Here is a 564098-nt window from a genome sequence, read left to right as displayed (position 1 = left end):
GAGTCTTGAATACTGATTTTAAAAAGTCAACATGAATGTGCATGCCAACACTGCCTCCAATCCATTTTTTTTTAGCTGATGTTTCTTGAGATCTCAACCAAAGCTGTCAGCTGAGAAAAGAAAGGTCAATAAGGAAATAGACTTTATAAAGATTAAACTGGTTTGTGTCAAATACAACCAGACTTGACCTAATTTGACATTTTGAATTGAAAACAAGTTTGCTATGATGCTTTGATTAAAGATTCCAGATTTGTTTTATTGTCATTCCACACGTATTTGCAGAGAAATACACAGGTGAGACGAGATGTTGTTTCTCATTAGCATGACAGTGCAAAGAAGCAAGCGATAAAATAACAATCAAAGAATAAAATTAGCAATAAAACAAGACAGACATAAAATAAAACACATAAAAATAAAATAGAGGCCAGCATTCAGTGTGATGCTTTCCAGTCAAGCAATTTTTGAGGTCCACAGTTTTTAAGGATTTTCTTCTCGATCCTTTTGAGTTATAATGCTAAGTCTGTTAACACGACCGTAAAAGTTTGATAATTCGGGGGAAAAAAATGATAACTGCAGTAATCAGATCTAATTTTCTCTAAAATCCAACATTCGGGATAGGCTCCAGCAGCCCCGTGAAAGGGATAAAACGAAAGAAAATGAATGAATGAATGAATTAATTCAGTTTATAATCAGATTTCTGTCACGCTCTTTTTGCACACAGACATGAGACATAAACCTTCATACCTACAGTCTCTGAGTTTTCCCGTAGACCCATAGGTCTGCAGAATATGCCACATGCCTCAACCATCTTTTAGTTAAAATTCATTAAGAGAGAATGATGGATGGCTCTTAGTGCCCCCTTGTTTTTTGTTGCGTTGATTAGATTTCTCAAAACCAGATAACAGCAATTATCCAACCAGATTATACTTTTAATATACCTTAAACAATAACTCAACAAAAAGGTCAAACAATAGTCAGATTTGTGGTGTGCCTGTGTAAACGGGCTCACACAAGAAATAGAAATTTTGTCTGACAACACACCAACATTAACCTGTGTATTTGCTTTTCTGAGTTAAATGCTTTTGAATATTATTTTAGTACCTCTCAAATTCAAATACCTCTTCAATAACTGAAGTGCTTAACTAAATTAGAGCTTCTGCTTTGATGGATTGTCCCCTCACACATATCATGATGAGGGCTTGTTTTTGTTGGTCCCCAGGTGTCCGGGCAGACACCGTGTGTTCGACCAAACCCCCATCTGTCTGCAGCGGCCTGCCAAAGAGAGCCTGTTGCCATCTAACAATCTCACATACTCTGCTGGGCTTCAAAATCATATGACCATTATGTTCTGCTTCAGCTGGGCCCCAGGAGGATAAGCCTTGATGGCTTATTTGCAATGTGTGCTCAGATCCAATAAAACAGAAAGTCTGAGGGGCTTAATTATATTTAGACAACAATCTTGAACAACATCTGATACCATTTAAAGGACTTTCAATGATGAAAAGATACTCAGCGTGGCTCTGGTAATAGTAGAATGTCAGATTACGTAACCATGGAGACTTCTTTTTTTATTTTTTTTAAATGGCGGTAAACGGGAAAGTTACAAGGGGTTGGACAACAATAATGAGATTGGGGTTTTGCTGCATCACTCGTTTCTTTGCTCTGAAAATCATGCAGTGATCCATCCAGCCTCATAAATGCTCTTTGATTGTCAAAGAGAAACTTTAGATGCAAAGCGAGATTGGAGAACACAAACAGACCCCTGAAGCTTTACCGTAAACATCCTGCGATGACTCTAAATACGGTTGATTATGTTAGACAGTGGAGCTGCTGCAGCCAGGAGGCGTACAAACCGGCACAGAGCGTGCCGCGGCTTTCCCATAATGAGGATGTGAATGCACCCAGAGAGCACGCTTCATCTGTAACATGTCTGCCAGATCTGGCAGGCTCATTGAATATGACACATTGATGGATATGTTTTTGGTCCACTGCGGTCAAGAGTGTTTTCAGATGTTTCTGTGGCTGCAGGAAAGAACATCGTCAGAAGCATCCTCTATTCCAATATCAACAAACGTACAGCTTTGATTGATCATCATCAGCGTTTATTCAAAGGAGACAGCGTGCACACTTCTTCACTTCAGAATCGAGATGAGCAGAATTTGAGCAGAAGAAAATCTAATAATCTTGTTCAGGGACAATATTGCACATGGATTTGCAGACACGAAGACATGCTTTTGAGTTAATTGAGGGTTCTACAAGCAGTAATGAATTCAATGAATCTGTAGACTTTTCTCAGTTTGAAGGTTTCACAATATCGAGGCTACTCGCATTCACATCTTTTCTGGTTCTGCCGTCTATTCCCGCTATTTCTCCAACAATTGTTTCTTTTTCTTTTTTTTTTGTCTGAGTCTTGTCAGCATCTGCAACAGACATTATTTAGTCAGCCAAGTGTATGGGTCTTTAAAAAGGGGTTGCTTTGTGAGAGTAGAAATTTACAAAAGTTTTTCTCCCTAAAAAATCTTTGAGATTTTCTTCCTGAGACCAGTTTAACTGATTCTGACAAAAAGTTTCATTTTCTTTACTTGATTGTTTTATTTGACTTATGCAATGATAATTCATACCAATAATCTTACAGTGCTGTCAAGTGTTAGAGATTAATGTCTAATTATCCTAAGTTTGATACGTCTTTGTATGAATCTATAACTGCTGATATATTGTTTGTTTTGTGCACTATTCTGGCTTCGATTGCTTGAAGTAAACCATTTCAAACCAAATTTAAAAAGAGTGAAAATGAAAAGAGCGATGATACTTTTTGCGAAAATCAAACAGTTTGATATACAGTACAGACCAAAAGTTTGGACACGCCTTCTCATTCAAAGAGTTTTCTTTATTTTCATGACTATGAAAATTGTAGAGTCAAACTGAAGGCAGCAAAACTATGTTTAACAAATGTGGAATTATAAACATGAAAAAAATGTTTGAAACAACTGAAAATATGTCATATTCTAGGTTCTTCAAAGTACCCACCTTTTGCTTTGTTTACTGCTTTGTGTTCTCTTGATGAGCTTTAAGAGGTAGTCAAGTGGAATTTAAATTAAGCTTCAAGAGCTCAATTTAGCTTCAAGAGGTAGTCGGTCGGTCGGTCGGTTGGGTTAGTTGGTTGGCTTGTTCGGTTGGTTAGTGTGTTTGTTAGTTGGTTGATTCCCTGAAACAAACCTATTCCAATTCCAATCTCTTTTTTATTGGAAAGCCCTTTGGCCCCCCTTTTGTAAATGTTACGGTTGGTCAGGGAAAATAAACCCAGGAGCAGGAAGACTCAAACTCGTTCATCAACTTTCAAACAAAATGATCCAGCATAGAAGACGCTCCAACACAAAACACAGAAAGAACAGAACTTCAATAGGAAGCAAGATAAGTGCCAGCAGCTGTGATCAATCAGGGAGAGACCATAGCTGAAAAAAACATAACCAAAAAATAACACTATGGGGCAACCATAACAGTAAAGTGCTATAGAAATAAGTTTCTTTCATTCAGTCCCAATATTGTCTGAACTGAAGTGGATTAACAGGAAAAAGTTTTAAAAATACAGTCTGAGTTCATGAGCCAGTTGTGGCGAATTTGTACTCATCTGTAACATGTTCTGCTTTGAAAACTCCCTTTTCTGTTCAGAATAAATTAGTTGTAATAAATTACATACTATAATAAATTGTTGTAGCTCATAAAATGAATGGAAATTAGTTTTAGCTGGAAACAATTTGAGATGAGCATTTCAAATAAAAACGTGACATTTTATCCAACTTTTATTGAATGAGATAAAATCATATTCAGAATTACTTTTTTGCCACGTGCTATATTACAGATTATTATTATTTAATCATTTTACAGAGACATTTCTTGAACTACTTTTATGTCTGGGATGGAAATTTTTAAAAGAGCTAAATGCAGGAGAGCAGACTTGGTGGCGGAAGCTTCAGGATTTAATAAATTAGCTCAAACATGAAATAAAGAAAAAACAGAACTAAAATTTAGACCTGACATCTAGAATAGGGTGAAGGGGAACGAAAGGGTGATTAAAGAAATGAACTGACACTAACTGAAATACACTGAGAGGCCATTAACAGACACAAAGAGTAGTTAGTAATTAAGTAATAAAGTGGGGGTCAAACCTAAAAAACAGAAGAAAACATGAAAACCAAACCAAAAAGGCTCAAAACCTCACAACTTTTTTGAGCTTTCTTACTTTAAAAAAATGGGTTTATGTTGTTATACAGAATATCACTTAGTTTATTATCTTTTTTGCTTCATGTTTGTAAAGAATTATATGTTTTTAAATTTTATTTCAAATTTTATAAAGTCATTATTTTGTAACCCTTTGTTACAAAAATCATTTTTTTGTGTGTTTTTCAGTGCATAGACGAAATATTTTTGGATGACTTATAATGTCTGTTAATTCTGATTTTCTGTCTGACTATGATGATGAATGAGGGAAACATGAAAGGAACCCAAAATACTTTTTTCATTTCAGTAAGATTTTTCTCTTCTTGTTTGTAAATACGAGGAAATTATTTCAAGAGCTCAAACTGGAGAAAAAATGGTATTACTTACGATTTGTCCTTTAAAATGAAGAAACTGACGTCAAACGTAAAAAAACAACAGTGATGAGTCCACATGGCCTTGTTTTCTGTTTGAGATGTTGGGTTTCCCAAAATGAGGAGTTTCAATGCAACAACCCATCAGTGACTGTTGCCATGGCAAATACCATCACGACTGCTGAAATAAACAAAGCCCACACAGACAATAAGGCCACCTGTCTTCTCCCTCTCAATCAGCTTCCCAACTCTGATGTTCGACCTCAGATGAAAGACTTTGCCTGCTGGCAGCTTTTTGAGTTTAGTACGCAAGCAGCTTTCAGGGTAATGGTGTGAATTGTACCGCAGTCTGTCGACAAACACTTGAAGAGTCACTCTTGTATTTTTTTCTGTTCAAGAATTAATATACAGGCAAACGTTTAAAAGATTGAAATGCTGCTCATGTGAAAATTGTGGCTTTGAACAAAACAAGACATTTGGTTTCGTGTAAATCCTTACGAGGATCTGCATTATATTCACAACTTTTTAGTTTTCCTTTTGATAAGCAGTTCATCAAAAGAAAAGGACGACTACATGTCATGGCGTATTCAAATATTACATTGCCTCCAGATAGACAGAATATCCTTTTCTTTCATCACTTTGGAACTAGTTTTTCATACAAATGAATAAGCCTACAAAATTAAATTTAAAAAATTAATAAAATATAAAAACGTGCAAAAAGGACTTCAGACTGGAGCCTAGCCATAGAAGATTTTGGACTTACTTTAACGTTTTGTATCACTAAAAATCTTTTCTCGCACTCCTGAAACCTGTTTATAAAATGATATCAGTTTGTGTTTTTTTTACAAATGTTGCAGCCTGGATGTTATGGTGGATAATAAACTGCCTGGAAGCAATAGCTGAATCTTCTCAGAAACACTTGTTAAAGCTAGTAGGGAGTTTATAAACAATTAAATAGATTAACTGTTTCAAAAATGCACTAATTTTTTACATATAATATTGCTGTTATGTCAAATACATATAAGATCTTGGTGTTGTAGAAGTTTCACACACTTGTAATTGATTGTAATTGATCACCATCAGATTTCAAAACTACAAGTTAATTCCACCTTCAGTTTCTTCAATCAAACTGTAGATCATATATGTCCAAAGGAAAGAAACCCCTAAAATCTGACTTATTTATGCTGTAGCCTTATTTCCTGCTTTACTTTCTTAATGTCACTTTGCTGCAGAAAGAGTTTCACTGACTGCTGTTACTTTTATGACATTTTTATTCAAATGTGCAGGAATTCTAATGCAAAATCTGGGTTTACATATTTATTGCTTATTGGGATTCCTAGAGTCTACAATGCATTTTTTAAATTATACAAGGCAGTAATAAAATTTACTCTCACAATTATTCTCACCATCATGGGGTTTAGAGTCTTGCCTGAGGACACTTTAAACAGTGAATGAGGAGGACAGGAAAAAGGAATTAGCAATAAATTTGAATTATTTCTTTGGAATTTGCTTAAGCAGTTTGCAATTTTTTTAAAGAAATCACTTCCTTGTTACTGTTTGTGTTTGCATTCTTGTTTCACACACATAAAAACACACAAAGATACTTTATCAGACCCAAGGCAAAATAAATCTAATATTCAATATGTTGATGTTGGCACTAACATTTTTTTTTAAAATCTGTATGTTTAATTTTCAAGTAAGCATGAAAAAAACATTCATTAACCTGTACGAGATTTTCCCTATTTGAGTAACAAAATTCAGTCTCCAATCAAGAACTTGCTGGTGTTCCCAGAATGCATTAGTGCTACTCACAAGTGAACTTTGAAAGCCTGACCTCCAAGACTTTAAGGGTCATTTCCAGGAAAATTGCTCTAGACACTCATGAATCTTCTCAGACTTTAACCTCCAAAAATCAATACAGGGTTGAACCGCATTTGTAACTTTTTTTTTAACTAATGTTAAGAATACAAAGTGATGCAGAGTTTATCCAGATTTTTAAAAAAAGTGACAGGAACACGTGCAACAAAATCAGGTCTGACCACTTGGACAAAAACACCAACCTTGCCATTTTGGCTTTATAGAAATGTGTAACTTTCAGCTAATACTTTAAATATCTAATAAATGTTTTTTTACATTGTGAAATATTGATTTAAACAAATCATTTCTTTTAATTTAATATGCAAACATTAAGAGAACATATTGAGGGTCTTTCTGAATTGGCATAAAACACCCATGATCCCTTCCTTATGACAACTTAATAGTATCCCATAACACTTTATCATTACATTCATAAATTAATCATGGCAAAGACCTCGCATCCCCATTTTTTCCTCTTCTACTTTGCAGGAAAATGTGTTAACCATGAGCTCCAACTTTACTTTAACACATCTGAAGCCAGATGCAGTTCCTCAAATGACCACTGGAGGCATGTGTCAGCAATTTCCAATAGACTTGTGTTAAAAGTCCAACTTTATACCAAAAAATTACTTTTGTACACAGCTTAGTGTCAAATACATTTTGATGATTATTACTTTATTTTCTTTTAAGAACAACAGTGTGTTGAGAGGTAAAATAATCAGCTGTTCTGCTTCTAATAAAGTTTAAATTTGTAGGTTCTTTGGACCAAGTAATGCAGCCAACCTCCTCTTCATTTTGACAATATTTTTTTTTAAAGCAGTAGGTATAGTTTTGATTTCCACCATTGGGTTCGTTTATAGCAGATCGGTGTCTTTCTCTGCTAGAGTTTCTGCAGATGAGCTTACAAGACCCCCAAATCTGTTTAGTGCAATATACGTGGGTTTGCAAGTGAAGAGTAAAGAGATATTTTAAAATGTTTAATTTGGGCACATGTACTCCCACAAACATACACACAGATTTGTGAAATTGTCTCTTCTTTTTATTTTTTAGTAATAGACAAAATATGATACTCTTTTGAAAGACTTTTATGACGTAGTTTTAGTAACCAAATCTCACAAATTTGGTGTAATTAATTTAAATAAAACTTTAAATTGTAAAAAATAATTTTGTTTCAGTTCATTAAAAACTGACTCAAATGTACTTAAGCATGTCATCTTTAATCTCAGAAATTACTAGTTTTTGTTTGTTTTTTTGCTTTGTTTTTTTACATTTCGTAATGATGGCACAAGGATCAAAAAATGCGCACAACATGCTGCAGTTTCATTCATTCATGTGATGAAGATGCATACCTGCATTTCCGGGCAGCTTTTAGTCCAATTTTACAGGTCTGCTGTTGAAAAAAATTGATCATTAGAAAAAGTATTTGCTGCAGAAGTGACTATTTCTGGGCTGAGAGGTTAAATGAAGCCTCAACACAGGATCAGGCTGTGATCCTGTATAATTCGAGCGAAGTTTACTCTCCTTTATGAACTATGTGGAGAGCTTAAAACCCCGTTATTTGGGCAGGAGGTGCTGATTTAAATCATCTCTAAGGCCACGAAGAATAAAGGCAAATGCAGGGAAACATGACAAACGTTTTAGATATACCTAAAACAAGAGTTTGCTACAGTTTTAGAAGGGCTGACTGCAACAGAGCAGACATTACTGCGCCCCTGGCTGCTTTTTGCTCCCCTCCACATTCCTGTAATGACAGGCCAGCTCCCGCAGCGCGGCTGTCCTGCCCAGGTGATCGTTCCTCCTCTTCTCCATGATCGCATCCTCCAAGCTCTGAAACTCCAGCACGTGCGAGTGCTTGGCCGACGTGAAGATTTTCAGCCTGTACGGCTGCTTCCCGATCCGAATCTCTCCCCCCATCTTGAACTCCCTCCTCCCGAACCTGCACCAGGCTGCGAAGCACTCAGAGTTCCTCCAGCTCAGCTCCCGGTCCTTAAGGCCCACCTGCTCCATCGCGTTCTGCACCACCATGTCCGCACCGAGGGGCTTGAATTTGTAGGAGTCGTTCACGATCCGGCACCTCCTCCCCTGGCTTGCATCCGTCAGGAAGCTGTTCTTCACCTCGGCTCGGTGCAGGTGCACCACCTGGAAGTCCCCCACGTACACAGCCCAGTGCGGGTACTGGCCAGAGGCCACGAACTCCACCAAGTCCCCCGCTTTGCATTTGTTCAGCAGGTTCTCCGGGGAGTAGACCTCCAGTTGCGCGCTCCTCTCATAGATGCACTCATCTCTGTGGTAGACGCTGCACTCCACCTCGTCGCGCTGATCGAAGTGCTCCTCTTCCTGATTCGACTCCTTTTCGGAGCCATCGAGCGCACAGCCGTCCTCCAGCTCATCGTCGCTGGAAAATATGTAGGACACCCCGATCCGTGGACCGTCGTCCGTGTCCAAACCGGTCGGGTCCACTGTGGGAACTTCTGCGTAACTTAAATGTGACAGCTTGTCCATCTGGTTCCCCATGCTGCCTGTTCACCAGCGAGTAATCTGACGCCGACGGCGGTTACCAGTCACCAGCCATCCGAAACTTGCGCGATACTTGCACCGCAGACGCGCTTTAATTCATCCAACACAACGAATGGAACCGTCATCAACAGGTGGAGCAGCAACAACAAAATCTGCGCCACAAAAAAGAGGAAGCTTCTTCTTCAGGTGTGTCCTCCTCATCCACCCGCGTCTGTGCGTAAAGTTCCCAGATCCTCTAGATCGCGTTTCAACAACAACCTCGGATGAACTAGTCCCGACGGGCGCGCAGACGCACCGTGCGCCGCACGCAGCAGATCTGCGGCTCCCACATCACCGACGCTTCCTGCGCCAACACGCAGCTGCTCTTTGGAGGCGGAAGTGCGCAGAGTTCCTGCGCTCACGAGTTTGTTACAAGCTAGACTGGCTTAATGTGGCTTTTAACAAAACTTACTATTTTTTTTCAAACTTTAAAGTTTTTTTTAAAAAGTTCTAAAAATCAAACAAAAGCACATTCTATATGATTGTGTTTCTCGGTAAGGGCGGTCCAGCATTCGCAGCCAGGTGCTGCTGTAGTTTGGACCGCCTGTCTGTGAGCTGAAGCTGCACGGTCCCCTGTTTGCTTTCATCTCTCAGTGGCTTCACAATGTGTCCATTATGTTTCCAGTGGCTCCTGCCCTGTTCAAACTGACTATCAGACACACTTTCTCCAACAGTGCATCTCACTGGGTGTGCAGAGGCTCCCGCATATCCAAAAGCAACAGGAGTGTGTAGAAAACACACCTGTCCTGGAAATGGTACTGAGGTGCCAACAAGTGGTGAACATGTCTGACAAAGTGTGATGGGAAGCAAATGTTTGTGCTGAGAACGAAGGTGGGAAATCTAGCTCTACTCAGCTAAACTTAAGTTTGACCTCCTTTGCTAAACTGGGAATTGAATAATTACAGCCTTTTTGATAGTTTAAGAACTCAACAGTTCAGTCAAATGACCTTTAAACACTTCTATAAGGACTATTAGCTGCTGTTGTTTCTCCATAATCCAGAACAAACACTTTTCTTTGTTAGGAAGACTAATCCAGGATCAGATAGCTCAAACCTGCTTTTGTTTTGCAGTTTTTAAAACTACTCAATGTTTTTTTTTTTTTACCTGAATAGTTTTGAACTTTAAAGTGTCAACAAACAATAAGTGTAAATAAGTGTGATCATGGTGAGGGGAAAAAGGTGGATTTTAAACACTTGTAACTTATTTTATTTGCAACTTGCTTCTGCAATTGCTCCCCAAAGAAGTGTTTTGAAGAACTCAGTTTTGAAGGAGTCAGGCACTGGGGACTTCATCTGCTCCAAAAACCCTCGTGCACTTCTGCACATGCTCAAAACTGGTGATGAAAATTCAAATTTTCTCTTTGAGGCAAACTGTTCTTTTCCAACAATGACATCATGCATTTATGATGTTTTTGTACAGAAATTTAAAAGAATTTGAAAGAAACCCTTAGCGCTGTGTCAGTCACATGCACAGACTGAAAGGGTTTCTATAGAAATGATGCAAAATTTATGAAGGAGCGGAGCATTCGTTGCATCCACTTTTGGCCTTAAAACTTTTGAGCAGATTTGCATTTTTGTCCTCCGTTTCGATGAAAATAAAACCGCAACACAGTCGGAGGACGTGCGGCTTTCCTTTTGGAGGATTCAGACTAACAGAAATCAGACAAAGTCCCCAAATGTTAAAGCCCATTTGACCACTTTGTGGAGCCTCACTCCAGAGGTATCCCAGTTTTCAGTCCTAGCGCCCTTCCTGGGAGAAATGTGTACTTCTAAGAAAATTTGTGTAGGGAGGCATGAGCTCCACCTGTCTGCTGGGGTTAAATGAGTCACAACTTAGAGTCAAGTTTTAATAAAATTGTGTGTGTGTGTGGGGGGGGGTGGGGGGGTGGGGGGGGGGCTGAAAACACTATAGGTAAATGTAAAAATCTTTTATTTTTTCATGCTAAACTTTTTTCCCCTGTTCAAACCAAAAAGGATTGCTTAAACTACAGCATGATAGAAGCAGATGGACATCCGGACCACTGCGCCTTGCTCACCATCTGTTCCACCTGGTTGGCAAAACATCTACACGAAGGCTACAAATGAATCATCAGAAGAAGAAAAAAAAAGGAGTGAGACTTTTTTGAGGAAAGTTTGCTCTTATTACATATTTATTTATATTTTCCTATACATTTTACATATTTGTTTTGATGTCATATGTATCTGCGGAGAGGATCAAGAAATGGCAAAGTGGAGGAATGTCATCTTAATTACAAGGGGAATCTCTTTATCATTTGAACAAATGGTATTCACAAGCTACAACAAAGATTTGCTAAAATAGAGTTGGACATAAAAAACTAGCATTTGAAACACCGGTGAATGTTTGCTGGAGAGGAACTGCATCTACATAACTAACAGATTGAGAGGACTTTTTCTTTTCTTTTTTTCTCCAAAAATTGGCGTGGGGTGTACAAGACGCACACACACACAACACACACACACAACATTTTCTACACAGTCACCATGCTTCTGCGGGAGGTCAGTTTGTCTTTTCTTTTTTTTTTCCTTTTTCCTCCCCATATCCTCCACCAAATCATTACAAACAACTACCACAAATGGGGCCAAAAACTGCAAAATACAGATTCCTTCAAGAAGTGTCACTTTCCAGTGTCGGTGCAATAAAATGCTAAGCCATCTCTGAAAACCAGCAGACGCCTCCTTGGGTTTGCCATGGAACTTTACAGCATAGACGCCTTCTCTTGACTACAACCCCCCCCCCCCCCCATTTATTTTTTCCTTTCAATTTTCTTTGCTCAAAACTCTGTAAACAGAAATTCCCGGGGCGAGTGGTGCCAGGAGAGCACAGCGTTGCACACAAGCTGGAGGCCGTCCAGACAAATCGAGGCAGGCGGCGGCGGCGGCACTGGCGGTGGCACCCTAGGGTCAAAACCGCAGATTCAACAGTTCCTGCTCCCTTCAGAGTGTCACACTTGACTGATTTAGTCGGTTGGTAATGAACTGAAGCTGTTCGTTTGCAGGAACTTCATAAAATTCAAGAAATATTCTTTAAAAAAAACAAACTTAAAAAATAAGGTTTTAAATAAAATTTAAAAAACAGATTTGTGGGGGTTTTGATTGGCTGGCTATAATAAGGCAGCAAAAAATAATAATAATAATAATAAAGGCAATTTTATAAATCAAAGTTAAAAAAACAAAAAAAAAGTCTTTGGTGTTTTTAACAGAAAAAAACCTTTTAGATCAACTATTATATTTGCGTCCCTGTGAAGAAACAGCTCCTGGTAACCATGAGCTCTAAAACGTGTGCGCACTACAAATAATTCAATAGTTCAACATATATATATATATAAAAAAGAAAAAAGGAATAATGTGGCATTTATTAAGCTGTTCCACAAATTTGGAGAAATCCTGCACAGTGCAAATAATAAATGCCCTCAAATATCAATCACATAAAGTATGTTTCTGTGAGTTGTGCAACAGTTTCATGCATTAGATTATTTCACATCGGACAACACAAGAAGGCAGCTGGATCTACGTTCCAGACCCTGCCTCATGAGTCCAAAGTATTGGTCCTCAAATATGCATATTGTTAAATGATACCTGAAGAAATCCATAATTTGTGGGTCTATTGTTCTTTTGAGAAGATCTGTAATTTGATGAAACTCTGTGGTTCTAAGGAACAGACCATCCGCTGACTGGGAGGTCAGCACTTGTTTTTACAGTAAAATGATCCTTCTTGCTGTTTGCCTGCATTACTGTTTTAGAATGTGTTTATAGCATCACTCCAAAGAGCAACGCAGCTATCAACACCAGGAATGAAAGAGGGGATTGGCTCTCAGACAGATTTCGATCTCTGGCTGCTGACGGACAGGAGGGAGAGTGGAGGGCGTTTCCATGTCGGTGATGTGACGGATCATTAATGTCCTTGGGGAGATGGGAAAAAAAACCTGGCCTGAAGAATCTTATGAGGATTGGTCTTTCTGCAGTGTAGTGATGTCCAGAGGGGGAGGGGTCCGCCCGCTCCATTCCCTCAGCTGCCCATCCTTGAAGAGGAGGTTGAGGGAGGGCAGGGGGACGCCGGACTCAGCCAAACGGTGGCTGAGAGGGTTGGACACCCCACTGTCCAGGTCGGAGAGCTGGCTGCCGTCCTGCCAATAGAGGGCGAGGGTCAAAGATCAGAGCCACAGGAGGGGGGGGGCATCTACAAGGATAATGCCCTCTAGGAGGAAAAGGTCAAATACAGATAAGATCTGTTTGACTGACATTTTCTGATGATGCTTAAACCGATTCTATCATATCTTTGAGAATTTTGATCGTTTCCTCCCCCTTTTTCAAGCAATATTTATTAATATGTCTAATTATCCTAAGTTTGATTTGTCATTGTATGTATTTATAACTGATGACTGTATTGTTTTTGTGTATTATTCTTATTTGATTGCTTGAAATAAACCATTTCAAATCAAATCAAATCAAATAGGTTTCCAAGAAACTGTGAATTTCAAACGAACACTGAACTGGATGGCCTGCAGGCCAGACTTTTTTACTGGCTGCGTTAAAATATGCAGAAAGGGATCACAGAAGGTATAAGAAAAGACTCTCCAAAAAAACAAAAACAAATCAAGATGTAAACAAAGTGAACAAAGTAATCAAACCGCTTTAAATGAGCAGTAATAGAGGTTAAAATATGATGCCTGAAGCTTTCTATACTTTCAAATCATAGGTCGGTTTTTAAATCCAAACAAAAGTGATGGTCTGTGTATTTTAAAACTGCGTCGCTCTGATCGTACCTGGAATGACTGAACGAAGCTCAGCACCTTCAGCGACAGCTTTCGGCTGGAGTGCAGCAGCTCCTGAAGGCTGAAACCATAGGACAGCTTTAGTCTGGTGCTGAAGCAAATATAACAACATAGTATATAACCATTTTAAAGTCCCACTTCGATCATCTTTCAATCTCTTTTCAAAGAGCTCTAAGCGGTCTTTTGATTACGATTATGCCATGTTTTTAGCCAAAATTCAAAAAAAAAAGTCATTTTCTAGGACATAGTTTCTGCAGAGTGGCAGTAGATCTTTAGAAATTCGCCTCCAAGTTGTGGGTGACCCCATTTCCCACTAGCTTACAGCCCCTCACAACCCCAACCAACATTACCGGTGCAACAGAAAGGGCGAGCAATAGTAGATCTATCCAGCCGAATGCCAGCTCAGATGTAGAAAAAGAAGACGTACATGGTTTCTAAGTTAATGCATCAGTTCGTGACCCACTCATTGTATTTTCTACTTAACACATACAAGCTTTTTTAAACAACTTTTTTCTGCTCCTGATTTGCATCAATCGGAATAAAGAAAAACTCAGAAAGGCAGTCTAAGATTAATTTTCTTTATATACGTCCTCCATAATCAAAACAATGCCACAAGAACATGTTAAACCATAAAAAAAACAGGATTTTTAATCGGAGTGGGACGATAAAGAGGGCAGAGCACCTTTGGAGAAGTTTGGTTTTGTTTTATTTCTACCTCTCGCTGCTGCACAATTTGTGCGAGGCGATCTTTCGACACACTTTGCGGTTGAGCTCAGAGCTGAAGAGGGGCATGCCAAAGCACAGTTCAAGAGGGACCCACTCATCTTCAGATGAAAGCGCTGAAAGAGAAAGATTTGCAAGAGAGAGAGAGACGACATGAGAGAGAAAGCTCTGACAAGGACGTCCTGGTTTGGATTTCTGGATAACACCTTTGTCGCACGTCAGACTTCAGTTTTCTGACCTCTTCACTGCATCTCATCCAGCATGCCGAAGTCTGGGTGAAATACAATTTATTATAGAATGAAAAATGCACCCACTGTCAGACTTGACTCTTCCCTCGCCGTTCTCTTCTGTTACGAGCTCAAATGACTCCGTGCTGCCATTGGTGTCCAGGCCACCTCCTAAATGAGTTTCTCCTTGACAAGAAAAAAGTAAAATACAACCCTTAAGTGCGTATTTGTTAATTGTTTTTCTAATGTATCTATAGGCGTTTGTTTGTTGAAATCTAATAGGCAGATTTATAAATATATGAATTAAGGTTAATGTCTCATTAGGAAGGACCTTCAGTTTGCATCTGCTGTCACAGAAAACACAGCGATTATGTAGATAAACTGCATAATTAAACTGGACTGAGAGCGATACAGTTATCTAATTAGCATCATTAGTGCTGACGACTTTGAGAAGCAGGGACATTACAGCTAATTTACCCATCAGTCTCGTCTGGGCTGGCGCATGTCAGCAAAGGAATATGTGTGCTGGTACCTCTGCACTCGGAGTCGCTGGCTCTGCGGCGGTGTTGGTTGTTCGAGTTGAGCATTGTGACGTAGCCGCACTGGTGCTGCAGGTCGACGTGCTCCTTCAGCTTCTGCAGAGCCTTGTGCGCACACATGTTGGAGTAGGAGAACTCTGCAGAGGAAGCAGAAATAAACGCAAAGTGAGTCGAAATGGTGACTACTTCTAAATGCAATAAATTTGACCTAAAGGTCGTTTATACTAACTGGTGTGCGTTGAGAGGATCAGAGTCAAGTGTTGTTGTTACGAGCTTCTTGACCAAAGATTTCACAGTAAAGAACAACAGAAGACTCAGTTTGCTTTTATGTGTCAGATTTGTTTTACACTCCCTTGTGGATAATTGTGATCACTTGGATTGTGAGATTATTTGATATGTAAAAGTCAGTCAGTAAGTTAACACTGTAAATGTGCCAGCATTTGAGTCTGGCACGGACGAAACACAAATGTTAGTTTTACTCGTTTATGTCACACTGTTCCCAAAAATCAGTATTTGCTCTTTTAATTGAAAAGACCCACTCTGATGGAAAATGTGTTTTTTAGCATTTTTAACATGTTCTTGTGGTATTTTTCTGATGTTGGAGGACATATACAAAAGAAAAATTAGACTCAAAATTGCATTCAGGATTATTTCTTATTCAAATCATTATGAATCATTTGCAGACGAAGAAAGGTTTGTTAAAACAACAGCTCATTTGTGATGTAGAAAATACGCTGGGTTGGCCAAAAGCTTCCTGATCTCTCCTCCTAGCAACAGTGAAGTGTGTGAAGGGTTGCTCCACACTAGCAATCCTGCCCACAACTCGGAGGCAAATTTCTAATCAGCTACTGCCACTCTGCAGAAACTATGTCCTAGAAAATGACACAGGTTTTTTGATATTAGCTAAAAACGGCAGAATCACCATAAAAAGACCACTCGTTTAAAATAGATCAAAAGACGATTAGAGTGAGACTATAGAATTATTAGCCTCAAATACAGAGAAGGGTTTATACAAATAAACAACTCGTGTGTCCAAAGACTAATAACCCTCTACTGTAACTGAAACACCTCCCCAACACCAGATAACTTCACCTTTCACCTGTTTTCACAGCTGGTGTACAGGATAAGTAAGTAAGTACGGTAAGTTATAAATAAATAAATAAAAATTTAAATAAAACAGTAAAATCATTTGCCTAATTAATAAATGCGACCACGATTAGAAGGTCTGAAGACAGTGAGAGCTTTTCAAGACCCGAACACAACATTTAACCGATTCTGTCAATCAGGATCAACAAGTAAAACCAGAAACAACAACGGCAACAGGAAAAACAATGCCACTGGAACTCAAACGGCTACTTACCTCCTTTCAGATCCTCCTCGTCAAAAGGGAAGGGGATGTGAACCATTTCTCCATGTCCGTGCATACCATGACCCTGTGGGGTCACACACACACAAATGTATAGTTTCCATAACACATAACTGTGCTAATGTTGCCCAGAAGAAGAAGCGCCCCCATGAGATTACCTGTATTAGAACAGCAGAGTGTGTTAGGGCGTCGTTGAGCATTGTCAGCACATTAGACGTCGGTACGACTCCTGGATCATGGCCCCAAGATGTGATCAACAACCGGTCATACACCTTAAGAGAAAATAAAAACACAATTACAGACTAATACACAGGAATATCATAGTTTAGTAATGTGAAAAGAAATTCATTCTAAACAACATTCTTACTTAAAAAAAAAAAAGATTCTATTTTATCTGTAAAATTACAGTTTTAATTTTGAAGCAGTCTATAATCAACTTGGAATAAGATATATGAAAATATGGCATAAAAAGGCTTCATTCCCGAGATAAACTGGACTCTTTTTTTTAGCAAAATAAGGTTTGAGAACTTCAGGATCACTTTTATCAATTTGTATCTGCTAGCTGACACAAATATGCTGAACAACAGAAAAGTCCTTCAGCATAATTTTTTTTCTGCACTGATAAGCACATAAAAAGTCAAAAAAATTTATTTTTCATGGCGATCCCCAGGATTTAGGAAAAAGGTCACCCCCTTAGGAGTTTGCTGTTTCACATCTCAAACTCAAAATAGATCAGAAACCCTGAGACAGCTCAGACGTCCCCCTGTGAGGAGCTTTCAGAAATAAAGGTTGACAGAGACAAAGGAGGTGCCTTCAGCCTTCAGATAACCCGTCACTCTGACTGACGGCAAGGTCAAAACTGTTGAAAGGGTGTGTTCCAGTTAGAAACTAAATCCTACTGCTTCCCCTTCTACCTGCTACTCTAACTGTTCTTATCAGTCAGGTTAGGCCTGCACAATGTACTGCAAACTTTTTGTTATCGCAATATCAAGCAGTGCAATATCCATATCACAAAAGTCAGCAAAATGCTTACCTTAAATGTGCTAAAACAATCTTATGGCAGCTTGAAGCATTTAATGAATCAAACAAATCAATTTATGCATTTGACCAATTGGATGGACCCTTTTACGTTGTTGACCAATCAGATGAGCCCTTTTATGTTAGATGTTTGCCTCCTACGTCTACGAGGGTCATTTGGAGTATCATTTTTAAACTGTTGCAATGAAATGGTAACAATGTTTTTGGTTGTTTTGCTCTTTATTTATATACCGCAAATTACATCGTTATCGCAATATTGATCACTCATATCTCATATCGCAAGTTTTGCTCATATCGTGCAGCCCTAAGTCAGATGTTTTTTTTTTGTTTTGTTTTCTACTTGCCACTTGACACTTGGTGCTCACAGACCAGATTAACCATTTATTTGGAAGTACCTGGAAGATTTCGGGCAGCTTTCGCAGTCTGGAGCCCTTGGAGAGCAGCAAAGATGGGGGGCCTTGGCCAGTCACGTGATAAACGTACAGCTTGAACCAGATTGAGCTCACCTCAGGGATGGCCGGGCCAATGTGCTGTGAGCAGAAACACAAACACAGCAGGTTGGATACACACCTGAAGAACCTCTTTTATTCTCACGAAAAGTCAAAAGAATTATGGTAACATGAAAAATTACCAAAAACAGACAAGGCTCATTCATTTCAACCTCAGTGTCAGCAGTGAATAAGAAACGGCGTGAATGAATGAGTTTAACTTCTCTGGCTTTGTGTGTTTGGGCTCAGATAAAAAGCTGGAGTTAATCCAGGAAGAGGAATTAAATCAGCCTGTCTTCGCCCCCTCCCTTTCTAACTCTTTGTGTAGTTGTTGGGGACAACAGCAGTCTCCAAAATTTTCTCACACAGTCACAAATCATTCTGGGTGCCCACTGAGCACTCTCTGTCAAGACAGTACCGCTACCAGAGAGCACACACTTTCATTAACTGCCACCTGAAACAAAAAAACTCTTCTGCTGCCACTAAACCTGTTCGGTTAAACATGTCAGCTTCCTGCTCTGCATCTTCCCTCCCTCCAGGCTTCAGACCTGAGGAGTGCAGCTGCTGATGGGTCTGATCTCGTTGCTGAGAGGCGCCATCGACACCAGCAGTTTGTAGTTCTTGTTGAGGACACGGCTGCAGGTGGCTTGATCCAGACCCAGCAGGCTCTCGCAGCGCAGCATGTCCAGGGGGAAGCCTATGGAGAGGATAAGAAAAACGCAAAATTAATCAAAATTAAAGAGACAATTCATCTCATCTGTACATTCTATAAAAAAGTAGATTTGCTAAAGAGTTATTTCATTTAACAAAACCATTATGCACTCTTACTTTTGTTTGTATTCTTTAAAGGCTTTAGTTATCATGATTTCACTTTGAGGAACATTTCAAGAATACGAGCAGAATTTCAGTACTAGGAAGAAAATTGAGAAATGCAAATCCTGCAGATCCGTTTAAGCTAATAAATGTTACTTTTATTTGTTTGTTTTGTTTTAGATAACAAAAATCTACACTCAAGTGTGAAACAGTTTATTTACAATCTCATTAAATGACCAGACTGAGCACATTTTTCTTTAGATGGTTCATTCGTTTAAATTGCAGGGGGAAAAATACTTTTTAGTACATTTTTTGGTACATACGTTTTGTTTTGTTTTGCTTTAGAACTTTGATTTTTATATTAACATTATTTTTAACCATTCTCGTGATATTTTTTTTTTTTTTTATGTTTGACGGATGCAACAAACTGGGGCAGTTTGTCTGCGACCATGAAGGATGTTAAGAACAGCAGGTGAACAAAGAAAGCCTCTTTTTTTGTGGTCTTTATTCTGGGAATTGTAAAAAAAAAAAAAAAAAGAAACTAATAAAAACAAGTTTAGGTTTGGAATATTTTCTAAAAAAAAACTTTTTCAATAAAAGAACAGATGGACAAAACAGAGCTAACAACCTCTAATCTGAAATTTCTACTCCTGATGGAATTTTTTAATACACAACTATATTTTTAGCTCGTTAAACTCCTCAAATGTAACAATGCCGACTGCAATGCAAGAACCTATTCTTCAGTCTTAGAAAACATTATTACTGCTGGGCCTCAGACGGATCCATTCACAACCACACTCCTGTTTAGCCTCAGCTCTTCTTCACCAGAGCATCTGCCTGACGATGTCTGAGAGACGAGACAATGAAGTGAGGCATGGCGCCAATTTAGACAAACTGCATCTGGCGGCGCATGCACAAACCCAGACACCTGCTTGGGTGGTTTTTGAAGGACACATCATCTGCCGCCCCACCTGGAGAAATAACTGAAATAACAATACAGGTGCTTTCAGCAGACAGTCATTCATATTTTGGAAATGAACTCATCCAGACTCAGGAGGCGACGATAAAGGGCAGTGAGTGACACAGAGATAAAGTCTGGCGACAGGAGCACTAACACCGAGTCCACTCCCTTTTCTGACAGTTGTTGACAAATTCCAATTGCTTCACTACTTATTGATTTTATTAGATAAAGTTTATGTAACAGATGGGAAATCTTTTATTTGTTTGCATTGATGACAGTTCAGAATATTTTTGAGAGGAAAAGTCAAAGTTTATTCTTTGGTTGAATAACACAAATAAGGGATATTTTGGAGGTAAAAATGTAAACAATATATAGTCACACGATCAATGACTATTCAAAGCTGATTTTGTTCACAACTAAATCCATAAAATGGAGAAATCTTTGAAAATTTTTCATTTTTACATCCTTGATTCAAAGGGATGAAATACTAAAGATAAGAAATTTAAAGCATTGAATTATTACAAAGCCAAAACCTATGTTGGAAAACAAGCAAAACTTTGTGAAAACCAACGTTTTCTTGTACTCAAAGCTGCATAAAAGTTATTTTTAAGGCTACTGAATATGAAAAAATTGGCAAACAAAGATTGTAATTACCGATATTAGGGATATCGGGTCCCTGGTCCTGAGTGAGTTCTTTGTTGTATCTCAAGAAGAGGATGGTGTTTTTCAGGGTCAGAGCGTGGTCAAAGTAACGCTGTGCCTCACCCTCAGCTGTGCTCTCCACCTGAAAAAGCATGATTTGTTAGCATTATATTTTTATCTGAAAGCCAATTGCTGAAATTATTAAGTACTTTGTATCTAAATGAGGACAGGTTCCAACTTATTTTGCTGCTTCACCTTTTCCAGCTCAGCCAAGAAGCTGTCGAGAGTCTCGTCAGACAGCTTCCCCACTTCAAACATGGTCACTGCGTGACTCTTCAGGTTCTGATGGGACATCAGGAGAAAGTACAGATGAAGTCTTGCTTTTTCTGTGGTTAAGAAATCTGATTCTAATAGCCCCCTTTTAATGTTTTTTGGTGTCCACATGCAAGTTACGAACCGGAGACAGGTTGCCCATCATAAGGAAGGCAGTCAGGGTGGAGTCAAAGAGGAAGGCAATCCTTTTAGTTGGTGCTGCTGGAATGCTCAGGCTGCTGACACTGGCTGTGTCGCCTGCAAGAACATCCAATAAAAGAGGAAAGTTAAATCCTTTTGACGCCACTTTTAGGGGGTGGAATGAATGCAACAGTTTGAAACTTCATTTACAAGATTCACCAGAAACAATGTTTGTGTTTCACATATCAGATTTGCATGTAAATCATGAAATAATTAGCTTCATCTCAAGGGTTTGGGCTTCATTTGCATTACTTCAGAATGAGGTCAAATGAGGTAAACGCCTGCTGCTTTTGAACCTGAAGGGTAGCACTCATGAAGTTCTTAGAGTGCAGTTTTTCCACCAACTCTAATCATTTGAAGACTGTCAGATATCTGCAGTTGGAAGGAATGGGTGTGACGTTGCAGTGATGAGCAGACCTTGGTCCTCCAGGCTTGTAGTGTCGGTGTCTGTGGCTGAAGAGCCCCCCTCCATGACAGGACTGCCCTGCTCCCAGGACAGGAGCATCTTCTGGGGGTCCATAGTGCTCCTGCAACAGAGGAATTAGATTTTATTTACCTCAAGTCATTTTCCCTAAACTAAACGCAAATTAATATTCATTTTTTGATCTGTGGCGCGTGGTTAAAAGTTATTTGTCCTGTGTTTAGCATAGCTTTGAAGCCCCACATACTTGAGTCTGTTAACAGATGGTGCGTTCTTCCATGACGAGTGAAGCTGGTCTGACCCGAACACTTGACCTTTCTTGACGGCAAAGCCAAGGCGGCAATACATGGACACTGCATTCTGAAAAAAATGGAGGAGTGACAGAAAAATCCTTGCATGCAATTGAATTTATGTGATATTTATTAACTTATTCTGTCAAGAGATACATCTTGTGTTAAAATATTTAGACAGGAAAAACATTAAACTAGTAAAAAAATAAGTTTATTTCATACAAATTTTTCCCCTTCGATAAGTGTCCGATCCATTGACGGTATATGAGTATTGGACTCAGTGAGTTTGACGTCGCCCATAGAAAATGAGTAACTTCCAGTTCCAGCGAAATGAAGCTAATTCAGAGACAGACGACGTCGGTAAGCAGTGATTTGTCTGAGTCAACGTTTCTATAGCAACCGCTGTCACCAATCAGGAGTGAGCTTGTTGGAAGTCCACACCACTACCACTGAAAGCGGACTCGAGAGAATCTGTCAATCAAACATTTTGAACGTTCGACATGAGACCAACTACTTTTAGACATTTGATTGATCAATTCATAATTTGAACAACTTGGAATAAACAAAAAAATATCATGAAAAAAAATAAGGAAGAACAAGAAAGTGCTAAAAATAAAAAATAAAAGAGTAGGAGAGCAAGAATGGTTACTCCGAAAAGTGGAATGACTGAGTAACAACTGTTTAGTACGAGTACTTCCTGTTTGGAACGCGAGGGGTGACTCAGTCCAGTTCTCATATACAGTCAAGGGTCTGATCACATGCAAATTAACTACATGAGAAAATAAACCTGCTTCCTTTGGAAACACCGTTCATGTAACTGCAAACTCCTAATGAAACTTTAAGTCCAACACAAGAAAAAAGCAAAAATATGTCAATATTTATCAAAAAATAAAAACAAAAATATGTGACACTATCCCTAAGAAGATTTCCTTTGTGTGGCTGGACTCAAAGTTCGACTCAGTAAAAACTTGCTACGCCTCAGGCGAGCACAAAAATTACCACACAATTGACAATTCAGCTATTTTACCGACTTTTTCTAACTGCCAACATGAGTTCTGTAAAGTTTTAGACGAAGTGTGTGATCCTTGAGGGCGAGTTAGATTCACATTTAGCTATGCAGTTTTTAACAGATGCAGCCATTCATGCTAAACAGTCACAACACAAAGTGACTCTTTAAACAACTCAAGTAGTTTTTAGGCAGTCAACCATCTGGTTACCCGAAAAGTCCTTGAACCTTAACGTAACTCTGCGAGCATTTGTGGTTTTCCTAATCTTTATGGCGTCCTAGAAACAATTCTAGGTAATGTTCAACTGAACAACCTTGTTTATGATGTTTTAACCTGAAGATGGGGAAAAACCCAAGACCACCACCCTCTCTAAAATGACCTACTTATGTACATATTAAGCATTCTAGCACATTTCTTTAAGTCACTTTGACAAAATATGAAATCAAAGTTTGTTTATTTACCTGTTTACATGATAATGTAGCTCATCAACATTTGTGTTTCTTGCTCAAAAAGAATATTTTTCTTTTATCTTTCAATATCAGATAAAAATCCTTAAATAATTCCCTAATAAACTTAGTCGGTAGGCATTACATAGAGTAAAGTTTAAAAAAAATAATAACAGCAAGGAAAGATTTTTTTTTCTAAACTTGTTTCTCTGCAGTTTCAGGGTTTTTTTTGCTGCAGAACTGCAGTCGGCGTGACCTTCAGTGTCTTATCTGGAGGGCTGCTTTTATTCGTCGGCATAGGAGAGGGATAGAAGGACAGAAAAGTTGGGCTCTTCAAAAGAAAATACGAAATACAACGTGGAATCTTGGCTCAGAGATAGCACCTGAGAAAGTGGGTCAAACTCGAGCACGCATTCAGCCAAGTCACAGAGAATGCTAAAGAATGCCGCAGAGTGTGAGGAAATGTATTTCTATGAGACTTATTACAAAAAAGGTAATAAAATAAAAAAAAAGGCTCAAATTTCAACTGAAACTCTTGGGTTTTACGTTATTAGGGGACCCTCTTATACTAAAGAAGAACACTAACCTTGACTAAATCCAAGTCGATCTCCAAAACGTTGGCCAGCTGAGAAATTAGGACAAAAAAAAAAGATAGAAATAAATCAAATACTCCATTTTTTAAGACCACAGCAGGTGTCTCTTTAACCTACCTCTGCTACATTGGTTTGCTCATCAATGGACACAAAGATTTTGTAGAGAAGCGTTTCAAAGTAATCTCCCTGGACACGGTTCATGACAAAGCCTTCAAGAGGCGGCACTGGAGGGATGAAAAGAGACAACCAGCTGATGCAAAAAAAATCCATTTTTGTTTGAAACATTTCCTTCATTCCTTCTAATTTAGCTGAAACCACAAGGAATCTGTTAGATTTGTGTGACTCACATGTTTTGTTTCCATTTTTAAAGACCCACTATGACAAAAAATGTTGTTTTTGGTGTTTTTAACATCTCCCTGTGGCTTTTTTCTGAGTTTTTTTATTTTTTATTAAAATTGTTTTGAATCAGGAGAAGAAGAGAAAATGCAGTTTGAAAAAGCTGTATTTGTAATACAGGCGGGTCACAAGCTCTCTGCTCCATTCCATTCTGATGTATCAGCTTGCAGACAAATGGATCCCTGTGCATCTTCGTTTTCCTGTTAAGTTTGGGGGTATGAGGGGCTGTTAGCTAGCAATGGTGCACATAAACAGATGGGTGATGGGAAGGGGGGGAAGGTTGCTCCACTCCAATAGTCCACAACCAAGAGGAAAATTTCTAAAGAACTACTGCCGCTCTGCAGAAACTATGTCCTAAAAAACAATACAGGTTTTTCGACATTGGCTAAAAACGGCATCCTCGTAATCAAAAGACCACTGGGAACGCTTTTATAATAGATCAAAAGGTGATCGGAGTGGGACTTTAAATTGTGCACATAAGATTTCTGATCTACTTAGGCTTGGAAAGGGACAACAGCAGGAAATTTTAAAGAGGGACGTACCTGAGATGCAGCTGTCATCAGATATGGGGACGTCCAGATAAATAAAGCCCCGATTGTACAGACCTAAAGTCAAAGATCAAAAATGATTGACAATCATGACGCACTGATCTACACACTCACAACAAACTATCTACTTCTTTGGAGGACAGGAGCAGTTCCTCAGTATACATATACTAAGTGAGATCTAATTCAACCATCTCACCAACTTAAAACTATAAGTTTAAGTTAAAACATGTCAAAGTAAAATCTTCCGCTAACAAATTATTTAAATTTGAACAAAAATAGTCGAGTAAACCACTGATAATTATCTATAAAGCTAAATAAAGGAGCACAACACAAAAGCCTGTGTTAAAAAAAATAATTCTGATACAAAACAAGAAGTTTAACACTTAGAGACACAATTACCGGTATAACCACAAACCTGTGTGTCTTCAGGTCATTACAGACACATTTGAAGCCTCACACAATCTTAGTGCCAAAAAGAGGAGGCGACTGTTTCTGACAGCACCCATAATGATACTTACTTAACACCACATTGTACTCCATCGATCCAGCCAGCTGAGGACCGGAATCAATCATCTTATCAATGGCTTTCTTTTCCGCTGGAGAGCAGATCTGCAATTCAACCCCAAAACACCATCTCAACAAATTATTATTGTTTCATAAAAATGTCCAAAATCACTATTGGTACCCATTTGGTTCTCTGTGCGAGTGCATTTTGACTGATGTGACCGATTTTCCTGTGTTTTTAATTCTTAAGATGAATTTTCTCTTGATGCCAGCTATCCCAGTTAAGCTCTAAAAATGATTCTTGTGTGTTTAGCTTCAAGACTCTTAGCATCCGTTCTGTTCTGCAACATCTGGAGTTCTGCCTAAAGTCCTCACAGATGTTATCTGTACATTACAATTAAACAAACCCCACATCCCCTTTCAAAGTGAAGCATAAATTGGGCTGACCCTTATGTCATCCTCAGTGATGTAGCCCGTCTGTGCGACCCACCACGGCTCAACCGAGATCTCTACTGGTTTGGCAGGAAGCAGGTCCCGGGCCGATTTCCTGCGGAAAAATTTCTGAAAAGGGACAGACGAGGAGAAAATGAGGATTGGTTGGATCTATAAAAGGTGGAGTAAGATTTAATCCATAAACATTGTACTAAAGATAGAAATAAATATAACAATTCTATTATGTGTCTATGAAGACTCTCATTCATCCAGGTTGATTCCATCATAGTAGTAGGCTGTCATCTGGACTTAGTTTTTAAAATTAGAAGAGTTTTATCTCTTATCCAAGAGGCTTTGTCAATTCTGAATTACCTGAATTAGCTGCAGTATTGACTCCATCACTTACAACATGGCTAAACACCTGGCTACTTTTTTGGCCCCTCTGGTTGGCAACACAGAGCATCACGTCAGGAATTCACAAGATTTTGCAGACAAAGTCAAACATCTTCAGCTGGATTCTGACAAAACGATGGTGTCTTATGATGCAACTTACCACTTCACCTGCATTCCCACCACCGAGGCAGTGATTTCAGTGAGGAAGAGATTACTGCAGGACTCTAAGTTACAAGACAGAACAAATCTGGCACAAGACCACATCTGCAAACTGCTGGAAGTGTGCCTCAACTCCACATATTTCCAATTCAGGGGAGACTTATACAGCAGGGGTTGACATAGCCCAGAAATTTGCACTGGTCCACAGGGCCAGTAGTTTTTGAAAGTTACTGGCCCGACACCGCGCACAGCGAGACCCGCCGCTCCGCAGGTGCTTGCAACTTTAGGGGGGTCCGGGGGCATGCCCCCCGGAAAATTTTAATGTGGTGCAATTTGGTGCATTCTGGTGACATCTAGCACTTATTTATACACTTTTCAATGACTAAAAATAGAGCATATCAAACTTAAATCTGCTCTAGTCTGTTTCAGATGTTTTGAAGAGAGCGCTGCAGTGTAGTAGGAAACACTAGTTAAGAAGTTTTCATGCTGCTTCTAATCACTGCTATTTCACATTTGTTTCTAATCAATAGTTAAGAAGTTTTATTGACTTTTTTGCCCTGACTGCCTTAAGGTTCTGCTTTTTGTTACTGTTGCAAAGTTACATTTACTTTTTAGTTACTTTAGTTACCTAATTAAATTAAATAATTGAAAAATTAAATACAATTAAATTACTGAGATCATTCAGCTAACTAGAAATACTTACTGCTTACAGTGTTGTAAAGAAAAACAAAATTAAGTAGTTTGACCTTATACTCCATTTGAGTCTGAGATTCAGGTATTTTGAGTTGCCTTTGATTCTTTGACATTCAGCTTAAAGCTTAGTGCATACAGTTTCATCTTCAATGCATTCATTAAATATCTTGCTGTCCATAGCACTAATTCCACCCATTACTCCATCTAACATATTCCTATCTATTCCTGCCATGTCTTCCACATCTCTGACATGTTTCAGTCTCTCTTCAGTGACGGTTTTGGATTTATGATCATCGCGGTGAAAAACCACCAGGGGGCGCGCTGATATGTGTGTCAGTTTAAATATATCTGCCTAAAATGTAATAATAACCCACTGGCTTGTTCCTTCGTTGTTGCTGTTTAACATTGTTTAGTATTGAATTGTTACATTCAATAAAGTTTGAAAAAAAAATTGAGTGAGCGCGTGCCGCGTGGTGCTCGGCAGTGACAGCCACGCGCGCAGGCGGGAGAGGAGGAGAAGAGTGATAAAAGGTTTCCCATAGAAACCCTTGAAGTCTGAACACAGGACTAGCAGAAAAAGTTAATTATAAAGACGAGGTAAATCTACACGTTTTCGCAAAATATACTTTATTGTAAAAGGTGAAAAATGTATTAATTGTTAGATATTTTAGTGGCCCGAGCGGACAAGTAAAAAATAAAGTCTTGTGGTCCGTACTGCTCGAAAAACAGGACCGGGCCAGCGGACAAATGGCTATGTCGAGCCCTGTACAGGCAGAGGCAATGCTGTGCTATGGGCTCTCCAGTCTCGCCCTTTGTGGCCAACTTTTACATGGAAGAAGTCGAGAGAAGAGCCCTGGACTCGTTCCCCGGTACTACTCCAAGCAGCTGGTTCAGAAATGTGGACGACACTTGGGTCAAGATCAAAATCCAGGAAGTGGAGGTTTTCACGGATCATATCAACGCAGTCGACAAGAACATCAAGTTCACCAGGGAAGAAACAAAGGAAAAACCCTAGCCTTTCTAGACTGTGCAGTGATCATTAGAGATGACAGACAGCTCCTGGAATGCACCTCCACCTGAAGGCTACAAACCACTCGTTCGAGGACAGTGAAGTCCGAATTCTAGCAAGAGAGAAAGGATGTTTGAGTGAGGAGCGAAATAAGCCATCTTTGTCAAGAAGGATAAACCTTCTCTTAATGAGAATGGTGGTCTCAGGTTTATTCTTCCATCCATCTACGGCGGTGCTCTGAAGCCCAAACAAACTGAACCAGTTCCAACTGGGTCGTTAGAAGCTGAAAGAGATGACCAGTTTGGGTAGGGAGTCACTGGCTCCCCAACCCCCAGCTGAGGACAAAGGACTCTTGACGACCAAAAACCATGTAGGCTAAGTTTACAATACCATCCAGTTTCAGGTCTGACTCCTCCTCCATGAACGCAGATATACCAGCTCTTTTACAAGCTAATTCAGAATTGACAAAGCCTCTTTGATAAGAGGTGAAACGTCTTCTAACTTTAAAAACTAAGTCCAGATGACAGCCCCTAAACCTACTACTATGATAATTCTAATATGGTTTCTATTTTTACAAGAAATGTGTGTCTTACACAGATTCAGTTTGATCTTGATAGGTTTAGGACATCAACTCTAAAGTCTGGGGGTGGTTATGCAAAATCGTACTATTAGGAACGTATTTAACAAGTTCATGATTCCTGATTTTGCACAATCTGCCTTTTGGACAACCGATCAATACACCAGCAAACTGAGTTACAGCCATGATGGGATGGATCTACGATCTGAGCAGCTGCAGGACCACTGAACCAAAGCCAAAACCCAACTTCTCTCAAAGGACTTTTGTGCAAAACTTGTTTTTGTGTTTGTATCAGGCTTCATCAACATCTTAACCCAAGTCCAATTTGCAGAAATGTTTGGAACAATTAGCTGTTACTAAAATATTTACCACAGAGCTGTGTCTTTGCATGTTAAAAGCTTCAATTTGAGAAGCCAGTTCATTAACATAAATGAAAAACATTGTTTCCTCATTGGCAAAACCATCAAGTTGAGAATTAATTTTACCAACTGTCGACACAAGATGCTTCTTAGAGACTTAATTGCACACTATAATTTATCTAATAACATCAGAATTTGTATCGTAAAAAGTTCAGCTTTATGGATGTCAAGCTCTTTTTTTTAACCAGTTGATTCCTACAAAACTAAAGTGTAATTTTTCTTTAATTCACCTGCATAAACACCATCATGTGATCAATAAAAGGATTTTAGCAAACCACTTTCTTACCCTCCTTTCAAGTGAGTAAAATTAAGATAAAAATATTAAAATTAATTGATGTGGGTTTTTATCCACTGTAAAATAATACTTAAAGCTCCTGAAATCTGCTTTTATATAAATAGAGTTATTTTCCTGAGCTATAAATTTGGTTTATGTTCACTTGTTAAATACATTTTCTTTGCTTGAATCTATTTAATTCAGAAACAGATTAGTTTAAATAATCAATATACAGCAAGAGAATAAAAATGACTGTCAAAACATCTTACTTTGGAGGATCTGCACTGGTTCATCAGGTCAATATACTGGTTTCTCCCAATGCCAAGCAGCCTCAGACCTGTAAAATAAAAAAATTATTAAAAATATACCCCCCAACCCCTCTTCTACTCCGCGTTGCTGAGTGCTCACAATGGGGAGCTTGTGACCCGCTCAGCGTATTTTTTAAGACACAAATAAAATCTTTTATTCAAACTGCATTTTTTTGTCTGCTCCTGGTTTACAACAATTTGCAATTTTGAGCTTAAATTTCTTAATATGTGTCCTCAATCAAGAGAAAAATGCCATGAGAAAATATTTAAAATCACAATATTCATTGCAGTGGGTCTTTCTTGACTGTTATTTTGCCGATATATAAAGGGGTTAGCTTTAGGAGAGTTAAACAAATGAGAATGCAACCTGTACATTTCATTTTAAACATAATTTAGATTTCAAAATAAAGCACAATGACTGTCAAAGACAATATTTCAAATGCTGAAGTCATGTTCATTTTTTTTACTTAAACTAAAATCTCACAAACTTTATTTTAACAATCCCCACACTAATGGACTACTGATCCATCAGAACATAACTTAACTTTCATGCCATCTACATTTGACGTGTAGATAAGTTTGCTTATTTTACTTCAGGAAAGAGTGCTGCAGTTGATGCCAAAGCGAACAGGAACAAGAAAGGCGCCTTTGCATTTCTGACTTCCAACACGGCACGCGCATCGTGATGCTTCCCCGAGACGCAGACACAACACGCAAGGATCCACCCACGGGAGCTTTCCTGCAGACTCGCAGCCTTTCCCTACACCCACGTCTTCACAACACATTTCCAGAGCTCTTGTGGGAAGCTTAGTAGAGAGCGGCGCCTCACAGTGGTGCTATGGCAGCCTGCTGGCTACCTTCTGTCTCCACAGCATGGAAGTCCCTGCCAAAGAACTGCCAAGACCCGAGTCACTCCGAGAGCCACGCCAAAAGCTATTGACAAAACCCCCCTTTGGTTATGAGGCAACAAAGAGAAGCTTGGGTTTTATTTTATGTTTTATTTTGACCAATAATCTGCACAAAATGACAAAACGTACAAAAAGAGGGCAATAATAAACTATTATTTCTAAAGCACTTAAAAAAATGCACCTAAAATTGATGCAATTTTAATATAAGAACCCTTTTTTCTAACTAATATAAAGCTGCTTACTTTGTAGAATATGAACACGTTTTTTTTTCCTGCAAACCCAGATAATGAAATAAAAACAGCAAAGCCAGCCTAAAACTGTACAAAGGAATTGGTCTTAAAAAACAAAAAAAATATAGACCCTTTAGAGAGGAAGTAACCACAGTGAGCAGACACTTGTTTTCTGAGTGCTTCCAGCCTTCCTTACTGTGCCTGCTGAACAGCCTGGTCTATTCAATACAGCATGTCAATAATGCATGTAGTCCAAATAAATATAACCCACCAGCTCCGCTCCTGTCAATTGCCAATTCCCTCACAAAATGCAGGACTGCTTGTGGTTCCCAGAATTTAGCCACCAGGCCCCTGTTTTATGGAATAAACTGAACCAGCTCATGTAAGAGAGGCGACACAGTTTCTACATTCAAAGTTAGGCTGAAAACATTCTCTTTGGACAGGCTTATTGCCAGGCTGGCTAGTAAACAGAGAATATTTAACTTACTACTATGATTGAATTCAATTTAATAACAATAACTATTAGTTGTTAGTATGCTGCTAGAAGTTTGAACCTGGGGAAAGTATGGTACACTGGGGCTCTGTCCTCCATTCTCCTCTACTTCTCCTCTCCTCTATTCTTGATCATTTATTGATCATTTATGCCTCTGTTTGGTGCCGTGCGATTCATGTGTTGTCCCTGATTCCAGATTCCAGTTGGCTCATCTGTGTTCCTGCTCCTGCACTTGCTCTGAACCTCTCCTCTAGCTTGTCTCTGCTCCTACACTTCGCCATCTGTCCCCCAACTCCATTTGGAAGAAGCCCATCTGCTCAACTATTTAAACATGTAGTTGTAGAGTTAGATAAGCTAATTATTCTCTAGGATTTGTGGTACATCGCCTGTCCGTCCTGGCAGAGGAGTCATCCTTCATGTGGACACCCCTGAATCTTTTTTTTAGGAGTTTTTCCTTACTGTGAAGGAGGGTCTAAGGGCAGGGATGCCAGTTTAGCTTAGCCTGTTTGGTATAGTTTAGCCATTACCTATTGAATTCTATGACTTCATGTTAGCGCTTTGAGATTTTACCAAAAATATAAAGCGCATTCTAAATAAAATGTATAATTATTATTATTATTTTTATTATGATTTCATGTTTGCTATACAATTACCAGTATGAAGCCCACTGAGATTACTATTGTTGTAATACTGGGCTCTATTGATAAAATTGAATTGAATTGATTAAAGCCATAATTGGACTGTAGTGATGAGCTCCGGCAAAACATGAAATGAATGTCATCTCTAAGTGCTTTGATTCAATATGGGATTTTTTAAATATTTTATAAGGTCAAACAGTGAACTAATAACGAGAGCTGGACTATTTTAATCCCATTTTAATTATTTTTTTTCCAGCAGCAAAGTGGTGGAACCTGCTCACCTCTGCCATTTTAACCACATTTTTGGGAATTTTATTTGTCAAGTAAACCACACAGGCATTAAAAGAAATAATACAACCACTTGATCCTCTCACAGTCAAATCAGTCATCTTTTTTAAAATGTGACTCTTTTCAGGAGAGAAGGAGAAGATGCCAGAGCGTTTGAGGTAAACAGAACCTCCGGACTGTAACAATGAGCTCCGGCGATACATTTCAACACAATGTGACCAATGAGAGGGGGAGGACTGAGCAAAAGAGAAGGAAAAAGAAAAGAGAAAAAACTCACAGTCAGCAGCAGTGAAGTTGGGCAAGGAGTCATAACTCTTCTCGCTGTTCATAATATCCTGGAGACAGAAAATAACAGTCAAAAAACAAATTTAAACTCCCCCCCCCCCCCTTACAGCTGATTTGTGACAAGATTAGCCCTTTTCATTCAATTTCCACTTCATGTTAAAGACTTTGACAAGATGAACAGGAAGCGCCTCAGCCTGCAGTGATTTAACAGAAACATCAAATCTGGAGCAGGAAACTACAAAGCATTACTTTCCAGCAAACAGCGGAAGCCTGTTTACTTTATTCACATCTGTTCATATGAAAAGGAGCGGGAGCTGAAGAGGCAGCTGGAAACCACCAACAAATTCCCTAAATATAAAAGATCTTATCAGCAAAACAGATGTGTGAATGGAGGAAAAACACACGGATCGTGTGGTTTTTCTACAAAATAAAAAGTCAAGGACAGCCCATATGGTCTCAGTCTTCAACATGCCAACCTCAGTCAGATTGAACTGAAAGCAGAAAAACAGCACAGACTTTCTATGGGTTTTTCTGCTCCGGGATTGGTTGCCCTGTGTTTATCCGAGCTGTTCTGTGAGGCTCTCACAGTCAACAACTGACATCTAGTGCCTGACTAATGCCAAAGCTTTTCATACGGCACTTCTCTGCAAAAATCCCTAAATGTCTATGCACATTTTAAAGTCATTTACAACTTGTTCTGCACAAAAAAAGAAATCATTTGCTTCACAATCGGATCTTACTTTGGAGGATCAGCACTGGTTCATCAGGTCAATATATTGGTTTGTCCTAAGTATGAATGTGTAGAAAATAAAACAAAGATAAACTGACATCCAGTTAACCTTTTTTTGTTATTGTTCCTGTATTTTGTGGCTACTAAAATGTTAGTAAATTTGAGGAAACAAGCGCTCTGGTGTTTATGAACCAGTTAGAACAATCTGTGCACAAGGATTCCAGCTCCACTCCTTTGGGCCCATTGTTCTGAGCGGTGACGTTTATGAGAAAAGGCTTACTGAGATTCTTTTAGTAAAAAAAAAACAGCTGAGGTTTACATTTTGCTCACAATACCCTTCAGTCTCACTATTCCATCTTGGAGTGCATTTAGAGCCGCTTACCTCCATGATCCCTATGTAATATGAGAATGGAGTCACTCGCAGCCCTTTGACCATGATGTCCGACAGGTGGTAGGGGTACAACATCAGGTGATCCCGGCTATACTTCAGCAGCTCTTCGTAGTACCGGCGCTCGTCCTTCCTCACATGCCGCACTGTTCATTAGACACACCAGCTGGGTTAATCAGCAAGAAGACAGTAACCCATAGCAACAAGAAGATCACTAAATAAGTAAAGACTCAGATTCTCTAAAGTTTAATTGGTAAAAACTGTTGCTGCAAAGCTAATTTGAAGCAGATTTATCTATTGGAAAAGACAAGAAAATAAATCTTTCAGGTTCTACCCCTTGGTAATTGCTATGTGAGTGCAATTATTGAAAATTGGTCCAGAAACCAGATGTTTTTTTAATCTAAAGTGAATCAGGTTTCTTGTAGCTGTAATGGCTGGGATTGGAACCTCTGACCAACCAAACTGAGGTTAGAGGGAAAAGAATGAATAAGGTACTAGACATGGTTAAACAAATGTGATTTCACGAGTATATTTGAATGGAATAATATGTTGCATGTAGTAATAATGTTACATATAAATTCTCGTTTTAGCAGGACGTATCCTGGAATTTAAATTTTTGGCACGTTGGAGGCAGACAAACCTGCTCACCTAAGTTATTGCGGAATCGGAGCTGGTTGCGGATGCTGTAGAGAAGAACGTGTTTCTCATACTCGCGCTGAGAGTTCCCCAAACTCTGCAGAAAGGAAAGCACATGAGCAAACACATACACAAAAATATAAATTACTCCAACTTTTTGTTCAGTAGGTTTTGCTGACAGAGTATTGTGTCTCACATTAGTTGCGTTTGCATAACCATTTCAAGCACATTAAAAATAATGAAACATGAATTTTTTTTAAAAGCTAGATATAATTTCCTTTTTATATACAAAGCTTCTTATTCTATAAGGACAGACTAAATAAGAGATCCACATGTGTTGGTCTCACGTCCAAAGCACTGAATCAATTGAATTTTGTTTCACAAGTGTACAATTTTTGTGACTTCGATTTTTAATATTCTAAAATAAAAAATAAATAAATAACAACACATATTTCTTCATGTGATGCTTGCATTTTCTCTTTTCTGTTCAACTATTAAAGAAAAATCCTGCCTGGAGAAGTTTAACTCCAGGTGCAGCCAGCATAGCCCTTCATGCGACATGCTAGACAGCTCATCGTTTACGCAACAGAACAATTCAAACTGTCAATTATTAAAACACGTGAGCTTTACTTGTGCAAAGACACTAAATCTGCATGTTAAAATCATGCAGAATCCCCCCAAAGCCTCTGTCATGTGATGCCAGAGTAGCTGCAGCGTCAATGGCTGAATTGCTGTGATGGTCAATTATGGCTTCGGTGTGATCATGGTGAAAAACCCCTGCAGAGGGGACACTGACAGCCGCATGACTGACCCAGAGCCCCGCTCTGACATTGACAGGCAAGCCTGAGAGTTGCGCCCCTTCCACCGCAATAAGCACGAAGGCACCGTACCTGTTTCACATTAGCAGGGAGCTTGTTCCAAGGATAATTCTGCCTGATGTGAAATTCTACGTCCGTATTCATCGCTAGCTAGCTAGCTAGCTGGCTAGAAGCAGAATTCCTCGAGTCGAGCTGAAACGGGCTCTCGGGCGAGTCCACGGTGACTTCAGCTGCCCGGACCCCCAACAGCCAAGCGGTGTGACCCAGACTCGAGGAGATGTCTAATCCACTAATTATTTTCCCTAACAATGAACTGACACTTCCTTGTTTTCTTTTTGTTTTTTCCGAACGAAGCGTTCGTCACGCTCGTGCCTACATTCGTCACTTCCGGAAGACCGGATAGCATAGAAGTGAATGGAGTTTTTTTTTTTTTACTTTTTTAATGCAACACGTACAAACCAAACACAAAGAACATTAAAATAAAGATAAATAAATGCTGGCATGTAGTTACACACACACACACACACATATATATATATATATATATATATATATATATATATATATATATATATATATATTCATTTTTTTTTCATTTTCATGAAAAAAAATGAATGAATGAATGATGAATATATATATATAATTCATACATTATATATAAAAAAATAATTGATCTATTTTTAGGAAACAATCTACTTTTCTATTAATTTTAATGTAAGATTTAATCATTTTACAACAAATATTGTTCACATCAAGTCAATGTTTATACCGTTCTCCTGAACTAAGGATAAGTTATTTCTCAGATGTAAATTTAAAAAATATAATATTAAATTTATCCAAGACAGGAAAATATAGATTCCTAAATTTATAGGTGAGCTTTTTATTTTATTTTATTGTAGCAATAATACCAACTCCTGTTTATGGGGTTCATGACTCTTGTTTTATTTGTGTATAAAGCTGGGGTGTCACAAATAATCAACCGAACTAATGAATAGGTTTATATTCTAATCTTAATGGTACATAAAATTATAAATTACTTTGAAATAAAGCATTTATGGGAGCTTTTGTGAATTAATGTAACATGTTATTTAAATACAAAAAAAGTTCTGGATAAAGGGATTTACATTTTAAGCTTCCTTGTTCATCTTAAGCAGCTCATGAAAAAATTGTGCAGGTTTGCGGTACATTTTTTTAATGTTAGAAAGATATAAAACAAAGAAAAAAGTTGTTTTTTTTATTTTGTTTTAAAATAGCATAAGATTAATGCAGAAAAAAGATGAAAAAAAGCATGTTTGTCAATAAAGCTAATTAATCATTACTTTGAAGTACCAGGTAAGTAAAATTGAAAAATCATAATATAAGGTTTCCAAGAGAGACGGTAACCAGTCAAATTAGTAGCCCCCCCTGCCAGACAAGTATGCAGCAAACAGAGTTAACTGGTGTCAGTGTAGGATTTCAGTGTGCAACAAAGTCCCCCAAAGCTGTGTGTGTCCTCATGCCACAGCGTGCCGACAGCTCACTTTCCTGCAGCTATGTCATTCAATCTGCCCACATGAAACTGCAGTTCCTGTCATTCGCCACTAAACAAACATGACAGTAATTCATCAGGGCGCAACGCTCAAGGTGATGAGAGGTCTGCAAGCAGGGCCCGACTCCAAAACAAAGACTCAAAACCTAACATCTGAAGATGTGAAGCATCATTTGTCCTCAAAATGTGATTATTTCTTAAAATTGCAATAAGGTTTTTCAAAAAATTACTGTTTCTCTTTGTTTATCAGCCAAAATTGAAATTGTACCTGGATTCATTCTTATCTGTCATTTATGTTTAGTAGGAATAGAAGCACCAATTGGTTGCCATCTTTTTTTCTGTATTTCAGAGGCTTTATTTTGACATTCAGTCTATCCTGCTCTCTGATTGGCTGATTCTCCTGGAGCATCTTTATTTTTGAATGCATTCTCTTGTGTTGTCCTAAAATATTATAATATTATAATATAAATATAATATAATATTGCCATGTACTTTAGCATTACGAAAGCTTTCTCTATCTTTAGTCATCCCCTTGTTTGTTTTTTCTTTCTGTTTAGAAATATATGGGGGTTTTTTTTATCTCACAAATTCCAAATGGCTAGATAATAGAAAAATAGAGAAATAAATGGAAAATAAATGTGATTACAAAATATATATATTGAATTTATTCTAGTAAAATATTCTCATTAAAATCAAAACTTTGTTACCCTCACACAAAACATTTACATTTAGGTATGAAATTGTACTATTACATGAAAAAATGTTGAATTAAAGCAATATTTTTTTTTGTTAAGGATAAGTTTACTGCTGATTTTATGTTTTCTAAGTTTTATTTTTGAAATGAACAAGTTTTTTTCAGTGATTGCTGACAACAAAGCCTTCACATCAAGAACTACTTCAGTTTCACAAATGTTGTAATATTGTGAATAGTATTAAATCGTTTTTTCAAGGAGCACCTTGGTTGCTTTCAAAGTGAAATATTTGGGCTGGAAGCTCATTAAAAAGTGATCAATACAAAGGTTGAATTTGCACCTTTTTTGCACTTTTTTGCACTACATGTGTGTGCGGTACAAAACTTGTGAATCAGATTCAAAATGGTAAATGTATATAGTGTATATTTTTCTTTCTCAAAGGCTCAAAGTGCCTTACAGTCACAGTCCCATTCTCTCCTCTGCTGCCAAACACTGGCGCCGACCTATAACAGCTAGACACAATGTGGGCTTCAGTGTCTTGCATGTGGACACTTCGACACAAAGCGAGAATCGAGGCTGCTGCCTTCCGATCAGAGTCTGACTGCTCTACTGCTGCACCATGGCCACCCCAACGTCTTGTTGAATGCAAGTTTTGGCATCTTCCTTTTGCGTTTTGGGGGTTCTATATCTGGTTTTAAGCTCTTTTTTTTCTTTTCTTTGAGAAGCCTTAGAAAATAAAAATAAATCTGACAAATATTGAATCATCTACTCCAAAGCTGTCAGATTGTATAATTGATGCCAAATACTACAAGTTAACTGTAACACAAGTTTCAAGCAAAAATAGAAATTTGTACGTTTTTTTGAACCAGGAGATCCCAAACATCTTCACAGTCACATTCTTACAGCTGTTTCTCCTGATCAATCCTGCCTTTCAGCACTGATCTATATTTGCCCACATTGGTCATGCATGAGGAAGGGCTTCCAAAACTTTGGAAGAAGGAAGAAGGTTTGGCACCTCAGGGCCTCTTGGAGTAAGCACCAACCTGGGTGGGCATACACGATTCTGGACTCCCTGAAAACTCGCTCTTCGGTTGTAAACACTGTCTTCGCAGGACCCTGGCAGTGCCAAACGGCTCTGTGTCACATGAGAGGCCTGACTCCAGTCACGGAGAGCCTGCATGCTATTCTTAGAAGGAGGAATGTACACAGTGGCCTCATGGCAATCTCCACTGTGCCTAACTGTAAAACCTTGTCATTTCTCTGTGCCATGCAGCTTCTCAACTCAAACTTCTCACTGGATTATGCTTTGACGTTTTAACGTAACGGTTTTCATTTTTGCTCTAACCAGTTTGGAAAATCATCGTGGATGTCACAGACTTTTGTAGACTAGAGGTAAGAACTCAATCAGTCCCCACCAATAAGACTTTTGAAAGATTTAAAAACTTAAAGACAGTTTTGATTGTGGGCTTATTTTTTTTCATCAAAAAATATTTATTTCATAAAACGTTTTGGTCAATGCAGTTGCACACAAGACTCAGAACATGATGTTTACAAAATGATTTAATCTAATTTATTTGTAGCAGGCCTTTGTTTTCAAAGTTAATTCTATGTAAGTTGAGCTTCTCCAACACTGTTCTGACGTAAAACTGTTTGTTTAGAATGTCACTCTCATTCAACAATAATGATTAAGTGTCTAAATATATCAGACAGGAGGGGCACCACAACTGCGAGTAAATCTGTGTTTGCCCCCAGGGATGGGTTAATTTTGCATCAAGCTCAATAAGATACCAAACAGATCAATATATCCTTGGAAAAATCAATTATAAAGAAAGAAAGTGAGGGGAAAAACAGGGTATTTAAAATTGGAGAAGGGCTTTAAAAAGGAGCAACAGTTCCAGAAAGAGTGAGGGATGAGAACATAATGCTGTGTTGACAAAGCTTTTGTGTTTGTAAAGAAATAAAAAATGTTTTTTTTTATTAAAGTATATATTTATTCTGTGTTTTGTTGGCTTCTGGGTTTTTGTTTTATACTTTCATCTGAACAACTTGTTCTCAACAAGAAGTAAAGTCAGGAATGCAGGAAGTAAGTGAACCTGCAACCAAAGATGAGAACAAACTAAAATGTAAAAAAAAGGAAGAAAACAAATGAATATGGAAAAACAACATGAAACAAACACTATGTTTGTTTTTCGTTGTTTGTCTCATTTTTTAGGACATTGTTTCTGAAAGACGTAAAATTGTTATAAATTTCATGAAATAAATGTTTTTAGAAATAATACATTTAAAGTTTCTGTGTTCCAACCAGGTTCTGAAACAGCTCCAAAAAATTAGAGATTTTGGCACCAAGTGGTCAATTTTTCACATGATTGGCAAGCAATTTTTGGCTGATTTGTCTTTGCAATCGTGCTCTGGTGTATAGATTTTATGTTTTTACTTAAAAATACCTCTGCAAAGATCAGCCTGTTGCATTTTAGTTAGGAGAGAGGGAAAACCTTATACTGGACTTTGAATCATGACTGAACATTGATTATTTTCTTTTTATAGCCATTCTGTTGTTGACCTGCTGCTATGCTGAGCCTCATTATCCTCTGATTTAATATCTACTGAGCATCAGCCTCTCATTTGACTCCAAAAAGCAAACATAAAGCTTTGTGATTATCTTGGTAGCTGCAAGAAAATCAGGAACTAAAGCTGCAAAAGAAAAGCTTTTCCCTTTCTCTTTTCTACTGCTGTGATTAATATTGTGGTCATTTCTGAAATGTTGGGTTTAGGTTTTTTTCTAATTGCAGGCCTCATTGCAAAAAAAATAAATAAGTAAAACACCTCATTGGTCTTACATCTTTATACTATTTTACTGTGAACGGCTTGTTGGTTCAGATTCAAGCCAAGATATGCTTTTGGGTCTTTATAAGACAGTTTGGGCTTTTTTTCTGACAGGCTTGCAAACTGAATTTGTTTAGCACAGATTTTATCAGCCCCATGCGACAGGCTGGCGACCTTTCCAGGGTGTAACTCACCTTCGCCCAACAGTAGCCTGGTGAGGCTTCAGTGATCCCGTGACCCCCACAGGGATCTAGGGTGTTGAGATATTGATGTTTTTTAATTGCTTTTCAGTTTAGGCTGTTTTTTATTTTTTACAGGATCCACTCAAAATTTATTGCGTTCTTTTTATTTTGAGAAATTTCTGGCCAAATGTAAATAAAAGTTAATTGTACCAATAAGGAATCCCTAAATTGTAATGTTATTTTTTGATTGTGCCTTATATGTACAGTTATTGCTCAAACTTAGTTTATTTACTAAACTCATAATTGCACTTTGTGTTAAGTAAACTCCCCAGTGCACACACGTTACCCTTAGCTCTTTTTTCACTTTGGATTAAGGAATCTTGCTCTTCACCCATCATGAGAAAACCTAAATGTTTTTGTTGATATCTAAAATAGTTATTAATCAACTTTAGTTTCTTGACAGTTTGTTTTCAACCTTGTAAAAATGTGATGCATCAAGTTTTAGAAATAATGATAGCTTCAAAACATTTCACATCATTTTCTGAAATTGAGAAATCTCTCAGAGATTTTATGTTCATAATAAAACTTACGTCTACATCTTCTCACTGAAGAATGTGATGTTCATTGCAGGATGGCTGTCACACCACAGAAGGTTTTCTCCTTCAAAGACTCTGAACATCCCTGCTACCTTCTGGGCCAGCTCAACACCCTCCGGCAGGAGCGCATCCTGACGGACGTCCTGCTCTGCAGCGAGCACCAGGAGATCCCCTGTCACCGGAGCGTTCTGGTGTCCAGCAGCCCGTACTTTCGCGCTATGTTCTGCAGCAACTTCGTGGAGAGCAGCCAGGCTCGCGTTAATCTTAAGGGAATCTCCTCGAATGTGCTGTCTGGAATTGTGCACTACGTTTACACGGGCTGCATCAGCATCACCATGGAGATAGTGCTCCCACTCATGCAGGCAGCATCCATGCTTCACTATGGGAATCTCTTCGAGGCTTGCTCCATGTTCCTTCAGGAGCAGCTGAGCCCGGAGAACTGTCTCAGCATGATCCGGCTGTCTGAGATCCTTCACTGCGAAAGTCTGAAGGAGCGTGCGAAGGAGATGGCGGTGAGGTGTTTCTCTGATGTGGCCACCACTGAGGATTTTTGTGAGCTGTCTCTTCCAGAGCTCATGTGTTACCTGGAAGATGACCGCCTCTGTGCAGAAGAGGAACAAGTGTTCGAGACGCTGCTGGCGTGGATCCACCATGACCCTTTCTCCCGGAGCGGTGCCATCCACGACCTCTTCAAGAAAGTCCGTCTGCGCTACATCCATCCCACCTACCTGTTCCAGTTCATTGCCAATGACCCTTTGGTGCAGTCATCCACCCTCTGCACTGAGATAATTGATTCAGTTCGCCGCTTGATGCTCACAGCCAGCGCCAAGTGCAGCCGTGAGCTGAAGCCCCTTTGGACCACACCGAGACGTTACACCTGCAGAGAAACCCTGGTGGTTGTTGGGGGTCGCAAAAACAACGAGCAGACTTCCCGGGAAGCTTTACTGTACGATGAAAGGACTCACCGGTGGGAGTGGTTGGCCAAGCTCCCCCTGCGCCTCTACAAAGCCGCATACGTTTGCATCCACAGCATCCTCTATGTTCTCGGAGGCCTCAGCCTCTGCTTGGGCTCAGGCGACAGCTCAGTCAGTGCCACAGTCTACACACTGTCCCTAAAAACCAACCAGTGGAGGACTGCGGAGCCCATGCTGGAGCCAAGATACGCTCACCAAAGCGTGTCGTATCTGCACTTCATTTTTGTGTTGGGGGGCATCGGGGTGGACAAGCGCATCTCTCCATCAGTGGAGAGGTATAACAGTATGTTTAATCACTGGGAGACCATGGCGCCGATGCCTACAGCAGCGCTTCATCCAGCTGTTGCAGCCAGTGATCAGAGGATCTATGTTTTTGGGGGGGAGGATGCCATGCAGAACCCAGTCAGGCTCATTCAGGTAGAAAAGACCTCGTTGAGCAGCCAAACAGCTTAAGATCTGGTCAAACATCAGGTTTGGGGAATAAGAAGCTCTGATGCCTCAGTGATCATGCTGACTGTTGATGTTTGTGTCGTGATACAGGTGTATCACATCTCTCGCAACTTGTGGTCCAAGCTGGAGACGAGAACAGTGAAAAATGTGTGTGCTCCTGCTGCTGTCATAGAGGAGAAGATCTACATAGTAGGAGGTGAGAGAACAAGTGGTCATGTTGAAAAAGCACTGAGGGCATTAAGTCAAAGTTTAACATATTACAACAAACTGATAAATGAGTTGTTTGTGTGTGTGTTCACAAAAAAATAAGAACAGCTCTGCCTTTTCTGAAAAAAGCATTTAAAACTTTTGTTGCAGCATTTTTAAAGATGAAGCTGTAAAATCATTAGAGCACAAAGAAAGCTTTAGTTAATACAGGCTTATAAATTCACAGAGCCCTGAACAATTGAGCAAAAAAAGTAGAATTTACTTTTCATAAAAATTTAATTTACAAATTTGTATTTTTGTCTAAAAAATATGAACATTTGTTTTAAAGGAAAATTAATTGATAGATTTTAAAAAATAACAAGGCATGACATTTGTAGAAATTGATTGGATTTAATTGATCAACGTTTTCGCTTCAGTTCAGGCCCTGCCATTGGTAATATCTAATCTACTGTGTGTGTGCAGTCATTGTCATTACAAAGTAAATATTTCTGACTGAGTCCGTCCAGGGTGTGATATGAACTTTTTCCTTTTAGATAACAGTCTGCACTACAAAGTGGAAGAAAACATGGCAGTTTTTTTACATAAATGTAATCAAAATCTCATTTTGTAGGTTACACTAAGCGAATGATCGCCTACGACACCAAAGCCAACAAGTTTGTCAAGTGTGAGAATCTGAGAGAGCGCAGAATGCACCACAGCGCCACTGTGATCCACAACAAGCTCTACGTCACTGGCGGACGCATCCTCAATGGCCACGACACCATTGAGGACTCGGACTGTTTCGAGTGTTACGACCCCAAAACGGACAGCTGGACCTCCAAAGGTTCTCTGCCGTACAAGCTGTTTGACCACGGCTCCCTGCCGCTCGTTTGTGTCTCTAACAAGCCTAACCCACCATGAGCCATCATCCTTTGTACTGCAGGAGCCGAGGGCTTCACTGTGACTTTAGCCCACTCTTTTGCCATGACTTACTGGCTGGCTTGGTTCAGTTCCGACTGACAGCATTCCTTCACTCGGCTCAGTTTCTGCCACAGCCAAGAGGCATGTGAGCCATGAAAGTAAAGCCTGAGCAGATAAAGCTTTGGGAGGCACCAGCACTAGAAGTCAAAAGGGAGATCATGAAATGCAGACGTGCAGACTGCAGAACAGGAAGCTAAAAGCGTTAACATCTTCATTTCCCAGACATTTCTGGACTGTATTAGTTTTTTCTGGCAGCTGAAGTTTACTTTTTTTTGCACCAGTTAGACAGAAAATTGTTTATTCTATGAGTGAATGACACATTCCTCCTTGACCTTTGAGTTTATTGTATTGTATTTATTGAGGAAAGCTGTTAAAGAAGAAACTTCCATGCTTTGGGCAGCACCATTCCACTTTTAGGGAATATTTTTTTCCTGCTAAACTCATGTTTTTTGCTTGCTATAGGTAACAATAAAGTTTGAGTCAAAGATTTGCAAACAAAAACATTAAATCAACTGTGATTATTTCTTTTTTTCTGTATATGTTCAAGTTTTTATACCAACAAAATAATGTTCTCAGCCTCTGCATGTTGATGAGAGGACATGTTGCCTGGGGACGACGCAGCCAGTGATTTGCCGAAACCCTGACGGGGAGATTTTCAGCCTTTGCATCCTCGTCCCGGAACTCCCTTTGTCCTCATGGAGGACGCACTCACAGCTGCACTCCGCCCCTGGCCTCAGTGCTGCCATGGCAACCCTATTTTATAACCCTTCCTGAGGACTGAGTAAACGTCCTTATAGAGAGTCTGTCCTTACAAGATCGAGCTCTCAAAGGAAGTGTATTTGCATGTTGGAGAACTTGATCCAATATTTTATCAAATAAAGGACTTCTACAAAAAAAAAAAATAAAGTTTTGTGTTACTTGATTTACCGATGCTTCACTTTTCCTCTTCGTTTTTCCTGTTTTTTTGCAGACATTGTTTTCCTCGCTACACAAGGGAACATTGTTGCTGCATCATGCATCTACAGTTTACTGTCTATACTTTGCCAAGCGCAACATCCAGTAAAATGCTTACTTATATTTCTGTTCCCTGTGATGTTATATATTGGCATGTCACTGACATCTCACCTGAAGCCCTTTGGGTCACTTGTTCCTCATGTTGTCTGGCATTAACAGGGCTGTACCCATTGAAGGAATGCAAGCTTGAGAACATCCCATAGCAGCACTCAAATGAGATCTTCATGGAAAGAAGTGGGATCTGATTCATTTTTGTCTAAATACCTAGAGTTTATCAAAAAAGCTGTGAGCATCGGGTGAACCAACAAATGCCTCACAACACAGCTCTGTATTTATATTGACGGTGACTAATCTGAAAAATTCGTCATGTGCTTGAGTCAGTGATCCGGCCTCTTTAGACCGTTTACCCTCTGTTTGCTTGTTGCCCGCACCTAGAAACCATGTGCAGGAGGGTCACCCTTCCAGGAGGCTCCGTTATTTTCAGTGTCTGTTACTAACCAGTCAAGAGGTGCCATTTCGATTCCTATTCTGGGCCTGGAACAAGGCAGACATCACCATTGTGGCTTTAACGAGACCATGCACACAAACAGAGGAAGGATGCTTTTGGTGACTCATGAGCAATAAGACATGTTTATGTTTCTGCTTGGCCATCGCCTGAAAAAGGTCTCCACATTCAACTAAATGTTAGAATTGGTTTGAATTATTTGATTGTATTTTAATTTTTTATTTCCTCAATGTTCCTCCAATTTGATCAAACAATTTTTGTTTATTTGACCCATAAAGCCCACTACATCAAAGAATTGCCAGGAAATCCATAAAAAAGGTTCCAATATTCATTTTTTTTATAAGATATAGATAGTATCAATCAGGATCCATTGGGTTATTTGGTAAGTTTTTGCTCTCAACTATGTTAGTTTAAGATGCAAAAATATTGGCGTGGGTGTTCAGGGGGGAAAAACACCTTATTTAGCCCCTGTCTCAAATGTGATCATCACATTTTTAACATGGAGTAACTGTGTCATAAATAATTAATTATCAAAAAAATGTATTTCCTTCAATACAGCAAGTTGTCATTTAAAAAATAAAGAACAATTGATGAGTTTTTCTCATGAAAAAGTTTTGAAAATTATCAAAAACATTTTCCTGCCAAAAGTATTTGAGATTTAATGGAAATAGACGACAATATACAGTATTGGCTCTTCCCCAAGATTCCATGTTTAGCAGACTTTTCTATTAAGGACATAATTTTTGGGTTTATTTTAGAAATTGTTTTAAATGTTATAATTATCCTGGGTAAATTCTATAAATACTAATGTTGATTCCTTAAAATCAAACCCTATTATTTTTTTATTCATTCGTAAACTTCATAGAAAATAAACTTATGAAACTCCAAAGTATTTATATAATTTAAAGCTTTTGGATAACCCATAAGTTAATAATCAATGTAATGCTTTATTCTTTTACTTAATTTTATTATTGTTTACATTTTTCTGTGTCCGTGTTGTGATTTGATGCATACTTTGTACAGCTGCCAAAAATATTGTAAAACTCAAGTTTGGACCATGCTAAAGTGACAGGGGTCCCAGAAATGCATATATCAAATAAGCTATGGATGGTTATGTAGCTTTAATGCAAGCCTACAAAAAACATTTTATGGTACAATTTCTTAAACATCACTTGGCTTCTCTTAGAAAGGGGGGGGGGGGGGGGGGGCATTTGATGATACTTAAAATAGGCTTAAATGTATTTGCAAAATAATTTTTTCAATCCTCAAAAATATCATTTTCACCACTAAAACAGATAAACGATAAACTCTAAGCGTCGCTGGAAATGATCCGCGTCTTAATGACATTTTGAGATGAAAACGCTCAGTTCTATCTTTAGACGTGAAACACATATTACAACACTTTCTGTAATTTAGAGACGTAAACCATTTTGTTTACTTCATGAAAAAAAAGCATTTGTCTACAGTTCACATCTGCTACCACAAAGTGTCCTCGTGTGCACGTCTCTTGGTTAAAGCCATTGAAAGCTGGGTCTCATTTTTGTGAATTATTACTTTTGGCCACTAGAGGGTGCTGCTACACTCGTGCACTCAACCTGTTAACCTGTATTGTGATGTTTTGTTGTATTTTAAAGAACCCTTGAAATAATTTAACAACAAATTAAAGAACCACAATCATTTTTATAATAATTTTCTTGAAAAAAACAAATGAATCACATATACATTCCACACAGAGGTCTAAAGGAAAACAGATTGTTTTATTAGAACAATGTCAGTTAACAGGCGAGTGATGCAATAATGTAGTAACAAATGTCAGAAGTATTTAAAACCATAGGATTTTTTTATTTAAACACAATGCATTTGCAACCAGACTTCAATTCTGTGAAGGGCTTGGCTATACTCATTTCATTTGGAACAACCAGCAGCTGGCAAAACTGGCAATTCCTAATTTATTTTACTTATGAAAAAACAAATAACAAAAAAAGTTGGTTTGGTAAAAAGTGCTATTTATCATTTACGAGGGAAATGTTAACACTGAATGCATAACTTTATACAACATAAAATCCAAGTACTTTGACAAAACAAAATATTAACCAATGCCATTTTTAAACATTGTACTTCATGAGTTTCATATATAAAAATTGATTTGAGTATTTTACATTTACAGCATACATTAATCCTGCATGTTTGTGCTTCTGCTGCCCGCCTTAAAACCCAAGAGAGGCAGGAAAACAAAAACCTGCATTGTACAAGAACCTCACCCGCTTTATTCATCACAAATATGTACAAAAAGTCGGTGGCTACGAAGGCATTCAAAGAAGGAAATGACGTGTTGGCACCAGGCACAGAACTGAATCTACAGTTGATCCAAATAAAACCCAAACAGAAACATTTTTTACTGCTTTACATGTAGTCTCCGCCTTATGAAATGATGGCAAAGATGCATGTAAACGGGCTCAAACTCTTGAGACGTTTGGCATAATTGTTGCTGGAAGGAAAGGAGCATTGGAGACAGACAGAGATCTGCCCCAGCAAACCTGACAGGAGGCTCAACAGTGCATTTCTGTCTAATGACAATCTTTTTTTTTTTTCCTGAGTGCTAAAAGTAAACAGGATTTGGAAAACATAGATAGCTAGCATTGATTGGGTCTTTGCACTATTTACATGATATCACTTGAGACTTTTGGCTTTCTATATCTTGCGATCCAACATTTGTGTCATCCTACCCAGGCAGCTGATTTTGACCAGCACACGCTGATTTATCACTGCCTGAAAAATGGAAATGGATTTCCCTTGTTATTAACTATTTGAGTTGTTGACAATTTTGGAATTTACGGTTTTTCCTGAGGCGGGGGAACCTTTCCAGGGCGAGAGGCTGGTTTTAATGCAAAGTCTGAGTCGGCTTCACACCTCGTTGATTGTGCGCTCCATGGGCTTGAAGTTAACCGAGCTGGACGAGGACATGTAGAAGGATTGGGTTTTGCGGTTGAGGCGCGCCCGCTTGGTGGCCATGCTCAGGCTGCGCTTGCTGGAGGTGATGATATCAGTGATGAACTTCTTGCAGTCGACGCAGACCTCCATGGTGACCCAGTCCTCCGTCAGCTCTTTGGGCAGCTGTAGCTCGTCGTGGGACCGGCCGTCTTTGCTGCCGTGCTTGGAGAACCTTGAAGGAAAAGTGAAACATTTAGTGCTTGTGCAACATGTGCACGGCTTGGGATGATGTTCATTTTGGAACGTACTTGTACACGCTTCTTCGCAGGCTGTGTCTGCTATTTGCAGATCCGAAAGGGTGCTTGTCGGAGGAGACAGAAGGACCATCAGCTTCCTCTTTAGACGATGTACTGGGACCCAGGGTGTAGATGGGCAGAGTGGAATAGGGCTTCGATGGCAGACGCATCTGGGTTTAAAAAACAATTGTTTTCAATTGCAGCACTTCATGTAATGGCTGAAAGTTGGTTTTTTTTTTGTTTTTTTTAAAGTCATAAGGGCAAACAAAAGCAATCTTACCTTTTTTGAACACTGGAAGCACACAGGCCTAAAAAAAAATTACAGCTTCAGTTTAACATTACAGAAAAAAATCCCATAAAATTATTATTTTTTTAAAAACAGTTACAAACAAAATATTTTTTTTTCTTTAGCCATTTGTCTCTTTTGTTTTCAGGAGTTTTCAAAATTCCTTAAATATGCAACCAATTTTGTCCCCAGCATGGCAGAGTGGCATACTTTACAAGAATTACTTTAAAGTACTTTATAATAAGCCAGTTCTGTAAAATAAACTGATAAAAAGCCGATTTTTACAACGAGGTGTAATACTTTTACACCTCACAAATCTAAAGGAGGTTGCACAGTGGTGTAGAGGTTCAAATTCCGGCTTGGACTTTTCTGTGTGGAGTTTTTATAGTGCAGTCCAAAATTATGTCTCATATGTCAATATAGAACTCTAAATTGTCCTTAGGTGTGAATGTATGTAATCTCTGTGGATGATGGACTGGTCAACCATTGTGGATGAACCTCGCCCTTACCCAACAGTGCCTTGGATAGGCTCCAGCAACCCAAGTGGGTTTGGAAGATGGATGGACAGATTCCAAAGACACACTGACAGGGATTTGGGGAAATCTAGCTAATTCTACTCCGGGCTTTCTCTTTCACAGCTCCACTCCAATAAATAAAAGACTTGGTGTCATATAATTCCGCCCAAGTACAAACAGCAATTAGTAATTTCTCTTTCATGATCAATTTTTCAACGGTTGGCACTTCCGTGAATTAAAAGGATGCCATTCGAGTCCCTGATTCAACTAGTTTACCTCTCAACACGCTGCACATTTTTTACTTTAAGCCCAAAAACGGATGTAGAAACCTGCGTAGCAAAACATCAAGGCGGCAGAAGCCTGAAACCCGCATTTATGCGCGTTTTCCATTGACTTTTCATTGGAAGTGGTTGCTGGAATGCACATTGCAGAGGGCGGTGTGAGTGGAGCTTCAGCTGCTGCAACAAGCAAAAAGCTTTAAGTTCTCTGCAAAATCCTGAACGTTGAGGGTAAAATATTCTGGAAACTGGGAGATTAGCAGGTCACACATGGCAGGGCCAACACTTATTTTTAAACACCTAAAGCTTTAGTTCTTTCCATTTGTAAAAATGTAACTCGTGAACTCATCATCATATGTTAAGATGAACAATTATTAGATACTAGGAAGGGACTCACTGAGCCAAGGAAGTTTTCCCACTTTTTTCCCACTGGAAGGTCGTGGGTTCAAACCCAGGCCGAGTCATACCAAAGACTTTAAAAATGGGACCCAATGCCTCCCTGCTTGACACTCAGCATTAAGGGGTTGGATTGGGGGGTTAAATCCACCAAATGGTTCCCTAGCACGGCTGTGTCTGCAGCTCACCGCTCCCCCAGGGGATGGGTCAAATGCGGAGAACAAATTTTACACACCTTTTTTGAATGTTTGTTTTAAGTACCGGGAACGTTGCTTACCTTTTGCAGAACTGGCAGGTGTAAGACCAGGTGAAGAGCGAGAATTTTTTGGTCCGACATGAAAAGCAAAGCTTTGAAGAGGACAGAGGAGGGAGAGAAAAAAACAGTCTGAGTGATGCTGTCTGAGAGATAAATCTCATGTAACGGGTCTCCTGTACCTTTCCTTTCTTGAGGGAAGTGTAGAGTTCTTTGTACTGCTGAAACTTCTCCAGCTCGGCCTTGACGAGAACCTGTCTGATGTGCATCACCTCCTCCACGGTCAGCGCCAGACCCTCCAATGGATAGCTGAACTCCTCCTGCAGGGGACAAACTCGTCACATTTATGGCCAAAAGCAGGTAAACCTGGGATCCACAGACGATCCACGACAAGAAGGTAGAGCAACACCATGTTAATGCACCGAGAGGTGTTAAAAAGAAGAACCGTACAATGAGAAAATGACTTCTACACCTATGTGAACAATACACCCATTGTTGTGAAAATGAAAGGAAACTTCACAGGGAAGTTTTTCCGTTTAAACCCCTCAGATGGCTGCAATTTCTGAAAATCAGTCATTGTTCTCTTTGTTTTCTTTAAATCCTTCTTTTTGGAGCATCTTTGAGCTGATTCTGCAGCTGTGACAGTTTACTCAATGTCTCTCCTTCAAAAGCTTCCTTTCACAGTCACAGGTTCACACACAGACATGACTCAATGATCCATTCATGTAAACCGAGTCAACTGTGTTACCCCGGCATTTCAGATGCCCCCCCCCACACACACACACACACACACACACACACACACACACACAGTGTCTTTGATAGTACTAACTGATATGAAATAACAGACATACCGTGCCCTGAGTACTGGCGGCTGCTTCCACCTGACCCGCAGACAGCTGGAACAGGACATTTAAACTGAAAACGGGCCTTATGCTCCAACAAGCTAATCACATGCAGCATGCCCGATTAGAAAAACTGAATATTAGGACCCTATCCATCCCGCATTCCATATCAAAAGCACTAAAACCTAAGGAGATATTCCTAATAGAGTTTTAACTTTAGACTCAATCTTTCCTCAAAAGGAAGGGAAGCTCAAAGAAAAAAGTGCATCAGTTTAACACTCAGAGCCACACTTGCTTCTATTTGAGATATATTCCTTAAAAGTTGTGTTTTGCTCTACCAACATCTTTCTTTATCTGACTAGCTTATTTCATTTTCTTCTAAATCAGATATTATAAACAGTTTGGGATGGACAGGAAGTACCTTGACGCCAGGATCCCCCATTCGCTGCAGCATTTTTAAAATAAAAGACAAACAAAGGCAAGTTTTTGAGACAACATAGACAGCTACATAAAGCACGTTAGTAGTATGCAATAGTGGACACTGTTGTAACTCCTTTTTGCTGTTTGTTGCAATAACACACTTGTAGCATCTTCTGAACAGCTACAGCAGAACAGCAACTTTCAGCAAATGTTTTGGAAGAAAAAAAAATCTCATTATAAACAGCTCCACAGGTCTGGCTTTATTACAGCAGAAGCCAAGAATAATCCCCCGTCCATTTAAACTACAGCAGCTATCTTGTGGCTTCAATTAGACCCTAACAACCTCAATAGAATCACACGACCGAGGCAGAGTAACACAGAATAGCAGTGATGCATTTGTAAACAAAGAGTCAGTCACAGGATGCACAGATATTCTAGACATACTTCATTTTAGGCCCAATAATGGTGGGAGATGTTGCTAAAACCACAGTTTAAACTATAATGAGCAGAGAGAAACTGTTCCTAACATTAAAAAAACTAATATTTTTGTTGTTTATAGAAAGTATAAAATACATTTAAAAAATTGATCATTACAAAAAATGTAAATAACATTTTGGAGCAATGTGGTTCTAAGAAGAGATAGTTTAAAGTTCATCTTGCTAATGAAGCTAAGTTGGAGCAACAGAAGGAACTTTTTAAAGATTATGAATAAAAAAACAGGAGATATTAAAAAAACAAGAAGAATACAATTTAAAAATGTAAAAGAAAAATAGATTTAAAAAGGGAAATGCACTTGACATTTTCCCTGTGTTGATATAATAAATATTATGCCAAAATAAAATACAAATTTGTGTTCACTTAAGGAGTTAAAGTGTTAGTTAATTATCTATTGGGGATTTCAATTCACGAAAGTCTCAAATCACAAAACTTCTTAAAAAAACATAATTTAATAATCTATATTACATATATTATAATGTATATTATAATGTATATTATTATGTATAATAATTACTATATTATTATTATATTATTATATACAAACTTATTTAGCTTATGAAACATTTTATTAAAAAGAAACCTGTGTTTTTCTCCTCATTATTAGTTTAATTCTTTACTAGAACAGGTTGATTTGGCCTAAACATGAAATCTCTGACTTTTCACACCTTTTCCTCATTTTCATTGTTTCTTTCTTTCCTTCCTTCATTTATTCAAACAAAAATGACAAATGACAGAATAAATTTAATAAAAGAGTCTTTTATTTCAACATCTCCTTTGGGAGTTGACCTGAATTCAAGGTGCAACTAAATTAAAACTTGTAAAAATGATTGTAAAACTACGGAGCCCGTTTCCTGACATTAAGATATAAAAATATATCTTGTTCCCACAGATTAATATCTTGTTCCCACAGGTTATTATGTCGTTCGCACGAAATACTATTCTATTCCCACAAGATACTATTCCGTTCCCACAAGATACTATTGCGTTCCCTCAAAATACTATTCCGTTCCCTCGAAATGATTAACTCGTGCGAACGCAATAATTATGTCGTTCGAACGCAATAATTAATCCGTTCGAACGCAATAATTATTCACGTCATAAGTCATTAACGCGGATATGCTCTCTGTACGCCGGCAAAACTAAGCCGCTTTCAGCGGTAACTTCCGTGTCTCTGTGACCCATATTCGTTCAAAAAAGGAACATGAAAAACAAAAATGATCACTTTATTACTGTCTCAATGAATATAAGAAAAATATCAAAAGATTTATGATAACTAGGCTGCTTTGTCATACGATAGCTCCTGCTAGGCTACTACTAGCTCCGCCGCAGAGCTCTTTGATGTATGCCGGCATTTGGGCAACTGGCTGGTCTGTTGTCAGACAGCTGATATTGTAGTTTAGGGTCGAATAGGAATAATAATATTCAGGACTTGTCTTTTATTAACTTTAGCAGTCAGTATCTTTACATTCGAAGCCTATTAGGCTACATGCTAACTGACTAGCCGATCATTTCCTGTTATTAATTTACGTCATAGATTTACAGCAGATACCTTCACATTTCTGTCTGTGTGTGTCTCATAACATTGCATTGAAGACACGGAGGATGTTTAGAGAACAGATTTATTTATTTCAAAAAGCACAAAAGCATCCATCGTATTCACGTTCATTCACATGATGATCTGGTACGCCCTCAGTCATCTTGCTGCAATTATTATTGCGTCCGCATGACTGACAGACAGAGATCGCCATGTGTGAAGAAATATGAGATAAAACAAAAAGAAAAGTAGGGCAGAAACAAAAAAGCGTTAAAACTAACAGAATCAATGTTAATCATTTTGAACTAGACTGGGCTTTTTAAGCTTTCAAATGCTGTTTTTTTTTTTATAAGAAATCAAAGTGCTTTAAACAACTGTTAGACAAGATAATGAAAATCACTTTTTTAGATGACACTTGAATGGATTAGAACCTTTAGCTTGTAGCATAACAACAATAGCAGTACGTCCCGTTTCCCAGGGTGCTTTGCTGCCAATCACTGGCCAATCACCGTGTCCCTGTGACCAAGGTCTAACAACAAGACCAATGATTGCATGTAGCCTAATAGGCTTCGAATGTAAAGATACTGACTGCTAAAGTTAATAAAAGACAAGTCCTGAATATTATTATTCCTATTCGACCCTAAACTACAATATCAGCTGTCTGTCAACCGACCAGCCAGTTGCCCAAATGCCGGCATACATCAAAGAGCTCTGCGGCGGAGCTAGTAGTAGCCTAGCAGGAGCTATCGTATGACAAAGCAGCCTAGTTATCATAAATCTTTTGATATTTTTCTTATATTCATTGAGACAGTAATAAAGTGATCATTTTTGTTTTTCATGTTCCTTTTTTGAACGAATATGGGTCACAGAGACACGGAAGTTACCGCTGAAAGCGGCTTAGTTTTGCCGGCGTACAGAGAGCATATCCGCGTGAATGACTTATGACGTGAATAATTATTGCGTTCGAAGGGATTAATTATTGCGTTCGAACGACATAATTATTGCGTTCGCACGAGTTAATCATTTCGAGGGAACGGAATAGTATTTTGAGGGAACGCAATAGTATCTTGTGGGAACGGAATAGTATTTCGTGCGAACGACATAATAACCTGTGGGAACAAGATATTAATCTGTGGGAACAAGATATATTTTTATATCTTAATGTCAGGACACGGGCTCCGTATAAAACAATGCGGCAGGTGTTTCCTGAGCTAATCGAACAGAGCAGCACTGATCAGAATATAATATAAAGAATATGAAGATGCGTCACTCGGACTTTAATAATGACAATCCCAGAAGCTCATTTCCAAAGATAACTTACCAGAGACTTAGAAATCTGTCTGGATGGTGCTACCAAGGGGCGGATGTAGGTTGGAGCCTCCTTCTCAATAGAGTGCCTCCTCATTGTCGTGTGATGTTTGTCTGGCTGCGGTGTTGCAGAAACAGACAGGAACTTTGGAGGACCTGGAAAGAAATTTGAACACGGTTATTAGTAATACTGACTTTTGCTGATGAATGACCCTCTTATGTGGCTAACAAACGAGGTTTTACCCTTTTTTTCGTCAACATCTTCAGGAGACGTCTCCTCGATCATGGACATGTTGGAGCTGCTCTGTGTGGTCTCCTCCTGTCAAGCAACATCCAACATTCAGACACGTAAAGCTGAAGTTCGACAGCTCTCAATGTATCAAACACGCTCTCCCCTATGAAGAATTATTGAGAAAATAGTTTTATTTTCGGGGGCTCACATCCGATTCCGAGGCGTCCAGCTCAGCCAGGGTGGGAGCTTTTAGTAACCTCTTCCTTTGACTCAATGGCTGCGGTCCCTGAATGGATCCAGTAGTGACGCTGGCCAGAGACTGAGTGCTGCCAACCAGCTTCCTCGGGGCATCAGGCGTGTCTGCGAGTCAAAAAAAAACCCATTGAGAATACAGTTCCCGTTAAGGTTGGAAACGCGTCTTACTTAATCAGGTAGATAAAGAAAAGCTGCATGAAGCAAGGATGAATCTGAAAAAGCTGTGTGGTGTGAACTTTACCTGAACTACGGAACAAGTCCTGCGGTGTGCTGAAGCTTTTCCCCGCACCTGTACAGGGGGAAAAAAAAATAAAAAACAAAAATCATACCCTTTAGTTGGAAGAAACGTGGCGATTCATTCCCAATGTTGAAACAGAACCACAGGGAGAAACTACGAGCAACAAGCAGCTATAAAGGTAGGTGCAGAATACCAGTATCTTGTTTTAGTGGTTTACAATTAGACATAAAACAGCTGTAGAGCTGAAAGCCCACAGGTAGAGGTGTGAGGAGAAGCGCCACTAAAGCAGAGAAAGATGATGGGTGCAGACACAGTGCAGAAGGATAGTCTCATCACCATGGAAACGACACGATAGCAAATTCAAACAAACATCAGATGCAAATCCAAGTGAATTGATATAGTCTTACAAGTGATTCAGTGCACGCAATTGTTTTTTATTAAATTAAACAAAGGCAATATGTGAGAATTTTAAAAACAACTTTCAGATTAAATAGGGCTCAGTTGCACTGTGCCGACCCATCTTTTCCTCAGGTACTTCAAGAACCAAAAAGAGCAATTGTGTCACACACACAACAATTAAACAAAAAAAAGTTGTGGCAAGAGCTTGCTTTAAAAGTGGTCTGGAATGACACGCACGCACACTGACGCACACCGTGATCTTTACCTGATGAGTCAAAACTGTAAGACAAGCTTAGCGGTCGCATGACTGACAGACAGAGATCGCCATGTGTGAAGAAATATGAGATAAAACAAAAAGAAAAGTAGAGCAGAAACAAAAAAGCGTTAAAACTAACAGAATCAATGTTAATCATTTCAACTAGACTGGGCTTTTTAAGCTTTCAAATGCTGTTTTTTTTTTTATAAGAAATCAAAGTGCTTTAAACAACTGTTAGACAAGATAATGAAAATCACTTTTTTAGATGACACTTGAATGGATTAGAACAGATGTTAGAGGAAAGACTGTGGACACTGATTAGTTCAGGTCACTCATGCAGGGTGGTACCCACAATCCCCGTCCAGTGTAGAGGTGTCAGAGATTTTTGCACTGGCACAAAAAGAGCTCATTTAAAATTAAAGGCTAACCCAGGCGGTTCCTTCGGATCATGTCTGGTGAAACGGGCCTGAGCTTCCTCTCAGCCTTGATGTCCTCCAGCAGTCGCTCGTGGAGGCTCCGCGGGCGAGGGGGGTGAGGCTTCAGTTTCCGGGCCGACACCTGTGAGGGCACACATCCATCTTTGTTGCTATGGTTACATTCGATGATTTTTCTGATAAAGGTTGTGTACGAATTCCCTCCCTAATCCATAACTAAGAAAACATGGAGTGTGGGACTATCTAGTGCCCTGGATTTTTAAAGTAATACGGACACCATGCTCACTACTATTAATTTCCTTCAAACGCCAAAAAGAAATTTTTCACCAATATCCTGAAGTAAAAACCTAATAAATATGAACATTTTACAAATAATATTTATGCTGTGTTCTGATGATGAAAACATGTATTATTTGTTTAAAATAATTTGAAATACACTATTTTAACCTGAAAAATCGGTCAAACGCAATGCATTGTGGTCTTCATTCGCCAATCTAGTGAGCGTTAAAGCACACTGGTTTTCTTGCGGGCTTCTGGGATATTTCTAGAGCACATTCGGACAGCTCCACAAAATCCTCCTATAGAGTGCACTATGTAGTGAGTAGTGAAGGAATTAGGACACAACCCTGGTTTTTCTTTAAGTTCCCATCATGCAACATTATAAAAACAAAAACAACCAGATGCCATTTTTCTATATTTTTCCCAGAATTTTTCTTAATGAATGTTGTTAGAGTGATTTCGCACATATGTTAAATAAATCAAGTTACTTCCCCGTGTAAACTTCAAAATAAAAGTAATGAAGTAATTTGCTGGCATTTAAAGGGTTTTGGGCTGCTTACAGGATTTAGAGGAGGTCGGGATCTAATGAAGTCCAGAATGATCTCATGAGCATTCTTCTTTAACCGTGGCGGAATGTCCCCATTCACCTGGAACAAAGGAAACAATGAAATTATGGATCTAGATTTTGATTGCAACTCTTTTAAAAGCAAAGCAGTTAACCTGTGTCTGTGTTTTTTTGTAGGTGAATCATTGTCTTAAATGATTATTGGATTAGATATTCACCATGACTTTTCGCAGCTTGTAACGCTTGGAGCGGATGTCATCCATCAGCATTTCATAAGGCGTGAGCTGGTACTCTATGGGGAGCGGGTTGTACTGACGTTCCTGTACCTTCTTCAACTTTACACCGTGCCGTAGATCTCTCATCACCTGCACCCAGAAGCGCGCCTGGACGGAAAACAAGAAGCGTGATCCAATTTCTCAATCAATTAGACGAACAGAGCTTTGTTTACAGCACGGATTCTCTTCTCACCCAGTCTGCATTTTGTAGCTCATCCAGGTCTTTAACCTGCTCCTCCTGAGTCTTACATTCCATCTTCTGAAGGTTCTTCACAAAAAAGGGAAGGAAATAAATTTGAATATTAGAACAAGGAATTGTCATGTCACCTTAACAAAGAGTGAGATCATAAGCAAAGGTGTGACTGGTGATTAAATCAATGTCTCACATGAGTTAATACCAATTTCATCTCGTGTCTGCAGAGGAAATATAATAATTTAATACTCGAGCAGTGACTTCAGTCAATCTGTAAAGAACTGATATGAGCAGTCTGAAGACAAAAGTGTAAGTCTAGAGTACATGAACACTACCGTAAAAGCCAGTCAACGCTGAAATGAGCAGGAAATGTCAAAACCTTTCACAATAAAATACCCACCCCTGAAAAATCTCAGAGGGGTGTTGCCCAAAACATTCTCCGATCAGCAAAAAAAAAAAAACAATACAAAATAAAGGAAACAGCTTATAATTACCTTCCCTCTCCGCTACACCACATTTACGACAAGACATTTGCCAAGTATTTTGTAATTCAGGTTTCTATCAAGTCATACTTTGAACAGGTACATTTGTGTGTTAGTAAACCCAGATGCAAATGTTATGGACTCCTTTCAGGTTATTTCTTATTTGGTCCACTGAATAAATAGTACTCTGCATTCACAGCCAATAAACCGCACCAGGATTCCCTTGCAAGTTCACCAAAAACCTTTTGTCTCAACTGGAATCGAGTCTGTCGGTTTTGTCACAAGTTCCACTTTGAAACTAACCTTTTTTTTTACGATTCGGAAAATTATTGTAAAAATATCTTATATAGTATTTGGTGCTATGAACTACTGTACTGTTCTTGTCTGTAAATAGGTAACCTAAGCCCTTACACTGAGCTCCTCAAATGTTTGTAAAAGACTTATTTGATTCTTAAGTCATACATAAGCCATAGAAATCATGCCACAACTAATGTTCACACACTGAATGAATCGGTTTTCTCAGTTTAATTCAGTCAGAGGAAAGCAGTGCATCAGCACAAGGGAAAGAATGTCATGTTGATTACTGCAAGCTTTTTGTTTTTCATTCATTTCCATCATTGTTTTCAAAGCCATCATCCATAAATGCTGCTCCTTCCAATTACAGTCTCTTTTTTTTCCATGGTGCAAATCTGCTGCAACAAATAGAAGTGATAAATGAAAGCGTCACACAAACCATTCACATTCAGTTTACACTATACACTAATCTGCCATGTTCGGGTTAGTTAGCTTGTGAGAATATTATTAATTGATTTGTCTTGCAATTCATTTTCTGTAGATTCATGGAAATCTAGAACTCATGCCAGAAGCCTCACGCTCCTGTCTGTACGGAAAGCACACTGTAGTAAAGTCTACTTATGGAATAGTTTATGTTATATATAAATGAGAAAGATTTACACACCAATATATGTCAATTCTGAAGAGTAGGGATGCAGTGATACACTTTCCTTCAAGTTTTGGGTATTGGTTTTGTTTCGGTTTAATATATGATTTGTGTATTACCAAAAAAAAGGTAAAAACTTTTTTTTTTAAATCACTTTTTTTTTAAATTTCCTACTAAAAGTAACAAAGACGTAAGACTTTTCATTTGACTTATACTAAGCCCTGTGTAATTTTAATGAAAAAATAAACACTAAATTCTTCTTAAATTTAGCACAACACGTAGGGGTGTGACAATAACCGCATCAACACATCATTGCGCGTTTTCTTTTTTTTTTTAAAGTTCTGCATATGGTGCGTGATCAGAACTATAATGAACACATTAAACACATTCATCTTTGCTGTTAATTTACTTTTTCTGCTAGTCCTGTATTCAGACTTGTTCTTCCCTCCCTGCGCGGCGCCTCTCACTCCCTCTACGCGGCGTGCGCTCCCTCTATTTACACACACGCGCGCGGTTTCAGAAGCACATGCACATCCTCATTCTGCAACAGAAGTTTCCGTCTTGCGAGGAAATACGACAAATTTACTGCGTTCTAATCATTAATTTCCATTGTATTCATTTCCATTACAAGCTGCATGTGTTCTTGAGTGCCCTGCCCCGCGTTCTTCATGGGTGTCAGGCTTCATGACTTCAGACAAACTCTCTGAAGTCTTTATGACTGAGCAATATATAATAGTCTGAGAGGATTCTGTTTGTTTTTTAACCTCTTTGGCGCTTTTGATCTTCTCCAGAAAAGTGTGTAGTTCTTTGCTTTCTGCATACAGAGCCCGGCACACCGCTTGGTAATGGTTTGGAGCCTCTGATGGGCTGGGTAGATGGGATGAGCATATCTGCAAAGATAAAGAACAACTTATTAGAACTTGAGACCAAAGAATCATCAAGTAGATGCTATTGAACGCACAACTGTTTCAAGTAAAGGCTGTTTTCAAAACCAATTTAATGAATGAATCCTTTTTCCCACACTGTCAAATTGAAATGATTAAATCTATATTTGAATTGATAAAGATGCAATATTAGTAAAAAAGAATGACTTGCATTTAAGAAGGTACCAAGATGTGTAAACAACTGGACCAAACTAATTTTAGTTGGGGTTGTCTTGGCTTGCATCAATACTGACAATAATGCCCGACTGACATTATCCAGCAATCTTGTGTAAAGTGCTGGTGTTTAAATGATTACAACGATAATGGAAAGTATCTGTCAGAGTAACTGGTGCTCCCCTGTTGGTTTAGAGAAACCAACAGGGGAACCAGATGGAAGACATATTTGTGTGAGTAATGGGCTTGGCTGGGTGTCGTCGGGGGGAAAAAATGCAAAGATAAAGTAGAAATTTGAAAGTGAAAATATTTGCTGACATTATATTATGTGCTTTATCTCTTTAAATAGAAGTTAGCCTAAAATAGGAAGTTTTGGCACGTTTTTTCCCCATTTTTTTTAAAGAAGTCCTCTTTTTTCAGCTTCTTGAAATCTTCTCTGCGTCTGACACAGCAGGGAGCAAAGGGAATGACACAGGAGGTGCTAGGCATTCAAGAGAATTGCTAGAGGCATTAGAGAACAGGTTGGACATGAAGTGGAACCACCCATTTGAGCATCGAGTCTGCTTCTATATTTAGAAGGCAAAAGCCATTAGGATTTCTGAGACTATTGTTTGTGTGCATTGAATTACAAAGGAATCTTTCTGAAGCAGCTTGAATAATCGAGGTAAAGTGTTTGCCTCCAGTGTTGTGTTTTTTTCAAGCTGATTTCAAATCGAGTTATTAAGCATTCTAAACATCTCTCCGCCATTTCAACTCAATAGATAAAGTGATCAGATAGAATATCTATAACACAAACGGCAGTGAAGGACTAATCAGGTAACATTGATCAACACTTTTTCATGAATCACATTTGGTATGAACTTGTACTCATCACCTTTTTCGTGTGATGCAAAACAATTGGATCAGCCAATCCCCAGTGAGTTATCTTCCTTAAAACCCGGTATTGTTGTTAGTGCCAGATGAGCTAATCCCACTACTCAGACACTGCAGAGACTTTCTCATACGACTATCTTAAAGGTCATTTAGCAGATGGATTGAAAAAGAGAAAATATTCCGTCAGCAGCAGTTCTGGCAGCAGAAACCATCATAGATCCAAACAATTAAACTCATTTAAAATAACAGAGGAGCAACCAAAATGAAAAAGAAAGACTTTTTTGTAATGTAGTTTAACCATTTTCATCGGCTTGTTCAAACTGAAGAGGAAGACTGGATCCATCAGTTAAGCAGGTTGCAATGCTTAAGCCAGATACTCACTGGGCATGTGACGCATGTTCAAGAACGTGCTCAACATGGGTTATTGAACGCACGTTTAGCCCATGGTGTTCACACTGGACAAGCAGGGAGGGGCTTCTACTTCTTTATCTACCGTTTACTGGTGCATGAAGAGGCTTGGTGCAAAATGTCAAAGTGGTGCAAATCTCCTAAAGTTAGCTCCTAGCCTCTTCTCTCACAGCTCTTTTCCAAAAAATAAAAGATTTAGCTTCATATAATTCTGGCTGGGCACAAACAGCAATTATAGAGCTCAAAAGATGTGCGTAGGTTTGGCGCATACACATGCGTTTACACAGACTTTTCTTTGGAAGTGGTTTCTTAATGGCGTTAAAGAGTGTGCTGTGAACGTAGCTCAACAGCGAATCATAAAAAAGATCCTGTGATGTGACTGGTTAATTTCAATACTTGTAAATGCACAGATGAATAGATGCGTGTATTTACTGGTATAGTGGGTATCACGTTCTATCTTTACAGACTCTATAATGTTCAAATGTTGTTTTGAAGTTTTTTTCCTTTCAACCTGTCAGTTGATTTGAGAATATCTGGCATTCAATGTTCCAAAAACCGGCCCCCCGATGATGTACGTACCGCGATGATGTCCTGATAACTCTGGATGCTGCTGATTGTGCCGACTGAGCTGACAGAGGTGAGCTCCTCTTTGCCGTCGTCTTCCTCGCACTCTTCCTCCTCCTCCGTGGCTTCATAGCCCTCGTCAGGACAGGGGTCGTTCTCCTTTGCGTCAATGTTGGTCATCATGTCAATCAGGCGCTCCAGCGGGGGGCTGAGCTCTCGCTCTTCGTTCTCCTTGAGGCCATAATCCAGAGCTTTGTAGATCATGATGCCCAGGGAGTCAATTATCTGCAGGAAAAATTAAAAATGGATGTTGGGTTTTGAAGAATAACACGTACATCTTGAAACAAACATGAGGTCTTTCAAAAAAATGTAATCTTTTGGTGATATCGATGCGCGTACAAATAACAATCACACAAGTGAATCCAACTGCTTTTGATAAAAATACATTATAAATATATTTCTAAACCATAACTCCCTACAACTGTCCAGAAACATGGCAAACCGATCCACCAAAGGAGCACAGGGAATGCAATGGGATACCACCCACCCAGAAGCTCAGACAGTCCCACTCAATGGACCTGCAACTGCAATTCTACCAAACACAACAAAAGTGAATGTGTCATGGTTACCATGTTCCTCCAAACAACATACTTCTTTCAGTTCTTTTCATCGCCCATTGCCTCTAATTGAATGACAGAATGATGAGCCATTCTTCTGCTGCCTGTTCAAACACACTTCATATTCAAAACCGAGACTGAACAGAGCCGTCCTTTCTCTTCGGCGTGTCCGTTTGGCCCACAGCCGCATTTCCTCTCCAGACAAATTCATTTGTCACTGGAACTCAAGTGCATATTTTCCTAAACAAACTGTCTCATGCCGTGTCTTGTTTTCAATGCTGACACGAAAGCTTGTGACACCACAGGCCCCGCTAGTGCGTTTCCTTCTCTTTCCATACACGCCTGTTTGAGAAAGGGAGGCGGTGGGTGTGGCCTGCTGCGCTTGACGGCAGAGAACGGAGAACACCTGTCGGGAGTCTGATTCTTAAACACACACAAAAAGAAACGGAGCACGCCCAGATGAGCTAAATGCAAAAACATCCCTCATATGATTAGGGGACACCAACTCCATTGATTTTTAATAAACTAAATAAAAAGGTAAAAATCGGACAAAAAACTTTTAGATTGTTAAAGAAAGTTAAAAAGAAAGGCAATTTCACTACCCATTTACCCAACGTCCTTTAAAAACATCTTATTTACCACTCATTTCAACTTTTTAGTATACTAGATACATTTTAAACTGGTATAAAGCTGTTTTTTCAAAATAAAATAAAAATCAAAGCAAAATCAATGTTCATATTGGCTCCAGGTGATGTTATGGTTCTTTTTTGGAAAGCTTCTTGTTTAGATTGTACTCTTATTAGTTATATTAAAAAATGTTTTTTAGATCAATTATTTTAATAAAGCAATTTATACTGAAAATGAACAACGGTATATATGATAAAGCCCACATTCAGGTTATTCAAAACTCCCATTAATGAAATGTATTTGTTTAAAATTGAAAACAATTAAAACCACAACAATGTTGAAGCAAGTTCATTACCAAATTGTTACTGTAGCTATAAAAGCCTACATTTTAAATGATGAAATGCTTTGTTTTCATGAACTTTTCAACTCCACATGCCCACAAAAAAATGAATAACTAAAAGGTAATACCAAACAGAAATCAAACCGAAAACTGATGTATTTTATCTTAGTCCAAGTTTCCTCCCAACAACACTAAATGGGATTCTAACTGTCAGTAAAAGGCGGTAAAGGTCAAGCATCTGAGTGCATTTTGTGGTCGGAGTTAACTCTAAACAGCAATTACAAACTGAGGTGGATTGTGTGTGTGTGTCCAAAGATTTATCACAATCATTATAACAGCTAGTTAAGTGAAAGAAAATAAATAAGCAAATACATGTAAAGGATGGAAATAAATACTGATTATGCTGGCGTGTAAAACTCACACCATTATGTAACCATAATAACATTACCGACACTAACTCATTCATCTCCACTATCTGGTCATAGATCCAAAATGTGGCGTTTATCCACCATCTCTGCGTGTGGCGGGTAATCCAGCACCAGAACAAATATCCTATTCCTTAGTGTCTCATTATGTAACGTAATAATCCATCTGCAGGACATCATGGACTGAAATAAAACAGCAGACAGGGAGATGAGGGAATGCTGAAGCCACAGATTAGGAGGAAAAACTACACATTCCATTTCACAATAGAAAGCAATCAATTAAGGAATGTTTAGAGCACCGGCCAACACAGAAACAGCTTTGGATAATTAACTCTGAAGAGGGTCAACAGTAGCTATAAAGCAAAGTATTCATTTAAACAGAGTTAAGTTAATTAACCTTATGTGTGACACCGTTTATAGCAAGCATAAATAATTAATGTCCTTTTTCAAGATCGATGGTCGAAGTAAACTTCACTACCACAGTACTGTCATCATTAGTTTCCTTCTGGGAAGCAAGAAGGAAGCCGAATGGCAGATCAGAAAGAAAAAAAAGAACACTTGGTTTGGTTTTCAGTTCACATCAACCTCATGTGAACATGTGACTCAGGGGAACGATGCAGAGAGGCAGAGGAGAACAAGGAGGTGAAGGAAGGAGCCAAATATGCAGATTTTAAATAGGAGGAGACAGCCGGAAGATCCGCTGCTGAGCCTCACAGACCGCTACAGATGAATGGCTTGCATGTTTTTCATTAGACGTCCGAGAGAGGATCTCAAAGACAGTGCTTGGTAAAATGCAGCAGAAGAAACACGGTCACAAAAAAAGGCTGTTTTAGAGCGAAGCTTCCCTGATGCACAAGTTCAGAGAGAACGTGAGCTACTAAAAAATATGAATGCGATGAGAAGTTTTCATTAAACAGAAAAGCATCCTGCGCTCATAAACGCAACAATTCAGTTTTTTAAAAAATGTCAAATCAAACAACTGAGGTCTTTCCAGTCACAGTTTGGAGTTTCATGCATAGTCCATGTTACACTGACTTCTTTATTCGGTGGATTAAACCTCAAACATTCAATTAAGAGCCAAAAATAGACAAATGAGGATTTTCTGATCCAGAAAAAGAAAAGGCAACTTTCATTAAATGTTCCTTCCTTGTTTCAAAATCCAATAACATTGGTATACCATCTGGTTATTAGGGTTTATGTGCTCAAGAACACCACATTTTCCCAAAAGTGCTCCATAAGAAATGTTACACTTAACATTTCATTAGCAAATCATTTAAAAATTCACCAGACTTTAAAAAAACTAGTAAAAGTAAAAAAACTACAATCAAAATGTTAACCCTCACATGTCTTGTGATGCTAGACTGTAAAGATCTATTTATAACATAAAAGAAAATGCAATCATATAATGCATTACGTTCTAGAAGTAGATGTAAATAAATGTAACATGGCAATTAAATAGTAAAGTATAAAAAGATTAAAGAAAAATGTGAAACAGTTACATGATATGAAGCATTAAGATTCATTTATTCTTTAAAATTTTTAATTCTATGGAAATCTACCTTTAGTTTTCAAATAAAAATTTGCATGTTCAAAATATTGTAATCAATCCGATTTGAAACATAACTAAAGAAAATATACGCCTTAAAAGAGTAAATTTTTCCTTTATCCAATACTGTGCAATACTACTACTAATAATAGTGGATTAACACAAATAGTGCAGCCCTTTTTGTACTTTTTAACTGTAATCACTTAAATTTGGGTGTAATTGACGAAGCATGACATCTAAAGAGATTGCAAAGTTCTGGCCGGGGCAGTTGTTGTCTTCTCTGCAGCCGCTTGAGTTCCCCTCATCAGAAGAGCCGCATTCAGCTTTGGCTGCAGCAGTAGAGCAAAGCCATCACAACACAGACGGTTACATAACCGCGGCTAACCGAGGGGGCTTCCACTGCAGGAGGATACGCAGTCTCTCCTCCTTCAGTGTGCCGCATCACCCCTGTAGTTCAAAGCAGGACACATTCATCTGCTGCTGTGGCATACATGCTGCAGAAAACGCTGAGTTTGCATACGTTGAATAAAACAACAGGAATGTACATGGTTAAAAAAAAAAAAAAAAAAGAATGTCCCTGCAACAGAAAGACACTGTTGAGACACAAACTTGATAAAGCTGACTTAAGGCAGGATATTAAATTACTTTAAGTAGATTAAAAAAAAACAAAGATGTGTAAAATTTTTCGTAATACCTTTTTTTTAATAGAAACATTTTTATAGCAGCTAGGCCTGCACAATATACCGCAAATTTATCGTTATCGCCACATCAAGCTGTGCAATATGCATACCGCAAAAGACTGTGAAAATCGCAATAAATGGTTACCTCAAATGTGCAAAAACAAACTCATGGCAGCCTGAAATATTGAACAAATGAAATTAATCCCTTTATGCATTTAACCAATCGGAAGGACCCGTTTACCTTGTTGATCAATCAGATGAAGCCCTTTAATGTTTGATGTTTGCCTCCTATGTCGACAAGGGTCATTTGAAGTATAATTGTTAAACTGTTGCAGTAAAATCGAAATGATGTTTTTGATTGTTTTGCTTTTTGTTTATATGCCACAAATTATATCATTATCGCGATATTAATTACCAATATCGCATTTCGCGAGTTTTCCTCATATCGTGCAGCCCTAATAGCAGCAAAACAATTTAATAAACAAAATTCTATTTATTGCATTTTTTGGACTATATGTCACTCAGGATTATAAATCCCAGCAGCCAAATATAAAATAAGAAACAAAATTCATATATAAATTTGCACTATAAGTCGCACTTTTGAGAGAAATTTATTTAACAAAACACGGGAACAACGAACATTTTATCTTGAAAGACAAATCACAATAATGACTGAATATCTGCACGCTTCACTACCGTAACGCATTGATGCTAATTCATTGATGCTTCATGAAACATCGGAAATCTTTTAAATTATCGCACTATATGAACAACAATTATTAAGATAATTGTAGCAAAATGAACATGCTATATGAATATGCTATTTATATCACTTCAAATCACAAAATCTGTTGAACTTTTCGTCCTCTGATTTGGAACAATTCCATCAAATCCGGCGTCACCCTTCTTCTTCTTCTTCTTCTTCTGCAGCGCTGTCTGTAGCAAATACTGAGACACACAACTACAGTGCCCTCTAGTGATGGATAATCTTTACTTTTTTTAAACATCACATATAAGTCGCTCCAAACAAAAATGCTGTGACTTGTGCTCAGAAAAATATGTTTTGTAAGACACATGGAAGCTGAAGCGGACAGCACCAAAACTGGTCCTCATAGTTGTAACTTCGAATTTCAGGGAAACGGGGCACAGAACGTGCAGCCTGACATCAGAGCTGAGCGACAGAACGCCTTTGTGGCGTTGGCGCACAAAGATACCAACGGGGAGAGACAGCCAGAAGCTGCACATGCAGACACATGCAGCCCCTGTTCAAACAGCTGCAGAGCTGCATACTAGTCAAGAAGCTGCACTCCAGCAGTGGTAAAAAAATAATAACATGTTATATCAAACATTAACATGTCCCATCTTAAATTTTAAGTGAAAATAATAAAATTGTAACTACTATAAAAAACGTTTAGCATGGTATTCGATAGTAATTATCCTGGAGGAAAATGGAGCTAAACGGACTTTAGGTGTTCTGGTAAACTTCAATGGCTTTAAGTGGATAAGAAAATAATCACACCTTAATCTGCAACTGAGGACAAACTAGGTTAAGCTCATTTGCAGCCTTCAACATAAAGTTCACGTCAGATCTCAAAATACAAAACTTTTATTTTGAACAAAACAAAGCAAAAAAATCACAATTAGTTTGGGGATCTTGTTCTTTCTTATTCTTATTCTAAATTCTTATTCTTACTCATCGTAGGATGAGATGCTGTGCACGGCAGAGTGGTGCTAGATGACGAAGCAGCCCGACTGCGTCTCCAAGGGACACAACAAACATTTAGGTGTACGGGGATGCCAGCAGAGTGAGAACATTGGCTGCATGTTCCTCATTTTCCCCCCAAATCATCTGAATGCACTTAATGTGAAGGAAAAAGCAAAACAGGAAATTAAGAGTTCAAGCTACTGCAGAAAGTCTTGGAAAATGTTATTACATTTAACTAAACACATTGAGAAAAAAATGAAGGCAATTAAAATGAGAGTTTACACTACAGTGTACAAACTTAATTCTACCATATAATTTAATAAGAGCAAGGGATAAAGAATTAAGCTGAAGTATAGAGAATGGATCAGCTGCACTTCAATGACAACAGAGGATCATGAATGCAGCTGCAAAGGGATTTTTTATAATTGCTTAACAAAGAGTGGGATCAAAGCAACTAAAAACTAAGCTTTGAAAATCAAAAACAAGCAGGGTCAGAAACACAAAAAGAAAAAGAGATGGCAAGAAAAATCTGTTTTTACATTTCTTTTTGTAGATTGGCATCTGATGCGACGTTCACACTGGCCTAAGAATTATATTGGCATAATACTGACTACTTTCAATGAAAAATCTATGTAAAGGCATGCAAATGTGCATTTGTGGTTTCCTTGTTCTAAACTCTTGTGTTCATGCGTTGCTACGCAAGTTTTTAAGTCCGTTTTCAGGTTCTACGTACCAAAAGCGCAGCTGTTGAATGAATGCGTGTTAAAAGTTAAACCAGTGGAACTTTGACCAGTGAGGGACTCCAAATTGGTGGCGACGTATGGATGGCGTCCCCTTTAAATCACAGGAGAGTCAACCATTTGAAAATTAGCCATGGAGGATGAATTCTTAATTGCGGTTTGTGCCTGGCCAGAATTATACAACATCATAAACCGGAAAACACCACAAATATATCAGAAAAAGAAGAAGCCTGGAGCAACAACATTTATGAGCTTTGCACAAACACTCTTCTAACTGTTGCTAGTATGTAGCAATAGTCCAGTACGCACACCACATGCTAAAAGTGCATTCAATAAGCAGTGATCAGCGCGATCTTGAACGCACATCACATTCCCAGTGTTTACGTAGCATAAGAATCTGCTGAATCAAAATGAATAAACATAAGGAGTAGAATCCAAGTTATTATCTTTTTTCTTGACAATAAGCAGAATTAACTATGTTCAGCAAAAGAAACAGCATTTGGGACCTGTGACAAATCATGGGAATAACTCGTCTGCAGCATCGGAACTAATTCAACTTCAACCAAGTTCCATCAGTAAAACGATTGTATATAAGGTTTTATAAACTTTAAAAGATTAGGAAAACTAAAAAAAATGAGCTTAACCTCCTTCAGCTGATGGAAAAGCCATCTTTTATTATCTCATCAGACGTGCTTTTGTTTATCAAGCTGTCCTTTAGGTCAAGTACATTAACCTATAGATGTCCTAAATGATGTTGCAGGTAACTACAGCTTTGTTGAGCTGTAAACACATGACAGTCAAACATATTTTCAACCACCAGACTGACGTTATGCATGCCCCTTTTTAAATCTCCACCATTGTGCAAGGTCACAACAAAACAGACACGCCCTCTAAGTGTGACCAGGAGCAAATCCTGCTTCAACCCTGGTTTAGACCAAAGGAATGTTGTTGTGTGTGTGTGTGTGTGTGTGTGTGTGTGTGTGTGTGTGTGTGTGTGTGTGTGTGTGTGTGTGTGTGTGTGTGTGTGTGTGTGTGTGTGTGTGTGTGTGTGTGTGTGTGTGTGTGTGTGTGTGTGTGGACAAAGAAACACCCATGTTGAACCTTTGCCGCTTCAGTTTCATCAGATGAGTCGACTTAAGCTGAGAAGACCCAAACTGACAGTCAGCTGAGGAAGAGGAATGTTTCCCTCAACCTAACCAGTCAAAGTACACAAGCTGTTCAAGCTTGGAATCAAGGGAATTCCAAAACCAAACAGGAAGGACCGTCTGACTGCTTTAAGTTGACTGACGAGTTAGTCTTGGTACACATAATAAAAGGTAAGACTTTTTCCTGCTAATGGGATCTTGTAAAACTTCCTCCGCAGATTGCTTCCGTCGTGACTTCTGTGGGATGTTAAATGTGTAAGCAATGCACTTCTTAGCCAAAAAAAGAAAAGGAGCAAAGATGCTCTATCTTGAGTGCAGAGCTGCGATAAAGTCGTGAAAAAGGAGTGTTATTGATGCAACACACACTCCCACTGATTTCACGTTTGACACATCACGGGTCAGAACGGGGAAACAGTTGAAATGACGGCATGCTATTCATCCCATTTGAATAGAAAGTGGAGTCCTTGCAAACTCTTTCACAAATAGCAGGTTTATGTTGGACGATAAAGGTCTGCACATAAAAAAATCATTTCCATAACGATCTGTAGCAATGGGGGGGGGTTGATGTGAACTCACCTCCAATGATGTTGACGCTGGCTGATATTTATCTGCAACGACAAAGCAAAAAAAAATAAGGACAGTTGTTTACACTCCAACACTGAAAGACGAGCACAAAAGAAACAACAATAAAAATTATGTAAACATAAATTCCTGTCAGGAAAAAACAGAAAGCTAAGGATCAACCATTACAAACACAAAATAAGTAAGGATCATCGTCTTTCTTTAATTGCAAAGCTCCAAGACTGTTTCACACCTTCATCTGATCTTTTTCCACTATGTATTGAAAAGAATGAAGAAATAAAGAGCAATTTGTCTTAACTTGTTATTTATTTGTCAGTCTCTACAATGTCAATAACAAGAACACATTTCTTCACTGTGTAAGTCAGTTTAGAAGCAATAGCAAACATTCACATTCAAAAACACAGAGCTCTTGTTCGATTGGAAATTCTGTGGTCGGTGGGGCTACCGAGCCCGACTGACTCATCTCACTCGGATGAGTTTTATTTCCGACGTTGTAACCAACCTCAATGGGAGAATCTGAAGCCTCTATAAGCCTGTGTCCAAATACGGGAGTTTTCTAGTTTTGCCATCGCAAAAACAAAAACAAAAAAAAGGCAAAAGTATGTCCTGGATATCATCTTAAAATGATAGTTCAAAGCTTGAACCTTAAAAGAATAAATTCCCTACTAGACAATATAAAAGCCCTTTTAGTAAAGCATGATTCACCTTAATGATTTTCACACAAAGTACAGAAGCTTTGTGCTTTCGACAGTTATTCCAGCACAAATAGTTGCTCATTCTGCACAAAAAATGAACTCGTTCATGTTTTTTCTGCCGCTAAAGAAGAAGCCTTTAAAATTTCAGGCATTTACCTATTTTCCCCATTGCAAAAAAACAAACAAACATGAAAACCATGTTTCGAAGTTTAAACATTATTTGTTTTGCATTAATAAAACTACTTTCTGTTAAGAAAAAATAAAAGCACTTGCAAAGCTCACTGTATCATCAGTTTATGATTTCTCAGATAAAGCAAGATTCAACATTACTAACATTCAAACACAGTACAAAAGCTCAGAAAAATGGTGCTTTCTATAGCTATTCCAGCACAAATATTTGCTGCTTTTACACTAAAAATTAATGTTTCAATGGGCTTTTATGAGCATTTTTCTACCCCTAAGGAACAGCCGCTCAGAAATGATAACAATCTGAACAATTGTCACCTGTAAACGCCGGAGAGTTACGTCACGGATGAAAGTACAGTACAAACAGAACTTTAGCACCGGCTCAGCATTTAAAAGTTTAATTAGGGGTGACCTTCTGAGAAAAAAAGAAAAGATAAGTATTATTTTTATTTGAAGCCAATTCAAACATTCAGTCAGAATAAATGCAAAATAATTCGATTTAAATTATCATTTGCACTAATAAAAAACAAAACTGTACCTTTGCTAAGAATAATCATCAAAGCCTGCGTTCTGTTAGTTCTCTATCTGATTAAGTGTGTGACAAAACTAAAAAAATCTCATGTACTTTTATGATCAACATGCCTTGGTGGGTGTAATATAAGTGGTCTAATCACGCTACTTTCCCACTGGTTTACACATACATGGGCTATATGAAGGTTGCATAAGCGCTGATTCTCTGCTGGATTAGACATTTTCCAGAAGCTTAATAGGTCTCACAACTCTCTCATCATCGGGCCTAATAAGAATCAGGACAGAGGCCCGGGCTCTCTCAAAATACCTCAGTCACAAGCCAGGGAAACAGGACAAAATCTCCTCAAACTTATCTGCAATCAAGTTTCCACAGTCTTCACTCATCCAGAAACGGCAAACTATGTTTTTATTTTATTTTTTTGGAAAAGCAAAGACGCTCATCAGATCTCACTCAATCTGTTTGGATTGTGAACCCCCTTATCATAAACTCTAAAAAACACGGCTGATTAGCAAAAATCAGCCAAAAGGAAGAGAATCTGGACTGAACCAGGAAGGGGGATCAAGTGAGGCTACTATTTTTTGCAGAAGTTAACCAAACATGTGTTGAGAGTCAACCCTCCACCTGCCGCTCAACCCAACTGATCTGCACACACAATACTGGAATGCAGTTTAAAAAAGAACAACACAGGAATCTGATGCATGGCGCACACCTGAGATGGTGCCAACTTAAGCAAATGCTTTTTCTAAATGCTTCACATATTACAGCCGCAGTTCTTGGCTTAAAAACAACAGAGTACCCTAGGAGTCCAATCTGTTCTCGTTTTTCAAAAAGATTTCAAAATTTCAAGATTTCAAAGATTTCCAAAAAGTCCCATTGTACTTTCTGCTTATAATAATCCTTTACAACCTTCATAGTGTGTCTAAGTACATTAAAGCGCAGCTCCATTTTTAAGATGACAATAAAATGTAAATTTCTTTTTTTCCCGTGATTAATTTATAATTAACTGTTCAAATTTTCAAAAAAAATGAGAAACAACAACAAATATGATTATAAATTTCCTTGCATGTTAACTTTTTTTGTCTTTTTTTCATTGAAAAATAAGTACAAAAACGTATTAATACGGGCACTATAAAAGAAGCACGTTTATGGGAATTGACAAACTACCGGTACATTTCTGCTGAAGTCCTGGGTGGTTCTTATGCATACGCAAATATCTGGTTGTTTGAAGAGTCTGGTAAATTAGATTGTAATCCTTTCTAAAGTCAATTTGTTTAGATCCACCTAAAATGTGTCATTCAGTCAACCAAATAAAAAAGGCACACCCTGCAGACCTGTCAAACCGGCAGTAATGAACAAACCTATGGGTGAAACTGCTGGTACTTTCTTCTCAAGGTATTTCAACTACAACCTGTGCCAACATATTTTTTAATTTATATACAATTTCCCCCCAGACTTCAAGACTGAACATTTCCCCCTTTAAATTATGACAAACCCAAATTAAATTTACTTTTACTGACAGATTATGCCCATAATTTTTTTATTCTATTAGACATGAACTGAAATCTACTGAAAAGAAAAAGCAACCAATAAGTTCAAGATTAAATTAAGGTTGATTAAATGTGAAATCTTTACGCTAAAACCTAGTTTGTTATGTTATGAAGATATTTTTTCACATTATTAGTGACTTTAGTACAAATAACATTTATTATATAAGAAGTGTTTTCCTTTAAAGTATTTCAAATGTAGATTTTTAAATGTATATTTTTTTTTAAAAACTCAGCCCTAGCAAATATCAGATTTATTATAAGGGCCAACAGGTAATAATTGACTCATCAATCAATAATTGATTATAGATCAAGTCAACACGTCGGGAGGCTGGCGGCCACAACAACAACATGGCCTCTTCTTCTCAAAGATGCTCCTGTCGCTGGTCAGGGATCTGGAGAACTACAACCACCTGAGAAGGTTCGGTCGCAGCTGATCGAACCCGTTTGGGTGGCACCTGGTTCGTTACCTGTGTCGCCTTCAAAGCGCAGCCTCACGGTCCCGTCTCTCGCGATGCTCACATTCCCGGGTCCCTCGATCCTCCTCGCTGCGGAGGCGCCCGCAGGTTTCTGCCCCCTCCGCCAGGGTTTTTGCGCTAAACTCCGACAGCACTGGTAGCACACTGCCCATGCCTGCTCCTCGTTGATCGGCTGACTGTACAAATTGAGGATTTGTTCCAGGGAGACGTCCTCGGCTCCGTCGCAGCAGGAGTCCGCGTTTGGGTTCTTCTCGGCGTTCAAATCCGCGGCGAAATTCCGGCCGATGGTTGGCGAAGCCAGCATTCCGTCGCCGGTCCCTGGTCGCTTAGCCATCCTCAAACCATGTTGGTTTCATAACATGAGAGGGAAATAAACGGGTAATGTCTCCGAGACGCTGCGCTACATCGCCGAAGCGTCTGTCACACAAGTGAGTCAGTGAGGCAGGAGGTGCGCCAACTGTTCGCCGCGAGAGAAAGACTTCCGTGTGGTCCCTGTGCCCGCCAAGTTCTCTACCAATCAAATTCATTAGGAGAACTGGACTGAATGATCCCTCCCCATTCGCGTTCCAAAGTTTAAAACTAGTAATTTCTGTTTCAAAAAATACAAAGGCTCAAAAAACGATTAACATCTGTGAATCTTTTGGATTGGTGATATGAGTTTATTCTCGTATGTATTTCTTGTTTTTCTTCTGTTATTTCTTTTTTTTTCTTCTATTTTTAGTAACTTACTTGTTTCCTTCTGTGATTGTTTTATTTTGTTATTATTGAACACCAGTTTGTTTTAAAATTTTATAGTACTTTTAATTTTATTTTTAATATTGAGATTTTCATTAGGTTAAAACAATTTTATTCTGTATTTAGAACTGTGAAGTATTCTTATATTGTATTGTTATAAATGTTGTGGGGGTTTTTGTATTATATTCTGCAAGTGTTCAATTAAAAAAAACATCTCCGAATAATTTAAATAAAATTAACAGACAAAAAAAAACAGACGCCAAAATCCCATAGACTACATCCAAATTCCCAGACACAATGCTCCCTACTTTTTTTTAATGGCAAATGTGACATAATTAATTTCACAAAGTGAAAATCTAATTAATATGAGTGTTTTGCAGCGAATGTTTATGAATCCACTGTGTTTTGAAGATGAAAACATTAATGCTTTTTTAAAATACATTTATACACATTTTGTTTTGCAAAGATTGTTCAAATGCAATGTATGTGGTCTATATTCGCCAGTCTAGTGAGCATCGATGCACACTGGTTTTTCACAGAGAATTCTGGGAGATTTCCAGGGCACTTGATTTTGGAATTGCTATTAAAATAATAAAATAAAAACTGTGATTCATCATGAACAAGTCTCATCATCATCATCTCTGCATGAGACCCTGAGTGCACTAATTAGCTCCTTCAGTCACAGACTTTAACACCTTGCTAAAGGAGTGCTTTTGCAGATCTTTCCCCCTGTCAGCTATTTAGACTACAATGCCTCGTGCACACTGGACAATAATTATTAATTTTTTAAGTGTATTTTCAGTGTTCAGTGTTTGTGCTATCTGCTGTTTTTATAAAGCTATGTTTGTGGAATCAATAAAGTTTATGTGATTACATTCTAACACTTTTGTTAATTTATTGTTTTGACATATATTGTCATTGAAAGAAAAATTCTCATAAACATTCCACGAGTTTAGGCATTTGAAATGATTTAGTCTTGCTTGTAAATAATTGTACTTTCTGTTTAAGTTTTAAAAAAAATAATACACAGAAGTAAACAAAAGAACTGTTTCTAAAAATGTGTCGTGCATCCAAAATGTCCTGCAGCTCCCTTTCAACACCTTGATACCAGTAATCCTCAACAGTTTGTGACATGACACACCTCATGTAGAACCAGTATCAGGTAACACAAATCATTTTCTCATTGCTTTCAAAAGCAGCATCTGGCCAACATCGCCATCTGCTGTCATACCATTTAATTTGATCTGAAAATATTTGACTTTGAGTTTAAGGCCTGTTATCAACGAAGAGCAAATGAAAAGAATATTTTTTTACATGCAGAGAAACCCCAAAAAGTGCATTACATAGTTTCCACTAATGAAGAATATCATTACACAAAAACAGACACTACAGAAGAATTATGAGATCTTATAAGGAGAAAAAAATCATTAATTAAATCTCTCTTAGTGAACACGAAAGGATATCAAATTTGAAAGGATATGTAGGCACGTGCAGGTGTATTTCTTTTTTTGTTTGCTTGTTTGTTTTTTAATCTTGCAAAGGCTGGAGAAGACAGTCTTTAAGCCTTTAAGCTTCAAATATTCAAACTTAGCTTCTAAACAGCACTTCAGGTTCTTCAAATTAAAAGTCACTCACAGCACTGATCTGGGTTAAACAGCAGTTCCCATATTAACAGCTGAAGGAGCACAAAATAAAAACCCCAAAGCAAATCCTCACACATGACATAACCATTATACAGATTGTGATTATCATGTGCATATGGACCAAACTGCTTTAAATAGAAATATTGGCATTGTTTGAACACAGTGGCACATTCCCTGACTGGTATCATGAGCATGGAAGAAAAAACCTGGTGGTGAGTGTGAACACTGTAACCCAGTCTCCTCCTCACACATGCAACAACAATGCAGCATCCAGAAATCTTTGGGGTGGAAACATGAGCAGGAGCTGGGGATCTTAAATCACCTTTCCTGTGTATCCGGTAAACATTCCCTGCAACTCCTGGGTTCCGACAAACAGCATCTTCCTCCCAAGAGAGTTTCGGCTCTTTTCTCATCTTTCGTTACAGATTTTTGCAGGTTCAGCGTCTCCACTGCTGCTGACACAGACGAGCTGGCTGTCTTTTGATAGGGCGCTGGCCTCCTTTGATGCCCTCCTTTTGGTGTCCCGCGTACTCTGCAAAAACAGAGATTTTGAAAAACCTTGGGTCAACTTTGCTTTGATTCAATAAAAGTTTGTCATTAATGAAACAATCATGAGTTGGAAAGGAACTGGTGGCATCACTAAGAGATTCATTGTTTTGGTTGAATAAAATGTTCTAATCAAAAATTAAAACAACAAAAGAAAATCTGTTTTTTGGCATTTTTGTATCCTAAAGCATAATTGGGATTTAAAAAAACATAAATATAAGAGTAATCCTTGTATAAAATCTTGTGGAATATGTTCATTAGATAAATAAAATATCCTGTGTTTAGGCATTTATCAAAATTGAAATAAAACTGACATAAATGCCAATGAAACAATGTGAAGAGAGTTATTGTAAATTCACCTGATAATTTTAAACAGGTGTAATGCAGAGGACCTTCAAATATGAGTGGTGGAAAAAAAATCCCTGTGATTCTATACCTTACCACATCCTGGATACCACATCCATCACTTAATTCCTTTTAGGGTCATGTGGTTGCTGGAGCCTATCCCAGCTATTGTTGGGTAAAAGGCAGGGTACACCTGAACAGGTTGCCAGTCTGTTGCAGAAACACGCACACACTCATCTAGAGACACATTTATAATCACCTATTAACCTATGAAGTTTGTTTTCGGACTGTGGGAGGAAGCCAAAGTGCCAGGAGAAAACCAGCACATGCACTTGGAGAACAAAGTCCACACAGAAAGGTCCCAGAAAGGTGAATTTGAACCAGAACCATCTTACTATGATGGTTGCCACTACACCACCGTGCAGCCCGTACCTGAACTTTAATATACAGCTCTGAGGCTGTTTACAAGAGAGAACATGGAAACAATGTAATCTTTAAGTTGATGAAGCCCCCCTTGGGGCAGTACATCCAGAAACTAACACTGATAAAGACTGCAGTTTTGCAATCTCCTAATTTGATAGTGGAGACAAAAGGTTGATGATCAACAACATTCTGCAGTTTACTGATTATGAATGAACTAACTGGAAGCTTGTCTGGCTATGCTGACAGACAAACAGCAAGAATGCTTACTTGTCAGAGGAGATCCCTTCTTTCAGGTTTAATTAATCAACTGATTCTACTTCTTTAGATAAAGTTAGCTCTGTCATAATTTATATCCCCATATGAGTGCATGAAAATATATTTGTGGCAAGAAAACACCAAAACCACCCCACAAGTGTTTATACGGCCAGACATTATTCTGATGAGCAAGGTAACTGCATGCAAGCTTTAAGGCTAAAATTGTTCTAGTTTGACTAGATTTAAGCAAAAGTAAAATAATTATTTACAGTTTTGATAAAAAAATGAAGACGACATTTTCCCTGTTTTGGCATTCATACAAATCACATGAACTGTGTTTTAAAAGGTTTGCATGGCAAAAACGAATAAAGTTTCAATAATTTTCAAAATAGGAAATTGTTTTTTTATCCTACTTCAGATCTTCAGATTTAAAACGTCAAAGTGATTCTTTAAGCTGTTTGTTTTTTGTTTTTTGCAACAGATTTCACTTATTTGATAATGAGTGTTTCTGCTGAATGAGAGAAATAAATGCAATAGGAAACTGGGATGTGGGGTATCATGAGGCACTTGTGGCCCCTGCCACCAGCGACGCCTACATCACTCAGAGAGCGCCTGGTTCTCCTCTGCTGGTTGGAGCCGTTGGAGGTGAGGGCCTGTTTCCCACACTGGGTACCAGTGGTCACCATCCTCTTCTCCCTTGTATTGGATTCTGCAGCTTTACCTACAAGTTAAATGTTTGAACAAGATTTGAATCATGGAATGGGAAGCCACTGATAAAAAATGTACATGTTTAGGGAGTCTAAAATGAAGCCAAGATTTACATTTTTTATTTATTTTTTTGCAAAGTGGGATTTTTTAAAGGATAAAAGGAACAACAAAACGTACTGTTGGGGATGGATGTTGGGGTATCCACGTCTGTATTGGTGAGCCACGTCGACTCTGTTTCTCGGGTCCAGCTTTCATGATACCTCGGCTCGATTATCGCGTCCGCCCGACTTCCTCCACAACCCATCGAGAAACCCCCCCCCAAAAAACCTCATCCACGACGGGAGCAGCTGACGCGTCCGCAGCCGGGGAACGGCTCGCCCTCGTCTCACTGCGACATCTTCAAGCGGATCGTTGTCACACAGTCTCCATCCGTGCTCGTGTCTCCATCATCAGGTGTTTGACGCCGCTCTCCACCGAGGCTTTCAGCAGCTGACCAGCATCAACACACGGGAGATGTGTGCGTCATCCGGAGGGAGGGGGAGGGGGCTTCACGCTGCACTCACTCTGAACGCTGATTGGCTCAGAGGGGAGCTGACTCCAGCTCCTGCTGCATCATCACCGCCGTCACACAAATGACCAGCTTGCCCATCACAGTAAAACACAGCTTTGTTTTATCCAGAAAAATAAGAATCCCACGAAATTACACAACCACTAGTTTACCCATTTCTGAAACCTGGTTAATAGTTTAGCCAAGATTCCATCTCAGAATAAACAAATGAAGACTTTAACTCGTGCTTTGATCACTTGTAGACTCGACTATTGTAATATTCTTCCATCTGGTCTCTCTAAACCAGGCATGTTCAAAGTCCAGCCCGTGGGTCAAATATGATACACATTTTTCACCGGCCTTGTTAAGTCTCGCTGCTGTGCTGCACCCTTTCCCTGCCCTTTCTGTCATTCTGCTCAACCGGCAGGTTTGGGACAACAATCCTGATCAGCACCTGCTGGGAATTTATGTCAAAGGAGGCTATATCAAACATAAAATTTACTCCAAAAGTCCCCCACGAGCGCATGAATTTGAGGCCTCAAGCAGACATCAGAGAGAAGTGTTGGTGCTGTCCTATACTGCTGGGGTTTGTTCTTTTAGTTCTTTTCTTCTTAGGCCTTGTTATTCTTGCTTTGCAGGCTTTATTTGTTTCTTTTGATGGTTAGATTTGGTTTGGTAGCCTTAGCAGGGAGCTGCTGACTCCGGTGGTTGATGTGGCTGGGTCAGCTGCTTCCCTGACTTATTTCATGTTTGGCCAAGGTTCCAGACCCTCTATTTGTGTTTGTTTGTGTTTAAACCACCAAAGTAATTATTTTAGTTTGATTTATAGGATACAGAATTTATTTTTCAATTAACTGTTCCTCGTTCTCTTTGCTGTCCATTTGTCATGTCATGGCCTCTTGGTGGTTGCTTCCCCCCAGACCTTAGACGTGTGTCTTTCTAGGCTCCTTGTGATCAAATCAATAATGTGCAACCCGCAGCACTTGCAAAAACTGTAAGATTTTTTGATTTTGGTCGAAAATTGACATATTTAGTTGAGTCAAACATAAAACTGTCTGCCAAATCACCAAGAAACTATTTCCGTTTTTAAGGAGTGTAATATCTAGAGTGACTACTAGACGAGACAAGCTAACTGTGGACTGTACAAAAAACGGACAAAATCACAATAATTTTGGTTAAAAAACTATTTTAATGTATCTGTGTTGTTTGAGAGGAAAAGTTAGCCATTGCAATAAAATGTTGATTAAATAATCCATTTGCATTTAATGTTATTAAAACAGTTCAAAATATGCAGGAAAATGGCTGGCCAGAAAAAGATTTCCCCAAATCTGGCCCTCTTAACAAAAAGTTTGGTCCCCCCTGCCCTAAAAAAAAACAGCTTTTCCAGAATTCAGCTGTATGTTTTAACTAGGAAAAGAGTTCACATCACTCCTGTCTTAAAATCTCTGCACAAATTGTCTGTCAGCGTCAGGACAGATTTTAATATTCTTCTTTTTTAAATGTCTAAGGGGATTGGGACCTTTCTATTTATCAGATCTCCTCAATCCTTACAATTGTGAACCTGGACTCACGGCAAAGCCTCTTTTCCGTATCATGGGCCTCATCTGTGGAATCACTTACCTGAAGATCTGGGAGTTTCTGCAAATGTGGAGTTTTAGATTTAAATAAAGATGCATCTTTTGAGCTTAGCATTTACATAACTCATGTGATGAATGTATGTTTACTTTTTAGTGTTTTATGGATTTTATGGTTTAAAGTATGTACATTTGACTCTCTTTTGTTCTACACGGTGCCTCCTCAAAGTATTAGCTACAACATGACATTTTGCTCCATTTTATGTAAGTCTTTTGATTGTGGATTTTAATTTATTGCTTTATGACTTTTTATTGATTTAACCTATCATATGTATTTTATGTAAAGCACCTTCTATAGCACAGCATGTGGATGAAAGGTGCTCTACCTATAAAGTCGTTGATGATAATTGATGAAATACTTTTAGAGAGAATTTAATAAGGCTAGATTTAAAAAAAAAACATTGGTCATCACTAGAACAATGCATTCCAAAATAAGGAAAAACAAAGTACTTGACAGTACTACTAGTAGGCTACTAAAACGTTCCCCAAAAATCGAACGCTTTTAATGAGAAGTGATGTTTTTTTTCATTAAGGAAAATTTATCCTTCGTTTACATTAAAACATTTTCTATTACCAAATACACATTTTTTTAAATGGAAATTTGACCCAAAAGAACCCACAAATATGCAAATCTGTAGCTTAAATCAAAAACTGAATCAAACTCTAGTCAGTCCTCAGCCATAACATTTAATTTAATATTAGCATCTTTGCCCTTTTTCATTTTGTTTTCGGAAAACACACACATGTAGAGCGAGTCATTGTTTGTTTCTCTTTACATTTCAAACAACTTAATCAAGATCTTCTAGCAGCCATTTTTGCTAAGCCAAACCCCGCTTCTGTCCAGATACTTGTGTTGATATTTGCACAGCTGAGGGAATATATGATCATCTGGGAGACAAGGAGAAGATTTTGCTTTAAAACCTGTTTTCCCACATTATTGCAGCCTCTCATTCCTGTCACCCACTTTTTCTTTTTCTTTGTATTTTTAATTATTAATCCAAATTGCCTGTTATACTAGAGAAGAGGATAACTCAACACAAGATTAAACAAAAAAAAAAGAGGAAAAACAAACAATAGTATGTTGTACATGGAGCATTTATTTTAACATCTATTTTAAATAAGCATTTAAATTTTCAACTATAAGAACAGTACAGTATTTGCACTTAATGTCTATATTGTTTCTCAACCTAATGAAATATATATGTATAATTTACACATAATCATCAAACATCCAGTCATCACATGTTGCTTCTCTGTAAAATAACCACTTTCAATGTTTCACAAGTCAACAGCTTGAGAGGTGGAGCAGTGGTCAACATTGATGTTTACTTGTAAACAAACATTCTTTACTTGGAATTTGAGACACGTCACCTTAAGTACGTCCACTTGTTAGAATAGGTAAAGCATACATTTATTTTATTTTCCCACAAGGACCCAGTTTGTTTTCTCCCAGTCCAACATTGAAGCAGCGAAAACTGCAGTCTGAATTTTTTTTTTTGTGGACGAGTGGAAAATATGAACCATTTTGAAAGGGGAAAAAAATGAAAAAAGCTGCTCACTTATAGTTTACCGGTAGTTTTAGCAGAACAAAATGAGGAGAGTGACCTCTGAAATGTATTAGAAGATGCATCAAACAGGAAGAAAAGGACACGAAAAGCTCCAAAGCGATAAGAGACAACAAACAAGGCAAAAAAAGGAATAAATTAAAGCTTGTGCATGTAAACACGTCATACAAGAACACCATAGAACGCAATGATCATGGCAGTGTATTTAGACTTTAAAGTCCAGCAAGTTGCAGTCAATTTTGTAGTAAACGTAGGGGTAATACTCCTGCTGGCTCAGGTTCAAACCTGGGATGTCCATGGCCGCCTGGAGGCAGACAACAGATGTAAAAATCACAATTACTGTTTTCCGTATGCCTCAACACAGAAACACGCGAGTTAACTTACATAACCAATGAAACAAATTGATGTTTGAAATAAGAATAAAGGCAGCAAAACGATTACTTTGTCTATTTTATTTTCTTCTCAAACACTATTGCACTAATCCCTTAATCCCCCTGCTTCAGTTCATTTCCTTTAAAAAAAAACAAAAAAACAACAGTGTTTTTAAATATTTAAAAACACTGTATAACACACCGCCCTCAGCAACACAGGTTTGAGCAACCTCTTCCACTTAAAAATCCATGTAAACCTGTCTAAATGCACGCTTCAGCCTCCGCATTTAAAGTCATGCATTCACGCATCGCAACGCAAGTTTCTAGTAGTTTTCGGGCTCTACCTACAAAACACGCCGCCACTGAACACACATTGAAAGTCAAACCAGGTTGAACTTTGACCAGTCGGGGACGCAGATTTGGTAGTTATGCATCGATGGCGTCCCCTTTAGTTCATAAAAGTGGCAACTGTTTAAAAATTGATCACAGAGGAGAAATTAATGATTGCATTTGTGCCCGGTTGGAATTATACGACACAAAGCCTTTCATATATTTGATTAGAACTGTAAAAGAAAAGGCCTACAGAAACATTTGCAAAATTTGCACCGTTTCAACATTTCCTACCAAGTCTCCTCTAGATGCGCTGGTAAATAGAGAAGAAGCTTGTCCAGCATGAACACCATGGGCTATACTTGCTCATTTAGTGAGTTCTTAAGCATAGACCACATGCGTGCTGTGTCCGTAGCTTCAGAGATTGTATTTGTACTGTTTTTTGTTTTTTTTTATTAATGCTCCGCTTCTAGTTTGCACAACTTATGATTCTTTGCTGTAGCTGAAGGTGCAGTGCATTAAGCAAGGTACTTTGTCATAGGGATTTTTGTAACTAATTGATCATCTCAACAGGGAAGGAATTCCTCCAGAATGATAGATTTTGGAATTGCAAAAAGAATATAATTTGAAGATGGTAGTTTTACAGTCTAACAGGATGGCATTTAGATAAAGCTCTAACGTGGCTAACTGGCAGTTTTTGTTTATGTGACCTGTGTTGAACCCGTTTTATAGCATTTACTTACAGAAAAAGGAAAAAAGGGAACATTTTATCCTAGCAATAAAGTTTAGTTGACACAGTTTATTAATTAAAGGTTGATGGACAAGTAAGGTGTCTCCAAGTGCTAGAAAAATGCTATAACAACTCCAAATCAAGAAAATTTTAACTCAGTCATGACTCAAGACAACTAAGATCTTTAAATATTGACTGAAATAGACTAATATAGTTATAAACAATCACAATCTATATTGTGTTTTTATACCAAAAGATGTTTTACATGTTTGTGTTAACTAAGGCCTAGAGAGTTACTGAGCAGCACAAATATAAAAGGGATCAATGAATGATTTCTACTTACATCAATGATTGCAGCGCTGCTGTCCAAGTGTTTGTACAGGTCATACAGCACCTCTCTGAGCCTCTTCATGTTCTTCTTGTTTGGCTGAAGCAGCATGGCCTGGAAGTTGACGGGAAGTCCATACCTAACGACGCAGAAGATCTTTCCTCAGCCAGACCGGTCACGGCTTCAGAGATTCATGCATTTTCTGTCACATTTTAATCAAGCCTTACCTTAATACTGACTCAATAAAAACACGCAGGGTTTTAATGTGAATCCAAGCAATGAAGGCTTCGCTGAAGTTCACCTTCAGCCATCGCACCAAGGGTCCCTGGGTTGGGCAAAAAACAAGTATTTTGTTGTTGTTTTTTTGAGGACAGTATTCATTTTTCTTAAATTGTAAAAAAACAAAGATGTATCTTTTATTTAACTTTAAACATTTTACTGAAAGGATTACATCACAGAATGATCTGCTGCGGCACAAGCAGGAACAGTCAAAAAACCCCAACGCTTTAAGTTCAAAACCAGTGGAGAGTCACTCTTGAACAGACTGCAGCGACCTTCTTTAAAAATGCAACTGCTTACAAACTGCTTCTTCTTGTCTGTGGACAAACGTGTCATCTCCTCTTTGTCCGCCTTCATTTCCTCTTCGTTGTATTGAAACTCGCGCACTGTAAACCTGAGGCAGAATGCAACTATTTAGTCAGCAGCAATCAACACATGTATTTAGAGTGTACTCGGAGCCCACTTCACACGCTTCCCGAAAACATTTAAACACACACACGCTCTTGTGCAAACTAGAGAGGACTGTGAAGAGTCCCCAAAATTAGATGCGTGATAAAACAGCTGCCCACTTCAGCTGTCTCTTCACAACAGCGGCGATGGATTCGTGACAGATACTGTTTTTAACAAACATGCATGAAATTATCTAATACTCAAAATAAAGTGTCAAAAGGGGGACAAGGAGGCATCACAGGCACAAAAGGCTTCCTGTTTTCAACAGGAACAATAGAGTTTACATCCATGAACCTTAATAAAAACAGGAGCAACAAGTTTAAACTTCCTACATTTAACCACAGGCTTAGCCAGATTGTCAGAGAGTGTGATGATCTTCTGCTACATATTGAGATGAGAACACATAGAGCAGACTTCAGAAACCCTTTTAGCATTTATGACCACTTGGAAATGGGTCATTGGTCCTTATATATGTGATGTGGGTTTTTTTAAACTCCCACTCCAATTCTAAAAGCGTTACCAGTGGGGTTTTAACTATGATTATGCCGCTTTTATCTTGTTGCTGTTTCTGTAACCATCTTAGTTTTGTAGGACTGGGTGGTTAGCCCTGTGCCAAACCCCCAACTTGGGGGGCCAGTTTGGGGCCCTTCAATTTGTCTGGCATGGGAGACCCTACCAGGAGCACAAAGCTCTAGCCAGCATCGCTATCCAGGTCATCGAGACACGCAAGCCCCCCAACCACGACAAGGTGTCAGTCCATGGGCCCCCATTACAGGTGGTCTCATAGAGGCGGGAAGTGGAAACATTTCGTTGCCCTAAGCGTCTCAAGGCTTAAAAGGCAGTAAGAAGAAGATGCTGCTTTTAGCCATAAAAAAAAACAAAAACCTGTGTCGTTTTTAAGGACATAGATAGTTTTTACAAAGCGGAAGTAGTTCAGTAGAAATTCACCTCTGACTTGTGAGCAGGACCATTGGCCAAGGAGTAAACCTTCACTAATTTCCCTTTTTTTTTTAAGACTTTCTCCCACTAGTTTACAGCCCCTCACAATCCCAAGCTAACATTGGCGGTGCAACAAAATTTGTGCTATCCAGCCATAGAGTTTTGAACAAGACAACAACTTTGACGAGGAAAATGAAGATCTGCGTGAATCTATTTGTCTGGAAGTGGATGAATCAGAATGGAGCGGAGCAGAGAGCTTGTGGTCTGCCGATTGTAGTTTTTCAAATTGCATTTTTTTTTTTGGCTTCTGATTCAGCATAATTAGAATTAGAATAATAATAATAATTAGAATACTACTTCTCTGATGATGCAGGATATATATATATAGATATATAAGGCCTGCACAATATACCGCAAATTTATCGTTATCGCAATATCCAGCTCTGCAATATGCATATCCCAAAAGACAGTGAAAATCGCAATAAATCGTAAACCTTAAATGTGTTAATACAACCTTAAGGCAGCTTGAAGCACTTAACGAATAAAATAAATCCCTTTATGCATTTGACCAATCGGATGGACGCATTCACCTTGTTGACCAATCGGATGGAGGCCTATTATGTTAGATGTTTGTCTCCTATGTCAACGAGGGTCATTTGGATATATATATATATATATATATATATATATATATATATATATATATATATATATATATATATATATATATATATATATATATATATATATATATATATATATATATATATATATATATATATATATATATATATATCTCTCCTGCATCATCAGAGAAGTGCTACGAGTACATGTTAAAAAATTGCAGTGGGTCTTTAATAAGTGTTAAAGACAAAAGCAGTTTTGTTTCTCATGCACAGACCAAAACAGGAAACTCAGAAAATGGTTCCTAGATTTGACCATAAACTACTATTGTTTTTATACTATAGGGGGAATATTTTACTTGTTTTCTCTGGCCTTGTGTTTGAAATCATCGACTGCCTTCCTGAAGAGAGTGACACTGAAAAGACCGCTGTCGTTGTCTTCAATAATCATCCTGGAGGAGGACAAAAAAGAAAATGAAAAGTGAATTCTCATATTATTCATTTAACTACTTCCATTAGTTAAAAACAAGTTAATAAAAAGAGCCCTAGCTACAAATCACAAGAACTTCACCTCAAATCTTATTAGATGTCCTGGTTTCACGTGAAAACAGCTGTGTATCAATAATAACTTACAATAGAGAAACTAGCAGCAATTAATGTCATTTACAATTTACTGTTTATTTCACACATTTTAGTCTGCATTACACTTAAGTAAATAAGTGCATCATAGCAGTACAAGGAGTGGACAAAAATGTGGTGAACCCATTCTAGTCTCCTAAAAATAAGAATGTAAGAAATGAGCATGAAAATGAGCACAAAAAGCAAAAATTAGACATAGATAAACCAGCAATCTGAGTTTCTTTCAACTTAATAAATACATTTGAAAAATAATAAAAGAAATCACAGAAAAAAATAATTATTCATGATCTGGATATCCACCATAGACTTACTTAGTGGAACGAGGCACAACCATTTCTGAGAGAGTTTCGTACGTCTTGTTCCAGTCATTGTAGCTTGTTCTGGGAAGAAGAGAAAAAATTAATTCACAACAAAAATCAGACAATCTCAATTAAAAGACATATATTAAGTAACTTTTCATTGCATTGCAACTCGCATTGCATTTCAAGGTAAAAAAGGGTTTGTACATTAAAGGCAAATTTGAATGCACGGAAAATGTAGCAAGTCTCTTACTTTGGCACCACGACCAGCATGGTGATCAGGTACTCCGATTCTAGAACAAAATCTTCTTTTTTTACTATGTCAGCGAGGCTCCTGGTCAACAAGCTCCCACTAAAACAAAAATATGTTACAAAAGTAAAAAAATACAAAAACAGGCTTAAGAAGCCCAATTGCATGATGCAGAGTTCAATGTATAAAGAAAAGACATAAACATTTATCAAAAAAAGTTTAAATTGAGGCCCTTTCTTGTTGTACATTTTCTCAAGGATGTTACAGATAGGTGACTAGGTTAAAGTTCATCCTATTAAATGCTTTGAAAGAGCACAAACAGCTTCTACAGAACATAATTTCATATGAAAAATACTCTAAATAGGTTTTATGGGGAGGTTAAATTGAAGGTCAGACCCCAGTTGATAAACAGATGTTTTTACTAAAATCAGCATTTTAATAAAGGCAGTTTTCATTGGTTTGCGGCTTAGAACATGTTAATCCATGTAAATAAATGCATGGCTCACGCATTCTTCCTCTCCAGATTCTGCAGGTTTCCTTTAAGGTTGTTGTAAGCAGAAGCCCTGGCCTTCAGATCATTGTCTATCTGGGTCACTTGCTGAAAAAAAAGTGAATTTAAATATATATGTGCAAAAAAAAACTATAGATATTTGTAATAAAATATGTTGTTTTATTGGTCTCAGAGATTATATTTTTGCAAGAATAAAATATTGCTGCTGCTTTATGACAGAAATATACATTCATTTTGATTTTTGTTTTTAAATATGTTCAAAATGAAAACATAAAGTTGAGTTTTATTATGTCAAGTTACCTTGGAGATGATCTCAGAGATGTTTTTCAGTGATTGTTTGATTGGGTACTTCGCCATGTCCCATTGAAACCTGGTGATGTATGTGACCAAGTCAACTGTACCACATAAAAACAATGAAAGTCATCAGTTTTAGTTTATTTTTTTTAAGTTTGAGTGATGCTACAGACAAGGTAAAAGCTTTAACCTAATGTCAGTTCCTTTTTTTTTCTTTGAGTAATATAAAACCGACTACCTCCGTTAGCCAGTAGGTTCTCCTGCACTTTGTCACGACTGTCCTCGAGAACATCGGCCATGTACTGAGCTACCTTCTTCACAACACTACAAAACATTAGAGAATAAGATGTACAGAATGTTTAGTAATTATTAGAATGTTCTAAAACAAAGAAAATGTTTTGTTTTGTCAAATATAAATAATTATGCAGCAAAAGCAAGTACCTTTCCACAAAAGAGTCTAGTTTTGCAAGTTCATCTGACAGACCCACCAGAACATCCAAGGTTCCAACCTGTTAAAGTTACAACAGACAACGTCAACAAAGAGATATAATGAAGTAATATCTTACAGCGATGACCCAACGCCTCTGAATGCCATGGGCTTTACCTTGAGGTCCGGGATGTTTAGCTTGTGGTTCGTGGACAGGTTGTTGGTGCGTGTTGTGGCCACCATCAGTTTGTCCCACGTCTGCTGGCATGTCTTCTCCCCCGGAGCAGAAATTAACCAGAATTCTGTCATTGCTGCTGGCAGAAAAATCTCATCCGCCCTAATGGTGATGAAAGTCTGTGGAGCTAAAGCGTAGAAGACAAATCTAAATTGGAATGCTAGTTTTTTTTAGGTTGAAAAGTAACGATACCGTGATCTGATAAAACAAGTGCTGGGGATACTTTAGGCTTCAGAACTTTATATTTATTCAATTTTTTATTGCTTTCTGTTTAGTGAAAAACTAACGTCTACAGATTAAATATAGTTCTAAAACAAATTTGGATAGTAAGTGAACAGTTAAGTAAATAAACTGCTTTATTTTAGAAGTGTACATGACTTTCTTTACTTTTTAGATTATTGCTTGAGCACACCCACTAATCTCCATTAGGGTCCAGATTAAGACCCCAATTGACCTGCTGGATTTTACCAGCGCATCCTGCTACATGCATAAAATCCCAGACAGTTCTCAATGGCTTCCATATTATGGTATGGTCACAACAACCACCACAGGCTGCAAACCATGACTGCTTGGTGGTTGGTTGTCATGTGATCAGTTCCGCAATAACAGGCAACTCATCGAAACTTTCCACTCCGTGTACACCACATGACTGAGAGCTTCTCCTTACCGATCACCCCAAAGCACGAATCGTCAATGAACCATTCAAAAAGTCATATTTATTTAGGAACGCATAGGCTTACGGTTAGCTTCTTCTCGCAGAGGCAAACTGTGTGATCACCACCACAGTCTACTGTCACGACAACGCAGTTTGGCGTATCAGTACTCACCAAAGTATCCAATGCTTTCAGTGCGTTATCTTAAATATGTAAAACAAGAAGAGAAAAGACGCTTACATAAGGTGGAACATTAGCAATGGGGTTTACGTTCAGAGCTCCTTCAATTGAGCATCACGCTCATAATCAGCTGACCAGTGAAGTCGTTCTGCGTCTGCGCAGAACCTTACTGCGCATTTCTACAGTCACGTGATCAGACGGTTGGACAGCACATTTTATTTCCTTTTTCTTTATACCTTCTTTTTTATGTTGACATATTTAAATTGAAATTAACATATGAGTTTATATTTAGATATATCCAAATTTCTAAAAGGAGCTCTTCAAAGAAGTGTATTCAAAGAACTGAGACAGTTGTTTTAAGAAAAAAAGGACACGTGGAAAGTCTTATGTAGTATTATCCTCAATAATTCCAGCGCCTTGCTCCAACGACACGTTTTTAAAAGATTAATCGGTGTTAACAATGACTGCCTAATCTGGTAAAACACTTTGCTACTTCCAACACAAGAAAAATCATTAAAAAATACTTTCAACACAAGCCTCTAGATGGCAACGTCCCTAAAATTTTCGTTTGGAGTTTAATTTTTATTTGATTTTTCAATGAACGTGTGCTTTTCAATGTATCATGTATTTCTCGAATATTTTATACGCACTGTCTGTCTTTGGTTAAGAAATTTACCAAGGACAAGAATAGCAGCTGTACCAAAAAAAAAAACCTGAATCAACATTAGAAGGTTAAATATCTTGTCCTGTTAAATAAAAAAATAAAATAAACTTTTCAAATAAAAATGCATTTTAGTCTTTTATTTTAGTTTTATGTGCAAAGTAAATTTACTGGCTGCCTTTCACCTTTTTCTAGAAACATTAACAATTTTGATGAAATGACAGCATTACTATAGAATGTTTGGACTAAACCACTGATAAACACTTTCGTACTTCTTTATCTGATTCAAAAAGTGTACTTGCATTTTTGTCAGTTAATACAAATAAAACTTGAGTTGTGGCATAAATGTGAGTACATTTTGCTTGATTAGAGAAAAATATTTGCTTTGGGAAGGTCTCATTGTTGAGTGTTTGCAGTTATAAATGCTTAGGTCAGATATTTTGTGACCAAGCAACTTTATCAGAGTCATAAAATACAGATAAAACTAGGATGCTGTCATAACAACACAGGTCTGTGGTGGAGAAAAACAAGCCATACCCTTTAAGAAACTACAGGCAGAATTATTCTGTTTTGGTTTTTTATAAAATTGACGTGTAATTTATAAAATTACCTTCTACTCATTGAGCAGGACTCAAACATTTAGCTGTTTAATAATAACTGAGACAAGGTGAAAACTGATCAAAGGGTTAAAGAGTTTAAGAAAAAAAAAAACCTGGAAGCTTGCAAGTTTTAATCCCCACATTCCATGAAACATAAGCAGAAATACTGAAAATGTTTCCCTCTTAGACCTATTTGTATTTCAGTTTCCACACCAACTCCCAGACAGGTACAAAGCTTATAAGTGCAAGGGTCTAAAAAAAACAGCAAGAATGAGAAGAACTTATAAAGGATTCTTGCACTTCTCCATCTTCATGTCTAATGAATCTGGACCCATGGTCAAAGTTGGTCAAATCTACATCAGAGTGGAGGAAGAACCTTTTATTGCAAAGACATAAAAGATGTCATGTTTTGCCCACTTTGACATACTTTTATTATTGTTCATAGCAGTCTAAACAACTTAGCTTTGTGGCATAACAGTCCTTGACACTAAGACCTTGTTTTAGACAAAATTCTAACGTTATATGCAAAACTGTATTTAAATTTGCTTTATTAATTCATAAATAAGAGCCTGTTTTACATTGTAGTTTTTAAATGACATGACATCTGGAATTTAAAAAAATATGGGAATAGGTTTATTTCAAGCAATCAAAACAAAAATGACTAAATACAAATATAAGAAAAAAAATTAAAGTAAGAGAAGAAACCTATCCATATTTCAAATATTTACAGTCATATGAAAAACTTCTAGAAAACATTCCATATTCAGAAAGCTTTCAAAACAAACATGTAGTCTAAGCTACAAAAGGTTTTGCATTATTTCAAAAATCCTTTACAAGACAACCTATCTGTATAAAACATCTTGTCAAACGTAACGAACAACCAAAGCAATAATGTTTAAATATGTTTAAAACATACTGGCTATAGACAACCCTTTTCTATACTTGTATACCTGTAAACTACAAGTACTGTATACTTGTACCACAAGTAAACTTGGTCTATACTAAAAGTGAGGGCGTTAAGGTCTACTTAAAGTTTACTCTTTATATATTTTATAGGCTATATTGTAAATTCATAATTTTCCAATTTAGCCTGAAGAATTGTTCAGTTAGAAGTTGACTTGCTTACCCATAGTGACATCAGTGTAACAAAAAAATATCAGATATGGATTCTCAGGGCCTCTTGGTTTGTGGTAAAATACGCATACTTTTATTTCTAAGAAAAAAAATTCTCTGGGTTCCTAAGGGGACTCAAGGATACTTTTTAAAATAAGCTTTTTACTACTTTGCACTTACTACTTTTTACTAAGTGAAGTGGTTTGTAAAGACCCCACACGTGATTTTATCGGTGTTCTGCTATAAATGTTAACTTTGTGATTAATAGTCTTACAAAAATTTAGCTTAATTTAGATTACTGGGCGACCTTATGGTTATGTAATGAATCTAAATAAACTTCGCGGATGTACTGCTGACTAGATTTCCTTCGGAAATACATATTTGGTATCTTCCCCAAAATGCCGGGCGCTCATGGGCTGAACCAAACGCTAAGCCCCGCCCACAGACCGTTGATTGCCTTACTTCCCTTCACTCGTCCTTCTCAGTAGTTCTCCACCCACCAACCGATAGAGAAGACACTACACGAGCGCCGTGCGTTTTCCGTCCAAACATATGGCAAAAACGGCCAGTCTTTCTTTCACCGGTGTTTCCACTACTCTTTAAAAATTCCGCCGAAAAAGAGAAGACGATTTTCCAAAACCTTTTGGCCGTTATCTCACGTAAGTACAGAAAAGAACCCGGTCGCTTGAGTTCCTAGTATCTGGCGGACGTAACATGGCGGGCTTGTCTTTCCAACGTCTTGCCCACATGACAGCAATGTCTTTTACTCTCGTTTTTTACATGATTTGGGTAAAATTAAACTCAATATTTACTCGTAACGTTATAATGGCCGTGTTTATTTATTATTAGTGTCTATGTTAAAGCCTAGTTAATTTTTTTTCTCATGTTTAACACCGTTCCCTCGGCCATCTCTACAGTCGACGGGCTGTGTAACCCGCTCAAGCTTAGCGGCTCCCTTTGCCATGGGCCTATTTAGCAATGTCGTTTTCTCACCGTAGCATTTTGTCACGAGTGGATTTTTTTCTCTAGTTTTTATGCCGACCGTTTTATTTGTGTGTATAATGTGTAGTTTTATACCACGATCATGACGCACTATGTTAATATCTAATTTGTCAACTTGTCACTCATTGTTTTTGCTTACAACGCATGCGCGTGGTTCGGCTAGCTTGTTGCACTTAACTCATGGGGTTATCCCAATACAAGAAGTTCAATTAAATGGCGAATAAATTATTACGTCATTATTAACAGGCAGGTGGATTTTTAACAGTTCTATTTTAGATTTAGTGTGAGTTAAATAAACAAAAAAGTTATTAAATTGTCTCATACCTTTCGATATAATAACGTATTGCACTGTTTGTTTTTTCTTTCTTCCCCAGGGCTCCCCTGTCTCTGCACCGGTGTATGATCGCTACCCGGAGGGCCTAGGGGCGGCTCTTTACCGGGAGCAGTTTGACTTTAACGCTGAGCCACCTTGGGATCCTAGCTGATAGCGGGACAGGTCCATCTCCTGACTTGTCCATGTAAGTACATTTTCTGTCCCTATGTGAACATGCTTGCAGATAATTTACAATAGGATGATTTACTTTAAGAATTTTGTAAAATTGTGACACTTTTAGCTTTCTTTCATTCGCTGTTTTCTTTTCTTTCTTTTTTTTTATATTAAACGATGTACATTTTAGGTTTTAGAAGGCAGCAAAAGGCCAAATTCCTTGAACCTACAATGAAATCAATTCTCTGTAACAACTCTGTGTAACTTCTTGGAATTTTTTTAATGATTGTATTTGTCATGTTTTATCTTGCCTCTCTTTCAGTTTGTTGCATACCGGTAGGACCCAGTTGGCTCAGTCGTGACCCCTTGACTCGTTTATCTGTTTTTATGATCACCGGCTTAGTGGAATACTGTTAAGATGAAAGGATTTGCTGACAAGCCCAACTACATAATTGAACTCCTTGATGGGAGTGTCACCCTGGAAGATGTCATCGATGGGCACATCTGCGATCAGACTGTGGTAGGTTTTTCCATTTCAGACTCATTCGCAGTGCATGGATTTTTTTTTTGTTTGCCGTATTTTTGATTGCTTGTCAACATTGTCTTTTGAGCAGCAGCAACACGTAAGGTACTTTTTTCCTCTTTCCTCCTGTGTCTCTAGATGGAGAAGAGTGCGTTTGTTGTGGGAGACCTCGGTGCTCTGATGCAGCAGCACGCATGCTGGCAGAGTGTGGTGCCACGGGTGCTGCCTTACTACCCGGTCAAGTGCAACAGCAGCCCTGTTGTCATAGAAGTTTTGGCCTCCTTAGGGCTAGGCTTCGTTTGTGCCAACAAGGTGAGCATTTTTCTCATAAAGAAAAAAAAAACTTAATTAAACAAATACCATAACTATGTTATATTTGATTCATTTAGCTACACTGCATAATAATCCTCTTAAGAATGTACCTGATGTTTTGGATTCATTGTAAGCACTCAGTTGCTCATCATCTAATGACTTATCTCAACTTATGCAACCTTAATGATCATTTTAATGGAGATTTACTGTGATTTAAATAGATTTTGCTAAAAGGATTTTTTTTCTTGTCACTAGGCTGAAGTTGGCTTGGTCCTGGAGCATGGCGTGCCTCCAGAAAACATCATTCTGTCGAGTGGATTCAAGCAGCTGGCACACATCAAATATGCTGCCAAGAACAACATCCAGCATCTTGTGTGTGAAAATGAGGCAGAGCTGTCCAAAATTGCCCGTCTTCACCCCAGTGCGAAGTGAGAACACAAACTGCTTAAGTCCATTTCATACAACAGAAACGGACAAATGTATGTGCCCTAACTAACATTCTTTATTCTTATAGATTGCTGCTGCAGTTGACCACCGAGTCTCAGGCAGCTGAGAACAGCATGGCCTTTGGCTTCTCTCTGAAAAACTGTCGACACCTGCTGGAGAAGGCCAAGGATCTAGGCATTGATGTGGTTGGAGCAGCCTTCCACATCCCGAGCTCCTGTGAAGACCTTCAACCGGCTTACACTCATGCTCTGTCAGATGCTCGCTGTGTGTTTGACATGGGGGTAAGCATTATTTTAAACACCTTATAAAGAAGACATTGTCATCCTTTGCATTTCTTAGCCTTCTAATCTTAATTTAACTTTAGTTCATTCATCTTCTAAACCCGTTTTGTTCCTTTCGGGGTCACGGGGCTGCCGGAGCTTATCGCGGCCACTCATGGGCGAAGGCAGGGGACATCCTGGACAGGTCGCCAGTCTGTCGCAGGGCCACACATCACACACCCATGCACTCTCACATTCAGAGCTAGGGACAATTTAGAGTAACCAATTAACCTATGAAACACGTTTTTGGAGGGTGGGAGGCAGCTGGAGTCCCCGGAGAAAACAGGGAGAACATGCAAACTCCACACAGAAAGGAGTTTAGATCTCTAAAATGTTGTGTTTTTATGTTTTTCCTCCTAAGTTGGATCTCGGCTTTAATATGCACATCCTAGACATTGGTGGAGGATTTACTGGCTCAGAGTTTCAGCTCAAACAGGTGAGTGTCTTTTGTGACATGATTGGAGACTACAGTATATGATTTGATTTAAAATCTTTTTTCTTTTACCTGTCAATAGAAATGAATTTGCAGAGTTTACATGTTTGGTTGGAAGGAATATGATGATTGTACTTGAGTTGTCTTTTCGTCCCTTCAAAAAGCAACACTTTTTTGTAAATGCATTTATTTTTAGAATCCAGGAGTCCTGACTTGCTTTGATTTTTCTCAAAACACCATGTCAATGTACTTTTGCCTTATGCAGGTTGAGTCTGCAATCAATACCCTGCTGGATGCCTATTTCCCCCAGCTTTCTGGCGTGCAAGTATTGGCCCAGCCTGGTAACTTCTACGTGGCATCAGCTTTCAGCCTTGCTGTAAACATAATTGGCAAAAAGATAAAGACCCAGAGCTGGAACTGCTTATCTCAAGGTATATGCTTCTATCAGTGATAGTCATGTTTTGCTTCCATGACCTTATTTCTTTCGCTTATGTGTTCAAGGACTAAATCTGGAATTTGTACATGCTTTTGATGTGCCGGGGATGGTCATTAGATATTTTTCTATGTATAAACTCAGGGGAGAAGAAGGAGGGTACGGAGTTCCTGTACTACATGAACGAAGGCGTTTATGGCCCATTCAGCCATAAGTTGCTTGGACACCCCATTGCTGCTCCTTCATTGCACAAGGTAAATTCTGAGGTTTATGATTTTAAATTTATTCTGAGAGGAATATATATGAATCTTCCTATGATGACATACAGTGAGGTTCAGATTTAATATTCATTTTTAAAAAAGTAGCTTCTGGTACGTTTAGTTGAATTCAAACAAACATCTACTTTCACAGAATTTCAATTTGGAATTGATAGAAATTCACATTTTCTTAAGGTTGAAATATTTTTTCAATTCAGAATTTGTCTTAACGATTATTTTTTCTTTTTTTTTAAATTCTTGAATCAAATTTGTCTAACAGCAATAGGTAGATTATTATAGGAACATACAAAAAAAAAATGGTTTGTAGACCAAAATGCAATAAAGCAACCACAGGTGTGGCATTTGTTCTACAATTAAAAGGGGAAAAAATCAGTTAAACATTAGAGAGAAGCTTTCTAGGACACCTAACCAAAACCTCGGTTCTTATCAATCGGTTTGTAAGATTAGTTAAATTACAACCCCTCACACAGTATCACATTGTGACTAAATGATATGGTAGGGTGTGGGAAAACAGAATGCACATTATTACGTGATAAGTGCAGTTGCCTTTAGCTGCAATAAGTCAGCATTGTTGTTCATTGTTTTATGTCTGGCGTATAGTGTAATAGTTGTGATGCACAGAATAACTTTAGCTAATCAATGATTTAGCCTAAATAATTTAAGCCTCGTTGCAGGAGGCAAAAAGTTACAGCAAAACAAAGACCAAACATTGGATTTTCATTGGCATTCTTAGTTATTTTTCAGAATGTGCTGTTGGTTTTTCCCCAAGGTTCACGCAGTCACAAACTTGTATTTGATCACGGGTTTAGAAATGTATTCATTACTCTAACCCACTTTTTGGTTTGGTCTATTTGTTGATGTGTTATTGTGCTGATGTTTTGGTTTTCACCTGCTACCATTCAAAAACACTTAAGTTCTCCATGTCAAAGGAATGCCAGAAACTGAAACTTGTGGAGTTCAGCAGTTTTAGGTTTGCAGTTCTGTGACATTTGAGTGAATTTTAAAATAAATAATATAAAGAGAGAAATCCAGCAAATTGGACGAATTATGGCTGGTAGATAATGAATTATACATGAAAATTTGTTTATTCTAATAGAGCATTATCCTAGAAAGCCAATCAAAGGGTCTTTTTGTTTGTTTGTCCAGTATAGAGGTTTTTGTCAAATTTGATCTTCTCATCCCCTTTTGGTGCATTTTGCTGCATAAATTCAAATTAATTATTTGTAAATATGACAGAATTGCATTAAATGTGTTCTGGACTAATGAAAAGAGGAACTGGAATGTAGAAGAAAATGTTTGAATTAGCTTTTAAGTGTAGTCAGTTAAAATCCCTGTCCTCTTCTCCTTTGCAGCATGCTTTCTGTGCTGACGAGGCCGTGTATCCCAGCAGCCTTTGGGGCCCATCTCTGGATCAGCTGGACCAGGTGGTGGAGCACTGCCTGTTGCCGGAGCTCAGTGTAGCAGACTGGCTCATCTTCTCCAACATGGGGACCTGTGGCTTGGAGGACCTCAACTGTCTCTCCAGCTCTATCGATTTCCCCGTCTACTACATTATCTCCACCTCTGACTGGTCAGCATGGAGCACAAATGACAGATGATTACTTTTGTTATTGTAAAAAAGCAAAAAAGGGGGGGAACTTACAGCTGTGCTGTTGTCATTCGCAGGTACAAAATGGAAGAAGCTGGTGTGGCTCTGAACAATCCTGTTAAGAACTTCTCAATGCTCCAGTACAGTGCATAACCACCATTGGCTCCTGTGCTGTTTGGCACAGATCTTCCTTACCTCAACTTTCACCGTATGAGAAGAGGGGTCAGCATCACGCATAAAGCAAGGGGTTAAATAGGGTCAACATTCCAGCCACCTTGGAAGCTGCAGTATTTCTTCAAAATAAAATTCCCCTCAGTCTTTTCCAGGAGTTCAATTATTTAATTTTCTTACCTCCATAAATGGAAACCGGTTGTAATAGACAACTCGGTTGTCAGAAAGTTACCATTGATTCATAGACTCAGTTAAAGCAACTTTAGTCCAAATTCAAATTTTATTATGCAACAAAATGGATGACTCTTTGGGGATGGGACCCTAACAGGTTCTGAAAGTTTTTATTTTAAATTGATCTAAAATGTTTTATTTTAGTAAAATCAGAGATCTTTGTTAGTTTTTTGTTGTTTAAAATCTGTCTGTTCAACTATAGTAAAATGTGTTTTTGTTGTTTTTTTTTGGGTGGGAGCTTTCACAGTCACTTATCGGTGTGGATTCTGTAATACATGCATCTGGTTTTTTGCATAATTTGAATGAGATTACAAGATCTGCTTTAATATATATCACCTTAACACGTGTTTATTTATTGGATTGAGATTACTGTGGCATATTTAAAGTTCCATCTTTAAGACTGGTATTCTGTGGCCCTTTTATCACTGGTTTTTGATTTGAGAACTTTTGGTTGTTTTTCCTGGTAACACTACAATATTATTTGTGCTGTGATTACCATTAGTGATATTTGGTTTCCCTTGACCTGAAAGGCTAAAATGAACTTTAGTGAAGTGTTTTCCCTTTTGTTCAGAGTTTAGTACAGAGAAGCTGCAGACCATTTGCCCTTCATGTCTGGACAAGAGGGATTGGGTTGAAAATGCACAACATTTTTCTTATAGGGTCAAACTGAACGGTTCTATTCAAGAGGCCAAGATGCAGAACTTCTTTCTGAGCAATCCTTTTCTCAGAAAGAGGTTTCTATTATTTTGAATCAGAAAAACTTAAGTGATTAAAAATGGCAGACTTGAAAAGACATGCTTTAAAAGGAACATGTTACACAGGTCTCTGAGGTAGTTCTAATAAAAAATAACCTGCTGTTCTCCCTAGCTCTGTAAAATTATGAAGGGCTTGAAGCACACTTGTAAAATTATGTTAAAAAAAAAGCAAAGTTGGTGACCTGACCTGATGGCTGTTTTGAGTATCCAGCCCTTGTGTTTTACAAGTGACTAATATAATTACTTGTCTAAGGCACTAATGGACCATAGCCTGTTTTTAACTGTAAATTGTGCTTGTTAAAGTAATGAAAAGTGATTAATTTAATACATTTCTGACTGAAATACTTGTCTGTGTGATTACTGTTCTTTGTTTCCCTCATTGCTTAGATTTCAGTGAAAAAGCAAAAACAAGTTTATTCTCAAATATTTACAAAAAGACTAATATCCTTTTGTTTTTAAACATTTAAAAAAAAAAATCAAGTGGCAGCAGCGTATGTGCTCATGGTCAAGGCGACTTGTACTGTAGGTAGAAGCATCGAAGAGAGCCGGGGAGCAGAGGATTTTAAATTTCCCATGGCAGGTACTTCAAAAACTGCTAATCTGTTTGATTTTTGAGCAAAAACTTTTAGATATGCATTGTTTTGTACCCGAGTGAGGCTAACGGCAAATAGTAGGAATAAGGAAAGTGTCAGCTTTTATTTTGAAAATGCTCCAGAACCCAGAGTAGAATGGAAATGATTTTAAAGTGAAATACAATATTTACTATATATAAATTATAAATCAAGTTTAAAATGGATGCTTTGGATATTTTATGGTTGCCCCAAATCATATTTTAAATAAAATAAAAAATAGATATTTGTGTAAATATAGTTGTTTTTTTTTTAAACCAAGGGCAGTATATCTGTTTAGCCTCTGAGTGATGTTTTATTCAATCATGCATCTTTTACATGGTTCCTCAACTGCAGTGTTCAGTTATTTAGAATATAGTTATATGGTTCTTTTGTGCATCAGCGAGCTGCTGAGTTTAATGAATATTGTCAAAGCAGGTAAACATAGAAATCCCACACAACTGAGGAAGTTTGGAAGAAAAGCTAAACATAAAACAGATTCAACAGTCTCAAATAAGAAAATACCTGTAATCGTTTAGCTCAGACGCTTGAGCAACTATCAACCATTCAGTAATTAAAGCCCAGGCTTGATAGTTTTTGTATTTTCAGGCAAGACAACCTAACAATAACCAAATTATTAGGAAACCCATAAATCACTGAATAAAAGTTCTGTAAAATGATCATTTCTTTAAGCGTGAAGTTTTCTTTTTGGTCCCTCCAAGGCCTTTTCTAAACACACTTTCTTTATTTCCTTCTTTGTTTTTCCCTTTATTCTCTTTTATCTAACATGTTCTGTCAAACAACTGAGAGCTGAAAGCCTTTTGTGTAAGACAGGTTTTACTATTACAATAAGGGGTTATGTATCTTTGGATAGTGTATATTTGCATAAGCCCCTTTTTGTTTTTTGATTATTTATTACTTATTTATTACATTTTACGTTCTAAATATATATTTTCTTTTTCAACAGAGGGAAGAGAGGGGAAAATGTGAAAAGGGGGGTAGAAGAAAAAAGAGGGGGGGGGGGGGTAAGGGTATACAAGTGCCAAGTTGCACATTTGAGAAGGTTATGATTTTAAGCTTCATAGCATTAATGCTAGATCTGCTAGAAAGACAAATATTACATCCAAAGGTGAAAATCTGACACTAAGATAAGCAGAAGATATCTGTCCATCAATACACTGTGGGTTAGGAGCGAGGGATGAAGCAGACAGGGAACAGCGTGCACGTGGGGTTGGAGATGCATGCTCGCTGCTAAAGTGGACCATGTGTTTATCCCTTGTGCTATCCTATGGGGTCCAGATGACCCGTCCATTGATGTGTTATCCCAGCATGACCAAGGTGGATAAAGGGGAAGAGGATTTCATGTAATCCATGGACACCAGTGAAGATCACAAATCATTGAAGAAAAAAGGTTCAGTGCACTGTCTAGTGGGGTCTAGATGATCCCGATCCCAATGTTAAAGTGACTAGGATAGCACAAGGGTTACATGGGGAACCAGATCCTCTCTAGCCAGACCAGGAAAGAGGGGGCAGGAGCCCCCTGGACCAGGAGCACTACCGGCGACAGGATCCTACTTTAAATAGTTAGTGTAAATCTACTCTACTCCTACTCATTTCCTACACTAACACGCCCTAAACAAATATTTTTTTCTTTACAGCTTAATAAAGAAGTAATGAACAGAGTTAGTGTTGAGCCACCAAAGCAGTAAACCGTGCAGATAAAATAAGGCAGTAAGTAAGTAAACTGTATTTGTATCGCATCTATCCCAGATAATATCACAAAGTGTTTCACAGAGTAAAACAGATAAAAACAATAAAAAGAAAGAGGAACAGGAAATGAACTAAAAGTTCTTTTGAAAAGCAGCATCTTCAGCTGTTTCTTAGAAGACTTAGGATTGTCTGTCAGGCCAAGCGATTGGGGCAGAAATTGCAGAAGCACCATTTAAAAAAACACACAATGTTTTGGTAACTTGGAGAACAATGCTTACCAGTTATTACATAAAGTACTCAATTTCCCCCCCTTTTTGTTAGATTGCAAGTTTCTCCCAAAACATCCAAAGCATTGACATGCTTTGGATGGCACAAGGGTTATGTGCAGTTTAGTCAAAATAAAGTTGTAGCTCAGTGTTTTAATACATTGTGTGTGCTCCAGTTTGTTGTTACCTGTCTCCTCTCTATTTTCTTACAGTGCAGGAATTCTGGAATAAACACAGAATAGTTATAGAGCATATACAGAATCAGAAAGCCAGGTTGAGAATTTCATTCATTCATTCATTCATTCATTCATTCATTCATTCATTCATTCATTCATTCATTCATTCATTCATTCATTCATTCATTCATTCATTCATTCATTCATCCTCTTCCGTTTACTCCCTTTCGGGATCACAGGGCTGCCGGAGCCCATCCCAGCCACTTGTGGGCAAAGACAGGGGGCACCCTGGACAGGTCGCCAGTGTGTCGCAGGGTAGAGTGTCCACAATCACACACCCCCACACCCTCACATTCACACCTAGGGACAATTTAGATTAACCAATTAACCTATGAAGCATGTTTTTGGACGGAGGGAGGAACCCCACGCTTGCACGGGGAGAACATGCAAACTCCTGTTTGCAATACCTTAAAGGTAATGGCTCTATTGATTATGATGGACGATGAAAAAGTCAAGGATCACAAAAAACACGATCATGCCAAAAACGGAGATTTTCAAACGGTATCTGTGTATAATTTTTGTCATGCGCGTTTTTGTTTTGCTCGATTTAAAAATTGAATTTAGAGCTGAATTTTGAGACACTAGCTATGTTTGGTAAACATCTAATTAGATCAAGTTGTTAAGACAACACAACGCAAAATGTTAAAAATTATGTCAGTCTGTCTCCACTATGTTAGACAACTAACTGGTTTCCCTCTTCCATAAACAATGGACAAATAAAATCTGGCTTTGGTGGTAATATAAAGCTGTTAGTTCAGGAATCCACAAATATTTCATTACAGCTGGGATAACATTCTTCATAGCTAGCCACAGTGATCAAAATGCACAAAATTTTGGTCATGCTAGCTAAATTACCTTATAAAATCCCTCCCTTTTACACAAAACTGAACCAATATCATTGGTCTAAAAAAGTTGCCTGATATGATGTCAAACAATAGGCACCACCCATTTAGCTCATTTTCTCGACACCCTATTGGCTAGTCTCAGTCAAAAACCACGTGACTGTCAGTGGGGGCCTGCAAGCCACGCCCCTTACCTAGCTATGTGCTGTGAAACAGAAATGTTCCACTTGACATGTCTCCTTTGACATGAAATTCAGAAACTGAACACAGAAACAAAGCACTCAGGCAGTCTGGATTGATGCTAACAGGTAGGGCAGAAGAATAAAAAGTTATTTGGTGTTTGTGATGGGAAGGCTCCTATTGGTCAATTTGTGATGTATGCAAATTAGGCGTCTACGTCAGATCCTGAACTTGTGCGCCATTTTTTTCCTCAATAGAGGAAGAAAGGGACAAAAAGCTGGAGGAAAAAAAAAAAGAACTTGTTTTTGGAGTTGGGTGGTTTTCTACCCTCGTTGATATTTGACAACAGCGTGCGTTCAAATGCGTCGGTGAGAGGGACGGTGCTCCAATGAGCGTCTGTGTGCAGCTGTGGTAGCAGACGCAGCTTACCGACGTGCAGTTGTGGGCCGGCGGTGGAGGTGGAGAACATTAGCCTCCGCTGGAGGAGCCAGAGCGGCGACGACTTCACTTACGTTAACCTACGCTGAAAATTGAACGAGGTGAATATGGGTGACGAGGCTGTGTGCGTTCTGGAGCGCGGAGATGCGCTGTGGCGGGCTCAGAGACAGAGCCGGCATGCTGTCAGCGTGCTGAGGACTCTGGCGTGGCAGGCAGACACTGATGCTAGCGCGGGAGGCTGAGGGGAAAAAACGACAGAATCAGATCCCACACTTTAGATGACATAGATAGGATTACATAGATAGGATGCTACAAGGGTGTTATGGTTCCTAAGTTGGAGGAATCTGCGAGCTGCTTCACTTGCATGTCAACAAGACGCGTGCTCATTGTTTTACATCAAGTTAAGTTTATAAATCAGGTGGATATTTATGCTGTGGTTCAATAATGAACTAAACTTTCACACTACATCTTCATTTAAGTTTGTTTTTGTAAAAATGTGGTGACTGTTCCCTTTTTTCTTGTTAAATTATTATGATGATTTAAATAGTATAATTCGATTATTTTATTCTCTTTTATGCCACTTTGGTTTACAAAAAAAGAAATTTCTGGAACAAAAGAAAAAATATATTTTTTTAATGTTTGGATTATTCATATTATTCTTGCCTTATTTTATTTTTTAATTAATGTTTTTCCCCCTTTTCGTTTAGGAGCACCAAAATCATGTTTCAGCTTCCAGTGGGAAATATTGAGAAGATCCGTAAGGCACGAAAGGCAGTGAAAAACATCTTAAGTGAGATCGGCTTAGAAGACTGTCAGACCTTCCTGAAGGTATTGCGCTTCATCTTTAATAAGAATTTCACATTCTTGGGTTTGGGCTAATCTTCATAATTTATGTGTTTTTTTAAAAAACTAATAATAATGATTCCCCCCAGCGTTTATTTCCCATTCTACTGATAGAACAGTCCTGGGACAGCCAAACGAATATTTTAAACGTTTTAAATCAGCTTGTTTGGTGTGTAAGGTCTTTCATGGTTTAGCCACTCTGCCATTAAATGAACTCATTTAACAGAAATGTTCTGTGAGTTCCCGTTCAGACAAACGTCTCCTCCACTAAACATTTTATCTTACAAGGGTACATCTTTTTTGAAACCATATAAAATAAGAGAAAGTAGAATTTTTGTCTTCTTTAAAAAAAACTATTTGAAATCTCCAAAGTGTAATCACATGTGACCAGGAACATTTTATTACTTAACAGCGGATTTTAAAAAATTTGGTTTCTTTTCCATCTGTACTTATTGTCTTCCACGTCTGTTTAATATTCTTCTTTTATTCCGGTATATATTCTTATGCGTAGTTTCTTCTTAAAATCGGTTTTGTTTCTTCAATAACATCGATCTGATCAGAGGACGGCAGATGCAAATTAGCCTGTGGCTAAAATCTGGCATATTTACATTTTGATTTTATATTTATCATGCCATGTCCCTTTTCTTAAATGTATTAATTAATTTTTTGGATTAAATGGGGTGAAAGTTACAGATTTATTTTGTTTGGGTTTTAACTCCAGGAAGCAAATTTTTATTTTAATTTCGTTTAATTATTTCTTTAATAAGAGAAAAAAGTAAAGTCTGTAAAGCTAAAGCTTGGTGAATTCACTAAGGGCTCCACCAGTTCAACATGTGGTTGAGAAAAGTTAACGGTACTAAATAATTGACAGTAGGATGACAGCGGTTCAGCCAAAAAGTGATGAATTTGGTCCTTTCGGGGTTCCACAATGTTACAATTGCACCAATTCTTGCCCTTTATTTATGGTAGGGAATCTGTCAATAAGAAACGTATTTATAAAAACAAACTATGAGTACGACATTTAGTTTTACGTTTCACATGTCTGTTTTAAATAAAATTTTTCTTTGTCTTGAATATGAAATTCCCCCTCTTAACAAAGTGTCAAACACGTCACAGTTTAAGACATCGAGTCCCAAAACATTGATTCAACTGGTTCAGTGTGCGCTTTGAGCCTCATTTTTACAACTACTATAGAATTACACTTTTAGAATGTTCTTGATGGTTCCCATGATTATAAGAGACCCAAATGGGATATAGTGGGTTAAGAAAATGGATAAAAAGAATCAGAGAGCTAACTCTGAGCTAAAGTAGGCAGGCGACCATAGTAATGGTTAAAAGAAAGAATAAGAAAGACAGTTGCGTCTTCTGATCTTACTGATGTTTTTACTTTTTTTTTTACTGCTGCAAGTCAGCTGCCGGTTAGCCTTCTTTAGCTCCGAGTTAGCTTAGCTGTTTTTGTTTTATCCTCTTATTAGCCAATTTTGACAGACATGCACCTTTTTTTTTCTTTCTTTCTTTCTTTCACACCAAATGAACGGAGTGGTACATTGGCTACTCCTCTTTGGACTGTGTCTTCTGTCTTCTGGGTCCCATTCTATCTGCTGGTGCATTGTTTACATGATCAGCGGTTGAGGCCCGTCAATCGCTGCTTTCTGATCTGCTTTATCCCGTTTTCAACAGAGCTGTTGCTATCAAGATCATTTCCACGTCATGGGATCAATACCATTCTAAAAAGTTCTCATTTGTTTTAGTTGAATAAATAAACTTCAATACGCAGTTTGAGGTCTAAGGCAAGCCATGGTAGCAGTGTGAAGAGGTTTGTTGTCGTTTGCAGGATCTCGATGGAAACGCTGAGGACAACGTTGGTGCAGAGGAAGCCTTCAAGGAGACGGACTGGGAGGATGTCTCCGAGGGATACAATAGTCGTCAGCGGAAGAAGGTGGAGCTGTTTTTTTTGTTTCTTCCTTTTGCTTTGAAACCTTTTGTGTGACTCCCAAAGCTGCATTTATGTAAATAAGACCATCAAATTTCTCTTTTATAAGAATGACTCTGTTAGGCGACCTTGTTACCGTCAGTGTTGGTGGGACGGGTCCATTTCCGAACTCCTTAAAGTCCCACTCTGATCATCTCTTGTCCAGCGTTTTTTCCAACTGCAGTGTTTTCGTCTGCTCCTAATTCAGAACGATTTGAAAAGAGAAGTACTCAGAAATGTGATTTTACGCTTAATTTTCTTTATATATGTTTATATGAAGAACATGTTGAAAACACCATTTTATTTGGGTGAGTCTTTAAAAAAACAGTGATCAGCAGATATGAGTTGTTGTGAGCCATTTCCTAAAGATGTTTAACTTTTTCTAAATAAATGATGGCAAACGGCTAAAGAACATAATGATCACCTTCATCGCCTTCTTCCACACCTAATGTATGTAAAACTAGAGAGGTAATCCGTTAAGTATCTTTTGAAGACTTACTCTGATACAAAGGGTGTTTTAGTTTTTTTAGTGTGGTTTTGTGGCTTTTTTTTCTGATGGTTGTGGACATATATAAAGAGTATTTAGCTCAAAACTGCATTTCTGACCATTTCTTTATTCAAATCGTGAATCAGGAGTTACAAGGGCTCTGCTCTGTTCTACTTATAGACGACCAGATCCATGTACGTCTTTGTTTTCCTCGTCTGAGCGGACATCTGGCTTTAAACTGTACGGCTGGATAGCTTCAGTATTGCTAGATCTTTTTATTGCACCGGTAATGTTAGCTAGGTGGTGTGAGGGGCTGTAAGCTAGCGAGATGGATGATGGGAAGCGAGGGCGGGCTTAGTCCGCACCAGCAGTCCAGCCCACAGTTCGGAGACAGATTTCTAATGGAACTCCTGCTGCTCTGCAGACACTATGTTCGAGAAAACGACACACTTTATTTATTAATTTTTAAGATTTTGGCTTAAAATGGCACAATCATACCAAAACAAAAAAAACGCTGGGAAAACTTTGAAAATAGATTAAAAGATTATTTGAGTGGAACTTTGATGAACCTTGTTGACCTGCTGCTGCTTTGTGTATCTGTGACTTTAAAACATGTACTTTTCAAGTTTTGCACACAAGGGCAAATGATCCAGCTGTTAGTTTTTTTGTTTCTTTTGGTTAAAAAAAAGGTTTTAGTTGCCATTAGAGTAACCAAAAGCATTGCATGTCTGAAAAGTACCTCCTGTCAAGTAACATTCCTCAGCTATAAGCATCTTTATGGTCATATGCCCTCTTCATGCCAGCACTACAACAACACAAACATCCATACAACAACACAAACATCAATGCAGAACTCCTGTTTTCAACTGCATTTTTTGCTGGCCTTTTTCAAAGAGCATCTCACCTCTGGTTGTCAATGAAAGGCAGACCCAACATTCTTCATTGTATTTTGAAATTATTATTATTATTATTACAGATTAAAGGAATAATTATATATACAGTTGCAAAGCTTACACAAATAAAATCACTGGCAAAGTATAAAGTTACTCTTTTTTTATTTTATTGTTTTAGCTTTTAAGTAGCAAACTGAGGTTCTTGGATTTTAAATAAAGTTTTTCATTTATGCCATAAAATAGAAAAATCCAAAAATCTCACTCAACTCTGTTCAGCTGAAATATCCCAAGAAATCAAACAATTTACAAAAGTTTAGTAACTATGGAGGATTTCCTGTTTTTACTTACTATTTTTAGAATTATTAAATGCCCACAGTTTAGAAGAGAAATGTTTTTTCTTCTTTGCTGTCTTTGTCATTTCTGATCACTGTTACTTATGTAGAAATAAAATATTCTGTTGAATGCCAAAGAAGTTTGACAAATAAAAAAATCGCCAATTCAGGTTTAAAAAAAAAAAACAAAACTCTTAAATTGTTTTTATCTTCTTTTAAGTGATTGAAACATTTGGTTTCTCTTTTTTTTTTCTGTGTAGTGGCCCTACCGCTCTCGATCCCTTTGCTGCAACCTGTGCAAGTATTCGTCGCAGAACATCTACAACTTCCGGAGCCACGTGTCCCGCTGCCATGGATACGTTCAGTCCTTCTGCGCGCTGGCGTCCTGCTCGCAGTGCCTCTTCATCGGTCACCCCAAAGCCGTCAAGAAGCACATGCTCTTCTTCCACTCCAAGCTTCCTATAGCAAACGTGCAGCAGAAGGAGAGTCCCAAAACCATCTTTCGCGGCAATGAAAGGTATCAGTGTCGGAAGTGTGCATTCCCCAGCTCGTCCATTTTCGCCATCAAGAAACACATTATTCTCAAGCATCTAGACCGTTTGGCAGAGAAGTACATCGGTTATAGGGTACACCAGCAGCTGACGGGGTCTGTAAAGATCTACTGCTGCAAGGTGTGCCAAGTGAACACTGGAACTCTGGACCAAATGTTGCATCACATGCTCGTTGAACCCGCACACTATGCAGTCAGCACGCAAGTGCAGAGTTTGATGTACGAAAACAAAAACTATAACATTAAACCGACGCCCAATGGGAACGGCCTGTTTGTGACATTCCCGAATATTGTTCCGAAGCAACAGCAACCTCAGGTGATCAACAGTAACTCTTTGATCTTACCAAGTAACGGTCAACCTGCAGGTACAGTCGTGGCTTTGCAGCCGGTGCAAGGGACCACAAACAGCACAACTCTCATCTGCACCCCGGGAAATAACCAAACGTTTCTTCCGCCTCAGGCGTCCGCACTAGTCCAGCTCGCCAGCGCGGAAGCTAAAGGTTTGCTGCAGCCTGGAGCCACCATTGCCCTCCGGGGGCCCGTACCCCAAGCATCTCCTGTGGTGCTTCCTAACGTAACGCTGAATGCGGCGCCAGTGAATTTGCCTCCTGCTACAGCTCAACCACAGCAGACTCTACAAGGACAGCAGATAGTTCTTCCATCGGGGCTGCAGGGTACTGTGGCGGGTACCGGGCCCAGGATCGGGAGCGGTACGGGTACTTTGTCAGGAGGTTTGACCGGGACAGGTAGTTTGACTGGGCTAGGTAGTTTGACTGTTAGTTCAACTGGGAATTTCACTGGGACTGGGGTTCCATCAGGAAGTTTGACTGGGACTGGGAGTTTGACTGGAATTGCCAAACCTGCAGCTGTGACCCAAAATGCGCCAACAAACCACATTAACCTCCAGGGTACTATGCTGACCTCGCAGTCCCTGCTGAGCCACCTCATCCCAACCGGGAACAAGGTGAATGGCATGCCGACGTACACCTTTGCCCCACTCCAAGCGGCGGGCCCCACGTCTCAGAGAACTACTCCCCTCAAGCCCGTCGGCCAGACGAGTAATTTTGCCCCTCAGACTAAGAAATGGATCACTTGCCCCCTCTGCAATGAACTTTTCCCTTCCAACGTCTTTGACATGCACATGGAGGTCGCACACCCCACAAAGCCCTCTGCATCCAAGTCCGAAAGTCTGGCCGCCAGGGCGGCCTTCCTGAAAAAAATGCCAGACAAAACGGTCAAATGTCTAACATGCAAAACTCTACTGTCAGAAAGGAGCGTCTTCCAGCACCTGCTGCACGGCCTCAGCTGCCTTTACTGTTCTAGCATGTTCTTCTCCATCCGACAGCTTACCGAGCACATAAAGCAGCACAACCCCTCCAGCAAAGCATACTGTGATTTCCTGAGGCAGAGGTACAGGGTCTACTCCAAAAGCACCGGAGGGATCCTGTTCCCTTACTTTGACGTGAACACCACTGCACCCAGAGAGGTCCTTGGGGACACAGAGGTCAATCTTGCCCTGGTTACAAACTCCCTGGACCTGATATTTTTTAAGCTGCAGCCCAGCAGCCAGCCTGAAAGCTGTCCCGCTCCGGTCAAAATCAGCAGCGCAAACTGTCCCTTCTGTTGTGAGAAGTTTAAGCATCAGTCCGATCACCTCCAGCATTTGAAGCAGAAGCATTTCGTCGCCCCCACCATTCATGCAATACTCAAGACGGAGGCGTTCAAGTGCATCTACTGCAATGGCGTCTACACAGGCAAGGTCACGCAGCAGGCCGTGATGCTTCACATTCAGAGATGCAGGTGCTCGCCGAAGCCCCCGGCACCGCCGCCGCAACCAGTGCAGCCGCTCAAGCCTGCAACGGCGCCGCAGCAGATACTGAAGCCCGCTCAGCAGCAGCAGCAGCAGCCTCTCCTGAAGCCTGGTCAGCAGCTCGGCCAGTCTCATGGGCTCTACTTCCTCCAAGTGCCACAGGGGATGACTGTGGCGCAGGCGCTGGCCCCCGCCCGGGTCGTTCCTGCTGCTCGCCCCGTGGAGCCTCCAGAAACCGAGGCCGAGCGGCAGTCTCAGAAGAGACTGGAGGCTGCTCTGAAAGAAGCCATGGAAGCAAACCGGCGAGAGCGAGAACAACGGGCTGCCATGCGCAAGAGGCAGCAGGAGCAGGAGAGGCTCTTCCAGGAGAGGCAGCTGCCCCCGCCTGAGGTGGAGGTTCCGAGCGACCCGTCGGTCAAGCTCGCCTTGGAACCAACTGTGGCGGAGCGCCGCGGCAGCGAGGAGCGCAAAGACTTCATTTCCAAGTACTTCAACCGGAATCCCTACGCGACCAAAGCCGAGATGGAGGAGCTGTGCAGGAGGCTGTCCGTGAACAAGGGGGAGGTGTCGTCCCTCTTTAGCAAGAAGCGCAGCAAGTGCATGAAGAGTCTGAAGAGAAACACCGCCGTGGTCCTCTTTGGCTTCAACATGACTTATCTGAACAACGTTAAACACAACCTTCTAATCCCAGAGCAGAAGCCGTCCACCGATACTCTAGATCAAACCCCAGCAGATCCAACAGAACCGCCGGCGCCACCTGCTGAAGCAGCAGAGCCGAGCAGACAGATAGATGAGAGTGGCGCTGATGAAGCTTCAGCCCCTGTAGATGAAGAGGCTGAGAAACTTTCTGGACAGAAAAGCGGCAGCGAAGCTGACAGAACCGCAGAACCGATGGATGCGAGTGGCACCGAGGTCTCAGAACCTGTGACTGAAACCAAACCTGACGGGAATCCAGAACCGCTGGAAGAACGTGAAGCCGAGGTTTCAGAGCGGTTGGGTGGTAACGGAGAGAAGGATCCAGAACCGATGGATGAAGGTGGAGCTGGAACACTTCCAGAGGGGGATCAGGCGGAGCCAATGGAGTGAGTGTAGGAGCTTGGGAGGACTTTTGGGACCTAAAACTATTATAAAATGCGGACTCAATAAATGGCTCTTTGAGTTGGTGGTGCAAATGTTCATCAGTTTCCACAAATTTTGTACATCTGAGAGCATCAGCTACTGTTCCAACCATCACCAGTGCTTTATTTTCCATCAGAAGGATGTCTGTATCCTTATCGGCTGAAACATAAAATATATTAAATAATCTGACTCTTCTGCTTCAATAGTAATGTCTGATTATCATCCTTTACTCCAAAGTGGCAAATTTTTCTTGATTTTTGCCTCTAATTTAAACCCCATTTGTGTAAAATTGTGTTCACATGTTTAGAAGCGATTCATTTCAAACCTTTGCTTTATGAAAGAATTTCTATAATGTGCACAGCTGATTACCTTTTCTTTTTTTTAGATTCAACATTTAGCCCTTAACCCTTTGGGTGTTTCCTCCTGTAGACCCGATTCTTACGAGTCCCCAATTTTTTTTGACTGTGAAGTTTGCATGAAACTTTGTTTTATTTACCGTCTGAACATCCGATTGTGCCATTGTGAAGCCAACAGAGGTCATGATCCACGCAGAATCTGAGTTATGGCTGTTTATTGCGTTGCTCCTACTCTTCTGACCAGTGTTTTTGTACTAGTATTTTCTATAACTACTAGAGTTAGAAAGTAAAACGAAAATAAACGTCAGCATCACTCTGTCCATGATATTATATAAAGAAAGTTTTCTGTACATCATTTTGTTTATTTTTATGATTTCAATTTAAGTTTTGGCCTTTTTTATTTTTTCAGACATAAATATTTCCAGGCCCTTGCCTTGTTGTGTTAGAGCATCATCAGTCATGAGATGAAACTCCTATTTTCTAGGTCTTTCACCAGCCTGATGAATGACATCACACTGCCATTTATATCACAGTGACATGGTTGTCATATTTTCAATAAATGGTAAAAACAAATGGAAACGTGGAATTTTTCTAATTGCTGCACTGAAGAACTTTTCTTTATTTTCGGGTAAATTGTTGAAATTTTCTCTCCGGTTCCATGTTTGCTTTTTTTTTTTAATATAATTTTTTTAAACTTCCTGGTTTTCAGTTATTCGATTTTAATTTGATCAAGGATGGATGGGCCGCTGTAGTTGTTGGTTTGAATCTCCTCCAGCTTCTTCTGGTATTCCATGGGAAGGCCACTCCTCCTTGCACCCATACACACTACCTATTTAAAAACACAAAAGGCAAAAAATAATCTGTTATTATATTAATTGTTAATGTAATGGATGGCTTAAGCCGTACTGCTCAGGTGTTTGCAGATTCTGGATCTGGTTTGCTCACCTGTTTGTACTGAGGAGAAGGAGGACAGGGATGGAATCCATTCATCTGATAGGTCCTACACAGGATCACACCGTCATCCGTTTCTACTGAGACCTCCTGCGGCGAGTAGATTCCAACGCTCACGCCTTCCTGGCTGAGAAAACCCAGTGAGGGGTCAGATAAGTGCTGTAAAGCTTTCCAGAACAAAAGTCTTTCGGGAGCATTCAGACACGGATGATTAAGTCAAAATGCAATATGTTTTTAGTTTGGTGAAAACAGCACAGTGTTTCTCGACTGGGTTTGATCATTTTTTAGAGTTTGTCATTAATCAATGACATCTGTAATGCCATGGAGAATGATATGGAAAAAGCAACGAAGATGAAAACAAAGACTTTCCCAAGATATATGTATTTTATTCAATCTTGATGTGTAATCATATATCCCCGAAAATGCACATGAGAAGTCTGTATTTGTACAATTACATTTAAATAAATAACTTTTTTAAATGAAAAAAGTACAACTTAGTTTTACAGCATCATACTTTTTCTTTACTGTGAGTAGAATAGAAATGAAAAGCCAGTACTTTTGCAGAGCTGCACATTTCTTTTTTACATTTTATTTATTTATTGTAAAATGTGTTTGTTTTATGTTAGCGCTGCACATAACTTGGCAAATAACAGAAAAAGGTCAACATTTGTATTTACAGTAAACATAGTTTGGCTTTGACTTTACATCTATGATAAAAAAACCTCAGCTTCTTCTCACAAACTGCTGGAGTAGCAGTGAAGATGGAAGTGATGTTCAGCAAGGGTAAACAAATGTTTTTTCTTATCTTTAAAGAACTTTAATCTTTTATTTCAATTTCTTAAAATGTTCCTATTTATACATTAAACACAATCAAAGTTCAATCAGTGCTTAAAATATGATTTAGTACTTGATTAGTTTTCTTGTTTTAACCATTTACTTTTAATTTTTACAGAAGTAATTATTTGGAAAACTACTTTTACTTAAGTAATATTATTGTTTAGTAATGATACTCTTACATAAATGTATTTTTTGTTGGTGTCTGCGTCTCACTTGTCTAAACTTGACAGATGCTCGTTGCTCAGAGTCCAGATGACGCCCCACACCTCCGCGCCCGGACACGCTTCAATGGTGGCCGCGCCGCCGTGCCACTCACTTCCGGTATGACTGTCCGACAGGCCAAAGTTCAGTTTATAGTCCTGTAGGCACAGGGAGGTATAGGAGCCTTTGCAACAAGCAGGCACTTAATTATTACTCAAATGTAGAATCAATTCATTTTTTATGAAAGAATATGCCTTTACTGGAATAATAGCATGTAGAACGACTTTTTTAAGCCACTAAACTCCTCTCTATAGGTACGTTTATGTTATGTAAGGAGGATAAAACCGTGCGCCTGCTTGTGTTTACTGTTTATTTAAAATGATAACAAAAAACACAATGAAAAAAGGAAAATATTAGGAAGAAATAAGAAAGAAAAAATACAAACCTTAAGACGACCGATAGAGAAAAAAGTCGCGGAGGGATTTGCCAGATGTAGCCTTTCTTTTAACAAGTTACTTCCAAATGCAAAATACATAAAGTGGCCTGAGGATGAACCTGACATATTTAAACTTTATAAAAAAATAACTCAACGAATAATATTTTTAATTGTAAATCCTCCTGCAACAATGACAGTAAACATTCGAGCCAAAAATGCTAGTGGGCAGTCGTATGTTCCTACCGGGTGTTCTGTCGAGTTTTGCCTGTCTGCTGAGTGGAGGTTCATCCGCGGGAGCGCGCAGAGCACTAAAAATTAAAAATTGAAAAAACAATCTGAATTGATTTCTACTGTTAAACAACAATATAAAGGGATTTTTGTTTGGTGTAAAACACATTCATTTTTTTGTACAAAATTAAAAATGTGCAATTAGAAGTAGATAAATCTTTATTTGACCATTAAGACTGAGAAATATTAAATTAACTACTAAACTCGGTACTTACTTAGGCTTAATGTCAAATTTTTTTTAATGAAGTTTGTAAAGAAAAAACTTCTTTAAATCTGGGTCAATTTCGTTCATTACTTTTAACTGTTAAATTGTAAAGATAATTTAAATGACAAACAACTCCTGCCTATATAACCACATTTACTTTAAATTCAGATTTCAAATAATTGTGAACGGTTAAGAACACATTTTAAAAACACGTAACTTTCTTATTCATATTTGATCTATTATAGTTTAAGCTGATTACTTATAAAAATATAAAACAGTTCATCCCTTTGTATCAATCTATTAAATTAGCCATAGCTGCTCGACGACGCAGGTTTTTCTTTAAACAAATCAAAAATAATTAAATGTTCATAATCTACCATAGAATATAACAAAACTAATTTTTCCAACGTGGATTCACTTTACTCGGTGGTTCATGCTAATCTTTAGTCAACGGATTAGATTTAGCTGTGCACGCACCTTCTGAGCTTCTGCCGATCTTGGCAAGCAGAACTCGGCATGACACCCACACTTCCGGTTGTTTTCCGGAAGTACTTCCCCATTAAGATACTCACTTTTTCTTTAAAACTTTATTGAAAAGGAATGTGTGACAAGAAAAACGGTCATCCAGAATAATTAACTCTAGCATAAAGGTGAAAATGGACTAAAAGGAAAAACAGAAAATTCGTATTTTAATCTTTAATAGAAAATTAATTTTTTGGAGTCTTAAAAGTGATTTTATTTTAAATATTTGTTTTGTTTTAAATGTCACACGTTTTAAAAACATGTTCACCGTGTCAGATAAAAGTAATTCTTTACAGAAAAAGAATATCTTAATGATAGTACACATGAAGGTGGGGTGTGTTGCCAATAGAATTTGAGAAAAAATATTAAATTTCAGAAAAATCCAAACAGAGATCTTCAATAACAAACATAAGTTTTTACAATGATGTCAAAATTCAAAGTGGATTTTCTTTATTTTATTGGAAACTTATGTGGGTTAAGAGCCAGCCCATCTAAGTATTGGACAAAAGGTTTTTACATTTGCAGTCATCAACATCCACACCATCCACCAGAGGTGGATCAGCAGTATCTGGAACATCATCAACAATAAGTTGAGATGTAATCAGTTCCAGAAACTGTGAAAAAAAACCTTATCAACCTATTTCAATCACTTATAGGAAAAGTGAAAACTAATCAAGCCAATTAAAGAGCCAAATATTACAAAGAGAAAAAAAAAGATTTATTCTTCTTTGATGCCAGTAGAACAGCTACATTTTCAGCCAACTTTGCCAAAGACACAAGAAGGTATAAAAAAAGCAAAAAACAGATGACATTTTTACCCAGTTTAAATGCTGCTCAGACATTTTATTCAAGATGGTACAAATTATGAATCAACAGCATCCAAAACCCCCTCGCGGTCTTAAACAACCCACGAGTATAAAAAAGAAAAACAACCCTAAACTTACACTTAGATTCACTTTGCGTCCACCGCGCAGTACAATTAAAAGCTGTACAAACAGTTGGGGCTCTGAAATCATCTCCGTGGTCCACCTCGCCCTCGTCCTCTTCCTCTGCCACGGCCCCGTCCTCTGCCTCGCCCCCTACCAGCAACTGAGAACAAGAAAGGCCAGATTCTTTCACCATACTCGTGAAAAAAAAAAGTTTTAATCAGCAGAACAAAACATTTCTCAAAGAAATAAACAGCAGATTTACACACCCATGATGAATATAAATACTGTTGAGGGATTTCTTATCGCAGAAAAATCCTTCTCAACTTAATACAATTTTCCAGGTAAGAATGTGCCCAAATCTCCCACCTGCTTCTCTCTTCTTGGACTTGATCTTTGGTTCAATGTCGACCAGCAAGGTGTCCAGTGGAAGACTGTCTGGCAGGATGAAGTAGCGAATGTTGTTGCCTCGGATACTCAGGGACTCCAGCTGAGTGGGTTCCCTGTTCTTTAGGGTCATTTTCACCGCCTTCAAGTGTGTGTTCATGCTTACATCAACACCTATTAAAAAGAAGAAGAAGAGGATTTTAAAAATGATTTAGTTCATTTATTCGTCTCTAAAGTGTTTGCTCTCACCTGTGATGGTGCCATGGACCTGAGTGCCATTCTTCAGTTCAATGGTAACGGTCTCATGACTGAGCTTCATCAAAAACCTGTGTGGACACGGGAGAGTAGCATACATTTACATTTACTTAACCTTTAAGAGTTGTTTTACTGCACTATACTTTACCAAACATACCATTTTGTAATCAAAAAGCAGTACCAGTATAATGTATCTACACTTCAGGGAAAGAATCATTTTCGCAAAAAAAAAAAAAACATGATTTATTGTCATCCCACATGAAACAAAAAAGGTTCACGTGTTTTATTCTTACTCAAAAGTGTATTTTTCAAAAACCTAGAATTGGCACATTCATTTTGGTTTTCTGAATCCAAAAGGCACTTTCATTTAAACGTCAATGTTTTAAAGTGACAATACCATGAAAAAAAATACACTAATAACATGCTGACCTTTAAGCAGAACTAGAACAGGAAAATGTTAATCAATAATTGATTGGTGGACTTTAACAAATTAAAAGCATCATTTTTATGTCTGTTCATATTCACAAAATACAAATGAAATAAACAAAATGTCAAACATAAAAAAAACGAGGGAAATAAACATACTGTGATATGCACCATTTCATACAAAAACTGCATTTGATCCCATACATACTGGATAAAATGGAAGACTTTAAACTCCATTTTCAGATTCACATTTTTTAATGTTTTGTATGAACATTTATGCGGACTTTTTGTTAGAAATAATTGTTGGTAACGTTTTCTGTTAATCATAAAAATATTTTGATAAATTAAATACAATAAAAAACCGCTTTATTAGAAGGTTGGCACCATTGCTGTAGAAGACTTTAATGACTAGATCCATCTTGAATGATCAATTAGCCAACTTACTGCTTTGCACAAAGAAGACGTCTCTCTCTCACAAACATTAGACAGCATTTTTGTACAACACATAAGATTTAACGTATAAAATTGTACAAAATACCCCCCCCCCCCTTTTTGAATGTATTTTTTTTTTAGTATCTAAACAAAACTCGTGTTAGCTCTTAGCTTGTTAGCTTCGGTGGATTGATACTGTTGTGTAAACTGAAAACAAAACATTTGTCTCTTAAGTTGTGGAAATTAAAAACATCCAAAAATAAATACAATTAAATAATGATAAAGCACTTTGAGGAAACGGAAACAACATCTAATAAATTAACCTCCTTTAGTACGATAGTTTTAATAATGCGGGGGGAAATTTGCAAAACCATAAATGATAACGAATCAGCCTCGATCTTTTACAAATATTGCTAAAACAAGCAGTTTAATCCTTGATTAAATAGTTAGCTCTAATGATATGTTTATATGTATTTTTTGAATGAAAACCCAGCAGCCTTGTTCCCGCCTCTCCACACAGTTCATTTGTCTATCTGAACCCATCCGGCCACACAGCCTTTATTTCATCATCCTATCTTAAACCAGTCGACACATCTACAGACCATGCAGCAAATTACCTGACTAGTTTCATGACGAACAGTAGAGAAAAGATCCTCCACCGACGAGAAAAATTACAGCGATCGAGTGAAATCACAGGCCGCTGATGTACCACCAACGTTTGTGTCGCGTTGATATGACGTCAGAAAGAGGCCACCGCTCACCGTCAATGTTGTCTTACCGCCGCCTGGTGGTGAGATGAAGAACAGTCAGTGGAAAGACAAAAATGAGTTGTTTTCTCTTACTCATTGGGTTGGTGGCATCTAATATTCCTTTACTGTCTTTATTTAATTACTTACCAATTACTTTAATTATTAACTGTTTTTCTATGTGTTTTATTGTTTTTTCCATCTAATGCTGTTTTTTTCCCCTCTCAATCTACTCAATTTTAAATGTTATGTTAATGTAAGCCCTTTGGCACCCTGATGCCATTGTATGGTGCTAAAAAATAAAGTACCAGTCATTTATTCATAGATTTCTATTTATGTATTTGGCATTTAAAATTATTAATGGAAATGCCATTTAACAGAGAAACTTTTTTCTTAAATTTTGTTCTTATTGGCCCTTTTTTTGAAGCAACAAAAACAAAACATCTCTGAGAGAACTGCTTCAACTACGAATACTGTTCTGTTTTTATTTATGATCAAAAAATTGTCATAGGAATTTATTCAGGCATTGTTTGCAGTACCGTGAAAAAAGAGAACACAGCACACTGTGGTTCACATTCAGCCAATCATAATTGACCCGATTTGGTAGAAGTAGGCTTTGTGATTGGGTGTCTTCATGTTGGCATCACATGTACATAAAAAGGCAAAGACAGTAAAGACAGAAAAGAAAAAAAAATAACGATTTACTTCCTGATTGATTTCATTTTTTTACCTTTTCACCAACTTGCTCGTATTTAAGGTTATCGATTGATAGAGCTGTTACTTCCAGTACTTGATCAATTTTCAATACGTAACTGTATCCTTTACATCCTTACAAAATACACAAAAAGCTGGGAACCATTGATCTAGGAAAGAAGACAAAAAGAACAAAGGAGCAAACTTTCAGATCTTTTTATTGAGAGTAAACTTTGCATTGATATTTCATTTAGAGTTTTGGCCAAACAGCAATACTTTTTATTTATTGAGACAAGCTGGGAATGTATCAAGTGAAACCTAAAGAAAGTGCAAATTGTTGTATTTAAAAAAAAAGAAAAAAGAAGGTATTTGTGGAGGGAGGATTTAATCAAACAGTGTGGAGAACAAATGCCACCACAACATTCACCATCAGTCCAAACGTGAAAATGCTGAAAAACCCCCAAACATGTCCTCTGCATGCTGCCTGATGAGTGTAGCACGACTGCAAAAAAACAAAAATACAAACTTCCCATTCAGGGATAATAAATGCTGTATAATAAAAAAGAAAAACACACACCAGTACAGTTCATTGAATGAAATCATGGGCAACACATCTGGCTTCAAACTCAAACCACCACCCATTTACTACAGTAGAAGAAATTCAACACCAACTTAACTCCCTTAAATTAATATTCCTCTCATTCCAGCACCAAATCGCCTCCTACCTAAAGGCAGTGATTCAGCCCCCTGTAAACATTGTGGGTGAGTATTAAGATGTGAAGATCTACAACGTTGAAGGACTGTTAGAAGTCAAAGGTCAGGTGGTTTATAGTGTGAAAATGTCCTTCAAAAGCAGCTTCAGGATTGCTTCAAAGTCAGATCAACCGTTTATCTTATGATCATCTGCACAATATCTTCTTTTTTCACCGTCATCTTTCAACAGAAACGTTTGTAAAACATGTGTAACAAGTTTGTTACTTAAATAAATACGACCCGAACACAAAAGGCACACATATGCCTGTCTGCATTCTCAACAAGGAGGAAAAGGACAACAGGTGACACCCACATCTGCTGACTGCAGCTCATCGGTAGTGGAGCAGGTATAATGTGTTGCATTGATGATGCACTTAATTCAATAATTTAACAGCCATTTCGGCTCAGAATGAATGTGCAAAACTCTTGATTTGAACAGAAACTATTCAAAATGTGTGTCTGGTTATCGATTATAGAACACAAGTGACTTTATTAATGCTGTCTGATTCTGGTTATTAGTGCAAACTAAAGTTTGGTGTTGGTTTTCTCAGATAAAGATGATGTCAAACCATTTATTTTCAAAACTATCAGTGATAATAAATACACATATTCAGAATATTTAACCTCAAATCAACTCACTTTTGCCTGTTTCAAATGAGTCCAAAAATCCAGCCCTTAATATTTTTTAATATATTATATACTAAAAAGAATGTGTTAAAGCCTCACGATTAAAAAACAAAAAAAACAAAAAATTTTATTTTTATTTTGGTGAATTATAGCAACATTGCTTTGATAAATAATGTCAAAATTTCAGGAGTTAAAAAGCAGAGTTAAGAGTTCTGCACAGAGACTAGGTATGAGCCAGAGGGAGGTAACCCATCAGGACCTGCAGAACCTTCAGCTCTAAACGGATTAAATGCCAAATGTTACTGGAACCCGAGGTCATTTCTCAGCTTGGTGAAACAGTGCATGCAGCCTGATCTGAACTGTGTGGGCACCAATAAACAGGCACGGTGTGGATAAAGGTCCAAAGAAATCTCAGAATTTAGGCTCTCTGATTGTACAGCACGCTAAAGCAGGCTTCAAGGTTCCAGCTGGGATCTGGTTTGGAGCTCCTGGAGCTCTGAAGGGGCTTCTGTTTGGGTCGGGGTGTTACCCAAGTGTGGCTTTGAGGCAAGTTTGGATTTCAGCACCGAAACTTTACTCTGAACAAAGTGAAACATCCAGCACAAAAGGCAAAGAAAGGAATAAATAAAAAATAAAAAAGTTGAAGCATTTTATGTGTGGTGATTTCAGTAGCTTTTCTTGAAATGTAATTTGATTTCTTATCTTGAAGAATATTTTTTTTTAGAGCAGACAAAAAGCACTTGAAAAGAATGAAACTGCAAATGACATCTTTACGGACAAAGTCTGAAGAGCTCCGCCTCCTCTCTGGATACAGTATGATACACACAGTATAGGCTCCAACATCTGCTGAAACAACTTTTCTTTTCCTTCTTGTTCTCCTCTTGGCTCAGTCTTCTGTCTGTTCACACCAAGTGCTCCTGCTCCTCCCACTCCTCTGACGTCTGGCTCCTCTGCAGCTGCAGGACCTGCTCCAAGGCTCCGTCAGCGGCTGAGGCAGTGTGTGCGGGACTGTTTCCGCAGTGGGAGTGGGAGCTCCGGTGTGTGCGCGTTTCGCCCAGCGACATGTCAGCCGCACACCGCGGGTCCGATCCCTGTTCCCCCCCAATTCTGTTTTCCCGCTCCGGCGATCTGCTCCTGAACCTTCTCGCATCCTCTGGATTTGCAGCACAGAGTGGTGCCACCTCCGGCTCGCCCTCCAGGGGCTGCCAGACTGGGGCGGGGCACCCATCACTGGGGTTCCGGCTCTCGGTTTCGGCGTGGGTGTCGGGGGAGGAGTCGGTTTCGGTGGTGGGCGGGGAGGGGATGAGAGCCAGGCTCTCTGGGTTGTTCTGCGGGTTGATGTTGTTGTTGAACCAGGCCATGATGTTGTCCAGTAGCTGAGCGCTGGCCGCTGGGTCCAAAGGCTCCAGACTCTGAGGGTCGCTGGGGCTGAAAGGACCCCCAGGGGGAATCACTGGGGACAGCAGCAGCTCTGGCTCAAGATCTGGAGGTGGGAGGCACAACTGGATAGACGGTGGGTGTTCTGAGGTGGGAGGCTGCTTAAGAGCGTAGGTGGCGGGATGCTCTGCGGTGTAGGAGCTGCTGCGCTCTGGACAGGGTTGGTAAGAACTGTCTGACTTTGGGCTGCCGTCATACGTTCCTGGGTGTTCCCATATTTGGGAAGTGGGATGTCCGGAGCGTTCCAGGGCCATGGAAGCAGTCTCGGGTAAATAAGCAGAGGAGCGACAGTGGCTGTCGTAACGCGGATCCGTGATGGCGATGTGATCCAGCGCATAGGGTGTACTGAGTGCACTCTGGTCTGGTCTATGGCTGCAGCTGCTGTAAGCAGGTTCGGAGGAGAGGGGAGAGGGGAGCGCCCCGTGGCTGTGAGTGAGGTCGGAGCAGAGCTGCTCCTGCGTTATGCTCCCCAGTTTTATGAGGCTGTCTCCCAGCTCCAGCAGCTCGGCACTGAGTGATGGGGGAGGAGGTGGGAGAGGAAGGGAGTTGGACACGGAGGGCTGGGAGGCGGCATCTGTCCTGCAGGGAGGGAGGCAACCGGGATTCAGGAGAGAAGAGGGAAAAGACGAGCCTCTAGCTTCAGGAGGACCATCTGTGGGTAGAGAGTGCAAGGCCGCGTCCACCAGATCTCCTGCAGACATTCGCCTCCTCTCCTCCAGTCCCACCCCACCCTCCAGGCCCTGCTCTCTGCGGGACTCCTGAAGTGACAGCTGTATGGCTAGAAGGATGTTGGGGTCGTCTTCATCGAGGGAACCCAGCGCTCTTCTGCGACCATCACTCCTCTCTGTGCCCTCTGCAATACAAGACAAAGGAGAGGCGTGTTGTAACTAGAAATATAGGATAGGAAGCAATAAAAGGTTGAATGCAGAGCCTTGAGACCCAAACCTGTATTGTCGCTCCTTCTGCTGGTCTCCGGCGTGTTGTTGCTGCTCCTCAGGCTGTGCAGACTCAGCATTTCCCCTCTGAGCCACGGCCGGTGTCTCCGACGGTACTGGACGTCTGCGTAGCCCTGTGAACCAGACGAGCGTTACAGAGCAGCAATAAGGTTAACTCCAGTCGGCGCGGCCGTCTTGCAGTGCAAACTAGCATTGTATGCAGAAAGGAAACAGAATCTGGCACATGCATTTGCGTAGGAGCATTACCTGCGACTGCCTGTCTCTTTGCTCTCCTACTCCCAAAACAGAGCGACGGCTTCCCATCTTAACACACACAAGCAAAGTGGGTGAGCTGCCACTGTACATGCGTTAATGGGGCCTCAAATACAGGCAGATTACAGAGTCACTTTAGGAAGCGTGAACTAAAAGGGCTTGCAGAGCAAATGTTAGTGTTTCACCTCATGATTTCACTAAAGGGTTCAGTTTACCTCAGGGGAAGCAAATCCAAGGTACTCCCAGTCCCACGATCCACCAGGGAAACTGAAATCATATTACACATAAGCATTAAAGGTAACCACCATGTAGCTAACCTCTAATCAAAATGTAAAACAACAAAAAGGGGGTTTTTGGTGCTCACTTCCTGCGGGGAGGATCAGGAGACTCATTGGGAGCGACGCCACGAGCCACTGAAGCCAGAAACTCCTGCCTCTTCTGCTGCACCAAGCGTGCAGCGCTGACGATCTTGTGGCGCGGAGTCCGCAGGTATGGGCGGTTGACCTTCTGTGCCAGATCCTCCACCACCATTTCCAAGTCAGTCTGAAAAGTCAGACAGGTCGCAGCTGATCAAGAAAAAAAACATTCGACCAGAAGAGTCGAGTTCTTGTTATTGATGGGACCAACCGTTCCATCCTTTCAGCTAGTTTCCACCAGATTATAAAATCCATTTCATGTCTTGGTGCTTTTTATTTTACTCTCAAATGTTAGACACAAAGTATTTATAGCAAATCTAAGTTTCCAGGCTGATTTCTGGGTTGTTTTCTAAATTACCGGAATCCATAATAACCCTGGAATCCATAATAACCCTATGTTACCCTATGTTACCCCCTAACCCTAAGATTCTACAAATAGACATATTTTTTTGTTTTGTTTGAAGAGATATTCTCCATTTAACATGTGGACTGTGCTTCTACAGTTGCTCAAAGATTGGGGGTTTGGATTCTAATTAAAAATTACTCATTTTTGATTTTGGAGATGTAAATAAAATATTAAAATAATACAAGTTATTTCCATTTCTACTACTTATCTTTCCTTTAGTTTTTTTCATATTTCAAATCTTAAAAAATAAACTTCATAACTAACTACAAGAAGGAAAAAAAGATTTAAATTATAAAGCAGCCGCAAAGCAGAATTTCAAAATAAAAGCTGATATTAGATATATAAAACAGTTACAGGAGTCTATAGTTGATTTTTCTACCCTAAAAATAAACAAACAGCTTTACTTGGCCTTGCAGGGTTATTTAAAGACATAATCAAAGTTTTTCATAACCATCATAGAAATGATATCAAAAGGAGTGAACAGTTCTTTAAGAAGAGGCTCAAGGCCCCACCTTAAAATTTCGCTTTTAGTTAATTTTAACTGCTAATTTATTCTTTATTTTATAAATAAAGTTTGATTTGATATGATTCAAGGGGGAAGTTTAAAACTTGCGGTGATCAAGCAAAAGCAACGTGTGCTTTTCTGCTGTGAAGGATTTAATGCACACAGCTGGTCGTGTGGAGCTTAAAGTTGTTAAGCTTTGCTCTTTTGAAAGATTACCTGCATGAGCTCAAATATCTCTTTCTGGGTGCTGCCTTGCTGCAGGAAGAAGCCATATGGATAAGAGCACTTCAGCACGCGCCGCGTCTTTAGCAGCTCTGTCACGCCATCCTCGATGAAGCGCGTGTCTGGAGGCGTGCCCTCACCTGCCGCCCAAAGGATGCACAGTTAGCTTTGTGTTATAACAGGATGTAAAATGAGGTTTCCATTAAAAACAAAAAAACGTACGGCTAATGAAGGCTCTACTAAGCTGCACCATCTTCTCTTTAGCGGTTTTTAGCAGCTTCTGCTCCAACTAGAATGCAAAATACAAGTGAAATAATGATCTTATAAGAATTTTTTAAATAAATGTGTGAAATAGATGTTTTGTTTTGTTTTTTACCTTATAACTGTGTTCGTGGTTCTTGAAGCGAGTGTAGTAGTGCATAAAACGATCCAGCTCCTGAAAGCTTTTGTGCTTCTTTTCTGCCTGTTACAGGTTTAAATCCGCTGTTATTTACATTTCTTAATCAACTGTTGCTGTTAGGGAGAAGTGCTGTGAGGCATTCAAACCAAAGCTTCATTGGATAAAAAATACAAGCAAAAGTCCTAGCAATGTATATGTGGAAGAAGAAAAAATGGATATGTCTGAATTCCCTCCCTACTTCCTACCTAGTAAAAAACTATAGGGTGCCCTGAATTTTAACAGCAATACGGACGGCATGCTCACTCCTTTTCTTTCTTTTTTTTAAACACCAAAAAATATGTCACTGATTCCCTGAAATTAAAGCCTAATACATATGTAACTGATAACTGAAAATGCTTTTTTTCCACATGAAAAATCATTCAAATCAAATTCAAATTTGTGGTCTATATTCATAAATCTAATGAGAATTAATGCACACTGGCTGTATGTACACTTCTGGGAAATGTTTAGGAGACTGGATTCTGGAATCGTAGATCCGAACAGCCCTAACAACTGCCGAACACCTTCTACACTGCACTAAGTAGAGAGTACCGAAAGAATTTGGACACTACCGTGTTGACATTTCATCCTTTTTTTTTATTAAATGGGAATTTTCCAGAGAGATGGCTTTTGTACCTCAACAGTCATCTCTTTGGACTGCTCCTCTAGCTGCTGAATGACCTCGTAGCGAGTGCAGCGGTAGTAGCCTCCAGTAGACGAACTGTGCTTCTTCCACTCCTCCAGACAGATCCAGCAGAAGTCGTATTTGCACTTTGAAGAAAGAAATAAGCAGCAGGGCTCAGTTATATGCATTCAAAACAGATTTTTTTTAAGCTTGTAGAAATATGTGTGTACCTTGGCACACTGCATGTGGTTGCAGCCCTCATTCTTCTGAATGGGAGACTTGCAGTTGGCACACGGTTTGGAGTTAGTCAAGAGCCACAGGCAGTTAGCCGCGTCCTCATAAGCCTCGCTCACACCTGCCACTGTTGAAAACAAACATTAGCGTCCTCTTTGCTACTGAAAGAAGCAGCCACAACAAGCATGTGTTGATAATCCAAACACCCGTCGGGCTGCACGGAAGCACATCAGAGACTTTCTGGTTCCCGATGGGTGCTCTCTACAGGCTTGTTGTGGTAACAGAGCACAGAGGCGTCACTAGAGATGATGTAGGAAAGGAGGTCAGGCTTACACTCCTCAGGCTTCATCTCTGTGACTTTCTGGAGCCAGTTCCTCCACGTCTGACAATCACATGGTTCGTGGGCCTCGCCAAGACACTCCCTGTTGAAATGATGTGTGTGGAGGTTATAAACAGAGAAGGACTGAATAAACTGTGGAGCAATAAAACATAACAACAAACGCTTCTGGTAATGCTTGTGAGCAGAGATTAGAAATGGGGTCAGAATGCAAGCGTAAACTTTACAGCCTTGCGTGTGTGCAGGGGGCACATGCATTCCAGCCTTTATGAGGCATACGGTGTAAATAAAAATATACGTGTCTTCACTTTCATACTTTTAATGTTTTCCAATTTACCAGCAGAAAAGGTGACCTTTGCCACAGTCCACGGCTGGGGAAGGCAACAAGGGGAAACTGTGAGGGTCACTGTCGCCAGGACCTGGCCGAGAGAGGCGGACAGCCCGCTCGCATCGAGGCACGGGACACCAGCGGATGGCTGAGTTGTTCTCCACGAATGCCTGCAGCCCAGGAGATGGCGAGAAAAGGAGAGAAGGCGGGTCCACGTTAGCGCGCAGACATAGAATGACATAATTTGGCATCTTTTGTTTCTACCTTGATGTCAAACTGTAGATATCGCTGGTCCATCTCTCTGGAAACAACACTCTCGATCACATGCACCGGAACCAGCTGGTAGCACTCATAAGCCGGGCAAAAAATATTGTGAGCGGCACCCTCCTGAATCCTCACGTTGAGGAACCTGATGCAAGAAGGAACAAATGTAAAGCTGATGTGCCGGAGGTGCATCAGCCCCAACAAAGAGCCGGATCCTCACCCTTCCCAGCAGGATCTGCAGAACTCATGACCACAGGACATGTCCACAGGATCCTCAAAGACTGAGATGGAGCAGAGGCAGATTCCACACTGCAAGGATACAAATGTGCAGATTCATTGACACTGCATGACTGACACAATTTGACCAAGAAAAGATGATTTAACGCCGAGTCAATGCCATTAATATTTAAATTAATATTTTTCAATGTATTTTTTAGAGTCTTCCATATTATATACACATTTTTTAAAGGGGATTAATTTATCCTTTTTCATGACCAACACTGCCAATGTTTATGCAGAGCACTTGGAACATCCAGACGAATTACTGCTGGACAGAAGACCTTTGACCTTCTTTATTCTAGGAGGATTAGACATTAACCTGTTGCTGCCAAACAACCGAGCCTGCACTCATAGCTGTGGTTCAGTGTCTGTACCAGAGAGAAACTCCATCCTTCCAACCCTTCTCACCGTGGCCATGCCGTCGTCTCCAGGAGTGAGGCAGCTGTCGGTGGGGGATGTCAGCGTGAGTGTCAGAGGCGACCGCGGGGTCCTGGGAGTGCGGGGAGATGGCAGGGTGTCCCATGCGTTGTAGCCGCTGGGTGGTGGGGTCGGCATGGCAACGCCGGAGCGCTGGCAACATCCCTCAGCGTCTGACATCCAAGCTTCCAGAAGCTTTTCCCTGTCCCAGTCTGACAAAGGAGTAAATAATGCATGTCATTAACAGCGCTGAATGAAATATGGTAATGACTTTCTTGTGATGGAAGAAAGCAGCCATCTTTTTTTTAACATAAAAACATGTACCGTGAGCTCGAAGCAGCGCCTCAGCAGTGAAGAGGGGGGCTTGCAGCATGTCTGCTGTCTCTACAATCAGCATGTCCTTCAACCTCCGCAAATCCTGAAGCTTCAGACCTTCGAAAGGCTGAAACACAAAAAGTGAAGAAAGCGATTCAACAGAGGGTCAGCGAGAAAGGGTGAGGACAAGAGATTCTAAGATGGAGAAAAGCTAGAAAATCTGCAAAGCATCAACAAGAAATGTGTTGGATTGTGATACATTTAAGGTGGCAAAACCCACAGTGTGAAAAGTTTTGAGATGTGGGACAGTGGGACAGAGAGAGATTATGCATTAGCATGGATTTGTCTGCAGGAGGGAGGATCCAGCTGCTATCAGCTGGCAGCAGCTGTTGCTGTGCAGCTGTGCTGTCCAGCTAAGATCCTGGGAAACAATGTGAGGCCTGTGCAGCTCCTGATGATTACTGCAACCCTTTAAAAAGAATTTCAATTTGTGCCACTATAAAGTAAGTTACTGTTCTGGTTAGTCGATCAACATGCAGACTTTGGTTAAGTAAAGTTCCTCTAACTGAGCTTTAACCTTTAAGCTTGATGTTTTCATAACACTTTGATTCTTTTAGCATTCTTTTTCAACATTTGCTGCAATTTTATTATTATTATTATTAATTTAACATTAAAATTTTAATAGTAAAAACGCCTTTTCAGCATTGTTCTGGAGTATTCTGCATTGTTCGGCTACTTCGTTTAAGAGAAGATTAACTTCTTTAAATGAAGCATTTTCACTTTGCACTTACTGTGGGTAAAATGTTTTTTTTTCCAGCAGAATTTTTTGGGCTTATTTTTAATATATAACTTAGACGTGAAAATTGTTAGTGGGCGTTTAATTGGTAGTTTTTTTTTAGATCTTTTTATGAATGTGCTACACTGTTTTTAGCTGAGCAGGTAATAATTCAATTGTTAGCATCCTTGTTTTTGGTACTTTACAAAAACATGATGTTCTACTTTTATCTGCTGTTAGCATGTTAGTATTTTACTGATTTCAGATTGGGAGGGAAAATCACGAATTCAAATAAAATCATTTAGTTTCACTGACAACAAGACAACTAAAAAACAATTTTGCACACAAAGAAAAATTAACATTTCTCCAAAAAAACAAAAAAAAGCCACCACTCTTCTGACATTTGGAGCCAGGTAAATAATTCAAAGACGGCAGATACTGAAGGTGTAAAAATATCTCTACCCAGCGGGAAACCTCCCATCTTGTAATTGTGTTCTCACCTCCTTGTACTGCAACAGGCTGGTTTCGCCGTGTGCGTCTGACTGCTGAGACGAGGCGGAGGAGAAAACCATCTGCGACTCCAAGCTGAGAGCGAGCTCGGTGTGGTGGTGCCGCTCAGCGTGGTCGCACGGCGTTAGCTTATCCTCATCCTCCACAAAGAGGTCTGCGTCATTCTGGATCAGCAGCTGGACAGAGGCGGAAAAGATCAAACTTATTGCAAAAACAAGGAGATATTTAAAAAAGAGCAAAATTATACAACAGATCAAGGCAAACAATAAAAGAACCAAATATATAAATAAATATATATCTTTATCAAAGGCAAAGGAGGTCTATAAAAAAGATTAGGAAATTAAAAAAAGGATGAAAGGTAATATTCCCTCTAATTTCAAAGCTGTTAAATATTTATAAGCAGGGAAGGAGGAACCACTAGATGAAGAAGCAAGAAAAAGTTTTCATAACTCAGTTGATCCATTTCACTTTCTTGAAACTTTTTGCAGAATCAATTTACTTGAAATGGCCTAAGAGCTCTCTGCCTCGCCTCACCTCCACACAGCTCTTCATGCCAGCAGCGGCAGCATAGTGCAGACAGGTGCTGTGGTGGTTGTCGGTGGCGTTGACATTAGCCTTCTCGTACATGCCTGCCTCCAGCCTGGCGCCGGTCCAGCTCAGGATCATCTGGCAGCAGGGAAAACACAAACAAGCACATCATTAAAAGTTTCAAGATACATTTTCATTTACTAACTGAAAACTTATTGTCCAAAATAAAATAAAAAAATACTTTAACAATCACGTTGGGGTAAATGTGAATTCCTTCCAGAACTGGACACAAAAAGATTTCATTTAGTGGCATGATAATCACATTTTTAATTTGCAATTATTGTTTAACGATTCAAAGGAACATACTTGTGAAAGAAATAATTTGTGAGAAATCAAAAAGGAATGTGCAGCTATGGATGAGTGATTTTCACAGGCTGTTTGACTGACAGGAAGGATGACCTGGAAATGACAAATTAAAACCTAAATAATTGAGCCCTTAAATCTGAGAATTGAATTTTTTTTTTTGTTAAATTAAAGAAGACTTAGAAGGAGCACCTATGACAACGTGCAGAAAACAACACCAAAATCTTTGGCTGGAAATGACTGATCATAAACCAAAGAGAGTAACTGAGAAGAAAGCAGAAGCAGACTTTGAATAACTGGAGTAAAGTAATATTCAGTGATGGATGACAAATCTGATCAAGACGAGGGGATGGTTTGATGGAGCTTTAATAAAACAAAGAAAGCCACTGACGGCATGAGTTGCATCGTCGGATAAAACACCAGACACACAGGGGAACATTATTCTACGATACCTCACATCTCTGGAACAGCCTTTAAGATCTACCTTTTTATTTTTGACCTAGTGCTTACTAATTTATTTTTTCTACCTATATTTTTAACCCTAACATCGTTGGCTTCATAATATTTTTCTGTTTTAATTTGGTAGGATTCTAACACTTTGTTATTTTACTTTTTTATATTTTAAATTAAACATGTTTAGTTTTAATTTTGTACAGTTTATTTGCTTATTTTATTTGAATATTTAAATAATTTATTTTCATAATTTAAATGGTATCATTTCATTGTAAAAAGTACATTCTTGATTTAATATTTACATTACTTTTCTGTCACATATTTTAAAGACCCACTCCTGTGAAAATTGTATTTTTAACACGTTCTTGTTGAAATTTCTGTCATTTTTGATGGAGTACACTTATAACAGAATTTAAGCTCAAAATTGCATTTGAGTATTTCTCAATTCAAATGGTGGTGAATCAGGAACAGACGAAATAATGATGTTTAAAAAAGCTCTGAGTTGGGACGTAGAAACTGTGATGGGCGGGCCACAAGCCCCCTGCTCCGCGCCATTCTAATACATCCACTTGTAGACGACTAGATCCACGTACGTCTTTGTTTTCCTCATCTGAGCTGGCATCTGCCTCAAAACTCTACAGCTGGATGGCTCCAGTATTGCTCGCCATTTTTGTTGCCCCGCTAATGTTAGGTTGGGGGTGTGAGGGGCTGTAAGCTAACTGGAAACCACGTAAACAAAGGTATCATGGGAAATAAGCAGAGGCTTACTTCCACACTCAGAGATGAATTTCTAATGAACTATTGGTGCTCTACAGACACTATGTCCTAGAAAAAAACAGTTTTATTTTTTGGCTAAAAACAGCATAATCATAATTATAAGACCACTGGGAACGCTAACTTATGAAATACTATTCTAGTTTATTAATTTTTGAATATATTATGTTTAGAAAAACAGGCAGAAACTGATGAAAAATCTTTAAAAAGTCAGTTAATCTTATACTGCGCCGTGAAGCTAAGGAATTTCTATATTTGCAGATGTGCAAAGTTACAAAAGTGAGTTTTGCCAGGTTCGTTGGGGTTTGCCTGTGCTTATGTCTGTACCTGAAGGCTGTCTGCACGGCGCTGCTCATCCCTCTGCGGCCGAGCGAGGCGCGGCGACAGCGCGCCCTCTGGCAGCAGCAGGATCTGCGGGCCTTGGCACAGCACATGGAGGCACGTCTCGTTGTGAACGTTCCGCTTGTTGGGGTTTCCCTCTTTGCTGAATAGGAACGATCTACACAGTGGCAGGCGGCAAGGAAAAAGCTTAAAACACAGAAACCAGGTAGACCTGACTACATCATGAAGAGAAAGTGGCAACGCCTGAAAATCAGGAATAGGTGTGTCTTTTTTTTGTGAGTAAAAATGCCAAATAGAAAACGAAGGAAGTAAGAAAAGACTCAAAGCAAGAAAAAAAACATGAAAAAGCTAGAATGACCAAGTTGCAGAAAATTGCTTCTGTTCAACATCTCAGAGTTAATGAAAATGCTGGCTGACACATGGCCTGGCACAAGCACACACTTGCAAGGGCAAACACACAAACACATGGCAAGTCACTGGTGATTGCAGTTTTGTTTAGCAAAAAAATTTTTTTCTGCTATTAGTCTGTCCAAACCTCAATTCCACCTCCAATTTCTATTTTCAATGCATGTTTTTTTTTGGATATTTATATTTTTTTAATCTGATATTGTAACAAAAGGACAAATGGGAAAAAAGTTGGTTAAACACATTCCACTTTGTTTAGGATCACCTTCAGGCCTTCTGTGAAACTAAATGCTTTCTGAATGTGTCATTTTCTGAGAAAACATGGGGGGAGAACAGCAGTGGAAAGGAGGAGAAAAAAAGAGATGTCTGCACTTTTTGTTAATCTTCCCTAAAAATCCTTTTCTAATGGTCTTTTTATGTGAAAATCTTTATGTGCTTGTTTCCAAATTGTCCACAATTAGAGTAAAGAGTTATCTTTAAATGTCTGTGCCTGCTGTTAAAGAGGAAGGGTTAAACTTCCTGAGCTACACCCATTTTTCCAGTAATAGATCTACTTGCCAGTCTCCAGTTTTCTCTTTTCGTGGGATAACTAAGCCTTTAGTCACAGATCTAACTGGAAGATCTTTAGTACGCATAAAGCGTGCTGAAAATAATCAGACCAACAGACAGCCAGCAGCCCATGACTGTCGTTTAATAGCTCTTATTTTGTCTGAGATTTCTCCGCCTGTCTCTGTCCAAATGAACTGCTGGAACAAAGACATTTCCTCTGATCCTTATCAGCAGAGGGCTACGTTCGGTGCCGGGCGCTGTGGCCCATTATGGGCTTTGCAGGAAGGAACACAAATAGCGAAGCAATTGATTCAATGTGTAATATTGTTGACCGCATTGAGCAGTTGTAGAGTCACGGTTTTAGCCCTGCAAGAAACACGCAGGCCAGTGTGCACACATGCAGATGCATAGATAATTGACTGGCTGCTTCAAACTGCTTCTTTTGACCCTGCTCCCTCTTTAATCACCCAGAGAATGTGGAGAGGGAGGAGGAGACCACTGAGTCACTGAAGCAGCTGTCTTGGTCATGGCCAGCAGCTTAATCATCTCTGCAGGATGTACAAAGACGACCCATCAGTGTCTTGCTCCACTTATGTTTTTTTTTCTTCTTTTTTTTCGTTTGACCCGCTTATTTAAAGCCTAGCTAAAAATGGTGAGTCTCCTTTAGGGTTTGAAGACAGGTGTGAACAGGCCAGTAGATCATTTTTGTCTCTTTACATTCATCAAAACAAAACTGATTGAAATAAATTAAATAAAGAAATTCATGCATTAAATAAAAACAACTTGGATTTATGTCAACTGAAGTGATTTTGCTTTAAGTGAGTAGGACTCACAAAAATGGTAAAGAAAGCAAACAGCTTTTAGTGGCACCTTTTTGTTAAAAGACAAAAAAAAAATGTTTATAATCAACAAAAGTTATGCAGCTTTTTCTTAAAGTTGACACTTTCTGCTTTGCTGATTTCGTTTACACAATTCTGTCTAATATGTTGACATTTTACATTTTAAAAATATATAAAACTTAAAGAAGAAAATGGGGATTTTAAATTTGTATTAAACATACTTTTTTTAGCTAAATCTAAATAAATCTAAAAAATAAATCTAATAAAGAAACTGAACTTAATTTGTTTTTTAGCTCAAAAGCCTCCAATAAAACCAGCAAACAATGTTCCAATTAACGCAAATTAAAATGATGATGTTACTGACTTTAAAATGACGCTTAATTATTGAATCCACAACGTTTTTTGATTTACTTTTCAAACACGCCAAATAATTAAGATCTATTTCTTGTAGATCTTCTCTAACGTTAAGTTTTGGTACTGTGGGTAGTTTTGTTGCTAAATGGCCAGAAGGTTATTCACAGCCAAAACACAATGTAAAGCTTCTCTTTTAAAAAAAATATTTTTAGCATGTTTTTAGTTCCTAATGAAACTAAAAGAAACCAAAATTTCAATCTGCATGTATTTGTTGATTTTAAAATATGTTTCCGCCTGGGTTTTTAAAAATTCTCTAGTTAAGTCAAATAACTAGCAAAAACTTTAATGGAAATTAGAATTCTGTTTTACATCTTTTTTTGCCTTTTAGTCCACTTTAAGTTTATGGGAGAAAACAGAAGTTGGAGAGAAACTCATTAACAAGCAGTTGACACGATTGGCATTGTTTAGCTTCACATTCACGGATGCTTCTAAAGAGCTATCGTACAAACAGCACCTTCAATTGAATTGACGGAGCGCGTTTTACCTGAGCAGCCGCGTCATGGCGTGGCGGCACACATAGTGCATCGCAGTGTTATGCTGGTACTGTTCTCCGTATGATGCATTCGGGTCCAGACTGTCCCTGAACTGAGGATTGCCCTCATAGAGTTGCCAGGCCAGGGCCTCATCACCACTGAGAAGAGACTTGCGGAACTTGGTGGCCGTGTTTCCCATTGCTTCCCACTTGCTGGAGCCAACCTATAGGGAGCTGCGGCAGAAGTTTTTACTAATCTGCCTGTTTCTCCTCCTCCTCTTCTTCTTCCTCCTCCTCCTCCTCCCCAGTTCACCACAAGCAACAATTCAGAGAAACATGGTTTGCCGTTTTCTTTCCCTGTATAGAACAGAACAAAAAGGACAAAAATGATCATCACAGGAAAATGAAGAAGGAAAGATTAATAGAAGTGGAAGAAAAAGTGAGACTGCAAGGATGAGGGAACGAAGAAAAAAATAATAAGACAGGAGTTGAGAGGTAAAGAGAAAGATGGGAAGAGCGACAGCGGAAGAGGAGCTCAATCAACCAGTGCGTGGATCGATCAGCTGATGCCCTGCACCGAGGATGTTATCTTAGCGGAAATAGGAGGGAAGACAAAGGCGCCCGATCAAAAGCTGGAAAGGTCGGGAGAGAATTGTTAAGAGGGAAGGCTGCAAAGGGTTGGTTAATGATATCCAAACCGTCGATTTTTTGGTCAGTTGCTGAAAAGTGAGGTCAATATTGACTGTAAACACAATGAACCATTGCTTCACTGCCTGTTAAAGCTGTTAACCCTGCAGCACTATTGGCCCAAACCTTCCCCTTTCCCCCACAGCGTTGGATATTCCAGAAAACCAAACTTATTCCAAATCTCTGATCTTTCCTACTTTTAGAATCTTGGTGGTTGGATAAATCCCTTTTCAACATGAGAAAAAAGTCCCAAGTGTGTGTGATGTTGGCAACCACCCCCTTTTTTTCACATGATCTCAACAGTTGAATGACTGTTTACAAATGTACTGTGCTCATTTCCTTCCTGATCCCTCGTTCTCTCCCACAAACTGTATGAAATACATACACCCCCATTAGTGACGGGAAAGTGCATTGAGTGCACATCTTTTTGTGAGTGTTTGATTGTTGGGGGTATCATTAAAATCGTCATTCTTTTGCCATCTGTCTGGCCGTTCACAAAGAGCCTCTTTTAAGCAGGCTACAGTTGGTCGCTGGCTGACCGGCTTTAGAAGATTTGAGTAACGTGGCCGGCTGCCTCCCCCCCGTCGCCTGCCTCCCCTTTTGCTGCACGATGACAGACAAGAACACAGAGGGAAAGAAAATAACAACAACAGACAGACGAGGTAGAGAGGGGGAGAACAGAGCCTGCTACCACAGGAGAAAAACAATATTATTTGATTTAAAGTTCAGCTCTTTGAACATATTTAGAGCCAGGAGAAAACTGAAAGACAGCACTATAGTTAATAGGTCAGGCCATCTGTTTGGGTATGTTTTGTGCTCACTGGTTTACTTCCAGTTCACTTCATCTCCCTGCATACATGCGCCTGCTTCGCCTTCTAAATAAGGACACAGTCTGGGGACGGGGGGAAACTTTGGGATTCGCGGAATCACTACGTTTTGAGGTTTGCATTTGGCAGTGGCCATGGCAATTATTGACTAGAGTGAGACCTCTTCACTGTGATTGTTATCCAGTGACAGGCTGCGGCTAAAATGAAATGGAGTGCTCCACTTAATATTACAGCTGGTAGAAGTGTTAACTGCAAAAAACAAAACAAAACAAAAGACTGATACCAGACTGTAGCACGGGTCAAACACACCATGCAATGATCCGCTCCATTTTTGGAAATGCAACAAGTGCAAATAATGACTCATGGACTTGTCTGAAGATGTCTACAAACAATAACAACACAAGTCAGGGCACACTTCCATTTGAAAAGTCTGGTCAGCAGCAGTGGCACTAACAAAATGAATCAGCAGTTTATCACATGTAAATACTACAATGTGTGATTTTATTACAAGCTATAATTGCTCAATTATTGATGCTGTTCCCCCCACAGTTTTGGTCATTTCATGGAGTTTTACCAACTCTTTAAAAATCTCAAAGTGACAACAACAATCCAGCTGTGATATTTACAGAAATGAAACACACATTTTCTGCTCACACAGATACAATCTGCATAATATCTCATAATAAAAGCCAACAAAGCATCAAGTGGAGTGACAACACCAAAACTGAGCTGGAACCCAACAACGTTCTGCTGTAGTAGTAGTAGAACAACGTCTGGCAGTTGAAAAGACCTAAAACTTGTTGGACAGACTAGAGAGGCTGGAAAGTGTGTAATGACACCCGGTGCGTTTCACCTAAATTAGCTAGGCCACACCACAGTGTTTCAGCAAAAGCATTCAGGTCAGACCTCGTGTGGTTTTCCTGCAAAGTATGTCAGCAAAAAAATGGAGCACAAAACAAACAACGGTCGACTTCTCTCTCTGATCATGTGTTTGTCCATGCGGCCCCTCAGTTCAAGCTCCTTTGTTTCAGCACACTGACTGTCAGCCTGTGGGAATTACAAAGCCGACGAAAAAGCGGACGCCAGAGATACAGCCCATAATAATGCCAACAAAACGGCCAGTTTGTAATTTAAACTTCTGTTTTTACGACCACTGAAGGACGTTAAAGTACCATTCTAGCCTTTGCCCCCTTATTTTCTCTTTGGTTAACGTTAGCTTGTTATGTGTTAGCTTAGTATGGTATGGCAGAAAAAGAAGAGAAAAAAAATCTACCGCTGCTTACATTTCTTTCACTTGAACACCAACCGCAGGCCCTCGAACTTCAACAAATCGGGAGCCATTAGCTTCTAACCGTCATTCACATCCCCGGCAGCTGTTCCGCTGAACCATTCTTTCTGAGTCCGGACACAGCAGGGGGACGATGCCGCTACTGACAGCGGAGGGACACCAACTGCTACAGCTACGGTCGGTGTGTTGTTGTTGCTGCCAAGCAGACGAGTGCATTGCGCATGCCCAGTGAAACCACAGAGCTGTCTTGTGATTGGTCGGCAGTGCTGTGACGGCTTTTTGGCTTTAAAGCTATCTTTTATGTCGGTTTTTATGCCACAAAATAGGTAATAAATAGAACAATACTAATTGAAAGTGATTTTTTTTTTTTTTTTTTACTTGTCCTGTTCAACAGCTGGGCAGGCAGATGAGAACTGAGGGCCTCTTGTGTTGGACATATTTTGCTTTAACAACAGGGGTTATTAATCTTCAGACCAAAGGTATGTCTGTATTAACCCCTTTTTGTAATTGAGGCCAAACTTTATTCATTTCAATCATGTTTGAAAAACTTTGGTGTTGGACCGGACGGATGAAGCAGCATAGAGCAGCAAGTTTACTGGTTGTTTATCATTACGGTAAGGTTCAAATGTAGTACAAAAAGGGCGGGGCCTGTCCACACACTCAAATGTTATAAACACACCTGCTAGCTGCAAAAATGTCCACATGTCAACATGTACACAAAACAGATAGTGTTCACACATGCATACTTATGCCTTCAAACCAACTAGTGTGAAATATTTCATTCGTTCAATCATGAAAACTATTAGTGCAAATGTGAGCTAACACCTGTGCTCAGGTGAGTGTTTATGTTCTTCTAAAATGGATGGTGGAATGTGAAAAGAAGGAGGGAGAATGCCCAGCCACCCCTACACCAAGACCCCCGCCGCAGCAGCTGCGGCAGCCGGAACCCCCCAATGCCACACGGCAGCAGGCAGGGAACAACCGCCCCCCGGGCGACCACATCCGCCACCCAGGCCAGGGCCAGCAGGACCGCCGCGAGGCCCCCAGAGCCAGAGAGCAGGGAAGCATGAGGGGAAAGAGAGCGCCGCCCCAGCCCAACTAGGAGAGCAGCCCCCCCGCCGCGCCGGGAGAGCCCAACGCAGGGCCCCACCCGAGAAGGGCGCCCACAGCCCCAGACGAGCACCCCATCACCACCCAGGAGTTCTGGGCATCCCCCCGCCCCAACCCCAGGTACGAGCCAGGACCCCCCAAGGTAGACCCGCTCCGCACTCCAGGCAGCCACCCACCCGGCCCACGGTTGGTCCAGGGAGGAGCAAGGCAGGGGCCAGCCGCCCCCGCCCAGGAGGGGAGCACCTCGGGGAAAAGGGGGGCCCACAAGGGGTGTTGTGAACATGGCCCGACCAGGCTCGGCCACAGTTGGAAATTTGGCGGGGCCCAGCGCTCAGGGGCAAGGACCAGAACCCACCCCCCAGGGACACGGACACCCCCGGCTCAGGTGTAATGTGAACCCCCCCCCCCCCGCGCGGAGAGAGCAACGCTGGGCCCAGGAAACTGGCACCCAGGGGACACGGCTGCCATTGCCAAGGGCCCAGTACCCTTCACCAGGGAAGGGGTAGGGGACAGATGGTCCTAGGTCCCACCTTCTTTGCAAAATGTGTGCGCGTGTATGTGTGTTTGTGAGGTGTGTGTGTGCATGTGTGTGTGTTTATGTTTGAATGTATATTTTGAGGAGTAAAAGGTGTGTGTACTAAGGGGGGTGCAGTTAAAATTGGCGGGTAGGGCACTGAGGGGACATATCCTGATTACTCACAGTGATGTCCCCTCACCGTCCCCACCAAGGGGCCCCTAAATGTCTAAGGTGCGGTTAAAATTGGCGGGTAGGGTGCTAGGAGGACATCTGCTGCTTGCTGGCAGTGATGTCCAAGCACCCCCCCTACCAAGGGCCCTACATGTCTAAGGTGCAAATAAAACCGAAAGAGGGGGGGCCCGATCCATACGGCAACCATGGGAGGGGGACCACTGCCAAGTAGCCCCCCCCCCCCCCCCCCCCCAAGGCGCATCGCAGGCTAAACCCCCCACCCCCTCACCCTAATCTGAGGTTATATGAAGTAGGGGGTAAGTTGGGGACAGCTGGTAGACTGTCCCCCGGTGGTCAAACAGCTGTCCCCCAGCCCCCCCCCCCCCAGCATAGGGGCCTGGTCCCCCCAGCCCAGGGTCCCCTTCCCCGGAGGCGCCGACACCTCAGGCCTAGCACCACCCACCCCACACATAGAAAGTGAATTTAAATAAACACTACACTACTGCAAACAATCTCTAAGTGTGCTTGACACCCGTCTGCTGTGACGCCAGGGGGCGCGCTGTACAAACATTCTAAACACAAGAAATCATTTGAGTTTTTTTAAACGAGATAAGACGTGTCGTTATGAGGCGGATGTAAATGTCATAAAGTAGTTGGATCATAAAGCAAATTAGGTTTCCCAGAACTCTACAATTATGCTGATCCTCTTTGCCACCTATGTGGCTTAATAGTTGCAGCCATACTCATAATGAATTACCCTTTTAGGAGTCTATTAATTATGAGCCATGAGCATATGAATACACAAAAATCATGTTTTCTTGTTAAACACCTTTTGCAAGTTCTAATTTAAGGACCTGCAACTATATTTTAAAGTCCCATTCCTGCCAACTTTTATTAATTTTGAAAGTATTCCCAGTGGTCTTTTAATTATGATTATGTCATTTTTAGCCAATAGGGAAAAAACTGTGTCGTTTTCTAGGACATAGTTTCAGCAGAGCAGCAGCAGAAATTTGACTCTGAGTTGAGGGTGGGACTGCTGGCATGGATTAATCCTGTCCTCATTTCCCATCATCCATTTATTTCCTCTATCTCCCACTAACTTACAGCCCCCCACAACTTTAACATAACATTACCAGTGCAACAAAAATGGTGATCAATATCCAAGTCATCCAGTCGTAAAGTTTTGGGCCAGATGCCAGCTCATAAGAGGAAAACAAAGACGTGCATGGTCGGATCTATTTGTCCATGAGTGGATGCACAAGAATGGAGTCAAGCAGGGAGCTTGTAGATTCTATATCACAGCTGCAGGTGTTTTCCAACAGTATTTTTTGTCTGCTCCCGACTCAAAAAAAATTAAGCTTAATTTTTTTACATGGCCTCCATCATCAAAAAAAATCCTACAAGAACATGTGAACATGTTAAAAACACCAAAAACACATTTCATTGGAGTGGGTCTTTAACCAAACTCCCAATAATCTCTACTTCTATAGCTAGTATAAGTTTAAAAAAATATAGAAAATATTGACATGTTATTTTGAATTTAGAAAATTCAACTTGATGCTAGGTGACATAATTAGCTTGTTTGTGATTAAATTGGCCGTGAAAGATAAATGTATTGCTTATTTGTTTGCAACGTATTACACTTCAAGACAAATTTATAAAGACTTGATTTATTGTTATACAGATTAAAACCTTGCCGCTAAAATTTATCAATAGAAAAATAAAGCTATTCCATTTCATAATTCAATATATGATCTAATTGTATTGTTTCTGAGTGTTTTTTCTAAAACAATAGTATAGTATAAAAGTAGTATGTTTCTCCTTCGGCTTTTCCCATCAGGGGTCGCCACAGCGAACGAGTCGCATGGTAAACTTGGCAATGTTTTACGCCGGATGCCCTTCCTGACGCAACCCTCTCAAAGCAACCGGGTTTGGGACCGGCACAGAGGTAGATAGTATAAAAGTAGTATAATAATATAAAAGAGCATTTGTATTTTGACCTCAAACAAGTACGTATAATACCGGCTCTACTGTTGTTTGATCTTTCTTTTTGTTGTATGGGGTTTGTTTATGACTCCAGCACATATAATTTCTGTATCCGTGGGCCTGTTCTGTTCTGTTTTGTTTTGTTTTGTCCTGTTCTGTTATTTTGTTGAAAAATAATAAATATATAATAATAAAAAATAAAAAAAAACAATAGTATACACATGACTTGTATTTATGTAAATGCATAAATTGTTCTGGGCAACTTTAGATTTTACGCCCAAGTCTATTTCATTTATGTTTCTTTTGGGATCTCTCCATGTTGCAGAACAGTAAGATTTAACAACTAGATTTCCAAACAGAATCAAATCTGGACACAAAATGTACCAGTTTTATTGTAGATTTACAAAAATTATGGCATGAAAAAATTAAACATCTTTTAACAAGAAACTTGCAGAAAATTCAAATGAATAGGTGCCTCAATGCAATGTAAAAGACACCTGTAAACTCAAGTCAGGGAATTTTGAATTGCAACAAAGTAAACATCAGAGTAAAATGTAGCTTGAATATAAAACCATTGAGATGAAAAAAAAATCTCAGTTAACTCTAAATAAAGCTTGTTACTCCACAATCTTTGATAATTATTTGCAAAATTACATTTTATTTACAAATTTTCATCAACATTTTTAATCCTTTGGTGATACAGACAATCTGCATGCATAGCTAATTAAACATTACCCACCAATTATGACCCCATAATTGGGCACACAGCAATGCCTCACCCAGCAGTCCCATCGTCATTATCATCTTGTTTGCATATACCTTCTTTACATGCTTGGCATAGTGTACTCTTATGTGGTTTGGTATACCTTCTAGGTGAAGGTGCTGCATCAATGTCATTGTTGTCATCATTTTCCATGTAGCAGTTTTTGCGGATTTTTGAGAACACCTTAACCAAACTGTCTTCCACTGTCTTCCTGGCAAAACCAGGGAGGTCAAACTCATCTTGGCAGGTAAGGCAGCTCTGGCCAAAGGGTCGCATGATGATAGTCCCACGGCCGCGTCTCAGACGGTAACGGAACAACACCGTCACCCGTGCAGAGAACCAGGTTTTTCCACAGGAACCACACTTAAATCTTTGGGGAGATGAAATAGTGGATTTTTGAGAGGATAAAACAGACACATTTTTGTTTTCATATTATTGCCTCCATCATGAATGACTTTGATGATGGACAGCAAGAAAGCACCAAACGAAACCTCTTTTTTTTGTGGAAGCACTTCTTAGGATTGCGTTACTTAGCACTTAAGATGTGAGGGTTAAATATTTTGAAAAATAGCATTACTTACTCCGCTTGGGTACATGTACAACATATTTTCCAGCCTCTATTTTTCTCCTGAGCAGTGAGTTTATCTGTAATACTGTAGTTAAAGTGTAAAGTCCACGGGTCTTCATTGTCCAACTCATAATCCAGCAAATCATTGAAGATTTCCATCCATAGGGAAGGAAGCCAATCTGTGTGTGTAGAATCAACGTCAGGGAAAAATTCAAATTGACAGAGATCATTATTTTTCATAAAACATGAAACAGTTGGAAATAACTAATAAGAAAAAAATCCACTGGTTCCTAATCACCCCTTATGGACTGTAATGATGGACTGATCTTTTCTACCACATGTGTGTTGTCCACTTTGATGCACTTGGTCGTTTTTACGTTACAGTAAAATAAACCTACAGTACCTCAATCCAAATGGTATTTACCTAAATTAACTATTGATTTACCTCCTTTTGAAACTATTTTTATTTGGTATAGCTCAATTTGATTCCATTTGAGTCGATTCTGCCTTAGACAGATCAATTGGATTGGATTGTAGGACTAAAAATCAGTTCATCTGTTAATTGATTAATCGTTACCCCTATTTTACTTTTTAATTTAAGGCATTGTTTTTAATTTAAGGCATTGTTCTGGACCACAGAGCTACATATATATATATATATATATATATATATATATATATATATATATATATATATATATATATATATATATATATATGAATATATCATCATCCTTTATCAACATCATACACAGATCACATACATGGAGTGAGAGTAATAAAAGTACATAAAACAATTACATAATAAAAAAAATTTAAAAAACAGAGTATACAGATTTTTCCCCTTCACAGTCGAGAGCACAAATAGTAAAGTAGTAGAAAATAGTAAAATATCTACTTCAAACCTTAACCGTTTTTTTGTAGAAATAAACAAAAATTAATGCATGAAAAAATTAAACATTACTTTTCACAAGAAACTTGGAGAAAAGTGAAATGAATAGGAGCCGCAATTTAATCAAGTCAGGGACATTTTAATCGCATTAAAGTAAAAATCAGAGAAAATGTGGCTTGAATATAGAACCATGGCATAAGGAGAACATTGTACTGTGAGAGCCCTGGTTTCTGTCTTTCTCAGAGGACAAAAACGTCTGAGAATCTTTTTTTTAACTAGTCAACAAAAGATGCCACATACTTTACTCAACCCCAGTTTTGTCTGAGTCAAAATGTCAACATTCTAAAAAGGGGGACAATCATTTTTATAGAATTAATGATGGTTTTCATGTAAACTGTTGACCTTCTCTCTTTTATTATACTCTTTTACCTAATAAAATCTGTATAAATACAAATAAAATAGATATTAAGCTTAAAATAGTTAACTTTTTTCCTTCAGTCATATTTCGACTTTAATCAGATTTAATCTAGCCATTTCGACTTTTTTTCCCCTGTAAGTAAAGGGGGAGGGGGGAAAAATTATCATCCAAAACTGCCCCCCCCCCCCCCCCCCCCGTGGCCTTAAAACGAAGTCGCAATGCAATAAAACAAAATAGTGTTGAAAATAAAACCCAGCAAAGACAAAAAGAAACAAATAGTGTTAAAATTCTTGTTTTGTCACCTGTCGATCTTGCCATGATGTTTAAAGATCCTCTTGTGAATCGCTGATTTGAAAGTGCGTGAGAACTCTGTTCTGGCGCTGCTGAGCTGCAGCCTATTATCTTTATCTCACGCGCATCAGCTGTTCTTCAGAAAACGAAACTTAACGCCATTTCATAGACCTGAACGGAGACTGAGCAGTGCGCACCCAGGGGAAGTTGAAACAGAGATGATGAATGGAAACTAGGCGGGATGTTGTTGTTGTTATTGAATTTAATATTTCCATAATTAAAAGCCAAACACCAGAGCAAAGATGACGTAATAGCTCCAACAAGTAATTAATGGAATTTATGTCTCATAATGGGTGTGGTCTTTGATGTGGCTCCATGACAACCAGTCTACTTAGATATGAAATAAAATTATTGTCATTGCACAGTGATACTTTGTACAAAGGTCAATGAAATTGGGATAAAGAGGCACGTTGTTTACCACTTTAAATTCTAGGTTTCTAGGGTCTACAAACTGTTGTCACAGTTTTATGATTAAGCATTTATCTCATTGTTTTTAAATAAAAACAAACAAATGACATTCATTTTTAAAAAATGTTCGGAGTATATGTCAAATATAGCCAAAAAGCTAATTACTTTCTGTCGACTAGCAACCTTTACAAGAAACCCCCCAAAAAGTGAATAGAAGCATTACACATTTAAACAGAAAACTAGTAGTTTGGAAAGCTGGACAAAAGTGCTTGCAAGACTCTTTGCATGTAGTATTCGTGAAATTGCTGTATTTTTGAATAGTTATTTAAAAATAGATGTCCTTAACTGGCCTTTTTCATTAGCTGCGTCATTCTACTGCAATACCCTAAACATAAATAAACATTGCATCTTAGAAGCACAAAAGGACAAGAACAGAGTTAAATAGTGTCAATCAAGAGAACAGTGAAAGTAAATGTAGTTAATTCAGTTCAGTTCAGTTCAGCTCAGTTCAGTTCAGTGCTGAATTAAAGACTTTGTTTCTGTTTGAGGATATCACAATGAAGTCATTTAAAACACTCCGTGTTTTTAACAGTAACTGTACTTTTCTGATAATATTTATAGTTTCAAGCACTTTCCTGAGTCAAACTGTTTTTTTTCACGTCATTAGTAAAGTTATTTGTTTGATTTTCCATTTCCAACGTAACCCTGATAGTATTTACCCACAAGAGGGCAGTAGAAGACACATTTTCTGAGTGTCAGACAAACTGCACACAAGTTTGTTCACTATTAGAGCTCAAGAGCGACACCTGTCGGACAAATGCGTTATAGAGCAAACAGCAGGAGGAGGGACATGGTGACAACCTTCAAAAGCAATAAAAACATGTGAAATTTAAGCAATCGAAAATGAAAAAGAGTTACACAATGTATTAAGAAAACGTATCTAAAGTTCAAGCCTTTAGGCCTCTTCTTAAGGCACATCTGGGGGGAAAACCCCATTCACTTTGAGCTACAGATAGTGTTGGCTAATCAACCAAAATGCTAAAATTTGAAAATAAAATAAAACAACAACTTTAAAATACAAAGTGAGCCCAAACTGTCTACTAAAAAGCAATAAAGAATTTAAAAAAACAACTCATGTTTTTGGATGAGTTAATGCAAGAACTAAAGTGTCCACATTTAAAAAACGTAAACATTTTTTTACTCAGTCTCTAGTTTTCCAAAGTAAATGCTATTTATGTTGCAAGTGTCACTCATAATAGGGCACCTGTATTCTTGGTAAATCATTAATCTATGAAGATTCATAGTTTCGTTTGCCTTTCAGACAGGAAATGCACAGATTTTCCAGAAACAATGTGTCTCGTACTTTTATCAGTCTGAGTTTCAATAGCATTTTTGTCTGGCAGCAGATACTGCTTTGCAGCATTTTTATAGCGTCATCAGTGCATGCTCGCTGCTCTGATGCACATCTGACGTTCTCTGAAAGAGTGTTTCTGGTAGAAACAGCGAGCTTTGTGTTTTGAAAGAAACTTGCAAAATCTGTAGAGTTTCAATGATATTTAAAGGGGTTTCTTGTGCAAAGAACAGCGTTAGGAGTTCAAATGTTGTTCTGGTATGTGTATGATTTTTCCTTGAGCTTGGCTATGATTGTAAAAAGCGAAATGTAGATGTGAGATGATCCCTGTGATATTTCTATTTATCAGGAAAAAAATCCTAGGTCCAAAGGTAAATACTAGCTTACTAGCTGCTCATTTGTAAGGACTAAACATTGTCTGACCTAGAGTAACAGCGCTTAAATGTCAAACCCCAGTCCTGGGTTTTTGGAATAGTTATAACCAAGTACAGTCTACATGATTACTGGCAGCACTGTAACGTCAGGCCGGGTTTGAGTCATGTGCGCTCTATAATCATCGCTGTTGCCTTATGACATCAGTAATGCTGGCATCAGAGACTACACCTGTTCAAGGAACACAACAAGTCCTTTATCTCCTTCTCTCAGACACATACCGTGAATTCCTGCTACAGGTAAAATAAAAAATCTCTGTCAATAACAAATCTCAATCCTTCTTTTTACTGAGCAGGCGTTTGGTTAAAACAGCAAGGCATTCACATCAATGTGTAAACACACATGCCCGAGAAAGGTCAGGGTCACCAGACTAAACTCATTTAGAAGCACTTGACAGTTAATATTTTGGTGTTGTGTTTGTTTACAGCTGTTGTAGATCATATAGTCTTGATATGTAAGGATTTCCCAGGTAAGAATGAGCATTATGAACTTTCAGACAGGAACACTTTAAATGTGATTTATATAAGCAACCTATAAATTTGTATGTGTTTTTTAAACAGAGGGTAAGAGCTCTTCCAGCTTTTTGCACAATTCTCAACACAAATGTTTAAGGGGGTCAGCTGTGTGGACTCACTTTTCAACTGCCAGTGTGGTGTAAAGATGACCTGAAAGGTTCCAGCTGCAAAGAGTCATCCTATACTCAGGTGTGACATTACAGTGTGAGAAAAGCATGCTGGGAGAGCTCAAAGAGCCACAGAGATGCAGAGACTAGACAAAGTCACCTCTTTATGTTGCTGCCTCACACAATTTTCCATAAAACCTAAAGTGGGGAGGTCAATCCTTCAGTGCTGTTTGACAGGTATAAGCTGACGAGAAAAACTGTACTTTTCTGTTCTTCTTGTCGCTTTCAGATAGAAAACAGGCTCCTCCAGCCTCTAAAAATATTCAGTGCCTTCACAGACACGAGAATAATGCAGCAGCTCAACTCCTTTCATAACTATGATCAGATTTTCGATCAAAGCAAACATGCATCAAAGGTACCACGATCAAGCTTTACCTCCTTATTCTGTTTTATGGAAAATGCATTATAGTTCAAATGCAAACAAGTTATAACTGCAACTTTGATTTATTCTTATTACTAAACTGTCTCTAAAAAAAGTTTTATATTGTTATACTTTTAGAAAAAAAAGGTAAATCTATCATAATTGGAAATAAATTTAGCTGCAAACGACACAAGGTAATTAAAGATCTACTCCAATGAAAATAAATGTTTTTGGTGTGTTTAACATTTTCTCGTAGCATTTTTCTGATGATAGAGGACATGTACACAGAAAATGAAGATTAAAACTGCATTCCGGAGCAGATGAAAAAACAAGCTGTTTGAAAAACTTTGTAGCTTTTACATAGAAACTACAATCTACAGGCCACAGTCTTCCTGCTCCACTCCAGTCCAGTGCATCAACTTAAAAAAGAATATATCCATTTGATGTCCTCGCCCGAGCTAGTATCTGGCTCTAAACTGTACAGCTGGATAGCTCCAATATTGCTCTACATTTTTGTTGCAGCGCTAATGTTAGTCTGAGGGTGTAAAAGGCTATGAGCTAGGGGTGAGAGCGCTTAAACAGATGGATGATGGGATGCAAGGATAGGCTGCCCACAAGTCAGAGGCAAGTTTTTATGAACTCCTGCTGCTCTGCAGAAACTATGTCCTAAACGACACAGGTGTTTGGATGTTGGCTAAAAATGACATAATCATAACTAGAAGACCACTGGGAACGCTTTTACAAAAGATGAAAAGATGAGTGGAGTGGGACTTTAAAAAAAAGCTTAACATCCTCACATGTTTCCTTTTTCAAAATAAAGGTTTCCAGATCCACATCCCTGTCATACATTTCTGAATAGATATTTTTAGGGATCAATAAAACACGGACACATAAACTCTGACTCCACTGCTTACAACAACTATGCAAATAAAGCATGCTTGAATTCATACAGCTGAGGCATGAAAGACTCCTTGGCCGGGTGTGCTAAGGTGCATGCCAGGATTTCTCTTCTGCCTAGACTTGTGTACCTGTGAACAAGCTGCCAGGTGACTCAGAGAGGGAGGGGAACAGGAAGCAAAAAGCAGAGGGAGGGTGGGTGTGTGAAAGAGAGGGCAAAAAAAAAAAGAGATAGTGAGGTAGAAAAGGAGATGAAGGAGACGGGTGTGGTGAGATGCCTTGAGCACATTCCTTGACCGCACCCTGCGTTTCGGTGAATTCGTACCTGCTAGTGTTTGTTATCAAGCACGTTCATGTAAGCAGACACTTTCCGGACCTTCAGCGAGACTTTGTTTTCCAACACTTTATGGCTGTGTGCAAACACTCACCCTAATAAGTATTGTAGGCCTGTCATGGTAAACATTTATAAATATAACCTCTGAGTGAGTAACAGATAAAGATCTGGATGTTCAGGCCCATAGTGACCCAGAGGGCACACCCTTGAAGGCAGGACTGAACGTACAGCTGTAAAGTGTGCTATCACCTGCTTAACAAGGCGTGTTTGTGTTGTAAACTGATTCAAAGCAAAGGACACTAGTGTAGAAATTTAGAGTTTTACTAATATTCTTTTTTTTTGTTTTTTAATAAGTGAGCATTTGACTGAAGGGAGTATCACATAATGATATTCTAAATTATGATAACCTCAATGTGTATGCTTTGCATGCAGCTACATGCATTGCTTTTGGCAAGAAAGTGTCTTCAAAGTCATATATGATGGGAACAGAGCAAAACTTTCAGTTTGGAGGAATTTTAAAGGGCATTCACACAGAAAAGTGTTTCAGAATGAGAGGTAAAAAAAAACCCCACAGCAAACCTGTTAATTCATTGATTTGACAGAAGCACAGTCTTTTAATGAATACTCGCATTAAAAAAGTGGGATTTCATCTTTATAGAACAAAAACCCAATAAAAAGATTCGGAGAAGTTCTAGGGATGTCCTGTTGAACGGATACAATCCTCTGAAAAACTATATAGTAAATACATTATATAGTAACATAATATTTTTGTGGAAAATCTTTCTGCAATAAAAGAAAATCACCAAAGTTGACATTTATTTAAATGGCAAGTGAAATGTGATACGTAGCTGCATCGGTTCCTAGACGACAGTTCTTTTAAAGATTTCTATTATACGTTTCTCTGTCTATTAGTGAATTTACTATTACTTGTCCTGCACTTTGCTCTCATGCTCTTTTACGAGTCTACTGACATGTGGCAGACTTTGCATACTGCAACAGTCCTGAAGATAACCTGCAGGCCTTCCTTTGTGTGGACTGATGAAACACCAACTAATTATTCCAGGATGCCGCTGCGTTTGTTTTTCCTGTTTAGCTTTGCTGCGACCCTTTGGTGAGGAATACAGGTTGATGAACCTGAAACTCAGTCCTAATAAGAACAAATGAAAACAAAAAGATACTTTTAAAAAAAGCTGTAGAAAAATAATAGTCATTAGAATGACAACTTTTGGTTTGAAAAGTTTGAAAGGGGCTGCACAGTGGGTTAGAACTCTTGGCTCACATTAAGACGGCCTTTGTTTGAATCATGGCTGTGTTCTTTCTTTGTGGGGTTTGCATGTTCTCCCAATTCATGTGTGGGTTCTCTTAATTCCTACAACAGTCCACAAACGTTGGTTAATTTGTGACCCTAAATTGTCCCTTACACTTGAATGTGTGGTTGTCTGTCTCTGTGTGGCCCTAAAATGGACTAGTGAATTTTAACAGGATTTTCCCAGCCTTTGCCCTTCAGTAGCTGGGATAAGGTACCTGAATGACGAATAAACATCTCAAATTACGTATATGAATTTGGAACATTTGCCAGTTATAAATTATAAATATCATTTGGGGTCATTATAACAAAATTACTGCTCTAGTAGCTAAAAGTAGAGGTGGGAAGTAATAAGATGCATTTACGGAATTAGATTTACTTAAAGAACTTTTGTAAAATTGTATCTCAATGGTTTTACTGCCCCAAACTTTTCCTCAATGTAGGAAAAACATAATGGGGTTTTAGTGAAAACCTTAATGTTCAACTAGTAATGTTTATTCAAATGTCGGAAAATAGTTATTATTATATTTCATTAGTTTTTATTCTCCGAGCCTAATTTTATAATTTTTATTTTACAAATAAAAAAACTGTTTTTCAGTACTTTGTTACTTGTATTTCGAAAGGATACTTATTCAGATGTAACTTTGTTAATTTAAATATAGATGTCTAAGGAGAGAACTTTTGAAAAACTTCACAGACAAAGAAGCACCAATAAACTCGCGCACCTCAGCTAACGGCTGTGGGCGGAGCCTCGTGGAAGCGGCCCTGCCTATCAGGGGTCGCTCCGCTTCTTCCTGCTTCACCTCACAAACCGCAGAGAGTCTACGGCGGAGGCCCCGGAGGACCGAACGCCGCCGAGGGGAGCGCTTAGGCCGGGCAGTGGAGGGCACCCGCTTCGGGGAGGGCGGGTTTAGGTGGAGCTCCTGTCCCGTTTGAGGAATGTGACACACGGACGAGAACTGCATTCAAGTCGGCTGTTTATTTCCCCCCATACACACACACAGGACAGCGAAACTCTGCAAAAGGTAAAACCTGGGAACAAGCTGTGCTGCTACGTGAGGAGGTACGAAGTGGATTTTTAGGGATGCAAAGTGACATTTGGAACAAAATGTTTACTTTCTCTTCCTTTTTCCTTCCTGCTCACTAAGATAACGCTTTAAACAGTAACATTTTACATCTTTTTTCTCTTGAATGAAAGTGGGATAGCAGGTTTTCTCTGAGGATTAAGTCGTGCTGATGTACACTGCAAAAGCCTGAACAGTGTTGTTATTACAGTCTGCACACAAAGGCACTGTGTTTACTGCCAACTAAAGCCCACTGCACCCAAAAGAGGGAAAGAAGAAAACTGTCTTTTGGGGAAATAACTAAAAAGAGAACAAAACTGTCGACTTCTGTGACCTGACCTCTCAGTGCATTCCAAGACTCTCAGCATTAGACTGAAGGACATGTGGTGTCCTAAAAAAAAAGTGCCACTGATGGTAATTTGATTGAACTCAAATTACAGTTCTTTTTACAGCTTTTAGGGTTGATTCACTCAGTGAGTCACTGTTGGAAAACTCCACACACGTGGTTGTAATTTGAAGGAGAACTTGAAGTGCGAGCTACTGTGGTCAACCTGTGTGCGCTTCTTGAATTATCATGTGAAGTCGTTACATCCCATTGTAACGCCTGCTTGGACTGCATTTGTTCTGAAATGTCTTGCAGAAGTTTATTATGAGAGAGCCTTTTGAGAAAGTGAGGTTGAAAGAACAAAGTTATTTTTATGGCTTCGCTGCAGAGTTTTTTCCACTCCACTGGACCGCAGGCCTGGAGGATTTTTTGGAACAGCCAACAGGGAGCCTAGTAGACCTGTTTTTCGAGCTGCAGATGTGCAGTTGGCATCACGAATGCATGCATCTGACACTCTGCTGTCCATCATCTCGTTCGTGCGCTGTATTGAGGTGTGATAATGCACGGAGAGACGAGTTCAGCTTGTGTTGTGGATGTTGCTGTGAGAAGGTCCTGGCAGGACCATCAGGAGATTACTGACTCATCGCTTCAAACCTGTTTTCAGGTATTCTGCTCTTGTTCTGTTCACACCAAGCTATCCCACAGAAAAAAAAAAGGAATGGTGGATCAATTATGCTGTTTGTTTAGTGAAGTGTGTTCAGTTGTGTCTGTGTGATGCACACTTTTAATTGTTTGTGTTTCCTCGGGCTTGTTGCAAATATCCACACATCTAGGCCAATGCAGTTTGCAGACTTGCATTGTCTGAAATTTGTGCAGAAATGTCAGCGTCTGACTGGAGAGTTTGATTCTGTCCTGAGTCCGTTTAGGATTTCACTCCTGGCATGCTTATGTTCCATTTAAGGCAGGCTTGTCCTTGCGCAGTAAACTTTACAACAGAAAGTGGGCTGAGGTGCCAGGTATTGTGTGTGACTTTGAATTCTCATTTTGTTGCTATAGCAACAAACCGGTCAAATTGTTTTCATACTCTACAGCCAGGTGAGGGGAGGAGCCTTTGTCATGCTGCTTTCATATGCCAACCTCACCATGCACTGAGTCAGAGGTGAAGAGCTCTATTCCCTGAAGTAATTTTGAATTACTTCACCAGATAACTTCACTTCAATGCTGAACTTCAAGTGGATTTAAACGTTAGATCTGGTACCATCAACTTGCAAGAAAGTGAAAAAAAAATGCCTTTTTTGGTGAATCGTTTTTATTTAGTTCACATACTTATTTTTATTTTAAATGCTCGATGTGATGCTGAAGTTTGGACTGACAATAATATTGTTTTGTTTACTTTTTCACTAACCTTTTAAACCCCAACATATAATACAGGCTTCAATAATGTGGTCCTTGATCCACTTTAATTGTTCAAATCCTCATTGAAAATGTTGGAAAAGAAATGGGAACTAAAAATTTGTACCATGATTTAGTTGATTCAAAAGAAAAATATTCTCTACTTCCTTAGTTTGCTTAAAATACCTGCTAGTTTAGTATAATGTCTGCCGTCTAAAGACAGGAATTTGCTCTTATTATAGGCCTGCACAATATACCGCAAATTTATCGTTATCGCGACATTAAGCTGTGGAATATGCATACCGCAAAAGACGGCGAAAATCGCTATAAATGTTTACCTTAAATGTGCTAAAACAAACTCATGGCAGCTTGAAATATTGAACAAATGAAATAAATCCCCTTATACAGTTAACCAATCGGAAGGACCCGTTTACTTTGTTGACCAATCAGATGAGCCCTTTTATGTTTGATGTTTGCCTCCTACGTCGACAAGGGTCAGTTGGAGTATAACTTTTAAACTGTTGCAGTGAAATGGAAATTATGTCTTTGGTTGTTTTGCTATTTGTTTATATACCGCGAATTATATCGTTATCGCAATATTAATCACCCATATCGCATATCGCGAGTTTTCCTCATATCGTGCAGCCCTATCTTATTATGTAAAAGCCTCCTCTAAATGTATGTACTCTCATTTTTGGGGGGGGCTAAGATAAGATCTTGGCACAAACCATTCCTGTTTTTTAGTGGTTTCCAACAAACATCATGTAAAATTCATAGCTACAAGCAAAGCTACCTTTGAGTGTCTGATTAGTAACAGTCCGCTTTGTTAAATTAACTTAGTTCATGGATTATAAACTGACTCCTAAATGACGCATCTTTTTTCAAGCACCAATGAGGTGTACTTTAAGTTTAGTTGACCCTCTGACTCTGGAACTGTTTTGGTAATTCAGATGGGAGAGCCAAGCTACAAGTGTCCAGACTGTGGTTTCCAATGGAAAGAGCCTTTGGACCAATAAAACTAGTCGGGCTGACTTCTTTTGTAAACAGTAAAACTCGTTCTGCTGGTCACTACTGTTCTGAGTAGCCAGTATCCACATTCTTCCATTAAAACTGATTCTCCAGAATCATGGCTCTCTGTGTCAATGGCGACACTGAAGGCTCATGAAGATGTCCCATAATTGCACTTCAAAATGTTCCCTAAAGTTAAATATTTCTAACTATGCACTTTTTGACGTTTTTTAAGTTGAATATCTTGAATTTTCTCCTTTTTACTTTTTTTTTCCCTCTCTTCGAGATGCTGCTTTAGGCAGATTTCTTGATTCACATGCTTCAAATGTTTGTCTGAGGTTTAGGCGGTAAGACAAGCACAGACAGGTGCACAGCGCTGACTTTGTGCCTGCATGTCCTCAGGTGTGTTCTATCTAGACTGCAGCGTCAGCAAAGTTTGGCTTACAACAGATGCAAAAAAACTAGTAATGAGCAAAACTAGAACAGATGGAATCTGTTAGGGTTTTGATTGTTGGAATGAAATGAAGGCTGCCCTTCTATAGCTCAAAGGCTGCAGGAAACAGGATGTCAGCCATTTTCCTGCAGATGAATCACCACATGGCAGCGTGTTGCAAGTTCATCTTTAAGTCCCGCCTGGCTAGAATGACTCAGAGGAACGCTGACTAAAATACTGGGCTTCTCCACCGATTGTGGCTTAGGACTTTGCTCTCTTTGCCACCATCAACCTCCAGTGTTTCTAAAATTTTACCCAGAATGCACCACACTTTACAACACCAACATAACCTGGCAGCAGGCTTCAACACACAACACACCCTGACTATTTAGTAAATTGTCATAGCCTTTCACTAAATAGCTAAATATTTCCACATCAGTTTATTTTCGCGGTAACACTTCCTCCTATGATCACACACCTCCCTGTTTAAGGAATCTACATCAACACATCTCGAAGATAGCTAAAAATATGACGAGTATATTGGTTGGTAGATCCAAATCTCCTCAGAATGACTGATTCTCCAGTGTTTATCAATAAATAAGGTGGGGGGTATTCCAAAAAAGGGGTTATGTGAGGTTTGAGGCTATGGAAGTGGATAACCTCAGCTTTCGGTTCCAAAAATGGAGGTGTGAGGGTATACTTAGTTCCCATTGTAACTCATGCTCTGAACACAACCTGGTCTGGAGCAGGTTTAGTTGAAGGTTAGTGTGTTTTCAGGGAGGTGAAGCAGCATGGCGTGTCCATTTGAAGATGATTTAGTGGATGAAGAAGCTCAGATAATACTTTTTCCACCGTGAGAGGGTGATAAGACCACATATGGATGTTGGAAAGATAAACTTTTTACATTCATTTAACCCAATTATTTGCTTCAGTGAAGATAAATCATTTTTTGAGTTCAGTCAACCTAAAAATTACACGTAGTTATCAGACAGTTATTTTACTTTCATTCAAATTAATTCAATTAAGTAGGTGTAACTTTGGTGCTGCTGTTAGATTGGCAGCCCAAGGAATTGTGGGATACCATTCCCTTTGCCTATCTGAACGGATTTGGGTGGGTGTGTTTAATTATTTAGCTATTTTACTGTGTTTTGTCTAGTTATTTTATTCTGTTATGTTTAATTATTTCTGCACCATGAGTGAGAAGGAGAAAGAGAATTATGAGTTTATCTAGCACCCGTAGTTCAGAAGAATCTTACTAGAATTGAAGTTAAAGACAGATTCATGAAGAATGAAAACATGTTTCATATTGCAAATTCACATTCTTTTCATTCAATGTTATAAAAATGAGTATATCTGCAGCCTCAAACTTAGACATATGAGAGTTCAAGAAGTACAATAAATTAAGATATGGAAAATTAACATTTATTTGAATTGGAGTAATATGACAGATAAATATGTAAATTTAAGTTGTAAAAACAATTATTGAGTTGGATAGACATACGAAATTAGGTTGAATAAATTTAACTCAATTACTCGTTACCAATTCAAGTAATTCATTTAAGTTGGATAAGTTATATATATATATATATATATATATATGGAAAAGAGATCAGAAACTCGTGCATTTTATTTCGCCGTTATTTTTCTCCAAGCAGAAACTTTCTTTTGCTGATGCAGCCGTATTAGTTTTGTGATGGTCGTATAATCTTCATACACCGTCATTAAAATGTCAGACTGCGTCTCACTGGAGTATAGCGCTCTCTTTTTTTCTCCACGCGTTTCCATGGTGATTCCGGAAATCGCGATCCATTGAAAATGTCTTTATGTACTTGCCGTGCACGCGCAACTGTTACCAAGTTGAGCGTAATTACGCTAACTCATATCCGGTCTTTTGGAACCGACATACCCAGAGTAAGTAAGTTCAGGCGGATTTCAGCCAGAGTTCAGGCTTAAATTCAAGGTAGTTTAAACATGCCTTCTGGAATACCCCCCTGACCTCCTGGAAGACGACTTTTTGGTTATTTACAAGCTAAATCTTGCAAATGACAGAAACTACACATTGAAAGTCTTTTTATTTTCCGGACTACAAGTTTGCCTTTGTTTCCGTAGAAAAGCTATCTTTTTCTACACATATTCCAAAATGGAAGTTATGTCACAACATTACTTTCTCTTTTTATACAAAAACGAAACTCTTATTCTCTTTGAGATCTGTTGGCTTGCAGTGACAGATTTCACATATGGTTTTTCCCAATAAGCATTTATAAGCCAATCAGCATCTACTAAAGCAGGGTTAGCTGCAAAACAAGCAGGGCGGTAGCTAGGACTGTAACAAGTATCTGAGTACTCAGATACTCGCCATCTGAAAATTCCAGTTCGAATATTTGTGACCTCCAAGATAGCTGATTTATGATCTTTATAAACATAGTAGAGTGTAGTAAAAATACAATTAGGGAGCAATGTATTTATTGCTCTAAAATTCAAAATAATGTTGGATTTTGAGTTTATAAACTAATAACAAGCTGGATGTGCAGCGCTACTGCCGCCAGAAGAAAACACATCTTCAAAATAAAGTGTTGATGAAGCTTCTCATTTTCAAAGTAAAACTAGCGAGTGTATTTTGTAAATGAAAAAAATGATACTGAAGTTTAGCTAACTGACATAAGGTCTGAAAAAACGAAGTTGCTTTAACACTGACTGGAGCTTTAGTTCTCGTGTTTACATTTTTTTGGGTTACTGTAACTCTTCAACAGTTGATACAATTAAGGTAATTTCAGCGCATTCTGAAGTGCAGACAACCAGCCTCGTGCTGCACAGAGGTGAAGTGATTACGTAATCACCCTAAAACAGCTGATTCTTCTCCGGAGAAAAGCGGCTTCTCATAGTGGTGTGCAATGCTTTAGAACGTAAAGTGTTGCAGAACTTTGAGGACAGAAAAACTGTGAGGTGTCAGGTGTGTTATTAAATTATCCAAAACAAAAGTTATATTCGTGTTTTTATGTTATTCATGTTACTGTTGAACTTAACCAGAAGGTTAACGCGAAAAAAACAACTGACAGACACCATTTCTTGTTATCTAAATCTTTGTGTTTGTATCAATTTTGTTCATTCTGATCTTTTTTTCTAAAATAAGGTGTGAATGATGGTGATACATATCATTTAAAATTTTCATACATCCAGTAAAAAGACAAAGATATAGCAACTGTAAAGACATATATTAAAAAGAAACGTGGTTCGATCTGTGAATTGCCGTGCTTGATTCATGAACTGAATCGGATCGCCACCTAAGTAAAAATCAACAGCCGTAGCGGCAGCCCACAAGGAAAAGGGTTGCTGACTCCTGGCTGAAATAGATTAGCCTCTTTCACAAATTGTCTGCAATGTCTCTCTTCATGTCTCTTCTTGATTTCTCACTATATGACATGTTTTTACTGGAAAAACAACTAATAATAAAGTTACATTTGTTCATCAAATTCTATTTATGTATTGTGATTCTAGTTGAATTAATGAATAAAGGTGTACTGCATCTATGTTACTGTACATTTACAACAGTCAGGTGGGGATTAATAGGACTTGATGAAAACATACTTATTCTCTGTTTTGTGGCTTAAGGATATCAGCATCTGTGTGCATGTAGGGAAACGGATTTGGGGCTTCTTCAGAACTCATGCCACTATTAAAAAACAGTACTTTGTGTGTAAAAAAGCTGAACTGGAGGAGAACTTTTGGCACCGTCCTCAGGGCTATTGTAATAATTCCGTCATATTATTTGACAAATAAAAGCGTTTCTGAATCCTAAACGTCATGTAAGATCCCATCAGTCTTGTTAACACCTGCTAGATCATAGTTGAGATATTATAAACAATGTAAGTGGTTTGTGGTCATTGTGTTGCTATGTATCAGTAAAAAGTCTCAGAGAATACCAGGGGGGATGATTTTTTAGTGAATTGTTGGCATTGTTTGTCGCTGACAAGGAGAGGTGTGTTATTACAGTAGCCGTACTAACAAAAGCTAAATGAGTTCAACAAAAGGAAAAGCCTGCAGTATTAACCATGATGCATTTAAAATTGCTGCTCCAGATGTGCTGACTTGATGCTGATGGTGGTCTTTTGTTGTCTTTTATTTTCTACACAGGGTCAACTTTTTGTAAATCCAGAACTTTGACTTTGTAGTCACATTCTGCAACAATGCCACACCGGTCCCAAAGTTCATCCATTGGTGATAATCCTCTGGACCCAAACTACCTGCCCCCACACTACAGAGAGGACTACCGACTAGCCATTGATGCTCTGATAGAAAAAGATGTTCAGGTAGTTATCATCATATCCCACATCGCAGTATGTGCATTTTTCTTTCTGAAAATATATTTAAGCAGTTTTTATTTTTGTCTCTAGGGCTACTATGAATTCCTCAATGCGGCTGAAGTGGTGGGTTTCCTGGCTCAGCCAGAAATTGAGTACATCAGATCCACCTTCCAGGTGCCTGGCCAGACCTCAGGTGTTCCAGAGTTGATGTATTGCGAGACGGGTCAAGATGAGGGCTCCTCAGACACCTACTGGCCCATGCAGTCTGACCTGGCAGCGCCGGGGCTGGACCTGGGCTGGCCGATACCTCAGCAGAGTTTCATTGGACCCACAGAGGTCACCACTCTGGTCAACCCATCGGATCCTGACATGCCGAGCATCAAGGAGCAAGTTCGGAGGCTGATCAAGAATGCGCACCATGTAAACAATCATTATATTATTTTCAAGACTGCACATTAAAGCACAAACACTGGCTTTGCTTAAAAAAAAAATAACAAAAAAAACGGACTGAGGTGGAGTTGCCAAAATACTGAATAAAACTCACATGCTCGCAATTTGATCCGATTCAGAATGATTGAATTAAAATGTATTTACTTGTCAAAGTTCTATTCTAAAACCAAACTTGTTTGGTAACACAAAAACTACCTAATATTTGAACTGATCTTAAATTTAACAAAAATATGAAAATATGTAGTTTTTAAATTAAAAATTAAAAACAAATGCTGTTTTTTGCCTGAAAAATACAAGAAATTGCGTTAAAGTGAAATAAATTTATTGATTTTATTTTTTGACATTGTAGTTGATGAAAATCAACTCAGTTTTGATTAACTGAAGACCTAATATAAAGACTAATTCAGCAAAAAGTAATTTACTAAGCGTAATCAAATGTTTTCAAATGGAAAACGCTTCACTTGTAATATTTTTGACTATCTCGGTTATCAAAGTGGCTTTAGGGGTGGATGATGCAGATAAGAATCAAATTTTTGTATTTCTTTTACTTAAGGCAGCACATGCGACTGACAGGTTTTCACAAAACAGTTTTACACGAGAGAAGGATATTATGAAAACAAGTTATATAATTATTTTTATTAGGAAAATTGTAGAAACCGTTTAGAAAAACAATTAACCGGTTTGCTTATTCCATAGAAAGTGCTTTTCCATGGAATCACTATTTGCATAAGTCATCATTTAGAGTATGAGGCACACAGATTTAGTAATACTACTTTTCTTTTCTCTGTTTGACACCTGAGTGGCTGGATTTAAGGCTTAGAAAACACTTTTCCTGCTTTACTTTATGATTTAAAATACTTGTTTTTTTAAGTTTATGAAGATTTTTGGAGGATCCGTAGTTCTTTAAACTTTACATAGTTTGGTTGTAAAAAGTCTTATTTATTTAATTCTTCTTCTTTTACTTTCAGCTTTTCCCTTCATGGGTCGTCACAGCGAATCAGCTTCCTCCATCTAACCCTGTCTTTTGGATCTTCTATTCCAACACCACCTACCTTCATGTCTTCGTTCACTGCATTCATAAATCTCCTCCTTGGTCTTTCTCTAGATCTCTTTCTTGGCAGCTCTTGACTCAGCATCCTTCTACCAATATATTCACGGTCTCTCCTCTAGACATGTCCAAATCATCTCAGTCACCTCTCTGACTTTATCTCCAAAACCTCTCACATGTGCTCTGATGCACTCATTCCTGATCCTATCTATCCTGGCCACTCCCAAAGAGAACCTCAGCATCTTCATCTCTGCTACCTCCAGCTCTACTTCCTGTCTTTTCCTCAGTGCATTTGTCTTTAGGGGTAACGACATGGCTGGTCTCACCACAGTTTTGTATATCGTTACTTTCATTTGAGCTCAAACTCTTCTATCACAGCCGAAATTTTCTCAACTTATTCCAGCCTGCCAGGACTCGCTTCTTTACTTCCTTTCCACACCCTCCATTACTCTGGACTGTTGACCCTAGATACTTCTACTCCTCCACCTTCTCTATCTCATCTCCCTGTAGGGGTGTGACGATAACGGCATCACCGCACTTTCTTTCTTTTAACTTTTTTTTTTTTTTAAAGTTCTGCATATGGTGCGTGATTGGAACTATAATAAACACATTAAACACTTTCCTCTTTGCTGATAATTTACTTATTCTTTTAGTCCTGTGTTCAGACTTCAAGGGTTTCTGGGGGAAACCTTTTATTAGTGTTCTCCTTCACTCCCTGCACCGCGCCTCTTACCTCTTGCGCTGAGCACGGCTCTCACTCCTTCTTGCGCTGCGCGTGCTCCCTCTTCTTACACACATGCACACGCGTGCGGTTTCAGCAGCACATACACATCCTCATTCTACAACAAAGTTTCCGTCTCGCAAGGAAATACAACAAATTTACTGCGTTCTAATTATTAATTTCCATTGTATTCATTTCCATTACAAGCTGCGTGGGTTCTTGAGTGCCCTGCCCTGCGTTCTTCATGGGTGTCAGGCTTCATGGCTACCGGAAAGGTGACAAAGTGTCTCCAGTCTCGTTTATTACTGGGCAATATATAATATTCTGAGAAGATGACTGTACCAGAGAGCACAGGTGAAAGCTCGCGTGCAGCTCAAGAGCGGTCCGCTGCAGAAGAATCAACACACTTGTGTGCGCTCCTTCCTATTACACATGCAGCGCGCTGACACACATACACAGTCATTCTACAACACCTATATAGTTAGTTCATTAGTTAGATAGGTAGTTGTTAGTTGTTACTGTTATTTGTTAATAAAGAATACTGCGTCGAATACTGCGTGCCACTGCAGAGACGCTCCTGGAAGGGATAAACAAAAATATGAACTCACTGACAAATTAAACAAATCCCAATGTCAGCCACCTCCATAATCAGGAGATCTGAAATATTAGCAGTGCCTTCATTGGCCATTGATAAGTTCACAGATGTCACAGATAAGGCCCTACTTTTGGTATAAGGGAGGGTTTTTCACAAACAAACCAAAGAGATTGTTGAAGACTTGTTGGGTGTTAGGCCGCTTGGGATGCACGTAAAAAGAGAAGACATATACAATGCTATTAAGGAAATGCTAATACAGAGGGCTGTTGATTCAAAAAAGGAGATCTCAGTCACTACAGATGGTGCTCCAGCAGTGGTGGTTCTACACTAAATTACTCCCCGGCAAGACTCTCCCCACTGGGGACACAAAAATAAATATTACTGAAATGAACCCAAAATATACAGTGTAGACCTTGACATTGAGGAGATTTTCAAACTGGACCCAATAAAATTTTAATTGGTTACCCCTGGCCTATAACCATATTATATAAAAGACAATATCAAGTCAATATCCCTCACCGCCAATGATAGTTTTATCGTAAATATAAATCTGCTTAAATAAATTGGATCTCAAGTAGGAAAATGTGAAAATGAAAAAGGAAGCCAGTGTGTTCGTTTTTTTTTTTTTACTGCCAAAGGCGATGTTGGTACCACTCCCCTTCAGAAAAACTGGTTAGCTGTGAGCTAAAATTAAAAATATAATTGATAGAAGTGTATATGCCACACACTCAAACAGCAGTCAAACCAGTTACTGGGCCATGTTTTTGTGTCTTCTGTTACTGTCTTTCTATCTACAGTTTAGATGTCTATACTTTCCAGTTGGTTTGCATTTAAGAAAGGGTTGTTATATGCAAATATGCAATAGGCGATGTCAAAATCAAGCAAGTCGATCATTTCAAACAATCAACATTTTTTTTATTGTCACTGTATGCACAATGATATTATGATGATCTACAGGTGTTCAAATACATTTGGAATATAAAATATAGAAAATCTAAAAAATGGTCGAAAGATAATAATACTCTATGCGGGTGACGATAGAGTAGTCACTAATACATTTCACTGTATTAGTGAAAGAGGGAGTTTGCACTTCGTCTTGGTTAGAGGTGTTACTGAACATTAATGTCAAGATCTAAAAGTGAGTGCATCTCATGCTACTTTCACACTGGGCACGTGTCATGTGTTCTTGAACACATGCTTAGCATATGGTGTTCACATTGGACAAGCAGGGGGGGGCTTCTTTTTCTTGTTTTTCTTTTTCTATTGTTTTCTAGGTGCAAAATGTTGAAGTGGTGTAAATCTTGTCCCTTTTTCACAGCTGTATTCTGATACATGACAGCCTTGATGATAATTCCCACAGGGCGCAAACCACAATTATTCGTGTCTCCTCCATGATCAGTTTTCAAACGGTTGGCACTTCTATATTTTGAAAAAGACACCATCCAAACGCTGCTACTAAATCCGAGTCCCTGGAACGTTTGACCAAGTTTAACGCTTAATTGTGAACGGTGTGAACATAGGTTGAGTTGGGTATCGGTCATTTTATTGCTCATTAGCACATACAATTTCATGGGGATAATTTAACTTTTTTTTTTTTTTTAGAAAAAAAGATAACATAAAAAATAACAATAACATCTTTTCAGGCAGTATCAATTATTTGAATGGATCTTCCTTTAACACCATTTCTTGCACTTATTTCTGGCACAAACAACCTTTTTAATTTTAGAAAGAAAAGTTTCATTTTTTAATTCTGTAAATCAGTAGTTATGGGAAAATTATTTTCAAAAGTTTTATATTAAACCAAATTAGGTATTTTGGCAGTGATACCTCACCCTTATAATAATTTGCTGTCGTTGACCGTAATCTTATAAAATTCTTGCGTTTGTCTTTCTTGTCCAGGTTATTGCCGTAGTGATGGACATGTTTACAGATGTTGACATTTTTGCTGACCTCTTGGATGCCGCAGCTCGCCATGTTCCTGTTTACATTTTGCTGGACCAACAGGAAGCCCATCACTTTGTGTCCATGGTCGTCAACTGCAAAGTCAACTTGGATGCAATTCATGTGAGTTACAAATGCATTTTCTGACTTCGAATAGGACGCTTGTCATAGTGTTTAAAAATGTAAACTGACTGCTGAAACTTTGGTTTTGTAGATGATGCGGGTGAGGACGGTGCCAGGAATAACCTATTACTCCCGGACTGGAAAATCCTTTAAAGGACAGGTGAAAGATCGCTTTATTTTGACTGACTGCAGAGCTGTACTAAGCGGAAACTACAGGTGAGCCTTGGATTAGTCATATTGTCCTTTACTGTACTATGACAGCTATTTGACAGCCATTTTTTGTTGCTTATTTTCTTAGCTTCATGTGGTCCTATGAAAAGATCCACCGCTGCATCGCCCATCTCTTCCTTGGGGAGCTTGTCTCGACGTTTGATGAGGAGTTTCGCATTCTCTTTGCCCAATCAGAGCCTCTGGTCATCGACCCATCTGCTGCAGCTCTTGCTATCCCAGAAACAAGCAGTTTCCTAAACCCCCAGATTGGTTTGAAGAGGACACAATCTTTGCGTAACCCAGCTGGTTATCGGAGGCAGATTGAGCTTCCCTCAGCCTATCCTTACGGCGAGTCTGAACGCAACCCTGCAGCCCCCTTCCGGAGGAATGACCCATTTCGTCAAACTTTTGATCCTGGTGCAGGAGTTACGGTCGGGAAATATTCCCAACAGCAATTTCGTATGCAGCAGACGTTCCTGGAACAGGGAAGGTCTATTGTGTCAAGGCAAATGGAGATGAATGCAAGCTCCTGGAAGAGGCACAGCTATGCTGAAGGAACACAGGAAAACTACTCATCTTCAAAGCAATACATGAAGAACAGAGTCATGAATGATCTGGATGAAACTGATTTTCACAGGTATTTCATTTTTTTCATCCAATTTTAAGCTATCCAAAATTGTTGAATTTACCATTAAATTTCCCATTTTAGTAAAAATAAGTTAAAAAAATGCTGTTTTGTATTTCCAGGGAGCAGATTCAAAGTAGTCAATTCTATAGTGAAGGACCTGGACCTGGATCTTCTCATGGACACTACAACAGACTTCAAGGCTATGGTCAACAACTCCCTATTGACCAGCGCTCAAACTCAAGCTTTCGTTCTGATCTAGAACCTCCACCTGGAAACTATGGCAACTACATGTCATCTGAAGATTTACGAGGACCCGAGAATCACTTTGCTCCTCCGTTGGCTGGGAGATACGGAGGAGGCTCCTCCCATAAGAGACCAACTATGGGTCAGGCATATGCTTGCCAGACCTCACCGACCAATCCCCACCCACCAGTAAAGAAACCCTTTCAGAAACAGTCTGATCAAGAGCACGAGCAAGATGAAAGCGTTAAGCACGGCCTCAGGAATTGGAGAATCAACTCTTTTTTAAGCACCTGTGAGGACGGCGGAGAAGAAGGCTTGATTCAACCCATTGGCTCTGATGCTTTTGATGAGCTCGCACCTTCTCAGCAACCAACTGTGACTGAAAGTTCAGTTCCACGCCATGGAATAAAGGAACCACCACTTGTTCCTTCCAAGCCCAGACTGGGCACCACAGTTCCGCGCTTTGGCAAGCCACAATTACCTGAGAGGAAGAATGACCCTGCCCCACTGTCAGCCAAAGACTTGCTTCCCTCACGCACCACCATGAAACCACCTATGTTTGAAAGAACAAACTGGGAGGCAAGGAGGGAAAAGGAAGAAGAGAAGGGAAGACAAATAGAAGCAGAAGAAGTTATGGAGGTAAAAGAGACAGCAGACACTTTTCTCTCCAGAAATGACTCATTCCGTTCCCGAGTCAACCCACTTCTCCAGCGCAGCTCTCGTCTGCGTTCCTCGCTTATATTTGCATCCTCGAAGGGAGAGATTCACAGCGGCAGCCTGGGTCTAAAGCCAGCGTCAGAACAAGATGAGGAGCTGGATTCAGTGCGCACTTCCTCCATTGTGGCTCAGATCCTAGAAAAAAGGAGGTCTTTTTCTCGTGAGCCTTATGACTGGCGAAAGAAGGCTGAGGAGAGAAACAAGGAGAAAGAAAAGGAGAAAGAAGACAAAGTCAAAGAACAACAGCTCGGAGAAAATAAGATGCAAACAAAAGAAGAGATTAAAGCAGAAGAAGAACCTCAGAAAACAAACAAAGAAACAGCACAGACTGTTGAGAAACCTACACCGACAAGTGATCTAAATGACCCTGCTGTTCGACAACAGTATTTTAAAGATTTTGCTGCGAAGAGAGAAGCTTCAAAAATGGAAACGGAGCAGTTGCCAAAAGCCCCTGAGGCTGCCGATAAGAAGCCAGACCTGTCAGCTAAACCTCCTGCCACACCTGCGACAGCTCCACAGACACCACAGACACCAACTATAACCGTCACTTCAACAGAATCTGCTCCCAAGAAACTGGACATCTCTGCTAAACTGGCAGAGCTCACTCGCAGACCCTCCATAAGTTCATCAAAACCACCAATCATCACGGCCAAGCCGTTTGTGAGTTCGCTAAAGTCCGCCGAGACCTTGCAGTCTCAGAAAGAAGAGAATGTGTCAGAGGGTCAAAAGAAAGACACACTCAAGTCTTTTAAACCTCTTCCTTCACCAAAGCTCTTCAGGAAGGACTCATTCCAGAATAAAGGCCTGAATCCACGTCGCATCTCCTCTGGAGAAGAGATTCTAATCACAGATGCAACAGATGCTGAAAAGAGTGAAATGAAGAAAAGCCGCTCTCACAGTTCTTCAACTCTGTCCCGTGAAGACTCTAAAGAAGGACTTCGAAAAGTAATGGGGTCTAATGCATCCATTAACACGATCGGTGAGGGCAAGAGTGAAGGTAAGCCTCTTGACTTTCTAAAGAAGCAAACGCAGAGATTAAAAGGATTGCTAGGACCCAAAGACAAAGAAAAGAAGCCCTCAGGAGACAAGGCCACAAGCACAAGTACAGAGGTAAATGAGGATCCCAGCAAAACACAGACATTGGATAAAAATACAAAGTCCACTGTTGCTGATCACTTGTCCACAAATCATAAAACATCGACTGGAACATCAGTCTCGTCAAGGTACCAGTCGCCCGGAAGCTCACTTTTGTACAGCAGTAACTTGCGAGACGACACAAAAGTCATTTTGGGGCAAATCTCTGCCAACAGCCAGAAGAACCGTCAGGAGCGAGAAGAAATGGGGTCTAACCTGGATGGAACAGCTTCGGAGAAGGGGATAGAAACCCAGAGCGTTGCAAAAAAGAATCGATTTCTGCGTCCTCAAAGCAACAGCAACGAGCGAGAGGGGTTGCTGAGGAGGATAGAGAGCTTCAGGAAGGAGAAGAAAGTCTACAGCCGCTTTGAGGTAATCAACAGTTAGCAGCATTGATTTAAAAAAAAAGTAAACATGTTGTGTTTCATCAAAATAAAAGAACCATACTCTTGTTTTGTGTGTGTTAAAGAGATGTTTATAAAGAAAAATACAACAAAAGTGTAACATTTTTTCCAGAAAACTATTATTTAAACATCAAGTCAATTACATAAATTTAGGCTAAACTGAATAAATTTAACCTTCACTGAATTAGATGTATAAAGATGGATGCTCGTGATTTCACTGTTGTTCCTATTGCTCTGTTCACAGATGGGGAATAACCTGGTATAACCAAAAATGAAGCAGCAACCTTTAACATGGAGACTACTTGCCATTATGTGCCAACGCCTACTCATCCAAGAGCCTCTAGAGCCCCACACTGTGGCCTTCTCTGGATGTAGTGCAAGATGTAATAAAAGCTAAAAGATTTTTTATAGAAAACGCTGAAAACAAATGAAAGTCGGCGACTTGGAAATGTGTCTTTTTGCCAAGACTCAATCCCACTTTTACCTTGTATGGTGACTCGGAGGGGAAAACAATTGTGTTGGCACTCAGATCGCAGGGGCTAATGTTCCAGCAGACAGAAAAAAGCTGGGGCACATTCACCTAAAACTAAGCCTCTTTAACTGCATTCAAGGAGAGGACTGAACGACGTTCCTGACTTGGAGGAGATGGGGGGAAAATGCATCAGACTTGCAGCAGAGAGAATAAAAACAAGTACCTTCTGGTGAAAACTGGCATGTATTCAACCTCAAGTGTATAGTTCCAATGTAGTGTGCATCTGAAACTGTGTGCCTTTTCATTTTGAAACCAAAAATGGTCTGTCGGTTTTATTGTGCCAAGGGTTCACAGAGAGTATTACCGATAGAAAAGAACAGTGTACATTGTATAGAAAAGCAAGCAGCAGAGTAAATAAAAGGTTAAAAATTAATAAGAGCTCATCAAACGCATGCGGTTATGCTCGCGCTAGCACAATAGAGTTTGGATTAAAAAAACAAACTTTGCTGAACTTTAGTCTCTCAAGAGTACCTTTTAATCAAGGTGTGGAGTCACATCTCAGGGCTGAAGATAATAACCCATTCAAGGAGAGGACTGAACGACGTTCCTGATCACAGGAATTAAGTAAATACAGATCAATCCTGTAAACAATAAAATAAGAGTTTTTTGTGGTTTAAATAAAATGTAAAGCATCTACAGATGCTCTGAGTATTTATAAAAATAGATCCAGGTTTAAATTGATAGAGAAGCATCACCTCAACATGTTACATAACATGTCAGGCCTACGCCCTAAACAGAACTCTTTTGTTGGTGGCTAAAGAGTATTATACCTAAGACTTAGTCATATGCTTGAATACTTACTGTTGCAAAAAACAAACCAAAAACTCCTTCATTTCTCGGAGAGCTATGAAGAACACTAACAGTTTACACAGAGGGGTGGTTGATAGAGTTTTTCCAAAATAAAAACCTCCTGTATTTCTCATACAGGGTGGGTTTTAGGAGACAAAAGTGCTGCATACTGTACAAAGAACATATAAACCTGAGAATGAGTGATTAGGAAACACTGTAAAGGGCTTGTTCATGTTTTCAGTCATTTAATAAGACCATGACCAAGCTTGATGTACTGAAAGAATGCTATACTTGTAAAGGTATGTACACTAATTTGTATAAAAGAATTGAGGTTAATGAGTGTAAATCTGTTGCACAAGGGCTTGTTTTTGGCTGTTCGACCCCAAATAGTGTTAAAATTGTGATTGGAGAAACCGTTTTTATTAAAGATGTTAAAAACAAAAGTGTTTGTGAATTAATGTCACAGCATGCAAGTTATTTTGGTTTATTGGATAAATCAAATGCATTAGCTAGAAAAACATACTGACAAATGAGTCATATCCTCACAGAACCAGTAACAAGAGGCTATCAATGACTAGAAAACGTACTGAATAGACATTTTTTAAGTCACCATTAGAGGCATATGGAATTTGTCTACAAACTACAATGAACCTTTCCTTTTTCAAACTAAATTATAATACCTTGAACTCTGTAAGTAAACTGTTTACTTGTCCTAAAACTGAGCAACCTCCATCTCCAGCTGCTTCTTTGTCTTCGCCGCTTCAGTTTCCTCTTCGAGCTTCTGCAGCTGAGTCAACTTCAGTTTTTCTATCAAACCAATAAAACAAGAGCCGATAAAACACCTATTGCTCTAATGTTGAAAAATACTAAATTGCATTTACAGTTTTACAACAGGAATAAAAAATCAGGCACTCACCAACAGACAACAGCTGAGTTTTTTTATTTTCAGCTCTCTCCAATTCTCCTGGAAGCCTTTCTGGGGCCTTTAGGAAACATTTTCACATTTCTGTAAATTCCACATTTCTAATCAATTCTGTGATAGATGCAAGACTTACAAAGACACAGTGAAGTTTCTTGTGCTTCTCCATGAGATGCTGAAGCTGATTTTCAAATCTCATCCTATTTAAACAAAAAAAAGCAGTCCTCGTTTCAACATTAAGGTAAAACTCATTGCCCTAAAGGAGCCGACTACAAATATTATTAGGGTTTCTTTTAGTTTATGGGCATATTGACTACAAATTTGTAATGATATGTACCTCAGCTTCCTGTGCCTAAGCTTGAATTCTTGTATTTCACATCTGTATTGCTCCAGCAGGTCTTTTCTCATTTTGTGATCCTTCATCTCTCTGCCACAGACACAGAACATCATCATTAAAATACAGAAATTATGCAACATGAAACAAGAACCTCACAGGGTGTAAATAGGTTTTCAGTATTAGTGATGTTTAGGTGATGTGTTATCATGAGTCTTTGTATCTCCTTACCAGGCAGACATACAAATTAGTCTAAATTTAAGTGTGTTTAAGTGTTTTTAACCAGATGTGGGTTAAAAAATATATGCTGCGCCGTAAGACTTAACCTACCAAAAATATTACATTGAAATTGACAGACAAAAAAATACAATATGACAAAAAGCTCATAACTCATTTTTTTCTTATCCACTGAAATTTTAGTAATATGTCACAAAAATCAACTAAGAAGATTAACCAACTAAAAGAAAGGACAAATCTATTATGACATAAAAAAAATCTTCATGAAAGTAGACTTTCCTGAATCGTCCAGCCAGAATCGCTTGAGTTTCTAAAACTTTGTTTTTTAATGGTGAGTGGTGAAAACTTAAAAGAAAGACGGAACAGCAAAAAGTGCAAGGGCGATGCATAATTAGGGGAACACAAGAATACCTCAGAGCACAGTTACACCGTGTTGCTAATGTGAGTGGTGGGAAAAGGACACACAATTAAGGAAGTAAGACTGGTTAGACAGGAGCTTCTAGTAGATTAAATGTAAAAAAACTCGCCAGTGGGCTGCAAATGATTGAAGACCCTGTTAGACTGGTTTTAATTCAGCTCTTGGGTTAAAACAAATCTGATGGAAATAAAGTAATTTTCCAAAAATGAGTGTTTCATTTCCACGCTGGGAAGAGATTTGTAAAGTTAGATGGTTAAATATTTGTTTTTATATAAATTAGATATGTAGTGTGCCATATCTAATTTATTAAAAAAAAGCAGTGTTTTGTCATGCATACTCCGTAATGTTTCATTACAAGACAATTTATTGAATTAAGAAACTCTTTACTGACATCTAGTGTCTGAAACTCGGAGAAACATGAATAAATAGTTAAAACTGGACTTCTGCAGTCAAATATGTTTTGTTTTATTTCATGTGCACCGTGTACCTCTCAAAGTCTTGCTCTGATTTGTCGTACTGGAACTGTAATTTCCTGCACAGTTCTACCTCACAAGAAAGAAACAATCAACAGAAACAAAACAAAAAAATATATAAAAAGCTAAACCACAACATCATGCAAACTGCACAGAATGAATGATTTACTGTACCTTCTTTTTCCTTATAATCCTTCTCTAATTGGTTGGTCCGAGCTTGTACTGCGTAGTTAAGAACAAAATGTAAACTTAAAAAGCAAATAGTTATTAATGAAAACATTAAAACATCTAAGAATAATGGATATTTTAAGGTGTCATTTAAAGATCAACACTGATTTCACAGGCTTACAAGCATCAAGGTCCTTTTGCAGCGCTTCACTGGTTAGCTTGAGCTCTTTGATTTCCCCTTCCAAAGCTCTGTTACCTTAAATGCAGTGTACATTTACTGACACAATAGTTGAAGAACTTATGACATATAATCGTCATGTTAGACATTGTGGTAATGCTTTTAGGTATTGAGTCAGTTTCTGAAAAAAAGGTCAACTGAACACACATTTATTATAACTGAACCTCCCACAACCTCGTGTAATTTGAGTTACCTAATAAGATAATTCCTTCACAGAGGAACATGTCCTATGACTTCTACAATAGTAATTAAGAGTAAACCAGTGTGCAGTGATTAATCTCACAAATGTATCACAGAGATTAGCATGTTAAATCACTAAGCGCCCTCTTTAATTATTAATTTGTCTTCGACCAAATGTAATCAGAATGGCTCTTAGGAGGTGTTGCCGTTCCTTCTAAGAGGGAGACATTAATCATGTCTCATAATACTCCATTCATCATGTACTGAAACTCCCCGGAGGGAGTAACAGGTAAGGATGTACCTCACTGAAGATAACCACATTACCATGAATTGACTGCTTATAAATGGAAATACGACAGTCTCACTAACGGTTTTATCATTCCATCCTCTTAAATACATCAAAATGTGCGTTTAACTGTTCGCTTACAGATCTAACGGACACATCTCGGAAAGATACCAAACATAAAAAAACTGAAGGCTTATTGCTCGATTTACTTCGAAATCAAGACGGAAGTGTATGTTCATTAGCATAGCCGGTTCCTATTGGTTCACATGAACTGAGACTAAACCTTTATTTTTTAAAACGGTTTTGAGACAAAAACCTGTTTTCCTTGAAAACAAAATTCACAAAGTCAATCGCTGTACCGCCTATTCAACCTAAATGTGTCTACAGTAAGAGTTTAGAATGCTATTGTAAAGCGGAAGTCTTTCCAAAGAGTAACGGTGTGTCGAAATAAATCCCTTACGTCCGGTGTTATACGAATTATCTACAAAAACTCAACTCAAATCCGTCTAATTTGATTAGCATTGAATATATACACTAATTCACCCAACATGTATCTACAAAAAAAAGTTTTTTTGTAGCGTAAATACAGAGGAAAACCCTTTCCCCCACTACACTACGTTTGCACGCATGCGCAACACTTCAAAGCTCCAAGACGAAGACGGAAGAACGCCACACTGTATTCCACAACCACACATTCATTCTTTGATACAGATTCTATATACAAATAGAAATAAAGCTTTGTACAAAACGATTTTATTACGATATATTATATATATAAATATATACACACACACAATTATACATATGTGTGTGTGTGTGGGTGACCTTTTAGCACCCACACATTTAGAAAGAGGGCTACATGTAAAAGACTGCTACCTTTTAGTTGAAAAGAAAGGGAAAATATACAAAAAATATGCATCATACATAAAGAAGAACAAAATGTTCAATTTCAGTATATATTTCTTTATTTTTACCAATCCTATTTTTATTCATCAATATGTCCACATGATCTCAGTAGTGAGTCAACCATCCACATTACCCCAACAGTTGGTTCAACTAAAAAATAAAAAATAAAACGTTGGGTCAACTCATCTCACTGACGAAACTATTATACTTTTCTAAAAATGAAAAAAATGAAGAAAAAAAAACATAAGTACCTTTTTGTAGCCTTCTTAGTTTTCCCATCAAATTGCCACTATTTGTTGATCCTTGTAACTCTCCATCTAGTAAAAATAGTACACAGAAAACATTATAACACAACATAATAGCCAGGAACTCCATCAATCAATAGCAAGCAAAATAAGTTTTGGCTATTTGGCTTTGGTTTCCTCGTTTAGTTGCGTATCATGTTTATAAAAGTCTAATCCCGTTTTTTAAAAGAAAAATAAATAAATATGAATACAATATAATGTATGTTACTATCTTTTTGCAGAGTACACCACGAACATTGCAATGCCACGCACAGCTAGTTGGCTAGTTTAGCTAGCTTAAATATTTAACGTTAGTTTGCAATTTTTCACAAATAATTTTTAAGCTAAAATTATTTAAAGTTAGTTGGACAGACTGTGACAGAGGGGAAATACTCTGTTTTACACAGCAGACTTTAATATTTAGTTGGCTAAAAAAATAAAAAATGTTCATTTCTTACCTTGAGATTTGTTCATGTTCGTCTGTCGAAGAGAACTATAAGTTGACATGGTACAGTCTTGTTTTTTGTTTGTTTTTTTGGCAGTTTTTTAAGGAAACAAGTTGAAGATCGGCAGCGATGCCATTATTTGTATTTATTTATTGATTTATTTTTTACTTTCATTGTTCAGCATTCAGCTTACTTAAAAAAAAAGTTTATGACAGGTGTTTGTACATTAAATTATATGTAAATTTTATATTCACTCTCTGGAAATATGACGCTATTTAACACTATCAAAAAACATTGTTCTTTTACAAAATGGTAAAGTCTGGCGTTAGTTGTAATTTTTGCAAGTTTAGAAGATAATAGTTTTTATAGAACAAATTAGCTCCCAGCATTGCTATGATAATGTTAGTGATGATAATGCACCGAATGTTTACCATATGGTTATTAATTAAAAGTACATGAGGTGTGACCTGTTGTTTTGTTTAGAGTTGCCATTTTTGTTCCTCAGTGTCCTCACGTTTAACCAGGTCAGCTTTATTGTGGCAACGGTCCCGTTTTGTTGCTATAGCAACGCAGAAGTTATTCTTATTGCGTACAAGAATGAGAAACGGCTCAAGTTAATGCTGGATTTGAACTCGCTACCGAGGTTTAATCCATTTTATGCGACTTTGATTTTGGATTATTGGTCGGAGAGCGGTAAAAATGGGATGCATAAACTCCACACGGGCGACAATAGTGCGGCAGCTGACGAAGGTAGAGCCATGTCTCTGAACACCTACAGGGAATGCTACACCATTTTACTCTTCTTTTTGTATGTTTGCTTGATTTCTTTTGCGTGTTTTCCCCCCGGATGTAAGTGTAATTTTATACGGAACCAAGTTTGGTTAACCGTTAACCAAACGGTGGGCAAGTTGCATTAGTTTAGCAGTTCTACCACAGCTGATCTGTTTTCACGCTTATTAAGAGTTTGTGTGTTGTGAAAATAAATAAAAAACGTTTCAGACAAATTATTTTTGTCATAATTTAATTAAAACATATGATTTACGTTCTGTATATAGGTGAATAACAACAAAGGATGTCAAAAATTATGGTGTAAATCTTTTAAAAAAAATAAGAAAATAAAAGACAACATGTAATAGACAACACAACCAAAAGTACAAAAAGATAGAAAAATGAAATAAATTGACTTGATTTCTTTTCTTTTTTTCTTGAAACTTTTGGTGCCATTTCTGATGTATCCTCTTTGTTGTAACTGAATAAAAGTATATTTTTTTTTCCAGAATTATATTGTGGTGACCTGGGGGTTAGCCCCGCTTTCAGCCCCTAAGAATCATGGAAAGTGGGGAATCTTGGGTGTAAAACCATGAGTGAGAGGGCTGGAAGCAGAAGTCAGATCTTTGCTGTTTGGAAATTTGTAATGTGCTTACATCTGTTTGGAAATTTGTAATGTTCTCACATACGTGGATGGTGATGTAGTAATAGAGTGTAGACTCATCCGCTTACTTCTCTCTAATACCCCCTGAAGTCGTGTGGCATGGTAGCCATTTAATTAGCATAGCAGTTGTAGTGGCGTGACATAATAGCTGGGTCATTACAATCTCATCCAATTGATTATGCATGATGTTTTTATTTACTTTCTTTTTAGTTATATATATGTATATATGTATGATTTACTCCCAGACTGACGCTGGAAGTAAACATGAAGACCGGGGAGACTCGGCTGTGTCAAAGGGCACCACTGATAGTGGGGTTGTGGTAGAGAACAGGGACATCACGGTCATACCTGGGGAAATCCCGGAGAAACTTCCTCCCCTGTCATCGGAGAGCTTCACCACAAGCAACACAGAGGAAGTTAAAAAAGAAAGTAAGTATTGACCATTAAAAAAAAAACATTACAACATCCAAACCTCTTCACAACCAAAAGAGAAAATGACAACATCTTTTCTGTTGTCCAGCTGATGCTCCAGTTTTACTGCAGCAGGATGAGCCGGTTAAGGAGAGACAAAAATCCAGTGAGATTTTGGAGGAGCTGATCAGTCAGGGGATCATCCCAGTGGGACAGAGGAGAGAGGACCACAGCTGGGCTGCCTACAGCATTACAGTGCGTTCATGTTTTTACTATTAACTAATAAGCCAAAATCTAAGGTAAAAGCTTTCTTGTGTACAAGCAAAATCAATATCTAATTGTCTAAAGTACCTCAAAGTGTAACCTGAAGGCCGGATGACTTCTTTGAAACGTAATGTCTCGTGGTGGTCACAAGTATGTTCTTCTAAGGATTCTTGAAATCACACACCTAATTATAATTACTTTGAAAATGTAATCCCTGCCAAAATTTGGACCAAGTTACCTTTTTTAAGTGAAAACAAAGAAAATGTTATGAAGCGGAGTTTACTTGGGTCAGTCTATGATCTAAATAGGATGGGAAGGGTTTAATAAAACAAAATCAGTGTAATGACTGCTCATTACAATGAAAAACATGAATACTTTTAAAAAAACTGTCTTATCTGGATTTCTTTTAACAATAAAGCAAAAGGAAGTAACTAAAGAATGTTTTTTGTATCAGATGGACGAGAGAGACGTTACACGAAGGCCTCCTGCACGGCTGAAGTCTCTAAAAATCAAAAAGGCTCAAACTTTCCACAGCAAAGAAGAGATAGATGAGAAGATGAGGCTTGCTGAAGAGAGACGCAAGGTGCCGTTTGTTTTTGTGTCCCACATATTTGTCTCAAATTGTGCTCTTGTGAAGTCATATTTCCTCTTTCAGTCCAACAAGGAGACCCTCAAGACCCGTTTGAGGTCAATGTCTGCACGGGTTCGTGCTCCAAGATCCAACCCCAGTAGTGATGAGGACAGCTTCCTCACACCTGTGCAGCCCCTTCAGTCACCTGAACTGTTGCCAGCTCCAGAGCAGTTCAGCCAGGTACCTCATGAATCCCCACAACGAGGAGATTTGTCTGAGAAGACTGTGGGTGATGACAAACTTGAATGGCAGATGCAAGTAACGGCAGCAAGCTCAGAAGAGGAAGAGGTGACACAGGTGGAGGAGATTGAGGCTGGGAAACCCTTTTCTTCTCTCAGCAAGCCGGAGGTTGACTCAAGCTTCCAGCAAGCAACAGACAAAGAGGACATGTTTTAGCCTATTTTGCATAAAATCTTAAGTCATGTTTAAGAAGGCATTGCTTAAAAAAAATAACAAAACATTGAAGAAGTTAGCTAAAATATTTTATTTTGCATGGTTACAAACCCAGTAAACATGTGAAATGTTCTAAATCCCAATGTATATTGTGCTTACCACTGTTCAAAAAAGATTTACTTTCAAGTTTAATGTGAATGTGCTGTAGAGTTTGTATTATTCTCTTGCCAAAAGAACAAAATCATTTAAATCCGACTTCTGTTTTCAGTGAGTTATGAGAAATCCAAATGTGTAAGTTCAGTGTGTGTAAAGCCAGTTCTTTTTTTAAACACTAGAGGGCAATGTCAACGCATATTCAACATGATAGTCTTTCGAAAGTTGAGTTTATGTTAATAAAAGCTTACAAAATGCAACATTTTTTTCTAGAAGTTACTAGTTTATGATACATACAGTTGAGGTGTGGGATAAGCGTTTGTTTAATCGAAACTATTTTTTGTTACAGGTTTTAAACAAGCTCTATCCCTTTTTCAAAATATTTGATATTTTTGTAAATTCAAATGTGAGACAAAAGCTTGTCTTTTCACCAAAAAGGAGCAGGATATCATAGCAAGGATTTGAAAAGCTTCTGGTTTTCAAATCCTCAGTAGTAAAAGCAAGCAGGTAAGAAGAATATTAGGAGGCTTTCTCAAAAGAATAATGTTTTTCCGGGTTTCATTGTTAAAGTTCAGGTTGGGTTGAAATAGAATAGTCAATTGTATTCATTGCAGAGAGATGTGGTTACTGATTTTTTTTATTAATGGGATATATGTGCAAAGTTTGTTTTTCTCTTTATGTAAAGTTAATGTTATTGATTTTAATATTTTCATATTGCTCATTGCAGTGTTTTTGAAATAATTTGATGAATAAATATTTTAATTTCTGCACTGCAATCCTCTCTCTTTCCCTCTATTAGAATTACGGTAAACCCCATACTTGCATTGGTAGAACTACACCAGGATACTATAAATGTCACTTTTATTATCTTATCGCACCTAAGTATATTAGTTGTTTTTGTGGGCAGCTGAGGCAAAATACAGGAAAATATTCTGTCCGTCTGTTTGTCTCACAGTTGTTGTTGTTTCAGACCTCGAAGAGATATAAAACTCAGTTTTAGGTACTGAAAGCTGTCAGCAGTACTGCTGCATACATATCACATAAAAACGTTGTGGTCAGTGCTTCATTCTAGGAATGTCGATTACTTTCATTCTATTCAGCTTTTCAGTAGAATTCTAGCCAACCATTCCACCTGTCCAGTGATTGTGGGCGTGCTCAAGAACGAGTGAGGCAGTGAAGATGTGTGCACTGCGGGGAGCTTCAGACAAAATGGTGAAGGCAAAAGAGAGCAAAAGTTTGGATGTACTTAGCAGCGAAAGTACTTCTCTGGATACGAGTGTACAGCACAATGCTCTGTGGACAATCCTCTGAAAAAAGTCCAATGTTGTTGCAATGAGTGATGAAATACGTCTTTACTTCAGGATGTGTGATAAAAGGAAATGCAGCTCTGCAGTGCAGACTGTCAAGGAGGTCTTAGGCACATACAATCACTCTCCTTCACCCTGTCAGGCTGCTTCATCTCACCCAGCTAAAACAGCATGTGCAAAATAAAAATCGATACAACAAACTTTTGAAAAAATGAAAAGACTGTCCTATGACACTACGCTTGATGTCATACATGTAGGGGAGGTGGCTGATAGAGGCCACTTTCCAGAGTTGGTATCCATAGTCAGTTGTGTTTATTATTTGACTAAAAGAGTTCATGCGGGACAGCAGTGCGGACAAAGCATGTACCACATTTGGGCTAGTTTTGTGGTGGCTTGAGCTCCAGCTAGCCAGCCTTCAGAGAAGCCTCCATCTTGTTTCTCTCAGAGTGGTCAGCATGTCACACCAGAACAGGGACAAAAAGATTATAGGCAACCTGACCAGGCCCCCATTGTTGAGCAAAAGAAACCCAATATAGACCCGATTTTTTTCACTACTCCGCTTGGACATTAAAGGACGTGTGGCTGCATTAATAAAATAGTAAGTGAACATAGAAACATCATCAGGTTGCATTTCTCTGAACGTAGCCTGGATAATACTGTTTAAGAATCCAAGAAAGAAGAAAAAGTATTTTCTGACCTAGATATTTGTTTTGTTAATATATTTATACACCAGTTTTCTAAAAATGAAAACATCTGGCATAAGTTTCTGTCATAAATGGACCAAAGCAATTGATTTACAGGCACTTTTTTTGTTAATGACACATTGCCCCACAACCTCTGTATTATAGGACAGGTGCATGCAGGCCAGCAGCGCAGTGCTCCCAGGAGCCATAAATGATTAACAGTAGCACTCCCTCTCACATTACCCAAGGTGAATTACTCATCCTGGCAATTCAAAGGGAGATTCAGAGATCCAGACTGTGCCACACAGAAGATCTTTGCTAATCTGTTTGAATCATTAATGCTTAGACACTCTTGAATTAGTTCACATATGCCTTGTCCTTTCCATTCATTTTTTTTATTGAAAAACAATTTGATTATTTGAACTTTATAGAGGTCAGAGCATCCTGTGTGTGTCACATGGCTACAAAAACTCATGGGAATTATCAAATGCATACAGGCTGCCCTAAAACTTTACTGAAATTTTTTTGAAATTCTTTTAAAAGTAGTTTACCTCCAATTTCAGGATGAACAGACTAGGAACTTTAATCATGAAACAAATCCAGAGCCCCACGTTGCGCAGGTTCCCCTGCAGCTGTTGGAGCGCGCCGGTGGGCGGGCAGCAGATTTGATCTGGGTGGAGTTAAAGCGACGCTTTTAGGAATGGGTCCCAAACAATTTTAGTTAGACAGCAGAGTTGAGCAAGGAAAGCAGGAGGCACCTGGTGGTATCTTTGGGACAATCCGCTCCATGTTGATCCTCTCCTAACTAGATACATCTACCTCTGGGCTTCATCACTGTCGGGTTTTCAAACGTTTCTGCTGATCTCTTCTCCTGCGCCAAAAGATCTGTCGAAAACAGATTTTTTTCCTTTTTTGCACTATACTATTACTTTTTTTTATTGATTATATTTATTGCACTTACGATGCACACTACACAAAAGGACACGACCTACACGAAGATTTTTGTCGGGGGTCTTCCCTATCACACCACGGATTCGAGTCTCAGGAAATATTTTGAGGTATTTGGTGAGATTGAAGAAGCAGTGGTCATCACCGACAGACAGACCGGCAAGTCGAGAGGCTATGGATTTGTAAGTATTCTTACTGACACACTTGTTTTGCCATTTTTATTTTGCGGTGGAACAGTAGGAGCAGTTGCGCGTGTGTAGAAATCATTTCTGTGTTTAAAGTATGTTGTCAGCTTCAAATATGAAACTGAATCAGGTCACGAGGTGTTTGGGTTTTGATAAACAGGCGCTGCTTATATTTGGCCCTGGTTTCCGTTGCAATCTCAGAACTTGTTGCGCACTGATGCGTCATGACGCGCATTTCTTCGGTCCCTTGCGCTCTGACAGCTGGGGTGAGCAGAGAGAAGCCTCAACATCACGTCTTTTTAGGGCAGACACGTTCTAGAAAACAATACGATTTCTTCATTTGAGGCTGCTGTAACACTAAAAAACAAAGTTCTGCTCAAACTTGTCCAAAATCTTCTCTGACACACTCACAAAAAGCTTTGACGAATATAAACTTGTCTTTTAGGAACAGGCTTTTCCTGATTAAGTAATCCGATTCAGAAACAAGTGTAAAACCATTAAATTGACATTTTTATGTTAATTTTTCTAACAATCTGAGTATATAAAACTCTCCACTTACCATATGAGCATCTTTTCCTATATTTCTTAATATTTATTCAGAATTTCCCACAGTAAAAGAAAACTGCACGACTGTTAAGCTCTGAGCAAGGCTGCAATGGAGGCAACAAGAAGTCACATCATTCTGGCTGTCTTTCAGGTTTTGTCACTTCCACGTTGGGGTGTTAAATAACTGTGTGCTGCCAAGTGCTTGCTTGCCCCCCCCCGCCCCCCCCCCCCACACACACAGGGGCTCTTATTGTGTTAAAAATGCTTTTCCAACATGCATGTCGCTTTAGAATATTTGTCGGCCACCCGTTTAGGAAACATTAAACCTCAGTTTCCATCCAACATCTGTTATCCTACAGGTTACAATGGCAGACCGCTCAGCTGCAGACCGGGCCTGTAAGGACCCCAACCCAATCATTGATGGCAGGAAAGCCAATGTCAACCTGGCCTATCTTGGAGCAAAGCCTCGTGTGATGCAGCCAGGTTAGACTATACATGTATTGAAAAACTCCACATCCATCTGAATTTGTGGTTTAAGGGTTTTTTCTTTCTTTCAGGTTTTACTTTTGGTGTGCCGCAAATTCATCCTGCTTTCATCCAGAGGCCTTATGGGTAAGCAGTGCTGATCTTCACAGTTTTTAAACTATTTCACACTTTAAAATGTCTTTAAACTGATAATTAGTTGTTTTGTTATGCTACTTAACTAAGAAAAGTGTTTTTAGCATTGACCCCAAAAACATACAGATAAAAGCCCTTTAGGTGTGTTTGTTTGCATCCGTACATCTGCGTGTATGCTGTGGATGATATACAGTGGAAACCTGCAGTCTGACTCAATGTTCTTTCTCCGGTTCGACAGGCTCGCTCTCACTTAAACTAACTGGTTTGAGGAATAGTTCTGCGAGCGTAATAAGGGATTTTCCTGTAAATTCAAACACACATGCACAAGCTCTGAAAACGGTGATTACAAATGCATGTACGTGGGTTTCATTTTGACTTTTTCACTTCATTTTGAAGCATATTTTGTGTGCAGTTATGAAGTGGTTTTGTTAGCTAAACAGTGTGCTTTCTCTAGTGCAGAAAGAGAAAAAAAGAAAAAGGTAGATTGTCTGATTTTTTGGGGTGCCCTTTCTCTTTTTTTGTGGTAGTGTAAACTTTGCTGATTAAAAAAAAAAAGCCGTAGAAATTTATATTTTTGTTTGTTTTGTGTTGGTTAGTGCTTTTAGCTTGTGTTTTTTTTTTAACGGATGTGCTTTTTTTCTCCGTGTTTTTCATTGGCGTCTTGTTTGATTGTTGAATTTCCTGTGTGTTTCTTTTCTACCAGCTCACAAACACATCCCCCATAATAACAAAACCTATTATATATGTTTTGTGTGAACTTGTTGCAGCTTTTTTACTTTCCTCCAATTAGTACAGCAGAAATACACACCAAGGTGATATATACAGACCTTTTGCGGATGTCTGATTGCGTTACAATACACAGGGGGATTCACTTCTGTTTAATTGAAGCTTCATCCAACCGCATGGAAGCCCCTTTTAGCCCTCCATTGGATGCAAATAAATGTCTGGATGGCTCTGTCTCTCACTTATTCTTTCACAGTACACTTTCGTCACATGGGCTTGTGGTGTTAAGGAAAACAGGCTCACCCATTGTGCCACACAAAGCCCCAAATGCTGACACTGCAGTCGCATGAAGCTCAGAGTTGTGTGGTCGTCACCGTTAGTTTGTAGGGGTCCATAGAGGGTGTTGGAGCTGTCAAAGGGTGGCAATTAAAGGGGCCATGTGGAAGTTGAAACAAATCTATTGCTATGTTCATATAACCACTTTTCATTTAGGGTGGGAAAAAAATGATGTAGCCATATGGGAAGGCTGGTTTGTTGCAACAAAACCTCTGCATTCACTGTTTTTTTTCCTAACTTACCGTGTACATGTTACCAATTATATTTTAAGGCAGATGTAGGCTAATGGAACAAACATAGAAGTGAATGACACATGTTTACTTATTTGTACATTAGGATCAAATAAATCACTAAAAACATCCTATTTTACAAATTACCTTTATTTCTCCATAATTATAAAAAATACCCAAAAGAAGTTGGGTGTCTTAATATAAATATTTTGATTTCTAACCTAATTATGTCAAATCAATGGTTAAAACATTATATCTCTGTTTCTCCGGGGATTTTTTTTGACTCACTAATTGTTTTTTTTAGGAACAAAAAGAAACAAGAACAAATAAATATTGAAAAGAATTGCAATTTAGTGTAAAAGTATAACACTTTTTTTTTTACATTTATGCTGAATCATAGGGATATACATCTTCCGACAATAGTACCTGACACTAAATTTTAAATATAACACATTTCACTAATTTTTTACTAAACATATCAGTGTCATACCTCAAAGGTCAGACTAGCTATGTCTTTATAGCAGTTGAGATGTCAAATATAATGCTTAATTTCTTCATTCCTTTTTTTGAGAAAAAATCTGCACTTCTCTGTTGAACTAATTTTAACTTATCGTGGTAAAGTTTTAAATCAAGAAGATAGAAAAAAATCGAATACGTTGATAGTAGTGATTCTCTTTCTGACTTCAGATCCACTTCATGATTGGATGGTTTCAAAACTGATCTGGAGCAAAACTGAAAGGAGATATTGAGTTCATTTGAAAGGATTGCTATGACTTTTATTTAAACATACTCACACTTTGAATCTATAGGAGCACGCCAAGTGTTTCCATCACTGCTGTCAGCGTTGCTTCTTGGACTCTTTGATCACATTCATTTTAAAACAGTGTTTACTACCATACACAATGCACTTGGTTACAGTTTAGTGTTGCTCTATCTGTTGTTAATAAATTTCCAAACAGTGATGTTACTGTACGAACTTACTGGATCCAGTAAGCTGTTGGTGTCGGACTCTTGACTTTGAAGTCTTGATATTTACACTGTAGCTGCACAGATGATTTATGTGTTAGAAAGTGCGTCTGTGGAAACAAACCATTAGGCGTCACACTTTTATGACGCATAAACAAATGCATTCATCAGCAAACATCAGCCCTCAAAGATAAGTCTTCCTGACACCAGATCAAATAGAACATTTCTTGTTTTCATCCAGAAACAGACAGGCATGCAAATAACCTCCTCTGGTGAAGAAGATTCTGTAGTTTTTTAGGCAGCTGTTAATGATTTGTCACCGCTTTGGTCCCCGAAACTCCACCTAATCTGTGTATGAGCACAAGCATGATTGTTGGGAAGGAATTTTGTCCAAAATAGTCTTAAAAATTGTTAAAAGTCATAAGAAATAAGCTATTTCAATATAAAAGAATTCACGATAATGAAATACTGCTGTACAACCTTAATTTTAAACTTCACAAAATCATTTGTAGTCAACACTGACCTGTGTTCACAAATGTTCACAAATAGATTTTTTTGTCGTCCGAGATACCACAAAAAAACTGCTGAAAGATTATAAAACACTCAGCTCCTACAAACGATTTTAAATGTAAAAAAAATATGATAGTTGTTTTCTGACCAAAACAGTCGTGTTGATCACTTATGGGACAGTTATTCTAAGTCAGACATAAAAAAGGATATTGATAGTAGTCAGCATTATTATTTTTAATATCAACGATTAATCACTTTTGTAAACTGAACACTTAGTTTTGAGGAGAGTTTTCTCTCTTAACTCTCTGATTTAAATGAGTAAAATGTCAGTAGTGCAGTTTTAGAGATAGCATTAAGTGAAATCTTTGCCCTAACCTGCTGAGCTTCAATACTGCAGCTTTTATATCGTGATAGAGCATTTTTTAATCACAGACATTTTTATGTCTTTTGACCTATTTTACCGAAAAAATCAATCCAGTGCATAATTTTTAAAAAACGTTTTTGTATTTTTTTCCCATACCAGCACTAAACACTGCCCTTAAAGACCATTTGCACCTCCTTATATGTTCCTTTGTCTTTTATGTTGAGTGATTGTGCAGTGACCTTGCTGAATTTGTAATCATTGAAGCTGAGTTAACCTTTTTATTTATTTATTTGCTCCTCTCAGATGCTTTGCTCTTTTAATTTAACTTTTTAATTTTATTTTATTATTCTGTTAACTGTTTTGGGTGAGATGTAATTTGGACTGGTGAAGTGCTCACATTAGGGTTGCCACGATAGATCCTGACTTTCAAACTTTCTTCTTGACTCCTTCATTATTTTCACTCAAACTAAACATCTCTGTTGTTGCATCTTTACTGTATAACTTCCCATTTGACTCTCTTTTTCTCCACAAATGTCAAAGTTAGTCGTTATATTCCAGGCCTTATGCAGCTCGTGAGGCAGGATAAGGCTATGTAATGGAGGGCAGAATGCGCTCATTGTTCAGATCTGTTTATTTAATCGAAACGTCGCTCATGGTGCAGAGCCTAGTCCCAGCTACCCCCGACAGCCTCCCTTTCTCTTTGTCCCATCACAGAAGGGGGAATGGCCAGCAGTGTCCATTTAAAAAAAAAAAATTGTCCAGTTGTCAAAGTGGCAATGGCATTTTCACAATGCTTCCCTGGGCTGATCTCCTCTGTTTGCACCCCCAACCATTGCCTGGCACTGTAAAATCCACCCTCTCACCCCCAGTTCAGTGCCTTTAACTGAGCTAATTTATAAAAGGACGATTCAAGTCAAAAGTAAGTTTGTACGTATGATTCAAAACAGACACAAAATCGGCTTCACTTGCTGAACATCATGATGATGGAAAAAATATTGAAGAAGTAGTTTTTCGTTGTACTTCAGAGATATGTTACAATTATCATTTACTCTACTGTTCCTTGTTTTCTGTTGTGGCAACCCTATGTTTGTTCGAATTCCTATTAGCAGACATTTCTTTGGTGTCTGAATTGATCTGGGTGGTAGGAGGGGATGGGGTCTCTGTGTGGTGGAGTTGGGTTGTGGGATGATTTTTGGGGAGGCTGTTTCTCTAACATTTGTTTGTTGCTGTTTTTTGAATACCTGTGTGTTTTTCCAACAGCATCCCAGCCCACTACATGTACCCCCAGGCCTTTGTCCAGCCAAGTGTGGTGATCCCTCATGTGCAACCTGCTGCTGCCACACCAGCCACCGCTTCTTCCCCTTATATCGACTACACTGGAGCTGCCTATGCACAGTACACTGCAGCGGCCAATGCTGCAGCAGCCGCGGCCTACGAGCAATATCCATACGCTGCCTCCCCTGCTGCCACGGGTTATGTTGCCACCACCGGTTATGGTTATGCTGTCCCCCAGCCTTTAGCTGCTCCTGCCCCAGGCTCAGCCGCTGCTGCTGCAGCGGCAGCTTTCGGCCAGTACCAGGCTCAGCAGTTGCAAGCCGATCGGATGCAATAGCACCCATCACCACTGCTGCAGAACAAGGAGAGAGAAGAGGCCTACTCTACACCAAAGCTGTGTAAAACAAGGCAATAAGGAAAAAAAAAATTGGATTAGCTTTTAGGGATACAAAGTTGATGATGATGGTAGTGATGATGATAGTAAGCTGGAAACTTTTAACAGTAACTCTCCAACTTGCTGTGCTTCAACCAAAAAAAAAAAAAAAGGAAAAAAAATGCAGAAAATCCAAAAAAGTTGCAGATGGTACAAATGATTTACCATTATTGTTGTTTTTATGATGAATATTATCATGATTATCATTGTTGTACTTATTGCTAGAGAACAAAATGCAGTAACTAATCCCAGAGGTTGGTTTACATTTAAACCTTTAAGTCCTATTGCTGTCTTTTAGTAAAATGTTTAGGAAAATGCTCCTTTTCCACTTGTCATGTTCCTCACATGTTTAGGTTATTTAATGCCCTCATAACATTTATATTTATTATTATTGTTATACTACGCATTGAGGGCTTTGTTTGTTATTCTTGTATTCAAAGTGCTTTTTTTAGTTGATATTTTCAGATAATCAGGGAAATGGAACCGTTTCCAAAGTGTTAGCTACTAATGTGTGATCTCTGTCAGGATGTGGAGGACAGGGCAGGAGGACAGACACATTTGAAGAACTACCTTTCTATCTTCCTGATGCTGAATGTCCCTTTTTGTTTTAAAGATAAACCTTGATCTATGCAAAGCAAACAAATCACTATGAGGCAGAAAAAAAGAAAGAAAAGGGTCATGATGACATTACTCTTGGACTTACGTGGGGGACTTGTTGCACAAAGCAAAAGCTAAAGAAAGGCTGGCTTTAGACAATGAAAAACACAAAATCTGTCTTTTCTTTGTTTTTTTTGTTTAGTTTTGTTTTTCAGTCACATGTATGCATCTAGAGCTGCACATGTGGCAGTCAGAAACAAAGGCAGCACAGTCGAGCATCTCTGATGGAGAGAAAGAACAACAAAAAAAAGAGAGAAAGAGCAGCTACTGGTTGGCGGGGTGGGGGGTGGGGGGTGGACGGAGTCGCTCCACATAGACGGATGGCTCTGGAAAGAACGCATCACTTGTGCTCATTTGTTGAGCTGTCACATTTTAATCCCCAGCCAAGCCCTTTGGGAACCAACTTTACGCCCCTTCGCCGGCCACAGAGTGACCCCCGCCACTAGCCTCCAGTCATTCAGCTCTGTCCCCGTCAGCATTTCTGCCGCGGTCTGCTGTCAGGTGTCCCCTCACAAAAACCTTTACCAAAGCCACCCCAACATCTGGCCTGCCCCACGTCTGTCAAGAACAGCAGGTGGGGTGAAGAGGAAGGGCTTTGTCATGTTGTGTATGGTTTATGTGCCTTTCATTTTTACTACTAATGGAAAGGATTACAAAAAACACAAACCAAAAAAAATAAGAAATGTACTATTTAAGGTATTTATTTTCAAGGGTTGACTATGTTGAAACTCTAAGAGTAGAGACTTAGTGGCAGTACTGTATTAATAATATCATTATCTACTCATCTCAAGGCATATATAAGTTATTGATTAGTTTTATTATTATTATTATTATTATTATTAACACACTCAACCAAAATGTTGATAGAGAAGCTATTTCAAATAACATTATGTGCACTGTATTTCTATTTCTTATTCTTTAGAACAATACATTAAATATTACCTTAATGTCTTTTGTATGAGAGAACCATTATTTAAGTGCTGGCCCATCTGAATGCCTACTGTATTCTGTCTCTTCTGTGTTTTTATTGGATGACAGGAAAGTAGTAAAAGGTTTGACAAATACAAGCAAAGAAAAGCTGCTTTATTCTAATAGAATGTGTACTCGTCATCGAGGATTCAGTAGCTGTGCTTATTTTGCTTCACATTCACCAGACGGGCAGTTTGACACTGTTGGTAACTTTTATACTTGAACTCTTTCTTACAAGGGAAATGTGAAAAATAAATGACACATGAAAAAAATGTAAGAAAAAAAAACAATTCAAGAGGTTTTCATTGTTGCTGGATGAAAGCTTGTTAAGTGTTGCTATTTAAGGTCCTGTTGATAATAAAGCCTTTTGTTAAAAATGTCATCATTTACTGAAATTTGAATAAAATGTTCTATATTTGAAAAAAACAACAACTTGACTGTGTTTCTTTTTTCCCCAATGTACCTTATCAGCAACTAGCGATTATATGGGAAACTTTTTTTTTGGTCTCAAGTTTGATAAAAGAGGCATGAGTTTACAAGAATAAGAGCAAAGATAAGAAACGGTGTATGTGTGGATTTGTATTGTGAGCCTCATTTTCAAATTTAATTTAAAGACAACCTGTTAACTTGGAAAAGTTTGTTTGAACCTTAAAGTCTGAATTTTCTTTCTTTGTTACAGTTGAAGTCTTCATCATCTCCAGGGCAACATTAGTAATAAAAAAAAGAAAATTAAATAGTTTGGTCATAATTATTAACCCTTTGACATCTAAATTTAGTTCCAGTCATGAAAAAAAACACTTGTGTTTTTTAGATTTAATATTGGAGCCAAAGTGAATTGAATCATGTTTGCATCAATAGGCATCAAGGGGTTGACTTAATGTCCCTCTCTGACATTAAGTCAGACAAGAAATACTCAGAAATGCAGTTTTAAGCTTAATTGTTATTACATTTGTCCACCATAATCAGAAAAATGCCACAAGAACATGTTAAAAACACCAAAAACACAATTTTCATTGCAGTGGGTCTTAAAGGTTTAGAGGTGGAAACAGGAAGTTTTCATGAACCTCAGAACACCATCCAATCTGTTGTTGCACCTCATAAAATAGTGACTTTACCTTAAAATTTAAATAAAAAATGGAGAATAAATTACTTCAAAATGAACCGTAGCCCACAAATTGATTTACAGTGATGTAAACCGACAAAAGAAGACGCTTTCACAAAAATTCAAGTGTAATACGGAATTGTCATTGGTCTGAAAGGAAAATAGGTTTCCAACACAAGTATCCCAAAACTATTTTTTTTTATTGGTATGTAATTGTCATGATTTTTCTTCAGATGCTGCTTTTCAAGAGATGCAAATACCGCATTCAGGGCATGCCTCACTCCATCAATGATGTAGCTGCTCTCCATCAATAAGTCATGTTCAAAAGAACGAGAAGCTTCTTCTCTGCCTTCTCTCTCTAAGCACAAGGAACTATTTTAGTAACAAATGAAACATGAAGCTGGGAGGGGAGACCATGACTCACCATGAAGCAAGGCTGCAGGTGAGCACACATGCACAAATGTAATTAATCTCTTTTTTTAAATAGGCGGTTTTGATCCTCAGATTACAACAAACATTAGATGTTAGTACAGCTCTCATTGTTCTACTTTTGAAAATAATAACATTTCTTACATGAATGAACAAAACTGCCTTAAGTTCATAATTTGGTTTTCCTCTTGATTGTTCTGTAGAGATGATTTGACGCGATGGTTGGATCATCCAAGTTCTGAAGTGTTTCTTTCAAATTCTGATTAGCAGTGACACTAAAAAGAGAGAACTCCTTTGGAAAACAGAATAGCCAAACTGCTGAGAGTCAGTTGTTAAGCAAATGGACTAAAAGTTGGTTTTGGAATCTAGATCCTGTTGGACAAAGTACTGGAGTTGGTTGGACAATGGAAATGTCAAATTTTATTGGAAAAAAAATTGGCAAAGAAGGGTGCTCAGGCATTCTTTCGACAAACAGCATGAGGTGCAATTTTGCTCAATAAATCGACTGATAAATGGATAAACAGTTCTGTTCATTGTTGGGGGGGGGGGGGCACAGAAATTGTAAACTCAAACTTATCCTGGCTAGGGACCGGCACAGGGGGGCCCAGACTTGGGGCCGTTAATGGCTACATAGTTAGTGCAAAGGGTCTTGCCCAAGGACCCACACTGGATGAAGCTTATGGCGCCCCCTTGTTCTGTAGAGTAACATACTGTTCCGTTTGAAACCAAGAATGGTGGCCTCCCTAACAACCACGAGCTAAATGGACACAACACAAATATGACATTCTGCTAAACTGTAGTTTCACGTACAAGTTTGGGTTTAAATTACTTGTAGGATCCATGAAGTTATCTGGGGAAAGAAGATCAAAGTTAATGAAAGAAATAACTTCAAATTTCCGAAAAACATCTCTTAAACATGATTAGTTATTTAACTGTGAGATGTCAAAACAGTGAAAATGGGATAAAAGTTTACGTTGTTTATTTATTATTATTATTATTATTGTTATTTTTCTTATTGTTATTCTTATTCTTATTGTTAGTATTATTATCATTTAAATAGTGAGGATTAAGTATGTGATGATTGGCACAAAATATTGAAATGTCTTCCCCTAAGGTGCAATCTAAGGTTTTTCTGGCACTATGTTCAAACAAATAGAATACATTTTCTGGAAACCCCCCCCAACATATTTTAATTTGGATTTATAAAGTTGAAATATAATTTTTTTTAAAAAGGTTGTTTCTGGCTTGGAAATTATTTTTTAAAATCAAGAGATGACTTCCTAAAAACAAATATTTTCTTTGTTTTCTAAAGCTCGGACGTCTATAACTGATGTTTTACAGTTTGGATGGCATTCGTGGGGTTTTTCAAGATACTGGGGGTGAGCGCTTCTGTCGGGAAGGGTCCGTGCAGACACCGCAGCGCCGTCAATCATCTGTCTATTTTTAGCCGGCTCCTCAGAAGTTGGCAGTCTGGTGCGTCATGGAGGAGGTTCTGCTGGACTGACTGAACCACGCTCAGCTGCGGACTTTCCTGACCCTTGCCGTTTTGCTTGAGCCATTCAGGACATCCCGGAAGAGGGTTCCTCGGTGCCGCGGAGCAGAGGAGAAGATCGGAACCGACAGTACGTGAAGTTTCAGCCGGCGACACAACACCAGAGCGCAGAGCGAGACGCGCAACTTTCTCACGGACCATTTTGGGGGCCCAGAGAAGGGAGGTAACGCTATACTTAAAATGGAATAGGATAAAGACCAAACACTTATTTATTATATTGCAACTTCTTTGTGTCAGAGTCAGTGTATTTTGTGTGTGGGTGTGTGTGTGTGTGCGTTAAGATGCGCTCACCTTTAGTGTTTCGTGTTCTCATAATCAAATCGAATTATCCTTGCAGTTTATCCCCTTTTAAAAGTAAATGTTGCAAAAATAAGGCAGCATGAATGAAATGATTTCTAAAAGTTGTTCCATCTATTTTGTAAAATGATCTACTGCCTTTTATCTCACAGCACAATCCTCATTATTCATGTAAATGTATCATATTTTTACATCTGCTCCAAATTCTCTAAATTGTGCATAAAAGGCTTAAGATATATAACATACAGCCAAGCATGTAGCAATTGTGGGATATCTCTGGAGGATACCATTAAGTATTTTTTTTTCATTGTCGTTGTGATCTTAAAAATGTTTTTGTATCGAATGATTTGTTGAATGATTTGTACTTCAGGGCCACCGTACACAAGCCATGAAAATCCTCATTAGAATATCTAGAAGGCTGCAAACACAGGCCTTGGCTCAGTAGCTGAAAAATGCAAATGCCACAGTGAATTTGAAGACAAATGTAGGGGGAGCAGGTTGAAGTCAGTCCACTGCAAGAGTGGCTGCTTATGTCACACTCAGCCTCAGATCTAAAATAAAAAAGAATAATGTAAGGTGAACTTTAAATCACGAAATGTGCACATTTGCAATGTTTTTGTACCTTACATCTCTGGTGCAAAAATAAATCTCAGCTCTTGTTTTCATCAGCTTTATTAATGACTGCATGCGTAACTTAAAAATGCAGGAGCACAAAAAGCTGAAAGAGCATCACTGTTAGCTTATGGTGACTTTGGCTGACTAAAGCAGTCAGTCAAGATGGCAGCTGGTGCTGGTTCATGCTTTGAAGTCAAATTTTATACAGCGTAGACATATAACATCAGCTGTACATAATCTCAATTTTATCAAAATAAGTGCATTAGGAGTTTACTGCAATCATACAGAAGTGGATTATTAAAAATTGATTAATTTGTTTGAATATTCACAAAAATGTTGTTGAACTTCATAAACAAATTACGTTTTTATTTTTTTTAACAAAGTTGGTTACAATATTAAATGTGTTACTATTTGTTTTTACATGGATTCATTTTATCGGAAAGTTCACCGATAAAAAAAATCACCTAAATTATTTGTGTTTTTGTTCATTATTTCTGTGAGATAAAATCAACAAAAGGAAAATTGTTCATTAAATGATTACAATACTAGCCACATTGTATTTACCTGCTATAGACATGCATAGTGTTTGAGAAAACATCCTGTCCACCAACTGCTGTTTTAAAATAACCACCCAAAAAAGCTGGAAACTTGTTTGTTCACGAAAATGTTTGAAATCTTTTTAAAATTCAAATAAACTTTGAAGAAAGATTCCTGTAATATGAAATACAGAGCACTCTTCTTTCTTTAAACTAAAAATGGGATTTAATTCTGACTCGGTCAAAGCTCCTGTTCTCCAGGATTTTCCAGAGAGCTCTTGTTGTGACCTGCAGAGCAGAAATAACATCTGAGTCCTGTGACAGGCATGTGGCACAGCTGGTAGAGCCAACTTGATGACACCCATTACGGTCTGCTCATGCCAGGCCATTACCACACTTGGATTACAAAGACATAAAAGAGCATCTAAAAACCTAATGTAGAGATCGTATCTTTTTAGTTTAGAAGTTCTTCAAGGCCTTTGCTGTCACTAACATGATGGATGATGTGATGAAGGTGACAGGTGTGTGACTAGATAGAGTTTGTGGTAACTTGCTGCTGAGCTTCTGTTGCCTAATACTGTTTCAAGGGATCCTGTTTTGCCTTACAGTCATTCAAATACCAAATACGATATGGTTGAAATTGTTTTTTTTTTAATGCAGTTTTGTTCAGTTAGAATTTATTTCACTTTTTTGGTATCTAGAAAGAAAATAGTTGTATCAGAGGTTATTGCATGTTTAGAAGGTTTCTTTTCTTGCTCCCACTCTCTTGTATTTTGGCCTTTATTTATATCAGTCAGGTAAACATTTAAATATTAGGTTCTGAAATAACTTTTAGGAGGATCAAGAGCAAACTAGTGGACTAAGGTGATAAGTGATTATGTCCAGGTCTGTCCTCAGAGGGTTAGTCTAAAAAGTAAAAGCAAAATGTAAAAAAGACAACTTAAGGAATACATTCCTTTCTTTCACTCTAGGTTTGCACCATGGAGGACTTAATTCAGCGGCTGGAGCAAGCCGTGACTCGGCTGGAGCATGTGTCCACCTCAATGCAAGATTCTAACACCATGACTAATGGGACATGTGTCAACGGCCTGGATCAAGGCAAGTCTGCACCCAAACAGAAAGTTTAGGGAGTTGGACCTGGTTTTACTTTACTGGGAAAATCTGTTTATGTATTGGTTTTTAAGCTAAACTGAGATTTTTTTTTTCTGTATAAACACAGCAGTGTCTCACTTTGATGTGCTGCTGGGGGGTCCAGTGTCCGACTATCTAAAGTACAGCCGAGCCATCGGAAGAGAAGTGGAGAAACATGTAAGTCTTCTCCCTTCAGATTAAGAGCATTCTTCCTACAGTAGAAACAGTCACTTGTAGATGCCACCCAGGCCAGACACCAACTGCTGCAGACACCAACCGCTGCAGACAGCTCCTGCTGCAGACAGCTGCTGCTGCAGACACCAATCGCTGCAGACACCAACCACTGCAGACACCAACTGCTGCAGACACCAACTGCTGCAGACACCAACTGCTGCAGACAGCTGCTGCAGACAGCTGATGCTGCAGACACCAATCGCTGCAGACACCAGGTGCTGCAGACAGCTGCTGCTGCAGACAGCTGCTGCTGCAGACAGCTGCTGCTGCAGACAGCTGCTGCTGCAGACAGCTGCTGCTGCAGACAGCTGCTGCTGCTGCCGACAGCTGCTGCTGCAGACCCCAACCCCTGGAGACACCTACTGCTGCCGACAGCTGCTGCGGCAGACACCAACTGCTGCAGACAGCTGCTGCTGCAGACAGCTGCTGCTGCAGACAGCAGCTGCTGCAGACACCAACCCCTGCAGACACCAACTGCTGCAGACAGCTGCTGCTGCAGACACCAACCAGTGCGGACAGCAGTGTCATTGTGATGTTTGTCATAATCAAAAAGTTCTTCTTGAAATATTATACTATTTCTTTAAGCTCTCAAAGTGCTCAGGTTGCTGCCATCATTAACTTTTCATGGCTGTCTCCAGTTCAGTGGTATTTTTTGTTTAGAAAAATACAAGGTGAAAGCTTTACAGACTTAAGATAGATATAAAAACATAGCACTTTCTCACCTCAGAGTGAAGAGACAGTGGTTCAAATCCCACCTGAGTTTACATGTTCTCCCTGTGCATACGTGTCACTCCAGCTTCCTCCCACTGTCCAAAAGCATGCTTTGTTGGTTAATTGGTGACTCTAAATTGTCCCCACATGTATGTGCGCGAGTGTGTGGCCCTGAAACAGGATGGCGTCCCATCTTCGCCCAGTAACTGGTTGGCTCCAGCAACCCTTGAAAGGGATTCAGTGGGTCAAAAGAATTATTGGATGCAAAAAGGAGAAAGCAAAATATGCTTTTGTTAATTTTCTTACAGTTTTTCTGTGTACAATACCTTCATTCATATACATTCATTCATCTTCTAAACCCGTTTTGTCCCTTTCGCGGCTACGGGGCTGCCGGAGCCTATCCCTGCTGCTTGTGGGCAAAGGCAACTACAGACAATTTAGAGTATCCAGATAACCTCTGAAGCATCTTTCTGGAGAAAACCCATGCACGGAGAACATGCAGGCTCCACACAGAGGGGTTCCCCATTGGTGTTGTGTTTTGGGTCCCCTAGCTGGTGCTAGCAAAATAAAACCCTATACACTAAAAAAAATTGAATGCACATTGATATTTGTAACTAGATGTGTGGATGGCAAATCTTCAGTATTTGTGTAATGTGAACTTCTTAACTGCCTTTTTGTATATCAAATCACACTTAATCCTAATTTTTTGTTCCTCTGGATTGAAATAAAACCTCTTCTGAGGAGTTCTTCTTTGCAGAGATCACTGTGGGATGGTGGAGCCAAGTGGAGCCAACACTTATCTAACTTTTTTAAACAGACACGATTGTTCCACTTTAGATTCCACTTAGATAGAGTGGCTCTGGAAAACTAAAGGATCCTAATATGTGCAGGCAGCATGTCTCAGTAAAAGTTTATGTTTTCTACAAAGGCAAAGAAATGAAAAAGACTAAACTTTGATCCACACATGTATTAACGAGTAGAGTATCTTTTGATATATTTGATGACAACCTGCCCTCCCATTAGGACTGTTTGCATGTTTTACTGGGAGCCAGTTGGCTGTAACAGCTGTGTTGTGTCCTTGAAACTGACCTAGAGCGACTCAGAGGACTCCAAAACAAAGGAGTAAAAGCAGATTAGAAAGAAAAGAAAACACAGAACAGTTTTAATTCTTGTTTACATTAAGGAATGACTTCTGTCCCAGTATCCCACAGCTGACCCAGATAAAGGAGGGGTATAAGAGACTCAAAGGTGAATTCTGTGGAGTCTGAGGAGCCCCTTTTATCTCTCTGGTGTTTCTGTCAACTCGCAACTGGTGGTCTCAGACAGACAAAAGACACAGCTGGCAGGGACTTGCCCAAACCCTGGGCTTCTTAGGGAGACATTTTTGTTGTCTGGATTCTTCCAGTGGCCACTTCATTAGGAACACCTTGCTAGAACCGGGTTGGATCCTCGTTTGCCTTCAGAACTGCTTTAATCCTTGGTGGCATAGATTCAACAAGGTACTGGAAACATTCCTCAGAGAGTTTGGTCTATATTGACATGACAGCATCACACAGTTGCTGCCGATTGGTCCGCTGCACATCTATAATGCCAATCTCCCGTTCCACCACATCCCAAAGGTGATCTATTGGGTTCAGATCTGGTGTCTGTGGAGGCCATTTGAGTCCAGTGAACTCACTGATATGTTCAAGAAACCAGTCTGAGATGATTCCAGCTTTATGACATGGCGTCTTTATTCTGCTGGATGTAGCCATCAGAAAATGGTACACTTTGGTCATAAAGGGATGGACATGGTCAGCAACAATATTCAGGTAGGCTGTGGTGTTGTAACCATGCTCAGTTGGTACTAAGAGACAAAAAAGTGCACCAAGAAAATATCTCCCATACCAATACACCACCACCACCAACCTGAATCGTTGATACAAGGCAGGATGGATCCATGCTTTCACGTTTTAAGGCCAAATTCTGACCCGACCATCCGAATATTGCAGCAGAAATTAGAATTATCAGACCAGACAACATTATTTCCATCTTCTGTTGTCCAGTTTTGGGGAGCCTGTGTGAATTGAGGCCTCAGTTTCCTGTTTTTAGCTGACAGGAAAGGCACCCAGTGTGGTCTTCTGCTGCTGTAATCCATCTTCTTCAAGGTTGGATGTGTTGTGTGTTCAGAGATGCACTTCTGAAGACATCTCTTAGTGGCACTATTGGTTATTTGAGTTACTGTTGTCTGTCTATCAGGTGGAACCAGTCTGGCCATTATCCTCTGACCTCTGGGATCAACAAGGCATTTCCACCCACACTGCCATTCACCGGATACTTTCTCTTTTTTTGACCATTCTCTGTAAACCCCAGAGATGGTTGTGGGTGAAAATCCCAGTAGTTTCTGAAATACTCAGACCAGCCTGTCTGGCACCAACAACCATGCCACGTTCAAGGTCCCTTCAATCACCTTTCTTCCCCATTCTGATAATCGGTTTAAACTGCAGCAGATTGTCTTGACCATGTCTACATGCCTAAATGCCTTGAGCTGCTGCCATGTGATTGGCTGATCAGAAATATGTGTTAGGAACAGTTGGACAGGTGTGCCTGTGAGTGCACATTCCTCATGGGATTCTGTGTTGCCAGTTTGGTTATATCACAGCTGTTGGTGGCAGGTAGTGTTTTGCTGAATATGATATACTTGCAGGCTACCTGATGTTGTTTTTCTTTGATAACAGGCAGAGATGGTAAAGACAGCGCTGCAGACTGAGAGAACCTTCCTCAAGATGGCTGCCACACACCAGGAACCAGCAAAGGTAGAACAGGAAAAAAACTACTAATGAACTTTCTCCAAACCTATATGTTCTGACCGCCCCCCAACATCTGTTCCCAAATAAAGGAACAAATATTGCTGTTCCACCAACGACCACTGAAGGCAGGTTGCAGTAGCTATTAATTTACCATAGAAGTCTACGTTAAAAGTCAAAATTTACACCATTAAAAAGTCAATGAGTGTAACCATAACAAATGTCATCTTTTTCTACACAAGTTGTCAAATACATTTGGTTCTAATGGACAAAAAATGTAGATTTTTGGTCTTTAGAAAATCTTTGGGCAGATAAAACATCTTTAGAAAGCAGACAGAAATTTTGCACTAGGGTTTGTTTGTTCAGCGGAAATGTAAACAAAAAACCTGAAAACAGTAGAGTATGCTTGTAGTTTAAATACATAAATCAGTTGCATGTGAATTCTTGAAACGTTTTTTTTCCCACTTTTAATTCTGCTTTTATGACCATCATAAAACCACTGAAAAGCAGACCGTACCGCTCCGTAGTTTCTTCTTCTTTTTTTTTTTTTTAAAAAAAAAAACGGAGAAAGGGTAGTTTGCCATCTCTCGGTGGGTGGAGTGTCCTTGCCCCAGGTGGAGGAGTTTAAATACCTTGGGGTCTTGTTCACGAGTGAGGGAAGATCGGAGCGTGAGATTGACAGGCGGATCGGAGCGGCGTCCGTAGTTATGCGGTCGCTCTATCGGTCCGTCGTGGTGAAGAGAGAGCTGAGCCGAAAAGCAAAGCTCTCAATTTACCGGTCGATCTACGTTCCAATACTCACCTGTGGTCATGAGCTATGGGTCATGACCGAAAGAACAAGGTCCCGAATACAAGCGGCTGAAATGAGCTTCCTCCGCAGGGTGGCTGGGCGCTCCCTTAGAGACAGGGTGAGAAGCTCGGTCACCCGCGGGGAGCTCGGAGTAGAACCGCTTCTCCTCCACATCGAAAGGAGCCAGTTGAGGTGGCTCGGGCATCTAGTCCGGATGCCCCCTGGACGCCTCCCTGGAGAGGTGTTCCGGGCATGTCCCACTGGGCGGAGGCCCCGGGGAAGACCCAGGACACGCTGGAGAGACTACGTCTCTCGGCTGGCCTGGGAACGCCTCAGGGTCCCCCCAGAGGAGCTGGAGGAAGTGGCTGGGGTGAGGGAAGTCTGGGCATCTCTGCTCAGTCTGCTGCCCCCGCGACCCGGTCCCGGATAAGCGGAGGAAGATGGATGGATGGATGGATAACCATCATAAAACATAACATTGACAACAAACCATGGGCCCAATTGATTCTTCTTGTACCACACAGGCTAATTGGCCTTAAATATTTTCAGTCAGTGGAGCTTTACATACATGTCATTAACTTCAGTTTCCAGAATTTAAAGAAAAACTGTTAGTTAAAAAAATAAAGTTTTTGTCTACCACAAGTGGTGCTTGTTTAAAAGATGAACTTTTTTCTTACTTTCCACTTAAAATCCAACCCCAATCATCTTTTAAACAATTTTAAAAGCGTCTCCAGTGTATTTTTTTTATCATGATTATACTGTTTTTCCCGACATTCATCTGTTTACACTCTCCTTAGCTAGCTTACATCCCCAACCTAACGTTAGTGGTGAAACAGAATTGGTGAGCAATATGGTAGATGTCCAAACGAACAGTTTTGATTCAGATGTCAGCTCAGATGATGAAAAACAAGACATTCATGAATCTATTTATCTGGTGGGTGCATTAGAATGGACCGGAGCAGGGTGCTAGTGGCCCGCCAACTGTAGCTTCTACATCACTACTACAAGCTTTTTTTGTCTGCTTCTAATTCACACTAATTTAAATAAAACAATATTCAGAAATGTAATGTGATCCTAATTTTAGTCCTCCATCAGGAGAAAAATGCCATTTTCATTGGAGTTGGTCTTTAAATGCCCTCTCTATCCGCAGATATTTGCCCCATACCATATAAGTAGACTATATCTAGTTTTAGCTTTTAAAAGTTTCTACAAAAGGTGCAGATGTGTCTGTAGAATAAAAAAACGTAATGTTAGAGCAATGACAAGTACTTCCATTGATGAAATTCTTTTCCAACTTTTCCACTTAACAACCAGACTGGAATAGTGACAGGAACCATACTTGAAGTTATCAATACAACTTGTTGTGGAAGCCTGACTTCCAAGCTCCACAAAGTGGCAAAAGCAGTAAATTGGAGTGAGGAAACCAGATTGAAGTTCTCGTGACATTCAGTTCCAAATTGCATTAAATCTTTTTCATCCCACAAAGACTGTTTCTCAGAGCTGTGTGACTGGCCGTGTCCTCCTGTTTCCCACCCGGCCTGGCCGTTGACAGAAGGATTACTCTGCTCTTTGAGCAAGAAAATGCTAATACAACACATTCCCAGTATGTTCACATATAGAGGGGAAAAGGGAATGGTGGTGAGAGAAAACTCAGTGTGAGAGAATCATAATGATATCATCGCTTTGGCCTGCTGTCTGCATTGTGTGTCAGTGTCACAGGGTCCACAGACCCCACCAGGAAGTGATTACTCCCTAACTGTCAGGTCGCTGGTTGAGAGGCTCTGAAAAGACTGTTCAGTGGTAGTTAGAAATGCAAACAAGGACTGAGTGTGGGTTTTAACCAGATTGAGGGACTGACCTCTGAGAAGGGTGGTGGGGTGGTGGAGGACAACTCACACACAAAAATTACCTTTTTTTCTAAGTGTATATTTTATTCCTAGATAAAGGAAAAGCTGTTTATTTAAAGTCTAACACTGATTCTTAGTTATAACATTGCAAATGAAATGACTCATTTTTGTTGTTGGTTAGTTAACAGAATAAAAATAGAGACTTGCTAATTAAGTTGCAGGGAGGCGGCGACAACCTGCCTAACCCATTATCCCAAATCCCTTTTTTTCATCACAGGGGAAATTTCCAAATATTAAATACTCAAAACTACCATGATGGGTTGTAGTTTCTATGGTTACAAATCTCCAGTAGAGCCTGAAGGATCAGTTTTATGCCAGAAGTAGGAACTGGTGATGAAACCAATTCTGGTGTGCACCAAAAGAACAACAGCATATAATCTCCCACAGTTTGCTAAACTCCATCCTTCATTTGAAAAAACGCCGTTTTTTAGTCAACAGAGGCAAATGTTTTTCTGGACAGAGGTGTAAACCGACTCGGAGGAAGTCAAAAACGTATTAATACAAAAACTATTTTTTTTTCTGTCTTGAATCTTTCTGAAAGATCCTTCTGTGCGAAGTACAACAATGCAAAAAGCTTGTTAGAAAACTTTATACACAATCTTGAAGGAAACCTGGAAAGTGCAACCACAGAGGAGACTATCAAGATCGCAAGTGTGGATGACACTTCTAGGAGTCAAATACCTCTGAAAGCTGCGTGTTTATAACACATCTCTTGCAGTATTTATTTAGTGTCACTTTGTATTTATTTCAAAAATATTCAAATGTTATGGCTTTTAAGTAAAAAAAAATTAAACCAATAAATGCAGACACATATCAATTTTATCAAAACACACTAAAGCATCCAACTTTTAATGCAGTAAAAATGGTAATAAAAAAACATTAAAACTTGAACACACAAACTTTACAAAGCTGCAAATGTACCCCCCCCCTCCTCCAAAAAAAGGGCTAACAAGGAGGTTCCCTATTTCATCTCTAGTTTTCTGCTCTTTCCAGATGTAGACTGTCTACTGACGTATACAAATATATTTCACAAACCTCTGGCTTTTCTTTGCAGTGCTGTTGTGCTCTCTGACTTTTTATGGGCATGGACTATATTTGAGCCTGTGTGTGTGTCTGTGTGTGCGTCTGTGTTTGTAAGAAAGGCACAGAATGACACAGGGATAAACAAAGAGAGAGGAAGTCCATTAAGAATTGCTGTCAAACTGGTTATCAGTGTGTTTGCTGGTTTTGAGGGTCCCCGCACAGATGTGGGGCTTTTATGTGTCGCCGTTAAATTTCAGATTCAGAAGATCAGTTCTCACAAAACCCATTTCTGACTTAGACCAGCGTTTAAGTATCATCACATTTTATCAAGATGGTGATATTTATATACAGATTTGACGCAGAGGTGGGGCAGTCATCCTCTGATCTTGGGCTAACTTACAGTAGTGTGAGGGAAAAAGCTCCATGGGGAAAGCGGAAAATTGTTGATGTGTGTGAGCTTGTGCAGATCATGTTGTTTAATAATGTAATGATGTAACAATGAACACTGCACAGTGGTGCAGTGATTAGCGCTCTTGCCTGGTTCAAGTCTGCTGGGGGACCTAAAACAGAACACCAATGGGGGGTCTTTCTGTGTGTAGCTAGCATGTTCTCCCTGTGCATGCGTGGGTTTTCTCCGGGGACTCCGGCTTCCTCCAACCATCCAAAAACATTCTTCAAAATTGTCTAAATTGTCCCTATGTGTGAATGCGAGTGTGTATGGGTGTGTGATTGTGGCCCTACGACAGTCTGGCAGTGAGTGACCCGTGGCCCCGAAAGGACATGGATGAAATGGAGAATTAGGTTTGCTTTTCCTGTACATGCCACTATGATGCCTGGAAGTTCATAAGGATTTTCCTTTTTTGGAAAAAAAATTCCAGATGAATAGATAAAGCAGTTTGTTAGACAAAATAAAAGAGAAATACAAAGGGCTTTCTATTCAGTTGAGGAAACGATAGCAGCATCACACGTCAGTGAGTAGCATAAGATTCATACATGTGAACTTCCTGGATTAGCAAGAGGTTCTTGAATCAAAAAGATGACTGTCAAATCTGTTCAGTGGTGTATCTGTCTTTAGCCTCACGATTCACGTGGCAGAGTTTCATCACATTTTGATGAACTTTCCAAATGTTTTGTAAAACAAATGAAAACCAACATCACTACATTTTTTAGCACTGTAAAAAAAAAACACAATGAATTTGGAGCAAAACATCTAACAAGAATTGACAGAAATACTATGAATTCAACCCATAATGACTTTCATCCAAAATATATTTCTGAACTTGTGATAATAAGAGAGAATGACTCATTTTAGAGCAAAATGTTAACACAATGGAAATGTTATATTAGTGCAAGTTGATTTATCTTGATAAATCTTATTTGAAATCTAAATTTTAAAATAAGAAATGTTAAAAACTCTCAGAAATTGAATGTAGCTTTTTCATGTTACAGTGTAAGTCTTCTTACCGTAGTAAAACGTATTTACCTGTAGATATCTTATGAACATTTCTTAATTCAAGCAATTAGAGTTTTTCGTTTTGTTTTGTTTTAAATCAAAATTTTCTGTTGTCAAGAGTGTGGAGCCAAAGACTTTAGACTAATTTCTATAATAATTTCTAGATCTTAGCTCTTAATCACATTCTTGATTGTGCTCATTTTGAAAAAAGCTTGGAAAGGCGTAATGCAAAGATGAAACAACTTAAAACCTGGTAAAATATTTTAAATGTCTTTAAAAAAAAAGGTTTTAAATCTTTGCATGTATCAAATAGTTTGCAGTGTACTTGGTAGGAATCTGCTGAATGTTTCCACATCAACATAACCCCATGACCTCACACAAAAAACCCAAACAAATATTAGGTTTATCGTCACAGTCTGTGATGCCTCAGGTGTCTCTTAAAATGTTAAGACTCGTTTCTTTTGCCGTGGATTTTTGGTGTGCTGCAAGTGTTTTCGTTTCTTGTAAATAGCAAAAACGACTGTCACAGTTTGCTTAAAAATGACTCGTTCCAAGGAAAGTGTCGCAGCAAATTTACAGATCTCTGTTCCTAAAACAAGGAGGGAGCATGTTCTCACCAGATCGATAAAACTGTAAACACTGGAGGAGCAGTATGCCTTACAAGGCCGGAGGAGGCTCCTCATGGACAAAGGAATGTTGGAAGGAACTGCTGAGGAAACTGGGCACTGTGAGAGGAACTCCACTCCATCTGTGATCTGGACTTTCTAATGGAAAAACTATATTTAATTTAGATGCTGAGCTGAAGCCCTGTTTGGGAATTAGTGGTTACGAGGGAAGGGATGACCCCTTTGGATGTGCAACACGCATTGTGTTAAAGTTACAATATCCCCACCACTTAATCCTATTTGTTATGCAACTTTTCTGCCTTCTGGCATCCAGTTCTTGACCTCCCCTCTTGCTCCTCCAGACAGAGCTCCAAGACCTGCTGAAGCCCATATCGGATCACATCCAGGAGATCCAGAATTTCAGAGAACAAAACCGTGGCAGCTGCCTCTTCAACCACCTCTCAGCTGTCAGTGAGAGCATTCCCGCTCTGGGCTGGGTGGCTGTGGTAAGAAAGAATCAAAAGCATTGTCTGCACAGCAATCACATTTACTGTAAACTGTCCTTCCTATGAGTGCATGACTTGAATCTAGATTTATGGTTAAACAATACCAAATACCGACTAAAGCAAGCTCCTCAGTAAGTAAAGTTCAACATTTAAACCAAAACACACAAATATAAAAAACGGAATCAAAAAAGTCATTTTCTGCTTTACAAAATCCAGATTTTTGGAGTTGCAGTTTAACACAAAGTGTCATTTAGATTAATATTAAAGTTCTTTCTTCTAAAATGTAAACGCTGAACTTTAAAACAGACCCTGTTCTCTGGGGATGTAACATTTCCACCTCAGAGTGTCACAACTTCAAGCTTTTTTACTTTCAGATTAAAAGAGGATTATTTTTTGGCTGATAAACTGATACGTTGGTGTTCTTTATGAAACCTCTCCTGCTTCAGAGTCAAAAGCCTGGTCCGTATGTGAAGGAGATGAACGATGCCGCCATCTTTTACACCAACAGAGTTCTGAAGGACTACAAGGAGATGTAAGCTCTTTGCTTCCTTTTGATCTTTTAAACCAAACAGAGCTTGTGGCCCGCCCGTTGTATTATTTTTTTTTACAAAACAAATTAGCTCTTTTGAAAACTGCATTTTATTTATCTGCTCCTTTTGAATAAAGAAATACTCAGAAATGCAATTCTGAGATGAATTTTCTTTATTTTAAAAACACCTAAAACATGAATTTCATTGCAGTGGGTCTTCTTTTTTTAAAGAAGCACTCAGACTTCAGGTATGGAAAAGTTGTGCCTAAAAAAAGTTTCTGTTCTAAATAAATGGAGACTGTGACCTTGAAAATTCCATTCTTAGTAACTTAGCTGAATTAAATTCAATATAGATCAGACATTGATGATTAGGATTTGGTTAAATTTGCCAAAGATGAGTGAGTACACACTTTTCGCTATATTCATGTTTTTAAGAACTATTTTTTACTTATATGCTTTGGCTGAATCTTACAATGCTGTGTTTCCATAATATGTATTATGATATAATATTTTGAAGAATTTATCTTCTTTCACTTTATTCTTCCTGAAAAAAAATCTTAAAAAAAAGCTGTATAAGAAAATTTTATTTTTGTGAGGGGATTGATTTAATATACATTTAACTGTACCCTACTTAATAAATGGAGGTTTGGCTTGTTTTACACCTCTCCCATTGTTTCAAACCTCCCATCTTTATCTCTCCTCTTGCACCTCTTTTAACTCCCCCAGTGACAAACGTCATGTGGACTGGGTGCACTCCTACCTGTTAATCTGGACTGAGATGCAATCCTTCATTAAACAGCATCATACGACGGGGCTGGTGTGGAGCAAAACTGTGAGTACACAAAAAACCGTCACAGGCATTTCCACCGTTACTCATTCCTTGTCATTCACAGAGGAATGCACCCTTTTTTTTTTACAAAATGTGTGTGTCCCTTGTTACAACAGATGCAACTTTCTTATTGTTGCTTCTCTTCTGGATAAAAAAACAGGAATCCAAAAGTCATGATTGATCTTTCCAGCTTTAATGTGTCCAACAAATTGAGTCCAGTACTGATCTCAAGAGATGCTTTGCAGCTGCTTCTTTCCATCACTGCTGATGAAGCTGAGTATTTGTTTTTAAAGTGTAAATCTCGCTAACATCCAACAACTGTGGCCACATCTGTTCCTGGTGTGCAGAAACTTGAGAGGCTGCGGTGACCGTGTGTGTCAGCTGTTGCGTCGGCTGTCCGACGACAGAGCTGGTGTGTGAGCGATGCAGTCTGTGTGCTCACAAGGACGGGAGTGTGCTGCGTTAACAGGTGGTCCTCGGGGTTTATTTGAATGGACGTTTTCTTTACAGGAGGACCCCGACAAAGAGCCTGTGTACACACGGGGCCTGCAGCGTAACCTAAACTGGGGAGCTGGCCCCTCCTCAGCACAGCCATCATCTGCTGCTAAGATAGAAACTTAAAGATAACAGCATGCCCAGGTTAACGTACACATGTATACTGTATGTGCACTCAGATAACAGTAACTTCAGCTATTTGTTAAATTTTTAAAAACCATTTCAAAGAAGAAACAAGTTTCTTTAGTTGAGATCGCTTTTTTGGAGCCTATTTCTTTTGTAATGTAAACTTGCAAGATGCCAAATTTTGTTTCAGCTGTTCCCTTGTTGGCTTATTGATAACCAGCATCTGGCCTGTTGACCGTTTACTTCATTCAAGGGAAATGTGTGTGACAAAATCCAGAGTAAAAACTGTAACCTAATTTAGTAAAAAAAACAAAAAACAAGTTACTTCCATTGCTTTCTCTGAATCGTGACATTCTCATTCCAATTTTAAAAATTTAAGTGTTGTGTTTTTAAAAATAGATTTACAGGTTTAGAGTGCTGGAGAAGTCTATTTAGTACACACATGTTCTCATTATTCATTCATTCATCTTCTTCCATTTATCCCTTTTGGGGTCACAGGGCTGCTGGAGCCTATCCCAGCCACTTTTGGGCAACCTGGACAGGTTGCCAGTCTGTCACAGGGTCACACATATCACACACCCATGCTCTCTCACATTCACATTCACTCCATGGACAATTTGGAGTGACCAATTAACCTATGAAGCATGTTTTTGGATGGTGGGAGGAAGCTGGAGACCCCACAGAAAACCCACGCATGCACGGGGAGAACATGCAAACTCCACACAGAAAGGTCCCCCATTGATGTTCTGTTTCAGGTCCCCCAGGTGGGACTTGAACTGGGGGGCTTCTTGCTGTGAGGCATGAGTACTAACCACTGCACCACAGTGCAGCCCTCAATATTTCAATTTAAACGCATTTTTTAGTCTTTATATCTCACTATTAGATGCTCAGCTTAAGACTCAAATACTAATATTTCTGAAAGCTGTTTTTTTTTAAAGGAAACTGTAAAATGTGACTTGTCAATGATGGTTTTCTGTTGGCAAAATCACTTGCATCTGTTGTTCTTGAACAAACTGATTCCAGAAAAACTAAAAAAGTAATCATCTAACACAGAAGTCTGAAATATTGACTCTGAAAAAAAAAAAAAAACATTTGGGCCAAAACCCAGCAAGAGCCACAAAAATCCCACTTCACAGTTTAGAAAATCTACTTTATTTCTCTTTTTGTGACCATTAAGCGATTCATTTTTAAACTGTAACTTTGAATAATTACAATGTTAAGTTATTAAATATAACAAATCTAATTTATTTTAATTGTAAAAGCAGAACATGAACATTCCTTTCAAAATAAAATCCAACCTGTGTTAAACAAGATCATCCTGCTGCAGGCGATTTCCTTGAATTAAAGTAGAAAAATGGCTAAATAAAAAATGGCATTTTTTATGTTATTATAACTTAAGTCTGCTTAAGTGCACTCATCCTTTTGTTTTCTGTCGAAAGTAAACATGATAAGGGGCCTTAGGATCAAACACAAATGAATACATTAAAAATCTGTTTATTTAATTACAATTCTAAACAATAAAACTTTATTTCTGAAGAAGAAGAAGGAACTGAATCTAAACAATGCTGTGAAGCAGAGGAAAGAAAGAAAGGTGGAAAGATTTCATGTAATCCATGGACACCAGTTAAGATCACAAATCATTGAAGAAAAAGTACTGTCTAGTGGGTCTAGATGACCCAACTCCCAATGTTAAAGTGCCTAGGATAGCACAAGGGTTACACAGACTCTGACAATAAATTAAACCTTTCACCACTGATTTCCTGTTATCTGCATTTTGGGAGAACTATGAAGCACATCATGCCTCTTTTAGTGTAATGTCAGCAGTAATAAAAGAAAGAAAATGCGCCCCCACACAGTGTATCTTACTGATAAAAGATCACCTCTGTTTAAAAATGTAACTAAATAAAAGTATTAAACCTAAACTACATCTTTTTAATTTTTAGCTTAATTCCTCAAAGCCAAAAAGAAGGGATAAAAGAGCCACATGCGGCTCCACAGGCTCAGGTTGCAGTCCCCTGATCTAACGGACGGAAAAAAAAGATTAATCTCTTCAGACAGAGATCTTCCAAAATTTTATGCACGAATGCACAAATGTCAGCTGTTCTAATTCAGCAGTATGTGTTAACCTGTTTAGTGTAACAAGTCTGCATTGTTCAGCAGTGACACAAGCAACATGTGTGCCTTCTGTTTGGGGTCAAGTCTGGTCAAGTGTATGTGGTGTGTGTGTGTGTGTGTGTGTGTGGGTGGGGGGGGTTATGCAAGACACGTGTCTCTATTTCTCCTGATCAACTGATAAATCAGCTCATTAGGTTTGACTTCAGTATAAACTCTTGCAGTTTTGAATTCCATCAGGAACATACAAAATCTGACCTATAAAAAAATAGATATAGATTTTGTGTGATGATGTCATCCAAAGTAAGTGAAAATATATGAACAAATAAGGCCCATGGAAAATGACTGAAGGAAATCTGCGTATATCTCAGCAACTTATCAGAAGTAAAAAAAACAAAAAAAAAAAACTGAATTGCGGAGCTCTAATTGATTTTTTGTGACATGCTCCCCCTGCTGGACATTCTTATTATTACACATGTTAAACTGAAATCTGTAAAATCAGTTTTTTTTCTCATGAAAAACGTTTGCATCCAAATGTAATTTGAACAATTTCATTTATTTCATTTCTCAGGGCCCCATTGCTCCAACTTCCATTTTAGACTTCACCTCACCCTGCCCTCCCCCACCTCCTCCTCCTCCCCCCGGCCCACCTCCAGTCCTCAGCGACGATGACGGCAAGCCTCATGGGGACGGTGCTGCGGCTCAGCATTCAGAATTATTCGCCCAACTCAACCAAGGAGTAGGGATCACTAAAGGTGGGGGTCCCTCAGTCGCGACAACATCACATCTGCTTTCAGGTGGAGCTGCTCCTCCTCATCCTTTCCACCTGTAGGTCTAAAGCACGTGAAAGACGAGCAGAAGACTCATAAGAACCCAAATCTGAAGGGTCAAGCATCGCCAACTACAAGCAACACCCCCTCTCCTGCAAATCCCTCCACAGCAACCATCCACAAAAGATCTCCCCTGCTTGAGCTGGAGGGAAAGAAGTGGAGAGTGGTAAGTAAAGAATCAAATGAGATTATTTGTTGGCATTTTCCTTTTTATTGTTAATCTAAAATTACATATATTTGTATTAACCAATAAACACTTTGTTTTTGCAGGAACATTTTGAGCAGAAACATGATTTGGTGATCGAGGAGACCGAGCTTAAACAGGTGGTGTATGTGTTCAGCTGTAACAACACCACTCTGCAGGTTAAGGGTAAAATCAACTCCATCATTGTAGGTAAGCTTCCTGCATAATAAACAATACGAAGAAGCGTTTTTAGATGCTTAAACTGAAAGCTTTTTCTCTTCTTAGATAACTGTAAGAAGCTGGGTCTAGTTTTTGAGAATGCTGTTGGAATTGTAGAGATAATCAACTCCAACGCTGTTCAGTTACAGGTAAGCAACATACACAAAAAAAATGTTTTACGCTTCGTTTGCATGGCCAGCAAGTTCTAAAAGATCGATTTTGTGGGTTTTTCTGCAGGTGTTGGGAACGGTTCCCACTATTTCCATTAACAAGACGGAGGGCTGCCAGGTGTACTTGAGTAAAGAGGCTCTGAACTGTGACATAGTCAGCGCCAAAAGCTCCGAGATGAACATCCTGATACCAGAAGGGGAGGACGATTATGTGAGTTGAGAACAGAATGGGAAAGAAAAAAAGAAAAACCCCAACATATTCAAAGTGAAAAAAATATACAAGTATTCATGCTGCTAAATGTAAGAGGATGCCCTTGATTTTACAGAGGGAGTTTCCGGTCCCAGAGCAGTTCAAGACCGTCTGGGATGGATCCAAACTGGTGACGGAGCCCACAGAGATCGCAGGCTGACTGGAAATAACATGAAAGTTTAACTTAAACACCAAATAAAAAAATAAAAAAAGCAAAGGAAGTAGGAACTGCATTAGCTGAATGTGTGGATACTAGATTAGTGTGTCTATGTAAGGTTTTAACAATATCCTTACAAACGCTATACATCATTCAGTGCCATAGAATGTATAGGCATTTAGGGAATTAAAACATTTAAAAGAAATAAAACATTTCTGATTATTAGTCAAGCGTATGTTCCTACACACGACTTTTTTTCCATTTTGAATTTAGTCATCTGTTTATTAATGTGTTAAAAAAGACTGAAATGTTTTACTGTACGGACAGCACTGTTGTGTTTTACTTTCCTAACTGAAGTTCAGCATGAAACGGGCTGCAGACATCAGATCAACTCACAGCAGTTCCAAAAATCCTTTATTTTGAATGATCAAAAATAAGCACATAGGTTGGGCAGATTCTTTAAAACCATTTCTAGTTTGCAATAAAAATGTAAACTCAAAACCTGAGTTCTGATTTATTATGATCTAATTTTGCATGGCAAACTGAATGTACCCCCTCAGTGCTCTGAAGCACAGTTGGTCCACATTTTATGGAATTAAATCCACTTCTAGAAGATGTTTCAGTGTCTGATTACCAGGTTTCCCTGAGAGTCTTGTGTAAAGAGCATCTCCTCATCGTCGTCCTCCTCCTGAAAAGATTTACAAGTTCTCACCATCCCAGTTACTAGATTACTGTGATCTCTGAGCGGACTCCTGGTTTGCCGCCCTCGATGTGAAATCACCCTGAAGCCCTCAGAGTCTTGCGTAAACAAGTTGGCCATAGTATTCTCATCGGGCTCCGTGCTTCCCAGGTACTTTTCAAGAGGAAGGCTGGTCGTCTTTGTCCTCCACAAGTCCGTCGACTTATCTGTTTGTTTTTGATGCAAAATGTTTTCTGTTTCTGATTGTTTGCAATTTGATTTAAAATGAGAGACAGTGCTCCTTCTGGATTTTGAGCCGTTTGCTCTGTCATCCTCCTCGTCTTCAGAAATAGAAGACGTAAAAACAGGTTTCTGAGTTGAGGTTCTTCCTTTCACATCCATCACGCTTCCAAAGGCGTCCTCGCTTCGTAGACCATCAAAAAAAGCCATCTCAGCCCCATTCAAGCACTTTGGTGTTGTGAAATTTGCCTCTGTTTGGTAAATCTGACTTTCACTGTACTGGTCACAATTGAACAGGGGGTCCTGACTCCACGCTTGAGGAGGAGCTTCACTGTTTTCTAGCAACAAAGGCTTCTCAACTAGCCTCTTCTTACTGGGAGGTGGCTTAAAGTCCTCAGCCATCTCTTCTTCTGTTTCATCGAGGAAAGGTGAAAGCTGACCAGTCTCCGTAAAACGTTTACTCTCCTGCTCAAGAGCAACACCACACTCGTCCAGGTTGGCCTTTTGCAGACTTGAACCAGCTCCTTGTTTCGTTTCAGAAGCGTTTGATGAAACAACTGGATCAAAGTTTTGAAGTCCAGATAAAGACATCTTATTGATAACTTTTAAAAGGGGGGAAAAAGGACCAGATGTTAACACAAAATGACACAATTCAACTAGTCAGGCAATTAGAAAAGTAAACTCAGTAAAAGTTCTTCCTTACCTCTCTGATGAGGAGTGAAAAAGGTGGATATGATGCTCTGTTTGGTTTTTGGCATTTCCATTTTAGTCTGTGTAAAGTTAAGTGCAACAGCTAAACTGTAACCTTCCCCTTTAGCCAAAGGATTCAGCAATTTGGAAATCGGACGGACAAGGTGTTTCTGGAAAACAAAGCAAATATTATCTCAGTATACACTGCAGTGTAATACAATCTGTAAAAAAAAAAAAAAAAGCCTTAAGGGAATAGCTTCCATGAATGCTTGTTGTTTAGCAATCACCTGCTTAACTTTTCCTTTAAGTTGCACAGGGTCCAGCCAAACACCACATTCCGCTTGAGAGTGAGTCGGGTGCGTTGTTTTAGATTTCTTCATGGTCGAAAGAGATACCTAGAAATAAGAAGGGGAAAAAAAAGAGACTTTTAGTTTGTTTTTTACTCGAGTCGAGGCGAAGCATCAGTGCATAAAATTCGGAATACGTGTGACTCACCCCCTAAAAGTTTGTATTAATAATTTTATTTTTCGCAGCGTGTTCTCAAAATCCAAATAGAACCGTCGAACCTTTACTTTGTTTAAGAATAGACTCGATAACAAACGTTTAAGTTTACCGCCTCAACTGCGGGCTGCCCCGGGCATTTGACTTTTGGAACTCTGAAAAGCTTGAAAATGTGTAAAACAATTATATCAGAGGATATCTTGAAACGACAAAAACATTTAAAAAAATCATGTTCACCATTTAAAAATTTTCGAATTAGAATCTGATTAAAAAACAAAGATGATTAATTGTTTTAGTTAGGCACACTGGACAGCTAATGTTATACGTCCGTGGGTCCTCGTAAAAGGGTGCGTTTACTCTGACGTCACAACATTTTTCCCGACACGGTAAGTGGAGTGTTTTTTTCTCTTTTATTTAACCGTATCGTCTAAATACCCCCTTAGCAACTTATTTGTTTAACATTCTTAACAATAAGATCAGGCTTATTATATTTTTATGTTTTTTAAAAACTACCTATCAACCATTAGGACACAAAAACGGTAAGGAAGCGCTTCCGTGCTAGCAAAGCTAACCGTCCTTAGCCGTTTTTAATGGTCAAAACAAGAGTTATGAGTTTCTATTTAAGTTTTCTTCAACAGATTTGTGTTTTTGTATTTAATTTTGTGTCACATCGTTTTGTTTTTAGCGATGCCATGTTAAAAACTTTATTGCGACCGCATTGTATGTTTTTTTCTAAGCTGCTAATAACCAAAAGGTGACATGATGACACATGATAACAGTTATTAGAAAACTACTCTATACAGAAACATATTTTGCCCACTAAACTAGTATAACCGAATTATTGGGATTTAGTTTTATGTCGGACTCTAGTGAAGCAAAGTGACAATAAAATATTCTGTGTGCTTCAAGAATTTTGTCTATTCTGGAGCAGACAGAACCTCCTTACATCATACATTTGATATCTAGGAGTTGCTAGATAACTATTAATAGTCTTGTGTTTCAGAACATATCCATTAAAACCCCTTCTTTAATTATTTTCAGTTTCAGATTTCTTTGCGTACATGTAAAATCTTAAACTTTGTTTTGATTTTTTTTAGTCAGACCAAGTTTTGATACATCGACATAATGTTTCATGGAATACCAGGTACAGGTGGGATAGGAGGAGGTATGAATTTAGAATTAACTATATTTATGTTTCATCACTGAAATTGTTGTAATATTATCACTACAACAGTAATCCAATTACCATGTTTTTTTTCCCTACAGCCCCAGCCAACAAACCTGAGTTGTATGAGGTAAATTGACCAGCTCTTATAATATAAATAACTTTATTTGTGTTTTGTATATTGTACCTTTTTCATGTTTCATCAATGTTCTCATAATTTATAATCAAAAACAGTTATTATTTGATTATTATTCTCTGCCATTCAAGGAAGTGAAGCTATACAAAAACGCAAGGGAAAGAGAAAAGTGAGTTCTTCCAATTTATTTTAAATCAATTCATGTGTGTTATAAGCCAATTTTCATTTTAAATTAATGGTTTTGCCTTTTTTTTGACAAAAAAATTAGGTATGACAACATGGCAGAGTTGTTTGCTGTTGTCAAGACTCTACAGGCCCTCGAGAAGGCTTATATCAAAGACTGCGTAACACCCAATGAGTACGTTAGTATTCAACTAGAATAATGCCACTAAACTGAATGCTTTTAATAATCCAGAGGAAACTTTGCTTTTAGATACACTGGTTCCTGTTCAAGACTCTTGGTTCAGTATAAAGCTGCTTTCAAGCAGGTGCAGGGCTCTGATGTGGGCTCCATCGATGATTTTTGCAGGAAGTACAGAGTGAGTTCACACATGGGTTAAAGGAAATTTGTTTATTTCTTTTTACTTTTTGATTTAATAAATTGTTCTTGGCTGCTCTTATTTGTCTTCCAGCTCGACTGTCCACTTGCAATGGAGAGGATTAAGGAGGACCGGCCCATCACCATCAAGGATGACAAGGGCAATCTCAATCGCTGCATTGCTGATATAGTCTCTGTATGTGAACCCTGCTATTGCAAGAGGCGGTCAATAGATTAATTGTAGAGCTGCATGTCAAGCGTCTGTGTTTAGCTGTTTTTTTGATTACACAATAATTACATTTTGTTTAGTAATGTAAAAAAAAAGCCTGATACCTAACTTGCTGAACCTCGTTGTTTTCTTTCTGATTTTCTCTTCTTAGCTTTTCATCACTGTTATGGACAAACTCAGACTGGAGATCAGAGCCATGGATGAAGTAAATTTAACAATATTAGCGACACACTAATGCTTAATGGGACATCAGTTGATGCAAATTATTTTACTTCTTTTAGATTCAACCAGATCTAAGAGAGCTGATGGAAACCATGAATAGAATGAGCAACATGCCTCCAGACTCAGAGGCTAAGGACAAAGTCAATCTCTGGTTAGTTTCCAAGCCTTAACAGTATTATTTTTGTAGTAAATGTTTGCATCTGTTGAGTTTAATTGTTGTATTAATTTATGTAACATGGACAGCTATCAGATTATTCCTTAAGAAGCTATGAGCTCATTGGAGTTGATGTTTTTGAATATTATGTTTTTTTGAACAAATTAGTTTAAAAATACTCTTTTGTTAAATACAAGTTGTGTTTTGAAAATCACTTTTTGTAGCTCTTTAATTTTCAACAATCTTCTTCTGAACAGGTTGACCACACTGAGCAGCATGTCGGCCTCAGATGAGCTGGATGATAATCAGGTTCGCCAGATGCTGTTCGATCTGGAGTCGGCCTACAATGCCTTCAACCGCTTCCTGCACTCTTCCTGAATTCAACTGTCATTTCTCTGTGTGTTTTTAGTTAAGATGCTACTTTCCTCATTGCTTTAGCACAGAGAAGTTAATCTCTGGACAGGTTTCCATTCTCATATCCCTTGAAATTGGTTTTGATTTTTTTTTTTTTCTGTACAATCTTCTGGTGTTGTTTAGTCCAGTATTGCTTTAGTTTTTGTTTTGTTTTTTTTCAGCTCCACTTCTTTGTATACCATAAAGATTCAGCCTACAGTCTTACTCAGTTAATTTGTTCAATCCCGTAAGCTGCTCTATTGGCCTTTTATTTTTTTACATACCTAAATGTGTGAAAAATACTTCTGTGGCTTCATTCTGGCCTTGAGAGAACAGTTTACTCTTAACTTTACGTATGATTGAAAAGGGTCTAATTTTCTAGCTGTTTGGCAGAGTATCAATAAAAAAGCATTTAATGTATAGCGTCAGAGAAAACAGCCAACGTCTCTGATTCCCTAATGTGTCACTTTGATTTCCCCTTTGACTTGTACTTTAGAGTTCTGTTTTAGTGGATGATTAAAGCAAATGGGTGTAGGTACAGCACAGATGAAAAATTACTCGAAGGACTACAAACTGTTGATCTGCTCTTCTCGTCAGCGATAAGTTTGAAGCTCAGGTGAAGAAATGGCTCATGTTGATCACTTGTTTTTCCTCTTCACTGTTCTTAAACATGTTTAATCCGTGTTTCCTTTCAAAGTGAGGGTTCAAACACAAATTAGCAAATACTAAGGTGAACGAACTTCTTATTTATTGTGCTTGCTAAATATGTTTTAACCCTCAAATTAAAGAAGGGAGAACATATTTATTAAGATTTATCATTGTAAATAATAGTATTGCCTTTTAAATAAAAGCATGTAACACCTTTTAGAAATAAATGTTTGAAAACAAAAGCATTGATGTTGTCATCTTTTGTGTAGTACATGATGAAGTATTTAAGGTTTTGTCTCTCTTTAAAATCAAAGTTTTCCCATTTAATAAACACAAGACTGAAAAGCAATGAGAAGTGAATCAAAAAATGTTTATTTTTAGTTTGGGGAATGTTATATTTTACCATACAAAAATATCTGCAGTTCACTTTATAAAAAAAAAAAGAAGGCATAAATAGTGTTCCTTTAATTCAATTTTGGACCACGAAGTCCCAGCTGTACTTAGTGCTTTTTCTTTGAAATTTGCAAGGTGGTAAATGCAAATTGGTGTCTTGTTTACTCAGTAATCACAACATCAGTAGTTGCCCAGATACAGAAACTAGCAATATTCCGCACCTGCAGGCTCATTTCTGAGAGTTGTGGCTAATTAACTGCATGTGTTTCGTACATTATTTAATTTCTTTCAGTAACACTGAAGTTTGAACGCGGCAATTTTATGGACCCCGCTTTCCAGCCAATCACGCAGCATCCTTCCCGACGTCTCCATGACAACGTTGCCGAAAGACGGAACTTCTAAAAGATCCGGCGGTTGCTTTAAGGACCGCGGAACCAATGGGCGGCCTACTCGTTGCCATGTCAACGAGGGACAAAACTGCGCTTCATGTGTTTGCAGCAGCGAAGAGAGTTCACCTTGAGTAAAATAACTCCAGATTATGAATGTATGAGGCGTTCTTGCTAAATGAAGGTAAAGCTGACCGTACAGAGGATTTTGTCAGAATCACCAGGTAACACCTGGATGAAAGTATTTTATTTTATTGTTTGGACACCATTTCGCCCGAGACTTGTTTCGTCAATTCGTGTTATTTGAATTTATTTCAGGTGATGGTCTGTGTTTGAACAGAAAAACGAGTCAAGCTGCAAAATGAGCAAAAAATATGAAGCAGCAAATGTCTCAGAGATGGAGGAGCACATTTTCCACAAATATGACATCAAGAAGAGGCTCGGTAAAGGGGTGAGTGACTTTAAAAACAAAACACTGACATAAGTAATATTTTAATATACTGTCATTATTTTTACAGCTTGAAGAGAACAGACCACAGAATGAATGGAATGAAATGAATGAAATCAACTCTTTTCACATTGCAATTTCTCTCAACTTTTGCAATAATTTGTGAACAAATTATCACTTTGTTGCTACTTCTATATATCTTATATGCTTGAAAGAAATTCTGCACTCTGCCTGCTTGTTGTTTTCAGTGTACACCAGTAAGTGGGAGCTTTATTTACTCTGGCAGGACAAGCTTTCTCTTTGCAGACCCACTTATGAGTGTGGACGCTCCTCTTTAGGTCCAGCTATGTTTGTTTTTCTCCACACGTGCAGCATGAGGTTAGCACAGGACTAAAAGCTGCTAGTTATTTTTTTTTCCATAGTCCGTCCCGGGAGATTCCCAAACTGCTGTTCTGTTTTAGGGCAGCCAGCTGCACATAGACCTGCCTGCCACAAAAGCTAATCAGCCGTGTTTAGTGAGACTCATGTTACACAGCAGTTTGACCAGATTCTATACGACATGTGGAGAAGACGTGGCATGCATGCTTTGAGGGATGAAACTGCAAGTCAACTGTTAAAAGAGTCATAAAAATGTTTGACAGCCCTACTGGAGCACGGGTGAGACCGTATACAGTTCCCTGACGGTCTCCAGTGTAAAGCCGATCCTCTGGCCTCACTGGAATAACAGTGTATCCTGATGCTGTGCCTCACTTATGCCTGAAGAAGCCTGATGTGTCTCCTTTCACTATCGTCTGAGCCAGAAGCAAATTTAAAACACAAATAATCAGAAGTTAACTTTCTTTTTAAACAGGGTTGTGGTGAAGAATAGACTCTGCAGTAGCACATTTTAGATAAACGTCTGTTTCAGATATCTTACAGGAACAATTACACGGCCAGGGCCCCAAAGAGTAATGTGATCTTTGGTCTGAAGCCTCGGGTGCGAGTGAAACCGCCACAAAGAGGCACAAAATTGTGGCAGAAGAGTGAATATCTGCAAAGAGAGCAGCAAATAAATGCGTTTGAATCATGAGACAAAAAAGAAAGAAAAACAGAGTAAAATTTAAAAAAGAAATGAGTAATTTAAGCTAAATTAAAACTGATTAAAATTTAAAAACACTTTCTTGCGTTGCTCGGCACAAAAGGTCTGTGTTATGTCAGTGACTCATGTTCCAAGAAAGCCACCGATCCCATTGGAAAATTATTTTTCAGCATGAAACATATACCAACACAGGGAACAAACAAAACCTGAGTTTAGAAGCATATTTGAAATTAATACTTCCTTCAAAAATAATCCTGGTACAGGATTTTGAAGCACATTGTTTAGTACAAATAGATTATCCTGAGCTTGCCATTTTTCAAAAAGCCACCAAGAAAAAAAAATCTCTTTTTTCTCAGGCATATGGGATTGTATGGAAAGGTGTTGACAGAAAGACAGGGGAGACTGTGGCGGTGAAAAAGATATTTGATGCCTTCAGAAACAGCACAGACGCCCAGGTGGGTTTACTGTTTTTCCTGCTGTAAGTAAAATAAACTAAAATGTGTAGCTTGTTAAATATGATCATTTGGATAATTTTTTCTTTGCTTTTTTTTACCTCCAATGTTAAGTATTTATGTTCCAACAGTCATTATATTGTTGAAATTAAGAATTTGCACTTTTCTGTTATGCAGTTTTCTTTTATCTCCCTAAATGACCTAACTTGAATCTCTGAGATGCAATAAATGCAAGATGTTCTACTCTGAACATTTTTTCTTCCTTTTCCTTTAAAAAATATCTTTATATTTTTGCACAGTTCTTTTCAAGTTCATCTAATGATTTCTTTTTTTTTCTTTTTACAGAGAACGTTCAGAGAAATAATGTTTCTTCAGGTAGTAAAATACTTTTACCTTCATTGCTCTTCCTTTAGCTTTTCTAATGAAAAATGCTGATAACCATACTTTTATTAAAAGTTGTTTTAGGAATAAAAAGCCTGCCTTCAATACCACATAGCAGAAAAGTAAACACACGCAATGCCAGTTTTTTGGAGGGCTTTTTTTATCTGACCGTCTCACTGAAATTAAATATTTAAAAATTGGAACTAGTTTTTGGCATCTTTTCTAATTGAGTTCAGAAGATTTTAACAAAGTTTTGCAACGGAGTAGGTCAAGGAGGTCATCTGAACATAAAAACGGTTGAAATTAAAAATAAAACTATTAAACTCAAACTTACCACCGTAGAAAGTGCAGCATAATTGTAATACAGTTTTTTTTAACATAAATGAAAAATACATTTTTTATCAATTTTACTTATAAAAATAGTTTGATGTCTAAAAACGAAGTTGACTTAGATGCACGTGGCCTTTAGCAGCTCAACTGGGTTCTAATCTGGCGTTTATTATCTTCCTGAAAACCCCCAGTCCTGTAGTTAATTAAACATTTTCTACCAACCATTGTAAAATCTCTCTTGCAGCTTTACCAGTTGTTTGTCTAACCTTGTGGTTTTCGTTGCCTGTCAGTTTTTTCTTTTGCTCAGTAGTTTCTGTTTTTGAAGCCCATCATCTTTCTGCAGGAGTTTGGAGATCACCCCAACATCGTGAAACTCATAAACGTCCTCCGTGCAGAAAATGACAAAGACATTTACCTCATCTTTGAGTATATGGGTGAGTGCTGTGAATGTTAGCAGCTAAACAACGTTTGAACATACAGTGTGCATTCACACATGCATCAGTGTGAGGAGCAGCCTATAACTGCCAGGGGAAAGGATTTTGTGCATGTCTGTAAGAGGCCCTCAGCCTGTTTTCTGGTGACAATGCTGCACTGCTGAGTCCACAGCTCAGCCTTCTCTGTGTAGACTGAAACCTGACCATACTGCAGGATCAGAGCAGCTCCTGCTGCCTGAAGCATTTTGTTCAATGTTCCCCAGGCTTTTAAGCAGAAACTACTGTTACTTTATGTATTTGTACGTGTTTTCACACAACAGAATCTGTTGCTTTAGTGTTTTATAAGTCTTTATTATTTGCAACATTCCCATTGGTTGTATTTACTCCGCTAGCTGAGACTGAATACTAATACAAACTGATTTTTTTTTAGATACTGACTTGCACACTGTTATAAAGAAAGGCTCCCTCTTGAAGGACATCCATAAGCGTTATGTGATGTACCAACTCTTCAAAGCCATTAAATACCTCCATTCAGGAAATGTTATTCACAGAGACCAAAAGGTGAGGAATATGCAGACATACTCCTGTGTTTCTCTGTAAAAGATAATTCTATTTTGATTATATTCAGTATTCAAATAAAAAGAATGAAAATTGCCATTGAAAAGCTGATGTCATAACTTAACTCGAAATGCAAAAGAACATTAGAAATAAATTTAGTCCATGATTCTAAATATTCAAAGTGCACTAAAGCTGAAATCCCTTTATTTCTGATACAAATTGTCTTATAATTTATTTTGAAGTTGTTTTAGTTTAAATATTATTTATTTGTTTGATAGTTTTTGGCTGAATTTTTTAAAGAAACGTGTTGACCATTGCTCTTATCTGCACTTCCTTAATGTAACTGGAATTTCATTTACTGAGTCCAATGAACATGCAAAGATCCCCATCACTTCTTAATTTTGTTTTACTCAAAAAAAAAGAGTTTTTTTTCTTTTAATGACATAATTACACCTAGATGTCAGAAAATTTACATCTTAAATTTTTAGTGGCTTTTTAGAATATTCTTTCTTGTCTTTTATTTCCAAAGCCTTCTAATGTGCTGCTGGACACTGACTGTGTGGTCAAGTTGTGTGATTTTGGATTGGCTCGATCACTCAACCAGGTGCAAGAAGACAGTGTGAATCCAGCACTGACAGAGTACGTGGCCACTCGCTGGTATCGAGCTCCTGAAATCCTGCTAGGATCCACAAGGTATCAGCTCTGACGTCCATCTGTGGTGAAAAAATCTGACCTCATCTTCTGCGTGTGCCAGAACCTTTCCCCTGGCCAAAGTCACATTGATTTAAAAAATAAAAACATCAACAAAACCTATTTCAAATTAAAAGGAAAGTGGTTTGGAGAGATTTACAATTAGAAAGAAGGTATCTGAAGCTTTGTGCTTCTATGCTCTATGATGCTACTTTCACATTTCTTTTCTTCGTACTAGACAAACATTGCCGTCCACTTATTGTTCACTCTGGTTTGCAGTTTATGGTTCCCTAAAACTGAGATTGCTGTGACGTTTACACTTCTAGATCTGTGAAATTCAAAGAAAGATTTGTATTTATTTACTCTGTTTATCCACAACAACAAAAAAAGTATTTCTTTTTCACTGACACCATAGTGAATAACTAATTACAGTGCAAATGAAAGCACTATCTTTTTTAAATAGTGGTTAAATGCATGTGTCTGATGTTTTTTAATCCATGTTTTGTTAGTCTAATGTTATCGATTGTCTATTTGTGTAATTTTTTGCAACAAGAAAAACCATTTGTATTTGGTAATTTGTATTGAAACAATAAGTTTTTATGCAGCTGCGCAACAAGATTCCTAAAAAAATGTTCCATATCTGCCTCTCAAACCACAGACAATGCATGTCACAAGGTATTCAGTTACCTGCATCCTGATCTCATAAATGCCATCTCCTCCTACTCTGTTTAAAGTTTGCAGTACTTTTGAGAATACTTACCTTTTTAACATTCAAAGGTACACTAAGGGAGTGGACATGTGGAGCCTTGGCTGTGTCCTGGGAGAGATGCTGCTGGGGAAAGCCCTTTTTCCCGGAACATCCACCATCAACCAAATAGAGAAGATCATGAGTGCCATCCCTCACCCCAGCCCAGATGGTAACCAGATCTGTCAGATTTAATTAGAATTATTCATAACCAAACTTTAAGCCTTTGCTTTTGTTAATTCACACACTTTTTACATTTTCAGATATGTTTGCTATCAAATCAGAATACGGGTCGTCTGTCATTCAGAGAATGCTGTTAAAGTAAGGCAATCTTTTTCTTTCTGTCTTGGCTTTCACTCTAAAAACATAATTGTTCTGTCAAAACTCTCCCCAGTTTGTGCTTGGTCTCCTACTGACCCTATTATTGCTGGCAAAGAGCCATTTTGGGGGAATGATAGTGATTCATTTCCATCAATCCACTAAAAAACAATGGATCATCTAAGCATGCAAGGGGAAGTTAGATTGTTCTGGGAGCAGAATGATCACTGCAGTATTTCAGTGATGCAGCATAGGATAACTGCAAACAGCAATGACAGCATAATCAGACTACCTCGTTTAGATAATAGCATACGTTGAAATATTCAGATTAGGAAGGGACATTACACCTCAGCAGAAACATTATTGTCAATAAAACACATCAAAATAAGGAGTATCCTTTCTGACGTTATTCCCCTTCTCTAGACCACAGGTGCCTTTGGAGGATCTTCTTCCACCGTCTGTGCCTCATGATGCTCTCAACCTCGTGAAAAGTTTACTAGTTTTTAACCCAGAGAAGCGGCTGACTGCAGAACAAGCCCTCCAGCATCCATATGTAGCCAGGTATTAGGGATATTTGGGTTAATTTGGCTTTTAGTACAACACAAGTTGCCATATAAATGCAATAAAAACAACAGAAACATTATCAAACACATTTGTTTTTGTCTTTATTAAAACAGTTTTGTGTGGAAGATTTTTCTCTTTACATTGTTTATTTTTATATATTTGACAAATTTACATTAGATTAGCAACACTTAATTATGTATTTCCTAAGATGTTATTATCTGGCTACAACACAGTGTTTTTTTATTCTTAAGGTTTCACAATCCAGCTAAAGAGCCCAGTCTCAACTATGATGTTGTTCTGCCAGTGGATGATGATGTACAGTTATCAGTGGTTCAATACCGCAACAAACTTTATGAGGTGAAAAAAAAAACACGACAACGGATAAAATTTTAACAGTTTGCTGTGGTCGATAAAAATGTGATGCATTTTTATCCCAAGGTTTTTTTAATTTATTTTAAACAACAATAAAAGCCACTAACTGTTCACTTTAAAATGCAGATGATGCTGGAGTGGAAGAGCAAAAACGCAATGCTGAAGTTGCCACAGGCTGTAGGCTGTGTCAGCAGTCCGGGGAAGCCGAATGCCAAGAGTGAACGAGGAGAGAAGAAGCCGGTGACAGCGAAAAGCCACAGAGATGGTGACCGGGAGGCGAAACCAGCATGCAAGCAGGCCGACCAGGAAAAGCATGTGCATTTAAACGCCGATGTTACTAACGCTGAAGCAGCAAACGTCAAATCTACTTTAGGGAAGACAAGCCCAATAACTCGCCCTGGTTTCAGAAAACCATCATATAATCCAATCACTCATACAGGTATAGAAATGTAATACTTTGATCCACTGTATTTGCTGTTTTTTTTAACTTACCAAACTTTCTTGTAACACAATTTTACTATTGTTATTATTTTATCTTGCAAAAATGGCTCATAAAGACGCTATGAGTCAAAAGCTTCTGCAAGACGTTAGAGCTCAATTTAAAAATGTCTGTCTGCACATTTCCTAATGCCAAATGAAATGCTGTTATTTTCCCTGCACAAATTCTTCTACTCAAAATCTAGTTGGTGCTCCTCATCATGATCACTCTACTAGAGTCAGCAGGAAGCAACCGGGACAAACTACTAATGAAACCACAGCAACACTACCAGCAGAGGGACCCAATATTAGTGCAGTAAGCCATAGAGCTCAGTCCAGTCACCATTTCTATTGTGATCTTATCATTTGTTTTTCTATTTAAAACCCCTTTGTGTTTGTCTGTCCACCAGTCCATGGATCAGATTCTGCAGCGTGGTCGCTCAGCCCCTGTGGCCCACAACCACTCCTTCTCCTCCACCCTAATCCAAACACAGAAAAACTCTTTAGTGCGCAAAGAGGACAAGTCTTTATCTGCTGGCCTGCACATCACATCAACCCAGCTAGTCAGTGGAAGCAAACATTTCATCAAAATATTTTGGAGTATTATTTGAAGAACTAGAAAAATATAACTGTCTCAAACAACTCTTGTTTTTTTCTCGTGTGGACCCAGAGCTCAAACTCTCGTGTTCGTGAGGCTCCGCCGCCGCACCGTCCCAGCAAAAAGGTCTTCCAGAATAACTGCAATGTGTTGGCTGCTGGTGACCCACGAGCCAAACTCGGCAGCTACTCCCAAGCCTATGGTACTATCAACAAGACAGAACTTGACAGTCTCCTTCGAAGTCGGCCTTATCATCATTAACTGCCCTCTTATCAGTGGTTGCACAGCCAAGGAAATCACATGTTTCATTATAGGATGTTTGGTGTTTGACAAACACACTGAAAGAAGATAAATTTGTGGGTAAATGACTGGTTCCATCCTGTGTAGAATTTACCCAGACTCTTTTAAATTGTAATGAGAAATACATATCCAAGACTATATGATTTTTATTAAAAGAAAAACCACTGCAGCTACATTTTTGTATTGTCTTTAGATTTTTTTTAAGGTAATACCAGTCAAAAACAGCAATAAATATCAAAGGATTTTCACGGCATGTTGGTCTCTTTTTATGTTTTTTGCATTCAGGTTTATCTGGATTTATAGAGGGAAGCAAGGAATTAAAATACTTCTAAAATTAAGTAGATATTACAAGTAAGGACTGCATTTGATGATTTTGGTATATATTGAATACTTTAATGACACAAAGTTAAAAGAAACCAAAAGGACTATGTTCTACTACAGCAGCTCTTGATGTAAAAGCCTTCCAATTTAAAGTCCCCCCCCCCCCCCCCGATTAAAAATCATGTTTTTTGAGTTATTGACACACGTGTGGCATTTTCTTATGCAGAGAACAAATTTAATTAAAGCTACAAGTAGCATTTAGCGGGCCCGAGCACGTGCGACCGCCTGACACGGGCGACCGCCCCTCGAGAAACACCCTGCTTAAGCTTTTTCATGTCATACTTCCTTCTGCATTCTGGAGCTGCGAGCTACAGTTAACATGACAGCAGCCAGTAGGTGGGGGGGGGGGGGGGGCTGTAATCTGTTGGCTTTAAGGACAGAGACTTTTGCATATAGCATGAAAAAAATTTCTTTAACCGAAGCTTCGTTCAGACCCGCTCATTTTCTCATCAAGAAGAAGGCATTTTCAGATTAAGAAATTGTCAATCAAGCAATGATGATAATTACTAACACTGTACCTAAGGATGAAAAAATGGAAGTGATCTAATTTCCACTACTACATCTAGACCAGTGTCAGCTATGTTTGATAACTTGGCCAATTAGCTGGACCGGGATATTGCAAAGTGCTGGTGGTTTCGCATCGAGTGTGATGAGTCTGTGGAAAGCAGCAGTACAGCGCAGCTGTTGGTTTCTTTTAACATCAAGAGAAGAACTCTTGACACAACTGCCCTTACAGACAAGTACAAGAGAAGTTGAAATGTATAACACGTGAAGGAGTTTTTGTGCAGAAAAAGGTACCATTAGTAAAGCTGGTAGCCATGCCTGCAGACGGGGCTCCTGCTATGATCAATAAACAAACAGGTTTCATCACTCACTGTAAAGCTGACCCAGACTTTCCAAAATGTCTGCATTACTGCTGCTTCATTCACCAGCAGGCCTTATGTGCGGAAGTGATTGGCTCTGGACATATAATGACTCCTGTTGTGAAAATTATAAACAACCTCAGCGGCAAAGCAAAACAGCACAGTATTTTCAAGGTGCAGCCTGCAAATTTAATAAGAAATCATTTCATTTTGGGATTTCTGAGTATTTCTCCTGTTGATCGCTGTCAATCAAACTGTCACAAAAATTCATTCTGTTTGAATTAAGGAGCCACTGCGTTGTCACAACAGCCCAGGAGCGCACACAATAGCTCAGGTGCGGGAGAAGAGAAGATACACATTGCTGCATTTCTTGCACATATTTTAAGTGGCTGGATTTTGTTGTTGGCACCCACATATTAAAAATTAAATTTAAAGTTAAAGTCCCAAATGTGTTCTCCGCATTTGTGTTCTTTCTCTCACCGTGTTGAAGGCTTGCTCTCCTGCTTTTACCAAAGAGGGTACATAAAATGCCAGGCTCTTGATCACAATGCAGGAAATAAGGCTTGATGCCTTTTTTATTACATTGCTTCCTATTTATCCGAACAAAAATTGGAAAAACTCCTAATAACATTTTTTATGGTTCTGGGAGGAAGTAGTATGCAACTAATTTTAGCAGATACTGCTATGCCTCAGTTTAACACTCTTATTCTGTCTCTGTGGTTGTTAATTTTTATATCTGAACTCTTCTGAAACTTTTCTGTTTCTTTTTCTAGTCATGAACCAATTGCCATGGATATTGAAATAGGAAACTTTCCTGCTGTGGGACCTAATTTAAAGTCTCTCTTCGATGTTCTTTTGTGAAATTGTTCCCAGTGGTCTTTTAATTATGATTATGCTGTTTTTAGCCAAAACAAACAAACAAACTAAAAAACTGTCTTTTTCTTGGACAGTTTCTGCAGAGCGGCAGGAGTTCATCAGAATTTTGCGTCTAAGATGTGGGCGGGACTGCTGGTGCAGAGTAAGCCCGCCCTGTCTTCCTGTCATCCATCTGTTTACACACTGTCCCGCTATGTTACAACTTCTCACACCCCAACCTAACAAAAATGGTGAGCAATATTGGAGCTGTCCAGCCACACAGTTAAGATCCAGATTCCAGCTCAGACGAGGAAAACAAAGACGTGCATGGATCTATTTGTCTGCAAGTGGGTGCACCATAATGGGGCTTAGCAGGGAGTTTGTGGCCCGCTGACTGCAGCGTCTATGTAACTGCTACAGGCTTTTTCAAAGTGCATTTTTTGACTGCTCCGGAATTACAGCAATCTGAATAACAAAACAACTGAAAAACAACTCAATTTTGCATCTTTGACCTTAATTTTCTTAATCTATATCCTCCAGTATGACACCAAAAGCATTAATTTCATTGGAGTTGGTCTTTAAGGATGACGTATATTTAGGTATATTGGATTGTGTTGAGCTCTAAAGTACAGACATTTTGAATAAACTGAATAACTGCTGAATACTATATATTTTCCCAAAGAATCAAGGAAGTTTTCTGATGCCAGCAACCATCAATCCTTGCTATATGAAGCAACATAAGATCTAGCCTGGACGACACAGGGATGTGGCTTTAAAGTTTTTGGGGTTTTTGGCTAAAAAGCTAAAGTTATGCAAAGCATGAATGCTGAAATGTGAAAAAACTTGTCAGCAGCCAAAGAGTTAGGTGTTTGATTGTTGCACAACGTACAAAAAAATCAGTCTATTTAAGTGTAATCCAAGTACATTAGTCTACAAAGGGAGGCGGTATACTTAAAGTTTACTTTTTTATACTATCTTTATATAGTAAATTTCAAATATTCCTATTAAGTCTGAAGACGCTTTCAGTTTGGTACTTCCTACACTACATCTACATGCACTGCAGTAGCCTATAGTTGCTAAACTCAAGTACATTTAATAAAATAATCTTCAGGTGTACTACTTTTTGCAAAGAGTCGTTCCAAAATGTGGAAAATCATGGGTTCCCAGCTAATTATTCGCTTTTTGAAAAAGATATTTAATAATGTGAACCAAATATTTTCAAAATAAATTAGCAAATGCTGCTGTGTATTGACATTTACAACAGCAACTTCACGTCACATTTGTTTAATTTTCTTAAACATAATTTATTATTGTAAATTGTATACTAAAAAATACTTGTGTAGCCTCCGAGTGTGAACAATTCATAATCCTGTACTGTCGCTCGTTCTGACGTAATGGCCAGTAACCGAACCACGTGACTCGTGTTATGCATATAAAGGACTTTCTAGGTCTATTCTAGATATTTCTAGATTTGTGTTTACTTGCTGTGACTCCATCGTTCTTTTTAGTCAATCTAATAATAGCGTGTTGGAATTTGTTTTTGCTCCTCATAGTCAGGCAAAACTGACTTTAAAGCGGACATTTCCCAAACATTCGCTGACCACTCGTAACCATTTCAGAGACGAAGGAGGTCGTCCGCGGCGCGTGCCAACTGGCACTTTAATTTAAGGTAAGGATTTTGTGGGCTTTTTTTCTTTTCTGTACGAATTATATTGAGTGTATTTGTTCTAATCTTTTCATCCCTAGGGATTTTTTTATGTTGCTAGAGCGTCGAGTAAAAAAGCCTTCAGCCTGTCATAGGGCTGCCTAGCGTAACAAAATGGGAGCGTTACACCTCCTAAACGCCTAAAACTACGGCTCTAACGGAGCCGTTGGGGGCTGAAAGAAACACACGGGACATTTTCTTAAGCCGACAAACATTGCGCCATTTAAACATAGGGGGTGCAGCAAGTCATATAGATATATGTCTAAGAGGCAAAAATAGATCCAACATGGCGTGTGCTGGAGGGGGGGGGGGGGGGGGGGTTCACTCTGCAAATCCACACCTTCCCTTGATGCTGAAAATGTTTGTCAATATTTTCCAGCCCAAAATGCGTTGTGTTACATTTTTGTGCGAGTTTAACCTGAGTCATATCACAACGTGACATAAGCTGTCTTTCAGTCATTTTATTGCACAACAACGTTTTCTTTAAGGATACATGTGGTATACCTTTTATTTACAATATCCTCATATCTACTTTTTAAAAAAATATTATTATATCCATGCATAGGCCATTGTTTTATTGAGGGTTCAAAAAATACGCATTCTGACATATTTGTTATGATTCCTGTGTAGAGGTTATGATTTCCTATGATTAACAAACACACCACAAAATTTACACTTTTTTTTTTTTTTTTTTTTTAGAATCCAATCGTGATGTTTTCCTGTGAAGTAGCTCACCACCAATTATTTTATTTATTTATTTTAATTATTTTTTTGTATAATCTAAACTACATGCTCCCTGCAATCTTAAAGGGCAAGTTCTTATCATTTAGATACATTTCTGCTCCCTGCGGCACCGTTTGATATTTCCTACCCATGATCCGGAACATTCCAACACCATTTCAGTTTATCTGCAGCTGGTTTGTTGACATTTAGAGCCAGTCTTACAAAAGCGCAAGGGGCAGGTGTCTGTCACGGATGTTACTCAGCAGGTTATGACATTATTAGAGCAGCTGACGTCGTTGCGGTCGCTATAATATTTCAAGCCTGACTACGTCTGTGTGAAGTGTAAGCACAGATTTACTGGCATTAATAAAACATATGGCCTAAAGCCTCAAAACACACACAAAAAAAACAACAACAACCTTTTATTAACTGTGTATTTTGAGGCTTTAGGGATTCCAGTAAAGAGTTAGATTTTTTTACTTAATGTTGGTGACTTTATATTTTTATCATAAACAGAAAAATCATGTGGTCACATGTTGGTCACAACACTCTAACATCCGGGTCTTTGTCAGTCGTCACGCTGGTTTTCTTGATGTTCTTTTTGTTTTAGCCGTATTTAATGCCAAATACATGGTACATTTATTTTTTTATTTCATAGATGGATAGATATTTGTCGCCATCTGATCAGGACATCTTCATTCTTATTAATCACTTACCACACTTATTACTACAGATATGTACTTTTTTTTTGGGGGGGGGGGGGGGGGGTGTTCTAATATTGTGTCCTCTTGCTGTTGAGGTACTGTGGTGGCCTGGTTGTGTTAGCTTATCTCTTCCAGGCAGTTGATGGTTCAATCCCTGTCTTTGACCTAATTCCCGCAGTGATGTCTTTGGGTCGAGGCCCGGGACCTTTGCTCTGTTTTATCCACAGCATGGGAGTTTTGTTCCAAAGAGGATTAAGAATCTCAAACCCTTCATGTACAGACAACCTAAACTGACTTTAGTATTATGTTTGGGCCCCTTGTTAACACCAGCACAACTAATTTAATGAAATTCCCAGTCAAATAAATACTTATTCATTATTTTTAAACTAGTAATGTAAAAGAAAGCTCTATTTTAAAGCCTGATCACATTCCACTCTCTAAACTGTGTTCTACTTTGTATTTATTATATTTATATAATTATGAGAAAAAAACTCAAAATACAGTGATTCTTATAGCATTTTCTGATGATGGAGGACAAATAAAAGGAAAAAAATTGCATTTCGGAGTTTTTATTTTATTCAAATCGTCAATTTAGGAGCAGACAAAAAATGATTGTTTGTGGCTTAGGTGCTACTGTCGGCGGGCCACATCCTCCCTGCTTGTAGATGGCTAGATCCATGTAGTCTACATCTTTGTTTACCTCGTCTAAGCTGGCATCTGGCTCAAAACTGTACACCTCCAATATTGCCTGCTATTTTTGATGCTCCGCTAATGTTATTAGCTTGGGGTTGTGAGGGACTGTAAGCCAGCAGGAGAAAGTGTAAACAAAGAGATGATGGGAAATGAGCGGAGCCTTACTACCGCAGCAATAGGCCCCGACTAACATTGGAGGCAAATTTCTGATGAATTCCTGCAGGTCTGCAGAAACTATGTCCTGGAAAAAGGATAGTTTAAACATAAATAAAAGTTTGGGTTAAAAACTGCACAATCCAAATTTAAAAACCACTGAGAAGAACACTTGCCAATAGACCTTAAACTTTATTTTGAAGTATTTCTTTAATTGGTTATGAACTAAAAATTATTTGTATTGAAACTTTTTTTCTTTCTTCTTTTCAGTTTCTGCTCTCTTCTTTTTAAAGTATTTCTAGTTTTATTTAATTCAACAAACCACCTGAGCTAAGGTTTTAGGAAAGGAAACACACAATTGATTGTATCAAGATCTGTAATCTAAACTCTGGCTATGATGGAGTACTTTACTTGCAAATGTGGACATTTTTAAGGGTAATCGTGCGTGGACAGCTGGATTTTTCCAATAGTGTTTGTCTGTAGTCTTTCACATAGCCTGCACAAGCTTGTATCGTCTAAGGAGGGATTTGGCTCCATGGATAATCATGATCATAATCTGTTATGATCTTAACGAATAGTGGCATCAGGCACCGCCGCCGTGGTTGTCTGCAGTATCTCACTGCACTGTTGCACTGTCCCACGGAGGCGCAGATGGAGATCATGAAGTGCACTAAAGTCTGACTGCATTAACTGGAGCAAAAAGGGGTTTTGATGGTAAACATTCCTGCTGTTTTGATTTCAAAATGAAGTTTTGTTTTATATCAAATTCAATGTTCTTCCTTACCCGACATGCGCAGGCTTTCTGCTGTTGTTGAAAAAAATACTATAGTATGATGCACCACTAAAAAACAGCTTTTTTCCTTTTTTTTTCTTTTTCTTTTTTAAAGCCAGCATGTGGCAAATCAGCATTTTTGCTTTCTTGCCTAGAGCTTCCATTCAATCCAGGCCTAGTTAGAAAACCATTCTGTCTATTTCTGGCTTCTGTTATGCATAGATGATTGGATCAAATGATCATTTACAGTGAAATAGCCTGGAAATCAGCATGCTGACGCATATTTTGACAGCTGGGTTGCTGCTTGAATGTCTGTTTTTACAGATATTCTGGTACTGGTTTTGGTTGAGGAAAAAAAAATCCACAACCAGACCAGTTTACGAAGAAACTGCTGTGAAATTCACTGTATTGCATTGCTAATTGAGTCTACGCTGCATGTTGAAAGTCTTTAAATTTCAGAAAACAACACCCAACTTATAAACATGAACCAATTGCCTCATTACATTACACTCATTACAAGCTTCACGCTTTTGTACTAAAGAAGTGTGTTTGAATGTCTCAATAATCTGGATACACTTGTTCACCATGGTGTATGTAGCCTCTTATCTGGACACACTTGCAACTGCTTATGTGTACTCTCCTGCCTTTTCATTCAGTGGTGTGCTGAGTGTTCTTTTGAGCATTGGGTTACAGATCTTGACTACAGAGGAGCCAATTCTGCATCCAGAACAAAAACATGCTGCAGTCTGTTGCTTTGTGTTGTCTTGGTGAAATGCAGCGGGCCATTTTGAGGCGTTGGTCTGAAACCCTAATATAACCTTTTATTAGGGCTGCACGATGTGAGGAAAACTTGCGATATTAGTATTCAATATTGCCATGACAATATAACTTGAGATATTTGAACAAATGGTAAAAAAACAAAAACATAATTTTCATTTCACTACAGTTTAATTTAAATAAGAGTCCACATCCGTTAAGTTATACTCAAGATGGAACTAGTCTACATGGGAGGCGAGCGTCTAACATAAAAAGGCTTCATCCGATTGGGCAAATGCATAAATTGATTTATTTGATTCTAATTACTTCAAGCTGCCATAAGATTGTTTTAGTACATTTCAAGTAACCATTTCTTGTGATTTTTGCCGTCTTTTGCGATATGCATATTGCACTCTTGATATGGCGACAACGATACATTTGCGATTTATTGTGCAGGCCTACCTTTTATCATTTATAGTTTCTTCTAAAACAAACAAGCTGTTGTTACAGTGTGGACCCCCATACTATTGGAGATTTTGCTTTCAGCCCAAAAGATAAGGCATCCATGATTTTTAAAAAAAAAAAAATGAAAAAAAATGACAAGGTTTAGTCTGCATCTGCAGATGGTTGATTTTGTTTCTAGAAGTTTCCTTTGGCCCATTCATTAATGTAGTTGACATAATCCTGATGAGTGGCGGTGCAGTGTGACGTAAAAAGTCCAAAGACTACATCTGTCTTCATCCTTGTTACTGTCACACAGAGATTTCTTCTAAATCCTGATGTCAGGTGCTGTTGATGAGATTTGCAAAGAAAGCCTTTGCAAGATGATTGTGAGGTTTGAACATCAGCTCTCACAAGACTCCATGTGTGTCATTGGATCAGCAGGAGGATGAGTCTGCACTTCTGAAGCATTCAGTGCATTATAGCACTGTTGAACTGGGGAAGGGATTGCTGCATTTTATTATATATACTGTTTTAGTTTTTTTTTTTTTTAGGCTTTATAAAATTAATTTATAGTTTGAGTTATTTGAAGAGGTTAACGGTAAAAATGTACACTTGTATCTGCATTATTCACAAGTCAAAACTCATCAAAGCCTCGTCTTTAGTTTTTGACGATCCCATGGATGCTTTGAAAAAGTTACTTACCATAGCCTGCTGTCTTCTTTACAGAAAGTTCCCCCTGAATCTCTCCACGCCATGTCTCACGACAAAAGTGGATACCCCGTAATGGGTGAAGGCAACCAGCCTCCTAACCCGAATTACTATGGACCCCCTCAGCCTGGGTTTGGCATGCCCCCTCCCAACTACAGCCAAGCCACAGGGGGACCATACCCACCAGCAGGCAGTTACGGACAGCCGGGCTTCCCTCAGGCCGGTCCAGGCTTTGCCCCGGGCCCGTACCCTCCAATGGGGTTCCCTCAGATGCCCTACCCTCAGGGGCCTTATCAGCAGGGATTTGGACAACCAGGTTTTCCTGTTGACCCCATGGGTGAGCTGCTCTTCAATAATTTTTTTTTGATGAAAAATAACATTTAAAAAGTCATGCTGGCGTTTAGGAAAAGCGTCCTAGTGCAAGATATGACAAATGACAGCAATGATCCAAAAATGCTGTACCTTTCTTTGTATTTTCTCACCAAATGTGTATAATAAATGTTTATTCATATGTTTAAGTTTAGTAAACATTATTTGTATTCAGGGGTACCTGCAGACAGCCCTGCCTACCATGACGATGGTCCTCCTTCATATGGAGACAACGATGAATTTAAAATTGGAGGTCTTGAGGACAAGACGGTCCGGCGGGCTTTCATCAGAAAAGTGAGTGAAATGCACAGTTAAGCCAAAAACTCTCGATTCTTCATCTTTCATGAACGGTTTCTCTTTTTTTCTTCGTCCATCAGGTCTTCTTGGTCCTCACCGTTCAGCTTGTGGTCACTTTTTCCTTCGTTGCCATCTTCACCTTTAGTGACGATGCAAAGATCTTTGTGCGGCGTAACCCATGGGTATACTACACGTCCTACGCCTCCTTCCTGGTGTGTCTCATCGCTTTAAGCTGCTGTGGAGACTTCCGCCGCAAATACCCAGGAAACTTTATCGCTCTGGTAAGACACAGCTTTCTAAAACTGCAAAGATTAAAAACCGAATGCATTAATCTCTTCAGAGCTGCTGTTAAAAATCTTTTTAACATCTATTGAGAGATTTCTCTTCCCCTTCTTGATTTTCTTTCTTATAGGGCATACTGACCCTAAGTTTGTCCTACATGGTGGGCATGATTGCTAGTTTCTATGACACGGAGACCGTCATCATTGCTGTGGGCATCACCGCCGGGGTCTGTTTCACCGTCGTCCTGTTCTCGTTGCAGGTATGGATGCACAAATGTTCACCACGCTGATGCTTTCACTCACAAATGGATAGTCACTGAATAGGAACTGAAGCAAAAGTCTGAATGTTTTTATTTTTAAATACGCCACTCCATCTGTTTGAAGCAATAAGACTTGCTAAATTCTCTTTTGGAGTCGAAATGCTTTTGACTGATTTTGTCTCCTTTTTGTGTTTTTAAAACAGACCAAGTACGACTTCACCTCCTGTCGTGGCGTGCTGTTTGTGTGCCTTATTGTGTTGATGATCTTCTCCATCCTCTGCATTTTCATTCGCAACAAGATCATGCATTTAGTCTATGCCTCACTGGGGGCTCTGCTCTTCACTTGTGTAAGTTTACTCATCTTTCCATATGATATTATCAACAGATGACCCCCACCCTCCTGAAAATCTCTTCACACTTTTCACATGTTTGAATTTTGTCTGACTTTCTCATTTTTACTCTCCACAGTTCTTGGCTGTTGACACTCAGCTCCTTCTGGGTAACAAAAATCTGGCCCTGAGTCCAGAGGAGTACATCTTCGCTGCTCTCAACCTCTACACAGACATCATTAACATTTTCCTCTACATCCTGGCTATCGTGGGTCGCTCCCGTGAATGAGCTCCCACCGTCAAGACTTCATGAGCCAGACTAAGACCTCCTGTCTCCGTGTCGCGTTCTGTCCCTCCGCTCAGTTTCACGTCTCCCCACATTCCCTCTCATGCTTCACAGTCGTACATGGAAACAAGTGCAGCATGTCGTTAAATATAGCTGCAGGGGGGGGACACCATTTCTCTACTCTGTTGCAAACGTTGCCATCCGATGACAGACTGTGATCATCTGTGTTCAGGTTTTTCCCTCTGCCAGTCCCTCCAGGATTTTGTTGGCTTTTTTATTTTCTTTTGGTTGTTGTTGCTAACATCAGCTTTCCATAACACAACAGCAGCTATAGACTTTCAAATATACTGCTAACTTTATTTAGTATTCTATGCAAACTTTCCATTTAAAAACTTTGCAAAGGATTTGTTTATTACTGTTTTTTAGACATACTGTCAACATTTAACAGTTGCACACCTTTGAAACGCAGGAGCTGTACGGCTCTTTAAAAGAGTTTTGTCTTTTATTTATTTAAAAATGCATTTCTCAAAATCACATAATCATACACTCATTATTTTGTCACACATGAATGCACTCATAATAAACCTTTTGGGATTCATTTTTGCTGCTTGAATGAACTACAGGAAACTTAAATAAGATAAAACTCCAGTTTGCAATAGTCTTATCACAAATGCTTTTCTCTTCTTTAAAAGGTAACCTGGCAACAAAAGAAAAAATCTGTCCCAGTGTATTGTGGGTAATGAAGTTACAGTGTGTCACTGTCTGGCATCCATCCTTTTTCTGATCTAAAAAAGGTTTGAATGAAAAACCTGAAGCAGTATATATTTAACATGCTAAAGAATTAACCTACATGTAAACTTTTCATCTGGAAAACAAATCTCATTCAAATTTGAGGTTCACTGTCCTTTTTCAAAAGCTTTTTTTTCTTCAAATGCAAAAGATCAGGAGGGTTTGCTTCAGTCCCGGTCCCATGCAAGTCTCTTTTCAGTCTGTGTCTGCGGACGTTTGCATGAAACGCAAAGAAACGTTCACAGGAATTGTTGAAGTTGCTGCAGTGGCACTGCAGAGTTGCCTGGAGGGCCTCCTCTGCCTGGAATGTCACAGAAATCTCTGTACGTCCCTCACCAGCCAAGCTATCGTTCACCTTGTCTTGCGCAGACTGAGTCCTCGGGGCTGGGCTTCCTGCAGAGACGTCAAAAACCAGCTTTGCCTGAGAAAAAGTTAGCATTCCAAACACTAAACTTTAATTTATTGTTCTCTGGCTAACTTGTCTTACATTGCAGCCTGCTGGTGTAAACTAACTGCATGACTACATTGATTAAACTACTACGTGTGTGGTATGACTATGTAAATACACCACAGGCAAAACCTTTAGTCTGCTTTCCACAGCTGTACATGGTGAAGTCTAACGCTGCTTCTTTGGTCACTCTGGATACTTTTGCACTGTGATTCTGGTCACAACAGAATTTTCAGCTCAACTTCCGTTCTCCAAAGGCAAAGAGGAGCACTTCTGAGCGATTCCATCTTTGACACGTTCAAATATCCAGCTTTCCTCTACTCTGTTACATAAACAGAATATTTAGGCTAGTGGATGTTAGCTAGGAGGGACTTTATTTAATTTAGTTCTTTTTCAATGGTTTGGTGCATTTCCTGCCGAGTCTAAATTTCATCAAAACGGACTGGATGTCTCAAAGTTTCCAGTAGGAAGACTTGTGGACTAGAATCAGTTTAAAGGGATTAATGAGCCAGCCTGTGGCATAGTCTTGTGTAGCCGGCGTGACTTTCATTTAAGAGTTCCCCGTTTCTACCTCTGAAAGGACAGTGGAGTGATTTTGTGTTTCTGTTGCTTCTCGAGTCTAGATGTCCAAATGGCATAAGAATGTTAGATGTTTATGATAAACATTTGTTTCACCAGAGTGAAGTTAATTTAAGTATTCTAATGTAATCTTTTAAACAAATCTTTTCTCTGCAATTATTTATGTCTCTTTGTTTTCACGCTTTCCTGTGGTGTACTGAAGTAAAGAGCAACTTATTTGTTTTTAGTTCTTGATAATAAAAAAAAAGGCTTTTATTTATTTTGGAAATCAATTTTTTTCTACTTTTAAAGGGTGTGAGCAAAATGAAAGAATCACGCCTTGCCAAAATACTCCTCCATGCAAACCCAAAACGTGGGATAAATGTAGATTTGTCCTCTCTGATCCCCATGTTCACCTGCTGCATGACCTTCTCTTCATTTGCATGTGCCAATACAGCGCACAGTACGGCTGTTCTTGTTTATAACTGAACACTTGTTGGCATTCCTGTGTTTTGTTTTTTCCCTAAATGCTAGTATCAAACTGATGTTTGTGTATATAGACTCCTTACTGGTTTGGATTGTGTAGATGGAAACTCTGCAGGTTTGTTTGAATTGTATATTTGCAACATATTGAAATTAAACTGTAGGTATGTTATCATTGTATATTTGTATTTTATTGGAGCCAGATTGCATTTTTCTCCACTGCTGTTTGCTTTTCATTAAACTGATTGGCTGTTGGACTCTTGAATTCAAGTTTTAGCCACATTTATTCAGCATGTTATTACCTTGAGTACCATAATTTTCTACTCTTTACCTTGAAACAACCTAAGACACAGACACCCAAACAAAGTTATACAAAATTTCTTCCAAGGAGACATTACTTTTCTGTTAAGGGTAGGATTGTGCATTTCCTGCACGGATTTGTTCCAACACCTCTGTAGGATCTCTCATTGGTCAGCTTAACTCTGTCTTTAGGTTTACACTAATTAAATCTAAAGATTACTTTATAAGATACTAAAATTGAAGATATAAAAAAATTGAATACTAAATAAAATGTCGTGGGATTGCAGGCTGAAAAGACTTTTGTCTTTAATTTCTCTGAAGCTAACCAAAAAATAGGTGAAAGTAAATAATTATCATGCAGCACAGAACCAAAAGTTTTGATTTATTTACTCAGCATTTAAAACTCAAAACTACATTAAGTGCACAAATCCAAATACAGATCCTTTTAAAATGTAAAGCATAAACTATGAAAATAAAAATGTTGAGCTGTTTTTTAGTCATAAACATGTCCCACGCCTTACATTCAAGGCAAACCAGGAAGTACGCTGGTTGCGGTTCTTCAAATGACCGCTGGAGGCAGTCAAGAGAAGGACGTGGTTTCCTGTTGACCTCCACGTTAAAAGATCTCAAGCACGTAGTCATGTATCAACAGTTTTTGATAAGTGTTGCTTTGTTAGTTGTTCATGATAGCTTTATCTGGGAATTGTGATCATTTATATACATTTTTAAATTGCATTATTCGAGTAGGGCAGAGAACTCTAGACAATAGATTTACTTAAATTATTTTTAGCCAAATATTTTCACAAATGTAAATATACCAATGATAAACCTTAATTTCCCTTTTTTATTTTTGAAATTAAACATTTAAAACTATTTTAAAAATCAGAACCGAAAGGCTTGGTAACCCTTGTGCTATCCTAGGCACTTTAACGTTGGGAGTTGGGTCATCTAGACCCACTAGACAGAGCTCTGAACCTTTTTTATTCAATGATTTGTGATCTTCACTGGTGTCCATGGATTACATGAAATCTTTCCACCTTTATCCACCTTTGTCATGGTAGGGAGAACATGTCAATGTAAGGGTGGGGTCATCTAAGATAGCACAAGGGGTAAACAATACATATTTCAATTACCGGTCCCCAAATTAAACAATGCCCTTTTTTCTTCCCATCATAAATAAGTGATTAATAGGAACACATCTGTAATTTTGATTTTCTCTTTGCTGCTTCTTTGGCCACCTTAGTTTAATTTTGCCTGTGCATCAATTGATCATTTCATTCCTTAGTTATTTTTGGAGGAAAAAAAAAAACTCCAAATACGGCCAACAAACTCCCGTCGTTTGTCATTGTGAGTTTCATGGTTAACCTTGTTTATGACACTCTACTGGTCCATTTTTTTAGACCTTGTAAAAAAAAAGTCGAAATAGAAATAAAGAGCAGAATATTTTTTGTAGTTTTATTGATGGTAATTACCCATGGTTTTCATTTGTATTACTCATTCAGTAATAATCATGGCTTTAAAATTAAACTGACTTCCTCATCATCCAAAGTCACCCTAGTCCATTTAAACACGCAATAGAAAAATATATATACTAAATACTTTGTACAATACTGGTTTTGGTCCAAACAAAAGTGGATCAGAAAAGCCAATATGCCTTTAGTCATCAAAGGCTCTCCAATTAGCATTTAAGCTCCTTTAAATGGATTCGGGCAACTTTGAATAAAGGAATTTACAAAATAAATCCTAAAGACAAAAAAAAAAAAAAAAAGCTGAACGTGGAGATTATAACACAAAAATTCAACTTCACAGATTAAAAAAACGTTTTACTATTTACAGGTTTTATAATATTCAAAGGCCAATTAAGAGAGAGAAGGAGAAACGGTCAGAGATAAAGGGAGACAATTAGGAGTTAGGAAGAGGGAGGGAGGGATTTAGGTAGACGGGAAAGCACGAACAAAATCAGACTTTGTGGAGAAAAATCAGAGAAAAATTAAACATGAATTAAGGAACTATGCATTTACATAAGCCTCCAGTCCAGTAAATCCTCCACAGTGCATGGAAGCATCTTCCCAGCTCCCAAACCCCGTCCTCCTTCCTTCCTCCCATTTTTGTTTTTTAACATTCATTTGCTTGGTTCACCTGTGGCGGCGCCGGCTGGCAGCCCAAGTGATAACGGTCGTTCAGCTTTCAAACATAAACCAACACTCAGCCTCAGCTTGTACAAAGAGACCAAACACACAGCAGGTCTGTACAGAAATGGGAAAAGAAAAACAAGCACTCTGCATTCAATGTATAGCCAACACGCTCATTCCTGTACATACAGCACACTGCACCTCTGATTAGGACAACCACTGGAGATTTACCAGCTCTTACTGCTCATGTGCATTTCACAGATCAAAATCTAATCACCCATACTTAATATAATTTTCACTCGGACTATATTTGCAGTTTTTTTGCTTTTGTAATTTTATTACGGAAAGTCATGCCTAAAGTCTAGCAGACATTTGCCGGTGTCTAAAATATAGATATGCCTGTTTGGTTGGATCTTCATGTCGATCAAGGGGTGTTTGCTTGTGTCTCAAGTCAAGGTCAAGGGTCAGTCAAACGTAGATGTATTTTTAATGTCACACATTAATAGCTCTGGTCTATAAGAGAAAAAACTGTCAATACCCAGATGAGCCTGCTGCAGATAAACGCATCGGGCCTTTTCCAAATGCCAAGCATCATCCATGTTCCTGACTGTCCAGAGTCCAGTGGGGACACAGTCAAGTCACAGTCAAGCGTTCTGTCCTGTTAAGACCGTGTGGTTCTATTTGCGGCGGCGCACTGCAGTCTTGATCTTGCGCCCGGCGATCGTTGGCGTCACAGCTGGAGATGGAGAGGAGAACTTTGTTGACCTAAAAAAGGCAAAAAATGCAGATCAGGTAAAAAAAAAAGTATTGTGCACATTGCATTAAAATGTTTATTAGATTATTTTGACCTATTACTTTATGCTAAGAATGATGTTATTGTACATTTTTTCCATTTATTAGACATTAGATTAGCTCAGCCCCCCAAAATAATTTACAGCATTGGGAAAAGATGTTAATACTTCGTTTTGTATACCCATCGGTTTCAAAACCATCAAGTCTGTGTAATCGTAGACATTTCTTTGGGACAAAAATGCAACATTGCTGTAACTGCATCACTATCTGTGATGTGAACAAAGTTAAAATATACCTAAATTTAACTGCAGATAGGTGGAAACTGAGCGGCATACCCAATATTGAATGCAGGAGACTGTGAAAAGTTGAATCCACCGCCAGCTGCTCCCGACTGTGGGGCGATGGAGGAGTTGGCAGGAGGTGCTGCTGAAGCTGCAGCCCCCACCCCAAAAGTAAACACACCAGGGGCAGCGTTGTTTGTGGAGCCAAATGCACTGGCTCCTCCAAACTGGAAGCCTCCTCCGCCTGATGGAAAAGCATCAAAGTTAACACCTGTAGTCTGCTGCAGAGCATAGCATGATTGACATGTAAAAGCAGCTTTTCACTTCAGTCTTAATGGTTACACTGTCTATGTATCTCACTTGGAGCAGCATTCACAGAAGTCCCAAAAACAGCTGTGGAGTTGGTCTGCTGGCCAAAAGCAGGAGCGGCATTGGGTTTGGCCCCAAAGGCTGGTGGTGCCTGGGAAGGCGTGGCCGGGAAAGGAGATGCAAAAGTGGACCCAAACGAAGGAGTCTGGTTGTCTCCAAAACCACCAGAGGGGGCAGAACTGAATGCGAAGGGGGAGGGAGCAGCAGATGGCGCTACAACACAAAAAACAGACATAAGTTAAACTCTAAATAATCATTAAGAATGTAAAAATATAAGAACAAAAACACATATAACTCATTAAAAGACTCATGATTGCTGATAGAAATCTGATTTTGTTATCCATCTTTCTTATGTTTTACTCTGCCAAGTTTTTGATTTGCTAGACCAAAATAATATAGGCTATCAAGATGCAACCACTTGAGTTTATTCAGCTACATTAGAAAAAAACCTTTGAAGGTCCACGTCTCAAGACCTACTAAAAGGCAATTGTATGAAACTTGGTGATCAATAACTTCAGAATTTCCACCTCAAGCCATATTAAAGCTGGCACTGCAACCGACCGGCTTCATGGCTTTTGACTCAGAAGAGAAATCTTTCATAGCAACAGCGACAAAATGAATAAAAAATTACATGGCTTTATCAAACACCATTTCCTTAGAGGAATTCCTATTGTAGTTTACTTTGAAACAGTTGAACCTGCAAACCTGATGTGGACGCAGCAGAGGACGCTGTTGTTCCAAACCCAAAGGAGGAAGCAGACGCAGCAGTAGGTGCAGCTGAAGCGCCAAAGATAAACGGCTGAGCCGGCGCCGAGTTCACCGGAGCACCTGATGAAGCAGGCGGCTGCTCCTGGCTGTTGCCAAAGAGGAAGGGTTTTGCTGGAGCAGTGTCACTGGTGGTTGTGGGGGGCTGTCCAAACAGGAAAGAGCTGGGGGGTGCTGAGGGAGCCGGAGTGGTGCTGTTACTGTTGCCAGCAGTGGCGCTGAATAAAGTTGGGGCAGCAGTTGGGGTGGATGAGGCGGTGCTGTTGGGATTACTTGCCATGAAAGAAAATGCTTGTTTTGGAGGAGGAGCAGAATCTGTTAAAAAAAAAAAACTAATGTCAGAGTCAGGGAGGAACAAACAGTAAATTAAAAAAAAAAAAAAGATAAAAACTTTAGGTTATGGTCATAGTTTCAAAGCAAATTAAATTCAATTACTTAAAATTATGAAGATTAAGCTACATTTTGTTTAACTAGTCCACAAAGAATATTCTAAAGACATAGCAACCCTATGACTTTGTTAAAAAAAAGTATTAAAAAAAATAAAAAACTACCTGCAGCACTTTGTCCAAAGCTGAATGTGGGCTTTGGTGCCTCTGAAGTGGATTGTTCACTCTTGTCTGCAGACTTTCCAAACGAATAAGCAGGTGGAGGTTGTTCTGTTGAACCTCCGGTCTTTCCGAAGGTAAAACCTCCTGCAGGAGCTGCAGCAGGTGGAGTTTCTTTTTCCTTGGTGGCACCTCCGAACACAAAGTTTGGCGGAGCTGCAGAGGCATTTGATTCTTTCTTCTCCTCTGGCTTTCCGAAGGCAAAAGTGAGAGCCGCTGGCTCTTTGCCTGCCTGTAATGATCCAAATGTAGGCGGTGTTTTGGACGTGTTGGTTGCTAGGCTTGGTTCACCTAATCTCTGAAATACAGACGATGTCTTGGTTGTTGTGGCACTGGTTGTAGTTACGTTTTCTGTTGTGGTGTGATTTGATGATGCAGGAATGTTAACTTTGTCCTGCGAGGAACAAGGAGGAGTGGTTTCGGATGTTTCATCTTTAGGTTTTGACAGTCCAAAGGTGAACCCCCCCTTAGGAGAGCTGCCTTCTGTGCTAGATGTTGCACTTCCAAATACGGGCCCACCACTCGCTCCAAACTTGAAAGCAGGATCTGAGGCAGGCTGGTCAGACTTTTTGTCATCGCTACAGGAAGTCCCAAATTTAAAACCCCCAGAGGAGGTGCCAAACTTAAACCCTGATGAGGCAGCCGCTTCTTTTGAAGACGTCTCTGATGAGGAGTTTCCAAACTGGACCCCAAATTTGAATCCAACCGATGGGGAGGATGAGGAAGAAGACGGCAAAGTTCCAAACTTAAAGCTTGCAGATGCAGATCCAGATCCAGATGTGGTGTCTGACGTGCCAAACTTAAAACCTCCAAAGGTAGAAGAAGAGTTTGAAGTAGAGGATCCTGATGTTGCACCAGACAAGGTGCCAAAAGATGAACTAAAGGCTGAGAAGACAGAATGAAACCTGTATTAATCGTCTTGGATGAGATGCAACAGAAACACATCACCCTACAAAAAGCTGGGTGGTGCAACATAAATTCTTCCTCTAAATACCAAGAATTTCACAAACTTATCTTAGAAAAACAAAAACAAAAAAGCATTCTCTCAGTTTTAAATTGAGATTTTTACCTTTGGCTTCTACGTTGGAGCCAGGTTTCACTGCTTGACAGGCAACACACTTCACATCTGCAGCCTTATTCTGCACACAGCAGACGTCACACTCCCATGATCCTTCTGGCTGCTTGAACTTGTCTGCCAATCCAAACAGTGGGGCACTGCTTGATGATGATGATGAGTAGGAGGAAGGCTCTGTTGAAGCACCTGTGAGGCAGTTGGAGGAACAACAGTATAGTCACCAAAACAGTTTTTCTTTAAGATTCTTCCTTTGACATAAAAAAAGGTTCTAAATTAATTCAGTGAGATTTCTTTACCTGGTTTAGCAGCAGTACAGGTTACACACTTAAGGTCTTCTGCTTTGTTCTGTACCAAACACGTGTCACACTCCCAAGCTCCCTCAGGTTTTTTGAATTTCTCTCCTAACCCACCAGCACCAGTGGAAACAGGGGCTGTGGATGCAGGTGGCGTCTTAACGGTTGTAAACGCAGAGGAAAAAGTCAGGGAGGGTTTGAGCCCGGTCCCAGGCTTGGCCGTTTCACAGGCCACACACTTCACCGCATCAGGCTTGTTCACAACGAGACACGTGTCGCAGTCCCAGGTTCCTGCAGGCTTGGAGAACATTGTACCAAAACCAGTGGTGGTTGTAGTGGTGGGGGCGGTGCTTGCGCTGCTGTTCTCCACCCTAACAGGCGCGGAGGGTGAAGGTTTACTGTCCGTAGGTTTGGATGAGAGGTTGGGTTTGGGGGCCATACAACACACGCACTTTAAATTTGATTGTTTGTTCTGAACTAAGCACACATCACAGCTCCAGCCTTCTGGAGCTTTAAACAAATTACTAAACCCTGTTGATGAAGATGAGGATGAAGAGGCTGTAGTTGTAGAGGAGGGGGAGGCAGTGGACTGAGGAGATTCCTGCTGGGAAGTGGTGATGGTCCTGGGAGAAACCGAAGTAACAGAGGAAGCAAAACCTGGAAGGAACAGAGAACTTAGGAATTAGAGTTTGGAACGTTTAACATATTATTTATACTAATATTAGCAATTAAAAAAATGAAAAATGTAATAATACAAGTAATAATTATAATAATAAACATAATAAAACACACATTATAAAAAAATAAAGCCAAACCATTTTAAAATGGTCATTTCTAAGTGGTTTCTGCTGCTATCCAACAGTTACTAATTATTTTTCTAACTTCTTCTTCGTCATGTTTGATAATTTAACAAAGGCTGAGAAGAGAAAAGCACTGGTGTGAAGGTACTTTTAATAGGTTAATACCGGAACTGTCACCGCTGAAAGGCAAATAACACACTCCCTAAACTATCGTCATTCTACGACCAATTAAACAGTTGGCACAATTCTTACGGATTCTGATGCGTGAAAAGCACCTTTTTGCCAATAAGCAACAGTTACGGTAGTCAAGTGTTACATATCAGTATAACGTTGCATATTGGTGCAAATGTGCCTTTCTCCAATTCAGAATTTGTTGAAATTACGATTATTGCTCAAATGGTCAAGTAGTTACGGTAACTGGAGCTAAAGCTCCGGTTTTAAAGGGTTAAAATATGCTAGCACTATGGACAAAGACAAACATTAGCATATTACTATGTTGTTATTACACACTATATAAAACGCATGCACACACAAAGATTCAGACCAGGGGACTTGAGCAGATCCAGCACACTGCCTTGCTTCAGTGTCTTGGCTGGTTTGAAGGGTCCATCAAAGTCTTCTGTCTTGTTGCTTGTTACGGGCTTCACTGTTAAATACAAAAACAGACCGAAACTAAAGTCCAAAGCTCAACCCATACCACAAACTAATCGAAGTGTGGGCAGGTTTCCTACCAGCCACAGCGATGGGAGCAGAAAGACTTCCGTTTGACATGGAGGGGCCCAGCTTTGCTACAGGCGCGCTGAAAGTAAAACCAGGCTACAAAGACGAGACAAAATAGGTCACCTATTGAGCTGATGTTCTCTGAAAACTGAAAGAAGTATATTTTTACTCACAGAGGAGGAATAGGAGGGTGGGCTAGCAGCAGTGGCTTTGACTATGGGTGAGGAGAATGTGAAAGGTACACACGGTGGTGTCAAGGCCTTTGGTGGATCCTGGGAGATAAAGGATTTTTGTTAGGCTTCTCGGTGTGGTTCCAAGGAAATTATGGAGTTTTGAGACAAACCTTATTGGGGGGCATCTCCTTCGCAGGAGTGGCCACTGTGATCTCAGGAGAGGAGGTAACAGAAGTGGAGGTGGTGGGAGGAGGCAGGGGAGTAGAAAAGCTGAAGCTAGGCAAGGCCGACCCTCCAATGGGCAAAGAAATGGCAGGCAGGTTTGGCACCTCAGCCACCTTGAGCCAAGAAAGCAAAGTATTTACTCACTGATTTCTATTTTCTAGTTATTATTATTATTGGACACATGATACTTTAAATTGAGAAACTGAACTTGCCTCATCGTCTTCGGTTCGCTTGGAGGGCCGAGCTGTGGTTCTCTCCCTCTTGATCTTGCCCCCTCCAGAGCTCACACTGGAAGGTGCAGGGGTGCTGGACAGAGGGTAGACAGCCCCACTAAGACTTCTTGTGCTACCGAACAAAAAGAAATAATTCAATTTAATGAAACAGGAAACAAGAAGGACCAAAAGGGCAACAGAAAGCAGTTAAAACATGTTTTACCTTTGAGAAGGACCTGGGCTTTCTTCAGGTAGTTGAGGTGATTGTCTTGTGGGCTGCGAGAAAAAAAGACAAAGCGAAATTACACACATAAATATTCTGATGATACTTTTAGTTCTGTATAACTGACATCATTTGTGTTTATAGTAAACAAATTTGTGCAACTAACCGTTTTGTCCCTTGTGCTCCTGCTCAGAGTTCTAAACCCTCCAGGTGTCAAAGTTGGTTTGAAGGACACGGATCGATTTCCTGAAACAGAAGCGGTCACAGGAACCACAAGCTTCTGCACCGGAGGGAAGGGCAAGTCCATCTAATATGCAAAAAAGAGGCCAAAATTAGTGGCAAGGAATAAAAAGGTTGCAATGTTTCATTGTTGCTGTAGATACGTGTTTGGGTGCACATATTGATTAAAAGAGCGTCAGCTCTTAAGGTTTATTAAATCCATTCCTGCAGATCTATTCAGTCGGTGAATCACAGGAACATTTCTTAAAATAACTCTTCCTTTTAGAATCTGACAAACATTTTCCAACGAGGACTCAACAAGCTGGATTTAATAAAGTTGATTTAAATGAACTAAAAAGGATTCAGGCTTTCAATAAATATAGTTTTATTTGGAGGATTTAAATAATTAAAATTTAGACCATTAATAAGCAGTAGAAGACTGCCTAAAATTTGAATTTAGACCAAGTGTTCAAAGGTTAATGAGAGAATAAAACAGCAAATGCTAAAAAAAATATTTTTTATGTTAAAAAACAACAACAAACAACACTGTTGTAGTACGAAATATGAAAATATCTAAAGAACTAGGGATGGGCAATATTTAGAATATTGGTTTGTTATGAAATGATTGGTGTGCAGTCTATGAAATAAGCATACCATCAACATTATGAAAAAAAAAAACAGATGCTGCATTAAAAATCCAAAAGCATTTACATGTAATTTCCATAGTTGTGTTCTTGTCAGTCCCACTGACAGCACCCATTTAGAAATGTCCTGTATGTTATCCCATCAAGGGACGAGGACACGAGTTTCATTGAGAAAAGGCATGAGCATAAAGGTAATCTGTGTGTTTTAAAAGACAAGTGAATGATGGGATGGATGATTTTACACTTCATTATGTTAAAATGTGAATATCTATTTTTTTTTTTTATTTTTTTTTTTCCACAATGCGTCGAAAGCAACAAATCTCACAATACAGAATGTGGAAAAAATGGACATCCCAGAAGCAGCTGCTTATTATTAGGGGTCCAGCATTTTAGACAAGCATAAAAATACAAAAGATAAGTGGCGGAAGGAAAAGAAAAGAAAAGAAAATAATTTCATAAATAAAATATACTAATAGAATGCGAGAAATGATGGTGATATAGTGGAAAGTGTTTGACAATAGGGACAATGAATTTGAACAACATAAACTCTGGCGTGTGGCCATATAAGTGTCAACAGACAGAAAGAAATCACAAACACGTTAATAGATGGTTTCGGTTGGAGCAGCATTTTCACAGTATGTTGACAATAATAACAATTTCAGTTTCCTTTTAAACATGTACATTGTTGCAGACTGTTTAACGTCATTTTCTAAAATATTCCAAGTTTGTGGACCTCTAATACAGACAGAGAAGCTTGTACATTTTAATTTTCTGTTTTTGCCTTTTAGCATATGCTTTCCCCTGGTGTCATGGTGATAAGAGGGCAAAAAAAGTGGTATGAGGTCACACAAACGACTATTTAATTTATTAACAACACTGTACATTGTGCATGCATTATGATACGTGTTGAGTTCCGGTAACTTAAGGAGGCTGTATCTGTGGAAGAGTGGATCCGTTGGGGAATTTGGCGTGGACCAGGTTATTGCTCTTATTGCTTTCTTTTGTGTAATCAGGAGTTTTGCCGTGTAGGTAGAATATGTGTTATTCCATATGATGTTACAGTAATTCAGGTGGGGCTCAAACAGGGATCTGTACAATGTTAGCAATGCATCTGATGGGAGGATGTGCCGAATCTTATAGAATAAACCAACAAGTTTGGATAATTTTTTAACTAGTTCATCTATGTGTTTTTTAAAATTTATAAATTGATCTATGTGGATTCCAAGAAATTTGATCGAGTCCACCTGTTGAAGAGATTGCCCATCTATATTTATGTTCAATTTCCTGTAGGTGGATTTGTGTCTGCAAGGTTTATGGTAAAAACAACACACAAGGCAGCTGAAGCACAGACTTAACCATTTACTTAAAATGTTATCATCTATAACAAGAGGAGCACTTCTCATTTATGTGGTCAAATCTCAATTGACAAAGGAAAATGTTACTAAATAGTTCTGACCTCTTCATTGGTAGACTCAACTCAATGTGTTAGACACAAGGAAATAGTTTTATTTTAGTATTTCAAACATAAACAAGGAAAAAGTACACTTTGATTTATTGATTTTTTTGCCTTTAGCGTTTGTGAGTTTTTGAGGCATTCCGTTTGTCAAAATCGAGGCTTTTTCAAATCTATTAAATAATCTATTACCATGCCCTTTATTTTGAAATGCTTTAAAGTCCCACTCCAATTATCTTTTGGAAAAGCGTACTCAGTTTTAAGCAAAATAAAAAAAAAAACTGGGTATTTTCAAGGACATAGCTTCTGCAGAGCGGCAGGAGCTCAAGAAATTCACCTCTGATGTGGGGGCGGGACTGTGGGCATAGAGTAAGCCAAACCTGCCCACCATCATACCTTTGTTTACACTCTCCCACTAGTTTAAAGCCCCCCCACAACCCCAACCTAACATTACCAGTGCATTAAAAATGGGGAGCAATATTGAAGCTATCCAGCCGTACCGTTTTCAATGCATCAAAAAAGGAGCAGAGCAGGGAGCTTGTGGCCACCATCTGTACCACCTACAACAACACTACTACGGTATTTATTGTTCTGCTCCTGCTTCCCTCAGAAACCCAATTTTAAGCTTACTTTTCTTCATGCACGTCCTCCATCGTGACAAAAATGCCACAAAAAACAAAACATTTTCCCGGATTTTCATTGGAGTGGGTCTTTAAATGGCCTTTTGTTCCAAATTGTTGTAAATAGTTTTGTTTTCAAAGATCCCCGAGGGCTCAGTCACATCAGGTGGACAAACTGTTTTGTTTTGGTTCAAGCATGCGAGTAGCTCAAAAATACAAAATCTTTTGTTTAAAAAAAACTTAATTGTTCATGTTTTGTGAACAATGTCACTTTGACATTTATATGGCATTTAAAAAAATACTTCATAACACTGATATTTAATGGGTATCTGGGTTAATGACAAAGAAAATCACAATATTGCAAAGCCTTATTGCCCAGCCCTATTCAAAACAAGTGGAAAATTTTAAGCACCTTTAGCAATCAGCGTTATCTGCGTCTTACAGATTTTCGACATAGGAGCACAAAAATAAACAAGTTCTAAGCTTTTCCTCTTCAGGTTTCATTTTTCCATTTTCACAGACTGACATGCGTAACTTAGAGATCTAGCTGCTGAGAATCAGACACGATCCAAACAATAATTTGATTTCTTCAATCACAAAAAGATCATATTTTACTGAAAACCAACAAGACCCATCTTTTAAAATGTATATAACATTGTTTTTTTGATTTTTCAAAGCCTTTTAAAAATCTGCTGCCAGCCTGTAAGTATATGTATTTTTTATCCACTGCAGAACAGTTGTCACAACTGTGAGGGCCTGACCTTATTAATGACTCGACAGCTGACACAGTTCAACAATAGACGCACAGTTCCATGAGCCAAATGCATGTCGCAGTGCCTCACAGTTTGGCTAACAGCTCATATAGCATACAAGCGCACACGAGAAGACTACACAGCTGAAGAAAAGTCTGTCCAGAAGAGTTGTGAAAGCCAACAAGCAAAGGAGAAGCCGTAAAAGAAAACGCAGCGAGTGTTAAAGAAAGCAGGAACTGACCAACAAGACCCACAGCCGTGTATCATCCATGATAAAGACTAGCAGTATTTAACATGAACAATAGAAAACCACAAGGTCAAACACAACTAAAAACATGTAAACATATTTAACCTGAAACATACCCGTTTCCTTTTTGCCTGATCATTCGACATATCCATGTTCATCCCATCCATTGACTGTAAAAAAAAAAGGAGGGAAAAAATTGAGGTGATTTTTTCAGACTCATATTATAACTATTTCAATAAATGCATTATAAACAGTACAAACTGTGAAGACAATCTAGAGTTGGGGGATCTCAGCAAACTATCAGAAGGAATTATTTATGATTCGAGTCACTCTTCTCTGAAATGTTCCGAAATACTTATTTAAACTCTTTCATCTGTTCTAACCATCTTATACCTTACTAAACTTCTCATTTTTACTGATGTTTCCATGTGTTGTTGTTGTGTAAAATGCTGTAGTGAAAAGTTGGACATCAAACAAGTTAGTTAGAATACTTCTACTTGTCCCAATACAGCCTGTGTGTAGACAAATCATTCTCATTTGTTCGAAATGAAACCCGGAGGAGCAGACCACATGCAAGCTACGGAATAAATGTAACTATTAAATTAAGATGAACCACCCTCTAAAATGAGATCATTCAGACCCGCAGCAAATTGAGATTTACTATGAAGACTTACTGGTGACGGGTTGGATGAAGCTGCTGGGATTCTCCTGGCATCCTTTAGATTAGGATGGATGGAAACAAAAGATTTAGCAGAGTAAAACATATATTTTATAAGAAATAATTACCAAGGCAACACTACATATTTCTTAAATGGCTATACTTTTAACCCAAACTTTGACAGTTCAGTTTTGAAGTGTTTGTGAACTCACAGCCAGTGGACTTGACATGCGCTCTAAAGACTGCAGGATTCGTCTAGCGGTAGCACTGGTCACACCACAGGGCTGTGCCCCAGCAGGCCTAGCCTTGATCTGCCTTCTCACTGGAGCCTGCATGCCAGATGACCCATTTTAGTCAATTTATCACTCAAAAATACTGACTATAGTGTGTTTGTCTACACGTTTAAACCTTATAGCTCACCTGGTAAGGTGTTCCAGGACGACTGCGGGAGCTCCTCACTGCAGCTGCCCCACCATATGTGGTCTTCCCTGGGTAGAAAGGTGAATCTCCGAGCTGGCTAGAGTTCAGCACTGAGCTGCTTAACGTTGACTGGAAAAAAACAATTTAACTTACTTTAGTCAAAATATTTTTGAAACACATTTAAAACCAAAAAGTCTTCCTAAATATGCACCTATTTTTTGTTAGTTCTTCAATCTGTGTGAGAACACAAAAAACCTAACAAACAGGACAAGCAGACTCTTGCAACATTCAGCAGGACTTCAAAACAAACAAACACTGTAGGTAAAGTTATTGCACCATTGCATGACAAGAACACCCACAGAGTTTTAGTAAATATTTTGTTTTGACAGAGTTATCTTCAATTGTCATGTGACACATCCTAACATGCATCAGGCAGAGCTTTTTTAAGAATGCCTAGTGTTTGACTTGATGATTAAGGTAAAAAAAATTGCTGAATTAATTTTAAATTTAGACTAACGTCTTTAAATGTCAAATCGGGGAAATTTGCACTTCTTTTTTTCCTGCTTGACGGACAGAACAGGCCAAAGTCATACAAAGCATTTCATGTATGAAGGACCATAGACACCTATCGGCCATATATTAAGATCCAGCTGCCTCACATTGAGTTGATCCCCTCTTTTGCAGCAAAAAAGGCCTTCAGCTTGTGCCAAAAAGATGCGCTTGGGTATCCTGACACCAAGATGTTAGCAGCAGATCCTTTAAGCAAAGAGGTGGATAGGACTTGTATGCAATGTGCACAAACACACTAAGCAATCCACAAGATGCAACAGAAAGTGTAACAGCTCAGACTAAACCACCTTCTTGCAATATTCCTTAAAATGTTCATTGTTGGCGCAGATTCAGGAGTCAGCAGCTTCTCTGACTACCACAAAAAAATGATGAAGATTGTTTATACATTTTTTTTCCAGGTTAAATTCAGTTAAAAAAAAAAGGCTTTGGCTTAATTTTCCTAAAGATGTGGTAAAATACATGAATGCATAAAAGACGCCACTCAAATCAAACAAGATTCTTTTGGGACTGGAAACAGCCCACAAGAGCCGCAGCTTAGTAAATACTCAGATCCAGCGTTCCAGCCATCCTATTTTGAGCTTTTTAAATTTGCTTAAATCCATACATTTTTTTTTTATTTCTAACACACAAGCTCTTGGGAATAAAATATCCCCTTTCTGTTTTATATATTCAAACAACTTACAGGTGATCAAATAAGACATACTAGTTTTAGTAACCTGGTAGCTGTCTAAACAATTTGCCTGTTATAAACAGGAATATACTCACATTAGAAGAGGTGCCAAAGACTGACAGGTTAAAAGACGGCTTTTTCAAACTAGACTGAGATGGCTGAGGTCCAGAGTTTGTTCTTTCCATCTCTGGAGACCAAAGAAGAGGAAGTGATGCAGTTTTGGAAGTGGGAACATCTGAGGGTAAAAGGAAAGAAAACAAAGATTTTTTGGAGGTGTGAGTCAATTCCAGTAAATTCATTGATATGTTGTTAGGAGACGAATATGATGTGCAACCGTTCAGCTCTTTTTTTTTAATCATTAAAAGACTGAGATCTGTATTTATGTACAAATTTATTAGGAATACAGTTTAAGATTGAAAAAAAATCAACAACATCCAAATGTTTTGAATTTTTCTACCTTTGTCCGATGCACGGGAAGAAAATCCACTTGTAGTGGAGATGTTATCATCTTCATGCTGAGAGAGGTTGTCTTTGATTTCTTTAACCAAAGAAAAGCCGGTGGAAAAGGGTCCAGGGGCTGAGGAGGTGGAAGGCTGGGAGAAAAGGTTGCTGGAACCTCCAAAGGTGGGGGAAGAAGTCTCCAGTGGAGCTAAATGAAGGTGTGTACGACTCAGAGGAGGTCGAGACAGCACATTGTCCTGAAAATTCAAGGCTGAACGACTAGTGGAGGGCTCTGTGCAAACGGAAGAGAAGCTACATGTGAGCATTGTGTTATACCAAGTACATCTTGAGAAAATTCCGGAAAACAGTTCTTTACCTGTGGTACTAGTGCTTGGCTCTGGGGAGTTGCGTCCATCAAGAGGAGGACGCGCTTCTTCGCTGCTTTTGGGAGAAGGAGGCGGCAGCTGGCAGTTCTGGTCTGAACCTTGCAGCAACTCCCCTCCTTCAGATGAATCTCCATTTTTGAAATATTTCTGCAGCCAGGAAGGAACGATGCTTCTAACTGTATCTGTGACTCTACTGATGAGGCCTGTCTGCTACAGAAAAAAAGAACGCATTAAAAAAATATGACATGAGTAAGAGGAAAATAAATAAATGCTTTACAGAGCATGAAATGACTCCACAAGTCAGGGCTTTACTAGGAACTTCAGAATAAATCACCTCACAAAAGCAAATGTAAAATCCTCAACATATTTGTACCATTTATGTTTTAGTTTTTCGTATCCCAGTTGACAAGTACGAAAACAGTGACCAAAGATACGATCAAAATCCTAGAAAGAATAAATCAATAGTCCCAGTAGTTTTGCGACAACATGTGCCTCAGGGCAATTTTGCATACACAGCCTGTATTCTGTTAAAACGTTAGAATAGTTGGAAATCTGTGTTTGATACAGTTGCATCAGTTAATGTGCACAAATAGATTGTGAGTTGTGCACATTAACTGATGCAACTGTATCAAAATAAATATATTTTAATCATGAAATGTTGAGCCCCAAGTAGATACAGGATATAATCCCTGTAATAATATTGACATAAATAAATAGCCTTTTAGGAGCCGTCAATGTCTACAAAATACAAAACATTAAAGTGAAAAAATATCCTTTTAATCAAGCATTAGGCAGTTTGGGGTTTTCTTTAGCCCTAAATCTACAATTATTACTAGGTATAGGTTAAAAAAAATAGTTTCAAAACCATTTACTCTTGAAAGATGTTGTGCAGAGATTCAATCAGTTCTATGTTTGCTTGTTTTTTTAAAGATAGTTTTCTGTTTGTTTTCAAGGACAAACGTTTTTTATTATTTTACGTTTTCAATGTTAGCATCTTTTAGCATCCTAATCTGTTAAAGAAAATATCATTCTGTTTAGATATAATCTATTAATATTTATAATTAAAATGAGTCTGAATATTGAAACAAAAAACAAGTTTACATTTATTGAACTGAGTAGTAAACTTGTGAATCTAGAGTGAATATATCTATGAATTTGACAGGGATACTCAGCCTTATAACCCCTTTAGAGTAAATGGAATGTACCCCCTAAAAACCTAATAGACCCATACAGACTGTATATGATAATAACTACAATTTCATGTATAAATATTAACAATGTTAATAGAGTTGCCAGAATGAATATATTCAACATCCTGGTGCAGATTCTCACATTACCTGCAGATATATCAACCAAAGAAGGAAAACAAATACATAATTAGATTTTACAAGCATTTACTTTTAATTTCTTAATTAAAAAAACCAAGACAGGTAAATATACCCATTATTCTTTCAAAAGATAAGTAAATAAACTAACAGAACGTATTCTGCTGTTTTCAGAAAGTGCATGTATATGATGCAGTTATTGAAATATTGAACCAACTGGCACATTGTTTTAAAACACTAGAACACTTGAAGGCTTAGACCCACAGCCTTGCGATTTGTTGGGGAAATACAATTATAGGGCAAAAACAAAAATCTACCATATGCTCCCAATGACAATGTAAAACAAAAATAAGTGGGGTTTTTTAATAGTAGACTACGGGGGTAAATTATTTCACAATCACCAACCATGTGGGTCTACAGTCAGAAAAGGTTCCCTGCGCAATTAAACTGACGTTTAGCTAACGTTCGAATGCTATACCGTAAACCGCATCTACTTTCTTGTTTTTACATGTAGACTTATAAAGTACTGCAACGCAATCGTGTCATTTTAACTTGGAAAGATGAGACGAACCGAGACAACAATGCGTCGCTCGGCGAAGCTAGTTCTCCGGCTCGAATTAGCTGCTTTAGCTAATGCTAGAAATCTTACTTCAGGGCTTTCGGCAAACTTCGCCAACAACTACGAACTAAAGAACTACACCAGAAAGTACAATCGCACTCTAACTCGTGTATTTAAGTTCAAACAAATAGCAATTAACGATGTTAAGCGTAAAAAGAACCGTTCAGATCAGTTCAGTTACGCCAGACTTTGCTAATCTAAAAGCAAACTGCTAGATTGTTAGCATTTCCTGAGCATGCTATCAACGCGTGGAGGCCATGAGCGCTAACAGCAGGCCAGAAAATGTCTTGATGATGGGGGGAAAAAACAATAACAAGTAGAAGGGATAAATGTCAATAAGATTACAACAAAGCAACCGGCACAAACAGTTAACTTGATAACTTTGGCTTAATTTACCTGTTTACTCTTGGCGTACGGTTTAGAAGCGATATGATATCTCCTGCTTCTAATTTTCCCTCCACCCGTGGCCGCCATGGTTCTTTCGTCTGAGTGTCTATCGGTGTTTCGGCGCCGGATAGCTGTCATCCAGCACAGTGGCCACTTAAAAGGGAATTGTGGGAAATGTAGTGAAATATCCCTAACAAAGGATGTTTGTTCATTACGTGTGTCTAAGAAATAAGGGGCTTTTTTTTAAACGCATGAAACGTTTTAAATAATTTTTGAACACCACGACTTAATCAAATGTTAACACCTTAAATCACATTATTGCTAAAATAAAATGGAAATAATAGAAATGCATCATATATTATTTGTTTTATCTTATTAAACAATTTTTTATTTTTTTTATTTTCCGCAATATTACACATTTAAAATTAGACATAATTATTTTGTGGAGGTTGACAAAAGAGAGATAAGTAATATTTTCCCCTCTTAATCTTTAAAACAACAATACAATAAAACTGTTTGAGGGTCACTGTTTATTTGCATAAACTATACATTTTTCTGTATGTATTTTTTTATTCATGGAAAATGATGAGTTATTACAAAATAACAAGGTAAATTTGGAAGATAATTTGAGTCAGTTTTACGAGAAGTAATTTTGCAACTATCATTATTTGTTGTTTTTTTAATATACTATGAACTTGACAAGGAACAAATACAGCATGTATAAGGAATGGGATCTGCATGTTGGAAGACAAGAACGAACTATGAAAATATGTTTGTTGATGTTTTTTTCCCACTAAATAACAGAAACGGTGTAAGCTAAGCATTTTATTAACATTTGACCATGCAGAGTTCAAAGAGTTGTCAATTTTGCTGTGGCGTCAGTATCAAACATCTTTAGAATAGTCTTTAAAAAGGCAATTTATTCATTTGAAAATTGTTTATACAAAAATCCACACTTATAAAGTGTTTAATTCTTGTTATTCTAATTTTATTTGAAAAATGTAAATAATCTGCACTTTCAGTTGGAATCTTTATGGCAAATGTTAAATGAAAAGAAAGTACGATAAATAAATAAAAATCCTTTACCATTATTTGAAATTATTTTCACTTAAGACTTAACTAAAAGCATCAAACAAATTACCAATTTCATAATTTTAGGTAATTTAATCTGGAGATCAGCATTGTGCTCTTGGTCCTCCCAAAGACACAGTAAACTTGTGTGCATGCAATTTGTCAGAGAGCAAAATTCCGTGTAAAAAAGTGATATTTTGTTTAAATTAAACCCTTATACCACATTAATAATACTAATACATTATATACTGGAATTTTTATTGTGAATTAAAAATAGAAACAAAAAAAGGGAAGATTAGAAAAAATCTTTTACTTACATTTATTATAAAATAAAATCATATATGACAAAAATTATAAATTAAATACATAGAAACAAATTATTATGTGGAATGCACTCTGCCAGCAGCTTTAGAGTGAAACTTTTTTACTCCTGGTTTACCACATAGTTCAATGAATCACAATGAAAAGTGTCATTTAATCAAATTGGTTTGAGTAAATTGAATATACTTGTATAGCTCTTTTCTACCTACAAGGACAAAGCACTTTACAGTCTCATTCACCCAGTCACACACACATAACACAGATGCCCGCCTTCCACCAGAGGCAAGGTGGGGTTCAGTGTCTTGCCCAAGAAAACTTCGACTCATGGGTGTGCAAGGTGGGAATCGAACTTGCAACCTTACAATCATGGGGTCGACCGCCCTACCGCTGCACCACGGCCGCCTGGAGTAATATCTATCACGATCAGGGATTTGCCATATCTGATTTGATTACATGTTGCTATTGTTAAATTTTTTTTTACATCATCAGAGAGAAAGTTAATCTTTTTGTTAGATTTTGTCTTCTCTCCCATTAGTTCTCTTTCTAGCTGAGGTCCTCTTGGATTTTGTTGATTGGAGTTTTCTCAAAGAATCCCTCTGATCTATGGAGCAAAACAATGAAAAGAGGTAAATAGTTTATTCATGTTTTGTAGATTTTCTTGTTTGAAAACTGACCTGCAAAGTTGAGTAAAGCAGAATTGCACGATTCAACAGGGCAGCTGTCATTGGAGTCCTCACGTTGCAATAATTGCCTCTGGAAAGACAAGGAACCTTGGTTACTCACCAACATTATTGATGAAAAACAAGAAACAATTCCCAGACCTCTAGTGGTTTTTGTTCTTTTTTTAAATTTGCTTTAAGGTAAATCTTTGGTTACACTAAAAAGTATCTTTAACTGCAACTAAAAGAAGGTCTCACCTTCATTTTTTGTTGTTCATACCATACCATGCCAGATAGACATAGAAGTGTGATGAGTGCCTGAAGAAAATGAACAAATAAATTATTGAATAAACGATAAAAAAATAGGTGAACAAAGAAGAAAAAATAGAATAACAATATTTCTGTGGTGAAGATACTTGGGTATAATTTCAGTGTTGTACTATCAACTTCTTTTTTTTAATGTAAAGATGTTTAGATAACATTACAGTTAATCAAGTGCCAAATCTAAATAAAATATGTATGTCTGGCAAGCTGAAAACAAATTCTTTCTGGATGACACACAGCTTTTGTTTCCTACCAGACACAACAGCCACAGGAGCACGTAGTAAATTTCGGTGTTGGAAAACAAGTCTTGGCCAAATTTAACACAAGCTAGAGCCTCCAGGAAAGCAATGGCTCTATAAAAGAACAGCAGAAACACAGTTACATAAATAATCCCCAATTTTCAAAAAAATATGTACAATAAGCTGCTGAATTTAAAAATGGCTCCCTCTTTTGGAAACAGTTTTATACTGCGAGGGAGCCTCTAAATGGACATATCCAAGCTCACAATCAAAATACACCATTACTTTCCCTCACATAAATACTATGTATGTGTTTTACGGTTATTATTGTAAAATTAGAGAGAAGACTCATAGGACTGCAGACACAGAGCATTCATCTTCTACTTAGCTTTTGTATACAAGAATCATCAGCAGCTTTATTAACAAAAAGTCGTAAATTTAATATAATAATAATAATAATAATAATAATAATAATAATAATAATAATAATAATAATAATAATAATAATAATAATAATAACAAAAAACTTAAAATCATAACTCCAAAATAAATTTCAAACATAACTTCTCTTTTTAAGACAAAAGAGCTATTTGGTCGGAGACTAAAAATTAATGATAAAAGTGTGCTTAATAAATGATCTAATCAGAAAATATTGCACAAATATTGTAATAAATCAAGAATTAAATACACCCCACATGTCAGGGTCACGTGTGAAGCTATTAAAGTGATCTTAGAGTACAACAGTGTTTAAAACGAGCTAGTCACCTCTACCCTACATTGCAATTTCTAATTAAATGAACCTGGAGTGTGCACTCATGGTCATTAGGGACTTCCAATATTATTAAGCTTTCTACATGATAAAAAAACAGTTGTATCAAAAACAGCTGAATAGCACCAATTTATTTTGTGGACAAAATAAAAAATAAGAAGAAATTTAGCTAACTCACAAGACGGACAAAAGGAAAACACGTTCAAGTAACTTTTCCCAACAAAGAATTAAATAAATGTCTCTAAACACGTAGGTGACACAAACAAAGAGAACAAATTGCACTTACCCAAACACCCAACACTGTGTTCCCACCTGCTTACACTGAGTGTCAGTCAAGTATGCATAATATTGTCTACAAAAAGATTTAAAGAAAACAGCAACTCAGTAAGTAGAAACAGGAAAATAAGCACATTTTTTAAACACTCACTTAGGTTTACGTCAACATATTCTTATTCAGGTACTAAAATATATGTAAAGCAGTGAATTAGTTAAAGTTTTTTTGTTTTTTTACTTTAAATCTTCATTCATTAAACAAATGCAATTTTTGACAAACGCAAGTAATTTTTATCAGTTGTGTGGACGATACAATAGATGGGACTTTAGTCAAAGCTAAAATACAATTTTATGTATTTTAATTTTACAATTTATTTTTAATAAATTTTACCTGGTAACAGACAACAATTCTCCTCTGAAAGAAAACTGGTGAGCATCTATAATAAAGGCTGTTAGAAAAGGTAGAGGGCTTTTAAAACACGTTACTGTCCAAACCTGTATTGAACGTTGTATTGGATTTTTTAAAGGATTAGAGTAATTTGAGTAAAATCCACTGATGTAAGGTAGGTGCTTTAGGTTAAAACATAAAACTCTTGGTGCACTCGGGTTTGACTTTTGAACGTACCGTACAGTGGGCGCAGTTATGATTCCCACAAGCAGGATACGACACCAGCTCAGAGGATGAGAAGCTTTAAAGATGAAGATGTGCTTCAAGAAAAATGTGTTCAACTCCGTCAACTGTGAAGATAAAATTTTAAAAGTTCGGTAAAGTTAATTTGTTCCCATAATCTAAAATATGAAACAAAATTTGTAAATACAACCAACTTTTCATCCTAAAAAACCTGCATTAGTAAAATAACAATTATTTTATTGATAATCAATACACTATTGACTGTTAGAGTTTAAAGTAGAAGTAAGCATTCATACCTGCCACAGGATCATAAAAAGATAGATGCCTGCCAGCCTTTGGAAGGACGATTTAGGGTCAAACCAGCGGACATAAGTCCAGCTGGCTGGAGTGAACTGAAGTACAGCCCGTTTTATCTTCCCTGTGGTTGAGTGGATCTCCCTACAAAGACAAGCAAGACTGTTTGAAAAAAATGTTTTTGATGACGGGGTGTCTTTAGGTTTTTTAGATTCATATTGAGAAAGAATATTAATATTCTGATGTGTTGTATTCATATGAGTACAAATGTTGGAAGAAAACAAAAGTGATCATTTTAGCCACAACATGTCTCTTTTACACAGAAATAGGGCCACCAAAGTGTACAATAATATTGTTAAGCATCAATGATCCAACACTATAATTCATCCCCTGTTTTCTATGGAGCCAACCTGTCTTTTTGTTGTAGACCAGGTGGAATCATTTTAACCTTTGGCCTCTTTTTGTTTTAGTTTTTATATATTTTAATTGAGCTTATATTATATGAGTATGAACTAACCAGATAACCTGAATAAATATAAAAAAAATTATAATCAAATAAATAAATGTACTAGGCATTATAACAAAACCAAGAACCTCTAAGTAAATGTAAAATTCTATGTGTTACATTTGCCACTTAGATGATATTTTATTTATGTAAAACAAAGCAACCTAAACATTACGAAAGAGTTATTTACCACTATAATTTTAGGACAGTGCAATTGTACGGTAGAGGATTACTTCTGAACAACAATAACGAGTGAACTCTAGTGTATTACAAGTTGAAAGTAACTTGTAAAACATCAGGCAAGACTTAAAAATGTAAAAAATATTTAAAAAAGAAAAGAAAAAAAAGAAAAATATTTCTGACTGATGTGAGAATAGAAATGTCAGGCAAGACGTTCTGGCAAAACGTAAAGCAGGGTTTGGGGAAATGTAATTACGGTATAATTCACTCCTGACACCGAACAAGTGGTGTTATAGATTTCTTTTAGAAGATGTTGAGAACATTCAGCTGCCATTTTTTGTTACAAGAGGCAAACACACTTGAAAAAAAAGGCTTGCATTTTTTTTGCTGTTCAATTTATAATCAAATTGAATTTAATTCAAGGTCAAGCAAAAATGTGAAAGACTATTTCAGGTTTCACAACTTTTTTAGCAACAACAGTCAAAATAATTTATATTATTAATGCTTATCAAGATATCAGGTGATTACTAAGAGAGAAAAAAAACACTGACTTGATGCTCGCCCAGGAGTAGGTCCTCATCTCCAGATAATGGCAAACAGTCATGCCCAGCCAGATGCCTCCTCCATTACAAAGCAGAATGTCCAGGATGACCTGATCCCACCAGCACTCGGCAAAATTTGGTAGAAGGTGCATGAAGATCAGCTGTAGAAAAAAGGTTGAATCCACATATTTTGTCCATTTAAGTCAAGTAACAATAAAAATCTACTTTAAAGAGAGTTTTAAAATGGTTACAAAAATAAAAAGTCAGTTTTTTTCCCCCTGATATAAAGGTATCTGGTGTTAGGTTAGATTTAGCAATCTAGTTACATCAGTTAATTCACCAGTACACTAGTGTAATCCACTAGAAAAAGATTTTCATTACCTCGGTTAGTTCCCATGTGATGCTGATGGTCCAACACAAACCATAACTGCGAATCAGCAGAGCCTTCATTGCCCATCCAGCAAAGTGGCCAAATGCAAAGATGTCCAAGTGGCTCAGGATGCGCTCCTTTGTTATAACTGTACAGTTTACAGCATATTCCTTTAGAAAAGAAAACACATAAAAACTCTTAGGAACTATTTGTGTAAAAAAAAAAGTTCAGATATTTAAACTTCCAAATTGAAAACTGTTTGACAAAATAATACAGCTGAAAAGTACATCTGTAGACATGACTGACAAATCTTTACTTAAAACTCTTTAAATGGTGTACTGCTGCTATGATGTAGTGCTGCAGTGTTTCACTTAAGGATCCATATTCCAAGTATTGGGATGTAAGTTAGGGTTCTCTAATTAAACTCTTTCCAGATAAAACAGTTTCTGAAAACAAAAGAAATTGTAAAAGTGGTTGCAACTATTTCCACTTTCCAACTTGTTTCTGTTACAGACCTTTTTTTAAATTAAAGTACACTCCAGCCACAGGCAGAGAATTCGGATGAAAGTAGGAAAGGTTTGTCTAAGAGTAGTATAAGGAGTCTTCTCTCAAATTCCATTGAACAGTGAGCTTGATAGTTGTCTAATTTTTCATGAAAAGGAAAAACATAAACTTTAAAAACTTTTCTTACCATAATGTCAGCTTCTCGTTTCTCATAACGCAAATTTGGGTCTAACCAATACATGAGGGTCTTCACTTGATCCCAGTTGAGGAAAAGGAGAAACACAAGGAACAGGAAGTAGAGCACGCTGAGACCTACCAAAGAACATTTCATTAGAGCAGCAATTATGAAAAGCAAATAGTGTAGATGATAGATTTGGGTATTTTCAAGACTTACCAAAAACCATTCGCCATATTGCAGGATGTGGCCTGGTGAAGGGCCCTAAGACAGAGACATCCACTTGGTGAACTTTGCATGTTGTATTTTTAAAAGCACAACTTTCATTCAAAGTAATTAATTATTGCACCATGTGTTGGTCACTAAATAAATATCTCGAAATATTTATAGGGTTAATGCATCCAAATCTTTAGGTCTAAACGAGTTTTTTATATTTAAAAACAATCGTGATATTTAAAGAACGGAAAAGAGTTTTCAAATAAATAATATAATGGCTCAAATAAAACTAAAATGTGGATCAAGTCATTCTTTGATAGAGAAATTTTAACAGAGCTTACCATTGGGAAATGCAAGGACACTGATGACCAAGAAAAAGAAAACAACTACTAATAGTCCCACGCGGAGGTTATTTTCATAGTTTTGATCATCCCTGTCAGGAAAGAAAGTTAGTCTGGAATATTTAAAAGTTTCAAAAAGTCACATTAACAAATGACTTCGTAGTATCACCTGGCGAATGCAAAGTACATAAGGCTAAACACAGTGATTGCCAAGAGAGTTATTGTGTGAGGCTTGTAGAAGAAATCAAGACCGATATCCTCCACTTGCTGCTCATTTATCATGCGGAAATGTAATCGATATTTATCATAGTTCTTCATCTTTTTTTGAGCTTAAAAACCAAGACTTAAAATTCAAGAAATGACAACAGAAGCGTTTCACACACTGGAACCTTAAGTGTGGACGGAACCATTTATCTAGTGCCGAAATCATAAAATCACTAGCGGACAAAATGAGGTGAGTGTTAAAATATTATTTGTAAATATTAAAATAATTATGTTCAATGTCGTAATAAAAAACACTATACTTTCAAGAAGTTGTTAGATAATTAATCACCAACTCAAATGATCGTTTTGGTACATTCCAATACGTCACGCCTTCGTGAAGTCCTTCCGCTATTGTGCACGTTGGACTGAATGTGTTCTTGAAGAATGTAACTGACCTGGCTGAAAGGAACTATTCGAAGTCGTCATCAGCTAGTTATTCAGGTTGTGTAAAACTGTTTGTCAATCGGGTTTATTAAAACAGTTTATCAAAAATGAAAATGACCGTGGTGCTGCTAGCTTGTTAACATTACAGCTACATCTCTGAATACCGATAGCCTCTGGTGGGCAAGGTAGCTAGCTCACTGTTTAACTTTACATGATCTAAACTAAGAGTAATCTAATGATTGCAGCATTATTAATTTAGACGTCTCTGTGGGATTATTTAACATTTGTCTCACCTTGTAAAAATTATTTGGCCTATCAGCAGGTAAAAACACCAAGAAAAAAACGTGCCATGATTGATATACTAAGTTTTATGAAAACAGGTCCAAACCCTTCTGTCTGACTACTATTGATTTATTTGCATAACACGAATCTAAATCGGTGTACCTACAATGCTCATTTTTTTCTATGATTTATTGAATCCTAGTGAATCGCATTCATTACTTGCTTAAATTGAATTTCCTTTGTTTTCTTTAGAGAGAAAATTCAGTTTATAACTTTAAGAAAGCTTTAGTGTCGATCAACTTTGTAAAATCTAAAATAATTGTAGCCACCCACACACAAAAAAAGTTGTTTTGTTAGCTCTTTGCTCAATGTTGAAATGAGATTCATATTATCGTTGCCATTTGCTTGTTTCCCAGAGTAAAATCTCACTGTAGGATGTTGACCAGTAGCAACTTCTTAATTGTTTTCAATTTCTGTCATTTTAAAATTAAGTATAAAAAAAATGATAAAAACATAGGTTTAGAATTTACGTTATAATCATCGTATAAGGGATGCTGACCGTGATATGATGGCTAAAAGATTGAAATATACTTGTTTTTATATATTCAGCTTCATGTTTCTCATTGTTTTACAGCATGGCCATGGCTTCTGCGTGTGGACAACTGTGCATGAGATGCAGAGGCTCTCTTTCTTCCAAGACTGCCGTTTGGCGATGTTACTCTCATGTTCGGCATTTAATTCCAAGAACAAGACAACTGTTAAAAAGCTTTGATGGATTATTCATCACAAAAAGACTTGCATCAACTCAGACAGGGCTGAGTTGGAAACAGCAAATGTGTTGCTATAGTGATTTGGCAGAAAAACATCTGACTGCTGATGCCAAAGACAACAAACATACAAAAGAGCTGACAAAAACCAGCATTACCCAAATCACCAACACGCTGATGCCATCTACAGATGTTCTGTCAATGACGGAACATCCAGCGTTCCTTGGTGAGTGTTGACACTGATTATTTAAACCCATATGAATTCAATTATAAATCCTGACTTGAATTTGTATTTTGTTTTTTTCATAGACTTGGATGATGCTGCTGAATCTTCAGCACTTGAAGAGATCTGTGATGAAGAAGCTATTAGCATTTCTGTCCCTTCCTCCTTGCCTCCAACCTCAACATCCCTAAGAGACTATGTTGAGAAATCAGAAACGCTTTCAAAGCTGGTAGAATTAGGTATGTACATTTCTGAAAAGCCTTTGAGCCGGTTTAGCTCGTGCTGGTTTGCGGCGCCTTCCGTCCGTGAAACCAGGTTTCGAATTCGGGCTGCTCCCTGTTCCCTTCTCTACTTCTGTGCCGGTCCCAAGCCCGGTTGCTTTGAGAGGGTTGCGTCAGGAAGGGCATCCGGCGTATAACATTGCCAAGTTTAGATAGATAGATAGATGACTTTATTAATCCCACAATGGGGAAATTTCATTTCTGTGGCAGCAACACGACATTCAGAAATAATCTATATAATATAACATCAATAAAGGGCATCACAAATTAAATTATTATTAGATAATTAAAAATATTACTAAAATTATTATGAAAAATTATTATCAAAAATGAGATTCTTATTAAATAAAGAAATAAATATTAAATAAATACAGCTGCAAAAGTGTAAAAAACATGCGGTTTGCAAAACATGTAAACTGTAAAAAAACATTACAAATTATTTCAAAATACAGAAATAACTAATGAAGTTCACACCAAAAACAAACAACTACCATACTACTACCATACTACTACAATTACCATACGACTTGTTCACTGTGGCAACCCCTGATGGGAAAAGCCGAAAGAGAAACAAGATTTCTGAAAAGCCTTTTACTGGTTTTTAATTTAATCTCTTTTTGAACAAGAGTCAGAGCTGGTAAAATAATCACCACAAAATAATCTTAATTGTTTTATAAGTTTTATGACTGATATCTGTTTTTTGCAGGTGTAAATCTGTGGAAGTTGGAGCAGAGGCCCAATGTTGGCTCCATGTTACTGAGACTTGACTTTAAGACAGATGTGGCTCCTCGGCTGATGTTCCTTAAAGAGATTGGGGTGAAAGACTCCTGCTTTGGCTATATCATCACTCACAACCCCTTTGTTCTCTGTGAGAATATAGAAAACCTACAGGACAGGTGAACATTTGGGACATTGTGATGTCTCTATTGTAAATGGTCAGCAGTCACACTGTTTTGGAACTGTCTTTTATTTATTTTTTGTTGTTTTTAAAGGGTGACCTATCTCAAATCAAGGAAGTTTAGTTCAGAGACTGTAGCATCCATGGTGTCCAGAGCTCCCTACCTGCTTAATTTCAATGTGAAGAGGCTGGACAACAGGCTGGGGTTTTATCAGCAGCAACTTCAACTTAGTGCCTCTAATGTATGCAACATATCGTTTTTACTTTTATGTTAGCTGAAATCCAAAATTCATTTTGAATATTTTACTGCATTAAGTTAAATCCTTTTTTTTCCATTACATCAGACTGAATTTGTTCATGTGCATCGTTTGTAAATTCTGTATAAAAGCATCTGCTAAATGACTTAAAGTAATGTAAATGTTTTAACCAATGGAAATTGTGAGTATATAAAAACCCTAATTGCAAGTAAAGGATCATTTTGCTGTCTTTTGCAGACACGAAACCTTGTAGCCCGTCTTCCCAAATTACTTTGTGTCAGCTTGGAGCCTGTTAAAGAAAATTTGAAGGTATGGGATAACATCTTAACTCATTCTTGTAGTAATTTTGTTGATGTCTGTTTAATTCATCAGTAATTACTTTATTACTGTTTTGAAATACTGTTCATGGTTAATCGGACAGTTCTCTTAAAAAATGTGTTCCACAGGTATGTGAAATAGAGCTAGGCTTCAAACAGAACGAGATCCAACACATAGTTGTTGCTGTCCCCAAAGTCCTGACAGCAAATAAAAGAAAACTAACTCAGATCTTTGACTTCCTTCACAACACCATGAAGGTCCCTCATTATCTAATCGCAAAGTTCCCACAGGTGGGTGGCTTTTGACTTTAAACATGTTAACATTTGTCAAATTCCCAACAATGATTTCTGTGATGTATGCACATACAGGTCCTCAATACGAAGTATCTGCGTGTCAGAGAGCGTCACCTGTTTCTTGAATACCTCCAAAAAGCCCAGTACGACCCCACGTTGCCCAACTACATCTCCCTGGACCGCATGGTGTCATTGCCGGATGAGGCTTTCTGCACTGAGTTGGCGCTGTCTACAGTCGAAGATTTTTATTTGTTTCAAAAAACACTTTAAATTTCACAAGGGTAGATGAAAAAAGATGCAGAGCTGGTACCATTTTATGTTTATACATTTATCAAAATTTTAAGTTTGAAATAAAGTGTATCTATGGCCTTTTTCTTTTTCAAAAAGGTCTCGCCTCCTCTATATAATTCGTAACTATTTGTGTCTATTTTATATTAATTACAAAGGGATAAAAAAGTTGTGAACATAAAAATCTGAGAAAATCTTTTTTTGTTATTTTGTAAATGAATGTTTTGAGCCACTTGTAGTTAAACATTCACTGACACATACAGTTTCTGTGGATTAAATATGCAGACACAAAAATTCTTTGCTACATAAGTCTTGTTGTTGTTGTGTGTAAACATTTAAGTTTTTTTTCCTTCACATTTTGAGGCCAAACACACTTTTATTTCAGACTCAGATGTGGTCCATAGAAAAAGATACAAATACAGTATACATTATAAAAAGTAAAAATTATAAATTAAAAAGAGTATAATCGCTGTATCCAGTGTTTCCTCAGGGCAGAAGTGTAGCGGCATGAGCTTCTTTTGGGATCAGTCAGAGACATGATAGTTGAGTTCTTAGATTTGTCCAGGCGTTCTATAAGGCCGTATGTAAGCTTACGCAGTAGTGCTTCACAGGTGGGGATGTGAGCATCCACAAATAGCTGACTGGCTCTGTACCACCTTGGCACCTGTAGCAGAAGCCTAAAAGCATCATTATAGGCCACTAAGAATTTGCGGAATGTCCCACGTCCATAGTTCCACCAAAGAGGGGCCGTATACAGAGGAGTGCAGTAAGCTCTGAACAGCGAACACTTCACTTGAAGAGAACACGTACTGAATTTTCTCATCAGCATGTTTGCCTGAGTTGACAGTACTGTCTCTGAATGTCTCTATCATCCCTCCAATCATCAGTAATGAAATGTCCAAGGTATTTGATAGATGAGGTTTGCTCCAGAGGCGTTCCACAGAGCTTAAAAACAGGAAAGTTTACATTTCTGTCGTCTTTGGTCCTTACAATCATTACTTTGCTTTTGGAGGGATTGTAGTTTATATCAATGTCTCTGCCATAGTCAGAACAAGCTTTTAAAAGTGTTTGTAACCCAGCACTGTAGGGGCTAAAAATGACAAGGTCATCAGCATACATAAGCAATACGGCTTTTGGCAAAGGTTGCCATTGAGGTGAGATTATGCATCAGGCTAAACAAAAATGTCTTAAACAACATGCCTTCAAATGAACTGGTTCAGAACCATGTAGTAAAATTTGGTCAAAAGATTTATTTTTTAAAATGTCGGAAAGCTGCGTTTATTTTGAAACTTGTAAATATAAATAAAGTTTTTTTTTTTTGAAGTACGAGCAGTCTACCCAGATTGCACTGCGGTCTCAGTGAAAATATGGCGGCGAGGGCACCAGGTTAGTAAATATGTTTAATTTTTCTTAAGTACATTTAAACCGGTTAGTCATATCGTCACAGTGTAATTATAAGATATCTTTAATAAAGAAACTATATATATTTGAATTCGTTTTATTTACCTTTTTACTTTTTGTTTTTGAGCGTTTTTCTTGTGTATGTCCTTTAATGTCCCCGTCCGTGCTAATGCTAACCGGTTGAGTTAGCCTTAGCTCGTCATCACCGCAGCATATTCGAATCTTTGAGGTTTTTTTTTAAACCTTTTATTCTGTCAGACATTCACACAAAATTGCATTAAAATGAATTACTATTAATTTTAGTAGTGCCTTACAAAACATTTGTTTTAATGTTCCAGTACATTTAGTAACGGCTTTCTTCTTTCTGCCTCTGTTTTTAGCTATTCAGCGCCTCTAGTCTATCCCTTTTCTCTTTCATCCTCGTCGGTCTCATTTTTTTCTAAGAATGTGTATGGACATAAAGGGTGTAGATGGTTTTCATCGAGCCGTTGAAATAAACGTGCCAACTAAGCTACAATCTATAACAATGACGATTTCTCCTCATGATGATCATGAGCAAGTTTGGCATCTTCTTAGGCTTCCTCCTGAGGCTTAAAGTCCAGACTGATTTGTGTGTTTAAACTTACAGTGGCTACGGGCAGGCTCATGCTTGGTTTCCGCAAATGGTATTACAACCTGTGTGGCTTCAACAAGCTTGGTAAGTTAAACATTCATGTAAAGAATAGATCTGAAAGTCATCTATAAAAAAACACTATTCACATGATGTATTCTGTGCTAAATAAAGTGATGAGAACTGAAATATGCTTTTAGTTGGGTATAAAAAATATGAAATTTTTGTAGTCATTATTACTGATTTAAAGATCGAGTCATACGCTTTAAAAAGAAAAATAGCTGGTCTTGCACTCGAGGCTGCATGGTAAAAAGTTAATTTTTCTTTTACTGACCTAAATTTTTCCTGTCATACTTCCTTTGTCAAATGTTTGTATTGATGAAGATAAATATTTTGTTATTTCGCAATTTTTTTAAATTCCACCGTGTACGTTCTCCTGCAGGGTTAATGCGGGATGACACAATAATTGAGGATGCAGATGTGAAAGAAGCCCTTAGGAGGCTTCCAGAAAGGGTTTACAATGACAGGATGTTCAGAATCAAGAGAGCCTTGGATCTCTCTATGAAGCAGCAGATTCTCCCAAAAGAGCAATGGACAAAATACGAAGAGGTGGGTTGTGTAGGGGGTCAAGAACTTTGGGTTTAAGGAAGGATTAATGTTTTCATTTTTTATTAAAGCATGACTACTTCAACCACATTAAATAAAATAAAAAATACGTTAGTAAGAATTTCCTCATTTACCATGTAAAATATTTTGACATTTACTGTAACCCATAAGGTAGTACCAGCAATATTTAGCATTTGATTTGTTTAAAGCTTTACTTAGGTACGTCTGTCGCCTTAAGAGTAAAAGCAATGTTATTTTGTTATGGTGTTGACATTTGGGCCTCATGTGTAATAAAAATTCTATTCTATTCTACTTAGCAAAACATATGATCTGGTAGAACTGCCAGTGAACTAAGATTTTACATTATTGTTACTGTTAACGTATTGAGTCATGACGTTGATTTTGTTTCTGGTTGTGTTTATAATTTCCCCACAGGAGGACTTTTACCTGACTCCATACCTGGAGGAGGTGATCCGTGAGAGAAACGAAAAGGAGGAATGGATGAAGAAATGAGACGATCTTCAGTCACAACTGTTATCTGTCCTAAGTCGGTTCATAATTGTCCCGTGGTGTAATATATGAAATAAAATGTAACGCATGTTAAGAAAGCCCATTAAAAAATTCTACATGTTTAAGAGGCCACACTTGTGTTTTGTGTGTTTTCAGACAAAAGACTTAACAATGGATACATTGACATAACAAAATGATACATTTGTGTGCATATTAAAATCATTCCTTCAGATGTTGCAAATTTGTACCATTTACTGATCTAATTCTTTACATTTAATCACAGCACCAACACAAAATCATGCAAAGTGGTTAAAATTCAATGTTTGCTGCTATTGCTTTATATTTGTACAGCACATGTAATTATTTGAAGTTAGTGATTTAAATCATTTTATTTGATCACACAACAAATTAGGGAGTTGTGGGTTTGCTGTGACTTCAGCTTATGGGATTCTGGTGTTGGCTTTCAAAGAAAGATGAAAAATCGTGTGCTGTGATTCGGTTTAGAAACGGCTGAAAAATCTAAAGCCACACAACAGAAAACAGTTAAAGCGCACTTATAAGTCAAGACCATCTTCTCACAGAGAGTCAAATTACGTCTGTGATCTCCTGTTGTCCACATCATTGATTGTACCTATGAAGTCCCCAATAACACTGTTAAAAGATTTCAGCATGGACACCCCCAGTTCGTTGTTAGTTTCATTAATATCTGGATCATAGGCCCCCATGATGGGGGTGCACACCTCCACATTTTCTTTACCAGCTCTTCTTAGAACTCCCAACAGCTGGTTCATGGTCTCCTGAAACAAATCCCTGTTGTAGGACAGCAAGACAGATTCATCAAGAGGATAGGTGAGCTCCTCAGGGTAGCATTCACGGGGAACGGGCGCCTCTATGTATCTCAGTTTCGGGAAACTTGCAGACAGTGCAGTAAATAAATGTTGCAACGCCACAGAGGTGAGGGGGTTCCCCAGAAGTTTGAGCTCCTCAAGTTTCTGGCAGGGAGTCAGAGCATTAAGCAAGGTGTTCATGTGTTCATCCTCAATGTCACATTCCTCAAGGATCAGGTGTGTTAGTGTTGCTGAACAGCGATTTAGCAGTTTTGTCACCAGTGCAGGAAAAGAGCCAAAAATGTTATGGCCGCTGATGTCGAGGTGAACCAGGGCTTCACTGTGGAGGCTGTTGGCCAGGTATGTCATGTCCACACGGTTCAGAGTGCAGTTGGTCAGTTCCAGACTCTGAAGTGGAGTGTTGAGGGGGCTGTGAATAGAGCAGAAAAAATAAATAAATTATAGGTAGTCAGGGGAGGACAAACCAGAAATAAATTACCACAAAAGGTTTTTCAAGATCAGTTATTAGTTTTATTTTATGGATACGTTAATTTGTATCTGATTATTAATTTTTATTTGATTAATTATGGTGCACACATTGCTTAAAATGTGATGTTTCTGATTTCATTTCAGGTTTTCTTTTTCTACAGTCCTTCGTTAATCGATGCTGTCTGGCAATTTAAGTGTCAATTTTTGGATTTTTGTCAACATTTCTCCTCATTTGCATGAACAAAACAGGAAAATTGTTATACTGCTCTAAAAATACTATCATAAATTTCCAGTTTGACCTGTAAACAGTGTCCTTTTAAAAATCCTGGCTGACCCGCCTGCATTCAGCCTTCATACTGGCACCATATCAACCACTTAGACTGCAAATACCTTCCTTGTTTACCGATGCCATGCAATGTCCCGTGACACTGGAACTTGATGATTTTGACCTTTATTAAAGAGCAATGCTAGAGTTTGGTCCCATTTCTCTGTCTTTGCCAGTGTACTCACTTCAGGAGTCTTCTGAGATGTCCTGTGAGAGTAGAGAACCCTACACAGAGTTCATTGAGGCTGCTGATCTGCGCTAACAGATTCCCAATTGTTGCCAGAAGGTCATCCTCATCAGATCCCAGCCTCCTAAAATCCAACGCTCCAGCTGGCAGTGTTAAAGACTTTAACTTAGGGAACTCCAGCCGGGACAGTAGCACCTCCAGGTGTACGGCCTCAAGGGGAACATTGTGGACCACCTCTAGCTTTGTGATGGAGTCCGGCTCTGCCAGGCGAAGGACGTAGAACAGCTGCTTAAGAGAGAGGGAATCAGCTCTGAAACTAACAAAGCGGGGCTTCAGAGGACAGTAGCGGAGCAGCAAGAAGGCCTGAGCTACCAACTCGTAACTGCGGCCTGTGATGAAGCCGTTCAGACGGACATCGATAGCTGTTTCAAAGGCAAACTGAGACACATCACTGGCTTGCATTGCCACCATGGTCTCATAGCACATTCGTGTTAGGAATTTGGTTCTTGCCCATCGACCCAGGGTGGATTTGCAGGGGCAGACTTGGTGTTCAACATCCTTAAGGGCTGTCAGGTCGACCACACGGAGGTTCTTGGTGTAGGTCGTTGGAGAAGACAGCACATAGTCCTTAAAAATACAACCAACATCATCAGAAATATTATTCAATTTTCCATTTGAATGTAAATTAATCCAAATTGATTTGGAAAATATACAAAGCAAAAAGTCAACAATAAATATATAATTGAGAATATGATTTAAAGTAGTCACACTAAGTAAATCCTTTGTTTACCTTCAATCCAGTTAGAATTGCTTCCAAACAAAGCCGGCATGTTCGGGTGGTGAGATCCACTTGACAGTCGATGGTTTTCCCCAGGATTTCTTTAAGATCGAGATCTCGCAGAGGCCACATCTGGACCAAAGTATGCAACAGATCAGTCTGTTCATGGAGGTAGCAGGCCTTGAAAAGAAGCGGGTAAAGGTTAAAAGACACACAGTTTAGGTTCCTCAGAGCCATTGGACCCGTGTGGATAAAACCCTCAGCAGCAATGAAGCGCAGGGACTTCATGTTCCCAGGTTTCCTCTTTGAGGTTTACTCTTCTTAGTTGGTGATAGGATTGGTTTTCAAATATTTCTCTTTTTGTGTTTCTTTGTCTTTTTGTAGCACTTGGCTTGTTGATGTCCCCTCTTTGCTGTCAGTCTGTGGCTTTTGTTTGAAACTGGACTTGCTGCTCTGAGGGAACAAACACACTGAGGGGAGAGGGATCTTGTGAGAGCTAACTGGGTTAAGGTTATTAATAGGAGCAGCTGTCTTATGTCCTTCGTCAGTTTATGTTTGCAGCGCCTGCCGAAGAGATGTGTAGGAGCGTTTGAACACCACCAGGAAGCTTGACAGTTTACAAATCAACTTTGTAAAGCATTTATACTCAAATATTCCATACATTATGCTAGCTTTAAATGGAAATTCTACTTGTATTCAGTATCATCCCCCTATACTTTAAAATTTACATAAAAGATGACTGAATTTGACAGAACTTATTTTTTTGCAAATTCCGTATGTGGAAACCTCACTAACTGAAAATGTCAGCTAATAAAAAAAAAAAATTCTAAATAATTTAGCTTTAGTCTTCTTTACAGCTATTTCACACCGATAGGGCAACATTTTGTTTTACTGTGCAGATTTTATTGTTTATAAGTTAACATTTTTTATTAAAAGATATGCAACAATGTTGGCATCTTAAAGCTCAGAAGTAGCTCAGGAGCCGTGGCTCATGACCTTAGTGTTATCAGAACTATGAAAAAATATTAGACATGTTTCCTAAAAGGCTCAGAAATTTTATAAAAAGGTTTTTTTTGAGTGAAAATAAAAGCTAGAAACCATAAAAGCCCAAAAGTGCTGATAAAGTCAAAAACCTCCCTGTGAGGGGGAGGGTCTACTTTCCTCCTGCAACTTAGAAAATCAAGAAATTTCAAATAGTCTTTTTGTTATTTTGTTATGTTTTTAAAGAATTAAAGTCGTGAGATGAGAAATGAAAAACAAAAGTTGGTTTTATTTACAAATACAAACATGTACATACTCTGCATAATTACAATTATTTTACCAATACTGTTTGTTAACTGGTGGTGCTGATAGACTCTTTGACAGTGAATGCTGGTGAAGGTCCTATATGGGTCCAAATGTAGCCTTTTTCAGGACATATGGGGATAGTGGGAAACGGGGAGCTCTGGGACTTGAAATACTCAGAGGGTGCATGGCACACAAACTCAAGGTACTCCATCTTTCTGGGCAGATCTTCCTCTGGACCTGGAAAACAACACATGATGCTTAACCCAAGACCAGAAAATCACTTAAGAAATATGTTATTCTGTAGGAGTTCTCACCGACAATGTAAGTCCCAGGATCAAACCTGTCCTTTGGGCTGGCCTGGGTGGGAATGAGCCACGTTAGTGCTGCACTTTTTTCGCAGTACTGGTCCTGCACAAATCCTCGAATCTGAGCATAGTAGGGCTTCCCGTCATCCTCATCTATCACCTTGATCACATCACCTGTCTGGTAGTAAACCCCCTGTATTTGTGAAGAGATGTTAAAAGAAACAAAAACATAGACAGTAGTCGGCATGCAACCTTCAACGCTAAAAGTGCCATTTGGGTCGATTTCTCACTGAACCCAACAGAATCCACAAAATCTCACTTCACCCTTAAAAATATTTATTGATGTCATTATTATTATTATGATAAATATAAATGAACTGTTGCTTTTTTGGGCAGAAATCAAACAAACAAAGATAAAATAGCCTTTTTAAAACAAATGAAACAGTTTAAACTTTTGACAGAAGTTCACATGAATTCCTTTCAAAATAAAAGACAGCCGGTGTCATATAGAATCATCTCAATGCAATAAGGGTATTGGCGTATTGTTAGCAGTGATAAAAAACAAAACAAAAACAACACATTATTTTATCGCTTGTGGTGAATCTCAGCCATAAATGTGTAAATCCTAACCAACCATAATTAAATCAGAGCTAATTAAGTGAACCTTACCATATTTTTCAAACGTAAACAAATTTAAAATCATTCAATTTGTTCAAAAATCCTCCCTAATTGTGCTTACTGACCTCCAATTGATTTTCTGCAGTACACTGCGCTAAAAAAAACTGTCAAAAATGTTTTTGATATGTACTGTCCTTCAACTGTTTGTGGATGAGTTGAATAAAGTTTGTGTAAGTTTACTTTCCTACTTATTTATAATTATTTTTTACATTACAGTTATATTTTAAAATCACAACGTTATTTTTCTTTAATCAGAGAGCCACAGTGGAGGGGTAAAAGAGCAACCTGTGGCCCCGGAGCCACAGGTTGCAGACCAACAGTATAACACGGACAAACAAATGATTGGAATAATAATCACAATACCTTATAAAATACAGATTCTGAAGTGACGATCGTTGCTACAGATTCAGGAGCTTTGATTGGCTGTGGGGAAGAGTTTACAGGTTAAAATAAAAGATGACAGGAAGAATGATTTTTGGTTATTTTTTTTAACTGACATTTTTTAGTTTGAAAATATGTCTCCTTCCTTTTCCTTTTGTTGACACTTTCTTCTCAGAAGCAGGAGCTTTGTATTTGGTACTTCTCAGCCGCGCAGACCTCCGGTGTATCTCCTGCTTGGACTACAAAGAAACAGACGTGGTTTGATGCTGAGCAAAGGAGAAGTTGCTGGGAGTTTGAGTCCTCCTTTGACTGACTGACCTGCTTCCCTCCGCCATTACTGGGCTGAGCGCTGAATGACATGGAAGGTCCTGCCGCCGTGGCGCTGCTGCTCTTCCCCGTGCAGTTATTGCACAGGATCTCCCCTTGGCTTCCCTTTTTCCACATGGAGGAAGAGTTCGTCTTACACGCAGCACAACACGGTTTCAAACCAAGCGGCATTTTTTTTTTTTTCAGGAAAACGACGCCGACGTAGTACGAAGGAAACTAGAGGAAGATGCTCGATTCACCCTAAAAATGCTAACAACTACTCACTAATCTTTGTTCAGCAGATGTCACAAAATGTCTGGTCTTCCGAGAGATCAATTGCAAACATTTGTCCAAAATAACTGCCATCCATTGTAGCAATTAAACGTAGTCGCTCAACTATTGTTTTTACCGGATATTAGCTTCGCTCTTTGTCTGCAATTTAGGTTCGGTCGGTTAACCGTCTAATTTTTGCGCTACCGCCACCTAGTGGACACGTGTGAAGCACAGTCCGATTTGTCTAACTTTTTAGTTATAGTGCTTGTGAAACTGAATAAAAACTGCATTTTAAAAACTATTTTTCGTCCAAAATAAAAATTTACAAGTAGATTTAATTTATGCTGCAAACATTTTACAGAGCTTTGATTAACTTAAATCCAGTTTTTCCACAATTTGCTGTCTAGTAGGGGTGTAACGATTTACTTTTACAAAAATGTAATTCATGACATTTTTAGTTGCTGCAGTGATCCGATTCACTGACCTAAAATGGATCCAGGAAAGCTAAAACTTGTACCAGTGTCACTCAGAGAGAAATACCTGGGTACCGGACAGTGCAAATGAAGTTTTCCAGGTTCCTTGAATTTCTTGCAAGCTAATAGAGTGTAAATAAATTTGTGTGCAAACAAACAAGTAAACAAGAATTTATGAAAAATCCATTCACATTTTAGTTTTCTAAAGTTTAGCCCACTTTTGTTTTTTCCAAATTAAAATAATACAAAGGGACTATTATTATAACATTCTACCATACTGTATGGTCACATGTCTTTGCTAAATTTATAAGTGTTTCCATACAATAGACTGGAATGACTGACTGATCAGTTTTTGCTGACATCATATCTAGCTTTTACTAGATAGATAGATAGATAGATAGATAGATAGATAGATAGATAGATAGATAGATAGATAGATAGATAGATAGATAGATAGATAGATAGATAGATAGATAGATAGATAGATAGATAGATAGATAGATAGATAGATAGATAGATAGATAGATAACTTTATTAATCCAACAATGGGGAAATTTCATTTATCTGTGGCAGCAAAAACGACATTCAGAAATAATCTATATAATATAACATCAAAAAAGGACATCACAAATGACATTCATATTAAATAGTTAAAATTATTATTACAATTATTAGGAAAATTATTATCAAAAATGAGATTCTTATTAAATAAATAAATATTAAATAAATACAGCTGCAAAAGTGTATAAAACATGTGGTCTGCAAAACATGTAATCAACTGTAAAAAACATGTAAAAACTTTTTTTTTTTTTTTTTCAAAATACAGAAATAAGTAATGAAGTTCACACCAAAAACAAAGAACTGTTCAGGAACAAAAACAATTGAAAATTGAAAAACAACAACTACAACAAAAGAAAATGAATAAATTAAGAAAATAAATAAAGTGAAATAATTACATATCGATTTATTGCGTTTTAAAATGATTTAATAATAGTATTGGCCGATTTGATTGACAACTTTCTATGTAACAGATTACGGGCTGTGACAAAATGAGGAAAGAAGTTTATATTGTTGGAAGGAACCGATAATGGGAAAACATCCTCTTAAACAAAAAGCAGAAGAGGGCAAGAACAACATAGCAAATAACAGCACTATAAACAAGTAAAAATTATATACACCACATATCTATAATTTCCTTTAAACATAAACATTTTTAATATAAATATGTACTTAAGAAAGATCGTAAACAGAACTGTACAAATAACTTTAGGAAATTTACAATTTGGAGTTGGTATTACGTTTAATTGTTTTCTTGCCCTGGAGAAGTGGGAGTTGGTCTTGGAAGCAAGCCTTAATGGATGGATCAGTCTGTCACAGTACAAGCTTCTCAGAGCCTCAAAAGTGCACTGTATGGGGAAATTGGGCCAATTTAATGTTCTATTGTCTTCTGTTACAGGTTTTAATTGACAGCTCAAAACAGTTCTGACCTTCTTAAGCAGTATTTTTATTTGTTTTGTGTGCTCTAGCTCCTTTTAGGACTGTTTTCTTTTTTTTTTTTGTACAGATAGTCATGTTGCTGTGACACCTGCACAGTTTGTAGCTTGGGTGAACTCCCAAATCCTTAAAAAAAAAAATCCACTATCCTATTGTCCAGGATGTTCACTTTGGCAAAAATGTACACTAACCAAAAATATAAACGCAACACTTTTGTTATTGCTCCCATTTTTTATGGTATGAACTCAAAGATGTGAAACATTTTCCACATACACTAAATAACCAGTTCTCTGAAATATTGTTCACAAATCTGTCTAAATCTGTGATAGAGAGCACTTCTCCTTTGCCAAGACAATCCATCCCATCTTACAGGTGTGCCATATCAAGATGCTGATTAGACAGCATGATTATTCCACAGGTGTGCCTTAGACTGGCCACAAGAAAAGGCCACTCTGAAATCTTCAGTTGTATCACACAGCACAATGCCACAGATGTCGCAAGTCTTGAGGGAGCGTGCAATTGGCATGCTGATAGCAGGAATGTCCACCAGAGCTGTTTCTGTTGCACATCCAACCGGCCTCACAACCGCAGACCACGTGTAACCACACCAGCCCAAGACCTCCACATCCAGCATGTCCACCTCCAAGATCGTCTGAGACCAGCCACTCGGACAGCTGCTGAAACAATCGGTTTGCATAACCACAGAATTTCTGCACAAACTGTCAGAAACCGTCTCAGGGAACCTCATCTGCATGCTTGTCGTCTTCATCGAGGTCTCGACCTCACTCCAGTTCGTTGTCGTAACCGACTTAAGTGGGCAAAAGCTCACATGCGATGGCGTCTGATGGCATTTTGAATGCACAGAGATACCGTGACGAGATCCTGGGGCCCATTGTTGTGCCGTATATCCAACAACATCACCTCATGTTGCAGCATGATAATGCACGGCCCCATGTTGCAAAGATCTGTACACAATTCTTGGAAGCTGAAAACATCCCAGTTCTTGCATGGCTAGCATACTCGCCGGACATGTCACCCATTGAGCATGTTTGGGATGCTCTGGATCGGCGTATACGACAGCGTGTTCCAGTTCCTGCCAATATCCAGCAACTTCGCACAGCCATTGAAGAAGAGTGGACCAACATTCCACAGGCCACAATAGACAACCTGATCAACTCTATGCGAAGGAGGTGTGTCGCACTTCATGAGGCAAATGGTGGTCACACCAGAGACTGACTGGTTGTCTGAGTCCCCTCAATAAAACAAAACTGAAGATTTCAGAGTGGCCTTTCCTTGTGGCCAGTCTAAGGCACACCTGTGCAATAATCATGCTGTCTAATCAGTATCTTGTTATGGCACACCTGTGAGGTGGGAAGGATTGTCTTGGCAAAGGAGAAGTGCTCATCACTATCACAGATTTAGACAGATTTGTGAACAATATTTCAGAGAACTGGTTATTTTGTGTATGTGGAAAATGTTTCACATCTTTGAGTTCATACCATTAAAAAATGGGAGCAATAACAAAAGTGTTGCGTTTATATTTTTGGTCAGTTATTCTGATGGCGGTTTCCATGGCAACACCGTACAAATTTCTGAATCAGCTCAACATCATCCCTAAATGTAATCAGTTTGCCAAAGAAAGTCTTAAATCATTTTTCTATGGTAGTTGTTTATTATACAAACTAGGCATTAGAAGGAAGAAAATTAGGAAAATTCCTTTGGGAGCTTCAGTGGTGTAAACACAAGAGCTTAACAGGTGTTTATTAAGTAGTGCTTTATACCACTTGAAGTCTAGTATCAAAGCGCAATAGAAATATTAATGAGCTACATTGTTGTTTTTACAATCCATGATTTAAAAAAAAGAAAAAGAAAAAAGTTTGACTCCACTCCATTCCAGTAGATGGCGCTATATCATCTGAAAAGCTGACAAACACCAAATGAACACGAGGAAGAAACCAGCAGCGTATCCACAACAATAGTTGTGGTTCTGCTTGTCTGTGTCGCGCAACAGCTTCGTAAAAATGTCGCAAAACCGTCCAGAAAAAGACGACCCCGCGTTAGACGCTAAAAAGACAATCTCTCTGCCCATCTCTAGAGTCCGGTTGATCATGAAAAGCTCTCCAGATGTCTCCAGCATCAACCAAGACGCTCTCTTTCTCACCACCAAGGCTACAGTAAGCTGCAGTTTCATGCTAGCTCCGTTCATTCGAGTGTCTAGCATCGTTAGCATTTCTCTTGGTTGTGTTGTTGCAGGAGCTGTTCGTCCAGCACCTGGCTCGGTCCTCGTTCAATAACGGCTGTGGGAAGGAATCGAACTCGCTGTCATACAGCGACCTGGCGAAAACCGCAGAAGAGACCGAGACTTTCCACTTTCTCACAGGTGAGACACCAACCTTCCATCCCTTTGTATTGAGTTATTCTTAAAGTGTTGGAAACCCATACACGATGCCATATTGAAGAAGATGCGTTTGTGTGTCAGTCTAAAAGTTGGACTTTTACAATACCTCCCAAAACTTCACTTTTAAAGCTAAACAGCTTACATTAACTGCACACCTCACATAACAGCTCATATAAACATTTCAACAATGATTCAATTCATATCATAATAAGTGGTTCGTAGTGGATATTGGTTCATTTTGAACAATCCGGTTCATTGACTTCTTTAGCCAAATCTTCAACCAGTGTGACTCGGCGATGTAGTTTTACAGATTCCTTGTATTTCTTGCAAGGTAATCAAGTATTATAAATTACATATGTGATTAAACAAAGAAGTAAACAAGAATTAAGGGCAAATCCATTCACATTTTTTCCCTAAAGTTCTGCCCACTGTTGTTTTTCCACATCAAAATAATACATTATTAGAACATCATACCATTCTGTATGGCCACACATCTTTGCAAAAATCAAATTGTTTCCACACATTGGACTGTAATGATTGCTTGATCATTTCCAACAATCCACTCAGTCATTTTTACATTATATGATAATGTAAAATCCAAATGGTATTTTCCAATACCAGTATATTATCAATTTATTTTATTTTAAAATTATTTTATAATGGCATAGATCAATTCGCTTAACCACCTGCCCCAGATGCATCAATCTGGTTGGATCATAGGAAGATAAATGGATTTATCTATAAAGTCAATTAATCGTTAATTGTCTTAGTTGTTACTGACTTATTTTGAGCTTCAGGTAACCACAGGTGCATAATTGGCAGCACCTGTGGTTATTGGTCTTGCTTAATGACACGTTGGTTTCTGTTGTAATCATTTGAACAGATCTGTTGATTGTTGAGATCATGCAAGAGGGCAACTTGAAGCTTTTTTTCCTCTATAAAAAAAACAACAAAACAAAAACAAGCCCGGAACCATCTCCAAACTAAAGGTCAAGTTTGATAGGACTAGAGATGTCAGAGACAGGCTGCAAAGCAGGTCAACCAAGATGGCAGTTATAAGACTTTTGTTTAGTAAACCAGTCAATTAGTAAATCTACAAAACACAAATGTCCTCATTTCTGTGCTAGTTTATATCTTCTTTGAACTCATGACAATATAAAATAATTTTTCAAGAACTTTACCCCCCTAACTGACTAGGACATTTTTAATGTGAAATCCTAATAAAACATTACAGAAACTTATTAAAGCTAAGATAGTATACCTTTTGTTAAGTTAATAATTGATATTCTAGGGGGGGGGGTATTAAAGTTTAATCCTGTATTACACTACTCATGTCTTAGGGGTATCCACAGTTTGGACAGGGTTTCTAAGCCATTAATAACTGCATTATGGGTGGGAACAGAATCCCTATTTGTAATTAAGTACAGATAATCACAAAACACTGAGTCTTTGCTTTTTTCTCAAATGGTGCATATTCTTCCATGTGTAGGGAGCTAATGGCTTGGAAGGCATTCGGCTTTTACCCTAGAAGGATGGGTAATGAAGGTGTTAACATGTGGATTTTAACTTTTTTTCTCTCTTATTTGACAGATATTTTGCCCAAGAAGATCTTGGCTCGGGATTACTTGAAGTCTTTGGAACAGATGCAAGAGGAAGATGCGGATTTATAGGAATAAGCTAATCTGTTTGAATATTTTTTTACTCAAAAGGGGCTTTCCCAAAGACATTTACTGCTTTTAAGTAAGATCAGCTCATGTGTTGTTGTTTTTTTTTGTTGGAAATAATATTAAACTAAGATAATTCTAAGATTAGAAATGAAGACTTTCAATTATAGATGCCACACAATGTCTTTTAAGAATGGCTGAAATTAATTTAAGCAAATGTTACTATTCACACTGTTCAGCGTCAGACAAATCTACTTGGCTGTAAGTTTACGGTTTTAGCAAAGATTATTTTATTTGGCTTTGATAGTTGGCTTCATATTTTCTACCGTGCTTTAGTAAAATATGTACATGGACTTGAAGTGAAACTTGGAAATCCATTACACACAATTGCGGCAAAAACATTCGCTACCACCTTAAAACACAACTCCACAAATGCTTTGTTGTCCAGCATTAATGTCCTGTTCTAAGACGTAATCTGACATGACTTAACCACCTATAAGACGACGTGGTTATGGTAACAAATGTCTGCATATTGTAGAAGAAGCTGAAGATGTGTCCCAAACCCCATCAGTAGATGGGGAATATTTTTATCTTAAAAACATCCCCTATGTATATTCATTTTTTAAAATAAAACCCCACTTTTTTCATGTCCAAGTGACTCATAAAAATTTTCTGAATGTTGAGAAATTGTTTGTATTCAATTTTGAGGATACAATAATGTCACTGTCAGCTGTAAATTACATCTTTATTTATATTTCTCAGAAAAAAAGAAAAAAAATCTACATATGTACATAAAAAGGAAAAGAATTGAACTTTTTTTCTTTTATTTTTTCTCTTTTCAGAATTACAAGTAGAGCAGTTGCGTCATGTTCAATGACGCTACAAAATCTCTGTATTTAACACAATCAATACAATATGAAGCAAGATTTATCGGCTGCATTTTCACGATCTTAATGACAGGTTTTAGGTGTTCTGCCGACAGAAGTTGCAAACAGCAAGCCTACTCTGAAGAATCCATCAACACGTACATGCACATACAGTGGTTCATAAGTAAGGGCTCTTCAGCGCAGGCATAAAGAGTTTGCCGATTCGATGTTGTGCGTTGAGCAGGGTTCTCTCTAAAGTGGAGAACTGTCTCTCCAGGCGGTGTGCAACAGCACTCCTGTCATAGATGTTGTCCCTTGTGTTGGCAAGATGCTGCTTCATTCTGAACAGAATAAAAGAAAACATGGGACTCCATTATAGACTTAATTGATGAATCACGATTTTTGTCCAGTTTTAGTTGCACAGCATGTTCCATCAGTTAAAAGGTGGTTGGAAATGTTGAGTGTTAACGTTGTCAATTCTATTTATATAGCACTTTCAAACAACAGCAGTTGATACAAAGGGCTGAACACGGGAAATAAAGAAAACAAAAACTAAAACACGTTAAAACACAAGATTAAAAATAGAATCCAGAGTTGTTAAACTAATATAATGGATGATTGGGTCTGTAAATCTTTTAAATTTGGGGATAATTAACAATTCTCAGTGGATTTAGTATTATAGTAGCATCACTCACTGGATTAAAGATGTGCTGAAAGTTGAGCTTTTCTGCAGTGCAGCTATTGTTGCATGAAGATTTACATGCTTTCTGATCTGATTTCTAGTGAGTGGGACTACATGTATTGCAGGTACAGAACTTACATGCAGTACACCACATTTTAACCCACAACATTACAAATTTCATAATGAGATTATAGTAACTCGATTAAACCCTACAAAAATATGGAAAATGCAGTAAATCTACAGGTTTTGTAACTACACAAAAGCTAATTAGTATGAAACACAAAATATCTGAAAATAATGAATCAGGAGAATAATCGATACATTTGCAGACCTTACTGTAGAGCAAATTCTGACTATAAATTAGCTAAAAGTGAAAGACAAAACTGTCATGGTGATATAGTGGTATCTTGAAGGATGCTAAACAAAAATATGTCAAATAAATAACTGGTAGTCTCGTTTTTGTAATTCATTCTAGAAAAAAACATGTAGGGTCCAATGCTACAAATTAGCTTCTCCAAAAGCATCATAACATGTGAATTGGACTGCTGTTGTACAGTACATGGATATTTTTATATCTGTCCTTATTCATGAAATAAAAATCAAAATTGAAACAATTGTCAAATAGGAACCACACAGTCTATATCCTGCATGGCTGTTTAACCCCAGAGAACCCCAGAACAATTTTCTTCTGGGCTTTTAAAGTTAATTTGACCATTTATTTTTTGTCTGCTCATTTTTGTCAGCCGGAATTCACTACAGTCAAAATAATTATAATAACAAAAAAAAATGATGAAAAAAAAAACAATCAGAAATAATTTACATTAAAAAAAAGTTAAAAATAAGGAAATAAACTGTGGCCAAATTTGACCCACAGGTTCTTTACAGTGCATACTGCATGATGAAACTATGCACATTTAGTTTATTTTTCATGATTACCCAGACTTATTGCTGGTGTTTTCAGCTGAAATTGAACCTATTTTTGAAAACCCGTTTGCCAGATATCCACCTTACAATTATAAGTAATAACTTGAATGCACCATCTGCTGAAAGGCTGAATTACTACATAACACAGATGTGTGGGGAGAAAACAAACCTCACACAAAAGCTGTTAAAATATCAAATTTTTCTGTAGTTCATACATTTTGAATTGGATATTAAGCTAGTAACCTGAAAATCGTCAACCATTGAGTTTATATTTTCCCCATATCCATTGGTAAAATTACAAACTTGTTTTTAAAGCAAGAATAGGAATCAGAGAATCCTTTAAAAGTGTGAATCAAATGTAAAGTGACTCTTTGGGTGCATCTTTTAAAAACCTATGGAAGGGACCCCTACTTCCTCAAGGGCATGCTTTTAAAATAAAATTAAGATTTTAGAAGTTTTTTCTTTGCAATTAGAGGAATTGAAACAATTACTGTTACCTTGTGAGGACTGCCTGCTCTGTTCCTTCTTTTCTCTTCTCAGCTAAAGAGACAAACACCATCTCCACGGTTTTCACTGTGTCTTCCATTTTCTGATGTTCTGAGTGAATTCCCTGGATCTCCTCTTTGGCTTTGTGGTTGTAAGAACTTCCTCCCTCCTCCACTCCACTTGAGATGGACAGAGCCTGCAGGGCAGCCCCGTTCTGCAGAATGAGCACCCGACACTTGGCAAATTCTTCTGGTCCGACAGCGTTTTCCCAACAGATTGGAGCTGGTGGTAACCAGAAGCGCTGGGTGCAGTTGACCACATATTCTGGAGATTCTGAAACAACCGGGCTGTCCCCGGGGAAGCTGTGGAGCACATGAGAAGGAGAGAATCCAGATCCCCATTCCCAGCCCCCTGTGTCTCCTGACTCTTGCTCAGGTGAAAAAGCATGAAGAAACCCTGCTGCAGCAGCATCCTTGGACTGAGAGCTGGTACCCAGCAGGATGCAGCAGGAGAAGCAGAACCATTTCATGATCCACCAGAGCATCTCCCAGTCACCTGATTAGACACAACAAACAAAATTCAACATGTGCACAACTCTTTTCTTTTTTAAAAGAATAATTTATGGAATGAAAAGGTAAACATTTAGCAGTTATTTTTCTTAAAATGTGTTTTGAATAACAAACTTTGATTTCTTTTTTTTATTTCTTTAATAAAACCTTGCAAATTAAAGAAAAGACTGAAGAAGACCCTGCTGTAAAACAGGGCAAATATATTTATTTAACATTTCAATGTGATTTCACTTTTTACATGCTTATCCAAACATTTAGATCCTTGACACTGATGCTGTCCAAAAGTGAACCACTAAGTAGAGTTATTCAATTGATGCTTTAGCCCAGTGTTTTTCAACCTTTTTTTTGAGCCACGGCACACTTTAAACCTTGACAAAAATCCTGCGGCAAACCAGCATCCAAAAATTTAAAAAAAGGAGAAACTCATAGTCTGAATTGATCTACAGCGCGCTGCAATCTTACGTGCATTTTTGTGATAATTGTAGCAGATAAAGCTGGAAGCTGCAGCTGTTTTTTCTAAAAGATGGAATAAAAGTTAAGTTAAAAGATTCAAAAACTGTTTAATGTGTATTCGTTGTGGTTTCAAGACGTTAAACAAGGACGACATCATTTTAACTCAATGCATCATGGGAGATGTAGTGCAAACAGCGGCCGAACGCTTACAAACTCGCGTCTGTGAGCTTCATTGTTTTGTTCACTTTTTCTACGGTCTGATACCGGATTCTGTGGAAAGCTACACCACTAAAGACGAGCTTTAGCTGGTATTTTTGTTAGAACTGAGCGACTTTATGAGCAGAATCAGAACAAGGAAGTGGAGACTTTAACCACTTCTGATTGGTCAGACTGATGACGTGTGATTGAGCCTCCAAGAATGATTGGTGGAGACAGTTAAAGGGGAGGGACTTTTCAGAAAACAGTTATAACTGCAGCTAAATCGTGGTACCGTCATTCTTATCAAAATGTCTTTAATAGAATCAAATGAACACAAAGAAAAAAGTATTTTATGATCTTTCATATTCCTATCTACTCAGTGTTTTATCAGGGCCTGTGTGGATGAACAAAACGCTGATATCCTGGGGATGGTAAATGTTTTTAGATCAGTTAATGAGGGCGATCACCCACTGCACACCTGACCATCTCCTACAGCACATGAGTGTGCAGCGGCACACTGGTTGATAAAAACAGTGTTTTAGCCAATAGATAAGAATTGTAAAAAAAAAGAAAAGAGTAATGCAACCCCTGCAGAGGGCCCCACGTTATTGTTTGCCCTGGACCCCCAAACTGCCAAGTCCGCCACTGTGATCCAAATAAAATTTTCAAAGCAATAATATGAAAGAAACAATCAAGAATTAGCCTAAAAATTGGGTTAAAGAAAGGTTTTATGTATTCACATAGCCCAGAAACGAAAGCAAAAAGAGGTCATGAAACACAATAAATCCAAAGTAAATGAGGATCTGTAAAAGCTGGACTGTGTGTTTGTGATTTGTCACAAACACACTGTCTAAACAGCCTCCTAATATTTTACTGGAAGATCTAACTTTTGCATTACAACAAAACTTCCCACAAACATACAAATGTAAACCTAAATACAATAGAACTTTTTACTCACCTCGCATAGAAAAAACAGGAGTGGCGTTCGTGCTGGTGTCTCCACTGAAGCCTGCAGCACAGATGGAAAAACTGACTCAACTGCAGCTTTTCACGCACAAACCTTCCTTTGGCTCAACCACATCGTCAGGATTACCTTCAGAGCAAATGGGAAAGCAAGCTAAAGAGTCTGCTTTAACTGCCTTTTTTTGTGTCTCTGTCTGCTGTAAGAAGAATGTGGTGTTTCCACCCTGCAGCCATGACTCCTGCTTCTGTTAACAATTAAAAAAAGGAAGAAAAAAAGTTTATTTTGCTTTTTTTTGCTTCTTCCACACATTGTCTTCCCATACAGGAACATAATGTTTATTTAAGTATTATTAGTCAACTTACCAAATGTATGTTACATGATTGATTATTATGCTTTTCAGAGCTCAGACGTTTTATTTGCTTATTAGCTCTTAAAGCTGTAAAGCTTGTTTCTGCTGCACCACATTTATGTCTATTAAACCTTAGCCAGAGAGTGAACTAGTCTGAGAACAAATCTTGACATAAGCAGCTTGGAATGGGACACTTTGGCACAAACAAGCAACAGGGTTGTAACTGTAAGGGAAAGCAATGACCTGGGTAATGAGCAGCAAGCCTGCATAAACTGTCAAGCAGATCTAAAGTTTTTTATAAATAATTCAATAAGTCCTCCTTTAGAAAAAAGTCCAACTTAATTTTATTAAGTATAAGTATAGCAAGTACACTACCATGTAGGCCTATGTGTAGTGTGGGAAGTACAGTACTAATTGAATACTTTTTCAGACTAGATCGCAACATTTTAAGTTTACAACCATATAGTATATTAAAAGTAAAATTCAAGTATTCTGTCACACTTTTTTTATAGACTAATTTATACTTGTGGACTACTTTTTGCTAATGGGTGTTCTTTAGTTCAAAAGCTGTTGAGTGACCAACCAAAGAAAACAGAAGAAGACACTTAAATTGCTATGGTTCTGAAGAATTCCTCTATTTATTTGACAGCTCTGGATGGTCTTATTTGTTCTATTTTGCAGTCAGTAGTTTTCTCCTTCGTATTATCAGCATGAATCTTCTTATGGGAAGTCTTTTTATTCATGTTAGCAACCATAATCAGATGTTAGTTTCAGGTTTGGATCTTAGGGTCAGTATGAATTTTTTGTTTGTCAACTGATTTTAAAATCTGGAGTACTTTTACAATTTACACTATAAAGAACAACAACCAATAAATATTGTTCACTTTTCGGCATACCTCTTCAGGGTTCCCCACGGGGAATCAGCTTTCACTGATTCGCACAGGTGGTTTGGCGGAGATTTTTATGCAAGATGCCCTTCCTGACACAACCCTGTATTTATCCGGGCTGGGGACCGGCACAGGGGGACCCAGACTTCGGCCCCCTTGTGGCTACATAGTTGGGCAGTATGGAGCGAAGGGTCTAGGTCAAGGACCACACTGGATGAAGCTAATCTTTTCGTATAAAACCTATAGATATTCCCCCCCAAAATTGATTTAATCATTTGTACCTAATTTATTTGAGCAAATGTGTTTAAAAAAAAGTTTCGAGAAATTGTGGTTGCACGGTGCAGAGTACGTTGCTGACGAGTGATGACGCAGGTCTTCACCCATCCACAGACCGCAGTGGAAAAACTGCATTTTTCACAAAACCTTTTTGTTCTCAATTATTTGAAAAATTTACTTTTTTATTTTTCAAACTTTATTTAGCTTTTTCAATAGATATTCATGGCACATAAACATTGTTCTTTAAAAATTTTTTTAACAAACACTGTAACCTACTGTATACAAAATCAGTTTTCACATGTACAGTAAACATTTGGCATGGTAATGTTAATAAATCTGTATGTTCGCATTTTATCTTTGGGTGACTTTGTATAAATTGTAAACATTTTTCTTCATAAAAGGGTAGTGTAGGCACAGTTCACCCACAATAATTAGATAAACATACTATTTAAGATATGTAAGTAAATTTCAAACAAGTTGAGCCTCTTGTTATTGCTCCCCGCCAAAATTCTTATTTATGCATGTATCTCTAAAAAAATCTAATTTCATTTTGGCTTTGGTCTGCACTGAGAGGTTTACTAGCTGCTAAATATTTGCATTTTGTGGTCAGCTTTTATCAAAGTATTATTAATCCTTGTTGAGACAAGAAAACTTAGCTAAAGAAAGAAAACCCCAGCCTGTGCTTTGCAATTCACTGCAAATATAGCAATTTGTTTTTATTTTCATTTATTTTGAACTTATAAAAAACCTACCATAAACAGAAGTAAAACGCTGAATGACAGCATGCAAAGTTCAAAAAGGTCTTTGGGTGACATCTAAGTTTAACAGGAAGGATAGAAATTGAACGAAATTTAGCAGGTGCTGATATTCAAAGAGACTCTGAGTTTTTATTATTTCACTGGACAACTTTGTTTACATACCACAAACATTTGATATATATTCTGATTCAGAACTCTACTGATCCAAAAATTCATGATACATGCTTAAGGGCCTCATTTATAAACGTTGCGTACGCACAAAAGAAGGCGTACGCCACTCTCTACGCAATAGTTGAGATTTATAAAAAGCAAACTTGACGGGAAAATGTGCGGTCCTCCACGCAAGCTCTGACCCAGGCGTACGCACAAAAACGGGTGAAATGAGAAATGGCGACACCGTCGGCAGATGGAAGAAACACGTGAAAGTGACAGTGTGTGCCAAATCGTGCTGGCATGTGCTGTGCTACACAATGTGGCACAGCTTAAAAACGTGCCTCTACCCCCTGGCGCTGATTGCTGTGTTGGCCCCGACCCTGAACCCCATCCCCACGCATTTGAGCCATTTGCTGCTGCTGTGCGCCAGCGTTTGGAAGTGATGCGTCGCTTATAAAGAAAAAGAGGTGTGGAAAATATTATTTATTTAAGAATTCCCTCATCGTGCAGTTTATTTCAGTCAGGGCGATCTTGATTTCGCCCAACTCCTTGGCCACCTCTCTGATTGAACTACTGACTTCCCTCTGCATTTCAAGGACTGCATCGGTGAGGACACGTCCACTGCTGGAGGGCTGAGAGCCGCGTGCCGTGGAGACGCTGGGTCCAGACGGCTGCTCAGCTGCAGCATCGTAACCACTGGCCCCGCTGGAACACCCAGCAACTAAAATAAAATTGTTCTATATTAATAATCTGTAATTGTGTAGCCTGCATACATGTGACTTGACTGCATTCATTTGAATTATTTCTCTTTCCTGTGTCAGCCTGACCCTGGCGCGTCGGCGTCCCCTCCGTCTCAGTCAGGTGACTGAGGCGGAGGAGGACGCCGATAAGGGGGACTTAATAGGGATTCCCCAATAATAGCGGCCAGTTTCTCATCAAGAGGGGTCAGCTCCGGTCCCCCCCCCCCCCACCACCCCCCCCCACCCGGCGGACACACTCTGCCGATGCAGCGCTAGACAACTACCCCTGGCTGCAGCCTGCAGAATGGGGCATCGTAGTGGAATGCTTTGATTGCAGAGGAATGTGAACACGCTGTGGAATGTTAGCCCCGCCCATGCTGAGGCCGTCACAGCGTGTTCACATTCCTCTGCAATCAAAGCATTCCACTACGATGACCCATTCTGCAGGCTGCAGCCAGGGCTTACTCGCGCTAGACGTTTTTTTTGCCTCGACTTTGATGTCCGATCATTTCTTTCATTTCTTTTTTATTTCGGCCACGTCCCAGGTTGTGAGGCTACAGCATTTACGGCGTCTGCCACCGTTTGCCGCTCACGTGCCTTTTTGGCATTAGTAATGCCCACACTGTGCCCTCCAAACAACATTCTTCTCCTCTTTTCCACCTCGCCAACGATAACTTCTACTTCACATTGAGTGAAGTTACGTTTTTTTGATTTCCTCTCTGTGTTTGCCATGATTTAGCAAGCCATGAATATTAATTTGTGGGCGTTTCACGGACTATTTATGGGCAACTATGGGCGTGTCATGTAGCCGCAAAAAGCTGCGCTGCATTTAGAATCGGTTGTGATTTATAAAGGGAAAGATGCGTAGGATGTGCGTGCGCACGGTTTAATAAATCCGAATATTTCTGTGCGTACGCACGTCCTATGTTTCATCCGTACGCCACTTCTGACGCAAATCCTACGCAAAGTTTTATAAATGAGGCTCTAAGTCCTTTATCAGAGTTCCTTCAAAGCTTCTGTATTTGTAGAGACTTAAAACTTTTTTTTCTTTACAGTGTTTAGTTTTTTATATTATTATTATATATACCAGCTGTGCCTTCAGCTTTGTCGTGTCATATAAACCTTATGAGTCTCAAAATCCGAGTCATAAGTTTCTGCAATTCTTTGTTTATACTCCACAATGTGGAAATGGTGACTGGCTTTCATATAGAAAATGTTTTGCTTTCCAGTCACACTTTGAATACTATTTTCTGTAATTTATTTTCTTCATTTTACAAGTTTTCTGATATATAAAAAAACTATTTACAGAATAAATGGGTTTCATGCAGGCGGAAATCAGATTATTGTAGAGAAATATGGATTAGTAAGTGAAACTTCTCATAATTATTTAACTCCTATTATCTGTTAAAGGATATCAGATTTACCTTCAACATATTTTCTTAAATAAATTGATCAGACGATTAGATTTTTTTAATATGCAAGTAAACAGGCTCCAAATCTTATTGGGATTTGAAGCCCTGACAAAACAGCTACCTATTACTTTGATACTATACTTTTTTTTTTTTACAATAGTCTAAGATAAGTGAATTTATATTTGCAAAACTGAATTTGTTAAAGACATGAAGACATCAATAAAACTTGACCATGACCGGACTAACAGGAGGTTATGACTTCAGTCTATAGTGCCATCTAGTGGCCATAAATGGAAATGGTTTGGGATCTCAATTGGAAAACGCTTAAAATTTAACCACTTGTCTCTTTTAAACACTCAGTTTTGAATAAAAGTTTTACTTTATGAATTTGGGTTTTTTGTTTTTTGGGTAGGCTAAAACGAACTTTACTGCAGAGGCATTTCCTGGGATGTTTTGAGGCAGCTCCAGAGAACAGCCCATGCCCGGAGCAGTTTTAAGGGGGCGGGGACCGCACGAGGCTCCTCCCCTCTCAGGCCGCCGTCGTCTACAGAGTCTGCCGGACCGGACCAACTCGGCACCGCCAGCCACTGCAGCCGGCTGCCCTCCCTCGAGTGGCCAGGAGCCTCCCGCAGGACGACATGGCCTCCGACGGCATGGACGAACGTTCCCCGCTGCTGTCGGGCCCCAATTCGGAGAATGTGACCCCCAACGCTTCCCCGTACCTGCAGGATTCCAGCCCCCGAGGTAAACAGACGGGCGAACGCGGAGCCTCGCGCGCCTGCATGCTGAATCATTTCGAAGGCGTATCGAGTTAGAGCGTAAATAAAACCGCAGCGAGGCCGGGGCAAGGGCATTGGGATTGGGGGAACGGCAGCAGACAAAATAAATAAATGAATAAATTAAATAAAAATGGAGCGAGCAGCGTGAGAACTGGAGCAATAGGTTAGAGAGGAGAGGGCCTGCTGTGGTATTACTGCTCTGATTTAGTCAGTAAATTCATGCATCACGACGCACTGAGCTAAAGATCTTCTGGATTTATACGTCAAGAACGAGGAAGCCTTGTGTTGCTGTTGATCATGAGGAGGGAGAGTTAAACCACTGCAGATGAAGACATGCAAGCTGCCTTTGTCTCGTCTTCCTGCTATTAAAAGCATACTGATGTATTTACATTAAGATCACAAACAGCTGGCTTTAGTTTCTTGAAAAACAACAAATCATACATTCCTAGAAATTGATATTAACAGGCTTAAGACATGTTTAGCTAATATTGACAAATAAATCCTATGCACATTAACCGATCCAACATTTATGGATGGGAATGACTTGTGTTATGGATTTAGTTTCATCGTGATCTTCTGAATTTATGCGCTTCAGGAGACAATTCGTTGAAGCTGCAAACATGATCAGACATGGGGACATTCTTTTCTGCATTGTAGGCTTTACATTTTGCCGTGAAGCATTACTTTTACTGTAATTCACACCAACAAATCCAGGTCAAATAATTTTTCCTCTTAAGCTTTTACTGGCTATTGCAACAACACTGGTTGTTTTGTGGCAAAGTAAAGGAACTCAAGACAGACTAATGCGCCTTTTCTAGTCATTAGGGTTTATATCAAATAACATTTGAGGAAAAAGGGCTAATCTTGACCAAAAAAAAAAGAAAACTAATTCACTGTTGGATTAATCACTTTAGACTTTAACACTAAAGTGACAGCTTGTTTGCACAAGTTTGCCGAGACAAAGTTTAGTAATATCAGACCAATTCCAAAGCCACCGCTTCTGCAGACTAGTTCATAAACTAATCCCACTTTGAATTGTTGGTGCAAACTCTGCATATGTATAACGGATTAATCAGAGTCTGAGTCAATATTTTCCCCCTGTTTTAAACCAGACTACATGGTGGAATGATTCAATTCATAATTTGTGGTTGACGATAGGATTCATAGTAGATGTTGGTTCATTTTGAACGATCCGATTCACTGACCAGGACATCTTTAGCCAAAAACTGATCCAGTTTGACTCAGAGATAAATACCTGGCTACTGAACAGTGCAGGTGAAGTTTTTCCAGATGCCTTGTATTTCTTGCAAGACAATCAAGTGTAAATTAAATATATGTACAAACAAGTAAACAAGATTTAATTGCAAATCCATTCACATTTTAGTTTCCTTGAATTCAGCCCACTGTTGTTTCTCCACATCAATATATTAGCATAATTAGAGCACGTCTTTGCTATATTCAAAGCGTTTCTAACCATCGGACTGGAATGATAGCTTGATCATTTTTTGTTTTCCAATAATCAATTTATTTCATTTTGAATTGATTTTACATTTGTATAGGTCGATTTGATTAACAACTTGCGTCAGACCGATTGATCTGGTTGGATGGGAGAAATAAAAAATCAACTCATCTAATAAATCAATTAATGTGTACAGCCCTAATATTTAGAAGTAAGAGTAAGAAAACACTTAAAGCCTATTTTCACAATTTCTGGAGTGTTTAAGTAGATTAAATATTTATGATAAAAAACTTTATCTGAGTCTCATTTATTTTCATCTTTGACCTGAGATGTGACACAGATCAAGGTGTTTTTTTTTTAAATAGAGGACCATTAAATTCTGTCAGGCACGTTTGTTATATATCCATTTTTTAAGCGATGTTATACAAACAAGAGCTGGACGAGATAATCCTCATTCACCTCAAAGTAAAATGATTGGATTTTAGTAATACTTTTTTACATATAGTCTTCACAGCTCCTTTTATACTGCATCATGTCTACACATTCACACACTGTATTTTAAATATAGGTGAGCTTTTTAAACATAAGGTTGTCATATTTTTAAATTAAACTGGAGGAAGTGTGACCCTATAATTAGGCTAAAGCAAGAGAATTGGGTGATGATGTTTACTCATTTTTTAATAGAGAATTGGCCATGTCAGTCGCATATGAAGTGGCTTTATATCATCCTGATTATAACCATAAGATGATGTCCCCATAGTCCATTCATATGTCGACTGTCTTGTTGCAAGCAAAGGGGTTAACCTTTAACACGGTGGGATCAAGGACCCAAAAAATCCACTGAAGTGGCCGAAATAATGTTATTGCTCGACATAGAGTTAACCTGCGCCTGAAGTGGCCCTTAAAACAAATTACCAGAGACATTTTTGGAGTAAAATCAGATTAGTGAGGAAAATAGTTGCACGTCAAGCACTTTATTTTATTAATTTAAACACCGTCCTGTCCAGTTGTTTTAAGAAATGTAGCTTTTTATGCTTTGCGTCAAGCATTTTCATGTCACAAGTTAAATAGGAAAACAGAAAAAGATCATTATCAGCCGTTTAGATTTACACTAAGAATACAGCAATAGCTGTTCCTTGCAGTGGAGGAGGGATGTTGTGGTGCTGTTGTCTTCTCATCTTACGTCTGAGAGGGTGGATATCGACGTCTTATGGCTGCTGAATACAGTGTCAGACATGCATTGCGGTAAATTTTAGGACTAAGGGAGACTAACAACATTTAGAGAAAACATAAAAACCATTTAGCGTGGCTTTTCTTTACTTATTTCATCATCAAATTGCTTAATGTTGTTTGTTAACCTTTAGTTTATGAGTCGGTTTATTTTAGAGCTGGTCAATAGATGTTTCAATTTAATAGTCTTTTGTTTATAATTTGATGTCAAATGTTATTTTTAATCAAAAGGAAGAAAAAAAATGAAAATTGTTATCACATATCATCCATTTGCACACACATTTCAAGAGCCAGCATTACCTCTGGGATTTCCTTGATCAAAGTAGTTCATGCAACTTATTGTTATTAACTTTGGCTTAATTATCTGTATTTCATGACTACTTCTTTTTGTCACATTTATTCGTTTTTTAGATATGTAAGCATATGGAAATATTTCATATGGCCTTCGGAAAAATATTTTGTATTTTTTCTTAATACTGAAAAAAACCCTTATTATTATTATTATTATTATTATTATTAATGTTGTTCCAGCAATGTTTGTTTTCATGAATGTGGGAAAGCTTATTCATTTTCTTTAGAAGCATTTTTATTAAGTGTATATACAATTACTTATACCATGGTCCGGTTGAATACTCGATTCTGATTGGCTGCTGGGTATGCGTTAAAACCTGATAACCGCACGGTGAAAAAAGAAGTTCCGGTCGGCTAGCTTAAATGATTTGTATCACTGCGCCGGCTTCTGTAAAACAACCTTTTGCTTCATCAGATCATCGGGGCAAAAACAAGCGGTAAGCGATTAACTTTCCCTCTGAATTGATGCTTTATTCAACCCATCGGGACGATCAGCATATATATATCGCCGAATCTTAACTGCAGCGGTGGTGCTGCGCGACGCGGACTATATGTTACGTGATGCGGCGCGATGCGCCGCATCACGTAACATTATAGTACGCTGTTTATGAGAAAAGTGATACAAATCGAAAAAAAAAACAAGAATTAAGGACTAAAACCTGGTTAATATGTATTGCTTTTGTAAATGACCATGGTATAAGCGGGTTAATGGCCTTCGAAGTGTGCGGTTACTACTTTTTACCGCACTTCGCGGAAGCAACCGTCCTCCGCTTCGCGTCGGACGGTTCAGGCTTCCACGGCGTGCGTTAAAAAGTAGTAACCGCACACTTCGTCGGCCATTAACCCTTACATATAGACTTGTATAAAGACTTCAATTAGTTTCTTCATTCCAGTTTGTAGTAATCTCTGTCATTTCAGATTTTTTCTCTTTTTAAAAATAAAAGATTTCTGTGATTCAAGGGGTGAAGATGACAACACATTTTTAAAAAACTGAGTTTTATTTAAGATAAAAAAAAGTTATTAATAAATAATTGTTTTCAGGGGGTTGGTTTGGTTGCATACCAGTGAGAGTGCAACCTTTGGCATTTTCGAGTCATATTTATAGCCAGTTTTGTCCAAATTGTATGTGGAATGTCCCACCTGTTCCTGTGGTGTGGAGAGCCAAGCTCATTGACCTGTCGATTTGTCTTATTATTCCCCTACAGAGTGAGAGGAAATGCCAATGGCTTAATTTTTTTTGTGTTGGCTCAAATGGCCACAATAAGAGACTTCACTTCCTGTTTAAGATGGGTTTGAGAATGAAAGTAACTGGAACCAGGTCAGCCGCTTGGTAAACCTTTAGTGGTTTTTACATATGTAATTCTAATCCGGTAATTCCAACGTCCCATTTAACAACAGAAAAAAACATTTGTAACCTTCACGGTTTGTGCAAAAAAAGAGCGCAGGAGCTCAGCAGAGAGAAAAGTTAAAATGGTAGCAAAAAAACCCATCTTCTGAATATGCTGGTTTCGGGGCTCCAAAGGTATTTGTGCCTTGATTCATAATGTTCATTATAAAGCACAGTTTTAAAGTACTGGTGCACGAATAAAACAGAAGCTACACAACCAGAGTATCACAATCACAAAAACAAGAGAAAAGTACAGTAGAGCAAACCGAGCGCATGCTTCAATCCAGAAAGACAAACGTCATCTTGAAGTCCCAAAAAAAACAACTCCACCCCTTCAACCGTTACACAATAGTCGGCCTGTAGTTAGATTTAATATTCAGCACAAATAATATTGTAGTAATTCCTTAAAAACAATGGTTTGGTTTTAAATTTGAACTTAAAACTGACCTTTAAAAAAAAAAAAAAAAAAACACGGGCTCGGCGGCGGTAATTTCAGATTGTTTTCATTTGAAATTTCCAGTTTTGTATCAACAGACTTTTGTTTTCCAGTTTTATAGATGTACCCTATCTTTTCTGAGCTACTTAATAAAAAAATGTATTTTTTCATTTGTTTGTTTAGTAGATATTTGTCATTCAAAAGGCTTTCCCTTTACTAAAATGTTAAATTTAAGACAGGTGTTTAGACCGATGAACATCGGAGCTTTAAGGCAGCCGAGGTGCCACTGCATTCAGAAAAATGTAAAATATTAAAAAGGCTGATTCAATAAATGTGGTTACTGGTCTATTATGATAAAGGAAGTTTTTACAATATTATTCAAGATGATAGAACTGCAACATGGGTTTTTGATTTGGTAAAGTTCTGTTTGAAACGTGTAGGGAGGTAAAAATGTCAAACCTACCGGTATATCTTAAACTAAACAAGTGTTAAACTGTGGAAATTCTTTAAAACTAAGAAAATAAGATTTTCTTTTGTTAATTTACTGAACAGTGTTGAGCTTTAAATATCTATGCTCTGCGGTTTAGGATCCCATCTTAAAATTAGAGTTTTTTATTGGTATTTTGTACCTTTTATAATCTATCAGTTCAAAAACAGGTTTTTAACAATGAATGGATATTTGTCTGCATGTTAATTACATCAATCCTAAACAGGCTTTGGTTTAATTGACATTTAAAAACTGATTTAAAAAAAAAACTCCACTAAATATTGCTTTAAAAAATCCAAATTTGAACATTTTCTAATCTTTTTATGTGCTTTAAACAGAATTTCAAATGAATTGTCCGAAGGTTTTACTGTCACCTATAATACGTTATTGGTAACATTTCCTCCTATTGCATATTATTTCATCATTTTGTTTCTGCTTTTTTTTTTATCTGAAACCTCTCTGGATCTAGTAAGTGGATTGTGTTTAAATAAGCCATTAATTCTCCCTTATGACAGTTTATTTTCGTAATGAGTGCCACATAAGGTGCATTTCTCTCAGATGGCTTTCATTTGACACTGTTAAGCGGGTTTGTGAATCCGCTGAATAATTGTTGGTGGGCACCGACGGCTCACTGTGGTGTTTTTTCTTTGTATTTTTTTTTAATCTTCCCTCCCTTAAAGCCGAGCTACCTCCCCCCTACACCGCCATCGCCAGCCCCGACGCCAGCGGTGTGCCCGTCATCAATTGCCGCGTGTGCCAGTCGCTTATCAACCTGGATGGAAAGCTGCATCAGCACGTGGTCAAGTGCACAGTCTGCAACGAAGCCACAGTAAGAGAAAGCCACTGTTTTATTAATGAGCTCAGGAAAGCGTCCTCTCCTTTCTTCTTTTAATTCCTTTTCAGTTTTGACATTTTAATATTCAGTTCCTTCCTTTTTTCATTTGATTTCTGTTTTCCTGTTATTTTAAATCTTTTTTTTTAACATCAAAGTACTGACAGTGTTCACAAAATGACATTTAGGAAAGGCGATTTTCATTTTGTTGCACAATTAATTCACAAAGTGTTTCAAAGCAAGAGAAAGACCAAATTAAAGCACAAAGAGAAAATAAAACTGCAATAATTTCCAACACAATAAATAAAACATATCAGGATGAAAACAGTAAAATAGATCATGAAAGCTAAAATCACTTTAAAACTAGAGGAGAAGAGTGCCGGCTATTTTAAAACTACAATGTTTGACCTTTTTGTTTATTTATTGCATTGCAGTTAAATTACCTTTTATAATGTTCAATTCCTAATTGTTGGCCTATAATATAAAGACAATAAATAAAACTCCTGTTTAATCTGCAGTCAAGACAAATGCAGCTCAAAAGTTGAGCCTTATTAGGAAAAAAACGTGCAAAACTCTTAAGGTTTACTTACGGTCATTTTTTACGTTTTGCTTTTAAGAAACCAGGCTTTCTAGTAACTCTTTAATTAGACTGAGAAGTTTCTCCTTTTCTTGCTGTTCAGTCTAGACGCAACACAAGTTCCTCATTTGTGCTAAGTGACTAGAGTGAACAATAAGTAACAAAAATAAGTAAGATGACAGAAACGCCTTAAGGAAACTCTTGACATCATTAAAAGCAGTAGTACCTCTGAAGCATCAGAATGTCACTTTTTAATTTGAAATTCCAGTATGTTGCATCCAGAATAACAAACAGGTGAGAGTTGTTTGTTTTCTAAATCAATAAGGGGTGAATATATTTTGTATTTTAAATTTTTAGCTTTAAGCACAATTCCTCTCAGAACACAAATAATGTTTCTGAATGGAAATGGTTTTACTGTGCTTAGCTGAAAACACAAAATTCTCTAAGAAAGTGCACACTCTTGTGTGTCGGTGCAAACTATGCAACAGCAGTAACTAAGATCTGCAATTCCTGTGCTTTTTTGTGCACGTCTTACCAAAACAAAAGGAGATTCATGTCAGCTTTGATCGTCCCACTGTATGTCCTCCATCATCAGAAAAATGGCACAAGAATATGTTTAAAGCACAATTTTCATTAGAATTGGTCTTTAAAATTTTTTTCGAGGAGCAGTTTTTAGGATTTCTGTAAAGCAGGCCTCTAGTTCTCTGCACTTTGTTTGTCATGCAGCCCATCAAGAACCCCCCAACAGGAAAGAAGTATGTGAGGTGTCCCTGCAACTGCCTGCTCATCTGCAAGGACACGTCCAGGAGGATAGGATGTCCTCGACCAAACTGGTAAAAAACCAAAACATGCAGTCATGTTCATTATTTTTATGAAATAATAAAGTGCTTAGAGAATATTTTTTCCCAGACCCTTATTATTATGTCTTGGCTAAGATGGAAGCAGAACATTTTTTGTTTGTTTGTTTACAGCAGACGCATCATAAACTTGAGCCCAGTCATGGTGATTCCAGAGGAGCAGCCAGCGCAGCCGGCACTGCCCATCCAACCTGAAGGCATGAGAGTTGTCTGCGGTCACTGCGGCAACACCTTTCTGGTTCGTAAACCTTTCCAGAGGATCTCTCAATGACAGAGTTTAGAGGGTGATGTTGCTGTGCTGCTTTTTTTTTTTTAAAGGATTTTCATTCTGAGAGCCTCGCCTGTTTGCAATCTCAATAAAATTAGTGCCAAAAAAAATAAATAGGTAAAAGCATCTACATGTTTGCTCTGACCTAAAGTGCCTCCCTGCCATTGTTGTTTATATGAAAACTTGGTTGGCAGAAAATACTCCAAGTCAGTGCTTCCTTCTCCTCTAAACATCTGCACGTTGTTGCTTGCGCCACTTGTAGGGCAGTGAGGACGCCCGGTCATCCCAGCCTATGTCTGGTCTCTCCAGAGATGGCTCTCCCCCAGCACAGCAACAGGTTGACATAAAGCTGGTCATAGTGGTGGATATCATAACCTCAACCTAACCTGCTCGGGTTGAATCTAAACCCCGGTTGACACTAGTTCTTTTTTTTTATTCTTTACACATTTTTGGAATACAAGCCCAAACGTAATTTATGTTGTTGTTTAAGTGCATTAAATGACCATTTCTGTTCCATCTTCAAAGAACAAGAGTGACCTGTGTCAACTGGAGCTTAAAAATGATTAAAGTGATCGGGTTTGATTTAACCTAAAAGCACAACTAACAGAAATCAGAATAAAAATGACTCAAGATGATAAATCAGTGATAAGGGGAAATAACCAATTGCAAACTTGCTAAAAAATCTTTATTTATTTTGGTTTAATGTCATGCAGGATAATTGTTTTTTGTTATTTAGTGAAATGTTAATGAAAATGCTTGTTTTTGTGTTGTTTTTTTTTTTTTTTCCTGCAGTGGATGGAGCTTCGATTTAACACTCTCGCCAAGTGTCCACACTGCAAAAAAATGTGAGTCCATCTGAAAATGCGCTCTTGTTTTGAAGGAATGTTCATATCCTATGGTCATTGTTCAGGTTCCCTTGTGAGCTGCACCTCAACAATTTACTTTGACACCAGTCTAAACGCACCTTTACTTCAGAAGATCACAACGCCCCCAAATACATCTTGCAATTATTTAGCAAGTAGATAAGGGAACTCTGTGGTTGGTTTATTCTGCAACAAATCCTTAAGCTACACAGTTCTCAGAAGCTGTAATCAGACTCTTACTTACTGTTTCAGTTCAGTTGCAGTTGGGCGCTGAGATTCGAAGCGGGAATTTTCAGTTTCCAGGGGGAAGCTAATCTAGACGTGTGACAGGAATTAAAGATTGGCCTCACATGTAAAGTTTAAGGGGGTTTGGTGGGTCACAGAGGTGAGGAATTGGGTGAACAAATGGGTTGAAAATTTTCCAATGTGTAGTTTCTAAGGTTAGGAATTTCCTTACCCACAATGCCTCATTTCATCAGAGGGATTCCAGAAAGGAGGAAAGTTTTTTTTTTTTTTTACAAAAGTGACCCTGCTGAAAACTAGCATTGATAGTTGGGCCTTAAAGGCAAAACATCACAAATGGGACTTTGTGTATAAAAAACTCCACGTGGAGATTTCTCGTTTTGTCATTTAGATGACAACCGTTTCAAGGAATTTCTCCTCTGTTTTAGTGCTAAAGCAAGTTTTGTGGAAATTGGAGCACCGGGACTCTTAGGCCTTTGTACTGACTGTATAATAAACAAACATTTCATCCATTATTAAATGAATAATTCAAATGAAAGTCCAAGCTTTTGTGCAGTTATGATCAAAGTACAAAACATTCCAATGGATTCTAGGATTCTAGTGGAAGCTCAACTTAAAGTCCCACTCCAGTGATGTTCCTAGTGATGTTTTAATTATGATTATGCCGTTTTTTGCTAAATAAACCCCCAAAACATGTAATTTTCTAAGACATAGTTTCTGCAGCGTGGCAATAGTTAGAAGGGAAATTGGGAAATTAGAAATTAGAAATTTACCTCTGAGTCGTGGGCGGTACTGTTGGTGCGGAGCAACCCCGCCCCCACTTTCCCTCAGTGTTATTGAGCAGGGAGCTTGTGGCCCGCCCAGCGTATTTTCTACGTCACACTAAAAGCTCCTTTTCAATGGCATTTTTTGTCTGCACACCAGTCAAAATAATATGAATAAAGAAAGACCTAAAATGCAATTTCAAGCTTAGTTTTCTTCAAAAGAAAATGTTAAAAAGCAGGATTTCCATCGGAGTGGGTCTTAAAGCAACATGCTGCCAATAAACACATTTTTGTGCAAGTTACTTCAAAATTATTTTGTTTCTTACCACATTTTATTTGTCACTGTTTCTCATTTGTAAAAATGTAACTTAATTATAAGAAAAAGTAAAGTAATGGGAAACGATGCTGCAAATGACTCTAAAATGTTTGCCCCCCTCCTAGAAAAGTCAAACTAGCAGAGTAACTAAGACTAATGTTCAAAAACCTGTCTTCCAAAACTGAGTTGAGGTAAATCAAGTTATTCCTAGATATTGTAAATTGTAAAGTGTGGTTGCCGTGTGATCACTGTTCAAACACGGAGTGGAGCACGGAAGAAGTCAAGAAGGAAGGAAGAGTTTAAAAGAAAAAAAACCCGTTAAATATCAGGTGATTCGGGCCCTCTAAGGCATCTGAATAGCAGCAATCCCTGAAGAATGTCGGAGTCCAGTCACATGAGAGCCATGTGAGATGTTGGGGAATAAAAGTTATAGTGGGTGAGGGGCTGCAGCAGAGGCAGCAGCTTCAGGGTAGTCGACTTGTAAATGCTTGGCTGGAGTATGAATGAAAATGAAAACGATGGGAGGTGGACATGTGACTGTCCTCATGAGTGACCTATGAGGTCTTCATGGAGCAGCTTTTTTGTAATTTGAAGCAAATAACCAGGAAGAAGGAAATGGAAGGTGTTACTGTCATGCAAAAAATAAATGCATTTTATTAAGTAAAATTCTGGTGTTATCTAAAATAAAAATGATTTTATTCTTAAAAATCCTAAATATCCCTTGTTTTCATTTTGTTCTTGTCCTTTTGTAGATCGTCTGTTGGCAGTGCGCTCCCCAGGAGGCGCTGTTGCGCTTACATTACTGTAGGAATGATCTGCATTTTCATTGGTGTGGGTTTAACAGTGAGTATGTTTTCCCTTTATGCTTATGAATTTGACTTCTGAGATGCTCATCTCTGGGAAAAACTTAAAGGTTTTTAAGTTTTTCTCCTTTGCTGGGTAACTATTTAAAATCGTGTTAACATCAGATTCTTTTATGAATTTGACTTTATGGCTGTAAAAAAAATGAAATGATTTTAGCAAGTTTTTTATTCCTCTTTAAAAAATAAAAAATGATTAAATTGAATAAATGAATAAATTACCACTAAACAAGCGGAAAGGAATGGGTAATAGAGAGACCATTTCACATTTCCATTTAATCTAATTTTACATTTGAGCAGATTTGCAATAAAATCAAAATCGTCAGTATTAGTAAGAGAATGTCAACCATGTTTTGATCCCCCCTTTTTTTTTTTTTTTTAAATCTCCTCCATGGTTAGGTCGGGACTCGAGGTTTTGCCCGCCGTTACAACGCCACCTATGTGTCCTGGGCATTTGCCTACCTGCTGGGCCTCATCTGTCTGATACGAGCCTGCTACTGGGGAGCTATCAAAGTCAGCTACCCGGAGAACAGCTTCGCCTAGAGAACAGTAAAGACGTGCACGGCTCAAACGACAAACCCTCTTTTTAGTTTCTTTTTTCCTTACCTCTTCAGACTTCCGAGATGTTACGCACGTCTGATACCAGAAGAAGTGTATGCTGGGGATTTCTCCTGTCGTGCTCATGTCTGGATTTTTTCTGAGTCACTGTGCAAACCCTCCTCCTGAAGGTCAATCCAGAGCTGGTCCACAAAGATTTGAAATCTTGCTCAAGTTTTACTAAAAAAAAAAAAAAAAGCACTTTTTTTTTTTTTAGATAAATGACAAATTTGATCTGGCTACTTTTTATTAAGTTTGTAGAACAATATGGTTTTGTTTAGGATTTTTGGACCAGTTTTTAACTGCCTAAGTGGCCTGACAGTACTCTTTCTTTGTCTTGTTACTGACCAGAACAAAATGAAACCCCCTCCTGAAATCATTGTCCATTGCACTATGATTTATGCAATTTTGAGTGAGGTTTTGCTGCTAGTTGATCTGGAGTTGCAGTGAGATACACATTCATGCTGCACTGCAACCTTGCCAGTGTGCTCGTAACAATGTTTGTTTTTTAATGCTCCAAACGATCAACTTTTAAAGGTAATTGTCTTTATGTACTCATGTGTGCCAATTATGTTGCCTACTGTAAGGTTAAAAAAAAGCATTATGCCCACCTCTGATTTCTTTTCTTTTCTTTTTCTTCCTTTTCCTATATGTTTGCAGCTTTAAGGAGCAATAGCCCTGCTGGGTCATTTTTCTTAGCCTAAATTGCTGCAATCGTTAAGATTATTTCCAAACCCAGAACCAGAGTAACTCACAGCTGCATGTGGACTCCGTCATGGCATTGAGGTTTCTTTATGTTTTGTTTCAGAGGGAGCTGAGATCTTTACTCCTTCCTCCTGGGGGTTAGAATGTAAACCTCCTCCCTCCGCTTTAATTGCTGCTTTCCAATCTCCTCTGAACTCCTTCCATGCTAGCATCTCTATATTAAAAACAAAAACTCAATCTTGAGCACAGTTCCAACGTCTAACCTTGTTTTGAATGTGATTATGACAATAAACCAGAAAAAAACGTATTAAAAAAACGAAGTAGTGGGAATAGAAGGAACAAATGGTTTGTGTGTCTTTTTAAAAATGATAATTTATCAATAAAATGTAAAAACAGCCAACACTGTTCTACTGTTTTTGTTGAGAATGTTTGAGCTCTGAAGTTTACGTTGATCAACTTTGCTGTGTTTCTTGTCTTTAGAGACACATTTTCAAATGTTTTGTAAATATTAATTTCATATCAAAAATTTATTTAGCTCTAAACCTAACAAAATCCTAAAATGATGTAATTTTGAAAAATAAAGAATTAAATGGTTTCTAAACTCTAAAAAACACTCCTGTTAAAGGGAGATTTTATATTGAATGAAACATTTTTTAACAGCTGATATTTGACTAAATTCAATATTTATCTTCTTATTATAGAAATTCCTTCAAGCTGCTGTACTGCTGTGATGAAATATTGCAATTTAGACAAGCATTAAACAATTTCAAGACACTTCACCTATCAAATAAACTAATAAAATAATAAATATACCTGAACCAAGACCCATAAAATTTAAACATTAGTTAGGGCATTCATTTTTATATTTTCTTTTTGTAAAATGATGTTTCAGTTTTGTCCAAAAATAATATAAAAACCCATAGCTCACAAGTTAATTGACATACTTTTGCTGAACTTTTTGAAATAAGAATTAATACAAAAGAGAAATACCTAATTTTATTTCTTGGTTATCATAATTTCAATAAAGAGGCAAGCATTGTTACTTCAAAGAAAACCTGGCATTTATGCACGATGGTGACAGCATTGTTTTTTTTTTGGTACTTTATAGGATTGATAGCATTTCAAATATTATCCTGGAGATTTACATTTGGTACTGATAGAAAATGTATGACATCAAAGTCCTGCAGCACAAGATTTTTGGATGAAACTAATATTTACTGTTCATTTGGGGTTGGGGTCATGAAGGCAGGTCTTGAAGAGGTGACCATTGTCTGCCCAGCCTTTCCAGTGTCTGACTGGTATTCTCAAAGGGTGACAGATTCTCCTGGCAGATGTTCTCATTACATGTTTGAGCCTGTCAGGCCTTTCTGGAATTTTTTTCCTCCCATCTGATTCGACTCACCGCCTGGTGTTGGTCAGCTCTGCCACCCAAGTGTCCGGAGCATAAGGCATCAGGTCAGATGTCACGCCTGCGAGTTTGATCAGCGAGCTGCAGCCAAGAAAAGGGTCATAAAGATGCCAGGTGCACTCGTGAGCATGAACATGATGTTCATTAAAGAGGGCAACTCAAGCAGCTGATTTGGGCTGAGCCCAGGCAGGTGAAGGTCCGGCCACCAGACGCTCGCTCCAGGGTGGTGACTCGCCGACTCCGCAGGTGAGTTCTTGATAATTGGCCGAAAGCAAATGCCAGTAAACAGTTATAATGACCAATGCAGTAATTGCACAATTTAGATACTCAACTTCATTTAGGAATAAATCTCAAACACACATTTCCATCAGATCCATAACATTATAAGCTTTATTCCATAATTTAATTACATTTTAAATACAATTTTCATTTCAAATACAGAAACTGCAGTGTTAACGTTTAATGAGCTCCCTCAAGCTGCTACAGTCATTAGTTCTATTCTGAGTCTGACCTTTCCTCCCAAACACATTTGAATCTTTGTGCGTAGAAACATACACTGAATTAATTTTCTAGTGTCTTCATAAATAGACAATAATCACAAGTAAACACAAAACGTTAATTCTAACATAATACTAACTGTGAGGATAAAATACTTAGTTTAAAAGAAAACTCCGTATGAAGAGCAATTTTCCACTTAACTTTTACCAGCCATGATAAACAGAAATTAGCAATATTTTTTAAAAATTAAGTCCTTGATTTTAAGATGTTTTGAACATTTTTTTTAATCAAATGCAAGAGAAAGTAAACAGTAAAGCAGCTTAAGCTTAAGAAAAGCTTTATTTGCAACTTTCTTTTGTTCTTTACCTAAACTAATTGTTGTACGATATTTTATTGGAATATATTGCTGTTGAATGTCATTATGTACTACATTACCTAAATCTATACCGGCTTTAAACCGCAAGAAGAAGGTACTGGAGTTATAACCTTCTGAAATGTAAAATTTTGTTATGGATTTTTAGCTAAATATAACATACTTTTATATTTGTGAAATATTTTAACTGAATTTTCCGTTTTATTTTCTAAACTAAGCGAGCTTTGTTTTTCCTTTGAAAGATTTTGGTAAACTTTTTACCTCCCATGAACATTATGCTGACATTTGTTTGTTTTCAGTACATGTTCTTCTTAAAATTAAATTCATTTTTTGTTCCTCCATGATTTTGCTGCTGCTATTAACCTGGAAGTTGCGCTTTAAAACTGCTCATCAATGCCTACACAGGTACACACGTACACCCCATCTGTCATGAACATCCCTGGACTGCAGATGGAGTCATAGCCACGGCAAAGTACAGTGACTCTCAACGGTGTTTCTTTTGGGGACGACACTGCATCATCTAGAGATGTGAAAAAAAAGTCCTATGGGGCTGTCTCAGCTACGACCAAACTATGAAGGAACATGGAGGTAATAAATACTAATCACCATGACTTCACAAGTTGTGTTGAGTTAGTGTGTGAGTCTGTGATGACGTGCTGATCTGGACCTCCTGAAGGGCTGACAGGAGTCTGGCTGCTCCTCCCACCCATCAGTGACGATCAGTTGGACGTGCTCCTCCCTGTTCAGTTGTTGTTGAGGACCCACCACGACGCTGCAGCGGAAACCAGAGCGTTGATGGGAGCAACTCCACCCCCCAGTTTAATTAGGGCAGCAAAACATTCAATCGGCCTTCTATATGTTAATCCTGATAATGCAAAACATATTTAGTAAACTTGTGCACAATTGCTTTCATCGCGATTGTGCTAGTTTGTGTATTGGTAGAAGGATTTCTGTGACATTAAATGACTTTGAAGTTGTGTAAACGCTGAGAGGACTTGTCATTTATGAGCAATGTGACGTGATGATCCCAGGCTTGATCCAACCAAACACAGTTATCTTTCTTTTTTCAAAAATGGGTACAGTAAATAAAGCCAAAACAACCCAGCTCTATAGCAGTTACATTTCCAGGTAGTATTTCCTCTTTGTTGTGGGTAATTATAAAGTTAGTTTTATTTAAAACAAAAAATTCGAAATTTGTCAATAAGATCAAATCTGAATAACTCAGCATGGTTTGTCCACTCCGATCATTTTTAAAATTATTTTAAAAGGCTTCCAGGCGGTCTTTTAATTATGGTTATGCCACAAAGAAAAAAAACCCTGGGTCGTTTTCTAGGATATAGTTTCTGCAGAGTGGCAGTAATTCATTAGAAATTCATTTCTGTTGGCATAGAGTAAGCCCACCGCTGTCACCCAACTGCTTCCATGCTCTCCCGCTAGCTTACATCTGAGCAGATGCCACCTCAGACAATGAAGACAAAGACATCCATGGATCTCGTGGTCTGCAAGTGGATGCATCAGAATAGAGCGGAGCAGGGAGCTTGTGGATTGCCGTGGTGGCTTCTGCATCAAAGTTACAAGTCCGCTCCTGATTCATAATAATTTGAATAAAGAAATTTTAATTTTAAGCTAAATTTTATTTACATATTTCCTCAATCATGAAAACAGTTTCAAAAGAACATGTTAAAAACCCCAAAAGCATGATTTTCATCAGTGTGGGTCTTTGATGAAATGTGCAAGTCTCTTACCTGGAACAAGCATGGTGGTTATGGTCTCAGGTGTTTCCAGGAAGTCTACATTTCCCCGCTGAAAAGTTTTACTGTAGTTTGTTTGTAGGTGACTGGAAAGCAGAGGAGAGCCTGGTCATCCATTTGATTATTTCTCCAACTTTACATGTTAAGAAAATGTTTTTATGTTTTATTTTAGGTGTGAGATTTAAAAAACCAAAAACGAAAATAACTAGGGCTTTGAAATATTAATTCTACTGCCATCTATTCCCATTTAGTTGTGTTGGTACTAAAGTAATTAATTTAAGATTCATGAGAAGTCACGGTCTGTTAATCCTACTGCATGTGAGCCAGGCATACGCTTACTTCTTCCACACGTTGTTGTGTTCCCAGAACTCATAGAGAATGAAGCGTGATTCGTTTGCCAGCCGTTGAACTGCAATGCTGCCAAATGCAAAAAAATAGGGAGAACACGTCATGCAGTCATTAATTAGAGTGCTACAAGACATCCCCAAACCCCAAACACAGCCTCTTTTTTTTCCTCATGCTCGTTCACAAAATATGTTGATTAAAAGAATTTAACTTCATCCATCAGTCAAAATCACATTGTTTAGTTCATGTAGTTGCAAAATGCAAATGATGGAACATCTAATCAATGAAATCCTAACTTAATTTTGGTAACAAATAATAATGTTTATGCTCTGATATCCACAGCACATCATGCTCTGAGTTTTCTCCAGACTTTCTTCAACATGTGTGGCGGATTAGTTAAAAATGTAAACTGTAGTAAAAGGAGGTTTGTTTTTGTTTACATGGATCTATAGTACTACTGTTTCTTTTTTTAAGGATGGAGCTGAAGTGAAGAGAATGATCACTTGCACTGAACTGCCTTTTTGTTTTATTTGTGTTGATTTAGGTTTTGGTGAAACTTGAATTAGATTCTGAGTTGTTTTTGGAGTTCTGAAGACTTTGAAACATATCTAGAAACACAGGATGTTTGTGGTATCAGCAATCAGGTTTTAAAACATGGATTACAGTTAAAAATCGATCTTATGCACCCCTGTTTTACTATACAGATCAGTGAAAGCCTTGTTGTTGCCATAATATGTAATTATTTAATATAAGAATTTGTGAACATTAATATGTTTTTAATCAGTAAAAGAACATTTTTATTTAACTCTGATAAGATTTTTATTTTTTTTGGTTTCATTTGACTGATTCCATAAATGTTAGACTATAAAATAAATATTTCTTGTTTTTCTGACCTTTTTAAGCTCCCCTTTAAGTATTTTTTTGGATGACAATTTTTTTTCTCTTTCTCGACTAAAATAAATTTTGAAGTAAAGCTACTCTTCCTTGAGAATAATTTTGGGTTTTTCTACCCCCCTGTGATGGATTGGTGACATGTACAGCGTATATCTCAGTCACCTGAGGATAACTGAGATATACTTTAGAGAGCCTAACTAGAACAAACAAAAAGAGATATTCCAAAAATCAAAAATAATGAAAGAGAATGTGAACTGACTGTAGACATCCAGTCTGGGCACAGGCACACTCCATGTATTGTCTGAGAGCCAAACGGAACTCATCCAGTTCGTCCTCCAGCACTGTGAGCTGCCGCTGGACTATTAGGATGTGCTGCAGAGACAAAAAGCACACGTTCAAAAGGTCAGAAGTAGCCTCTGGTACGAAGACAGTCTGGTGGATTATCTGGAGTGTTCAGATACAGAATTTTTTCCCGTTACTTAAAGTCTCTAAAAACCCGTGAGAAGAGACCATTCGAAAATGTAAAAACCCGACCTCAGCTTCTGATGACATTTACTGCCAATGTAAACAATGTTTGGACTGAGCTGACCTTTTTTCCCCTTCACAGAGAAGCAAGGTGCAACATCTTCATGGTCAGAGGTGTTGACAACGAGCAAAAAAGCATGACAGCAAATAGCCTTTGACTAATTTCCTGTGGCTAGTGACGAACTGTTGACGAATACATGGATGATGAGCGCAGGATGCAAATGATCTGCCTGCTGGCCCTAAGGTACACACTGTGTGGGATAATGAGTCTTGTGCAATGCAAGTCAAGGCCATGTGTGATGAAGTGATGGAAACAGCATTCATGGTTTTGACTGATAAAAAGCCTCAGGATCCTCCCTCTGCGGCTATTTTGACAAATACGTAAACACACTAAAACCAAATACATAGATTCAAACATCAGGCTTGTGTTTAGGATCCTAATCAGCTTTTTCGGTACACAATTTAAAACCCACACAGCAATAAGTCAATTACATGATGATTACACACAGACAGCTGGATTTAATTAAAATTTATAAGCAAGACAAAAGCATCTGATACCCATGCAAGAAAGGTCAGTTTGGACTTATTAAGCTACTTTATATGAAAACAATATATACATATATATATAAAACATTTGTCACCCATTATTTATCATCATTTTTAGCCAACCATATGCTAAAAAACACAAATATACTCTATAATTTCAGGAAATAGCTTTATTTTTTGGTCAAGTCTGAAATTTGTCTTTCACGTTCCCTTCCCACTAACAGCTGACAGCTTTCCAATAATGCAGTTTCTGAAGAATAAATAAGGAGCTCACATTCTCATTACATATTTATTCCTCATAAATATCAATCTGTGTGGAGGAAAATGTACAATTATGGTTTATGGATCTGGCCAGTGAAGCTGTCATCTCGGGCTTCAGGTTCCCGCAGCAGACCTTATTATTCCTAATATTTAATAAATCAGAGTGAAACGAGATGTTTTTGTTTCGGTATGAGTTCCTTTATAGTGAATGTAACCCAGCCTGTGGAGATTTGTATTTGCCTTCCATTCTGCAAAGTGAAAGCTAGAACTGAGGTCTATACCATTTGATGTGGATTTATACAAACACATTTCTCCATCCCACTCCTTAACCGACTCCCTCTAATTGAATATCGAGCCCTAAAAACAAAAAATACGGAGAAAAAAGGAGTGAGGAAAGGATGAGAAAACTCAGAGGACAACTTTAAGTCCCACTGTTGCTATGGCAACCACCTCCTGCTTAATGGTGGCTTGCCCTCCTGTCTGTGCTTACACCATCATGTGAGAACATGAACCCAGCAAGGTGACCACAGCAAAACAGAAGACAGAAGTCAGTGGAGACCAACCGATTTGCTGTCCAGGACCTCCTCCTCCGCTGGCTCCATGCGAATCTCCTGCAACGCAAGAGAAAATTAATAACAGATTTCCTTTTATTAAGGCAGACTTATGAATTCCCACAGCAGCTTCCTTTTAGTCACAGTCTGTCAAGTGCCGATAAAACTTTCAAGGGACAGCTGGCGGCAAAAAGCATAAAACCGAACTGAGAAATGAAGAAAATGCAGAAATGAATTCAACTATTCCAGTTTCTCTCATTTTTTTAGGTTACCGGTACTTTACAAGTTACCCTCCATATGTCATTTGCAAATGTTTGTGTTCCTTCTATTAATAGATTTGTCTATCCATCCATCTTCTGCCTTTCTGGGACTGTGGGGAATCAGCTAACAGGCACTGACAGAGCAAAGGAAAGCAGGTTGGGGTCAGAAAGTATGTTAAAGCCACTGACTGACTTCTTACATTTCTGAGACCCACGGGATAAAAGCAATGACTGAGTGTTGGGGAAAAATGTATGGCCAGCAGATGAACCTTGGCTCTGTAAAGGTGTAATGGGGATTTAAAATGTTCTATATACCAGATGGAGACAGAGCCTTCAGCTGTAAGGATGCTCTCCAGTAGAACCAGCTATCAGCTGGATAAAAGCATATTTTCTGTCACTCTCCATGTCTGCTTCTTTGTCTGTTATGTTAGAACCAAACTGGATTGTCATTTAGTAGAATAACTCTGCTCAGAAAACAAAATTGAATGACAAAAACAGAAGTTTTCCTTTTTTAGCTGTTGCTTTTCCCTAATGCCTATTATTTTGTTTTTTTCTCATTAGATTGAAAACTAACACAGCTGTGAGCAAGTCTGACATTTCCTTCATATGAGATGTGCATGCACTTTGCCTCCACATCTCCCACAAGATTTATTTGCAGCTATTTTTATGAACCTCCTATATGCACAATTTGGAGGTAGTCGAGAGGATTATTAAAATGAACAGCTGTGTGAGACAGAAAGACATTAAAAATAGAGGAAAAAATAGACAGCAATGGTAAAAAAAAAAGGTTGAGGAAAAAGGTCAGATAACCTTTTGTTCTAGACGGTCGATTAGTTTCTGCAGTCTGTTGACCTGGACTGTCCACAGGCCATCTTCATCATAAACACCTGCAGGAAAAAAGGTAAAATTCACATGGAAGTGAATTTGCCAGGATAAGAGAAACAATCATGATGAGTTGTAGAAAGCCGAAACTTATTTTCATACAATTTTAGTTGTTGAGGTTTAAAGAAATGTATTTTTCGTTGGACTTCGGCATTAAAAAGCATGAAAAGAAAGAGAAAAAAATGTATTTTTGCCATTCCATTTGCTCTAAAAATGGAAAACAAGCCAGCCAACCCACCTGAATTGACGAGACTGAGGAGAGGGTTGTTGGGGGAAAGGCTGTTGTTCCTCTGCAGCCTTCGAGTGGAGCGGCGACCTGACAGCTGGATGGACAGAATGTCTGGCTTCACCGGCCCCTGTCTGAAATGACAACACATGTAGTCTGACACAAAGCACACTAGCCTTTTTCTTTTTTTTAAATAAAAAAGAAAAATAATAGGTTAAAATGCAAATTTTAACCATCTCTTTGTCCTTTTTCAGTGAATTTTGACTCTTCCTGCAGTTTTCCGCTTGCATCAAATGCATGAGTCAAGTGATGTTCTCTGCCTGCTGTACAGTGAAGATGTGACAGCATCCCATGATTTCTCTCCATTTCACAATGTAAATTGGCACCCAGGTGAGTGAAGACAGAAGTCTCACGCCGAGTTGGGGCAGCTGAGACTAAATTCATCCAGCTTGAGGTTGTCCTCACTGCATGTCGTGTTGAGCAGCAGGGATGTTAATGCCAGTGACAAGGTGCATGCACCCACAGGGTGACATCACCTAAAATTTATCTTAGCGCTGTCAAGTTATTCGTTCCCATTCTTTGAAAAGACTGCAGGGAATATGTGGGGAACTGTGTCTTCCTACTTTGAAAAAAAGAAAAATGCGTGTGCACATTTAGATCAAAGGTATTTTGCAAACGTTGTCTTCTGGTCTTTTTTGGGGGCATGTTGTGGTTATTTTCCGTTTATCTTAAGGTGAGGAAAAGAAAAACCCACATCAGTCTCTACTGGCATTCAGGCATTGGCCTCATTTGCACTAAATTTCCTTACTCAGATATGCCTGTGAAAGTGACTGAGAGCCATGTTGCCAGGGTGATATTCTTGTCATCCAGTCGGGTAAGGTAGGTCTAACAGAGACACAGTACAGCAGAGTGCCAAGCCTCCGGTGCTTAAGTGAAACACAACAGCAGCGAGGCTGAGAAAACCCATAAAGAGTCAGATAAAAAAGCAGAAAAAAGTTCAAAACTTCATCGTCCAAGAGATAGGAAAAACAACCAAAACGCCAGCATAAACTAAAAAAAATAACTGATGGAGAATTTGAGATTACTTTTAACAGTTTTATGCTTAAAAAGGTTGAGAACATAAATTAAGATGACGTCAAAAAATATGTCAAAACAAGCTAATAACTCAAAAACAATTATATCAGGGACAACAATGATTCAAATACAAAACTCACAACCAATTGTGTTACTATTTGACAGCTTTGAATTCATTGGGTCGATAACAAGCAGTTTCGGTAGAGCCAAAATTATGGTGTTGCATAACATCACTAATATACCGTATTTGAAATATCTAATTAAAAACGAATTTGTGCAAATACATCTGTTCATTGTACGTGAAATTATCAAAGATTGGTTTCTCTATGTTGAAATCCAGTGTTACTGGGAAATTGTTAATTCAATTTATTTTCCACATAGTTCAAAAATAGAAGAATGTAAAAGTCACAAACAGGTAAAAAGTATGCCAAATTAAATAAAGACATCCAAAAATGTCATAATTTTTGCCATACGTTCAGATCATAATATGTAAAAATCCAGGAAAAACAAACCAGAATAAGAGATAGGATTATGGCAAAGACTTCTGTTAAAGTCCAGCTAACAGGTGCTGCCCTGAAATCTTGTGACACACTAAAGGAAGCCAACACACAAGATGCTGTCAGAAACACCATCTGTCACAAAGGTTTCCTGGCAGGAAAGGTCTTTATAAGTTCATATCTTTATTTTATCACAAGCCTACCTTGTAAATTTATAATTTTCTACATATAAAATTACTTAGAAACAGGAAAAATCCTATTGATTTACGACATGTTTAATGTTTTTAAAAACAAAACTACCATTGAGAGTGCTACAATTTAATCAAGGAACCTTTGAAAGTGACTTTCCATTTATCTCGTTAAAAAATGTGGTGTTGTTTGTAGCATTGCCACAAAGGTATCCAGTGGACAAAATCAAAAAAATCTCAATGACGACTGAACAACAGATATGAATAGTCCATGTGGGTTTGAAAAAACAACAACAACAATTGCCTTTACACAAATAGAAACGGTTACTTTGTTTGTACAAATGTTGTTCATAATTCTATGTTGGATTATGTGAATTCTGGAGGAAGTGGGTGGAGTCAGTTTGGGGCGTCGGAAGCTGTAAAAGGAGGAAATAAGGAAAAAGGTTGAGAAAGGCTACAAGGGACCCCAGGAAGAAATAAAAAAGATATATGACCTACCCAAGAAAACCGGATTAAGGGTGGAAACTACAAGCAATCACATTTTGGTGAGATCATTCCATTTTTTTGGATTTACATTTCCTTGTGGATTTATATAAACACTAGAAGAGGGGCTAAAGAGCCTAAAAAGAATGAAAAGAATAAGAGGATTTTTTTTTATTTTGTTTTGGGGAATTTCGAAAATATGTTTGACTTTAGTTCATATTGATTAAAAAAGTTAATGAAACGGTAAATTACTAAACACCCCTAATTTCTGTGAAGACCGTAATTCATACAGCTCGTTAAAGTGCTAAAGTTTTATGAAAATTTTACCTCTTGACTATTGAGATAAGAAATTGATTGATTGATTTCAAGCATTGTAATCAATACAATAAAAAAAATCACGCAGATTTATCAAACTCATTACAGAAATGACAAAAAGCATAGATTAAAAAAAATGAAGGGTGAGTCAACCAGTGAGTCCATTTTTCAGACATGCAGCAAAAAGGCTTAAAAATGTGTTTAGGACAAGAAGAATGAGAAAAAGAAGCTGAAGCTGAAGAAACTAAAGACAGCATAGAGAAAATAGTGCTTCATCGTTGCCCTGGTTTGGCAGAAAGGCCATTTTTTACAGATCAAGAGCCGTAATAAAACTTTAGGAGAATTGAAAAAAAGCCTGTGTCACAAGAAACTAAAAACAGACAACTCCTAAATTTATCCTGTTTTTTCCTTTAATAAAATAATTTCAAGGAAGAAGAATTTTCTAAATTAAAGGTAAATATTTATGAAGGGGAAGTCTTGACAGACTGGTGTGACAGATGTAGTGCTTGTAAAAACCAGCTGCCACAGTGTCAAAGTCAGGAAGAAGCTGTTGCGACATAACCGAGGAAGAACAGGTGTGATAGGGGCCTGACATATAAACAACTTCTGTGATGGATGTAGGACCTTAAAAAACTGCTTTGACCAAGGTGGGGTTTTAAAAAATAAAAAAAAGCTGTTGTGATGGAGCCAGTACAACAAAGCAGTCCACCTCTCACCAGAAGGCCTTTTTTTGCCTCGCTGGCCAATGTGTTGAAGTGTTCTTGGGCAAGACACTGAACCGCACAATCCTTCTGGTGGTTATAGGGTGGCCATCAGTGAGTGAATGTGTGTAGAGGAAAGGGACTTTTGACTGTAAAGCTCTTTGGGCCTCAATCAAGGTAGAACAGCGCTTTATAGTGTACTGCAATTAGTCAGCAAATGCATCAGCTTTCAATAATAGCTCTATTAGGAGCTGTATAATTTTAATAATTAGTCCAGTGAAGATGTGACTCATAAATCTGTCAAATGAGCTTGGTGGAAATCTAAAGTAAACCACCGCTTATTTTGTGGATTCATACAAGTGATTAAATCCAGATAGGTGCCTATCTTTTGAATGCAACCATTTTCTAGTGAGCACTGACGTTACACGCAGGTGCACGAACATGTCTGTAGACAGATACACAGACATCCTTTGCAATGTTTCACTGCGTGAGTCATTAGTGCTAACGAACCCAGACCATGAGTGGTATGCTGAAACTCTGACCCCCCCCCAAAAAAGACAAAAAAACCAGGACTGATCAAGAACTGCGGTGTGAAAGAATGACCTCATTAGTGGATCATTCTTCTCTGAGACCATGTTCGTCCTCATTATCACTCAGTACCTTTCTGAGTATGCTAATAGTTTAACCATGTGATGGCCACATTTTTTTAAAAACATGCACGCATATATAAATGGAGATAAAAGCGGCAGTTTATAAATCATCCAAGCAAGAAGTTGCAGATAAACCAGAAAGACTAGCCAAAGACACACTGTAAAGAAAATCATGTTTTTGGTATTTTTAACATGTTCTTGGGCATTTTTCTCATGATGGAGGACAAATGAAAGGAAATTTAGGCTCAAAATAGCATTTCTGAGTATTTCTTTATTCAAAACGTCGTGAATTAGGAGCAAATGAAAAAATGCCGTTGGAAAAGCTCCCTATTTCACTAGGCTCTGATGGATCCACTTGTAGACGGCTAGATTAACATACATTGTTCACCTCGTCTGAGCTAGAATCTGGCTCTAAACTGTACGGCTGTAAGCTAGCAGGAGAGTATGTAAACAAATGGATGGCAGGAAGTAGGGCAGGCTTACTCCATGTCAACAGTTCCAAACTCTCAGCAACTGGGAGAAGAACAGGAGCGGGGTTGCACTATGCCAACACTCCTGCCCACAACTCAGAGGTGAATTTCTAATGAAATACTGCTGCACTGCAGAAACTATGTCCTAGACATTCCTATTTAACCTTTTTTAAATTAACATTTAAAAAAATATATTTTGTCTTAAAATGGCATTATCATAAATAAAAGACCACTGGGAACGCTTTTATAAAAAGATCACAAGATGATCAGAATAGGACTTTATATGGGAATTAACGGAATTACATTTTAAAATAATTTCAAATAAAAATCTTTCTGGGGAAACCCCTCAATTTGAAATACATTTCTGTCACACAACACTATATATAAATTTTATTGAACATATTGTATTTGACTGAATCAGGGATGTGGCAGCAAAATGCCAAGTTTTTTGTCCTGCATTTCTCTCTGGGCTTCGTTCTCATCCTGTTTAAAAAAAAAACACTATACGCATGGAAATTAAAAAACAACAAAATCCTAAAAAAAAAATTGATAACACATTAAATAATAAACATTGCAATCTTCTTGGTAGGAACACATGTTTTACTGAGATAAAAAAAAAATATACTCCAAAAAGGACTGGACTCAAGGATAAAATCTTGATTCTGTTGTAAAACATGAGGTTTCAATTAATTAACAATGAGGAAAACCACATGTTTTAGTCCTGTTTGAGGACAGGAAGAACCACACAGAACCTGTCTTACTTCTCCTGGCGAGTCTGCTCGGCTGTGGTTTCCATGGCGCACTCCAGCGAGCTCTGAAGTGAATGAAGCTGATTGGTCGTCTCCTTCAACAAGAAACGGGTCACAAACTGCTCCAGGTGGGTGGACTCCTGATAATCCTGTCAATCAAGGTAAGGAGGAGGACAAGTTTGAGTTGGCGGAACCAGAAAGGGGAGCTTTTGAATGTTTTCACATGCCACCTAAAAGTGCAATCAAGAAAAAATTATAAATATTTTAAACTTGAATATGAGTTTTTGATTTAAAAAAACAAGAGAACAAATCTCATGCAAATTTGTAATTTCAATGATCTTGAACATAAATCAATGAAAAGGAAACATCGAAACAATAATCATTGAAGCCAAATCGTTATTTTTTTGCTTTTGGTTGCTCCCCTCAGGGGTCACCACAGAGAACCACAGTGAAAACATGAAGCCAAATTAATTACATTACAGTCCAACACACAGTCAGTTTTAACAGTTTTTAAATGGAACTATTAAGTTGTTGTCAAAAGCTAAATTGTGGCATTTATTTTATGATTTTGTATCACAGCAAAGTAAAAACCAACATTGTTGCATGACATTTTTTGTGTTAGTGATTGTTGAAGTCAGATGACATGTATGTTATGGTTTAGGCCATTCAAATATTGGCACCTTTTCATCTAAAGAGTAAAAGATGCATTTAACCATGGCGGTCAAAAAGCAGGTTTAGAGGAGAAAAAATCAATGTCTTTGATATTTTGGAGGTAATTTTTGGTATTATTTCCAACAAAGCATGAAAGCTAAGTGACTGGATCAAGTGAAAAAGGAGTGATGGGATGCCTGGCACTGCAGGCTTTACTGTGTGCACCTGTTCCCACAGTTCTGAACACTGGCTGTTTTCATGAAAGGTTGGAAAATGACTGCCAATAGGAGTTGGATTAGAAAATGAATAATGCATAAATGTGTTTGTGGCAGGCTGAAAGTAGGCACACACACAAAGATAAAACCGCTGACAAAAAGTGTTCAAATTATGGTGTATTATTATTACTAGAGAAGGCTATTATCTTCCAGCTCAAGCACAGACATACAGACATATCTGCACATGAATGTGATTTCACTCAGACTGAGAATGAGTCATGATGACACAGTAAAGGTCAAACTCTTACAGTCTGACCAGTGTGGGTCCAATCTGCAGTCTGGTAAAATGGATTTCCAAGGACTTTTTCATTTCGTTTTCATTTTGAAGTTAAAAAAAAGTATATATTTTGTATATATTTATTTATTTATTTTTCAGGGAGAAACATGAATAAAATCAAAGCTTTGTTTAGTGCCTTTCATCAAATATTCTACTTGCATGTCCAGCTGTGCACTAAGGCTGCAATCACAGTTGCAATCCTTAATGTCCTACATTTTAGTATGCATTTGTTCAAAAAAAGAAAACGTTCAGATGTGAAATTGAAAGTGGTGGGATGCAAAGCTTATTATTAGAGGTTGTTTTTTTTCTTAAATCTTCACCTGTCTCGGTGTATCCCTGTTTTCTGGTTGAAGTGTCTAAACCAACTTCCGCTCATCTTCATTTGAAAAAAACAAATGTGTTGGAAAGCTTTTCTTTTTCTTATGGTAACATAACTTGGTTGTGATCTCTGTTTCATGAACAAACGCATGATTGAAACCAAAGTAACAAAAGCAACTATATTACAATTCTGTTGAAATACAATTTTTTCAGCATAAAATTTTGTTGGAAATCTAAAAATGCTTTAACCCTTTTTTTTTCAGACCTCAATTTATTTCCAGCTAGAAAAACAAAATCCAATCTGTCACATATTTTTGCTTTCATGTAAATGGTAAATTAAGATATTTTGGAGCTGAATTGGTTTGATGCATATTTGCATCAATAGGCCCTAAACTTTAGGTCCTAAAAGATTGAGAAAAAAAGGATCTGGGGACGTGGACCTTATTTGGTGATAACAATGTTCTTTGATAAATGTTAAAACCAGTGATTCAAACCACTACCAAACAAAAACAGAGTTTTAACTGCATAAACAAAAGATTAATTTGATTTTGATAAAGTATTTAACAAGTATATTAAAGTTGGTTTCAATTAAACCATACTGATCTTCCTATATTCTCTTCAGATAAAGTGTAAGCTCAAATTTAACCCTTTTCTGTTGACCAGTGTTTTAATAAACAGATGAAGCTGGCTGCAATCTATTATTTTTAAAATGTGAGTTCCATCATAATCAAACTACTTTTGAACATATTTCAAAGCCTTCAGTGGGTCTAACTTATGCTTTACTATACTGATATCCAAATTTCATTTATCTTCTTTGATTTTGATTCCATGACTTGTCCTTGCATAAACATATAATTATCTTGTATTAACATTTGTATACAGCAAAAGCTTTACACCACTTTGTGAATGTGCACATATGCAACTAGCCACAAACACACACATTCCAGAGCCAGAGACCACCCACTTTGGTACGTATTCAGCTGAAGATTTAGTCTGTGACTAACGCAGCATCTGTTCCCCTTCTCACCCAGCGCAAAACACGGTGTGTCACTCACTTAGGATTCATCACTGGGGTAAGAAAAGTTTCATGTCAATCTTGTAGTGACATTACTGAATCTATGCATTCAAAGTTGTGTGAAATCCTACGCCCATTTCACCAATAAATACTTGAGGTAAAATATTCACAACAAGGCTTATTAGACTTAAAAAGATGTTATTTTGACATTTTGTCTGCACAAGTAAAAGAATAGAAAGTAGCTATTTTTAAAGAAATAGTTAAAAATAAAATTCGTTTTTTAATAAAAAATGTCAAAGGGAAATTTACTTTTGCAATCCTTTGGCTTTAATTTAGTCTAAAACATTTCCCAAACCAAAAGATTAATCTGCTGATAACGTATCTTTGTTTTTGTCACCAATGAAAACCGACAGCTATCAAATACTGGCTTCGGCTACCACACAATATCCAAGTGGAGACTTCAGTGCAGAACTTTGGAGTGATTTGAGCTGCAAGGAGTGTGAAATGTGTGTCAGATGAGAAACAACAGAAGAAAAGTTGCTAGTAAGTAAAAAAAAAATGCTCTGTGGTGTAAGCACCTCTCTAAAGTCTCCTCACATGTGCCATTTCATTTCTGACATCTCTGATGATTTGTCCTTAAGCTTTCTCTCCTTTGCTCCTTTCATCTTCCCCTCCCCATCTCTGATGAAAAAGGCACTCAACCTCACACAGTTTTGCAGTAAAATCAAATAGTCAATATAGAGATGGTTCAAAAGGCCTTTGTAGTTTATAAAATTGCAACTGCAGTCTGGGTTGCACAGTTTGGCTTGATTTGCTATGGATAATCAACACGAGTCAGCAATGGCTTTTGAATTAAAATCCAAAATAAACTCTTCAAATTTTATTCTGTATGTTATTTATATTATTTTATATAATACGTTTTACCCGTGTTTTATAATTTTATGTGTACTGTCTATCTCAACTGAACTGGAACTGTTGTATTCTGTTTTATCTGCTAAGGGACTTCAGATGGAAATTAGCCTGTGGCCATAATCTGGCATAGTTACATTTGTTGTAATGTTCATCAATAGCATTGTCCCTTTCTCAATAAAGCTAGTTAGTTAAAAAAAAACTGCTTCAAAGCTGGGAGAAACATTCACCATTGGACCTCAAATTTGAGAAATTAAATACACAACTTTAATGTTACAAAAACTAAATACAAGATGATTTTTTTATATTTTGTACATTTCATCCCATCAACCAACTGACAGGGTTGTGCCAAAAGTGTCACATCATATAAGCCACAAGTGCTTCTGCCCTGTCATAATGAATATATAATGTATCGCAGATTTACTCATCTGCTGACCTTATGTGACTTTACCAGAGAGAGTGCACAGGTTTGTACAGAAAGGCCTGAAAGAGCTGGCCACACAAAACTTTGAGCCAGTAGCCCAAAAATGAATGCCTCAGTTATTTTACCTCTTCAAAAAACTCTGACCTGAATGGATGCCGTCTCACTGAGAAGCACCTTTAAATATACATATATCACATCTTTAAAAACATGATCTTTCTTCTTATGATTTCATTTAGGACAAGTTGTTGCAGGATTCTGTTCTTCAAATGAACTTTCAGTAGATGTTTCACTGCTGACAAACACGCACTAACCCATTTGACCATCCCTCTGGCTCATCTAAGAGCAATCTCTGTGAAAATGTCCCCACTAGGTGTTAAACCTTTTTAAATCTGCTCTTAAAACATATTTTTTCACTTTGGCTTTTAACTGAGTTGGAATCCGGACCTATTTTATGTGTTTTATGCTTTATATTTTCATGTGCTTTTATTAATTTTTGTGTTGTTCAGCACTTTGGTGAACCTTGTTCTGTTTAAAGTGCTTTATAAATAAAGTTGAGTTGAGTTGAGTTAAACACCTAGAATGTCATTCTGTGGGTGTTTGCATAAAAACAACCAGTTCTGTTGCCCTACCTTTTTGGTTTTGTCCATAGCCTTCAGTATGGACATGTTGAGCTCCTCCAAAGCAGCAAGAACTTTTTCATATTCACCCAGGTGCTGAGAGAAATAATCTTACAAATATACAGAAACGATGGAAACAGAAAAACGATGACAGACTTAAAAAACACATTTTCTTAGTCACATAAATGTTTTTTCAGATAATAATTTGGCAAATAGTTAATATCTAGAAAGCTTTATCATAAAAAAAAGATTCGGCTTACCACAGAGTTCATCTGTGTCCACATTGCTGCAAAATCACAAGAGAAAAAACGTTGTTTTATTTTTAAATCAGGCTATACTGAGGTTAGATAAGGCAACCTCAAATCCTTTATCATTGCATCATTGTGTAAAGGCGGCCTTATTAAATTTGTCACAGTGTGATGACAAATTGTTTGGGAGAAAAACATGGAATGAATAATTTAGTTGCTTTTTTCCCCCTGGAGTGATTTGTAAGAGGTGAAAGGTTGGACAGGGAATTTTGACGAAAATACTGCTTATTTGTGTGTTTTGTGTGTGTAACCGTATGTCTTGGACTAAAGGATAAAGTAAAACTGAATAGCATAAATGATGTTATTATATAAGTTCATGGTTTTATAAGCCACCTAATCAGCTTTGGTGACACAAAAAATAAAATGAATGTTTTTACACTGACAGAAATGGGAATTTCTCTTAGCTCCTCTATTAGGTGTTGTGTACAACTGAGTTGGGAGCTGCAGGAGGCAGGAAAAATCCCTTAGAGCCGCTGAGGACAGCCAAGAACAGAGAATAACCCATAGATTGGACACTAAACTGTGTGACACACTGTGAAGCAACAAATTATTGCACAAACAACACAGAAAACATTTAAATACCCGCATAGATCGATAGAAACTACAGATTAATCAATCTTGGAGAAAAAATACATTTGAATATTTTAATTGCAAAAAAATTAAAGGGATTATTCCTATAGTACAAATCATGCGCTGTTTCCAGACACTGCATCTTTGTGATAACAGAAATTGTGTATAGCTCTGGCAAGTCGCCAGCAGCCATTGAGGCAGAGCGTGGCTTGGTGACTCATTCTTTGATCAATATCAGCTTCAATCGGAGACTCCAAATTACTCTGCATAAAAATCATCTTCTGCCTCCTTTTGTGTGTGTGTTTTTGTTTTTTTGTTTTTGGAGACAGTGTCGTCTTTTTCCTCAAAGCTTTTTAAAGCGTATGCAGCAAGGCTATAAATCTCCTAATGCTGTAATATTCAATGCAAATGATCTTATTCAGAGATGATCAAATGATCATGATGAGACTGAAAGTTCTCTTTGACTAAAGAAGCAATCAAGCTCTGTTTCTAAAAAGTACTATTAAATGCAAATTTAGATCACATCAACAACTGCAGATGCAGAAATGAAACAAAGACACAGGATCTGTCAGAATTTCAGTATCCCACCGAGTGACTATAGTGTTCAATTTTGATTGTTGTACTTTGGTTTTTGAGTTTGTTTTTTGGATTTACTTGGTACTTTTTTACAAGAACCGTGTTGTTGGTTTACTTTTTGTACAGCACACGTGGGTTTCTTTGAGTCCTTTTATTAGAAAACCTTGTTTTTTTTTTTTTTATCTAGTTTAATTCTCAGAGTTAAATTCCAGTCCATCTCTCACAGCTGGGCTGAGTGTGCAATGATCACAGCTGCTTCTCGTTTCTGGTTATGCTCCTCACTCTGATTCTGTTTTCTGTTCTCTTTGCTTTTCCTCATCCCATCATCTCCTTACACTTTTTTGCTTTTATTTATTAAATCCTAAAAGTGTTTGCTGTTTTTGCACAATTTTTGTTTGATTCATGATTCATAAGTTGTCAAAATGCATTTATATTTTTTATCCTGATACAGGGATTCTCTCTTTTAGAAAAAAATCATTTAACTTAAATATTTACACAGAAAATACACTTTTGTATAAATGTTTGAAGGTAAATAAGGGTTTCATGGCCTATATTAATCCCAAATCAATGCAGGATGTTTATAACAGATCTGTATTGATCTAGATTGAATAAAAATGTTTTTTTTTTCAAATAGTGCCTAATACGAATGTGGCTGTAAAGTACGACCTTCTAAATGTGAATTGAGCAAAAAACAAGCTACATCAAAAGATGACACCAGCCAAAAATTTAATCAAAATGTATATAACGTTTTACTTCTTACTGTAAAAGAGACTTGCAATCGCTCCGGAGAACAAGTTATATAAATGAAATATGTTACATAAGTGAAATCTGCTCCTCTTTTTATGTATTCTGCGTCTCAGCAGATCACTCAATCAAAAATTTCCACAGTGAATCAGTGAGGTGGATGTCGTAGATTTTCAGAATCTCGGAAACTGACATTGCAACACTTTGATTGTATGGCTAAAAATAAAATAGCTAACTGTGGCGCTGAGGGCAAACCCTTAAACATTATCTGTGTCCCAATTCACGCAGGTGTGGATCCCGTTTAAATGTCTGCTCTGAACATGACTAACCTCAATGCTCATTTATGCGTTTTTCACGCAGTGATGGAGCTAAAAGAACTCCAAAAGCAGAAAGCCATCTTTTTTTTTAACTGCAAACTGTGCTCTCAGGATCAATGCCTTTTAAAAGCACACTTGGGCATGTGAGACAAAGTACATATTTTGACATTTTCTTCCTCAATGCCCCCCCAAACATGTCTTCAGCACTTTTTTTAAGTGTACAACTCCAAGAGAATCATTCAATTCATTAAGACTGTTAGGGTGTAGCCAGGTTAGGAATGAAGGGATAAAGTGGGTGCTGTCATTTAATGTATATGTTCTGTTTCTACTTTAAATACCATGATGAAACAATATTATATTTAGTATAAAAGAAAAGACAGATTTAGAGTAATAAACCATTAAACTTAATAATGATTCACATGTAGGTCATTAATGCGTAAATGATGCAGCAAGTCTGGGATAAATGTCAGTCCAGATTTGAATGTAGGTTAAGCAACTTGTAAAATAGTTAATATTTTTAGGTATTACTATGTTATTGCATCTTTATTTTGTTATCCAGAGAATTTCTGCACGTTCAGATAGAAGCCATGAAATTGTGACGCCAGGAGAACCTTTTTAGAACATCTAAATCTACATTGTATTTTTATTATCAAAAAGGAAAAAGATCGACAGCGTCAGTATCCTCTCCTATAAAAGCTGTAGAGACTAGTGCTTTTTCCAGTTCCACTAAAATGTAAGTGCCTGAATGAAACCTCAGAAGCATTAATGATGCTGTGACTTTGAGTCTTCAATGATCCTTTGGATGGGTACTTTAAAACAATTGGGACATAAGAGGAAATTAGATTTTTTTGTTTTTATTACTATGAACAAAATGTGAGGTAATTCACCAAATGTCAAACATTTCAATGCCTTTTAGTAGTGATATATAACATATTTTATTACTTTAGCTTTACAACTGCATGAAAACATCAATGAAGTTCTGAAAGTCAAGAAAACCAGTGAAACAAAAACGGCGAGCAATACTGTAGCTATCCAGCTGTACAGTTTTGAGCCAAATACCAGCTCAGATGAGGAAAACAAAGATGTACATAGATCTATTTGTCTACAAGTGGATGCATCAGAATGGAGCAGAGCAGGAAGCCTGTGGCCTTACAATTGTAGATTTTACTTAACAACTGCAAGGTTTTTCAAACAGCAATTTTTGTCTGCCCAATTTGAATATAAAATTGCACAGAAAGGCACTTTTAAGCTTAATTTTCTTTATAGATGTCCTAAATCATAAGAAAAAAGCAAGAAGAACATATTTAGAAAAACCAAAAACACAATTTTCTTTGGAGTGGGTTTTTAAATTGTTGAAACGTTCAGCGGCAAAACCAGAATTTTTAGCTAACAAAAAAGACCCCATGAAAAACGATCAATTTGAATCTGAAGCACACAACTGTTTTGCACATTTCCTTCTCAAATTATTAAGGGTGTAACAATTAATTGATTAATTAATGAATCGATTTCTATTCCTGCGATCCAACCAGATTGATCTATCTGAGGCAAAATCGAATCGAATAGACATAGACCATTAAAAAATTGGTAAATCAATAATTGGATCAATATTGGAAAATACTATTTGGATGGAGGCATATAAGATATATAAGGAATCTGGAAAATTTCAGCTACACTGCTCAGTACCCAGCTATTTATCTCTGAGTCATACTGGTTGATTTTAGGTCAGTGAATCGAATAAGATCGTCCAAAATGAACCAAAATCGAAATGAATCAAATCAGCAATTGTAAATATTGAATCAAATGTTTGTTAAAAAATAAATATTTAGCAGTCTAACACCATGTCTGCATGTTATTTTACATTCTAAATCTATTTTCTTGTGCTTGAACAAACTGATAGAACCCAAACAGTTGACTTACTCAGTGTTATGAGTATCAATGGTATGGAAGAGCTCCTTCAGCTCGTCAGCAGTCAGAACTCCATCCGAAAAGTAGGATTTGAATTCATCAAAAGACAACTTTCCATCATCTGAGGAAAAAAAACACAAAAACTTTCAGAATAGTTTAAAAAAACAAACAATTCATCCTATCTTTAAAGGATTTTTAAATAGCACAGATAGTCATAGTCATAATAGCCTAAATCAATAAAGTTTATAATGGATGAGCCTTTGAAACTGGAAGGGACTTTATGAAACACTCCTCTGAATATAAAAATATAGAATGCTACGCAGATAGAATATCCTGGGGCAAAGCAAAGCACTAACAACTTGGGCAGCTGAACCTCCATCTGTGTTTTTCCGCTTGTATGGACATGAGGTGGCTGATCTGCACTTCTTCTCTGCCGACCTGCTGTAAAAGAGACGCTCAGTATAGATGCTTTAAGCTACAGGCACCACCGCATCAGAGGAGCATACGGTGACGCACCGCATCAGGGCAGGGAGAAAAAAATCTAGAAAACGTTCGGAACAGGCCTGACATATAAGTGCTGCTATTCGTATAACGCTGAAAACAAACACGTGGGAGGACGTATGCTGCATGACAAGGCCTCAAATCTTTCACAGCGTGGGATGGGTATTTAAGGGATAACGGAGCATGGCATACAAGCAATTATGATAAGCTATTTTTGGTCCTAAGATCTGAAATGGAAGGCCAAATTGGTTTATGATTGGCTTGAATCTTTCAAGACCTCGGTGGACCTGTGGTGAAGATCCAGTAACCAAAAGAGGAAACTTGGATTTACATCTCTCATTGTCTTTCATTTTACAGACATCTTTTTGTCTAATTCTCCCATTTTTGTGTTTTATCTTTGTCAAAAACGTCTACTCTGCTTATAATTTTGTTAAACTTCAGAAAAGTTTAAACACAAAACAGCGGAAATATAATAATGCAGAGGCATCAAATGCTATAACAAAAACACAATTTGCAGGTTTAAAGCACTTTAAGAAATATAATAGAATAAAACAAGAAACAATGTGACAGAACACAACATTTCAGGATAAACTCAGTAAAAAAAAACTTTCCAAAGTCACAAATGTCCTTTTTCAAATATGCTTTTTATTCTTCTGCTCCTAATTCACATTGATTTAAATAATTTTTTTAATTTAAATTTTTTTTTTGTGAAATTATTTTTTTCATGCATGTCTGCACTGAACAATGAGCGGCTCTCATTTCACTGTACGTGCGTGTGATGCGAATTGTACATGTGAATAGTGACAATAAAGGCCTTCTCTTCTCTTCTAAACAAATACTCAGAAATTCAATTTTAAGCTCAATTTTCTTAATATATGTTCTCCATCATCATAAAAAAAATGGCACAAGAACATGTTAAAAACACAATTTTCATCATAGTGGGTCTTAATCTGAATTGTAGCAAAATTATTATATGTCTCCTGTTAATTTGGGTCTCCTAATTTTAAAGTATAGCTGCTGTGGTTTGGCTTTTTGAGGAAAATTCACAGCATGTACATGTTGAAAATGAAAAAGCAGGACAAGTAAATGTGAAAAGGACTTCAATCATCAACGAAACAGCTTGAATTCATTCAGTGGGGACTTCCACGATATTTGACAAATTGTACAAATTGTTGATGTTTTCTCCCTAAAACTGAATCTTAACAGGCATGTTCATTTTCTTGTTTCCATGGAAACTGACAAGAGTGTCAGCAGAGAGTCAGCAGAGAGTCATGAATGGAATTTAATTCAAAAACTACATCTGTTTTCACAAAAAAAGATGTAGGGACTGAGGTGACATTTGAAACAAGTAAACACGCTTTAAAAAAAAAGAAAAAAAAAGAAATCCTTTAAATAAGAAGGCAACTGGTTGTGAACATACCATTTTTATCAGCCCTCCGCAAAATCTGTCAAAGAAAACAGGAAAAAAGTTAACAAAAGATATGGCAGATTAAAGTTGACCAAAAAAAAGTGAATGTGTGTCAGCTCAAGTATGGCAACCATTGATCACCCTTGCAAAAGTAGTATGTCATTGAATTATTGATTGAGCTGTCCTCGTAATCAGAGGAGATAAAAGACAGAGTGGCATGGACCACATCAGCTTTAACCTCCTCCAACCATCAAACTAAAGACAGCGATGCCCACTTTTATTCCATGTCACACTTTCACATATAGGAAACTGGGAATAAGCTGCTAAGGATATGTGTATATGAAAGATTGTAAATAAATCCTTTAATCCATTTTAGTTGTAGATTTTTTCTTAAGTAAAAACTAATTTGTTTAAATTAAATTTACACATTTAAAATATAACACATTTAAGGTTTTGTTGGTCTGTTTAATTCGCTGTTATACCAGTCATAAAAGCTGGCATAAATAAGATGTTCTTCTTGTTTAAATTATTTTATAACGATATGGAGTAGGTGTAGAAGAAACAGAATTTTCTTCTTCACAGTTGCTCAATTGCATTATCAGTATCGAGAATGAATACAAAATTATTTTGTGTATACTGGAGGCTAATAAAAAAAAAGAAAACTTTGTTAAGATGTTTGGTCTGGATTTGAATGTTATGAACTAAATCAAACTATCGATCATCGATCATAGTCTATTCAATTAGAATCTCCTTTTTTTATTTGGTTTGTTGTTTTAATTCACTTTATAAATTCCCAACTATAAGACTTCTAATTTTGATTTTTTTGTAAATGTTTTTGGTTAAAAAGAAAATCAGAAAAAAGGTCTGAACCTGCATTTCAACTGGGACATAGTCTTTCCATATTTGTTTGACATGGCAGCGCATACAACGGAGCAAATAAAGTATTTTTAGTCACCAATTCTCCAAGTTGTTCCACTTAAAATGATGAGGCCTGTAATGTTCATCACAGACACAACGATAACTGTGAGAGACGATATGTAAAAAAACAAATAAAACAGGAAATCACATTTTCCCATATTTTTGTTAAGTATTTATGGTGCAAAAAATTAAGAATTTGGTCAAAAACAAAAGCTCCCTTCAATATTTTGGTCGCGTCTTCAAGGCAGATCTGTCCAAGTGCTGTGATGTTTTGGGGCGGTTCCTAGGCAACCTTCTTTACAGATTCTCGTTTGGATTGCGGTCCAGAGACTAGACCACTCCAGAACCTTGACATGTTTTTTCTTCTTCATAGACACTCCTTCATTACCTGGGTGATGTGTAAACATAATCAGACTGAAAACATCCAGCCATGTTTCATCCTCTCACTGATGGAAGGAAACTGAATCTTACCATATCTGCCTCTATTGACCCATTCCTTAATATGGATCAGTTGACTTGTGAAGCACAGCAGTCTTGCACGCCCATGCTTCACAGTTGGTAGACGGTTCTTAGTAATTCAGCATTTGTTCCCTTCCAAATGCGGTGAGTGGTGTTTTTACAACAGAGTTCCATTTTGGTCTCATCTGACAGTCAGTCAAGTCAGTGTCCTTGTATTTCTTACATTTTCTAATAATTGCTCCAACGGTTGTGTGGTTGATTGGTTCATTCCAGTCTTGTTCAGGTCTACAATCTTGTCCCTGGTGTCCTTCGACAATTCTTTGGTCTTGGTCATGGTGGAGAGGTTGCAGTCTGACTTTTATGCAGGTAACCAGTTCAAACAGGTGACATGAATACAGGTAACACATGGAGGATAAAATAGCTTCTTAAAGAAGAAGAAACAGGAAGAAGAAAAAGGACAGGATTTTTGCTTGTTTGTAGGAGATAAATACTTATTTCTGCATTATACAAACTGATTATTTACAAAAAAAAAAATCATACAGTGTGATTTCCTGAATTATTGTTTTTTCATTCTGTTTCTCCTAGTTGAAGTGTATCTATGATGAACATGACAGACTTCTCTCCACCTCTCAGGGGGACAACTTGCAGGATCTGTTACTGACAAATACTGTTGCAAAAGAATGCTCAAAAATGGGAGACTTGTGATTGTTTTGTTAAAATTCTGATGTCCCAACCCTAAATACTCTTATAAATGTTTATGCAGACGAATAAATATAATTGAGCATCAACAGTGATTTTATTTCACTAATAAAAAAGCAATAAAATGAACACTGCATGAGCAGCAGAAGGACAAAAACACCCGCTCAAAGCTTCTGGCAGTCACACCACACCAAGGCTTACGGCTGATGTGTGCCAGTTCGCCTGTGACAGAGAGCTGAGGTTTTCTCCTCTGTTGCTCTGTGTTACAAGACAGAGTACCTGTCTAACATCAGTAAGACATTTGAAATAATGCCTCCAGCTTTCCACCTTTAATAACTCACAGCGCCCCCCCCTGCTTTCTTCCAACACCAAAGGCAGAATGCAGGTTCATGAAGACATCGTAAAGAAGTGAAAGTTAGAGCAGGAAGAAAATGAAAATGAAGTGGTGGAGAGAAAGAAGGCAGGGAATGACAAAGGTGATGCTCCTGGGAGATCATGTGCTCATGCCACATGCAAATTTGATGTTTCAGTATCCATCGTGTGCAGAATATCTATAATTGAAATCATGAGACTCAAAAGTTTTAAATGTTTTATTAATTTTTTTCTGGTCAATTTCACATTTTGTTTCTTCAGTGGAAGCAAAAACTACACATTTAAATGTTGATTTAATCACAAATAATATGAGAATATAGATTAGCAGCCTTTTCAAATATTTCAATTTTAGTTATTGCTTCAGTGAATAATTCAGACTTTTCTAAATTAAAAAAATATAGCATAGAATAGTAAAGTATTGTACAGTATAGTATAGTATTTTAGAGACGAAAAAATATACTTACATCAATAAAAATGGACATTCCTTTTTTTAGTTCCATTGGAGGGATGAGCTCCTCTGAAACAGCCTGAACTTCTTCAGAACAATCCATCCTTCAGGATGAAGCTTCACAAACTAGAGAGGAAAGTGTTTGTCTGAGCCTCTTCCCCGCTGAAGAAGAGTCTGCGGAAAGAGATGAGATGCAGAAATCAAGTCAAAGCTCGTGTGAAGTCAGAGGAAAACACACACATCTTCCGAAAGATGCTGTCATAATTGTTAATGCTTTAAAAACAAAAGTCTATTTTCAAGCAAATTTTGTGAACTAAATTGATTCCATACTAGTCTAGCTAAAGAATATGCTATTTTGTCAAAGATATTAGGGCATTTGCTTTAATCAAACCAATATCTTTTTTTAAATTGTGCTTTTATTTTGGCAGACTTCCGGTAGGGTGCAGTGTTTCATTACAACACGGATATTCTTACTCGAAGCCAAAGCATCAGCCAGTTGTGAATTCATATAAAAGAATATGAGCTTAATAGGAAAAAAATCCAGTTATTTTTGGAATAACAGAAAAAAGCTTACAGAACTCCAACAGGAGACATTTCAGAAACCTTTGACCAAATGTGCAGCACCGACATGTCAAAACGCAACTTAAGGACTAAATATAGATCTTTATTTTAGAACAACATACAAAAGCCTAATGAAAGGTCGATTCAGCTCGAATGAAAAGATGTCTTTGGACGGTTTCCCTCGGGTGGCTTTTAAAAGAGATTTTCAGTGGCATTTTTGAAAATAAAAGGCTGTGATGTCAGATGTGTTTGCAGCCAACTGAAGTTGAAACTTGTGAATTGTTTCCTTTGAAATTTAAACATATACATTTAATATAATAATATTTGCCATAAATTATGACGTGCATTTTAAGCAGGTGACTCATTTTTATAACGACTACAGAGAAGTGAAACAGTACTTTCTTTTCTTTAAATCTAAAAATTAAATGGGGAAAAAAAAATATTTTCCCTTCTTTTACTAACACTTGCTAAACAGGTCTATTACTAATTTTGATATTTCCCAGTTTGATATATTATTATTTAAGACCTTTTGTAATGGTTGCTTAACGAACCTTCCATTCAGTTTGACTGCGAGAACTTCAGAACCTACAACAGGGCCATCTGGTGGACATTTTGATACAGAAACAATACCAAACTGTGAATATTATTAGAAACCATTAATTGGACGACTCATTTGGTCAATATTATAATTTTATTGCCTCTTACTTAAAAGGAAATTAAGGCATACAGAGAATAAATTGCAAAGGCTTTAGGTCCCTTCACCCTATCACAACAATCAGTTTATGAAAACGTAATAGTGTTTTATGAATGCCAGAAATCCCTTTGCTTTAAATTTAGCAAAAGGTATGCAAAAATGCAGAAGTATTTTTCTATCTTTTGATGTCATTTTTTTTAAAGTTGATTATATTTTTATTTTTAGAAAAGAGGAAAAACGTTTTCCAAAACCTAAAAAAAAAGTTCTGTAAATTTTACATTTCTATTTTTCGCTATTGGAGTCACTTTCTGTCGGACTACTGTCTGAGCTAATTTTGAGTTTTGGTCTTTTTGTCCACTTAATTTCTTCAATTCATTATAAATCAATTTAGATATTTGTTTTATATTGAGATAATTGTAACTTTTCAGTCCAAGTAACACTTTAAATTAGTGTTAATTAGTTCTTGCACATCTATTTTTTATGTGAAATTCAGTTCACAATCTGTAAATCTTTCATAATATGCAAACAAATAAACAAAGTAGGTAATGGTACATCTTTAAAACAATTCCCTTTTATTTTTCAAATACTTATTTTGCTTTATTTTTTGTTTAACTTTTACTTAACCAGCTAGGTAAGATAAGATATCATCAGATTAGAAGATATCATTCTACCCTTTTAAAATATTGGGGTTAGTGTGTTTGTTTACAATGAATGAATGAATGAATGAATGAATGAATGAATGAATGAATGAATGAATGAATGAATGAATGAATGAATGAGGCTTTATTTATATAGCACTTTACAACTCCTTCAGGGTACCAAAGTGCTTTACAATAAAAGGAATATCGAAGAAAGTTCAAAACTGGGAAAATTAAGAACAAAATTAAAAAACAGCATAAAATTACAAAAAGCAGTCAGCAATAAAATGCATATACAATAAATAAGAATACAATAAAACACATGAAAGAAAATTAAAATGTCACCAACTACTGAGCTCAAAAACCCATTCTAAAAAGATACGTTTTTAATTGACGTTTAAAGCTGTTAAGGTCAGATAACATGCACAGTTCTGTAGGATTGGTATTCCAGTACTGAGGGCCGGCCATTTAAAAAGCATGATCACCACAGTGTTTCTGTCAAGACCTGGGCACATCAAGGCAATATTGATAATCTTTTTAAACTACCTGTTATTAATTGCATTATATTCTGATTGTTATTTTTCAAAACTTGTACTTTACCCATTACACAAAGAATTTGCAAGTCTACTGCTTAGACTATTGTTTTACCTAATGACATGCAAAGCGGTAAAAATGCGGTTGCTTTAAGCCCTTTTATTTCGCCAGCATCTGTAAAAGTATTTTTAATGGTCACAACATAACCAATAAACACGTTTTGTTTAAGTTGTTCACGACACTAACCTTGAAGGTGAAGAAAAAAAGTGATTGGTGAACAACGGAATGATAAACAACATTTTAAAGTTTTTTTTTTGTTTGCAAATGGTATGGCGTAGTTGGAAAAAGTATAATTGTGAAATGAAAAATATATTAAACAACAGGGCAAGAAGTTTTTCTTTAAAGAATGGAAAATTACATTGTACCATCTGAGTTTAGTTCTAAAAAAACAAATTCAGGAAGTTTCTCTAAATGATCTTAAGATTTAAATGAAAAAACCTAAACAACAGAATTTTGAAAAGTGTTCCAGAAAAACACGTGTTAAACTATATTTTCTAAAATCAATTTATCGTTTTATTCTATTTTTTCCCCTTAGGATAAACAAGGTTAGGGAAATTGTGCCTTAAAATGTAAATAGCTTATATGTTATAAAATTCTCATAATGTAAAACCGAGAGATGTTTTTTCTGATTAAATGTAACAAAATGATTTTTGTTCCTCCAATAAATATTGTTAAATATATTGAATGCACTATTTTGGTTTGACTGCTTATGTGGCGGCTTATACACATATGTAAACACCTCAAACAAGCGCATCTTGTTTGAAATTCTCGCAAAGTCTCGCGATGACAGAACGCAGTTCTCTCATTGGTCCAAAGAGTCAAGGCTCTCATGTGGGCTGAGATTACTTGGCATTCTGGGACACAAACAGTGGACGATATGAATAGCTTCAGCATCACAGTTAACAGCACCGACAGCCGTCGTGGAAAAACCCTGACTACGCGAACAGCAGTTAGCAAGTAGCGGGAGGACTAACGGAGTCTTTCTTGTGTCCTTTTTGACTCTTTTTTGTTGAGGTGTCCGACTGAAGCGGTGCCGAAAATCAGTGACGGGTGTTGAGTGAAATGCAGTGTTGGACTTTATCCGTGCAGCGGGTTGGTTAGCTTACCTCAGGAGTAAGTTAGCATTGCAGTGACTTTTGTTGGTATTTATTTGGATTGAAACGCTGATGAAACAAAACAAAAAATTGCGCTGCGCACTCTGGGCTTCACATCTGTTTATCCATTCATCTTAATGACGAAAACTCCAAAAATGGCGAATATCAGAGAAAGCCGCAAAACTTGTACTTTTAATTTGCTGAATTGGCGTGATTGTCAGCTGGTGTACCCGAGATAAGCGTTTCCTTATCGAGCAGTTAGAATAATGGCCAAGAAGAGTGGCTTAATTGACTGCTGGAGCCATCCTTTTAAAAGTTTTTGGTAATTTAAGCTCAACTATTTCAGAAATGGACTTTCTCTGGATGCGCAGATCATCTGGAATAATCTAGCATCACCACTATCCCCAAGTCGGACAGGTCATTTAAGCCCTTCTGCTGCTCCCCACAGAGTGTTGGAGGGCTAATATGTCACTGTCAGGGGCCACAACTGTGCAGCTGTTCACCAAGCTTGCAAGGCATGCAGTGGGCAAAATGCAGATTCAGCTGAACCGCTGGCTCCAGAGGACTGCCACGGATGAATGTGACAAAATCGACATCCTAATATGCAGCACCTTCGATGAAAGAGCTGTGGGCACAGGGAAGCTTAATGAAGACCAAGAGGTCCTCGCTGACACAGCGGGGGTGACCTTCACCAGCACTGGAGAATTCAGACATCCATGCTGCATCACCACCTTCTGCTTCAAGAGCGCCCTGCTGGCCTGCATCCTGACCGCCCTGTGCTTTTCTTCTGTAGCACTTGTGCGGCAATACCTCAAGGACCTTCTGCTCTGGGTGGAGAGCTTGGACAGCTTCGTGGGAGCCATGCTGTTCATAGTTGGGTTGATTGTTGTGTCATTTCCGTGTGGATGGGGATACATTGTCCTTAACGTGGCAGCAGGTTATCTTTATGGCTTCGTGCTGGGCATGGGACTCGTTATGGTGGGAGTTTTAATCGGGACGTTCGTGGCACACCTGGTGTGTAAGCGGCTATTGACTGACTGGGTGCTGAAGAAAGTTGGAAACAGTGAACAGCTCAGTGCCGTCATACGAGTGGTGGAAGGAGGAAGTGGACTCAAAATCGTGGCCTTAGCAAGACTCACCCCCATCCCATTTGGGCTCCAAAATGCAGTTTTCTCTGTGAGTATTCAAACCTTTTGTCAGATTATCTAACTTAGTTTCAGTATAAACCTTTTGGAAATTACTTTAACTTATTCTTGTAAAGGTGATGAGAACCAATTCCCATTTTCTTTCTAAAGAGGAAAATGATGTGGGATAAACCACAGACCAAGTGGTCCACAGAACACATTTCTGATGTTTTTTGTGTTAGAGTGATGTCACCATGGATTCTTATTGGACACTACTTTACTTTCTTGTCAAAAATGACAGATTTATGTATAATTTAAAGACGTCAAAATGAACTCAAAGGAAATTGAAAATAGCCAGAGGACGGTCAGTAGCAGTTGCCACTATTTAAAATGTGAAAAACACATTTTCCCCCTACCTCAATACTCAAAGCACAACACTGCTGAAAAAATGATATAGAATAGTCGTTTCTGGCTGATATGGTGGGACAAAACTATGAAATGGACCATTGCTTTTAGAGTAAACCTCTTTATTTGGTGTGTTTTTTGATATTTGACTATGCATTAACTGTTTAAGAAAAAAAAGCAGCCAACACACTCCTTTTCTCTGCACTTGTACACATAACCTTAGGCCTTGACCTTCATCTGTTACATGAATAATTGATGCCTGTAGGTTACCCTTCTCAGTAAAAAAACAAAACGCTGATACCTTTAAGTGGTAAAAAGCCCATGGGATCTGTTTCCGTATCATACAATTTCAACTGAAAGGTCGGTCAGTTTGGAAAATACTAAGACATTTTTAACAAAGTTATTAATGAAAGTAGATTTAAGGATGAACACGGAGATTCTCTGGTAATACATTTAAAGATGTACAGAAGGCTAAATGAAAGTCCTACTCTGATCATCTTTTGATCTATTGTAACATCGTTCCCAGTGATCTTTTAGTCGTGATTATGCAGTTTTTAGGCTAAATAAATAAAAATCCTGTGTTGTTTTTTGACAAAGTTTATGCGAAGTTGCAGTAGTTCGTCAGAAATGTTTGATTTGTGGGCAGGACTGATAGCACTGAGTGAGCCTGTTTTCTTTTCCCATGATCCCTTTGTTTACACTCTGTCCTGCTAGCTTACAGCCCCTCACACCCCAACTTAATAAAACAGGTGCAAATAAAAATGGTGGGCAATATCAGAGCTATTCAGCCGTACAGTTTTGAGTCAGACGCCAACTCAGACGAGGAAAACAAAGACTTGCACGGACCAAGTTGTCTGCAAGTGGATTCATCGGAATGGAGTGGAGCAGGGAGCTTGACATGCCATTATAGGTCACACCTACAAGTATTTTTTCAACGGGATTTTTTTCATCTGCTCCTGATTCACATCAATTTGAATAGAGAAGTGCTCAGAAATGTAATTTTAGTCTTTCTTCATAAATGTCCTCTGTCAAAAATGTATGAATAAGAATATGTCAAAAACACCATTTTCATCAGAGTGGGTCTTTAGGAAGAAATGGAATAAGCAGCAAGTGTACTAGCTGTCAGCAATGAGTGCAACGTGGAGAAGCTTGAAAGGCATTTATAACTTGCAGGATGATGAAGATGAAGCACAGGCCTGAGGCAGGAAGAAAAGACATTGAGGCAAGCGTGCTTCTCAAGCGCAGTAATTTTCTCATGTAGGACTAATAGTGGGCCCGATTTACTTGGATGTTTCTCGTTTGCATGGGGATGGCTCTGTTTGCTGTGGCTTTGACACCTCGTTAAAAGCTTTCCTCACAGCTCTAGCAATTAAAAAAAAAAAAGGACCTCAACTTGATTTTGCTGAAGGCTTGACTATTAGTGATTAGTTATTGAGGTCATTTCTTGTGATTTGATTAAAGTTCTTGCTGAAATTGACATTTCGTTTTCATTTAGCTAAACCAAGTAAAACAATTTTTATGGTTTTTAACGTAACGTTGTGGATTTTTATCTTCGTTGCATAAATATGTATAGACTTTGTTTAGAAGGCCCCTGAACTTCTCAAGATAGTCCTTTTTTTTACATATCTTTCTTTGGTGATATTTGAGAGGCTTCTTAGGTTTGATAGTTTTTTTGGGCTAGGATATAACCGTTCAGTAGTAAGCTAAATGTAGAACTGCTTGTAGAGATCCGCAGGTCTGGTTCCAAACAGTTTGCACTGCATTTAGATGGAAGTGACATCATAATATACCAAGAATTCTCATTGTTTTGTCTAATTCCACATTATAGTTATCAGATTATCTGTTAATGGGCTGTTGTGGAAAAAGGAAACTTCACAAATCCAGATATCCAGCAGCTGTCTTTCTCTTGCCTGACTGGCTTGAACTATATCAGATTTTCATGGTTTCGTGCTTTAGCCTCAGATGGTTGCGACACAATATATTTGCGTCCAAAGGTTGAAGCGCCCTTGTCACGCCGGGATCACCTGTAAAGCTGCAGCTGCTGTATTCTCAGCGCTTGCTTCCACGCTCCACCCTGTACAGGTGATAGTGAGGCGATAAAGTACCATGTAAAAAAAACAAAAAACATGTTTTTACAGTCAATTTACAGCACGGTTGGGAAAAACTGCAGATTTTAAGGAAAATATATCTGAAGAAACTGGATGTTCTTACTACAAGTGTACTTTAAAGCATGTTTTTGATTCCCAGTTAGAGTTGTTAAATGTCACTGCAGAGCCTTTTCACCTGGGAGTTAAGCCAGTGCTACTAGAAGAAGGTTAATAACGTGAACCGATCGCTCTCCCTGCCTCCCTGGCATCTTTTTTTTGTCTTCCTTAGTACAGAGGTTTTTTTTAAGGCACTGCTCAGGTTCCCACTGTACAGCTTATAATTCACCTCAGCAGGAAAGTCATTACTAAGTGGAGCTGAGATTGTATCTTATCACATCCTTCACAATAAAAGTAACCATGAGTGGCTACTTTAGGCTCATTCAAGCCCAGGTTGAAATATCTTGTGTGCTTTGTCCTTGGTAGGCACTTTTTGTAGGTGAGGCTACATTTCTCCTCAACCCCTCCCCTGGTCATTTCTGCTGAAGTGAGAAGGTAGAAGGTAACCTAAAACAGCACAAAGATGCAGCAGTTGGCAAAAGGACAGGACATCTGTGGAAAATATGCTCATAATCAGCAGTGTCTGTCTGTGTGTTCTCATACAGTTGCACCAGTTTATTCTGCCGGCTGCTTCAGGCAAAATAGACTGATTTCTGGAATAAAACAATAAAAAATAAATCAAAAGCTAAAATAAAAGGATAAAAGACACTAAAACAACTTTTAATTATTACTGCCCTGTTTTTTTTTACAACACTAATGTGAAAAAGAACAAAATCAGCTTTATACGTTTAAAATTATCTTTAGAAAAGAAATTAATCTAAAAACTAATTTTTATCATATTTATACGTATTTTTTTAACCCCACTCTAATTAAATCATGATTTTGATCTTGTGGCATTTTCCCCATGATTTAAGGACATATCTAAAGAAAATTCAGATTAAAGTAGCATTACTGAGTATTTCTTTCTTTAAATCGTTGATCAGGAGCAAATGAAAAAAATGCTGTTGCAAAAAGCTTGGAAGTGTGACGCACAAGTTACTACGTCAAGCTACAAGCTCCCTTCTCCGCTCCATTCTGATGCATCCGCTTGTAGACAAATAGATGCAGGTACGTCTTTGTTTTCCTCGTCTGAACTGCAACTGGATCAAAACTGTATGGCTGGATAGCTCCAGTTTTGCTCGCCATTTTCGTTGCACTGCTAATTTCGGTTGGGGTTGTGGGGGCTGTAAGCTAGCAGGAAGCAGGACAGAGTGTAAACAGAGGGATGATGGAACTCGGAGGTGAATTTCTGATGAACTCCTGTGGCTTTACACCTGTGTTGTTTTCTATGCTCTGAAACAATACAGGCTTTCTAAAATGTATGCTAAAAAACGGCATAAGCATAGTTAAAAGACCACTGGGAACGCTTTTACAATGAATCAAAAGATGAATGTAACTATCTTGATTGTATTCTATTTGTCAAATGCCCTGAACGGTAACCACGTGTGAACATGACATTGATTCAAGTAAATGAAACAGATCAAGGTATATATTTACAAAGTATGCATGTTCTTAAAACAAAAAAAGAAGCAATATTATATTAAAGCAGATAAGGATTGCTGTCCTGTTTCTGAACTCAAAGTGAGCCTTCTTTATAAATTAAATCAAATTGGACGGGGTTCTCTAATTACTTTGTGTCTGCTTGATTCGATGTACGTAGTTGGAGGTTCAGGGAGAATTCTTTGCAGCTTTAAAAATACCAGCGATCAGCCCTTCCCTGGTCAAATGCAGTTCAGCTGCATGCACCAGATGCCAGGAACTTCCCAATTGTCAGTCTTTGACTGAGTGGGAGAGGCATGTTTTCATTCTTTTGCACTTTTCAAGAATGTTTCCATAAGCTTTTCATGTTAGCACACTGCCGATTCACATACTTGCAAAAATGCTTTCTGTCTTTAGAAATGTTATTTAGATCCTCAAAACAACACATGCAGAAGTGTTATCTCGCACGCACACACAAACACACACATTTACAGACAAACTCCAGTTACCTCAGCCTTTTGACAAAAATACTCCATCTGATCAACCAATCAGCATCTTTCTTCTGTCTATAGCCAATCTACCCTAACACCGCACATGGCGCCATTTATCCTTTCCTTCTGTCCTCTTTGCTAAAAAGTAGCCCCACAGCATGATGTTTCCACCCCCATGCTTTACAATGGGTATGGTGTTTGTATTAGCAACTTAGCATTCTTCCCCCTCTAAACACGGCAAGTGGCGTTTATACCAAAGAGTTCCATTTTGGTTCCATCTGACCGCATGACCTTCTCCCAGTCGACCTCTGGATCATCCAGATGGTCCCTGGTAAACTGTTGACGGGTTGCCTCTGGACATGTTCTGGCTTAAGAAGGGGGACATTTTTAGCACCGAGCCCATATCCCCAGACGACCTTCAAGAACTCCTGCAGCAGATCTTCTTGTCTGCATGAACTATTAAACATTATAGCAATTTTAGGAAGGAATATCTCCATGGTAAATAGACTCTTATTTTCAATAGTTTGTTCACATTGTAAACCACACATTTGAAATCAACAATTTGTGTTAAAACAAATGTTGTTGTTGTTTTTTTTGTTGTTGTTGTTTTTGTTCTGCACAAAAAGCAACTTGGTGCATATTGAGGAAAAACTGATTCAGTTAAATAAGAAAAACTAAGACTTGAGGAGATCTAGGTGACATTTTTGTCATCTTAAAAGCAGATTTCAAGTTTATAATCGGCATCTCCATCTAAGTTTTCACTCCTATTTTAAATTTTTGAATCTTTTCCTTTTTTTATTATATCAGTTTATAGTCAATTGGATATGTAGATTAGACTTGTAAGGCTGCACGGTGGTGCAGTGGTTAGCGCTCTTGCCTCACATCAAGAAGGCCTCCGGTTCAAGTCCCGGCTGGGGGACCTGAAACAGAATATCAATGGGGGACCTTTCTGTGTGGAGTTAGCATGTTCTCCCCGTGTATGCGTGGGTTCTCTCCGGGGTCTCCGGCTTCCTCCCACCGTCCAAAAACATGCTTCATAGGTTAATTGGTCACTCTAAATTGTCCATAGGTGTGAGTGTGAATGGCTGTGTGTTTGTGGACATTGTACCCTGTGACAGACTGGCGACCTGTCCAGGGTGTCCCCTGCCTTCGCCCACAAGTGGCCGGGATAGGCTCCGGCAGCCCCGTGACCCCGAAAGGGAAAACCGTCAAGAAAATGAATGAAAAAAAAAAAAGATTAGACTTGAATGGATCTGATTTGTCTTTGTAAAAAGCATAGTTCTTCTCTCCTGCCATGGTGACTAGAAGCAAATTTTAAATAGAATATTAATCTAACGCTGTAAAGTAAATGTCAGTGATATTCCCTTCATAAAAAAATGTAATTTATTGTGAACCGAAGATGAGATTCAATTTTTGTCTATCTTGATTTTCATTTTTTTTTTTACTAAGGTAACAAAAAAGTAAAAAAATCAAAATATGATTATTTTTCTTTCCATTAATACATTGTAAATGGTTTGTCTGCAGGTACAGCAGGTCCAATTGTAAAATAGAAAAAAAAAAGTTAAGAATCATTTGGAATAAAATAAAAAAATGTAAAATGTACAGTTTTGCATGCATGTTGAAGGACCTACAACATCTGCCTGGATGCACACCTTTCAAATGTTCAATTCACCGCTGTCGTTATGGCGTGTTGTTCATGATAGACCGACGAAAAGTAATTCCAATTTAGTAACATACTAAACTACAGGAATTGAAGGTAAGGTCCATTTAGATTCTTCCGTATGTCATCTTGCAGGTGGATTGGCTAGAGAGAAGCTGCACACTGATTGGCCACTGGCATGAGAAAACGTGCTGATTGGTTAATCAGTTTAGATGCAACATTTGTCAAAAATCTCAGGCTGTTGCCTTAGTTTGTCTCTGTACATCAGTCTGTGAGCGCTAGTAGAGAATGCACATGCATGCGCTGCGTTCAATCTTTTTAAACATTCTGGATATTTTGAAGCCACAAATCTTTTTCACAAAAAAACTGGTATTGCAAAAGCACAAGCATAGTCTGCAAGTTTAGTTTGTTTTTGCTTTTTTCAACAAAAGCACACATTTTACTTTCAGATGCAAAACTATTGACATGTATGGACATAATATTATAATTACAAAGTACTTTTGAGAGACTATAACTTTATTTAATAGCCCATTTGCATTTGTAGACAGTTGTCATAACAGTTTGGTAGATGGTGTCAATTCAGGATTTGGCTGTGTGATCCAGCCTATGCATCTTCAAGCCCTGATGATGACACGCTGTGTACACTGTGCCAAGGTCACATCTGCATGAAGCATAGCATAGCCAGGCTGTAACTTATGTCATTGTTTAATCGACATAATGACAGCGACATGGACACTTATTTATATTTGTGTGACTCTGCCAATAAATGGAATGAGACAGTGCAGGATGAGTCCTGATGCGCCACGCTTCAGGCTGGTTAGGTAGGATGGTTACTAGAAGCTACAGACGTCACTAAAGTGGGTGGTCTGATCAAGACAGATCCACTCCCGGTACATTTTAAGCGCACTGGATTGAGTTCCAAATAGCTGCAACAACTCCATCTCTACCAATAAACATGGATTGAATGTTGGTTGCATTTGACAGCTTTTGCCTATTTCATGATACAAAAAAGAGGTCAGAGGTGAATGGAATGCAGTCAAACAACAATTCCCGGATTTGTGTTTCAGGAATTGCTCTTTGCTTTTGGCCTTGAAGAGAATTAACCTTCAGGTTACCATAGATAGTTGACTTATAATTATAATAATGTATAATAAATACATATTTTTTGGCTTATACAATTACTTTTAAATAGTGTTTTTGTTTGTAAATATTTCTTTGTTTTTATGAAAACTCGTTAAAAAAATAATACAAGACCTCTAAAAAAAAAAAAACAGGAAAATTTAAACAGGACTTGGACAAGACTGACCTGATGAATATAAAGCTATGTCACCCATTTGTTTGTAGTTTTTTTTTCACTTTAATCCCCTCTGCATCCCTTTCCCATAATTCCATTCTACCCCAAAAGTTTTATTAGTTTTTTTTAAGAGGAGCACAGTTTACAGGTTAAGAATTTACTATAAAAAATGTAAGGATTCCAAATGTATTTATATTCAAAATTAATCATTTTCAACATTAGCTCAATTTTCCTGGCCGGTAAAAAATACAGATTTACTAACATGTGGCTGTGGATTTGTGCCAGTCCTCGGTTGATTCAATTGGATTCACACATTTACAATTTCATTACAGATCAATTTCTTTGTCAATTTTCATTTATTTTAATACTTGTTTGGTTATAAAAAAAATGGTTGTTACATAACTAATGATTCAAATATTACAAAGGTGTAACATTAATTGAAAAAACATGAATTATTTTATCCAGAAAAAAAGAAAAATTGTTTTGTAGATTTGATCATTCTGTCCTTCAGCAGACCTGGACTGCAAGGAGCATCTTGTTCTTGAAATTCCTCTTTCTCACTTCACCTTTGAGCAAAAATGTGACCCCCTCCACATGCTCAAAAATTCACCAAAATTTGCAAACACCCAGTACCAGAAGATACAATTTTTGGCATAATCAATAACCTCCCCCAAAAGATTACTACATCACCACTGGAAAAACTGTCAAAAGCATAAACGTGGCCATACAACACTGCTCGTGGTCTTTAATTTGATACTACATTTCTCTGAAAACGTTTACACTAAAATTGAATAGAAGACGGGAAGGTTTGTATTTATTTATTTTATTTTATTTATTTATTTATTTATTTGGAGCCCCATTAGCTTCCACAAAGTGGTCGCTAGTCTTCCTGGGGTCCATACGCAAAAATTACATACATTATACCAATTTCACAAAACCCAAAACTGATTTCACAAAATACAGAGACTAATTCATCATATTTACCTTAAAAGCTTCACATGTTAAAATAAGTTAAAACAATTTCATTTTTTACCAGCATATCAACACATAGCAACATAACATCAACAATAATACATTTCATAACAGCAAATCAGCAATAATCAGCAAAGATGTATTTAAATATATAGTGGAATGAAATGAAAGTTTAAACCAGCAACTGTTTCCATTTTCATGTCCAGATCACAGATGTGTCCTTGCCAAACTACCTGGTGGCCTCGTCCGTAGGCCTTCTGCCCACACAGCTTCTTAACTCCTACCTGGGAACCACACTTCGCACCATGGAGGACGTCATTGCTGAGCAGAGCATCAGTGGGTACTTTGTGTTTAGCCTGCAGGTGAGTTGATGGAGCTGCCACACAAAGTTCTCGTCCCTTTTCATACATCAAAGAGGTTTTATTGGCAAAAGAAACACAAGAAGGTTCTGTTTGAAGCAAGAAACCTTATAGTTTACATCAGGGGCCGGCAACCTCTACCACTCAGAGCCACTTGGACCAGTTTCCCGCAGGAATAAAAACAGCCACAACACCCTTTGGAAAACCAGGTGAACGGCATCATTTCACTCGGTTTTTAAAGTTCCTGCAGAGATGATCTTTTTAACCTTTTTCTCTTGTATCCTGTCATTAAATGGGTTCTGTTGAGAATTATTTCCTGAAAGGCAACAAACAACTTTTTTTCCTCATCTGGATCAGGCTGTTTTTCTAGAAAATGTCAACATTTAGATTTTTTAAAAAGCTAATATGCAGCCAGTTAGTTTTGTTTTTTAAATTATTTTTCAGAACCTTTTTTGTTTACTGCTTGATGACAGCAGTCGCCAGTACAGGGGAGCCGCTCCAGGGACGAGCAGATCGCCTGGTTCCGACCTGCTCACAAAAATACAACAGCTGGTCAACAGACGACCCGGAGAGGTTCTGCAGGATGAGGCTGTCATTCACTTCTCATTGAACATGTACCGTCACGCTCCCTCCACGTGCTCACGCTGCTCTCTTCCTTCTGCCCGGTCACACATCCTGACGGTGTTAAAGGCACCACGACAATCTTAGAACATGATAGTTATTTTGCAAAACCACAGAGATCCGCACCACATGGATGAAAGAGCCGCATGTGCCTCCGGACCTGCAGTTTGCCGACCCCTGTTTTACAGCTAAGCCTTGTCTGTAGATCTTTGTTAATCATTTTTAGATGGAAACGCACCAAACACTGAGTATACAGTAAAAGTAAATAATAAACTACCATGGAAAATCTCTGAAATTTTGTTGATTTTACAGATACAAGTTCTTGCAAATGTTCCAATGTTCACGTATGTTTTCACCAAATGTCCTACTCAGATGTTTGCTGTCACATTTGCGGCTGAAGGTTCATAGGAACTGAAATAGAAATGCAGTCTTTGTATTGACACAGCCGTGGCATCCTCTGACGCACAGACATGACACAACCGGTTGCTCATTTCCAAGAATTGGAAAACACTGCTGTTGCTTATTCAAAGAATTCTTAAATGTTCCAATGAAAGCTAAAAAATTCATGCAAAACAGACCCACGGTATATATTTCATACCGGGGAGCAGCTGAGGTCTAAATATTTAAAGAGAAGTGACTCATGAGGCATCAATAACAGCATCAGTGTTGAATCTTCTGTATTTCTTTTTTTATCGCAGACTACTTAGAATTTCTACAAACCACAACTTTGACAAAGCAAATAACTTGGAATCATTTTTAAATGTGTTTTGTTTGGTTGATGGTGACAATAGAGCTGCTTCTGCAGTTTTCTTCTTGTTTTTTTCAAAAAGTTCAAAAAGGGTCACAGATAAAACTGTGTTCTATTATGTTAATCCTTTTTTTTTACTTTGTTTATCTGAATTGTTGATTTAGCTTTTTAACCTAGAAGTAGCACTGGGTATCAATTGAAAATGTATGACTCTTATGTTGATATTGATACTTTGCAAAAGACATGATCTCAGAAACTTTGGTTTTGTTTCAAGTTTTAAATCTTTTTTCAGGGTCATCTCTTAAACCAGTGTACAAGAAAACAAACGCGAGAGGAACACAGTGTACACAATTTGACTACGGTTCATTCAGGGCTGGGTCATTTGGTTTGTGTGGTTAGCTGCAGTTGAACCCGATGACAAAGCGCTCCTTTAATACTCAGTGGGGTTGAAGAAATTTGGTTGGTGCGTAAAAAATATAGAACTTTTCTTGTCCTTAACTTTCATTTGAATATGGATATGTGTTCTCAGATCCTCATCAGCATCGGCCTGATGTTCTACGTGGTGCACCGCGCTCAGGTGGAGCTCAACGCAGCCATCGCTGCCTGTCAGATGGAGCTGAAGTCCTCACAAATGAACGGCTCCTCCACCAACCACAGCAGCTTCACCTACTGCAGCAAAAGGACGACAGCCGCCAACAACAACTGCATCAATGTGGTGTGACCTTGAGTGACAGGACTTGAGTCCACGTTCCTGGTCTCCGACTTGTTAGACTGCAACAACAAAGGGAAGCCGGTGTCTTTTGCTCATGCCGGTAGTGTGGTCTATCATTTTCCTGGTGTATTCTTTCCTCCGCGTGTGTGTGTGGGGGGGTGTTAGCCTTCTGACAGTGTTTTTGTTTTGTAGTTTTAAAGATCGAGGACCATGCGCCTTTGACCAAGCGGTGCTGAAGGAAATGCTGTTTGTTAACAAGAGAGCCGTTCTTTTCTTTTTCAGTCGAGGTACAGGGAAATGACGGCGCTCAGAACTCAGAGGGGTCCAACACATCTGCCTGCTGTTGTTATGAATGTGCAATCCAGATCTTTTTCAAAAGCACCAAGGAATAAATGTTCTGTTTGTGTCAGTAAAAACACCAGCCTATGCACCTTAATTCATGCATCTTATTTTGTTTTGGTTCAGATTCATTTGATGCTTGTTCTTTTTTTTTTTTTTTTTAAGTGTCTTGTTTTAGGACCAAGTTCCCTGAAGATTATGTGACTTCTACTGGACCGCCCATCTTTGCTTTGAGCTGCTGAAAAAGTGGATTTCAAACATGAAATAAAAAAAATTCTGCCAAGTATCTAAAAGCAGCGTGATCAGCACTAGTGCTGCAGAAGAAACAAGATGTCACATTAGAATTCTGTTTTTTTGCAGCCGTTTTTACTATAACTTGACTGTTTTCATGTGGTTATCAGGTAACTCATCAAAGGTAATGACATTATTCAATTTATTTAAATTCTGATCATTTAGTGCAATAGATTTTAACAAAGTGACATGAATGTTATCCAGTGCTGAAACCAAACCAATCAGAGATGCTCTCATGTGTACAAAAAGTCAATATTTTATGTTCTATTTTTATGTGCCATAGGTTCATAGGAATATGAATTGGTTCTTTTATCATTTCCTCATTGATGACAACTCATTTGAGCTGTTTTTGTTGTTTGCACCGTCCATTTTAACACAAATATGATTTATTTTTGAAAAACCTGGATAAATGAAACTTTGTACGGAGGTTGGCTTGTCAAACACAGAGTTTTAGAAGCTGACAATCAAACTCGATGTGGACAATATATACGAATGTGACATTATTGTTTCTTGTTTTTGCATTTATTGATGCTGCTCCTCAGTCTATCTCTTGTTGAGGAATAATAAGGGCTCCCATACAGAAAATTCACCTTTCTAACCGTGTAAATCCGTTTCCCCATGTTCTGCATAATTGTCCTAACATTTCATTTTGTCTTACCTTGAAATACGTTGTTTGTTTATTCCCTCCTCCCCGATTAACTTAGCAATAATGTTTGACAGTCAAAAGCAAAAAAGCTATGAAAAAAATATATATATATGTGTAAAATTCTTAGGAAGTTGTTGCTCATTCACCGTGTGGAAGGATTTCTTTGTGTTACAGTGTTAAACCTGCCTTTTACCTCCTGCTGCCTCTGACTTACATGTTTGCCTCTGCCGTCGAAAGACGTGTGGACATTAAATGCAACGTTCTCACTTTTCCAGCTTTTCTGTTTAGAGTCCCAGAACACAGTCAGCCTTAAGTTGCAAAAACGTCCTCATCATTTTCTGATTTCCACCTCAAAGGATTTCACGATAAAAGCATAGATGCAAATACTTATGGCTGATCTAGTGTAAGAAATTTGGGTTTTTTTTACCCCCACCTTTTCGATGTGTAGAAACCTGTTTCTGATGTCCGTACAAATGTCACCTCAGAGGGACCGTTCCACACCAAACTTGTGTGAGGAGTCTGCTCAGAAGTTTACGTTTATTGCAAAAATCCAGTGCATGTCAGCCCTCTGGACTTCCCTCATACCATTTTAGTTTCTCAGCTGGGATTTCAAAAACTTTGAGTTCATGAGAAAATCTGTGATTTGTAACAAGCTTTGGTTCTTCCGACGTGGGCTCAACTTTACTTAGATATAGTTATGCAAAAACTGATTCCTTATGGGAGTATGTTTCATAGACGGAGACTTGACTGCGGCTGTTGTAGAACAGCCTCATGCTTAGGTCACTTTTGAAGCTGTGAAACACAATACTTCCCTAATTGTATCAAGTGCATTACACACATATACTGTATTTTGTAATACAGAGAATTTTACAGTGTATAAATGGAATTTATCACTGTATAATGCTTGTTCATGTTATTTATGAAAGATGGAATAAAACTTCTCTGAATTTGTTAATTTGTTGACCTCTGCTTTATACATTTGTCTTGGAAACGTTCATTAAACTAAATTATTACGGTTCTTTCAGAGGCCAAAAAAGGTTTTGACAAAGTGTTGAAACGCTAGAGCTGTCGATAAAGGTTTTCAACATTTCCTGCTTTTTGTTGAGCTGCCAAAGTGACTCACTCATTTAAGGGTTCACTGTGGAGATGCAGCTAAAGGGGATTTCTCATTAAAAAAAAAAAAAAGTCCTAAATCAGCCATTTGAAGTGCTAACATTTTTTTCTGGTTAGATTATGAAATGTGTTTGATTTTCTCTTAACTATTACTATTACATGTTTCTGTGTTTTTGCTCTTTGTTTTAACATTATTTCAATTACAAAACCTTTTTTTCAGGTAAGTTTATCATTTCCAAAAATACAAATTTTCCATGTTTTTAAAAGGGTTTAACTGTTAACTCCTGAATTTATTTCTAGAAAAAGAAAATCCCCTTGTGTTTACACTTGTGTTTTTGCTTTGAAGTAGATGCTAAATTAAGGTAATTTTGGAGCAGAAGATGTTTGACACAAATTTGCATCAAGGAGTTCATTCTCCAATAGATATTTGGACTGTAAAGTCAGATATAGTCGATTTTTGAGGTGAAAAACAGATGGATGTGTCCTAGATGAGCAGCCTTTTTAGGCCTTGGCTTGGACTAGGTATCTGTAAAGTGTGAGGTGAGTGGTTTTCTTGTTGTTCAGACAGGCTCAGCTTGTGGACTTCATAACTACATAGAGTAAAAAAGCAGCCCACAGCCATGTGCTGAAGTCTCAACCACAGCAAAAACACAAAGATGGCACGAGATCTCAGCCAGAATTCATCCATCCAACAAAAGAGCAGACTTCTCTTGCGTTTTATCACTCCATCTGTCACAGCTACAGCAAGGACTCAAGTGCTGCTGTTCTTCCCACGAGTCGCCGGTCTTTTCCAGGCCGAGGTCAGATACGTGTCAGATCCATCAAAGCGCAAACCTCCTCCCGGAGGCCCCCGACCCCCCAGGAGCACACCAGTATGTCCGCACCGAAATCCAAGAACATTCATTCTGACGGGCTGCAAATGAAAGCCCTGCAGTTCCCACTGAGGGCCACACTCCCAAAATACATCAGTGAGGCTGATGCTCCTCGTGGCACACAGAGGGGAATTATGAGAAGAAGCCAAATGTGGTGAGAGGATTTCAGAGTACACCCATGCACCCTGTCTGAACGGAACTTATGGCATGAACGTTCTTGCATTTGCAGGAGGAGGAAGGCATTTATAGGTCCTTGTGGCTAAAGAATCCTGCTTCAGCCCCAGAGGGATAAATCAGAGGAAACCTGTCTTAACCCAGACAGCTCTTATACAATCTGTTCCTCCTCACCTCTACACTACACTCTGTCAGTGCAGCAGGGATTATTTTAACTAATTCTTAACAAAGTTATTTGATACCATTGTAGGGCTCATGCAAACTTATAACACTGCTGTGGTTGCAGTGTTTTCATAACAACACACATTTATCCATATATGCTCTAAAAAAAGAGTTGTGATAGATGTATATTTGAATTTAGGCAAAACACTTGTTGTGCTGCATTTGTATTGACTGTTTTTTCCCTCATTTTTTATTAAGATGTAACTTAAGTTTTTATTGAAGGCTTTTCAGAAATGACTAAAACTCATTTTAACCTGGAAACCTTAATTTTCATGCAATGTTCCCAAAATAACTATTTTTGCAACCAGGCTGAGCTATTTCTCCCTTTATGCTTCATAGAAAATGCAAATAGAAGACAATGAAGTTATTTAAAATGTTTATTATTTAACCCATTGACACTTATTGATGCAAATATGCATGGAACCACTTCGGCTCTAAAATTACCTTCATTTAGCATCTAAATGAAAACAAAAACATGTAAGGGATTTTTTTTTTTTTAAAGGTGGAGTCTTGCTGGTTTTTAACCAAAACTTTAATTAGCTAAAGGTCTTAACCAAAACCAGAGAACATCCTCTACCTCACAGTTGACAGTTTTTCATGTTTTAAAGTCAAGTAAATATTTATATCTGGTGTATTATTTTATCATTTGTATTTACCACAATGATACTTAATGTAGTGTGGAACATATTGAACTTTGTACAAATATTTTTATAGAATCATAACCTCATTCATAGCTTTTTTTCCCCTCATGAGTACAAAATAAAGACAATTGCATTTAAAATAACTTCCTTAACCCTTGTGCTATCCTAGGCACTTTACCATTGAGAGTTGGGTCATCTAGACCCACTAGACAGTGCTCTGAATCTTTTTTCTTCAATGATTTGTGGTCTTCACTGGTGTCCATGGATTACATGAAATCTTTCCACCTTTATCATGGTAGGGAGAACACGTCAATGTAAAGGTGGGGTCATCTAGACCCCATAGGATAGCACAAGGGTTAAAGTGTTGCCAAGACACCACATAAGACCATCCTTTATGTTTCATGTGATTAAAAACTACTAGTTTCTTTTTAATTTTGGAAATTTGGGTAATATTAATAAAATAAGACAAAAACATCTTCTGTCCACATTCAGACAACACATAATTTTAAAGGGAGAGCACATGCTTTGGTTGAACAGTTTTGCTTCATGTGTCCTCACTTACCAGGAGCCGGGGAGGCCTTTAGGGACACGAGGTCTGCTCTGCTGAATCCCGCTTCCAGGAAGGAGTCACATCTTTGTGTCCTCTCCTGAGGTCAGTTCTCCTTGCCTGACTCCAAACTGTGCCTTCGGCTCACAGAAGCAGCATGAAAACACATTCTCTGCTCTGAATTATGTTTTCCCAAGAGAATAAAATATATTTCTTATTCAGAATCTGGATCTTGTTGGTACAGGAGATTAAAATGTTGAAAATGTATAGTTTGAGTTTTGTTTAACGTAAACTGGGTTTCAAACAAACTGTTTGGGGGAAATTGTTGCTATATGTTGAAATGGTTTAATTAAAAAGGCTTCAACATGCATGTAACAGTCATAAATCTCATTTATTGTTTTACAGTTTGAAGCGGAGATTCAACTCTTTACTGCTCTCTAGCGGCACCACGGCAGCATTACAACTACGAGGCGTCTTGTTTTTCCGTTTTCAAGATTCAAATTCAAAGATTCAAAGGGGTTTATTGTCATATGCACAGTTGGTAAACGGATTTCCCTGTACAATGAGATGCTTCCTTTGCAGTCTGCTACGAATGCCAAAAAGGTTAAATTAAATTAAATTAAATAAAGATAGGGTATATAGGGTACAGGATATCTGAAAATTAACACACATCAGTAAATGACTAAACCTATATACAAATCGGATGTTGTGCAAATTCAGCTGAGAGTAACTGTGCAAAAGAGAATTACGTGAGCCAACGGTGTGATACACATGAATGTTGAATATTAATGCGTAAGAACAGTAATGATGAACAATGAGGATGTGCTAAGGTATGCAGAACCTACAAAACTTTTAAGGTCTTTGTATATTTTAAATTGTGAAGCACCTTGTGACTTCTGTTCTGTGAAAGGTGCTATATAAATAAAATGTAGTTACTTTCAAGTTTGTAATGTTACATTAACTTACTACAGAAGATAACCTTGTCTATATAAAAATGTGAAAATATGCTTTGTTTAAATCAGTGGTTTGAACAGAGAGGTCAGCGGAGAAGAGTTCCTTTTGAAGTTCTCTCTGTGCTTTCATGTTCACACTTTAGTTCAACTGTTACTCACATTTCATTCAAAGCTTAGATTCAGGTTTTAGCTTTCCTAAGGTCGTCGTCACTTCAGTTTGTTGCTTGTAATCATCACAACTGCTTCCTGTTTGTTTTGCTTGTTTCTAATGTTTCTTCCAAAGTCTGGCTTCTTTCTGATTGATTCTCTGGTATTGTTTCAGGATTTATCTTCTTTTCCCATTAGGTTTCTGCCATCAACCCCATGCAGGGTTTAATAAATGTGCCACAGAGAGAATAAAGGCATAGCCAGTGCACCTTACCTGGTTTGTGTCTAACAGAGCCACAACACAGATGAATATAGTTACAAACCTTTCAAAATATACCTACACATTAACCAATATTAAGTCATTCTTTCACAAAGAAATTGTACCTGTGAAGTCATTGGGGTTTAATTTAACTGTAAAAGGATTAAGACTTCCTGCCATCCGTGACTTGTTTGATATATTTGTTCTGCTCATCCATGGATGAGCTGAAGAAAGGATGAGCAGCTCAACAGATGTAACCCTTGTACTATCCTAGGCACTTTGACATTGGGAGTGGGGTCATCTAGACCCACTAGACAGTGCTCTGAACCTTTTCTCTTCAATGATTTGTGATCTTCACTGGTGTCCATGGATTACATGAAATCTTTCCACCTTTGTCATGGTAGGGAGAACATGTCAGTGTAAGGGTGGGGTCATAGGGTAGCACATGGGTTACACTGACCAAAGGTGGAATTTTAATTCGAAACGTCTAACTTTTTCATACAATAAAAAAACAAAAAACAGTGCTCTTTTTTTGAAGATCAATTCAGCCCAAGTGAAGGTTAAGTGGTTTGAAACAATGAATTTTAAGTCAGTCCATATGTATTTATTGGCAATTAAGAGAAAGACATTTTTCAAAATTTAAAATATAAATTTATCAGAACTTACAGGCAATAAACTTCAAAAGGAGGTAAAAACATCTTTTAAGCAAAATTGTACACCAAACTTAATTTGTCAGTCTGCAAAATACTTCAAAAGGAAAAAACAAAATGAGCATCTACCCAACAGTGAAGCTGCAATAAATCCCCCAGTGGTCACTTGTGTAGCGGCCACAGTCGAGCTTCTCCAGCCCCACCAGCGCCATGTGATCAGGACACAGCTGTGGGACTCCTTCTTTAGTTGCGGGACGGAGGTAAATGCGATCGAAGCGGCAGCGGCTGACGAATGGAACAGTCTTGTTGCTGTTGGCTTTGGTGTCCCAAGTATAGCGGCAGTGTTCCTGCTTGCCAAGTTTCTCCCACACGTCACAGACACCAGACGGCAGGCCCACTTTGACCACCTGACAGAGCAAGAGTTATATGAGGTTTAACATGAATGCTGTCTAGATTACATGTTTAGAGTCAGGCTGCACCTCAGTGTCCCTCAGATTTGTGTCTCCTCCAAAAAGTACAGTGACATCATCCGGGGCATCTTTCACCCTCTGCATGACCATGCGCAGTTGTTTCATGCGCTCTTCTGCATGGCCCTTACAGCTTTCGAGGTGGGACGTCATCAAACACAGCTTATGGCCTTTGAAAATCACCTGGTTGGTGAGAAAAGACATTCTGAAAATCTATAATGACTAGTGAGAACATCACTTTATGTAAGGCCACCTAAGTCTGACACTGGAACTCGAAGAATCACCAAGTTTTTCTCTTTGAACCCGTAAAGTTGGACAAACCTGTGCTACCAGCAGGTTCCTCATCATCTGGGTTGTGGGGTAAGTTACAATCTCGCTCTCTAAGAATTTAACTCGGGACTTCCTCAGCATCATCCCCGTGAAGTAAGCCTCTTCGCCACCTGCTCCAAAGAAATTGACCCAAAAGAAAGATTTTAAATTTAAGCTCCTGCATCAAATTAATGATAAACATTGATGCTGCAGGAGTAGAACTTTAACCCTTGTGTTATCTTAGATGACCCCACCTTACATTGACGTGTTTTCCCTACCATGACAAAGGTGGATAAAGGTGGAAAGATTTCATGTAATCCATGGACACCAGTGAAGTTCACAAATCATTGAAGAAAAAGGGTTCCGCGCACTGTCTAGTGGGTCTAGATGACCCAACTCCCAATGTTAAAGTGCCTATAGCACAAGGGTTACAGGATATTTACGACAGAATTATGATTACTCGCCTAACTCTTACTAATGTGCTGAGCTAGACGCATTTTGGACTTTTGGGAAAACCGTGTTTTTCCTGTGCTGCTATTGTTTACTCTAATAAACATCCATGCTTCCTTACTAATAAGATCGAATTAAACTTTATTTATAAAGCACTTTTCACACGCTAATTACACATAGGTAGATAAAATATCTTTCAAGATTTAAAAAAAACAAACTAAGAAAATATCACTTTTAAAATACATTGAAAAAAATAACTAATGTTAAAAAATTCCTTCACTTGCATGATCTTTAGAGTCTAGATTGTGCGAAAAAATGACATATAGATAAGAATATGAATAGAAATCTCAACCTGTAAAGCCCACTACATCAAAGAATTGACAGAAAATTCAATTTTGGGGAATTTCTTTAGACCTTTTGATGAAATCAACAAAAAAAACTGCAATATCATGTTTTTAATGAGATACGCATCATATTAATTTTGATATTTTCAGTAATTTAGTACGTTTTTTGCACACAACAATGCTAGTTTAAGATGCAAAAATATTGACAAGTATTTAATACAAAAAAACATGTTATTTAGCCACCGTCTTGAATTTGATCCACTTATTTTTAACATGGTGTAACTGTATTATAAAGAATTAATTATCGCCACATTTTTCAGTCTTTCATATTACACATAAATAATAATGACTTATTTTCACCATAAGGTTCTGAAAATGACCTTTTCTCACTAAAAGTGTTTTGATATTTCATGGAAGCAGCCATTTAGAAATGAGCAGGAAAAGCCATTCCTGCTCATTTCACTAATGTCTAGAATGATAATCCACTACAGGGCAGAAAACATTGACCAAGTCATATACAACGGATTTTCAAAAAAAGGTTGTATGAATCATGCAAATGAGATGGGGGTCCCTAAAATGCTTGTAACAAAGATGTTTTTTGCAACCATATGCAGTTATAGAGACTAAAAATAAAAAAAGGCTGAAAATAAAAAGTTATATTTATATTATTTAAAAAGCTTGTTGGTTTTAACTCACACTTTTAGCAACAAACAACCAACAACAAACACTACCTGTTCTCTATGTCTTAAACTCAAGACATCGACCACATGTCTTGAGTTTATGATGATGACATTTTTTTATACTATTAGTATTCATTACGTTTAAAACAATACTGTTGTGTTGCAAGCTAAATTGTATCTGTAATTAAATGTTAATTATTTGTGCAGTTCTCTGCTTTAGTTTAATCACGCAAGCCAGTGCCCAAAATCTAAAATGCCTAATTGATATACTTTATTATTCCTAATATTGCATAAAACATAACGTATGTACAGTGTGTGTTTTTGCAAGTACCATTAAAAAGCTTTTCCAGACATGCTTTACCTTCAATAACAAGGTAGCTAACAGCCCGCTTTTTCAGGTATTGAACATAAGGTGGAATGAGCTCCTGTAGGAACACCACATCAGGAGTGTATCTGCATGACAAGAACAACACCCGTCAGTAAAATGTCTATTAACTCAAACACTTTGTGCGATCAGGAACCTCCAACTTTACAAGTAAATTATTTAAAAAAGAGAATTTTTAAAAAAGTGTTAATTATGACCATACAAGACTAAATAGGAGCAAAGGCCTCTGGCTCGCTCGCCAAGGTTGTCCGTGTCAAGTCCGTCCACATTCCAGGAGATCAGAGACAGTTTTTTCTCATCATCTTCTGCTGATTTACATGAAGTGGCAGGACTGTCTCCAGTCAAGTCTATGCTAAAGGTTTTTCCAGAGAGACATGACAGATGGGAAGCAAAAGCAGAAAGAGTCATTTAACAACACAAAATTCCATTGACCTATACAGTGAAGACAGACTTACCAGTCGGCTGATGGTTGCTCCTCTGTTTTCTGTTTTTTAGGTGTGGGGTTACTGTCATCTTCAAAATCTTCTGCAAACACTCTCTCCATATCTGCCTCAAAGAAGGAGTTCAAAGCTCTCTGTAGAAAAAGGAAGGAGACAAGTAAGCATCTGTTGTTCCCGGCTAAAGGGCAGAGGCGAATAGAATAAGTAAAAAATTAATATACGTAAGAGTAGCTTTACTTCATAGTATTTACTCGTGTATTAATTAAAATATAACCAACCATAGAATACTACAGGTTGATAAAACATGAAGGGATGAGTTAAAACTGTTAATATTAGGCAAAAGAAAAAAAAGAAAAAAATTCTTGTGTTTCTATGTTGTTTTTTTATTAACTGTATAAAAAACGGAACTTCTCCTTGCTTACACAGTTTTTAGTAACGACAAAGCCCTAATTTATGCAACAACAAAAAAAAGGAAAAGAAAAAATGTTGGATTTTGCCAATAAAATTATTATTCAACATGTGTTGGCCAACGTCCAAACTGCAATCTGTTTTCCCCTATACTGACTCTCTAGCAATAAGTCTCCTATTTTGAGTTAACAAAGACTTTTTTTTGTTAAATAGATGTTTTTTTAAACCTGGCACACCTTCCTGCTGATTTTCAAGCACTTTAAACAGCAATTTTTAGGTCTCTGATATTCTCATGTACCTTTTGACTTCCAATTGACAGTTTTCTTCCAGACATGATATTTCATCATCATGCTCCTATAATTAAGCCGTAGCTGTTTTGACAAACTTTATGTCTGCAGAAACTACTACAACTTGGAAAGACATAGTAAATTGTTAGTAAAAATGTTCCAAAATCACGCGCTGTCATTTACTAAATGAAAAAAGTCATTTCAAGCTGAGTTGGAGAAGTGATTTTCTCATAATAAGTCAGCCTTGGAACAGTTTTAAATATGGTAAAGTAAAAATACTTTTGAACTAATTTCATACAATGAAAAAATAATTAAACGCAACTCTTTACCTTGCACCTTTTTGCAAAAGACGTTTATAATTTTCCCTTTGACATTTTTCTTTAATAATTGACTTTGCGTTGTTTAGTTCAGAGTTAATTTGCTAACGAGCGACAGCCGCGCGTGCTCCAGCTGTGCTAATGATGAATAAGGGCTCGCGACATGATGCGTGCCTCTGTACCTGCATCTCCCAGTCATTCTCGGCCAAATAGCACTGCGCTACCGCGCTGTCAGTCCCAGTTATTGTAGCAAACTCATCACACAGACGTGTCCTTTGGGTTTCCACATCAGTATCAGGCTGTTTATCTGAATAAGACGTAGAAGCCATTGTAGATCCGGTTACCAGGCTGAAGTTAGTGTACGGTCTTTCAGCTTCCGCTTTGGGGGTTAAAGGAAATTTGATCTATCAAAAAATAGATTGCATGGAGAGAAAAAAAAAACTGTATGTAGTTAGCCTGATCCTGTGAAAAACCTATGCTGCATGATTAAGCTTAAGGCTAAAAAAAAAACCCAGAAAAACACAGTTTCTAGACACTGTTTGATTATTTGTAAAATAAATTCCTTAATGATTTTTTTTTCTTAGTCACTGTTCTTCGTACAATGACCACTACACTATCTTGTATTTCTAAAATAAAATAAAAAGGACTCCAGTTTTAGCCTCGTAATTTGAATGGACTGCAGTCCATACTGCCTGTTGTCGTTCCAGTAGAGTGTAGCGGCGAAAAGCTTCCCCAGAAACAAATACCCATGCTTCCATCCGCACATTACACCAAAACTGTGGAGTAGAGTGGTCATTTAATTTATGAAAACAGCAAGTATCTTTAGATAGGTTACTGTGGTAAAAATTTTATTTTCACAACGTGAAAAGCTTTTTGTAATGGTAACTAAAGTGTGAGGATGTAGGAATCAAAAACATCTAAACATTCTGTTAATAGACCATTTTTCCCTATTTGTTTTATGGATATATTCATGTTAATTTAACCGTTTTCCTGTTTGTTCACTGTGTTACAAGGTTGAAGTGTTTAAGTTTACTGGTTCGGATTTCACCCGGACGACTAGTTGAACGGACATTTCCGGTGCAAAGTAAACAGTTTGACATTGTGGTCTTCAGCATTTTGAAGCATGGCCTCTTTGACTGTAAAATCTTTACGAGAGGTTATGAGAGCGTTAGCCGACAGCTCGTGTTTTGACAGAGTCCTCAGCAAAGTAAGTAAATGCACAACGAGCCATATATACATTTGTTTTTGTGTCCATTTCTCTGGTTGTTGTGGTTCCATTTTGACACAAAGTCTACATTAACGTGCATAATTTTCTTACAGGTGGACATTTTGGCTGCCAGTCAGGGTAAGGTTGTGTGTGAGATGCAGGTAAAAGAGGAGCACACAAACCGGGGCGGGACGTTGCACGGGGGGTTGACAGCCACCCTCGTGGATGTTGTTTCTACCTTGGCCATCATGAATAGCGAAAGGGGGGCACCAGGGGTCAGTGTGGACATGAATATAACGTGAGTGCCCCCATTAAAAATGTATGTTTTTTGAAATAATATGTGATTTAAATTGTTCATTTGTTTAAATTGTAATTAAAGTATTATTTATTACTAATCTCTTTCTGCTAACTGAAACAGTAGCCTCCATTCAATCCTATCCCCTTTTCTTCAGCCATCCTCATGTCCTTCTTCAATGGACCCATGAACCTGCTTAATTGTCTTCTAGGCCCCCCTCATGGCAGCTCTAACATCAGTATCTTTACACCAATTCCCCTGTATTTTGTTAGAAACATTCCCAACACCATTTAAATCTTGCTTCCTATGCTTCCTCTCTAAAATGCCAAACATGAACTGATCTTTCTTTAATGCTCTCTGCATTTGAAAAATCTGTGTTAACAATTGCTGGAACACAGGAGAGGCCTCCAAATTTACTGTTATATCTGCTCAGTATATATGTAATGGAATAACTTCCTTTCATATAGAGGTAGATGGTTTTAACAAGAGATGGAGAGGAGTAGAAGAACATTAAAAATTTTAAGTTTAAGGTTGCTCAACGAAAAACAAAATGAATAACTTACGGTAACAGAAATATGTATGCATATGACTGTGGACATATACTTAAATACGACACCAAATAAATAAGCTAACAAATGAATAGAACACGGAATCTCAGTTAAGATCTGACTCATTTTTCTCTTCCCTCCTGTCTTTGTCATTTATCGTCTCGCATATGTTGTTAAACAAATGTATAAATGCATGCTGTTGTTTATGGGATGTTTTAACATCCTCCTATTTGTGAAGAGGTATAGGCTTTGTTTTGCTTTAGATTCTTGATTTAGTTTGTACCATTAAACTTACAATAAAAAGTAAAATAAAAATTACTGCAACATTAAAGCACATTAAACGTGTACTATTTTTGGCCTAAATATCCTAATTCAGTTATTAGAAGTGTAAGATGTTTGACACCCTACTTTTGAAAATGTTAATTTCACAAAAGGTTAACTTTACTCTTCCTGTGAAATTGAAAGATTAAATAGAAGTATGAGTAATATATGTGTTCCTTTCCAGGTATATGAATGCTGCTAAGATCGGAGAGGATGTTCTTATCACGGCACAGGTGCTTAAACAAGGACGGACTTTGGCATTTGCCACCGTAGATCTCACCAATAAGGCCACTGGGAAGCTCATTGCGCAAGGAAGACATACAAAACACCTTGGCGGCTCTTGAACTGTCTTTGTCTTTGTAAATCACCATTATCTTCTCTGTTTGACATCAAGTAAAAAAGAATGTACATGCAAGTGGGGGTTTGTGCAACTTATTACCATCAGGTCAAGCACAATCAATTACACAGGACAAAGCAGTGTTTATGTTGCACTGTATTGGAATATGCTCAGCAATACCGATTTTAGAACAAACAGAAAACCCAGAAGTTGAATGCCTCACATCTTTTCTACTGAGCACACTGATACAAGGCGCAAAATTATATGTACCATGTATTTCTTCAACTTTTTCACAAGAAAACCCGCAAAAACCCAAATTACAAAGTGATGAGCAAGACAGAAGATTGTCTGAATTTTAGTCAACTTAGAAATCAAGTTAGTTCTTTTTCAGGAATTTTTGTTAGGCTAGTTAAACATAAAATCTGCCACCATTTCAAACCTTTTTGAGAAACCCACATCTTCTATGGAAAAAAAAAAAAAAGAATTTGAAGCATACAACTGTAGATTAATAGCTCAGATGAAGAATGAATGAACAACGTGAACAGGTTGGGAGAAGAAAAACCACCTCCATATGTCTCATAAACATGTCTTGCGTTTGCGCACAATGCCTTATAGGACACCCGAGACTTTAAGCAAAGGCCTGCCTTGAATGCTTTGTTTAGAGCAAAGCAAGTGACACAAAACAGTTTCAACTCCAGCAAAAAAAAAAAAAAAAACTAAGGCGTTTCATAAGAAGCAAAAACTACACTATATGGTTTAACAAATATTGTTCATCTTTGTTATTTTTGCTTACATGGGTGTTTTCACACCACATCACGCCTGCCCTTGGTCAAAGACTGTATAAAGTTGTTTCTGAAAACCCCAGTGACAAAACAAACAAGCTTCAACAATCCTTTCTTATGACAACAGGGAAATAAAACATGTCCATCTGAGAACCACCTTGAAGACCTTTATAGTGTTCATGTGTGGATGAAACGTAAAGAGTTCCTTCAGTGATGAGTGTTGTTGACAATGTGGCTCCAAAGAGAACAACCAACCCACTCCAAATAAATGTTTGTGCAGGTTCGAATGAGGGGAAACGAAAGGGGGTGAGTGGGAACGAGAAATGGGGAGGAAAAATATTAAAGGAAAAACAAAAATATATATTAAAAAAAAATGCTTGGGGAAAAGTGAAAAAATAAGGGTAGAAGTGAAGGTGTAAGGGTAAAAAAAAAAAAAAGATGGGTACTGGACTGGTGTCAGGGAGGGGAGACTGGTGAGGGGAAAAAAAAAAATGTTTCAAGCACAGTTCAAATCTTTTTAAAGGGGGAAAGGGGAAGAAAAGTACATCAATTTGCTTTAGAGGGCATCAGCAGGGGGGAGAGGGAAAAGACTTGTCTCTGTGTGGCTGGGTCGAGCAAGTAGCCTTAATCAGGCATGTATGGACGGAGGTGATCCTCGATGTCTCCCACACCCCAGCATGTCAGCTGGTCCTGGGGCAAGTACAGGCAGAAGCTGCACAACTTGAAGACTGTGGCCTTGGTCTTAGGAGTCTGAAAGAATCAGAAATATTAAAGGGGTGAGTTATGAAGTCTTTAAGTTTTCCGCTTTCCCGAAGAGCTGCAGACAATTTCAGAAGGCTGACTAACCTGCAAGTGTTGTCTATCCATGAAGAGAAATATGGACTGATTTGGGTTGTTCATGACCATTCCAGCCTTGTCCTTACGACCTAAAGCATGCAAGCACTGCTTCTCATAGTCTCCATGATGAAATTCAAACTTGGCCTGTAGGAAGGAGAAAAAAACTCTAAAAGATTGCTTCTGTTTAAATATTTCCACCTTAAATGTACTAACAGCGGTCCCTCGCTGTTTTTCAGTTCACCTTTCACAGTCTCCCAAATTATTTTCAGTGCAATTTTGCATGCTTTTTTTTCTCGTTTACAACACAATCTGTTCTGTGTCCTGATTAGCTGTGGACATTGCTGATCAATCTCTTGAGCAGTGTCTCCTGTGCACAACACAGCCTTGCCACATTTACACAAGTCTTGACTTTATTTTCTTCAAAAGTCTGGACTTTGAGAGTTTAAAAAAAAGAGCGAGACGTGCGAGTATGTTAATATCTGTCTGAGAAAAGTGTATAAAGTGTGTAGTGAGGAGTTTTACTGCCTCAAAACATATGTAGTCCTACATTGCAGATTGCTTTTAGAGCATAACACAGTACACACAACATGAGTGGATTGCTTTTACCTGAACAGGCCTAAAAGGTTCATCATCAGCTCCTTTCCATCTGGAGAACAGCAGGCAGACAATCTTCTCGATGTCGTTGCGAGGCCAAAGGATAAAATCCATCTCTTGTGTGCAGCCTATCACATCCTGTAACAAGTTTACATAAAAAAACAGCAGAACATTAACTGCATGTTCATCTGTTTATGGACGATCCCTTGCTTTGATGGTTTTAGTCTTACCCTTCGCATTGACTGGTATCTTGGGGCATGCAGTTGCACGACATCTTTTTGCAAGAGTTCTATTGAACTTTCAAGAGAGTAGCTGGAGTTGCGTACGCCTCGTAAGATGTTTTCTTCATAGTTGTTGGTCATCACAGGAACCACTTCAGCTACTTCAAAAAGTGCTGACTTCTTTTTCTGTGTGAGTGAAGTGAAACACAAAAGAAGAAAAAGAAAGAAAAAAAAAATCGTGTTATTTAGCAAATTTCCCAGTCACTTAACATATTAGGGCTACGCAATCTATCACTGTAGCTTTCGCTGACAAACCTTTTCCTTGAAAACAAAGGCTATATAGATCTTGAAGTCAAACTGATCTGCCAAAGATTCCCTTTTCTTCCGAAGTTGAGCTCGAAGTCGATTTCTTGTTTGGTTTCTTCGTGAAGTTGGGTCCCCCATGGTTGGATATTGACAGCAGTCTGTTTTGCTTTTTTTTTTTCCCTTCCTCCTAAAATATGTATTCTAGTGACGCTACCCCTGTGTTCTATGCATCTGACAGGATGTATACAGCTACGCTTTGCAGAAAACAATGCATTGAAAGTTTACGCCGACTCCTCTACATACTAACCATTGAACTAAATAGATCAACAAAACAGAGAAACAAAAAGAAAACTAAGTCATCTCAATGTTATGGAGGACGACAGTGGTGACGAAGGGAATGGTCGACAGACTAAGACGACATCGTAGTATCTAATCAGAAATCCACCTTTTAAGACATGACTTTTAAGCCAAATGAGCTGTTTAAAGCTGCCACTAAGTAACAGGGTATCACAATGGATATCAAGGAAACGTCAAGTCAAACTTGACTTTCTTGCAAACGTCCCTGAAACCAACAAATGCAGCTGCTAGTACGAAACTACCCATCTCTTTAGTTGTTTGTTTTTTTTTACTTTGCAAGGGTGGATATTAGTCTACGGCAAGCAGACGAATATTCCAATTAATCTCAAAGTCCCTCAATCATCTTGGTGGTTTGTTTGCTTTACTGTAGAGGCTGACTTAACACGCGTACAGACGGACCTGGATTGCAGACAAACATGGCAGGTAAATACAGATGCCAGAAGATATTGGCACTGGGGAATATCGAAGATTACTGCTAAAGTAACTTGACATTTCCGCTTTTCTTTTTTAACTGTCACTCATTTGGCGCGAGGCCTGCCGAGCTGCCACAGCTTATAGTCATGATGTGGATGTATTTTTAGCACACTAGCCTATGTGAGCTAGCAAGCTACAAGGCATTCACTTCCGACACTAACTGGTAGTGAACCGAGAATAAAGCTACATTTTATCTTTGACACATTGGCGTAATTGAGGCCTATGTCCGGTCAGCCATCTTTTCACCCGATTACATTTTCTCGCTCGGTTCGGCTAGGTTGTTTAGAGTCGAGAGACTACCTGGTTTCACTGGCTGTTTCTATTTGTGCTAAGCATTTTTAGCTCGATATAACTCACTTAGTTGGGTCGTTTCTAGAACTTCATAGAGTAAACCGTCCCGGGCATTCGGTAGTCTGAAGACAACGAACGACAAAACGAGCGTCAGCTAAAAAGATATCTCTCCCCTTGTTTTCACGACGAAGTTTCAAGTTGTCTTTCTCTTCTTTTCTACAGTCGTCACAACCTTCGGCTCGCCCTGTAGCATGCCATGTCAAGATAAATCGACAATCCAGCTGAAATCCTCTGTTCTTTCAGTCGACATGGAGCCTGTTTTGTCTCCCGGCGAGCCCATATTTAACGATGAGTCGTTCAACGTTTTTCGTTTGCTTTTGTTTGAGTGTTTTCAGGCAGCTAATAGTCGCAGATACAAGCACGACGGATCACCGCCTCCCCCAAAATGGCTGCGCTGAGCTACAACAATGTGACGTAGGTTCAATGGGGAAAAAAAAGAAAAGACGCGATCCTGATTGGTCCAATGTCACGTGACTCAATGAGCGTATTTAACATCGGTGGCGCCAGACCTAAAGCAACGGAAGAACTGTAGCAGGAAACTGCCGTTGGAGTGGGGGCGCAGGCTACGTGAGTTTATCTAGCTTTTTATTTAACTTTTCTTTTTTTTCAACAAAGTGCTACCTTCCTAATACGGTTGCCACACAAACGTTTAGTTTACTTTGGCTTGTTTAATTATTATTCTTCCTCGAATTTTTCTGCGGCCTAGTAGTTGAGCTAACCGAATGTCTACTGAACTAAACTAGCACTGGGCTGTGTATTTTAAAATCGATATTTGGTTGTCAAGTCCTTCAGTTATTCACATTTTTGCTTAGAGTAGAATTTTAATTTTATGCTTAAATATGACTCCCCTCCCCCCCTAAAATCCGTGTCTAGTTTTAAATTGTCGAAGGGTTAGGTTATATTATTATCACACGCTTTCGTCCTCACGTGCCTCGTATGGGCAGGTCCATTTTTAAAGTTGGCTTTGTTAACCAAATATTGCGATGAATAAACATTTAAATGAATAGAAATAATGTGGTAGCATCTCCATGTTATTTATAAATACTGAAAATTTAAACATATCATGTTCGCAGTGAGTTTACAGTTCGTGCTTCATAGTGGACGTGTTCAAGTTTTTATTTTTCTAAAGTTTGATTTATTTGGCAAATTTCAATCACATGATCAGATTTTCTAAAGCCTTAAGGTGCATTTTCTTTAAAAAAAAAACATTTCCAAAATTCAATTAAAAGCTAAATGGGGAGGGGGGGGGTGAGTTTTTTTTTTTTTTTGGCTTAAACTGTCTTGTAAAGGTTTTTTCTGTGTATCAGACATTGTAAAGGAAAATGACTTCAAGTGGAAAACTTCAAAAGAACCACCAGAGGTCAAATGAGAATATTAAGGTGAGTCTACAACTTGTGTTTATGTTCCTTAGCCCTGTTGACAAATTTCTGGACCACTGATGTAAAATGGCATGTATCAAATGTATCATGGATAGGATTATTAAAAAAGGTTAAAATGAAACAGAAGTTTAAAGTTGGAGGAGGTAGAAAGATTTAATTTCCTAATTTTAACAATTAAAAGCTGAGTAAATCCGTTCTATCATCTGTTTGTTGTTTATTAATATTGTTGGCCTCCTGTCCGGCCTTCGCAGATTCGTATGGTTCAGGACGTCCAAAAATGAAACGTGCAGTTGGGAAACGAAAAGACACACAAGAGTCAGCATGAATTTTCAAACCTTTTGCAAAAGGGGAGAGGTGGAGAAACACGACCTGTTAGGCTCTGTGGCTGTTCGCTCTCTCTGTCCTTAAGGCAAAAAGGCTTTTTTATTACTCAGTGAGGGAAGATGAAAACATAAAAATACGTCATTAGACTGGTGTGTTTTTGTCTAGTCTGCATTGCAGGTGTCGTGGCTCCATAAACACTCCAGTACAGAAAGAAAACAGAGACCACAAGTCAAAAACAGGCCTACTGGTGACCTCGGCACATATTATCTGCTACTGAGGAACAGGAATATTTCTGCAATACAATGTACATGCATGTATAGAATGCATTAAATGGATACTAATGAAAAAAAATCATAGAAAATATTATGGAACCCCTGTTCACCTCCACAATATTTATAAATATGATTTCTAATTTGCTTTTCTCTCATCTTGACCGTTCACTGGGTCAGTGTATGTATTAATGTTTTTGGTACATAAAATGTCTGCTTCATAATATTACTAAAATACTTATTTCCACAACAGTTAAAGCGTCCTTGGTCTAGTTAAACAGTAACTGGGTTTTGTTCAGCAATTCTCAAATGTGTGCTTAAGAAAACCCTTCCCATGACTAATTGTCTCCTCCACACATTTACATCCCCGTTATTCATGAGAGTTGTTGGGCTTGTGACTTATTTACTTTTTCAAATGTCTATTGTTTTTGATTGTTTTCAAGCATTGTAGTCAAAGCAATAATGTACACAGATTTAGCAAACTCATTACAGAAATCATGAAATGCGTAGATTAAAAAAAAAACCCAGAAAATTAAACAAAGAAGACCATTAACTCTCATTTTCTTAATTAAATGCAGTGATCATTAACTAAAGTTAAGTAGAGCTTTGTTTTTATTTTTTGCTTGAAAGGGAATGGAAAGAAGAAAGCGTATATAATCCTAGCCCTGCTGAGTTAATTCATTTTACATGGTTTTAGTAATCCGGTTCTGTTCAGATGGACTCTTTTCAATTTACAAAATCCAGTGCTTACTGATGATTCATTCATTATTTCAGTAACCTTTATGTAATAATAATTGATTGTTGTTAGAACACATTATCACATTAAACCAGTAAATATTGCTGCACATTGCAGATCAAGTAAAGAAAATCAACACCTTATTGGTTGTAATTTTTAGGACAAAATGTCTTGTTGTCGGCCATACTTGATCTAAATAAAATATAAAAATGTTGTTGGCTTCCAGACATTCTTGGCACCATCTCAGAAGAAGATGGAATTCAACAGGAAGAGCCTGCAGATCCTCCAGCCATCAGCAGCGAACACGGACTTGAGGGCCGCTCAGGTATGTTGGGACTTGTTCCTACGGAGAAATGATGTCCAGTCACAGCAAGTGTGAAGTGCAACAAAATATTGTGTCTTGGTTCTTTTTATTGTGTTTGTAGGCCGGGAAGGGGATTCCTAAGCGCAAACAATGGCTGGCTGAACAAATGAGAGGTCCCAAGAGAGTGAAGGTAGAGGTCAAATCCACACAAACGGAAGATGATTCTTTACCACCTGATGGTGTTTCCAGTGAAGCTTATGATCTCATGATCAAAGGTAAACTTTGAGGTTCTGCCATGATTCTAAAGTCCCAACCTTGAATCACATGAGTTGGCTTAAATGTTTGTTGTTTGCAGAAACGCCTCCTGCCTCTTATTGGAAAGAGATTGCAGAGGAGCGCAGAAAAGCCTTGTTCAATGTCCTCCAGGAGAATGAGAAAGTGAGTTAATCATCAAGAGCTAGCTAATATGTTGCCAAAAAAACGTGTTCCCACGCTCTCACGCTTAACCTTAGTTGGACTTGGTTTATCTAGCAGAGAAATAAATTGGACTCAACTTTGACACTAAATGGCAAAATTTATCTCCCGTTTTGTTGTCCAACGTGGTGCTAAACTGTAATGCAGAAAGGGTTTAATGGTTCTATAATTTCTGTTTTTAAATCAATTAATGTCTGTGTCTTAACTTAAAATGTGTTTTTATTTTTATCTTAGTTGCACAAAGACCTAGAGGTGAGAGATGAACAAATCAGAAAACTTCAGAGTGAAAATGAAGACTTGCAGGAGCTTGCACAACACGTTCAGTACATGGCTGATATGATTGAGGTACATTTCCTGTCATTTTTATTCTCTTTTGTTTTGTTTTGTTTTTTTTTGGGGGGGGGGGGGGGGATTCTGTTCAAATATATTTTAATATTTGCTAGTTATCTTGGATGTTAAGATTTGAACACAAAACTGGATTTTATGTCAAAACATGACTAGTTTTCCATCACTGCAGAAAAGAGCAGCAGCACCACTGAAAGTATTTTGGGCACATTAACATTTAAAAAGCCTTAAATAACTTCAGCAGGACTCGCAGATTGGTTCTTGAGCCATGTCTTTTAAAAATGGGTGTAAAGTCTTCATTTGCACAAATATTTAAATGTTCCTCTTGAATCAGAGCTGACTGGTTTTGCTTGGTAAACTTTTCAGAGGCTGACTGGAAAGTGTCCTGATAACCTGGATGAACTGAAGGGCATAACTCTGGATGTGGTTGACAGTTATGAGCACGCCGAGGGTGAAGCTGAAGATCACAGTGGAGAAGAGGGTGATCAGGATTTAAGAGATGGACACGACTATGATGAAGTGTCTGATAATGACTGGGAGGGACCTTCAGGGAAACTGGGTTAAACATGTTTTATTTTTTTTTTGTTTTTTTTACTTTCTTGGCTTTATTTAAAACATTTTTTTTCCCCAACAAAGGAGTGGAGTGTACAGGAGAACTGTCCACATGTGCTGCCCCCCCTTTTTTAAAAAGTCTTTCACATTTATGTAAATAAAACCATTAAACTTCTCAGCTGTCTGTTGAAAAAATATACAGTTGGAAATGCGCCTAATTTGTTTTAAGCTCCAAAGTTGTTACTTGGATGTATTGTTTTATCTGCTTGTACTTTTTGACCATTTTTAATTGTAAATTTATTATAATGGCAGAATGGTATCATTTGGAGGTCAATAATCTTGTCAATATCCACAAACTACAATATTGCTCACTCTGACAGTGTTTCTGCTTCCTTGATTACTTGAACTGGCAAAGTTAAGGTTCTAAATGTAGATGAAGTCAGGATCAGATCCAGAGTTTAAGTTTTTTTTTTTTTCTTTCCACTGTTTAATTGCAGTGCTCTGTTGCTACATGAAGACTTTTTGTGTGTTCTACATGTACATAAATGTTGTAAACTGTACAATAAATGTATCGTTTGGTACTACACAACATCCATCTTTTGCTTATCTGGGACCAGGTCGCGGGGGCAGCAGTCTAAGCAAAGATGCCTAGGCTACTTCCACCAGCTCCTCTGGGGGGACCCAGAGGCGTTCCCAAGCCAGCCGAGAGTCTCTCCAGCGTGTCCTGGGTCTTCCCCAGGGCTGCCACCCACTACACAAGAGTTGTATTTAACCCTTGTGCTATCCTAGGCACCTTAATGTTGGGAGTTGGGTCATCTAGACCCACTAGAGTCTAGACAGTGCGCTTAAACTTTTTTCTTATGATTTGTGGTGTCCATGGATTACATGAAATCATTCCACCTTTGTCATGGTAGGAATAACACGCCAAAGTAAGGGTGGGGTCATCTAAGATGGCACAAGGGTTAAACTAAATAGCCACAGGGGGCTCTGAGTCTCCTTTTGCTGTTCCCAGCCCAGATAAAACACAGGGTTGTCTGGAAGGGCATCCAGCGTAAAGCTCCTTGCTGAGCCAAACCTGCAGAAGAGTGACAAGCAAATTCATTGTGGCGACCCCAGAGGGGATGCACCAAAAGGTGAACAAGTTGGCTCTTATGAAACTCCAGAATCAACATTAATATGCAAAAATAAACTTTATTGCAGTATTTTAGCAGAAGGAATTCTGCTGTTAAAGTATGCAAGCAAATGGTGCTGAAGCAATCACCACAGATGAATGAAGTTCAGCTTTAAATCACAGGTTTCAGATTAGCATGTTTATGCCAGGTTTTCCTAACTTAACACTATTTACTGCAAGTTTATGGAAGAAAATGTGTCATCCACTAAGGGATTTAAATGCAACACTGAACCAAAATACAGTTTTTTTCCACATGGAAAGAAAAATAAGTTTTGACCTTTGTGTTCTGTAAAAAGCTAAAAGCTTAGCTTTTTCACACATTTACATATGATACAGTACTGAACCATATTTCATAAGCACATGGCCCATTAAAATTAGTATGGCTTTATTATTGTGCAGTAACTGAATCTAAACAGGAGTAATCAGTTCAGGGTCATTTTTAATTGTGCTTTTCTAGATGCAATACATTCTTCCTTATACTTAGTGTGTTAAAATCAATTTAAATTGAATGTTTGGTTATAATAAATCTACTTTAAAATCTCAAAACAAGGTCCCAGAATGTTAAGAGTCTTTAAGAAAAAAGATTATCTTTTTCAAAATAATTCCTGTAATATTCCTTCAAAATAAACTACCAAAAATTAAGAATGAAGGCATAATTTGGACCACAAAAAGCTGAAAATAAAACAAGTATACAAATAATTTACAAAATGTATGTATATGGTATAGATCCAAACCTAATTCGAATTCTAAGAAATATAAATAAGATATGGTAATGGGTATGTTTTGTGCATTAGACTCAGTAGTACAGTAGCAATGAAAGGATCTAGAATCAGTTACTTTACTCAGATCAGTTTCCCCACTATTTCTGTCAACCACTTTGAAGTGAGGCTTAATTAATAATCAGTACCTAAAAACAGTAAAATGGCTAAAAGAATTTATTGCCTTTGAATGGCTCCAAGTCTGTTAAGAAAAAAAAAGCATTTACATTTCATTTGTAAAATTTACCTGTTTAACCACTTCAAGGCTCAGGTGATCAAAGCGGACAATTAAAAAACAGGCTTCTCACATCAGCCAGGTGCGAAAAAATCACATATGTACAGAAAATTGCACTTGTTAAACTGCAAGCATGTAAACGGCTGAGTGAATGGACCCTGGGCACTGTAAGCCACCTTCACACAGACTGTAAACTGCTTTCTGATCTCATTTTCTCTTACAAACTCTCCTGTGCCAAACATCTTTAAACCAAAGCATTCCTGAAAAGAAAAAAAAAAATAGATGGAACGTAATAAATTACATTTTAAACACCACATTTTACACCAAAGTCGGAATTATTTCCTATTTACAAGCCATACAAGTGTGCAATCTTCTAAAATCAGAAGTATTCTGATGCAAAACCATGAAAAACAAAACAAATAAAACTTCCTTGTGGAGAAATAAAGCATAAATTGTGACACAGCGAGAGCTGTACTCGCTGAGTGATCCAAGTGTGACGTGCAGTCTGTCGGCAGAGAATATTTGCAGGGCAAAGATGCTTCGTCTCCCACCTTCTGGGGCAGATGAGGGTTCAGTCTTAATTCAGTCCCGCTCGATTTCACCCATCTGCCTGGCTCAGAAAGCAGGGTAAAGGAGAAGTGTCTGACACTGATGTTTAAAGAGAAAAGGTGAGTTTAAGGGTGCGCGCTGTGAGACTATAGGTTGTGTTCCTGCTGTTGGTATGGTTTTCTTGAGTTAATTCTTCTGAAAAAGCGACATGATCATGGCTGACAGCTTGCCAAAGAGCAAGAAAAAAGATCAGCTCTGTGAAGCCTGAGGTTACAGCTGTCCTCTGAAGTCAAGCAAGGATGGAGTTTGATGTGGCGGCTCAGAAGGCGGTGGTGACGGCGTTTCCTCGCCGCGTGCCCAGGCGGATCAGCTCCCCAGACAAAGTGTCCAGCTGCTCATACGCCAGTCGTCCTTCCTCACCTGGAAACAGCAAGGAGTGACAGTCAATTTCCCATGCACAACTTGTTTCTTGTGTTAACTTTCTGCAGAGAACATTTCTTCTTAAAGACCCATTCCTAAGATTATCATGCTTTGGGTGTTTTTAACATGCATGTTTCTCATGATGGAGGACACATATAAAGAACATTAAGCTTAAAGTTCTAAGTAGCTGGAATCTGGCTCAAAACTCCAATAGCTCCAATATTGCTCGCCATTTTTGTTGCACCGGTAATGTTAGATTGAAAGTGTGAGGGGCTGTAAGCTAGCAGGCGAGCGTGTAAACAGATGGATGCCGGGAAGTAAAGGCAGGCTTACTCTGCGCCAACGGCCCCACCCACAACTCAGATGTAAATCTCTGATGAACTCCTGCCACTTTGCAGAAACTATGTCTTAAAAACAACACAGGTTTTTTTAAATTTAAATGGCATATCAGGAACAATTTTAAAATATTTCAAAAGATGATCAAAGTGGGGCTTAAAGGCCGAAAAACTATATTATTGTAATTTTATTTTCGGAGGCACATTTTTTAACATTCTGCACAACATTCTGCTTTGAAATAGAAGGTCTTTAGAAGCTGTCAACATCCTGTTTCAACCACTTACCAAACGTGAGCAGTGTTTCTATGGCGACATGGCGGAGCTCCTCATCGGCTGAATCGCAGAGGGATATGATCGCTCTGATGCTCTCCACTGCCTAAACACAGAGAACGACATACATAGTTTTTTAGAAGTCGGATGAATTTGATTCCACCAAATGATGGTTCTTGGACGGACCTGCAGACAGCTGAGGGCCGAGCAGGCTGCTCTCTGGCTCTGACCTCCAGCCTCTGACAGAGCTTGAGTGTAATACTCCACCGCCTGGAAAACAGAACATTTTCTTTCTTAAAATAAGCTTCTTGAAACAAAGTGCGTCCTCATCTGTTAGCCCTTCACCGCTTCTCACCCTCATCCTGAAGTGTCTGCTTGATGCTCCAGAGGAGAGGTAGTCAGCCGCTGCCTTGCTGACCCGCTGGTCATTCGCATTGAGCAGAGAGGCCAGGACTCTCAGGGAACTGTTTCGAGGCCAAAGAGATGCCAGAGGAACCTCCTCCAGCTCTGCTAGACACTGAGAAGAATCCCCAGAGCAGAGGACCTCTGCAAACACCTCTGTGAACAAGAAAACATAGATTTGAAACAAAAATCTAACGTTTTTAATTATTTAAAAATATTTACTTTTTCATTGATTTTTGGAAACATTATGTGTGTAAAGTGTGTAATAAAAACACGTGGATGGATAAGTAAATAAGGTTTTTTTTAGAATACTTGCTGTTTCAAACACTTTTTGTTGCATCTAATTAAAATTCAATTGCAGCCAAAGACAAAAAGTATCCACTTTTAAATATTATTATCTATTTTCCTTTATATTCATTACTATTTATTTGAAATGACAAAAATCCAACAAGTCATTTTTTTTTAGATTAAGAATCAGCTTGAAGCTAATCTTCAAAGATTTTATAAAAACACGCGCTCTCTGGTCGTTTTTGCCCACCCTCTCTTGCCAGGTGTAGCAGGTGCGTCTCCATGTCCAGGACTTCATGTTGCAGGATGTAGCTGTGGAACTGAAACACAGTCAAGACATCCTGGGACAGGGTAGCAGCAGGAGGGTTAAGGTCCAACTCCAGATCCCTCCTGTCCACCATCTCACCCACAACAATGCCAATCACTAAAGAAAAGGAGAAAATTATTTTCTTTTTCTACATTTTTGAACACAAAAGAGCACCGAGTGTACCTCTGTCAGCGCTATGCGGGTGTCTTTCCTGCAGGACGGCGGCGTACCGCTGGTTCAAGTGTTTCAACACTCTATCTAGAGTGGTGTGGAAGAGCCCAGCAGATCCACTGCACTCTGACCACAGAGTCATCAGTTGGGGGCGCTCTGCAAGGCTCGGAAGGACTGGGGCAGCACCAAACAAATATAATGTCAAGCTTAGTCCATTTACAAAAAAAAAACAAATGTGCATGACAACCACTCGTGTGTAGACCACTTTTCTGAAGAACTTTGTTGGTTCCTCACCGTCAGCTGCAGAGGTAACCGCCCCCAGACGGTCCACACTGATCTCTCCGAGCTCCTCCAGCAGCTGAGTCTGTCCAGACAGTTTAAGTAGCAGACTGCGACGATGCCACACTCCCACACCGCTGCTCAACATCTGCCAGCCCAACCATAGCAAAAGGCAAGGACACAATAAGTACCAAAGGTACACTGCAGTACTAAATGATTTACCGTATTCTCCGGACTATATGTCGCTCCGGACTATAAGTCGCACCAGCCCAAAAATGCATTATAAAGTAGAAAAAAACACAGATAAGTCGCATTTTGACGGGAAATTTATTTGACAAAATCTGAGACCAAGATATAATAACTTGCACAACCTCATATGACACAATCAAAACAGAATGTTTATCTCATAATTTCACAGTAATTCTTTCTCATACTTATTTATTTATTCCTTTCATGAAGCATCATTGGCCAACTAATACTCTGTTGTCATCTTGTATTTGTAGAAACAGTTGTCATTTTTATTGCATTTCTGAATCTATGAAATTATTGGAAAATAGAATATTATGTTTTTAGCCTTCAAGATCTTACTGTAAAAAAAGTTTGCTGATTCTCTGAGTCACTTAACATACTCTTAACACTTAACATACCTCATACATCAAATTGACCCAGGAACATCATCTCTGTTCCTCACAAATGAACATAACAGGAGGGTTAACAATGTATTTATTTCAATTTATTTCTAATATAAGTCCCTGCGGAGTATAAGTCCCACCCCTTGCCAAACTATGAAAATAAGGGCGACTTATAGTCCGGAAAATACGGTAATTCTTAAAAGTATCATTTTAATCTAGAAATAAAAATGAATGTATGAAATATTAGAAACTTAAATCATTTAATATATTTGTGCATACATACTTTTTAAGATTCCTAATATACCGGTAATATTTTGACTGGTTACTTGCTTATTTCATGGTTGTTTTTCTCTGTCTTACTGTACTTTAGGATAAGCTTTAGGATCATTAACTGGTAAAGTAATAATTTAATAAATGTTTAAATATGATTAGGTAATATTTACATTAATTTCTTGTTAGTTTTTAATTGCATTTAAATACATACTTAATCCTAGATAGCATTTGTGAAGTGAATTAAATAGAAATGTATTGTTAGTCATCACCATTTTTTTGTTTACATTCAGTTTGAATTATAAGCCAGTATTGTCAGTGTTTTAAAAAAAATCATATTTCATTACTATTACCCCTCTACATTATAAAGAGGTGTTCACCAATTGCAGCAAGAACTAAGCTAAGTTTTTACCTGGACCAGATGGTTGCAGTACTGGAGGTGGATGACAATGGCCACATCCAGGTTTTCGTTTCCAGTTGTCAGTGGCATGGGGCTTCCTGCCACGCTGTTGCCCACTCCTGTGTCCTCTGTCAGGGCTTCACTCAGGTGTCCTCTGGCCTCTGGATGCTGACCCCTGAGTAGAACACACCACAATTTGCCACATGATGGCAGCAAAAGGACAGAACTTTCTGTTTTTGTTGTAATTGAGTTCTTTTATGAATCAAAATAATGCTAATTCAGATTTTTTTTTGACATAAATGTATTCTTTTTGATTAAAATTTGTTACGGTCGTTGTATTCTTGAGAAAGAATAAACCTGTTTTTAAACTCTTTGCCTTTGTCGCATGTAACATTGGTGAGATTCTCAGTGATCTTGGTTCTTGCAGCTGTTGACTCACCCAATCCTCTCTCCATCAGTGTCAAAAAGCGGTGACCTCTGCTGAGGAATGCTAAGGCTGGTATTGTCATCTCCAGTATCCTCATCGTCAAAGTCAGAGGTGTTGAGGAAGTCGAAACTCTCCAGAGCGCTTTCCACTGTCAGGCTGAGGCTGGAGGACCGACTCCTGTGACCTGGGAGACGGCACTGCAAAGAAACAAGGAGGAAATAAGGAGACGAAGACACCAATAATGTATGGAGACTAGATGTTAGTGAAGCAAGTTCATTCTTCTGAATAATGGTCGTCTGTCATCTGAAAAAGGCTAACCTTGAGAAGGTCTTCCAGGCGCATCACTTCTTGCTCCAGATCCTGAAGCTCTCTGCAGCGGTGAGTCAGTGACTCCAGCCTGGCCAGCAGACTGTGGATGGCTTCCTCTAGGCTGCTCTCTAGGAACGCCCTGCTCCCCTCACCTGTCCAGCTCAGGCTCCCCCCACTGTCGGCGGCACTTCCACAAGACGGCACAATTTCTGAAGAAGTCAGCCTCTTCACAAGCTGTCTGGTCAGGTTGCCCGGCTCCTCTGTGTCCAGTTCAACGGGTTTCAGGTCATCCGCGTGATCCAGGAACACATCCTCAGGGGCCACTGTGGACAGGTGTCCATCGGAGCACAGGGAGGGGGCCGCTGAGCCACAGTTGGAGCTAGAATTACGCTGGGACTCAGTGCGTTCCCACTCTGAGTCCTCTGCAACATCCACTTCATCGCTGGCAAGGCTTGCACTGGTTCTGCTGCCCCCGCTTCCTCTGCTACCAGTCTCTCCATCCTCTTCATAGTCCTCCTCCTCCTCCTCTTCCTCTTCTTCTTCTTCCACTAAATGCTCCTCTGCAATGGAATTCTCCCTAGCTGGGAGGGTTTGCGCAGGTAAAGATTCTGTTTCTGGAGGGGTGACGGTGATTTCAGGGTTGGACTGGCTTTGGGAGAAGGAGACCGGAGCCGGACTGGGGGAAGGACCGGAAGTGTCGGAGAAGGTGAAGGAGAGGCGCTTGCACTCGGCCACGCCGCAACCACCGTTCTCAAAGATTTCATCTGGTAAAGTGGACTGAAAGAAAAATAGAAACAATGAGTGTCTGCAGCAAAAAGAAAAAAAAAGCTTCAAGAAAAACTCTTTATCAAGAAAGATAGAAACCAAACATGCTGGAACAGCAGCTTGTAATACTCCTCTCTAAATCCTAATGACATTTTAATCAAAAATCATTTTTAATTGAGACAACTATGAATAAAATAGCTATTTGCTCAATTCCCCACCAAGATTGTAAACTCTTAAAAGACAAAAACTCAAATCTGCCTGAAAACATGCATATGTTGCTCAGATTTGCAGGGTTCTGAACCTTTACTTTCCATACTGATCTGCAACTTTGATCTCACAGTGAATAGTTTAAATAATGCAAACTGGCAGTTAAAACAAACTTTAATGCAAAAAATGAAATGCAGTTAAAATTTGCAACCAGACAGATATTGCCTTCTGCGGCCCCACAGTGAGGAGCTGGACCAATCCAAATGTTTCCACACCAGCAGAGAAGACGTCATCACGTCAGTGAAGTAGGGGACACACACACACACACACAGCTAGGTTTGGAGGGTAGGGGCCCAAACGCACACTCACATAGACCTCGAGACTTGATTTGGGCCTGGGCCGGAGGGACGCCAGGTCACCAAATGAGCGACTGCGCCTTAGCTTCTCAAGCAGGGTTTCTCGGAGCATGTGGAGGAAGGAGAGGCGCCCGCGCTCCACGGGATACGGCTGCATCTTGTTTACAGAATGAGCGCAGGCCGGGACAGGTGTGAGTGGGTTTTAGTGAGGGGTCAAGGTAGAACGAAGGAGGGTGAAAAGTGGGTGCAGGTTTTAAAATTTGGAAATGCAGGAGGACAGCAGGGAGAGCGTTAACTTCCTACAATGTGTGGAAAAAATCCCTTTAAGAAGACGACAATACTGTTAGTAAAGGTGTGTAAGAAAAACCTACAAAGAAGGAGTTGTCCTGGAAAGTGGGGGTCTCTGGGGTGCCCTGGCTGTAGACGGACACTCGCCTCTGGAGAGCTGTAGCTTTGCTCAAGTTGCCAGATGACAGAGTCAGGTCCTCAACATCAAAGGGGCTGCAGGATAACACAAACGCAAAACTATGTGATCTAGAAAAATTTATGGAATTGTCATTAAGATGTGGTAGCCAACTTTCTCCACAAGAGGGCAGGAGACACCTAGAAGCTCAGACTGAATGTGCAGCAAACAGCAGTTCAACCTAACATGCTGGGGTCAGTTTTCAACTGTACTGGGATGAAAATAGACACTGGCTGCATTTCAGCAATCTGCTACCCAGCAATTTGTAGCTCGGGGTTAAGGTTAAAACACCGATTTGTTCAGCACATAAAACATCATTAAAATTAAGCTTCTCTATATTTGAATATAAAAAAAATGATTTAAAAAAAGGGATAATTTCCGATTCAAAAATGAGTAATAAATAATTGTACTTACTACCACGTCACCTCCAGGTTGAGTTTGATGGTTCCCAGGTCGTTGACGTCCACAGCCACCACCTGAGGCATGGCGGTGAACAGCTCTTTGGTCTCACAGATGACACTGCCCACCAGCATGTGCGTGGCGAGGCCCTTCAGCTCCGTCACCTGAGGCAAACGAACACTTTTACCACCTGAATGCAGAGGAAGGCAGCAGCATCGGCTCAGCTTTTTTCCATGGGGTACCTTGATGTTGATGAGATCAGAGATGAGAGGCATGAAGATCATCTCGTCTCCGTCCCAGCTTTGTCTGGAGTTCACCTCAATTCTGCCTTTCAGCTTCCACCGCTGGCGACCGTACCGCATAAAGATCTAACAAACATGCAAAGAATTTGACTAACTTTCTTCCTTCAGCTCGCCAAATGTATGTTATTTTGGCAGTTAAATTTTCAAGGACAGATGTAGATTCCTTTAAAAAAGCAGCTATAAGTAATTATGGTCAAATAACCATAATTAGGAAGATTTATTCTGATCTTTAACAATGATAAAGCTCTTCGGTTGCTTTGTATAAAGGTGTAGTGTGTTTGGCTTCATTTCTGATGCACCATCCTCACAAAAACAGCATCTCATGATGAGCACTTCCAAAACAAGTTCTGTAATTTAAGTAGAAACTGATAGTTTTGTTTGAAGCTCAACCATTGAAAATTATTTTTTCAACTATTCCCTGCACTTCATCCTTATTGTGGTCATTTTGACTCTGTTTTCACACCCTGTGTTTGTGGGCAAATAAGCAGGAAAGCCTGTCTCCTTTCACCTGAAGTCATCAGATTTTTCCTTTCCAGTTTTACTTTTTTGCTTTATTTATAGACTTACAATGCTTTATTTGAATACATGTCAACATGTTTGCTGAAACATCTCATTGAGTTTAAGAAGTATTTTTCAGATTCTTGCCTCATATTGATCTCCAGGACAGAGTCGAGCAAATCCAGCCAAACCTGCAAATGTTTTTTTTTAAATTAAAAATGAAAAGAAGGGAGAGAAAAAAACAGTTACACAATAATGATAAATGGATTATGGTAGATTGAATAACTACAGGCAAAGACAGTTAAAACCCTTTTTTGGATACATTATTTGATACATTATTTTTTGTTTTTTACTTCATTGTCCCAGAAAAAGGATTTAAAACATTTATGTAGAAATTTAAATATTAAAAACAACATTGTAGAATCAGTGGGTAATTAGCAGCAAATAATTAAAAAAAACATACAATTTTGGGTGGAAGTAAACAAACTGTTTAGCCACACAGACGAAAACTCCACAAAAAGAATGAAACAAAGTGGACACATCTGATCTCACCCTTCATCTTGATATGAAACTCCCCGAGCAGGTTCTCCAGTTCGACCTCAAAGGTGCTCATGTTCTGGACAAATGGAGGGAGATTAGGCTGAATTTCAGGTCTGACACCCTTTCAAAGTCAATAAGTGCTAAAAATGGAGGGGTGGTCTGCTTTAAGCCTTTCAGAGCAGCTGATGACACAGCTGTGTGCTGTGAGCTTTACATGACACTGTTTGCAAATCAGTGTAAACAGTAATCTGCATCCTGTTTTGGGCGTGGTTTAATGTTCAGTGCATACGTGCTAATTGTACATGCTTATAATGTTGGATTAAAGCACCCCAGTTAAAACTGCTGCTTTTGAGCCCATTACTTCACAAAGATCTTCTAGTAAGTGGGGTTTAGAACTGACAGCGGTGGGACTACCTCTGTGTACTCTTTGTAGCGGCGGTTGACTTCTGCAATGCTTTCTTTGGTGCCTTTGGTGGAGGGAGAGGAGGAGAAGGCCTGCTTCATCCTGCTGGCACCGTCCCTCAGCCGGCTCTGGATGCAGAAGGCCTCGTACAGCTCGTCCACCTGAGCACACAGGCACAGTCGCTTTGTCTTTAATCGGAGGGTCACAATGACAGGGACACGTTCAAGCAAAGCTGTGTAAATAGTTCAGAGGATTAAATACAGTCTCGTTTAAGCCTTACAGTTAGGTAAAACAAGCTATGATAGGCAACACCTGACGAGCTGTTGATATGACCGGCATTTACTGTAATCTGCAACATCATCAGAGGGATCCCTACTATACGAAGAAGTTTTTTTCTTCTATTTTTCAAACCTGTAACGTTAAGGTCAAAGTCACATTAGTAGTTTGGGAACCATTTGGTGGTTTAACCCCCCAATCCAACATCCTTTAGTCCCACTCCACACATCTTTTGATCTATTTTAGAAGTGTTTCCAATGGTCTTTTAATTCAGATTGGGCTGTTTTTAGCCAAAATCAAAGAACCTGGATTTTTTTCCCCAAGACATAGTTCCCGGAGAGCAGCAGTAGTTTATTACAAATTTGCCTTGAATTTGTGGGCGGGGTCTTTGGTGTGGAGCAACCCCTTCCCCCTTGTTATTCAGCGCTCTGAGCAAGGAGTTTGTGGCCCATCCAGTGTATTTTCTACGTCACAAACACACTATTTCTATTTCTTTTGCTCCTGATTTGATTTGAATAAAATAATTATTAGAAATTCATTTTTGTGATGAATTTCCCTTGTGCGTTCCCTTCATCATCAGAAAAATGCCCCAAGAACATATTAATAAGACCAATAACATGATTTTCCATGCTGATTTTTTCCATGCTGAATGTCAAATTGGGAGGTATGGTATTCGGTCCCATTTTTAGAGCCTTTGCTATAACAACCATGGGTTTGAACTCATGACTTTCAGTCGAAGAGCGGACACTCCACCAAAAGACCACAGAGTTGTTTATTAATTATGTGTTATGCTTACCAATGAACTGCAAAGCCAGCAAAAACCCACAACAGATTAAAAAAGAAAAAGAAAAAAAAGAATGACAACAAATATATTTGCAAAGGAGTAAAAAGTGAAATAAACTAAATGAAAATAATACCATTTGTTTGGCTTCTTTATTTATTTTTTCATTGCATGACAGTTTTTACAGTGGATTACTCATTCAGTAAACACATCATTATTAAATTGATGCTGTTAAAACATGTTAAATGCATAATGTGTAATAACTAATGCTGGGTTTGATTTTTTAATATCAATTATTTAATAAAAAACATTTTTTAGGTTCCCTGTTGTTTTTTTACGTACAAAATCAAAATTTTATCAATGAAAGTACCACCTTTGATCACTTTCTATCACTATTTAAAAACGTATCATAACAAAAAGAAATGTTTTTTCTGAATCACATTAGAACGTAAAATGTATGTTCTGATAAACGAATGAGAAGCGAAACTCCCCTGATAAAAGAGGAAAAATGCACAGAAATGGAAGGATTTAAAAAGGAAAAAGGGATTTTAAACAGTAGACAAACACAGAGATCAGGAGTCTTGAAGTGAGCAGACTACAACCCCGGAGGGACGATCCCAAAGCGAGGCAACACGAGAACATCAGACGGGGCTTAAAGTTCATTTGAAGAGAGCCTCCATCTGCAGCGCCGCTCTGATCTTCCTCATAACCACAGAGGCAAGAAACAACTCGTCTTCCTGCTGTCACACTCCCAGTGCTCATCTCAGCTGATAAACAGATGCTGCAATAGTATGACTCAACTCAATTTCTCCCTAATTGCCCAGCCACACTTTAATATCTCAAACTCTATCCTGTGATGAGACATTACTAAAAACATCCTGGTCAAATGCATATGCACCAGTGTTTTATTTTACAAATTTGACCCATTTTTTTTCCCCTCAACGTTAAACAAACGAGGATCAAAACCAAACTGTATTTTATAATCTATCTAATCCAATTATCCTCCATTCGCTCAGTTTAGGTTAAAGATAGTATTTTTTGTTTTGGCTCAATAAGTTTGCCTAAAATTGAAGCAGAAACAAGGCAAAACAAAAGCCTGCTGGTGAGTTCTCAACCCTGAGATATTGATGCCTGCTGCTAGTGCTGAAAAATTAATGCCTTTTTTGCTCTTTACGGCATTCATTAGAGAGATGCAGCTCCATTAACTGTTTAGTCGTCTCCTCAAACGATCACTGCAAGAACACACACAGTCACTTTCATGAATAAACGTTTATGGGTAAAAGTGGATAATAAAGTGGATGATAAAGTTTTTATCCAGAATCATGAACAAAAGTTTATGAATAAAGCCAAACTTGTTTGCTGCTCAAAGTTTCTTCCCAGAATGCAGAGGAAGACAGAAAGTCAGATGGTATTATAAGTGTTTCTAAAGACAAACAGATCCCCACCCAACCCGATCCCACCAACTCCACCTCAAACCAGTTGGCTCTAGGCTCTCACCCACCCCCGGCTGGTACCCAGCCCGACTGTCTGTCTGTCTGGCTGTGGTATGTGGTTCATGCGGTGGGCAGCAGCTGAGCTGGCCCAGCTTTAAAACAACATCCCAACCTCAACTTTATTTTAGAGTGCCGATTTGTATGAAGTTGGTTCAGAATCACTAACAAACCATCTTAAAAAAAAAAGATTAAAAGTAAGGAAAAGTTTTGGAAAAAGCATAAAACTGGCTACAAGAAATGTTAGTCACCCCTTGATAAGGAAAAAAAATGTATTAAAAATTAAATAGAAGAAATGTAATGAACAAATTGAGAATTGCAAATCTTTGCACTAAAATCTATAAATAAAACAAGATGTTTTATATTTATTACATACTGTATAACAAACATTTCCATTAGAACAGCCATCATTCTATTAGCATGTTGTAATCAGCTAATGAAGCTATTGCTTGTCCCCAATTACTAAACCCTTACAGCCTGCAAGGATGCGAGCATTTGAAGGTCAGCCAGGCTCCTCTCTAGAGGGCAGCCATCAGCATATTGCTGCACCTCAGGCGCATTACCTCACAGAAAAACAAAAAAAAAAAACACAAACAAAGACAAGAAAGGAATCTCAGCACAAATGGATGGATACTAATTCAATTTGGTCGTCAGACATTTTTGACTTCTAGACAAAAAAACAGATGTTTTCCCTGGAAAAACATGTATGTCGCTGGCGAAAAACTCTGAATAGACATTGGATGTTTGTCCTTCTGGATTTAAACTAAACAGCTTCTGTAAACTGATCATTATGTAATGTTAATTATGACATAATTCAACACTGCAATGTTATGTATGCACTCAACTTGTCTTTTTAATATTTGATCAAGAAAATGTCTCAACAATAAACACACATATTGTTAAAAATGTAATAAGTGATATGCCCCAGAGGAAACCCATCAAAAATATAAGACAATGTGAGAAAAATGTACATATTTGAGATATGTTTTCATTGGGACAACAATATCTAACAATATTTAATCAAAATGATCCAACTGGCCTTTCTGAGAGTGAATACATTAGATTGTAGGATATTACTGAGTGTACCTTTATGTCTGGACATGTGTGTGTGATTATCCATGATGTGCAGATTAAAGCGAGCGAACCCTGAACATCAAAGATCCAATACCTCTCTGGTGAACTGTGTGTGTGTGTTGTTAACATACAAAATATTAATTCTGGATTGAATATGGCGTGTGGCTAACATGTACACCCCCCCCCCCCCCCTTTGACGGGAAGAAGTGGAAAATCCTGGCAGCTGCTTCCTTCATCTTCAATCTCTGTCAGTCATCTCTTTAATGATGCCCCACCAATATCAGTGTGCATAAGACAAACATATACACCACAGAGATGTACTCCATCCAATGCAGGGAGCCGGAGTGCTTGTGTTGCACCACCTGCCTCCTCCATGTGAGCCAATTACTGTGCAGACATCAGCAGGCGGCACCGGAACAAAAGGCGAGTCAGACGTGAGTCACAAACCAACAACCAACTGATGGATGACTGTCAAATTCATTGCTCGCAGCAGCTGTCCAGCACAAAGAAACACGCCCAAGAAGCAAATACTAAAATCTGATCTAGGACACTGCAGCTCATAGTGACTGCAATACAAGAATAACGATTTTAGCTGAGAGACCCACTGAAGAATGATGTTTTTGGTGTTTTTAACATGTTCTTGTAGCATTTTATTCATGATGGAGGACATATACATTTAAAGAAAACAATGCTCAAAACTTGATCTCTGAGTATTTCTTTACTCAAACTGTTGTGAATCAGGAGCAGACGGAAAAATTCCACGTAAAAAAAAAACTGCTGCTCAGCTCCATTCTGATGCATCCACTTGCAGAAAATTAGATCGTCTGTGTTTTCCGGATCTGAGCTGGCATCTGGCTCAGAAAATGGTGCAAGGGTTGAACGAATGCGTTTTTTAAATTTAGGATAAAAATGGCATAATCATCATTAAAACACTGGGAACGCTTTTAAACTGATCTGACTAGGTCTAAACCACTCTTTTTCAGCTTTTTTGCACCATGGTCCACTTTTCCCTTAATAAAAAAAAAAAATCACAAGGCACACCAACATCCAAAAAATTAAATAATTGAATAAATAAATAAAAGGAAACTCTGTAGCTTGTAATTACATTATGCAGACATTCTCATCAAAGTGTCTTGAATAAAAATGATTACTTAATCAGTGTGAAACCAGGAAAGACACAGAGCTGATATCTTGGCGATGGTAAATGTTTTTTTACACCACAGCACACCTGACCATCTCTTGCGCTGGTTTAAGCCAAGTCCTGTTTTGTTTACCGGCATATTATAAAAACCTCTCGGATCAAAAACGGAATCATTTCATTACTGAACCATCAGCCTACATTCATAGTTATAGATTTTTCCATTTCCAATCATATGTCAGACTCCACCTGAGAAACTCAAACTAATGGATGCTTCTTTTATAACATGATAAATGGCATTGTTCTCTTAAACGACAGTAAAGGCACCTTTCTGCACACTGAAATGTCATCATATAAAAAGAGCTCAGGTGGTGCAGGTTATCAGCAGATGGATGTGTTTTTGCTATTTTTAATTAGCATAAATGCAACACTTTTAGACATTTAAGGATGACAAATTGTATAATCTAAGAGATGATGTGGAACAAAAGTAGACAAAAATGCAGATTTTATGGAATTACAAATTGCAGATGTTTTTAGAAAATCTATTAAAAGATTATGCAATCGCAAAGAATACTCCGAATCATTTTCTAACTGATGGAGGAGCATCTACCCTTTTAACAAGAGCCCCACTGAGTATCATTGTTCAGAGAAGCTGGAGATTTTTTTTTAGAATAACAAAATAGGGAAGCATTGCACGCTTCATTCAACAAGACAAGAAGAGGCCTTTTACCTGCCGAACAAGATTAATCATGTTCTGCTTCACTTTTTCATACATTTACTGGAGTCTATTTGCAGCAGAGCCTCCAAGAACAGAGGAGCTTAAAATAATCTTGGATGTGAGGAAGAAAGGTCCTGACAGTGTTTTGTGTGAAAGAATTCAGATCCAGCTTCACAAGACAGAATAATCATCCACTCTGTTCAAGTTTTCTGTTTGTTTTCAAATGGACAGACGCTGCAGAGAACTGTCCTCGGCCTTGGAGGCAACATCGCTTACATGAGATGAATTTTACAAGATGTGTGATTATCGAAAAATTGACATTTTTATTCTTAGTTTTTTGGAACTTCTATGCTCCAAACGATCTTTTGTTGTTGATGACTATCATTTCTTGTGACTTTTTCCTCCTTTCTTTTTAGAGGAAAAATTGAGCGCTAATACCAGAAGGCATTTATGTGAACATAAAGGACTAATGTCACTTAATAGATGCTTTCCTTGAGCCCCATTGAAGACTTCAAAGGCTGTCTATGCGTCACCATGGTTACCCTGGGAGCTCTTTGGGGTTGTGCTCTGATTACCTGCTGTCTTGTTTGATTTGATGCACAGCAAGGGAGACCATTACTGGACAACAAAAGAGGACGAAGAAGAAAAAGTCAAAAGCACCACAACCTTGTAAGGGATTAACATCTCCAGCCGGCAGCCTTTGCAGAAATTACACATAAGACGTACCTGGGGTGGGGGTGTTTTTGCATGAACTTTTCAGACAGTGGACACTTCCTGAGATTAACACTAAATAAAAATTGAAAGATATTCCTTACTATAAACCTTTGAGATCACAGACAGCAACGGATTGGCCTCACTACACAGAAATTCCTGAAATAAAGATGGAATGAAGAAGCGACTTTATGTAAAATGCTTCACCTTCACTTCACCTCCTCTTCACTTCCTTTAATCTAAACGACACAAAGTTAAAAACAAAAAACAAAAAAAAAACAATTGGCTCTTTAGCAGGAATAGGAAACCATATCAGAACCAGAATAAAACCAATAGACACAAGTGGGAGATTACCCATAACCTTCAACCATCAACCCCCCCCTCAAAGGACAGTTTTTGAAGTTTTATTTTTCCATTATTAGGTTTTAATAATCTTTTAGCAGCAATATCACACTTAAATTGTCTTTAAGAGTCCGATCAGAGTTGAATGTGACTGGAGAAATACTGGCAAACTGAAATTATCTTAAGAACACAAAAGAGTGAGAAGCTTATTGCATCCATTTCTTATATGCCAGATACACGTGACAGCAAGTGTTCACTGTTAACAACAACGGCAAAAGCCGTTTTTTAATAAAACGCCACGCTAATTCATTTAGCCTTTATACAGTGATATCTAGGTTACAAAACCTGAAATGATTTTTTTTTAAAGTGCAACCAGGTTCATGAATAGAATCACAAATTCAAAGAAAAAAACGAAAAAAAAATGTATTTATTTATTTATTTATTACTGAGGGCAGTGGGATAGTAAAAAAGTCAAATTAAGCAGATAAAAATGCCTTTAAAATAAATTAAAAGAGGAAATGAAATGTTAATAAATTGAAAATGTACATGGCTCAAGTACCTGCAAAAGAAAATAGATATAACCTTAACAGATAGATGGAACTTTAACAGATTCCATGACAGGGAAATTGATTTGTTACCAAAGCTCAAAAACAAGACAATAATAAAAAAAAAATTTTTTATATTCTTGTACACTAGTTTTTTGTACTTCAGCTAAAAATAAGTCTAAAATGAAGTTTTTTTTCTCTTCGATTTATTAAAAGTAAAAGATCCATCGAAGCTGTTAAGAAAGTTAAGTTAAGAAAGTTAAAGAATGATCAGTTCAATTAATGTTGTAACGTTAAATACAAAATATAAAGAAGCTTAATGGCAAAATATTATTATGCCGATCAATCAGATGAAGCCCCAACAAACAACAGCTGCTGGAATATGCAGGATTAAATTGACGACTTACCTTGCTGATGTGAAACTCCAGACGCCTCATGTACCGCTCGATGCTTTTTATTTGCTGCAGAAATAGACAGACAACAAGAAGTCAGTACTGTTCTGGGGTAAAAATGGCTGCAGGTGTTTTACAGATGTGGCTATATTAACTGTGAAAAAATAATAATACAATGTGATTTAGAACTTAAACTGTATCCCTGATTCACAAATGAAAAATAAAATAAAATTCAATAAAAGCACTTAAATTGTAGATAACTATCCTTTTTAAATGTTGAAGCTACTTTATTTTTCTCACAAACAGCAACCCTGACATTTCCATGTTTGACTTGTCAAATAAAATTGATTACTATAGGAATACTTATATTAACAAAAAAAAATGTTTTCCACGCAAGAAAATATAATAAATTACTTGAAAGAAAAAAGGATTCATTTATATAATATTTTGATATTGCATTCTTACGCGAAGACTAATTTAATTTTAATTAATAAAAATAATTAATAAAAAACAACTGCATATGCCTATCTTGGCATTTTTGAAGAAAAAAATATTTTGAAAGAGAAATAAGTAAAGAATAACCAAATATTTCAGATTCTTATTTTTGCATGATGCAATAAAAAATTGAAAAGCTTTAAAAGCTACTCTATATTTTTTAAAGTTTCTTAGCAACAGCCCCCTTTGTACACCTTCTTACATTTTTCAGAATTCACATTAGAAACATTTTTTAAAGGTTTTTGTAAAAACAATACATATAGATTTTTAAAGGTAATATGTCCCATGATCTCTGGTTTACTTGTGTTCATCTCTCAGCATGATATTCTGCTCCTGCATTTCTAAACTTTTTTTTTTGTCTTTTTGTTATTCTATCAAAAATACAGTTGACTCGCATCAAACCATCTTGTTAAAGTGTAACTTTCCTTCATCTTCTTACCTTGTCAAGATCATACAGCACTCCCTGGAGAGAAACCAAACACACACACAGTTACTTGAGAAAACACAGCTGCAACTGCTAACTTAATAATGCAAAGCAGATCGCAGTAGTGCATCATTTAAATGTAAACTATATTTACATAGCGACTTTTTCCAACTCTGCATGTTTACATTATTTAAATGGAGATAAATAGAGTTTACATGTCTGATTTCCTGGTATCTACCAGCACTTTTGTACAGATTGACATGTTGTGGTTCTCACCAGACGCGAGTTCCTCTTCATGTCCTTCATCAGACACATAAGTTTGTCCAGCTCCGTTTGATGAACCTCGAGATATTCACTATGGAACAATAACAAAATAAAGACACATCAAATCATGACTGCGGCAAAAAAAGTCATTTAAGCTACAGTAAAATCATGGACAAATATTTATTTAGTTATATAAACTCTGATGGAAGTGTAAATAAAATCTTTTTACACGTTTCAATTTGTAGGTTATTTTTGGTCATCTATTAGCTGCTTCTTAAGCTTAATTAAAGGTCATACCCACTGACATTAGTGTCAGGGTTACTCACTCTAGTCCTTGTTTGAGGGCATTGTAAACCTCCTCCAGTCTTTTGGGTTGCGGCTCTCTGGAACTGCTGCCCCCTTTGTGACCTGAGAGGTGGGGCTTCTTGGGCTTGGACTGAGGCTTCTTCGGCACTGCAGAGTTTCCCATGAAGGAATTGCACCTACAAACACACGCAGTCTACATATTAGACCTATGATATTTAGGAAACATGTTGCAACAAACACAAAAAATATCTATTTTCTAAAACTAATAATCATACATAGTTTGCCTCAGCTCGGGCTCCTTGTATCAGTTTGGTTTATCTTTTAACAGCAAACCATGAATGCACATGAAGTGGTCTCACCATGGATTCATCTAAACAGTGCACTGTTCAAACACCCTCAGCAAAAACTGGCAAACGTGCAGTAAATCCGTCCAACCTACAGATGAAACGCTTCATCGCTGTCACACATGTGCCAAATACCACCTCTGTATCTGTGAACACATGCTAATGGATGCCCCTCCATCCACCCACCCACCTCAACCATCTGACCTTTGCATGGCAACCATTTATCTTTCCCAGGAAGTGAACTTACAAAACCTCACAAGGTGACACAATCATGCTGCCGGCACTTAGTGACATTTGACTGCTCGTTCGTCCCTTCCAGCTACAAGCCTTCAGCAAATGTGGTGTAGGCAAAAAGCCCATCTGCTAACCTGTTTAGAAGGCCCAGATTGTTGCTATATTTTAACAGAGCATAACTGTTTTATGAATCTTTATAAACCACTAAACCATCTAACCAGATTTAACCACATTTCTGTCTTGGCTCCCTCCATCAGGCACGTTTCACCAGTTTCCCTAGTTCCAATGCATCCTAATCCGGCTCTTCACTGAACTGCGACAAACTCTGATAATGGCGCAATCATTTAAAGCAGGTGTAGGAAAACATATAAAACATACAGATTATTGGGCATGTGGATCAGTGCAAGGAATTAAAATAGTCAAATGTCAAATGCAAATTCATAGTTGAGAAATGCAGAAACGCCTACAATCCCTTCTTCTGTTGATATATTGTAATATGATGCAAGATTGCCCACAAAGCAGAGATAATATACTCCCCTAATGGGTGTTTCTGAGCACTGTGACTTCCACACACAACCAAAAACACATTTTTACAGATTTAGTGGCCAAGTGCTGACGTGTCTGCCAAAAGACAGGAAGATTGGGGATTCAAAATGTTAGGTTGTCTGAAAATTTTTTAAAATGGAACCTAATGCCACCCTGCTCGTCATTTAGCAGGCTATGTATGTGTATGTGTGTGTGCGCTTGTGTGTGGCTGTCTGTCACTGCATGGACTGGCAGCTATTCAGGGTGAACCATGATCTGCCTCTGTGATGGCTGGCATGGTCTTCACAGACACCTGAAACATTCCTTAAGTGGGTTTGATAAAGAATGGGTGCACTTTGTGCATGTCTGAGGGTCAGATAATGCTGATCCTGTACAATAACAGGTATAAACCTCAAAATCAAATCACTTCACATATGTTTTCTACCTTTGGAGACCTGCTCTAATGAAAATCGTGTTTGTGGTGGTTTTAACATGTCCTTGTGGCATTTTTCTGATGGTTCTTATGTATCCACTTGCAGGTAAATAAATCCACGAACGTCTTTGTTTTCCTTGGCTGAGCTGGCTCAAAACTGTACGGCTGGATAGCTCCAATATTGCTCACCCTTTTTGTTCAATAGGTGATGTTAGGTTGGGGTTGTGATGGGCTGTAAGCTAGAGGGACAGAGTGTAAACAAAGCGCTTTCAGCAACTGGGAGGGGAAGGGGGACAGGGTTGCTCCATGCTAACGGTCCTGCCCAGAACTCTGAGGCAAATTTCTAATGAACTACTGCCGCTCTGCAGAAACTATGTCCAAGAAAAAGGCAGTTTTTATTTTTATTTTGGCTAAAAACAGCACCATCATGATCAAAAGACCACTGGGAACACTTTGAAAATAGATCAAAAGATGATCAGTGTGAGACTCTGTTTAATTCTAGCCAAGACTCCAATAAGTGCTTTTAAAGTGCGATTTTTGAGATTAAATCTGATTTTGCAGCTTATTTTGAAATATGATCAATTCTTTTCAAGCTACGTTCATTTACCCAATTGGCGGTTCCAGCGCTCTACAAGCTGAAACACGCCACATCTCTCTGCGAGGCAGCAGCACAAGCTCCAGTTAAAATGCTACAAATGTAGGGCAACAATGAGTTGAAGTGCCGCATGGCCCCCGGGTCACACAAGCTGTGGTGTGGCAGTGTCTCCTGACAAACACACACACACTTATATACGCACACACACCCACAAGACTGCACAGAATAATCATTGTAATATTGCTGCCTTGCACTCAAACTGCACAGCATGCACAAAGGCACACACATGACTGCACGCATGGAGAGACTGCTCACTGGCAGTAACTGTAACCCGATCTTCAGGCTGCAAAAGTCATATCTGTCTCTGTTCGCCTCACTTATCAGAGCCCTTGTGTCGCTGTCATTCGCTCATGCTGAGATCTTTCCACCTGATTACAGCTAAGCAGAGGCAAAGGAAGGGGGTCCTCCCAGCAGTACCAGAACCCCGGTAGACAAGCAGCCAGAACAAGTCAAAAGGTGCAAAAGACGTAAGGGAACGTGATAAGGATTTCTCTGATACAAGATCACAAATGTTCACTTGTTATCATCTAAAAAGACTGACACAATAACTCATCTGTTTGGCTCTAAGTTGAGAAAGCACTGACCCGCAATGTGGCAAGAAATCCTCGACTCTGGGTCAATACAGTTAAGTATTTGGCTTGTATGCACTAATAAATTAAAACTCCTGATGAAACATGGAGAAACATTAAGCACCCATGTACCCAGGGTTTTGCATAAACAGCTTTTATGTACATTTTCACTTAGAAACGCAGATCTTAAAGAAACGTTTAGCCTCATTCACCCCAGAGAAATTAATGAAGGACCTGTTTAAGGTGAGCATAGAAGCTTCTCTGCTGCTTCTCTCATGAGCAAAGGTATGATGGACAGCTTTGTGTGCTCTGCAGACAGACCTTGACGTCAATAAAGCAGTACAACTATTTAAAATAAGACTTGGATGACTGAGTTCTTTTGGCGGTTTATAGTGAGATCAACTCTGTCGGCTGCATCTCTCCAGAACAGATAAAGTATTGGGTTTGGTTGACATAGATTCCAACAACATTTGACATCAGAAGGTATGTGATTTTTTTGATCTGATGACACCAATCCGTATTGAACAAAACATGAGAACTGCTGCACAACAATCTACAACATCGATAAGTGTAATCTGACTATAGCTATCAATATCAGAAAAAACATACTTTGACAACATCTAAGCACTGTAGAAACTAAATCATTTAAATTATATATATATATTTGGGGTTGATATTCTGGATTAAGTGTTTGCATTCACCCCTTTTTCTTCAACTCTTACCCCTAAAATGAGCAAATTTCATCATATTTTTTTTGGCGTGTGTTTACCGCGAGCGTCGCTCCTGCAGAGTACTGAAGCCCGCAAAGGACTGGCTCCGTATTATGCCATTAGGCCCTCCAGGGGAGTGTGTGCCGGCCGCCATGATGTCCGGGATACGAGACGACACTCCTAAGGACGAAAAAGACACAAAAACCTTTTAATTTTTAAATCAACTATAAAGACAGTATTCAGACAAAAACAGATTGCAGTGAAGCTGACTTTGTTTTTGGTTTTTTTACAATATGGAGAATAAGGCACAAAGGGGCTGACTGCAGTGCTAATAGAACAGAAAGAAGCCACAAATGTTGACGTTTGCCATGTGCAATGTGGAAGTCAGAGTCAGGGCTTGTGCCAACACGCCTCGACTCCTCCGGCCTATTTGTCACCACTTCACTTTGAACATACCTCAGCTGTTACCGTTATTCCTCAGGCAGGTGCTGCAGAACAAGACACCAGTCAGCTTTCAAAAAGTCTGAAAAAATTGTCACACCTCCAATGAGGGCTCAACTTCTGTAAATGACTGACGTCTGTTTAATACCAAGGGAAAATGTCAGAAATCCAGTTTGGACTCCTCCATGAGGTCATTTAAAATCAATTGAACCTTTTTTAAGCGAGAGATGTGGAATGCAACCTAAGTCACATGGGCACTTGGTGAGCGAGCTGAAAATAGATGAAGAAAAATCCAAATATAGTTGTCACATAATGATGTAGCAGAGATCAAGCACCCAGAGGGAGGAAGAATCTTCTGAGATAACTTAATCAAGGCTTCAGCAAGAGAAATTATTTTTTGCCAGATGAGGAAAGCAATAAAGCTATTTTCTCCTTTTCTTCTTCTTTTTTTACCTTCTAAAGGGCAACTAAGTACAGTTTCGAATATATTTAAATAAGAATACTAGGGATCACCACTGCACTTATGGCCATGACTTCAAGCTGGGATATTTACAACAATCACTTCACAAAGGTGGGGAAACGCTCCTTTTAAAGGGTCTAGTCCAGGGGTGTCAAACTCATTTTCACTGAGGGCCACATCAGCATAGTGGCTGTCCTCAAAGGGCCAGATATAAGGTATACATGTAACTAAATGTAATGAAAAATAAATGTAACCACTCCTTAATGTTAAATGACTCATAATTTATTTATTATAATTTTTTAAAATGGCTATTACAGCTGCATAAAAACATATGTTTGCTTGTTATTCTATGTTAAATTTGATTCTGTCATGTTAGGTTATATGGACAGTGTTTAAGTCCTAATGTATAGTTGCCCAATCCAATATTTCAAGTCCAATTCCCCCTTGATATGAATAAATACACATCATTTTTATTTTTTATTTTAAGAAATTAAAAACTTGTATGCTCTGCGGGCCACATAAGATGACATGGCGGACCACATTTGGCCCGCGGGCCTTGAGTTTGTCCCATGTGGTCTAGGCCTTGATTAAATCCCGTTTTTCCCTTTTCTTCTTCAGTACCTTTGTGTGAGGGGTGGGCAGTGCTCAAATAATCAAGCAGACCCACACATAACATCTCCATTCACCTTACTACAAGGGACTGAGCCATAATCCTGATATGATCTGCTTTGCTGTCTCCAGCACACAAGGTGTAACATAATGACCCTGCATGGGGGCTGAAGATAGACTGGAACCCTGTTTTGCAGCAAGGCCACAAAAGACCATCCAACTGACATTTGTCCCGCTATTAATAGCAAGTAGATCAGCTGTCATCGTACGAGTCTGAAAGGTTGGATAGATGTTCGCCTGGACAGATAAAAGCATTTATAATTGTTATTTATAGTAAATTGTTTGCCTCGAGGAACTAAAAGCTATCTTTAAATGTTAGATGAATCTCATTTGTATATCCTTTGCTGTGAGCTTTGGAGACTCGGACTGAGTGATCCCTCCTGCCTCAAGTTCCAAACCTGATGGCTCCAAGAGGCCAAAATTCCATAGAAATCTATTAAGAAATAAACAGCTCAGTCTTCATTTTGGTCGGAATAACCATTCTTGATCTACTACCTTTTTTTTTTTCATTCTTACTAATCCTTTTTTTTTTCCATGATATTTTCTCTGTAGAGTAAGTTTCTATCAGATGCCTCGAAAAAGTATGTGCTCTCAAGTCAAACATTCGAAATGTTTGATAGCCAGATTCTTCTGAGCCCGGATTTAAGTGTGGCCTTCCAACATGCTCACTCCTGATTGGTGAGAGTGGTAGCCAAAGAAACGATGACTCAAACCAACTTCGACCAATCACTGCTTACTGTCGATTTCTGGTTCCACCATGACAAAAACATGGCAACTCAATTGACTTAAGTCACCATTTTTCCTCCGAGAACCAGGGTCTAAAGGCGGGTCAGTGTGGTTAAGTTTAGCACTTAACTATATTGTTCATATTTAATGACTAATTCTATGTTTTTGTACAATTATTGGTGTTTTTGTACAAACCATTGAGACAACTGTGCTGTGATATTGGGCTATACAAATAAAATCGAATTGAATTGGTTGGAACTGAAAGTAAACCACCCTTTATGGGTGATGCAATACTCCATTGTTAAATGGCTCAACTTTGCACCAAAAAGCCTAACCGTATATATGATGGCTAGCTTCTCACTTAACATTCTGCTAAAGAACAGTAGGATACGATCCTGACAATTGAGAGCAGCCGTTAGTGTTCTGCAGCATTTGGGCTCATCTGGTCTGTAGTCCAACACCTCAGTTTTGTATGTATTCTTATTTTGCTGAGACTTTCTGACTCACCGTCCTAAAAAGAGGAGGCAGTGGGTGGAAAATGATGGTACATCTTGTTACCTCATGCCTTCTGGGTAATGATAGAACATGCCGGACACTGTTCAGAGTCCTCCAGCCATTTGCTCTACATTTATGTGAAGTACTCTGGTGGAGAGCAAAAAAACATTTGGGTTCAACCATTTTTTTCGATTTTCCCAAACGGTATGTGGTGCTTGTAATGAGGACTCTGGGGAACAACAGTTTTTTTCTTCTCATGTCATCAAAAAAGACATTCAGATGCAAACAGAACTAAACTCAAACGAGACAAAAAGCTTCACAGTCACAAAGTGCCTCCCAACTAAACTCTTAATGCAAACTGGTAAATAGAGACCATGTCTGCCCTGCAGCCATTTTCTGAGGCTCACCTCTGCACTACTGAATAATTGTGCCACTTCATGAAAAGATAATATATCTCCCCCAGAAACTGAGATTATTATCTGTGCTTTAAATTCAAGTCAGTGTGTGCAGCTGCTGGCACTGCACCTTTTAAAGCAACAAAGGTTTATTCAACCACTAAAAACCCATTGCTGTGTTTTTTCTATAGAGCCAATTTATTGAAATTAGCCTTATTGGTAGTTATCTGATCTAGCAGTATATAGCGGTAAATTTGTTTCAAACAAAAATGAGAATAAAAAAAGTGCTGTTATTAATTATTTAAGTCATTCTATATTATGACTTATTTTCAGAATATTCTTTAATAATGTTTTCACGTACATTATGGTACGAACCCATCTACTCTCAGTGCCTCACAAGTAGCTGGATTCAATTCTTAAAAAAAGCCTTTTCAACGTGCCTCTTAGCATTGCTGCACACGTTGTCTTTCAGAGTCGCGACAACAATGCCCACTTGCAGCGTCCTGGTTTTGGGCCAGCCTCCATGCATATTGAATACAGCCGCCCAGTCTCTCCATCTATTCACTGCTCCACTGTCTCGGCCTTGAAGACCTGCAAGTCTGTGAATGTGTGTGTGTGATTGATCAGTATGCTGAGCTGCAGCTTAGCAGGAGTCGGCAAATGGCAAACAGGCGACACACACACAAAAAACTAGAACAGGACGATGAGAGTGTAAAGTAACACTAGTTGCCAGTTTGCTTCTGTTATAGTTTTGTTAATGCAAGATTCATAACCCCCTGTTGTAATAATAAAATACGTCCAACATAAGCCTTCAGCTGTCTTCTGTTTGCTCTGCAGTTGGACAGGACAAGAAAGAAGAAAAAAAAGGTCTGTTAATGCAAGAGTCCCACATGTTTCCCAATACTTTATTAGCCTTCCAGTTCATTCTAATATAAAGTTTGATCATCCAATGTAGTTTATTAGGTGTTATAACAAACAAAAAATATATAATTTTAAAACAAATACTATAAGTAAAAACAGAAATAAAAGCTGAAACAATATAGTTTATTGACTGTAGAATATCAACATGCACAAACATGCATCAGCAGCTGGACCAGTTTCATCAGGAGTGACTTCCTCTTCTTGTAATCCAAGACTGTTAGGCCTCAACTCCTTTCAGTGGCACATACTTGTTTTGCCAAATTGCAAAGAGGAGGTTTTTAGTTAGGATGAAAATGATTATTTTCATATGTAAACTAATTTAAACAACCCAAAGATAAGAATGAACCTAAAAATAATTTAGCTGTTTTTCAGTCTAAATGCCCCTTTACCGTGGTAACGTTTTGGCAGCTCAAAGACCCACTCCAATCATCTCTTGATCTATATTCAAAGCGTGCCCAATGGTCTTTCAATTATGGGGCAGTTTTTAGCCAAAAAAAACTGTCCTTTTCTAGGAAATAGGTACTGCAGGGGTGTAAGACTTCATTAGAAATTCACCTCTGTTGTGGCTGGGACTGCTGGCATAGAGAAAGCCCGCCTCACCTTCCCATCATCCATCTGTTTACACTCTTTCCCACTATCTTACAGCCCCTCACAACCCCAACTTAACATTACCGGTGCAACAAAAATAGGGACGAATATTAGAGCTATCACAGCAGCAGAGTTTTGAGCCAGATGCCAGCTCAGACGGGGTATTTATTTTCCATGTGACAACTACAAGCTTTTTCTAAAGGCATTTTTTGTATGATCCTGATTCCCAACGATTTGAATAAATAAATACTCTGAAATGCAATTTTAAACTTATTTTTATTATATTTGTCCTCCATCAGAAAAATGCCACAAGAACACACAATTTTCATCAGATAGGGTCTTAAAGTCACTTCCGCTAACTCATCATCAGCGCCATCTTTATAATTTCCTATCGCCTAAATTTTTACATAACGCAAAGCAGTAGTTTGTTAAATCTCAGGGTTTCTCCTAAGACTTGAACAGATTTGTCAAAAATGTCATATTATCAAAGGTCCTTTCTTCAGTTTGAGCAGAACTCAATTTTCCCTCCTTTTCCAGCTCTGAGTCACCTAAAGTGGAGGGGTGGAGTGGAGGCTGAGGCTTCACTTCTATCACTCTGTGAAAGCTTTTCTATAATCCATTGTGACAGTATACAAAAGCCAAATTACAAAACACCAAAAACTACACTGTAATTACCGGCCGGATTATACATGGATCAGAAATTGGGGGTCACTAATTTTACACAATGATGGCATTAAACCAGCCAATCAAAAGACATTTCCAATCACCATCACAAAACAATCAAGGACCTGGAATCCCACTGATTGTAGAAGGATTTCTGACAAGGTGCAGAGTAGGTAACAACTCACTTCCTGCACTTCTGTGCACAATCCCAACAAGAAAACAGATTCTGCAACATCTTGACATGTTCCACTATGTATTTTGTGTTATAGCTCCAAACGCAAACTTCACTGACAGTTTCCAGGTCTATGCTCGCATTCAAATTAAAATAGCTGAGCCCATGTTGACACCCACATGCAACAACTGAATAATCCTGAATTTGTGTACAAAAAAACAGCGTCTTCTCAAAGTGCATGTTAACAAGAGAAGCCTAATTCCAAATGCCTGTATAAATTAGCCTACCATGGCAACAGAAAAAAAGGGATAAAGTGAGTTACATAAAGCAACGCTTATCAACCAGCTGCCAAGAACTAGGACACACACACAACCTCGTGTTAGAGGCCTGAGGGTGTTTAAGCAACAAACCTATCTACAGTACGATTCATGTCTTTATACACAGTAAAGACTAAATCTTAAGAAAGTAAAATGACCCTTGTTTCAAGAGAAATTATCTTATTTTATGTCTTGTAAGAAAAGTAATCTTATCAAGAAAGTTTTTTAATAGCAAAGTAATTTGTTTAAGGGCCATCGTTTCAGTGTCTAGAATTCTTGTTAAAACCATTTTTCTTACCCTATCGGCAGATTTATTTACTTATTTAAACAAAACCTGCCAACGGAGTTCTACTTATAAGTGGCCTGTTTTTACAAGTTTTATTTGCGCATGTCCTATTTTTTATTTATTTATTTGTGTGCATTGGGATGCATTTGTAAAAGGCTGTTTATGAATAAAGCAGTGAATAGAGCAATGGTAGAAAGCAAAACACAACTTATATGATAAGTGGCAGAGACATTAAAACTCTTTAATAGGAAAAGCAAATCAGATTTGACAGATTACAGCGGTGATGAAATAGTAAACATTAATGTTTACCCGGAAGAAGGTAACGTGTTCCAGCCGAACCTAGAAGTTGCACAAGCATGCTGAAAATCTGCTCAATTATTCATGAGTTTGTGGGAAGTGATTTGAGTGGCAGTTGGTGATAAACTCCAGCCTTTACCATGAACACTGCACGTTTAAAACGTCTAAAGCAAAAGCAAAAATCATCCAAAGAGGTTAAACTCCTATAGACTACATTTCCATTAAGATATAAGACAGTAGGAAACATTTTATGAAGAGAAAGCTTATTTTAAATCCCTTGTCCATCAAATGCTTTCTTAACCCGCTGACAATATTAGAGCCAAGCTGTTTAAAATCCCAAACTCCCCGCAGGCAAAGTGCACCACATGGAAAAACCAGCACCTCCTCACAAGCCGAGTTTTTGAGGAGTTGCCACAGAAGCATCTGCTAAAGGGAATTTGGTTTAGTGGGAAGCTCGTGATATTGCTTCTAAATCAAATTTTCATACACAGCTACATTCACAAGGCAAAAACTACTTTAGGAACAGGCATGCAGGTTAGGTGTAGTACAGAATGGGGGAGAGAAAAAGCAGATTTCTCTTGTGGCAGAAGTTTTTCTGCATCTTTTTTTTGTTGCAAAAAAGTCAAAAAAAAAGTGCCAAAAGGCACAAAGAAAGCTGCGCTGAAACAATCGAGGGGAGCAGAGACGTACAGATGAAACACATTTAATGAGAGTTGTTCTGTAAAAGGTGTATACGACTGGAACGATCTGTTTTTGATGAAAATAAACAGAATAAATCTTGTGGCAAACAAAATTTTTAGGCGTATTTTTAAAAATGAAAACATTACCTGGTGCAATAATATGCTATAAATAGCAGAAAAAACAGCCTCCTACTGTGTTGCCAAGCACCTTCAAATTATACCAGACTTTTATTATTTATGTTATTCTCGCTAGGACTGTATTCTTAAAATTTCATCATGGTTTATTAATGAAAACTCAAGTCATAGATGGATTTCTTTAGAGAGATTCTCACATCTTTCATCGATTTATTCTCCTCTCATCTTATTATGTCTCAGAGATGCTTGGAGTCTGACCACAGACATGATCAGCCAATGCTGTCGACAGTAATGGACCTGAAACAGCAGCTGCATGTCCCCAAACCCCATCATCAGCCCTTCCTCTGTCCCGACCCCTTCATTTTCTCAGACTACACCAATCATGTGATCCTGGGAAAAGGTTGAGGAAAATAAACTAGCACAACTGCAGAAGCAAAAGAGGTTTCTGGGTTTGTACTGGAAGATCAGGAGCCAAAAAGAAAGATGCAGTAAGCTCCATCTCCATCTCTTGGTGGCTTTAGATAAGTATGATATACAACTCAAAGATCAGATCTACTCCAATCACGGTTTCTGTGTGAGACTATTTGGTCCTAAAAGACCCCAAACTCCTGGAGACTGGAACTCTCTTCTAAAATGATTTGATTCGTTTCCATTTTTTCATTAATAAATTCCAAAATTCATTGAGATTTCATTATGTTTCATAGAGCATATTAAATCAATTAGGGTTGAACTTGCATTATTTTATTGATACTTAGAATCTACAACAGTAACTCAGCTGGTTTGAATGAATATTGATTTTTAAAAATCTATATCAATTCTAGTCAATGATTCAGCTGAATGAACAATAAAACACTTTTTAAAATCAGAACAATGGGTAACCAATCTAACCAAACCAGGATCCTTAAAGTCCCACTTCAACTACATTTGTATCGATTGTAAAAGCGTTCCCAGTGGTCTTTTAATTATGATTACGCCGTTTTTAGCCAAAACTTTAAAAAATTGTGTTGCTTTCTAGGAAATAGTTTCTGCAGAGCGACAGTAGTTCATTAGAAATTAGCCTTCAAGTTGTAGGCAAGTCTGTTGGTGCAGATGCAACCCTACGCAAACATCCCATCATCCCTTTATTTTACTCTCACTTCCTAGCTAGCTTGCAGCGCCTCACAACCCCAACCTAACATTAGGTTTAATGTCAGGAAAACGTTAAATAAAAGAAGAAAAAAAAAACAGTTCAGATGCTAAGGTGACGATAAATGACCGATTTGGCTGATATTCATTTAATGTCATTATTACAAAAACCTTTTTTAGGACTAAACACTCAATTTAGACTGGAAGAATTTTCATCCAGTCTAAATTTAAAGACACCAAGGCTATCTGTCAATGGGCATCTACAGCTATTGTTTTTTAGCTGCAAACATATCCAAATGACACGACAAAAACCTTGACAGTCTATGAAACATTTTATGGGCATTCCTTTTCACAAAGCTGGAACTTGTTGCTCACAACAGTTCTAACAAATCATATAACTGTCTTGCAAGTTGTGCAATCACCAAAGCAGATCACACACAAGCAAAATATAGTGTGCCGGAATCTTAATCCACCCTCAATTGGTTCGTTTGTTCGTTTCCAAAAAATCAAGCTCATCCCTGATGAGAAGAAAAATCAAACAACATGAGGTCCTGAACCAGATTCACTGTTCAGCTTTATGGGGTCGACGTTAAACCAGTCTAGACTCTATAAATACTAAGAATCAGCTGAGAGGCAACTCAGTCATATGATTGTTCCCTCTGCCAGTAATCATTTAAAAAAGGAGGATGGAGCTCCATGACTTGAAATCTGAGTTAAGTCAGACCCTGGTTCACACATTTTGCCTCAACAAATACTGTTTTGTGAAATAGTTTTATCCTCATTCTGTTTTAGTGAACAAATCACCTTATCTGATGATGTAATTGTATCCTTTCTATTGTGTCGATTCTGCCCTAGATGTGTGTTTTCTCAGATTTACCCCATCATACAGTTTAAACGCAATTACAGTCACTCTGCTCTAATTACAGGTCATCTGTTTCGACATGAGGCAGAGAGAAAAATCGGGACCAGGCCACGGAGTGGCATTTAAATGGACAGATGACCAGATTAGCAGAGGCGTGTCTGGGATGAGGTTACATTCAGGCAGCTACATCTCAGCAGTGGAAAGTAGTTTGTAATCACTTGTGAAAAATATAATCCACATCAGAAAATGCACCGCACAGATTAAACGATGGAGTCTGATGCCATTGACAAACAGACTTTGAGCTTCTTTAGAAAAATAAAATGTAAAATAAAAAAGGTACAGCACTTTCTCTAAATACTATTCATAGAAGGGAGTTTCATAAAAAGAAAGGGAGGGTTCATTATAAATTACCTACTGCTTTTTTTTGGTGCTTTTTGTATGCTTTTTATTGATTAGAACTATTGTTTTAGAGTATTTTTCATAGTTACATGCTCCTATTTAAAAAAATGGAAACTACATCCCATCTAGATGTAAAATGTTGTCATACGCGCAGCATAAAACGGTTGAAAATAAGAGCAGTTCGACGTCCATTTTCAGAAACATATATATTTTTAAAGACAGCTTTAAATACACTAATACAGGAAACACAAAAATGTTCAAAATATCATTAAATTTCTCTAATGATAAATAGATTTCTCTTAATGTCTACAGACGTAAAGGTGAATAAAAATTAACCTGACTCCTTTGTTACCAATTGTTTCTATTGATCCTTTTGTCTAAGCGGGGTTTTTTTTTATTACATTTCTTTGAATTTAACTACAGTCTTCCTAGAAGTCCACCAGCAGATCTTCTCTGAGTCTGTCCATTGGGAGTGCTGGATAGAAAATGATCTTCTAAACTGCAGCGCTGGAATGCAGTTGCCATTCAAACAGGATTATGCTGTTGTTTCTGGCTCATTTGTTAATAGATGAGAGAAAAGGCAACAAGCCGTTCCGTGGACACAGCCACTGTGATCAGATCAGCTCATACCCCTGTCAGCCACACAAATTGGTCAGCAGCACAGCTCAAAAACTCGGCTGTGTCACCTTGAAAGGCACAAAGAGAAGATTGGCATCCTGAGTTTAGCAGAAGTGGAAACGTTTCTGGAGCTAATTTGCCATCTGTAGACTTTAGTTTCTGGTATTGCAGATGATAAACCCTCATTAAAAGTGTTTTTCTTTAAAGTTGGAAAAGCAATTTACGCCACACAAAATGTTTAGGGTAAGCATAACCCAAATAAACATATTATGCTTCACGAAAAACATGATTTTAAAGGGATGCTCATTTTAGAGAAACGCCCACCACCTCTCCAGTAATGCAGTCAATGCAGCGGCATGATTTACACAGTCATGGTGGATTTACACTCAGCTTATTCCTCCTAGAGCCCTGACTAAACCAACACTGCAATAATACCAGCACTAATACAATTTAGATAGCAACTGAAAAAGGGGGAAACCACAGGAGGATGCAGTGGGTCCTTCCTCCCTAAACTGCAGTTTTACAGTCAAACTAACAATGTTTTGAAGCTGTTCTTTTTGTAACTACTTTTAAAGACGTTGGAGACCAACTCAAGACATTTTAAAAGCGCTGTGTTGTTAAGATTTTGGTTGGAGGCAAATTTATTTTGTCTTATTAGTGAGGAGGCAGGGATAATGTTATAAAAAAAACACACAAACAATATTTTAAAGCTGGAGAGAAGATCAACACAAACATTGAGTCTGGAAGCAGCAGGTCCTAAACAATAAATATATACTTATATAATACAAAAAAAATCTGGTTAACACTATTTTTATTCTTTATTTAGGCTAATCTCACTCATAGGACATGATCTCAAAGATTTGACTGGAGGCTTGAACTTTGACTCAACACTCATTTGTTTATCTTTAAATGTTAATTCTGGAGCTTTGCTGTTCGATGGAACAAACAGTGTTTAGCCAGTTTGTTGTTGTTGCATAACTGTTATGGCAGTGCAGGGACTGCAAATGCCTAATTATTGTGTTACAATTGTAATTTTAGGTACCACAATGCCCAGACGTTGCTTTGGCTTGCAGAAAGTGACTTGTAATTACATCAGGTGCAGGACTATGGAAGCGATTATGTAGCATAAATAAAAAGCAAAGTCAAAACAAGAAATGCTTTTTCATTTTCAAAATGAAGCTGCATTTTTTGACTCAAAAATATAATGAAAAAGCAATCCACCAAAATGCTTTTTCATTTCCTTCCTCAACACAGCTTATTCTGTCACTTAATTAAAATTAAAATGAAAATGGTATTTGACATTTCATTTTCAAACAGTTCTCTGGTAAATGTGTAGCATAATTCATTTAGAAATGTCTAATTTGACCACTGGAAACACAAATTCATTTGATGGTTTCTCAGATCGCAGCAGCATTTCCGCCTTCAGCGATCATGGGGAGCTTCGCGCTCCGCTGTGCGAAGGCAGCTGGCGGTCTGAAGAACAAAGCTTGTCCGCGGTGCGTCGGGAGGAGGACCGCAGAAGGCGGACATGCAGTTACTTAGTCCTGAGAAGCTGTGGAAACTCATCAGAAGTTCACAACCATCACAAAACCCTCGTCTCTGCCGCTAACACAGTCTGCTCTTGGTGCGCGTGTGTGCGTCAGTCAGCAGCCGGACACACAGAGAGAGCAGTGACGTCATCGCCCCGCCTCCGCTCTGCTAATGCTTTTTCGAATTGAATATTGTGACAAGTTGCGCGGGGTGGATGTTAAAATGCAAATGCAATCCCCTCTTTGCATTTTCATTTTAATGATGACACAGAATAAGCGGTTTTAAGTATAAAATGAAAAAGCATTTTGAAATATTGCTTTTTCTTTTTAATTTTGAGTCAAAAAATGCAGCTACATTTTGAAAATTAAAAAGCATTTCTGTTAATCCATTTTAATTGTCAAATTAGACATTTCTAAATGAATTATGCTACACATTTACCAGAAAACTGTTTGAAAATGAAATGTCAAATACCATTTTCATTTTAATTTTAATTAAGTGACAGAATAAGCTGTGTTGAGGAAGGAAATGAAAAAGCATTTTGGTGGATTGCTTTTTCATTATATTTTTGAGTCAAAAAATGCAGCTTCATTTTGAAAATGAAAAAGCATTTCTTGTTTTGACTTTGCTTTTTATTTATGCTACATAATCGCTTCCATACAGGACAGTCAATCGGATAGTACTACATTTTTTATGTTTTGTTAATACTTTATCCCTTTCTTTACATAAATTCAAAAATATAAGTCCCCCCCTGTGTTCTGAATTACTTTGGTTCCTGCAGGTCAAAGATCAGAACATTTTAGGTCTAAAAGGATAAATGTGGGGGTACTTCATCTCAACACCACCTTCCTTCAGTGTTTTCTGCACAAATCAGCTCTCCCACTGACACACAATAGAACTGTGTTTACTTTACAAGCCAGATAAAAGCCAACACAAGCAAATAAAATGACAACACTTTTTAAAGCGAAGCACTAATCATTATCAGTACAATACAACCAAATTGTCTCTTAGTTACACAACTTCACCAAAAAGGCAAATGCTGGGTGGCATTGTCAATATTAGGGTGGGATATGAAGATGAAACATTTCTGTAATTACTAGGGATGCAACAATTCACTTTCCTCGCGACTCGGTTTAATGGTGTAACATACAGTTTGGTTTTTGATCCAGAACCGTGCCAACCTATTCACTCAATGGAGACGAGAAATGACAGATTGATCCTAAATCAGTGTTTCAGCATTCATCCCATTTTGATGGTTTGGGTATTTGAAACCAGAGTACTCAACATAGTACACAACCAGAATGGCAAACTGGAATCATGAAAAATGAAAGTGCTGATTGTTGCTGAGAGAGGCGTCATACAAAGTACACATCAATAATCTGTTCTCAGTTAATATGACATAATATCAGGAAAGTTGGTACCAGATGTGTTGCCATTTTTTTTTCCTTTTTATAATTTAGGTGGTACTGTTTTGCGATCCAAAAACATATTTAATTGTAAAGTGAATATGCTTAAATGTGGACCAATAAGGTATCTGGATGATATTGAGATGATGAACCAGATGCAAAATCAGATAATCAGCTTATGACCCTAAAACGCTTGCAGCGGTCATAACGCTGCAACAACTTCTGGTCAAAGATGGTGTCTGAGTTCCCATAGCAACACACAGAAGACGATTTAAGGGGAGACACCTCTGGCATACTTCTCCAGAAACACAAATATATTAATGAAAGAAAGATTTAAACATTTGTATTATTTATTTCCAATTTTTCATTTTAAGTGAAAGCTAAAAATGGAAAGATTGGTTGTAACTCCTCTCCCAGAACTCCTTGTTTATATTGTAACAAAAAAGCTAATAGTGGTGGAAATATAAAAAGTATATAGATATAATTTAATTTATTAATGAAACATATTAAATCACCAGCACATACGATACATTTGACTTTCTAGATAAGATATAGAAACAGAAAAGAAGCCAACCAAAGATCCATGTTTACACCAATACTTGCAAAAGCATGACTGCATGTGATACCTCCAACAATGTACTTTGTCCCTTCTCTTGTGTTCTTGGGTTAAACTGAGGTCTGTATGTAAGCAGCTCTTCAGCGTGTGACAGGAAGACACAGTCCTTTTCAGCAAAGCAAATGCTACTGTGGCAAATCTCATTGATGCACAGCTGGAGCTGCTCTCAGCATTTCTGCTTCAAGAGCAAAAGCAAAGGAGCAGCTCTCTTTTCCTCTCAAGTTAACTCTTAGCTTCCTCAAAAACAAAGAGTATCTATTATCTAGACTGAAATCTAAATTGAGTATCTATATTCAAATACACCTACAAACTTTGGAACATTTTTATGGCCATTAAATCAGGTTTGAATGTTAAACTGTTACATAGACTCACTGCAGTAAGTCTATGTAACAGTTTTCTCCAAATGTGACAAAATCTTATTACTTTAGTTTACTTTTCTGTTCTACCTTTTTCTCTCTCAACATTTGATGGTTTTCTAACACATTTTATCAGCCACTGCCTAGAGTGTGAGCATGAAAGCTAAAAACGATTACACTGACACATCCAGCTGTGATGGGAATTTTTGCTTCCAGCTGACACCTGATGAAAATTTAACTATAAACAGAGGAATTCGCAGCCTGGAATGAAATTTACGTTCACTTTTTCTGGACAAATCTTGTGGGGGGAAAATGATGCCCTTAAATGAATCTGCTTTGTTATATTATGTAGATATAATGTGGCACAAATGCATCACAAAGGGGGACTGCATTTAGTCAGTGAACATTTTCTGTTGATCAACTTAGAAAAAAGTAGTGCAAACTTGAACTTGGAACTAATCAGAACCAAAAAGACCAAAAAGCAGCATTTTACACAACACTGTCTTTCATCTGTTATATGGGAGCTAGCCTTAGGAGGTCACTTTAAGACATTTTTGACATTTATCTTTTGGATGAAGAGATTTTTAGTGACCAATCTTTGGGGGTTCTTTTTTATTGAGCTAAAAAAAAAAGCACAATGTTGTTTCCTCAGCTAGTTCACCTTTTCTGGCAGGAGTTAAACTTAACCTGAACACAAGCAAACGCTAGTTAATCAAAAAGACAACAGTCATGATTAACCTGCAAGTGAACCCTGGTGTGGTTGACTGCAATGGGAATGCAGACAGACAGCTCAATGATATAATTGCCAAGCATTTTACCCTTTAACTCCAGTGTTCAGATTCTTTGGACAACTGTAACTCTTTAATTGTTTACGCAATTAACTTAATTCCAGTCGATTTTGCAGCAGAGAAAAGCAGCATTGTGCTGAAATGCAACACTATACAGTTGGGAAGTGCTAACGCAATCAATGTAATTTAGCTGAGTCAGTTGTGGAGAAAAAACAGCTTTGCGTCGTTATCCATATCTGTGCAAAAGCTGATTGTGTAAATGGTTGAAGAGTTAACAGTATGACAAAAACCATGTGTTATTTAGGTGTCACCAGGAACAACTGGTGTTAAAGGGTTAATCGGGAAAAAAGGCAAAACCGGCAAAAGTGTAAGTAAAAAAATGTTGGAAAATGCAGGTAGAGGTAATGGAAACATCAAGGTTAGGAAATGTCAACAATTTCCAGTCAGTACATTTTTGTCCACTTTGGTGCTTTCACACCATTTATATAGCAAGGCAAGTCAATCTGAGATCTGACAAGAGATTGTGGATAAAACTCTGACAAAGGAACAATTCAGAAGGTGTGGTTGCAAGCCTCCTCCTCCTATAAAAGTTAAAGATCTTCCATCTTCACATCTAGCATTCCCTGAAGCCACCAGCTCCCATTTCTGTTGTCTCAGCTATCTTGACCACTCCCCAAATCGGCCCCTGCCTCCACATACCATTTAACCCCAGTGTAACAACCTAAAACCAGCCCTCCTGACACCAGAAATTCCAAAACAAACAAAACATCTCCCTCACCCCCATAAGGAAGCTGTGATTGTAGGGCGGGATATGTCAGGAAAAGCCGATGAAAACAAGTCTTCATCCTGAGGCCAGATAACCTCTCACTTAAAGAAGGCCAGGCTTATCTGAAAGAGTTTCTCTGAACTCTGAATGGGATGGAAATCGAAGCACAGACTCACACAGACATGAAACCCTCACTATTCTAATTGCAAGAAGACAATGTCATCAGAAAACAGCACAATAAATCTGTTGCCATTTCAGAAGCTTCTCAGATGCAAATTAAGGGTTAAAACCAGGAAAAAATGAGTTTTGGCTTTATCATCAACAGCATTCTTATCATTAAACCCTCACAATGGACTGAGTGAAGTGGAAGTCTCCTGTCTCGATAGGAAAATCCTATCAGAGTCCTGAGGTCTATAATGGAAAAACGTCAATGAGACATGCGTCTCTGAAAGAAGTCCCCTACTCCCCTACAGAAAAAAAACAGTCATAATAATACATGTGCTCATGTGGGTGGAAAAGCTTAAGTGAATACACTTGAATCCACACAGGAAAGTAACATTCTGGAGGAGTATAAGTGGGAGGTCTTGGAAAAATAAAGGTCAAGTGCTTCTTTCAGGAAAAGCCAAGAACAAAAATCCTGACCGCAGCTGTCTGCACAAAGACAAAAAATTAATTTTACATCAGACTTTTCTCCTTTTGATTTTGTATTACCATCATAATTAGTTTCTTTGGGAATTGCCACATGAAACAGTCAATTAGGCTGGTCCAAAGCTTAAAAACTGAATCTATTAATTGATAAGTTAATAGGAAAAAAAAGTAGGTCAGTGGTTTTGATAAAATTAACTGAACAATTTTTTAAGTTTTTCTGGAGATCAAGCAATTAAACTGGCTGAGGTTTTGTCTCATATGATTTTTGGGTTAAAAATAAGACAAAACATCCAATATTTTTTCAATCTTAATGCATTTGACAGGTATATTTTTGATAATTGACTCACTGACCAATCAGCAAAAAGCCAAATTTAACACACTATAACATTCATGTTTATGTCACAAAAGATACAACCATTGCTTAAATATCAGTGTAATTATATTTACTTTCTTCTCAACAAAGATCCTCCACTTTATGCTAAAATGAAAAACGTTTTTTAAACAAAAGATTTTAACTAATTTCTAGTCGTGCTCATCTAAACTTTTAGTTTTGGGAGAAACTCTGAGAAGCTGCCAGCTGACACAAAAAAAGGCCAATAAAGGTAAATTATTTGCACTTAACAGAAACGACCACTGTGGCGGAGGTTCCTCTTATCACGTTTCATCAGGTGCTGTTGGTTCTCAGTTCACATCAGCACTGTGTGGTGTAGGATTTTGACAGTATAGGGGGGAAACCCAACAAAAAGACAGAGAGTCTGAATTTTCTCCAAACCACACAGCCATAATTTCTTTAATGAGGCTTTGGAGAGAATGAGGAGGAAATGAGTGCATGTGTGTGCGCACGCCTGTCCCTGCATGTGTGAGGCGCACACAAGAAAAGAAGGTTGTGAGTAGAAAGAGCGTGGAGACTGAGAGACCAGATGCAGGGAATTTAAAAGGCGGTCCATGGGCGAGAAGGTGAGGGGGAGTTTGTGTGGAGTCTGGGAACAGAGGCTGGTTCTGCATCTCTGCCGCCCGCCTTGGCACAAACACGTCGTAGCCCTTCAAACAGCTCAGCCCAAACAGCCTGGCAGCAAAGCAAAGCGTTTCCACTTAACCATATCAGAGGCAGCCTGGCGCTGCACTAAAAGAGCATTTAGGTCTTAACATTACAACAACAACAAAAATAAAATAAAAGGGTTTGATTCCCTGAGAACAGCAGGAGCAGTCTGGATGAGAAGCAGCTTTATCTGCTGACTGACTTCTGGTTATTATGCACATTAGAGACAAATCTAGACAACCGCAAGTCTTATTTTTGATCAACAAGCACACAAAAGTATATCAGCTGTTTAAATGGGGGGTTAGAGATCAAAAATGATTTGACATGTAAAGCAAATGTGTTCTTGCAAAACAGCCAAGGCCAATCTCTTCAAAGACAGTCCTGCTTCTGCCTCTTTGTTTATGTGCTTAGGCATTTTTACAGTGGGAGGCATTAGTATTCTACAGATACCCTTTGACCTTCATCCCTATGTTTGTGAAAACTGCTGCCCTGATTCTCGTGTTTCCGTTGCACTTTTAAAGTTTTAATGAACGTGTCTCAAAAGCCATTGATTAGAACATCCTCTCTCTCTGTCAGACAATTTCCTTCAGTGCAATAATGTGAGCATTTCTGCCATTTACGCGTTTAAGTGAGTCTGTGATTGAATGAATGTCGGTCACTTCTCTACATCTAAAGGCATTTATAGCCACCCTGGCAGTACAACAGCGCAGATTTCAACCACTCACCTCCGCAAAAACTTCCCAGCAGCGCCTTCTCCTCTCCCCGTCTACCTGCGCCCCTAGTCCTCCATGCGTGGGGAGAATTTAAAAGAAAAAAAGGGAAAGTGTCTCCTGCTTCCACGGCATTTACCTCCCAGCTGCTCCCGATGCAAACAGCGAATAAAACAGTCTAAATCCTGCAAGCACGGATGTGTTTTTGTTTTCTAATCGGGCTTTTTCCCTGGTGCGGGTTCGACGCTGTCCAGAAAACACTGAAGCGAACCTCACTCGATCCAGTTTGTTTGCTGCGCTCCCTCTGAACCACAGCGACCAATCAGAGGCCGAGGATGTCACCAACGGGGCGGGGCTTGTTCATTTTGCAACTCAGACTCGCATGAATAAAGAGGAATGAGCCCCAACTGCTTCCTTGTGGGGGTTGCGGGATGTGTGTACCCTTTGTCTCTTTATTTAAAATAAAGCACACCAAAAAAATCATAATTTGATCTGATTTGATGGGTAAGATCATCTTTATTGGTTTCCTTTCATAAAAGATTTTTTAAATGCACCTAAAATGTAGTTGGAGATTTTGGGCTAAGGGCAGCAAAAACTCGACCTTCTCAATGTCTTATCAGAATAAAATGTGTGTTTTTCTTCTTTATTTATTTATTTTTTATTTTTTATAAAACCCACATAGATTTTCTTTAAAACATGGTACACATTTATCAGCAGAAATAAAATAAAAAAAGTCATTAAAAGTGTTAATATTTGTATGTATGTATGTATGTATGTATGTATGTATGTATGTATGTATGTATGTATGTATATATATATATATATATTTGTCAGTTTTATTCAGAATAAAATTTGTCACATATAGTGAAATATTTCATGTAATTTACCTAAAAACATTCTTTGACTTGTTGTTGATGTCATTTTAGACTTGTTTTACTGCATCACATCAATACTAATTTCTTTGTTCCTTTAATTGAGGTAATCTTTAATGACACATTCCAATGAAATTTGTGTTTTTGTTGTTTTTGACATGTTCTTGTGGCATTTTTCAGACAATGAAGGATGAATATTAAGAAAATTCATCTTCAAATTACATTTCTGAATATTTCTTCATTTCAAATTGTTGTGAATCAGTTGGCCAAAAAAAAAAATAGTTTGAAAAATATTGTATTTATGATACAGAAAATTAGCTGGGTGGGCTACAAGCTCCCTGCTCCGACAACAGCAACAGTGAGGTATAGTGGGGGCGGAGTTCCTCAGGGCCAACGGTCTCGCCCACAACTCAGAGGCGAATTTCTAATAAACTCCTGGCACTCTGCAGAAACCATGTCAGAGAAAACAACGTTTTGAATTGTTTCATTTTCATTCAAAACAAAACTTATCTTAGTCCTTTTTAGGACATTTTATCTCAAACAACCTATTTTAAGTTAAAAAAAACATTTAAAGAGTTAAAATTACTTTTTTTATTAAATAAAGTAGTTCGTTACCCTCTTTATTCTGATATAAATCATTTCTTGCTTGCTCAGATTATCTGTAATTATGCATCCTCACAACAAGGAATTCTTTCTGTTTATCACTCCAATCTTTTGGCCTCAGGTGTTTTTTTTCCCTTTAAGTTCCTCTCCCTAGAAATCAAGCAGAAGATAAATTGAATTATGTGGAAGGGAACGACAAGAGACCAACAGATCCCTTTTTAGAAACCGTGAACAGCATGAATTACAGGTGCTGTCACTTGAGGCTGAGAGGGGGAAAAAAACATGTTGGTGGACATATGAAGCGTGGCTCATCTTTGAGTGCTCCTGCCAGCATAATTGCCCCCCCATAAGTGGATGTGTTTTTCTGCTGAATCCATACAAATCCAATTCAGGGGGTCTGAAAATGTCTTGTCCTCTTCAATTCATCAGTGCTGCATCATCAGAGGAAGGGATTTATAAATGAATCTTTGATATGATTAATCATGCAGGGACAGTTTGGAGATTTTAATCTGGTCACTGAATTGACTGAACATCAACTTGATTTCTGGAGTAAATAAACATTGGTGCCAACAATTAAATACATTTTCCACCATAAACAGTTGTGTTTTTTTCTTGTTGCTGTCTAATCAAAGTAAGTAAATTATGTTTAATTGCAGCACAGCAGGAACAATTGTGATCTGACAGAAAAACATGTTTAGTATCCCAATTTACAAAATAAAAGATATTTTTTCATAGAGAAAAACTATTTTCACCCATTAGGTGTTACCAAAGAATTAAGAGTAAAACCATGTCCACACCGCCCTCGGCAATGCGCATTCAAGCTGCAACTTCCAATGAAAAGTCTATGTAAACGCACATAAACCTGTGTTTCGGGCTTCCGTGTTCAAAACTCTCCCGTTCATATGTGGCTTCCTAAGTTTCTACAACCGTGTTTAGGTTCCCGTTGAACTTTGACCAATCAGAGACTCAGATTTGGTAGTGACGTATGGATGGCGTTCCTTTTCATTTGTGGTAGGTCCAACGGTTAGAAAATTGGTCTTAAAGGACAAATTAAAAAATGCAGTTTGTGCTCCGCTAGAATTATATCACAAGTATTTCATAAATCAGACTAGAGCTGTGAAGGAAAAAGTCTGGAGCAAAATTTATGGGATGTGCTCCACTTCAGCATTTCGCTCCAAGCCTCTTCCGAAGGTAGTCGGCAGACATGCGCAAGTAAACATCAGCAAACAAATAATAATCAGAAGCCCCTCCCTGCTTGTCTAATGTAAACACCATGGGCTATATTTGTGTTGAAGGACACGCGTTTAGCATGTTTTTGAATGCATGTCAAATGCCTGGTATAGCATTTAGGTTAACAATGAATATTTGAGGAGACCAAAAGTATTTAAAAGAAAACATTGAATTTTTTTGTTACTTTATGTTCTAAACATCATAAAAAGACCGTTGCCAGAACAGTTCCCCTCATTTCTCTTTGTGATGTAGTTTGAAATGGTACAAAAAATGCTTTTCTCCTCGCATTGAAAGAAAATCAATGTGTTCAGAAAACACATAAATCAGATGTGGACTCGGGCTCCTTAACATGTGAGCTAAAAAACAAAGGCACAAGTGAAAACAGTGAAAAAATAAAGTGCTTAGTAACACGGTTTTCAAAAATTAAACAAGGAGTGGAACATGCTTGACTCCTTAACTTAAAGCTAATACACTTCAGTTCACACCCCCTTGTCTTCCTCACTCCTCAGCTGTTGGAAAACTTGGCCTCTAATTACGGTTTTTATAAGCAACCCCTAACCAGCAACTATATTTTCACATGAGCACTGCGAAGGAAACATCAGGCACACCAACACACAGGACCACAGATGTCCACAGATCTAAAGCTAGAAGTTGTTAGTTAACAAGACGGTCGATTGAAAGTGACTGTCCGGATAATCTGCAGTTTAGCTTCTCTGCGGTTCACTGAAACACAACACAGTTATCACAAAAATTGGTCGATAAATTAACATTATTGTACTGACAAGAAAGAATATCTTTATTCTAAATGTGTTGAAAGAATATAGTGGCCTATTCCTTTATAAATAGTTACGTACATTTTCGGAGAAAAAAACAAACAAATCCCTTTTCCTGGCAGTTTGTCTCATTAAACTCACTCTGACACCACTCATAACATCAACTACATTAAGTTTGCTTGTTTTCCTTCTGCATGCGTGTGTTTTCTCCAGGCACTCCGGCTTCCTCTCACAGCTCAAGATATGGATCACAGGTCATTTGGTCTAAATTGCCCCTAGGTGTGTGATTGTGTGCCCCTGGAATGGCCAGCCATCCATCCAGGGTGTAGCCCGCCTTCGCCCAACATTGGGTGGGACAGTATCTCTCCATGACCCAAATGAGGACTGAATGGGGGGATTAATAACAACAATGAGAAGTAGCAAAATGTATTTTTCATTTCTAATTTTATTTTTTTGCTTCTGGAGTTATACTAAGTCCTTCAATTAATAATACTTAAATTGCTTAAACTGCTTTCTGGCACTTGGTTATTTTCCATTTCCTTTTTTGTTTAAACTTCTCGTCTTTATACTTTGCCTGCAACTCTGATTGTGATCTTATCGAAGAAAACTGTTTTGAAAAATCTGTTTAACAGAATGGCAAAAGGGTTATCAGTACTGAAAGGAACGTGTGCGTTTCTGCATCGGGTTTCCAATGGTGTGTAGGTCGACTGATTGTTTGGCTGAGACCAAGGTCACGGAGCCAGATGCAGTTCACCAGGTCGCCTGTGGATGGCTTGTTGGACATCTTTTACTTTTGTGGCCCTATTTCACCCACATTCAAAGGAAATAATATCTTTAGACATCTTTGGCAAATTCTTCAATAATAAAAGGTTAACCAAGTCCAGTTGAATGCTTTTTTTAATCTACCACTTTACACTTAAAAAGAAAAGTTTGTGTAAGCTGTTGTTTTTAACAGAATGGTGCAACATTTGCTATACTACCAAAGAACCTACTGATGTTCTGTTCTCGGCCCTGCTTGTAAAGAAGATCCTAGTATGTCCACCTAGAGAAGGGGTCCCCAAATCCATGCCTCGAGGGCCGGTGTCCTGCTGGTTTTCCAGGATCCCTGTCCTGCTGATTACCTGCATCAGGTGTGTTTAGCCAATAAGGAACTTCAATGGCAGGTTGGTTGGAAAACATGTAGGACACTGGCCCTCGAGCCCTGGGTTTGGAGACCCCTGATCTAGAATTTACCGAAACAGAGACCATGTCCTTCTCTCCAAACGATGTTGCTCAGACTTGTTGATCCATAAAGCCCAATCACATCCAGTGCCTCAAAGAATTCAGTCCAAATCTCATGTACTTCCCACGGCTTTTATGAGCTTTAGCTCCATCTCCATTTCCGGTACAGAAACCCATCTCCTCCCGTGCCAAAATCCCATATACAGTGTGTTATGGACAAAACTGTGGGGGATGCAATCCTCTTTTGGTGAGACTATCAATGGCAGAACACATCTCAAATTTAAAACAATCATGCGGCTGGATGAGCCTCTTAAAAGGAAACCAAAGAGCAAAGAAATAGAAAAGCTAAAAGCTCCACAAAGAGCTGATGAAGATCTCATAAACTCTTCTTTAGAAATCTTTGTACTTCTGATCAAGAAATCTTGTCCTGACAGTGATAGAGAAAAAACCTTTTTGGGGGGCTGTCATTGACTCCAAGCAAGTGGAAACAACTTCCACAACTTTACAGCAGGGTATCCAGGTTCCTTTAGAATTTAGTGGTTTTGTAAATTCTTCTCAAAGCACAACACAAACTGAATTAGAAAAGCATTGTGTTACAAGCAGCACAACTCAACAGGCTCCTTGTTTTGTTCAATTAAAAATTTCTATTTTCTTTACAAGTGGAACCAGCTGTTGGGAGGGGGGGGTCTAAACTTTCTATCATGTTATTTCTCCCTGAAGAGACCTGGGTGGTCTGTCACGGTTCATGCTCGGCACAGGTTTACCTCGCTGTGAAGAGGATCCAAACCACTGGGTGTAAACCTCACATGCTGTGCCACAGCACACTGCCATGGTATCCTCCAGGGAACTGCACTGAAAATCTTAGCAGGGCGACAAAACTGAATTTATAGGTAAACTACATATAGCATACATCTGTGATCAACTAACTGAGAGAAGTTCATGCGTGAATATGAATTCTTCTCAGACAGAATTCTGATTTTGTCCCAGGTGGCTAAGTGAATTGTTAGGGTTTCACAAAAGATGGTGTTTTTCTTTTAGTTCCTCCTTGCATCCTTTCTCCTTACTTTTAGAGGAAGCTGCAGCCCGTGATGATTGCTGAAGTCTTTTGGCTGAAGTAGGTCAGTGGAGCCAACTGTCAGAAGCAGGCAGACAGAGATGTGGGGCAGCAATGAGCCAGCTACAGTGGTCTCCCTCGGGTCACAGCTTTCCCCATGCAAAGAGCGATCACTGACGTGCAAACTAGATATGCATTTGCGTTTTTGTCCTTATTCTGTAAGTAACATCTGTGGTCATACAGTGGAGGTGAGTGTGTGTGCGCTGTCAGATAAGTTGGTAAGGTTATCCCGATCAGTAGCAGTAGAGCAGGTCTTGCAAATGAGGCGGGTTCAGATCACTTTCCTGTTGATATCTGTATTGCCTCATACTTTCTGGCACAAGATGTGCATTTTACAGAAAAACTGACATAAAAACTGCTTAACTTGAGTCACAAAAACATACAGATCTAGCAAACAGTAAAAATCGCTGACCTAACAATTGACTCTTTCATCTGCAACAAAGCGAGCAATTATTATATTTTTATTTTAAAAAAAGTCTTAAAATGTCTATATAAGTCAAATTTAAAGAGAGAGTAATATACAAAATTAGAATACTTTGTCCTGTATGATAGTAATTAAGTTTGCCAAAAAATGAGTTTGCCTCAATTCGGGAGCAAGTACATGCAAAAGGATTTTGAAAGAGTTAAGGGTAAGACATTCAGCTGTAGGTTGTTGTTGCTTTTGTGGAGCAAGACTGATCCTGTGCTTAGATAGGCACCTCGTGTGCTCAGATTCTGTTTCATTTGCTGCACAGGGCAAGTTCAGACAAGAGCCCAAGAGAGAAATGGATTTGTGAAATCCAACCTGGCTTCTCGTCTTTCAGTCTCCTCCTGGAGCTCTGTGCATCAGCCTGCTGCCTCGTGTGGTACGCGTGTGATCCAAGATCTCTCGATCTCTTACGCCCTCTGGTCAAGAGCTGAGCACTTGTAGTGTAGATGTGAAAAGGATTTCCCCTTTGTTGTGATGAAAGTCCTCTGATGAGCAGGTAAATCATGATGAAAGACATTTTTGTAGTTGTAGATTAAATTTTTTATGTGAACTTTGAAGACAAATTCCCAATAAACAAAAGCTTTTCTTCAAAATCTTCTAAGAAGATGACTGAACTGACAGAAGTGCTGCCACTTGTTACAACTGAAATTCTCAAACTGTGGGAATTCACTGCCTTTGGTCCTTAAAGACCAACTCTGATCATCTTTTAAGCTGCTTTAAAGGCATTCCCAGTGATATTTTAATTATGATTATGCAATTTTTGGACAAAATGAACAAAACCTGCAGAGCATCAGTAATTCATTAAAAAAATTCACCTCTGAGTTGGGGGCGGAACTGAACTTTGCATTTTTGTCTTCCACCATCAGAAAAATGGCTCAAAAACATGTTAAAAACACCAAAAACATCATTTTCAGTGGAGTAGTCTTGTTGCACAGGTACTGTGTCAAGTTCTGATTTCTGTTTATTTTTTTAAATATCAGAAGTTGTTTCAGGTTTGCACTTCTGCCTTGAGGTAAAGTGAAAAGCTAGGGCTTTGGAAAGCAAAGGTGAAATTGCATTTGGGTTACTCATAGGCATTGGTTTATGCCACTGTGCAAACTACCGCTTTCAGAACACATGTTCCTACACACATTAAAGTCTCTTAGGTCTTAATGGTTAACCAAGACAAATATGTGAAAAATTCACATTAAATTTACTGTCATGTCAATTACTTCAAGAAGCATCATATGCATTTACATCCCCTTTAGTAACCTGTTTTGTTTTTTTAAACCCGGGTGCTGGAAAAATCAGCTTATGAGTTTACATGGATGGAAACAATCTGGTTTCTACAACCTCAAATGAACATCAGAACATGGAACACCTCAGGAAACTGTGGTTTTACTCTCAGCACACCCTCTGTACTGAACCATGACAAAAACACAACAGAGATTTGAGAGCAGCACACAGCTATTTATATTCACGGTCTGTTTATCTCAAGTCCTGATACGCAGCTTCAACTATAAATGGATCCCTTTATTTCTTCTAGGTGAACGTTTTTGTTGCCGGCCAGACTGTCCATAGCCCATTTTTTGCCTGTATGTAAGGCAAGAGTCAGTGTTGACAAAGTGTTATTATGCAATTGAATTAAAAATAGCTCTGTCTTGTTTCACTCTTACAGGACAAATTTACTATTTGCTTGTCTGGGGAACTGTGCCATGGTTCACTCCTGTAGAAAGACCAACCATTCTATAGCTGAGGGCAAATGTAAAGCCATCACAGCAAAGATGAGGGGTCTTCAAAAATACGTAAACAAATCTAGTGTCTACAAACTCGTGTCAGGGATTTAGAAAAATCTGGTTTAAGAAGCAGATTTGAGATGAAGCACTTTCACCTCTGATTTGAAGCTGGTTCAAAACTTAAAGTAAGTGAAGCCAGTGGACCTCAGAAAGTGACAGCTCAGAAGCCCATGTTCAACAGTACACTGTAGAAGTAAACCAAACCTAAGGTGTTACATATCTTGGCAATCCAGTCTAATTACAAAAAGTAAGTCGGACTGTCGTGATTTGATGGCGCCAGTAAACACACCCCATGTTCTTTATCACAGACAACTCCAAGAAAAGATAAGCAAATAATAGCTATTGAGCTCAACAATGAGTGGTTTTATCTTAAACTAATGGCCCCTGGAGGAATGGTAACACATCCTATTGCACAAGGAATGGGAAGAACAGAAGGCATTCCCGCATGAAAGCAGATAAGCTTCTCCAGAAGGCCCAGGACAAACTGTATTAGAAACAGAAGGAGAGGTGCAGCAGAAAGCATTCAAATCAAAAGCAATGGGAGTTTTTCCATTGTGACTCTCAGAATTTCAGGTGTAACTTATGCAGTCTTGATGCATCTTGAAAGTCTAGAAGTGTTTCTAATAACCACTCACAGCTGAAAGCAGCTCTGTGTATTTCTGATCTGACCCAATTATTCAAACACATGGTTTATTTTAACATCAAACATCAACCTGCCGGTTCAACTCTGGCGCCGTCTTACTTAGCTATATTTTTTACTTTCATTGAAGCCCCAATGCTGCTGCTATCCTGTGGGACACCCCACTCAAGAGCTTTTGCAAACAATTTTAAACCGAGTCAGCCACTCCAGTGAGGATTTAAGAGTTATAGAAGTAAGTGTGATCAATTTGGCCTCACTGAAGCTCTTGTGTACTTGATCTTTTTTATACAATCACTGAACTTTGCGAAACGTGTGTCAAAAGGTTGATTGTGCATGTGTGTGGCAAAGCTGTGATGTAAAGGGAATAAAGCCCAGCTGTGTCTGTGAAGGCCCATGCAAAAGCACCTAATTGGTTCCTTTCAGCTTACAGTCGAGCTGTTCATGAAAGGTTGGGGTTCACAGAGAGGTGAGTGCAATTGTTTTTCTTATGGCTCCATTCATAAAAATAACTTCTTTTAAATCCAGAGTTCTTCAAAAATAAAGACAGTGCTGTCTGAAAATGCTGTAAATTGTTTCATGCATTGTAACAAGTAGATGTGGCAATTTGTCACAAAAACCTTGCAAAATTAGAACATTTATCTTAAAGAACCACTCCAACCCTCTTTTGGTTTTGATCTTTTAATTATATTTATGCCATTTATAGACACAATTTTAAAACATCTGTGTCATTTTTTAGGACATGGTTTCTGCAGAGCGCAAGTAGTTCATGAGAATTTCCCTTTGCAGGGAAATGAGGTGCTTGCCCTCATCTCTCCCATCATCCCTTCATTTACATGCTGTCCTGCTAGCTTATAGCTCCTCACACCCTCACAACATAACATTACCGGTGCAACAACAATGGAGAGCAACATTGGAGCTATCCAGCCGTACGGTTCTGAGCCAGATCCCAGATTGGACGAGAAAAACGAAGACGTACATGGATCTATTTATCTACAAGTGGATGCATCAGAATGAAGCAGGGAGCAGGGGGCTTGTGGCCCACAGTTGTAGGTTCTGAGTTACATTTACAAGCTTCATCCAACTGCATTTTTTGTCTGCTCCTGATTCACAATGATTTAAACAAATAATAATAATAATAATACTCAGAAATGCAATTTATACTATACTTGTCCTCCATCATGAGAAAAATGCTTCAAGAACATGTTAAAAACAGCACTTTCATTGGTGTGGGTCTTGAAAGGAACAATTTTTGGCTTAACTTGAATTATTGTTGGTTTTCCTTCAAAGAAATGAAATAATTTTTTTGCCCATCTTCAGACTGTTCTTCCTCTGGTTTTTCTCAGTAAAAGCACAAATTCTGCACATGATCATAAATAATCTCTGGTATGTGTTCTGTTTTTGATGTTGCAAACACTGATATAACTTGTCAGATCCTAAGTTCTTCAAAGAAAGAACTGGAGTTCAGCTCAAACCCTTTTTATATTTAAACGATAAAATGTCACAAGACATCCTTGGAGCCTCTTGGTTGGTTATGTAATCTGTATTGAAGTCAAAGTAGGTGTGAACAAAAAAAAAAGAAAAAGGCAAGGTGAGAAAATGCTGTGTCTAGCTCTGTGAGGGCCAGAAAAATGAGGTAACCCCTTAAGACTTAACTAAACTCAACACAGCAGTAGAAGTGTGAAAAGTAACCCACCATCCATTTTACAACTTTTTGTTTCAGACAATTTAGTACTGAAAGGAAATAGCTCTCAGTCAGCAGCTAGGTCAGTGCCATTGAGGCTATTCTTGTCACGTCTCCTAATTGCTTTATTAGCTCTATAGTGGCAGAGAGACCTCAGCACAGAACTACTTGAAAGAACAGCAAATAGAAAAAAAACATCTACACATATGGAAGTGTGTGCTTTGAGTAGCTGTTTCAAGTAGAAACCTGGAGCTTCTGATGATCTGATTCACATTGGGCATTTATTAAGGGTTTCAAGATTAAGGATAAAATCATAAAGTGCTGATTAATAACATTAAGTAGAAAGAAATGAAAGAGCTGAAAAGTCATGGTATGATAATGTCAAGCTGAGGTCATCCGTAGGAAGTCTTGCTCCTCATTAGTGGATAATCTGGTAAAACAAGAGTGTGAAAGGAGCAAACACTTTGCACAAACACGTTTATGATTTTTGAGCATAAATGTAGATAGTCACGCTGAGTGATGCTCTCAAAATCAGAGATGTTCACAAGACTAATTATTTTCTAAAAGTTTTGACAAATTGAGTTGCAAATTAACTGAAATGCAAATGGATGATATAATAAATCAAGAAAATAAATCCTTAATTTATTTTAAAAAAAAAAGAAAAAACGTTATTATATTAAGTCAGAAGATAATTTTCTCAAGTCTTGCACGCATCCACAAAACTCTGATGTAATGTTTATCACCAGAAAGAAATATTCACCATAACACAAGATTATTTCCATGTTTTGCTGATCAGAAATGGGGTCTTGGATTTAAACCTCACCTGTAGAGACTTAAAACTCGGCTTGAGGCTCGACCTCTAAGACCTTTGTGATTTCTAGGTTTAGGGACTTGTGAACAGTTTTCATTTGTTTATTCTTCTTTTTAATTCCCACACATCGCTGTAGGAGCAAACAAAAAGGCCTTTTTGAAAAACATTTACTGTTGTTTCATCTGCAGGAATGAGAACAAGACATTAGTTTTACATATAAGTTTTGAATTAATTTTAAAATGATGGTCAAACGTTTGACACTTGACTGGAAACAGTGGCCAAAGGGGCTTTTTGACCTTTTTTTTTTACATTTTAATAAACAAGATCAGATCCATCACCTAACACTCCAGAATAAGTTGTAAAGATGGTTTCTTTGTTCAGTCCTAATGGTGATGAAAGTCGTCGTTCAGAACCAAGTAGGCCAAGGCTGATAAATCTGCATTCAAACGCAACAAGACTCAAACCGTTAAACATAAAATGCAAAACACAGAATAAATTACACCACTAATCCAACAAGCTAATTAGAACAGAACATGCAAGTGGTTCAATTCTGCAAAATTCACCCATGTCTATGAATAAACCCACTGATGCTTGCTGGCCAGCCTCTACGTGAATCAGTGAGCTGTGATTGGCTGTGTCGCTGCAGAGAGTCATCTGGCTGCTTGCTTCTGGCTGAGTTTTTAGCAGCAGAGAATATCTGTGAAAATGGGGTCAGTGGGTACATTAACAAACACAAGACATTAAACATCTAGGACTGCCTTCTTGACTGTCAAATTCAGATCATGTGAGCTGTAGTAGAGCTCAAAAATGCCCCAATATTTTAGTCTGTGCTCACATCTCAAATGTGCATAAAGCATGTCCAGCTCTGCTTTTGTGAGCGTGTGTGGCAAATGTTGAAAATAGCTTTGTACATTTTTGGAAGAATAATTCACACCTAAGAGAATCTGTATAATTAGCTCAAAATGAGTGTAATAAACCACCGCCCTCTGGGATACGTTTTGGTGAAACTCAGGAGGGGAGAGAATGCACAAGACTTTGAGGGACAGCTCTGCACCTCCGAGGTTTTATTGCCAAAAACTAAATGAGAAATTTAGCAGCAGCAAGATTAAGACGGAATGCAGATTTGAGCAGCTATATAAAAGAAAGAAACGTAACTAAAGGCGTTGGAGTTCCTGAAGCTCTCTTTCATTTTCATACAGAAAAGGAGAATGGTGTAAAATATTCCTAAAATCATTCTGTTGCAGCTGCAACATGTCAGTTTAAAGGAACCACTAGGGGGCACTGTGGAGCAGTGGACACTGACATTACCTGTACCTGTGCAACCAGACCTGCTAGCATAAAAAACAGATAAATAAAAAAAAACAAAGCAACAGCATACTAATATTATTACAGAGCTGAATGGGTTTTATTTAGGCTCTAACTACATAACACTGACCGTTGCCTTGGGGATGGGGGGAACGGGGTTTATTAAAAGACAAGTGCATTATTTGACGAATAAAGTGCGAAACCTAAATTAAAATAAAGATAAAACATAAAAACAGAACAATGATATATTCTCACTTTTTACTTTCTCTCAATTACAGGTTGTGACCATAGCTGGCCCTGAAACACTAACAAAAGTTTAACCTCAAGTGGTGCATAATGTTTGGTTTGAAACATCTGCCTGTTATACAAGAACACCCACACTGCAAAAGCCTTCTCTGCTTTCCAAGAAGAGAGAAAGTGTAAAAACAAACCTGTAATACAAACACTGCAATAGAGAGCTGGAGACAAAAGCATGAAGAATTTATGGTTCTAGGTCACCAGAATTGGTGTTTTATGGCATTATACATATTACTAACGCTCCATTTTTAACTGTTTCCTTGTAGCATCTTTGATTATTAGATATTATTCAACCATGTGAAAGTGAACCCCACCCACACAGCTGAGGAGATTCCCTTGAGTCAACCTAAAACTGCTCTTTTTTGTTTTACACCATCTTAACCTCATTCTCAACCCGCAGTTGCAAACCAACCAACATGACCAGCTTGAACTCCCACTGCAGCTGCAAGCCCACCAGTAAAGCTTCACCCACTTCCAGCACTCCACAGCTGACCCTTGGCATTCCTACCGTCTTCAAAGAAGACGTCCTCCGCTTCCTCGCGCATCATTTCATCCAGGTCATCCTCTGCAATGTTGGCCATAGCCATTACTCCTCCTCTTCTCGTCTCTCCAACGTCTCCCTTTGCAGACAAATATGTGCCTCAGAGAGTGACTCGGCTGTAAATCAACTCCAGTCCGGCCAACTTGCTCCAGGCGACAGTCCGATCACCAGCAGGCTCCTCACACGAGTGGGAGACAACTGGGACTGAGCTCTAGCTGTCGCGCACGGCAGTGCTCGCGTCAGGTGAAGCGTGCGTCTGTGTGGATGGGAAAGAGTAACCCCAGCGACCTTCACTGGGTTTCAGCAACAACCCTGATTGCCTAACATCCTGTGCAAAGCTGAAGTGAGAGCAAACTGTTCGAAGAGCACTTGTATGAGTAAGTGTGCGCATGTGTGTGTGAGTGACTACAGTACGGGGAGGGTCGGTGGTGTGTGCATTCGTGTCCAAATGCGGAATATGGCTCTCTACAGTGAGTCAGCTTGAGCGCCTGCTGATTAACAGGAATAATTGGCTTCTGTTCGTGAGCCAGCAGGGACACGGAAAACGGTGTGAACGTCTGTTCCTTTTGGGTGTGTACATGACATGTTTGATGACACAAGAAGCTGCCATTGGCTACCAGTGCCATATAGTTCCCTATATGCAGTACAACTTAGAATGGTCATAACAGAGCTGATAATGTCTTGTCATGTAGTGTCGCTGAAAAACTTCCAAGGCTACATTCACACTGCCTTCAGCAACGGGCGCTTAAACGCCCACTTCCAGTGAAAAGTCTACGTAAACGCGTGTGAATGCACATTTCGGGGTTCCGCGTTCGAAACTCTCACAAGTTACACAAGTTTCTGTGACCGTTTTTGGGCTCCATATACAAAACACGCAGCCATTGAATGCATGTTTGAAGATAAACCAGGTCAAACTTTGACCAATCAGGGATTCGGATTTGGTAGTGACGTATGAATGGCGTCCCTTATGATTCACAGAAGTGTCAGCCCGTTTGAAAATTGATCATAGAGGAAAACAGGCAACAGAACTAAAAGACCTTGTGGAAGAATGTCTGCCCTGAATGTCATGAGTTCAAATCCAGGGCTGATCCATACTAAAGACTTTAGAAATGGGATCCAATGCCTCCTTGCTTGACTGACAATCAGCATTAAGGAGCGATGGGGGGTAAGGCAGGGGTTGACCACCAAATGAGTCCTATGTCTGCAGCTCACCACTCCCCCAGAAGATGGGTCAAATGAGGAGAACAGTGGGAGACGGGTAATTAGACTTTAACTCTAAGTTTGTGCCTGGCTGCAATTCTATGTCACAAAGTCTTTGGCATATCAGAATAGAAAAACCTGGAGCAAAGACTTACTTTGACATTTCACACCAAGCAACTGTAGGTAGCGGACGTGCACTAGGAAACAGAAGCAACATTTAAAAAAGAAGAAGAAGGCCCTCCCTGACTTTCCAGTGTGAACACTATGGGCTATACGTTCAAGAATGGAGGGTCCCATGCTGGAACCACAGACTCTAACCTTCTCAATAAAACAGATTGAGGATCCTTTCACATTGGACTGTTTGAGCCTAATTACAATTTGTTTTACAGCTTTCCTGAACTCCGACGGGAGTTTTTGAGCCGGTGAACTCTAGGCTGCCTTTTGTTTACAAGTGAACTTTGGTGCGGTTCATCATTTGGGTAAAAACAAGCAGACTGTCCAGCGACCCAATGAGAGGGACCAAAGAAAAGATGTGTGGTGAAGGGCCACAGATTAACAAGCCCCTTCAATAGGTTTTAAAAAAATCCTTACCCCACCGACAGATTTTCTTTAAATAAGCAAAAAAATCTACCCATGGGGTGAGAAAAATGGTCAAGAATTGTCATTTAGAGAAAAAAAATCTATCTAGTCACTAAGACATGTTTTCTCAAACTAAGATTGTTTTGCTATTGAAACGCTTTCTTGATAAGATTATTTTTCTTGAAAGAAAGTCTTTGAAAGAAGGTCTTTCGTACATCTTGAGATTCCGTGTTTGCAGTGTAAGCAAAAACACAAAAAAGAAAAAAGCTTAAATCTCAAGAAAACAAATATCGTAGAAGTTGGAAAAAGACTTCTCAGTAAAAATGGTGTAGCATAAAACCAAAGACATTTATCAATATTTGACAATCACAGATTAGTTGGAATATCCAAGGTTTTTCTTCTTCTTCTATTTCTTTATCATATAAGATAATGAATTGAATTCCAGTCTGGGCTGGTGTCCTGCTGAGTTTTGCCCTCAAGGGAAAGTCCTCAATAGGACCCATCCATAATCCCATAAGAATATGTTTTGGATTTTCAAATTTGGAAGAATTTGTTATTCAAAAACTCAGCTATTGAGGACAACCTTACATTCCTAAAGGGATTTCAGACTGAGGGAGGAGGACATCTCTAACTCTGCTACACCGTAAAGTCTCACTATCCTTAAAAAACTTCAACCATTTTTTAAGGAGTTTTTCCTTTCCGCGAAGGAGGGTTTAAGGGCAGGGATGCCAAGTTTAGTTCAGTCGATTTAGTTAGTTCAGTTTCTAATTTACCAGTACCCATTGAATTTTATGACTTCATGATCCTTATGATTTTATGTTTACTATACAATTACCGGTATGAAACCCTGTTGAGATGATTATTGTTCTAATATTGGGCTATATAAATAAAATTGAATTGAACTGAACTATTATCAGTTACTGCAAAAGTAATATTACCAGCAATAAACCCGTCTGTAGGAGATTATCACAGAAATCAGTTTATTCAGGCTCAGTATATGATATTTATTATCAAAATCTTAAAAGTGGAGATTTAGGACATCCACTGTGCATTTAAGGGTGTTTAAAACCTAGAAACTCATGTTATTTCACTTTGAAGGAAAAAGTGTGATTTTTGTGCTAAATTTTACATTTATTTCTATGGATCCTTTCTGCTGCGTTACACACATTATCAGATGTTTGATGAATTGTGAATTTAGTAGTCTTCATCTTGAATACATAAATATCTTCTTCAAGTTCCATTCTAAATGATTAAGCAGCTGCTGAGATCTCTTGTCAGGACCATAGAGGTATCCCTTACTCTTGGACATTCAGAGGGACAGCTGAGAGCATTTGGCAAATGTTATCTTTCAAATGGAAATACCAGTTTACATGGCAGCTGGCTTCAAGACAATTTTGCTGGTTTGTCTGGTTTGTCATTTACTCTTTAAATAAGAAATGTGGTGCAGATATTTAGCAATTTCTTCATAGGAACTAGAATGTTTTGAAATATGTCAGGATAAATAACATTACTATAGATTTTTTTTGTTGTTGCTACTTTGTGGTTTGTAAAATCTTTAAATTAGCTTTATTGTCCTTATGACTTTTTATTTTAGAGAAAAAAAACATACAATTTACAGTTTTGATGAACAAGTATTTTTAAATTGTTTATCTTTCCTGTTTGATGAGATATTTCTTGACACGTTTTCATTTTAGCCCATATTTGCTTAGATGTTTTTTTTAAAGATATTTCAATTTGGCTGTTGGTTTTTTTAACATGTTCTTGTGGCATTTTTCCGATGATGGAGGACATACAGAAAATGAAACTTAAAATTTCATTTCGGAGTATTTTTTTATTCAAATTGTTTGGGGCAGACTAATAAAAATGCCGTTTGTTACGTTGAAAATATGCTGAGCGGGCCACAAGCTCCCTGCTCTGCTCTGCAACAGGGAGAGGAAGGAGCGACGGGGTTTCTACGTGCCAATAGTCCCATCCACAACTATGAGTCACATTTCTAATGAACTACCTCTACTCTGCAGAAACTATGTCCTATGTCGGGTTTTTAAATCATAATTAAAAGACCTGGGAACACTTTTATAATAGATCAAAATATAATCAGAGTGGGACTGTAAAGAAATTGACAGAAGATTTAGGTTTTAACAAAATCCCACTTCCTGTCAACGCTCTTGCTGACCCTTTTTAGACAAACGAATTTCAAACCAAAATTTTGTCTTAAGACCAAGTTGGTCTTAAGACAGTTTATGATCACTTTTCCTTCCTCTCAACCTGCTGTCTCAATATAAGGCTAGAGCTCAAGGGGGAAAATAATTGGAATCAATTTACAATGAAGCAAATCTAGACAAGGCAGCAAACCAAAAACAACAACAGGTGTTTTGTGTCCTGACTGAGTATGAAAAATCATAAATTTTTAAAGACGCTTTCTTCTATTGACTGTGATTATTAAAACTGGCACATCATTTTTACGAGTATTTCTGAGTCTGCATATTTATCTATCCTTGACTGCAGTCGAAACCAAGTCCACTGCACTTAAAATACTCACAACACTCAGGTATCCCTTCATTCTTTCTATTTGCAATTGTGATGACATGATAGGAGGAACTAAAGGAAAACAAATGCTGAGTGGCAACAAGAAATCCCAGACAAATCTGAAATTAGTTAGTACAAGAAATTAGTATTGCAGAATAAAACTGCATCAAAGATTGCCTTGCATTTAAAAATAAATGCCTTTTGCAAGTTTAGCTTTGAAAAGAAATAATAGACTATTTTTCATTTTCAGACTAGTCTGTTGATGGTAATGGAGGAGACACTGGTGCTTGGAAAACAGCCTTTAAGGAGATAAATCAGAAACACAATGACACATGCAAAGCAAAGTCTACTATCTTATGCAGCTTCATCCCACTCCCATCTGTGCACTGTTATAACCATCTCATGTTCTGTTGAATACCTCATGAGTCATGCGCGAAGCAAGTTTTTGTTGAAACCCGTTTATGTGCTTTGCTCCAACAGTAATGCATCTATTTTTCAAATAAAATCTCAATATTGCTCTTTTTCCCCCTCTAACCCTGAACTACCTTTCCAGGCTCCTGTTTGCCATTTCTGTTGTTCTTATTTCCTCTGGAATGAACTTTATGCTTCGGGATACAAACATACCCAGACACTTGTACTTCCATCAAACAAAACTGAGCATTCTCCCATGTTGCCACAAAAAAACACGCTCCTCACAAATACATGTTTGTTCCTCTGACACTGCGGCAAGCACAATCAGACCCTCTTGGTACAATAGTGTTGTTAAAATGTGGCGAAACAATAGCACTCTTTGGTGTCTGAACCAAGCCAGATGATGAGTATCCCGTGGGGATGAACGGGCGGCTTTTGCCTCCAACGCTTCCACTCCACTGACCCTGAAAATAAGCATCTGTACGCTGCCTGTTGATGTGGCCTTGACCATTGCTTATTTGCATAGAGATGGTCATTTGTTAGCATCCAGACTCATTCTGTGTCGTGAAAGGTGTGTGTAAGGCCAGAGAACAGGGGAAAGGATCATTTCAAAAACAGATTATTCAACATAACGCACCAAAATGACTGCCATTGTGCTTTACTTAGCACTACGGTACGCAACTGCCATAAAACATTTTTTTTCTGGAGGTCACCTCTCTCTTGTGGCTGCAGTGACTCATCAAATGTACAAACGTTTTTCTAGGCTTTTTTAGACGATAAAATGTGAACAATAAATCTATTTTCCCTTTCTTTTAAATGGCTCTACAATCGTGAGAAATGCCTGTTTGGGGGATGAGCAGCAAAGCTGTGAACATGGGTTCTGACTTTGTGGTCAGTTTATGTCTGTTTTGAAAAGCTGTGTGCAACATTTGACAGGTGTAAATCAGGGCTGCGTAGTGAATTGGTTGGAAGATGAGTTTCTGCAAACCAAATAATTTCTTTGAATCATCCTACTGAAGGTTTTTGGAAGGTGGACGTCAGATAGAGGCTGGGATGTCCCTCGCCCGTTTGGCAGAACAATTAAGCCATTTTCTGCCCAGATAGTTTTGATCTGACTTCACTCTACTATATATGGACTCTCAAAATTGCCTTTCACTGTCAGACCCGCTATTACCACATCTAGGACATAAGGAGGAACCTTATGCTGAGCACTGACTCCAGCTCCCTATAGCAGTGGAGTTGTAAGGTGGAGAAGATGCATGGATGTAGTGTCATCTTTTGGTGGCTAAAGTATGATGAGGGTTGGAATCTCCCCTCACTTGAAATCAGCGGTTCACGTCAAAACTGGCAGGTCTGTTGGACAAACTGATCAAAACTCCACAAGCTACAGAGAATCCTCTTTGTTAAAGAAACCTTCAGACTTTAAAGATCCGATCCACCACTAAATGGACAGCTAGTGTAGTTTGTGAGACAAAAGGTGTTTTCAAGCTCAAAACCAGGATGCCAAATTTTAAGGTGTGAACTCTCACCTTTGCTCCTTTTACCTTTAAAAAAAAGGTCCAAGCAGTTCATATACTCTAAACTCAGGATCACAAATATAAATGCCTAAATAACAAAGGATGTTGCTGTAAAATCAGAAGCCAGATGATAAAATCCTGATAAAATGATTCTTTCAAGAACTTGTGTACGTTTTTCCTGCAACACCATGTAACCCCCCCCACAAATGTGTCAAACACGAGGAGATGGAAGCGTTTCATGTCCACAGCTTTAATTCAGGCAGGCTTTTTTTTTTAATGACACAACATTTTTCTCCCTCTTCCATCATTCCTGCTCAGCCCCCTCCACCCTGTTTCTCTGCTTTTTCAGAAGGACAGCAGAACGGGATGGTTGTGAAAGGGTGACTGGTTGCCCGGGAAACAATAAAGAGGGCATTGCGTATAAAATCCAATTTGCCATGGCACTCTCTGACTCATTGGAGGAGCACATGTTCAAGTTTCTTTGTTTGTTTGTGTCGCATGTTTCCTCCTCAAATCTTTAATGGAAGACACCAACAAACTACAGCCTGCCCAGACATCCTTGTGGATGTTGACTCACATTTGTTTCATCCATGGACAGCAAGTTTAGACAACTGCAAAGAAAATAATCAAATGATGGACATTATTGGAACAATTTGGTCTTTGGTCAAATTAAATATATTTTTAGTGTTTTTTTTACTTGTTTTTGTCTTGTTTTTGGTCACACCTGACAAACAAAATAAAAACACCATAAGTTAGAGAAAAAAACGGTATTACTCAAGCCATAAGCCAAACTGTAAAATAATTTTTTAGTATAAAAGTCAATTTTGTAGCATCCATTCCTACATATTCAGAGATACTAAACAAAAAAAAAACCTGTGAAGGTTTGGTTGAAGGATGAAGCGTGGTGATTTGAATGAGCCAAGAAAAAATGGCTTAAAAAGTAAAATAGAACAAACAGTGAATACCTACTGTATGCATATCTCTTAGTCTTCATGTGGTGGTATGTCTTGGCTCTGCGATGCATCTCACCAAAAGGCAGCTCTAGGCCAAAACCTCCTTTAATGCTGTCACCCTTTTTATTATTTCTGAGCTCTCTGGCTGTCTCTCCCTGCTGCTATTGTATTCCTCTGTCTTTCCTTCACAATTGGATCCTTTTCTCTTGTTCAGTCCCTCATCCTTTGCTTTTCTAATTCCGTTCCAGAGTGCACAGAGGGCATCAGACAATGACTGTGATACAGCCACCACTCGGCAGCTGTGCAGGCTGTCACGGCAGAGACAGTAGCACCAATGTGGCAGCCTGCTGCTGCCGCCGCCGACGCCACCACCGGGTACACCTGGAAGAGGTTGATGGCACACATGTAAGCATTTCTAAATTGAATTTGCTTTTCAGTTATTTATCTTAGCATTTTACAGATATTCTCATCTACATCATGCAGGAAGTTCTCAAAATGATTCCGCACTAAATTTGAACTATTATTTACAAATCTACATCACATCCCTATATAATTTTGAAATAATTACAACCCAGCATTCTGCTTTTCATCAGCAGCTGCAAACATAAACCCACATTTACACGCTGTGGGAATCAAATCACACCACATGTCTAACTGTTAATGAAACGCAGCAGCAAGCAGGTCATTCGACATTTCATAATCCTTCACTATATTTGACAAGGGGGCATCCAAGCAGCAGATGGGGAGATTTTGCAGCAGGGTGGGGCAACCAGGGCGGCAATGTCTCAAAGAAAAGCCACAGCTTCCTCTCCCACGCTGCCCATTTCATCACTATTTGTGGCCAACACCTGCTGGATGCACAAATAGGGGAAGTCAGTTTTACAACTCAGAAAAATAAATGAAGCGATAAGTTAACAGCCAAAGCTGCAGCTCTGAGCAGCTTGGTGTAGCAGTAAAGTTTGTCTCCATCAGTAGAGAAGTACTGTTAGCAAGCACAGGTGGGATACATTGACTAGTTTTGGCAAACTTCACCAAAAAAAAAAAAACATCTGCAGGGAGGAGCTCAATGTTCTGAGAAGCAGGGTGGAGATGTGGAAGGAAGGTTGAGCAATAGTGTGTAAAACAACAAAAATTCCCTTTTATAGCATCTCTGAATGCACAAGCGCTTTATCTCCTATACATGTATGCAGGATGGAGGGGGGTGAAAGGAACACTTGACACATGATGTCCTTCTGCTCTGGTTATTACAGAAGCTGCTGGAGGAGACCTTCCATCTGATCATCAAGCGTGAGGATGTCGAAAAGATCCTGAAACTCCAGAGTGATGACATCTTTGACCACAAGCCATTCTTTCCTTGTTTCAGTTAAAAAAATCATCGCTGAACTAAAAATAACGCATAATAAATCATGAAACAACTACTTTTTGTCATAGATTTTTCTCAAAAACCAAAACATTTACCATTTTATTACTACAAGACTCTACCTGAAAAGAGACTAAAACACTCTCACTGAGGAATCCAGATTTTTCTGTCCGGTTCATCAGCATTTGAATGATTTTTTTTCTCCCATCAGTAACACCAGCATCATTTCAAGGAAGGTCAGTCTTCTGCTCTGACATGTAGGAACACATACCCGCACTTGTGCTGTTTTGTTAAACTGGCATCTCTTTGAGGGTAATTTACACCGTGCAAAGCTACTTCCTGGACACCATAAGAAGAGTTCTACTGAGAAGGACAAAGAAAGCTGGCAAAAAGGGTCCAAGCCCATTGACAGAGGAACCATGAGCTCATGGGTCAGAGTTAGCCTGGGATTGCCAGTTCTCTCTGGCTTTGAAATACTCAAGTAGATTCAAAGCAGTCTGATTAGATTTCAGTTGGAAAAAAAAAGCTTTTTATATATATATATAAAACCAATCCTTTAAAAAATATACAATATAGCAAACTTGTCAATCCTCGTGTCCTTTGACAAGGAGCATTTTCTGATTGGTGTAAGCACTTTCATACAGATGTCATATTACAGTGGACAGCAGATCCACGTTGCCTCAATGCAGTTCTGCAATCCTACATCTATGCATCTTTGACTGTTTCTAAATGCATTTGCACGTGATCACTGCATGTGCTTTTTGCTCTCAGCTCTCTCCATCTCTGTGTTCATAAGCAGCCCACGCTCTGCCCCGCTTGTAGACTTTGTGGTGTGAAATTACAGAAAAAAGGCCAACACGATTTCACGTAAATGCTTAAAGGAGAACAATTAAAAAAAAACAGTACTAGAAGGCATAGAAGGTCATGAGTGGGAACTGAGGACATTTTAAGCCACAGTGTGGAAATGAGTTACGGCAGTGGGTTATGGCCACCGATGTAGTCTAACTTCCCAAAGACGCCTCCCGCATTGGCGGTCGAGACTACAGTGGTGAGGAGGCGCGTTGCTATGGAGTGGGATGATTTTCAGAGTGAACATCATCATGGGTCTGGCTGGAGAGTGGAGGATCCAGTGGAGATCTGGAGGAAGGGAGGAACTGGAGAGAAAGGGAGGAGAGAGGAAAGTCAAGGGGCAGAAGGAGAAAAGAGACAGGGGGAGAAGATGTAAGACAAGAGAAGCAATCGAGTAAATGCGTGGAGGGCAGAGGTGAAGAATGGGGGATGAGCAAGAGAAAGGATGGAATGAGAAAAAGCCAAAGAAAGGAAGGAGGTCACAGGGGAATTATGATACATTTTTTGTCAAGTGGTTTATTTTGATTGTCTCTATTATTATTTTAAAGCAAAAACACGAGCTTGACAGATGACAAATGAGAGGGAGGTGCAGCCTACTGCCTGCATGAGGGAACAGCTATTTTCTTCCAGACTCTAAATCTGTCAGAGGATCTCCTCTTTGCCCTCCAATTAATAATAGAACGATGAAAGATGAAAGAAAGGATTGGAGTCCTTTCAGGGTGAGCAGTTCATAAAACCACTTTAAAACACACAATGGGGATCAGAGTTGTTTCACTCATCTCTGAGTGTTAGTAAGAATAAGACAGAGATGTGATTGTAGCTCAGTCACCACATTATGTTTGTGTGGGCGCCCTCTGCTGGCATTTACTAGAAAATAACAACTGAGAAGATAAATAAATAAAATATATTTCATAACATAGTTGGGGGGCCAAAATACCGTTGTTCTAAAATCTGGACAATAGCTATGCCAAAGAAATTACTCTTGTGTGTGTGCGTGTCTGTGATTATTTTTCTTCTTTTCTAGCGGATTTACCCTCACTTTTTCATTATTCTTTGACATTTTTGTTTAAATTCTGCATCTTCTTTTCTTCTTTATCATTTAAAATCTATAATTTTCCTCAATATTGTGAATACAGTTATTTACAACACATTATGAAAACTCATAATAGTATTATTATTATTATTACACATATTAAACATATAAAAAATATGTTTAATTATTTAAATATACAGAGTGAAGCAGCGTGCAGATTCAGTCTAGTTAGACCAACATCCATGAGAGCTAAATGTTGTCTGCTGATTCTGCAGATAAAAAAAGTAAGATGGTTTCAATGTCAGGAGGATGTGGAGAAATAAACCTCTTCTGCATCGCCCCCACCTTAAAGTGGTTAAACTGTGCACCCACATGACACTGAGTAGGGTGGAGTGGATGTGGAAAGTGGATGGGCTTTGTGAATTATGAGGCAGTACACGGCCTAACCTTCAGGAGAAACATAATTCAGATGTGGAAAAAATAATGTTTCTTTTTTAGGTCAAAATTGTTGAGAAAAAGCATTCACAACAAGCTTCATGTTCTTTTTTTCTATTTAATTTTTTCAACTTTGAGCTTTGGTCTAATCAAACCATACATGGCAGCTTACATGATTATTCTTAGCTAAGGAATGCAAAATGGGCATTAAGCACAGCCACAAATTCAAGGCCACCACTCTGGATTGACCTCTAAAAAAACCCACCAAGTGCCCCCATTAACAGATACTGTGCTACTTAACACAGGACAAAGATTTTGGCACGAGGAGAAAATCAATAACCTCTGTGTTTACCTCTTTAAGAAGCTAAAACAAAAGGAATGTAGCCAGATTAGAGAGGCTAAATGGAAGAATGCCTTACAGCAGAAAACAACGGCAAGACTGAGTTTTTCCAGGTACAATATTGGAGGGATTTGTTGGATTATGTTACATAATGTTCAATGATTTGCTAAGCAGCTTTTTTTGGCCGTATGTAAACAATTTGCTTCCAAAACACTGGTGCAGATGTAAACAGCAGGAAGAATAAAACAAACAAATGTGATTTTTCCAACAATTTCAGACTGGTCTGTTCATATCGTAAAACTGATGCAAAACTTCTATAGAGGAAATGTTTTCATTTCAGGCAATTGTACCTTTTTATTGTATTTTTTGACACATTTAGACTTGTGCGTCGAATAACTGTTTTAATCTTAATGCTATTGAAATTTGTGATAAATTTGCCATTTTGTCAAAAGAAATTAGTTTCTTAGTTCAATCTTGAATATCAATGACTTAATAAGTATAATGAGTAAATTAATTAAGAACATTAAGCAGAAAATACGAGACAAAAGGCCTTATAAAGCATAATTCAGGTAAACACAGCATCTGAAGTCAGAGCCCACTCACGGTTGAAATTCCTGCGACAGACATAAGGCCTCCAGGGTCGGTTTCGGATCCATTTCAGGCGTCGATGCAGCTCCATATTTCCAACCAGGTGTCTGCGTATGAAATCCCCTCACCCATTAAGAAATAGAACCCTTTTTCCAGCGCCCATGCCCAAGATAGATACCCGCTCCAGAGCATCAGCAGCTCCAAATGTTACTTTACGAGTAAGACGCCTTTCAAAACAAAACTTCAACTGGAGCTGAAGACCTCCTACAGCTATGAAGGGTGCATCTAGGTTTCCCTCTCTAGTGCTTTATCTTTTATGTATGACATGGTGGAACCCAACTCCTCCAGCTCTGGGGAGAAACACAGTGAGGCCTCTCTCAGGGTAGAGAGCAGCTATCGACTAGCAGCATCTGAGGAGCACATTCAGGTGAAACTTGACACCTAGGTAGGTTGGACAGACAGACGAAGAAGCTGAGACCCAGACACTTTGCAAAACCCCAATGACTAATTCTTTTTTGCTTAAATTGAAAATATATTTTCATTATTTTCAACCCATCTGCTGTTGGAAACCACACAATTAAATTTTAGCCATAAAGCTATTCAAGAAGCAACACAAAATTTCAAGCCAGTTTTATCAAAAGGACACACTTGTTCACAATCAAGACATGACTAAAAACTGTAATCCATCAAAAATCTGGAGCAAATGATGAAATAATTAGGATCTATTAGCCTGAATACGGTTAGAAATCTATTTCTAAAGCTTCTGGTACTCCAGATAACCCCAGTGAAACCCATTATTAACAAATAGAGGAAACTGGGACCAGTGGTGAACTGTCTCTGGAGCAGCCAGCCCATCGTAATTACTCCAGCAGCACAACAAGATTCATTTAAGAGGTGAGAAAGGAGCTCGCATCGGCATCTGAAGGGCTGCAGGCCCACAGATGCCTCAGTGAAGGTCAGTCAGTGTTCATGGCTTTGTGTTAAAGGAAGATGAGGCAGATGGAGGGGTTCATTTCAGTTTTGCTAAAAAAAAAAAAAATTAAAAAATAAAAACTCCTTAAAGGTTGGTTTATCACATTTAGGAAAATATTTGAACAAGACAAAAGCTGAGTTTTGAAGGTGCAGATCTGGTGTGGAAGTAACAGATTTTTCTGAACAAAAACATACGTACAGTCAAATATGATGGATGTTGAAGGATGGTCCAGAATTACAGTAAATGGAACCAAAAAATCAGCTTATCAAAAAGTCTTTTGTTTTTGAGCCCATGAGGGTTTAGCAGCAGGAAAGTTGACACAAAGACAGCATCAGGTTTAAGAACACAATCAAAACTTTGCACTGGACCATTCAAAGTCCTGACCTGAATTCCTTGATATGCTTTGTGGCTTTGACACTCATGGATGAGTCACAATATTAATGCAAACACAACTGTGTCTAAATTCCACAGTGCTGTAAACAACTTAGGGTTTTTGATCATCTATAATCAATATGAGTTCAGGGGGGTTTTCCAAAAAGCAGATTGTGCTAGTTACCTTGGTAAATTTGAGGCTAAGGAAGTGGATGACCTCAGCTTTCAGTTCCAAAAACAGAGGTATGTTTCAGAGTATGCTTAGTTCCCATAGCAACTCATGCTCTGAACATAACCTGGTCAGGAGCAGGTTTAGTTGAAGGTTAGTTTGTTTTCAGAGAGGTGAAGCAGCATGGCGTGTCCATTTAAAGATGATTTAGTGGCTGAAGAAGCTCAGATAATACTTTTTCCACCGTTAGAGGATGATAAGACCACGTATTCATGTTGTAAAGATAAACTTTTTTACTTTAACTTAATTATTTTCTTCAGATAAGATCAATTTTTTGATTTCAGTCAACTTAAAAATTACACGTATTTATCAGACATTTATTTTACTTTCATTCAAATTAATTTAATTAAGTAGGTGTAACTTTGGTGCTGCTGTTAGATTGGCAGCGCAAGGGATTGTGGGATACCGTTCCCTGTGTCTGTCTGGACGGATTTGGATCGTGTGGGTTTTTGACAAAATGTGTTTTGTTGTTTAGCTGTTTTGCCGAGTTATTTTGTCCTGTTATGTTTAATTCTTTCTGCACCATGAGTGGGAGGGAGAGGAGGAAGAGTTAATATAGCACCCCAAGTGCAATCACAAATTACAAGAACTTAAGTTTAAGTCAGAGTAGCAGACAGCCACGAAGTCTTTTTAAAAAATTCAAATTCGGTCTTAAAATTTAAAAATCCCTCCTGATAGAAGTTTAAGTCCCATTAGTTGTTATGCACCAAAGTGTGTGAAATTTGTTCTCTGCGTTTGATCCATCTCCTGGGGGAGTGGTGAGCTGCAGACCCCCACACAGGAACCATTTGGTGGTTAAACCTCCCACAATACAGCCCATTATTGCAGAGCGAGTCTGATGCAGGGAGGTATTGGTGCCATTATTAAAGACATTGGTATGGCTCGATGGATTTGAACTCACAACCTTCCAGTTTTAGGGTGGACACTCTACCACAAGGCCACTGAGCTGATGTGTGCAGGAACCTGCTCATCAACTGTAAGAAGCATAAGAACTTAAAGCTTGCTAATAAGATTTTAGCAAGCTTTAGACGTAAGTAAGACGTCTCTTCAGCAAGAGGGTTTAAATACTTATTCCCCCCAATGTAATGCACACAAAAAAAGTATATTAATTCTTTAAAGTTGATTGTTCTATTTCTAAAGGTTCAAATTAGGCTTTCCATTAATTACTTTAAAACTCTAATATCAACAAGTGATAAACATTTTTGAAACCAAAATTTAAAAATAAAACCTTTACTGAATCTCAATGTAAGGATTTCAAACAAACATGGCAACATGTGTTCATTAGCCGTTTCCGGGTTCAGGCAGACGACACAGAGGGGTATCAAATCCATATTCTCTGCTTTATTTGAATTACACACACACACACACACACTCACATTTGTTTTCCTGTTTGTGTAAACAAAACCTCACCCACGGAAAAGACATTTGTTTTTTTCCGTCCAAAACAAGATAAATAACAGTTCAACGGAAAAAGCACTTTGGACATTTGTTCAGAAAACCACTTTCAGCGTTTGTTTGGAACCCAACAGAACAGTAAACACATTACAGTGAAACATCCATCTCCATTGTTTTTGTAAGTTCAGTTAACAACACGTGGAAGAAACAACACTTTGGTCTGAAAAAGCCAGCAGGTACATAAAAAGATGTGTGTCATTAGAATGTGTGCTAAAAGTGAACATTTCCCAACACAAAAACGGACAATTGTCTGACAATCTGACCAGCAGGTCAACATGTGCTGTAAACCTGAAAAACATTTGGCAAACAGTGCAGCCGAGTGTCTGAGATTGTGCCCACGTCACTCCACATTAAAAACTGCTTTCAACGTCCAAACGGGGAGCAGCTTCGGACCAATCACAAAAAGGCACATTCAGTTTTGAAGACAAACAACGTAACATTTTCACCTTTAAGTCACCACAGCGTAAGCTACATGTTCACGTTGAGCAGGGAGATGGCGCTCGCATTCTGGGATGGAAGAAAGCAAGCGGGCCAGACTCAAACGCAACAATAAATTAATCATTTGGAGGATGACGCAAAGGAGTGTGGTTACAGAGAAGAACTCGTTTCTGACACGGACTCCTGAGGGGAGCCTTCCAGACACATTTCCTTAATCCAGAGACAATCACGAGAACAATAAAAATGGCTTCTTCAAGCTTTGCAGTCCTACAGTTTTTATGAAAAATGTAGACCCTTAAAACAAAAAAAAATGTTCAAGCTCATCGATGGTCCTTATTGTCATTCAGGAAGCTGTAAATAAGTCTAATCTATTCTTTGGCTTTAATGAGAAAAACCTGTAAAAGTGCCAAAGACATATTTAAATCGTAATAATAATTAACTAACCTAAGCCTCCTTAAATTCTTCCAAATGAAATATTTGGAAAAAAGGAGAATAAATCTGCATTAATTGATTCTAATTTTTTTGTCGACGGAGTTTAAAATAAATAAACGCGACACATGTCTGCACATTAGGTCCTTCAGTTTATGAACACAACATAAAGCTTCGTAAAACTCAAATATGAGATGTGCAAAGGTTTCTGCTGCTGGTTGATGTGTGGGCTTTTTGAAGCTGAAAATGAGCCGTGCATGTGTGAGTGCAGTTTCTGGGCATGAGTGAAGGGAAATGCACCACCAAACGCTGTTGTGTTGAAAGTGTGACTAAGATCTTCTCCTCGCTCCTTTGTTGACCTCAAATGTTTCTTTTTTACTCAGCGAATCCTTGTCCAAATTGTGGTGGTCCTCCTGTGGCTCTTCCACCTATAAGTTAGGAATGTTTTGGTAAATCATTCCATCTTGTCGGGTTCTATGTTGTCCAGATCAATATCCGGAGAGGCCACACAGCATAAGCAGAGTTTTTGAGTAAAAAGACAGATTTTGTCTGTGAAAAGAGAAAACGTACAGTTAATAAAAGGAAACAAACTGCTTTTCTATGTTTTAACCAATCAAAATGTGCTTTCAGAGATGCTTATGTGACGTTTTTGTTTATTAAATCCACTCAGAGTTTGAAATAAACTGAACTTTGGAACCGTAAGCCTAATCCTCTCCTTGCACTCTAATAATTCAAGGAACATTTTTCTCTACAGGTCTGAATAAAAAATAATCTGCTTACTCCAACCTCTCTGTGGCTGTTACATAATTTACATCGCTGCTGCTGTGTTGTGTCAGTGTGTTTGTGTGTTTGCACCAGCACTAATGATGCTGATGGCTGTTGTGTTTTCTCCACACTAACAGTGCTTCCAATCTTCTACAGGCAGCACATGTTGATGAATTGTAGACATTCATGAAACTCTTTTTAGCTTTTATTTTTATTCATAATTAAGAGCTTATGAGCATGATAAATAAAAATCCCTGATTCGATAAACATCAGAAATTCTACAACCAAACTTTAAAAAAACAGGAATTGGAACTAAAATTGCATATCTGAGTATTTGTTGTAAATTAGGAGCAGATAAATAGGTACAATTTGAAAAAGAGCAGTACAGTTTGGACCCAGATGCCAGCTTGGACGAAGTGAATTTCTGATGAACTCCTGCCGCTCTGCAGAAACTATGTCCCAGAAAACCACAGTTCTTTTTTAATTTTGGCCAAAATCAGCATCATCATAACTAAAACCCTTTTCAAATCAAAAGATGATCGGAGTGGGTCTTTAAGACAGCTTTTTAAATCACAATTTGCTAAAAAGAAAAGAAACTTTACTTGAATTAAAAGTTTTTTGAATATTGATTGTTGATATCCTCTGTTTGCTAGCGAATCTGCAGCTCTGACGAGCAACGAAAGCGCGCTTACCGAGCAGTTTGCTGAGAAAGGCCGGCCTAGAAGAGGGCGGCAGGTGGATGCAAATGTAGTAGACTGGAGCGCCGGACAGAGCCACTCCTATTCCAACTAATGAGTTGAGGGTGTCGCTGTAGAGAGGCACAATCACCAGGAATATGCTGCACAAGCAGTAGACGATAGGGAAGAACAAAGACAGCTGCAGAGAGAGGAAAGGGATCAAAAGTGGATGGTAAACAAAAGTCCTTCAGTTAATAATAAAAAAATGAACAAAATCTCTGTTTTGGAACTTCGTTTTGATTGCATTTACTAAAATACAAGTAAAAGTGATTTAGAATATAATGCATGAATAGTTATCTTGCTCCTTTATATTGTTGTTAGATCAAAAAACAGAGAGGCAAGGGGAATGACAACCACTAACACACAATACTATTGTGTCAAGAATGCATGTCAGCAGTGACGCTGCTGCAGCTTCGTTACCTTAACCGGTCGGTGCATGTCGGGAGCTTTGATCCGCAGGTAAATCTGGCTGGCTATTGACAGGCCAATGAACAACCAATAGTTAAAGCTGAAGTAGTTGATCAATTGGAAGACGTCAGGGACAGACAGGTAAAACAGAGACATGGCTCCCTGTTTCAGGAAAAGCAAACAAACGGATGAGAAACAGGACAGAACGCACTGAATGATGCTCAAATAACAGTTTGAAGTGGGAAGGGACAAACATTAAAAAACAGAGCAGGGATCGGCGTGTAACGCTTCACATGGATCATGCACAGGACGTTGGGCAGATGGCCTTCTCTGGAACCAACAAAAAAAAGCCTGCAGGAAAAGAAGGAATTGTTACTGTAAGGGATATTCTCTTACTACTACTTAGATTAAAACTTTAAAAGGTGTGACATAAAACAGGCTTGGTAACCTTGAGGCAGCAATGATTGAGGAGTTCAAACCGCCGTAACAGGAAATAGCTACAGAAATGGGGATCAACCATCGAGCCCAGCCGAGAACCTCGTCAGCAAATGTCTGAAGAGACGAAGAGCAACAAGGTCATCATCACAGCTTTCATTCTTTTTGTCAAAACTGCTTGGAATTCTACCATACTGCTTACTTATAGTCTAAAAACAGTTATGAATGAATGAATGGATTATGTCTGAACTCATGCACCATGTAAGTCAAATCGTTAATCTTAGCAGCTCCACATCCTGCTGAGAATATAGCAGCTGAACTAAAAGGGGAGGGGTTTACTTGGACTGAATATTTTTAGTTCAACAAAAGTTAAAAACATGTAGAAAAAACAAGCATTGACGGAAATTCACCCAGATATCAACTTCATTGCATTAAAATAGCTGTGACAATGCCAGACAAGCACTTCAGTGGTAGATTATAAGGCTCCACGATATGAGGAAAACTTGTGGTGTGATATTAATGATCAATATTGACACGATGATCAAATAGCAAAAGAAATAATAAAAATAATTCATCATTTCCATTTCACTACAACCGTTTTATTTAAATACAAGTCAGCATAGCTTCAACTATACTCCAAATGACCCACGTCTCTAGGAGGCAGGCATCTAAACAAACACAAACAAAAAAATGCTACATACGATTGGTCAACAACATGAAACTGTCCATCCGACTGGTCAAATGCGTAACGGGCTCCACTTGATTTATTAATGACTTTAAGCTACCATGAGGTTGTTTAAGGATATGTGATAACCATTTATCGCAGCTTACACCATGTTTTGAACATCGATGGTTTATATCCTCTGTTTCTAGCAAATCTGCAGTGTTTGGCACAGACTGATATCACAATGAACATAAATTGGGGATCTTTTTTGCAGGCCTATATAGAATTACTACAATGAACTTTAAGAAGTCTACTCAATCCCTACATCTAGTTATTTTGTTTGAAGAAAAAAAAATTTTTTTGGATGAAATTCCTATTTTTAAACTACATTTATTCCCATCAAGTAAAAACTTTTTAACATTGCATTTCCTTTTTGGACCTTTGAAAGTATCCAGAACTCTCTCAACTAAATAATAAAGAAAAAACATTACTGAATCATAACAAAGTAACTTTTTACTCCACTCCCATACAAAGATTTTGAACTTGGCTAAAGAAACCCGATCATTCTGGATATTCCTTTAATGGGATCTGCCTGCTGACTGACACAAATGTTTGGCATCGTTTGTTTTCAAAACTCAGTCCAGTAGATGTTTATTTCATTTCATGCTACATCTGGATCTCAGAGGTTTTCATAACCCCAGAACGCTGGTCTACCACCACAGCTATCTAATATGTACGATTCCCAAATGTCATTTGCAGCAAAGGTAAGTACCTCCCTTCCTCTAGTGGAGCTGTAATCGCATTACAAACTTGCCCTGTTCCTGTGTACCCCAGCACTAATGCCTTTAGCGGAATGAATCCTCCGACGTCTTCACTCCCACAGTAGCAGATGACCAAACGGACGGACACACTGAAGCCAGCGGTCAGAGCTGAGGGGGGTTATCAGCCAGAGAAGAGGACAGGCCAACACCTGTGAGGCTCAGCATCACTTCAGATAACCGGCAGAGTTGAAGCATTAGTGTGAGCGCGATCGGGACGGCTGCATGAGTTTTGCCTGCACATTTTTCCCCATGCCCACCAAATAGTGCATCGACTAAACTCAACACTCACCACAGCAACAGCTTCACTGCTGAGCACTGTGTCTGCATCCATGACAACGTAGTAAGCTATATTGGTCATTATGTAGATCACTGTGACAATGGGCATGGAAATGGCAATGGACAGAGGCAGGTTCCTGAAAGGAAAACATGTGAAGGAGAACAGGTTAGGGGTTTCCGTGGCAGATGAGTCAAGTTAGTAATAACGGTGGTTAAAGTGGCTGAATGAAGTAAGTTCAAGACTCATTCCAGCTAATTAAAAACAAAAAAAAACTATGTTTTTAACCTTTCTGGATTCTTTATTTCCTCTGTAATGAAGTTGAGTGTATCCCAGCCCGAGTAGGAGTAAAGTGCTGAGTAAAGAGCCAGAGCCATATAACCAGGGTCCAGCTTGGAGCCTTTGAACGAATTCTCAAAGTTCTGGTCGAAACCTAATGAAAAACACATTTGACACAACAGATATATATTTGAGTCTCACATTTTATGTGCATCTTTACGGAAAACTGTAGTTTGACATTTATTTCAGATGTAAAAATGTACCGTATTTTCCGGACTATAAGTCGCCCTTATTTTCATAGTTTGGCAAGGGGTGCGACTTATACTCCGCAGCGACTTATATTAGAAATAAATTGAAATAAATACATTGTTAACCCTCCAGTTATGTTCATTTGTGAGGAACAGAGATGATGTTCCTGGCTAAATTTGATGTATGAGGTATGTTAAGTGTTAAGAGTATGTTAAGTGACTCAGAGAATCAGCAAACCTTTTTTTACAGTAAGATCTTGAAGGCTAACAACATAATATTCTATTTTCAAATGATTTCATAGATTCAGAAATGCAATAAAAATGACAACTGTTTCTACAAATACAAGATGAAAACAGAGTATTAGTTGGCCAATGATGCTTCATGAAAGGAATAAATAAATAAGTTTGAGAAAAAATTACTGTGAAATTATGAGATAAACAGTCTGCTATGATTGTGTCATATGAGGTTGTGGAACTTATTAGTTCTTGGTCTTAGATTTTGTCAAATAAATGTCCCGTCAAAATGCGACTTATAGTCCAGTGCGACTTATCTGTGTTTTTTTCTACTTTATAATGCATTTTTAGGCTGGTGCGACTTATAGTCCGGAGCGACTTATAGTCCGGAAAATACGGTAATTTAGCTCAAAATTCTGTCTCTGTGTTGCACTCAGAGCATATTTATGGATTTCTGATGCTTAACTAATGATCTAGGGGTCAGGCTTCAAGCTGCAGGGCTTCATATTTCTTCTAGATTATTTTGTGACCAATTAAACTGTTTTGCAGTTAAAAGTGTGCAGAAGTGTGTCCTCCCTTTGTAACGCTTTCTCCATAACAATATTCCAGACGGGGAACTGTTGGATTGCAGGAGGGGGAAAAACAAATTGCACACCTTCATTTTTGCAGACAAAAACCAAACTGTGCAGCACTAAAGACAGCACAGCAGTACATCAGTTTGGATCAAACAAGCGAACGCCGCATCTTACCTTGTGCCAGCTTTACCAGGCCGGTGATGATGATGACGATGAGCGCCAAGACTTTGGCCACGGTGGAGATTACCTGGAGAATCGCACCCCATTTCACTTTCAAACAATTAACAGCAGTCAGCAAACCTGATGAACAGAGAAATGTCAGACAGATCATTGATATTTCACTTACTAATTTACCTTTGTAATGCTAAACTTTGTAATTCACCTCTGTGGTGCATTGTAAACCTCCGGGTTTTTAGTTCTTTTCAATAAAGACGGCCACCTGTGGTTCTTTATCCTTTCCTAATCGTCACTCATTTCTTTAAAGCACAAAAATTAAAACTGACCTTCAAAGGCTACAAATACCTGATGTAATCAAGCTAGGGCTTGAATGGTTAAATCAAAAGGGAAATTTACTTAGAATAAAGAGAAGTAAAAAAAAGAAAGATGTAAAAGGTAGCTCTAAGGATAATTTGTTGCATTAGAACCCTCATATCAATGTGGAGATTTGACTTGGATTTGTGAGCAAAAAGTCAAAATGCATTCAAGCGACCACTTTCAATGAAAAGTAATATGTAAACATCCACAAAAGCACGTTTCGGGTTTCTGCAGTCAAAACTCTTGCATTCACGCTTAGGCTAGCTCCTCGCACTTTTAGGGCCGTTTTCGGGCTCTACGTACAAACACTTTGGTGAACTTTGGCCAATCAGGGACAACAGTTTGCTAGTGACGTATGGATGGCGTCCCTTTAGATTCAAGGAAATGCCAACAGTTAGAAAATTGATCACGGAGTAGAAATTAATAAGCCGGGAGCCAGATTCATAAGATCAAGATCTGCACGTCTTCCAACTGTAGGCAGCAGACATGCACTAGTAAACGGTAGAAATAGAAAAAGAAGAACACACCCGTCTCTGTTTGTCCAGTGCAAGAACCATGGGCTAGACGGCCATTTTAGCCTGTCTGGTGTGTCTATAGCTTAAGAATGGAAAGCTCTCATTATTAATTTTGTAGACTACGGCTTCATGAGTCCATGAAGGATTCCTGAAGCACAGAAGCAGTGTGTCTCCCTGTTCCTGCACATACATGTAGGACACTAGTGTAAAATTTAAAATAGAAAAACAAGTTATGTCAGGGCTGGTTTTATCCACAACTATTATAATTTTGTTATTGCAAAGCAATAGAATTGTTGCAATTAAAAGGTAGTAAGATGGTTGGTGCCTAGATTCTAAACTTATCAAAAAAAAGAATTAAAAAAAGAAAAGAAAAGATTTTATTAAAATTAAAACAAAAACCATTTAAGTAATCGCACTAAGTCCTCATTCATGGCCATGAGCCGGTGAGAGTACTAGAGAAGGGGACCTGCCTACATCTGACTCGGGCACATTCTTTCAGGTGCTGTTGCATACCGGTCTGAACAAAATGAACTGGTTTGAGGCTGAACAGCTGCATTTGTGCTGCGTTGTTCTCTCAAGACCTCTTGGATTTTCTGCTCACAGCTTCAGCGAGAGCTCTCACAAAACCGGTTAGCGTTAAGCTGGAACACAGAGGAAACCAGCAGGTCTTAAGTGTAATAACACGTGTATCCTTTCAAACAAAAACTTTAGATTAAGGTGTTATTATAGTTTAAGCTAAAAGGCTTACAAAATAACTCATCTGTTTACCCAAAGCATGAAAAGTTGGATTGAAGCTTATAACAACTACAGATCATGTTTTAAAAAAAAAGAAGAAAAAAAGAGGCAGTTTAGGTTTTTAAAACCCTTTTGACCTCCAGTCTAACCAGCAGGATGAAATGGTGAGACTTCTCTGTTTAAGCAACAATGTCTCCATAAAAAAAAAAAGGGAAACCTACTATATTAATGACAGAAGATATTTAGCACAAAGACAGACTTACATATAATGGCAGCAGCAATGAGGCGCACCGCATGATAAGGGGCTGAACAGGTGGGGTAGAAGGGCTGAACCAGATAGCTGGAGAAAGTCAAGGCTATCACTGCCTGACAGGCTGGCTCGACTATCATCAGGGACGTCCACAATCTAAAGTGGAAATGACCATTCAGTTATGACACAGAAGAATTTGGTTTCAACTCTGAACAATTGTCGTATTCATAATTAATATTTAAGTTAACATACAGACTACAGTACAACCCTGAACAGTTACTGACAAAGTAGCCAAACTCAGACAGAAAACCAATTGAAAGCATCTTGAAGTTTAAAAAAAAGGTGCACATACCGGATAAAAGCCAAAAAGCCTCCAAAGGCTTCAAGGATGTAGGCATAGGAAGCTCCAGATTTACGGATAGTAGTCCCAAGTTCAGCATAACACAATGCTCCAAACACAGAGAATACGCCTCCAATGGCCCACACGATCAGAGACAGGCCAAAAGAGCCGGTATACATGAGAACTCCCTGCAAAGCAACACATGAGAGGAGTCACCATGCTGTAAACAGCTGGTTTGATTCGTGTATCATCACGTCTGTTAAACACTGAATCCAATGCTGATGTGTTGTTTTCCTGCTTAAAAAAGGTCAAGCAAAATAGAAATACTTTTAAAAAAAACAGTATTGAATAGGCCTGCACAATATACCGCAAATTTATCGTTATCGCAATATCCAGCTCTGCAATATGCATATCGCAAAAGACGGCGAATATCGCAATAAATCGCAAATCCAAAATGTGTTAAAACAATCTTCTAGCAGCTTGAAGCATTTAACGAATCAAATAAATCCCTTTATGCTTTGACCAATGAGATGGACGCCTTCCCATTGTTGACCAATCAGATGGAGGCCTATTATGTTAACCCTGGTCCTGAAGAGCCTCAACCCTGCCTGTTTTCCAGCTCTCCTTAACCAGCTTGCTGTTGATTGGCTGACTCAAGTGATTTCACATCCTGATTGACTGAACACACCTGATTTAGGTTATCATTATCGAGCAGTCTAGGGAGAATTGGAAAACAGACAGGGTTGAGGCTCTTGAGGACCAGGGTTAGCCACCCTGACGTTTGTCCCCCATGTCGATGAGGGTCATTTGGAGTATAATTTTTAAACTGTTGCAATGAAATGGGAATGATGTTTTTGTTTTTTTTTCTATTTGTTTATTTACCGCAAATTTATCGTTATCGCAATATTGATCACTAATATCGCATATCGCAAGTTTTCCTCATATCATGCAGCCCTAGTATTGAACATACAGAGCTTACAATGATAATATAAAACAAATTTTTAAAGTTCTAAATGGGAAGCAAAATATGTTATTCTCAAATAAAAATCTTTTCAGTAACCCAAACAAAAAGGCTTCTTTCTTACTTTAGGTGAGACAAAGATCCCGGAGCCGATCATATTTCCCACAATAAGACAGACACCATGGAGGAGGGAGATCTCCTGCTTCAGTCGCATGCCGCTTCCCTGAGATGCCACGTCCCCGTCGGCAACCATTTTTAATGAGGTTACTCCTCAGAAATTACTCAGACAGAAGGCAAAGAGGAATAAGTGACACTCGGGGAAGGAGTAGAGAAATTAAATCAAGGGCAAGGTGAGAGGAGGGATTTCAACGTAACAAGAAGAAAGAGGGACGCTTGGTTGCCGTTTGGTCACGTCAGTTATTCGTGCTTCACACAGCTACTGAAACCAAGGTCTGCTTCTCCAGGGGGACAATCTGAAAGTAAACACAAAAACATCCAGGCTCAGGGAGGCCCTTCACACACTTAAACAGATCTGTTCAGAGAACTAGTACCAGTAAATGTTCCTGATCTAAGGTCACAAAACCAAATTAAGGAACATTTGACTCTTTTTTTTTTTTCAATTGAACCTGAAATTTTGTGCAGTCTTAGGTTCAATCACAAAAGTTTAACAGTGAAACAGAAATCAGAATTAACGTTAATATTCTGAGCGGTTTTGTGTGTATATATCTTGCATGTATTCATGTAATGGCTAAATCTTTTAGGAACAGAAACTGGACATTTGCCAGTCAACTAATAACTGCTTTATTTCAACCCCATTGAGATTTATTTCAATTTTATGTTTCCCATACTTCAACCAAAATGTGTCTTTATTACAAAGATCTTTATGTAACCTCTGTCTGCATTGTTTGACCACACAAACCATGGTTAGCAGGCAGGCAGAGGGGCACCAATGACATCCATAAAATTAAGCCAACATCTGCTATGTGACCATTAGCCAATCTGATTGCAACCGTGCATGTCCTAAGTTCAGAACACTACATTCTCCACAATATCTACGATATTTTTTAAATAAACTACCACTTTTACATGAGAAAGAAAACCCTTGCCAGGTTCTTTTACCTTATACAATTGTACTTTTTGGGTGGAGATAAAATACGTATTATTACTGTTGAGTTAATCCAAGTTCTGATGTGACGGTCAGCACTGTTGCCTCACAGTTAAGGGATCAAACTGACTGTGTGGAGTTTGCACGTTTTCCCTGTAAAGGTGTAGGTTTTCTCCATGTACTTTCCCACACAAGACAAAAACACATCAGATAGCACTTTGTAAGCTTCTGCAGTGACCTGGAAATGGTTGGTATAGAAAATGGATAGATGGAAACTGATATCAGCGTATGTCAATATTATTATGATCGGGTGAGGCACAGGCAGCCCTTCTTGGTAATATACTGTAATATTTGTGCCGGGGGGGGGGTTGCTTTTTGCATTGAGGATTGTTATGCTGTAAAGATTTGAAAGTTTTAAGAATGAGGTATTTCTACAAGATTTAGAAAAGCTATTGTGCATTTCAAACGCATCAAACGTTCATGATGTGTATTCTAGCTAAAGTGGATATAAGATTTAACACCTGAATTTAAGATAAGATAAAGCTTTATTGTCATTGAACAGTCACACTAGGTACAACAGTACAATGAAATTGCGAACTGTCCACATTGGTGCAAGGAGAAAAAAAGAAAACAACATAATAATAATAATAAAACAGCTTACAATTATCTTTCATACAAAAAGTACCTAGAAATCTATACATATATAAATTACTATCTGAAACTCTGAAACCTACAAATTAAGTTTAATTACAATTGTATTTGATATAAATAATAATAGCAGATAAAATAATATTAAGGTTTGCAACAATTTCTCTCAATTTGAATACACAAAGCAATTGATCAGTTTTCCTTTTGTTTTTCAGGCAGAACTACTTTGAACGTTTGTTTTAATGTAAGAGAATTGATAAATAACTGTCAATACAAGTTCCATGTTTTTAGTCTAATAAATGAATAACTGGACAAACTAAGGTTTTGCAAAATTAGTTTTGGAAAAGAAATTTGCCAAATAAATAGATGTTTAAATAATCATGTTGAACTGAAAACAGAATTTATGTTGTAGCTTGGCGTTAAAAACCAGCTCAGATTAAACTGTTTACTGTTTAATGTACAACTTACCCATTGTAAAATATATAGGTTTGTTGAAATAAACTTTTTCCTTAATTGTTTAGTTTACCATTTTGAGACTGATTTTACTCAGTGTACAAAAAACTATTTATTTTTTTAACTTTGACCAATAAAACAATTTTCAAAATGTGTTTACAAACTTTTCAAAACTAAACAGTTTTATATGATTTGACATTTAACAAAATGAAATGGTGGTTTATCAAGTGTCCAGAGCAAAGATGCATGATATTTGGAAAACAAAAAAATCTGAAACATGGCGTTTAGGGCAAACCATATCTTTAGAAGATAAAAATATATACGTCTATGGTAAAAAATGAAAAAGAACTTTTGACACAATGACTGAATGCTAAGGAACATTCAAGAAAACACGTTTTTTCTATTCATTTTGACAAAAAGAGGGGAATTATATGCTCATGGAGTTATTTAGACATAAAAACAGTCAACATAGATGCCTCTCTGCCCACAGAGGTCGACTCATCCATCACCAGTCACGCAGCTCAACAGATGATGTGAAACGTGGACGTGGACGTCCCAGCTCGTGTCTGAGTGACAGCTCCACGCCTGGAATCTTTTTTCCGATCAATAAAAAAATCGTTTTGACATATCGATCTAAAATAACCTCCCTGGTACATTTCCAGTCCGAACCCCCAAATTATTATTTGTTAATCTTTAGATTAGCGCGGTTTGATAGCATAGCTAGCGTTGGCCTGACAATTACAGGATTAGACGTACAGTGTGTGTCTCTTTTCAACACAAGTTTCGACAAATGTGTCAACCTTCGCAAATATGTACACAACATTAATCTTAAATCCGTTTTCCAGCCCATAAGCATGTAGCTAATGAAGCCGCATCATGCTAACATTAAGTTCCATTGACGTACATTGGATGGTTTCGCCGGGTCCAAGTTAATTACCAGACAGATAGAGCACAGATAAAGGGATAAATTGTGTATTCGTGAAAGGAAAAGAAATGTCTCAGTTACCTGGTTATGTCTCACCCGTGCGACTGAAGCAGGTAGCAGCACTGCCTCAAAAACGTGCTACGAACTTCTGCTTGAACCTTGGTAGTTCCTCACAACATCTGCCTTAAGCTCCTCCCACACTCAAAAACCGCCGGAGGATGTGGTAGACTCCGCCCACCGTGACGGGAAGACCGTGAAGACTGGGGGGAACTTTTAACAGTCAATCGCGGGGGGGGAACGTAAAGTCGCAGTGATGATTAACAACGAACCTTTAAATCAACCCCAAACACAAAAGTACTTGACAAAAGACTTTGTAACCAGGGTAGATGATATTGCTGCACAGTTGTAGTTGTTCATTCAAAATTATTTCTTAATTCAATTTACAACTGGAACATACCATTTTTTGTTAACTTTTTGAGCAATATTTTTTGTGCAAAAAACGTTTTTCCTTGAAAACTGATTTTTTTTCTTGTATTAATTTGAGCTGTACTGTTTAGAACTACCCAAGAGTAAATACAACAGAAGGAAAAACATACGACTTATAGATTCTCACAGGTCAGCCTGTTGGAGGTCTTGTTTTGGGGTTTTGCTCACAAAGACAAGTCAGGTCTCAACGTTGACATGAGTGTTCTATAAAAAAAGATTGTCCTTAAAAAGTATGGTGGGGACTTTCAGTTTTTCAAATTTAAAGGCAAATCAGAGTAATCAAATGTTGTAGTTCCTCAAATGACCACTGGAGGCTGGTTTCATCAAGAACCAATTTTCCACTGCTTTTTGTGTTACAGACCACTTCGATGAACATTGTGTTTTCTATGTTTTTAGTTCTAGTAGCATTTTTGTAATCATAGAGGGCATTAAAAATGTATTCCTGAAACTGCATTTCTGACTATGTCATCAGTCAAATTGTTATAAATCAGCAAACAAAAAAACAGTTGGAAAACACCTGCAGCTATGACAGTTGGCGGGCCACACGCTCCCTGCTTTGCTCTTTTCTTCCTCTTGATCCATGCATGTCTTTATTTTTTTCATCCAAGCTGGCATCTGGGTCTAAACTGGATGCCTGGATAGCTCCGATATTGTTTGCCATTTTTCTCCACCGCTAATGTTAGGTTGGGGTTGTGAGAGGCTGTAAGCTAACGGGAGAGCCTGTAAACAAAAGGATGATGGGAAATGGAGCCAGGCTTACACTGCGCCAACAGTGCCACCCACAGTTCAGGAACTCCTGCTGTTTTGACGTAACTATGTCCTAAAACAACGACACAGGTTTTTTTATTGGGGCAAAAATCATAGTTAAAAGACCACTGGGAAGCTTGTACAGTAGATCAAAAGATGACTTGAGTGACTTTAAAGGGTTCAATAGTCAGATTTCTGGAGGTCAGGTTTTAGGTTTTTGCTCACAAGTTCAAGTCAAGCTTCGTGTTCTGTATCATATTGTCTTTTGAAACCATAGTAAGGGTCATCCCCGAACATTTTGTTTACATTTTAAGGCAACTTAGAGTTACCAAAAGTTGTAGTTCCTCAAATGACCACTGGAAGCTGGTTTCAGTAGTTAGCAATTTTCCATTGCTTATGGTGTTAAACGGTTTATTTTTACATCAAAAGCACATTAATAGAGGCATGTTTTTGATGGAAAGAGTTTGAACCCATGGGTGAATGAAAAACATTTAAAAATTGCAGTACTGCCCAATATCTCAATTTTTAAACATTCTTAAATTTGAATTGGACAGAGTAAACTTTATCTGCCTGTACGGCCACGCTAGAGACTTCATTTTCCTCCTTCAGAATCTTATTGGAAGTCTCAGATTATGAATCCAGTTAACATTTTTCTGAATGGGGGATGCAACAAAAGATATTCCATTTGTTTGCACAATAAATAAATAATACACAAAAGCCTCTTCAACAAACACAATGGTCTTGAGATAAAGTTTTTGCATTCAAGGCTAAAGTGCAACTCAAACCCAAGTCTTGAGCCCAATTGTCAACCTCTTCACACAATATTTTTCATGCAGTTTGGAGAGATGTGAGCATTGATTTAGGGCAAAAAAAAACAGCTTTAGACAAAACCACAACTGAGACAAAGTTTTGTGCAATAAAATGACTTAAAAAAAGGTTAAAATATTTAATCAAAGTATTTTGAATTGCCTTTCGTGCTTCTTTTTTTCCTACCTTGATTGTCCAAATTGAAATACTATTTGAAAGCTGTTTTTAAAATTAAATGTACCCACATGGGTTTGATCTAAAAATATTAATATGAGATTTGACACTGTGACTTTGTTTTGGACAAGTTATAAATACAATACAAATGCAGAAAAAGTCAATTATTTGAACAGGTCTGTAGAGTAAAATTAAAACAAACCTTACTTGTAAAAGTTGGATTTTTTTTGGCTTAATTTTTATCTTTACAATAAATGTTCTTTAGTTCATTGTGTTTGCAAATAATTATTATCCTCTGGAATGTTGACTTGGTGTGACTTGGTATTTGCTGCCACCTTGTGGTGTCTTTAACCTCTCATACCGTTTGTTTGGTTTAGGTTTTTGCAAGGAAAATGAAGTATACTGGGGTTTTTTTTGTTTGAAAAGGGTTATAGTAGTTTATCATTTTCCACCATTTGAATAATTACAGCCTGCATGCTTTAATTAGATTGGCTACAAAGTTATGTTAGTGATCTTTGTCAAAACTAAGATTAGAATAAAGTAAAAAGCATTATTTGAGGAGTTTAAAGGAAAAACATAGTATTTATTATTTTATAAATATGATTCATTTTTATTATTATTTTATAAATAATAATGATAATTGATAAATAAAAATGTATTTATCAAAAATCTGATAGAAGGTAAACTAGCTGGAAAAAGCCTATAGCTTTCTCCCAGAAATGGGTGTGTGCTGGGGTTCATTATTGCTGCCTAAACGCTCGTAGCTGGTCTCTTTCTGGTTAAAAAGGTTGTAGAGAGAAAGTTCCTGCAAAGACTTTCAAAATAAAATGGTAGACATTTAACACCAAACAGAGTATAAATACAATAGTTCCATCAAAAAATATCTTGTTTTTGCTAAAATATTAAAACATCAGCAAAGAATTGTTATTTGGCTAATTAGGATAAGATAATTAAAAAAAAACCTTTAAAAATACAAAATTGAAATGCGACTTAACGTGATCTGAGAGCAGATTGATACATTTGAATTTGATATATTTATAATTTGATTACATCAAAAGTATGGCAAATAACTCAGGACATTGTTAGTTTAACTGTTATTTATTAATGTCAAAAAAGGCTTCAGATTTAAATTAATATGTCACATAATAAAGGATAAAGAGCTAAATGAACATGTCTTAGCATTAAGAATAAATGATTTCATACTTCACACTTTTTTATCGGTTTGGTCATATAATTGAAATGTTTTCAGACTTCACAGGTAAAATGTCGGATTGAGATGGTAGAAAGGAAACTCTAAATGTTCCTTTTTTACTTGAATAGGCTATCACTCCTGCGTAGCATAACAATACTACTCAAATTGCAAGTTTTTTTTTCCACTAGCCTACATATTTTTAAACACTTTTATTTCCATAGGTGGGCCTGTTGGTAAACTACCTGGTTATTTCTTTCTCTTGGATTTTATTTTTTTAAACAGCGCATTTCCGGTTCTGTTATGCGTTTTTTTCCGCTGACGTGACAGAGCTCATGACAGACCACCAGGCGCACCGGTGAGCCCCCTTCTCTGCTGACTCAGTGCCTTAACAGCAGTCACTTCAGCCCGTGATACAGCATCAAGCCACCGACGCACGCTCCTCCGGCTCCCAAACCGCTCTGCAGACATGGAGAAGACCGCCATCGGTGAGATTCTTCACATATTTCATTGATAGAGATTATGGCGAACGACAGACAGCGTGTTTGAGGGGGGTGATGATGAGGAGGATGAGGATGAGAGGCGCGGTGACACCCAAGGCACAAAGGATACTGAGGGCTGATCAGGAGGGAGCGGCCAAACTCTTTTCTTTAGTAAAATATTGCGCAAAAACCTACATTCATTATCGTGCACCTTCAGCTTTTGTGCAAAACACCTTAAAATCCAGTGATTATATTAAAAAACGGGTAATTTTCAGATGCCATCAGTGACGCATCTTTTTTATTATTTATTTATTTATTTAAATAATAACACACACATGTTTTATTTCCTTCTGGTGCGGCAGCGTTTCATCGATATCCTCCTGCCGCACCTGAAGCCTCGGCGCCTGACTCAGAGCCGTGCAGCATAATGCAGCGCCTGCGACCCCACCCTACATCTCCGCTCTCTTCGAGGCGAACCCCGCCGCTCTCTGGAGGCGTCACATGCAATATCTCCACATAAAATTAGGTCATCCCGTGTACCTGTCGAGAAAAGCCACATTTGAGGGTTGACGGATAGATATGCGTAAGAAAATGATGATGGGTGGAGAAAACCAAAGCTTTTACGCATAGAACGATGAGAAAACACGCGCGTCGTGAGAGGATTTTGCAACCGCGCATCCTAATAGATTATAGTCTGTATGGAATAGTATTTTATGAAAGGTGTGAAGTGGGATTATACACAAGTGTGTGATTTTTATGTCTTCTTTTAATCTCTTATAAAGCCATTTCTGGTTCAGATATCAAGGATGTGTGACAGCACAGTAAAGGGGAATTCTGGTTGGAAGAGCACTTGATGGATGGAGGGTGCAGAGACAGACAGGGTCTTGGTGTCTGTGGGACACCAGCAACTAAACACAGGCTGTAAAAATCATACCCACTCCCCCTCCTCTTCCTCCCATTTACCCTCCTTTTTTCCCCTCATCTGATTTAAGATGTGGACAGAGATGGGCACACAACACACACTCAGGGAGGGAACCGCCATCATGCCAGCCATTACTCCCACATGGGTCACTGAGTTCATTTATGGAGAAACCCTCAAAAAAGCATTTGTAGGATGAAAATCACAACATATAACAGCTTTGTGAGCATATTTTAGAGCACCTAAAGCATTTTTTTTGCCAATCCTTATAACACAATTGGCATAGGTGTGGCTTAGCCAGACTCGCAATCAGTGTCTTTGTGCCTAAAAAGCAGAAGCTAAATTAACAACCACCCAACCTTAGTTTGTGCATTAACTCTGCTGTCCTTTTTAGTTGTTTTAACTGTTTTTTTTTTCAGATCAATGTTTTCTAATCTCATAATTAATCAACACAAAGGGTTATTGATCTGTGCAGCACACTCCCAATCACTGGCTGATGGCTGATGAGGAGGAGGCAACACTGACACACTGATCTCGCAATTGACATGAATATTTCCTGTGAATGTGGATGCATTTAGGTACTTTAACGGCACTTATTTGATATAGTGCAGATTTCAGTCACTGTTTTTCCCCAGTACCATTTCAAAATGTGTGTCAGAAAGTGTGTACCACTGCATCGACGAATATATTGAGCAGGCATCCGCAATTATTCATGATACCTGTGGCGTTTTTTCCAACAATTCCTTAGCTGTCCTTAGTTTCTTCTGTATTAGAATTTCTTTCAGCGTCCACCTGTATCTTATGTAGATTGTAATGAACTTTTTTAATAGCCAATTTGCTCAGCAATATACCTTTGCGGTTTTATGATTGTATTGTTGCCTGGTGGCTTGGTTGTAAAGCTCCTGAACGCATGCTTTGAGTCCATCATGCAATAAAGCTACAATGCTCAGGGGGCCAGTACAGTTTTGATGTACTGAGTCACATTTTGTTGGATGCTTTTAATGGATCTGCACTTTCAATGACTGCAGAGTTCATGCAGGAGTTTTTACGGATGATGTAAGAAGGGCATGTGAGGGTCCATGAGTAACACAGACAGGTGTGTTGCTTTTTGCTGACTCAGGGTGAGCAGGATGAGATGGAGAGTGGGACAGAGAGGATAAGACGGAGAATACAGCGGTCGAGAATGAGCACTGGGAGTTTGCAAATGATGTCCGGGGGAGGGAGAGGAAGTACAAATATTGATGATCTGTGCTCTGTGGCTGGAAGCTTAGAAAAGGAAATGTGGTTTGATGAACGTCTGTGGTTGAACCTGGACCGGATGAGTGTTTCCATGCTGATCTGGCAGGTTGAGCTTTATCGTAGTGTTGTCTGTGTTTGACATGGCTTTATCGGCTTTATGTCTAAACACATGTAAGACCACAGCCTTTAAATGGTGGATTATTTGTCCTTTCTTTTCATCTGATCCCTGGTTAAAGCGGTGATAAGAGGGGGAATTGGGGTAATTCACTCTGTTATGAGAGAAATGTTACCGCTTTAATATTTTTGTACAACAAAGAATCTCATATATTTTAGAATATGGCTGAACTTGATTAAACCTCAGAGACTCTTGGTCAGAAAAGTATTTTTCTGGGAGTTATTTTGTAAAACTGTGCTTAGACTAAATCATCTCTGGGACATTTATAACACAAAAAAAAAGAATATTTGCCGTTAAAACAAGGTTCAATCTTATTTAAGACATCTGATGTTGATTTACACAAATTCTGTGGCTAATTTTTAAATCATATTTCCTGTATCTCCATTTTAATTGTTTAATTGTAAGCAATAACAATTTCAGAAATTGAATTTTCCTTTCGTTTAGCTAAAGAATTGATATATTTATTACCAAGTAAAATTGGTCATCAAAGGAAAACATTTTGAAAGAAAAAAATAATTGATATTGAATTAAATAAATATTTAGTCAAATCATCCATTTAATAATCAAAACCCAGTCAAAAAGGGATGCTGGCAATGATACTCAGCCCTATTTTGGAGAAAAATCCAATAGAAATTTAAGCCATTAGTGGAAAAAAAACACCTATATAGGCGCTTTACTTAAATTACAAACCCATCCCAGCTTTCATCAAAGATAGTGCATACGACGTGATGACTTCTAAAACCTCGACACCCTCTATGAACCAACAGCAACCCTCCAAGTGTGTCCTCTAATCAGAAATTGTTAGGCCCACTAATTAAAAATTTAAGGACCATCCACCGGAGGTTGCTGCTCCCACTCTGCTGTCCTGATGGTGACAGCAGCATCTATTTTAAAGGGAGTTGTCTGCTGCGTCTGCCCCTTATGTCTGTGCTTTGTGCTTAATTTAGACTGGAGTTTGAATTGATCCAGAGAACCAATCATTTACTTTCAACCCATCTAAGATATATATTTTTTTCTTTAAACAAAATTCTACTTGTATCTTTTTTCCATGTCTGGCCCTTTTTTTTAATCTATTCCCTACTCTTTCCTCATCCTCGGGGAAGGAGCTAACAAGGCCATCAGAGGGTAGTGAGAACTACATCTGAGAGTTTATCACATTACTGAGGCGTCTGCCAGTCTGCGAGGCAGAGGGCGAGACGCATGGAGGAGAGCTGTGAATTGGAGTAAGGGGGATTAATCACACATGCCGTACCCCCACTGAGGAGAAGCTCTCTTACACTGAATCTAATATCTGGCTTTTCGACAGCAGCTTGCTGCAAATCATGAATCAAAGTGCCAGGTTTTGATCCCTGCAGGCCTTGTGCTGTGAGTGATGGATTATGCAGTTTTATGACAGCTGGCATGCAAATCTGCAGCATGAAGGAGCGTACCTTGACAGATCATAGCATCCATGTGCAAACGCAGAATCTATTTACGCCTGCAGAGGTGCTTTGCATTTCCGGTAGTGGGTCAGTTGTTCGTTTAATCCTTTTGCTTCTTGCTGCATTCTAGCCCGTTGATTAGGCTTTTGGATGCCAAATCCCGTGATTAAGAATTCATACAGGCTTCAGTTTTTGACAAAATTGGCCACTAGATGAAATACCATATACTGCTGTGTTGCTCTGATAAGACAAACTTGACCAGAAGCTATAGAGAGATAAGAAAGCCCAAAAGATATTTTGAAGATGTCCTGAAAATGTTTGGATTTTTGGTCTAGAATCAGCTCAGATATGTGAGATTAGCCTTCAGTGTTTGCTGCTTTAGCTGAAGAATAGCTGGGAGCCTCATAGGCGTGGTCTGTTAATAAATAAAACATCAAAATAAAAAGCTTCTGATGTCTGGAAAATCCCACTGGCTGTTGAAGAAATTAGGCCAAGCAAGGACACATCTATCACGTTCCCTTTCAGCAGAGTGAGAAGAAAAGGCTTAAAAATTCCTCGGATGAAGTCTCTGAAGACGAGGTGTTCCTGAAGGAGGATTCCAAAAGAAAAGTCCTATTTGTGTATTTTGTGGAGGCAGTGACAATTAACAACAATTCAGATCTTATCTGTGTCACTATGATGTTAATTTAGGAGTCATTTTCTTTTATCTTCCACAGCTTACAAAGAGAAGATGAAGGAGATGTCAGTGTTCTCACTGATCTGCTCCTGTCTCTACCCAGAGAGCCGCAAAAACATCATGGGGGACTTTGAAGGTAGGAAGCAACCAAAGCAATCAAAACCCAGAAAGATAGAATAAATTTAAAGCTTTTTCTTTTTTTGTCTCCAGGAGACTTGGACATCAAGCCTCTTAACAAGCGTGCCTCAGGCCAAGCCTTTGAGGTCATCCTGAAACCGCCCTCCCCTGTGTCAGATGTGGCTCACTGCATCTCCAGCCCCCCAAAGAGGGACATTTCCCTGGAGGACATCCAGAAGAAACTGGAGGCAGCTGAGGACCGAAGAAGAGTGAGGACATTACAGCCACATTCTGCTGCCAAGAACCAATTTTCCTCAAAATAATCAGCATCCAAAAATTCATTAAAACCTTTGATAAACCATGAAAGATTAGAAGCTGAATAAAAAACAAACAAATATTAAACCAAAAAAAGTACTTTTTCACTTTTTTTTGTTTAGCTATAGATTTATTGAACACAACCTTTACAAGAAAATTCTAATGTTTAATTCGGGCATCTTCATGATTCAAATACAGACTCATCCATTGACCATTAATATCTCCACTTTGTATGTCAGAAGATATTATTTGAAGCAGGTCTTCACTTAATTTAGCATCACCTTGAATGGAAACAACACTGTAGATAGTTTTTTAACCCTTGTGCTATCTTAGATGACCCCACCCTTCCATTGATGTGTTCTCCGTACCATGACAAAGGTGGATAAAGGTGGAAAGATTTCATGTAATCCATGGACACCAGTGAAGATCACAATTCATTGAAGAAAAAAGGTTCAGCGCACTGTCTAGTGGGTCTAGATGACCCAACTCCCAATGGTAAAGTGCCTAGGATAGCACAAGGGAAATTGGTTATCTTCATGCTGCAATTGGAAATAATTTCAGACATGAAGGGGTTACCTAAAAACTTTGGCAGCTTTTTTTTTTTTAACCAAAGCCATTATGTCCCCACTAAAACTTGTGTAGCATCACCTAAATTTCATGCCTTTAGTAAGTTAAGTTGTAAAAATTTGCATTTTTCAAATAAGACTCTTGCATCTCATTCTCATTATGACACATCCTGAAAACTCATCATATTGACATTTTCTGACTCAGGTTTCAACTTCTCATGCCTTTGTCCTCCTCCCAGTCTCAGGAGGCGCAGATCCTCCGGATCCTGGCTGAGAAACGAGAGCACGAGCGTGACGTGCTGCTGAAAGCCATGGAGGAGAACAGCAACTTCAGCCGCATGGCTGAAGAGAAGCTGCAGATGAAGATGGAGCAAATTGAGGAGAACCGGCAGGCCTACCTGGCCGCCATGATGGAGCGCCTGCAGGAGAGGGTAAACTGGATGACTTTATCTGAATTTGATCTCAAAACTAAAAACTTGTCAAAGGTTTTTCTGTTCTATAACATTTAAAAAACGTATTGATGAAACTAAGTGTGACTCCAGGAAGTTTTGTCTGATAAGATATATTTTGTCAAATCGGAATGACATTTTTCAAATATTTTTCATATCTAAGGTTAGTAAAAGGTGCTGTTATGATCAAAAAGAAATTTCAGAAAGAAAGAAAGGATTATCTATAGCTGTATTTCACCAGCAGGGGGCACACATTCTCAAAAAATACATCAGAACTCCAGAGAAGTGTCTAAAAACAGTTTGTTTCTCTTACAGGAGAGGCATGCTCAGGTGGTGCGCAGAAACAAAGAGCTGAGAGAAGAATTGCTGCCATGAGACGCCCTAACAGGCCCTACACCCCACCTCCAAACCTTCTACCAACACAGTCAGCCCTGAGGAACACCCCAGCCGCCCCCTAACTTTTCCCACATGTCCCTTTACCTGTCCCCTCCCCAGTCCCTGCCATCCACCCCACTATTCTACTATGAAACTAGACGACAAATGAGGTTGGGGGTGGAAAATATCACAAAATAAAGAAAGAAAAATTCATGGCTGATGCCAACTCCTTCCAAAACGAATGTTTTTGCTTAAATGACAAGAAAAAAATCATTTGAAAACTGTCATTGGTTTTTGTAAATACTTGTTTTGTTATATACAGTGCGATACAAGCAGCAGAAGTATTGATTGCAGTGTGCCATTTTTATATATAGGTTTTCTTCTCTTTGGTTCGTTTCTGCCTGAGATGTGTTTCTTTTTCTTTTTTCTTTTTGTGTTAATCTTGTTACAGCCTTTAGATGTCTGTTGTGAGTTTGCCAGCTAGCTGATGTCCTGCTACGTCTCGCTGTGTCCTCCAAAAGCACTGCATGCTGGCCCTGGCTCCGCTCAAACATTTGACCCTGCAGATTTGGAAGCAATATCAGATCTGGTTGGAATCATTCTCTGTTCAATTTTTTGCCAGTGTTGCAATTAGCGAGTGAAGTTTCCAGGAAAGTCGGCAGACTGCTAAGGGGCTGCAGCGAGCCGTGGCCGCACATCCACTCCTGTGAAGTAGGTAGTGACTGTGCCACAGGAGAACACTTTAGCATTTAATGAGCCCTTCCTCTCTCCTTTGTCTTCATCTCTCCACACTCGTGTTTGTCGTGTAGACACTCAGTTGCACGCTCTCCACAGAGACAACCCTATTACGGGGGACCGCATGTGCAGCCAGAGACCCCATCAAACATCCCTGATAAAGATGATCCTACAGTCACTCTTTAATTGAGGTGCATTGTGGGACTGCAGCAAACTTGATTCAAATCTTCTTATCTCCACTTGAGAAAACAGTAAATCCCACGTTTCTCCATTTCATCAAAGCTAGAGTAGATCTCTGCATCATCATCTGGACTCACTGCACTCCATGCTGACATGTTGACTCCACTTTAAGGCAGGCTCAGAGAAAATGGAAAAGCCGAAACAGGCATCACTGCACTGGCGATCCACGAACACAGCATTTGCTTCTGAAGGGCATATATGATAAAAAAAAATGCAAATCATTTGTGAGGAGAGATGTTGAAGCCTGAGGATGAGCATCGTTGGTCCCACTTGCACAGTCGGCCCAGAGGTGTGTGGGAGTGATACTGTGAGTGTTTTTCAGGAGAGGTGGGAAGAGTTCGTGCCACGTGACTTCGATCTGATAAGTAACACGCCAGCATCAGCTGAAGCGTGGAAACATCTGCCAGACACTGAGCATCCTAACTGCCCTCTCATTCTCTTCTCCGTCCATTTGTGTGTTTCCCTCTCTTCACATATATCTTTGTGAGCAAGCAGTGGTGAATAAAGACTTCGGGGTTTAGTGAACAAAACCCAGCTTCCAGCTCTTCTGTTTTGTCCCGACAACACTTGTTCTGCTTTTTATAAAAGTGCCAGTTAATTGTCAGTACTTTAAATAGCATGTGAGGTCAGAACACTTCTGAGAAATGTTGCAGGTGTAAAGTATTTCACCTAACCACAGAATATCTTGACACAGCAAACCTAAACTTAAAAAAAGGTAATTATACAAGTTAAATTTATGCTAAAAAGTTCTACATTTATCAATTAATACAAAATATATGAAATTACAATGAGGTAAATGTTTGGTAGATGCAACATATTATCCCAAGAAAGAGAGCCATGCTTAATAACAATCAACATTTTGTAACTGAAACAGTTTCAGCTACTTTAAATTTTTATTAGTTGCAGTAAATATTATTAACTAATTCACATCTGATGCATTAACATTTTTTAGCGGAATTGAAATGCTAAACATTTATTAGTGGGAACTGGATTCTTTTACAGTCAGAAGGAAATGTGATCCAGATAAAACAGGAAAAAACAAGTAAGTGTGAGCAACTTCGAGGACTGGAACTTAATGATGTGGTTACGTTGCCACGGTATGATTTGATTAAACTGATTAAGCTTAACTGCTGCGGATCTGGAGCCAATGCAGTAGTAAAGTAAAAGACAAAGTTTTGGAATACAACTGTAGACGTTTATAACAGAACTGAGTTATTTAAAAAATGATTCTTTATTTCACTGAAATAGATCAGCAAAAAAATTCAGCAATGTTGAATCGCATTTCAAATATTATAAAAGATTCAATTTATTTGAAGATATTTATTAAAGGTTTTTTTAATTCATAATTTTGTTTATTGACTACCGTATATTATGGAGTATGATTGCGTTTCTTTGTTTTTTTATATTAGGCCAGTGGTGCGACTTATACTCCTTCTATTAAGTATGTTTTAGCTCCTGTGTCTTTTACTCCGGACGAAAAATACCTGTTAAAACTCAAAGTGCATCACTACATATTTTATTACTTAAATTGTTGAAAAAACATCATGGTGATGTCTTCTTGTAGAGCATTAAGAAAAACTATTTAACTTAATGTATATTAACAAATAAAACTTAAACCTACACTCAAATTAAGCAAAGGTCTTTAAATCGGAAATGATGTCAAATCAGCACATATTTGATTAATTAAACATCTCTTAAAACAGCTTCCATCAAACAAAAATAATGAATGTTGACTTGTTTTGTGATTCAATTGTAAAGAAAAAGCTGCAAAATGCAAATCTTTAGGCAATTACAACCTGGATTTGTACACCGTAATATTTATTTTTGTTTTGCCCTTTACATCTACCTTAACCTAAGAAGGGGATGAACCACTGATGACCAGTAGGGGGAGACAAATAACCAGTTCTGTTCACTGAAACTTTTGGGACCTTGTAGAATCAGCTGCTGCAAAGCTGACATCAGCACCTGACGCAGCATCTGCGGCGAAAAAGAAATGACAGAAGAGATAGATTGTGCATATGTTGAAGGAAGAAATGAAAGAGAGATGCTGGCGAATAGACAAGACAAGACTGCAGCTGGTGCAAGCTTAAAAGACGGCAACACTCTCTCACTCCTCCTTTTATTTCCACCCTTCTTTCTCTCTTTTTCAACTTTTTTGTCCATCCTTCTTGCCTCTTCTAGTTCCCACGCCGCACATGGGGCCAGGCAGGCTGCTATTGTCCAGGATATCCCCTCCTTGTTAATGGTTTCCTGTGCACACACAGAAGGCTGCTGAGAGAAACGAGCGGCCTCAGCTGATACCGGGCATCAACACACACTCATTCACTCGCAAAAAAACTAAGCAAAATTAACAACTGCAAGCAAAAGCAAATTGTGCACCAAAACATTTGCCCACTGGAAGAAATCAGGCTGCTAGAAGTATTTCATCGAAACTCTTTTATTGCAGGGAAATTGCATTAATAGCCACTTTGAAAAGTTTCACTTGTAGGGGTCAAAGTTGATATTCTGTTTGCATTTGGTTTACTGTGAGACTTTGACTGACACTGAGTGATGCTACTGCGGAGCTGAGCATAAAAAAAACCTTTAATCTAACATCAATTATATATATATATATATATAAAACACCAGATGATTTATGAAAGACAGAATTTACCACAGAGAGGAAACTAGAATCATAAAGCAGCAAATGATCAGTTCAGCCAAGCTGGTAGCTCACTTCTCTTCCCAGTATTTGGTCAAACAAGCACCTGGTTTCAGTTATTCCACCTCATAAAATGCTGTAAAAGGGGTCGAGCTCACCCCCGCCCTCCATCCTCTAATCAGGACACCAACACTTGCTGTTGCAGCTCTTGGAAACAAAGGCTTTTCGGGGGCTGGGGGGGTGGAGGGATGTTTCACCCAGGAACTTGCTTGGCCATCTGGAAAAAAACATCTCTGGTAGGGTTTGGTAAAGTGGGTGAAACTTCTAAAAGGGTGGGCAGGACCGGCGGAGATCAATCAACTCACTAAATCACTTTTTTGTTGCTTTATGGTTTCAGTCCCCCTCCTCAACTGCTTTTGTTTTCCTCTGTGCACCAAAAAAAGGGGGGGGGGGGACCATAGTTATTGCATGTGGGATGCCAACTTCTTAGAATAAACACTTTAAAAACATAAAGTCTGATTCTTGAGTCCAGCTCATGTTTTTACTTCAGTCAGAAGGCTCCTATCTCCATCCCCCAGGGTCTATAGGGTTTGCCCACATTGGAGCTCTGGGCTGGGGGGCTGATGGTGCTGGTGGGTGTGATGATGGGACAGGCACCAAAGGCAAAGGGAAACGCTGAGAGAGCGGACAGGAGCGGAGGGGAAATCTTGGACGCAGGCGAGGGAACCAAAGCGGGATGCAGGACGGTGCTGGGAGCAGCAGTGGTGGAGGGGACCCGGATGGAGCCCGGATCCGAGTGGGGGGTGACCCTGCCACTGTGCCTGCCTGGGAGGTGAGTCTCTGCAACCAGTGAGGATGACGAAGGTGAGGTAGAGGAAGGGGATGAAGCGGCTGTGGAGGACATGGGGTTCTGAGAGCTGCTGCTGGTGCTGTGGGTCAGAGGTGCCAGAGGAGCCCCTGTTTTCTGCTGGAGGAGGAGGGGGTGTGTCAGGTGGGCGGCGGGCGATCCAAAAGCAGAGCCCCAGGCCAGGTGACTGAGACCGGAGTGCGCCTCCCGTTGAGTGGCGTAGTTGTTGAGATGGGAGACCAGGCGCATCCGCAGAGGGTCAGTGCTGTCCAAACCTTCAATTATGCTCAGGTAGCGAGCCGTCTCAGCCAGACACTCCCTGAACCCCAATCCACGGTAATCCATCGCCAGGGCATGAGCATCAAAGTACCCTGAGGGTAAAAAAACATAAAATCCTGAACAAACTGGATTTTATTGATGCAATAAACCAGTGATTCAATCCTCAGACTAGTCAGACCAGAGTGGAAAAATGACCTCACCTTTGCCTCCAGCGGCGTGGAGCATTTTCAGATGATCAACCGTCATCTGCAAAATCTCTGCTTTCTCCAGTTTGGCTGAACCCTGACAGACAAACAGGGATAGCAGTGAGTACAGCTGAAAGAAAAATGTGTTTGGAAGACTCCTTTAAAGTGATCGCTCCGTCACCTGCTTCTCATAGGCGCTGGGAACCAGCCTGCGCAGCTCACTCAGGCTGTTATTTATCCTGTCACGGCGCCGTTTCTCTATAATCTGAGGAAAAACAAAGACTAATTGTTATTTTTTTTAACTTTTTTTTTTTTTAACTTTTACTTGCCATTCCGTTATGTCATGTCTCCAAATGTGTCCTAAAATCGATGCGCGCACTTACTCCTCTGCGCCTTTTCCTCGCCTGCACCTGGGTTGATGTTGTTGGAGACATGGACCCGTGAGGAGAGCTCATATTTCTTCAAGTAAGGACAAGCGCCAAGATCAGCTTTTATCCCCCAAAAAGTGTGTTGAATATGTATATATATACGTTTTATGGTCAGACTCACCCATTTTCGTCCGCGCTCTCCTTCTCCACTTCGATGGTTTCATCCAGCTCGCTGTCTGAGGAGCTAAAATCGTGATTTCTCTTCATCCTGATCCTTCCACAGTAGTCCACAGCACTTCAGAGGCGTTTTATCCAGACGCGCGTCAGCAGCGTGTAGATTTGCCCGGAGCGCCTGCGTTTGAAGCGCTCAGCTTTCCCACGGTGTCATTTCAAGACTGCTTTCTGCCAACAGGGGCGGGGATTAGAGGACCGGCAGCGAATCACAAAGCGGGATGAGGTTTGAGTGACAGGGCAGGTGGACCAAGCAAATCTCGGTGCGCTCTGAAAAATCTGAGGGCGGGGACGAGCTGCGAAGACTCACTTTGTCATTTTTTTTTGCCCTTCATGAAAGTCTACTAAAAGACATCACACAACGTTGTGAAGTCCCAAAAAAGACATAAGGAACAAATAAAAGGGACAGAAAATGATCAAATTTTGAAAGTAAGTCACTGTATAATTGTGGAAACAACAGAATGGAGCAGAAAACAAAGACAACAGGATACAAACAAAATAAATAAATACGAAAAAGTAAAATTTGCTTGAAGTATTTCAAGAACTTTAGAGCTTTCTTAATTATTTACAGAGACGCAAATCCCCCCCCCACCCCCCTGCAAGGTTTGGAATTGTAATCCAATTCAGGGGGAGGGGGGTTATCCCTGGCAAGTCTAAATCATGCAAAACCATTTAAACCGTTTCAAATGTGTGATATATCATTGTATCATCTGATCTCCTACGTCTTGTTCCATTATCTGTGGCTTCTGTCTTCACTTTGGAGCTGAGGGCTAAATTGCGCGCGGATTCCAAAACATCTAAGGGCGCATTCTGCTCGCTGATGTGGTTTGACTCTGTCACCACAATAAACATCGGGATTTTTCAGTTCGTTATATTTGAATCTTTCAAAGACTTGGAAACATTTGTGGATTGTTGGCATTTGCTGATATATATATATATATATATATATATATATATATATATATATATATATATATATATATATATATATATATATATATATATATATATATATATATATATATATATATATATATATATATATATATATATATATATATATATATATATATATATATATATATATATGTTTTACTATTTTTTCTTTTCTTTTGTGAAACTTCGTGGTTTGTCACATCAAACGCGCGAGTGATTGATCTTCCCCATATAGAAGATCTTTGGAGAAACTTTGACAGCGGTCCAGTGGACTTTCGGTCCGTGACTGCCCCCCCTCCCCCTCCCCTTCTCAGCCCCCGTGTGTGTCCCGGCGGTGACGAGGAGTGGCTGGCCGGCTGTCAGCACGCGCTGGCCGTGGGAAAGTTCCCCAACCAGCACTGATAACCAATCAGAGGCCGACGGCCGTCTCCGGCGCTGGAATGAATGGAGCAATTGGTCGAGGCGACGGGCGGTCTGCGAGCGAGCGTGTGAACCTGTAATCCAATACCAACTCAGCCCAAGAGCAGAGACAGAGGCAGGACTGCCGCAACCAGAAGGAAGCCACCGAGTCTAATCTTACCCCACAGCGAGAGCTCGTGCGTGGCAGGGGCTGCGTGGCCACTTCAAATAATTTTGGAGAGCGGCAGTCATCAAAAGTCCATAACGCAGCCTCTCCCGCAGGAGTCTACACCGCAACAGCGTGTCTGCTGGCCCCCATCATGGTCACACTCCCTCTAAAAAATCTTTGACAGACTTTATCCCGTGTGTTTGTATACACTGGGGGGTCACGTTTCAGTATTTGAACACACAGGGACCTATTGAAAAATTAAGGCGGGTTGAGTTTCTTAACTGCAACACTTAAATCTGTCTTTTATCATCCTGCACATTAGCCAATTTACTCTATTTTACGCAGGACTCTGTGGCTTAAAAATACATGTATTCATTCTATGACATTTCAAATAGTGTGCACACAGTTTCAACGCATGCGCAACGCAGCCAAAAATTGGGAAAGCCAATGAACAAAACAAATTTTGCACGTTTTTAAACAATTATTTTTCAATTCTGTGGACTCAGACTAATTTTTAAAAGCCTATCAAGTCAAAAGATTTTGTTCTTTTCAGAGCCAACTGAATTTCAAACGTTCTATTTATGCACAAATGTTGTTTTTTCTAATGTTTCCTGCAGCGCAGGTCCGACAAATACTGCTTCATTCTCCGTCTGGAGTCTCCTCGTCTGTCCCTCATGGCGCACAGACCAGCCGAGGGTCCTGTTAAAGTGAATGCCCGGCGCCCTGCTTCTGCTGGAGGACATGTCTGCTGATGAAGGGCCAGGAGTCCTGCCTGCTTGGAGAGCTGAGGTGTCAAATAAAGTAATTTGCGTAATGTTTCAAATGATTTCTCCCAATTTAAATAAGCCTGACTTGGAAAATGTGATTACAGAAATTATTTTTTAACATCATAAAGAAAACATGCCCCAAATTTCACATTGGTATAAAGCACAAAATAAACATATATATGAAAAATACATTTATGATGAAAAGTTAAAACAGCTTTATTTGGGCCAATAAATGTATATTTAAAATATACTAGGCTTACAAGTAGCAAAGACTTGTGTTTTTGTCAGATTTTTTCTTTGTGATAGAACTTCTTAAACAATTTACAATTTGAAAATGTTTATTTTCCTTTCCAATTGTACTGTTACTTTTGTTAGAGAGCAGCAGAGCAAAGGATGTGCACATGTCCATGAAAACTGTTCTACATCTTGAACATCAAGCTGCTTAATCTCCCAGAGATTCACACAAATACACATTTCTTGCAAAAGGACCTTTTAAAAGAAAACAACACGATTTCTAAAGATCTGTAGAATTGTTGCAACAAACAAATGCATTGCAAAACATTCAGTTTAGAAATGTAAGACAAACTGACCACGTTTCCGTCAGTCATGTCAGCTTTAACTTGACTTTTCATTGCATAAGGCCACATAAACCCAGTCTATGGTAAATCTAAAGCCTTATAAAACATTTTTTTTCAATCAGAAGTAGGAAAGCCTAATTAGTCTCAGAGGAAAGAAAATACACATGTTTATGGAGTTTTAAAAAATACATTTATAATTTTATCTTAATAGAATATAGCACATGGCTGCACGGTGGAACAGCGCTTCACAGCATAAAGGCCCTGGTTCAAATCCTAGCTGGGTCCTTTCTGTATGAAGTTTGCATGATCTCCCGATGGATGTGTGGGTTTTCTCCAGGCACTCTTACTTCCTCCCACATTCCAAAAACATGCTTAATTGGTGATTCTTAATTGCCCCTTGGTGTGCATGGGAGTGTAACAGACTGTAACACACTGCTTACCTGCACAGGCTCTGCCTTCACCCAACAGGATCCAGACTGGTTCTGAAAGGGATTCAGCATGTGGTGAAAATGGAAAGATGGATGGTACAGAAAAAAATTGGAAAAATTAAAGTTCCATTCTCAGGGGGCACGAGCCTAATCCAGTGTGGGTCCTTGGACAACACCCGTCACGCTGCTGCCTACCTATGTACAGCCAAGTCTGGGTCCCCCTGTGCCGGTCCCCAGCCGGGATAAAATATCTGCCAAACCACCTGTGCAAATCAGTGAAAGCTGACTGACTGGGATATGCCAGAAGGGGAACGTCTTTTAACCAACAAATTAAAAAAATGTCATAAAAAATCCCCAAGCTTTAGTTTTGGCGCATATTTTTAAGTCTCATTTCACATCAGCAAATTAGGTATGAATGAGGTAATTAATTAGGCAGGGAGGGACAGACAAACCTATGAAACATCCTTTAAACATGAGAGCACCTTAATCTGATTTGTAACTTCAAACCAACACTCGTAAAAATCAACGGACGGCCCGAATCATGACCGCTTCTGCACAAACTCACATGTGCGGCATTATGAGGATCCTTATCGGTGGGAAATGAAGGCGTAATAGTCATCAGTGAGGGGGGAGGCTGCCTTGTTTGGTTGTATGTGAATGAGAGGAAGCACTTAGGACTGTTTTTTTGCGTCTTATTGTTGTGGTACAAGGCTGCACAGTGGCAGGACAGATGTGCTCCAACGTCCACCGAGCTTGAGCGCCGCTTTCGGGGAGTGGGAGCTGCCTTCACACACGTCTAAGTTCATGCAACCTGAAACCTGTATCTCAATAAACACAGGTGTGAGTCCACGTTAATGTCTGCTCTGTGAGTGTGTAGCAGAGTGGGAATGGAGCTGGGGGAGGGAGAAGAGAGGAGGGGGATGTGAGCCCTCTTGTTGTATTTCAAGTTCACCCAGGGTTCCCACGCTGTTATTTTCTGCCCGCCTGTCTTTGTTCTACCGGTCTCATCACATGTTGTGATTAGTAGGGCCTTTCAGAGGCCGCCCTTTGAAGGTGAGGGCCAGCAACACCACATCATCAGACCACCCCACCCCACCCAGCACCTCTCTCCCTCGGAAGATCAGGCCACCAAATCGAATCAAAACTCAGTCCACCCCCTTTCACATATTGATTTCTTTCATGTTTTCCCATATTTTTCTTCATCATGTTTTCTTAAATCCTTCCCTAACTCTGTTTTTTCCCCTTCTCCCTCGTTGACAGCGCTACAGTTAATCTCTAGGGTAGTTTCCATAGTCCAACTACAGAAAGCTGCAACTCAACTCTGACTTATTCAGTGTCATCTTCAGTCTTATATTTATGCATTCTTTGGCCTCTTTTATTGTGAAAAACAGGCTTTGTGGCTCCAGTTTGTTAACAAGCTTGTTTGCACTGCAAAAAGAGGTAGCCTAAAAATAGGAATATTACACTAATTATAGGAAGAAACTATAAATGTAATATAAATGTAGTAAAATTAAAATCCATGCAACAAGTAATTGCTGCATAGTTTCACACGAGCATTAAAAAAGAGAAAAAATGAGGCAAAAAAGTTAATTGTCAGATACAGTTACTTAAAATTAAGTGTTAAACAGCCCAATAATATTTTTTTTTTTTGCTAATTCTAAACAAAAATCAAATGCTCTTCAGCGTGGATGTTAATATGTTAAAAAAATATATTAAATATATTTAAAAATCCTCTGGATTTAAAGGGTAAATTCACCAATAGTCATCTCTTAGAAGTGTAAATCTTTAATACCTGTTGCAGTGTGCATTTATAAAGCGACACACATGACATCAGCTGTGTAGCTGCAGGCGTGTTTGGATGTGATTTCCTGCACAGAGTGTATGCGGCTCGGGAATGACTTCAGGGAGTGGTTGCAGTGTGGACAGAGCGACTTTGATGAACGATGTTGAGCAAGTCCTGTAAAAAAAAAAAAAAGTGTTTCTGATGTTCAGACTCCAGATGTCAGCTTAGTCAACTGAACAGACATTTTTTTAATTATTATTTTTTTCATTTTTTTTTAATTTTTCATTTGGTTTTCATGCCAGCAGCTTTTGTTGAGTCACTCAAAGATATTTGCTTCATGGGATTGAAATCAGTGTAAGTTGAATGACTGCAAAACATGAAGCATTTAACAATCGTGCCTTTAGAGCCAAAACCAGTGTTTGGACCATTTCAGTACTTCTTGATCTGAGATGCAGCAAAAAGAAGAATTCACATATACAGTGTATAAATAAAAATACAGTCAATATTAAACCAGTAATGCTTTGCTGCAAGTCATTAAGGTATTTTTAAATAAGTTTTGCAGAAAAAAAAGATAAAATTCTTTGCCAGGAGAGATATATTAAAGGTTCTATCAGGAATAACAGCTCACAAAATACCTTTTGCCTTGAATCTATAAAAGTTCTCTACTTATATTTTGCAAACTGGCATTTTTTTTATCCAAAGCTTCTCTTGTGCTAAACTAAATATTTGAGGGAAAAGATAATATCAAGAATGACAACATTTTTTGATTTGTATGAAAGAGGATAAAAGAAGAAATTATATTTTGATTTTATTTGGTATTTGTCTTTTTTAGGAATCTGAGAAAAAGCATTTGACTGAGTAGAGTATTACTGATGCAAAGAAAAGCTTCTTACCCAGTTTTCAAGGTTTCTTTATAACAAAAAACTAATGTTGCATGTAGGGATGCTGGTTTTGAGTTTTCACCCTTGCACGGATGTTTTCATGACCAACGTCTAGATGTGGTAGACAGAATCAAGTATTGTTATGGCTTGTAGATGCCTTTTTACACTGGAAACTATGTCTCAGATGCATTCTCACTGCTAAATGCGGCTGTTCAAAGGAGCAGGGCCTGGGAACAACATGCAGGGAGGGGGACAAGGCATGAAGTTGGAGCCGTGTCTTTTGTTAGATCTCATCGGTAGAGACAACGTTTTGTGCAGATCCTTCATTTTGTTCAATCATATTGTAATTAAAATTGAACACTAGTTCTTTAAAACATGGTTTTTCCATTTGCTTAAAGACCCACACCAATGAAAATGGTGTTTTTTAACATGTTCTTGGGGAATTTTTCTCATAATAGAGGACACATATAAAGAAGACAAAACTTACAATTGCGTTTATGAGTACTTTTTTCATAGAACAATAGATGATTAGAGTTGGACCTTTAATTTAATGTAATTTTACATTTCTTTTGCACCATGATCTAAAATGGATAAGCACTCATGTGGAGAGAATTTTGGGGGAAACCACCTAAATGGGACATGGTATGAGCCTTGCAATAGGGGCATCTTTTTTTTTTTTATCACATCTGCATCGCTTTTCTGGTAGCTTTCAGGGGAAAGAAAATCACATTTAGGATTAATAGAAAAAGATATGCTTCCTTCCTTTACCAGTAAGTCTAACGAATTCAGTTAAAACGTAACCCAACTTGACCTTAGATTAACTTCAACCAAACGCAAGTTTTGGGAGGTGTGACCCTCACGGAGTCAGCGGACGATAAGTGCTGCGGCGTCTGCAGGTTAGCCACAGACAGATGTTCATCCGCTCCAAACAATACATCCAGTCACTCTGTGGCGAAACCCTGTGGAGGGTGAGCGTTGTTATTGTTTATAAATAGAGCTTTGCAGAGCGCTGAGGAAGGCTAACTTTGTTTGCCCTGACAGAGGGAGGAAGCAGCAGCTAATTCTGCTCAAGACATGTATGGCAGCCGACCATTGTCCCTCAGTGAGGGTGTGGGGGGGCGAGGGGTGAGAGCGAAATGAGACATGAATGTGAGTGTCTTTAAGAGGCTGGTTTGTTTGTTAGGCAGGGGTAAGGCCTGTATGTGTGTGTGTGTGAGTGAGACACCCTGGTATTGTCCTTTTAGGAGGGTGGGGGTTCAATTGTGGTTTCATTGTTTGCCCCTGTCAATCATTGTTAGTTCCCCGTGAGTTTTGTTGACTGGTTCCTTTCCTTCACCCCTCTTAACTTGTATTCTCTCACCCACTTCCACGTTGGCTTCTCATAGAAAACGTCCCAAAGAGAGCATGTGAGCATTGCGGAAGTGAAGGAAGTGTCAAAGTTGACCCACTGACACTCATCTGTGTCTTGTTTCCCCATGGGAAATGTTTGAGGGCCTCCTCTACTCTGTCATTGTCACCCATAGAAACCGAGAGAAAAACAGAGGTCTGAGCGTGAAGACCTGACCCAATAGAGCCATCAGCAAGTATTGACCCTTTTCAAAACTGTCCTGAAGTGGGCAGAAAGTCAGCTGGGAATTGTCTGTTAGCAGAATGACTCAGACGTAAAGCAGCAACAGCTAAAAAATTTAAAACAGATATATTCTGGAGGGGTCAAGATACAAAAGTGTTAAATTGTTTTAAATTGACTTTTATTTTTCAGATAGTAATTGTTATGGATAAACTGTGCCCAAACTACCCTTTAAGTTTCAAAGCGTTTCCAGTGGTCTTTTTTTCATGATGATGCACTTCTTAGCCAATTTCAAAAAACCTGTCATTTTCTAGGACATAGTTTTTGCTAGAGGTGGGCTGTCAGGGCCTTCGAGGCCTAAAGAATTTCTCACTCATGTGTAAATTATATTTTGTCCATGCACACTCATTAAATCATTTGGAATGGTCTGTCCAATCTCTTTTATTGTGTTTATGATGGTTATGCTGGTTCCAGACAGACATATTTGACATTGGAGCATTTAAATGATGAGCATTTAAGTAATTCAAATGACAGCATTTCAGCTGTCATTTGTTGCCATGCAGGGCACAGGTATTCACCATGAGTTGTGAAAGCCTCCTAATGCAAAATCAATGCTGATCATTCATTTCTTTCAACCAATCAGATTTTGAGTTGGTGCCAGCAGGGCCTTCTAGCAGGATTAGGCAACGTCACTGTATAATCCCTTGTGCTATCCTACAGGGTCAAGATGACCATTGACGTGTTCTCCCTACTATGACAAAGGTGGATTTCATGTAATCCATGGAAACCAGTGAAGATCAAAAATCATTCAAGAAAAAAGGTTCAGAGCACTGTCTAGTGGGTCTAGATCAGTGTTTTTCAACCAGTGTGCCGCGGCACACTAGTGTGCCGTGGGAGATGGTCAAGTGTGCCGTGGGAAATTGCCCTCATTAATCATTCACTGATCTAAAAATTTCCCATCTCCAGGATTGAGCTCTGTGTTCATCCAAACAGGCCCTGATAAAACACTGAGGAGTTAGGAATATAAAAGATCGTAAAATACTTTTTCTTTGCGTTTATTTTATTTTATTAAAGACATTTTAATAAGAATGACGCGATTCAGCTGCACCTTCGGCTGTATTTGGGAAAAGTCCCGTCCCTTTGACTGTCTCCACCAATCATTCTTGGGCAGCTTAATCACATGTCATCGGTCTGACCAATCAGAATTGCTTAAAGTCTTCACTTCCTTGTCCCGATTTAGCTCGTAAAGTCGCTCAGTTCCAACAAAAATACCAGCTAAAGCTCGTCTTTAGCGATGTAGCTTTCCACAGAATCCGGTGTCAGACCGTGGAACAAGTGAACAAAACAATGAAGCTCCGAAAAGCGATCTTCGGCCGTTTCATGCACTACATCTCCCATGATGCATTGGGTTGTGAGAGTGACAGCGCATAAGGAGATCTGTTGTTAAACGTCTTGAAACCAACGAACACACATCAAACTGTTTTTAAATCTTCTAACTTAACTTTTATTGCATCTTTTAGAAAAAAACAGCTGCAGTTTCCAGCTTTTTCTGCAACAATTATCTCAAAAATGCATGTGAGATTGTGGAGGGGCTGTAGATCAATACAGACTCTGAGTTTCTCCTTTTTTTTAAATTTTTGGATGCTGGTGTGCCGCGGGATTTTTTTTAAGGTTAAAGTGTGCCGTGGCTCAGAAAAGGTTGAAAAACGCTGGTCTAGATGACCCAACTCCCAATGTTAAAGTGCCTAGGATAGCACAAGGGTTAAAGTCTTCTGATTGGACACAAGTTTCAGGAAGTCACATGCAGCATTGCCCAGTTTGACACAGACATTTCTGGTGGAACAAAAATGGCAAGGAATATTGGAGCTATCCAGCTACACAGTCTTGAGCCAGATACCCTGTGAGGAAAAATGAAGACGTTTAATGGATGTATTTTACTGCAAGTGGATGCATCAGAATGGAGCAGAGAAAGCTTATTGTGGCCCGTCGATTGTAGTTTGTAAGTAACAACTACAAGCTTTTTCAAACTTTTTCTTCTGCTGCAGATTCACAACAGCTTGAATGAAAAAATACTCAGAAACAGTTTTAATTTAATTTTTTTTAAAATCTCCTCCATCATCAGAAAAATGCAACAAGAACTTGATGAAACTACACAAATATTTTTTGGATAAAATAGAACAAGGTGTTCAGATTTGACACTGAATTCTCCGCATGTTCATATCAACCATTAAAAACCATATTGGGGACAAAGTTTTTAAAAAATAAACATTTTTACTAGAAGTACCGGTACACATGACTAATAATGCCCAGAAATTTACTTGAAAGAGATCTTATAATCATGAGTTTTATCATGATTCAATTTGAAATAAAAATGGAAATTCTTTTTAATCTGCTAAAGAATCAATTTTTCTTTTGTTTTATATTTGCATTAGTTAGGCCCTAATAGTGGAGCCAGTTTAGGTCATGCTGGTTTGCGGCGCCTTCCGTCCGTGAAACCAGGGTTCGAGTCCGGACTGCTCCCTGTTCCCTTCTCTGCTTCTGTGCCGGTCCCAAGCCCGGATGAATTGTGAGGGTTGCGTCAGGAAGGGCATCCGGCATAAAAATAACATTGCCAAGTTAACCATGCAACTCATCCTCGAAAGAGAGGTTGTTTTGCTGTGGTGATCCCTGATGAGAAAAAGCCGAAAGTGAAAGTAGTTAGGCCCCAACAGTCAATGCATTTGTAGGAGAACTATTGGAAACTAATCTAAAGGAAAGTATTTGAAGTGTTTTTAAGAGTTAAATAAAAAAAATAAAAAAGGAGTGACGTTAAAAAGTAGGCTGCATGGTGGTGAAGTGGTTAGGGCTCTCACCTCACAGCAAGAGGACTCTTGTTTGAACCACAGCTGGGACCTTTTTGTGTGGAGTTTACATGTTCTCAACGTGCATGTGTGGGTTTTCTCTGGGTATTACGGCCTCTTTCCACTGTCCAAAACATTCTTCATATGTTCATTCGTTATTCTAAATTGCCCCTGGGTGTGCATGAGAGGCCCTGCCACAGATTGGTGACTTGTTCAGAGTGCACCCCTCACCTTCACCCAACAGTAGCTGGGTTGGCTCCAGCAACCCCATGACCCCGAAAGGTGAAAACTTAAAGCAAAAGCACAACAGTAATTTAAAAACTTGATTAACTAATCTTTACGTTTATGTTCAAAAAGAAGTGAGAAATATAAATCGCCCTCCCTTTTTTCAATCATAACTGGTGTGAAAAGCAGCCGTCTATAAATTACAATGACATCATCTGAGCTTTACGAGAACATAAAGATACTCTCAAACCAATGAGTTAAACAAGTAGTACTCGTCACACAGCAAAGTTGACTGATACACTTTCATTTGCAGGAAGATGAGTCAGTCTGAACATGTCCTTACATCTGCATGTCTCTGATCTTCCACCTAAATGCTCAAACAGGTTCCTGTAATTCACATAGACTCAGCAGGTGAATGCAGAAGTCTGTCTGTCATTAGCTGCATGTTAATCCCAATCAAGAGGTATTTTCCGTTGATTTGCAATGCTGTCTGAGTCAGGGTTGAAATGGCCAGTGCTGCCGCAGTTCTTTATTTTTCGGGGGTGGGCGGGTGGCGGTTTGGGTGGAACTGGCGTCTGGAGGCAGTGAGACCCCTCTTGGGTGGTCACTGTGAGAGGAGTGAGAGAGTCACAGAGAACAAAGGCCGATATTTAACTTTCATCTCAGTTTGAGGTAATTATTCGCTTTCAGTCTGACCCTGTCACACTTTCAGACGGGCCTTGTGCTTTTGGAAACAGTCTTTTTACATATTAGAACTACCCTCTTTAGAAAAAAAACAACAAAAAAAGGACGCATATGGAAAACATGAATTTTCTTTAAAAAATATGAAACAATTTTCTCAATCCTTTCTCATACACATAATTTCGCTTTGACTTGTGACAAGAGGACATTAAAACATAGGCCTTTTACAATGCTTGTGTTTACACAGAAATTCAAAATGTCGTGACTTGCTGCTATCAATGAAGAGTTTCTGTGATTTCTTTTACTTTCTAATTTTACAATTAGTTCTGGAAAAAAAAGGTTTAACTTTATTAAGTTAATTTACTCTGAGAATGTTCATTTTTACAAAAAAGTTTGAGATGGAGGACAGTTTTTTCAAAATAGACCAAAATCCTAATTTGTCTCCCAGTTATTCATATTTTTCTTTTGTAACGGTCCAGCTTTGGAAAATCTGAGAAATTTTTAAGACAAAATTAGTCAGAATTTTCCTGTTTGTGGTAGAGTTTAAATATGTAAATACATGTAGTGTTTGTTGACATAAGTTTTCAACGACAAAAAAAGGAAATTTGCTACTGTTTAGTCTTTTTCATAATAAAATTCCTCAAGCTGTTCTTCAAATTTGACGTTGATGAATTTAAAAACTTTTTCAAAAAAATTCTAAAAAAGAAAAGTTGTTCATCTGGCACAGTTAAAAAATACGTTTGTAAAATACAAATAAAAATATATTGATTCTAAGGTGTATTGTAGCTAATGTGTGTGTGTGGGGAGAGCATGAGGCTGTCAGCATCTGCTCATGTGCAACACAAGTCACGAGTAGCAAAACGTTCATGGCTCCTACTATGACTGACTCATATTGCTTCCCATCTTTGACATGGCTGTGGTGTGTTTGTGAGCTTGACATGAAAGGATCTTTAAAAAAAAAAGAAGAAGAAAAAGAAAAAACACAACACACACCTTTGTCAGCACTGCATGCAAACACAACACAAACTCCAAATGCAAGCAGACCTCTAATCACTCATCTTTACCCACTAATTTGATAACAAGCCCGAACACTTAAAACATGTTTTAACGTTTGACATTTGGCCTCCAGTAGAAAAACCCTCCCTTCAGTGTCTCTTCAGTCTTGAGAGAGTGTGAGCGGACACCTCCTCTGCTGTTGCAGAGAGAGGTCGTGGCTCCTTCTGACCCCTGTAATGACGGAGGGTCAAGAGCCAGGCTGTGTGAAGGCATCGTCTGCGTCTGCACAGCCTGTGTGGAGCTCCTGGGAACCAAAGCTAGCGGTGTGATCCTGTGAAATTGATCTTCTAAAGTATGTGTTTTTTTTTAGTTATGTGTGGTTGTGTGTCTGCACGTGGAAATAAAAGAACCCCGTGTTTGGCTTTTGACAGAAGACCAACCTATTCTGGGATTGTAAGACCATTTATCAGTCATTTTCTGATAACATTATTTAATACTATAATGTATAAGTATTATGTTATCATATATATTGTTGGAACAGACTACTAACTGTATTTTCTAGAGTATAAGTCACACTGCAGTATAGGTTGCACTGGCTTATTGGTCACAGAAACCAAAAAATCTATGATAAAGAAGAAAACCCATATAAACATTGCCCCAGAGTATGCAACGTTTCTGATCAAATCTACCAAGGCCGGTGTAATGCTGTGTTTGCACTAAATGCGATTCATGTACCAAATTTATGTTTTTTGACACGAGTCAAATTTGATGCTCAGTGCTTGTCCAAAAATGTATTCATAAACTACACACTCTCATTGCGTGTGGTAGAAGCTACTGTCAGGTTTTTTAGCCTCATCGCTACATGGATGCATTGACTGATTTACAGCGCATGGAAGACATGGACGATGTTGAGAGATCAGGTTTATTTATTTAAAGAGTTCTACAAAACATTGGTAATCATGTCTCCATGTCTGGGTTCATGGGATCATTCAGAGACTTTTGTTTATTTACGGCAATCTTTAATTTCTACTGCAGGAGCTGGAGTAGAAAGCAAAGTACTACACTTTCAGCAGTGCTTGTGTGTCTCTGTAACCCAGTTTGATGACTTGCATCAAGATAAGATAAGATAAGATGAACTTTACTAATCCCCAAAGAGAAATTTAGTTGTAGTAGCTTTTTTTAATGAGTTTTTCAGTCTGTTGGCGTCCTTGGGTTGGATGCCAGCACTCCAGCACACTACAGCAAAGAAAATGATGCTCGCCATGACAGACTGGTAGAACATGAGAAGCATCCTGCTGCAAACATTGAAGGACCTGAGTCTCCTCAGGAAGTAAAGTCTGCTCGTGCCCTTCTTGTAGACTGCCTCAGTGTTAGTGGACCAATAAAGTTTATTGTCCAGATGGACGCCCAGAAACTTGTAGGACGAGACAATTTCTACATTCATACGACCGACACAGACTGGGGAAGGCGGGGACTAGCTCCTACTAAAGTCAATCACCATCTCTTTTGTTTTGGCCACATTCAGCCGCAGGTAATTATCCCCAGACCACCTGACAAAACACTCCACAAGGCTCCTGTACTCCTCTTCCCGTCCATTTTCCACACACTCAACTACAGCCGCATCATCAGAGTACTTCTGGAGGTGACAAAGTTCAGAGTGGTTCTGGAAGTCAGCTGTGTAGGTGGTGAATCGGGAGGGGGACAGCACGGTTCCCTGAGGGGCTCCTGTGTTGCTCATTAGGATGTCAGACACACAGCTCTGCAGTCTCACAAACTGTGGTCAACCTGTTAGGTAGTCCTCAGTCCATGAGACCAGAAGGGCATCCACCTGCATCTTCTCTAACTTCTCCCTCATCAGTCTCGACTGGATGGTGTTGAAGGCTGAAGAGAAGTCGAAGAACACGATCCTCACTGTGGTGTTCGGCTTTTCCAGGGAGGAATATGCCCTCTGCAGCAGGTACATCAGAGCATCATCAAGTCCAACCTTGAGTTGGTATGCAAACTGCAGAGGGTCTTGGAAGGGGATTACCAGGGGTCTGAGGTGCATTATGAACTTTATGAAGGTCCATGACCTTCATAACATGGGAGGTCAGTGCTATAGGCCTGTAATCACTAGGGGCCACAGGATAGTTCTTCTTTGGCACTGGGACGAGGCAGGATGTCTTCCATAGCACTTGGATCCTCTGAAGGTGAAGGCTCAGGTTGTACAGGTGCTGTAGTACACCACATAGCTGGCTGGAGCAGTTCTTGAGTACCCGAGGACTGACGCCATCAGGTCCAGCGGCCTTTTGCTGGTTGAGCCTCTGAACCAGCGAGGAAGAAGAAAAAAAAAATTACAAGAATATCTCGATGCAAATGTCATAATGTCATAAAGTTCAGAGGGAGTTTGGTCAGATTCTCCTTCCTCTTTGTTTGGATGCCGCGTCTTCCTCTGCATTGCTGTTGGTAGTGGCTAGTCTTACAAACACCTACATTGCCCTGTGTAACAGGTGTAAGTTGGAAACAACCACTAAAGGGCAACCAATTGTTTGTTGGAAAACAACAAATATGTGAGCATTTGTTTTAAAAAATCATGTCAAAGTTGCTCCTGAGTATAAGATGTATCCCTGTCCAAACTATGCAAAAAAATGCAACTTGTACTCCGAAAAATATGGTATGTCAAATTGTAGGAAAAGTGAAAAAGTAAACACCTCCCATTTAGTTTAAAAACTTTTCTTAGAGAAGATTATTCACTTATTTGTGTGGATGTGTGTTTGTGAGACAGATGCTTTTTGGCCTTTCATCTTCAGCATCTGCTGTTTCTCTCAGAGCCCTCTCAGGACAAACCTCTGCTGTCTCTGAGCTCTGTCTATTTGGATTCAACCACTTCAGCCATGTCTGCAGGCTTTTTTTGGGAGTCCTCCCCACCCTGCATATTAAATCACGGAGGGATCTTTGGAGCTCTCTTCTCTGTCTGCGTCTTCTCAGCAGCTTTGCACAGACATTTTGAAGCAATCACATCTATCAGAAGGATCTTGTGATGTCTGATCCCCTTACTGTAAGTGGGGTCTGCATGAAAATGCAGCTCATCCCGTTCCTCAAGGCTTATTTAAGAGACTAAAAAACCTTTTGTTTTCTTTCAAAAATACCACACTCAGTTTAACAGTCAGTACAGTCTACTAGGAGGAAGCTGTTTTGCGTTTAATGCCTTTATTTCAGTTTTTTACATACTTGAGTCAAATTGGCCTTTATAGCTCGAATCTCTGCCTTGTAATGTTGAGCATGCACAGCGAGCTTAAACTGCAGGGAAGGTTGTCCTGAGACCCGTTATCCGAAAGTGCCAATTGGGTGCTTGGCTGCCTCCTTAGTTCCACAGACTGTCTTTGTTTTGTCACAAAAAGATAATGTACCACCAAGGCAGTCTCAAATAACTCAGTGTGTGCGTTAAGTCCGCTAAAACCAAATTAAGTTTATATGCAAGACAATGTATGTCACCTCCTTCCTAAATTTTTTCCTGCACTCCATTGTTACATCATGCCATTGCAGATGCTCAGCAGCACTGGTAAATGCAGTGATTTATATATCTTTTTCACTGACTTAATGTCAGTTTGAGGCAAAGATGCATGTCTGTGTCGAAACAGTCTGCTGGTGTGAAAGGCAAAGAAATCTTTCTCCTCAGACAGTGGCCACCAGTGTCTCCCAGTTTCTTCAGCACTAATCTCCACTCACCCCATTTCAGCCAAATATATTGAATTTTAATGGTATGTTTGCAATTTGGTGCCATGTTTTTAAAAATATGTTGGTATCAACTTTGCAATTTTAACAAAATCTCTGTGCGATCCCTGAACAGGCGTGTTGCGCAGACTCTCTACCTCAGCATTCGTGTACCTATTGTTTTCCACAATTGTTGCTAATTGTCTCTTATTCTAAATATTTCCTGTTTTTGAGTGGCTTAGCTGTTTTTTGTCCCCATAGCAAATTTGTGAGCTTTTCTTTTACAGTGACTCTACAGAGATACTGATGCTGTTAAATCCTTTGCCTTTGTATTTGCTTCCAAACAAACCCCTGTCCTCCTTTCCAGAAATGCACGCTAAAACAAAATACTTCAACATATCCTGCCTTCTAGCTTCAGGTAAAACTTTTCTGCTGGTTCCTGAAGGGATGTGCGAGATGTTTTTGTAGAACTGATTGCCATGAACCACATATACAGTAGATTTCCAGTAAAATCTCCAAATATTAAACAATCACCCTCCAAACTGTTTGATTAAGGCAGGTGCAGGTCTTTCTATGCATTCTCAGGATTTTCTAGGACCTGATCAGTGGAAATATTTCATAAGTTTGTTTAAGTTCCATTGGTCTCATTTCCTATTCTTCACAAAGGAACCTGTTTACTCAGAAAGAAGAGGAACGCTGTCATAACTGCACAATCAGCTCATGCCTCTAAGATGTCATGGTCATTTGAGGTTGAAAACAAAGGCTCAAGAATACCAATTCTCATGTGTGGAAATGAAAATATGTCATATGTTTGTTGTTGCAATATATATATATATATATATATTATACATACCTTCAAAAAACTCAGATTTCTCTGTTGTAAAATAATTCAGTAAAAACTTTTTGGGTGTAGGAAGAGCCTCTTCCCATTGATATAGAAAAGTGGAAATACACGTGGAGATGAGAACGGAACGTTACAGTAAATCCTGAGATCTTCAGGTTCAATCTCTGGTTTGTGGGAAGTCATAGAGTCATTTCAGTGACTGTCTATGACAACATGATTCGCGTGTTGTTATTACATCCCTCAGAGGGCAGGTTCAAAACATTAATTAGACAGACTTCCCGGGCTTGTTTGCTTTTGGACTTGTGAGTGACGTGTGTAGGCATTTGTGTGCATTGTGTGTGGTTGCTGTGATTTAAGTCCAGGTTGACTCTCCAAGCTTTAGGATTGACTGTGAGTGTGTGTTTTGGTCACAGAGCGGTTAGTGCAGCGCTGATTGCTGTTTATTTGGTCTGTGGGTTGACACAGAGCCTAGCAGTCAGAAGCACAACTGACAGCTCTGTTTTCATTGGGTCCCTGTGGCCGTACCAACACTAACACTGAGGTCGGGCTCTTCCCTCTATCCCCCACACCCCGATGCTCCCACAGTAAGCTTCCTGTCTGTGCATTGAAATAACATACAGTAAATCATGGTCGCTGCAACACGAGATTTCTGCAGAGAAATCATGAGAAATCTGAGTTTTATTATTTTCAATTAAATTTAGTCAACCCAATCTGTGATGGAAGGTGACCTCTTCAGACTGTTTCGTTTCACATAAATTAAAGCTGAGACAGGCTGAACTGGACCAAGCTAACTCTGAAGAACAAAAATAAGGCGGCTGCTAAACTTTGTGGTCTTTTAAAGATAAAGGAAAAGACAGACAGAAACACTTGATATTTGACGCTAAAGTAATATTTTAGGTTCTAACTTGTGTTTCCTTTTATTTTCACGAACTACTACGGTTAGTACAGTGGCCTTGAAGTGCAAATCACACCACTAAATCACTCAAAACAGAAACATAACAAAGACCCACTCTGATCGTCTTTTGATCTATTTTCCAGGAGGTTTAATAATTAATTATAAAACCCCCAAACATGTCCAATTTCTAGGACATAGTTTCTGCAGAGCGGCAGGAGTTTATTAGAAATTTGCCTCTGAGTTGTGGGTGGGACTGCTGGTAAGAAGTGAGCCTTTTCCCGCACTTTCAATCATCCCTCTGTGTCAGTGGTGGGCCGTCAGGGCCTTCAAGCCCTTTCTCCGAAGGCCTAAAAAATATCTTTCTTTCAGTTTTTTTTTTGTCTGCTCCTGATTCAAGATTTGAATAAAGAAAATCCTCAAAAACAAAGTTGCAATCTTAATTTTCTTCATATACAGTACAGACCAAAAGTTTGGACACACCTTCTCATTTAAATGAATGGGAAGGTGTGTCCAAACTTTTGGTCTGCACTGTATGTCCTTCATCATGGGATAAATGTTACAAGAACATGTTAAAAACAAATAATAAAAAAACAAACATTACAGTTTAAAATTCCAAAACACAATTTAAAAAAATGAAATGAAATAAAAGTGAAACATTTTAGAAAACAAAAGTAATTTCCAGAAATTAAAATAAAATGTTAAAAAAAACACAATAGGTACATACTATGGGACATCACTAATTAGATGATGATGTTTGTCCATCATTTCAACTGAAAGTTATTTAGCATGAAGTGTCTCTGGATATGCTTTGTACTAATCAATAAACTTTTATTAGTATGCGGACATTGAAGATACATTTGAAAAAGCTAAACGTCAATAATCAAAAGCTCTTATCCCATCGGCAATATTCTATAGTACCTACTTTTTCTGGCTTCTCATTGTGTTTCATTTTTCAACATTTCATTTTGATTTCTGGAAACTGCTTTAGTTTTCCCAAAATGTTTCATTTTTATTTTGTTTGATTTTTCTGTAATTGTGTTATGGTTTCTTGAATTTAGTTTTGACTTCTAAAATGAAATTTATATATTTTTTTATTTGCTTTGTGTCATTGTGACCTTTTTGTATTGAGTGATTTATTGGTGTGATTTGCACTTCAGGGACACCGTGGATTAGAAAACTGGATTTTCTTCCTTTCTGCTCTTGAGCATCACATGAAGTCACATGGTTGAACTCAAGTCCACGTACACACACACACCCACACTTACCCACTCACATGCAGTGACATGTACGAGATGGTTGATGGTACATGAGCACTTAGTCATGCAAGATGACCTTGTGTCATCCTACACACTACACATACTCGGAAAGAGGTCACCGCTTTGCCGTCTGGTGGTCACCCCCCTCCGACTACACACACTATAAAAACACACATATTTTAAGAACTACCAGTTTATTACCATCCACGCTATCCTTCTACGGATTTGAGTAAATTTTCTGCCCATTTACCCATCACACACTCAGTCTGGCTGACATTCCCTCCCATCAAGAAGAGGCAGTAATGGGAGTATCAGTAGAGCAGAGGGTGGGGTTGGATGCCAAAATGAGACGGCTGTGGGTGTGGGTGTGTGTTTGTGTGCGTGTCGCTGCTGTAACGGCTGCTCCCGGCCGTCTACACAGCTGTCTGCTCAACACACTCACACACAAACACACACAAGGAGCGGCTGTGAGACATCTCCCCCACGACTGCTTCCCAGGCCTGCGACCGATCGAGGGAAGGGAAAGGAGGGGAGAGGGCTGGAAAGGATTACGCACAAAATCACACACTTGAATAGCGACGAGCACATGCGAAACATTGTGAGCATACCACTCACCATGCAGGAAGTAATAGTAGAAAACTTGTTCTATGCACAATGTACACTTAATTTGCAGCAGATTGAATTGTAATTTCTGTTTAATAGATCAGTCTGGAGCACAAAACTCAGAGAATTTGGGAACATTTTGTTAAAAAAAGGAAAATTTTGAAAAGAAGTTTTGGCAAAGATATGAAATTCCTTTTTGCTGGAGAATGAATTTGGGACACCTGCACCCGCGGGCTGCTGTATCACATCCTCTTAATTTCTGGCAGACTGGACAGGAAGCATCTGTGAACTGTCATTAGGGTCTGAAAAGTAGTGAGGGAGCTCCGGACAGCCCTTCCAATGCTGCAGCCCTTCTCCCTGGGTTTGACAGAATTCATTAAAGCTTACTGAGTGTCTTGCTGGCAAACTTGGGTTGGAAGTAAAGCAAAGGTTTATGCTGTCATAGCAGGTTTTACACTGCAAAAATTGATTCTCAAAAAGGAAAAAAGAGCTTTATTTCATAAAAAGTTGTCTTCTTTTCTGTCTTTAAAGAAAATTTTCCATTTGCAAAATAAACTTCTAAATTATTTTTTTTCTCAAAATAAAAATTCTTGGTAGGAGCATTTTTCTTGCCCCATTGCCAGATTTTTTGCTTATTCAAAGAAAATGTTTGAAATGTTTGTTTGTTTGTTTTACATATTAAGGGACGGTTTTTGCTGTGTCGCCAAAGAAGGAACTAAACAAATTTGCCTTTAAATGAATTTGTCTTAAGGGAAAGAATATTCTTATCTCGTTATATTTTTATTTCCTAATTTTCAAATTAAAATACCTGTGTAAATTGGATGACTGATTTGTTTATCAATTTTCTACAGAAAGCAGCTCTTTTTGAAAGAAAGAAGTTTGTTGTATCATTTCATGATGTTCTGACTTTGTCGTATAAACCAAATAAAAAACACAATTTATTTTTTAAGGATTTCCAAATTACCAAAAGTTTTAAAAAGCTGTTTTGATAAAATAAAATATTTCCTGTTGTTTGTGTGAATAAACCATATATTCCACAAGGATAAAGACTTTTCAATTATCATGTTTTAACAATGTTATAACAGGCTGCTTTTTGCATAAATTATTGCCTCCTTTCTGACAGACAGGGTTTCATTTTTGGAAATGTTTTGACTTAGGAAACTGTGCTATTTTAGTTATTTGCTAAGGGCTTCATGGTATTTTGACATGCCATGTGAAAACATGCAGCGGACCCGGGAAAATTTCCCGTGTTTGTGTTTTTATCAGGCCCTTTACACGGTGTTTGTTATCCCTGTAGATGGAAATAGACAGACGTTGGGTTTTCACAGGCAGAGGAAAGGCTTTGTTGGCAAAGTGAGAAGTGAGAGCCGTCAGTGCAGACCTTTGTCTCTGCAAGGCGGCACCCATATATACTTTTGCCCCACTCCGTGTTTGTGTTTAGGGTGAGTGAGAATGCATGGTGCAAATTTCAGTGGTTTCAGAAAACAAAAAACAAACAAACAACATGGCAGGTTGTGTCAAAGATTACAGACCACGGATTTAAAGCTTGGTGTTGACCACACATATTCGCTTTGAAGCTGTAAAACTATTCTCGTGAATATTTCGGAGCATGTTGTTCAGGCGACAGCAGTCTGTGTGTGTTTTTTGTGTGTTCACTGTTGTGGTTATTGATGTATGTTTTTATGAGGCATGACATTATGACTTTAGAGGATGGTGGTGTGTTTGTTGTGTGTTGAGCCTGTAAAAGTAAAATAAAGGGAAGCAGAAGAAATCTGGTTTGAAAAAATCATACACAACAAATAAAAAGGGGAAAACCCTTTTATTTGGACATTCAACTGCTTAAAAGTGTGTTTTTGTTGTGTATTTCTGCAAAATATGAGCACCTAAACCCTCAATGTGCATTAATCTTCACATTTAAGCAAAATTCACAGGTTTGGCTTATGCAAAAAGATACCTAAAGATGTTTTTTGTTTGGTTTATATAGAAAAAATCAATCAAAGTTTTATTGGAAAAAAATATTGTTTTCCAGATTTTATGTGTAAATATGCTGTAAACACATCACCTACCATTTACAAGCATTTGACCAATTTCAGAACTGCTATGGGTTGGACATGTAAAATTTGTCAAATTGTTAGGTAATAATGTTATGCATCAACCAAGATGCTTAAAGTGATGAGTGTTGTAATGGTTTGTCTTTTTATTTATTTTTTTGCAAAACAGCAAGTACTGGGCAGAAGTGACTGCAGTTTTTTTTTTTATGTGAAGATGCTCATTCATCCAGGTTGGTTCAAAAACCCCAAAAAGTGTTAAAAAAAAGTCATTTAAACCTTGTGCTATCTTAGATGACCCCACCCTTACATTGATGTGTTCTTCCTACCATGACAAAGGTGGATAAAGGTGGAAAGATTTCATGTAATCCATGGACACCAGTGAAGATCACAAATCATTGAAGAAAAAAGGTTCAGCGCACTGTCTAGTGGGTCTAGATGACCCAACTCCCAATGTTAAAATGCCTAGGATAGCACAAGGGTTACACTAAGTTTTAGAGTTGAAGACGTTTTGTCTCTTATTTCAGAGGCTTTCTCAATTCAGAAAGGAAATTGGCAAAAGAACTGGGGGTGTTTTTCAATTTTCTTTATTTTAAACAAACACAAATGAAAATAAACACAAGACTTAAAAAAACAGTAAAACAAGACCATGTGCTAGAAAATGAGTGGGTTGAAGAGAATTCTTGTATCATCTCACCCCTTTTTTTACAACACCTGATGGTGTACGTACTGTATTTCTGTTTACAGTTTTGTTCAAAACATTCACATTACATGAATGTTTGTAAAGTTTCATCATTGCCATCTTCTATGTTTTTAGAAAACATGTAAACTTTTGGTTTGTTTTAAACCTTCGTCCAATCCGTTCCATAAATCCACACCACAAATTGATGAGCACATTTTCTTTATTGTAGCAGGAATGCACTGCTTTTTGAAGTTCAGCTGATTTCTTAAATTGTAACGAACCATCTCTGTCCTTGAACATTTGTTGTACATTTATTGGTAGCAAGTTATTTCTGGCTATAAGCATGATGAGTGCTGTTTTAAGTTTCACTAGTTCCCATAAATTCAATAAACCTGACTTTAAAAATAGTGCATTCGTCCCATAACCCACACCATGAACTATTCAAATAGCTTCTTTTTTTTGTAAGATATACACACTTTGTGGATTTGTTTTATAAGTATTTCCCCAAACGTCTACAATGTATCGTAAATGTGGTAGTATTAAAGATGAATATATTTGTGAACGTCACTACTGTGATTTTAGCAAGTTTGGCTCTGACTATATAATTAATTTTGTCGTCCATAATTTCTCCAAGAACTCCATTTCAGTCACTCTTTCCTAAACATGATTATCAATAGCAACTTTTATTTCTGAGTCTGCAGGAATGTGGCGATTTCCAAACATCATTAATTTAGTTTTGGTAACATTGAGTGTATTTGACACCATTCATAAAACCCAGTTCTCTGACCAGTTTGTTTCAGAAATAAGGAAGCCTCTTGCATAAGGGAGGAGACATCTTCGACTTTTTTTTTTTTTTTTTTTTTTTTAACTTGTCCTGTCCAACAGCTAGGCAGACAGATGAGAGCTGAGGGCCTCTTGTGTTGGACATATTTTACTTTAACAAGAGGGGTTATTAATCTTCAGACAAACCAAAGGTATGTCTGAATAAACCCCTTTTGTAATTGAGGCCAAACTTTATTAATTTCAATCATGTTTGAAAATTCTTTGGTGTTGGACCGGACGGAAAAGGAAAGAGGGGAAGAAGAGAGAGGGACGTTAGAGAGAGGGGGGGTAGGGGGTGATAATAGGAGGGGAAGGGGGATAAGACCATGAAGCAGCATAAAGCAACAAGTTTACTGGTTGTTAATCATTATGGTAAGGTTCAAATGCAGTACAAAAAGGGCGGGGCCTGTCCACACACACACTCAAATGTTATAAACACACCTGCTAGCTGCAAAAATGTCCACCTGTCAACATGTACACATGTTCACACGCATACTTATGCCTTAAAACCAACTAGTATGAAATATTTCAGTCATTCAATCATGCAAACTGTTAGTGCAAAGGTGAGCTAACACCTGTGCTCATGTGAGTGTTTATGTTCTTCTAAAATGGATGGTGGAACGTGACAAGAAGGAGGGGGAGTGCCCAGACATCTTCGACTTAAAAATCTGAGTCCAGTTGATCTTTTTCAAAACTGGTTTTACTATCAAAAAATCATCTACTGTTATTTTAACTGCACCTCTAAACAAATAACCCCAGAGTAAGCAGCTGATTTATTTGTGTAGCTCTAATTTTTTGGAGTAGGTCAAATATGTGTTTGTAAAAATCACAAAACTGGAATAATTTCAGCTGAAACTTTAAACTACATTACAGATCTGGTCCACTGTTTATGAGCATGGAGATAACACCCAGATTCACCTATAACCCTTGTGCTATCCTAGGCACTTTAACATTGGGAGTTGGGTCATCTAGACCCACTAGACAGTGCTCTGAACCTTTTTTCTTCAATGATTTGTGATCTTCACTGGTGTCCATGGATTACATGAAATCTTTCCACCTTTATCCACCTTTGTCATGGTAGGAATAACACGTCAATGGTCATCTTGACCCCATAGGATAGCACAAGGTTTAAGCAGTTTAAGCAAAAAAAACTGTCACTATGTCGGTGAATCACTCAGCAAAAACAGGTGGCAATAACCTAAAAGTCCGTTTTTTAGACAAGAGATTAGCAGGCAGCAGCAAATAGTGTTGGTTTACATTTGAAATAGTGCATTCTGATTGTTGCAAAAAGTAATACTGGTGTAGAGGTGTGCACTATTAGAAAGCCACACAATAAGGCCTGTTTTAGTTCAAATACACCACAGATATTCCCATTTGTGCAAAATGTCTGTAAAACCCCATTTTCCCACATCGCTAATGATATTAAAAAACTTGTTCTCACACTCACATTTGACCCGGAACGACGACTCAAGCTACTGAGCAAAATTACATGTGAGCCATTTCAAAGATTTACAAAAGATGTTATCTTAACAAAGTGAATCTGAGTTCTCACACTTTGTCGTGTGTGGATCTTCATGGGTGTAGGATCTGAAGCAGCAGCAGCTGCTGGATTAAAAGAGAGTTGATGTGTCACTCATGTCCTTCAGAGGCTGTCGTCATATTTCTTGTATTTTGGTCAGCAGTGAATGATGTCACTTCCTGCGCTGTATTGTGTGTTTGTGCAGTTGAGGGTGTGGACCCCAGCTGCATCAACAGCTCTCTTAGAAGAGCTTGGCTACAACAAAGAAGGAAACAAATCAAGGGTGGCCATGGATGGAGGATTTTCAACAACAACAAAAAAAAACTGTTGCTGTCGAATTTCAGGAAATAAAACAGCTTTTACAAACAATGAGTTTGTTTGCCCTTCATTTACACTTTTCTTTAAAAAAATGCAGACACTCAGACTAAATACACTAAAATTATTTGTCTGAATGAAACTATATAAGCAGCTTTATTATCTGTGATAACTCATAAACAACAGTTTTTCTGTGTAAAAAGGTAAAAATTCACCTTCTGCCGTTTTATCCCTTTCGGGGTCACGGGGCTGCTGGAGCCTATCCCGGCCACTTGTGGGCGAAGGCAGGGTACACCCTGGACAGGTCGCCAGTCTGTCGCAGGGCAAAAGGTAAAATTTGAAAAACAAAAAAAAGTGAACTGTATACTTCTATAGCGCTTTTCTACATTGTAGGCTATGCACTTTTTTACTGAATATTGCTAATAATACAAATAAAATGGATGACCTTTTTATAACACTGTTCGTTGTTATAAAACTATTTACTCAGTAAAAGTTTTAAAAGTTAGACCCAACAAATTAAATGTGTTAATAAGCTTCGCAATTAAACCAAACTTTGATGATTCAACATCTCCTAAGGTTTACACAAAATGATAACTGACTTGGAAATTATAATTATGACTTATTACACTTTTTTTTTTAATCCAGGTAAGTTTAAAGGTGATTACACCTTTCAAAAGGTTTCTGTGCTAGTCCTTTTTTATTTCTATGCAGCAGAATTCCAAATTAATGTCACTATTCATTTCTTTAAAATGTATGTAAATCTATAATTTTATACAGTATCTGTAGATCTTTTTTTCTTTTCTTCGTGTTGAAAGTGTTGAAGATGTGGTTTTGATCAGCCGTTATTTTTCTGCTTTATCTTCATCTGGACCCGTTCTTGTTAGTGTCACCTCGTTTCAGAGTGTATGGTTGGCAGGCCGGCTGCTTGGACACGTGGTTCATTGACTGGGAAGTTCTGGCAGAGCTCCCTGCCTTTCCCCACTCACACATTAATTATCAGGACTGGAAGCCTCCCAGGACCCTGGATCCTGTGCTCACATGAACTCACACACCAGCATACACTGGGACAAAATCCCACATACAGATTAAAACACTGTTCCTCTTAGTGTGAGAACTTCTGCGAGGTCTCTTCACTTGAGTCACACAGATGTTCGTCTTGGCACCTCAGCAGGTTATGTTGAAGTGACTTTTTAGGCTTTTCTGGGGTCTGGGAGGGCTGCTCAGGGCCAAACAGGGCCCCAGAGCCCGGATGAGAGCTTTCTTTGTGCGACACAAAGCATTGTCTGTGCTGGGAAAGGCCATGGGGATGGGAACATCGCCCGGAGCTGGACACTGAGCAGCGATTCCAGCTTTCCGTGAGTGTTTATGTGAAAGCGGGGCCTGAGTGAGTGTGGGAGATAGAAAGGGAAAGTGTGCGCTCACATGTGCAGTGTGTGTCAAAGTCTGACTGAGGAGGTGAAAGGGCAAATGGAAGGACAACATCAGAGGAGCTCACTGCTTTTCTGCTTCGGATCCCATCAGTTGTGAAATGCTTTGGCATCCCAACAAATGGTTGAAGCTCCGCTGGGAATTTTTTCAGATATTGATGAAAATATATATTTTCAAAAAGAATCAACTTCTATCTTTAGTGCATCATGATCATTTTGGCTTCTGCAAGAGTCTGCAGTTCATCAAATAATGCTCATACTTTGCAGAACTAATAAACCGGAAGGAGACATTCTTTCAAATGATTTTTTTTCCTCCATGATTTTTTAATCAGTGTAAAATACATGCTTTTAAATGACAATTAACAGATATTTTTATGTATTTTATTGTTTTTTAAAGACCCACTCCTGCTGTCAGCTAGCAGGAGAACTTGTAAACAGAGAGCTCTCAGCAATGGGGAAGGTAAGGGGGGCGGGGTTGCACTGCACAACTTTCTGATGAACTCCAGCTGCCCTGCAAAAACTACTCTCTAGAAAATGACAGGCTTCTTTTTTTTAATTTAGGCTAAAAACAGCACAATCACAAATAAAAGGCCACTGGGAATGCTTTTAAAAAAGATCAAGAGATGATCAGAGTAGGATTCTAAGCGTTCCTTCAACGGTAAACTGCATCCGCAAAAAAAAAAAAAGGATTCAAATTTAAAGTAAAGTTGAGTAATGTTTTCTTAAGTGAAAGTAAAATGTCAGAAATGTGTTACAATACTGGCTGCAGCTTCTTTTCAAAATGCTTTGCTGGAGATGTCAAAAAATGACTTAAATATGTACTCAACTTCAATTTTTCTAAATCAAATTCAGGCTAAATGGAGGATTTCATAAAAGTAGCTGCTTTGATGTTTTTGTCTTGCTTTTAAAACCTCAAATCAGTAGTTGTGATGATAACGTGTAGATGTGACTGAACAGACTGCTACATACTATGACATCAAAGAAAAACAGAGAAAAAAAGAGAGTACATTTTTACTTTTGCTTGCTTTTGAGCTCCACAACTGGGATTCAAAATATAGTAACAATAAGCATTTTTGAGCCTAAACAACATAATGACATCAAACTTACCCTGGGATAGAGCTGTTGCCACAACAACAGCCTGTCTGACAAGCGGCTCCACCCTGCTTTTCTTTCAAATATGATAAGATACGGTGCTGATGAGGGACAAGGAAGCACGTAGACTATTTTAAGACTTTGGGAACAGTTGCTTTCAAAGCCAAAAAAGAAAAAAAAAAGGGCTGGCATGAGCCAAAAGAGCAAGTTTGCATGCGTGTGCGTGGGTAATGGGCTGTAGTGGGGGTTTTTGGGGACGGTGGGAATAGACAAGGAATGCCAGAAAGCCAAAAAGAGGAAAGAATGAAAACAAAAAAGAAAAGAAGTGGTTTATGCCCACAGAACAAAGATGGAGAGAGGGTTTTTTATAATTGGCCTTTTCCTTCGGGTCCCAGACTGACTGACTGAGAGGAGGAGACAGGGCGACCGAAGAGTGTGTGCATCTATCTGCAACTCACACACACACACGCACACACGGAGGCAAAAAGTTTGAACTGTGAATGAAGACACTTGGGGAGTTGGGGATAGAAGTGATGTGGAAACCTTGAGAACCATCTAATTACTGTCGCCACAGCTCCCCCAGTGCCAGGCGCATTTGACCAAAACAAAACACCAAGATACAATCACTCACAAAGCTACACACTCCTGAAAACACAAACATGTTGCTCTCCCTGCTGTGGCACATGAGAACCTTCAGAGCAGGTTGGCGCTGGGCCACTGGGTTGCAGGGTTTTACATAAGACAAGCCTGACCTTCATGCACCACGGACATTGTGTGTCTCTGTGAGTGTGCATGTGTGTTGTACATGCACTGTGCAACCACCTCGGAAAGCCCCGCTCTTTAAACGCCATGTGGGTCTGCAAACCCTGAAGATCTGCTGTCTCATCAGCTTTTTACAGATAATTGTTTCACATACAGGCAACTTTTTACCAGGCATTCTATGTGAAGCACTTATTTCATGTCGATGAATGCGCACATCTTGATATCCAATATTCAGACAGAACCAAACAGAAGATGCTCTGGTAATGTGTAAATATCTAGGAGAAATAAAACAGGATTACTTTATTTAGCACTTTCATTCAAGAGATTATGGCTAACAACTCAAAGAAGTAAAATGATGCATTACTGCAAAAACAAAGACTACAGGCTTTATACATATGATTTTTAGCTCATATACAGTATTTCCACGTTGGGGCAGATTCTAGAGGGTTCCACTAAGATATTAGATAATGGAACAGGTTGACGTGTCCATCAAAACTGCTGTTTCACATGTTCCCTTTCAAAAGGCCTAACAGACACTGATTAGTGCCACAGGTGAAGTCTTGAAAATGGATCACAAAGGGTAAAATCACTCATGCTTTATGTTCTTATTGTTGAACAGAGCCAGCTTTGTAATAGATCCAGCTTTAGTTGATTTCTTGTAGTTTAGAGGACATGTTTTAAAATGAATTCAATTTTAACAAGCACACCAACAGGGCTGCACAGTGACATTGCAGTTTGCACCCTTGCCTTACAAGGAGAAGGCCCTAGTTCAGTCAATCCATGGCTGGGTCCTTGTTGTGTAGAGTTTGGATGTTCTCCTCGTGTGGGTTTTCTGCAGGTGCTCCGGTTTCCTCTCAGTCCACAAACGTGCTTCATAGGTTAATTGGTGATTCTCAAATTGTTCTTTAGGTGTGACTGTGAGAGTGTGCAGTTGTTCATCTTTGTGTGCCCCTGAAATGGATTGGCACCCTGTTCAGTCTATACTCAATGTTTGACTGACAGTTGCTGGGCTGGCTCCAGCATCCCCCGTGACCCTGAATAGAACTAAAAGTGGATGTAGAAAATGAATAAAACTACTGAGGCGATGTGCATGTGAGGAGAGGATTTCTAAAAGAAAAAATCCTAGATGTTTAGCTTGAAGACACTTGACTTGGAACTGAAAAATAGGCTGCTTTTAGGAAGGGAACAGTCCCAGCTGCCCTTACAGGTGAATATCGGCTGTCTGCAGGGAGGAAGAAATGGGCAAAGCTGTTCTGGGCACACAGGTGGCCAGCAGGAAATATCAAGGTCATGGACCGCTCAGTGAGCCCCTAGGGTGATAATGTTGATGCAAGTCTTTTTCTTCAGGCATGCTTCAGGCAGCAGGTCCTAGTGAACACTTTAACAACATGTAAGGGCAAAGTAGGTGAGATGCAGGCACGTGGTATGGATTTTTCAACTGCACAAATGAGTGTTGTGTGTTGTTTCACTGTTCAAGTGAAATGTGTGCGCTCCTTGGGCATGCCTTGTGTGCAGCCTGGCTGTATGACATGAGGAAATTCAGAGTATAGTTTGTGCGGACATCCTAAAGGCCTCTTACTCGCAGCATTTGCGTGCGGTCACTCGCACCTTACAAAGGACTGGAGTACTGCGTAAAGGGCACCGTAAGGACAGCATCATCTGCATGTTGTAAGTGTATGTCACTTACGAACACTTCACAATACAAGTACCACACACATGGCAATGGTATGTTTCATTTTCCTCATGTCCCTTGAGGTGGCCACACTGGCCTCAAGGGACCTGGAAGACACACCTGCGCTTCCTTTACGATGCAGCCGCTACTGTCTACGACCCTGGACGGGCCTGGACACCCCTAAAACCCACAGTACCCATACGGGGCATGTGACTAAGGCATCAGGCTCTGATATCCAACATTGGTCCTCAAGAGCAACTGCCCTGTTCGTTTTCTAGGTACCGTAATTCTTGTTTACCTGGAACAGGTGTGTTCTGTAAAGCAAGAGCTTGTGCATGCTTGTGCTGGAGAGTACAGCTTCAGATGAAGTCATCTTTTGTGTCATCAGTCAGAGATGCACAGATTCTGAAGTAGTTAACAGATTTTGTAATAGAGATTTCTGCTCTAGGTTTATACCATAACAGACAATTTTGCACTTCTTCAACACATAGTGATGAAGAGGTTCAGGTGTGCTTAAACACTTTCAATCACAGAGGATTGTTTCATAAAAATAATTTCTCTACTCCTTTTCTTTTTTTATTGACCAGTGCAGACAATTGCACCCATGAAATGTTTTTCCTGCTGATATTAATACGTTTTTTCTTTTTGTTTGTTTAACTTAATTTATTCGTTTATAGACTCCAATTCTCTAGGTGGAAAGTCACTTAATTGTTGTTTAGATGGTCCACTGTGCTAGAGTGAGGGAAGAAAAGACACTTTTAAACACTTTGCAGCTCACACCCAGACACACACACACACACACGCACACCCACACACACACAGAGTCAGACAGTAGCTCAGCATATGTCATTAGTGATCAGACTGCAGAAGCCCCAGCAGCAGAGTCAAGTTTCCACATGATGAGAGCGTAATGCCTGCAGGTTCCTGCCTGCCACTTTGTTTCCTCACAGTCTGACTCAAACCCTCCAACCTGTGGGAAGGATGAACTCTGCCACTGTCATAACATGGGATTACTGTCGACAATGCACTTTCTCAAAATGTTAAGAATGATCCCCTAAAGTTTCTGTCCTTTTGTCTCTTGTGTCCTTACCGCCTCCACAGATTGTGCTCTGTGTCATCCAGCTTCTTTCTACATCATGTTAAACTATGTTTACTAAATGATTTTTAAATTATTTTCTTATCAACTAAAGTTTATCAAAAATAGATAAGAAATGTCAGGAGACAAAAGTTCCAAGACTTTCTCCATTTTATTAATAAAACACTTGAACAAAACCAAAATCCAAATCTCAAAGAAGACAGCAAAAAGAAAACTACTGAATCTATAAAAGTTAAACAGAAAGAAAGACAAAATAAACGTACAACATTGAATTCTCTAGCTTTGCAAATGTGACCAAGTTTAGGAATCCCACATTTCAACATCTTACAATTAATTAAACTCAATTTGCTGTTGTTTTGGTATAAAAGCAGCCAAAAGATTTTCAATTGTTTTTTTTCCAGTCAGTAAAATCTAATTGTTGTGGTTTTTTTTTGTCATTTTATAGATTTTCTTATTACACAATCTTTTTTTTTTAATCAAAGTTTACACAGAACGCAATTTAATGAAGCCACACGCCTTACAGAAAATCCACTTTCATGTATACACAGGTGTTTATTACAGAAGTTTACATTGAAAAATATATCTTGTGTGCACAGGTCTGTGCAAATGTTACTTTGTTAGAGTATTTATGTCAACTTGGAAAATAAAAAAATACAAAAGATATACTCATATTTTGAAGAACTGCTACACTCAAAGAAGCTAAAGTCATTTAGGAGATTTGTGCCTTTTGGGTCGTCTCTCCAGAACTCGTCATTATGTGTGTGAATCCCTGGTCTTATCAGCTGACACCTGCCGTGCTCGTCTTAAGAAGGCCATGTGCACCCGGATCACTTCTAAAGACCCTAGTATTACACCACAGTTTAACACAGGAGCATTGAGAGTCTGGCCTCTCTGAGGCTGCATTACAACACTGCAACAATCCAGCCATTTGGCAGCATTCAGGTGTGACGTGTGCTGCAGCCTGGACACCTGTTTGACACAATCAGCTTTGATCAAATGATGAAGCTTTAACTTTTTAAGTTATCAAAGGTTGTGCGCAGCAATGGCAATCAACAAAACAACTTTAAAACCCCTCCAGCATTTTTTTTTTTCTTTTAGTAATTGTGGTTCAGTGCTTGCTTTCCAAAAAATGTGTCACTTACCAAATCTCAAAATGCTCACAGAGCTCACCTTAGGGTAAAACGGCAACATCAAAAGCTTTTCAAAGCAGAAAATCAGTCTCATAAAGCTCATGTTCTGCAGGGCAGACAGTGGCATCAACCAAACCGACAACCCTGCTGCTCACGGATCAGTGTTTTGAATGGATCCTTACCTGAATAGAAGTGAAATTACATTGTCTTCAGTCTGACAGGAGGGATTTCTTTTTAAGTAACTGCTGTACTGTCATGCAGGGAATCAAACAAGAAAGAATTTGAGCATATTTGCAAAATTAGCCATCAAGAAAAACCAACTCTCAAAATGCAGAAATAAAGAGGCTTTAACATTAGGCCGTTTGGTCCACCACACATGCAGCGTGAACTCAGACGGACTGTCCAAGAGACAAAACAGAGGATGTTAACCAACGATAAATGACATATACTTCTTGCATTTGGAAAAGACAGCCCGCTGTGTGAAGTCAAGCAGCACAAATCCCCAAAAAGATGTGAATGTGGTTTGGTAAGGAGTTGAAAGCGCGCATACAGTACAGACCAAATGTTTGGACACACCTTCTCATTCATTTGGTCTGTAGTGTAGATGACGGTCAGAGGACGAGGGAAACCAACTGGTTTTTGTTCTTCTTGTAGACTTTTTTTGGGGAATGTTGCACCTAATTGAGAAGCTAAAGTTTACAGGCATTTTGGTCACTCAGTTTAAATAAATTACTCTATTTTTCCTCTTTTGCTGCCCAATCAAACCAAGTCCGCACCATCATCCTCTATGTTATCTTCACTGAAGTCATCAACTATATTAGATGGTCACAATTACAGTTCTTTTTCTACTGTTTACACGCCCTTTTTCTTTCACAGCTCTATTCTGATACATGAAAGACTTGGTGTCACAATTCCAGCCGGGCAACTGCAATTATTAAATTCTCCGTCATGATCAACTTTCAAATGCTTGGCTCTTCCGTTAATTCAAAAGGGATGCAATCCATTCATCACCACCAAAAACGAGGTCCTGATTGGTCAAAGTTCAACCTGGTTTAAGTTTTAACGTACGTTCAATGGATGAATTTTGTACGTAGACCCCGAAAACGGTCATAGCAACTTGCATAGCCATGCGTGAACATTAGAGTTTTGAATGCCGAAGACCAAAATACGCATTTACAAGAGTTTACGAAGACTTTTCATTGAAAGTGGTTACATTGCTGAGGGCAGTGAATGTATCTTTAGACTCCAACGCAGTAGAGAAGTTCAAAACCATGGGTTTATTAACGAAACACCCTCACAATTTTTAGGGGAAGCAGTCAGAGCTTTTTTGTTTCTAGTGAAGGATGCTGTTTTCCTGAAAGATTATCATTGCACCTTCCTGCAGCTCTTACTACTTTTTTCTATTTCGTTCTCTTTTTTCCATGAATGACATCAGGGACTCATCTGATACAATAGAATCTGTTGCTATGGTGAATGCTCCATGGGGGTATCCTGATTCCTCCTGACGTTCATAGTTGGACAGAGTTCACATCTTCTTCCAAGCGCTATGGTTTATGTTGATCTAGTACTAAGAATTCCAAGTCTGGTGAAAGTGACTTGATATTGTATGATATTCAAGCACACAGTATTTGTTCAGTGTTCACATCGCCCCCGTGTTCCCTCTCTTCTGAACTGCATTCAGCCTGTAATGTGAACACCCATACAGGGGAGGCCTTGTGTTCTTCGGGGTTGTAGCAACTGCGGCAGTAGCAGCCGGGTGACCTTTAATCCCTGACAGCATGAGAAAGTGGGCTTGCTCAGCTGTCTGGACCCTCACTGGGATCTGATGGTCAGAGATGACTGGAGAATCCCAGACAGTTGAGGAGGAACATTGAAAATCAACACATTAAACAAATTAAACAGATAAAAACTAAGAGACGTTTCACGTTAAATTTGCAGTTGACAACACAGGTTTTCTTCAGCTTGGGTTTCTCGCCCAGAATTTTGTAGAAAAATAAAATATTAGAAATCTGAGCCTCACTGGTAACTGTATAAACGCTATTTAAGGTCTGCAGATATTTTTGCATTTGCCTTTAGTTTCTCACAGTCCTTACTTGGTGCAGGAATGCCAAGTATCCAGGAGCCCCCTCGTTGAGTGGGCCAATGGTTAGCCTCATGATTTAAAGCGACTCTTGCTGTTCCCATGTCACTTTCCGCGACAGGCCGCTTTTGGAGTTAGAATCTATGCAACTGCCCGGGCACTCAACTTTCAGTGTGGCTGTGCATACTTTAAGTGTTTTTTTAAGGTGGCTCACAGACAACTACAGGGGTTCAACATTATTTCAGTGAGCTTTCTAAACAGCCAACACCATTTGGAAAATTAACTTTTTTTTATTAGAACAATTAAAGTCTTGTTTGACCTTCTTGTATCTCATGCTTGTGCTCAATAAAGCTTTGACGCAAGTTGAATAAGGGGGATTTCCTTCACTTACAGGTGAGCTGAGTTATTGCGTCACTCTACACGCCATTATCAATTACACCTTCACTTTGAACCAACAGCTAAATAGTCCACCTTCTTCTTGGCCAATCACAATCATTTTTTTTCTCTTTAAACTCATGAATGGTTGTCTATCTGTGCATTCTAGACAGTTCGCCAGTCTCCTTCCCCCCTTTTCCTCCTGAAGTGATGCTTTGGAAAGGTCTGACCTCTAACCACCATCAGCGTCTAGACTCTTGCGTTTATACATCTATGGTCTGATTTCACCCCAAGCATGAAAAACCGCATTGGTCGAGAGCCTAACCGCCAATTATTATGAACTTACATGTACATTTTTCTGTAACACAAACAAATCTTTATTTGCATTTTCAGTATCTCTCCTTGTTGAAATTCAAATAGCTCGCACAGTTTAACTGAAAAAGTTTTCTCATTTGGAAGTTCTTGCTTTTTAAATGCAGCAGATTTTTAAACAAGATATCCATGTCAATTTTTTTATTATTTATATTTACATTTTTTTCTTGCTGGCATTTCTTTTTCATCCATTATATTGTCATAAAGTAAAACGATGATGGTCAACAAAGTTTGGTCCAGACATTATGACCACATTTTCTTGGAAATCCCTGACTGTGAGAAAGTAAATGAAAGTACAGTAAAGTAATTGTATTTTGTATAAAACTTGTATAAAATTATGAAACAGAAAAATACATATACACATGTATTTTGTTTAGACTAAGAGAACGCTGCCTTATGGTTTGTTAAAGAAACTCTGTAATCACCAGGACCTCATCAGGTTTGGGTCAAAGAACATGCTGACCCAGAGAGTCCTCCTTCGATTGTTTTAATCCCCCAGACAGCTGGGACTCTCAGCCCCACAGGTGCCTAGGCGAGGGGACACACTGTGATGGAGGGGGGCAGTTTGAGTGAATGGGTGGTAGAAAAACTGTTATTGATATGTTTATAAAAACCTTACATGTCTTTATGGAGAAAGCTGTTTGAGATCTTGCTCTTTATCTTGTCCTTGTCAGTTTGGCAGATGACTGTGATTAATATTTCAAAACCACACAAATGGAGAGCGCAGGCAGACCGCTGTGAATGTGTGTGTGTGTGTGTGTGTGCAACAGCGCCACAACAATCATCATCCCTACCCATCCAAAAATCACACTGAGTCTGACAGACACACACAGCATGCTACTAGTACATGGCCTAGATGTGTAACCGAAAAACGCTTCTGGGCTATTTTTAAAAACTCTTTACAAAAAGGTTTTGTACTTTTAGAACAGGTTAAAAATAGTATTTAACATAAGAAATAAAATGTCAAAATCTAAACAATGCTGTCTGTCAATGTGAGATGAGATGAAGGTTTTATGATGCTCTCAAAAAAAACAACAGAACATTTAAAATTAAAACTAACAGTTTTTACTGCATTTGTTTTAAAAAGAACAATGTAAAGGAGCAGAAAAAAATACCACCTGCTTTATTATTTCAAACCTAAATGAAAACTTATTTTTCCCTTTTTTTCTATGTATTTTGGTAAATCTTCTGTCTTTCTACTTGTTCTAAACAAATATTCACTTGTTTAAAAAGGAATAACGAGATTATACAACTACATCATGCCATGCAAAATTAATCAAGTGTCAAATCAGAAGTGTGGTGTGTCATTACATGAGGCTTGTGAAGGACCTAAAGGGATTTATGGTAAATTCAGTGAAATTCAATCAACTGTATCATAACTGGTCAATGTTTTATTTATAATGGACTCTTCGTCAGCCGTTATCCCGCTTACACCATGGTCACTTACAAAATAAATAAATATACAATCAATTTTTAAACTTTATTCTTGTTATTTTTTCAGTTTAAGTCGCTTTTCCACGAAAAGTGGACTATTTGATACGTGGTGCAGCGACTTGTCACAGTAGCAGCTGAGTCGGCACCGACCTCCGATCTCGACTGCAGCGGCAAAGTAAAGCAATATATTTGCCGATCGTCACGATGGCTTAAAAATAAAGCATCAGTTCATGGAGAAAGTTCATCTTTTACCGCTTGTTTCTGTCCAGATAATGAAGTACAATTTGTTTTGAAGAAGCAAGCGCATTGATATAGAACATTTAAGCTATGTGACCGGAACTTCTTCTTTATCACTTTTTATTTCACACCGAGCAGCCAATCACAGTCAAAGATTCTCCTGGACCATAGTATAACAAGGAATATTGGCTAGATTTACCTAAAACTATGGACTTGAGGAGAACAAATTAAGAAGAACATTATTTTGATCTCTAAATAATACCTGGTGTGAGGATTACTTAGAAAAAGAAGAGAAAGTGAAAGAAACACAACTTAGTTGTTGAGTGGAATGTTTGGAATGGAAGTGCTAAATGAATGGAATGTATTTACTGTGTTTATTTAAACTGTATATGGGGAAATTTGAGCACAGGTGATAGTGTGAGAAATATAAAAATTGTGCAATGTTTAAAAGGGAGCAGTCAATTATAAGAATTGTATTCCTTAATTCTGCTTCTTTCCAATCGTAAAAATGTACAATAACGTCCAATAAACATTTAAACATATTTGTCAATTAGCAATTTTCATGAAAGGAACAAATAAATAAATGAAAAAAAGATTGTTTTAAACTCAAAGTGAGGTAAATTATTTGTCATAAATAAATAAATGAACCAAAACATTTTAACCACACAAAAAAACACACCGTGCACTAGGTACCTTTTCTTTTTATTCATAACATAATAAAATTGACATTTTTGTGACAATTATGGCTCATAAAATCAATGTTATTCATTTAAAAAATAAAAAAAAAAATTCTAAAAATAAATTTGTTATGTTGTTAAGTAACACTCGTTTCACGTATTTTAGTAGAAAAAAAGAAATGGCAATGCTTTTTATGTGATACAGACATCAATGTCACCTCTACCAGCCGTTTAAGGAGAAATCCTACTATCAAAGGTGTTACTTCTTGGAAACACCAACTATACAAACAAAAGTATTAGTATTTATGTATGAGGTTTTTACCTCCATGTTTTGAGGTTGAAGAGGGCCCAAATTCCGGAGTCTGAACAAGACAATAAATGAAAGACAGTCTGGACCATGTGCTCATCTCATTCATTAAAGTTCTGACTTAAAGAAGAATATAATGTAAAAGGCAGAGAACCTTCAGTTCCGTTTAAGGGAATTCTGTTATTCTGAGCAATTTCTTTAGTCAAACCAGGATGAAGTTGACAAGAAACACAAGGAAACAAACTCAGATCCTGCAGATGACCCGGAAACAAAACTAGAATAAAACCCAAGCAGAAAAAATTAAAACCACAGATTCCAAGACATGCACCACAGATTTATCTCAGTCCTATCCACATCTGATATTCAATTTACAGATATAACACAGACTGAACGATTTAAAAATAACACTTAACACTTCAAAGAAATTTGAAGATGAAGCATGATCTGGTTTCAAACTGTGTCCGCAGCCTATTTAACCCTTGTTCTATCCTAGGCACTGTAACATTGGGAGTTGGGTCATCTAGACCCACTAGACAGTGCTCTGAACCTTTTTTCTTCAATGATTTGTGATCTTCACTGGTGTCCATGGATTACATGAAATCTTTCCACCTCTTTCCACCTTTGTCATGGTAGGGAGAACACGTCAATGTAAGGGGGGGGTCATCTAAGATAGCAAAAGGGTTATAAAAAAAAACATCTTTTGAGGCAAAATAATAAAATCCCTCCTGAAGAGCTTCTTTTGATTTAAAAAATATATCTTGTGCTTTTTAGTAATTTTTTTTTGGAGGGGGGGGGGGTACCCTGAAGGTTAGTTTTAGGAATAAATCCTATATTTGGGTTGGGATGGGGGGGTGTTTCCAACTACAGATAACTAATTTTGGAATGAAAATGAACATAGTCAAAACTGCTATCTTAGTTGTTTGCTGTTTTTGTACTTCAAAATAAAATCTGCCTCCATCTGAAAGTTCTCTCTGCTGAGAATGCTTTGATGAGGGCTTTGAAGTGAAGGAGTCTGGGTAACAGCCACCACGATGGTCATTGATAGCAGGGATATGAACGGCAAATGAGCATACATCTGGGATCTGCTGTTCTGAATGCCGCTTTGCCTCAGGCTGTGTGATAATACAGGGGAAGGGTTGGGACAGCGATGATAAGCGAAAGTGGCAAATGAGTGTGTTTGGGTGTTTTTGGTTCTATGTTTGGGTCGTATCTGTGTGTGAACGTGTCTGGTTATCCAAATACGCCGTGCGCTTCAGTGAGTATGCTCTGGTCTGCATGCTGGCCGTGAATTGTGTACGCCTTTGACTGTTAGGTAGGAGTAAAGGTCAAAAACCACGAATTAGCATGTGAGTTTGCATGAAAACACACAACTAAGTCACTTTACAAGAGAGAAGTGTGTGAGGAGGGATAAGAAAGGCCACAGATATGGAAAAATGATGTCACCTAACTTTAGGATGCACATAGCTATTTTTGGGTCCACGACTATACACCTCCAAAGTCTTTGAAAGCCGTCACTTTTGGAAACACTACAGTTGATAAAGGGACACTGTAAGTTCTGATGCTGCATTCAAACATGTGAGGAAAGGATTTGCCCCTTAGAACAGTGCTCAGTGACTGCACAGGCTCAGCACAAACAAACCCAGCGTCAAACAACCCAATACAGACAGCAAGGCGTCCAGAACAAGGAGTCAAAACCAGTTATTGTAAAAATATGGATCATGCCTGTGGTCATGTTGGTTTGAACCGACTGGCTTTGAAGCTTTTCAGATGGTGCAGAATGTTAAACAAAAGCAGCAGTAAACAAAGTTTGAAGTTTGGATTTTGACGTGGATTAAGTTAAGATGCTTTTCAAGCACTGAGAAGCTGGATCCATCCATAATGTGGCTTCATTTTATTTGATTTTGATAACTGACTGCATGAAAAAGTATAAAAAGAGAAAAGAAAGGGGCAGTTCTTGTGACCACTAATTGTTAACAGAGTCTTTTTTAGTAAATCTTTCATTCTGCTTATCAAAACCTTTTTCTGTTTCAGTGTTACCTGATGATGGTGAAAAAAAAACCCAGTGGTTCCCTTGGGAATTGACGTGTTTCCAAGTTCATTCAAATCAAATCAATCAAATAAATGACAAAACTGTTAAACTTGAACCTCGGGTCTTTTATAATCAAAGACTTAGTGTATCCTGGTGGCAAAACTTAATTGTTGCACTAAAAAAATGCTTCTGGCTAGAATTATGAAGCCCAGGATCAGGTCTGCTACTGCATCTGGAGGCTTACATGGACGTTAAAGAATTAATGGTAAAGAAAAGTTGTCTGGAAAAATCATTGAATTGATGCTGATTGGTAGAACAGACAGATGTAGATGATGAATAAAAATGCCTGAATCAGCCTAAACAAAAGAGTTCATACTGCTTTAGGGAAGATGACTGTGTCTCAGTGTTTAGGGGTGTTTAGGATTTAAATAGTTTAAGGTTTAGATGACTTTTACAAAAACGTCTTTCTTATACTTATATTAAGGGAAACCTGGCTCACAGCATGTAGAAGAGCTGGCAAAATTTCAGATATAAAAAAAGTATTTTCTTTCAATATTCATTTATAACTTTTTGTGTCAATCAGAGCATTTTTCTTAAGCTAGAAAGTTTCCTCTCTAAACAAAAACTATGTTTTCAACCCCATGTGAGCACATTGATTGTTCTTCCATGTTCTTTTATTCGATTAAAGTTGCTGTTCTTTCAGGAATGACTGTAGCAGGAAGCAGTAGCCTGAATGTAGGGCTTGGTGACCCAGAGGGACACCCAAACATGCACACACAAATACATAGACACAAACAGGAGCTGCTGCAAAAGCTGGACAACAGCCTCTTTGGTGGGCCTCTTAAAAACAATCAAGCAGACATCTTGGCTCTTGTCATTGTTGGCTGCAGCAGAACTTCCCTCAACAGAAAAGGAGTAACACAACACTGATGTAAGATGTTGTTTTTTTGCAAATCGGTCACCGTTGGAAACCACATTTTGAGGTGGTTTTGCTGTAAGCTTGTTTTAATAGAAGCAAATCTAACATTATTTAACAATTTCCTAGAAGAACTTTTTACTATTCCAGCAAAAAGTGTTGAAGGGAACTTTGATTGCTTATAAAGTCTATACATTTGTGTGACAAAACATTTCTTCAAGTCTCTTGCAGAATGATTATAATTTATAAGTTTTTATTTTTATTTTTGTGCTTATAGACTGATGTTCTGTAGATGCTATCTTTTACTGTAGTCGGGTTCACATCATACAGACGATTCATGACCCAGACTTGTTTCATTCTTCTTGAAATCCAGAAGAAAACACTCCCTCTGATTCTTGTGCAACAATGAAGCACTGGAAACATTTCCAGCGATGCTCAGGGGATTTGATGTTCAGGACGTCTCGTGAAACACAACACGGCTGTGACGCCAATCAAGCATTTTCATGTAGCTCTGTTTGAACTGCACCGGCTTCTTATTCTATGCAGCTGAATCTTGAAATGTGACGCTTCGGGGTTTATTATAGCACAGATAGGAATGGAAAATCCACACTACACTTCCGCCAGAAACATTTTTTTGTCAACACATTGGAAAAAACGCATCTTAACAAAGCAAAAGACCCTTGTTTCAAGAAGTCTTATTTTCTGTATTGCAAATAAATATAATCTTATCAAGAAAGTTTATCAACAGCAAGATCATCTTAATTCAGGAAAATGTGTTTTAGTAAGTATGTTTTTTTTTCTAAAATAAGAATTCTTGATAAGACAATTGCTAATTTAAAGAAATACTTTCAAATTTTAAGAACTGTGCAGGCCGGTTTATCTTATTTGCAATACCAGAATATTACCTGGAAGGGTTTTTAACCTCTTCACTCTTGATTTTATTTCCATTTAAAATAAAAAATATATACTTCTGCATTTTTTTCCTTTCAAGGTGATGATAAATTAAGTGGACTCCTGGATTCAGAATGAAGGTGTTAGACTTTTTACTATTGCATTTCATCATACAAATAAAGCAGGTGTCTATACACTCTAAAAAAAAATGCATCAGCTCAACAAAAAAAATTAACGCAACATTTTCCAATAGACATTTTACATTAGGCCAACATCTATTGAAATTAAGTTCAACCAACAACCTAAGTTGAGTTGCGGGAAATAGATTTCCTTTTCCTGTCTATAGTTTCTTTTATTACCATCAACACATAATTTTACCTTATGGACACACCTTTTTGAGTTGACCACTGATCAGAGTTATGTTGTTTTAACTACTTTTTTTAATTTACTAGAAATATTTTTTTTACATTGTAATAAATTATTTGTCCTAATGATAAAAACAGGTTTTTAAGTTGACACCCCTAAAAAAATTATGTTTCTTCAAATTAATTTCTTGCAATAGCGTTTGTTCAAGGAGTAGATAAATTAATTTACAACATGAGTGCTGGGAAATTTAACTGTTTATTTCAGAGCACAATAAAAAAATAAAAAACAAACATAAATGAGTTGCTTTTACTTGCTCACAACTTTCAAATACAGCTGAACAGTTCAGTTTTAACAAGTTTAAACAAAGCCATACCTTTTATAAATTGTAAATCACAGCACCAAATGTGTTACATGAGTTAAAACTCTTTTAGAATTCTGTTTTGTGCATAACTGCAGACACTAACTTTCATATATAGTTTTTTAAACATTCCACACATTTCTGAATTTAAAGACATCTTAACCGTTTTTGGATGTTTTTTGACCAGAGCTTCTGCAACTTGACATATTTGATCGTTTGATGGGTAAGCTGTGTACTCAAAGACTGCCTCTGCTAAACTTCCAAGAATGCTTGGAAGTAGCGAAATGAGATCTTTGGGATTGAGAAGAGTCCCAGAATTGCTGAACATCTGGAGTTGCACAAGATTAACAGTAAGGGTGGTTATTCAACAGTACACCATTCTTAATATTAAATAAAAGGGTCCAAAGAACATATAAAACATTCTTAACATATTTCAACACGTTTCACACAACTGTGACAACTAAAATATGCAAAACCACTGGGTCTTGTTTTCAGAAGATACTGTTCTTGAGGCTCATCACTTTTGCACTGGGCCTCTGTCCATCAAGGCCAAAGAACAACTTCTGAAATACTTCAAAAGTGCTTTTAAGTTTCTTTGCATAGCTCAGATTAAGAGCATAAATTAAGCCCATCAATAAAGCGCAGCTCCTTGGGATGTTGTTTACCTCCAGAAGTTTTGTTCCCTCAATTACAATGGCTGCTTTTCTGTTAGACTGAGTGGCCTGGTTTGCAATAGTGGCAATCGTCATCATTTCTTCATGAAGTCCAGCTTCAAAATCTTCTCTGTCCTTGTAAAACAAATAGAAAGATATTAAAGATTTTTAGAAATAATGTATCAACCCAACTTTTGTGTATGTGTACACCGTTTACTTTTACAAATTACAAATGAAATGCAGCATTGCTAAAACAGACTAAAAAAAAAGAACGGTATAAAGACTGTGGCTAGATCAACAGTCTGTATATGCTGTGCTGGGTGAATTTGTCTCAACCAAAATCCAACCGATACAAGGAGAACAACCTCATGAAGTGTTAGCAAGTGACTGCTTAAAGCAGGTGTTCCTGATTATCGTCATCATTTTTATCATTATCATCATTAGTAGTATTAGTTGCAGTAGTACAGCTGTACATGCTCTTCAATACCTGTGGAGATTATCACTCTTTTGTAAGCAGAAGAAAATGGACCATCACTACTCAGGGCAGAGGTAAAGGGGTTACCTTCACAAAGTTCTTTTACCATGTCTAACACAACAGACTCCTCAACTTCACAACTGTGTTTCCTCAAACAAGACCGTAAAATATCTTTGATCAACAGGCCTGATGCTGAATGAGAGATGAAATGTAATTCCTCAATCATCTCATTGATGCACCTGTTAGATACATTAAATATGCTTTCCAGTTTAAGAAACAGTAATGCCATGTTTCTTTCAATGAGGTTTGGTAAGATTGCAACATCAGTGTCATCTTTATCAGAATCAGAAACAGTCAGTTCCCTCTCCTCAACATCCATATCACAGTTTTTTTCTGTATTTGAAGAACTTGGATACCTTTTTAGCAGCTCTTCTTTAAAGTCTTCCAGTGAGTGTGGCGTATGCTTGCGGCTTCTGTGAGAGGCAAAAGTTCCATAAATGTTGGTGCTAAAATCACAGTTCCTGAAAACACACATTATTGTCTCATGGTTTTTCAAATGTCGGCCAAGGTGTTCAAAAAATTCCTTTTCTGTGGAAATTGTGATGACACTGCAACACGGACATGTAAAACATATACTATCTGCAGGTCTGAGACTTTCCTCAGTTTCCAGAGGATGATTCCTCGAAAGGTGTGATCTAAGGCTCCCCCATGTTTTTAAGGAGCAAAAACAATCTTGGTAGAGACATGGTAGAGGATGCCCACCATGACCATGGTGCAATCTGTAATGTTTTAACAACTTTGTCTGTGTGGATGTTCCAAATCTGCACATTTTGCACACCCAGCCCATTTTCATTAGATGAATCAATAATCCAAAAACAAATATCACTCAGCCTATGAAATTGTGTCTTTAAAAAAGTGTGGCTTACATCAATGCAATCATTCACATTTTACACATCATGGTACCTTTTGAAAAATCACAGATATTTCTTTGACTTTGATTACTAAAGTAAGCTAACAAAGATCCACAAATATAAAAAAGCAAAATAAAATCAGTTTTTTTTTTAGATATCCAACTAAATAGATTAAACATCTATTGTGCCTTTTTGCAAAATATATGCACACAAAAAGGAAAAAGAATGGAAAATGAGTGTTAAATGACAACCAAAAGTTTAAAATATATAAATGACCCTCAAAACATTCTTAATGTAACAGTGAAGTGCAACTGTACACCATGGCTGAGTACACTTTGCCTCATAAACACAAAAATGTTTTGGTTACAATATGCAGCAATAGTTTTCTGTAACAAGTTAGCTATAAACGCACGCCGACTTTGTCCCTCTCAAGACCGCGTTAGCAGCGTCAATGTGTCTGGTTTTGGCTAACGAAAGTAAAAGAAAATGTTCCCTAAACGTCACCACCGCTACAAAAAACAAAAACGGTTTACCTTCAGCAACAGTTCATCCAGCTAGCTTGGTAATTAGCTGCAAACATGGACGAAGTTAGCTGTTCTCAATAAAACAACTCCCCAGTTCAGAGCTGCTAGCATGTGCTGCTGCTGCAGCTCCGGTGCCAACGTGCTGCTCACCCCCACCGGGACAAAACGCTTCCGCGTCGAATCTCACACAGACTGATAACCCATTAAGTTTGGTCTGGATTTCAGCAAGAACGTATTCAGGGACGACACAAAGCCACTCTCTAACTCTGAACTCTGCACTGATAAGTTCGACGGGAAAAAAAAGTCCGACGTAGCTGGCTGAAAGCGGTGGAAAGCGCGGATTGATCTAACATGGAAAAAATGGTGCCGATAATTCTATGGCCCTGAAAGTATTTTATGCATATTTAATGCTTATCTTTGAAATAAATTAGTATTATTGTGAATATGAAATGATTTTTTAAAATGTCTGCAAGTGAAATTAGTTTTCACAAGAAGCAAAATAGTCACGTTTTCTCTCACAGAAAGAAGTTTTAAAACGAAGTTTAAATATTCTGTACGTGTCCGACATAAAATACGGCTTAAATTATTTATAACGCTAAATATTAAAGGCAAGACAGTAGAAAAATGTACGCTGAACTAAACATAGGTCAATAATTTATACACATCTTTAAACAGTGATGAAAGTCAGGTAAGGAAAAAATCCCTGAACTTTTCTTTGAGCGATATGGCGGGCACAGAGCGAAATTTTGGAAAAATACGTGGTCTTAGATGCATTCTGGTGCATTCTGGCAACTAGTTATTAACTTCTTTATCAAGAAACTAAGACTAATTGGAGCATCATGATTTGTCATTCAAACCCCTAGTTTGACTCTCCATTAAGGACTTGCTGGTCCCAAAAAAGAATTTGGAAAATTGCTCAAAGTAACACAATCCTACAATCTACGCTTTTCCTTAAAGCTGCAAAACATACAATTGCTAAAATATAGTAACATCAAAGCCCCAAATGGCAAAAAGAACACCAGTAACTATGATATTCTATGAAAATACCTCAGTTATTTATACATTATTTCTGCTTTAGAAATGACTGATGTACAACATCCACTTGCACTGTTTTCTCAAACTATAATTACATCAAAATATGGGATCTGCTTTAAACTATAATTCTATAACATAATACATCAATTCTTTAACACCAATACTAAGTAATCTGGGAAATATCAAAACAAACATACAAACTAAGCTAAACATTGTAAACATTATTTTTTAAGGGAGTGCGGGTCCAAACCATCAAATACTTATAATTAATGTCAACTATACTGAACTAAATCATGGTAATTAGGAAATACAAATAAGATAAAGAAATGTATTCAAAATAAAAACTGAAACTCAAAACTAAAATTAAAATTATTTCAAAATGTGGTTTTGAGATTATTTTACACAAAAAAGTATTTGACCTACACTACCTTAAAAATCTTTTTTTTCCAGCCAAGACCACTTCAATTTGTTTTTTATCGTCTTCTCACAACTGAGGTCCTGACCACGCTCAATAATGACGATGCCTGCCATTATTTTAACACAAATTTGATCGCAAACTCTTCAGATGTGTTTGTGAAAGTTTAGCGTGGGTCCGCCAGTTTTGGTCTCTAGGGAAGCGAGTCACGCTGACCACGTGGTGCAGACAGAGCCAATCAGACCCGTCGAGGCATCCGAAAGCAACTAAAACGTCCCGTCATTGGTCAATTAGGCCGGGAAGACGAGAGATGGCCACGACCTTAGAGGAAGCGATCTGCGGAGAAATATAGAAAATAAAGCTAAAATTAGCTGATTTCAGACCATTTTTTAATCCGGAAAGCGATTTGTCCGTAGAGATCAGGTCTTTATTTCCCGGAAAGTACGTTCGGTTTGCTCAAAAACCCGGATTTCCGGGAATTCCCGGAAGACTTTCATCACTGTAAAATGCAGATTCACGACTTGGCAAAGAACTGATTCAAAAATGAAAGAATACTTGCCTTGTCTTTGGAGTGCTTCTGTAAATGTTGTCTGTATATGTAGGATTTTAACTGTTCGGCATGGAGGTCCTCTGACATGCAGTCCCGATGACCGTTTGAATTTACCCGGGAATTTCAAAAAAGTAGGGCACTTGAAATCTTGAACTCAAAATCAACAAAAATTATGTTGTCATCCTACGTTAATTAAGTTACCACAACTCAAATTTCTTTTAAAGTCAATTGATTCATAAATTTAAGTTTGAATGACACAGAATATGATGTTGATATAAATAACCGAATTTTTGAGTCAACACACCCTATCAAAGCAAAGTTTATAATTTAAAATAAGGATCCAAATCAATAGATTAGCTTTTTTATGTTGGAATCACATATTAAGGTAAGTAGGCGGAAAAGGCTCAGTGAATTCTTTTTTAGAGTGTATGTACAAAGAAAGTATTGATGCTATAAATAGAAATCCAATCAGTTTGAAGAAAGCAAAGCAAACAAAGCAAAAAAGTAAAAGGCCTGAAGACAGAAAGTTTGAATTTAGTGATCAGATGGTGCAGCAGCGGAAACAAAAGAAACATCAGCCAAAGTTCAGTTTGGGTCAAATTAAAACGCGTTTGAGCTTGTTTGACATATAAGCAGCACACAAACATGATGATTGACTAATAGATTAGACGTGTGGTCACCTGACCCAGTGATTTGGTTTGAGCATTTTTGCTCATTTGACGCCCCAAACACCAGACTTTCTAAAGTTGGACAAAAAAAGCCAGTTAGAAAGTTGTTGGAACACTGTAAGGGCCTTCTAGAGCTGAGGGTTTGATGCTCATGTGTCCATAAACAGCTTCCGCACTCCATTTCTGTTCAATTTAGATGCCAAATTTAAAACAACAGTTTACTCCTTAAATCTGACAGAGGTTAAGAAAGCTTTCAGGGCCAGACTGTAAATGAGTTTGTTTCTGTTCTTTACGGTGCACCAAATCAGAACACTTGTTTTATCACAAGCCACCTGGTGGTTCCCTGATGAACTGACTAGCTTTCAGTTACCGGTTGGTTTTTAAGCCTGCCTTAAAAAGGAAAATTCTGGGGTTTCCCTTTGTTTCCAACTCCAGATTGCTCCAGTTGACTAATTTATTATTAGTTATTTATCATTTTTTAACATTTCGTTCTCCATGCCTCTATTTGGTGCAGTGTGATTCATGTGTTCTCCCTCTGTCCCACTACCCTCCGGGGGAGTGGGAGGGATTCCAGATTCCAGTCTGTGCCCCTGACCGTGTACCTCGTCTCTGCTCCTGCTCCGGAACTTGGCTGTGGACCCTCCCTCTGGCTCGTCTCGCGCCCCAAGCTGTCCCCCAACTCATCTGGGTGAAGCACATCTGCTGGACTATTTAAACATGTAGTTGTAGAGTTAGATAAAGTGATTTTTCTCTAGGATTTGTGTTACATCGCTTGTCCGTCCTGGGGGAGGATCCCTCCTTCATGTGGACACTTCTGAGGTTTCTTTTTTTTTTTCGTAACCTGTCCTTTTTTTAGGAGTTTTTCCTTACTGTGAAGGAGGCTCTTAGGACAGGGATGCCCAGTTTAGTTTAGTCTGTTTAGTTAGTTCAGTTTAGAATTTTCCTATTGAATTCTATGTATTCTTGATCCTTTTCATTTTATGTTTACTTTACAATTACCGGTATGAAGCCCGTCGAGACGACTGTTGTTGTGATTTGGGGCTATAAAAAAAGATTGAATTAATTCTCCTTCGTGTCTCTTCTTCCACTGGCGCATGATTTGTTCTTTGCCAGAGCTCTTTGTCACTTTTACCTGGTTCTGTGGTTGAAACTCTAAAGGTAAAGACAAACCGGGCATGTAAGGCATATTCAAGAACGCACTAGACACACATTCTTGAGCGTGCATTTAACCAATGGTGTTCACACTGGACAAGCAGGGAGGGGAAAGATGATCCGAGGTCCCACCTTCCTTGCGAAATGCATATGTGTGAGGGTGTGTGTATTCAAATTTCTTTTTTTTTTTTACCACTTGCATCTGGAGGGCTCCGTAGGAAGTGAATCTGAAGCAACTTTCAAATAGCATTTTCTCAAAGAGTGCTGCAATAGTTCATCTTGCATTCTAAAAATTGTGTTTGGAGTGGAAACCTTTGACTTTTGGTTATTGCTTTAGATGACTAAAACCCCACTGACAGTCACAACACAGCTACGAGCTTTTTCCATTTTTTGCTGCTCCTCATTCACAATGATTTGATTAAAAAGATACCCAGAAATGCATTTTTAATCTTACTTTTCTTCAGTTATGTCCTCCGTCATGATGCACAAACTTTCAGATGTCAAGTGTCCAATCTGTGTGTGTGTGACATGTAATGTGTGTGTGAATGTGACTACTGCTGCTGCCAGCAAGCTCCTGGCGTTGACACAGTAAACGGATCCTCAGGGGTCTGAGAGGGGAAATGTCTCCTCGCCACACACCCACGCTCTCTCGTAGCTGCTCACACATCTACACAAACACACACATTCTCCACAGGGACAAGAGAGCGCTGGAGGAGCACCACTCACACGGAGATTGAGTTACAGCTGAATTAGATCTGAGTTGTGGGAACCAGCACCTTCTCCTAGACAAACACAGTCACACACGCAGACACACACACACACACGTGTCCCTTCTTGACACTGCCGATGAGCTAGGACACACGCTGAGATGATGTGGCATGTATACACATTCTCACACGCACACACTCCAACAGATGCTTATAAACAAACACACAGACATGAACAGATGCAGGCGGACCCCGAGGAGTGCTCGCACACAAAGAACGAAAGAAAAAAAAAAACATCATTTGTCATCCCAGGAATAAAACACAACATGACAGGGCAGCATGTGTGGCTGGATTTATTCTCACAAGCAGGTATGCTCAGCTACTGACAAAACAAACACACATTTCTGTCATCTGTGGACGGAAGCCTGTGCAGAATGTTTATATGTGCCACAAACCATGCCATGCACAAGGCATGCATGTGACCTGCTGATGGCGGCCCTGAACAACGACAAGGCGAAAGGGGAAGGACCATGCCGCATGCAAAATAAACTCTTTGATTGTTAACAGCCCTTTCGTTTTCATATGCAAATGGCTTTTTCTCCCCCTTGCTGTGTTTATTTTGTATGTCCCTGCCAGGTCGGTGCAGAAAAAGCGAGTTTTTCTCTAAGTGTGCCTCTCCTCTCCTCATCTGAGCCATTCGTGCTGACAGGGAAGATCGAGGCGTGGATGGATAACACCATAAAACAGCTTTACTGATCTCAGAAAAATAAATAAAATCCCTTAAAATCTTGTTTGTTGGAGTTGCATTGATTTAACACAAAGGGACATGATGCAATAATAATAAGAACTTAAACAAGACATCTCTGCAAAAAACCAAGTTAAACCCGCAGCCCCCAATGAGCTTTAAAAACTTTCTTCTATTTGAATGGAATAAAAAATAACTTTTAATTATCCCACGGTTATTTTTTTATATATATATATATCTGTGGTTTTATAGTTGATTGAATTACTTTAGGTTCTTTTGACAATATGTCTTATTATATAATATCTCAATATATCTCATGTTAGAAACGTCTCCTAGATCCCCTTAGCTGAAAAATATGACTGGAGATCAAACATAATTTATTCATTGTACAAAAAAGCAGCTGCCTTACTAAAAAGGCCAAAGGAACATTGATCCTTTGGATTGTCTCATCTTCTAGAACCAGGCTGCCCAACCTCTAGAATAGATCAACCGCTCACTGCTTTCTGCTGATTTGCTGACTCAGGTGCTTTCTCATTTGGACTGATCGTACACACCCGATCCAGGTAATCAGCAGCAGGAAGTGGAGGAATGCAGCCAGTGCAATAGGATGTTTGGCAGCCATGGACACCATTATGATGGCTCCCTGTTAACCCTTGTGCTATCCTATGACCCCACCCTTACATTGACGTGTTATTCCTACCATGACAAAGGTGGAAAAAGGTGAAGAGGATTCCACGTAATCCATGGACACCAGTGAAGATCACAAATCGTTGAAGATACAGGTTGAGCATATTGTCTAGTGGGTCTAAATGACCCCACTTCCAATATTAAAGTGCCTAGGATAGCACAAGGGTTAAATGCACATCTTATCTAGGGTATATCTGACACACACTTAATATAGTTGAACCTAGACTGTAGCATTGATTAAAAATCAAATAATGCTGTTACGTTGATTAAAATCTTTAGTCTCTTGGTTTCAAGGTTAGGAATAAACTTAAAAAGAAGTTTTGGTTATGCAGACAGCATTAATATAAAAAATGCATAAAGATCACTCTTTTTTTTCCCCCTCATGGTTAATCTTCTGATGGATCCATTTTGAACTACAGGGGATACAAAGCAGCTAGTGGCAGTTTGTGGTGAATAAATTCTGCAGAAAACAGAACACCACGTCGGTTATTGCCACATAACATTTTAAGGTACAACTTAAATCAGGTCTGTTTAATGTGCTTGTATAAATGGATATCTTTTGAAGAGGTCCTCTAAATACACAAAAGAAATGTTGGTCACATGCAGAGGTGGTTTAAGCAGGGAGGGATTTGTGATCTGTGCATTTTCTTCATCAACGTTTTCTCTCCTGAGTGCTTTCTCTGCTACGCTCAGCCCATCAGGATCGGCACTGAGTGACGCTTGGAGAAACCCCCCCAGGTACATGCAGGTACATTTCCAACCAAGTGAAGGGTGATGTAGAGGTTTCCACTGCTGCTGGGTCTTGTAATGACCAGTTTTCCACTTAAATCAAGTCAACTGTCAACACAAAACCTAAACAACCTCCCTAATACAAAAACCTCACATTTTTGCACCAACCCTAACTCTGAACACAAACTACAGGGGCAACTGGAGAAAGACAGAGGAGAGCAAACAAACTGTCCCCAGGTCTGTGGCTCCAGTTTCAGCCTTCCATCCGCCATGGCTGTGGGGCCATGGGAACATGAAGCGCCAGGGGCCCTGTGTCAATAAGAAGCAGTGGCTCAACACAACGAGGGCCTGCCTGCAGACAACACTGCTGACAGACACCCACACAAAAGCGCCTGTGAATGGGAAGGAGGCGTGCGCACACACTAATGCACATGAATAAACACAGCAGAATAATAGGGCAGTGTGTGGTGTTGCTCCCCAAGTTTGATGACTGTGTCTGGTATATATCTTAGATCTGAACCAATGAAAATGTATGTAGTTGACTTAAATATATTTTTTGGCCTTTTAAATGAACAGTTTTTAGGTTTTGTAAGGGAAAAAATTAATTCAACCTAACTTCTAAATTAAGTAACTCTAGTATTTGTATTCAAAGATGTATTTAACCATTTCAATTGGACACAGATCTTGATTGGTTGTGGATCATATAAAGAGAAACACTGCCATCTACTGTCAGCTAAAGGTAAAGCGACGGATTTATACCAAATCTCACCAGCAGGTGGCAGCATTTTTAAAAAATGTGGAAAAAAAATCACATTTCTAGGATTATAATATCCAATCATTAGTATGAGAATGTGTTACATGAACAATGAAAAATAATGGATTACTTCAGTTTTTCCCTCTTCAGGCTTTATTTCTTTCTTCTTAATTTTTCAATCAACTAAGAAACAGAATATTTGAAATAAACAAATATCAGATGCTGAACTGGAACAACCTGAAGGCCTGATAAACCTCTAAGAATCTCACCACTGAAGGCCAATACTAAGCGTCTGCAGTTAGTCTGCAGGTTCTTATCTCTTAACAAAAGGCGTGTCAGTATGAACTATGCCACCACAAAGGGGTGTAACATAATCTACAGCAGTGTCCGAGAAATTTCATGTCTCTGCAAACATCAAAAACTGTAAAATGCTATTAGAGAAAGTACTTTTTTTATTTTGCACGAGACACATTAGCATCCATTTTTATTAAAAATCCGTCATTTTTAACCTCATGAAAACCCAAGAACAATTTGTCCTTGGCTTTGTGACTATTTCTTTTGTTCAGTTTGACACAAATCGAAAAACTAAGAAAAAACAGGCCAAATATGACTGTTATCAAAGGTTAAATGATAGGAAATACAACAAGATAAAAGGGGGCTTCACCCAACAAAATTAAACAAATATATTTTAAAAACGACGTGGACACTTTTAAAAATCGTATGTCTTATTGTAAGTTTGGTAAAATCTTAAATACAAATTAAGAAAACAAATTTAAAATTGCAGAATTTTTTCACCCAACGCTATTGGGACAATAAAAAACGCCAAGGTGAAAGCATTATCAAAGTTTTATTCGTAAAATGTAGTATAGAGAGAGGAACAGTAGTACAATTCAGACAGAAAAAAAGAGAATGTAGTTCCACCTTTGATAAAAACGTATAAAGAGTAACCTGAATTTGCTTTGTGTTCGGAGGGCACTGAGGCGCTGCCCGAGTTTTGCATCACTGTTAAAATTCGAGTGAAATTGAAAAATACCTTTTAGCAACAGCATAAAAAAATACAGCTGGGGGAAAGAAAACCTCTGCTTTTACATCTCTAGTGTTTGTTTTTTTCTGTTTGTCCGTATAACAAATACAGCATAAAATCTAAAATGATACATCAGTTTTGCGTTTCATTCGTTACAGTTATATCAGTAGGTTGGTATCAAAAAGAACAAACACAACAGGATGAAGGTGAGATCAACACACAGCGTGAACGGAGGACGCGGAAGATGAAAGTCGTCGGAAATGAGCCACTGCAGCAGCAGGTGGATGGTAGCTGACTCTCCATGTCTTCCACTAGTTAAATAATAGATTCTTCATATATATGTATATTTTTATATATACACTATATCTCATATATTCTCATTAATCAGCAATAGAACCCTACCCACAGTGACTTGAAGGTAAAAAGTGACAAAAAAAGAGGGCGAATAAGAACGTAGCGTCTTCCACTGAGTGTAAAAAGGAAGTAACACATCTTAGGTATCATTTCAGTACATATTCTAATATAATCCACTGCATATGAACAGATACTGCTGTTCCCGAGGTTTTAACCCACAAACAATCTGCGTCTTTAGAAAATATGTGCTTCAGGGGGAGAAAAAAGGAGAAAGGGAACATCAGTGGAAAAGACAATAAAAAAAAAAAACAAAGTAAAGTGAATAATTTTGTAGCATAAAGACATTTTTAAAATCTCAACAGTTACAGACACAAGCAAGGATTTTCTACACTAAGCAAGAATTCACCTGGCTTTTCTCATACATTATATTGGAACAATAATTAAAAATGACAATTTGGTTGGACAAATAGAATAGAAATTAACAGTCTTGATTGCATTTTGGAGTAAATATATTTTTATATATATATATATATATATATATATATATAATATTAAATAGCAAAAACAAAAACATTAATAAAAAAAAAGCTGAGCATTTGGAAGTTTTTTTTCTTGATAGTTCCATTCAAACCCGCTTATGGGGGGGAAAACACAAAACATAAAAAGAACTTTTCTTTTTTCATGAACGCAAAAGTAAGTGCATGTCTATGAGGCGCCATAGAGCTTCACCGTTTGTGGAACAAAGTGTTTTCTTTTCGACCTGGCAGACCTGTTTGGAAAAAAGCAAAAACAGTTCTTTCAATGGTTTACAAATGGAAAATGGAGTTTTGTCTGTTTGTCAGACTTAAAAATGTCACACATGATTTTTGCACATTAGCGCCCCCCCACCCTACCTCACAACCAACGTTCAAGTGATTCAAAATATATTTATATATATATATACTGTTTTGCCTTTAAACCTCAGTACCAAATATAAACAAACGCATACAGATGTTGGTGTCAACATAGGTCCCCGAAAACTGCTGATAGTTCTACAAAAATGGTATGTTTTAGTAAGTGTGCATTAAATAAAAACAATGGCAAAGCATACCTGATAGTCGCCGAAGCACAACAGTGTTCTATAGATTAAGCTGATTACATATGCATAACTGAGTCAGTTTAAGCTTTATGATTATAAACATCATATATAGCCTGTAGGTCCAGTATTATGCAACAAGCATTACAGCACCAAACGTTTCATCATTTGGCAAAATTCAAGCTTTAAGTGAAAGTCAAATGCTCTTGTATTACAATAAAGTGTTACTGTGACGCTGTGATTTGTATAAAGCTAGCAATAACATTTCCCCTCTCTTTTTTCTTATTTTTTTTCTTAAATCAACCTTTTATCCCCGCAGAACCAACCCCAGCATCCCCGCTCGTCTCGTTTAGGCGTTACTCAGTAGTTTTGCGTTTCCTGCTCAATCTTGGTGTGCGGTCTGTTTGGTTTTCATATCACAGCCCTCTTAAATTACTCATAAATACGGCTGTCATACATTAGAGTCACAAAACAGATTATTTGGTTCCAAGATTTGTGCATGGAAATAAAATTCAAAAAGAAAAACAGAATATATTTAGTAGGTCTAAACAGGATCTACAGAGACAAAAAAAACCTGCTCTTCTGTGTATTTCTACAAGCACTACGCAACACATCTCAGACAGAAAGCAACAGCGTTTACTACGCCTCCGCTCGCAGACGAAAACACAAACACAAATTATAGCATTTGATAAGACCATAATAACCTCTCTTCATAAATTAAATAATTAACATTTGTTTTTCAATGATTGGCCTACCTCAACTCAAATATTACATCACCCTGCCCGACTCATGCCCTTAAAAAAAAAACAGAAAACAAACCCCAAACCTGATTCATTGCGTTTGTCACTTGATTCATTCGCTTGTGGGCTCTGGACTCAGAGTTGGACATGTTTTAAGAATAAAACCTGTACATCTTACGACGCTTTAAAACAAAAACAAAAATTCGGTCATTTACTCGCATTATTAAGTAACCTTGAGGTTTGATAGCACTTTGGAGTTGATTGTTTACCAGCCAGTTTGTGTGTGTGTGTGTGTGTGTGTGTGTGTGTACATATATATTAAACATCAACTTTTTATTTGTTTCTCAAGCTTGTAATAACTCTTCAGTCCTCCTCTGGGGCTGCAACAGCAGTGCCCTCGCCGCAGTTTGATTGGTCGTTGTCTGTGGGCTCCTCGCCCTCCATGTCCTCCCCTTCCTCGCCGTCGAAGTCTTCATCGCGGGGAAACTCCATGCCCTCCAAGCCCTCCTGAGTGGCCTGGTGCGAGTCGGCGCAGTCCGCACACACGCCGTAGCGCCGCGAGCCGTGGCGGATGCCGACGCTGGCGGCTAGCATGAAGATCTTCTTGCAGACCATGCACTTGTATTTCTTGTCTTTCTTGTGAACCTGAAAGGAGGAGGAGGAGGAGGAGGAGGATGGTGGTTGAAGTCATCATTTTCAAACATGAAATCATCACTCCTGAGAGCAGAGCAGGTATTTAAGCATCAGAAAAAAGCTCCATTCCAGACATTACGGTCCTGTTTCGTTGTTTGGGGTCGTTTAGGGAGAAAAAAAGTCACAGCGTGAATGAGAAGGACTGATGTGTCACACGCCAAGCTCAGAAAATGACGCCGTTATCTTCCACTGAACCTCAGAAAGCAGCTCTTAACCTCCTTAGCACATATGTTTGGAGAACTATAGAATCAGCCCAAATAGTATCTAAATGTTTTCACGACTCAAAATCAGAAAAAAAATCGGTTTAAACGTTTTAATATTGAATGGAATAAAGCATTTTCACCTCATTAGTGTCCCAAAAAATCTGAAGACAAAAGAGTTAAAGATCCACTCTGATGGAAATTGTGTTTATGGTGTTTCTAACATGTTCTCGTAGCATTTTTCTCATGATAGAGGACATGTATAACACAGATCTTCATCAAAATTCCCTCTCTGAGTATTTCTTTATTCAAATCGTTGTGCATCAGGACCAGACGAAAATATGGGGTTTTAAAAAAAAAAAAAACTAGAAAAGTAGATCCATGTCCATCTCCGTTCTCCTCATGTGAGCTGTTATCTGGTTTAACAACAGAAATGCTTTTACTGTAAACATACGGAGAAACAATCAAAGACCCAACAGCTCAGCAGTAAAAACAAACCCCAGGAAGTATTTACTTCATCTGCTTCTGGTTCCTATGCAGGCCGTTCAGACCAAGTAGTAAAACCTGGACTGGATTCAACTGAACTACAATATAAGAGCCTCGACTCCAATGAGCTCATTTGGAACAGAACAGCCTCTTTCCGGTCTCTCAACATGTTTTTTCTTTGTGTTTTTGATTAATTTTCTAGAATTTCGGACACCTTTAATAACATAATTAGGCATTTGTAAGAATCTCATATTGTGAGTCAAAAAAAAATGAAAGGCATCGTTCCAATTTTTGCATTTTTATATTGTGCATCATGTCCAGCACATTAAAAACTCTGCAGACAAAAATGCCCACTTGTCCGTTTATTCTGTCCGGGAAAGCTGAACCACTGCAGACTGTGGCAGATATGGGGGGGGGGGTAAAAAAAAGAGCAGAACATTTTTAAAAAGTCATATGTCGACTTACCAAGGAATGTCTCTTTACGTGCTCGCGGCGAGTGAACAGCTTCCCACAGATGTCACAGCTGAAGGAACGCACTCCTGAGTGGATGATCAGGTGTCTCTTGAGTGTGCGACGGTGCTTGGCAATGTAGTTACAGTGGGGGCACTTTAGCTTATTGAGGGTTAAATGTGACGACTCACCTGGGAAAAGACACAAAGGATCAAATTTCTCTAATAATTTCTGTTTCTAAGACTAAAAAAAAAAAAAAAAAAGATGGATCGGAAAGACACTTTAAAGACGCAGCCACTGTACTGCTGTGTCTGCTAAGCTAACAGAACCGTTTTACAGACCAGCAAAATAAGCTGAATAACGGTGATTTAAAATAAGTATATTAACATGAGATGTCCCTTTTCCATGAGACGGCTAGGCTCGCAAATAGCTGCATTGATTTTCAAACATGTTCCTGCCCGACTGCCAATCTTCTTCCACACAAAGCAAGCAGGAGGACAGAGCCCATCCCTTTGTTTAAGCCCGGGAGAACAACAAATGCGTCGTCAAGGTGGGTTGTTATGTGGGGGAAAGGGACGGCTGATAAGAAGCAGGTCACCTGCATGTTCACTTGTGTGACTATGTGAAACACAGCCCAGAAGGGGGGGAGGGGGGGGCAACAGTAAAGAATTGGCAGTTTTTTTATGATCACTGAAGAACAAGCGGGGGGGGAGAAAAAAAATGAACTAAAGTAAACGAGTTCAGATCTGGTTTTTATTTAAAAAAAAAAAAAGTGAGGATGTTTGAGAGTTTGTGGAAACAGCAGTGAATAGGACTTCAAGCCTTCCTGAACTCTGTTGCTGCCATTTTTAGCCTCAGCTCCACCCTTTCAACTAATTTCAGATTCCCTGCATCGGCTTAGAACATGAAAACACCAGACGCAGAAATACTGGTTCATGTCGTTTGGATCACTCAATAATAAAAAGGGTGAACATCCAGACACATAGTATATACATTTAAGCAGAATGCTCTGTAAATTACTTCAGCTGATCAATCCTAAAAAGATGGGCACACATAAATCTGCATCAGGATTTTTAGTCCATCTTATTTGATACAATATATTGTTTGAATGTGAAGATTTTAAAGCCTGGATTAAAACGAAGTCCGGACTTTGTTTTCTATGCAAAATAGCTGAGCTCCATTTCTGCTGTTTGTTTGTTCCCTTTGCCATTTCCTGACTAAATGACTGGGTGCACAGCTTTAACGCCGCCATGCCCTCCAACAACATTTAAAGCATGTTTAGACTGTGGGGAAGTCAAGTCATGAAGCCTTTTACAAATTTCATTCTGGTAAAGTCCTAATTGCAGCAGGTCAAAGTCTTGTGTTTTATAATAAAAAGGGTTTCGGTGTTCTTTATACTCAAAATTCCAGGATCTGTGAGCCACGCCCCCCCCCCGTATAAAGAAAATGAAAATTACATTTCTGAGTATTTCTTTGTACAAATCGTTATGAATCAGGATCAGATAAATAAAATGTTTGAAAAAGAGTGCATGTGTGACGTAGAAAACAGGTAAGGGGGCGGCACACGCTCCCTGCTCAGGGGTCTCAGCAATGGGGAGGGGAAGGGGGGACGGGGTTGCTCCACACCAACAGTCCCATACACAACTCTAGAGAAGAATTTCTAACAAACTACAGTTGCTCTGCAGAATCTATATTGTAGAAACCGACACAGGTTTTTGATTTTGCCTAGAAGGCATAATCCTAATTAAAAGACAACTGGGAATACTTTCAAAATAGATCAAAAGATCATTATGGTGGGTCGTTTAAGATAGTTTGATAAATTAAGTGTCTATACACAGACAACAACTACAAGAAAACATGACTCAACACTAAACTACACTGTACTGTAGTCATCTGTACGCTAGAGTGGCTTCTTACCATTCTCCCAGGATTCCCCTTGCTGTAAGTCTTGGAGGATGCTATACTGGATCTTATTGGCCAGCTCTGGGAAATGGGGGAGGGGGAAGGGGGGTGGGGAGAAAGAGAGATGACAGGTGGTTGAGAGCCTGGGGGAGCACACCTTACAATATCTTTTGTACACAAACGAACCACCCCCACAGGAAAACAATGGGCTCTTCCATGCGCGGTGCAGGCAAACACACACAGACAGTGACCTTAATGCAAAGCAGCGTCCTCCACAAACCATAGCAACAAGCTAACTAGCTTTACAGCAGGGAGAAGGTTAATGAGAGGGAGATGGGCCAAGCCCTCACAACAGCTCATCTTACACTCAACTTTAGTGAGCACCTGTGTGTGTTTGAATATGCTCTTCCTAAAGCACCGGGGCTTACAGCCCATTAAAGACACACCCCTGTACTGTGTTGTGAGCGTGCATGTGTGTGTGTGTGTGTGTGTGTGTGTTTGTTCTCCCTGGGTCAATATTTGGAATAGTGAGAACAGCACCAGTGCTTTAGAGTGGATTAAGTACGATAAGGACTGCCCCTAGCGGCTTTGCCAATCCCAAGGACTGGACATTTGTGCAAAGGCGTGTTTGCGTTTACTCTAGTCTAGAGAATAGGACGCGTGAAAACGCGTTATAGCCGTATTAATGCAGTCATGTCTGGAGAGGGTCTGGGAATGTGATTGGAGTTCAGCTCAGGAAAAGCAGGAGGTAATGACAGAAACAAGATCTTCAAGGTGTTTTCACTTTCATTCACTTTAGTTTCTTTCATTAAAATGACAAGAAAACCAAAATCTTTTTGCGAGTAAGAAAAAAATTATTTTGTCTAGTAAATACTCAAAATGTAATCAATGTATACATTTAGATTTAATGCACATTGTCAGGCAGGACTTAAAGCTCAGAGAAGAGCTCCATTATATGTATTGTTTGTCCCTGAATGTAAAAAGACTCAGAAAAAGACGAAAGTGATAAACATGGTTTTAAAGAAGAATATACATGGTGTTCCATCCAAAGAGTCTGACCAAACTGTTCAGGTAAAAACTGAAAATGAATAAAAAGCCAAATTAAACTGGGAAGAAATTGGGATACTGACTGTCAAATGGAGTTTTACAGGCAAAAACAACAAAAATGTCAATTATATTTATTTAAAAAAAGTAATATTTCACTCAACATTCTAAGCATAAGCAAAAGTCTGGAACCAATCCGTTTTCACGCAGCGGTGGATTAACCAACAAGCTAGACTTTTCCTTTTTTACCTTTGAAACAATATTTCAGTTAAAGCTCAACTGAAGAGCAGATCACAACAAATGAGTCTTTTCCTGCGATTCGAGGCTGATCGCAGCTTGACAGACGAGGCACACAGTGGGTAATGCTGTCACAAAGCGAAGGCCTTCGCCAGCAACTTTGTCCATAAAAGGCTTGGGACAATTGGGTTGAAAAATTGCATTACGTGGGTTCCAGCTCCAGTAAAACAGTAACGGAGTCAACCAACATGTCTTAATGCACATTGTACTTCCAGGGTCTCTGGAATGATGGCAGTTGACACTGAAGTGAAAAAAATAAAATAAAAGTAAAGCCTTTTGTCATCAATTGCGTCCGACCTAAAAATTGTATATTGCCTTTTTTCCCCAAAAGGAAAGTGGTGTTAAAAGAATTTCTCAAAGTGTCCATACTTGTGTATATTTTTGGCCACTGTTCTGATGTTTTCCTGATTGTTGATTGAAGCCCCACGTCTGCACATGATCTGTTTTTTCTGGTTAATTTTTTATGACTTTGTACGGGTTAAGTAGACTGAACCCAGTAAAACAGGTTCTTTACAAAGGGAATGAGTTAAAAGTGAAAGAGTCACAGACAAACACGGAACATGCAATAATGGGCGATGTTGCATCAGGTGAATAAAACTAAACTAAAAAAAACTTATTTATAGCAAATGAAATGTGATGGAAAATTCATTTACAAACATCTTACAGACATGTTACGGTCAAAACAGGATTTTTATAAGCAATGGAACTTGAAATGAAAGAGACCACTGAACAAATGTCCTTAAAGATTCCTTTAAAGCAAACTAATTGCAGACTCGTCATTTTATAAATATGTTTTGTTTCTTTTCTTTTTTTTTTTAAGAAAATGTTCCAAATAAAAGCAACACTGAGCTAAACAAAAGGATGTAAAGAAAAAGATTTTGTGAGACTTGAAAACAAACTCTTAAGAGCGTGTCTCCCTGGGCTATTTCTACACACTGAATCACTTTGTGCACACATTAAAACAGCCTTAGGAGGAGTTAGAGGCACTAAGAGCATTCAAGTGCATTTAGGGAGGCCCGGGGAAAGAAAAAAACTGCTTCCTTTATTATTGGACATGCGGGAAAGAGCCTCTCTCTCTTGCAGGCCAAAAAGTAGTTCTCCATTTCTACACAGCCCTCCATGCCACACTTACCCCCTCCCCTTATCCAAACCACTTCACATAAAATGTGTTATAATTATGGTTGCATGGAGTGCCATTGGTAATGGAACCAGCAGAAGGAGAGGAGATTATGAAAGGGCAAAGCAGTGAATGCAGATAGGGTACGATGGATAGAGCAATGGGTAGATTATCAGATGGAGTGAAAAGCATCAAAGCATCAACAGAGAAAAGACACAACAGAAAAGAGGATTGAACAAATGACTGGATATGTAAGACAACCAGAAAAGGTCAAGGAGTCCTGTTTGTTTTTACTAAATGGCTTAAAAGTGTCTGTTTAAAACTGTTTTAGTCCAAATATAAATTATTTAAACCCCTCAAAAGTAATTATTCTTTAAAGCTTTTCGAGGACAACCATGCCTTTACAGAAGGTTCTTATGACAGAACGTTCTTTCAGAATGTTGCAACACCTTTTACACCCCCACAGCTCTTATCTCTCCAAGTAGGCGTCGACCTTTCTTAACTTTGGGGTAATTTGTGAAGTTCATGGCTTGGGGCAACTCACTTGTTGACTTTGCATGGCAGTTGGATGGTAAATGCCCCTTCAGCCCTGTTTATCCCCCCAGATTCTAAAGGAAATCTGAAGACAATCTTCAACACATACTTGTCTGTAATTTCCACTATATGGAGCCATATTCTGTTAATCAACTGGATTAAGTCAAATAAAAGTTGAAATCAAAAGACTACATTTTACTGTGGCCAAGCTTGGAGATCTTTCAAATAACAAGCTAGCACATTCATGTTCTAATCTAATAAACAATTTGGAAACTTTTGATCGTTTTGATGAGTAACACAAGTGTTCAGACACAAAAACTAAATCCATAAACCTTTCTAGACAAAATGGAAACGGTCAAATCAAATATAGTTTAGAGGTGCTCAAAAAAAAACAAACACTGGGCTGCAGTTAATACTTAAGCTAGGACTGTGAAGGTTGTGCAGAGTAGTCAATCATTTCTCTAACCACTTATTTTTGCACCAACTGCTTTGGGGGTTGCAGAGTCTTACAAATAGAAAGTTATATTCTTAATCAGACTACGAAGCTTCTTTAAGTGACCGTTTCTATAACAATATCACAACAGATGGTTGAATTTAAGATATCTTTACCTATACTTGCATACCCTAACAAGATCACTAAAATTGCTTGGGCAGGCTGAAAATAAACTGTGGATGACAATTTACTTTACCTTACTTTCACATATATGACGCACCATGGGGAAGGATAAAAAATAAAAATGTGGGTGACTTTTTGTTTGGAAAAAAAAGTGCAAATACTGATTAATATGGTCTTCTTTGACAGATGTTTGATGATGACGGCTTTGTAAATGTTTAATATGAAACATGGCTTATCTGGAGTACGGTGGTTGTACTTTCCTGGTTTGCATCAAGATGCGCAGTGATATGGAATTATTGATCACATTGTGATTTTATATTTGAAGTCCAAAAGTGACAACCTGGTTCAAGTCGCAGGGTTTGGTTCCAGACAAAAACATCCAAAATGCCTTATTCTAGGATTAAAGCTATGAGTCTTAACTCCAGAGTGAAACAGACATGCATTAATTTCAATGCATTTAATTATTTATCTATGCAAAGATATTTAGCAAAAATATTCTTAACAATTTTATTTACTTCCTTCAAACAGAGGAGGTACACTGGTTACACTTGGGGGGAAAAAAAATAAAAAGCGTCTTTTAGAAAGATACTATGAAACCTGTATTAAATAAGTTTATAATAACGTGTTACTACATGATAACAGGTACTCACATTGATTCTAAGCCTTCTTTGACCCAAGTCATTGTTATGCTTTTTGCATGAGTGGCTTATGGGCTAGAAGCTAATTTGACATACAAAACACATTAAGCTACATGTCCTGCAAACAGAGATGGTCCCTCAGATCCATGATGTTAAAAACATGTATTTGATGTCTTAAGTTAAACTTTAGAGTCAAATAATAGACTGAAGAAACCCAACACACTTAATTTTCAGATCCAAGGAGATGGTCTATCAAACAAACGTTAAAAGTGGAAATGTTTGTCTTACCAGCGTTCTCTGAGAGGGACGAGAAGTCCTCTCTGGGATAAGACGCTGATGGTTGGATGAACATCCCTTCATCAAATCCTTCTTCTGGCTCTGGTGGGAAGTTGTACACAAAACGGCGTGTAGTGGTCTGCTTTTTTCTTCGCCCACTTCCAGCTGCAGCATCCGGTACCTCCCGCTTTATTGCTGCGGCAGTGCCGCCTGTGGCTGGTTCGTTCCAGACGAAAACCTGCGACTGGCCACTCGCAGCCCGAGTTTCATTGGTCTCTGCTGAATCAGACGAGTTGTCGTTGTGGTGGGTCCAGTTCCCAGAGGCACCATGGGTCACCAGGGCACAGCCCTCGCCACTACCCATCGCCACCTCTACGTCACTGGTCTCCTCCTTCACCCTGCCATTTTCTTCATCCTCTTCCATTGCATCATTTCCCTGATTACTGCTGGCCTTGATGGATAGCTTTGACAGGATGCTTGTGGCCCAGAAGTTGCTCGGCTTCCGGTCCAGTCCTCTATGTCCCTCTTTGGCCACCATTTGCCTCTTGTTGTAATCCACCACCACCGAATCTGGTGCCTCCTGCTTAATGCTGATATTCAGAGCATCTTTAATGAAGGCCCTACATGACTGTACAACCTCTGTCATTTGGAGGTAACTAGCAACAGACATCACCTCGATGGCATTTTGGCTTGTGAGCAGCAGATTCCCGGAGTAAAGAAAGTCGAGGATAACTGAGAAACCTTGCACAGCAGCAACATCCAGGTGTGTTACAGTGGCTTGATCCTGGGCTTCGCTCTTGGTAAGACAGTAGAGGGTTTTGAAGTAGCCGCTACCTGCTACCAGGATGTTCTTGTGCGCACGGAACACCTGGCCTGAGACAACTATGTTCACATCACAGAGAATGCCGCTTTTTCGTTGCTTATCCAACTCGCGTAGAAGCTGGTAACAGTAGGAGTTTTCATTGGGCTTGTTGCGATAGTCTTCTTCTGAGCAGTTAGTGGAAAGGCAGGCGTTGTCTGATGGCCTCACAGTCTCCTTTTCAAAGAAAAAAAGAAGAAAATAAACATACAAGATTACTGCTTTGCAAGAACTAACAAAAAGTAGTCAGTTAACAATAGATTTTCCTCTTCTGCACATTTGTCTTTTCAGAAAGACCTGCCCCCTTCCCCCTCTAATACTTCACCAGTGCCCCTGTTTAAGCGGTAAAACCAGTTCAACAAGCTTCTAGTAAAATAGGACTGGAACGAAGTTAACCTCTCAACTCCCAATGATAGGAAGCAATTTAATTCAATTCCTTTTTAACTGGAAAGGAAGGCGTTTTTTTTCCCTTTAATTTTTTTTTTAATTGTCAAAACAAATTAGAGACATTAAAAAAATGTAGTCAAATTACAAAATGCCTCAAAACAGCTGCAACATGAAGATCATACACCAGTTGTTGTGAACATGAAAATTTATAATTTTAATAAGTATTAAAACAATTTATACTATGGTCTGGGTGAATAATTGATTCTGACTGACTGCAGGGTGTCCAATAAAAAATGGACACCTATAAATGCAGTTCCAGTCAAACAGCCTGCATGTTCTGCATTTCAGAGAGTAAAGCTTACACGCTGTAATTCATTAGTTTCTGATCATGAACAACTTTGTCATTATCTTCTACACATACAATCCTACGACAGCTTTTTTTAAAATCATAAAATGCAGTCTATGAGAGGCGAGTCAAAAACTTCTTTTCAGGGACAACATATTCAGATGGACTGATTATGCCTTTACACAAGTCATGGTTAGGATGTATTTAGTTTAAGGACCAATGCTAAAAAAAAAAACTAAAAATCTATTTTTGGTACACCTTTTGGGTATAAATCTAATTTGTCAACACATTTTGGCTTCACAGAAATTAATCAAAATAAATAAACAAATAAATACCCCTGTACCATAAATGCATGACATAAAACTGTTGGCAGTTTATGAGAAATGAACCAACTGAGTGTGATGTCACTAACGGAATATGACTTGCTTCCAGCTGTAGTGAAAGAAGTCAATTCAGTCGCCATTTTTTCCCACAATACAGACATTGCCATGTTGGAACCAGACGACGTCAGTAAGCAGTGATTGGTCCAAGTCGGTCTGAGTCAACATTTCTATGGCAAGCACTCTAGCCAATCAGCCGTGAACTTGTTGGAAGTCCACACTCCTACAACTTATAGGTGGGCTACACAAAATCTGTCAAATGCTTAGAACGTTTAACGTGAGACGACACTTATTGAGGCATCTGATTGTTTATAACTTTAATAACTTGCACTACAGAAAAATATATCATGAATGATTAGCAAGAACGTGTTAAAAACAGGTGGTAGAGCAAGAATGGTTATTCGGACAATTATGACTGTAGTAGGTGTTTATTTCTTAATAGAAGTCTATAGGAATTTGGCTTCTTCAAACCAGGGGATACTTCCTATTTGGAACACTAGGGGAAAGGGTCAATCAGTCCATTTCTCATATACAGTCAATGCATAAAACAAAATATAAAAAGGCAGGGATATAGGAGGGCTGACCAGTGTACATGGCTGTAAAATAGGAAAGGAAGGAGCCCTATAACATGCACTTCAGGAGGATAACAATCAAGGGTGCACACACATGAATGTTTAGCATCAAAACATAGGTTAGATTTTAGCTTTTTCATCTCTACATGCAAAAAAAAATAAAAAAAATAAAAAACTTTCATTAAAAAATCTTTTAGTTTGTCCACAATATATGTACCCAAATAGAAAAGACATCTCTGGCTCATTTCTGAATTGCAGAGCAGATGTGCTAATCCAGAATAATTCACATTGCTCAAGCCCTGCATTTTTGCCCCCGCCCACCATCATCTCTTCTCCACACACGCCTAATGTGCGCACGCACACAGAAACCAGGCAGCCTTCACATACACACAGCTGGGGTTTCAGCTCAAGTAGTTCAGATTAAATTCATTTCCCTGTGGTCCCCAACCAGCCCCCACCCACCATCCCTGCCCCTCCACACTGCCGCTCTTGTCCAGGGTAGCCTGGTTACAGAGGATGGTACAGGGGCGCTTATCATCCTTTGCTCCAGCTGGGAGGGGAGGGGGGGGGGGGGGGGGGAGAAAGACTGAGAGATAGGATGAAACAAATGAGAAACAGAAAGAGGGTTAGCTTGAGTGGGGGGTGGATGTGGCTTTGCAAATGGCTATAAAAACCAACGATGAAAGACTGAAAATATTAAAGGATAACAGAGCCACAACGTCGTGATCTACAGAGTAAATGGAACAGGGCTGACAGGAATACAAGGAAAAACAAGATGACCATGGACTGAAGCACAGCATGATAAACACTAAAAGAAAACTAAACTAAAAACCTTGAGCACTATGAAACTGAGCAGAGGAGGACAAAGTGGAGCAGAAAGGGAAAGAAAGACAAGTGTTATGGAGAAGTAGTTGTTGGGTCACCCCATTTTACTCTCCACAATGGCCCATGTTCTCCCCGAGGCTTATTGCCCACTCAATGTGAACCATTGTATATGGCTCGGCACTCACTCTTCTTGTGCAGCAGCTTCCACTTGCAAACACAGAAAGGAGCAATGGTAAATAAGGGTGAAGGGGGGAAAAATATTTCACATCAACATCTCTGGAAGGATAAGGTCATCCTGCATTTCAGAAATCTGGTATAGTTTGACATGCTGGTAGAATGAGTAAGGAATCGGTGCTTTCACTTAAAGTGATGGCAGACCTGCAGTTTATAGCTGCTAAGAGTTTTAACTTTCCAATGGTTTTTAAACATTAGCCTATTTCTCAGCATCCTTGATCAATGGGCACCACTAAAACCTAGCCTCTCAACACATCCAGTATTGTTGCCATAGAAACAGAAGCTACATAAACTTTGACATCAATTGATAATTCCCATCGCCATTCTACCTGGAGACTGATTAGGGCATTGCACAATTTTTTTTAAAGCATTTAAGTCAAAACTGTTATTACAATGCAAGCAAATCTAAAACACCAGACAACACACACGGACACAGAAATGCTTTATTGGTCAACTTGAAATTTGTAAATATTCTATTGGAAATAACTAGCTTCAAATCTTGAAGTTGCCATTTTCCACACCTTTTATTGCTGGAGAATCCCATACATTTAGACCAGGTTTATAGCAAGGCCGGGTCAGTCTGGCATGGGATAAATTGCTCTATACTGGTCTATCATCCCTCCTCCAGATGTGCCACGTATGAGCTCACAGCTTAGAGAATGAGCAGATCAACCCTGCACAGCAGATGCTGGAGGCAAAATCTGCCTGTGCCAAGAGAAAAACACTGGGACCATTTCAACCTCCCCCAGGAGTAATGTGGCCAAGTTTTTACTTTGTGTCTGGAATGAAATGAATAGAGAAATAAAGAGCCAAAAAGAGAAAGATGAGGAAGAGCAATTCTTTGATCTGAGTCAGCCGTGGAAGCTTCAAAATAAGCGAGATGCCAATAGCTGATGATAAACAGGTGTATTAAACAAATCAAGATGTTCAAATATTCCGATTTACAATTCTACTTCTGAATACAGTCAAAATATACTTAATCTTAGATTAAAAAGGGCTACTCATACAAAGTAGACCAAAAACCCAAACAACCCACAAGCCCCAAGGCCAGCTGATGCATGACAAACATTCAGACACACTTGTAACATCATGTGATACAACTGCAGTATTACTGCAACATAATGCACCACATCAGTTTACCTTGATCACACACACACTTTTCCATCATTCCTTATAACTCAACAACTAAATCCAGTCTTATGACCAACCCAGCCCTGAAGCCATCTTCAGTTCCCCCCCCCCAAATCCACTGCATCCTTTTGTCAGCCCACCCCTCTACTCAACCCATCTGTCCCCTGATGGTGGAACAATATCGCAGTGTGCATTTTGCCCAAGGTGTGGGAGGGCCGTTCTGAGCATCTCTTAGGCTCCCAACAATGCTAAAGAGCTGGGGGTGTTGGAAGAAGCGCTCTCAGAAGAATTCTCCCTCTGGCTTCTCCCCACCCAGTCTCCTGACCTGTTGGACCCCCGTAAACATCCCATCCATTTGTAAGGCAGTGAGTGAGCCCCTGACTCCATCTGACTCCATCTATCAGAAACTCATGCCTAAAATCCCCATTTGAAGTTGTACTACTGGAATTCAAATGTGGCAATCTTTTACTCATTTGACACATTACAATTAATATGAAAGAGCTTTGTTTGTTCAGTAAACTTTACTTTTAATGGATATTTGTAACCTTATAACAATGTTATTTCTGAACTTAATGTAACAAAGACTCCTGGATTTAAAAAAGAGGAATTATTTTTAAAAACAATTTGAAATATTTGTGCTTTGTTATAAAAAACAAACATTTTTTCGCACACTTTTTATGTTAAAAAGTGTCCATTAGGAATATTTAAAAGTATCACACCATGTAAAAGAACAAAATGTATGCTTTTAGAGAAAACTAACATTTTGTTGCTAACTAAATTCAACTCCTTTTATTAAACGTCAGTTGCTTCCACCTCATTTAATTCCCTTATTTTCATTCACATTTAATAGTTCCTTAAAAAAAAGAATATCTTTGCACATTATTTTAAAATGCAATGGAATATTTTGAACATTTCCATATGCATTTGTTAACAGTACAGGAAGCAAACTGAGCACAAGACAGCACCATCAAGGACAATGCCTCCCTTTTGTAATCATATCCACATGTACTATAGCTGCATCAGTTAGCCAAGTCTAATTTAATTAGCTTTAACAATAACAGCATAAACAGGCATCTGTAATATTCAGAATGGGTAAAGGTAAAGATTCGTCATCACGTGACAGATTGTCATCAATATTCATTATATCATCTGGGGACATAAGGGATAATTTTAAAAAACAATTTCTAAAATGCATTTGAATGCGTTTCCAAAAGTATATGTGAATTTGTTTCACTAAACCTTCAGTGCAGTTCTGGGGTTCTCACTCCCAGTGAAAAGACATCCTAAGTCTCTAATCCACTCCTCGCGCTCTCCCCGCCAATTAAGAGATGTACATGTTAGTGGATAACTTTAAGTAATTGTGATTAGTGACCGTGGTTACAAAGGCAGGAACTAAATGTAGTAGTGAAATCCACATCGCTCACACATTAGACTCTAATATCTTGACTTCATTCTCTTGACAGATTAGGCCATTGTCAGAGTAATATCCAAGAAGATGAAGACACAGGAAGAGCAAGGTATAGTTCAATGCAGAGACAGGCAAATGCACAAAAATAAGACAAAACAAGACAGCATGTTTTCAAGTCAATGAAATAGAACATTTTAGATTTTTTCTTAAACCCAAGAATCATTAATGTGGAAACTTATGATAAATATATTGATGCATATGCATTCAATACATACCGATATACTACAAATGGTCCAAAGCAATAATTAAAACATACGCCTTAACGTGTAAACAGAGACTACAAATCCAACAAAACAGTTGACAGGTTCAGGTAGTGCTGGGCTTTACATTGCAGACATTTCATTCATTACCAGGTCGCCTCTGGGCAAACAAGCTGTGAGGTTCCAAGCAACATGATTTACTCTCCTGCTCAGCCTTGCAAGTGACACCCTGTATGGATTTTGGGGGGTCATTCTAACACAATGCCTCTAATTTAGCTCCCAAGTATGGAGACAGAAATGCGCCAGAGGTCACCAGTGCCTCCGAGGCCGTAGGGCTTCCAAAGAGACGGGGGGGTTGGGTAGGGGTGCGGCTCCCCAAAGGCTCTCAGGGTCAAGCCCCAGCCAATATTTGACCTCTACAAAACTAGCCATTAAGGCTGCTGCGACAGAAAAACGCGGAATACCTCTATTAGCCATTTGTGTCAGACGCATCATCATGACTATCAGCCTCCATAGAAGCAGGTGCCTTAAAGGAACAGCACTTGTGTTTATTAATTACCGACAACCCAACATGCTTTCGAGTCATTTGCTTTTGTAATAGTCACAATTCTGTTGTTTGCAACTGCTAAGCCTGGCTAGAGGCTTCCTGTGCCAATGTGGTGCCGCGACAGACCATCTGCCTCCGTGTAGACCGCAAACCTACCACAGGCTAGTAAGCTAAGCTAGCTGCTAGTTCAGGTTAGCGATCTAAAGCTAACTAATTAGCTATGGGAAGGGATTGTGAAGCTTAGGTAAAAGCCTATTTTCGCCTTAGTTGAGATTTCAAAGTTAAAAACAAACATTAAAAGTAACCTTTTATAAACGTCAAAGATGTGGGACATGGCAGTTAAACAGGTATGTCATGTTATACGCAGCTGGCAAACGAAAGCGAACAGACAGAGCTAACGTTACCTGTTTGGTGGGGTCATTTCTCCCGTGCTCTGAAGACAGGTGATGTCTCAGCAGCAAGGCCCGTTTATAGTTGCGGCTGCCTTTGACAAGCTCGTCGCTGTTTTTAGTGGCAATGTTGTGACACCAAGAACAGGACATAAGCCCCGTCTCCTGGCAAAATTTAAGCCATGGGAATTCTTGCAGCCACGAAGCGTGAAATAGTGAATGTTTCTGAAGTAGCGTCTGCGGTCTCATCTCTACCCCCGATTTCCTGGAACCCGTCTCGCCTGCCTTCGCGATGCTTCCGAGCCCTTGGACGCCGCCGTTGTTGTTGTTGTTGGGACTTTTCCCCGGCGTCCAGCTACTCCCTTCCCTGGACCCGTTTTCTCCTTCGAGCGAGCAAACGCGGTCGTCACTGTCCCCGGCTGGCCAGCTGCTCCCTTCCGGGTCCTCTTCTTCCTCGGGTTCCGTGCTATCGCTGACAGACCCAGCGCCCTCCACTCTCTTCTGAGACGGTCCTCTGGCCCCCAACTCCCGGTCTTCTTCTTGATCCAGCCTATTCCCGTTAAAATGTCGGTCTTGACAGGCCGGGGCCTCCCAGTTATTACAGTTACCCCCACCGACACCACTGGAAGCTGTTAACCCAGCTAATCCGCCTCCTCGGAAAGCCAACGACCTGCGGTTTCTCTCACCGGACATTTTCTGAATATATATTAATCTTCACTTTCTCAACGGTACTCCTCTCCGACAAAAAACTATATATTTATAAACGATGTATCTTCCGACAGAGATGGACCGTCGTCGTACAGTCTCCCCGCTTGGCCCTACCGGTGAGAGTATGTAGGTTATGCGGAAATAAATAAAGCCTTTAAACGCATAATGAATTTCAGGGTTCTCGCTGCGTCCGCGCAGGCCCCGCAGAGGTCGAATGGCAACGACTTTCCTCCCCACAATGCACCTCGACTAGAGAAGGGGGGGGGGGGTGGACGGGGAAGGGAGGGGGCGGCTTTTAAAGGAAGATGGGGGTGCCGCCGATCTGCAAAGGGGTCTTTTGTGTTTGAACGCTGCACCCATTTTCCGCATGCTTTTCATCTTTTGGGCTGTTCTTGTTTTGTCAGCTTGTAAATGAGCGCCCCATTTCAAACCTCAAGTTAAGCTTTGTTAACATTTTAATCATGTGACACTCGTGCTGAAATTCCTGGCCCTGCAATTTGATTTTGTCTTAGAATAAATAACAGACAATTAATGACATACAATATATATGTATATATACACGCACACAATAAATAAAATACAATTTATACCTCTATACATAAGAACCAAATGTAGCAGAAAGCCAATTTAGGGGACTAAATGAATAAGAAATACTGTATTTTAATATATATTTATGATTTCTGCTGAAAGTAAAATATATAATATGATGTAAAAACCAACAATTATTTTCTCTCATTTGGATTTTAATTGATCAAGTTAAGATCAGGAATGCTTATTGTGAACTTACAGTAATTTTTTCAACATGTTTCCCTGCTCCATGCCATTACAATTACCGCCAGCAGGGGGCACTCTTTTATGGTATCTATCTATCTATCTATCTATCTATCTATCTATCTATCTATCTATCTATCTATCTATCTATCTATCTATCTATCTATCTATCTATCTATCTATCTATCTATCTATCTATCTATCTATCTATCTATCTATCTATCTATCTATCTATCTATCTATCTGTTTCAGAGTCTGCTTTTAGGAGAATAAAGGCCTTGAAAAATAATCAAATACCCAACAAAGTGCCTAAAAAGTACTGTCTGTTCCAACTAAATGAGATGCGAACTTATGCTATATAGCCTTTGATGTAAATATCAAGAAGAAACATGTCTGCTGGGCGTCAAAGTATACATATGTGGCGTCTTTTGTTTTGTCCAAATAGCTGTGGATATGTTGCACCAAGCGAGGGATTAATGTAGCTTGACTTTACCTTCAGTATTTGCAACTTTTAAAAGGAGACCTAATAAGTACACACAAATATATACTTATATTTAATGTTTAAAAAATAATTGATTTACCATTTGATACTATAAAACTACAGTATACTTTTGTGTTTATCTGTTTTTAAACATTTTAATTATGCAAGAATTAGACACTGCTTTAAAATAAAGTAACACAATCCATGAATGAAAGGGAGTAAAACAAATTAACTTATTTACTTGTTTGTTTTGTAGATGGAGACGAGGGGATATTAAAGTCTGTGTTGTGCATGACGTGTCCTTGACGTTCAGCTGCGCCTTGTTGATAGTGTAAAAACTTGAGCCACGTGTTTGCCTGTGTTTACACTGCTGCGTGTTGACGTCACATCAGGGCCCCGCCCTGCACGGCCAGCTGCCCGGCAACATGAGGGGGAGAACAGGAAGATCTGTCGCAGCAAACTGAACAACTTGCGCACCCAGGTTACAAAATTACCCGAAACCACCAGTGTCATTCCCACAATGGAGGATGCAGAGAAAGGTAAATAATTGACAAAGCTTTATTGAGGTGCTGGTCTTTTAACTGTCACTTTGAAGCTACTTTATCTCACTTTGTAGTTAGCAAATTAGCTAACTTTTTTGAAGTTCGCATGCGGTTAAAACAAAAAGCTACTTTGAGTATTTTGACCGAAATAAAAAAGGTAATATTTGATTTAACTGTAATCAATCAACTTTAAAGAGTAGTGGGATCATATAAATTAATATGGAGAAAAAATATCGACGTTAAAATATCAGACAAAACACGGAAGTACAACAGTAAATATATTACTCGGCATATGGTCCGGCGTAACTACTGGTGGTTGACATCTACTTGAGCTAAAATTAACGACTATTTAATGTTTAAAATTAAATGAGTTCATTTAAGGAAAACCCTACAACTTTGACAGTCTGTAAAATAAATGTAAAACTTTTTCTCTTTGCCTCTGAAAATGTATATTTATTTGTAAATGAGCGCGTGCTTCACCTGCACGTTTCTTTTGGTTCATTTCTAGCCCGGGAGGGTCAGAAGCTCACATACTAAAATACATACATGCGACTTTTTGACTAGTACTCTTTAATCCAAGTGGCACCTGCGTCGTTTTTGTCAGATTAGTATAATTCAGTTTCTCCGTCTGTCATCCGTTTTTTTTCCCATCATACTTTTGATTAAATGGCTAAATTAATGTTAGGTTAGTGTTTTTTAGCTGTAAATTTGAATCTTTCTTAATTATTTTTCTATTATATTTATTTTTCTGTTTACCATAATGATGTCACATGAAGTGCATAAGTATGTGCTACAAGAAAATAGATTTTTAAAAGAGCAACGCTGATCAAACACACTTTTTTGCATTTATTACATTAAATGAAGAGATAAATGTTTCTTTTCCCCCTTTTAACTCTAAAATAATTGTTTTATTCAAATCATTATGTATTTCCTTTGGACCCATAAATGTCATGTGTCGCAAGTTTTTAGTTTGCTGAAATAGTAAGAGTAAGAGAGGTTTAGCATTTTAAAATAAATTTCTGTCTTTGTACACTTTAAAAAAAAAATATATATATATATATATATATATATATATATATATATATATATATATATATATATATATATATATATATATATATATATATATATATTATGTGGATTGGCTACAAACTCTGAGAGGCATCTTGTCTTTTTCTTGTCATTTCTCCATTTTCATGAACCTTTTCTGAGTTTTTCGATTGTTTTCAGTTACTTTATACCCCATGATGTTTCTAATTGAGACCCCAACATCAAAGGCGGCAAATTTCGATTTGTTTACATCAGAATCTGACATACTTAAGTGGATCTAATGACTATTATAAATATTCAAATATCTTGCCTTTAGCAAATCACATTTAATGTTGTAACTGCTGTCACATATCGTCTCCACAGGTGTGTTCTAATACCTAGACTCATTTGTTATTTTATTTCACTTCATTTCTCTATATTTTGAAGGAATCAACCACACTTTGAAACTACAAATACATCAAATTACACAATTCCATTTTTTCTTCATAATATTTGATAAAGCAGAAAATAGTAATACTAAGCTGGGAGGAGAGCTTTCTGCCCTCCTCTGATTGTGTGTGTACTAGATGACCCCTTTGATAAGATGGGCCATTTCAACGTGAGTGGGAATAACTCTCCCTTTTAAATGTTTCCTTTTTTAAATTTTGGTTTCCAATTTGCAGGGTATTGTGATCTGTATATAGATAAATACAGTAAAAACCTCAGGTCTTACTGCTCTGTCCACTTTTCATGAATTCAAACAAATCTCCCAAAATTAAGTAGGAAAAATCGTGTCTCTTTTTTCCCCCCTCAGTTTTCTAGATGTTTGTGTTTTTTGTTTTTTTACTTCATGATGCAGGCAAATAGCTTGAGATCAAAAGAAAAAAAAATCGTGCAAAACGTACTAGTCCATCTTGTTTTTCTTCCCTCTCATCTAATAAGACTTATTCCGACCACTGGCCAACAATTTTGCCTAATTAGATTTTCATGAAACACAATTTGTTGCTTTCAGCTTTGAGAGGAAGTCTCCTGGTGACAGCTCTTTTCCCCAGCATACATTTGTTTGAGCAAGAAATGAGTTTAGCTAAACCAAATCACTATGAAGATGTTTTTTTATGTATTAGTTTGTGACTTATTTTTTAGAGCAAGTACATTTATGAGAGAGTTAAAAATAGGTTATCCTTAATTTTAATATGAAGTCAATTTCTCTGTTTATTATCAGATTTTTTGGTTTAGTTTTATGATTTGGCTAAATTGATATTCGGTTTATATTACAAGGGCAGCAAATTAAATTCATTTGTACTAAATCATTCTATCCATCATGGATACCAGTGTAGCTATTATAGGGTGGAGCCAGGTTCTGCCCTGGGGAGGTCACCAGCCCACTGAGGGGCCACGCTCAGACGTGGATCCAGACACTCACAGCCACTCCTAAGGGCCATGCAAAAGTCACCAATAAACCTATGGAACATATTTTTAGACCATGGGAGGAAGCTGAAGCGCATTTTTTTTCCATAAAATATTAAGTAGTTTGACCCAATTTAATTTTAAAGTTCCACTCTGATCATATTTTGATTTATTGTTTAAGCGTTCCCACCCATTGATCTTTTAATTCTGATTATGGTGCTTTGAGCTAAAATAAAAAAGCCAGTGTTGTTTTCTAGTACATAGTTTCTGCAGAGCCGCATGAGTTAAAAGAATAAAAATTAAAAGAAATTGTATGTGTAGCAGATGAACTAATACTAATCAATATTAATTAAAATGAATAAACAAATGAACTTAAAGAGAAATAAGGGCTCAATAAATTAAATAAAAATGCTATAGACAAGTGAAGTTATTCACTAATTTTAAACACAATTCCTTTTAGCACTTGGAGGACAGAGGTGTCCATTTTACCCCCCACTCCACCCCTTTTAACTGCACCCCCTTAGTACATGAACACACATGCGCACACTAGGAGTATGGTGGTCCTGCTGGACCCTGTCTCTCGCCATGACCTGGATTGGCTGGGACGGCGGCTGGTGCGAATATGGCGGCTCACTTTCTGTGCGTTGGGGAAGTCTAACATCTGAGCTGGGGGGCCATATTCTCGGGGTGTGGGCGGGGTTCCCTACATCAGGGCACCAGGCTACCCCAGAAATTGTCCATTTTTGCTTATAGCAACTGGAGCCCTGTCCTCTTGTCTATCGTCCCTGGGCCCTGTCGGGGGGGCCCCTGCCTGTCATCGGGGGGCCGGTTCTGGCCTCTTCCCCTGTCGGTAGTGGTGGGGCTGGTGTGTGGGCTGGTCGTGGGTGGCGCAGGACCATCTGGCGTTGGCTTGCCTTTCGTCTGGGCGCCGGCGTATGTCTCAGGTGGTCGGTGCTTGGGTCTGGAACACCTGGGGAGAGGGACAGGTCCCGCCCATAACGCCTCTGAGTTAGACTCCTGGCTCGAAGCAACCCTGCCCCCTCTTCTCCTTCCTGTCACATAGGGCTCTCTTTTTACGGACTCTCCTGCTAGCTTACAGCCCCTCACACCCTCAATCTAACATAAGCGGTGCAATAAAAATTGCAGCAATATTAAGAGTATCCAGCCGTGCAGCTTGGAAAAGGAAAACAAAGACGTACGTAGATCTATTTGTCTGCAAGTGGATGCATCAGAATGGAAAAGAGCCAGTAGCTTCTGGTCCGCCCAACATATTTACATTTTGATACTGCGTGTTTGGTATAAAAATAAATTTTTATTTTTCTTCCAAAACTGGATAAAACGAACTCCATTGAATCCATTTGCTCTCTGCACAAATCTATGAAAAATGTTCCATGACTGTGAGATTTGGCCATCCAGTGCTCTTCTCTGTCAGATGAAAGTATCCTCAAACATAACACTGTACAGAGAAACTTCAGCTCCCTCTGTTAGCTGCTCTGTAGTCCAGCTATATGGAAATAATAGTCCATTTCAGTTCTATTTTAATGCATTTCAGTTATTTAGCATGGTTTCTTGTAATGGAGTCAAATGTGACTATAAGTTCAATCCAAACCTTCTGATTCAGCCTCACCCCTCGATTCCAGAGAGACAGGAATTTCTGGCCTCGTTCTCGACGCCTCCCTATTGTTTTCTTGCATAACTGAAGATCTGTTTTCCAACACTTTTGTTTTGTCAGACAGTGGGTGATTTTTCAGTTACTTCAGTTTTAATGTATGCTTAAGGCAAAACAGGATGAAATTTTGAATTCTAGCTTCATTTTAAGGTTTTAACAGCTGTTTTAAATTTTTGTAAATGTACGAATAATATAAAAAAAACTATTAGTTTCTACAATTTTAGTTTTGATTAAATAAATAGAATTATTTTAATAACTTTCTATTAATTTAATATCTCAATACGAAGCTTTTATTCTTCATTTGTACAAAAATGAGTTTTGCCACAATTAGTACCAGAGAAATCAGTTTCTAGATGCTTTTTCTTATTCAGACTTGGTTTTTGCTTTAAGTTGTTCATTATTTATCTGCTTACTTTCCAAAGTTGCAACTTTCAGATCATGACCGCACCGTCTGAACTAACAGCCTTTATAGCAGGACTGCAGTTAGGAGTGTCCACAGCATCCTTTGTCTGTGGCAGACCGCTGTACCCTTCATTTTGTCAAACCCTACAGTTTGTTGAATGCTGTAGTAGGCGTTGTCCTCCGAGGCTCAAACCTGTTTCTGTTATTTTGGAGACCTCGTGTCTTGTGGAGAACTCCACACCTCTCCAAGCGTCTTACCCTTTTTGGGGGACTGTAGCCATGTTTTTGAGAAAATCTAAACCAAATGTAAATGTTTATTTCCCCCTGAACACTGCTGCTTATGGTTTCAGTTTCTATAACGCTATTGGTCTGAAAATACCATTTATTAATATCTAGACCTGCATGAAAACTTTCTATTTTAACCAGTGGCGGTTTTAGATATGGGCGATGTGGGCGGTCGCCCAGGGCGGCACTTCATAGGGGGCGGCATTTGCCGTGCCCGATGCGTGCGTTACTCATATGCGTTACTCATATGTTACTCATATTGAGATACGATATTGAAAGAGGAAGCTTGCAGCTTTTAATTTGAAATTGCTTCAGCTGCTGACACTTAACACTTTTACTTTGACACATCAGACTGTTAAGAATGTATTCATCCTCTTTGCTCTTCACAGTTATGGTGCAAAAAAAAATAATAAAAAAAAAATAAAAAAATAAAAGATGAAATAACTCAGAGTGAAAAATCGTAAAACAGGCACATGAAAAGGAATTGGGCAGAACAAACACCCGTGCTCAACTCAATTTCGACAAAAGCAGGCAATGGGGATTATTTCCCACAATACTTTGCTCTGACACGGCAGACCCGACACGCACGTGACCACCGCCCTCTGCTGCAAGACGCTTGCGGCCACACCTCTTTGCTGTAGTCTTTGGAACATTAGTCAAAAAACTCGAGAGGGGGGCGCAACTCGCCGGTGGCTGGCTGAATCACACTAACAGGCGTGAGGGGAGTCTTTTTCTATCTGACAATCAACTCTGGGCCGCAGCTGCGCCTCCCGTCATAGAGACGGAGCCGCATGTGTCAGAGGGAGGGGGAGGGGTGGTGGGGGCAGACCATTTTTTATGGATTGAGGTTTTTTGGAGGATTTCTGCTGTTGGTGTTGCACAAATTTAGGGAAATGCCAAATATTTTTGGAGTAATCCCACTGACGAGTTCTATGATTTAGTCTTTAATGTTTTATAAGACCTAAACATATTAATCACAATAAGTTTTTTTTTTTAGATCTAATCCCTCTGATATGTTTCACAAAGACACACACAGGGCGTCACACACTAAGAAATTATTGTTAAAAATGAAGCAGGAGTCCGGCTCTAAAAAAAAATGCTCTAAAAAATGATAAAAGAGCAAAAAAAATGGAATTATTTGATTTGTAATTTCTTATTAATATTTCCAGGCTTTCTTTGTTTTGTTCTGCAGCATGTTCATATTTGTATAATTTTGACAGAATATATTTCTATGGGGAGCAACATATTATTTAAGGTTTAACTTGTGTTCCTGTTTTTATTCATATTTATGTTCAAAAAGTTCAGTTTAAAAGGTTTAAAAGTTTAGCTTTAGTGTGTTCATTAAATGTTTATCTTCTTCGGCCCAAAACCTTAAGCGTGTTTTTAACTTAGGCCCCCTGTGTGACTTAGTTTGACCCCCCTGTAATATGAGTCTAGAACATTCATGCATTTTTTTGTGTAAAATAGCTAAATAGAAGATAGGGAACACAACAGGATGTTGTCAAATTTTGTAGGTGTGCGGGGGGGGGGGGGGGGGGGGGGGGGGCGCCTGTGGGGTTACTCGCCCAGGGAGTAAGTCAGTGTAGAACCGCCACTGATTTTAACTAATTAATTGAGTAAATACGCAATGAAGGATTGATCCTCATTTAGGAAGTCAATCAACTACTTTATATTTCGTCGAAGTATGACTGTATAAATACATAAATCTAAAAAAAAAATTAAAATGCAATTTTGAGCGGAAATTTCTTTCTTTATGTTCTCCTTCATCAGAAAAATGATGCACGCGCATTTTAAAAAACCACCAAAATCTGAATTTTCATTGGAGTGGGTGTGTTAACAGATGCTGCGGCTTATGGATCAGTGCTAACATATTGGCTTGATAGTGTCAGGCTTTCAAGATGGAAACAGTCTAACTAATGCTGCACTTTCAAATGTGAAGAAACAAATGCATACAAGAATGTGAAGATCAGTGTTAATTTGCACACAAATGTAAAAGGAGAGTTAAAAGAATCCTGAGATGATGTCCTCTGGCCATCCTGTATCTTCCTGGTCCGTTTTTGTCAGTTATTCCAGAGGTTTCCCAAAAACTGTGCAAAACGTGATTTTTTTTTTCCTCTCCCTCCTGATATTTCTACTGTAAGAATGCTCTATGCAGCATTAGCAGCGCATACATTTTTTTTAATTATAAGGAGAAGAGCTGCTCTCATAGAATCAGATGTTGAATATGTTTCATTTATAAACCTTATTTGAAAAAATAAAAATGACAGACTTAAATTTGCTCTGGTGGTGGCCCTACATTCAATAACAAACACAATTAATGTCGATTGCAGCCCTAATATTGTAATTTATTATCTGATAACATCAACAGATATTTGAGCTTTGTGCATTTTTGTAGAAAAAGGAGGGAATGCTGTGTGTGTGTGTGGGGGGGGGGGGGGGGTTCACCACTAATTTGGCTTTTAGTTCTGTTTTAACTAATTAAATATTTTTTTTATTCAGTTTTAAATTATTAAAGTGAGTCCTAATGAATTCAGTTTCAGCAAATTATAGACAAGATTGCTTGAATTTATTTAACATGGTTATGATTTCTGAATTGTGTATTGTGTTCTTGTGTTCCTTTTCATTTTTTAATAGTTTCAATATGTTGAAATGTATTAACTTTTAAATAATTTCTTAGGTTTTTATTTTAATGTACAGAGCAATGTGCATGTGTGTGTTTAGTTAAGTAGAGGTAATCCAATATTTAAGCTGTAAATGTGTTTTTTTCTGAACAGCTCTGGTTTCATTTAAAGTTTTAAAATACAGTTAATGTCACAATCATACCAGAACAAATATCACAGAAGTCCTCTTTAAGCTTTTATGCTGGATAAAAGGCCGAAATGTGGAAGCCTATCATATATGTAAACACTCTTTTATATGACCTGTAATAAGATCCCATTGAAAGTTATCAATGCCAAAATGCAGAATCAATTCAATTTCAGTTTAAGAGTTTACAATTTGCCTCATGTTTTAACTTCAGCCCCCCTCCCAGTGTTACATTTTGGTAAAGAAAATACATTTTCTCATAACTAGTGATGTAAACTGATCAAAGGTGAAATTTGGTTTAATCAAACCATAATTTTGTAGACAAAAAAAATAAAAAAATACAATTACTGTAACAGGAAAAGTGATTCATGAATTGAATCTAGTTATTCAATCTAGAATCTAGTTATTTATGAAGCCAGCAACAATTGAATTAGGTTATTTAAAGTTTGTTCATATATGCATCTGTATCTAGATATTTATTTTATGCATCTGCAGCAGTTTTCTCAACATAGATGCTGTACAGGACTTACTCAGCACTCAGTCAAAATGGGGGGGAAAAGTACAAAAAAACAACAACAATCTAACTGTATGCTGCAGGTACTGCAGCATAAAATGTACATGGTTTAGCCTTTTGGTGAGAACAAACATCCCAACTGTGGGAGCTAATGTGATGCAGGATAATGGAATTCATTTAAATCTGTGTTCTGTGACACAGAGCATTCCCTATGTCATCATTTGTACAGTAATCATAGTGCAATATTGGCTTCATAATGTTTTATCAAATGGTGACTTTAGAGTCATTAATGTCAATTTAAATTCAGAGGCGTTGGCCACATATTAGTGCAGTAAGAGTTTTTAAAAGAGTGTAGAATCCTGTAGCAGCTAAGTCTCATAGTGTTTTTGCTATTTTTATTACTCATACAAAAAAGTGCCAAGCTAATATGAGACCTTAGTAAGAACATTTAAAAAATGAATGTAATCTTTTAAAATCTAACTTTAGTAAATTAAAGTGTTCATTTGAAGGTTTGTCTGAACTGTCTTACATACGCGATAACTGCTGTAACTCACTGTGATTCTACTGAAGTGTAATACAATGTAAAGTTAGCAACCAGCTAGCATAGTTTAGCTCAGTAAACGCCTAGATGTAGCAGAGCTGTTGGCTGAAGGGTCTTGATGGGGCGTCTGAGTAGTCTAGAATAAAAGTTTGCACTTCTTTCCAGTCATTTGTTCATCGTTTGCCTGCAGAGAGTTTCGGTTGGGTCTACATCTACAGCAGCTGTGCTCCAACCTTCCTTTTTAGTGTTTTCCCAAAATGCACATCTCCTGGGAAGTTTTGTGAACCCATGTCCCATGATTCTTGTTCTAAGCTAACCATGTGACAGTCTGTGCTTTGAATGGGAGGGTAATTGATCTCATGCGGTGCTTCATTAAGCACGTTAAAATGGCCCTGGTTACGGTCTAGGTGGACAGAGAACCCTGTTTTTTTCTATTTGTTTGTCCCTTTTGCAGTGATTAGACAGAATAATGCTGTAATGGTGGACTAGTTTGAGACTTCCTTATATGAAAAATATAGCTGATTGTTTGTTTAATTTCAAAAATAAAAGCCAGCCACAGTTCTGGAAGCTTTCTTTACTTTATTCAAATTATTCAAAAGCTAGACCCAAACAACATTTTTCCTTTTTTCAATTTTCTGTTGAACTGGATCCTCCTAGATGGTTTGGCTTTGGAGAGATTTGTGTTTTAGTCTTAAAGCTCGTTACTCTCAGTAACATTGATGTTGTCATGCGTGGACTGAGGCTAAAATAGTTTGAGTGACACCACACAGCTTGTGATTCATGGCCACAGCCCCATTCACCCAGCCTGTTTGTTCCAGCTCCTTTTCTGCTCACTTGTCACGGAACAACGTAGCATTTCAATTCTCGTCTACAATGCGCTGTGCAGCTTTAACAGGAGGAGAAAAAAGGCTAGCCTGGTCTGAGGGACAATGTTGTGTCGTGCTCATTTTTGTGCATAGATGTTTTTCAGCCAGAACCAGTGAGATTATCAGCATTTATTGTGTTGCACCTCACTTCAAGTATTTCTTTAAGTGAAAGATATTTGAAATTAAAATAAAAAAGAGATTAAAAGGTGTCATGTGCTTTGGCAGTGGCTAGCTGCTAACTGTTGTTATAGGCAGTCAAGATATGACACATTTATTTAGTTCTTCATCAACCCTGTCCCCTTTCCCATCACCCATAACTGAGAGCTCTCTGTTTACACAGCCTCACTACATTACAGCTCCTCACACCCCCAACCCGACATTACCGGTGCAGCAAAATAAGTGAGCAATGATGGTGCTATCCGGTTGTGAGCCAGATGCCAGCGTAGACGAGGAAAAGTAAAACGTACATGGATCTAGTAGTCTCCATCAGAATGGAGCGGAGCAGGGAGCTTGTGGCCCAGCCTGCGTATTTTCTGTCACAAATATGCTCTCCTGCAGTTTTTCATCTGCTCCTGATTCACAATGATTTGGATGTAGAAATACTCAGAAATGCAGTTTTAAGCTTAAAGGGCCTATTTTTCATCCAAAATCAACTTTTTTAGGTTTATCTGTTCCTTAATGTTGACTCCTCACAAAAAACAACCCCAAAACAATATATTGACCCATTCTCTAAAAACCTGCATTCTCAGCACAAGCCCCTCCCATTCCACGAAAATGAGCAGGTTTTCACGTTATGATGTCACAAAGTGAGAACAGCCCCTTCCAGGAAGAGTCTGCGTTGCCAGCACCGCCCCCCCCAGGCTAACGCACACACCCGCATTCGCCTCAGAGTTAGAAATGATTGATTAAACGCTTTTATTTATGTGCACAATACACACATGCATCTGTTGTTTGTGCACGTGGGTGAGACGCAGACACGCTGCCGAGGCCGACTCCAGGTTGACGTCATGAAATGGGCGGCACCCACACGGAGAGAGAGGCGGTGCCTCAGAGGTCGAGCATTCTTTCTTATTTCTGGGTAGGAAAAAAGGAAAATCAGCTGCGAAAATGACAAATATTCCATAAAAAATCATTCTTCAGAGTGCCAAAGGTAATATATTATCATATATGATATGGTTCACTCTGAAAGGCTTCAGAATCGGATATATAGTCTTAAATTGTTTAATAAAATTTTCCATGGAACATTAATTATTTTCGCAGTTCTTTTTTCCTTCCCGGAATTGGGTAAAACGATTCAATCTCTTGAGGCGCCGCCTTCCTCTCCGTGTGGGTGCCGCCCGTTTCATGATGTCAACATAGGCACTGTCTCTGCGTTTCGCCCACAAAAACGTACAACATCTGAACTTTTGCAAAGATGGATGTTTATCTATGTCCCAATGTGAGAACCCGCTCGTTTTCTCTTTCAGAGCGCACATCCTTGATAGGAATACTCAGAAATGCGTGAGTGGATCAAAATACGGCTTCGGGATTGTTTTTTGTGAGGAATGAACATTAAAGTACACTTAAAAGCTCAAAAAGTCAGAAAAACGCAACAAGAACATGTTAAAAACACTATGAACAAAATTTTCATTCAAGATTCAAGATCAATTTTATTAATCCCCGAAGGGAAATTTAGTTGTAGTAGCAGCAGACACAAAATATACAGGGAAGAAAAGAGGAAGAAATTGAACAAAATAATAATAAAATAACTCATCACTCAAAATAATTCATTGGAGTGGGTCTTTTAAAGTGCCGTAATGTGACACTTTAGGCAATTAAAGACAACAAAATATTGAAGATTTTTCGTGGTAAAAGTTTGACTTTAAGGGTTTTTGTGATTCTGTACATAATAGCTTGTACAAACGCACACAATGGCATTTGTGTAACTGTTCTGCCATACAGAGCACTTTCTCTGAAGTACACACACACACTCGTGAGTATAGCCCTGGGCATCTTTTCCTTTCCATTCTAGCTGAATAGCAGTACTGCTGCTCCAAGATGGACTGGCTACCCTGGATTATCGCTTGCTGTAATCTGGGACACTGCAGATTATGCTTTTCATCCAATGTGCGACACACTCTCCCACCAGCATCTCCTCTCTCTCTCTCTCTCACACGCACATGCAAACAAATCCCATAACCTTCCCACACAAATGAAGCGTCTCTCCTTTTGGATGATGAGAGATGGTCAGAGATGAGCGGCGTTGGTAGAAAGATTTGAGTGTTGAACCGGGACAGTCATGCTGCCTCACCGCAGCACTTGCAGTGGCACGCATCTGAGCCCTGACGGCACTGACTGAGCTGGGGAGGCGGGGTGGGGGGTGCTGAAAAGGATGGACTGAAAATTGACTTTAGGATTAGAGCTGACCGGAGGAGGGAAGGTCTGTGCTGCACCTGCTGCTTGAGAGAACAGGTAACTTATTAACAAGCAAACAGGAGCAGGGCTCTTTACAACCCTTTGGCCTGCTGCATGCATGATTCATGAAAACACGGTGCTGCTTTGGTTTTAGTGTTACCCTTTGGCTCATGGAGAACCTCTTCAGCTCTTAATTACATCAACAGCAGTCCAGTGTGCAGTCAAGGAGGCGCACGGCCGGATCACATGCAGGCACTCAGCACTTGGCAGGCTTTGCTTAGGTAATGCAAGCGACAAGGAAGCGATTGTCACTCTGACCAACGCCGTAGCACTGGCCGTAAACATGGAGCCCCTTGAGGAATATCATTCTCCGTTCGACTTTGAGCAAGGCGTCAACGCCAGCTACCTGTACCTCTCACCAGCCTACAGCGACACGCCACCCAGCTCTCCTGCTGGCAAAGCTAGAGGTAACGGCAAGGGAGGAAAGTGGAGTCTGTGTGTGCCTGGAGAACTGAAAAGCAGCTTTTTCAACGTTTCCATGAAAGCTTCCAAACTTTCTGCTGTTTTTATGGTTGTTTGGTTTATAGGCTCAAACTAAAGGAGAAGTTAACCTCTTAAACCTGGTTCCTTTTAAACATCAGCTGCCTCTCTTCTAAGATCACATGACTCGTTTTCAGAGTTGCATTTTAAGGGCTGTAATACTTTATTTCTTTAGATTTAACCTGTCTGTTCATTTTAGTCATTTTTTAGTATTTGAGATGCTGGGAACTTTCAGAATGTGTTAGAAAGCCTGTGTGGTATAATCCTGGTGACACGCAAAAGCACAAACACGCAAACACTTGTGTCAAATGCATAAAAAGAATTTAAAAAAACCCAAACTTTTCTGCTGAGTAAATGTTACAACAATTTTACAAAGATGTAATAGAAGAATGAGAAGAACCATTTAAATAAACGGCAGTTGAAACTTTTCTCATTTGAAAAATGTTTAAGTTTTTATTTAGTCAAAATGTCTTAGCTCTGCAAAGACATTAAAACAAAAGGATGATTTCCAAATATCTGAGTTAGTGAATGTCATCCCATAGACTAGAACAGCAGATGTGAATGTTATGATTGTCTTATTGAGTTTTAAACCTAAAATCAGAAATCAAATATTGTGTATATTTGGAGCACATTCTTAAAAAAATGAAAAATATTTAAGCATTTGGAGATCCTGTATTAGCGATAATGATTAAGGAGATATAAATTGTTTGTGTTAATTTTTTTGTGTGTTTAGGTGCAGTGATTATGAATTGTGGATGTAATTGTGTATTCATTATTACCGTTTTTGCATAATCTCCAGATCATGATGCACAAATTATTATAAAACTCACAAAGCGTACATTGTTTGCACATCTAAATATGCAGCAATGTAACTCCTTCCAATTATTTTGACCCACATCCTGTTTATCAGAATATGTTCAAATGGGTTAATCTAGACTTAGTTATACTAACATCTTTTTATGGTAATGACTCCCAAACTCCAGCTGACTGTAGTCTTTCTAGGTTTTTGACTGTGACTCCTGCGTGTTCAGTTATTGATTAGTCATCCCAGAAATGGGGGTCACATTTGTCTTGCGTTTGATTTAATAAAAGCTTTTCTTAAGTGGGGGGTGGGGGGGGGGGGGGGGAATCAGAAATCGAATTAAAAAAACTAAAATCTGAGATTTTATTTTTAGCCCACATCGCCCAGCCGTACTCCTCAGGTGTTATGTTGTTCACTGTTGACTCTACAGTGGGATATTTCCACTTTTCTTTTGTAGAAGAAGTGATTCATGTATCCTCTGACACTGGGTTGTTAATCATGTTAATCATCTTTTTTTTTTTTTAACTGATTCTACTCCAGCATTAAATTCCTTAATTATATTCTTCGTCACACACATTTCTCTCCTTTTTTTCCCTTCATACATACAAAAAATATAAATACATTTGGCTCAAAATGGACATTTACTATGAAATACATGTATTTATTAGATCGCTAACAAGCATTAGATCTTTGGCTTTGTTAGATCTGAGATTAGTCAAATGTCAGCTACAGTCTTTTTAGAAGTGTTAAACTAGGAGCTCCTCCTATTCTCCAATGATGGACATTTCATGGCCACTGCTAAAGTCTTCAGATGTGCAAGAAAACTAAATAAAGAATTCAAACTCCATGAATAAATACAAATAAATCAGCTAATACCAACAATAGAACATTCACATTTACTACAGTACAATAAATTCAAAGACTGATCTAAAAATAAATACTCCAATGACATTTTTTTTTTCATCTAAAATGAAAAAATAATGAGAAAATGTTTGGTTCCCACAAACCACTGTGCCTGTTTTAATGGCAGAAGGATTTCTTGAAGCAGTTTTTTAATCAGTGCGTACTTTTTCTGCTTGTGTGCGGTGGGATAAAGAGGACATAGATGATGAAGAGGGAGAAAGCGCCTGTCAACATCAGCCACAGCTGTGCTGTGAAGCTAGTCACTTACAACAAATTCACAAGTTTGGACCACTTAGGATTTGTTTTTAAATTTGTACAAGCAAACTTCTATTATTGTATAGTATCACGTCTCATTTTTTCCCCTCAACACTCAGGATTTTTCTTTTTATTCTAATTTTCCGATCCTATAACTGGACGTTGAAGTTTTCTAATGCTTTGTCTGTTATTTTACCAGTTTGTTACTCTTCAATTTGTTGAAGAATGTTTTTGTCTCGTCAAAAAATGTCTTTTATTTTCCACTGTTTGTGTTACCAAACAAGATTTTCTGAGTCCAGATGTAAAATGGTGTTAGAGAATTCTAGGCTTAGAAAAAGAACAAGAGTTCTTCTATCGAGTGTAACCTCTTGGATGATCTTGCTTTCTTCATGATGTTGTATTTGGCATTTTTCATTCATGAAAGTCCAAAGGGACATAATCCGCTGTGATCGTCGTCCTTCTACCCGATCCAGTTTCAGACATTGTTTAATTGAAGCTTCTGAGGAATTTCATTAAAGACCCACTCCAAAGAAAATCACGATTTTGGTGTTTTTAAACATGTTCTTGTAGCATTTTTCTGATAATGGAGGACATTTTTAAAGAAAACAAAGCTTAAAATTGCAATTCCAAGTATATTTTGGTTCTGAATCAGGAGCAGATGAATAAATGCCTTTTGGAAAAAGCGTGCAGCAGTGATGTAGGTGCTGCCGTCAGCGGGCCAGAAGCTCCCTGCTCCGCTGCATTCTGGTGCATCTCCGTGCAGACGACTAGATCCGCGTACGTCTTCATTTTCCGCGTCTGAGCTGGCATCCGACTCAAAACTGCACGGCTGGATAGCTCCAACATTGCTCACCATTTTTGTTGCACTGTTAATGTTAGGTTGGGGTTGTGAGGGCCTGTAAGCTAGCGGGGGAGAGTGTGTAAGCAAAGGGATGATGGAAATATAGGGCGGGCTTGCACTTTACAGCCGCTTGACAAAACCGAAGCAGTTTTTCTTTGAGAAACCGGTCAAAAAAACACCAACCAAATGAGGCCAACTTAAAGAGAGACTAGCACGCAGCTGGAAAGAAGGGTTTAATACTTTTGCAAGCTCTTGTTTTATAATAAATATACGTTTCTCCATTGACCACATGAGGAAAAATGTCTGAATTGTTCTGAAACATGATGAACAGGAAAGAATGTTTTTTCTGAGAAACTATATCAGATAAAAAAAGTGGTCTGAGATTTGATCGCAGGCTGAAACTGGAACAAGAAGGCTCAGCAGCACTGCTATTGCACTTTTAATGGAATTACTGGAATCAATTTAAGTTTGAAAAACGTTTAAACTAATCGAAGAATACTTTTTTTTTCCTATTTTCCCCTCTGTTCTCTGATTTTGCTATTACTTTTAGTAATAATCTGTTCGTCCTAAACGGCATAAAGGAAGAAAAGTTTCCTCAGCATGTATATCTTTCTGGACCATCAAGGTTTCCAGGAACATCCAGAGGTAGGAGAAGACGCTGTGACGTCCGTCGGTCCATCCTCAGCTCCTCCTGCCATCACAGAGGATGAGCGTCTGGAGCTGCAGGAGGAGCTGACCAAGGTGAGCAGTCGGAGAGATGGGAAGGAAACAAAAAACCGGATCAGATTCTGGACATGTTGGAATTTTGAAGGGAGAAAAAAAAACGTATATGTGAGCTGTACACTCAACCGCAAACATATTTGGACATTTTGTCCTGATTTTCTGAAATCCAGGTTGAAGAAGAGATCCAGACTCTGTCTCAGGTGCTTGCAGTCAAAGAGAGGCGGCTGGCGGACATCAAGAGGAAACTGGGCATCACTCCTCTGAATGAGCTGAAGCAGAACATCTCCAAAACCTGGCAGGAGGTCACCACCTCCACTGCGTAAGCCCCCCACATCCACATTTCTCTTGCATCATTGATGAAGACGTTTATTTCAATTATTGTTATTATGGCTGAACGCAGGAAGTTTTTTTTTTTTAAGAAAGGAGGTAATAATGATTCATTAATTGTTCCTAGTTGTGTAATCTCACTGCGTCCCGGTGATCTGAAAACATTGCCGCCTGCCTGTGCAGAGATGTCTCCTCCTCTGAACAAGGAAGATGTCGGTGCTGCTGACAGGCTGCCTGTGGCATGTGGGAGACTGATGGGAAGGATATTACAGGAAATGAGCAGCAGTCTGAAGCTGTCAGACTGTTTTCTGAAGGAAAAAAAAACACTGAAGTTTCATAGTGACCTCAGTGCAGTTTTTTTTTCAGCCTTTGATCTTCAAATGTCTTTATATCACACTTATATCCTCTGGATTATCCCCGCTGCCCATCATTCCTGCCTTTTCTCTGTGTGTCTCAGCTACAGGAGAACATCTGAGACTCTGTCTCAGGCCAGCCTGAAGGCGACGGCGGCCTTCTCCAACATGGGATCAGTCCTCAGCCGCAAGTTTGAGGATGTCAAGTGAGTCCAGCCGCCGCATCGACATCCCTAAGCCAGCAAAGGCCTGCTCAAGTTTAAACGCAGGCGATTCAGAAACGGCCTGTTATGAAACGACGCCTCATCTGATTTCCGCAAGTTTGTCGGTCTGTTGCAAGATGACACACTTCTGTTCTCAGCAGTGTGTATGTAACACGATTCAGATGCTGCACAACACACACGAGAATCAATATTTCACTACATTTCAGGGAGTGGGGGGAGAAAAACAAGATTAAACTATGAAAGATTCATGACAATTATTGACTATTTTGTTTGATTAAAAAAAACCTACTAGTCAGTTCTCCAGGTAACTCAGCCAGTTTTAAAGCACAAGCAAACAGAAAAAAAACATTTTTGTATATTTATCTATTAATGACTCGTTCTCTGAGTGAATTTTTAGTGATTTCATTGCAGTTTATTTACATTTGACCTTTAACCTCTTGATGCCTAATGATGAAAATATACATCAAACCACATTGGCTCCAAAAAAATCCTAATTTGGCAAAAACATTAGTGAACATTTTTATTTTCATAGCTGGATATAAATTCAAGGTCAAGGGGTTCAATTGCAGATAAACTTTAACAGAAATTAAAAGTGACTAACAAATCAGAAGGTTTTTATCAGTCTCTTTTTTATTTTTATTTTAAGCAATAAAAGTCTAGGGGCATTCTTGTTTTCCCCAGCAGGCATGAGGTTGTGTTGCTGGCCCCTCCCAAATCCCCAAAGCACCCACATCACAGAAAAAAATCATCACACAAACCACAGAGGTTGTGTCCAAATCCCTTCACTACTCACTATATACAGTAGTGCACTATATAGAGCGTTTGCCATTTTCTAGTGCTGTCTGAATCTGCAATTCCCAAAATCGAGTACCCTAGAAATCTCCCAGAAGTCTTGGAGAAAAACCAGTGTGCATCGGTGCTCACTAGAGTGGCGAATATAGACCACAATGCATTGCATTTGAACAATTTTTGCAAAGAAAGTGTATTTAACTGCATTTTTGAATAAAATATCAACGTTTTCATCTTCAGAACAAAATGGATTCATAAATAGTCGTCGCAAAACATCGGTGAGATTTTCCCTTCTTGAAATCGATGACATCATATTTGCTGTTAAAAAAAAAAAAAAGTAGTGAGCACGGTGTCCGAATTGCTTTTAAATTCAGGCCACTACCTAGTCCCGCACTATATCGTTTTTTAGTAGTTGGGGAGTAGGGAGGGGATTGGGACTGGGGCTGAACCTCCTCCCAGCTGGATGCACAGCTCCAAATGTTCCCCCTTCAGGTTTTCACTAGTTATTTCAACCAAAAACTCACAGCTGCACTTTATCTCAACTCATAAGTGGAGTTTGCCTCATTCCCCAAAGGTGTTAGGGCCGCGCGCTGGTTAAACAGATCTACATCCCTGTCTGATGTTTGCTTCCCCTTCATATTTTCAGTATTACCTTCTCTCATATCTGACAAAGTAAACAGTTTCTTTCCCCTTACAGTTCCTCTGTGTATGTGCAGAAAGTTTTGTGTGCTGCGATCATGCCGATCACTGCTTGTCATTGGTTCCTCCCTCGCAGTAAAGCCTCATTTGTTGGTAAATAGTAGAAAACCAATCAAGTTGATTGTTTTTTATTATTATTATTGATTTCTAATAAATGACCAACAACAACAGTGACTGTCAGTATTTCCAGATAACACACAGTTCAGTTGCATAGATTCTCCTCCAGATTATAATCTGCCTTTTCCCTCGGCATCCTTCTTCTCTCTGGATTATTTAGCTGCAAACAAGATTATTAGCTCCACCTAAAGCTTCTGTGTGCTGAGAAATGCAACCACATTGATGAGCCTGAGCTTAGGGGTCTTTGGGGGTGGGGTAGCGATGTGACAGCGGTCGTGTGTGTGTGTGTGTGTGTGTGTGTGTGTGTGGGTGTGTGTGTGTGTGTGTGTGTGTGTGTGTGTGTGGGGACCACATATTCACCCTTAATGCAAAGGATTAGCACAGACCCTCTGTGATAGGATGCGATCGATCCTAATAGGATGAAGCGGGTTTATGGGATTTCTGCAGTGAGTGAGAATCCCCCCAACTTTAGTTGTGTTTGTTTTTGTGTGTTCTTTTTGTGTGTCGCTGCTCTTTGATTCTCCCTAACTCCTGCTCTTCTCTCCACAATGCTGTCGGATAGTTTACAATCAATTCAGCACTCGGCTAGCATGCCTGTCATAAGGTAAGAGCGGCCAAAGCGGTTTACGTTGACGCGGCAACAACACAGAGGACGCGCGCCTTGAATTAAACATGAGCGTGTTTGTCAGCAGCAGCTTCTTATCCCATGTTTTCAGAGCAGGGGGGACCACTGCTGTGCTGCAGTGTCCCTCCACCTGCTACTGTGAGATCAGGCCCAGCAGCAGAAATCAAACTGGAACACGGATAAAACCTGAGGCAGCCTCAGGAACCGAGTCGGTTCAAAGAACCAGACTTCAGTCTAAAGCCAACAGGGTTTTGGTCTGGGAAACCCTGTTTCATCCTGTATTCTCCCAAAGAGGACAATAAGGAAGTGTGCATGTGGAAAATGAAACTGTAATTAATCTCAAACGTTCTTCCGCTTTAAGGATATTTGGTCTGTTTATCTGCATTTTGTTTTAAATTTTTATACAGAGGCCAGATCAGTTAACCTGTCAGTAAATAACTAACTTTTGTGTCTTTCTTTTCCCAGAAATGCACCAACCTTCAAGTCTTTGGAGGAGAAAGTTGAGACACTGAAGGTAACGGATGAATAAAGTCACTAACCTGAAATCAGCAGAAATGTTTGGGTCCAGCAGTGCAGAAAGCTTGGAGCCGGTTCCTGTCTGAACTGAACAACTCAGGTGTTTTTAACATCTGTTTGTTCTGATGGACAGAATATATGAAGAGATTTAAGCTTAAAACTGCATTTCTGAGTATTTCTTTATTTAAATCATTGCAAATCAGGAGCAGAAGAATAAATGCAGTTTGAAAAATAGCATTTTTGTGATGCCAGGAGGGCCACAGGGTCCCTGCTCCGCTCCATTCTGATGCATCCACTTGCAGACGTTTAGATCCATGAACGTCTTTGTTTTCCTCGTCTGAGCTGGAATCTGGATCAAATCTGGACAGCTCCCACGTCGCTTGCCGTTTTCGTGGGAGCTAGCTGTCCCACACAGATGGATCTCAGAAATGGGTGGGGTAGCGCCGTGCCAACAGTCCCACCCACAACGCAGAGGCGAATTTCTTATGAACCACACCTGCTCTGCAGAAACGATACAGGTTTTTAAAACTTTTGGCTAAATTTAGCTACATCATCATCACTGGGAACGTTTGTACAACAGATCCAAAGAGGAGCCATTTTTATTTTCAAGCAAAAACTTTCGTTCGGTCATCATTTCTGTGAAAACGGATAGTTTTAAATTGGTTTTAGAATGAAGAACTGAAAAATGTGTCAACACCATTAAAAGCTGAAAAATGTAGTATTAATGCTGTAAATCTAGCACGATTACCTGGTTATGTTTGAGGAATTAACCAGTTTTTTGATTTTGTTTTTGACCACATTGTCAGATTTTTTTCAAGTAGATGCTAAATTCGTTTGAGATGGTTTATGGAAGCGGTTTGATGTCTTTGCATCAATCGGTTATGTGAGGTTTCAATTCAAACTGTATTTGTCTGCAGACTGTTTCAGCAGAAATGTCGTGTTGCATTATTTCTGAGGGAATTTGACATTTTATTGTTTTTTTTAAAAAACAAAAAAAAACAAAATTAAGTTTTGTTGTTGTTTTTCCTCTGCAGACCAAAATCACTCCATCAGGACCCGGCAGTGATCCCAGTAACCCTGACAGCCAGGACGATCCTCCATCTGAGTCTCTGGGGGGTCAGCCGGAAGACCCTCCCACTGAGGACACGCCGATGAAATGAGACCAGCCTCCATCCTCATGTGACCCCCCCACCACCACCACCACCCCTCGTGTGCCAGTCTCCCTTCATTGGAACCAAGTGACTCACCAGCCTCCCCTGTGATCTAATTGTCTGATCGCTTCTCCAGCTTCTACACACTGAGCATGCTCAGACTGCTTGCATGGGGAACCCTTCCTGTATCTTTTTTTTTGTCGCCATTATTTTCCCTGCACTCCTTTTTGTTTTTTCCATGTTTGTACAAAATGCCAAACGTGTTCCAGTGAAGTTTATCTCGATCAAATCCTGCTCCTTCAGTTGTTGAAGATTGCACAATGACAAAGGTGTTCTCTATCAGAAGACATTCTGTTCGTGTGAAGACATTAGTTAACTTACTGTGTTATTAGACCATATATTGCTTAGGTGATGTTAAAAATCTCATGTTCGTTTTAGGGCCGCTTTGGATCATTTTGGGATTTATTGGCCAAACTGTTGGGTTTTTCTTCAGTGTGTTGATTTCTGAGACCCATCAGAAGCATAAAGTATTGTGAAGCACTATGTCCAAGCAATGAACGTATGCTTGTTTTGTGCTAAAAGTACAAAAAAGTGTGTCGCTTGCACCGCATTTGGAAGGAAATGTTCACACAGCTTGTTGTAATTTCAGAATCAAACCCCCGTTTTCCTCTGCAGAGATCAGCACAGCAGTGGTGGGGGGGGGGGGGGGGGGCAAACACATAGCGAAGCTTCAGCCTTGACCTGAGGTGAGGCTGGAATAACCGTCTGTTCTGCAGCCAGCGAGAGTCAATATTTAAACACTCGTTCATTGTTCCTGCCAGGGAGGCGACAGCAAGCCTCCACACATTCTGTGTGATACATTAAACAAAGGCATGGCAAAGGGAGCCGCACTGGGTGTTCAGCACCCTGATGCAAGACAGAAACATCACAAAGAAGGTGCAACGTCCTCCGTTTTTCTCACGCGAGTCACGTCCAAATGAATACTCTGTTTACTGCTGCATTACATTGTTACAGTATTTAAAGAGCTCATTTTCTCTAGATTCAATCAAAGTCAGAGAATCATCTCGTCTGCGAGAACTGCTGTTGTTAAAATTACTGAACAAATGCTCAATTAGATCAATTAAAATGGAGACTGAACACAAACGAATGCCCGGTTTTTTGGTCAGACATTCGCCCTCTGCTGGACACAAACCAAACTGCGTCCTGCAGGCGGAGCAGAGGCCCAGAAAGGACGCAGCGTTAGGGGTCCTCTTGTCTTTAACATTAAACTCCTGTCTGTGTGTAACTCTGCTGTTGAATGTTTGCTCCACCGTTTGTCTGTAAGAAATGAATGGAACCACAAATCCCAGCACTCGTTTTGAGTTTTGTTTGCATGGCAATAAAAATAAAACAAAAAACTGTGATAAACAATGGTTAACAGTCTATCCATCCACTGCACTACCGGCTTTAAACACACGAGGGCGGCAGAGGGCAGATGTGCCACTCATGAGGATGCAACTGCTGGCTGTTGATGCTCCAATGTTTTTTAGGAATTGTGTTTTTGCTTTTTTTCCTATTTTTTTTAACCCTTGTGCTATCCTAGGCACTTTAACATTGGGAGTTGGGTCATCTAGACCCACTAGACAGTGCGCTGAACCTTTTTTCTTCAATGATTTGTGATCTTCACTGGTGTCCATGGATTACATGAAATCTTTCCACCTGTATCCACCTTTGTCATGGTAGGGAGAACACGTCAATGTAAGGGTGGGGTCATCTAAGATGGCACAAGGGAGAATGGATGAATAAAAGCTAAAACAAATGTAAAATCATTTAATTGAAAATACTCTAATTTGCAATTAACCCTTTCAGTTTGTGTTTTGTCGAAAAAAGAAAAACCTTTCACCATAATTTCACCTTTTTTTAAAGGATGATCCTTTGTTTTCTACCCACATTTTTGAAACCATTAGTCAACAAAAAGAAGCTGTTTATGTTTAAACATTTACTTTTTCCTCGTTTAGAAATGGGAAACAAGTAAAAAAACAAACAAAGGTTTATCTAAAAAGAAGGCGACTCACTCACAGTGCTTAACAAACAGCTGCCAAAAAAACTTTTATTCAGTTAATACCAGATGCTGCATAATCTTCTGGTAGGACAAACAAACCACTCTGCAGGTTTGAACCAGACACCGAGTCAAACAACAACAGCACCAGAAAGCAAATAGTTAGTAAACACAGTTTACAACGAGAACAATGGTAGTTTCTACACACGGATCAGAGAGGAAAATAATCAACCGGTAACAGTCAGTGGGACTCTTCTCGTGTGAGAAAAATCCTCTTGTATTGATAAAATTCATCTGAAATACTGTAGAAAGAACAGAAGAAAACACTGGTGCAATAGAGAATACAGATCGTCAAAGAACAGATAGATATTGCAAGTTATATGTGTCTGATTTTAAGAAGCAGGTTTAGTTTGATAGATTGTTGTGCAGAAAGAGAACATTCAGTTCAAACATGGCTTGATGTGCGAGGTCCAACAAAAACAAACAGCAAAAAAAAATCCCAAAAGACTCATTTGGGATAAGAAAACCCGCTTTGGGAAGCTGAATTCCCTGCTGAGGTGGAAGAAATGGGCGATAACGAAGAAAGCCTCGTGCGATAAGGCGGGAGTGGGAAAGAGGGTCACTAAAGAACCTCTGAAGCTACGTCCACACCGGGCTCGGTTACACACCTTCAAACGACCACTCCCAATGAAACGTCCAAGCAAACGTGCGTACATAAGTGACTTTCAAGTTTTGAAGTCTGTTTTCGGGCTCTACGCCCCAAACGTGCATCCATTGAACCTGCGTTGAAAGTGAAACCAGGTCAAACCTTTGACCAATCAGGGACTTGGATTTTGTTGTGACGTACGGATGGCGTCCTTTTTTTTAGTTTACGGCACAGGATTAGTGAGATTTGCACCGCTTCATCTTTTGGCAACAAGCTTCTTCCAGTTTCTATGGAGTAGTGACCGTCCGGTGTGAACACGGTACGCTGAACGCGCATTCAAGAGAGGCGGCTTAGCGCGCTCTTGAACGCGTGTCACACGCCCAGGGAGTACGTAGCATAAAGGTCAAAGTGGAATGTGGTTCCTAAGTATTCAGACACATCTACTTCCTCCCAGTTTCAAGCTTGAACTAAAACGTGGTTTTGTTTAATTAGTCAGCAGACTTATAGCGGCCAAGCTAACCATGCTAAGAGACTTTAAAATCAAACCAGAACGCTAACTTTTCCATGGCACCGCCTTTTTCCGCAGTCATTTATTTGTCCCTGCATTTTGACAACTTAAAAAAAAAAAAAAAACGCTCCTGCTCTCCATTTCCTGCCATCTCCACAAATGCTGCATGTCGCTACGAGCTGAAGGCTACATTATATCTGCAAAGCTCTTTTTTTTTTTCTTGTCCTGCAGTTTTGCTTAAATCTGGAGTTGGTAAACGTACAGGATAAGTTAGCGTATTTTGTTTTTCTGGGTTCTGGGTGTTGGACTCATGAAGCCCAGAGTAAAAAGCAGACCGTGCGACCACATCAAACGAGGGATTTCCACTGGTTCTGATGTGGGGGGAAGGGGGGGGGGACACACGCAGAATCCAGTTTTCTCGTTGCCAGATCTTAAAGAATCTCTCCCCCTCTCAGGTTACCTGTATTGCCCATAAATATGTTTCTGTAAGCCCATAAGTCGCCACATTAACAGAGAACTGATTTAAAGTCAAAAGCAAA

At 38.5% G+C, this 564098-nt stretch overlaps 42 protein-coding genes, 2 long non-coding RNA genes and 1 other non-coding gene across 90 annotated transcripts; 20 read left to right on the top strand and 25 right to left on the bottom strand.

The window, feature by feature from the left end:
• Positions 1–2881: 2881 nt before the first annotated feature.
• Positions 2882–9630, bottom strand: lratd2a (LRAT domain containing 2a). The gene has a single exon (XM_011481246.4). It carries the CDS (start codon positions 8958–8960, stop codon positions 8148–8150), a length of 813 nt encoding a protein of 270 aa, XP_011479548.1. The 5' UTR covers positions 8961–9630; the 3' UTR covers positions 2882–8147.
• Positions 9631–11783: 2153 nt separating this feature from the next.
• fam91a1 (family with sequence similarity 91 member A1) lies at positions 11784–35400 on the bottom strand. Its single transcript, XM_011481247.4, has 24 exons — positions 35060–35400; positions 34182–34266; positions 33528–33679; positions 32408–32465; positions 29535–29602; positions 25757–25870; positions 25324–25414; positions 24800–24862; positions 23979–24085; positions 23855–23893; positions 21773–21885; positions 21522–21631; positions 21049–21161; positions 20847–20933; positions 20604–20733; positions 18724–18872; positions 18083–18217; positions 16808–16921; positions 16644–16716; positions 15277–15420; positions 14832–14930; positions 14510–14633; positions 13786–13855; positions 11784–13146 (listed from the first exon to the last, which is right to left on the bottom strand). Exons 1-24 carry the CDS (start codon positions 35129–35131, stop codon positions 12961–12963), a joined length of 2496 nt encoding a protein of 831 aa, XP_011479549.1. The 5' UTR covers positions 35132–35400; the 3' UTR covers positions 11784–12960.
• Positions 35401–38394: 2994 nt separating this feature from the next.
• klhl38a (kelch-like family member 38a) lies at positions 38395–44305 on the top strand. Its single transcript, XM_004074209.5, has 4 exons — positions 38395–38599; positions 40843–42199; positions 42323–42428; positions 43050–44305. Exons 2-4 carry the CDS (start codon positions 40844–40846, stop codon positions 43337–43339), a joined length of 1752 nt encoding a protein of 583 aa, XP_004074257.1. The 5' UTR covers positions 38395–38599; position 40843; the 3' UTR covers positions 43340–44305.
• A 2351-nt stretch (positions 44306–46656) lies between these two features.
• spire1a (spire-type actin nucleation factor 1a) lies at positions 46657–74323 on the bottom strand. 6 transcript variants are annotated; one of them, XM_078954596.1, is made up of 20 exons: positions 73803–74323; positions 70370–70401; positions 61984–62253; positions 59791–59916; positions 57605–57679; positions 57355–57519; positions 57132–57218; positions 56287–56416; positions 55868–55909; positions 55207–55254; positions 54919–55070; positions 54722–54797; positions 54492–54634; positions 51140–51163; positions 50728–50772; positions 50056–50193; positions 49898–49968; positions 48426–48453; positions 48158–48315; positions 46657–48081 (listed from the first exon to the last, which is right to left on the bottom strand). In XM_078954596.1, exons 1-20 carry the CDS (start codon positions 74143–74145, stop codon positions 47823–47825), a joined length of 2412 nt encoding a protein of 803 aa, XP_078810722.1. In that variant the 5' UTR covers positions 74146–74323; the 3' UTR covers positions 46657–47822. The 6 variants fall into 6 exon arrangements, with proteins under 6 accessions (XP_078810722.1, XP_078810723.1, XP_011479551.1 ...); XM_078954597.1 differs by lacking the exon at positions 51140–51163; XM_011481249.4 differs by lacking the exon at positions 55868–55909.
• Positions 74324–75416: 1093 nt separating this feature from the next.
• Positions 75417–79006, bottom strand: si:ch211-215i13.3 (uncharacterized). Its single transcript, XM_004074210.5, has 3 exons — positions 78644–79006; positions 78355–78479; positions 75417–76721 (listed from the first exon to the last, which is right to left on the bottom strand). Exons 1-3 carry the CDS (start codon positions 78768–78770, stop codon positions 76599–76601), a joined length of 375 nt encoding a protein of 124 aa, XP_004074258.1. The 5' UTR covers positions 78771–79006; the 3' UTR covers positions 75417–76598.
• A 2718-nt stretch (positions 79007–81724) lies between these two features.
• atp6v1c1b (ATPase H+ transporting V1 subunit C1b) lies at positions 81725–89945 on the bottom strand. Of its 2 annotated transcripts, none has more exons than XM_004074211.5 (13): positions 89811–89945; positions 88860–89044; positions 88697–88764; positions 88494–88579; positions 88262–88356; positions 87957–88048; positions 87454–87552; positions 87213–87281; positions 86622–86714; positions 84551–84644; positions 84199–84296; positions 83987–84110; positions 81725–82516 (listed from the first exon to the last, which is right to left on the bottom strand). In XM_004074211.5, exons 2-13 carry the CDS (start codon positions 88989–88991, stop codon positions 82418–82420), a joined length of 1149 nt encoding a protein of 382 aa, XP_004074259.1. In that variant the 5' UTR covers positions 88992–89044; positions 89811–89945; the 3' UTR covers positions 81725–82417. The 2 variants fall into 2 exon arrangements, with proteins under 2 accessions (XP_004074259.1, XP_011479554.1); XM_011481252.4 differs by having other exon boundaries at positions 89745–89905.
• Positions 89946–92564: 2619 nt separating this feature from the next.
• Positions 92565–99445, top strand: azin1b (antizyme inhibitor 1b). The gene is made up of 11 exons (XM_004074212.5): positions 92565–92782; positions 93500–93643; positions 93935–94132; positions 94274–94447; positions 94703–94875; positions 94962–95175; positions 95576–95650; positions 95913–96078; positions 96225–96334; positions 97711–97928; positions 98024–99445. The coding sequence occupies exons 3-11, from the start codon at positions 94031–94033 to the stop codon at positions 98097–98099; spliced, it is 1308 nt and encodes a 435-aa protein (XP_004074260.1). The 5' UTR covers positions 92565–92782; positions 93500–93643; positions 93935–94030; the 3' UTR covers positions 98100–99445.
• A 3476-nt stretch (positions 99446–102921) lies between these two features.
• adnp2b (ADNP homeobox 2b) lies at positions 102922–112318 on the top strand. 2 transcript variants are annotated; one of them, XM_023960162.2, is made up of 4 exons: positions 102922–103073; positions 104091–104211; positions 106061–106165; positions 108171–112318. In XM_023960162.2, the coding sequence occupies exons 2-4, from the start codon at positions 104104–104106 to the stop codon at positions 111354–111356; spliced, it is 3399 nt and encodes a 1132-aa protein (XP_023815930.1). In that variant the 5' UTR covers positions 102922–103073; positions 104091–104103; the 3' UTR covers positions 111357–112318. The 2 variants fall into 2 exon arrangements, with proteins under 2 accessions (XP_023815930.1, XP_011479556.1); XM_011481254.4 differs by lacking the exon at positions 102922–103073 and adding an exon at positions 103161–103484.
• A 13-nt stretch (positions 112319–112331) lies between these two features.
• ggcta (gamma-glutamylcyclotransferase a) lies at positions 112332–115254 on the bottom strand. 2 transcript variants are annotated; one of them, XM_011481255.3, is made up of 6 exons: positions 115141–115254; positions 114414–114478; positions 114180–114289; positions 113747–113892; positions 112691–112823; positions 112332–112574 (listed from the first exon to the last, which is right to left on the bottom strand). In XM_011481255.3, exons 1-6 carry the CDS (start codon positions 115221–115223, stop codon positions 112455–112457), a joined length of 657 nt encoding a protein of 218 aa, XP_011479557.3. In that variant the 5' UTR covers positions 115224–115254; the 3' UTR covers positions 112332–112454. The 2 variants fall into 2 exon arrangements, with proteins under 2 accessions (XP_011479557.3, XP_011479558.3); XM_011481256.3 differs by lacking the exon at positions 114180–114289 and having other exon boundaries at positions 113747–113918.
• A 627-nt stretch (positions 115255–115881) lies between these two features.
• snrpd1 (small nuclear ribonucleoprotein D1 polypeptide) lies at positions 115882–118385 on the bottom strand. Its single transcript, XM_004074213.5, has 4 exons — positions 118229–118385; positions 116748–116824; positions 116481–116672; positions 115882–116274 (listed from the first exon to the last, which is right to left on the bottom strand). Exons 1-4 carry the CDS (start codon positions 118240–118242, stop codon positions 116198–116200), a joined length of 360 nt encoding a protein of 119 aa, XP_004074261.1. The 5' UTR covers positions 118243–118385; the 3' UTR covers positions 115882–116197.
• An 865-nt stretch (positions 118386–119250) lies between these two features.
• LOC101160672 (ankyrin repeat and IBR domain-containing protein 1) lies at positions 119251–137312 on the bottom strand. 2 transcript variants are annotated; one of them, XM_011481257.3, is made up of 21 exons: positions 137084–137312; positions 134299–134643; positions 131593–131764; positions 129682–129813; positions 129138–129323; positions 127872–127989; positions 127539–127759; positions 127072–127160; positions 126852–126996; positions 126597–126757; positions 126256–126344; positions 125919–126049; positions 125700–125834; positions 125001–125087; positions 124847–124913; positions 124619–124764; positions 123440–123618; positions 123291–123342; positions 123070–123126; positions 122813–122936; positions 119251–122720 (listed from the first exon to the last, which is right to left on the bottom strand). In XM_011481257.3, exons 2-21 carry the CDS (start codon positions 134484–134486, stop codon positions 121333–121335), a joined length of 3867 nt encoding a protein of 1288 aa, XP_011479559.1. In that variant the 5' UTR covers positions 134487–134643; positions 137084–137312; the 3' UTR covers positions 119251–121332. The 2 variants fall into 2 exon arrangements, with proteins under 2 accessions (XP_011479559.1, XP_004074419.1); XM_004074371.4 differs by lacking the exon at positions 123070–123126 and having other exon boundaries at positions 137084–137305.
• A 3921-nt stretch (positions 137313–141233) lies between these two features.
• Positions 141234–143970, bottom strand: LOC105355137 (receptor-transporting protein 2). Its single transcript, XM_011481258.3, has 3 exons — positions 143816–143970; positions 142217–142382; positions 141234–142005 (listed from the first exon to the last, which is right to left on the bottom strand). Exons 1-3 carry the CDS (start codon positions 143829–143831, stop codon positions 141648–141650), a joined length of 540 nt encoding a protein of 179 aa, XP_011479560.1. The 5' UTR covers positions 143832–143970; the 3' UTR covers positions 141234–141647.
• Positions 143971–150328: 6358 nt separating this feature from the next.
• On the top strand, positions 150329–168136 carry fam83hb (family with sequence similarity 83 member Hb). 5 transcript variants are annotated; one of them, XM_078955291.1, is made up of 9 exons: positions 150329–150660; positions 157989–158164; positions 158249–158578; positions 162872–163036; positions 163128–163252; positions 163335–163883; positions 163994–166057; positions 166145–166340; positions 166617–168136. In XM_078955291.1, the coding sequence occupies exons 2-9, from the start codon at positions 158042–158044 to the stop codon at positions 166635–166637; spliced, it is 3573 nt and encodes a 1190-aa protein (XP_078811417.1). In that variant the 5' UTR covers positions 150329–150660; positions 157989–158041; the 3' UTR covers positions 166638–168136. The 5 variants fall into 5 exon arrangements, with proteins under 5 accessions (XP_078811417.1, XP_011479562.1, XP_023815931.1 ...); XM_023960163.2 differs by having other exon boundaries at positions 150377–150698; XM_011481260.4 differs by having other exon boundaries at positions 163994–166340.
• Positions 168137–168161: 25 nt separating this feature from the next.
• LOC101163096 (uncharacterized) lies at positions 168162–172748 on the bottom strand. 2 transcript variants are annotated; one of them, XM_004074215.5, is made up of 9 exons: positions 172595–172747; positions 172104–172169; positions 170424–170498; positions 170249–170296; positions 170089–170143; positions 168950–169039; positions 168749–168812; positions 168610–168676; positions 168162–168500 (listed from the first exon to the last, which is right to left on the bottom strand). In XM_004074215.5, exons 1-9 carry the CDS (start codon positions 172641–172643, stop codon positions 168406–168408), a joined length of 609 nt encoding a protein of 202 aa, XP_004074263.1. In that variant the 5' UTR covers positions 172644–172747; the 3' UTR covers positions 168162–168405. The 2 variants fall into 2 exon arrangements, with proteins under 2 accessions (XP_004074263.1, XP_078811418.1); XM_078955292.1 differs by lacking the exon at positions 170424–170498 and having other exon boundaries at positions 172595–172748.
• LOC111948264 (U8 small nucleolar RNA) lies at positions 170840–170972 on the bottom strand. Its single transcript, XR_002874220.1, has one exon. It is a non-coding gene; the product is annotated as a U8 small nucleolar RNA (small nucleolar RNA).
• Positions 172749–173136: 388 nt separating the features above from the next.
• stmnd1 (stathmin domain containing 1) lies at positions 173137–176126 on the top strand. The gene is made up of 5 exons (XM_020707334.3): positions 173137–173332; positions 174260–174443; positions 174535–174680; positions 175144–175272; positions 175345–176126. The coding sequence occupies exons 1-5, from the start codon at positions 173282–173284 to the stop codon at positions 175714–175716; spliced, it is 882 nt and encodes a 293-aa protein (XP_020562993.1). The 5' UTR covers positions 173137–173281; the 3' UTR covers positions 175717–176126.
• Positions 176127–178526: 2400 nt separating this feature from the next.
• rbm24a (RNA binding motif protein 24a) lies at positions 178527–187048 on the top strand. Of its 2 annotated transcripts, XM_020707335.3 has the most exons (5): positions 178527–178986; positions 179602–179686; positions 179895–180018; positions 180093–180147; positions 184543–186326. In XM_020707335.3, exons 2-5 carry the CDS (start codon positions 179645–179647, stop codon positions 184892–184894), a joined length of 573 nt encoding a protein of 190 aa, XP_020562994.1. In that variant the 5' UTR covers positions 178527–178986; positions 179602–179644; the 3' UTR covers positions 184895–186326. The 2 variants fall into 2 exon arrangements, with proteins under 2 accessions (XP_020562994.1, XP_004074265.1); XM_004074217.5 differs by lacking the exon at positions 179602–179686 and having other exon boundaries at positions 178534–178986; positions 184543–187048.
• A 2556-nt stretch (positions 187049–189604) lies between these two features.
• On the top strand, positions 189605–208807 carry cap2 (cyclase associated actin cytoskeleton regulatory protein 2). Of its 6 annotated transcripts, none has more exons than XM_078954595.1 (13): positions 189605–189769; positions 192119–192245; positions 192370–192455; positions 195941–196018; positions 202150–202293; positions 202740–202825; positions 203549–203654; positions 206956–207139; positions 207217–207380; positions 207485–207608; positions 207684–207766; positions 207855–207998; positions 208114–208807. In XM_078954595.1, exons 2-13 carry the CDS (start codon positions 192128–192130, stop codon positions 208195–208197), a joined length of 1401 nt encoding a protein of 466 aa, XP_078810721.1. In that variant the 5' UTR covers positions 189605–189769; positions 192119–192127; the 3' UTR covers positions 208198–208807. The 6 variants fall into 6 exon arrangements, with proteins under 6 accessions (XP_078810721.1, XP_004074266.1, XP_020562995.1 ...); XM_004074218.4 differs by having other exon boundaries at positions 192367–192455; XM_020707336.3 differs by having other exon boundaries at positions 189605–189862.
• Positions 208592–210592, bottom strand: aunip (aurora kinase A and ninein interacting protein). Its single transcript, XM_023960164.2, has 4 exons — positions 210299–210592; positions 210091–210198; positions 209817–209973; positions 208592–209715 (listed from the first exon to the last, which is right to left on the bottom strand). Exons 2-4 carry the CDS (start codon positions 210181–210183, stop codon positions 208814–208816), a joined length of 1152 nt encoding a protein of 383 aa, XP_023815932.1. The 5' UTR covers positions 210184–210198; positions 210299–210592; the 3' UTR covers positions 208592–208813.
• Positions 210557–214031, top strand: vps28 (VPS28 subunit of ESCRT-I). 2 transcript variants are annotated; one of them, XM_004074219.4, is made up of 10 exons: positions 210557–210690; positions 211402–211469; positions 211571–211599; positions 211737–211774; positions 211874–211963; positions 212039–212144; positions 212238–212339; positions 212524–212577; positions 212654–212745; positions 213006–214031. In XM_004074219.4, exons 2-10 carry the CDS (start codon positions 211430–211432, stop codon positions 213124–213126), a joined length of 672 nt encoding a protein of 223 aa, XP_004074267.1. In that variant the 5' UTR covers positions 210557–210690; positions 211402–211429; the 3' UTR covers positions 213127–214031. The 2 variants fall into 2 exon arrangements, with proteins under 2 accessions (XP_004074267.1, XP_020562998.1); XM_020707339.3 differs by having other exon boundaries at positions 210688–210843.
• Positions 214032–214582: 551 nt separating this feature from the next.
• mapk15 (mitogen-activated protein kinase 15) lies at positions 214583–222566 on the top strand. 2 transcript variants are annotated; one of them, XM_078954592.1, is made up of 16 exons: positions 214604–214752; positions 214887–215019; positions 215087–215273; positions 216451–216549; positions 216892–216921; positions 217601–217691; positions 218122–218252; positions 218779–218942; positions 219717–219856; positions 219948–220005; positions 220426–220563; positions 220818–220923; positions 221065–221377; positions 221622–221731; positions 221826–221978; positions 222086–222566. In XM_078954592.1, the coding sequence occupies exons 5-16, from the start codon at positions 216910–216912 to the stop codon at positions 222272–222274; spliced, it is 1605 nt and encodes a 534-aa protein (XP_078810718.1). In that variant the 5' UTR covers positions 214604–214752; positions 214887–215019; positions 215087–215273; positions 216451–216549; positions 216892–216909; the 3' UTR covers positions 222275–222566. The 2 variants fall into 2 exon arrangements, with proteins under 2 accessions (XP_004074268.1, XP_078810718.1); XM_004074220.5 differs by lacking the exon at positions 215087–215273 and having other exon boundaries at positions 214583–214752.
• A 3215-nt stretch (positions 222567–225781) lies between these two features.
• On the top strand, positions 225782–235423 carry grinaa (glutamate receptor, ionotropic, N-methyl D-aspartate-associated protein 1a (glutamate binding)). Its single transcript, XM_004074221.5, has 7 exons — positions 225782–226081; positions 231089–231407; positions 231615–231733; positions 231817–232017; positions 232149–232277; positions 232481–232624; positions 232746–235423. Exons 2-7 carry the CDS (start codon positions 231116–231118, stop codon positions 232893–232895), a joined length of 1035 nt encoding a protein of 344 aa, XP_004074269.1. The 5' UTR covers positions 225782–226081; positions 231089–231115; the 3' UTR covers positions 232896–235423.
• A 1488-nt stretch (positions 235424–236911) lies between these two features.
• nup153 (nucleoporin 153) lies at positions 236912–253715 on the bottom strand. Of its 2 annotated transcripts, none has more exons than XM_011481269.4 (22): positions 253556–253715; positions 251206–251422; positions 250846–251121; positions 250484–250623; positions 249149–249277; positions 248941–249057; positions 248745–248786; positions 248187–248240; positions 244302–244442; positions 244136–244188; positions 243913–244045; positions 243646–243813; positions 243476–243574; positions 243314–243398; positions 243127–243228; positions 241786–242439; positions 241484–241675; positions 240361–241299; positions 239750–240124; positions 239036–239257; positions 238730–238919; positions 236912–238367 (listed from the first exon to the last, which is right to left on the bottom strand). In XM_011481269.4, the coding sequence occupies exons 1-22, from the start codon at positions 253682–253684 to the stop codon at positions 238280–238282; spliced, it is 4545 nt and encodes a 1514-aa protein (XP_011479571.4). In that variant the 5' UTR covers positions 253685–253715; the 3' UTR covers positions 236912–238279. The 2 variants fall into 2 exon arrangements, with proteins under 2 accessions (XP_011479571.4, XP_011479570.2); XM_011481268.4 differs by having other exon boundaries at positions 251206–251425; positions 253556–253714.
• Positions 253716–254907: 1192 nt separating this feature from the next.
• Positions 254908–261358, bottom strand: ptdss1b (phosphatidylserine synthase 1b). The gene is made up of 13 exons (XM_011481270.4): positions 261130–261358; positions 260961–261052; positions 260623–260667; positions 260416–260540; positions 259736–259894; positions 259364–259515; positions 258130–258271; positions 257828–257940; positions 257216–257281; positions 256175–256274; positions 255856–255915; positions 255613–255691; positions 254908–255539 (listed from the first exon to the last, which is right to left on the bottom strand). The coding sequence occupies exons 1-13, from the start codon at positions 261276–261278 to the stop codon at positions 255448–255450; spliced, it is 1374 nt and encodes a 457-aa protein (XP_011479572.1). The 5' UTR covers positions 261279–261358; the 3' UTR covers positions 254908–255447.
• On the top strand, positions 261275–265509 carry mterf3 (mitochondrial transcription termination factor 3). 2 transcript variants are annotated; one of them, XM_078954591.1, is made up of 8 exons: positions 261275–261414; positions 262525–262883; positions 262967–263119; positions 263868–264057; positions 264154–264301; positions 264554–264625; positions 264763–264924; positions 265003–265509. In XM_078954591.1, the coding sequence occupies exons 1-8, from the start codon at positions 261410–261412 to the stop codon at positions 265195–265197; spliced, it is 1284 nt and encodes a 427-aa protein (XP_078810717.1). In that variant the 5' UTR covers positions 261275–261409; the 3' UTR covers positions 265198–265509. The 2 variants fall into 2 exon arrangements, with proteins under 2 accessions (XP_078810717.1, XP_004074270.1); XM_004074222.5 differs by lacking the exon at positions 261275–261414 and adding an exon at positions 261532–261665.
• A 612-nt stretch (positions 265510–266121) lies between these two features.
• Positions 266122–268472, top strand: uqcrb (ubiquinol-cytochrome c reductase binding protein). Its single transcript, XM_004074223.5, has 4 exons — positions 266122–266601; positions 267245–267313; positions 267669–267835; positions 268268–268472. Exons 1-4 carry the CDS (start codon positions 266583–266585, stop codon positions 268343–268345), a joined length of 333 nt encoding a protein of 110 aa, XP_004074271.1. The 5' UTR covers positions 266122–266582; the 3' UTR covers positions 268346–268472.
• lrrc14b (leucine rich repeat containing 14B) lies at positions 267879–271422 on the bottom strand. Of its 2 annotated transcripts, XM_011481271.4 has the most exons (4): positions 271164–271305; positions 270961–271080; positions 270169–270797; positions 267879–269599 (listed from the first exon to the last, which is right to left on the bottom strand). In XM_011481271.4, the coding sequence occupies exons 2-4, from the start codon at positions 271078–271080 to the stop codon at positions 268933–268935; spliced, it is 1416 nt and encodes a 471-aa protein (XP_011479573.1). In that variant the 5' UTR covers positions 271164–271305; the 3' UTR covers positions 267879–268932. The 2 variants fall into 2 exon arrangements, with proteins under 2 accessions (XP_011479573.1, XP_004074424.1); XM_004074376.5 differs by having other exon boundaries at positions 270961–271422.
• A 776-nt stretch (positions 271423–272198) lies between these two features.
• On the bottom strand, positions 272199–274372 carry gatad1 (GATA zinc finger domain containing 1). Of its 2 annotated transcripts, XM_011481272.4 has the most exons (6): positions 274191–274372; positions 273918–274031; positions 273716–273838; positions 273582–273641; positions 272550–272733; positions 272199–272472 (listed from the first exon to the last, which is right to left on the bottom strand). In XM_011481272.4, the coding sequence occupies exons 1-6, from the start codon at positions 274269–274271 to the stop codon at positions 272282–272284; spliced, it is 753 nt and encodes a 250-aa protein (XP_011479574.1). In that variant the 5' UTR covers positions 274272–274372; the 3' UTR covers positions 272199–272281. The 2 variants fall into 2 exon arrangements, with proteins under 2 accessions (XP_011479574.1, XP_004074272.1); XM_004074224.5 differs by having other exon boundaries at positions 273918–274248.
• A 3688-nt stretch (positions 274373–278060) lies between these two features.
• Positions 278061–280861, top strand: chrac1 (chromatin accessibility complex subunit 1). Its single transcript, XM_004074226.5, has 3 exons — positions 278061–278319; positions 278399–278525; positions 280134–280861. The coding sequence occupies exons 1-3, from the start codon at positions 278167–278169 to the stop codon at positions 280211–280213; spliced, it is 360 nt and encodes a 119-aa protein (XP_004074274.1). The 5' UTR covers positions 278061–278166; the 3' UTR covers positions 280214–280861.
• A 77-nt stretch (positions 280862–280938) lies between these two features.
• si:ch211-57n23.1 (uncharacterized) lies at positions 280939–285491 on the bottom strand. Its single transcript, XM_004074225.5, has 3 exons — positions 285344–285491; positions 283177–283720; positions 280939–281414 (listed from the first exon to the last, which is right to left on the bottom strand). Exons 1-3 carry the CDS (start codon positions 285348–285350, stop codon positions 281252–281254), a joined length of 714 nt encoding a protein of 237 aa, XP_004074273.1. The 5' UTR covers positions 285351–285491; the 3' UTR covers positions 280939–281251.
• A 4585-nt stretch (positions 285492–290076) lies between these two features.
• On the top strand, positions 290077–303335 carry pip4p2 (phosphatidylinositol-4,5-bisphosphate 4-phosphatase 2). Of its 2 annotated transcripts, XM_023960166.2 has the most exons (8): positions 290077–290668; positions 296734–296882; positions 298189–298295; positions 298434–298557; positions 298850–298924; positions 299380–299432; positions 301526–301616; positions 302033–303335. In XM_023960166.2, exons 1-8 carry the CDS (start codon positions 290563–290565, stop codon positions 302174–302176), a joined length of 849 nt encoding a protein of 282 aa, XP_023815934.1. In that variant the 5' UTR covers positions 290077–290562; the 3' UTR covers positions 302177–303335. The 2 variants fall into 2 exon arrangements, with proteins under 2 accessions (XP_023815934.1, XP_023815935.1); XM_023960167.2 differs by lacking the exon at positions 298850–298924.
• Positions 303336–304710: 1375 nt separating this feature from the next.
• necab1 (N-terminal EF-hand calcium binding protein 1) lies at positions 304711–330490 on the bottom strand. The gene is made up of 13 exons (XM_023960184.2): positions 330310–330490; positions 327410–327434; positions 325501–325609; positions 321329–321354; positions 321081–321178; positions 316595–316731; positions 311468–311589; positions 311158–311234; positions 310100–310147; positions 308464–308576; positions 307305–307382; positions 306960–307051; positions 304711–305986 (listed from the first exon to the last, which is right to left on the bottom strand). The coding sequence occupies exons 1-13, from the start codon at positions 330394–330396 to the stop codon at positions 305958–305960; spliced, it is 1041 nt and encodes a 346-aa protein (XP_023815952.1). The 5' UTR covers positions 330397–330490; the 3' UTR covers positions 304711–305957.
• Positions 330491–333594: 3104 nt separating this feature from the next.
• On the top strand, positions 333595–348153 carry tmem64 (transmembrane protein 64). 2 transcript variants are annotated; one of them, XM_011481274.4, is made up of 3 exons: positions 333595–335050; positions 343689–343844; positions 345740–348153. In XM_011481274.4, the coding sequence occupies exons 1-3, from the start codon at positions 334340–334342 to the stop codon at positions 345929–345931; spliced, it is 1059 nt and encodes a 352-aa protein (XP_011479576.1). In that variant the 5' UTR covers positions 333595–334339; the 3' UTR covers positions 345932–348153. The 2 variants fall into 2 exon arrangements, with proteins under 2 accessions (XP_011479576.1, XP_078810716.1); XM_078954590.1 differs by lacking the exon at positions 345740–348153 and adding an exon at positions 343956–344455 and having other exon boundaries at positions 333638–335050.
• A 4555-nt stretch (positions 348154–352708) lies between these two features.
• tdp2b (tyrosyl-DNA phosphodiesterase 2b) lies at positions 352709–357599 on the bottom strand. Of its 7 annotated transcripts, none has more exons than XM_004074229.5 (7): positions 357046–357599; positions 355867–355985; positions 355614–355763; positions 355388–355479; positions 353565–353683; positions 353256–353426; positions 352709–353183 (listed from the first exon to the last, which is right to left on the bottom strand). In XM_004074229.5, exons 1-7 carry the CDS (start codon positions 357190–357192, stop codon positions 352902–352904), a joined length of 1080 nt encoding a protein of 359 aa, XP_004074277.1. In that variant the 5' UTR covers positions 357193–357599; the 3' UTR covers positions 352709–352901. The 7 variants fall into 7 exon arrangements, with proteins under 7 accessions (XP_004074277.1, XP_011479578.1, XP_011479579.1 ...); XM_011481276.4 differs by having other exon boundaries at positions 353565–353686; positions 355358–355479; positions 357046–357598; XM_011481277.4 differs by having other exon boundaries at positions 353565–353686; positions 357046–357598.
• Positions 357600–357911: 312 nt separating this feature from the next.
• On the top strand, positions 357912–359649 carry acot13 (acyl-CoA thioesterase 13). Its single transcript, XM_004074230.5, has 3 exons — positions 357912–358070; positions 358184–358368; positions 359419–359649. Exons 1-3 carry the CDS (start codon positions 357987–357989, stop codon positions 359576–359578), a joined length of 429 nt encoding a protein of 142 aa, XP_004074278.1. The 5' UTR covers positions 357912–357986; the 3' UTR covers positions 359579–359649.
• A 63-nt stretch (positions 359650–359712) lies between these two features.
• On the bottom strand, positions 359713–363049 carry c11h6orf62 (chromosome 11 C6orf62 homolog). Its single transcript, XM_004074231.5, has 5 exons — positions 362321–363049; positions 362015–362191; positions 361797–361922; positions 361200–361334; positions 359713–361103 (listed from the first exon to the last, which is right to left on the bottom strand). The coding sequence occupies exons 1-5, from the start codon at positions 362447–362449 to the stop codon at positions 360978–360980; spliced, it is 693 nt and encodes a 230-aa protein (XP_004074279.1). The 5' UTR covers positions 362450–363049; the 3' UTR covers positions 359713–360977.
• A 980-nt stretch (positions 363050–364029) lies between these two features.
• Positions 364030–367952, top strand: gmnn (geminin DNA replication inhibitor). The gene is given in 7 exon segments (NM_001104867.1): positions 364030–364060; positions 364801–364872; positions 366428–366526; positions 366627–366780; positions 366861–366943; positions 367214–367324; positions 367691–367952. Coding segments are annotated over 6 exon segments (702 nt in total). The 5' UTR covers positions 364030–364060; positions 364801–364815; the 3' UTR covers positions 367889–367952.
• Positions 367953–369047: 1095 nt separating this feature from the next.
• Positions 369048–430256, bottom strand: ripor2 (RHO family interacting cell polarization regulator 2). Of its 6 annotated transcripts, none has more exons than XM_020707345.3 (23): positions 430098–430256; positions 391518–391638; positions 388009–388164; positions 387695–387773; positions 387434–387457; positions 386515–386568; positions 379044–379193; positions 378642–378705; positions 378237–378280; positions 377532–377657; positions 377305–377453; positions 376799–376928; positions 376441–376584; positions 375109–375876; positions 374803–374987; positions 374376–374538; positions 373077–373209; positions 372795–372956; positions 372555–372728; positions 371970–372172; positions 371801–371884; positions 371630–371720; positions 369048–371009 (listed from the first exon to the last, which is right to left on the bottom strand). In XM_020707345.3, the coding sequence occupies exons 1-23, from the start codon at positions 430150–430152 to the stop codon at positions 370909–370911; spliced, it is 3360 nt and encodes a 1119-aa protein (XP_020563004.1). In that variant the 5' UTR covers positions 430153–430256; the 3' UTR covers positions 369048–370908. The 6 variants fall into 6 exon arrangements, with proteins under 6 accessions (XP_020563004.1, XP_078810713.1, XP_004074425.1 ...); XM_078954587.1 differs by having other exon boundaries at positions 430094–430121; XM_004074377.5 differs by lacking the exon at positions 430098–430256 and adding an exon at positions 422863–423068.
• On the top strand, positions 423134–431499 carry LOC105355140 (uncharacterized). Its single transcript, XR_909626.3, has 3 exons — positions 423134–423272; positions 430330–430486; positions 431332–431499. It is a non-coding gene; the product is annotated as an uncharacterized LOC105355140 (long non-coding RNA).
• Positions 431500–437581: 6082 nt separating this feature from the next.
• On the bottom strand, positions 437582–450736 carry si:dkeyp-120h9.1 (Y+L amino acid transporter 2-like). The gene is made up of 12 exons (XM_004074232.5): positions 450570–450736; positions 447482–447830; positions 446409–446584; positions 446070–446212; positions 444197–444322; positions 442975–443119; positions 442702–442825; positions 440941–441044; positions 440747–440843; positions 440505–440654; positions 440040–440223; positions 437582–439131 (listed from the first exon to the last, which is right to left on the bottom strand). Exons 2-12 carry the CDS (start codon positions 447608–447610, stop codon positions 439037–439039), a joined length of 1473 nt encoding a protein of 490 aa, XP_004074280.1. The 5' UTR covers positions 447611–447830; positions 450570–450736; the 3' UTR covers positions 437582–439036.
• A 3469-nt stretch (positions 450737–454205) lies between these two features.
• On the top strand, positions 454206–462130 carry stmn2b (stathmin 2b). Of its 2 annotated transcripts, none has more exons than XM_011481286.4 (5): positions 454206–454379; positions 458844–458939; positions 459014–459189; positions 460041–460232; positions 460566–462130. In XM_011481286.4, exons 1-5 carry the CDS (start codon positions 454361–454363, stop codon positions 460623–460625), a joined length of 543 nt encoding a protein of 180 aa, XP_011479588.1. In that variant the 5' UTR covers positions 454206–454360; the 3' UTR covers positions 460626–462130. The 2 variants fall into 2 exon arrangements, with proteins under 2 accessions (XP_011479588.1, XP_078810712.1); XM_078954586.1 differs by having other exon boundaries at positions 454216–454379; positions 459017–459189.
• Positions 462131–464021: 1891 nt separating this feature from the next.
• hey1 (hes-related family bHLH transcription factor with YRPW motif 1) lies at positions 464022–466308 on the bottom strand. Its single transcript, XM_004074234.5, has 5 exons — positions 466102–466308; positions 465936–466011; positions 465734–465817; positions 465568–465649; positions 464022–465459 (listed from the first exon to the last, which is right to left on the bottom strand). Exons 1-5 carry the CDS (start codon positions 466185–466187, stop codon positions 464792–464794), a joined length of 996 nt encoding a protein of 331 aa, XP_004074282.3. The 5' UTR covers positions 466188–466308; the 3' UTR covers positions 464022–464791.
• Positions 466309–508177: 41869 nt separating this feature from the next.
• Positions 508178–511208, bottom strand: LOC105355141 (uncharacterized). Its single transcript, XR_002874190.2, has 3 exons — positions 510872–511208; positions 509844–509900; positions 508178–509087 (listed from the first exon to the last, which is right to left on the bottom strand). It is a non-coding gene; the product is annotated as an uncharacterized LOC105355141 (long non-coding RNA).
• A 7924-nt stretch (positions 511209–519132) lies between these two features.
• Positions 519133–538066, bottom strand: zbtb10 (zinc finger and BTB domain containing 10). 2 transcript variants are annotated; one of them, XM_023960176.2, is made up of 5 exons: positions 537104–538066; positions 529763–530786; positions 525244–525309; positions 523342–523517; positions 519133–522142 (listed from the first exon to the last, which is right to left on the bottom strand). In XM_023960176.2, the coding sequence occupies exons 1-5, from the start codon at positions 537779–537781 to the stop codon at positions 521861–521863; spliced, it is 2226 nt and encodes a 741-aa protein (XP_023815944.1). In that variant the 5' UTR covers positions 537782–538066; the 3' UTR covers positions 519133–521860. The 2 variants fall into 2 exon arrangements, with proteins under 2 accessions (XP_023815944.1, XP_023815945.1); XM_023960177.2 differs by lacking the exon at positions 525244–525309 and having other exon boundaries at positions 537104–538041.
• Positions 538067–539429: 1363 nt separating this feature from the next.
• Positions 539430–561777, top strand: tpd52 (tumor protein D52). 5 transcript variants are annotated; one of them, XM_011481289.4, is made up of 8 exons: positions 551313–551559; positions 551657–551969; positions 555469–555584; positions 555737–555885; positions 556351–556452; positions 558638–558679; positions 559166–559214; positions 560251–561777. In XM_011481289.4, exons 2-8 carry the CDS (start codon positions 551846–551848, stop codon positions 560374–560376), a joined length of 708 nt encoding a protein of 235 aa, XP_011479591.1. In that variant the 5' UTR covers positions 551313–551559; positions 551657–551845; the 3' UTR covers positions 560377–561777. The 5 variants fall into 5 exon arrangements, with proteins under 5 accessions (XP_011479592.1, XP_004074283.1, XP_011479591.1 ...); XM_011481290.4 differs by lacking the exons at positions 551313–551559; positions 551657–551969 and adding an exon at positions 539430–539587; XM_078954585.1 differs by lacking the exon at positions 558638–558679.
• The last annotated feature ends 2321 nt before the right edge of the window (positions 561778–564098 follow it).

Source organism: Oryzias latipes, chromosome 11 (genome assembly GCF_053564925.1).
Source record: "Oryzias latipes strain Hd-rR chromosome 11, Olatipes_Hd-rR_3.1".
Lineage (NCBI taxonomy): Eukaryota > Metazoa > Chordata > Actinopteri > Beloniformes > Adrianichthyidae > Oryzias > Oryzias latipes.
This window is presented reverse-complemented; position numbering and strand designations above follow the sequence as displayed.

What these genes read in the sequence shown, in the direction of transcription:
- lratd2a (XM_011481246.4), bottom strand. Translation starts at nt 8,960, where the DNA reads ATGGGGAACCAGATGGACAAGCTGTCACATTTAAGTTACGCAGAAGTT.
- fam91a1 (XM_011481247.4), bottom strand. Translation starts at nt 35,131, where the DNA reads ATGAATACGGACGTAGAATTTCACATCAGGCAGAATTATCCTTGGAAC. An exon ending in ACCAGTGCAGATCCTCCAAA is followed by an intron (nt 25,871 to 29,534) that starts GTAAGATGTTTT and finishes GTCCCTTTTCAG; the next exon opens with AAATTTTTCCGCAGGAAATC. An exon ending in AAATTGTGCAGCAGCGAGAG is followed by an intron (nt 13,856 to 14,509) that starts GTAGAAATAAAA and finishes CTATGGTTTCAG; the next exon opens with CCTTCAGGAGCTGCTGCACT.
- klhl38a (XM_004074209.5), top strand. Translation starts at nt 40,844, where the DNA reads ATGGCTGTCACACCACAGAAGGTTTTCTCCTTCAAAGACTCTGAACAT. An exon ending in ACCCAGTCAGGCTCATTCAG is followed by an intron (nt 42,200 to 42,322) that starts GTAGAAAAGACC and finishes GTCGTGATACAG; the next exon opens with GTGTATCACATCTCTCGCAA. An exon ending in GAAGATCTACATAGTAGGAG is followed by an intron (nt 42,429 to 43,049) that starts GTGAGAGAACAA and finishes CTCATTTTGTAG; the next exon opens with GTTACACTAAGCGAATGATC.
- spire1a (XM_078954596.1), bottom strand. Translation starts at nt 74,145, where the DNA reads ATGGCTAAGCGACCAGGGACCGGCGACGGAATGCTGGCTTCGCCAACC. An exon ending in TGGACGCCTCGGAATCGGAT is followed by an intron (nt 54,798 to 54,918) that starts GTGAGCCCCCGA and finishes GTTGCTTGACAG; the next exon opens with GAGGAGACCACACAGAGCAG. An exon ending in TGGGGGATCCTGGCGTCAAG is followed by an intron (nt 50,773 to 51,139) that starts GTACTTCCTGTC and finishes GTCCTGTTCCAG; the next exon opens with CTGTCTGCGGGTCAGGTGGA.
- si:ch211-215i13.3 (XM_004074210.5), bottom strand. Translation starts at nt 78,770, where the DNA reads ATGGGTTGTGGAGGAAGTCGGGCGGACGCGATAATCGAGCCGAGGTAT. An exon ending in CCCAACATCCATCCCCAACA is followed by an intron (nt 78,480 to 78,643) that starts GTACGTTTTGTT and finishes TTTAACTTGTAG; the next exon opens with GTAAAGCTGCAGAATCCAAT. An exon ending in CCAGGCGCTCTCTGAGTGAT is followed by an intron (nt 76,722 to 78,354) that starts GTAGGCGTCGCT and finishes CTGTTTTTGCAG; the next exon opens with AGTACGCGGGACACCAAAAG.
- atp6v1c1b (XM_004074211.5), bottom strand. Translation starts at nt 88,991, where the DNA reads ATGACAGAATTCTGGTTAATTTCTGCTCCGGGGGAGAAGACATGCCAG. An exon ending in TAAACATCCCGGACCTCAAG is followed by an intron (nt 88,765 to 88,859) that starts GTAAAGCCCATG and finishes TAACTTTAACAG; the next exon opens with GTTGGAACCTTGGATGTTCT. An exon ending in ATGCTGGTCGTGGTGCCAAA is followed by an intron (nt 87,282 to 87,453) that starts GTAAGAGACTTG and finishes TCTTCTTCCCAG; the next exon opens with AACAAGCTACAATGACTGGA.
- azin1b (XM_004074212.5), top strand. Translation starts at nt 94,031, where the DNA reads ATGAAAGGATTTGCTGACAAGCCCAACTACATAATTGAACTCCTTGAT. An exon ending in CGTCTTCACCCCAGTGCGAA is followed by an intron (nt 94,876 to 94,961) that starts GTGAGAACACAA and finishes TTATTCTTATAG; the next exon opens with ATTGCTGCTGCAGTTGACCA. An exon ending in CAGAGTTTCAGCTCAAACAG is followed by an intron (nt 95,651 to 95,912) that starts GTGAGTGTCTTT and finishes TGCCTTATGCAG; the next exon opens with GTTGAGTCTGCAATCAATAC.
- adnp2b (XM_023960162.2), top strand. Translation starts at nt 104,104, where the DNA reads ATGTTTCAGCTTCCAGTGGGAAATATTGAGAAGATCCGTAAGGCACGA. An exon ending in ACTGTCAGACCTTCCTGAAG is followed by an intron (nt 104,212 to 106,060) that starts GTATTGCGCTTC and finishes TGTCGTTTGCAG; the next exon opens with GATCTCGATGGAAACGCTGA. An exon ending in ATAGTCGTCAGCGGAAGAAG is followed by an intron (nt 106,166 to 108,170) that starts GTGGAGCTGTTT and finishes TTTTCTGTGTAG; the next exon opens with TGGCCCTACCGCTCTCGATC.
- ggcta (XM_011481255.3), bottom strand. Translation starts at nt 115,223, where the DNA reads ATGGGGAAGTACTTCCGGAAAACAACCGGAAGTGTGGGTGTCATGCCG. An exon ending in AAAACTCGACAGAACACCCG is followed by an intron (nt 114,290 to 114,413) that starts GTAGGAACATAC and finishes TAAATATGTCAG; the next exon opens with GTTCATCCTCAGGCCACTTT. An exon ending in TCTCTATCGGTCGTCTTAAG is followed by an intron (nt 113,893 to 114,179) that starts GTTTGTATTTTT and finishes CTGTGCCTACAG; the next exon opens with GACTATAAACTGAACTTTGG.
- snrpd1 (XM_004074213.5), bottom strand. An exon ending in GGTCCATGGCACCATCACAG is followed by an intron (nt 116,673 to 116,747) that starts GTGAGAGCAAAC and finishes TCTTTTTAATAG; the next exon opens with GTGTTGATGTAAGCATGAAC. An exon ending in GTCCAAGAAGAGAGAAGCAG is followed by an intron (nt 116,275 to 116,480) that starts GTGGGAGATTTG and finishes TCTTGTTCTCAG; the next exon opens with TTGCTGGTAGGGGGCGAGGC.
- LOC101160672 (XM_011481257.3), bottom strand. Translation starts at nt 134,486, where the DNA reads ATGGGAAACACGGCCACCAAGTTCCGCAAGTCTCTTCTCAGTGGTGAT. An exon ending in AAAGGTCACCTTTTCTGCTG is followed by an intron (nt 126,345 to 126,596) that starts GTAAATTGGAAA and finishes TCATTTCAACAG; the next exon opens with GGAGTGTCTTGGCGAGGCCC. An exon ending in AGATATTTGAGCTCATGCAG is followed by an intron (nt 123,619 to 124,618) that starts GTAATCTTTCAA and finishes CTGACTTTTCAG; the next exon opens with ACTGACTTGGAAATGGTGGT.
- LOC105355137 (XM_011481258.3), bottom strand. An exon ending in TGTACATGTACCCAAGCGGA is followed by an intron (nt 142,006 to 142,216) that starts GTAAGTAATGCT and finishes ATCTCCCCAAAG; the next exon opens with ATTTAAGTGTGGTTCCTGTG.
- fam83hb (XM_011481260.4), top strand. Translation starts at nt 158,042, where the DNA reads ATGCCACACCGGTCCCAAAGTTCATCCATTGGTGATAATCCTCTGGAC. An exon ending in TCAACTTGGATGCAATTCAT is followed by an intron (nt 163,037 to 163,127) that starts GTGAGTTACAAA and finishes TTGGTTTTGTAG; the next exon opens with ATGATGCGGGTGAGGACGGT. An exon ending in AAGTCTACAGCCGCTTTGAG is followed by an intron (nt 166,341 to 166,616) that starts GTAATCAACAGT and finishes CTCTGTTCACAG; the next exon opens with ATGGGGAATAACCTGGTATA.
- LOC101163096 (XM_004074215.5), bottom strand. Translation starts at nt 172,643, where the DNA reads ATGTCAACTTATAGTTCTCTTCGACAGACGAACATGAACAAATCTCAA. An exon ending in GGATTATAAGGAAAAAGAAG is followed by an intron (nt 170,144 to 170,248) that starts GTACAGTAAATC and finishes CTTGTGAGGTAG; the next exon opens with AACTGTGCAGGAAATTACAG. An exon ending in AACTCAGCTGTTGTCTGTTG is followed by an intron (nt 168,501 to 168,609) that starts GTGAGTGCCTGA and finishes TTGGTTTGATAG; the next exon opens with AAAAACTGAAGTTGACTCAG.
- stmnd1 (XM_020707334.3), top strand. Translation starts at nt 173,282, where the DNA reads ATGGGATGCATAAACTCCACACGGGCGACAATAGTGCGGCAGCTGACG. An exon ending in AGAGGAAGTTAAAAAAGAAA is followed by an intron (nt 174,444 to 174,534) that starts GTAAGTATTGAC and finishes TCTGTTGTCCAG; the next exon opens with CTGATGCTCCAGTTTTACTG. An exon ending in GGGCTGCCTACAGCATTACA is followed by an intron (nt 174,681 to 175,143) that starts GTGCGTTCATGT and finishes TTTTTGTATCAG; the next exon opens with ATGGACGAGAGAGACGTTAC.
- rbm24a (XM_004074217.5), top strand. Translation starts at nt 178,819, where the DNA reads ATGCACACTACACAAAAGGACACGACCTACACGAAGATTTTTGTCGGG. An exon ending in AGTCGAGAGGCTATGGATTT is followed by an intron (nt 178,987 to 179,894) that starts GTAAGTATTCTT and finishes GTTATCCTACAG; the next exon opens with GTTACAATGGCAGACCGCTC. An exon ending in GCCTCGTGTGATGCAGCCAG is followed by an intron (nt 180,019 to 180,092) that starts GTTAGACTATAC and finishes TCTTTCTTTCAG; the next exon opens with GTTTTACTTTTGGTGTGCCG.
- cap2 (XM_004074218.4), top strand. Translation starts at nt 192,128, where the DNA reads ATGGAGGACTTAATTCAGCGGCTGGAGCAAGCCGTGACTCGGCTGGAG. An exon ending in TGTCAACGGCCTGGATCAAG is followed by an intron (nt 192,246 to 192,366) that starts GCAAGTCTGCAC and finishes GTATAAACACAG; the next exon opens with CAGTGTCTCACTTTGATGTG. An exon ending in CAGAAGGGGAGGACGATTAT is followed by an intron (nt 207,999 to 208,113) that starts GTGAGTTGAGAA and finishes TTGATTTTACAG; the next exon opens with AGGGAGTTTCCGGTCCCAGA.
- aunip (XM_023960164.2), bottom strand. Translation starts at nt 210,183, where the DNA reads ATGAAGAAATCTAAAACAACGCACCCGACTCACTCTCAAGCGGAATGT. An exon ending in TTAAAGGAAAAGTTAAGCAG is followed by an intron (nt 209,974 to 210,090) that starts GTGATTGCTAAA and finishes TTTGTTTTCCAG; the next exon opens with AAACACCTTGTCCGTCCGAT. An exon ending in TTTCACTCCTCATCAGAGAG is followed by an intron (nt 209,716 to 209,816) that starts GTAAGGAAGAAC and finishes CCCTTTTAAAAG; the next exon opens with TTATCAATAAGATGTCTTTA.
- vps28 (XM_004074219.4), top strand. Translation starts at nt 211,430, where the DNA reads ATGTTTCATGGAATACCAGGTACAGGTGGGATAGGAGGAG. An exon ending in AGATCAGAGCCATGGATGAA is followed by an intron (nt 212,578 to 212,653) that starts GTAAATTTAACA and finishes TACTTCTTTTAG; the next exon opens with ATTCAACCAGATCTAAGAGA. An exon ending in AAGGACAAAGTCAATCTCTG is followed by an intron (nt 212,746 to 213,005) that starts GTTAGTTTCCAA and finishes TCTTCTGAACAG; the next exon opens with GTTGACCACACTGAGCAGCA.
- mapk15 (XM_004074220.5), top strand. Translation starts at nt 214,930, where the DNA reads ATGAGCAAAAAATATGAAGCAGCAAATGTCTCAGAGATGGAGGAGCAC. An exon ending in GAGAAATAATGTTTCTTCAG is followed by an intron (nt 216,922 to 217,600) that starts GTAGTAAAATAC and finishes ATCTTTCTGCAG; the next exon opens with GAGTTTGGAGATCACCCCAA. An exon ending in CCCTCACCCCAGCCCAGATG is followed by an intron (nt 219,857 to 219,947) that starts GTAACCAGATCT and finishes TTACATTTTCAG; the next exon opens with ATATGTTTGCTATCAAATCA.
- grinaa (XM_004074221.5), top strand. Translation starts at nt 231,116, where the DNA reads ATGTCTCACGACAAAAGTGGATACCCCGTAATGGGTGAAGGCAACCAG. An exon ending in GGCGGGCTTTCATCAGAAAA is followed by an intron (nt 231,734 to 231,816) that starts GTGAGTGAAATG and finishes TTCGTCCATCAG; the next exon opens with GTCTTCTTGGTCCTCACCGT. An exon ending in CAGGAAACTTTATCGCTCTG is followed by an intron (nt 232,018 to 232,148) that starts GTAAGACACAGC and finishes TCTTTCTTATAG; the next exon opens with GGCATACTGACCCTAAGTTT.
- nup153 (XM_011481268.4), bottom strand. Translation starts at nt 253,684, where the DNA reads ATGACAGCTATCCGGCGCCGAAACACCGATAGACACTCAGACGAAAGA. An exon ending in GGAGCACAAGGGACAAAACG is followed by an intron (nt 244,189 to 244,301) that starts GTTAGTTGCACA and finishes TTTTTCTCGCAG; the next exon opens with CCCACAAGACAATCACCTCA. An exon ending in AGGAGATGCCCCCCAATAAG is followed by an intron (nt 243,575 to 243,645) that starts GTTTGTCTCAAA and finishes TTTATCTCCCAG; the next exon opens with GATCCACCAAAGGCCTTGAC.
- ptdss1b (XM_011481270.4), bottom strand. Translation starts at nt 261,278, where the DNA reads ATGAAGAACTATGATAAATATCGATTACATTTCCGCATGATAAATGAG. An exon ending in ATGAACAACAAAAAATGAAG is followed by an intron (nt 255,692 to 255,855) that starts GTGAGACCTTCT and finishes TTGTCTTTCCAG; the next exon opens with AGGCAATTATTGCAACGTGA. An exon ending in TGCTTTACTCAACTTTGCAG is followed by an intron (nt 255,540 to 255,612) that starts GTCAGTTTTCAA and finishes TTTGCTCCATAG; the next exon opens with ATCAGAGGGATTCTTTGAGA.
- mterf3 (XM_078954591.1), top strand. An exon ending in TTCAAAGCTGGTAGAATTAG is followed by an intron (nt 263,120 to 263,867) that starts GTATGTACATTT and finishes TGTTTTTTGCAG; the next exon opens with GTGTAAATCTGTGGAAGTTG. An exon ending in CTGTTAAAGAAAATTTGAAG is followed by an intron (nt 264,626 to 264,762) that starts GTATGGGATAAC and finishes TGTGTTCCACAG; the next exon opens with GTATGTGAAATAGAGCTAGG.
- uqcrb (XM_004074223.5), top strand. An exon ending in GTGTGGCTTCAACAAGCTTG is followed by an intron (nt 267,314 to 267,668) that starts GTAAGTTAAACA and finishes GTTCTCCTGCAG; the next exon opens with GGTTAATGCGGGATGACACA. An exon ending in AATGGACAAAATACGAAGAG is followed by an intron (nt 267,836 to 268,267) that starts GTGGGTTGTGTA and finishes ATTTCCCCACAG; the next exon opens with GAGGACTTTTACCTGACTCC.
- lrrc14b (XM_004074376.5), bottom strand. Translation starts at nt 271,236, where the DNA reads ATGAAGTCCCTGCGCTTCATTGCTGCTGAGGGTTTTATCCACACGGGT. An exon ending in CAATTCTAACTGGATTGAAG is followed by an intron (nt 270,798 to 270,960) that starts GTAAACAAAGGA and finishes TGTATTTTTAAG; the next exon opens with GACTATGTGCTGTCTTCTCC. An exon ending in CATCTCAGAAGACTCCTGAA is followed by an intron (nt 269,600 to 270,168) that starts GTGAGTACACTG and finishes CTCTATTCACAG; the next exon opens with CCCCCTCAACACTCCACTTC.
- gatad1 (XM_011481272.4), bottom strand. Translation starts at nt 274,271, where the DNA reads ATGGCAGTTATTTTGGACAAATGTTTGCAATTGATCTCTCGGAAGACC. An exon ending in GTAATGGCGGAGGGAAGCAG is followed by an intron (nt 273,839 to 273,917) that starts GTCAGTCAGTCA and finishes GTTTCTTTGTAG; the next exon opens with TCCAAGCAGGAGATACACCG. An exon ending in TCCTGGGACTTACATTGTCG is followed by an intron (nt 272,473 to 272,549) that starts GTGAGAACTCCT and finishes GTTGTTTTCCAG; the next exon opens with GTCCAGAGGAAGATCTGCCC.
- chrac1 (XM_004074226.5), top strand. Translation starts at nt 278,167, where the DNA reads ATGTCGCAAAACCGTCCAGAAAAAGACGACCCCGCGTTAGACGCTAAA. An exon ending in TTCTCACCACCAAGGCTACA is followed by an intron (nt 278,320 to 278,398) that starts GTAAGCTGCAGT and finishes GTGTTGTTGCAG; the next exon opens with GAGCTGTTCGTCCAGCACCT. An exon ending in GACTTTCCACTTTCTCACAG is followed by an intron (nt 278,526 to 280,133) that starts GTGAGACACCAA and finishes CTTATTTGACAG; the next exon opens with ATATTTTGCCCAAGAAGATC.
- si:ch211-57n23.1 (XM_004074225.5), bottom strand. An exon ending in GAGCAGGCAGTCCTCACAAG is followed by an intron (nt 281,415 to 283,176) that starts GTAACAGTAATT and finishes TATTCTGTTCAG; the next exon opens with AATGAAGCAGCATCTTGCCA.
- pip4p2 (XM_023960166.2), top strand. Translation starts at nt 290,563, where the DNA reads ATGGCCTCCGACGGCATGGACGAACGTTCCCCGCTGCTGTCGGGCCCC. An exon ending in GCAGGATTCCAGCCCCCGAG is followed by an intron (nt 290,669 to 296,733) that starts GTAAACAGACGG and finishes CCTCCCTTAAAG; the next exon opens with CCGAGCTACCTCCCCCCTAC. An exon ending in ACTGCGGCAACACCTTTCTG is followed by an intron (nt 298,558 to 298,849) that starts GTTCGTAAACCT and finishes CGCCACTTGTAG; the next exon opens with GGCAGTGAGGACGCCCGGTC.
- necab1 (XM_023960184.2), bottom strand. Translation starts at nt 330,396, where the DNA reads ATGGATTGTTCTGAAGAAGTTCAGGCTGTTTCAGAGGAGCTCATCCCT. An exon ending in TCGACCGTCTAGAACAAAAG is followed by an intron (nt 310,148 to 311,157) that starts GTTATCTGACCT and finishes CTTGCGTTGCAG; the next exon opens with GAGATTCGCATGGAGCCAGC. An exon ending in CACAACAACGTGTGGAAGAA is followed by an intron (nt 307,052 to 307,304) that starts GTAAGCGTATGC and finishes TCTGCTTTCCAG; the next exon opens with TCACCTACAAACAAACTACA.
- tmem64 (XM_011481274.4), top strand. Translation starts at nt 334,340, where the DNA reads ATGTCACTGTCAGGGGCCACAACTGTGCAGCTGTTCACCAAGCTTGCA. An exon ending in TCCAAAATGCAGTTTTCTCT is followed by an intron (nt 335,051 to 343,688) that starts GTGAGTATTCAA and finishes TTTCATGTCCAG; the next exon opens with ATCACAGATGTGTCCTTGCC. An exon ending in ACTTTGTGTTTAGCCTGCAG is followed by an intron (nt 343,845 to 345,739) that starts GTGAGTTGATGG and finishes ATGTGTTCTCAG; the next exon opens with ATCCTCATCAGCATCGGCCT.
- tdp2b (XM_011481276.4), bottom strand. Translation starts at nt 357,192, where the DNA reads ATGGCTTCTACGTCTTATTCAGATAAACAGCCTGATACTGATGTGGAA. An exon ending in TCTGGAAAAGCTTTTTAATG is followed by an intron (nt 353,687 to 355,357) that starts GTACTTGCAAAA and finishes ATTTCTTTGGAG; the next exon opens with CAGGTGGCGAAGAGGCTTAC. An exon ending in GGAACCTGCTGGTAGCACAG is followed by an intron (nt 353,427 to 353,564) that starts GTTTGTCCAACT and finishes CTCACCAACCAG; the next exon opens with GTGATTTTCAAAGGCCATAA.
- acot13 (XM_004074230.5), top strand. Translation starts at nt 357,987, where the DNA reads ATGGCCTCTTTGACTGTAAAATCTTTACGAGAGGTTATGAGAGCGTTA. An exon ending in TTGACAGAGTCCTCAGCAAA is followed by an intron (nt 358,071 to 358,183) that starts GTAAGTAAATGC and finishes ATTTTCTTACAG; the next exon opens with GTGGACATTTTGGCTGCCAG. An exon ending in AGTGTGGACATGAATATAAC is followed by an intron (nt 358,369 to 359,418) that starts GTGAGTGCCCCC and finishes GTTCCTTTCCAG; the next exon opens with GTATATGAATGCTGCTAAGA.
- c11h6orf62 (XM_004074231.5), bottom strand. Translation starts at nt 362,449, where the DNA reads ATGGGGGACCCAACTTCACGAAGAAACCAAACAAGAAATCGACTTCGA. An exon ending in CCTTTGTTTTCAAGGAAAAG is followed by an intron (nt 362,192 to 362,320) that starts GTTTGTCAGCGA and finishes TCACTCACACAG; the next exon opens with AAAAAGAAGTCAGCACTTTT. An exon ending in GATACCAGTCAATGCGAAGG is followed by an intron (nt 361,923 to 362,014) that starts GTAAGACTAAAA and finishes AACTTGTTACAG; the next exon opens with GATGTGATAGGCTGCACACA.
- ripor2 (XM_004074377.5), bottom strand. Translation starts at nt 422,941, where the DNA reads ATGGCTATGGCCAACATTGCAGAGGATGACCTGGATGAAATGATGCGC. An exon ending in TGAAGAGGAACTCGCGTCTG is followed by an intron (nt 387,458 to 387,694) that starts GTGAGAACCACA and finishes GTTTCTCTCCAG; the next exon opens with GGAGTGCTGTATGATCTTGA. An exon ending in ACTGCAACCATCTGGTCCAG is followed by an intron (nt 373,210 to 374,375) that starts GTAAAAACTTAG and finishes TTGGGCTGGCAG; the next exon opens with ATGTTGAGCAGCGGTGTGGG.
- si:dkeyp-120h9.1 (XM_004074232.5), bottom strand. Translation starts at nt 447,610, where the DNA reads ATGGTTGCCGACGGGGACGTGGCATCTCAGGGAAGCGGCATGCGACTG. An exon ending in GCAGTGAAGCTGTTGCTGTG is followed by an intron (nt 441,045 to 442,701) that starts GTGAGTGTTGAG and finishes TCGTCTCTTCAG; the next exon opens with ACATTTGCTGACGAGGTTCT. An exon ending in ACATGCACCGACCGGTTAAG is followed by an intron (nt 440,224 to 440,504) that starts GTAACGAAGCTG and finishes CTCTCTCTGCAG; the next exon opens with CTGTCTTTGTTCTTCCCTAT.
- stmn2b (XM_011481286.4), top strand. An exon ending in CATCATGGGGGACTTTGAAG is followed by an intron (nt 458,940 to 459,013) that starts GTAGGAAGCAAC and finishes TTTTGTCTCCAG; the next exon opens with GAGACTTGGACATCAAGCCT. An exon ending in CAGCTGAGGACCGAAGAAGA is followed by an intron (nt 459,190 to 460,040) that starts GTGAGGACATTA and finishes TCCTCCTCCCAG; the next exon opens with TCTCAGGAGGCGCAGATCCT.
- hey1 (XM_004074234.5), bottom strand. Translation starts at nt 466,187, where the DNA reads ATGAAGAGAAATCACGATTTTAGCTCCTCAGACAGCGAGCTGGATGAA. An exon ending in CCAGCGCCTATGAGAAGCAG is followed by an intron (nt 465,650 to 465,733) that starts GTGACGGAGCGA and finishes TTTGTCTGTCAG; the next exon opens with GGTTCAGCCAAACTGGAGAA. An exon ending in CCACGCCGCTGGAGGCAAAG is followed by an intron (nt 465,460 to 465,567) that starts GTGAGGTCATTT and finishes TTTTACCCTCAG; the next exon opens with GGTACTTTGATGCTCATGCC.
- zbtb10 (XM_023960176.2), bottom strand. Translation starts at nt 537,781, where the DNA reads ATGTCCGGTGAGAGAAACCGCAGGTCGTTGGCTTTCCGAGGAGGCGGA. An exon ending in GTCCCTCTCAGAGAACGCTG is followed by an intron (nt 525,310 to 529,762) that starts GTAAGACAAACA and finishes CCCATTTCCCAG; the next exon opens with AGCTGGCCAATAAGATCCAG. An exon ending in ACGTAAAGAGACATTCCTTG is followed by an intron (nt 522,143 to 523,341) that starts GTAAGTCGACAT and finishes TCCTCCTTTCAG; the next exon opens with GTTCACAAGAAAGACAAGAA.
- tpd52 (XM_011481289.4), top strand. Translation starts at nt 551,846, where the DNA reads ATGGAGCCCCTTGAGGAATATCATTCTCCGTTCGACTTTGAGCAAGGC. An exon ending in TGCAGGAGGAGCTGACCAAG is followed by an intron (nt 555,585 to 555,736) that starts GTGAGCAGTCGG and finishes TCTGAAATCCAG; the next exon opens with GTTGAAGAAGAGATCCAGAC. An exon ending in GCTAGCATGCCTGTCATAAG is followed by an intron (nt 558,680 to 559,165) that starts GTAAGAGCGGCC and finishes TTCTTTTCCCAG; the next exon opens with AAATGCACCAACCTTCAAGT.